Source organism: Dipteris shenzhenensis, chromosome 18 (genome assembly GCF_047967505.1).
Source record: "Dipteris shenzhenensis isolate YYH24624 ecotype China chromosome 18, Dip_SZ_1.0, whole genome shotgun sequence".
Lineage (NCBI taxonomy): Eukaryota > Viridiplantae > Streptophyta > Polypodiopsida > Gleicheniales > Dipteridaceae > Dipteris > Dipteris shenzhenensis.
The window spans coordinates 6,868,561-7,353,554 of record NC_141613.1 but is presented as its reverse complement, the minus strand read 5'-3'; the positions used below and the strand labels follow the sequence as shown (position 1 = coordinate 7,353,554).

General features: G+C 44.4%; 5 protein-coding genes across 5 annotated transcripts; 2 read left to right on the top strand and 3 right to left on the bottom strand.

The window, feature by feature from the left end:
- Nucleotides 1–27,428: 27,428 nt before the first annotated feature.
- On the bottom strand, nt 27,429–340,189 carry ATM (Serine/Threonine-kinase ATM-like protein). Its single transcript, XM_087389269.1, has 79 exons — nt 340,105–340,189; nt 339,917–340,025; nt 337,232–337,375; nt 336,363–336,524; nt 335,900–336,095; nt 314,658–314,814; nt 314,418–314,560; nt 290,128–290,215; nt 289,934–290,040; nt 289,288–289,386; nt 289,144–289,200; nt 288,668–288,752; nt 272,789–272,863; nt 271,867–271,908; nt 271,634–271,704; nt 271,473–271,521; nt 271,211–271,282; nt 270,439–270,603; nt 255,849–255,944; nt 255,552–255,754; nt 249,930–250,575; nt 249,761–249,832; nt 249,488–249,664; nt 235,297–235,422; nt 235,053–235,180; nt 234,507–234,663; nt 232,436–232,482; nt 232,179–232,242; nt 231,980–232,054; nt 231,261–231,380; nt 230,748–230,936; nt 230,410–230,531; nt 230,135–230,225; nt 229,796–229,923; nt 225,660–225,801; nt 225,404–225,544; nt 224,776–224,874; nt 224,634–224,680; nt 217,781–217,964; nt 217,424–217,648; nt 208,768–208,839; nt 207,108–207,177; nt 202,121–202,238; nt 201,889–202,012; nt 201,458–201,604; nt 187,361–187,408; nt 187,133–187,237; nt 186,861–186,947; nt 178,317–178,643; nt 178,030–178,154; nt 177,743–177,809; nt 165,284–165,358; nt 165,014–165,121; nt 155,648–155,812; nt 155,368–155,490; nt 136,920–137,071; nt 136,628–136,832; nt 136,420–136,467; nt 127,575–127,655; nt 127,384–127,467; nt 127,109–127,192; nt 126,916–126,996; nt 125,980–126,069; nt 125,783–125,845; nt 120,380–120,520; nt 108,125–108,181; nt 107,940–107,999; nt 107,733–107,827; nt 107,482–107,590; nt 100,404–100,493; nt 49,248–49,327; nt 49,031–49,109; nt 48,495–48,541; nt 48,249–48,348; nt 28,679–28,810; nt 28,396–28,530; nt 28,231–28,296; nt 27,899–28,057; nt 27,429–27,817 (listed from the first exon to the last, which is right to left on the bottom strand). Exons 1-79 carry the CDS (start codon nt 340,171–340,173, stop codon nt 27,740–27,742), a joined length of 9,246 nt encoding a protein of 3,081 aa, XP_087245395.1. The 5' UTR covers nt 340,174–340,189; the 3' UTR covers nt 27,429–27,739.
- A 30,576-nt stretch (nt 340,190–370,765) lies between these two features.
- On the top strand, nt 370,766–382,442 carry LOC147890747 (uncharacterized). Its single transcript, XM_087389521.1, has 3 exons — nt 370,766–371,825; nt 381,026–381,213; nt 381,312–382,442. Exons 1-3 carry the CDS (start codon nt 370,856–370,858, stop codon nt 382,062–382,064), a joined length of 1,911 nt encoding a protein of 636 aa, XP_087245647.1. The 5' UTR covers nt 370,766–370,855; the 3' UTR covers nt 382,065–382,442.
- Nucleotides 382,443–403,309: 20,867 nt separating this feature from the next.
- LOC147890746 (17.6 kDa class I heat shock protein 3-like) lies at nt 403,310–404,096 on the top strand. The gene is made up of 2 exons (XM_087390094.1): nt 403,310–403,624; nt 403,717–404,096. The coding sequence occupies exons 1-2, from the start codon at nt 403,387–403,389 to the stop codon at nt 403,980–403,982; spliced, it is 504 nt and encodes a 167-aa protein (XP_087246220.1). The 5' UTR covers nt 403,310–403,386; the 3' UTR covers nt 403,983–404,096.
- Nucleotides 404,097–419,833: 15,737 nt separating this feature from the next.
- Nucleotides 419,834–421,438, bottom strand: LOC147890745 (protein sym-1-like). Its single transcript, XM_087389796.1, has 3 exons — nt 421,102–421,438; nt 420,926–421,017; nt 419,834–420,601 (listed from the first exon to the last, which is right to left on the bottom strand). The coding sequence occupies exons 1-3, from the start codon at nt 421,303–421,305 to the stop codon at nt 420,208–420,210; spliced, it is 690 nt and encodes a 229-aa protein (XP_087245922.1). The 5' UTR covers nt 421,306–421,438; the 3' UTR covers nt 419,834–420,207.
- Nucleotides 421,439–428,023: 6,585 nt separating this feature from the next.
- LOC147890744 (uncharacterized) lies at nt 428,024–461,907 on the bottom strand. The gene is made up of 4 exons (XM_087389058.1): nt 460,410–461,907; nt 443,624–443,734; nt 436,427–436,803; nt 428,024–428,502 (listed from the first exon to the last, which is right to left on the bottom strand). The coding sequence occupies exons 1-4, from the start codon at nt 461,532–461,534 to the stop codon at nt 428,352–428,354; spliced, it is 1,764 nt and encodes a 587-aa protein (XP_087245184.1). The 5' UTR covers nt 461,535–461,907; the 3' UTR covers nt 428,024–428,351.
- Nucleotides 461,908–484,994: the final 23,087 nt, after the last annotated feature.

Here is a 484,994-nt window from a genome sequence, read left to right as displayed (position 1 = left end):
GCGTCATTAAGCATGTAACTACTAACTTTGAATCCTAGCATTTTATCACATTTTTAAAGGAAAAAATGAATGAGTAAAAATGTGGGTATGAGACGCGACACAAGGTCCTTGATGGACCCGATATGCCCACCAATGAAAAGAATGATTCACTAAGCTCTAGGGGGGACTATGACTCTCAAGGGAAGCATCGAAGAAGAGAGAGAAATGCAAGTACCTCCCCTAGTGCCTAAGGTGGGCAACCAAAACCAACAAAGCCTTATCTAACCATACTTTGACAAATTGTTCAAACCATGAAAATTTGCAAAGTCCAAATTTTGAACAAGAACAACATAGAGGAATGCAGTCATTGGACAACAAATTTCAAAAGAGAGCTATAGTGTCCAACAACCTCTTGTAGAGGTAATCTAAGAAGCACATCATGAAAGAGATCTATGAGTGTTGTTTCGTTGTGTCTAATGTTTAGATATGCAACGTGTCTATGAAAGATTCTATGGTGCATGGGGTCGGCATTCACGCATAGATATTCAGTGTAAACCTTCACATATCCAATGGCATTGCTATTTGAAGGAGTGAAAGACATTGTAATCACTTGCTCTCCACTAGGATTTGGTGGGGATAATTATAATCGACATAAGAGAATGAGGAAGAAGTTCAGAAATAAAGGCAAAGGAGGAAGATCTTGAAGAAGATCATCTTAGTTGAGACTCCTAGATCATCATCCACTTGATCAAGAATTCAACAACTATGAACGAAATGGCCTATAGGTCCATTCATGCCATTAAGGAACTATTGTGTCAATTAGGTTCTAGAGGTTGAAGCAAAATCAAAGCTAAGGCATCCAAGATAAATAACTTGAATATTGGAATAAGATCTTGTGATCTTGTAAGTTTTGGGTTTGCCCAACCCAATGCTAAGGGTTCCAAGCTGGTCTTCACTTGGAGCTTTCACCAATGCATGGAAGAGTAGACACACATTATTGATACTAATGTTAATGGGTGAATTTGGGCTCTTTTCTGTAGGAAAGAATGAGCGTAAGAAGATGAGAGAGTGGATCAATTATTGCAGCAAAGGTAAGTGTTCTAATTTGTCTAATTTGCTATTTGTAATTTGATTTCTTGGAGACATAATATTTCTTGATCTCTTGCCAAGTATACCATGGAGAAATGACTTAAGCTAATTCATTTCACCATGAATTAACCTAATGACATTTAATGCAAGACTATCAATCATGAAACATGTGACAAGATGAAGACCTATCAATTGAGGTCATGTCAATCATGACAAGATTTTTGTCATAGATTGTATTAGGCTCATTGATGAAAATAAAAGGTAGTTTAGGTAGGTATAATGGCCAAGAGCCATGAATTATGAATTCAATTATTTGACATTTATATAAAATATGAGCATTGAGCACTCACACATGCTAGGTCCTAGGGGGTAGGAATAGATAAGATGCATGGGTGCATTTGAAAGGTAAGTCTAAATGGATCATAGGCTAGGGTAGTATAAATGGGACAGTTGAACTTTGGATCCCAAGAGCCACTAAAGGAAGAGTGGTACCCTCACATGTCTCATCTCATTCTCCCTTGCCTTGCACTCTCTTTATTCCCCCCCTCCCTTCAAAATGATCCCTTGCATGAAGACAAGTCTGTAGCAAAGTAAACGTGTCATCCACACATGGGAACTCTCCTCCTTTGGAGGGCCAATGCATATTTGATATCTATATGGCCTTTCTACCTTTTCATGACAATAGCTTTTCCATAACATATTTGACATTTATGTCTTTCTAGGCCCATGATTTTGTGGTTGTAATTTGTCCATTGAGAGGAGAGGAGCAAGAAGACTACTACCATGGTTTTTTAGGTGATTTTTATTGAAGCTCCATGTCTTAGTGGGAAGAATGGATTTCCACTGGGCCTCTTGAAGACAATATCACGTGGGAAGTCATTGCTAAATAAACCAAGAAAAGTTCACATTGTCCTTGAGTGGCATGTGCCATTAACATGAATTTTTGTGAGATGTTTTCATAATGATTTTGGCTACATTTTTTGTTTGATTTGGTCAAGTATTTAAGTTTCAAATGATTATTGATGATAAATGCTCATGGCATACACTTTTATAACCACTTTGATGTCTATTAGTCAATGCATGTTTGAGTTCCAAATGATTCTTATGATTGTTGGTTGATAGAGCATTGACAGAGCTATTGTGCTTTTCAATTTGTTTGGTTTTGTTAGTTACATTATGAATTTGTATTGTCGAATACACTTTTTTTTTTGCATGTTCAATTCAAAATTTATGGAATGCCATTAGCTAAATCACTACCAAGCTTGGGAGGAAGATGACAAATTGTTGGCTGTACAGAATATGCACCTTCTCCCACAGTACAGCATAAGCATGATAACATGAACATCATACAATATTTACAACATCCCAACAAGCATTGCCTTGAGATCACAAGCAACATTCTCACAATGTGTTAGGTCCCACACTTAGGTGTGTAAATAAATCTTCTACCTATACACCATATGTACATTGATGAGATGACCCATACATTAACACAACCTCCCCAAGCACCATAGATTGTTTGCTTAGTTTTGAAGAAGCTAGTATCAACAATTTCTTCAAAAAGACACACGTACTGTCCTTCAGGAGATATGGCTCATTGAAAGAGGCGATTGGCTATTTGAGCATCTATTTGTTCATTCGAATTGAAACTGAGCATGGGTAGATGGCCATGAATGGTGAGGGACACATCTAGGATTACTCTGTAAGAGTTTCAATATATTTGGCACTTTCCATGAGTGTCTTATCATGGCTACTTCGCATCTGCAATGCATGTTTGTCCAAGGCTCTGATAAGGTTTCCTAGAATGTCCATTTCACCTTGGAGTATTTATTGATGAGGGGCCAATTGCAAGGAGGATCTTCCTTGTGTGGATCATATCTATTGGCATCCCACCTATAGCTACGAGATACTGCATCAAATGAGGGATGTGTTCGAAAGGAAGATGGTTCCTATAAATACTAAAGGAAACATTTTTCTCTGTGCATCTTGGATCTCCGCCGTGTAGGTTGTGGCTTATGTCTGGAGTGATTCAGGCTTGGCAAATGTCCATGAGAAGTCCCACCCTCCTCTTGGTTACATGCCTTGGTATAACCTCCAAAATTCTTCTAAGGGATTACCATGCATTGGAATCATGTTTGTATCCTTATCCAACTCTCATATGGGTGTTTGATTTGGATTATCGGAATCATGAAGCTCATGCTTGAAATTGATGGCACCTTCCATTGAAAATTCAATTGGTGTCTGAGGAATATTTGGTATTGGGGGAGAGGAAGAGTTTATAGGGGACAAACATGAGGTGGAAGCAAGTAGTGAATAAGGGAAGGGGGAAGGACCGAGGTTGGTGGAAGTGGAAGAAGAGCAGGCAAATGGATTTAGTGACTTGAATCTGGAAAAAAAAGTGGCGAGATTCAGATAGATCTTTGTATATTTTTAAAGGCATAGTTAGCTTCAAGGCTGGATTTGACTTGGAATTATACCCTAGGGAGGTTGATGGTGCTTGGTACAGTAGGGGGAAGAGTCCAGCTACTACCTAAAGAGGAGGAATTCCCATCAATAATCTGTATATATAAGCATTGCATCACATTTGATCCGTGTGAGGTTTGCATGCATTGAGATATAAAGCACATTTCTCTCATCCCCATCCATTGGGCATCCATTTTCTGTTATACATCACGGAGAGTGTTTGTGGTCATTGGCTTGTTGCCATCAAGACTAGATACTGCATGGAGCATCTTGATTGCAAGTGGTATCATTGAATGTGAGCTCGTCCTTTGAGATGACCCTCTTGCTTAAGGACTACAACAAGATCTTGGTACATGCAGTTGTGCCTTCTAGCAATAGATCTTGTGTCAAGTCCTCTACATCATCATCTATTTGATTTAGTAGTTGAAGTTCCAAATTGGAAATTATTGCTTTTTGATTTTGTGTCCCCGTGCATTATTCTTTATACTTACCAAGTGTGGAGGTGTAGGCAAGATTTAGACTGTTGTATTGTTGAACGACTTTTGGTTGTCCTGGCAATTGATCATTTAGCACATGGAGTTGGATTATCTCTTGTTTTTTAGCATCAATTTATACATTGGCATTCACAATTTTCTCCTTTGATGCTATACATTCTTGCTCTGGTGCTTGAACTTGATGTTTCCAATCTCTAGTACTTTTTTGCGACTCAAGTGTTTGTGTTTGTTGTGGCATGGATTTGATCATCTTTAAGCATCGGGCTTTCCTTTAAGTGCACTGTTTCTTTTGTCATTTCATCACAAGAGAATTTCATTTGGTAGAGGGAATTCTCTACCTACTCAAGGCATATGAAAGCTAAAGGTGTTTTTGTTGTAGGGACATTGTGATTTGTAGTGCATCTTTCCTACTTTGTTCTAGAGAACTTTATACAAGGATTTGTTGTTGCATTTTCTCTACCATGATTTCCTTTAGCTTTTGAATCTCAGTCTCCACATTCTCCAACTTTGTTTGGAGATATGGGATCATATGTCTCCATTTCTCGTTGTTGTTGCTCATCTAATGTCATACTAGTAAATAGTTCTAACCATTGTTACAATTGTTGATTATGATGTTGTAGGATGTGAAATGTGGGATTACCTTGCTTGGCTTCCATCCACCCATGTTGCACCCTGATCTTTATCCTAAATGGAAGCCAGTTGTAGAGTGTCACTAGATTTGATGTGTGGTTGTGGCAACAAAGCAATAGAGTCAACAACAGTGTTGACTTGTGATTCTTGTAGAGACACACTATTTGGTCAACTAGTGATGTCGTTGTGAGACGTGGCTACGTCTTGAATTTCTTCCTACATTGGCTATTGTAGTATAAAATTTTGACAGTTGCAATATTTTTTGGCGGAGTTCCACACTATCAACCTCAATAATTTGCTTTGATTCCATGTCATCCATTGAGATTGGGTGTGGACTCTAGTTCCCATTTACGAGATAATAACAATGCACTAAAGTCCTCTATTTCTTGTGTTCAAAGGGGTGTAGAGGCTTCCTCTTACTATATAGTTCCCATTTAGGAGATAATAACAATGCATTAAAGTCCTCTATTTCTTGTGTTCAAAGGGGTGTAGAGGCTTCCTCTTGCTATATTTCAAACCCAATGATAATGGCCAATAGATGGGCAATATAGCTCTTGCCATTATGGGTGGTGAATACGTACTTTATTAGCAGCAAGGATATGTTTTCCTTGCCAAGGAGTGTAAGAGTTTTTACTGACATGAAATGTTTTCTCACTCCCATATGACTGAAAATTTCAACCACAAACTTGGTTGCTTCTTGGCTTGTTGGGTTTAGAATCTTATCATGAAGTATGTCCCTGACTTTGTGCAAGTTGGGAACCAATCTTAAATTTCTAAGAACCTTGCATCCACAAAGGTTTCATAGGATGCTCTTCTTGTGACTTTGTAAATGAGAAAGCTTCTTGCATTGTTAAACTACTGAGGTAAATGTGTATAGGCTTTTGATTAGGCCTCACTATGCCATACTAATCTTGTGCTTTGATATGTGTTATGAATTAAATGATGTATTCAATCATAGTAGCAGGTGTTGGTAAGAAGGATTTTAGCTTCTCAAAGAACTTTTCTAGGCCCTTGAACTATAAGAAGTTGCATTCATCGGCTGGCAAGTTGAACGTTAAGACTCTTGGCCATACAACTTGTATTGTCCTCTCTTTTGTTAGCCCTTTGGTAGCTTCTATCTAGGTTTGCATCTTGCATAGTCGATGACTCTGCCTCTAGTTCTCTCAACTCTTGGGCCTCCAGGGCTTGCGACATCTCTCCTTGGCATGTTGCAACAATTTCCTCATCATTGTCACTATCCAAAACCACCATCCACTTTCTGATTAAATTGTGGGTTGGTGATTCTAGATCTTGTCCTTCTCTAGGTCAGTGATTTGGGAAAGGCTACCGACACGAATTAGGTCCCAGTTTGATAGTGCTAGGTGCCAATAGTGCATGTTTCTTTTGTGATTAGCTGATGCATTTTACTCTTTCTATGATGAGGGTGTCATGAGTATGAGCAAAAGCAAGTATCTCTTGGGTCTTTTATTTTGTGCAATTTATTCATGGTGCTTGAAATGTGTGAATGCTCTATACATGACTAGTGAGGCAAGAATTCCTTCTATATGCTTAATTTGCTAGGCAGTTCATAGGGCAACTAGGACATAGTCATCACCTCTATGCCCTAGATTGAAATCGATTGGATCTACCTATATGTGCAAGAATGTACATATGAAGGTGAGTGCTGTGATGCAATTTAATGCTAGCTAGGTAAGATTTGGGCCTCCCAAATCTTTGTTATTGACAGGGAAGGCTTGTTTGTTGATGTAGTATGGCTTCATTGGGCTCCCCTTGATTGTTGTCTTGAATTAGACTCCTTCCAGTGTTTCTAGCAATACAACTCCAGTCAGATTCATCTTTTTAACTCTTATATGGCCCTTGACCTAGATATTTGAGGTTGCCCTTGCATTATATAATAGAACTAGGTCACCTCCTTTGATCTCCTTATCATTATGATTCTATCAAACGCTGCCTTCCTTCTTTGTTTTTTGCTATCATGGCATGGTGGGATACTAACTTTGTCTCCGTATGCTTCTCCAGTTTGTAGAACATTTCCTTAAAGGACTCATGATCTCCCATACATTCTTGTACTACTATGCATAGGCTTTGGTATTACAAATTCCAGTGGGGCCACTACTTCAAGCCCATACACTAATTGAAAAGGTGCAAATCCTATACTGAACTTTAGTGTAGTTTGATATACCCATAAGGATGCATTCAGCTTTTTTGCCTAGTCAGATCTTATTGGTTGCACTATCTCGGTGAGGACAATACATAGTACCTTGTTTGTGGACTCAGCTTGTCCATTGCCTTAGGGATAGTAGGGTGTGCTTTTTCTATGGATAACCATAAAGCCAGACGAAAGCTCCTTCATCACCTCATTGACAAAATGTGTGCCTCTATCTGAAACAATTTCACTAGGACATCCGTTTGGTCGGAATCCAATTAAGCAAGTAGTTTGTAGTGGCTATTGCTTCTACCTAATACGGATTCGGAATATGCTTCTCACTGAGCATTGCTCTAGCACTATCTGCTAAAGTACCATTCTTTCTTTCAGCTCTTGCATTTTGCTGAGGAGTATTTGCACAAGTGAATTGTATTCAAATTTCGTGACTTCTGCAAAAGTACATGAATGCTGAAGACATTTATTCACCTCCTCTATCTGATCTCATGACTTTGATCTTTTTGCCTGTTTGGTTTTCTACCATGACTTTGAATTCTTAAAATCTGAAAAAGACTTTAGATTTCCCTTTGAGAAAGTAGACCCAACAATATCTGCTGTAGTCATCGATGAAAGTCAAGTAGTAAAGTGAACCATTGATGTTGTGGGTCTTAGCATAACCCCATATATTTGTGTGAATCAATCAAGAATACCTCGTGCTTGAGAGGTGCTTCTATCGCAATTGGTTTGCGTTTGTTTACTGAAGCAGCATGCTTTGCAAACTTTTCCAAGAAACTAAAGCTTTGGAATTCCAACTGCCATATTCTGATTTCTGAGCTCTATCAAACTTTTGAAATTGACATGTCCATATCTCATGTGCCATTCTACAAAAAGTGGCATTTGTTGTGGTTGATCTTACATGGCATGCAAATCTGGTACTGTAGCTAGCATTTTGAACAAGGGTCCTTCCTTGAGTGCTTTTCCTACTAGCTAATATTCTCTAGATTTATCTCTGATCGTGCATTCATCTTCATCGAAGATGACTCAGTGGTTGTGTTCTATCATTTTTTTGGGTAGAAAAAAAGTTTATTTATATTATGATTATCATATAATTTGTACACATAAGGTCTTCGAAATACAAAAGGCCCTCACAAAAGAGCAGTAAACATCCTCAGACCAGGATTTCTCCTTGTCAAAGCAAAAAGACCAACAAAATCTGCTGCTGTTGACCTAGTAACCTTCACTTAGCATTGTGATAGAGGAACAGGGTGCCCCTTTAAGCTGTGGCTTCTTCTTTATTTGGGAACAGGGAGGGTCAGAGTTGTGTTTGAAGGTCAACGCTCGAGTTGTTACACCTCCCTACATCCCTGATGTAATCCTCAGGTTCAGCCTACAATTGTGAAACCTGATCATTATAGTTATGGAACTCTTGAGATCAAACATGAATTTGGCCTGGACCACAGTAGGTAGTGTTAAGTTAGTAAGAAAATATCTTTCATATCAATTTTAAAAAATCTAATCAGCATACATGACCTCATCATTAAATTGATAAAGCATTTCTGGCAAACCAAATAAACCATAAAGCATGTGCCCTAATGTACACCCATGTGTCATAAGAAAGTTTGAGTGCATCTCCCAAGAGAATTGACCTCCATTTGATTGGTTCCCCTATCCTTAACAACTTTCCAGATCTTTCTTGCTTAGGGGCAAGCTATAAACAAATGGAAGATGTCCTCTTTGATACCAAAACAATATTTGCATATACCATCTCCCTTACCAATCCTGATTCTTCTGCAATTTGTCCAAACAGCCCTGTGGAGAATTAGCCAAAACAAAGTGGGCATTTCCTTCTATCCCAGATCAGTGCAAATTTGTTACCCCATTTCCTTTCAGCATCAACACTGTTCCATCTGGCATTGAGTTTGGACACAACCTCTTCAATGCTTTTAGAAGGAGTGGGGATAGGTGAGAAGGATGAACTGCATACCCAGTTGAACTCTCTATTGAAGTTTAGGACCCTACCCCCTTTGCAGGTGATGTCCCCCTCCCACATCTGTATTCTGCTCATAACCAGCTCTTGGTCTACATTACTGACTCCAAATTCCCTTCTTATCTTAAGCCATATCTTCCACTTGAAGTTGATTTTGTCCCACACATCTCCCAAATAGGTTAACCCCTTCTTTGAGAGATGCCATGCTTTTAGGAAGTCCTTATCACTTAACTGCTATTTGGTGAAGAATATAGACACCCAAATTGAATCTAGAGTCATGAAGCTCCCTTTTCCAGAGAGGATAATGTGACTCTTGATCTGTTCAAACGCCAACCAAAGTGTTTTCCAAAGCTAACTCCCCTTGGTTGTGCAGGGTTCTGGGTTGCCTATAGCTGAAAGAAGAGGAAAGTCCTTCCACCTAGGGGCCCTCTAAGGTCTGACTTGTTTGAAATTTTTGAGGAGGTTAGCCTAGTCACTTTCAGGAGAAGTGATGGCTTTTATTATCCATGTGGTTGCCAATTTGTATGCTGCCAACTGTATATTAATAACTCCCAGCCCTCCTTCCTTTCTGGGCTTGGTACAAAAGGCTCATTTGACCTTGGCTATTCTTCTTCTTGTGTCACACCCCCCCCCTAGGAAGGATCTGTAGATTCTTATAAACTTTTCTAACCTTGTTTTGGATGGACACCAACCAGGAGAGATAAAAGATAGCTATTAGGTGTATGCAATGGTTTAGCACAAACCTCCTCCCAACTAAATTTGCCTGCAACCCTCTGAGCCTATCCATTCCCATCTGTCTTTCATCTTAACTTTGAAACCCATAAATAGTCTGAAAATCTACCCATGGGGAATTCTTTTGCATCCCATCTGATCCAAAAGGTTTTGGGAGTCACCTATTATCAGGGCATATCCAGTTTTTGAGTGATTTATTTTAGATCCAGATGCCATACAGAAGATGTCCATATATTACATAGCCCTTTGTATATTTGCATCTGTGTTTCTGATGGTGAGAGTGGTGTCAACTACAAATTGCTGGTTCACTAAATGCTTTCCTAAAAGGAGCTCAATACCTTTAATTTCACCCTTTTACAGTTGATCTTTTATCATAGCCATCCCAAGGCATCAGCAACTATGGCAAATAAAAGAGGGGCCAAAGGGCACCCTTGTCTTATGGATCTTTTTAGCATGAAGCTCTGAGACATCTCTCTATTCACACACACCTTTGCTAAGGCATTGGAGAGCAGTAGGGAAACAAAGGAAGTGAACTTGGTTCCAAGCCCCAAACTATTAAGGGATTGCAACAAAAAATCCCAATTCATCTTGTCATATGCTTTATCAAAGTCAATTTTTATTAAAGAAAACTCTTGATTACTCTCTTCAGCATGTGTGCAACCTTCCCATAGATTGATAATTGCCTCCAAAAGATGTCTATTTTTATAAATTCTTTCTATTCTTACAAAATCCAATTATCCATTTTACACTTCAATCTCAATGCAATAGCTTTGGCATATATCTTATAGGATCAATTTAACATGGTGAGGGGTGTCCAGTTTTTAAGGACTGATCTGTCTTCCTCTTTTGGGATGAGCTTTATCACACCTCCATTTAAGTGGTTAGGTAGAGAGCCCTGTTTAGCACTCTCTCTACAAAAAGTGAGTGATACTTGTGCAAAAATGTACGCATGATGTGACGAACTCGTAGAGCACAAAAAATTGATTGTTTTTTCTTTTTGGAGCGCCTTCAAATTCTTCTTGGATCAAGAGTTACGGCTTGATCTAGGTGGAGGGGCAAAATAAGAAAATGATGATGTGGCAGGCTAAGTCACATGTAGAGATTGTGCCTAGCAAGAGGTGTGCCTATGGGGCAATGTGCTGAGGTGGCACCTGTGTGCACATGAAGTGCCCGTGGAGCACTGTGTGTGCTTGCAGAGGGTCAATGCCACGTGGCCTGATCACATGGCAGGGTGGACAAGTCATTGATGAGGTGTCGATCAATGGTGATGTGTCAAGTGCTGACATGGCCCTAATGACATGGTAGGTCAATGATGATGTGGCATGGGGGTCGGTCTTGATGATGTGGTTGATGATGTGTCCTACTTAGTTGGCAAATGATGTGGCACGATAGGATGCCATGTGGCAAGGGTGTAACCACACCTTATGTGGTTGACCTTGGGGATAAGGTGGTGTGGACAGCCACGTGTCTTGATTGGAGCAATCGGAATATTTGGAGATTCTATGGAATCTCCATAGATTCCATCCAAGATGGTCTCTGTTCACGTCCGCTGTCGATGGAGTCGCGGGCTGTGCTGTTGGTGGAGAGGTGCTTGTGAAGAGCCTGTCGTTGAAGTGGGTGAGGCTGAGTCAAAGGCTCGTTGGAGGTAGAAGCGGCGATGGCGGGCGTTGCTAGTCACTTTTGGAGCTTGTGAGTCACTCTACTATAAGGAGCCGACTTGGAGGCGAAAATAGTTGATGGATCTCGTTGGATCACTAGCTACCATTGGTTATGTCGAGCCGTTTGTCTCGTTGAAGTTGTTGAAGCTGTCGTTAAGCGTGAGGCATTTGCTGCTGGGAGTGCCTTCTTGATTGGAGTCTGCATTCGAGATGCTAGAGATGCTGCAGACTCCAACCGAGAAGGAGCTGACTAAAGAAGCGCCGCTCATTGCCTGGTCCATGAGATAGGCTTGGTTTTGAGTCACGCTTGTGTGCTGCTTGCTTGTAGAAGCTTCTGACAGAGCCGCTTCGCTTGCCTTGTTCATTGTTGCTGCGTGTTTGCACCCCGCTACTTTGCTTTTGCTGTAGAGTCGGTGTTATTAGGCGTTGTTGGCTATCATCGTTCAAGCTAAGTCTTTTCCTCGTTTGCGGCTCTTGAGCATAGGTCAACTTGCTTCCTTGCATGAGGTACTTGTATGGAAAAGTTTAGTTCGTCTCACTGTTTCTTAGAGGGCCAGGGTTCTTTCTACCTAGATTGGGACTAGTCTAGTCTCTCAATTGGAGAACTAGGGCTCTTAGTAGTCAGATTCTCTCCCTATATATATATATCTCCCTAAGGAGACTGATGCACATAAATCTCTCAATGTAATCAAGTGTCCCAAGAAAACACTCAAGGGATTCTTTCTCACGAAGTGAATTGCAATGAACAGAAACCTCTCTCTCCCTCACAAGAAATCTCAAGAAATGAACAGAAATCTCTTTCAATCAAATGGACAGAAATTCCTCTCTCTCAATGGAAACCTTTCATCATCGGAATGAAAGAAGGAGCACTCAATCTCAATCACTCTGAATCTCTCTCACTCACGTGGATCGCAATGCCTCAACGGAAGGCAAGGAAGCTCTAATACCATGACAAAATATGAAGAGGGGAGAGGAGAAGAGTGGAGATGAGGAGAGAGGGCACAGCTAGAGAGCACACCACAAATGACTAACTGTACACTAGATTTACTTGAAAATGTAGAATATATACAAACCTTTTTAGGGTTAGGGTTAGGACATCTAACCCTTTCCTTTATAGCACTTCTATATGTGTTACTATGCACATATGATCACATGATGTTGAGCATGGTTTCTCAACAATCTTCTCAAGATATGATCGTTGCCCATCTTGTATAGCTAACCTACAATTAGTTGATAGGGGCAACTTTTAGAATTAATTTCCTTGCCTCCACTGGTCTTAGTTCAAGGGTGGTCTTCCTATCATTAAATACCCAATGATGTCTGCACACCATTTGGGAACAGCATCAACTTAAAACAAAGCAGCATCTAGTAGGTCATCTTATATTCCTTATGGATCTTCTCCTCCCATCAATCATGACATGTAATCTACAATGTAGTGCTAAGCTTCTTATCTTACCACAACCTTGAAATTGAATTCTTAGAGTAGTAGAAGCCATCAAGTGATCCAACTGGTGGTACATGGTCGATTCACAAGATATAATAAGTGTAAAATACAAAGTCAATGGCCAACAGATAATGTCAAAATTTCTTCACACTATAGACCATTGCTAGGGCTTCTTTTACTATGGTGGTGTTATTAACCTCCACGTCATTCAATTGCCTGCTTGTAAAGTAGATTGGGTAGTCTTTGTTGTATTTGCCAGGTTGACATAACACACTCCCTACTACATATTTGGAACCATCCATATGCACATGGAATTCAATGTCCCAATTAGGAGCCATTAGTATGGGAGCTATGATCAATCTCCACTTGAGGGTTTCAAATGCATGTTTGCATTCTTCTGTCTAGCTGAAATTTACCAGTAGCTTATATAGGGGTCTTGCAATCATGTCATACTCGAGTATGAATCTTCTATAGTATGTTGCATGGCCCATGAATACTTGGACACCCTAAGCATTTTTAGTTGGGGGAAGCTCCATAATGATCTTGATTCTATCCATGTCGATAGCAATCCCATGCCAAGACATTATGTGCCCTAAGACTACTCCATGTGTGACTAAGAATTGGCATTTGAGAGGGTTCAACGAGGTATCATACTCTCTATATTTTTTTCATACATCTTCAAGACATTTCAAGTGATCCTTCATGCCTTGATGTATGCACAATTCATCAAGGTAGAATTGTAGAAATTTGTTTAGAAATTCCTTGAAGGCCGTGTACATGACCCCTCGACAAGTGGCAAGGCATTGCATAATCCAAATTGCATGAATCTATATGCAAAAATTCCCCATTCTGTAGCAAAGGCTCTCTTTGCCTAATCTTGAGAAGCTACTTGGTTGTACCTGCTAAACCCATCCAAAAAGCTATATACTTCTGACCCCACTATCCATTCCAAACTTGTCTCTGTTGTGGTCTCTTATTGCAGCTGTATTGACATTCTTGAGATTCACACATATTCTAAGCTTCTTATTTTTCTTTGGGACAATCACAAGTGGTGACACCTAGTCAGTGTGCTCCATCTCATAAATGAAATCGGCATCAAATAAACTTTTCGGTTCTTCATAAACATGCGTGTCATCTTTGGATTTGTCCTATAAGGTCCACTTACCTTAGGCTTAGATACTTTTCTAATTGGTATGGTGTGTACTACAACTTTGGGGGAGATCCCTTTCATTTCCTTGCATGACCAAGCCAAGCAATCTCTATATTCCATAAGCAATGCTTTTAGTTCTCTTTCTTCCTCTTGCGTGAGTTGTTTGGCAATGTACACAATATTTTTTCCTTGTCCTTCCAAGGCAAGATCTATTTTTTGGGTCTTGGCCGGCCCCTCATAAATAGGATTTTCCCCTAGTCTATCTATTTTCTTGAAATTTGATTCCCTAGTTGGTCTAGGAATTGCTATCAGTCCTCCTTGTATAGTTTTTGAAATAGTCATGAACTTCTCAAAGGCTTTCATCATACTGTGAGGTGCTTCCCTAACTATTAGTGCTACTAGTTGTTGTGGAAGAGTCTTGGTCCATTTCGTCGATGCCCACTTGCTTTTATTTTTGTATATATTGTCCAGTTCAATCTTGATTCTCATGTTGGGTTTGAATTTGCAAAGCTTTTAGTTTTGGAATACTGGAGCTGGATTTTCAATGGGCATCTTGTTCTTAAATGGTGGTTCCTCTACCAAACATGCACCTTCAAGGCCCTTTGTATCCCATTGTAATTTTGGTGGTTCCGACACTTGGGTGGGGTTGGTTAAACATAGCTCCATCACTTTGGCTTGCATCCTTTCAAACTCATTAAAGTGCTCCACCTTAGCCTTTTTGCATTGCACATTCTTTTTCTTCTTCCTTGACCGTCTAGTCTTTGTTTTTGCATGAAGAATGGCCCAATCATTATCAAAGACTTGACCTTCTAATGTGGCATAATCTAGTTCTATTTCTAGGTCCTGATCAAAATTTGCACCATAGCCTTCAATGATGGCCTCTTCAGGATTGCTATCCCAATTTATACTTGCCATGAATCGAAGCATCCACAACATCGACCACTTCTAAATCTTCATCCCAAATTGGTGGTTCTAGTTGTATCATTTGTGCATCCACATCTGGCAACATTGAATGAGTTGTCTTGTAGTTAAATTGTGGTCAATGCCTATATCCAATTGATGTTATCACTTTGTCTATCAGCTTTGGTGGATTTGAGTCCTTTTAATGCTCTAGCAGGCTGTGGGGTTTTAGCTCACTTGTAGTTTCTCTCATCTCTCTCTCCTTTCTTGTTGTGTCTGTGTGTGAGGTTGGCTCTCTCTCTCTCTCTCTCTCTCTCACTCTTTCGTTCATTTTTGTTGCGATGTTCCAAAACTTCTTTTAGATAATTTCCTAGTTTTGTAGCTGGCTACTCTAATAAAATTTTCAGATTGCCTTTGTTATCATAATATATTTCTTTGGTGTGTGCATAGGCTTGGCATCTTAGGAGTACGTGCTGTTCATTTTCCACTTCCATACTCTTTTGCCGAATCAAACCTATGGAACAAGGTAATAGGATGTGGTAAAAGTGTACTAGGAAAGTCTTTCATCGAAGGCCAATGCTAGATTGCTACTATAGCAAGGCAACTATTTGGTCTCCAACATCGGGCTATTATTGCTTCATGTATGGCTACTATAGTAGTGAGATCTGAATTAGAGGAGGAAAAGTTAAAGTGGAACAAAATAAGCATGTATTTTCACTTGAACCGTTAAACTTCATAAATAAAAAAGCATGCTATTTCAGATTGCTTCATAGGTGTCTGGAGTGATGGTGAAGATTAAACATTTTCTTAGAACTGGCAACATAACTAGTGGCTATTGTGGAAGATATTTAATCAATATTTCTTGATATAGCAGGCTTGATTTTTCTAGTTCCTAGATTCATTTTCATAGCAACATCTCTGTTCTAGATTGTGTTCCTATATGTATCCCAATCATGGAGTACTAATGCCTCTCTAAGACATGGTCTTCCCAACAATATTTGGTATGTTGTTGATCCTCATGGAAGATCCAATATGGTGAATTGTATAATGAACTTGACTCCTATAATTTTTGTTATAATATAGCCTTATCTCCCTCTTTGAGTGATGGGAAACATTGTGTTAATTCATTTAACCCTTGAAATTCTCCCACATTGTAGGAAAATTTATCAATAAGGTTCCAATTGGCATGGTCACGAGGCAACTACTTAACCTAGCTAGGGTAGTGCCACCCAATTGCGGATGAGTTGCATGTAGATGCCTTACCCTTAGATTAGTGGTGGCAATATTGTATGGTGTTGGTACCCTACCCAAGCTTGATACCGAGCTTTCTCCATTTTGGCATTGGGTAAGACTTCCTTTGCTTCTTGAAGAGCATTGGAAGAAAATGTGCACCTGAGAAACTTATCATCTAGAATGGCTTGGACCACTGGCCTTTCTCAATTGGGTTCAACTCTTCCCACACGGGCGGGGGGGTCGAGTGTAGTTGACTATCTCATGGTATCTCTTGCCTCCACTTCACTCATTACAGACTTCTCCGTTTCACCACATCCTCTAGGAACGGACCATACCTGTCTACTTTTTCATATAAAAGCAACACAACTTACACCACACACCACCATGACACCACTCACATGCACTACCTACCATGATATATACTTTGATCACAACCTAAAACTCGAGTACATCACACGTCTCATATACATTGACCACATATTGCTCCTAGAGGATCAAGCCACACTGATCACACGCTCCTTCTGTGAGGTCGCCCTACACACTTTCCCACACACCACCCACTTCGCTCGCCCACCACCTCTTGGCTTAGTTCCTTATAGCAATTGGTATGATGATGAGTGTAAGGATTTACGTCAAAAATTCAGATTCGAAGCTAAGCATCATCTCTCAAGCGAGGAAGAGATGATATGCAAGTATCATCGCTTGGTATGTCGAAAGAAGCAGACCTTTGTTTGCTAAACCGAGTTAATAAACATTTCTTTTAGTAGCAACTCTAAAGAATTTTGGCAAAAGTTCCTTGAGCAGCGAGCACAATCCCCCCTCATGGACACCAAAACTCTGACACGCTTATGCACACATACTATATGATGTTCCTAGAAGCCAACATCCGACCTCTCACATGCATCACTCCCCACAGCATGCACAATCTTCATAGCCGGTGGTGTCAAACATGTAGCTTCGAAGCTTCACATCGGCCAAGAAAAAGATAATGATGGCCTAGGTATTGAGATCATTGCATATGGGATCAATCCCTTGGCCTCGATCTTAGCAAAGCTTTTTAATGAAGTAGTTTGCATCGGTTTCCCCCACACCTGGACCCTTAACATCATCATTCCCATTCACAAGGCTGGAGATCCCATGAGTCCAAAAAACTACAAAAGTATTACGATTGGACATGTCACGTCTAAGATCATGCATTAGTACTTAACACAGAGGTTAGCTGGTTCACAGAGCTTCAAGGACTTAGAGCAGTGGGACAAGTGGATTTTGAAAGAGATCACGGGACCATGGGATCACATACTCACACTCAGGGGGGCATTGAGGAGGCCCGAGCATGGAGATAGAGGGTTTATCAACCTACAAGCCACTATGGTTGTGTTCGTTCACATCCTCAATCATGATTTCTGTTGCTTCTCCTCCTTGAGTTTTTCTCCTTATCCCCTTTATCCTCTTTTGCCATGTCCCCTTCTCCTATTCCCTTTTCCTTTTGCAGAAAATATTTCCTTGCTGAAATTTATGGAGGGGGGAGGGCATACATCCCTTCCTGCCTTCCATTGTCTGAGAGGAAATGACTTGATGACCTAATGGACTAAAGGGGGCTCCTGCCCACAATAACCCCAAAAAGCAAAGATTCGTAGGCTTAGGGTACAATCTGAAGCTTGGAGGTTACACCTTGAGCAGTAGACACGGCTCCCAATCATAAGTCACAGCAAAATTCTTAGTGGTTTCTTGGGATGGGTAGGTTGATATTGAGACATGATAGGGCTAGGTGGTGTTCCCTACAGGTCTCCTTTGATTTCTTGGTGTTTTTGCAGGGCCAAAAGAGGCATGGGCTACGGACAAAAGGCTCCAGAGAGTGTTTAAGTAGGTTCAAGGGGTGGTGGAAACAACCCATAGCTTGGAACTTTCCTTGTAGCAATAGATGGAGTTGGAGAGAGAGAGAGAGAGAGAGAGAGAGAGAGAGAGAGAGAGAGAGAGATGTATTAATGTCCATGGGAGGCGTTGCGGGCCTATGGGACAAAGTACATAGAAAGACAAACTCATACAAGCCTCAGTGGGCTGAAGCAAAGGGCGCGCTAGGGCCCTTGCTGAGTACTAATCTATGCTAAACAAAATCATAATCATGAAAAGAAATAGTCAACTGCAAGGACCAGATCAATCTATCCAGTATCTGGTACAAATTGAAAAACAAGTAGTCTTGGAGCTGGGACTCTAAATCTGAAACCAAAGCCTGGCACAGTGATAACTCTCTAGTGAACTACGAAGATATCTCGTATCTGAATCTGTCGAGCTGTGCGCTATGGTGGCGGGCACGGTCTCCTCGTTCTCCAAACTCTTTGGGCTATGTTCAGAGTGACTTCTCATCTCTGTTGGTTTCTGCTGAGGAGAGCTGTGATGACCTCAATAGAGTGTGCTCAGGGCACTCTTTGTTGTGCATGTGGTCTCTGTATCCCTCTGTCGGTGGTACCGTGTCGGCCTACTAATCCAGACTGCTCTCATGTCGGTTAGCTCCTCCTCCTTCACTCCATTGTGTCTTGGGGCTGACTCAAATGTATAGAAGTCTATGACGCATTGCTGTAGTCTCTATGTTCTTTGGTGGTCTGGCCATCCTCTACTACTCTCTTATCTGTCGTAGTAGTGTCTCCCTGTGCCGACGCATCTGCATCAGATAGAGTCCAATATAGACCTGGTCATGGAAATGGGTCAGTCGTTCTGATAGAGGACCAAAGCCACTCCCCTCCAGGTAGAGACAGTGGTAACGCCCTCAGATCTCATAGTAGATTGGGAAAACGCAAAGAAAATGCTCCTTTGTCGCAACCGCCCTGAGCGTAAATAGCTTGCAGACCCGCTGCTCCCTAGGTATACCTGTTGCTCTCCCTGCCTCGATCCTCAATTGATGGGACAAAACCTGCATCTGACCAATGTCAATCCTCAGTGCATGGGAGACTCCTCTGTCCTCAAGATACTGGGGTCTGATGATGAATACCGCACTATCTCCATTGGCTTGCCATGATACGTGAAACTAAGTCGGCGAAGCATTGCTTGTGAGGTGTTGAAGACCATAACCTTGGTTTCCCAAGGTTGACTGTCAGGTCTCTCTCTCTGCAAAACACCTTTAAGGCCTCCAGATCTCTCTGTAGCCTCTCCGTTGAAGATGATGTAAGGACCAAATCATCAATGTATAACAATATCTATATGAGGAGGTCACCCACCCTCGCACCCTAGGTGATATGAAGGATGTGATCTCATCGATGTAGAGTCCAAAGAGAGTCAGTGAGAGAGGGCAGCCCTGCTTCACCCCAACTGTGCTCTTGACCCAATCTGATAGACCGCTTGGAGCATGGACTCTGCCTCTGACTCACTCATATAGGCTTATCACACCCCATATCAACGTCTCTAGAAACTGCATCTCCTGTACTCTCCTAATCATAAGGGATCATGGGACCGTGTCGAAGGCCTTTCGAAAGTTTACGAAACATGTGGAGACTTTCTAATGTCTGGACCTCATCGTCTCCTCAATGATAGACCTCAGAGTGAAAATGTGGTCTAGAGTAGAGTGCTGCCTCCTGAATCTTGCATGCCCTAGTGCTTGCTGCCCCCGTACCTCTGTATGGCAGCTGATCTCCCTCTTTAGTACCGATCCATAGATCTTGGCGAATGTGTGACCGAGAGAGAGAGAGAGAGAGAGAGAAAGAAAGAAAGAAGAAAGAAAGAGAGAGAGAGAGAGAGAGAGAGAGAGAGAGAGAGAGAGAGAGAGAAAGAAAGAAAGAAAGAAAGAAAGTGTATTATTGTCCACTAAAGGCCAAAATGGGCCCATGGGACATCAAGAACTCTGCATACAAGATAGCACAAAATCAACGCGCCACAAAGAAGAGGCATCGTCGAATATCATCTAAGTGCTACGCAATACAATGCAAGTGAAAGTCCATAATGTCAAATCTGAGCGTAAATACAAAGTAAACTAGATGCAAGAAAACCGCCCTTGGGTGCAAAATGGGGAGATGAGTACAATATGCCAATGCAAAGATACAAGTCCAGGTGTCACGGAGTCTGAGAACCAAAATAATACTGGAAATCCTGTCCATCGACTCTGCCTCCTGCTATGAGAGTACAAATCTGAGCAAAGGTGAGGTGAGCGGCTGGTGGGGCAAGATCTCCATGAGTAAGTCTCCTCCGAAAAGCTGCTATCATCCTGGATCGTCTGGAGATGAAGCGGCGAGTACGATAGATAGATAGATAGAGATAGAGAGAGAGAGAGAGAGAGAGAGAGAGAGAGAGAGAGAGAGAGAGAGAGAGAGAGAGAGAGAGAGAGAGAGAGACAGTTTTTTAAAGTCTTCAAAAGATCGATGGGTTATGAGACTGAAAAATCCTGATACAAATAAGCTGTGTAGGTGGAGCTACTAAACGAGCATCCACTCCAATGCAGAATGAAAATGATAAGTGTTAAGTGCTACATAGTCATGTTTGAATGATAAGTGATGAGTGCTACATAGTCATGTCAGAATGATGATCGCCTACACAACACTAACATCCTTATCATCAGAGTGTCAAGGGGGATGAGGTAGTGAGGGAAGAAAGTCAGAGATACAGTGTTGGTGGCTGCCCACGGACGTGGTCCTATGTCATCTCCTGGTCTTAGCTCTACGTTTAACAAGGGTTTCAGTGACTCTTGTTGGTGGAGTCCCAACTCTGAATAGAGAAGAAATATCCCCAAGTGTAATCTATGCATCAACCCTCTGTCTGAGCTATTGTGTTGCTGGCTCTATATCACGATCATGGTAGGGCCTCATGGTGTGGGAGCTCGCATGGTTTCATTGGAAGAACTCAATGATCGAGCTCTGAGAAGAGTCTATCAAGGAGGTCTGCTCCTATCTCCGTGATTGAAGTAGATGCTCGTGGTGTCTAACTAGTTCTCGTGAATGAAGGCAACTAAGCATCTTTGGTCTAAAAAGGAGAGAAAGCGAGACAATATCCCAAAACTATCTCTGAAGAGGCAAAGCGTCATTGGATCTCATAGTATACTCGACATCTGAAAATGAAATGCTCCTCCGACTCAATCTCTTGGATGTCACATAATGTGCATATGCGCCTCTCCCTAGGCAAACCCTCAGCCTTGCCACTCTCGATGCAAAGTTTATAGAAGCCCAAAACTGCCCAAAAGAGAATCGAGATCCTCAATGAGGGGGGTAGGTGGATCGGCGTATATCCTGGTGGGTCGATAAAACCCTCTAACCTGAATACTACATCAAGCTGTAATTGAGATGACTCAAACTCAAGCACACAAAGAGAGAGAGAGAGAGAGAGAGAGAGAGAGAGAGAGAGAGAGAGAGATGATATGATATTATATGATTGTATTAAAGTCCACGGGAGACCTTCAAGATCTATGGGACTGGCAATCAATATCAATTAATAGTGTTCCATTATATCTAAGGAGAAAAATTACAAACTTGTCATGTATTGAATACTTGTGTGCTAGACGTAGTATCTTGTTGCGATGTTCCAAAACTTCTTACAAGTAAGTAGCTTCCTAGCTTTTTGGCTGGCTGCTCCAGCACATTTTTTAGATCTGTGCTATCCCAGTTTCCTTCTCTGCTTTCCTCTCTAGGAATCTTGGTCTTGCCCATCTATCCCTCTCTACCTCTAGAGCTATCCCTCTCTACCTCGAGATCATATAAGCTAGTTCTGCTTTTGCAAATGAGATGCTTTTAACTATTGATATGTCTTCCCCCGACGTATTTCTACATTCCATGGCTGTCCATTGAGTTAATTTCTTGTTTATAAAACTGCATTTTTGTCCTTGGGTTTTTGTAGCATTTTCTAAGTCACAATCTCTCTTATTTCAACTGCATCTTCTGGTAAATGGTGGCTGTTATACCCCATGTTTCCATCCATTTCATTCCCTCCCTGTGTCAACCCATGCTTTGTGTAGCTTCCATCGCCTTATGTGGTGCGCTACTGGCGTCCATCTTCTCAATTGTTTATGTAAGACATGAATTGATGCAATGCTTCCCCCTCTAGAGGTATCATACCCATCTCAGCTAGTATGATGGATGTCTCTACCCCCAACTCCCCTATCAAGAAATGTTTATGTTAGAACATGAAGTCAAAGTGAGTGTTTCTAGTGTGTTTCATTGAGTTCTAGAGTAGTACTAGACTACTTTATATCCTAGTGTGCCGCATGTCACTATGGGACTTATCCCATATACATATGACACCTAGAGTGTATGTGCCTATTCTATAAAGGCATTGTACTTGGCTAGTCTTAATATATCAATCAACATCAAGATTTCTATCATGTGAGTACTTAGGTTATCATTGCTTTGCACTTGTATCTTCATTTTAGTCTTTCCATTTCCTTTCCATTCCGTGCCATGTGCCTTCATGTGGTATCAGAGCCATGTTCCTAGCCCTGCTCTCTCTTTCCCTTTCCCTTCCAAGAGGATGAGGTGAGGGAGGCCCAATGACGCTACTCTCCCTTCTCCTCCTTGGAAGGCACTCATTTCTCCTCCTTCCTTTCCACTTTCCCCTCTCTTAGCCTGACCATTGTTTGGAGCTTTTGGAGGAAGTGATCTACATCGACCATCAGCCTGGAATGCCTCGCCATCAGCTATCCCTTTAGCCCGGGCCTATGCCTTACCATCGGCCGCTCCTTTAGTCTAAGCATCAGTTGCAAATCAACTGTACACCCGTACGGAGTGTACGGACTGGTGCGCCGTATAACAGGCCTACTGATTACCATACCAGGCTACCCGTGCACTTTTGTCGTGTTGTCTGTACAGCCTGCTCCGCTGCTCATACAACCATCTCAATGTGAAGCTGTCCATCCTCTTCATCGTTGACCTCTGCTCCAACCCACCATTTGCTCCTTCTGCCCAACATTCTCTTGGAGCTGATGCCCGGAAGTTGGTGCCCATGGAGCTGTTGCTGCCCATGATTCTCTTGGAGCTACTGCTAATTTTACAGTTTCTGCCCGCCATGTCCTACTTTTGTCTGCAAATTTTTGCTCCACTTCTGCATCTGTCTAGCATGAAGAAGTTCCAGACCGCTCGAACTCATGAAGAACTTACCAAGGTGATCTTTCCATAGTTACACTTGCATTTCTACTCTTTTCCAACCATGGATTCTTCCAAATCAACTACCATTTCGTTTGAGAAGTTTTCTGGTAAGAACTTCCCTACATGGCAAATAAAGATGCGTTTAGTACTTATGAAAGATGGAGTGTGGCATATTGTTAGTGGCAACAAGGAGAAAAAGCCACCATCAGATGAAAAGAAAATTACACATTGGGAGAATCTAAATGACAAAACTCTTTCTCTCATTGGTTTGTGGTTGGGTGATGAAGTTATTCATCATTTTGATTTTGATTCCATTGCTCACAAATTATGGGCTAAGTTTAAAGGATTGTTCAGCAACAAAGTCACCAATTCATAGGTATTTCTAAGACGGGAATTCTTCAAGCTGCAAATGAAGCATGAAGACTCTCTTCTTGCTCACTTGAATCATATGGAATCCCTTGTCACTCAGCTTGCTAGCCTGAAGGCCCCTGTAGGGGAAGATGATCAAGTTGCTATGCTCCTCTCGAGCATTGAGGAAGTTTCTAAGTACCAGGAGATCATACCAGCATTACGTGTGACACAAATGGGCTATGAGCCTATGGTTGCTATGCTCATTGATCATGAAAGACGGTATGCAGACACTTCGAACTCCAATGCACTGTACTCCAAGGGCAAATGCAAATTCAAGCCTTTCTAATGCAATCACTATGGGAAGCTTGGTCACACCGAGAATCACTACTCCAAGATGCTTGCCAAGCAACAAAACAAAGGATCATGCCAACTTGGTTGGGGCTGCAATAAGTGAAGATGAAGAAGAAGATGATGCTTCGACACCGACTCATGCTCTCACTGCCGACATCAAAGATCTCTATCCATATTCAGAGGTCTATGTACCAGATGATTGGGACTTTTGTTTCTGATCTATTCTATGTGTGCTTGGGTACTCTGCCCTGGGTAGTTCCCCAAAAATGCTTGTAATAATGAGTCTTGTGTCCTTGGGTCAATAAAGGTTCACAGCCTTGGATTGTGCTCCTAAAATGTTATAATCTTTCCAACTTTTTCATGTCTAACTCCCCACCATTCTATTATGGAGTCAAGAGGGGGATGTATTGTGGGAGCCGTTCTATTGGCTTTGATGGGTCTCTTTATCAAGCCTGGCCGAGTTCTAGGATGGTGGTGTATTCCCTAGACCTATGAGTGGGTCATGTAGCCATGCTATGATATGAGCCTCTGAGCTACATGGGGTGCACAGATTAGCAGTCCATCATTGTCATGTTCTAGTCTTGGCTTCATTCCAATAGTCCCTCACCTTTCCTTCATGGGGGGATGTTAGAACATGAAGTCAAACTGAGTGTTTATAGTGTGTTTTATTGAGTTCTAGAGTAGCACTAGACTACTTTATACCCTAGTGTTCCACATGTCACTATTGGACTTATCCCATATACATATGACACCTAGAGTGTGTGTGCCTATTCTATAAAGGCATTGTACTTGTCTAGTCTTAATATGTTAGTCAACATCAAGCTTTCTATCATGTGAGTACTTTGGTTATCATTGCTTTGCACTTGTATCTTCATTTTAGTCTTTCCATTTCCTTTCCATTCCGTGCCATGTGCCTTCTATTCTTTCCTAGTATGTTTTAGACAGCCCCGGTGCCCAAGTAAGGCATCCGTAGAGGACTATTTTCTGCTGCACAAGTATGGTGCACAAGTATGGTGTATAAAAACTTTCTCATTTCCCAATTCCATAGGTGTGCCTTCCTGCATTTATTTTGGAGATTATATAGAGCTTTCAAACCCCTTAGAATCTTCTTTCCACACATGTACTCCACTTGTAGTTGTCTATGAAATCTAGTCCTAAACATTTATATGAGTTGACTATATCCAAGTACTCTCCTCCATATGTGGCATCTACTTGTTTATTGCGTGTCCTGATGACCATTACCTTTGACTTGTCTATTGACTTGCATCCTTGAGTCTTTGCAGAAATGTTGCACTCCATCTAAATGTGCTTGCAGGCTCTCCTTATTCTTTGTGAAAAATACTACATCATTTGCATAGAGAGAGAGAGAGAGAGAGAGAGAGAGAGAGAGAGAGAGAGAGAGAGATATTAACGTCCGCGGGAGGCCTCGCGGGCCTATGGGACAAAAGTGCGGAATCAATGTAAACTCATACAAGCCACTGTGGGCTGGAGCGAAGAGCTCGCTAAGGCCCTCATTGAGTACTAGAAAACACATAAACTAAAATACTAATGTAGTACATCATATCAAGTCAGGCCAAAAAAAGCCAAATAGAGAGAGAGAGAATTTAAAGTCTTCGGAAGACCAAAGGGTCTATGAGACTAGAAAGAAACTAATCCAATGAGCTGAGGATTGAGCCACTAAACGGGCATCAACACCCATATCGAGCACGAATGAAAACCAAAAAGTCTTGAACATTGCGGCAACGGTGTCTAGAAAGAAAAATCTCTGGGCTCTTAAAATGGGAGCAACTCTGGGAGTGGAGCGTCGATGTGCAAGGATGATGTGATGACATGTAACCTGTGATAGGTCGCTAGCGACTATCCACACGTGTGGTCCACTGTGGTCTCTTGGCTATAACCCTGCGAGGGTGAACAAGTGCCACCATCATTCCTGTGGGTCGGCCACCTAGTCCAGTGAAGGTCCCCTAATGTGATCTATGCCTCAGTGCACTGGCGAGTTTGGCATATCTTAACTCTGGCTCGGGTCCTCTAGACCCACGTCTCTGTGGGTCCTGCTGGTCGGTGCTGTCTAACTAGAAAAACTTAGTGATCGTGCTCTAGGGGGGTCTGGCTGTGTGTCCTTATCGCCTGCGTGCTCTGAGTAATCTCTCCCTGTGTCGGATAGCCTCATGAATGAAGGCCTCTAGGCATCTCTGGTCTGAATAGGAAATCTCTGTGTCGGATAGCCTCATGAATGAAGGCCTCTAGGCATCTCTGGTCTGGATAGGATAGGAAATTGGATAGGGAGCCTACCATCTCTGAAAAGGCAGTAGTAGCGATCTCTTATCTCATAGTACACAGGGCATCTAAATGCGTATAGCCAATGCCATGGAGGAAGACAGGTCCAACCAAGGGAGGCTGCCTATTTATATGGAGTCCTAGACTCTCAAACCATCTGCATGTATGTGCATACCAGCACCTTGGTCACCCTCTGCTGCCAATGTGATGGAGAGAGAGAAAGAGCGAGCTACGTTGAGGGAAAGGTTCAGACAGAGAAAGAGAGCTGGCTCCTGTGCACCATAGGCAATTGGAGGGTAGCATAGGTGCTCCGTCCTGCTGCTCCCCAAGGGTGGGTGTTCTACAAACCGCTCCAACACCGTCACCATCGGAGGGGGTCCTGCCTCGTCAAGTCCTCCATCAATCCATCACACCAGAAAAGTGGGGTCACTCATTGCCCCTGCCAGCTTCTACATCATTGCACAAGAGGGGGCAGCACTCCTACCCTCCTAGCCCCTGTGCATCAAGGAAAACAACAGGGAGGCTCCTGCCCTTCCCATTGTAGAATCACCAAACATGCTAGCCAGAAGAAGGGGAGAGAGCATGACAAAGAGAAGGGAGAGGAGAGCAGAGGATAAGGTGGGAATGGAAGGCTAAACTGGAGAGGCAGAGAGGAGGATAAGGTACACCAGCCCAAGGTAGAGGGGAGACAAACATGATGAGGTCGACCGGCACAAGGTAGAGGGGACACGAAGAGGAGGATAAGGTAGACCAGCGCAAGGGAGAGGGAAGACAAAGAGGATAAGAGGGTGTGGGTAGGGGGAGTTAATAACTCTACTCCTCCCCAGCAGCATCGCCAGACTAGGCCCTGGGGTCAGGCAACCTATAAAACACATATCTCAAGATGATATTCCTCCAAAGAAAAGGTTCCCTTCAAATACAAGTATAGTATGTGGGATAACTCCTTCTATGCCATATGAAACTCTCCTCATCTAGGTCTCTCCTACTACAACAATGCTTCTCAAACTTACCCATCTCAGCCTCTCTGCATCATATGGCATGACATTGTACAAAGTCCCATGGCCATGTGAAGCAAGATTCAAGGCTGAGCAGCTAATGCTAGGAAAGCCTCTTTCATGAGGGAGTCACAGGTCTCTCATTGCACCTCCATGCACTGAGTGCCATTTTCAACCAGATTATTTGTAATCCTTTGGGACGTTTTATTGATCGAGCTTTGATGTATTTGGTCATAGTTAATAGAAGTCTCTTCTCCCGGGGGGGGCGAGGGGGGGGGGGGGGGGGGGGAGTTTTTTTTTTTAATAAAAAGGGAGGGGGGGGGGGGATTTGTGCAGCAGTTACGTGACGACAAGGACATGCCCACATCCTCAGGGGCAGAGCGATCCACCGCTCTTACAATTTGGAATGGTGTCCCCTAGTCTGCCCGAGATGTCATTATCACAATGGAAAATTTAATATTGGGTACTTTTCTTGAACACATAAATCTTGTACATATTTGGATGAATAAATGATCATCTTTTATTACACTGTATATAATTATACCAAGCACTATAATACATGAGAGTTATTTATCTTCATGAATGACTACCATGTGGGACAACGCTTGAAACAGCCTTCATCCCAACCTCTACAACAATTTACATTTGGCAATTTTGAATTTTGTCTGCATTTTCACCAAGCTCACATTGCAGTCCATCATGGCTTCAAGACCTTGCTAAAATTGCATCTACTGTGAATTCCTATGGAGATTTGCAGGTGTTGACAGAATGGCATCATCTGAATGCTGTTGTAGGGCTTCAATCTTTTTTAAAGCCATGCTCCCCATCCAGAAAAGAGTTGACAAAGTTTATCAGGATCCTGAGCATCTTGAATTAGTTGTTGCACCTGGCACAACAAATATACTCTGTAAGAAGTCTGCATTTGCATTTCCACTCGAATCACTTGAATCTTGAGAATGTAATTTACCTGACCCTGAATGCTCCGCATATCTCCACCTTCATATCCATCCAGCTTTTGTTTTACACGCATTAATGCACGAGCCGCATCTCTATTCCCCTCAATGGCTTCTCCAAAGCTCTCCAGCTCAGATGAGTCCCCATTAGCTTCATCAATGTCATTTGTGTCCTGCAAGACAAAATCTTTTTTGCTGAAGTGAATGTATATAAGAAACAGAGAATCGAAAACCACTAGGAACTTTAAATGCTGTTACCTCAAAACAGAAATGCCAAATTCAACATTGGAGAGTGCAAAATGTAAATAAAAAATGCCCGTCTTAAAATAAAAGGCAAGGTTTTGACCTTCTGCCTTTGTAGTGCCTTCAGAGGAGATAAAGCCCATTTGTAAAGAGGGTCATGTATAAAGACCTGGTGAAAGGGCCAGCAAAAGATTACCTTGTAAGGCAAAGAAATGACACATTCAAGTAAAACAACTTAGATATTCAAAACAGAGTATGCATGATATACTTCGATGATTGTCAATAGTGCATCCTTGTTCATACGCATAACCAGAAGTGTCTCCTCGCAACATCTTCGAAATACTCCTTCAACTCCTGTTACACCCATGCCATCGACTATGTCTCTTGTGAGCCTGAATGGAACCTGTTGCACATAACAATTAAGCATCCTATCATGAGGACTCCAAAAGCTTATTGACTCAATGGTCATATGGAAAAAGGGGACCTAATACAAGGTACTGCCTTATTGATGTTTCATGTAGAACAAGTACACACTGTTCATCAGATTATACCCGTTCTGGAGTCTTCAGCATCAATCCTTGCTCGAATGCTACACCAAGGTCAATATGCACAACTTCTGCAGTCTCCTGATCAATCAATATGTTCATAGCATGCCTATCACCGAGACCAACTATATAGCCCACCTGCATACACAATAATGTTAGCTATTACACCTCAAAAATAAAATAAAAAAGAATTTCGAAAGAAATAAATCATTATATTTTTCTAAAATTTTGACATTTGTGTCACCACTTAAAGCAAAACTGCTTTCTGCTGAAGCTCTCTTTTCCAGTATCCAACCTTGGTATTTTTATGACTTGTCAGCTTTTGTGCAATCGTGAGGTTTTAAAAGCATTTTGGGAGGCAAGAATAAGCCACAATCGTGTTGAATGTGTCCACCTTCGTGTGGACCAAAAACACTAAGAGTGGTGATATGCAGCCTCTTGAAAATTCTTCATTCAAATAATATCAGAAGATAAGCATTGCCCCTTCTACATAGTTTCCAAGCAAATCCAAGAGTAACAGGAAAGACAACCATTTAATTCCCCATTAGATTTAGGAATTTGCTAGAGATTTGTGGAGTTAATAATCAGATTCCCCCATTCTGAGCAACTTGAGGTTAGAGAAGCTGCATGCAAACTCGTACCCCCTCGCCAGACAGAGATATATAGAGCTGGACAAGGTCTAACCATATGATACGGTTATCTCATATCGAGGGATCGACTCGAGTGGTGCATCCATGTTGTACTAGAAGGAAGGCAGTCAATCCATCGGGATTATGTGGCTGGCAAACCATGTGGATACATGTGCATACAATATATCAACCCCGCTCTCTGCTAGTCGTGTGGAAGATTCTAGTGCTAGCCTCTGTTAGATATGCTCAATGCCCCACTTCCTGGTAACCACCAATGGTTCAAGATGCTCAAGTTGTAAGGCCCCCATGTGAGGAGAAGCCATGTGTGAGCCCGGGACACTGGATGGATCCTAACTTGCATGTCAGATGAGGTCTATCAATGAGACCATTGATGGTAGAAAGGTGATTGTGTGGGAGCCCCTTATTCTTGCTGGGGTTTGGGGGCCAGCTGGCCCCCAACTGGGGGGGTCCCAAGGGGGTGAACGGCCCCCTTGGTGGGGGTTCTCGGGGACGAAAGCCCTCGAGGCGACGGTATAGGAATTATTCCCTGAATATTCCATAGGTTGACTCGTCGGTTCCACCGACTAGGTTGACCGGTCGGCTCCACCGACTAGGTTGACTAGTTGGTTCCACCGACTACGTTGATCTGACTACCGCTCTCATAGCTATAAACAGACGACCTCCCCAGTCCATTGTACCAGATCAAATCCTCCAGCAAAGATCTTCCAGCTAGTAGCTCTTCACCTCGTATCTGTCTAGATCGCCATCTAAGCTCCACTGTGGGAGCGCACGGGTGGATGGAGCCATCATCTGTACTACATCAATATTGAAGGAAAATTTTGTTCATCTCCAGTTGCTGCATCCTCTCTATTCTTTGTTCAGTTTCTGTTCCGCTGCGCCGTGTAATTTAACAGCCTCAGTAGTCTCCCGCAAGGAAAGGACCATATGCTGTGGAGGAAAGTCACTCTCTGGAAGGTGGCATTGACCTAGAGAGGTATTGTCACTCCTCAACAAACTTGTATCCACTTGCTTGGTAATTTTTCGTTTACATTTCAATTTTATAGCATGTTTTGCAAAAGTAGATGAAAGTTTTCCTGCAGTTTCAATTAGGTCATGGGGGCTAGGTCTAGCATTTAAGAGTGGACCCCCTTGCATGGGGTTATGGGCATTAGTGACCCACAAGAGTGATGCCTTCTCTTTGAGAAAGGACATTAGGAAATCACACCTCACCTGAGTACCCATCTTTGCAACCGATCAAATGCATAGATTGCAGACTGACCTAGCAACCATCCAAGAGAATGTCTCAAGGCTTTGGGTGTTAACCGGGAGAATGCCAAGAGGCATGGAGATACAAGATAAGACGACAAACAAATAAACCTCTTAACTAAGGTCAATTAAGCTCAAACACAACTTTAGAATAGGTCAATGTGTAGGACAAATTGACCCATTGTTGAAGTCAGAATTCAATTTTGACCACTTTGAAATTTTAGGGTTTTCAGGTGACACGTGGCAGACTAACATGTGTCAGGCTGGCAGCAAGGCCAGCTGCCCCAGCCACTTGGCCATGCATGAGGGGGTGAGTGGCATGCAAGATGACGTGTGGGGCAACCACTTGGTGGGCTAGGCCTATAAAAGAAGGCCCTCCCTCCCTCATTCCACACAAAATAATCCCCCATCCATTTTCTGTCCTCCGTCCTTGGTGCAGCAGACCTCCTCCCTTCCCCATCTTGGGTGCAGCTAGCCTCTTCTCAGGCCCTCTCGGTGGTACAGCAGACATTCTCTCTCCTCTACCAGTCTTTCTCTACTGTGAAAAATTTCTCTCTCTATAGTTTCAGCCCTCTCTTCTTGCAAAAATCTCTCTCTTCTCACCTTTGGAGCAGCAGCCACATCTCTTTCCTTCACCCTAACTTAGAGCAGCCAAAGCACTCTCTCTATAGACCATAGTGCCTTTTCTCTCTAGACTAAGCACCCTTCTTTGAGTTTTTCATCGCTCTAGCCTCAAAATCGAGATCTTTTCAACAAGGGGAGATTAAAGAGGAGTTTGTATCTGAGTTTCTGTTTGTTTTCAGCAATTCCTAAACTCATTTTCGCATTGTGATTTTTTTTCCTAGAAATCTAGCATATGCTACTAATGTTGGATGAATTTGGATTACACAGGCATCTTTCTTGTGGATTGTGATGCCCAGGGAGTCCGGCCCCCTCTAGTTCCAGCATTGAGTCATTCCTTGTATAAAGCTTAATTTGAGCATCCCTTGTTTTTCAGTTTTGTCCTCTCTCGCTCAAAGCTTAAGTCAAAGTTTGTAAGCTGCATTGCACCTTGGTCTTGTATCTCCATTTGAGTAATAAAAGGGCTTGGATAAGACAGGGGGGCAGGGGGGGGGGGGGGGGGGGGGGCGTCTTGGCCCCTCAACTCGAGTGCAATCATTGAATTTTTCTTATTGCTCTTTAAAGTTGTGAAGAAATGCAAGCATTCTCATTCATGCAAACTCCAATCCAACTCGCATCCATGTGCATTGTGAGAACTCTGTAAAAACAGTCTTTAAAACCCTTTATTTGAACTATTGAAAAGCACAGAGTGGTTTCAAGTTTCATGGCAAACTCTATCTGTAGTATCAGATGTGGGACTGAGGGCTTACTTCGAATCATCCCGGAATCCATAATCACCTGCAGCCGCTCAAATCTCTTCCACTCTGTTGTCACCGAAAGTATCTGTTTAAAACCCTTTATTTGAACTGTTGAAAAGCACAGAGTGGTTTTAGGTTTCATGGCGAACTCTGTCTGTAGTATCTGATGTGGGATTGAGGGCTTGCTTCAAATAATCTTGGAATCCACAATCACCTGCAGCCGCTCAAATCTCTTCCACTCTGTCGTCACCGAAAGGTCACTCCCCCAAAAAGGTGTTGTATACATGGCAGTCGGCCTCACTAATCGTTGGGTCCTGAAAGTGCGTAGGAAAGCATTGCCTCTCTAGTTGGGCCAAAGCTCTCTGTCCACGTGTGAGTAGTGCTCTCGCTGCATGGATCATCCTGTAAACTAGACCTATGAAAACTGTCCCCAAGTATGTGTAGGACTGCACTGTCTCTACTGGCTCACCTCGGTAAATGAAGCTGTGTGTGTGTGTGTGTGAAGGGGTGTGTGTATACAGAATGTCATTAGGGAGTATGGAAACTGGCATATGACTAAATGGAGGAATGAGGTTAAATGGGCAAAAAGGACAGCACAACAATTGACTGAATTTTCACATTTAAGGCCTCTCTCTGAATCAGAAAATGTTTCCCTTTCACATGCTCGGATCAAGCTGACTGATAATGATCACAGGAAATTGCACAAATGGAAGATTAGAGCAAGAATGAAACCCCTCATGGATAAGGGCTGCTCATCAAAAGCCTTCTTCCAGGGCCTGCATGCTACTCGAAAGAAAAACTCATGTCTAAGGGTAAGGAAGCTAGATGGCTCTTGGACGCACTTTTTCTCTGATCTCCAAGATGAATGCCAAAATTATTTCCAGAAATTGTTCTCTGCTCCTGGTTCCCCATCAAATCAAATGACTGATGCGAGGACTGAATTTCTTCAATATGTTTATGAGATAGTGGAAACGGATGATGCTCTTACATTGGAGAGACCTTTTATTGACACAGAACTTGATAATGCATTGTCCCACCTCAGCAAATACAAGTCCCCTGGTTGGGATGGCCTTACGGTGGGATTTTATATTTCTTTTTGGGATGATTTGAAAGATGTCCTTTTGCAAATGATCAATGTTGCCTGGCAAGAAAATCACTTGCCGCACCTTTGGAAGCATGGCATAATCAAACTTGTGCCCAAAAAACATCTGTGTGACCATATATCAGATTGGAGGCCTATTACTTTGATGCCTCTAGTTTACAAACTCATTGCCAAAATGATTGTGTATAGGCTTCATGGGATACTGAATGCGGGCCTTCATCCTCATCAGTATGGGTTTGTGCCGCGAAGACAAATCCATGACAATATCTCCAATGCATTGACTGCAATTGAATATGCTGAATACTCGCATCAAGATGTGCTCATATTGCAGGTAGATATTGCTAAGGCATTTGACACTGTTCAATGGGATTTTATCTCTCAAATCATGACAAAGTTGGGCTTTGGTCCCAAGATAGCAAATGCAATTTATTGGCTTTATTCTGGCTCTACTTCTCAATGCATTCTTGGGGGTCATCTATCTCGGTCATGGACATTGGGTAGATCAGTTAGACAGGGCTGCCCTCTTAGTGCTCTCTTCTATGCCATTGCGACCCATCCCGTCTTGATGTATCTTGATCATCTTACAAACACAGGACAGATGACTGGTCTTAAAATCCCCGGGGCTGCATCACAAGCCTATGCTGATGATTCCTTCTTTATGCCACAGAACTCTCCCCGGGAAGTTCACATGCTTATGACCACACTATCATTGTATGGATTAGCAACGGGATTGCATGCCAATTTTGACAAATCTAAATTGCTTCCCCTGAAAGAATGTGACTGGCATTCTATTCTCTGGCCAAGTCAGGCATTTGGGATATCTTATAGGATGGCATATCACCAGGAAGCAGCAGTTAAAATGGATCTTCCAAAGACTTCAACATAAACTGGAATATTGGAAAATTTCCACTTGGCCACTTCATGTCAGGCTCAGAATAGTACAGTCCATTGTAATGTCTTATGTTCAGTTCTTTTTGCCTTTGCTACATTGGTCCTCCAGAGATATTTCAACCTTTATGTCTCAAGCTATGGAGCTGTTATGGGGGACAAAAACTACTGTGAAAGCATTGAGACTGATGAAGATGGAAATGGTGTGCTCTCCTAGGATGCATGGTGGACTTAATGTTCTCAATATAAGATATCATGTACTTGCAAGGAAGGCGAAAATGCTCCATACTTTTTTCCGTCAACAACAGCCATGGACTTGTATGATAGCATCCATGTGTATCAACATGAGGACATCTGCTTATGGCCATTGGACTACTGATCATTGGGAGGTTGTCATTGGGAGATTTGTAGGGAAGATACCCAGCTGTCCTTTCTCTACTGCTCATATACTTGACTGGAAACAAGTACTTTCTAAGGTCAAATGGGCTCCTGATAATTGCTCGGGGACAAACTCAATGAGGAAAGAAAGTATTCATTGGAGTGCCACCTTTGACATTCCCTTGCTTTACAGGAACCTGTTCGGGCATATAATCTCATGAAATTGGGAATTAGATACATCAATGATGTGGTAGATGATCAGGGCTATGTCTTATCTTTTCCTCAGGCCACTGCTTCCTATGCATTTAGGTCGATATGGAAGAAAATTGCTGATTTGTTACATCCTCTTCTGCCTGTTCCTCCTGTGGCTGGCACAGACAGGCTTATGGATTGGAAATTGCAACCCTCTGCTACATGCTCTCATCATATTTCTCTGCCTGCCTTGACCTCCATCAAAGTCTACAGGCTTCTTCAGCCTGCTCCATGGATTCAGTAATACGCTAATACTCTGTGGCATATCAGGAAGCCCCTCTCTTGGTGGAGGAAGAATCTCCGGATATTATGGAAGTGTAAAATGCCTTTGAAACAAAGACTTTTTCTTTGGAGATGCATGACCGGCACATTGTCAGTGGGAATCACACTTGCCAAACGTCACACTGCACCATCCACATGTTTACAATGTCAGGCTCCTTCAGAGACTGTCCCTCATTTGCTTTGGCACTGCCGGTGTTCTAGGAATCTCCTTGGGAGAATTTCAGATCATCTTCGGCACCGTTTCCCGAGTCACAGATTTGGGAAACAATTTTGGTTATTTGGTAGATTTATGAGGTCTCTGTCTCAATACTCACTATTTCTCTCATGGGTGAGATATTGGGCTCTTTGGACAATCTAGAGTGAGCATAATTTGGCATACTTGGGTCGGCAGATTCACAAGTCATATGAATCTTTTCGAGCCTCATTGCGGCAATCCTTATATGATGCCTGCCATGAGGGTGATATACATGCTTCTTGCATAGAGCTTTTCTTTTTATGTTTCTGATCTTTGGGATACTCTCGATTTTGGAGACTTCTCATCTTGTAAATTTATGAGAATATAAATACACTGCACTAGATTTTACTAAAAAAAAAAGTGTGTGTGTGTGTGTGTCTCTAGTGGTGTGTGTGTGTGTGTGAGATACTTCAAGATGATGGCACAATTCTATCTTTTTCTTTAGCTGCTCGCAAATATGGCTTGGGAGCTCATTATCGTCCTTTATGGCATAAAATTTCAGCAATGCTCCAACCGTACTTGCCGGTACCTCATTTAGAAATTCAGCATCGGCTTGAGGATTGGATTTTACGCTCTCCTTCCTCATATGTCCGTCCTTTGAAGCTTTCACATATCACAGTGTCATCATTGTATAGAGTGTTATTACCTCCACCTTGGATTTCCAACAGAGCAAATACTATTTGGCATATGGATCGTCCAATGAAGTGGTGGAGAAAAAGGCTGCGTCTCCTTTGGCATTACAAAGTCCCTCTTCGACAACAACTTTTCCTATGGCGAGTTCTCCTTGGCATTTTTCCATCTGGATAGTTACTCGCACACAGACATATTGCTTCAGCTGTTTGTCACAGATGCTCGCACTCTACTGAATCAGTGCTCCACATCTTTTGGTCCTGTCCAAATACTTCTGATCTCATTGCTCTCATCAGACAGAGGCTTCGACAGCAATTTCCTACTGTTACTTTTGGCAGATTTTTCTGGTTGTTTGGATTTCATCCCCAGAGACAGGGTTTTGATTTATTTTTTGTATGGGTGAGATATTGGACCCTATGGACTTTATGGATGGATAGAAATCATAGAGTCTTTGGTGATCCACTATTTTCATCCTTCCTTTTTTTCAAACGATCTCTGCAACAATCATTCTACGATTGTTTTCAGACTCGTTTGATTGATCAGGATGTGTATACAGCCTATACTGAGATCTTTTCTTGAGTAGTTGCTACTTCGCTTTTGAAGCAGCTATGAATGTAATTATTCTATAGAAATAAAGATTTCTTCTCACAAAAAAAAAGAGTGTGTGTGTGAGAGAGAGAGGAACCTTATCCATGGGGGTCACTCTGGCTCAACGAAGGATTGCATTTGCTTCTTGTCTTCGATGCATGGCCCCTTCTGAAACGGTGCCTCATTTGTTTTGGATGTGCTCCAGCACTAAGACCTTCATATGCAAAATTTCCATGTCGCTTCGCCTTCGTTTCCCTAACTCTCCTTTTGAGAAACATTTTTGGCTTTTTGGCAGACTTCCTACAACCCTGGTCCATTACTCTTTATTTTTGTACTGGGTCAGATATTGGGCTTTTTGGACCATATGGCAAGATCACAACATGAGATATTTTGGGAATCCGTTCTTGCAATCTTATGAATATTTCAGACTCTCCCTACGGCAATCTATCTATGATGCTTGCCATCAAGGAGATCTTCCTCAGTCATGCCTGGAAATAGTTTCTCTTTGCTTTTGATTTCCTGTTGAGGCTCTCTTTTTTTTTTTTTTGAGACCCTCATGTAAATTTTGATGATAATATAATCATGGATTTACCCAAAAAAAAAAAGTGTGTGTGTGTGAGAGAGAGAGAGAGAGAGAGAGCTCTTGAAAGAGAACTCGCCTCTCCTATAAACCTGGTATGACGTGTTAAAGACCATAACTTTGGTCTTCCCAAGGTTTACAGACAACCCTCTGTCCTGACAAAAGCTGTGGAGTGCATGGATATGTGCCTGTAAACCCTGCTGGGAGGAAGAAATAAGAACCACGTCATCTGCATAGAGGAGAATCGGTATCATGGATCCTGCCAGTAAAGAACCTGTACCACCCATCGTCTATATGTACATCTCTAACTCATCGATATAGAGACCAAAGAGTGTCGGAGACAAAGGACACCCCTGCTTCACCCCTATCGTACTGCGTACTTCCCCCGACAGCCCCGCCCGTGTCCTGACTCTACCTGTGACTCTCTCATACAAGGCCATGATCGCCCATTGAATCTCCCCACTGAATCCCAAGTCACAAAGTCGCTGGAAGAGTCTGAAACGCGGCACAGTGTCAAATGCCTTTCTGAAGTCCACGAAGCAACAATGGAGCCGTTGCTTACGTGACTTCGCCTCCTCAATCAAAGCCCTGAGTGTGAAGATATGATCTAGAGTCGAGTGCTCTGCACGAAATCCTGCCTGCCCTCTAGCTCTCATACCTGTCGCCTCGGCATGGTCATTTATATGTCCTTCTAGAATGGTCGCATAAATCTTGGCCATGACATGGCCAATCATAATGGTCCTGTAGTTCGACGCCTCCAAAGGATCCCCCGACTTGTGTATGGGTACTATAGTATTTTCTAGCCAACTAGGTGGAAGACCTGTACAAATGGACTCGTTAAAAAGACGGGAGAGGACTGTAGCTAAGGCATCAATCCCATGGATTACATACTCTGCTTGCAATCCATCATGGTCCTTAGCTCTCCCAGTCTTCAAACGATGAACTGCTGCTCGGACACTACTGGATGAGAATAAGGCAGAGGAGGTGGGTCTAGGCACATGGGATAAGTCGATCTGTGGCTGGTCTGGAATATCATATAAAGTGGAAGTATAGGCAAGCCAAACCTGCGGGTCTGTAAGAGGAGTTTGAGATTTCAAGCGAAGGAATTTCTTCCAGAATTCCTTGGAGTCACAGCTGAAAAGTAAACTTCTCAGCTCCTCCTCATTCCGGGCTAGAAATTGGCGCTTTTTGCGTCGCACCAAACGCTTGTAACTCTTCTTGGTCTCAATGAGGAGGGGAGACTTCTCCTGTGTCTCAAGGCGAAGCTTCCTGCAGAGTTCTTTACACCCCTCATCATACCATCCATTACAAGGCACAAGACCGACTGGTGGAGGACCGGATGTGTGAGTGAGAGAGAGAGAGAGAGAGAGAGAGAAAGAAAGAAAGAAAGAAAGTGTATTATTGTCCACTAGAGGCCAAAATGGGCCCATGGGACATCAAGAACTCTGCATACAAGATAGCACAAAATCAACGTGCCCCAAAGAAGAGGCATCGTCGAATATCATCTAAGTGCTACGCAATATAATGCAAGTGAAAGTACATAATGTCAAATCTGAGCCTAAATACAGAGTAAACTAGATGCAAGGAAACCGCCCCCGGGTGCAAAATGGGGGGATGAGCACAATATGCCAATGCAAAGATACAAGTCCAGGTGTCACGGAGTCTGAGAACCAAAATAATACTGGAAATCCTGTCCATCGACTCTGCCTCCTGCTATGAGAGTACAAATCTGGGCAAAGGTGAGGTGAGCGGCTGGTGGGGCGAGATCTCCATGAGTAAGTCTCCTCCGAAATGCTGCCATCATCCGAAATGCTGCCATCATCCTGGATCGTCTGGAGATGAAGCGGCGAGTACGTCCCCTATGTAACAAGATCCTGCGGCGTCTACAAACCATCTCATATGTACATCCACATGGTGGAGGCATGTGTCCTGTGTGGGCTCTGCCGTCCTCGTGCTCCTCCTGGTCTCTGTCCTCTGGTATGGCGTGTGCCTGAGCTCTATGAGGCTGGGCTCTATCACGCTCCGGTCTGTGCTCTCTGAGGTAGTCTCGCCGAAGCATAGTGGCCTCCCTGACATAAAGGGCTAGGCAATAGTGAGAGAGAGAGAGAGAGAGAGAGAGAGAGAGAGAGAGAGAGAGAGAGAATCTCGTATTTTCTCTCTCTCAGATTTCCGGCACACAGGTTCTTGAGGTCTTTCTGGATATTTGGCAGATTACCAGCTACTTTGTCCCAGTACTCTCTTTTCTTTCATTGGATCAGATACTAGGCGTTGTGGACTATGGCTATAGTGTAATCATACATTTCTAGCTTCTCCTTTTCAACACCCCTATGAGTTCTTCCGGGCCTAATTGCAGCAGTCCTTACAGATGCCTTGCATGAGGAGGATTTGGATGTCTCTTGCATTGAGCTTTTCTTTTATTGTTTCTAATGGATAGGGCATTGGCTCTTTTATGGAGTCCTGCCCTTTTGTAAAATGATTGTTTCATAATATGATGTTCATAGTTTCACAAAAAAAAAAAAGTTTGTGTGTGTGTGTGTGTGTGTGTGTGTGTATGTGTGCGTGAGAGAGATAGAGAGAGGTCCTCGGGGAGACCTTGCGGACCTATGGGGCACAGTACACCAAGAGGAAACAACTCATACAAGCCTCAATGGACTGAAGCAAAGGGTGAGCTAGGGCCCTTGTTGAGTGCTATGCTTATCTCAAGAGCTCAAGAGCTCAAACAAAACTCAAATCTCACCTAAAAACTGAAAGCTAAAATTCAAAAACTCAAAAGCCAAAACCCGGCACCGTGGTGGCTCTCCAGTGGGCTGCAAAGATATCCCAGATCTACATGTGTCGAATTGTCTCTCAATGTGGCGGGGGTCGTGGTCTCCTCGATCTCTGTATCTGATAGGTTATGCCAAGAGTGATGCCTTGTCCCTGGCGGTCTCCTTTGAGGAGTCTATTCAACATTGTCTAGGGATTGCAGACATGCGAGGATTGTCTGGAAGGAGATTGCTACTCTCTTGAGCGCTTCGTTCCTTCCCCCTTCCTCATCACTTGGGGCTCGGCGGCTTGGCTCTCTTAGGATATTACAAGTCTTTTATGAGAGGCATGACTCTTCTTGGGCTCTTTCAATTCAACAACATTTAGTTGAGTCATGCTCTCTCCCCACTATCCTTATAGACTTGCAAATACCTTGGTCGATACTTTTTGGGAGATTCTAGCGAGCATCTTAGCATGGCATATTTGGAGAGCCAGATGCACGAAGGCTTTGGACAGCTCCCAGATCCACCCTTCACACACATTGGCTAGTATTTGGATGGATACCGTCCACACTTTGATGGCCATTTGGGTGAGCATGCATGGGTCTTCACGGGTGGCTTCTATCAGGAGGATTGTTTTCCTTATACAGTGAATTGGCTCCCCATTTTCTCGAGGTCCATTGTAAGGTTGAGGTGGCACATTCATCCTCAACCTTGGTGCTTTTTAGTTCCCTCTCCTTGCACAATGTATTTCTGCCATGAGCTTTGCTCTTGGGATATCTTTCATACTAAATAGCAGTCTTTTCATTGAAAATAAATAAATAGTCATGTTGTTAGAAACAATTCAAGGCTTGCAGCTTTTCGGTCTCTAATACATGTTAGTTGTTCTTTTGAGAAGTGAGAAATGCCCTTCTTTGTTGTTTGTTGAAAGTATTACAAACCATTATTTTCATAGGGTGTGCATTGGACATAAGGGGGATGAAGTTCAACAGGTAATTCCAAAACATTAAAAATATGTTTGAAACTTGTAATAGCAAGAGCTCCCAGCTTGAAAAACTTTCCAATCACTTTCAATTTCAGTACAACACACACCCAAAAAAGTTTAGCCTGGTGGCTCAACTGCTGCTGCTCCCTGCTCCTCCTGCTCCCCTCCTCACTGCTCTCCTCGCTCCCTGCTGCTGCTGCTCCCCTGCTCCCTGCTGCTCCTCCTGCTCCCCCCCTCGCTGCCCCCTCCCTTCCCTCCTGCTGCTGCTCCTCTCCCCGCTCCCTGCTTCCTCTCTCCCCGCTCCCTGCTGCTTGCCCCCTCCCTTCCCTCCTCGCTGCCCCTCCTACCTGCCCTCTCCCCCGCACTGCCCCTTCCCCCGCGCTGCAGCCTCCCCCCCTGCGCTGCAGCCTCCTCCCCCCCCGCGCCCGCTGCTGCCCTGCGCTGCAGCCTGCTGCTCCCCCCCCCGCACCCGCTGCTGCTCTCCCCCCGCTGCAGCCTGCTGCTCCCCCCCGCTCCTGCTGCTGCTTTCTCCCCGCTGCAGCCTGCTGCTGCTCCTCCTCCCCCCTCCTTCCCCTCTCCTCTACTCCTCTTCTCCCCCTCTCCTCCACTCATCCTCTCCCCTTTCTTCCCCTCCTCTTCCCTCCTCCCTTCTTCATCACCCTCTCCTTCTTTTGGATTACCCCTATTGTCCTATAGGGGTCTCCTCGGATTCAGGAAAGCAGATGGAGTTTTTATTTTTTCTGTTTGAATCGGCCAACACACCTCGATTGACGAATGGGTTCCCATTCAGTCAATCCGTCTTCGCTCGCACCGGCCGCGAGAACTGTCACTTTTTCAAAAGACGAGCTACATCAGTTGCAAAAGGATTTCGAACATGAGTGTTCCACGACTCTCTTCGCATGCATTCATGGCTCACAACCCTCCAGGTTACAAGCTAGAGATTGGATGATGTCGGCGCTTCCTCAGGACCTCGCCCCCCACCTCAAGAATGTTCATTTGTTGGGACGGGGTTTCTTTCACGTGTGCCTAGATTTCCCGGACGTCACGAGAGACCTGCTACAGGCCGGGTTTCTACTTCTAGGCTACAGGAGGATCTTCTTGTTTCCTTTCCAACTGGGATTTGACCCAGTTAAAGAGGACAAGCAGGGAGTTTCTGTTTTCATCAGGTTCCTTGGTCTTCCCTCAGTTTATCACCGGCTTCTTTCACTTATTGGCGAGAGGTTTGGTGTGGTGGCAGAGATCCCCCCTCTCCCTGGCGAGCCCTCTTCGGCTGTTGAGGCAATCAAGATGGACGGGGTTCCCAGGGTTAGGGTCATTGTCCAAGACCCCAATATTTCAGATGACCACATCATGCTACAGCGACCCGATGGGTCTTTCTTCCGCCAGAGATTTGAGGTTGCAGGTCAGCAGGACCAGTGCAGGATTTGCAGATCCTCGAGGCACTTCGCCAGAGATTGCCCAAAGAAGAAAAAGTGGACCACAAAGCAACCAGCTCGTACTAGCTTACGACAGAGAGCTGGAGCAGGACATACCGCTCCACAGACACGGCCTCAGACATGGGCTCCCCCCTCTCCTAGGGCTACTCGAGTCCCTTCGGCACCCCGCGCCACCTCTGGCCGGGTTCCGGTCGCGACTAGGCCCTCTACTCTAGTTCACTCCTCCACCTCTTCGGAGGCTACCCCCTTGGAGCCTCAGGAGGAGACTACTGTTCAGGAGCCTTGTTCGACTCCACCCTTGGATCAGGTTGTACCTTCCTCAGTAGCGCAGGTTGTTGGCACCTCGTCTGCACCACTTTTTGATTAGGATCCAGTACAGGTGCCTCCCTCTTTGGACAGAGGGAAGGGGGTTTTACATTCTCTTCCTGCTTCGGTAGGAATCCTTCGTACCCCCTCCCCAGGACTGGCTCAGCGGAACTCTTTTTTCGCTTTGGAGGACCTCTCTAGCCTCCCGGATGATGATTTTGTACCCTCTACTTTTGAAGAGCCAGTTATCGGCTTCCCTGTTGAGAGATCCTTCTCTCTCTCACCTGTGGACTTTCCTCCCCTCGGACCTCGTGTGTATGGCAGGAGGCCTACTCTGGTAGAGGCTTCTGTTTCCGCCACCAGGTCGGGTAAGGTATTCCAACCCACTTCCTCCCGCCGATGAGGATAGCCAGTTGGAATATACAGGGATTGGGCGGCATCCCTCATCGCCGTCGCAGACAGCTGATCAAGAATCAACTCCATCCAGGTGTTTCAGGCGGCTCCCTAGACATTCTTTTTCTTCAGGAACACAAACTGGATATCAGAGATTGCTCCAAGTCGGGTAAGCTGCTCTCAGGCCGGACTTTTTGGCTTCCTGCCTTGGGAACCAGAGGAGGTACATGCATTTCAGTTTCAGAATCTGTTCTCCCTCTGGTCATTGGACACGGTACCATAATCCCCTCCAGGGCCCAGTGGGTTTTACTTCTGATTGACGGACGTAAGGTTGGTTTCCTCAACCTTTATGCTCCGAACAACAGAGGGGACCGTGTTTTGTTTTAGAAAAAGTTGCTCTCGTGGGCTGACATTGCGGATTCATGGATTATTGGAGGTGACTTCAACATGGTTGAGGCACCTTCGGATAAGAAAGGGGGTAGAGAAGGTGGTATCCACTCCCTTGAGAGAGCAGCCTGGGATGCCTTCTTGTTCAGGTTCAGTGGCAGAGATGTTTGGTCAGATGATGCATTTCTTGTTCAGTCTCAGTCACTTTTGTTTTCATGGTCGAACCATAGGGTGCAGATGCCTATCCATGCTCGGATTGACAGATTCTATGTGGGTGACTGGGCTCTTGATAGAGGGGGGACGGTTTGCATTGCACCCGGTGTTTCCACTTCATACCATTTTCCGGTAATTTTGTCCATTTCAGAGCCTCATCTGAGAGGACGGTCTCACAGTATCAGGATCCCAGACGCCTTATACACGGATGAGACTCTCACAGAGGCAGTGTTGGAGATCTGGGTTTCTCATATGCAGGGGGGGTGGCCGGTCCTTCACATGTGGCCACAACACTTGACAGTATCAACGACTTCTATCACTCAGTTGCTAGTGCTCGGCAAGGTGAGGTATTCAGGCGAGAGATCGGTATCCGCCGCCAATTGGCAGCCCTTCAGAGGGAGGAGCAAAAACGACCTTCAGATGCTTGGATATAGGAGCGCCTTGCTGCGGCAAGGGCTCACTTGCAGACCTTGCTTGATCAGAGAGCAGAGTATGCCTTCCATGCACGGGAGTCCTTTTGGATACAGATGGGAGGGAGAGTCAATAAACACTTTCTCTCTACACTTGGCCCCAGACATAGTAGAGAGAGTGTCAGGCAGCTTATTGACTCTGACGGCGTTTTGCAGTCCCACCATCCGGAGACCGTCATGTATTTAGCGACAGATTTTTATACCTCCCTTCTTTCCGCAAATCCGAACTCACAGGCTAGAGAGGTGGCTAGAGATGAAGTTTGGCAGAGTTTACCTGTGTTGGTCACCCCAGAGATGTTATGCTCACTTGATGCACGCTTTACCAACACAGAATTCAAGACTGCTCTTTCTACCCTTCATAAGGGCAAGTGCCCTAGTTCCGATGGTCTTACTCCCTCTTTTTTTATAGCCTTTCGGGATATGATAGGTGATCATATTACTTCAGCCCTGCAGGGCATTTGGGACTCGGGCGAGATGCCTGACTCACTGACTGAGGGACTCATTCACCTTATCCCGAAAGGTGGCAACATGAATTTTGTATCCCATTGGAGACCCATCACTCTTTTGGGCACTCTTTACAAAATCCTTGCCAAGGTGATCAGCATCCGACTACAGCCCCTTCTTCCAGATCTCATCCATGATACTCAGACAGGCTTTGTGCATGGCAGGAGCATTTTTTATAATATCTTTTCCTTTTGGGAAGCCACAGAGTGGGCTATGCAGAGTGGACAGAGGCTAGCAGTTTTACTCTTGGACTTCGAGAAAGCCTATGACAGAGTAGATTGGGGTTTTCTTGAGGGCACTCTTCTACGGTTTGGATTTTCAGATGCTTGGATCAGAGGGGTGGCCTCCCTTTACAGATCAGCCCACAGCCAGGTTTTGATTGGAGGGGTAAGGGGTGACAGGTTTCAGATTTCCAGATCAGTTCGTCAGGGATGCCCTTTAGCCCCCTTCCTCTTTCTTTTTGTGGCAGAAGCTATGAGTATCTTCCTTAGATCTCAAGCTGAGCTTTTTGGGCTGAGACTACCCTTGAGACAGGAGCAGGAGCTTTTTGACTGTGAGTTGGCTGATGACACTGCTATTTTTATTTAGGCCTCCTTGCAGTCACTTGATTCTTTCCGGACAGCCTTGGATATTTTTTGCTCAGCTGCAGCGGCACACATTAACTGGCATAAATCCTTTGGCTTTTGGATCAGTGATGAGGACACTCCAGGCTGGGGATTTGACATTGGTTTTTCCTGGATTCAGAGGGGTGTTCCTATCAGGTATTTGGGATGCCAGGTAGGATTGGACATCTCTTCAGCACAGCAGTTTGCCCCAGTACTAGAAAGTATAAGGAAAAAGCTCTTTTTTTGGAGCTCTGCTAAACTCGACCTTGCATCTAGAGTTGTGGTAGTGAACCAGGTTCTCTTGGCCACCTCCTGGTTCGTGTGTTCTTGCTGGTGCCGGTCTAGGGATTGCATCACTCAGCTCATCAGACAAGTCATGAATTTTTTATGGAGTGGACTTGATGGCACAGCAGATGTTGCAGCAAGGGTGGCCTGGGAGACTATTATTCTCCCTACATGTGAAGGGGGCCTTAATGTCATTGACCCGGACTTGCAGTGTAGGGCTTTGCTTTGTAAGGTGGTGGTGAGGGGACTCATGCCTGGGCAGGAACCTTGGAAGGATTTCTTTTGTGGACGCATTCAGGCTTGCACACCAACCTTGGGAGATGATTGGGTGGACAGCCCTCGATGGATTTTCACATCAGCCCCTCTCAGATCTCCTGCCTCTCCTCTCATGATTGCCATCCTGAAAGCTTGGGGGAGCTTCAGGAACACTCTTCGAAGGATTACGCCTTCTACTGTCAAAGAGATTGACAGGCAGCCGATCATTTGGAATGATAGTATTCTTGACGAGCATGCTAGACCATTGGGCACTTCCCATTACATGCAATGGTCTAAATGGGAGAGAGGCCCCGCCTACACAGTAGGCACTTGGAAATCTTTTATCAGGCTACCTGTGGATCAGAGACTGCAGTCCGTGAGTCACCTCAGAGGGATAGCATGCAGGATTCAGCAGATAGATGCAGCCATCACGGTGGAATGGACAGTTGAGCTGCCTATTACTTCACCACTTGGATGGGGGCTTTTTCGAGGACATCAGTTCCTTTACAGGTGATCGCTCTCCGAGGTCTTGAGGAAGACGCACTGGTCTTTGTTGTTGGGAATGGAGGTTTACTTTCTACATCCAAGGATGGCATTCTTCTTGAGGTTGCCTTTCAGCCTGTCAGGATTGCTGGTTTTGTGGACTTTGGAGCAGGCTTGCAGTGGTACTTAGACCCCGACCCTCTGCTCTTGGCCTTGGGATCCTGAAGGTTGTGGTTATATGGAGGTGCACCTATCAGGTGCTTGCAATGGGACCCAGGAGAGTGGGAATGGATAGATCATGGGCACCGAGAGAGGGGGATTCCCTTCTTTCGTTTCACGGTTGGTAATGCCAGGAGGTTTCAGCTGAACAGTAGGGGTTGGATTCCCTCCAGAGCCCCCCATTGGGAAAGCTTCTTCATCACCGCAGACTTGCGTAGAAATTTCTGGAGGAGGCTATGAAAATCCCTTAGAAATAGAAAGGTCACTCTTTTCTTTTGGCTTTCTATTCATGGAGGGATTGCAGTGAACCTGTGGAGATCACGATTTGGGGCTGATCCCACTTGTCCTCGATGCCATTCTGCAGAGGAGTCAATGCGACATTGCCTTTGGGACTGCAGTCAGGCGAGGACTGTTTGGAAAGGGGTTGCTCGGATACTCAGCATCTTTCACACTTTCCCTTTCTTCATGACTTGGGGCTCGGTCGCATGGTTATCTCTTACCGGGCCCCAGGTGTTTTATGAGGGTGAGCCTTCTTCTTGGGCACTCTCGGTCTGCCGGAAGGTGATAGAGCCCTGCTCTCTACAGGATGTACCACTTACTCCCTTCAGAGCTTCTCATGTTTCAGTGAACACCTCTTGGAAGATTTTGGCTAGCATTTCCTCTTGGCACATTTGGAAAGCCAGATGTACTGAGGCCTTGGATGGCACCCAGATACACCCATTACAGGTGTTCACAGGTATTTGATCTGACACGGTTCACACTTTGATAGCCATATGGGCTAGCATGCAGGGCCCTTCACGGGCAGCCTCTTCTAGAAGGACTATATTTCTTCGAGTTTGGAGAGGTTCTCGGAGGTTTCTACCGGATTGAGATAGCACTATCAGCCTCAATCCTTTCTTTTTGGCTCGTGAGCTTTTCGTGCATTGCATGATGTATCCCATATGGGGCTTTCTCTAACGGTTTTTCTTTAATACTTAATAGAAGTCTCTTTTTGCAAAAAAAAAAAAAAAACTTTCCAAATACCTGTTGGGATCAAGATCAAAGGCACATACAATTTTACTACAAAAGAAGTAATGTTCCTGTTAGTCAGCCAATCCACCCAGTCCATCCAGCCAATAAGAAATAGAGATGCCCCTTTCAATGGTGAGCATTACTAGCAAAATTGTTGTGAGACACAAGATTGGACATGAATGAGGTAGCACAACCCGTGCATCCCTGAGATCGAAGGCACGCACAATTTTATGACAAAGAAAGAAATGTTCCTGTTAGCCAGCCAATTCACCCAGTCCATCAAGCCAATAGAGTAGCCTCTTTCAATGGTGAACATTACGAGCAAATGTGTTGGATAGTTGAAATATATGTCGTAAAGAGTAGCAAATCTGGTTCACCAGATTGTTATCTGATGCTAAGTTGTCTACAAGCTGTCCATGAAAATGTGAAATAGCTCTAAAATCTCTTCAATAAAATGCTTTACAAGGCCTCAATGAAGTTTCTCATCAAATTTCCCATTCAGTGGGTCTTCCGGCTCTGTTTGTACTCAAGGTTCCTAGTAGCAATCTGAGTGTTGTCTGGTTCTAAGTTGTTTAACAAATGTGAAATAGCTCTCAAAGCTCTTCAATCAAATGCTTTACACATCAAATTAGAAGGAATGATAAAATCCAATGTCCCTTGAGTGGCGTCTTCCAGCTATGTTCGAGCTCCAGCTTCCTAGTTCCAGGGCAGGGTATGAGGTGACTTTTCTCATCCTGCAGAATGCAACTTTGTTCTCGGCTGCTTTAATCATGAAAATTTGATTGCAATCTACTCATTATCATCTCCCTAGATTCAATGGCATCACAGCACTTTGTCATGCAAACGAACGAAACCAGCTCATACGATATCAGAGCTTTGGCATTGATATTTGAAGACAAATTGATGCAAGTACAGATATCATAGTATACTAAACCATACCACAAGGCCTTTTAGTCATTTCCCTTTCCATAGCTTCACCCTTCTGATGTTTTCCGCAGGGACTTTGGAAGGCACGGATGTTGTTTGTTTAGTACACATTGCGTATTTAAACTTGTTCAAAATCAATTCATACAAAGAGCACATGGAAATTACCATGGAGCTTGTTGCAACACTGCGTATGTACGCAAGCCTTTTCTTAAACCAGTCTGCTGGTTGAGCAAAATTTTCAAGGAAAAAACAGTGCAAGACAGGTCTGGAAAAAACCCAACAATACATTATAAGCCAGCCTTCTTGATTCCTTCTCCTAACATTTGTGTAAAAGGGTTTAACAGGGATAAGCGAAGTAAACCTTGCTGTTATTGTTTAAACCAGAAAATTGTTGAGAGTTAAATCACGTACCGGAAATTCTGACAAACAGTTTGGAAAGCCTTCTCTTTGTCTGTCTCCTGTGATACAAAAAACGTGACAATATTTCCTCATGAAAAGTGGAAAATATTTAAAATGAAGTTTCTCAGGTTAACAGTTAAAGATTCTATGTGCCCCTCTCTTCCTCTCTCTTTCTCTCTTCCCAAGAAAGGAATCCTCTATTAAAATTGGAAAACATTACAAAAGATTCAGCTATGTGCAAAGCCCTGAAAGAAAAAGCTAGCTCTCCTTTGTGGGGTTCCAGCTCACTGCCTAGGTTAATTGGAAGTAGATGCAGACCACAGGGTCGTGGACTATATAACCAATGGATTCCTAGGTCCATGAAGTGTAAGATTGTATCCCTCTCTGGCATCAGTCAACTAAAACTTGCACTAATTTCAGGGAATGCACAAAATCCAGGACATGTACAGTATAAAGAAGACATGAATAGAGGGGGCCTCTTTTTTGCCATTTTCTTTTTTTTTGGGGGGGGGAAGCGGGGGGGGCATGAAGAATGATTAGGGTCTCACTTTATCCATATGGTCCCTGCACATCAAAAACGTCCAATCTCCAAGTCCATACCGGCCATGAGCACCACCTGCTCTATTGCTGAAATTATATACATATTAGAATTGAAATGACATGCATTCAGATTTGTTCTTCATGACCCCAATCACACTTCCTTTCCAGAAACCAGAGTGCCATGTACTGAACATTTTTACAAAACTTCAAAGGAAAGCTACCAACCTGCCAAAGAGATATGTCCCAAGTGGTATTGTTCCATCAACCCATTCCAAAACACCTGCACTTGGAGTGAAGGGAATGACCTGCTTGAGAAATGATGAGTAAAGCCACAGGTCAGAATATCCAACCTAATCCTACAGAGTTGATCATGAGTTAATCTGGAATCAGTGTCTTCAATACTTTTCGAGAAAATTACAGAAGGCAAACATTCTTACAGCTTCTGTTACGATATTTTAAAGTCTCATGAAACTCTTCAAAACATGCCAAAGTCAAAGATTTGTAGAAATTCACGTCTCTGCAGCCTGTACTGCAGGTACATCTTGTCTACGAAGGAGAGACATGAATGTTATGCAAAAGATTCTCCTACTCCAGCAATGCCAATGTTTGTAATTCCATTTGCTTAGGTGAGTTGTGTGCAAGAGCATGAGTTCTGCTGGCGGCATGCCTAAGAGTGAGAAACTGGAGGTGACAGGTCTTTATAAGAAACAAATCAACAAAGAGTAGTTTCCTGCAGGCTACTTCCTAGACTGACAAAGGTGTGATTCTTTTACCTATGCATACCGTGTATTTGTTAGATCACAATTTTTAAGTGCCACAACCCTCAGAGATGATGTGTCACGAGGGCATGATTTATGGCGCATGCATGTTGGCCTGCATGTGGGCAGGACCTTGGGAAGACAAGGAGCAAGGGCATGGGTTGCTAGAACCCCTAGCCATTGTGTTAATTTTGTGGATGTGCTAGAACCCCTAGCCATTGTGTTAATTTTGTGGTTTGGACCAAGAAGGGGGCAAAGAACCTTAGGATCCAAAAGTTGGCCATCGGTTTGGCTTTAAAAAGGTCCCACTAGAGGGGGCATATGGACACATGGCAATTTCCCATGCCTTGGTGCATTTGGCAAGGTTGCCTTGGGAATCACTCGGAAGAAATTCACATAAGGCAAGAGGCGCTGACTGGAGATGATCGGACACACACGAGATAATTCACATGAACCATCCGTGGTACGGCCACAATACGGTCTCGTTATGATGGGCTGCGTGTACGGGCTGGAATGTATGGTTGTTGCAGTACCGATAGTCTGTACATGGAGATTAAAAGCACTTGTACGGGCTGGAGCTGTACGGAAGGATTTGACTGTTGCAGTATGGACTGCACGGGTTCCAAAGCTGACTGCAGCATGTGCAGATTGCAGGCTACTACATTATGGGCTGAGTGCATGCACAGGCTGTTTGCTGACTGCTCTTGTACGGACAGATACACTTGTGTACAGTCAGCTGTGAATGGAGAGTTAGGCCTATCTTCTAGTTGCCTTGTACGGGCTCGTGGAGGTTGCCTTGGGCTGTGTGCACAGGCACGAGAGCCAAGGTTGTACGAGCAATGTGGATAGAAAACTCTCCGTGTGTATACTTGTGCATAAGCTCCTGTATGAGCTGAGTCTATTGCCATGGAATTGGCTGGTCAAGATTGCAACTATCCATTGTCTTGAATGCATCAGTGTCTCGGGGGAGTACTTGTGGAAGATAGGGGAATTGTGTGGCCAAGTGTGGTTACTAGTGAGAGTTCCAGGCTATGTGCAAGCTTCTTGGAATGGGTATGAAGACCTACTGCCAAGAGTGGTGAGAGCGGTTGAACAGTAAAGGCTATGTAGGGTATGTGGATGCCCAATGGGATGTGGAATGCCCCAAATGTAAGAATTATTGTAAACCTTTATGTAGCTTGGGATTCTGGGCCTCTCACTTAAATAAAGAAATACCGAAAGGGGCGCCAAGGTTTGGGGCCAATCTGTGTCTTTGTCGTGGTGCAGGGAATACTTTTGCTGAATTGTTAATGTAACAGTGTTGACTGATTACTTGTTAGTTTTACTGCCCTTTAATTTATTGAAGGCCGGCTTCATGGTTCCGTTGTCGGGACATCACCAACTTTCTCAAGGGGGTGAGTATGTGGTTGCTTTGGTGAGGAGACCTCACCATTTTCTTTAAGGAGGTGAGCCTGTGGTTGTCTCTAGTGCAAGTATTACTCGCTGTAATTGAATTGCAGCACGGAGAATTCAGCAAGTATGTCACATAGTGACGAGGATTGGGATAGGGGACATGAGTTCTCCCAACATTGGCAATCTTTGTTTGAGGGAGATTCTGTTGATGATGATCAGAATGCCGATAGGCAGCCTGTTGGACCTATGCTACTGAATGGATAGCCAACAATTATGCCAAATGGACAAGGTGCTCCATTGCAACAGTTTATTCATAGTCTTGGTGTTGATTTGCATGGCCAAGGCAATGGTTTTCAGCATGCAAACCAGGGACAGTAAGTAATTCCGCACCCCACAGTACATCCATGAAATTTTCATGGTGCTTGTGTGTTTCAAGCAGTGGATGGCTATGTTGGGAATGGCCAAGGAATGCTTGGAAATCACCCCATTGGTTTTTAGCCTGGAATGCAAGGTATACAAGGGATTATGCTTGGGGGTATGCAAGTTAGAATGCAGAGAATTATGAATGGAAACACTGGCACGAAGCTAGGGATGCAAATTGGAATGCATGGCATTATGGGAGCCTCTATAGGCATGCTTGGTATGCAGGGTATTGGGGCTGGTATAGCAAACCCTGCTATGGGTAATGGCAATGTTGGTCAGCCTTTTGTTGTCCATTGTGATGTATGTAGGAATAGCAATGGCGCAATTCTTATGCAGAATGGATGGGTTGTTACCTACGAGAGTAGAATGTTGCAGGATGCTAAAAGAAATTTGCAAGTATATGAGAAAGAGTTGCTGGCTGTGGCTCTTGCTCTTTCTGCATGGGAGCATTACTTGCTAGGGGCTGATTTCACTGTGCAGTCAGATCATCAAACCTTGAGATATTTTCCTCACTCAGACTAAATTGTCTGAGAGGCATATGCATTGAGTCCCGAGTTGTATGCATTGAAGGACTTGTATGAAGAGGATAGGGAGTCTGCAAGCCTCTATGATCAGTTTTCTAACGGACAGTAGCATTTGCATTATACTTTCAGAGATGGATTTCTTCAGATGCATGGTGTCTCTGGTGTTACAAGCAGTTTAGGACTAGCGTGTAGGGCATTGATGTACTGATGCTTTATTGAAAGCAGTGGAGATGACAAGAGATGGATTTTGTAGGGATTTGCATCGTATGTTAGCAGATTGGTGATGCAGCTTACTGCTTGAAGCTACCATATCTTTGGAGGATTCATAATGCTTCAAATGTGAGTTTTCTCAAACCTTCTCAAAGAATTCCCAAGCAAAGATTGCCGTCCATTCCATTCCAGATGAGAAAGAACATGCTTCCAGTCAAGAAGCGAGTGGGAGACAAAAGGACATCTAGGCAAAGTGCCATCAGTGCAGCCAAAAAAGAAATCCTAGTTGTCTGAGGGGGGGGTTTCTTAACACTTCCGGAAGTATTACCGGAGGCCTAGGGCCACTGGTGCGAGAAGCGAGTAAGACGTGCCATAAGTGTCACTGATGGTGCGTAGGTGAGTGCTTGTCGATGGTGTCAACTATGTGCAAGCGGTACAAGTGCTGAAGTGATGTGAGCAAGAAGAAGACCAAAGCGGAACAACATCATGAAAGCCATCCCTCGACATGAACAGCAAGGAACTTCAACCACATGACACAGGTCCGTTGTACCAGGTGAAGGGAGAGGAGGGGAGGAGAACACAACGAAAAGAGATTTTAGAGTAGCGAGCAGAGATGGGAAGTAGCATAACTCATTAGAGAGCAAGATGACTGATACACTCCCCGAAGATACACACGAGGCGAGCTCTTGACTCTAGCCTCTCACTCCTTCACTCCCGCCTCTTGTTCTTGCCAGAATGTCCCTCCCCTTTCCCCTTTCCCCCTCTTCACCTTCTCCTCCTCTGCTCCACCCCCCGCTACCAATCTCCCCACCTTCTTCCTATTGGTTGCCTTCTTGCACCCTTAGCCATCCTTAGCCATTCCACCGTTTGTGGGCCGCTCTGTCCTTGATGGCTTCCGCAACACTCCAGCCTGTCCTGGGTCAGTGAATCCCGTGCTCCATGTGTTCTCCTGCGCTCCTGACACTAGTTGGTTGAGAGGGTTGGTGCACCACCTATGCCTCTTAACTGATGGACTGCTTCCCATGTGCACCAACAGGTGTATCCCACGTACCATTGCGCCAATACTTCCCTATGATTGACTTTGACCATGGTGAGTCGAGGTTGAGGTTTGGCACTCTTCAGTCATGTATTGCTTCCGTCATGTCCATGTCAAGTCCATGTCATGTCCAAGTCATGTCCATGTCAAGTCATGTCATGTCCAAGTCATGTCCATGTCAAGTCCAAGATGTGAACACATGTGAACACGCTGCGACTAGGTATGACCAAGGTCTAACAACTTGGCATGTTGCTGAGGTGACCATGACGTGACCCAAGTGTGACTCTTGGTGGGTCGCTATAAACTTTGAGTACAACAGATCCCCCGCCACTATCATTCACCGTCCCGGTGAATGACCGAGGATCTTGTGAGAGAAAGTTAGGTGTAAATTACAAATAAGAAAGTGACCTTGGGGTTGACATCCCAAAACTGAAAAGAAAGGGCTCATGGCCTTACAACTGTAAAACTGAAAAAAGAAACTGGCTCATGGCCATACAACTGTAAAACTGAAAAAAAGAAACTGGCTCATGACCATACAACTCCAAACTCCTTATTTACATGAGAATCCAAATGTACAGAGTTCGCAAAAAGATATGCCGAACTAAAAGATCCAGGAGCTACTGCTTGCTGGATGAAAGTCAAGGAGGGGGAGGGGGTGGGTGTGGTGGGTGTGCTGAGGTTCCGGGGCTGGTCCTTGCCTCTTCCTCGACTGTGTCCATGAGGTTGCGGATGTCCTTATATTTGGATTTATACCTGTGGTAGCCAGACCTGTAATGTTCACATCGAGATTTGAGAGCAGCATTTTCATCTTGCAGCCCATGGAAGTTGTCCTGCAACTTGGAATGTGAAACTTGGAGATGGTCTTTTGCCTCGCGAATCTGCTTCATTTGACTCCGCACCACGTCCACCTGTTGATCCACAGTATGCTTATCGGCAGCCAGTGAGGTGTATCTGTCCTGTAGGGCGGCAAGCTCCCGCTGAATTTGAGCCTGTTGGGCTGAATGGTGGTCCTCCAAAACTTTCTTGGTGGCTGTCCACTCTGCCTCCTTTGCTACAAGACTTTGCTGAAACTCGTCGTGCTGAGTTTTCCACCCAGCTTCCCTTGCCTGTAGAATTGCTCCCCACTCCGTTTTTTTCATTTGCAATGTTGTATCCCATTCTTTATGCATGCTGGCTACCTGCTTCTCATGTTCCAAGCGGAGGTGTTGCTTCTGTGACAGAAGCTTGCAAACCTGACCCGTAGTATTAAAGAGGGAGGCACCCATCTGAATGAAGCTGTCATCTATAATGCGTTGAGCCATATGAAGGGACCTTTTAACCCATGCATACCTGTCCCGATAGGTCATTCGGTCAGCCATGTCAATAAGTTCGCCATATTCCTCGAAGGCCGCTTTCATCCCCTCTTGCTCTAGGTCCTCTAGAGCTGCCACTGGAGCCAGTGTGTCGATGTCTAGGTAACAGCTTGGAGCTTGGGATACCTTCTTGTTGGAAGCGATTGTCTCTTGCAAGGGAAGTGTGAAAATTTGGTCCAAGTCCTCTTCCTCCATGCAAACAGAAGACCGCTTCCGCTTTAATGCATACAGCAGCCGTTTGTGTTCCTGGCTCTGTTCCTCTATCTGGGCCTCATGGGTGAATAGATCTCCCGAGGAGGTTGCGAAGTAGGTATCCAACATATCATTTTGAGGAAGTGGAGGACAATCCGCTGGAAAAGGTATCTTACCCCCAGCAAAAATAACCTCGCCAGGTCGAGTTTCCAGTAAGTCCTGTTCAGCAGCCTCCATACTTGGTTCAGGGGTCAGTCGTCGAGACACCCGGGGTGGGGTCTTCACATCACCAGTAGCTCCCAAAGTAAGATTCAGGTTCAATAACCTGTGTCGTTCTGATGCCTCTCCATCAAGAGATTCCAGGGCAGAGGTGCCAGCTGCCGTAACGGTGCCTGCTGCCGTACCTTCTGTGGAGGTATCCCCCTGAGTTGGGGGATTAATGTGCATATCTTTGCACCCTACTGACCCTGATGAGATGATTGGAGGGGAAATGGTCATGACTGCGGGTGAGGTAAGTGGTAATGTTCTGCCATGGTGGGTGAGACCTGAGGAGGGCAGGGGAGTGACCGGAAGAACATCATCAGGGAAATCACAATCTGCCTCGAAGGGGATGGATGGAGAGGCGACTCCTGCATGAGCAACTGATGGCAAAGCTCCAGAGGCTGGCCCAAGAGGGAATGGCTCAGAAACCTGTGCTACAGATGTGGGTGGAGCAAGAGTGGGAATGGAGACTGGAGATGCAGATGTGGAGGGAGCAAGAGTGGGAATGGGGACTGGAGATGCAGATGTGGGGGGAGCAAGAGTGGGAACGGGGACTGGAGAGGAAGAGAGGACAGAGACTGGTGCAGCAGAGGCCGAGGATGCTGGGGCCGCACGAAGGGCCAGTGGAGATGATCTCAAGTGGGGGATCATAGGAGCGGAGGGTGGGCGGTGAGGAGAGGATGAAGTATGTGAAGGTGGAGGAAAAAGTGCAGGCGTTGCAGCCCGCCACTGGTGCAAGAGGTAGGTGAGGTGAGGTCCACAAGTACATGTGTGTGTGCTTCGGCGTGTGCGATTTTGAACAGTGGCCCGGAATGTTGAATAAAAGAGAGATGCAAAATCATACTGAGTGATGGTGAAGAGAGCATTAAGAGCAGGACGGATACCTTTCGTGATGTAGTAATGCCCGGGTGCTGAATAGAAGCGAGTGAAGAAGTAGCGTGTGATCACTGCTTCTCTGCTTCCACCTTCCAAAACCTTTTTGCAATCATATCCCCTCCTGTTGGGTTTGCACTGTGAAAGGAATGACAGGAGATGTGGTGAATCGTCGGAAGGAGGCTGAATAGGGAGAGCAGGGAGCCCCATGTACTGTGAGACCAAATTGGGTGTGAGAAGCTGCCTGGAGCCCATGAACTCAAAAGTGTCTGTGACATAGTCGTAAGATCTGATGAATCCTGTACACAGTTCCACATCCACTGGAGGGAAGATGACCTTGTCGAACTCAGTTAGACTGAGGGTCTGGATCTCGGAAGATGACAATACGGAGGATAGTTTGAGGTTCGGATCCAGAAGAGGTTTAAACATAACCCGAACGTGGGAGAGGGGAGGGGTGGTTACCGAAGGGCTCTGTATCTCCGTTGGCCCACCCGACCCTTCTGAATGTGGTCTCCGTGCAGAGGGGGTGTAATCTGAGCCCCCATGGTCAGAAGAGGAGGCACTGGAGCTCTGGGAGTGGAAAAGAACCCCCCGCTGCTGTCTTGATTGCGGTGGCTCACCATCCGAGATGATAGTGATCTCCGGACCAAGATGGGAATGTATCGCTGATGAAGTCGGTCCTGCTAATGAAGTCGGCCCTACCGATGAAGTTGGCCTTGCTGATGGAAGTGGCTCTGCTGATGAAGTCGGCCTAGCTGATGTAGTCAGCCCTGCTGAGGCTGTAGGCAGGGGTGAGGTCATGTGCACTGCAGAGGCTGCCTGAGACGTCATGGCAGTATAGAAAGGAATGAAGAGCTTATCTCTGGGCAACCTTGGCTTATACTTAGACTTCTTCTCGAGCATGAAGAAGAACAAGAGGTAAAGTGTAAGCTAATGACGAAGCAGGAGAGGAAGCTGATAACGAAGCAGGAAGGTGAGTGATGACAAGGCAAGAAAGGAAGCATGAAGGGAAGGGGGGCTGGTGACGAGGTAGGGGAGCTGCTGTCGAGGGCTTGAAGCAGGAAGGGAAGGGGAGCTGGTGACGAGGTAGGGGGGCTATTGTCGAGGCGTTGGCAAGCCCACTGAGATAGAACGAGAGAGTGGGGTAGGTGGTGACAAGAGGGGGAGCTGATGGCGATGAGAAGGGAAGCTGATGGAGAAGCACGAAAGTTAGAAAGGAAGCAGGAAAGGAAGGGGCGTGAATGACGAGGCAAGAAGGAAGCTGGCCAGATGATAATCGAGAAGGGGAGTCGATGAGGAGGTCTAGAGAGGAAGCTGGCGAGGTGCTAGTGAGAAGGGGAGCTGGCCAGGTGATAACAAGAAGGGGGAAGGAGAATTGCGATGAAGGTAGGGCTGCAGAGAAGGCGTTGGAGGGAAGGCTGCAGGGTTTTGCAAGATGGCGATGGAGGGAGAGCTGTAAGGTGGCGATGGAGGGAGAGTTGTAGGGTGGCGATGGAGGGAGAGCCGTAGGGTGGCGATGGAGGGAGAGCCTGCAGGAGAAGGAGGGATGCAGGAGAAGGTGTTGGAGGGGAGGCTGCAGGCTGCAGCAGGAGGGTTGCGATGATAGTCTGCAGGAAATATGCGAGGGAGGGAGAAGGAGGGAGGCTGCAGGAGACTGCAGGAAATATGCGATGGAGGGAGAAGGAGGGAGGCTGCAGGAGACTGCGCTGGAGGGAGGCTGCAGGAGAAGGAGGAGGCTATAGCAGAGGGTCGATGCTGCTGGAGATATGCGATGGAGGGGGAAGGAGGGAGGCTGCAGGGGAAGCGTGGGAGGGAGGCTGCAGGAGAAGCGTTGGAGGGAGAAGGAGGGAGGCTGCAGGAGAGTGCAGGAAATATGCGATGGAGGGAGAAGGAGGGAGGCTGCAGGAGACTGCGCTGGAGGGAGGCTGCAGAGGAGGAGGAGGCTGCAGCAGAGGGTCGATGCTGCTGGAGATATGCGATGGAGGGGGAAGGAGGGAGGCTGCAGGGGAAGCGTGGGAGGGAGGCTGCAGGAGAAGCGTTGGAGGGAGAAGGAGGGAGGCTGCAGGAGAGTGCAGGAAATATGCGATGGAGGGAGAAGGAGGGAGGCTGCAGGAGACTGCACTGGAGGGAGGCTGCAGAGAAGGAGGAGGCTGCAGCAGAGGGTCGATGCTGTAGGAGATATGCGATGGAGGGGGAAGGAGGGAGGCTGCAGGAGAAGCGTTGGAGGGAGGCTGCAGGAGAAGCGTTGGAGGGAGAAGGAGGGAGGCTGCAGGAGAAGCGTTGGAGGGAGAAGGAGGGAGGCTGCATGAGAAGGAGGGAGGCGGCAGGAGAAGGAGGGAGGGGAGGCTGCGTATGATTTCGTAGGCTGCAGGAGAAGGAGGCAGGGGAGGCTGCGTATGATTTCGTTGTCTGGAGGGGGGGGGAAACAGCCATAAATATATAACGAAGAGATCCAACTTTAGAAAAGTAAGCCAAAATTAGCATGAGTGGGCTGCAAGATGCGGTGGAGGAGGTGGATGAGCTGATCCCAAGGATCCACGCTGAGTTTAGCCAGATGCTAAATATAGCAGTGGTTGGAATTAGGAGAGTTTAGCCAGATGCTAAATATAGCAGTGGTTGGAATTAGGAGAGTTTAGCCAGATGCTAAATATAGCACTGGTTGGAATTGGGAGATAAAGGACAGACGCTGAATTTGGTGGCTAAATATAGCCTTGGTGGGAGGGGGTAGGTGAGAGAAAAAGCGGTGTGGGCAAGAGGAAATATTTGAATGAACACGGTGGGAAAATTGGAGTTTGAATTTTACTCTCTCTCTTGTATAGGATATTGGATCAGGGTGTTATAGAGGTGAATGAGGCTGAATGAAGCTGAAGGAGGGATGAACCAAGGGTGAACCAAGGATGAACAAGGGGTGACCTAGGAGTGAACATGGGTGACAGAGAGGTGAACAGGGGTGACCTAGGAGTGAACATGGGTGACAGAGAGGTGAACATGGGAATTGACATAGGAGTGAACAGGGGTGACCTGGAGGTGAACAGGGGTGACCTAGGAGTGAACATGGGTGACAAAAAGGTGAACATGGGGAGTTGACATAGGAGTGAACAGAGGTGACCTGGAGGTGAACAGGGGTGACCTGGGAGTGAACATGGGTGACAAAAAGGTGAACATGGGGAATTGACATAGGAGTGAACAGGGGTGACCTAGAGGTGAACAGGGGTGACCTAGGAGTGAACATGGGTGACCTAGGAGTGAACATGGGTGACAGAGAGGTGAACATGGGGAATTGACATAGGAGTGAACAGGGGTGACCTAGAGGTGAACAGGGGTGACCTGGAGGTAAACATGGGTGACAGAGAGGTGAACATGGGGAATTGACCTGGAGGTGTACAGGGGTGACCTGGAGGTGAACAGGGGTGACCTAGGAGTGAACATGGGTGACAGAGTGGTGAACATGGGGAGTTGACATAGGAGTGAACAGGGGTGACCTAGAGGTGAACAGGGGTGACCTAGGAGTGAACATGGGTGACCTAGGAGTGAACATGGGTGACAGAGAGGTGAACATGGGGAATTGACATAGGAGTGAACAGGGGTGACCTGGAGGTGAACAGGGGTGACCTAGGAGTGAACATGGGTGACAAAAAGGTGAACATGGGGAGTTGACATAGGAGTGAACAGGGGTGACCTGGAGGTGAACAGGGGTGACAGAGAGGTGAACATGGGGAATTGACAGAGGTGAACATGGGAAGTTGACATAGGAGTGAACAGGGGTGACCTGGAAGTGAACATGGGTGACAGAGAGGTGAACATGGGGACTTGACATAGGAGTGAACAGGGGTGACCTGGAGGTGAACAGGGGTGACAGAGAGGTCAACATGGGGAATTGACAGAGGTGAACATGGGGAGTTGACATAGGAGTGAACAGGGGTGACCTGGAAGTGAACATGGGTGACAGAGAGGTGAACATGGGGAATTGACATAGGAGTGAACAGGGGTGACCTGGAGGTGAACAGGGGTGACCTAGGAGTGAACATGGGTGACAGAGAGGTGAACATGGGGGGTTGACATAAGAGTGAATAGGGGTGACCTAGAGGTGAACAGGGGTGACCTAGGAGTGAACAGGGGTGACAGAGAGGTGAACATGGGGAGTTGACATAGGAGTGAACAGGGGTGACCTAGAGGTGAACAGGGGTGACCTAGGAGTGAACATGGGTGACAGAGAGGTGAACATGGGGAATTGACATAGGAGTGAACAGGGGTGACCTGGAGGTGAACAGGGGTGACCTAGAGGTGAACATGGGTGACAGAGAGGTGAACATGGGGAGTTGACATAGGAGTGAACAGGGGTGACCTGGAGGTGAACAGGGGTGACCTAGAGGTGAACATGGGTGACAGAGAGGTGAACATGGGGAATTGACATAGGAGTGAACAGGGGTGACCTGGAGGTGAACAGGGGTGACCTAGGAGTGAACATTGGTGACAGAGAGGTGAACATGGGGAGGTGACATAGGAGTGAATAGGGGTGACCTAGAGGTGAACAGGGGTGACCTAGAGGTGAACATGGGTGACAGAGAGGTGAACATGGGGAATTGGCATAGGAGTGAACAGGGGTGACAGAGAGGTGAACAGGGGTGACCTAGGAGTGAACATGGGTGACAGAGAGGTGAACATGGGGAGTTGACATAGGAGTGAACAGGGGTGACCTAGAGGTGAACAGGGGTGACCTAGAGGTGAACATGGGTGACAGAGAGGTGAACATGGGGAATTGACATAGGAGTGAACAGGGGTGACAGAGAGGTGAACAGGGGTGACCTAGGAGTGAACATGGGTGACAGAGAGGTGAACATGGGGAGTTGACATAGGAGTGAACAGGGGTGACCTAGAGGTGAACAGGGGTGACCTAGAGGTGAACATGGGTGACAGAGAGGTGAACATGGGGAATTGACATAGGAGTGAACAGGGGTGACCTGGAGGTGAACAGGGGTGACAGAGAGGTGAACATGGGGAATTGACAGAGGTGAACATGGGGAGTTGACATAGGAGTGAACAGGGGTGACCTGGAAGTGAACATGGGTGACAGAGAGGTGAACATGGGGAATTGACATAGGAGTGAACAGGGGTGACCTGGAGGTGAACAGGGGTGACCTAGGAGTGAACATGGGTGACAGAGAGGTGAACATGGGGGGTTGACATAAGAGTGAACAGGGGTGACCTAGAGGTGAACAGGGGTGACCTAGGAGTGAACATGGGTGACAGAGAGGTGAACATGGGGAGTTGACATAGGAGTGAACAGGGGTGACCTAGAGGTGAACAGGGGTGACCTAGGAGTGAACATGGGTGACAGAGAGGTGAACATGGGGAATTGACATAGGAGTGAACAGGGGTGACCTGGGGGTGAACAGGGGTGACCTAGGAGTGAACATGGGTGACAGAGAGGTGAACATGGGGAGTTGACATAGGAGTGAACAGGGGTGAATAAATAGAAATTCAACTAATAGGAATGGAAATCCTTATCCAAAGAGAGAGTCAATGTGGATGATACTTCTTTACCCGTGAGCCATTTACAGGTGCTGGTAACTTCTTGCCCTCCAAGGTGGCCAAATAAACCCCTCCACTGGGAATAATCCTTGTGATAAAGAAGGGCCCTGTCCAACCACTGACAAATTTGGGTTTATGTTTCAGAAACTTACTGGAATATAACAAGACTAAGCTGCCAACTTGGAATTCCCTCTTCCTGAGATTTCTGTCATGCCATGCCTTCTGCCTTCTTTGCCAGACTTCCTGAGCCAGGATCGCTTCACGACGATGTTCATCCAAGGCTTCAAGATCCCATAATCTCTCAAGTGTGCATGCCTCCAAGTCATTATCCATCTCTGCCATGACCCTAGTGGTCTTCATGTGGAACTCATAGGGCATAACCGCCTCCAAGCCGTAAACTAGCTGGAAGGGTGAATATCCAGTGCTAGCCTTGTATGCGGTTCTGTAAGCAAAAAGAGCAGCTGGTAGTAGAATATCCCAATCTGCCAAGGAATGAAGGCATAACCGAGCCACAATATGAGACATGGTCCGATTGGAGCTCTCGGCCAAACCATTGGCTCGAGGGTAGTATGAACTAGAGGTCTTGTGAACAATTTGCAGTTGGGTGATGAGGTCAGCGATGACGTCATTGAGAAAGTGGGTACCTCTGTCACTCATCAATTCCACAGGACATCCAAACCTAGAAATGATTTGATCATACAAGAATGAGGCCACAACTTGAGCAGTGCAGGTCTTCGCGGCCTTAGCCTCCACCCATTTAGTGCCATAATCAGTAGCAATCAGAGCATACTTGTTCCCTCTTCGAGTTGCAGGAGAGATGGGTCCAACAAAATCCAATCCCCATCTATAGAAGGGGGGTACAGGGCTGGATGGCTGAAGGGGAAGGTACTCCCGTCGGGTAGGCTTCGGCCCCCCTCTTTGACATGAGTCACAGCGGCGCACATAAGCATAGCAGTCTTGGAATAGCTTTGGCCACCACAACCCAGAGCGCATTATCTTTCTAGCAGTGGCCTCTGGTGCCATATGACCTCCCCCCATTCCTGAGTGAGCCTCCTGAAGGATGTCTTGTGTTTCATGAGGGAGCACACACCTCCTCAATATGTGGTCCTTCCCCAACTTGTACAGCTGACCCGCGATCAGTTTGAAAGGAGCAGCCTGAAGAATCTGCCTCCGCTTTTGTGCTGGAGTTAACCCTTTGGAGAACTCCCCTATAGACAACAATTGTACAATGTTTGCATACCATGGGGGAAAGCTATCCACAGCAAACAGGCAGTCATCTTTTGGTACTGTGGCATCGACACGGAAGAGGCCCGCATCTGGAAGGTCATCATCAACTCCTATGGCTGCTTCACCTGAAGAGATCCTTGACAAGTGGTCTGCTGGTTGATGTAATCGGCCTGCTCTCACTAGGATGTCAAAGTCAAACTCTTGAAATAGAAGAATCCACCTACTCACTCTCCCCCCAAGCGTTGGTTTGTTCAGTAAGTACTTGAGAGCTTGATGATCAGTAATGATGATAAATTTACTGCCCAAGAGATAGTGCCGATACTTTGTCATGGCATAGACCATGCCCAAGCCTTCGCGTTCAGTGGTGCTATAGTTTCTTTCTGCTCCATTGAGTTGTCTGCTTGCAAAGTACACAGGCAGGTCGAGTTTGTGCTCTTCATCTGGTTGGGCCAATATCGCCCCAATGGCCAGCCCACTTGCATCTACATGCACATGAAAAATGATATCCCATTGAGGTTGCCGCAAGATGGGTGCCTTTACTAGACGATCCTTGAGGTTGTCAAACGCCAGTTGTTGAGGTGCCGACCAATTGAAGGACTGCTCCTGCCGAAGGAGTTCCGTCAACGCCACCGCTATGTCGGCATAGGACCTGATGAATCTTCTATAATAACCCACATGTCCCAAAAAAGACTTGACTTCTCTGGGTGTGCGAGGAATAGGCAAGGTCAATATCACTTCCACCTTTGCTGGGTCCGTGGTCATTCCCTTAGCTGAGACGATGTGGCCAAGGAGGACCCCTCGCAAGGCGAGGAAGAAGCATTTGTCCGGATTCAAGCACAACCTAGCTTCTCTGCACTTATCAAAAACCCACCTCAACTTACTCATATGATCAGTCTGAATAGCAGGTTCGAGGTGAGAAGCATTCTTACCATTGAACACAGAGAAGTCATCCAAGAATACCTCAAGGAACTTTCCGATGTTCTCTTGGAAGAGTTTGGTGACAAGACGTTGAAACGTGGCCGGTGCATTGCATAGACCAAAAGGCATCATCCGGTAAGCATAAGTTCCCCATTGGGTGACGAAGGTAGTCTTTAACTGATCTTGCTCTCGCACCCGAACCTGGTTATACCCACTGTATCCATCCATGAAGGAGTAGAGAGCATGACCAGCTACGGTTTCAAGCACCCTGTCAGTGAAGGGGAGAGGAAACCTATCCCGACGTGTGGCAGTATTCAAACTCCTATAGTCGACACAAACTCGGAGTTTTCCAGTCTCTCTTTTGGGTACCACTACGATGCCACTAAGCCATTCGGAGTAGTCAACAGGGTAGATCAACCCTGCTTGCTCCATCTTTTGAATATCAGCATGGACAGCCTTGCCATAGTTAGGATTCATGCGATATGGTCCCCTGATCACCGGCTCTGCTTCCGGATATAGATCGATGCGATGTTCCATGAACTCAGTGGGTACTCCCTTTAAATCCTTATATGACCAGGCAAAGACATCAACATACTCTTGAAAAAAATCAGACAATGCAGCAAGGAGATAGTCATGTTCCCAGACCCAACTGGCTACCTTAAGATGTCGCGGTTGGTCTTCTGTCCCTATGTTCAGATACCTCCAATCCCTGGCATGGTCAACCTGAGGTATGCTTCCTGATGCGGAGTTGTTCGGTTCTTCTACTCCCACTGCTGGGTGCGCAGGAGAATCATCTAGAGAAAAATTCCCCACTACTTCTTCCATCCAAGAGCTCGGATAGGACGGTTGGGTGTGTTCTGGAAATGGTTGAAATGTAGAGGCAACAGTTGGGCCCATTCTCTTCTTTCCTTTTTGTGCTTGCTTGAGCATTCCTCTATATGGTAGTCCAACCACCTCGTATGTAGTGTCATGAACCTCCTGTGTTGTTGGGGAGTTAGCTTCTGACATATATAAGTCGAGTAGAACAAGGTCCGCGACATCTTCTTCTCCCTGTATGCTGTGGGCTTGCCTTGAAGGTCTGAAGTTCCAGACTCCAGTGTGAATGTGGACGGCTCCTTCAAATTGTCTGGCCTCTTGACCCCTCCTAGGTTGGTCAGATTGCATAATGGATTCAATAACCCTTCCAAGAGTCATTTCCGGTACCTCCTGCCTTTGAGTGACATCAGTAAGTAGGTGATCATCCTCTTCTTCTTCAGATCCATGAGTGTATGCGCCAATACCATCATTGTGCTCAGCCAGCCTATGATCTATGTGGTCATCGTCTTCTTCCATAGATTCACGAGTGTTCTCTTCAGGTCCATCGTTATGCTCCGCTCGCTCATCATCTTCTTGCATAGGATCCTCTTCCTCCTCTGTTGTGATCCCATGGTCATTTTCTTGGTGTGAGGCATCCATGTCGTGTGCATCCATTGCTTCCATTGCTGCTTCATGGTCTTGTCTTTGAGTCACCCTGGTGGCCTCCTTACCACTTGGTCTGGTACTTGCGGACATCATTCGCTGATACATGTGGGGATTATTAAGAAGGCCAAAAGGCATCCGTTCATACATGAGATCAGCCAAACCAGGTGGGGAAGAGGCTTCCTGGCTCACCTCTTGCTCATTCCGTGAAGTACCAAAATGGGCTTCAGGATCCTCTTCTGGACACAACTCCACCATGTTGATGGCTAAGGATCCCAGGGCCCCCATCCAATCCAAGATGACAGCTTCTTCCTCATCTGGTCTAGCATGTTCCAACAAGTACGTCAAGCTCTCACCAACATCTCGTGCCGCTGTTACATCGGTTTCACCTTGGAAGGGTGAGTCCTCCTCATAGGCCAACTCTTCTTCCTATAGGGACCAATCCCCAAGTGCCCATCGCTCCTCTTCCACCCCTTCTTCTTCTTCAAAATCCTCTTCCCCAAGTTCCACAGGTCGGTGGCGGGCCCTTCCACTAACCATGTCTATTTCTAAGGATGTGGATCCCAAAGGTAGTCGAACTTCATCACTTGACCAATCTTGAATAGCCTTTGCTGAGCGTAACCATGGTCTTCCAAGAAGTAGAGGATAAGTCTGCTCACCCTCTGTCATATTAAGTACAACAAAATTGGACAGGAATGTAACTCCCCCAATCTTCATGTGAACACCTTTTACAGCCCCCATAGGCTTCACCTTGCGTTGATCCGCCATGCGTACTTGGAAATGTACGTCAGTTGTCAATTTCAAACCCAGTTGTTGAAGAGTACCTCTCGGCATGATGTTTACTGCTGCCCCACCATCCAAGAAAACATCTTTCAGCTCCACCCCATTGATCTCCACTGCGAGCTTGGGACTTTGTTCACATGTGAGGGCAGCATAGGCTGAGCAATTGTCTAATGTTACTCCATCTTGAACTGTTACTGTCTCTGGTGTGGGTCCGCCCTGAACAGATCCCCTTTGGCGCCCTCCTGGCATGCGATTCACAAATGCAATAGTCTGATGCTTGATATGTGGAGACAATTGACAGAGTTGTCGTAAGGTGATGTTGGGCCTAAAATCCATCAAGTCATCCATCAAAGAATAGGGCTGGACAGTAGCAGCAATCTTTTGTGCCTTCATCCGCCGAGCTTCTGGCCGAGGGTCGAAGCTTACGCGAGGGAGAGGAGGTGCCTCTGGATTCTCAGTCAATATTTCCTGTGGTGACTCTCCCATCACCCATTTCCCCTTTTCTTTGGCATTACTAGGCTTCACCCCTTTTTCCTTCTCTTGCTTCATTGTGCTTCCTGAGTGGAAGGTGGATGGGCCTGCCTGCGACTCTTCACGTTTTTGCCCTGAAGTTGTCACTTCTGTTGCAAACCTCACTATTTTGGACTTGCGGGAAGGAAACTGAGGTGTGACTCCTTCATCTTCAGAACTAAATTGAAGATCTTTGGTGACACTCCTGATCACCTCCTGATACCTTGAAGGCATAGATTGCTCACTTGGAGCTGAGGTAGTTTTAGAGCTATTGATAGGACTTGATGGCTGTGGGGCCCCTCGGGTCCTTTCTAATCCAGTTACAGGAGAGGACAAGGGCGATGTAGTCTTGTGCCCACTGTCCACCTTGGAGGAAGGAGGTGGGGATGCTCTTCTAGTGACTGAGCTGCTGTTAGTTGGTGATGAGGCCTCCGATATTGATGTTGAATCATCCTTACTACTGTCACCCTTCATTTGTGACCTAGTCACAGCTCCCAACACTGCACCAATCAAATGGGGTTTGTCACCCTCCCCCGCCACTACTACATCAACCATGTTGACTTGCGATGTTAATTCCCTTCTGCCATTGGGACAATCTCTGGTGTAGTGGTCATTTGTGTTGCACTGTGTACAAGAGGGTCCCCCAAATGGTTGTGTACAATCATCTTGGTAGTGGCCATACTCGCCACATCTATAGCACATGATGGGCCTGCGAAAGTTGGTACCTCTGCCTCCACGTCCACCTCGGAACCCACCCCGTCGACCGCGAACATAAGGGGGTCCATATCCACCCCCTGACATAGGTGGTTGATACTGTGCATAGTAGGGCGGAGGGTAGAAGTATGGAGCCCCAAATTCACTAGGAGTAGGAGCTTGGAGCAAAGGAGGATTAGGAGGATTAGGAAGTAGTGGAGGTGGAATGATAGGGTGGGTGGGTGGTTCAGGTGCCTTCACAGGGGTTGAAGCTAGGGGTACTGGCCCTGAAGTGGTCGGTGCAGCTTTGTTGATTGTAGCCACCAGTGGCTCCCCAATTGGATACTCCGGCAGAAGCTTCCTCAACCCCTTAAGATACCTGCACTCGGAGGCATCATGTCCGTGAATTTCACAAAATGTGCAAAAGGAGGTTGGGGTGGGTACCTTACGCTTCGATGGACATTCCCAGTAGCCATGGCCAGAACCCTTGCAGTCCGTGCACCAGAGACCACTTCTTATCTGAGCTTCAAAGGGTGACGGTCCATCCACTTTTGTTCTGTCTTTCAGACCTTCTTTGATTTCTTCTAATTCCTTCTTGAGTTGCTGCCATGCCTGTGAGCCCTCTTCTCTCGGAAGTTGGGCGGTCTGAGCGGGTGTTGAGGCGAAACTTAACTGGGACCGTTCCATCTTCACCGCTTCCCTCAGAAATTCTTGTAGTGAGGCATGCTCAGGAAGTTTGTCAACCAGCCTTATAGCAATAGTGGAGGGTAAAGCCTTCAAAAACCACCCCTTCATGACGGCGTCATTGGGTGGCACCGACATCTTTGCCGCCAAGACCCTCATCCTTGTGTACATCTCAGAGATGCTCTCTCCAGGCTTCATGGTGTCAGTGGATAACTCTTGGACAATCATGTGTTCGAATTTTTCCAACTTGAAAGTGCGTAAGAATTCCTCCCTTAGGTCTGTCCACGTCTGGAAGTGGTCCGGAGGAAATTGACTGTACCATACATCCGCAGCATCCTCCAATGACGAGGGAAAGATGTGAAGGAACGCATGCTCATTCTCCACACCTTTAGCTCTACATGCTGTGAGGAACTTCCTCACATGAGCTTCCGCATCTTCATGGAGGTGGCCTTTGAACTTTTGAGTCTTCACGTGGACCTTGTTGAGTAGCTCGAGAAGTCTCGCTCTGTCTGGAGGACTGAGAACGGCTGTCCCCACCCGAGAGGTTGGAGAGGGGGCCATCCCCACCCGAGAGGTTGGAGAGGATGCAAGAGTTGGAGGGAGTCCCGATGGGGCTGTAATGAGTGTTGGTGCTCCCGAGGAGGAGACCACCCCGACAACCCCTCCTGTGGAGGACCACAATGGAGAAGTCACTACTGATGTAGTCATAGAGGAAGTGTACCCAGATGGTAGGGCGTAAGTGGGGGGTCTCGGTGTTGCAGAGGGAAAGGGTGAGAACATGGAAGATGTGGGGGTGAAAGAGGATGGGAGAGCATTTGGGAAAGAGAGGGACGGAGTTGAAGTCATGGATGAGTAAGCAGAAGGGAAGGAAGAAGGTGATGGAAAAGGCAACACCGGTGTGGATGGAAAGGGAGATGAAACCATCATGGCAGGTAAAGGCATGGCCGGAGCAAAAGTACCCCCCAATGGAATAGATATAGAAGAGGGATTAGCTAGGAGCCCGGAGCTATGCGTAACAGATGAGGTAGCAGCTTGTCCACAAGAGGTTGAGGTGGGAGCAGATGGAGTCACCACTCCGGTAGAAGAGGTGCTTGATGAAGACATCGTTGCAGGAGGAGGAAAGGGGCTGCCTTGACCTTGATGAGTCCCTGAGGAGTCCTCGTCCTTAGTACCCTCTTCTTTCACCTGTTCTCCGCTTTGCACTTCTTCTTCTCCGGAGTCCGGATCTGACCACCAGGGTTCTTGTTGGTCCAAGTCAATGAGAGTGTCAATGAAGTTACTTGCTCTGGCTACTGCTCCAATGGGCTCACTTTGTGCTCGAGTTGAGGACTTCGCAAACTTTCGTCGCACGTAATGCTTCTTGTACCTAGTTTGGTCTGCCGGAAGTCTTTTCTCCACTCTCCTCAAGTACCTCCTAGTTCTCTCACTAGCTCCTTCAAATGTTTCAGAACTACTCGGCATAAGACCTCTCTCTAGGACCCTAGATCACCACTTCACTCGTGCTACTCAACACCAGCAGTGTCCCACCGTGATCGCCATAAACTGTCTGAGGGGGGGGTTTCTTAACACTTCCGGAAGTATTACCGGAGGCCTAGGGCCACTGGTGCGAGAAGCGAGTAAGACGTGCCATAAGTGTCACTGATGGTACGTAGGTGAGTGCTTGTCGATGGTGTCAACTATGTGCAAGCGGTAGATGGTGTCAACTATGTGCAAGCGGTACAAGTGCTGAAGTGATGTGAGCAAGAAGAAGACCAAAGCGGAACAACATCATGAAAGCCATCCCTCGACATGAACAGCAAGGAACTTCAACCACATGACACAGGTCCGTTGTACCAGGTGAAGGGAGAGGAGGGGAGGAGAACACAACGAAAAGAGATTTTAGAGTAGCGAGCAGAGATGGGAAGTAGCATAACTCATTAGAGAGCAAGATGACTGATACACTCCCCGAAGATACACACGAGGCGAGCTCTTGACTCTAGCCTCTCACTCCTTCACTCCCGCCTCTTGTTCTTGCCAGAATGTCCCTCCCCTTTCCCCTTTCCCCCTCTTCACCTTCTCCTCTGCTCCACCCCCCGCTACCAATCTCCCCACCTTCTTCCTATTGGTTGCCTTCTTGCACCCTTAGCCATCCTTAGCCATTCCACCGTTTGTGGGCCGCTCTGTCCTTGATGGCTTCCGCAACACTCCAGCCTGTCCTGGGTCAGTGAATCCCGTGCTCCATGTGTTCTCCTGCGCTCCTGACACTAGTTGGTTGAGAGGGTTGGTGCACCACCTATGCCTCTTAACTGATGGACTGCTTCCCATGTGCACCAACAGGTGTATCCCGCGTACCATTGCGCCAATACTTCCCTATGATTGACTTTGACCATGGTGAGTCGAGGTTGAGGTTTGGCACTCTTCAGTCATGTATTGCTTCCGTCATGTCCATGTCAAGTCCATGTCATGTCCAAGTCATGTCCATGTCAAGTCATGTCATGTCCAAGTCATGTCCATGTCAAGTCCAAGATGTGAACACATGTGAACACGCTGCGACTAGGTATGACCAAGGTCTAACAACTTGGCATGTTGCTGAGGTGACCATGACGTGACCCAAGTGTGACTCTTGGTGGGTTGCTATAAACTTTGAGTACAACACTAGTGATCGAGTTGCCAATGACCAAATGCAGAGATACTGATATGAGTGACCAGAGTCCTAATCATAAGAGCCCAAGGCTGATCACCTTGCAGAAATTGCAGCAACATTTTCCCCCTGTGGGCAAGAATATGCACATGAATATCCTTTCAATCCACCATGCATCTTGAATGTGATGCATCAAAAGCAGCCTGAGACTTTTTCTGCCATGTTTGGATCGCCAAAAGAGTTCCATAACGACAGACATGAAAGATGTAAGATCTGCCTTAGTGAACATGATCAATGGCAAGTAAAATTGAATATATGCCACAAGGATGGACTGCACTATTCGAAGACGAACGTGCAAAGGCCAGGTTGCCAGTTTACAATACTCAAGCTTTTTCCGAAGCTTAGCCAAAACCCAATCAGTTTGTTGTCGGCCAGTGAGTTCCCACCCCAAAGGGTAACCAAGATGATGAACAAACTGAGTGGGTGGAATGATATCCCCGTGCCATAATAGACTATGCCAGTCTTTGGAATGCAAAGGGAGCAGCTTAGACTTCTGAAAATTAACATGAAGACCAGCTGCCAAAACATAAATAGAGAGGGCCTGCATCAAGGCACCAAGATCATGGGGCGTATTCTTCGGGGTAAAGAAAGAATCATCAGCATAAGCTTGAGCAAACATGCTGCGATTAGCATCCAATTCCAAGCCATGAAGTGATCCTGTAGCCACAAGATGATCAATATATTGCAGCATAGGATGAGTAGCAATGGCATACAGTAAAGCACTGAGAGGGCATCCCTAGCGGACCGAACAACGAAGAGTCCACTCATTAGAGATATCCCCAGAAATAATGCAAACCGCATTGCTATCTCTGTAAAGCCAGTAAATAACCTGCTGCATTTTTTGTCCAACCCCCAAAGCTCGCATAGTTTGCGAGATGAAATTTCATTAAACTGTGTCAAAGGCTTTTGCAATATCTACCTGCAAGTGCATGTATTTGGCATATTCAATTCCAATATAAGCATTGGTAATGTTATCTGTGATATGGCGACGTGGAACAAGGCCATATTGGGAGGGATGCAACCCATCATGCAAATAACCTTCAATCCGATCAACCACCATTTTGGCAATGATCTTGTAAATGACTGGCATGAGCGTGATTGGCCTCCAATCACCCAGTGAATCACATAGCTGCTTTTTTGGAATCAGCTTGAAAAGACCCTTTTCCCATGACAAAGGCATCTGCTGATTTTGCCATGCTGTATTTACCATTTGCAGCAAGGTGAATTTAAGAAGATCCCAAAATGCAAGAAAAAATTCAACAGTGAGACCATCCCATCCTGGAGATTTCCATCTGCCACAGGATCTCAGTGCATCAGACAATTCCCTTTCAGTGAAGGGATGTTCAAGTTCCAAAGCCTAAGCATCAGACAGAATTGGATGAATATGCTGCAAAAGAACCTAACGTGTAGACACGACCCGAGGAGAAAGAGTATCCCGAGGAAGCTGTTCATACACACTTTTTTTTTTAGTAATATCCAGTGCAGTGTATTTATATGCTCAAAAATTTACAAGATGGGAAGTCTCCAAAAAGGAGAGTATCCCAAAGATCAGAAACATAAAAAGAAAAGCTCTATGCAAGAAGCATCTATATCACCCTCATGGCAGGCATCATATAAGGATTGCCCCAATGAGGCTCAGAAAGATTCATATGACTTGTGAATCTGCCTACCCACACACACTTTTTTTTAGTAATATCCAGTGCTGTATTTATATGCTCATAAATTTACAAGATGGGAAGTCTCCAAAATGGAGAGTATCCCAAAGATAAAAAACATAAAAAGAAAAGCTCTATGCAAGAAGCATCTATATCACCCTCATGGCAGGCATCACATAAGGATTGCCGCAATGAGGCTTGGACAGATTCATATAACTTGTGAATCTGCCGACCCAAGTATGCCAAATTATGCTCACTCCAGATTGTCCAAAGAGCCCAATATCTCACCCAAGAGAGAAATAGTGAGTATTGAGACAAAGACCTCATAAATCTGCCAAAAAGCCAAAAATGTTTCCCAAATCTGTGACTCGGGAAACGGAGCCGAAGATGATCTGAAATTCTCCCGAGGAGGTTCCTAGAACACGGGCAGTGCCAAAGCAAATGAGGGACAGTCTCTAAAGGAGCCTGACATTTTAAACATGTGGGTGGTGCAATGCGACGTTTGGCAAGTGTGACTCCCACTGACAATGTGCCTGTCATGCATCTCCAAAGAAAAAGTCTTTGTTTCAAAGGCATTTTACACTTCCATAATATCCGGAGATTCTTCCGTCACCACGAGAGGGGCTTCCAGATATGCCACAGAGTATTAGCATATTGCTGAATCCATGGAGCAGGCTGAAGAAGCCTGTAGGCTTTGATGGAGGTCAAGGCAGGCAGAGGAACACGATGAGAGCATGTAGCAGAGGGTTGCAATTGCCAATCCAATAGCATGTCTGTGTCAGCCACAGGGGGAACAGGTAGAAAAGGATGTGACAAATCAGCAATTTTCTTCCATATCGACCTATGGTGCATTCCCAATGCATAGGAAGCAGTGGCCTGAGGAAAAGATAAGACATAGCCCTGACTATCTACCACATCATGTAGGTATCTAATTCCCAATTTCATGAGATTGTATGCCCGAACAGGTTCCTGTAAAGCAAGTGGAATGTCAAAGATGACACTCCTATGAATACTTTCTTTCCTCATTGAGTTTGTCCCCGAGCAATTATTAGGAGCCCATTTGACCCTAGAAAGGACTTGTTTCCAGTCAAGTATCAGAGCAGTAGAGAAAGGACAGCCAGGTATCTTTCCTACAAATCTCCCAATGACAACCTCCCAATGATCAGTAGTCCAATGACCATAAGCAGAAGTCCTCATGTTGACACACATGGATGCTATCATACAAGTCCATGGCTGCTGTTGGCGGAAAAAAGTATGGAGCATAGTCGCCTTCCTTGCAAGTACATGATATCTTATATTGAGGATATTAAGTCCACCATGCATCCTAGGAGAGCACACCATTTCCATCTTCATCAGTCTCAATGCTTTCATAGCAATTTTTGTCCTCCATAACATCTCCATAGCTTGAGACATAAAGGCTGAAATATCTCTGGAGGACCAATGTAGCAAAGGCAAAAACAATTGGACAGAGGACATTACAATGGACTGTACTATGACATGAAGTGGCCAAGTAGAAATTTTCCAGTATTCCAGTTTATGTTGAAGTCTTTGGAAGATCCATTTTAACTGCTGCTTCCTGGTGATATGCAATCCTATAGGATATCCCAAATGTCTGACTGCATCTTTCGAATGCACCACCTGACCTGGCCAGAGAATAGAATGCCAGTCACATTGTTTCAGGGGAAGCAATTTAGATTTGTCAAAATTAACATGCAATCCCGCTGCCAATCCATACAATGATAGAGTGGTCATAAGCATGTGAACTTCCCGGGGAGAATTTTGTAGCATAAAGAAGGAATCATCAGCATATGCTTGTGCTAAAAAAGATGCAGCCCCAGGGATTTTAAGGCCAGTCATCTGTCTTGTGTTTGTAAGATGATCAAGATACATTAAGAAGGGATGGGTCGCAATGGCATAGAAGAGAGCACTAAGAGGGCAGCCCTGTCTAACTGATATACCCAATGTCCATGACCGAGATAGATGACTCCCAAGAATGCAGTGAGAAGTAGAGCCAAAATAAAGCCAGTAAACTGCATTTGCTATCTTTGGACCAAAGCCCAACTTTGTATGATTTGAGAAATAAAATCCCATTGAATAGTGTCAAATGCCTCAGCAATATCTACCTGCAATATGAGCACATCTTGACGCGAGTACTTAGCATATTCAATTGCAGTCAATGCATTGGAGATATTATCATGGATTTGTCTTCCCGGCACAAACCCATATTGATGAGGATGAAGGCCTGCATTTAGTATCCCATGAAGCCTATACACAATCATTTTGGTAATGAGTTTGTAAACTTCAGGCATCAAAGTAATAGGCCTCCAATCTGACATATGGTCACACAGATGTTTTTTGGGCACAAGTTTGACTATGCCATGCTTCCAAGAGTGCGGTAACTGATTTTCTTGCCAGGCAACATTGATCATTTGCAAGAGGACATCTTTCAATCATCCCAAAAAGAAATATAAAATTCCACCGTAAGGCCATCCCAGCCAGGGGACTTGTATTTGCTGAGGTAGAACAATGCATTATCAGGTTCGAATTTCAGATCATCTTCGGCTCCGTTTCCCAAGTCATAGATTTGGGAAACATTTTTGGGTATTTGGCAGATTTATGAGGTCTTTGTCTCAATACTCACTATTTCTCTCTTGGGTGAGATATTGGGCTCTTTGGACAATCTGGAGTGAGCATAATTTGGCATACTTGGGTCGGCAGATTCACAAGTCATATGAATCTTTCCGAGCCTCATTGCGGGCAATCCTTATATGATGCCTGCCAATGCTTCTTGCATAGGGCTTTTCTTTTTATGTTTCTGATCTTTTGGATACTCTCCATTTTGGAGACTTCCCATCTTGTAAATTTATGAGCATATAAATACAGCATTGGATATTACTAAAAAAAAAGTGTGTGTGTGTGTGGTTAGACATGAGCTGGAGCCTCAGTTAGCCTTCAATGACAGTAGTGGCAGATGGATGGTCATACAATGTAATGTCAATGTTGATATTCTTGAGTTTGCATCAGTCTATGCCTCCCAGACCTCTGCCATGAGGGCTTCTTTATGGGATTCTTCAAGCAAATATCCATGGAGATCTAATGCATTCATCTGTGGAGATTTTAATAATTCCCCTCTGCCAAGAGATAACACCACTTCAAGATCTCATATGGTATCATTGGAAAGGCAGAAATGGGATAGCATGCTTCTTTCTGTGCAGGCTGAAGATTTATGGCTGCTTCTCCAAGGGTCAGTGCCTGGATTTACTTTTTATCATAATGCACTTACTACATACTGGGCAAGGCTTGACAGATGGTATTTGTTTTACCCACAACAATATGCAGATTTTAGCCCTCATCTCCTCATAGATTTCTCATTGGGCTTGTCAGATCATGCCCCATTATGGATGAATCTGCACCTTGGTATGCCACTGGATGATTTGCCACCCCTTTCCAGTAGATTGTTGCATGTCAATCAGGCTTATTTCCGACATCACTATGTCCAGCAAATGATCAAACTTGCAATTCATCCCTTGCCTTTGCATGCCCAGGAGGACATGGATTATTCTTGGGACATCTTTGTCTCTCCTATACAGAATGTCATTAGGGAGTATGGAAACTGGCATATGATTAAATGGAGGAATGAGGAGGCTCCTAGAACACGGGCAGTGCCAAAGCAAATGAGGGACAGTCCCTGAAGGAGCCTGACATCTTAAACATGTGGATGGTGCAATGCGACGTTTTGGCAAGTGTGACTCCCACTAAGAATGTGCCTGTCATGCATCTCCAAAGAAAAAGTCTTTGTTTCAAAGGCATTTTACAGTTCCATAATATCCGGAGATTCTTCCACCACCATGAGAGGGGCTTCCTGATATGCCACAGAGTATTAGCATATTGCTGAATCCATGGAGCAGAGGCTGAAGAAGCCTGTAGGCTTTGATGGAGGTCCGGGCAGGCAGAGGAACAGGATGAGAGTATGTAGCAGAGGGGTGCAATTGCCAATCCATAAGCCTGTCTGTGTCAGCCACAGGGGGAACAGGTAGAAAAGATGTAACAAATCAGCAAATTTCTTCCCTATCAACCTATAGTGCATTCCCAATGCATAGGAAGCAGTGGCCTGAGGAAAGGATAAGACATAGCCCTGATTATCTGCCACATCATGTATATATCTAATTCCAAATTTCATGAGATTGTATGCCCGAACAGGTTCCTGTAAAGCAAGTGGAATGTCAAAGATGGCACTCCAATGAATACTTTCTTTCCTCATTGAGTTTGTCCCCGAGCAATTGTCAGGAGCCCATTTGACCTTAGAAAGTACTTGTTTCTAGTCAAGTATCAGAGCAGTAGAGAAAGGACAGCCAGGTATCTTCCCTACAAATCTCCCAATGACAACCTCCCAAGGATCTGTAATCCAATGACCATAAGCAGAAGTCCTCTTGTTCAAAAGAGGCCAATATTCTAGAAAAAACTCAACCGTAAGACCATCCCATCCTGGAGATTTCCATCTTCCGCAAGATTTGATTGCATCTGACAGTTCCCTCTCAGTAAAAGGTTCCTCCAATTCCAAAGCTTGAGTAGTGAAAATAATAGGAGAAACATGTTGTAACAGCAAATTTCGTGCAACCAAAGCTTTCTGTGAGGGAGGAACTGCAGAACCAAATTGCTGAGAAAAATGTTGCACACAAACAGAAGCAAGCTGTGACCTCGAGGTGGTCCATGATCCATCAGGCATAAGCACCCTGCAAATTTCTGTTTTTAATCTTCTCTGATGCAAGCTTTTGAAAAATTCTTTGGAAGAGCAGCCTTTATCTGTAAAGGCTCTTTGTCTGGCTCTAGTCTCCCATTTGACCAGTTTTCTATGATCATTGAGTTGGAGACAATGTCTGGCCTGGCATAGTGTTGTTTGCTCATGCAGGGACAACAAACGAAGATGGCTTTCAATGAGGTCCTGACAAGTAAGCCTGAGCAATAGTTTCCCTCAGAGTTTTCATGTAAGACTTGCCGTAACTTCTTATCACAACTTGCATTTTGGAAACAAAAGAATCCCAGGCATCATCAATATGAACATGGCTGCGAGAAGACAGAGAGTGAGATGCTTCAGTAACCATGGCCTTGAACATAGCATGTTGCAAGTAGCTATTGTTCACAATCAAATGGCGCCTTTGTGGCAATCTATCATCTGGCATATCATGAAAGGATAACCGCAACCATAGAGGTGCATGATCTGAATGCACAAAGGCATAGTCAATCCACATTTTGCATGTAAAATCCCCATTTTGTTGCGGAGCTACACTATACCATCGATCCAGATGGGCCTGATAAGAAGAAAGAGCATTATGTTGGAATGTGTATCCAGGTAACAAAGGCTGCAATTCCTTCCAAAGGTCCACCAAATCCAGATGCATCAGTAATTGTGACCATGCATGCCTTTCGGGGGTTAACATGTGAGTATGTCTGGAGGTATTGTCTCCCTGTTGAGGAGCATTATTAAAATCCCCACATATAAAGGCATGATATCTCCATCGATATTGTTGCATGGCATCCCAAATTTCAGTTCTTTCTCTAGAGGATTGGGATGCATAAACAGAGGCAAATTCAAACACCTCTCCTCGAATAACGCATTGAAGAACAAGCCATCTACCTTCGTGGTCATTTAAAGCAATAACCAGGTGGAGCTCATGTTTGATCAAAATGACCACCCCTGAGAAAGAGTGCTCTCCAGCATAGAAAATGTCATAGCCACAGTAGTGTCCTGTCTTTCCTGCATAGACATGTTGGTTATGTTCTTGTAATGCCACTATGTCAGGCTGAAATCTATTGATGTACAGCCACACTGTTTTCCATTTCCTACTGTCATACATCCCCTGGACATTGAATGTAAAACATTTGATATGAGCAGTCATATTTACAGATATTTATAGTAATATAACAACTATGTACAACAGTAAATTTCATGATGTCAACCCTGCATTTCTATCTCAGGGTTAATGTTTCTCCCCTGAGAAGAAATATCCACTTGAGGTGTAGACAGCAGAGCAGCAACCTCCTCTTCAGGGAAGAGTGTTCTGCTGGCTGTCACTACAGCCCATGTGATCCCAATGCCTGTATTGACCTCTGGGGTGTTTCCACTGGAAGACGCACCATTCCAAGTATGAGGGGGTGGAAGTCTTCTAGCAGAAATAACTTTTCTTAAACTTTGCCATCCATCAATTGGAGGTTTCTGTCCTTTTGTTGAGGGTTGAATAGCAGGAGGTGAATGTGAAGAAACATTCCCATTTGAAACCACTAGAGCTTTGCCTTTATCCTGAATTCCAAAAAGCTGTCTACTGTCTTTGTTTTTATTTGCAATAGAAGTAGGAGCATCCTTGGTAGGCATTTGAACCGGTAAAACAACAGGAGGCATTTTATGCTGATTCATTGGACACTGTAAAGCCATGTGTCCAAATTTTTTGCGATCAAAACAAGCCCTTGCAAATAATCCCCATTTCATTTTGTAAAAGGCACTTCCCATGTCCACATTATTCACCGTGATTGAATAAGAGTTCGGTGTGGGATTATCAGTATCCCAAAGAAAGCAAAATCGATTTGAATTGCCATTAGGCCGTGGTGGGCAGACCACTTTGCCTAAAGAAGCTGCAATTTTAGGCAAGAGTGAGGCCATGCATTGTGGGAAATCTACAACTTCAACCCAGACCGGGCATCTATGTCGGATTAAAGCCTGATAATCCCTTGTGGGAGACCATGGCAATACATGCACCATTTGTTGCCCAAAAAAAAGAGGCGAATGTTCCAAAAGCATTTGTCTGTGTAGCTCATCCACCATAATAACCTCAAAAAAACCCCTGGCTGCATAGTGCACTTTGCGAACAAACGAGCCAGCCAGTGTGCGAGTCAACCAGTTGCCTATCTCTGCAGCAGGTGGCATCCGGCCAGGAAAAAATAAAATTACTTGCATTTTTGGCATATTCTCTGACAGGATCCACAATTTCATCTACTTCCACCATGAGGCCAACTGATGGAACCGAGTCTTTCCACTCTTTCCTGGTGTCTGCAAATCCTTCATGCATGACATCGTAGACCAGTTGGGCCTCAGGCGTATCATGTACCGGGTCATGCTAACGTTCCTTTTGAAATGTCTTTTCATAGGAATCTTCAGCCATACCTTTGTAAAAGGTGGAGCTCCTCAGAAAGGAGGTACCTGTAAAGTGGTAGTGGAGGAAAAAAACCACTCCCAAGAAAAGCCCACAGGAAGCCCACTGAGAAGAGCAAAAGAGTATATTTGTAAGGAGAAAGAAGGGAAAAAAGGATGTAGAGGCCAAGATAGGATAGAAATCAGTTCTGTAGAGGGAAAAGAGAAAAAAACCAGCAGAAAAACCCCAAATGAAATATATTTTAGAGGGAAATAGCAGATTTTGGCGAAGAGGGGAGAGATGGGAGCGAAAGCCTTCAAGATCAGGGCGTGATTGTAGTCCGGATGCAAAACCCTGCGCAGAAAACAGACCTAGAACCAGAGCTGATGCAGGGACAGCAGGCTGCAGCAAGCGGAAAAGGCCGTACAGCCCGTACAGCTGTATGGAAGCTGTACGGAATCTGTACGGAGGTTTGACGTACTGTACGGCAGCTTATGTCTGCTCGAAACGATCAGATTCAGGGCGTTGATGCAGCGCAACAGGGTGCTGATGCTCACGGGTTGATTACGGGATGCTTTCGGGCTGATCTGCAAGGGCTGGCTCCTCTCAGCTCTCTCTCACCACACACGGCACACACCTTTTTTTTATTTTGTGAAACCAAGATACTTATATTATGATACATTCATTTACATCTGGGCAGAGCTCAAAAGAGAGCCAAAGCCCTATCCATCAAAAGCAGTAAAAGAAAAGCTGAATACAAGACACTCTCCAATATCACACACCAAACACACACTTTTTTTTTTGTAATACACACCAAACACACACACACACACACACACACACACACACACTCTCCAATATCATCTTCGGCTCCGTTTCCCGAGTCACAAATTTGGGAAACATTTTTGGTTATTTGGCAGATTTATGAGGTCTTTGTCTCAATACTCACTATTTCTCTCATGGGTGAGATATTGTGCTCTTTGAACAATCTGGAGTGAGCATAATTTGGCATACTTGGGTCGGCAGATTCACAAGTCATATGAATCTTTTTGAGCCTCATTGCGGCAATCCTTATATGATGCCAGCCATGAGGGTGATATACATGCTTCTTGCATAGAGCTTTTCTTTTTATGTTTCTGATCTTTGGGATACTCTCCATTTTGGAGACTTCCCATCTTGTAAATTTATGAGAATATAAATACGCTGCACTGGATTTTACTAAAAAAAAAAGTGTGTGTGTCGGCAGTTTTGTGTGTGTGTGTGTGTGTGGGGGGGGGGTCTCTGTGTGTGTGTGTGTTTCCCAAATAACCAAAAATGTTTCCCAAATTTGTGACTCGGGAAACGGAGACAAAGATGATCTGAAATTCTCCCGAGGAGGTTCCTAGAACACAGGCAGTGCCAAAGCAAATGAGGGACAGTCTCTGAAGCAGCCTGACATCGTAAACATGTGGATGGTACAATGTGACGTTTGGCAAGTGTGATTCCCATTGACAATGTGCCGGTCATGCATCTCCAAAGAGAAAGTCTTTGTTTCAAAGGCATTTTACACTTCCATAATATCCGGAGATTCTTCCGCCACCATGAGAGGGGCTTCCTGATATGCCACAGAGTATTAGCATATCAATCCATGGAGCAGGCTGAAGAAGCCTGTAGGCTTTGATAGAGGTCAAGGCAAGCAGAGGAACAGGATGAGAGCATGTAGCAGAGGGTTGCAATTGCCAATCCATAAGCCTGTCTGTGTCAGCCACAGGAGGAACAGGTAGAAGAGGATGTAACAAATCAGCAATTTTCTTCCATATCGACCTATGATGCATTCCCAATGCATAGGAAGCAGTGGCCTGAGGAAAAGATAAGACATAGCCCTGATCATCTACCACATCATTTATGTATCTAATTCCCAATTTCATGAGATTATATGCCCGAACAGGTTCCTGTAAAGCAAGTGGAATGTCAAAGATGGCACTCCAATGAATACTTTCTTTCCTCATTGAGTTTGTCCCCGAGCAATTATCGGGAGCCCATTTGACCTTAGAAAGTACTTGTTTCCAGTCAAGTATCAGAGCAGTAGAGAAAGGATAGCCAGGGATCTTCCCTACAAATCTCCCAATGACAACCTCCCAATGATCAGTAGTCCAATGACCATAAGCAGATGTCCTCATGTTGACACACATGGATGCTATCATACAAGTCCATGGCTGTTGTTGGTGGAAAAAAGTATGGAGCATAATCGCCTTCCTTTCAAGTACATGATATCTTATATTGAGAACATTAAGTCCACCATGCATCCTAGGAGAGCACACCATTTGCATCTTCATCAGTCTCAATGCTCTCACAGCAGTTTTTGTCTTCCATAACATCTCCATAGCTTGAGACATAAAGGCTGAAATATCTCTGGAGGACCAATGCAGCAAAGGCAAAGAGAACTGGACATAGGACATTACAATGGACTGTACTATTCTGAGCCTGACATGAAGTGGCCACGTAGAAATTTTCCAATATTCCAGTTTATGTTGAAGTCTTTGGAAGATCCATTTTAACTGCTGCTTCCTGGTGATATGCCATCCTATAGGATATCCCAAATGCCTGACTACATATTTGGAATGCACCACCTGACTTGGCCAGAGAATAGAATGCCAGTCACATTGTTTCAGGGGAAGCAATTTAGATTTGTCAAATTGACATGCGATCCCGCTGCCAATCCATACAATGATAGTGTGGTCATAAGCATGTGAACTTCCCGGGGAGAATTCTGTGGCATAAAGAAGGAATCTGACCGACCCACACACACACACTTTTTTTTTTTTGTAAAACCAAGATACTTATATTATAAAACATTCATTTACATCCAGGCCGTGCTCAAAAGAGAGCTACAGCCCTATCCATCAGAAACAGTAAAAGAAAAGTTGGATACAAGAAACATCCAAATCTTCCTCATGTAAGGCATCATATAAAGACTGCCTTAATGAGGCTCAGAAAAACTCATAAGGATGCTGAAGAGGAGAATTCAGATATGCTTGGATGCGCTGCAGCCAGAGGGTCCATAAGGCCCAGTATCTGATCCAGTGGAAAAAGAGAGAATACTGTGACAAAGAAGCTGAGTGCCATACATCCAGAAAAACCTGTAGAATCTGTGTGCTGGAAATCTGAGAGATAAAAAATAGGAGATTCTATCTAGAAGGTCTCTGGAATATGAACAGAACCACAATAAATGCGGAATACTCTCCGATGCAAGGTGACATCTTGGACAGAGAGGTGAAGCTATTCGTCGTTTAGCCAATTTCACTCCCACTGGGAGAATACCAACAATACATCTCCATAGGAATAGTCTTTGCTTCAATGGCATTTTCAACTTCCATATCATTTGCAATCTTCCTTTCCACCAGGCTAATGATTTGTTCAGATGCCATAAAGAATTAGCATGATGGGCAATCCAAGGAGGAGGTAATATTAATCTATAAGCCTGTATAGATGTCAATGACTGCAAAGGCTTAGAAGAAATGCTTGAACTCGAAGACCGAAGGTGCCAATCTTGAAGCCTGTCACTGCCATTCAATGTCGGAATCGGAACCAGAGAAAGTAGAAGATCAGCAATAGCTTTCCAAATAGGTCTATGATGCATAGCCAGGTTGTATTGTCTACATGCTGCTGGAAAAAGGAGAATATTTCCTTGCATATCTACAACATCATCAATGAACCGGATACCCATTTTCATAAGATTGTAAGCTCTGATGGGTTGTTGAACAGCAAGGGGAGAGGAAAACACAGCACTCCAATGAATACTCTCCAATCTGAGTGATGATGCTAGAGAAGCAGGATGAGGAGACCATTTGATGTGAGAGAGTACTTGCTTCCAATCCTGAATCAAGGAATTAGAAAATGGACAACCAGGGATTTTACCTTGAAATTTTCCAAGTACTACTTCCGATGGATCTACTATCCAATGTCCATAAGCATGTGTGCGCATCTGACCACACAAAATTGCTAACATAATAGACCAAGGCTGCTCTTGTTGAAAGAATGTTTTGAGCATAGTAATCTTTCTTGCCAACACATGATATTTGATGTTTATTATATTCAAACCACCATGCATTCTGGGTGAGCAAAGCAAGTCCATTTTGAGCAACCGTAAAGCTTTTTTATGAAGCTTGGTTTTCCAAAAAATCTCCATGGCTTGAGACATAAAAGATGAGAGATCTCGAGATGACCAATGTAATAGAGGAAGGTAGAACTGGACATAAGCTAGAACAATAGACTGGACAATTCGAAGCCGTACATGCAGAGGCCATGTGGAAATCTTCCAATATTGTAATTTGTCCTAAATTTTGTTGAACACCCACAACATTTGTTGCTTATTACTGATTTTCCAGCCAATAGGATAACCCATAGTCTTACTATATTTTCAGGTTGAATAATCTGGCCTGGCCACAAAATAGCATGCCAATCACAAAGCTTAAGAGGCAAGAGTTTTGATTTCTGAAAATTAATTTTAAGACCAGCTGCCAACCCAAAATCTGAAAGGGTATCCATCAAGAGGCGAATCTCCAATGGACTGTTCTTTAGCATGAAAAATGAATCATCTGCATAGGCCTGCGCTATGAAGGGTCGTGAACCAGAAATCTGAAGCCCCTCTAGCTGTCCAGTATCAACCATGTGATCCATATAAAGAAGCAAAGGATGTGAAGCGATGGCATAAAGCAAGGCACTGAGAGGACATCCTTGTCGAACCGAACGTTCGAGAGTCCAAGACTCAGACAAATGTTTCCCTATAAAGCATTGTGCAGTGGAATTTGAATAAAGCCAATATATGACATTAGATAGCTTTGGCCCAAAACCAAGTTTTTGCATGATTTGAGAGACATAATCCTACTGTACTGTATCAAACGCCTTCGCCACATCCACCTGCATGACCAACACATCTTGATCTGAATATTTAGCATATTCCATTGCGATAAGAGTGTTAGTGATATTGTCATGTATGTGCCGTCTTGGAACAAAACCATATTGCCTGGGATGAAGTCCATCATGAAGGATATCCTTTATCCGATGTACCAACATTTTGGCAATCAGTTTGTATATCACCGGCATCAAAGTAATTGGTCTCCAGTCATCCATAGTCTCACAAAGAATCTTTTTGGGCACAAGCCTAACCAAACCATGCTTCCAAGCTGAGGGAAGATGTTGGTGCTGCCATGCTGCATTAATAAACTGCAGAATTGGACCCTTTATTTCTGGCCAAAAGGCTTCGAAAAATTCAACCGTCAGACCATCCCAGCCAGGGGATTTATGTTTACCCAAATGCTTAAGGGCTTCATCCAAATCATCATCTGAAAAAGGCATTTCCAGCATTGATGCTTTTTGCGGGGAGACAATGGGAGAAACAAGCTCAGTAAATCTGTTACGAGCCAATGCGACCTGAGGTGCAGAAGAGGATGGCTGAGAATAAAGAAACTGAAAATGATCCAGACATTGTTTTTCAAGCTGAGAGAGAGACTGGGTCCAGAGACCATCTGATTTCCTTACCCTCATGATAGATTGGCTTTGTCTGTGTGCATGTAAGTTCCGGAAAAAAGATTTAGAGGAACAGCCCTTATCTAGCATAGGTTTAACTCTGGCCCTAATTTGCCATTTTGACAGCTTGCGTTTGTCATTGGCATCAATTATAGAGGAAGCACAAGACAATAAATGCTGCTCAGAATCAGATAGTGATCTTTGATGACTAATCTGTACAAGATACTGCTTGTATGATTTTGCCCACTGGATATGCTGTCTGGTTTCTGCCAAGTACCATCTTCCATATTCCTTGATGACATTTTGAATACGATGTATGAAAGAGATCCAAGCAAATTCCAGATCCTCCTGAGCATGGGATAGCAATGGCCTGCAAGCCAGTCTGATCATATGCTGAAATTTTTCATGAGAAAGATAGAATTGATTAACCTGTAAATTTCTGACTGAAGAGAGCTGCAAGTCATCCAGAGGCATTCCAAAAGAAAGGGTGAGCCAAAGTGGAGTATGATCAGATAATTGTTGTGAATAATCAGTCCACATCTGACATGTATATTCATCATATTGCTGAGCATGAATGAGATAAAATCTATCAAGCCTGGCCCAATAATCTGTGAGAGCATTATGGTGATATGTAAATCCCATCACTGAAGGATGAGTTGCTGTCCATAAATCTGCAAATCGAAGTGATGAAGTCATGTGTTCCCATTGCTGGATTTCAGAGGGCAGCATATGTGATTTATGCGTGGTATTGTCCTTCCAGTGAGGAGAATTGTTAAAATCGCCACAAAGTAGAGCATTAGAGGACCAGGGATATTGCTTTATGCAGTTCCACATTTGAGCCCTGGAAGCTGAATTTTGAGAGGCATACAAAGATCCAATTTCAAAAATCTCTCCATTGATCATGCATTGGATAATCATCCATCGTCCACCTAGATCATTATATGCTATCAAGGGTTGCAGATCATGTCTGGCTAAGATGCACAGCCCAGAAAATTGTTCCGATCCTGAAAAAAACCCATGCTGTCCAGCAAAAAAATGCTGATTATGCTCTTGGAGACATACAACATCCGGATGAGTTGTATTTATATAATGCCAGAGAAGCCTCCATTTATTCTGGTTGCAGAGGCCCTGTATATTATAGGAAAAACATTTAAGAGAAGCACGCCTGAAAATATATACAAGAGAATGATCGGTCCTCCAAAAGAGCGGGAGGCCTCAAGCCTCTGCCATTGCCACAGGGTCTTGCTGACCCTCAGCTTCCAATTCCCTCATAATATCATCTTCTTCACAAAGGGGAAGACCCTTCTTGACTGCATTGACCCAAGCCTTTGAGATGGGGCTGCTTGAAGAGGTAGAAGATTGTCCTGGAGAAGGAGCAGAGGCATCCCAATTACGAGATTGGAGAGGTCTTTGTTTAAGAAAGACCGTCTTCTTTGCAGTCTGCCATCCATCATGAGAAGATGGAATGTTTTCTCCTAACTTGCTTTTGCCTTTATCCTTATTTTGAGCTGAATTGGCCTGGCTCCCTGTATGAACTGAAGGCTTTGCTCCTTTAGCTTCAATCTTTTCCACATATGTCTTCTGACCTCCTTTATTAGATGGCAGAGGAATAGCAGCTGGAGGAGGTGGATGAAGGATAGAAGGACACTCCGAAGCAAGATGCCCAAATTTGTGACAAGAAAAACAAGCTCCAGCAAAAATGCCCCATTTTAAGGTGAAATATTTCTTGCCCAAATTAACACCCTCAATCTCAACTGCAATAGATGAAGGGGTCGGTCTATCAGTATCCCATAATATACAAAAACGATTTTTATTACCTGTTGGACGAGGGGGACAGATCACTTGTCCCAATGTCATAGCTAAACCTGGAAGCTCTGTTCTCATATAATCTGGAAAATCAACCACTTCAACCCATACAGGGCAATGATGCTTGATGAGGTTCTGATAGTCCTTATTGGGGGACTAGGGCATGATATGCACCATTTGGCGACCAAAAAATAAAGGGGACATTTCCAGCATCTTTTGTTTTGTCAAAGCATCCAAAAGATGAACTTCATAAAATCCTCGGGAGACAAAATAGACTCCTTCTACAAAGCATCCACCTAGGAGAGAATTTACCCATTGTCCCACATCATTAGCAGAGGGAATTTTGCCTGGGAAAAAGATGATAACTGCAGTTTGAGAAAGCTTCTTCAAAGGTTGCACAAGAGATGGATTTTGTAAGTGAGTTCCGGAGCAGGTTGAATCCATTCCCTTCTGCTTTGTTGAAAATCATCATTCAGCATATCAAACACATAGGAAGCATCTTCAGAAGAAGGAGCTATGGGGGAAGAGGCTTCCCTTAGTTGTCTTTTGGGTTCAGGAGAGAGGGCTCTCTTGACATAGTACTTGTTTGCTTCTGCCATGGGGGCCAAGGAATTAAACAGATATCAAACAGGGAGAATCGGACAGGGCACAAAAAAAAAGGCTGGCAGGAAGTACAGATGCTGGGATGAAGCACTGTACAGACACAACAAAGAAACTAACAAAAACTGTACGGACAGATTATAGAGATTGCAAGAAGGACCGACAAGCTGTACGGGATCAGTGACAGGCTGCACAGGACAACAAACAATCTGTACGGAAGAGTTAACGACTGTAGGAATTGATTAAACAGGAAAAAGACGGACAGACTGTATGGGCTTTAGGAAGGAAAACTACAGGTAAAAGCTGACGTGCAGGGTAGAAAGGATCAGCGATGATACGGTAATCTGACGCAGAATCCGTACGGAACTGTACGACGGCCGTACGATGGTACGGACGAAAGGATGGGCGCCAAACAACGACGGGCGACGCTGACCAGCAATCAGGATCGACGCTCACCGTCACACACCGGCCACGCACACCCTCTCTCTCACACGCTCTCTCCCTTACGACACACACTCTCTCTCTCTCACCACACACACACACACACTCACACACACCTCTCACCACACACACACACACTTTTTTTTTTGTAAAACCAAGATACTTATATTATAAAACATTCATTTACATCCAGGCCGTGCTCAAAAGAGAGCTACAGCCCTATCCATCAGAAACAGTAAAAGAAAAGTTGGATACAAGAAACATCCAAATCTTCCTCATGTAAGGCATCATATAAAGACTGCCTTAATGAGGCTCGGAAAAACTCATAAGGAGAATTCAGACGGTCTGTACGTAGAGATTAAAAGCACTTGTACGGGTTGGAGCTGTACGGAAGGATTCAATTGTTGCAGTATGGATTGCACGGGTTCCAAAGCTGAGTGCAACATGTACAGATTGTAGGCTACTACATTATGGGCTGAGTGCATGCACATGCTGCTCATTGATTGCTCATGTACGGACAGATACACCTGTGTACAATCAGCTGTGAATGGAGAGTGAGGCATGTCTTCTAGTTGCTTTGTACGGGCTCGTGGAGGTTGCCTTGGGCTGTGTGCACAGGCACAAGAGCCAAGGTCGTACGAGTAGCGTGGATAGAAAGCTCTCCAGATGTATACTTGTGCAGAAGCTCGTGTATGAGCTTGTTAGAATTATTGGTATACTCTAGGCAGTCACCAATGTAATCCATAAGTTAGGGGCACTTTTTTTTTTTTCAAAAAAGAGACTTCTATTAAGTAAGAAAGAAACCCGCTAGAGCAAGCTCTGTGCGGAAATACACCATGCTAAGCATGTAATAAAAACACCTTAGAGGAATGAGGTAGAAAGAAACCAAGGCTGAGGCTGAAAATGCCATCTCAACCCTGTAGAAGTCTCAGCAAAGAAGGGAGAGTCTCTCCAATCTCTGAGAAAAGTAACTCTCCTGGAGGAGGCTGCTCGAGATGATCTTTGCATGGTCGCCCAAATGGCCATCAGAGTGTGTATCGTATCTGTCCAAGTACTGGCCAAGATCTGAGAAGGGTGAACCTGAGAACCCTCCAAAGCCTCAGTGCACCTGGCTCTCCAAATGTGCCATGCTGCAATGCTAGCTAGGATCTCCCATGGAGAGTCGCCCGAGGAGTAAGCAGCCCTGAAAAGAGTGGCCGGAACATCCTCTAGAGAGCACGACTCCACAAGGTGTCGTCGGATGTGAAGAGCCCAAGAGGAGTCAAGTCTCTCAAAAAATACTTGGGGCCCTGAAAGAGTAAGCCAAGCCACTGATCCCCAGGTCATATAGAAAGGTAGGCGAACAAAAGTGCTGAAAAGTCTTGCAATCCCCTTCCATATGATTCTCGCCTGTCTGCAATCCCATAGGCAGTGCTGTATTGTCTCCAAAGCAGAAAGGCAGCGAGGGCAAGAAGGGTCAACTCTGAACTTGGACCTCCAATGGTTCACTGCTATCCCACCATGAATAAAAAGCCAAAAGAAGAGAGTGATTTTTCTATTTCGGTGGGATTTCCAGAGCCTCTGCCAAAAAATTCTCTACAAGTCAGCAGAAATCTGAAAGTTCTCCCAATGAGGAGCTCTGGTAGGCTTCCAACCCCTAGAGTTGAGCTGGAATTTCCTAGCATTACTGACTGTGTAACGAAAGAAGGGGATGCCCTTCTCTCGGTGCCCATCATCTATCCATTCCCATTCCCCAGGGTCCCACTGCAAAAACTTAATTGGGACACCTCCATAGAGCCACAGCCTCCATGAGCCAAGGGCGAGGAGAAGCGGGTCAGGATCCAAGTACCATTGTGAAAGAGAGCCATGCTCCATGAAGCCCACTATCCTGACTGGCTGAAACAGTACCTCCAACAAGATATCGTCTGTGGATCTGGACAGCCTGTCCCCCGAAGAAACATCAAATACTAAGGCATCCTCATGTGGGTCAAGAAAAGCAATCACCTGTAAAGGAACTCCCAATCTGGAAAATGCCCCCATCCAGGTGGAGCAAGTAATAGGCATGTCATCTGTGTCCACCCAATCCAAGGGCAAGGCTGCATCAATCTGCTGGACTCTCCCTGCACTCCCTCTGAGATTAAGAACCATGTGGGCTCCATGTGGGGAGACTCTTGACTTTTTCAATATTTTAAGAGTCTTGAGCATCTTTTGATGGGACACATGGCAAGATTTTTAACAGATGCATACAGTCTCGCACGCCCACTTCAAGAGAGGATTGGACACACAGTACTAGATGAGTTTTCACCACAGCCCACCTCAGGTCTCCCTCTTCCCCTCTTATGGTTGCTATCCTGAAAGCATGGGCCAGCTTCAAGAGTACTCTTCGCAGGATTCCCCCTTGTGAGTGTGAGTAAAGCTATCACCTAAATCTCAAGCAATTGTCTGTGAGAGTGAAAGTTGGAATTTCATTTAGCAAAAAAGGACATGGATGGTGACATACGGGCTTATGTGATTGATGGGGAAAGGAATCTATAGGCAGCAATTGTATATGGGTGAAGGAGGGTGACAAAATCTCTATAAAAGGAGCTCTCCTCTCCCTTGTTCATCATCTCTTCCACCATTAGGCCTCATGTTGTTGTAGCTCTAGTCTCCTCAAGCCTCTTCCATGAGTCTTCTCTCCCTCTTGTAGATATTCTCTTATGTAGACTCTTGAGTCCATCTCTCTCTAGTTCATTCTCTCTCTATGAGTAGTCTTGGAGCTTTCGCTCCCTCTTCACTTCGTATTCCCTCTCTTGAGTCTCTCTTCCCTTTTCTTTCTTTCAAAGCCTTAAAAGTTCTTTCTATTCGGCCGCTTATTGCACACACATGGTCCATCCATTTCCCGAGCCACCAAGGGAGTTACTTACCCTCTTCTAGGCGAAATCTATGAGTGGTGGATCGTTGATGAAGGTGGAGTCTTGAGGGAGCATCCTGCTCAGGCGAAATTAACATGGATGGAGGGCAGTTTTAATGACAATTTGATCCCCTGTTAGTGTTTTACTCATAACTTTCCGCTCGGTAGTCCGATTTTGATGAAACTTATATTAGCGCAAAGCCCATCTCAAGGCGCATCTCTATATGTGTTTGAATCTTCGATATCATGTCTCTACTGAAAGTTATAGGTCTCTGTGTCTAATAACAGTTTGTAGAGTGTTTTGAGCTAATTGTAAAGGTATCTATGAAGGAGGTGCAATGTTTCCTCGGAACCTGCCCGTCCGACCCAATCAGCCCCTTCGAACTCCTCGATATATATCAGTTCATGTCATGTTGAGCCGCAAGATTTTGTCCTGGCATAAGCCCTCTCACAACGAACTTGCAGAGTAAAGCTCTACACTGTAGATCTGGACTGTAGATCTGGGTCGATGATATTCAAAACCCCCTTCTCTTGTAGGAAGAATCAAGGTCTCCCAAGCCACCCTGGCTGTAACATCAGTTGTGCCATCTAGACCACTCCATAAAAAGTTTCGTACAGGCCTCTTAAGCTGAGTGATACAATCCCTAGAGTGGCACCAACAAGAGCATACAAACCATGCTGTGGCTAGAAGAACCTCGTTAACCACCACCACCCTGGAGGCCAAGTCAAGTTTGGCTGAGCTTCCAGAAAAGGAGCTTTCTTCTGATGCTTTCCAACACCGGAGCAAACTGTTGTGAGGGAGAGATGCCCACCCCAACCTGGCAGCCTAAATATCTGACGGAGAAGCCCCTCTGTACCCAAGTGAAGCCAATATCATTACCCCAATCCGGGGTGTCATCCTCGCAAATCCAAAAACCACTGGATTTATGCCAATTAATGTGTGCACCTGCAGCCATGCAAAACAAATCCAAGGCTGTCCGAAAGGAAGTGAGTGTTCTGGGGAGGCATCCAAAAAAACAGCCGTGTCATCTGCCAACTCACTATCCAGGAGCTCTTCTTCTCGGCGGATAGGAAGCCTCATCCCATAAATATCAGCTTGAGATCTAATGTAGATACTCATAGCTTCCGCCACAAACTGAAAAAGAAACAAGGCAAGAGGACATCCCAGTTAGGGACACTTTGACTCACTAGAGGTTTTTTCTTCAAACCACAGTTAGTGGGTTAGTGTGGTTTTGTCACTTAGACAAAACCACCTCCTCACTTGTAGTTTTTTTATCTTATCTATTCCAGTTCTACGTTCTCCTCTCTCTTGCTTGCTTCTTGCTCCCACTTGCTACATTTGGTATCAGAGCCTTGTTAAGATCCTTCCGTTTGTGCCTACTCTTACTGATGCTGTTCGTCCATACACTTGCAACTCGTCTGTACGCTTTCTGCACTAGTTCGTCCGTATAGTCCGTACGACTATACGGAAATCAATCGCCAATTCGTACACTCGTCAGCTGTACAGTTTGTACTAGCCGGCTGTCCTCGTCCGTACAAGCGTCGCACGCGAAAGCTGTACACATTGTGGTATCCCGTCTGTACGCCGTACTCTGCATTTGTTGTACATCTTGCAGGCGTCCATACATTGTGCAAGTTTTCCTTGCAGGGTCTTCTTGCAAGATCACTTTGTAGACACCTTTCTTTGCAGGTTCTTCTATTTGCAAAGAATTTGGGGCTTCTGAGTTTTTTTACAGGCACATTGCATTTTTTTAGGTGCTTTTGTGCAATTTTTGGTTAGACATTGCAAGTAGATTGCAGTTTTGCCAAAAATCTGGGGCTTTTACAGACAAGTGCAATTTTGGCAACATTTGGGACTTTTGGTCAATTTGCCCCCTTTCAGTTACAATTTCTTGCAGGAATTTGGGGCTTTTGAATTTTGGATGCAATTTAGAAGTGGACAAATAATTTGAGAGCTTTGCAAGCAGTTTTGGACTCAGTTTGAGTCACATTGCTGACATTTCCCATTTTTTGCAGACAGATTTTGTAGATTTTGGGCATTTGCAGAGCAATTTGATGCATAGCTTTGATAGGCTGTGACAACAATTGTCATTTTGGGCAGATTTTTTGCAGACTTTGGTTGTCCATCTTACATCCCAAGAAGGGATTTCACTTGTCAGGTTTGCTGCATTTTTTGAGTTGTCTAGCAGATATGGCTCAGAACAATCCCAATGAGGTCTTTGGTGTCTACACTCAGGAGGATAAGTTGGATGGCACCAACTACTCCTTATGGAGCTTTATGGTACGCAACATCTTAGTTGGCACACATCTATGGGATTATGTCAATGGAGATGAGACAAGGCCATTAACTGTGGCTACACTTGTCACTCCTACTCAAGGTGGAGGCAGGGGTAGAGGTCAAGGTGCAGGACAAGTAGTAGGAGCAGCAACTACTGCTTTGGTGGCTCCCACACCGGAACAGAAAAGGTGGGATTCACGTGATGAACAAGCTCTTTCAATCATTTCCCTTTATGTCAAAAGGTTTATCATTCCTCACATTCGGTCATGCAAGACCTTGAAGGCAGCTTGGGATATTTTAGAGAGCATGTTTGCAGCCAGAAATGATGCCCGAGTCTCATTCTTGAAGAGAGAGCTATCTCACACACATATGGATGAGGGTGATTCCATGAATGCTTACCTCACCAAGCTTTAGGATTTGAGGAAACAATTGCTGAATATAGATGAGATCATTCCTGATTCAGAGATGATTGCCACCACTCTGAATTCTCTTCCTGAGTCGTATCTCGGTTTTCATACCTCGCTGAATTTGTCATTGAGGGAGGGTAGCAATCCTCTTTCTGTTCAGGAGTTGGTAGGACTCTTGTTGCAAGAAGAGCAAACAAGGAAGAACATGGCCACACGGGCTGGCGTACATGCCATGCTTTCAAAATTCAGGCCCAAAGGGGCTGGTCTGGATACTACAGCCACTCTTGAGGATGACTCATATGCTTTTTTGACTTGCAGTTATTACCCTTCGAAGGATACATGCTCTTTCAGTGTCAATGAGACATTGAACACATGGTATTTTGATAGTGGTGCATCCAAGCACATCACTTCACAGAAGAGTCTTTTTGCATCTCTACATGCACCACACACAAAAAAGGAGGTGACATGTGCAACCAATTCTTCTTATTTAGTGTGTGGAGTGGGTGATATTATACTTACCTCCACGGATGGCACAGATTTCAGAATTACTGATGTTCTTTATGTGCCTCGTATAACGAAGAATTTACTTTCAGTGTCCTCTCTCAATCGAGGAGGATTTCAGGTTATCTTTGATGATGATAAGTGTGCAATCCAAGACAAAGAGAATGATTATGCTTTGATGTTGGCTGGCACTTTGTACCGGGGTCTTTTTCAGCTTGATATTTATGAGAAAAGATCCGATCTTGCACTTGCAATAAGCACTCCCATTGCTGCCATGCAGAATGCGGAGTTATGGCATGCCAAATATGGGCACATGAGCTATGGTAGCTTGATGACACTTCAGAAGCATACTATGGTTGATGCATTGCCTCCGTTCGAGTCACCTTCTCCTCATGCCTGTGAGGGATGAATTCGTGGTCAGATGCATAGATTTCCCTTTAAAAAGGATGGTGCAGTACGAGCTACTCGCAAATTACAGCTCATACATAGTGATGTCTATGGTCCCATGAGGACACCTGCTTTTGGTGGTTATCTATATCATGTCACAATCATAGATAACTACACAGACATGACTCAAGGGTCTATGGCTTGAAGAAAAAATCAGATGTGTTTATGCATTTCAAACACTTTGTGGCCATGGTTGAAAATGAGACAGGAATCAAGGTGCAGACGCTTCGCACTGACTGAGGGGGGGAATATATGTCTCATGAATTTGAGGCATTTTTGAAGGAGAAAGGCTCACACATCAGCTTACAGTGAGGCTTACCCCTCAGCAAAATGGCAAAGTTGAGCAGAAAAATAGAACTCTCATGGAGATGGATAGATGCATGCTCACTAGCAAGAAGTTGTCTCACAGATTTTGGCTTGAAGGCCTCATGTGTGCCAATTATGTTTTGAATCGGGCTCCCACAAAGGCTTTGAAGACAATCATTCCCTATGAGGCTTGGCGTAGGAGGAAGCCTTCAGTGGATCACTTTCGTGTTTTTGGATGTGTTGCATATGCCCACGTGCCTGTGGAGTTTCGACATAAGTTGTCAGATAAGGTACTAAAGTGTATCTTTGTTGGGTATAGTGCACAAAGCAAAGGCTATCGTCTCTACAATCCTCCCCCCCACGCAAGATTTTTGTGAGTAGAGATGTCATTTTTCCAGAGAATTCAGCTCATACACATGCTGAATTCACTATTCTAGCTTCTTCGGATGATTTTTTTGAGGGGTTGCTTCCTATTGCTTTTGGTTCCCCAGCTGAGGCTCATGCTGAAAATCAGCATTTACAGCAGCCTCCACTTGCTTCACATGCCCCGATTCAGCCATATACTGATTTTGTTCCTCCACAGGCAATGGCTGATGTTGTCAAGTAAGAGATTCAAGAGATACATGCAGTAAAAACAGTTCCGAAGTTTTCCATTAAAAGGAAGCCAGATGGGTCTATTGAAAGGTATAAGGCATAGCTGGTTGCTAAAGGCTATGCTAAAAAAAAGTAATAGATTATGAGGAGACTTTTGCTCCTAAATCCCGGATGACCACTATTAGATCAGTTATTGCCATGGCTGCAAATTTTGTTTGGAATGTCCATTAGTTGGACATAAAAACAACTTTCCTTAATGAGGACTTGCAGGAAGAGGTTTATGTCAAACAACCTCTTGTTTTTGAACTTTCGGGCATGCACTTCAAGTTTGCAAGCTGAATAAAGCTTTATATGGGCTGAAATAAGCCCCACATGCATGGTATGCCAAGATTGATGCCTTTCTTGCAAGTAAGGGGTTACACAATAGTCCCATAGAAAGCACCCTCTACATCAAGAAGGATGGGGGGGATATTTTGGTCATCCTTCTTTATGTCGATGACATGCTGCTCACAAGGTCAAATGAGAAAATAATTGCAGATTTAAAGCTGAATTGAAAGCTGAATTTGACATGACAGATTTGGGCATGTTAAATTTGTATTTGGGGATCAAGTTCATACAAGACAAGCGTGGCATTGTTATGTCTCAATCCAAGTATGTGCAAAAGCTCTTGGATAGGTTCAACAGCTGAGTTGCTATAGGTATGCCCTCAATTCTCTCTAGGTTTTTCTAGATGGTATAAATCTTTTCATGTTTTGTACTTTGTCCCATAGGCCGCGAGGCCTTTCGCGGATGTTAATATATCTTTCTTTCTCTACCTCAGTGAGGTAGAGCATACATATCCTGTCCGCTCAGCCTATCTCCTCAAATGTTCAGTCTCAATGCGCAGTCGATATGATTATTGCAATCCTCATGGTATGTGATATGTGGACCTTCATGTATCCAAGTCAGCAAATGAAGCCGCCCTTTGTAAGCCTGAGAAGGAAATCCATGTAGAAGGCCATCTTGGTGCTAAGGCCGTCTGCCGGCACCACCCAAAGTATCTTGTATGTACTATTTGAAGAGGTCTAGCCGGATGAGCCGGTTAATGTCTTCATGAGTGCTTTGAAGGAAGGGAGATTTGAGATCATACTTCTGTGGCGGGAGGTGGTTCACTTGTATGCCATGTGCCATGAGGAGAACCAAGAAGTGTGCCCCTGCTATGCTAATCGTCTTGAAGACTCCATAGCTAGGTCGGGGTATCTTTGAGCATCCATCTCCTGTACTCGTTGGATACATGTGATTGTTTGGAAGAGGGCGCCTATCATCATCGATGGTACAACAAACTTTGCTCGGATGATCATGTGTGGTATTGATGGCTTTCATTAATGTCCTAGGAAGACATGGATCACTACTCGCTGATTTGATTATATAGATACCGCTATACGCTGATGACATCGAAACCAACCTCAAGGCCAACAAGAGGGTGGTAAAAACAACTAACCAGCCATAAGCCTTCAGACTAAAATATTCAGCAAATAACTCAAGCATAGATTGGGGGAGCTAGAGTGCTCCTGCTCAATTACAAGGACACAGATTGGCCCCAAACCCTTGGCGCCCCTTTTAGTATTTCTTTATTCATTGGAGAGATCAGCAAAAAGATTACACAATGAGTTCAAACTCACTTTGCATTCAATGCTCTTCCCACTCTCAGTAGGCATCAAAATCCCAAACATTAGCCCTACTCGGCCTTCCTCTCACACCCAAATGACAATAGGCATTCATTTCAGTGCAAACACCTGCATAAAACCTAGGAGCTGTTACTAGCAACCCATGAGAGGTCACACCACTCCCCAGACTGCCGCAAGTGTCCACTGACTCACTGGAATACCCAAGCAATGGGTGAAAGCATATGCCCACAAACCTTGGAAGAATGAATGTGCTCTGCAAGCATCCACAGTAAATCACCCTTGCCCACAATTCCTTCCAACAAACTAGCAACCATAGTGGGGCATGTGAGAACTCTTAACCAGCCCAAAGTTCAAACCAAGCTCATTCACGAGCTAATGCATACCCATTTGGAAGCACACTTTCCATCTTGACTCACAAGTAGCTGTCTGAACAGCCAAGAATCACCTGGCCATCTACTGCTTAGATCAGAGTGAAAGAACCCTCCCCTGTCAATTTGCAATTAGAGAGGGTAGAGAATCCTTGTGTGCTCAGCCAAGCCCTCAGCCCTGCGTCATCCACTTTCAGCCGTACGTACGCTGACCGTCACCTTGGTCCGTACTTAGACCATTCCTCTGCAAACTGTAGACACGCCCATTGTTGCAGCACTCCGCACGCACAATCCGTACATAAGCATTGTACTTCCAACCCCGTACGCTGGCATCCATACTACCTGTATGTACGTTTCGTACCAACAGTCATACCAGGTTGTACCAGCAGTGATTAGAGGCTCCATACAGTCGTACAATAGTGATGATTAATGTTACATACAACCGTACGGTCACATGCATCAATCGTTGCAGGCGCCAAAACTCTCTGTGAGTTATGTCATCACCCATCTTACGTGACCCTTTTCTTCAGGTGCTTCTACAAGCTACCTTGTTGATTGGATCCAAGGCATGGGGAAATGTCACGTGCCACCCCCCCTTCATTTGGCCCCAATACCCCTCTAGTGGGGCACTTTTTAAGACCAAACCAATAGCCAACATACATTTCTAAGGTTCTATGGCCCCTCTTGGGCCTCTAAATCTCTCATTTACCCCCAAGGCACAACTCCCTAGGGGATAAACTTGCAAATTCACACCCTATGGCCTTGCCAACTAGATTTCCAGGGTCGTTCCCACATGCAAGTACAAAACTCATGCCCTTGTGACAAACATAGTCCTTAAATCCTCTTTAGCAGTAGGTCTCAAGAGGCACCTAGAGGCTCTAGAGGTGTTTTGCAGGGAGAAAGACTTGATAGTCAACCATGGCGAAACCAAGGTCATGGGCAGTGCTCCGTTGACATAGCTTCACTTACTGGGGTGAGGCGATAGAGATTGTACAATCCTACACATACCCAGGGGCAATTTTCACGGGCCCAGTTTTCACTATGATCCACGCAACCGAAGCACAGCTCACATGTGGCTAGGGGGCTCTAGCTTGACTAGAGCGATGGTGCTTCTAGGCACACTTCCAGGACCGTCCAACAAAGGGATGGATTTTTGATACACTAGTGAGGCCGACAACCATGTATGCAGCAGCTTCTTGGAGAGTGACCTCTCGACGACAACTAACTAGAGCGATTGCAGGTGATTATGGGTTCTCGATGATTCAGAGTAAGCCATCAGTCTCCCATCAGATAGTATAGGAAAAGGTCACCATGACACCGCTCAAGATTGATGCCATGACGCTAACATACCTTCATAGGGTTTGGGCTCTACCTAGCTGGAGATTACTGAGATTGACACTAGATCCATCTAGACGAGTATGGCCTAGTACGCATGTATATCCAGACGGTTTGCCAACGAAGGTATTCAGATGAACCAACTCCCGCCCTTTCAATACTTCTTGGATGCCCCGTCCTCCTTGGTTCCACGAGATGAGATCAACCATATCATACGGTTAGATCTACTCCAGCTCTACACATACCAACCTTCTTTTTTTTGGGGGGGGAGGGGGGGGGGGGCAAGGGTTCCCCACCAAGATCCAATTCTATCACGACTACTTCGGATTGATCGTCAGAACCCCATATAGACGCATCTCACATGTATAGAGGATCGCCATTGGACAAATGCGAGTCTCCTCCCATTAGTTGAGGATTGAGGTAAGTAGAACCGCAGGCACACCCACAGAGCAGCAAATATGCAAGCTTTGCACATTAGCAGACGTGGAGACAGAGGAGAACTTCCTATGCACTCGTCCAGTTTACTATGAAATTTGTGGACGGTACGATTGTCTATTCCAGGAGGGTCTTGGGTTTGGGCCACTCTCTCGGCTGATCCACATTTAGGACCAGGTTTGTGTTGGTCTTATCTGATGGAGATGCGGAGACATAGAGACTGTACTGAAACAGATTAGACAGCCAAAGGCGACTGCACCTGAGAAAGAGACAAATGGAGCACATCAACATGTCATCGATTTCTATGCATTTGAGTCAGTCCCGAGACAAGTGGAGTGGAGGAGGAGGAGATAGCTGACATGAGGACATAGTGGATCAATGAGAAGAGAGGACGAGGAGCAAAGATGCCCTACAGAGGTAGGCCTATCTCAGGCTTTCTCAGAGGGGAGCACTAGAGCCAAGGGGTTACTCTCGACATGGCACGCCGGATACAAAGATCAATAGAGACCACACCCCCAGCGCAACGTGACACGACATGATAGATATAGCTATGAGTATATGCTCGCATCCCACTTGGAGAGCCACATTGGCACTTGGTTATGCATTTTGAGTCTTTTGAGTACTTGTTCTGAATTTATGAGTTTTTGAGATTTTGAGCTTCTTAATATAGCACTCTACAAGGGCCTTAACGAGCCCTTTGCAACAGCCCACTTGTATGAGTTACTCTCTTGATTGTGCTTTGTCTCATAGGCCGCTAGGCCTTCCGAAGACATTACATTTTCTTTCTTTCTATCCTCTGCCACGTCCTCTCTAATAGGTGAAGTCCCCAAAATGGTGCACCATACATCAGAGCAGGTGTGAAGAAGAATAGAAGGATGAATAGCCCACCTAAAGCACGAACAGAGGAGCCAAGGCCATCGGACACTACCACACTTATAGAATAAGTACCCCGCACCAACAAAAGAAAGCCTGAGTGCCTTTCCAATCATCCATAACACCCTAGTACATCATGTTGAGTACCTAGGCCTATTCTGATGTGTATATGGGTTTGGGAGTATGAACTGAGATTCAATCAATGAGCATGTGTTTCTGAGTCTTTAAAGATACTTTGCATGGAACTTTTCCGAGTCACGCCACTGATTGGTTGCATTGCTTTGCTCTAGGTAACCGACTGCTGTGGCATCATACGCTTGCGTATCCCTTTGAAATACGATTAAAAACTAAACATTAGTAGCCCATCATCCATTACTGAGATTGTTACATACTCTCATACTTGGCTGTAAGTTTGTATGTGTGGGGCGTCACCCGCATGAGTGCCCACTTTCTGTAAGATATCATATATTTATAAGGTTTTGGAAGGATCCTCAATGTATAATACTTGCATTACCTCTTAGGTCTAAGAGTGCATACTCTCACTTTTATTTTCACATTGCTCATGGTCATAGCATTTTACAGGTAGGTCTTTCGATAGGTAGACACACACCCATAATATTAAAAGAATTGGACGGCTTCATAGGGAAATGGATGCCACCTTGTATGTACGGATTCCAAGCTTCCGCTTACGAGTATCGGGATGATGTTGAAGAAGAGTATTGACTAGACCAAACAGCTGTTCCATAACCTACAAAGTAACAACTTGGGCTATCAGACAGTAGATAAGACACGTCTAATTCGCAGACTAACAAATTCAATCACTCATATTCTACCTGGTGAAGAATCAAAACAGTAATATGAAACAAACATTAGAGGAGCGAATGTGGAACTTATTGTCATTCGAATGTGTTATATACAGACAGCAAGCTAGAGCATCATTTCCATTATATTCTACTGTCTATTCTTTGACCATGAAAAAATATCAAACTGTTTCGATTCGACACCTGAAATGAGGTCTGTAGAGTTTCAATTGTGGTTTGCTATCCTTGAAAAGTAACACAGTTCACTTGAAGTTTGCTAACCTTTGAACATGAACAAAATTGCCATCTAATGTGACTTTTCTGATATTTTAAATTCATTTATAGTTGCTAATGAAGAAAAAATAAAATGAATGCTCCAATAGCAAGAAAAAAGAGTTCTGGTGCCGAATATTGGCAAACAAATCATGATTGCTATTTCAAATTTGACCATATGGGAAGAGCATGCTTGCAGCTTCTGTGATGCTTCAAATTAGAAGGATATAACGCTTCTGAGCAGCCTCATGCCGTTCTCTTTTTTCACAGAGGAAAAATGAAAGCTATGATCCAGAAACTAAAGACCAGGAGCGCTTGCTATAGAAAGGAAAAAGAATTTGGTGCCACTTATTGGCCACTTATTGGTTAAAAAATCACTGATTGCTATTTCAAACGTGACTATATGGAAGGAATATGCCTGCCACTTCTGCGATTCTCCTAATTAAAAGGGCATAAGACTTTGTGAGCAGACTCATTTAACAAAGGAAAAAATAAAAGCTATGATCAAGAAACTAAAGACCAGGAGGGCAAGAGATCATGAGAACTTCTAGGTGGCACATTGCTGTAGATGCATCAGACCAATGATTACAAATTTTTTACTAGAATTGCAAGTGAAATTCTCCAGCCCATACACAAGGTAGGGGATCCCATGGACCCATCCAACCACAAAATAATATATGGTTGGGCATATCATTGTTGTTTGGGACAAAATTCCATCAGTGTGTTTGAAATCTGGTCTCATGGCAGGTTTCAGACAGGACTATTCCACATGGATCACATCTTTACCCTTTAATCCCTTTAAAGGAGGCCAAGCATTGTAAACAAAAGATTTATTTTTACTTTTGTAGATGATCTATCGTTGCTTTGTAGACTTCAAGGAGACATCTGTTTCTACACCAAGGCAGTGCTTATGCAGAATCTAGAAAGCTTGGGGATCCCATAGAAAGCATTTAGGCAGTCATCACTTTATATGAGCATGTAAGAGGCCAAGCCCACCGACGAGCCATGATGTCAGACCAATTTCTGGCTGAGCATCTGGTGAAACAGGAGTGGCTCTGTCCCCCTTGCCTTTTGGGTTTACATTGACATATTGGATGTGTATTAGATCCTAGTGGATCATTCTAGGGAATCTCGCGATTACCCTATGGTTGTAACATTGTAAATTGGTCAATTGGATATATTAAAATATGCACATATGCATTAGGTCCTAGGATGGTTAGGAAAGGGTAGTATTGTACATGGGTATTGCATTAATCAATGGTATAAGCTAAGGGTAGAATAATGGGGTATGCCCAAGGGATGTGATCCCAAAAGGCATGAGGGATTGTACCCTCTCGCCTCATTCATGGTGTGTGGAGTATGGGCATTTGCATGCATATGGATTGTGGCTTGAGATGAGCATGTAGGAAGAGTCTAGTAAAAATACACTCACGTGGGCGTACATCCATGAGATTTTCATGGTGCTTCTGTGTTTCAAGCAGTGGCTGGCCAGGTTGGGAATGGCCAAGGAATGCTTGGAAATCACCCTGTTCGTTTCCAGCCTGGAATGCAAGGTATACAAGGGATTATGCTTGGGGGTATGCAAGTCCGCATGCAGAGAGTTATGAATGGAAACACTGGCGCACAGCCAGGGATGCAAATTGGCATGCATGGCATTATGGGAGCTCCTGGCTTGGTATGTAAGGTACTGGGGCTGGTATAGCAAACTCTGCTATGGGTAATGTCAGCCTTTTGTTGTCCATTGTGATGTATGTGGGAGTAGCATTGGTGCAATTCTTCTACAGAATGGACGGGTTGTTACCTACGAGAGTAGAATGTTGCAGGATGCTGAAAGAAACTTGCAAGTATATGAGAAAGAGTTGTTGGCTGTGGCTCTCTCTCTTTCTGCATGGGAGCATTACTTCCTAGGGGCTGATTTCACTGTGCAGACAGATCATCAAACCTTGAGATATTTTCCTCACTTAGACTAAGTTGTCTGAGAGGCACATGCATTGAGTCCTGAGTTGTATGCATTGAAGGACTAGTATGCAGAGGATAGGGACTCTGCAAGGCTCTATGATCAGTTGTCTGATGGACATCAACATTTGCATTATACTTTCAGAGATGGATTCCTTCATATGCATGGTGTCTCTGGTGTTACAAGCAATTTAGGCCTAGCGTGTAGGGCATTGATATACTGATGCTTAATTGAAAGCAGTGCACACGACAAGAGATGGATGCTTTTGTAGGGATTTGCATCGTATGTTAACAGATCAGTGATGTAGCTTACTGCTTGAGGCTACTAGATCTTTGAAGGATTCATAATGCTTCAAATGTGAGTTTTCTCAAACCTTTCCAAGGAGATGTGCCAAAGGATATGCCTTCTGTGTATAGCCAGAAGTTGCGGGACTTTATGATATCTTAGTTCCAGAGCAGGTATTAGTACACAAGGGAAGGAAAGTTAAGAGGTAAAGTTTCTATCTCGTTGTGAAGTTTTGGAGCCACTCACCATTGTATACAAAGTAGTTGAACGAGGGTGATCTGGCAAATGCACCTCAGTTGTTGTAGCTTCACATGGAATCTTTTTAGCTTGAGCCAACTTTGGTTGTGGCCCCTTCAGGCTCAGCAGAGCGTAGGTCTGGAAGCATGGCTTGATGCTCAAGAAAGGGGTAGAGCCATTGTCTCTTTTACAGACATGCTTAGATATCTAGAGGTCGCTTGGTGACATTGTATGTTCGCCCGAGGTATTGCTTGCTGATAGTATATCTGCCTTGGGACTTCTATGATAAGTGTACTAGTCACTATGAGATGATTCTTGTAGTGTATATGGATTGCTACCCTGGGCTCTGAACAATCATATCTGCTATGCTTGTTTGTAATACATGCTTTAATGATGGTATATTCACATGTATTTTAGATGCAATTGAGGACGCTTGCTATGTTTCAAGAGAGGGGTATGTCACGAGGGCGTGATTTCTGGTGCATGCATGTTGGCCTACATGTGGGCAGGAAAGGAGCGAGAGCATCGGTTGCTTGATGTGCTAGAACCCCTAGCCATTCTGCCTTTGGGGTGAATTTTTTGGTTTGGACCAAGAAGGGGGCAAAGAACCCTAGGATCCAAACATTGGTTTAGCTTTAAAAAGGTCCCACTAGAGGGGGCATGGGGAAAATGAAATGGAGGAGTGCCATGTGGCATTTCCCCATGCCTTGATGCATTTGGCAAGGTTTCTTAAGGCAAGAGGTGCCGACGGGAGACGAGAGGACACACACACGAGATACTTCATGTGAACCATCCATGGTACGGCTACAACACGGTCTCGTTATGATGGGCTGCATGTATGGGTTGGAATGTGTGGCTGCTGCAGTACAGACTGTATGGACGGTCTGTACGTAGAGATTAAAAGCACTTGTACAGGTTGGAGCTGTATGGAAAGATTCAACTGTTGCAGCATGGACTGCACGGGTTCTAAAGCTCAGTGCAGCATGTACAAATTGCAGGCTACTACATTATGGGCTGAGTTCATGCACAAGCTAACTGCTCCTGTACGGACAGATACACTTGTGTACGGTCAGCCATGAATGGAAAGTGAGGCCTGTCTTCTAGGTGCTTTGTATGGGCTTGTCGAGGTTGCCTTGGGCTGTGTGCACAGGCACGAGAGCCAAGGTCGTACGACTAGCGTGGATAGAAAGCTCTCCGTGTGTATACTTGTGCATAAGCTCATGTATGAGCTGAGTCTATTGCCTTGGAATTGTGGCTGGTCAAGATTGCAATTATCCATTGTCTTGAATGCATTATTGTCTCAGGGGAGTACTGGTGGCAGATAGGGGAACTGTGTGATCCAGAAAGACTTGCTTGTAACAGTTCAAAAGGCTTCCAGAACATCGTCAACAACTTTTGGTCAGTCACCTCATAGGAAATGCAGGGAGGATACTTCAGATAGATGCAGCCTTACCCCATGATTGGGTGGCTATAGATGATAGGCCTGTGGCATGTTCACTTTGGATGGGGCTTTTCCAAGGACAGGGATTCCTCTTCAGGTCATTGCTTTCTTGGGGGCACAGGAGAATGCCTTGGTTTTTTATGTACAATCAGGTGGTAGGCTATCTATTTCCTCAGGCAATATTCTTTTGGGCATGCCTTTTCAGCCTATCAGGATCTTAGGCTATCTGGAATAGGGCAAGGACTCTGCTTGGCATTTAGGTGCAAGCCCTCGTCTCTCTATTTCAGGTTCATGGAGGTTGTGTCTCTATGGAGGAGTCCCCCTAAAGTATCTTATACCGGAGAGTGGGAATGGATGTTACAGGGAACCCAGCGAGGAGTCTTCCTTTTTTTGGTTACACGATCAGTATTGCCAAAAGATTCCAGATCAGTCGTAGAGGTTGGATACCTTCCAGAGCCCCTTATTGGGAGGATTATCAGGTATCAATTGATTTGCGGAGAGTCTTTTGGAGAAGGCTCTGAAAATTCCGAAGAAATAGAAAGATTACTTTAATTTTTTGGCTTTCTATACATGGAGGGATTGCAGTGAACAGGTGGAGATCCAGGTTTGGGGCAAACTCCACTTGTCCTAGGTGCTCGTCTGTAGAGGAGTCACTTCATCATTAGTTATGGGACTTCATCACTTCATCACTCTCGCATATCAGTCACTTCATCACTGCAGATATGCGAGAGTCATTTGGATAGGCATTGCCCGGATTCTCAACACTTTTATTCCCTCTCTTTTCTTCATGACTTGGCTTGTCTCTCTTTGTCAAGACCTCAGATTTTCTATGAGTGGTAGGATGCTTCCTGGGCATCTCCATTCGACGACACCTAGTTGAGTTTTGCTCTCTGGAGGATGTGCCTATTCCCCGGTATAGACCATTACAAGCTGATGTGGCTAGTATTACTGCTTCGCAGATCTGGAGGGCCAAATGCCCAAAGGCCTTAGATGGGGATCATAGGTCCACCCTTCTCATACCCTAGCCAATATTTGGGCTGATAATATTCATACTCTGATGGCCAGTTGGGTGAGCATGCAGGGGTCCTCCCGGGCAGCTTCTGCCAGGAGGCTTATATTCCTTACGGAATGGAGAGGCTCACCCTTTTTCTCAGAGACTACATCAAGGTTGAGGTGGCATTTTCAGCCTCAACCTTGGTTTCTCCCCCGCTCTTTTTGACTTTTTATTTACTCCTCTAGAGTGTTTTTCTCATGCCCACCCTCATGTATTTTTGCAACAAGCTTGCTTGTGCCGGTTTTTTTCATACTTAATAGAAGTCTCTTTCATGAAAAAAAAAACTGAAAAAGACCGTGTCCCCCACCGTAGCGTGAGATAGCTCGACAGACAAATACGAGACATCTTCGCAGCCCACCAGAGAGCCATCACTGTACCAGGCTTTGGTTTCGTCCCAGTGCTTGGATAGATAGATGATTGATCTGACCCACTATGCAATTGTAGTTGACTTTTTCTATGATTATGATTTTGTTAGCATAGATTAGTACTCAGCAAGGGTCCTAGCGTACCCTTTGCTTCACCCCATTGAGGCTTGTATGAGTTCACTTTTGTGTACTTTGTCCCATAGGCCCGTGAGGCCTCCCGTGGACGTTAATATATCTTTCTTTTCTTTCTGAGAAAAACTCTTCATCCACCTACTTTGCATGTAGTGCAAAGTAGTGCTTGAGCTTGACAAGGTACCTACTGGTAACCTTGTCTCTTAGGTCCTCTTCTCTGAACGGTACAAAGCCTGTTCTTTGCCCTTCTTTCTTGGCTAATCCATGCCTTTCTTTCTTGGAAAATTCATGCCTCTCTTTCTTGACAAATGCATGCTTTTCTTTACTGTGGGGATGCACACAAGGTCTAAGAAAGAGAATGCATGTACTAGCTAACCCATAATGGCTTTGAGTGTGTTGGATATTGTGGCAAGACCTTGGCGAGTGCAAAAGACCCTCTTTCAAGGAGAAAAGTACACAAACTAGGTCCCACGAGAGAAATAGATATGGAGCGCCCAATTTTGGGGAGAAAGCACGTGGCAAGGGGGCGAGCAGCCTAAAAGAGGGCCCATAGGACTCAGAGCAAGGAAATCACCTTTTGAGAAGAAAGCTATTAATTTCTAGGAAAAGCTGGCTTATTTTGGCTAAAAGGAGGCCCCAGATTTTTGGCTAAGCCTAGCTTTTTGGCTGCATGCCAAGCTTATAAATAATTGAGCAATCCTGCTCTTTCTAGGGTTAAGAATCCAAGTTGTATCGGATTCATGCTCCACAATGAGCCAGTCAAAGAGTTTTCTATTGCAATAAAAGACCTTCGGGGGATCCACCCCTTATTTCTAGGCTCTAGTGTGGTGCCTCATTCTCCTTTTCTCTCTCCCTCTATTGCAATTCAAGTTCCAGCTTCATTGTTAAGTTTTCTTGCTGTACTGAGGTTTCCAACCAGAATTCGAAATTGTTTTGAAGTGCTAAGTGCTCAGATTTGCTGCGAATTGAATATTGAAGCTGTGTTTTAGTTTAACGAAGGTTTCATTATGTTTCAAGCCTAAAAAGTTATTACACAACCTGGGACTGTTTGAGCTGAAATTTAAAGGTTCTAGAAGGAACAGAAATTGCTAAAAACATGAGAAAAAGCCTGACCAAACATGACAAGGAAAATTAAAGTGTAATATATTGCTAAATATATGAACATCTTGCTTTTTGATTTGAAGGAGTGTACCGCATCTTGCCGTAAGTCATCATTCCCAGATTTTGCTAATTGTCGATATTTACGTCCATTTGATCCAAGGCACTCAATAACTTTTGGTGCATTTATTCCATTCATAACCCTGAAGATGGTTAATAGAAAAAGTTATGGTCTGAACAAAAAGAGCATACTTAACCAATATTTGGACAGCAAACATGATTCTTCAAAGAGATATTCGGCATCTCCTCAAAAAGCTCATAACCGTATACTATGGCAGTACTCACACAATGCGATCAGCTAGTCCTTTGAAATAAGGAAAGCATCCTTCTGGATATTTAGCACTAGGGTCCACAGGAAAATGAGCAGTTATAACTGGTACCTGCAAATGACATGTACATGGATAAAAGTTTCATGGCTTTCCCTATGCCATTGAACCTTTAGAAAAAATTTCTGTATAAGCAAGTGGCACAATTTGTGACAAAATTCCATACCAGTTCCAGCTGACGAATGCTACGGATATCGCGTGGCAATGTAAGTTTCTTTTTCATATCCTAGAGAACATAAGATTCAGCATCAGCTTAATGCTGCATAACACCAGCCACAAGTGGAAAATATACATTCCTTGATATAATCACCAGGAAGCTACTCTCTTATAGAAAATCAAGTAAAAGCAGACCTCTTTTGTGACCTCGAGTTCTGCAAGCTTAACATATATTTCGACCATCTGCTTCATCTGCAAATAATCCAAAGCCATTAGGAAAGTTCTTTTGAGGTACCATTCTATTAGTTATGGCGTTGACAAAATTTATGTGCTGAATGCAGTCAAACTTAAACAGGTGGTGCCAAGGACCTGAAGGATATACAGATAGCTACACATACATACATAATGATATGCAATAGAACAGGGCTCAGATTCAACAAAAAACTCAATAGTAAGGCCATCCCGACTTGGGAATTTAGATCGCCCAAACTTAGACAATGCCGCTTTCAATTCTTGAGCAGTAGAACATAGATCCAGCTTATGTGCTTCATCTTGGGAAAGAATTGGTCAAACATTTCGAAGGAAAACATTCTAGGCATCAACCTCTATAGGTAAAGTAGGAGGGACTGCAAACATGTTAGAATAACATTTCTGAACAATATCATCAAGTTGTTGCCATGATCCATTCTCAGCATTCGATGCAAAGAATGCAGGCGGTGGAAGGCTTTTGAAGAAAGCCTTTGAAGACCAGCATGTATCTGCATGCCTTTCTAACAAGAACGAAGCTGCCATTTTCTTAACTTTCGTTGAGCATTCTTAGCCAAGCAACGAAGAGTACCCTGAAAAGCAGATTGCTCCTCCAAGGACAATTGGCGCTGCTGGGCAACCCAAGTAAAGTGCTGAATTAGAGCCTTATTTATCACTTTGCGATGCAGGTCGCCTAGATAGCATTTGCCATTTCTTAGATCAAATCCTGCATGCCCAATGATAAACGGTCACACGCCTAGTCTGCATTGACTGAAGTATGCAATACAAGTCTATGAATGAGAGCTTTGACCGTAACATTAAACGCATGGTGCTTGAGATAAGAATTATTGGACCAATAAAGCCTTTTGCAAGGTGGTTGCACATCATGCATTGGCAGATCAAAATGCAAGGTCATGTATACAAGAAAGTGATTAGGTAAGCGCAAAGTGTAATTCAAATCCATCTTACAAGTAAATTCATCAAACTATATCAATGTGTGTGTGTGTGTGTGTAGCTTGCCATGCAAGACAACACCACTCATCGATCTCACATGATCCCCACTGAGCTTCGACATTGGGATGATATGCTTTCTTTCTTGCATGCAGAAGATTTATGGCTCTTAACAAGGGATAGAGATATGGGTTATAAATACCGTCACAATGCTTTCACTCATTACTAGGCTCGACTTGATGGATGGTATTTGTTGCATGCTCAGCAGTATGTTAGTTTCACGTGTGCATTATGGGTTGATCATTCCCTCTTGCTGTCTGATCACTTTCCAGTATGCTGAACATTATCTATAGCACGATTGACAGATGATATGCCTTTTTTTGGTCGTCGTCTACTCCATATTAATAGTGCTTATTTGCTTCATCAACAATTTCAGAATATGGTGAGAGTGGCTGTCCGCCCCCTCCTCTTACATGCTCAAGAGGACATGCATTTTGCTTGGATCAGTCTTGCACATCGCTTGCAGGCTGTTATTCAAGATTATGGATGGAGTCACATGGAAAACCTCAGGCTTAAGCTGAAATGGGCTCAATCTCACAAGCAACAAATGGATGTAATCAGCTCTTATAGGCAGCTCACCTCTTCTGAACAGGATTCTTGCGCTTATGCGGTTCATATCATCCATCAAAATGATCTTCGCAAATTAAAGAAGTGGCAAATCCGAGCTCGCATGAAACCCCTTTTGGATAAGGGTTGCTCCTCCAAGGCCTTCTTTAAAAGCCTGCATGCGGATAGGCGAAAGGAGGATGTTTGTAGGATCAGGCAGGATGATGGCACCTGGACCACCTCCAAATCAGAATTGGAATTGCAATGCTCTAGTCATTTTCAGCATCTCTTTTCTCCTCAGCTTGATTATTCGATGCAAGTGAATGCAGCTAGGTCTCAATTTCTTACGCATGTTCAGCCTATATTGTCTCGGGAACAGGCTCATGCATTGGAGCAGCCATTTCAGCTCAATGAACTGGATGATGCTTTGAGTCATTTACATAAAGGCAGCTCTCCCGGTTGGGATGGATTGACTACTGAATTTTTCCGTGCATTTTGGGGTGATCTCAAGGACACTCTTCTTCTTATGATCAATCATGCTTGGGCAAAACAATCTCTTCCTCCTTCTTGGAAACATGGCCTTGTCAAATTGATCCCAAAAAAAAGGTTGTGTGAGACAATGGCTGATTGGCGGCCCATATCTCTCATGCCAGTCATTTACAAACTCATTGCCAAGATGATTGTCCTTAGGGTTCGATTTATCTTGCAGGCAAGACTTCATCCCAAGCAGTATGGGTTTGTTCCCAGAAGGCAGATCACTGCCAATATCTCCAATGTTTTGCTTGCGATTGAGTATGCCAAATATTCTAAACAAGATGTTCTCATTCTGCAAGTGGACATTGCGAAAGCATTTGATATTATCCATTGGGATTTTATTTCTCAGACTATGCATAAATTGGGCTTTGGCCCTCGGCTGGTCCATGTTATCTACTGGTTGTATTCTCATGCCACTACGCAGTGTCTGCTTGGTAGTGGGTTGTCAAGGACATGGACTATGACCCGTTCAGTGAGACAGGGATGCCCTCTTAGTTCGCTACTGTATGCCATTGCTACTCATCCGTTATTGTTGCATATGGACCATCTTGTAGATACTGGGCAGCTTCATGGCTTACAAATTCCAGGTGCACAGCCATTTCTTGCACAGGCATATGCTGATGATTCATATTTCATGCCCAGGAATTCTCAACGTGACCTCTCTCATTTGATGAAAGCACAAAAAAAGCACATAAAATCACACCACAAAAGCAAACAAAAGCACATGAAAGCACAAAAAAGCACAACCAAGAATATAAAAGGATACCACAAAAGCACATCAAAGCACAAAAAAGCACAATCAAGAATATAAAAGCTCACAAAAGGACGCCACAAAAGCACATAAAAGCACAAATAAGTACACAAAAACATATAAAAGCACACCACATAAGCACATGAAAGCATATGAAAGTACAAAAAAGCACACCACATAAGCACATGAAAGCATATGAAAGTACATAAAAGCACAACACATAAGCACATGAGAGCATATGAACTAGAAAAGCACAAAGCACATAAAAGAACACCACAAAAGCACATACAAGCACATGAAAGCACAAAAAAATAATAAAAAGCACAACCAAGCATATAAAAGCACACAAAAAGGATTTAAGCACAAGACAAACATGAAAATCTTACCTGCGACTCTTCAAGAAAATGAGTTGGATGCTTAGTGTATTGCTTTCTAGAAACACATTGGCAAAATATATCAGCTGCTGGACTGCATATCAACTTTCAGAAATCGAATCTTCTAGCATTGAAAGAAGCTGATTGGCACGCACTTCTCTGGCTAGGCCACATTATTTCTTCCCATACCATTGTGAGGCATTTAGGGTATCCCATTGGCTGGAATATTACCCCTCAACAACAGCTTAAATGGGTGCTTCAAAAGATTAACAAGAAGCTGGAATACTGGCACTTGTCAACTTGGCCTTTACATGTTTGACTTCGGATAGTACAGTCTATCATTATGGCATATGTGCAATTTTATTTGCCTCTTCTTCACTGGTCTTTTGCGCATTTGGCTTCCTATATGTCCCAAGCTATGGAGATATTTTGGAAAAGTAAATCTCATAAAAAGGCTTTGCGACTACTTCCCATGCAGACTGTTTGTTCTCCTAAGACTCATCGGGGACTGAATATTCTCAATCTTCAATTTCATATGTTGGCAAGAAAGAGCCCTATGATTGCTGAATTTTTTCAGCGAAAACAGCCATGGGCTATTATGTTAGCAGCTATGTGTGGAAACATGAAGTCTCACGCATATGGGCATTGGATTACAAATCACTGGGAAGCAGTCATGACTACATTTCAGGGGAAAATTCCTGGCTGTCCTGTTTCTACTGCTTTTATTCATGATTGGAAGAGAATTCTCTCTTATGCTAAATGGTCAGGTGCTTCCTAGTTTGGAAAGCATCCATTGGAGCAAGGTGTTTGAATCGCCTCTTGCTTTACAGGCACCTATTAAAGCATATAATCTTATGAAATTGGGCATAAGATTTGTCGGAGATGTGGTGGATTAACATGGTTATGTGCTTTCATTTCCACAAGCTTGCAGGACATTCCCCTTGGGTCTGCATCATAGGCCCATTTGGATAATACTTACAACTATGTTGGAGCCATTTGTTCCTGTTCCTCCGCTGTTTGTACAGGACAAATTACTGGACTAGAATCTGACTTCCTTGTCTCCTACTACCTGTTCACTTTCAATGCATAATTTGACATCCTCAATGGTTTACAGATTTCTTCTTCCACTGCCATGGATTGATAAGCATGCCAACACTCTTTAACAAGAAAGTGATATATTCCATTCAAAACGAATCATACAACAGGTGGGAGAGAAAGTACTCTATCCCTAGCCTCAACAATGTGGCAAAAAAGCCATGGTGGTGGTCTAAAATGCCACGACATCCCAAAAGGGGTCAAATGAAAAAATAATGAGCAGTCCCATGTCCTCATGAGGGATAAAAGTCTCCCACGAGCTGACATACTGAAAGACTTGTACGAGACAAACAACATTGGCTAGATCGTCATGCTCCAGAATCAGTTATTTACAATGAAGATGGAGGAAGGAGATTATCATTGAAGATACACTATGATTGGTGACATCAAGAAGAAGAGGTTCTATTGTGTTCTCACTTCTTTTTAATTCATTGTATAGTAGCATTTGTGTAAATATCACTAATTGCATAAAGATCATGAAGATATACATTCTTCAAAGAACCTAGGGGTCACAATGAGGTTATATAGTTCCAGTTTTCTTTAACATTCACCTAGTAGATTATATATAAATATCATTGTTTGCACACTGCATAGATATTACTCGAAAGCAATCTTAAAAGAACATTGTTATGTATCAAATGGAAATATTACATCAAAATGGGAACTTTAAAAAACATTTTGAAAGATTCCTAAAATTTTATCAAAAAACAAGGCATTTTATAAACTTCCTTTTTCCTCTCCTAGCAAAGCAAGCCTCCTAAAAGACTACTAAACTTGAAGATAAGAAGACTTTTTGTATACGATAGTAAAATTGCATTAGAAAAAACAGTCCCGTGGCTCCATGATGCTAACATCAGTGGGACCCCATCTCTGGCGACACTGCATGAAGAAACCGTGGTCTCCTGGCTCTGACTCATAGAGGGCAAAGGCTCCAGATCCTCTCCCCCAAAGGGCAGCACCCCATGTCGTCAGAAAGGACTCGGATGTAACATATGAGAGCAACTTGAAGATACATGTCCATACCACTCTAGCGCTGGGGCAGCTCCATAAACAATGCTTACTAGATTCCTCTGCAAGCTGACAACGCATACACAAGGAGGGTCTACCCATCTGCTGAAGCCAAGTACCCACAGGTATACCCCTATGAATAGTGAGCCAAAGGAAGTAGAAGACTTTCCTGGCTCTACTGATGCCCCAAAAGTGAGTCCAGTAGCTTTGCAAGAGCTCTGCAGTAAGTCCCTGTGCGTGCCAATGCTGTGAGGCAGATGGTAGGTGATGAGAGTCTCTCTGCTAAAGCCTGTAACCTGCCCTCGTCGAGTACTAGAAAAAAGGAAGAGGATAGGCGCCTGCCACCGGAGCAGGCCACGCCCACTCGCCTGGGTCCCAATCAAGCTCCGCAAGAGGTCGACCCTGAAAAATCCAAAGTTTCCATCTAGGATCCTCTGCAATGGTCAACCTAGACGGATCTGTGGCCCATTCCTTACCCAGGCAGCCAATGTCTCCTCACATGACGGATCGAGTCAGCATGAAAGCACCAACATGACGCAACGTACCACATAGTCGCTAGTAGAACCTAGTTGAGTACCAGCGCTCTTCCGGCCAAAGAGAGTCTAGCCGTACTCCAGTAGGCTAGCTTTCTCCGGATACTCTCAAGAACTAGGGCAAACTATTGCGTCGGGGACACCTCAATGCCAACCTGGAAGCCTAGATATCTGGTGGAGGTGCCTCTGGGTATCCATACAAAGCCTCTATCTCCTCCCCATGCTGGTGTATCCTGCTGAGCTCCAGTCCAGATGCCTTTTGATTTGTTCCAATTGACAAGTCCCCCTGAGGCTAGGCAGAACTTGTCAATTGCATCTGCAGAAGTGGCAAGACTATATGCATCTCCTCTGACTGTCAGTGCCGTATCATCAGCAAACTCAGTGTCCAGAAGCTCCTGCTCCTGTCGGATAGGTAGATGAAGGCCCAAAGTGCCATGACTGATAGCCTGCATAAAGTATCACATAGCCTCCGCTACGAAAAGGAAAAGGTAAGGTGCAAGCGGGCATCCCTGTCGTACCAATCTGGATAGCTGAAAAGCCGGTCCTCTGCCTCCATAGACCACCATCCTGCTAGAAGAGTGAGAGTAAAGTGAGGAGACCCATAAAATACATCTATCACTGAAGCCTAGCCTCCTCATAGTTCCCTCCAAGAAACCCCAGTCCACCCTGTCATAGGCCTTCTCAAAATCGAGAAGGAGAACTGCAATCTCCTGCTGGCTCTCCTTTGCCGAGTGAGTGGCCTCCCAAAAAGTGAAGATATTGTCCAAGATACTCCTATCTTGGACAAATCCTGTCTGAGTAGCTCTGATGATATCTGGCAGCATAGGCTTTAAACGAAGGGCCAAGGTCTTTGCTAGGATCTTATAGGCTCTCCCTGTGATATGTGGCAGCATCTTAATTCTGATGATATAGGATATACTTTAACAAGAAAGTGATATATTCCATTCAAAACGAATCAAACAACAGGTGGGAGAGAAAGTACTCTATCCCTAGCCTCAACAATGTGGCAAAAAAGCCATGGTGATGGTCTAAAATGCCACGACATCCCAAAAGGGGTCAAATGAAAAAATAATGAGCAGTCTCATGTCCTCATGAAGGATAAAAGTCTCCCACGAGCTGCCAAAGAGGTGCCTGTACACCGCTCCCACTGACTCCTGAGAGTGAAGATAATCTCCGCCCAAATGGAAGCAAGAATGTCAACCTCCGTGCATAAATGACCCCCAAGGACAAAAGAACATCGCGAAGACCATATCATATAGGATATACTTTCCCTCATAATGCTTTTACTCAATATTGGTCACGCTTAGAACGATGGTACATGCTTCATGCAGTCCAGTTTCATGATTTTACTTGCGATATGCAGTTGGATTATGACTTGTGTTTATCTAATCACCTTTCAGTCACTATGACTCTTCATTTTGGCTTGCCACTGCATGACGTGCAATTCCCAAGCAAAGCCTTTTACTGGTAAATAATTTTTCACAAGCATCAGGCTTTTCAGGTTATGGATAAGGCTCTTATACACCAACTTGTTTTGCATTCTATTGATGGGGACTGGGCGTGGAGTCGTTTTGCCATGGCAATGCAGGACATCATTAGATAATATGGAAAAAACTATCTTGGAGACTTGCGTCACAAAGTGGAAAATGCAAGAGCTTTGGTTCAGTGATTTACTTCTGTAGTGCAGCAAAGCCAATTGTCTTTCGATGATCAAATTGCTCTTAGTGATACTCTTCGTTGCTTGTCTGACAATGATTAACATAAGCTGAGAAAATGGCAACTTCGTTCCAGGCAAAAAGGCAAGAGCTATGCCTCTCCGTGAGCGTGATTGGCATAGCATCTTGTGGCTTGGAATAGTGCCCTCATCTAATCAGCTAGTGCGTCATCTAACATATAGAATGGCATATATCCCTACCATAAAGAGGTTTTGGGTATTGCAAAAGCTCTTCCGCAAGTTAGATTATTGGAAGTTATCTACTTGGCCATTGTATGCATTACGAGGATCTGGAGGTCTACCATACCAATGGAGATACTCCAGAAGCTGCTGGCAATCTTGAATCGGTTGAGAAGAGAATGGTAAGCGCAAAATACGACTAGAAAAATGACGAAACATGATATCACAAATAGCTGGAACCCAATGATCAAAAGCATATGTACGCAAAGAGGTAAGTAAACAGGACAACATGAGGGTCCATGGCTGCAGCTGCCCCAAAAAGGTGGGCAAGAGTGTAGCCTTGTGAGTGATCAAATGAGTATAAAGATCAAGAATGCTCAAACCCTCATGAAGCCTAGGCGAACATACATAGTTGATTTTAAGGAAGGCAGAGATTGCGATCATGCTTGGTGCACGCATTCCATAATCTTGGTGATGAACTTTTGAATATCCCGAGAAGACAGGGGATAAGGGGCAAGTAAAACTGCACATAAGCCATGAGAGATTCAATGGAATTGGGTCCTTTGGCTCATTTGCAATGCCACAAGGCATATTTCCTAAACCAACTGGGAGTTTCTACAGTGGCAGATGTTGTGTACAATGGGGTTATATGCTTTCTTTTCCACAAGCTAGGAGATAGTATTGTATAGGACCATAGTTTTTTTCATACGTTACTATACGCATACATCGTACAGGTACAAAAGTATGATTGGAGTATGGTTCAGCCCCTAAGGCTGAATCATATGTGACCCTAATTTTTCAAAGAAAAAAAAGGAAAATATACATTGTACACGTTTAATTGAGAGAGCCACAAAACTTTCAACTTCAAACTTGTATTAATTTTAAAGTCATGATCCCTGGAAGAGTCCAGGGACCAGAGTCGTCCGAATTCTGATACATAGTGATAGATCAATACTACACCAAAACATCATGATGAAAGGTAGTAGGTAGTAGATACTACAAAATTAAAAGTAGCCTATAGGTACTACACCAAAACATCAAAGGCAAGCTGCAAAACATCATATAAGAAAAGGCTGTCAGGCTACTAGCCTGCAAGCTGTCATAGCTGGGAAACAAAGCCGAAATGCATCACAACGCTCTGTCTCAACCTCCTGCATGTCATAGAGAGAGAGAAAGAAAGAAAGAAAAAAAATATATATATATATTAACGTCCGCGGGAGACCTTGAGGGCCTATGGGACATAGTGCCGAAAACACAAAAAGGGGAAAAAAACTCATACAAGCCACAAAGAGTTGGAGCAAAGGGCGCGCTAAGGCCCTTACTGAGTACTAAACTATGCTGAAATAAAGAGCTCAATAGCTCAACCAAAATCGAAACATCGCGACTTACTATTACCTTCTTGGTAACAGGATTATAGAGATGGTAACCCTTCGCCTCTTCACTATAGCCCAAGAAAATACACTTCCTGCTCTTCGGTTCCCATTTGGTCCTGTTAGCATCAAGGACATGCACAAAACAGTCACATCCAAAAACTCTAAAATGTGCAGCTGAATATTTCTTACTAGAAAAGGCCTACAGTGGAGTCATCCCGTTCACAGCCTATCATATCATGTCATGTCATATCATGTGCTATCTGAAGTAGGGAGAAGAGAGCTGGAGCTGGAACTGGAACCCATAATGCAAAACCAAGCATTGTGGTGGCTCGTCTATGAGCGGTGAAGATGTTGCGGATCTGCGTTTGTCTGGCCATCTCACACTGTGGTGGTGGAGGAGGGCGTGGTCTCCTCGATCTCTGAACCCGCTGAGCTATGTTCAAAGTGACCCCTCATCTCGGATGATCTCCTCTGAGGAAATTTGTGATAGATCGGACCTCAATCAAGTGTGATCTAGTCACTCTCCATGTCACGGGTAGCCTCTACAATCCTCTCTCAGCAATCCATACCACCCACATATCAGCTAGCTCCTCCTTCTCCACCCCACTGTGTCCTAGAGCTAACTCAAATGCATAGAAATCTGTGACATGCTGCTGTGTCTAGTCAGCCTCTGTATCCTGTGGTCTGGTCCCCTCTTGCTGCTCCTTGATCTATCATAGCGAGGTCTCCCTGTGGCGGCGCATCTTAAGTAGATAGGACCCAATGCAGACCTGGTCATGAAAATGGATCAATCGCGATAGTGGGCCGAACCCACTCCCATCCTGATAAAGACAATGGTATCATCCCTGGATCTCGTAGTAAGTAGGGCACGCGCAGAGAAAGTGCTCCTTTGTCTCAATCTCTCCTAGTGTGCATAACATGCAGATCCATTGCTCTCTAGGTATATGTGTTGCTCTCTCTGTCTCGATCCTCAGCTGATGGGATGAAACCCGCATCTGCCCAATGGCGATCCTAAGCGCGTGTGAGACTCCCCTGTCCTCAAGATATTGGGGTGTGATAATGAATCCCTCCTCCGAGACTCTCAGGAAATGGTCGCGGTAGAATTGGGTCTTGGTGGGGAGCTCTTGATCTCCCCCCAAGCCCGAGATGTATGGAGCTGAAGGAAGTCTAACCGTATGATACTCTCATCTCGTATAATCGACTCAAGGGGTGCATCCATACTGTACTGAAGCGCAGAGAGCCTGTCTATCTAAATGCCGTGTCTGGCAAACCATGTGGATATACATGCGTACCATGTGTCCGCCCCACTCTCAGCTAGATGACTCTAGAGCCCACCTTGGTAGTCTCCACTAGGGTAAGTCCCAGAATCTGTGAATGAATGTCACTGTCTAGAAGATGGCATCAGTCTGTAGTGGTGTCATGGCGAACTTTGTGCACTAGGAGTGCTAGCTCTGAGCTCCTGGTACTCTCTGTTATTTTGCTTCTGCTACTCTACCAGTCCCATAGACCCATTGGTCTTTCGTAGACTTTAAAAATTTATTTCTTCTCTGGGGGGTGTAGGTTGCTCTCTTGCGGGCACGCTGATCCAGATTTTACTCTATGCAGATAACGTGGCTCTCTTGTCTCCCTCAGCAGAGGGCTCTTGTCTTCCTCAGCAGAGGGGCTTCAGAGACACCTAGACGCACTACAGTCCTTTTGTGAGTCTCATGATTTGAAGGTCAACCTGGGTAAAACCAAGGTCATGATCTTCAATACATCTCGAGCCATCATGCCTCAGGAGCAATTCACATTTGCGGGGTCATCTATTGAGATAGTTTCATCATACACTTATCTTGGGGTTATCTTCTCCGGACCGAGCTTCACTATGAGACCTGCGATGCAGGCACGCTTCAGTAGAGGGTATGCCTCAGTAACCAGGCTAGAGAGGCAGTGCTTCCGCTCACACTTTCAGGATCCACGCACCAAGGGGTTGCTTTTTGACTCCCTGGCTCACCCAGCGGGGATGTACGGCAGTTCTTGTTGGGGGCCAGACTTGTCGGATACAGAGTGGGCCCGTGTGGAGCGGCTACAGGTTCTCATGCTATCACAAATGATTCGTGGTAAGTCATCCGTTCCTCACCAGATCATTCAGGCTGAGTTTGGGTCACCCCCTTTACAGCTAGATGCTGCATTTCAGGTCATCACATATCTGTACCGAGTTAGGGAATATGGGGATTATACCTCGGGGCGTAGCAGGCTACCATGGATAGCTTTATCCTCTTCTATGGCACTTGCAGCAGGAGGAGATCAGAGGTGCTGGTATGCACGTACAGAGAGATGGTTTGAGCGACTGGGGCTCCACATGGATAGACTACCTCCCTTCCAGAATAGCATGGATGCTCCGTTCTCTCCCCTCTTATCACACGAGGTCAACCAGGTTCTCCGTGAGGATCTACTACAGCTACACACTTTTCGGACCTGGTTGGAACCGAGTGAACTCCCAATGAAGCTTAGCTTCTACAGAGATCACTTCTTACATATCACAGCGGAGGGTTTCATTGACCCACCAGAATAACACAGATTCACCTACCCCTATTTCTAGAGCTCCTAGACATACTAATGACATTTTGGTCAGGGGAATCTTGATGTGGACCATGCATGGCTACCCAGGATATGGAGAGTGCATAGGTACGTGGTAGTGTCTTTACATGTATAATATAGGATTATGCTTTTATGACTCTCTTTCGCACGCATGTCTTATACTAACACATTCATGCATACGTGCATGACTTGTTACAAGTGGGTACCATGCTTGTCCTGTTTGTGGACCGGGTTTGAAACTAGTTACATGATACTCCAGACATATGAGAAAAAATGTTTATGAAGGTCATGCTCGATACCTTCCGCTAGAGCACTTGACACACTACACTTCAAAATCCTGAACATGTAGGAGGACATGGATAGAATTTAAGACAATCACACCATTCAAAATTCCTTTGCCCATATAAAAGAATGGATTTGAATAATTCATTGGGGAGCAAACATTGTGGCATCAATCAACAAACAGACTGATTTTGCCATTGAAATAATTAAAAATTGTACAAACCTGCTGAATAAGTGCTTTCTTGGTTGACATAAGGGCATTCAACAAATCTTCTGCAGCCTGTTTCTTGTCAAGGTCAACGACAAATGCTGTTTTGCTCCTTTGTTTACCTTTGACTCGGTCACCATTTGCAAGAGCCAGCAGCTAAAACAGACAGCTATGCATTAGAATCCGCAATATTCAATCCTCTGTTCAGACAAAACAATCAGATAACTGCCACTTTTCCTGGTAGTCCAACAAATTTAATTCCTTACTCAGAGAATCAATATTTATATGAATGCACTGTAGAATTAAGGCTTGACTTTTTGTATTCCCTTGCAACCCTAAGAGCTAGTCCACATTATAATAAACATACTGAATTAATGGCACTTTATAGAAGCAGGCCCATTGTCCTGTCATATGTCTGTCTCTTAACCCTTACTTCCATGTCATAAAAGAACCAGGTTGTGATGACTCCCTCCCATCAGTGTCCAGTAATCTTAAAGACATATCAACAGTCCGGTCAAAATTAGACCACTTGGTGGCACTATATATTCTTTTTTTTCAAAAAAGAGACTTCTATTAACTAAGAAAGAAACCCGCTAGAGCAAGCTCTGTGCGGAAATACACCATGCTAAGCATGTAATAAAAACACCTCAGAGGAATGAGGTAGAAAGAAACCAAGGTTGAGGCTGAAAATGCCATCTCAACCCTGTAGAAGTCTCAGCAAAGAAGGGAGAGTCTCTCCAATCTCTGAGAAAAGTAACTCTCCTGGAGGAGGCTGCTCGAGATGATCCTTGCATGGTCGCCCAAATGGCCATCAGAGTGTGTATCGTATCTGTCCAAGTACTGGCCAAGATCTGAGAAGGGTGAACCTGAGAAGGCCACTATTGAGTCTCTGATAGGTTGAAATATTGCGAAATAAATATTTTTAAACCCTTATTACAGAATGAAACTAATGTCATGTCATAAAAGAGCAGAGAAGTGACTCCTTCACATCAATCCAGTCATCAACAGTTGATTTGAAATGACTTGCGGAACAGAAGCTCCCCGTCGTTCTCCCTCTCTCCCCTCTAGCTCTTCCTCTCCAGGTGCCTTCCCCCTCATCCCTCTAGCTCGTCCCCTCAGCCCTCCACTTGGCTCCAATCCCTGCTCGTCTGCTGCTGCTGGGCATGGAAATCAAGGCCTCAAGATGTCCTGCATTTTGCAATTTCAAGGTTCAAAGGTTGCTCCTGCTATCTGGGTTTTCACAGCCAGTAAAACACACCTTCAGCTGCTCCAAGAATGTGAGCACTTTTTGCGCTATCAATTCTGGTTTTTTGCCCCATTTCAGGTCATTCAGAGGGCAAATCCCGTACTGCATTGCTACTATCTCCGTCCCGTACAATTCCGTACAATGGCCGTTACTTTCTTTCTTTCCCCCCCCCCCCCCCCCCCAAAGAAAGAAGAAAGAAAAAAGAAAAAAGGGAGAGACAAAATCCTATTAAGTCGAATGAAACTCCAAAAGGAAGGCTCAAGGAGAAGTACATCATGCAATGCATGAAAGAAAAATATAAGATCAAGCTCCTATTCCTAAAAAGTATCCACCGAGGCATGTGCAAGTCTGTAAAAAATTTAGGGAACATCATCAAGAGAGCATGACTCAACTAACATCATCAAACCAAAAGAGCCCAAGAAGAGTCATGCCTCTCATAAAATATTTGAGGCCCCGAAAGAGAGAGCCAAGCCACCGAGCCCCAAATCATGACAAAGGGGGAGCGAACAAAAGTGCTCAAAAGATTGGCAATACCCTTCCGAATAAACCTTGTTTGTCTGCAAACCCATAAGCAATGCTGAATGGACTCCTTAGGGGGAGTGGCAACGAGGGAAAGCACTAAATCCTTGACTGTGGAGACCAACTGGGGGGTAGGGGGAGAAGCCTTACATGCTTTTACAACTTCATCTATAACTGATTGTTGTCCAGGCGCTTCAAGGACCCGAAGTTTAGCTTTCACCTCTTCCAGCAATATCTTAAACTCCCTCACTTCTTGTTGAAAGAGATAAATCTGTTCATGTTGCCCTAGAATGGGTCGGTCAAAACCACCTCGGTAATATGTCTTTGCATATGAAGAGGTCTGTTGTTGCTGGTAGTAAAAGTTTGTTTTGGGGTGGAGGCAGAGGGGGATTTGGAGGAGAGGATAGGCCACTCCATCTTGGCCATGTCTACTTGTACCCCTTGGATGAAGCTAACCCCCAGGCTGGGCTGGGGGTTCAAACCCAGCTCGGGGTGAGGGGAACAAAGAAAGGTGCTCTTGTTGCTATCAATGAAATCAAGAGGTGGAGGTTGCTGGCTGGCGGTGGTGGTGGTTACTACTGCTGGTAAATGGGCCCATGGGACATCAAGAACTCTGCATACAAGATAGCACAAAATCAATGTGCCACAAAGAAGAGGCATCGTCGAATATCATCTAAGTGCTACACAATACAATGCAAGTGAAAGTACATAATGTCAAATCTGAGCCTAAATACAAAGTAAACTAGATGCAAGGAAACCGCCCCTGGGTGCAAAATGGGGGGATGAGTACAATATGCCAATGCAAAGATACAAGTCCAGGTGTCACGGAGTCTGAGAACCAAAATAATACTGGAAATCCTGTCCATCGACTCTGCCTCCTGCTATGAGAGTACAAATCTGAGCAAAGGTGAGGTGAGCGGCTGGTGGGGAGAGATCTCCATGAGTAAGTCTCCTCCGAAAAGCTGCCATCATCCTGGATCGTCTGGAGATGAAGCGGCGAGTACGTCCCCTATGTAACAAGATCCTGCGGCGTCTACAAACCATCTCATATGTACATCCACAGGGTGGAGGCATGTGTCCTGTGTGAGCTCTGATCTCCTCGTGCTCCTCCTGGTCTCTGTCCTCTGGTATAGCGTGTGCCTGAGCTCTATCAGGCTGGGCTCTATCACGCTCCGGTCTGTGCTGATGGTCTCTGAGGTAGTCTCGTCGAAGCATAGTGGCCTCCCTGACATAAAGAGCTAGGCAATGTTGATCCTCGTAGTCCATCACTCGTGAGAGAGGTCCAAAGCCATCCGTGAAGAGACAGTGGAATCTACCTCTGAGCTCATAATATAGCGGGCATCTGCAAATGAAGTGCTCCTCTGACTCCACCTCTCCCATGGTGCAACAAGGGCAGATCCTGGTCTCTCGGCCTGGTCGCCGTCCATCCTCCATGCGTCGCATCCTACCAGCCTCTATCTCGAGCTGATGCGAAGAGACTCTAAGCTGGCCAAGGGCAATCCTCAGTGAGTGGGACATGTGGATACCTGTGTAGCCTGGTGGAATGACAAATCCATATCGTGACCATTTTCTCAGGATCTTCGTCTCCAAAGCAAAGAGGCAACGAGGGCAAGTAGGGTCGGATCCGAACCTGGATCTCCAAAGGTTCACTCCAGGATCCCACTACAAATACCTAATGGGAACTCCCCCGTAGAGCCAAAGTCTCCAAGATCCGGTGGAGACAAGCCGGGGGTCTCGGGGTTGAGGAACCACTCTAAATCTGATCCCAGAGCCCTTGCTGCAGCAAGGCGCTCCTAAATCCAAGCATTTGAAGGCCATTTCTGCTCTTCCCTCTGCAAAACTGCCAACTGCTCGCAAACACCAATCTCACATCTGAGAATATTTCGTCTCCTGGTACAAGCAACTGAGTGGTAGAATTCGCTAATACCAGAAAGGGCAGCAGCTACATGTGATGGAGATGGCTGCCCACCTTGGACATGAGAAACACATATCTGTAGGGCTGCCTCTGTAAGGTCCTCCTCTATGTACAAGGCATCTAGAATCCTGATGCTGGTAGACCGTCTCAAGTGAGACTCTGAGATAGCCAACACAACAGGAAAGTGGTCTGAAGTGGAAACCCCAATAGCAATGCATACCGATCCACCTCTGTCTAGTGCCCAATCATCTACATAGAATCTGTCAATGCGTACATGAATAGGCATCTACTGCCTCCTGTTCTACCAAGAGAACAGGAGGGACTATGTCTGAATAAGAAAGGCGTCGTCCAACCAAGTATCTCTGCCACAATAGTGAAAAAGGAAGGCATCCCAAGCTGTTCTCTCTAAAGAGTGAAGTCCTCCTTCTCTACCCCCTTTCTTGTCTGAGGGTAACTCAACCATGTTAAAGTCACCTCCAATCATCCATGAATCCACAATGGGAGCCCAGGAGAGCAAATCCTTCCACATGATGACACGTTCCCCTCTAATGTTGGAGGCATATTCCCCTCTAATGTTGGAGGCATATAGGTTAAGCAAACCAACCTTACGCCCTCCAATGAAGAGAATAATCCACTAAGCCCTATAGGGGATAATGACTCCGTGTCCAACAACTAAGGGGAGAACCGACTGTGAAATTGAAATAGAAGTGCCTCCCCTAGTGCCCAAGATAGGCGACCAAAAAGTATGGCCAGAAAGCAACTTGTCTGACTTGGCACAATCTATAGAATCCAGTTTGTGCTCCTGAATAAATAAGATATCAATGGAACCCCCAGTAACACCTGGATGAAGCTGATCCGGATCAGCTGTTTGCGGCGGCGATGTGGGACACCACCTAGGCCCTGTATGTTCCAGCTAACAATCCTCATCGACGGGAGGATGTAGAGTGGAACACCTTACCCGACCTAGTGGCGGAAACATATCCCTCAACAAGGGAAGACCTCCTGCTCGAGGAACGAGGAATGGAACCAAGTGGCGGAAAATCAACAGGGGAAAGAGACATGCCACCTGACATCCTGTCAATAGGAAACCCAATCACTAGCTCACTAAAAGTAGAGGGCACAAACTCCTCTAGGAAATCTGAAGCATCTGCTAGAGCTGAAAATGAGTTCTTGTGAATCAGGCCAGACACCGGAGTGCGAAGGATCCCTTCTGAGGGAAGAGTAAACCATCCCCTTCCCCCTATCCAAGTGTGAACCATCCCCTTCCCCCTATCAATACTGTAAACCATCCCCTTCCCACTATCCAAGGGAGAAAGTGAGGACTGCTCTAGACGATCCTGTGTCTACACGGCCGTGGAGACCTCTACTGCCTCGGGGAGAGTGTCAGGCACCGCTGGTTCCAGGGTCGAAGCTGCAACCGGGGAGGAGATCGAAGCTGAAGCGTCTCGGACTGTGTGAGGTGAGGCTGGAGGGGCAGCCCGAGGTGAAGCAGAGTCCACTAGTGTACTACCTTGGCTCTTACCCCAAGGGAAAATTACATAACTAAACTGACAAAGATCTAACATCATGTTAAGGTTTGTTTAAATAGTTCATTGGGGGTATGCAGCCATTATTTGCTGCAATTTTCGTTGCATGCCAGTCAGTACAAGAAAAGACACCATTAAAACAAAAGGGTCATTTTCTAGTAAACCATGATTTGCACTAATCATTATCAGTTTCAAAAGATGTGAAGTAATACCTGAAAAACAGTGTGGTAAGGATGATCGACTGCCATTTTCTTCACAAGACACATCACAGCATACTGAAAAAAAAAAACTCAATCCTTAGTACATTAAATGTAATACTTTCCCATTGAGCAAAAGTAAGCCTTTTAAACAAGGATCTTATCCCAAACTGTCTTTGAAGATGAACATCAAACTCTATTGCATATTGGACCTGGAAATTCGGGACTCCAGCATCATCTTTCAAGCTCCCCAATCTTGAAGCTATTTGATACACAAGGGGCAAGAACTTGAACGATTTTACCTGGTGCAAATAAATGAGGGTCAGCACGGCATAAACACCATCTGGTGTGATAATATAAACAACATCGAATCTCTGATGAAAAAAGAAGAAAAACAAAGATTGTTATACTGAAAGGAATATATTGAATGGAAAAGAAAATATGATAAGTTGTAAGAGAAATGGGATAGCTTTTCACAATATTTCCAGCCACATCAAGGAACACGGTTTTGGATACCTTCAGGTGGTCTAATTTTAAAGGTCTAAGCACCTGTGAATATATTTTGGATGAAAAAAAGGATGCCCTGATCTTGCCTTTTTAAATGCTGAAAGAGAAATGAACATTAAGAATATCTCATGACATGATCAGGGCTGTGTTCTTTAGGCTTCCTGGAATGAACATACACTGGCGTAGTAACTGTCACTTACACTTTCTTGACAAAAGCAAATGCATTAACAAGGTGCAGGTCTCGTCACTGCATAGAAGGTCAGCCCAAATTTCACAAACTACAGCAAATAGCTGGATGATTGATATCCTGACTAGGAGGAGAATTTGACGTTTACGAAGAAATGTTTGTTTTCTTCCCCCCTCCTAGGGACGCATGGGGTATGCAGGTATATCCTGTTATACATTTGCAAAGTATCTTGTGTGCGTGTGCATAAGTGCTTGTGCTATTAAATGTCCAGGAGCCAAGATGTTCATTTCAAGGGGCACAGAAGTACGTGTTTCAACCTTTCCTTTGCTAACAGAGAGATGAGCATTTTGCAGATAAATTTCCATGTCAACCATTTCTTGTATACATCTACATTAACAAACACCAGCAAACTCATAAATTTTTGCTTTAGAAACTTTTGATCATGCTGTGTCACCTGATTTATGGTTTCAAGCATAGATGAAACAACTCCTTGATTTGTTGACAAATTAAACCAAAGGGACGTGAGTCTAAAAACCTGCAAAACTCAGAAAAGAAAGCACCTGAATCTGTCAAATGTGAAACCCCAAACCCAACTGCTACTGTTTTAAAAAGCCTGTAAACACAATCACTCAATCTAGAAGGCTTACAACTCTGAGATCATATTTATCGCCAGTTGTCAGACAGCATTGGTAGCCGTTCAGTGCAATTGTCAAAAACGAGTCTCTGTCACGCTACACATAGCCAGTAGATAGTGGACTTTAAAAATAGCCAATCGTGATTCCGAAGTCCTGGTTAGACAAAGGTCTTACAAGACAATCATGATCCTGAAAGTACTGGTCATATCGTTGCACCATTTTAACAACTTGTTTGATTCAAGTGATTCACAAGATAGAAGTGCAACAGAAGTTCAAGGACTATTGACCTGCAGACGTTGTGCTTCCCCATTATCCATTACAAGCTGCTTTTGTAGCTCAATTATTTTCCTTGTACAATCCTGCTTTTCGTCCTGAACATTATTACAGAAGTTATGATTGATAGAAATGGCAGGTCCAAGGTCCATACCAATATATTTGCATGTTGTATAGGCAATGCAATAGAGTCTTTATACTGTACCTGCATACGCAGGGCTTCGATTTCTGCTGCTGATGGCCTTTGCACATGAGAACCTTTCCTTGCATTATCTTTTTTGTCACCCTAACATTGTCAATGTCAACGCTTTCAGAAGATTGAAACAAAACACACGTAGTATAACTGGTCAACTCAATGGGGATACTACTTTTAAAACTCCCAAATGCAGCCCATTCATTTACTCAGTACGCCATCACTGATCTGCATGCCTCTTCAGGGAACGGAGCCTAAGCACAGTATCTATTAAGTACCCAATTCAAGGCGATGACACACTCTAGTAGAGCAATATGCATTTAGGAACATGTGAAGATACTAAGGTGCACTGCGTGCTTGCCCACAGACATCCTGAATAGATTTAGAAGATACAATTCCAATATTAGCTTCAGTTAAACAAAAGAGACTGTCTTTGAGTCCGAATAGCATAAGAAGAGAGGATCAACCTCTCAAACTATAAAATATATTATTTACCCAACATGTCTTGGTAGTGTGCGCCAACAAAACATAAGTCCAACTAGATGCATAGGGTCTGAATGACCTATAATGATGTCACTCATGTCTAATTATGAATAATCTCATTACAATGGGCACCTCGAAATTCCAGAGCATGATGTTAGTTACAATTTCCCCCGAGAGGAACCTTATGATCAAGGAAGAGAGGTCTATGTCTTTTTTCCAATGAAAAGACTTCTACCAAGTAGGAAAAACTCCCATAAGCAAATGCCCATGGCAAGAGTACATCATACATAGCATTTAAAAAGAAAATACCCTAAGTGTGTCAAAAACCTGCTCATCAAGAAGAGCAGATAAAGCTCCAAGGTTGAGGCTGAAAATGCCACCTCAAACCTGTGGTCGATTCTGAGAAAAAAGGGGAGCCTCTTCACTCCTTGACGAAGGTAGTCCTTCTAGCAGAGGTAGCCTGGGAAGCCCTGCATGCTCCAACTGAATGGCCATTACAGTGTGTACAGTATCTGTCTAAATATTTGCCACAGTGTCAAATGGGTGGATCTGCTTGGAGCCATCAATGCATCTTGATCTCCGTATATACCACACTAAAAATGCTCACCAAGATCTCCCAAAAGTATCCATCAAGCATCTGGAAGTCTATAAGGAGAAGGGGCAACATCCTCGAAAGAGTAAGACTCAACTAAAATGGATGAACTGAAAGTTCCCAGGAGGAGCTATGCATCTCATAAAAGATATGAGGAACACAAGTTTGCAATCCTCACATGCAAATCATAAAGAAGGGCGGAGGGAACAAAAGTACTCAAAAGTCTACCAATGCACTTCTAGATCACCTACAATCCCATAATAATGCTGAAAGGACTACTTAACAGAACGAAGCGAGCGCAAATAGGGGCTGACCCAAACCTAGACATCCATAGGTTCACTGCAATCCTCCATGAATAGAGGACACTTGCCCTTGCGAAGGACAAACAGCATACTCCTAGATTCCTGATTGCTAAAAGGTGCATTAAGTAAGACTCTTGTATCTGATTTCACCAATTCTAGAATAGCTTATCTGGCATCATCTCTAGCAAAATGTTAGAATCTGCAGAAAGGAGACATAGAAATCAAAAGCAATGCAGACAGCATCAAGATCTGTTGTAAAAACTCATCGGAGTCCAATAGCTGAGAAACACTTTCTCTACCTTGTCTCTAGCCAAGAGTAGAGATGAGTGTTTATTGAATCTTCCTCCCATCTAAGTAAAAAATGATACTCGTGCATGAAAAGCATACTCTGCTCTCTAATCCAAAAGCAAAGCGCTCTTGCACTGTCAGACTGTTTGGCTAAGATTCACGATCTTAGAGAATAGTTGCTGAACATTTATATATTTGATAGTCAACTTATATCTACAACTCTGACTTCTTTGCCATAGACTTATTTGCCTTTTCATACTTCTCTGAATTTATCCACGAGGGGTAGTACAATTCCACTTACTTTTCAGAAGTTGTGGGGGCTGTTATTGAAGGATGAACATAGCAAATATGTATGTTGATGTGCATGATGGTGATCAAGGCTTCCTGGCTAAAGGAAAAAATAGGCCTTACCTTGGTGGCTCTTCCCCCCCCCCCAAAAAAGGGTAAATTCTATTAACGCTTGAAAAGAACCATAAAAAAAGCTTCCAAAAGGAGCTGTCAATGAAAAAAAAAAAAAAAAAAGGTTGCCCCAGCTATAGGAAAGCCACCTATTTTTGGATCTCACGGCTCATCGCCTAGAGAGATTCCGAAACAGGAGCTAGTAACCAAGACGGTGGCCTATAGCCCTTGCGGAAAGGGTGTAGAAGATTCTTGCCGGCCATGCCTGGCAAAAGCACTCTCGCCTTTCGGTAGTCGCTCTCGAACCTAGAGTACCACGCTCCCAAATGGCACGCAAAGTGAAGATGATACCCTGCCAGATGGCTACAAGGGCAACCGTCGGAGAAACCAACTAGCCTTCCATCACCCGACTGCACCAAGCAACCCAAACGTTCCAAGCAGCAATGATGGATACTATCCCACACACTATTCTCCGGTAGAGGGGGTGGGCGTAAACAGGAGGGCTGAGATGCGTCATCAATCTCTATACGTCAGACTTGTTGTCCATGTACCATGCATAGTGGTGAGATAGAATCAATCACAAATGCATGTCCTCTCTCGGTGAGCCAGGCCACCATCCCCCAAGTGAAGTCCCTGATGCATCCTCTATGTGCTAGCCACAATCCTGAGGGACGCCAACCATATCCGTTGTACAACCTAGCAACCCCACGGGTCGTCTCCAAAACTCCTTCCGTGCAGCCAGTGCATCTACCATCTACCCGCATCTGCTCCAACCAGGGGCCAATGGGTAGACCCCCGTGAGCCAACAACCAGAAGAAATAGGAAATCTTGCGCGGGTGCAAGCTCGTCCATAGGCAAGGCTAGATGTGGGAATAACCTCTCTCGAGATGTCCTGCTCCGGCCAGTGGCGTTCTCTCAAGAGGGACCATGCTACTGCCTCAAGCTGTAAGCGGCACCAAGTACGAGTCATGCAGGAAAAGAAAGAGACCTTCTCCTACTAGTTCGATAGCCCTATGCGGGCACCGAGAGGACTGACAGGATCCGAGAGTCTCATGAAAGAAGCGTATCCTAAGCGGTACCTCTGTCTGCGAGACTGTCCTGACCAACAATGGGGAGTCCAAGGGCTCCGTAATCCGTCCCACCACGAATCCGGGATCACCTCCTCATCTCCATCATCCTGGTGTCTACCCCTCGGAGGTGAGAAATGGCATGTCTGTGGGGCTCCATCTCTCTCATAGCTTCGTGGCTCTTACTCTAGGATTGATTCAAATCATCCATTAAAGGAACTTTTTGAAAATGCAGGTCAGCCCAAGTAAAAGGGTAAATGCCATTATTGCAAGCAGCCTAGACACCACATCAATGAATGCAGGAAAAGGTTTAGAAAGAAAGGAAACATCAGGAAGCTGGAAGGACAGTTTCAAATTCCAATGCATCAGTTGCAAATGAGGGTAGTGCTTCAAACCTTGTAACCGAAGGTTGGTTTTTTTTGGTTTGCAGTTATGATACCAGGTTGAATTTATTTGCAAATTTGCAGCCTATTTTTGTTAGCAAAAGAGTATCTTGTGCCACAATTCTTCATATCCTATGAAAGGAGCTCGCAGAATTTTGTTGTCATCTGTTGATGGGATGATTTATGACTTACAGATGTCCTGTATGCGCTAGTGACAAATAAAAATTTACATTTTCCATCCTATTTTAGGAAGAGAGTCTTGGTTATTATTTTTGAAGCATCAATCTACTGAATTTTGCCTGCGCTCCCTCTGAGATGGCTTACTAATTGGGCATTACGGTCCTCTAGAAGCTTTTTGAAAGCTTTCCAACAACCCATTGTGGATCCCTTGCCAATGGAGTGATAACCCTAACTGAAACCAACAAGGAACGGCAGGTTGGAGATGCGAGGAGGGTCCTGGATGTGTTGAAGGAGTTGATTGTCTCGTAACACGTGCTGCAGGACGAGTAGGAGGTGTCCAGGGAGTAGTACGAGGAGGAGCCACACCCAAAGACTTCCTAGGTCTTTTTTTCCTCCTTGGGCAATCTCTAGCGCAAAGTGCCCATGGGTCTTGCATATCCTACACTGATCCTGTCTACCTGCAATCTCTATCCTCTAGCGGAAAAAAGATCCATCTAGGCACTGAAGCATGATGTGGTCATCCGTAATGTTCGGGTCAAAGACAAGGACCCTAACTCTAGGCACCCGATCGGCCTTGACTACCATTGCTGAAGAAGAAGGCAAACCCAGAAGGGGGGGATCTCTATGACCACTCCAAAGGAGGCTCAATACTGGGGAGGTGTCCATGGTACACCTGAGGAAGGCCACATAGTCAAATACAGAGAGAGGTGACCTGATTGTTGTCCTTTCAACAGGATCCAAACCTAGAGTGAAAGGTGAGATAAAAATCCTCCTGGAGGCTAGCACCAAGGGATTAGCCTTGAGCACCGAGGCCGTGGCCTCAAGAGAATTAAAAACCACCTGAAAGAAACCTCGACCAAGGAAGCGTACGTCCGAAAGTTGAGGAGCGAGATCTTTCAGTAAGGCCACAAGCATCTTGCGATCTAGAAGGATGGGACCCATGGATGCGAGCAAAGAAAGGTAGAACTTTCTATCTCCACATCCTTTTTGAGTGGCTGCTGCAACTCATCTTTTGAGAGAATCATTATTTTTGTGGCCAGTCGAAGCGGTCGAGGATTGACTAAATGGGAATTTATTCGTCAATCGAGGTGAAAAGCATGAATCAAACAAAATGAGACTCCATCCGTCAAACCTTGAAGCAAGAAGGCGGGGGGGGCGGGGGGCGGGCGCACTGAGGTAAGGAGGGCTGAGGTAGAGGGAGATGGAGAGCTGAGGAAGAAGGCTTACAAGCTTAAGAGGGAGGAGCTACAAGGGATGGCTAAGGGGCTGAGGTAAAGGGAAGAGAAGGAGAAGGCTGAAGGCTGAGGGAGAGGGAGAGCAGAGCAGAGGCCTTGAGAGGAGCTGAGGAGGGCTGAGGTAGAGGGAGATGGAGAGGTGAGGAAGAAGGCTTAGAGGCTGAGGGAGGAGCTGAGAGGGACGGCTAAGGGGCTGAGGTAGAGGGAGAAGCTGAGGGGAGGAAGAACCACTTAGAGTGCCACGAGTGAGGAAGTCCAACGTCTATGAATCTGTCCTGGAAGCCAGCTGATGGTACAAGCGCTTGGCAAGGGGAGCAATGCTTTTGTACGGCCCAATGCACAGCTAATTCAAGTCCCAGCTGTACGCCCTTGCAGCAGAAATCGGAAATGTTACAGCCCAATGTACGAACTGTACCACGACGCAATGTGTGGTCTGATGCAGTGGAGTACAGACACATGTTTATGGCCTGATCCAGCAACGTATATAGCCTGATGTGTATGGACTGTTCCCACAGTGTACAGCCCTGTTGTACGGCCTGTTCCAGCAATATATGGACGTTTTGTGCAGCCCTGTTGTAGGGCTCAGTTGGGACTCAGATAGGGTGGTTTGGTGAAAAACTAGAGGGGAGAAGAGCAGGTTGGAAAGGGAGAGGGGGAGATGCAGCAGCAAGGCCATTTGCAGGGTGTGCTTTGACCAGGGAATCACTAAGAACGTCACTGAGAATTTGTTTGATCATAAAGAAGTGTACAATCATATAGTCTAGAGTATACTTTCAGCATTGACAAGTTTGGCTTCATGGTTGGAGGCAACAATTTTATAATCAAGCTTCTCGTCTCGCTGCTTCTTGTGGCACCCTTAATTACATTGTCAGGTCGCTTGCAATAGTTGCAAATCTATGGATTCTTCGCAAAGAGAACTTAGTTTCTTCATCACTCTGTGCATCTTTCTCCTTTTCATGAGATTTTGCTTTCTTGAAGCGATTCATGTCTCCTCCAGGATGAGTGCTGATGCAACATCATTAAGTGTCAGGGTTCCCTGATTTGCCAAAGCAAACACACATGCTTCGTAAGATTCAGCCATGCAGGTATACACTCCTCACTAATGGTTACTCAGGCATTAGCCAATTGGTCCACCAAAGCACGAAGATTACCAATGTCCTTAGCCAGCTTTATTCCTTTGTCCAATCTCGAGCCAATATAAGTTCTTTCTTACGAATAGTCAAGCAGCTGCATTTACACTCTTCGAAGTCTTTCCTAGGCCTCATGGGAAGTACTTATTGGCGCCACCTCATCAATCTAGGAATCCGCCAGCCCAATAACGAAAAGGCTAGTGCCTTTGTATCTAGAGTTACCCAGGTGGCCAAGCCTTCGGGGCGATAAGCAGAGGGCTTTTGGTCAACTCCATAAACAATTCCCCACATATCTCGCTCGATCAAGCCAATCTTCATCTTGACGGACAGAGTATGATACTTAGTACCGTCAAACCGATCCTTCTTGTCGAAGTATTTTCCTTCAAGAGCCATGAGTCTTGTCCACATTGATGATCACCCAGATGATGGTTGTAATCACAAAGTATACAAGCTCTTCAATAGGATGGTGATGTTCGATATAAGTTTAGAACAAACTCTCTTTCTAAAGAAGCTACATATCTGCTACTATTGCAAGCGACTTGGACACGTAATTAAGGAGTGTCGCAAGAAGCAGCCAAACGAGAAGCTTAATCATAAAAGAGTTGCATTCAACAATGAAGCCAACCTTGTCAATGCTGAACGTATACTCTAGATATGTGATTGTACACCTCTTTGTGATCAAACAAATTCTTAGTGATTCCCTAGTCAAAGCACACCCTTTTGTGTATGGATGCTAGATCAAGGGAGAGCATCGAGAATTAGATGATCCTAGCATCCAATACCACATTGGAGCTATGTGCACCTAAATGGAGTGGGCGTCTAAGGTTCTAGTTGTGTGCTAGGCCCATGACACATGTAGGTGCTATTAGGCAACAAATTGTAATCACCTCCTTGCATGTGGAACACTTGGAGGTGGTGTGCTTGGTGCAAGACAAGCGAACTCCTTTCCCTTGTCTATTTAATGTCTTGTACAATGAAGAATAGAAACTATGTGTTGCTTGTGACTTCTTGGCTCTTTTATCTCTCTTCCACAATTCTCTTTAGCTACTTTCTAAATTGTAGCACTTCCTTGCCTCTTTGTGCCATCCTGCTTTGCCTAGCTGGCGTCAATCTTCTCAACCTTGTTGAGGTTAAGCCATGAATTGACACAATGCCTCCCCTTTTAGAAGAATCATCAGCCAGTAGGATTGGGTAGGGTGTTTGTGCCTTATCCCTAACTCTCCTTTAGCAAACTTTTATGTAAAGTTTCTATTTTCCCAGTTGATCCTAGAGTGTCCGGGTGCCCAAGTTGGACATCCGTAAAGGATTATTGTTTGCATAAGCATAGTGTATAGAAATTTTATCATCTCCCAATTCCACATATGCGACTTCCTACATTTATTCTAGAAGCTATATAACACTTTCAATCCTCCCAATATTCTCCTCTCCACACTTGCATTCCACACTAGGGACCAAAACCACAGGTTGGCCGAGATTGGTTCACACCAAGAGTTGTGAGAAACTGGCATTCTTACAAGAGAGTATGGAAGCTTTGAATATATAAATTGGGGTAGGCAGCCAGAAAGCGTGTGCTTTCTAAAAGCTGGCACCTGCTTTCTCGCCCGAGAATAGGCTAGCTTTTCTAAAAGCTGGGGCCTTTTGCCGTAAAGTTGGCGATCACAATGGCTCTGCTCCTATGGGCCCTCTATAAAGTTGGGTGCCACTTGTCCTAGTGTTTTTTACCTTAAAAAGTGAAACTTTTAGCACTCTTTAAGGCCCTGTCACAAAAACAAAACAATAGCCAAAGCATTTCACCCATCAATGGTTAGCCAATGCATGCATCCTAGTTCTCTAGACTATGGATGTCCCCACAATGCATGTTAACAAATGCAACCAAAAAAATAGAAAACTTTCTCTTGTTGACCAAATTCAACTCCTTTTGACCAAGTCAAAACCGAATAGTTCTCTTTTTTTCTTGGGATAATTACAATTTCATGACACGTCAAAAGAGGGAAGGGCACAAAAGAAGGTGGAGGGGCACCAAGAAGAGGGAAGATGGAAAGATGGTTGAGGAGCAGCTAAAGTGAGAACATTAGGAACAAACAACAAGGAGTACACAGGGAAGCAGGTGAAGATTATATGGATGAGGAGAACCTTGCTCTTAAAGAGAGGGTTTGGCTCGTTCGAAAATCTTATGCATGCAGGCACCACATAGCTTATACTAAGCAAGGAGATGCCCTTATAAAAAACATAAGCATGTTCTGGTACATAGATTCCATGTATGGCAGTTGCAAAAGACAAGTCCCCATTGGGATTATTAAACAGCTCGTATGAAAGTAAGAAGAGGCACAATGCCTGGAAGGTAGATGACATACTTCCAAGTTTGAGTAGGAACTATCATCACACCATATTATCCAAACCCATGTACTTTTACATTGTGACTCTAAACAATTTGCTCACAAAAGCTTTCTCACTTGCAGTCCTATATCTTCTTGCTTAGGTACTTCATCTTCCAACGCAGTTGGTTTGCCATCTTGCTCATAATGGCATTTATGTACAATAATCTCAACTCCTAGCAGTCACAAACCAGAGGCTTTGGTTTTGCCTGCCTAAAAGTGAACACTCGGAGGACATTTCACAATCAGCGTCGAGCAGAGGATACTATGGTAAAACTGATAGATTGATATGCTTTTGTACATTAAAGAAGCAGCAGTTCGGCATTCATAAGCATAATGTAACTTTTCCAAGCAATCTGCTCCAAATAAAGACCCAACATCCAATGTGAAAGAGCTGGAACGAGAGCTAAGAAATACTTTTACCTTCATAGTATTTTTCAGCCTTCTCATCAAAACTTCTAACTCCTTGGCCTGCCAAAACGTGCATAGAAGTTTTGTTGGAGGGAGATTATACATATCCACATTGAATATCAGAATAATCAGGCACACCTCATGATACCCAGCTTAAGGCTCTGTCTTTGAGGGTTGCTAGGTATTGAAAGGAACCAGGAATCATGCAAATGGAACACACCTTATGCTCTCTTAAGCGAAGTGCAGCTTGCCATTCACTAGAATTAAGACGTTCTTCATAGCTTCTGTATAAGGAGTCTGCATAATGCGCCAGACGATAGTGTGCACGGCATTTTCTCCCTATCCATTGGCTAATGTGTTCATTCTCATGGTGTTCAGAGAGCTCAACTGCTTTTTGAAGATATTGCTGTAGGATAACGTGAGAGCTGCAAAACCATGCACATAAATTCATTCGTGCAGCAATTACAACTTTGATTTTAAGGACAAAAAAATGATACTAGAGATGTACAAACCTGTCAGACCGAGTATTAGCAAGCCACTTTCCAGTAAGACAGTAAACATCAGGAGAATTCTCTTCAACGTTGAAGTGGTTGATGACGTATTTCAAAAGATTAACAGCCATTTCATGCTGACCTTTTGTCCACAAGATTTTTGCTTCTTCAACCTGGACATATGTCTCCTTAGTTAAACAATGTCATATGCTATGCAAGAGATTAAATTTGGCTGGATTATAACTGCCTCAAAAGTAAAAAAAGAGTAGAACGGATAATGCCCTCCTTAAGCAAGGCCAGATGTTCCTGAAAATTGGTACAAATTGTGGCAAGCCAGGTAAGGTCAGGTAGAGAGGGAAAATGACCTGTCTGGGTATGCTACCTAATGTCGCTCTGGCTGGCCATGACTAGGACTATCCACATAATGCTGCACATTTTGCTTTAAAAGTTCATATATATATATATATATCGATAGAGAGAGAGAGAGAGAGAGAGAGAGAGAGACAGAGAGAGATAGAGACAGAGAGATAGAGATAGAGAGAAATAAAGAAAAAAAGAAAGAAAGTCTATTAATGTCCACGGGAGACCAACAGGTCTATGGAACAACAAAAAACCGTCTAGTACATCTGCTAGGGAGGGCACATGGCAGCTCGCAGGGAGTGCAAAAGCAACCCCATTAGACTCACTTTGCTTTAAAAGTTCATATATATATATTATATATATATAGATAGATAGATAGATAGATACACACTTTTTTTTTTTTGTGAAACCAGTAACTATATTATTAACATGAAATCAATGTACATGACATTAGACTCCAAAAGAGAGCCTAATGGAAGAACTCAAAAACAGTCAGAAAACACTTCAAGGCTAGTAGCATCCAAGTCCCTCGCAGCATAACTATAATATAAAGATTGCTTGAGGGACATTTTGAAGAAAGCATATGCCTGAAGAAACTGTTGTCCCATCCTACAATGCAATCTCTGTGTCCAAATAGTCCATAGTACCCAAAAACGAGCCCAGTGAAAGAAAAGGAGGAATGGAGACATCTGAGATGAGAAGCATCCAAACATCCAGAAGAGTTTCCCGAATCTGATAGAGGGAAACCGAAGCCGCAGCAAATGACACTCGAGAGTGCGGGCAAGACCATAACAAATGGGGAACTGTCTCACGGTGATGAGACCAACGGGGGCAGGAAGAGGAAGCAATACGACGTGCTGCCAATTTCACCCCAATGGAAAAAGCTCCCACTATACATCTCCAAAAGAAAAGCCTCTGTTTCAATGGCAATTTAGCTTTCCAAATTTTTTGAGTTGTGATTGCCACCAAGATAAAGGCCTATCCAAATTCCAAAGAGTGTTGGCATGCTTATCAATCCATGGCGGTGGAAGAAGAAATCTGTAGACCATCAAGGAGGCCAGATTATGCATTGAAAGTGAACAGGTAGCAGGAAATAAGGAAGTCAGATTCCAGTCCAGTAATCTGTCCTGTACAAACAGTAGAGGAACAGGAACAAATGGCTGCAAAATAGTTGTAAGTATTCTCCAAATGGGCCTATGATGCAGACCCAAGGGGAATGTCCTGCAAGCTTGTGGAAATGAAAGCACATAATCATGTTGATCCACAACATCTTCGACAAATCTTATGCCCAATTTCATAAGATTATATGCTTTAATAGGTGCCTGTAAAGCAAGAGGCGATTCAAACACCTTGCTCAAATGGATGCTTTCTAAGCGAAGAGAATTACCATGATGGGAAGAAGCACCTGACCATTTAGCATAAGAGAATTCTCTTCCAATCATGAATAAAAGCAGTAGAAACAGGACAACCAGGAATTTCCCCCTGAAATGTGGTCATGACTGCTTCCCAGTGATCTGTAATCCAATGCCCATATGCATGGGACGTCATGTTTCCACACATAGCTGCTAACATAATAGCCCATGGCTGTTTTTGCTGAAAAAAATCAGCAATCATAGTGCTCTTTCTTGCCAACATATGAAACTGAAGATTGAGGATATTCAGTCCTCCATGAGTCTTAGGAGAACAAACAGACTGCATGGGAAGTAGTCGCAAAGCCTTTTTGTGAGATTTGCTTTTCCAAAATATCTCCATAGCCTGGGACATATAGGAAGCCAAATGCTTAAAAGACCAGGAAGAAGAGGCAAATAAAATTGCACATGTGCCATAATGATAGACTGTACTATCCAAAGTCCAACATGTAGAGGCCAAGTGGACAAATGCCAGTATTCCAGCTTCTTGTTAATCTTTTGAAGCACCCATTTGAGCTGTTGTTGACGGGTAATATTCCAACCAATGGGATACCCTAAATGCCTCACAATAGTATGGGAAGAAATAATGTGGCCTGGCCAGAGAAGTGCATGCCAATCAGCTTCTTTCAATGCTAGAAGATTCGATTTCTGAAAGTTAATATGCAGTCCATCAGCTATGCCAAAATCATTCAGAGTATGCATCAAATGAGAGAAGTCACTTTGAGAATTCCTGGGCATGAAATATGAATCATCAGCATATGCCTGTGCAAGAAATGGCTGTGCCGCTGGAATTTGCAAGCCATGAAGCTGCCCTGTATCTACAAGATGGTCCATATGCAACAATAACGGATGAGTAGCAATGGCATACAATAGCGAACTAAGAGGGCAACCCTGTCTCACTGAGCAGGTCATAGTCCATGTTCTTGACAACCCACCACCAAGCAAACACTGCGCAGTGGCATGAGAATAGAACCAGTAAATAATATGGACCAGCCGAGGGCCAAATCCCAATTTATGCATAGTCTGAGAGATAAAATCCCAATGGACAGTATCAAATGCTTTCGCAATGTCCACTTGTAGAATGAGAACATCTTGTTTAGAATATGTGGCATACTCAATTGCAAGTAAAACATTGGAGATATTGTCAGTAATCTGCCTTCTGGGAACAAACCCATACTGCCTGGGATGAAATCCTGCTTGCAAGATAAATCGAACCCTGAGGACAATCATTTTGGCAATGAGTTTGTAAATGACTGGCATAAGAGATATGGGCCGCCAATCAGCCATTGTCTCACACAACCTTTTTTTGGGGATCAATTTGACAAGGCCATGTTTCCAAGAAGGAGAAAGAGATTGTTCCGCCCAAGCATGATTGATCATAAGAAGAAGAGTGTTCTTGAGAGATAGATAGATACACACACACACACACACACACTTTTTTTTTTTTTTTTTGGGGGTAAAACCAAGATACTTATATTATAATACATTCATTTACATCTGGGCAGAGCTCAAAAGAGAGCCAAAGCCCTATCCATCAAAAGCAGTAAAAGAAAAGCTGAATACAAGAAACATCTAAATCTTCCTCATGTAAGGCATCATATAAAGACTGCCGCAATGAGGCTCGGAAGAACTCATATGGCTGCTGAAGTGGAGAATTCAGATATGCTTGATTGCGCTGTAACCAGAGGGTCCATAAGGCCCAGTATCTGATCCAGTGGAAGAAAAGAGAATACTGTGATAAAGAAGCTGATAGTTTGCCATATATCCAGAAATACCTGTAGAACCTGTGAGCTGGGAATCTGAGAGATAAGAAATAGGAGATTCTGTCTAGAAGGTCTCTGGAATATGAACAAAACCACAGTAAATGCGGAATACTCTCAGATGAAAGATGACATCTTGGACAAAGGGGCGAAGCTATCCTTCTTTGAGCCAATTTCACCCCTACTGGAAGAATACCAACAATACATCGCCATAGAAAGAGTCGTTGCTTCAAAGGCATTTTCAACTTCCATATCAATTGCAATCTTCCTTTCCACCAGGCTAATGACTTGTTCAAATGCCATAGAGAATTAGCATGATGGGCAATCCAGGGAGGAGGTAATATCAAACGATAAGCCTGTATAGAAGTCAATAAATTCAAAGGCTTAGAGGATATGCTTGTATTTGAAGACCAAATGTGCCAATCTTGAAGCCTGTCTCTGACATTCAATGTCGAAATTGGAATCAGAGGGAGTAAGAGATCAGCAATAGCTTTCCAAATGGGTCTATGATGCATCCCCAAATTGTATTGTCGACATGCTACTGGAAAAGTGAGAATATTTCCTTGCATATCTACTACGTCATCAATGAACCGGATACCCATTTTCATAAGATTGTAAGCTCTGATGGGTTGTTGAACAGCAAGGGGAGAGGAAAACACAGCACTCCAATGAATACTTTCCATTCTGAGTGAAGAAGCTAAAGAAGCAGGATGGGGAGACCATTTGATGTGAGAGAGTACTTGCTTCCAGTCCTGAATCAAGGAATTAGAAAATGGACAACCAGGGATTTTACCTTGCAATTTGCAACTACTTCCGATGGATCAACTAGCCAGTGTCCATAAGCATTAGTGCTCATCTGTCCACTCAAAATTGCCAACATGATAGACCAAGGCTGCTCTTGTTCAAAAAATGTCTTGAGCATAGTGATCTTTCTTGCCAACACATGAAATTTGATGTTTATTATATTCAAACCACCATGCATTCTTGGTGAGCAGAGGAAGTCCATTTTGAGCAGCCGTAAAGCTTTTTTATGAAGCTTTGTTTTCCAAAAAATCTCCATGGCTTGAGACATAAAGGAAGTGAGATCTCGAGATGACCAATGTAATAGAGGAAGATAGAACTGGACATAAGCTAGAACAATAGACTGGACAATTCGAAGCTGTACATGCAGAGGCCAAGTGGAGATCTTCCAATATTCTAATTTGTTCTGAATTTTGTTTGCCACCCAGGACATTTGTTGCTTATTGCTGATTTTCCAGCCAATGGGATAGCCCAAATGTCTTACTATGTTTTCGAGATAAACAATCTCGCCTGGCCACAAGTACACACACACACACACACACACACACACACACATCAAACACTTTATATGACTCCAAAACAACTTCCCCCCAAAAAAGGAAAAGGACCACACTTACCTCAGCTGGTTCGAAAACTGCCTTGTTGTGCTAAGCAGATTCAGAAGATATCGTGTACTATCAAGAGAAGAATATCTGTAGATTATGAAGAGGAGATGCAAATGCAGTTCTAAAAGGATTGAGAGCGCGATCAGAGTGAAGCAAGGATGCTTCCCCTCACCGACACTCTTCGGGCTCTACATTGATGAGATCACGACTTTCATTGATCGCCTAGGAGGGGAGAGATCCTTGCTTGCTAATTGAATGATACAAATATTGCTATACACAAATGACATAGTCCTCATCTCCTCTTCAACAGCAGGCCTACAGAGACATCTAGAGGCCCTGGAGGTGATTTGCACGGAGAGAGACCTCACGGTCAAGGTTATGATCTTCAATACTCCATCAACATAGCTTCACATCTCGAGGAGAACTGGTGGAGATCGCACAGACATACAGGAGCAGTCTTCGCAGAGCCATTCTTCACAATGACTCACGATCCTTGCTTGTTGATTAGATGATACAGATACTGCTATACACAGATGGCATGGTCCTCATCTCTTGTTCAACAAAAGGCCTACAAAGGCATCTAAAGGCAGGTAGAGAGACCTGACGGCCAACCTTGGCAAAACCAATGATCTTCAATACTTCATAGGCAGTACTTCATCAACATAGCTTCACATCTCGAGGAGAGCCGGTGGAGGTTGTATAACCTTATACCTATCTTGCGGCAATCTTTGTAGGGCCCAGTCTTCATGATGACTCATGCAGCTAGGGCACGACTCACACAAGGGTAGAGAGCTCTAGCTCGAATAGAGGGACAGTGCTTCCAGACACTCTCATAGGAATCCACAACGAAGGGATGTCTTTTTATGATGAGGCTAACAGACATGTATGCAAAACACTTCTGGGAGAGTGACCTATTGGGAATCGAGTGGCAAATATTAGAGAGGCTACAAGTGACTATGGGAACTAGGATGATCAAAAGTAATCCCTCGGTCCATCATTAGATCATACACGTAGAGTTCCTATGACACCACTTTTGATTGATGCCATCTTCCAAACAATGAAACGTCTTCACAAGGTATGGGCCTTGTCTCATTGGAGGATACCAAGGTTGGCGTTAGATTCGTCCAAACGACTAGCCGAGAGTGGGGTCCTCACAACTTGGTACGCACGCATATCCATGTGGTTTGATAGTCAAGTATTCAGTTGGATCGCCTTTGGATCTCCCTTCCCCAGATCTCGCAATATGAGATCAACCGTATCATACAGTTCAATCTACTCAACCTCTATACATCCTGGACTTGGGTTGGGAACAAGGAACCCCCCCACCCGATCATTTCCAGGAGTATCAAAAGATGGAGTGATTACCAAGCCCCAATATCTGGAGGATAGACGGGTCTCACACGAAGAACTGAGGATTGCAATTGGAAAGATGCTCAAGGTGGGATCTTAAAATGTTTCTAATTTCAAGAAATATAATTTCAAGTTTCAAGAGCCCCATCAGTTGAGGACCGAGGCAGGGAGAGCCACAAGTATCCTTCCCCTTATGGATAAGTGAGACGTGGATCGTTTCATCATTGCTAAGACATATAGATCTTAGCGACCCCCACCTACACACCAAAAAAGTCGAAAATGTTCTAAACTTCTTAAAGAGAGCAATGGATCTGCAGGCTATGCATCTTTAGGACATGCAGGGGTCGGCTTGTATGTGCCATTTGTGATTGTACTTTGTCTCATAGGCCCGGAAGGCCTTCCGACATTCATACATCTCTCTCTCTCTCTCTCTCTCAGAATTGGCGCATCGTTGATGATGTATTTTCCTTTCGGATGATTTTGTGTCCCATAGGCCATGTATGGCCTTCCGTGGACCTTTAATAAAATTTCTTTCTTTCTTCTTTCTCTCTCTCTCTCTCTCTCTCTCTCTCTCTCTCTCTCAGAATTGCTGAGTTGAAAGAATGCATGCCTTTGCACAGAAAAAGGAGAAAACAGATGCACTTTGAGTGCTTTCTCTAGTAGCCAGGAAAGGGGCAATATAGGACGCTCAAGGACGCTCAGGGAATGTGTGAAGACAATGGCAGTATTAACCCGAGTGCTGGACATTGTGGACTAAGGCGATGCCACAAACAAGGAGCTCCACCATGGCCCTCCAAGGAGCAAAAGTAGAGAAAGATAAAAGCATAGGCAGCAGTACAAGAGCTGAAGAGGCAAGTTCTTCTTTACCCTTAACATCTCCTTCCCCACCACCTCCAACGACCTCCCTTCTCCACCCCAACCCTTTCCTACCCACCTCCTTTACTCAATCCTCCTGTGGCTCCTACCCCATCTCCTTTACTTCCATCTCCCCCATCACTCCTGGTTACCTCCCTTGCCTCAATCCCGACCCTTTCCTACCCACCTCCTCTACTCAATCCTCATCCTCCCCCTCCTTCAGCTTCACCTCCTCCTCTTGCTCCCGTTCATTCCTCCTGTCTGGGGGGGGGGGTTTCCTAACACTTCCGGAAGTATTACCGGAGGCCTAGGGCCACTGGTGCGAGAAGCGAGTAAGACGTGCCATAAGTGTCACTGATGGTACGTAGGTGAGTGCTTGTCGATGGTGTCAACTATGTGCAAGCGGTAGATGGTGTCAACTATGTGCAAGCGGTACAAGTGCTGAAGTGATGTGAGCAAGAAGAAGACCAAAGCGGAACAACATCATGAAAGCCATCCCTCGACATGAACAGCAAGGAACTTCAACCACATGACACAGGTCCGTTGTACTAGAGAGGAGGAGAACACAACGAAAAGAGATTTTAGAGTAGCGAGCAGAGATGGGAAGTAGCATAACTCATTAGAAAGCAAGATGACTGATACACTCCCAGAAGATACACACGAGGCGAGCTCTTGACTCTAGCCTCTCACTCCTTCACTCCCGCCTCTCGCCCCTGCCAGAATGTCCCTCCCCTTTCCCCTTTCCCCCTCTTCACCTTCTCCTCCTCTGCTCCACCCCCCGCTACCAATCTCTCCACATTCTTTATATTGGATGCCTTCTTGCACCCTTAGCCATCCTTAGCCATTCCACCGTTTGTGGGCCGCTCTGTCCTTGATGGCTTCCGCAACACTCCAGCCTGTCCTGGGTCAGTGAATCCCGTGCTCCATGTGTTCTCCTGCGCTCCTGACACTAGTTGGTTGAGAGGGTTGGTGCACCACCTATGCCTCTTAACTGTTGGACTGCTTCCCATGTGCACCAACAGGTGTATCCCGCGTACCATTGCGCCAATACTTCCCTCTGATTGACTTTGACCATGGTGAGTCGAGGTTGAGGTTTGGCACTCTTCAGTCATGTTCTTCAGTCATGTATTGCTTCCGTCATGTCCATGTCAAGTCCAAGATGTGAACACATGTGAACACGCTGCGACTAGGTATGACCAAGGTCTAACAACTTGGCATGTTGCTGAGGTGACCATGACGTGACCCAAGTGTGACTCTTGGTGGGTCGCCATAAACTTTGAGTACAACACCTCCCTAGCCCTTTCCCTTGCTTATTCCTCCCCTCCCCTAGTCCCTACCCATCCTCTTCCTTCCTCTTCCTCCCCTTCCCTATTCCCTACCCAGCCTCTCCCCTCCTCTTCTTCCCCTCCCCTAGTCCCTACCTAGCTTCTTCCCACCTCTTCCCACCTACCCTCCCTTTCAGCCCCTTCCTCCCCTAGTGTAGGCTCTTCTTCGGTCCCTGACTCCCTACTTCCTCCTACCGGATCTCTCTCTTCAGGACCTCCATTTTCTGCACCCCTCCTTTACTCGCCTTCTTACCCTCTTACCCCCTCGTCCTTGTACCCCCTCTCCCCTTCACCCTCCACAGCGGAAGCACTCCTGGCAGATAATCTGCGCTTGAGAGATTTAGTTATGCAGTGCATGGAGACATGCAGACTTCAGGGAGCTGCGATTCAGTCTCTCACAGCACAGATACACACACTGACTGCTCAGCTATCGACAGTTGAGAGTCATAGATCAGATCAGGACTCCCATATTCGCCAGCTTCATACCAGAGATATTGCTCGGGACATCCAGTTACGGACACATGCTGAGCGCATAGTGCAGCTGGAGGCACGCATTCAGGAGCATGTTGTGGCATGCGATGATCGCCTCCAGCAGCTGCATGTAGCTCCTCCAGCTAGTGCAGCAGTTGAGGAGAGGCTGGCCACACTGCAGATAGAGGTACAGAAGACCTCAGAGTGGGTGGACGTTGTGCGTAGAGCCCCACAGGCCCAGCAGACCACAGTCTCTGAGACTATTGCCGAGAGTCAGTGGCGAGCTCAGAAGGCCCTCAACATCCGCATCCGCGGAGTTGAGCGATCAGATACGAGATCAGCCATGGATCAGGCAACAGATTTCATATCTGGGACACTCGGAGTTCAGGATCATGCAATAGTAGCTGCATATCGAGTGGGCCGGGATCCAACACAGCACCAGCCACTTATCATCAGATTCAGAGATGCTGAGGCCCGTCTCGCAGTATTACGAAGGAGATCCAGACTGAGGGACCATCCACAGATTCACATGGATGAGGACCTTACAGCTCTTCAGTGGGAGGAGCATAGACGTCTCATTGCACAGATGGATGTTGCCCGTCGTGAGGGCAAGTGGGCTGTGATCAGAGAGGGAAGACTTTTGATAGGAGCTATGCGATCTAGACCGGCTGGAGCCCACAGTTGACGACACGAGGCCTATGGGACACGTAGCCTGCAAGATAGCTTGAGTTTCGCAGTTTGGAACTGTAATGGTTCCCTCATAGCTCAGCCTGGCAACTTACGAGAGGCCTTTTTTGATCAGGACATCATCTTCTTTACAGAGACCCATGAGAGCCCAGAGAGAGGCTTGCCCCAAGTGACAGGGTATGCCTGAGAGTCTGTCTTTCGACAGCTTTCGACAGCAGACTAGACGATCAGGAGGAGTCAGAGGATCTGGCGGTGTGGCAGTTCTTTATAGAGAGCATCTCAGATCGATATTCACAGTTGTAAGGAGAGACCATTGGGCCAGATATCTTTGGGTACAGATCAGGAGACCCCCCCTGAGAGACTTGTTTATTGCAGTATGCTACTTTCCCCCGAGAGTCTCGTTATGCCTCAGATGGATCAGGACAGTCACCTTTTGAGGATTTGTCAGCCGATGTATTGGAGTACTCACGCCGCGTAGAGGTCATCCTTTTAGGAGACTACAACGCGAGGACATCAGACAGACAGGCAGAGATTTTGGACTTTGCTGAGGACCCAGTCTTAGTTCCAGCGGGCGGGGCTGTCGGGGGAAGTACGCAGTACGATAGGGGTGAAGCAGGGGTGTCCTTTGTCTCCGACACTCTTTGGTCTCTATATCGATGAGTTAGAGATGTACATACAGACGATAGGTGGTACAGGTTCTTTACTGGCAGGATCCACGATACCGATTCTCCTCTATGCAGATGACGTGGTTCTTATTTCTTCCTCTTAGCAGGGTTTACAGGCACATCTCCATGCACTCCACAGCTTTTGTTAGGATAGAGGGTTGTCTGTAAACCTTGGGAAGACCAAAGTCATGGTCTTCAACACGTCATACCAGGTTTATAGGAGAGGCGAGTTCTCTTTCACATTTGATGGGCAGGAGGTGGAGCTAGTCAGGGAGTATACATATTTGGGTGCCACATTTAGAGGTCCAGTCTTCACCATGACGCATGCAGCACGAGATAGGATCAGTAGAGGGTATGCCGCCTTGGCTCTTCTCGAGAGGCAGTGTGCACAGTCACATTTTCAGCATCCCGACACGAAGTCCTTACTTTTCGATACGCTGGTGAGACCTGCAGCCATGTATGCTAGCCTCTTTTGGGCAGGAGATCTCACTGTTGCACATTGGAGACGAGTAGAGAGGTTACAGATCATCATGTTCTCCAGATTGATCAGAGCGAAGCCCACGGTACCGCATCAGATTATGCTCACAGAGTTCGGAGCTACACCCCTAGCGCTAGATGCAGCATTTCAGTCAGTTACATACTTGCATAGGATCAGGGCGCTCGGAGACTCAGCAGCAGGCAGAGCACGATTACCGTGGCTAGCACTGACATCCTCGCAGATGTTAGCGAAGAGAGGTCATACCTTTTGTTGGTACCACACAGTCTCCACATGGCTCACCTCGTTGGGCTTGGATATGGATAGGCTGCCACCATTTCGATACAGCATAGATGCCCCTCGCCTCCCTCTCACTCGACATGAGCTCAGTCAGGTTATCAGGGCAGATTTGTTGCAGCTACACACGTTTCGCACTTGGGTTCATCCCACGGAGCTTCCTACGAAGATGGCCACATATCGTGACCATTTTCTCAGGATTTCAGAGGATGGCTTCATCATATCCCCAAGATATATCGGCGTTCATATGTCGCACTCACTCAGGATTGCCTTGGGCCAGCTCAGGGTATCTTCCCACAGATTAGACGTTGAGGCCGGCAGGATGCGTCGTACAGCTACCGGACATAGACCCAGGCGAGAGACTAGGATATGCCCTTGTTGCACTATGGGGGAGGTGGAGACTGAGGAGCACTTTGTTTGCAGATGCCCTTTATATTATGAGATCCGTGGCAGATTTCACTGTTTATTTGGGCTTATTTGGGCACGGATTTGGACCTCTCTCTTGGATTATGGAGTATGAGGATCAGTATTGCTTAGCGTTGTTCATCAGGGAGATCACCAGATACAGAGAGAGATTCCTCAGAGAGCACCGTCGCATCCCTGCCAGAGACCTGCTTATTCATGAGGAGCAGGACGAGGCGCAGGACCATGAGCACAGAGATAGCCCATCTTGCCAGAGAGCACCGATGGTTCCACCCCGAGGATGTACATATGACATGATCCGGCAGCACCGCAGGATGATCTTACACAGAGGCCGTACCCGTCGCTTTATTTCTAGACGACGGAGGATGATGGCAGATTTTCGGAGGAGATTGCTCCATGGAGACTTGGCACCGCCAGCAGCCCATTTGACACTTGCCCAGATCTTCACACTCATGGCAGGAGGCATGGTCGATGGCCATGACTTCCATCATTTCTTTGGATCACAGACCCCTTAGGGAAGACGATGTTCCTCATATTTCATATTTTACATTTTGTATCTAGGCAATTTTGGTACTCTATTTCATTTCATTTTGTATCTAGGATTTTTGTAGCCATTTTTGGCATCTTAGCGGTATTACGATGAGGCCACCTAGTTGGCGCATCGTTGATGATGTATTTTCCTTTCGGATGATTTTGTGTCCCATAGGCCATGTATGGCCTTCCGTCGACCTTTAATAAAATTTCTTTCTTTCTTTCTTTCTTTCTCTCTCTCTCTCTCAGAGATGCTGAGGCCCGTCTCGCAGTATTACGAAGGAGATCCAGACTGAGGGACCATCCACAGATTCACATGGATGAGGACCTTACAGCTCTTCAGTGGGAGGAGCATAGACGTCTCATTGCACAGATGGATGTTGCCCGTCGTGAGGGCAAGTGGGCTGTGATCAGAGAGGGAAGACTTTTGATAGGAGCTATGCGATCTAGACCGGCTGGAGCCCACAGTTGACGACACGAGGCCTATGGGACACGTAGCCTGCAAGATAGCTTGAGTTTCGCAGTTTGGAACTGTAATGGTTCCCTCATAGCTCAGCCTGGCAACTTACGAGAGGCCTTTTTTGATCAGGACATCATCTTCTTTACAGAGACCCATGAGAGCCCAGAGAGAGGCTTGCCCCAAGTGACAGGGTATGCCTGAGAGTCTGTCTTTCGACAGCTTTCGACAGCAGACTAGACGATCAGGAGGAGTCAGAGGATCTGGCGGTGTGGCAGTTCTTTATAGAGAGCATCTCAGATCGATATTCACAGTTGTAAGGAGAGACCATTGGGCCAGATATCTTTGGGTACAGATCAGGAGACCCCCCCTGAGAGACTTGTTTATTGCAGTATGCTACTTTCCCCCGAGAGTCTCGTTATGCCTCAGATGGATCAGGACAGTCACCTTTTGAGGATTTGTCAGCCGATGTATTGGAGTACTCACGCCGCGTAGAGGTCATCCTTTTAGGAGACTACAACGCGAGGACATCAGACAGACAGGCAGAGATTTTGGACTTTGCTGAGGACCCAGTCTTAGTTCCAGCGGGCGGGGCTGTCGGGGGAAGTACGCAGTACGATAGGGGTGAAGCAGGGGTGTCCTTTGTCTCCGACACTCTTTGGTCTCTATATCGATGAGTTAGAGATGTACATACAGACGATAGGTGGTACAGGTTCTTTACTGGCAGGATCCACGATACCGATTCTCCTCTATGCAGATGACGTGGTTCTTATTTCTTCCTCTTAGCAGGGTTTACAGGCACATCTCCATGCACTCCACAGCTTTTGTTAGGATAGAGGGTTGTCTGTAAACCTTGGGAAGACCAAAGTCATGGTCTTCAACACGTCATACCAGGTTTATAGGAGAGGCGAGTTCTCTTTCACATTTGATGGGCAGGAGGTGGAGCTAGTCAGGGAGTATACATATTTGGGTGCCACATTTAGAGGTCCAGTCTTCACCATGACGCATGCAGCACGAGATAGGATCAGTAGAGGGTATGCCGCCTTGGCTCTTCTCGAGAGGCAGTGTGCACAGTCACATTTTCAGCATCCCGACACGAAGTCCTTACTTTTCGATACGCTGGTGAGACCTGCAGCCATGTATGCTAGCCTCTTTTGGGCAGGAGATCTCACTGTTGCACATTGGAGACGAGTAGAGAGGTTACAGATCATCATGTTCTCCAGATTGATCAGAGCGAAGCCCACGGTACCGCATCAGATTATGCTCACAGAGTTCGGAGCTACACCCCTAGCGCTAGATGCAGCATTTCAGTCAGTTACATACTTGCATAGGATCAGGGCGCTCGGAGACTCAGCAGCAGGCAGAGCACGATTACCGTGGCTAGCACTGACATCCTCGCAGATGTTAGCGGAGAGAGGTCATACCTTTTGTTGGTACCACACAGTCTCCACATGGCTCACCTCGTTGGGCTTGGATATGGATAGGCTGCCACCATTTCGATACAGCATAGATGCCCCTCGCCTCCCTCTCACTCGACATGAGCTCAGTCAGGTTATCAGGGCAGATTTGTTGCAGCTACACACGTTTCGCACTTGGGTTCATCCCACGGAGCTTCCTACGAAGATGGCCACATATCGTGACCATTTTCTCAGGATTTCAGAGGATGGCTTCATCATATCCCCAAGATATATCGGCGTTCATATGTCGCACTCACTCGGGCCAGCTCAGTGTATCTTCCCACAGATTAGACGTTGAGGCCGGCAGGATGCGTCGTACAGCTACCGGACATAGACCCAGGCGAGAGACTAGGATATGCCCTTGTTGCACTATGGGTGAGGTGGAGACTGAGGAGCACTTTGTTTGCAGATGCCCTTTATATTATGAGATCCGTGGCAGATTTCACTGTTTATTTGGGCACGGATTTGGACCTCTCTCTCGGATTATGGAGTATGAGGATCAGTATTGCTTAGCGTTGTTCATCAGGGAGATCACCAGATACAGAGAGAGATTCCTCAGAGAGCACCGTCGCATCCCTGCCAGAGACCTGGTTATTCATGAGGAGCAGTACGAGGCGCAGGACCATGAGCACAGAGATAGCCCATCTTGCCAGAGAGCACCGATGGTTCCACCCCGAGGACGTACATATGACATGATCCGGCAGCACTGCAGGATGATCTTACACAGAGGCCGTACCCATCACTTTATTCCTAGACGACGGAGGATGATGATAGATTTTCGGAGGAGATTGCTCCATGGAGACTTGGCACCGCCAGCAGCCCACTTGACACTTGCCCAGATCTTCACACTCATGGCAGGAGGCATGGTCGATGGCCATGACTTCCATCATTTAATTGGATCACAGACCCCTTAGGGAAGACGATATTCCTCATATTTCATATTTTACATTTTGTATCTAGGCATTTTTGGTACTCTATTTCATTTCATTTTGTATCAAGGATTTCTGTAGCCATTTTTGGCATCTTAGCTGTATTACGATGAGGCCACCTAGTTGGCGCATCGTTGATGATGTATTTTCCTTTCGGATGATTTTGTGTCCCATAGGCCATGTATGGCCTTCCGTGGACCTTTAATAAAATTTCTTTCTTTCTCTCTCTCTCTCTCTCTCAATGCTTTCATTCTCACTTCTAGGATCATCGCATCAAGAGTCTTCTCTTTGACTTTTTGGTCCGATCACAAATCTATCAAAGACAGAGTGGATCTATCACAGATCTATTAGAGACGGAGTGGGATCGAGTTGAGAGACTCCACGTTCTCGTGCTTTCATGGATGATTCCCAGTAAGCCTTCGGACCCACATCAAATAGTTTTGGCTGATTTCGGGACATCCCCACTATAGCTCGATGCAGCATTTCAGCTTCACATATCTCTAAAGGATTAGACACTATGGATCTTGCATCATAGGGGGACGTACACTTCCTTGGTTGCCTTTATCCTCCTCCATGGCAATGGCAGAAAAGGGTGAACAGAGGTGCTCATATGCACTACATGCAGATGCTTTTGAGAGTCTGGGTCTCCACAAAGACAGACTACCTTTGCCTCCCTTTCAATACAACCTCGTGGCCCTCTTTATACCGCTCACATATTACAAGGTAAACCAGCTCATCCGAGAGAATCTTCTACACTGAGTACTTGGTTGGCAGCTTGTGAGCTCCCTTTGAAGCTCCTTCTATCAGAGACCACTACCTACGGATTTCAGCAGAGGGGTTCATCGACCAACCAAAATACACATAGATCCATCTCCCCTATTCCATGAGGATTTCAATCAAGCGGTTCTGGGTCTCATCACATTGTCTCCGTATTGAGATTTGTCGGACGGACGGCATACCCAAAGAGGGTCGCATTTGCACTCTTGCACTCGGGAGATCGAGTCAGAGGAGCATTTCGCTTTTTGATGCCCAGTGTACTACAAGTTTAGAGGCTAGTATCACCGCCTTTTCAGGGATGGTTTCGGATCCCCAAATAGTTTCCTATCCTACCCAGACTAGAGATGCTTGGCGACCTTCATCCATGAGGTCGTGCGACACAAGGAACGGTTGCTCAAGGCACACCAAACTCCAATCAAAGCATGATCACTCAATTCTTCTAGCTAGACAGCACCAACCAGTAGGACCGACGGAGGTGGCGGTTCCACGGCTAGAATCAAGGACACATTAGACTCGTCAGCATTTGAGGCACAAATCACATTAGGGACCGATCTTCCATGCTCTTAGACATGATGCATGACCCATAGAAGTTACTGTGGCACTCGTACGCTGTAGAGCTACAGCTAAGTGATCATAGCGGACTCCACATGTCTACAGTTGCCAACCCCCTATCACCACCATCACGGCAACCTAACACATCCACAACCCCCTCCTAGGATTGACACCCTTGTTGGCTCCCGCTTCATGAGCTCAGAGAGTTTTCTCTTTATGTACCAATTCCGTTATAATCATAATTATAGATTTTCTTTTGTATTCGTCATGGGTGTTAATGCATGCTTAGTGGCTCCACCCCCAACTCATTGTATCAGTTTCTTTTAGTCTCATTAACCCATTTTGGTCTTCCAAAGACTTTTAATTAGCATGGCTTGATACGCACGCATATTCAAATGGTTTCGCAGCCACGGCATCCAGATGGATCATCTCCCCCCCTTTCAGTATAGCTTAGATTCTCCTGATCACCTAATTCCACAGGATGAGATCCACCGTATCATATGGTTGGACCTACTTCAGCTCCACACATCGCAAGCTTGGGGGTTCCCTACTAAGATCCCTGATCATTTCCTCAAAGTATCGGTAGATGGTGTGGTTATCAGACCCCAATACTTGGAGGATAGATGGTCTCACACGCCTTGAGGATCACCATCGGGCAGATGTGAGTCTCATCCCATTAGTTGAAGATGGACACAGGGAGAGCCACAGGTACACCCAAAGAGCAGATTATGCACCCTAGAGGAGGTGGAGACAGAAGAGCACTTCCTGTGTACTTGCCATGTATACGACGAGATACAAGGACGATACCATTGCTTATTTCAGGAGGGGCACACGTTTTGACCTGTCTCCAAGTTGATCCATTTTTAGGATAGGGTATACGTTGTTTTCTATCTGATGGAGATGTGACGAGATAGAGAGACCTTGATGCGCCACATCAGAGAGTAGGAGAAGACAACAGCTTCTACGACAGAGCCAGGTCGAGCCCAGCGACATGTTACATATTTTAACACTTTTGAGTCCACTCGTGGACATCATGGAGTCGAGGAGGAGGCAATAGACGATGCAAGGGCTGAGTGGGTTAGCAGGTCGAGACAACAATGTGGAGAGATGTAGAGACTGCAGACCAGGGCACGCACGATGGAGGTCCAACCTATCACAGCCATTTTTAGGGGGATCGCCCGACCAGAGGGGTCACTATTGACATGGCCCGGGGCAGCGGGGAGGGGGGAAGCGGGGGGGGGGGGGGCTGGCGAGGGAGAGGGATGACAGGGGAGGGGACGGGGGAGGAGGAGCTCACTCTAATTCAGCTCAAAATGAAGGCTATTGAATCGACTAAAGTGAAGGATGCTCAAAAGGAAGGAAAATGGGCTGTGGCACTCCGTTGATTCTGTCTGGTCCAAACCTAAAGACTTTCAGTCTTAAACTGATTTTATTCAGGCCACTTTTTAGATAGTATTAAGATAGTATTCCAATGGAGTTATGCTATAATAATTCGGGGCTGAGCTGCTTTTGGCACTCCCTTGATTCTGTCTGGCTTTTTTCCAGATGATGTAAGTCTTCTTGACGTTTTGTACTTTGTCCCATAGGCCCGTGAGGCCTTCCATGGACCTCTCTCTCTCACACACACACACACGAACGTACAAATACACGCATACCAAAAGTAGACATCACGCAGATATCCTTGTTTCGATATATGATGGTGTGTGGTAAGGCAAAATCTTATTTTTCGACAAACATTTGGCAATCTAAAATAACAAGTGAGTACAAGTACTTGTGAGCACTGCCTTCAAATTGGTTATGTCAAAGGAAAACAATTGTCAAGCTGATTGGATGATTAATTTGCAGCACATGTGATGGAAGCCCATGCATAGGAAAGTCTGAATGATTTGCAAACTTGTGTCTGTGTGTGTCTGAGAGAGAGAGAGAGAGAGAGAAAGAAAGAAAGAAAGAAAGTGTATTATTGTCCACTAAAGGCCAAAATGGGCCCATGGGACATCAAGAACTCTGCATACAAGATAGCACAAAATCAACATGCCACAAAGAAGAGGCATCGTCAAATATCATCTAAGTGCTACGAAATACAATGCAAGTGAAAGTACATAATGTCAAATCTGAGCCTAAATACAAATCTGAGAGAGAGAGAGAGAGAGAGAGAGATTAAACCAAAATGGAAAGGGGACACTTGGCACGAAAGTGTGTGGGACAATTTTTTACGAAAGTGTAACTATAGCGCTGCCTGGAAGGCAGTGCTAATAAACTCCACTTGGAATTCAGAAAAAGTACCCTGGCTGCTGCTGACATGGCAAGCCTATTCTGCTCATCTGAATCAGCTGACGCATTCATCCTTTGCTTGTGGTGCTGCTTCAGTTGATATATAGCTGTTGCAGCTTGATTTAATCTTCCACCCTTTATATCAAGCATGAGCTTATGCGTAAGTTTCCGATTAATGCAGATGTTAAAATGGACTAGTTCCAGCTCACAAATTCTCAGAAATGTTAGTTCTATGTTCGACCGAAGGGAGACAATCCTATCTGCCTGATGTATGAACTTGGCAATTTTTTACCTTTCGAGCTAGAGTCGCCAATTCTAATAGTTGTTTTGGCAAATATTCTGTACATTCCAAAACCTCATATAAAACCTTGCGAAAGGCTACAAATGGCTCAAGCAAATCATAATGAAATTGTATTTGCCTTAGTTTCTGTCGCCAATCTGCATCAACCAGTGATACCTGCCACAACCATGCCCCACCCCAGGAGAAGGAAAAAAAGGTGGCAAAGAGGTTAGCTCTCTTGATGCAAGTAGATTGTACATGTCACTTTCTCAATTTCAAGTTTAAAAAGAGATGCAAGAGGCATAGTTTCACAAGTTTTCATCAGGCCCATTTTCATTCATGATTATTCAGCTATAGTGATAACATCAAATAAGATCTCATAGCATGCCCTAACACGCATGCAAAATCCCTTGTTTTGCTCTATTTGACTTCAGATTTTGTGAGAGACTGCAAAGCGTCAAGAAGTATAACTGTAAAAAAACCGGGACGTCCAGCCCACAATGCCCTCCATACACAAACTAGAATGCGCATACAAATGAATGAATTGCTGCGAATCAAAATGCCAATAACTAGCTACATTGCATGAGCTCAAATGCAACAACTGACTGCTCCCAACTATGAATCCACATACATAGTCTAGTTCGAGAGGTGTGAGGGAGAAGCCTTCCTTTGACCTCTTAGGATGGTCAAGGTGAAGCCTCCCATGGGGCATTGACATAGTGTGCCCAATTAGAGTGTGTTAACCTAGGTGAACGGGTTGAATAACCTGATCGGCTAACCTAGAGTGTGTAAGCTGGTAAGTGTATGCTTGTCTAAACCTAGGTTAAAACCAATGACATGGTGGCATGGATCCATCGTCTCCGTCCATGGTGGATGCATGTGGGACTAAGCCACCTGGAACAACTCCTAAGCTAGGGATCCAGGATCTCCTCTATCTCCGTGCTAACTTGCAAGCATCAAAATACAAACACAACTCCACATGTGGTATTGGCTAGAGCATCACCACCCTGTTAGACAAAGAGAGAGTGAGAGAGCAAGAGAGCTGAACGTCAGATTGCAATAGATGAAGTTACTAAATACAACAAGAGGGAAAGGTTTTGTCTAAGTGACAAAACCTTATCCTTCACTAAACTAACTGTGGTTAGGGGAAAAAACCTCTAATGAGGGAAAAGTGCCCCTAACCTACTTATTACATTACATTGGTCACTGCTAGAATATAACAATAATTCTAACACCCCCCTGCAGTACCAATGTCATGTACAAGGAAATGATCAATCACCAAAAGGGGAGAAGTTCAGGGCACTGCGAAATGCCTCAAACTTTTCACGTGGAAGTGCTTTGGTGAAGATGTCTGCAACATTGTCATGTGTTGACACATAGATCATACTGATCTCTCCTGCATGCAACTTCTCTCTGACAGTGTGATAGTGAACCTCAATGTGCTTCGTGCGAGCATGAAACACATGATTCTTTGCCACTGCTATAGCACTCTGACTATCAGTGAGAATTGGAGAAGGATCCTCCAATGAAAGATGAAGATCAGCAAACAAACGACGCAGCCAAACACATTCAACTGTCGCTGTGAAAGCTGCCCTGTACTCAGCTTCAAATGAGGAGGTAGCCACTGTAGATTGTTTCTTGCTCAACCAAGAAATGCAAGCATGTCCTAGAAAGAAACAATTCCCACTGGTGGACTGCCTAGTATCGTAGTCTCCAGCCCAATCTGAGTCACTGTAAGCATGCATCTGCAAGTCACCCCCCTTGGGAAACATCAAGCCAAAAGACTTTGTACTTTGCAAGTAACGGAAGATGCGTTTTACAGCCTGCCAATGCATAATCTTTGGGCTGTGCATACCTTGCCATAGAATTTTTCCCTCAAATTTTCATATACCTACTCACCTGAGAAACTGAAAACTGAATATCAAGTCATGTGTTGCAGAGATAAATGAGGCATCCAACAGCCTGGCTATAGAGTGTGACATCAATTGATTCACTTGCATCATGCATTGTAAGCTTCAGCCCCGGCTCCATGGGAGTGGACATAGCCTTGCAATCATGCATGTTGAATCTGTCCAAGAGCTTTTGAACATACTTGGACTGAGACATAACAATGCCACGTTTCTCTTGAATAAATTGGATCCCCAAAAAGATATGTAACAAGCCCAAGTCTGACATATCAAATGTAGCTTTCAATTGGACTTTGAAATCTGTAATTACTTCCTCATTTGATCCGGTGAGCAGCATGTCATCTACATAAAGAATGATGACCAAAACATCCCTCCCATCCTTCTTGATGTAGAGGGTGCTCTCAGTTAGACTATTGTGCAGCCCCTTGCTGGTTAGAAAGGCATCAATATTGGCATACCATGCACGTGGGGCTTGTTTCAGCCCATACAAAGCTTTATTTAGCTTGCATACTTGATGTGCATTTCCTGAAATTTCAAAGCCCGGAGGTTGTTTGACATAAACCTCTTCCAACAAGTCTCCATTAAGGAAAGCTGTTTTATGTCCAACTGATGAACATTCCATTCAAAATTTGCAGCCATTGCTATAACTGACCTGATGGTGGTCATTCTGGATGTAGAAGCAAAAGTCTCCTCATAATCTATGCCCTTTTTTTGAGCATATCCTTTTGCAACCATCCTTGCCTTGTACCGATCAATGGACCCATCTGGCTTTCTTTTGACTTTGAAAACCCAACGTGTACCTCTGGCATTCTTACCTGGTGGCAAATCCACGACATCCCAAGTCTGATTTTTATGAATGGACTGCAATTCATCGTGCATGGCATTCATTCAAGGCACATTATCCTTTGCTTCTTCAAATGTCTCAGGCTCCTCCTCATCAAGAAGAGTACCTGCATAAGCTGATTCAACTGAAAGAGCCCCCCCCCCATGTGCCTTACTCCACTACGAGTTCTGCCAGGCAATGGAGCCTCAAGCTTACTCTCCTTGAGAGTCTGAAGCAACCAATGCGGGACTGTTTTGGCTGCGTGTATCTCTTGAATTTCTTGCCTGACAACTTCATCCACACCCTGAGGTTGTACTAATTCAGCCGGGGGCTGAATCTGTACATGTGGATCTCGCGGAGGTGGTTGTAAATTCTGAGTTTCAGCGGGGGAACCAAATGCTATAGGAAGCATCCCCTCAAACACATCATCTGAAGAGGCTGGAATCTGAAATTCAGCATGTGTATGTGCAGAATTTTTAGAGAATATAACATCTCTACTAACAAAAATCTTGTGTGTAGCAGGATTGTAGAGACGATAGCCTTTGCTTTGTGAACTATATCCCACAAAAATGCATTTGAGTGCCTTATCTAACAACTTGTGTCTGAACTCCACAGGCACGTGCACATAAGCAACACAACCAAAAACTCTGAAATGGTCCACGGAAGGCTTTCTCCCATGCCATGCTTCATAGGGAGTGATGGTCTTCAAAGCCTTTGTAGGAGCCCGATTTAAAATATAGTTGGCATACATGAGGCCTTCCAGCCAAAACCTGTGAGGCAACTTCTTACTTGTGAGCATGCATCTATCCATTTCCATGGCGGTGCGATTCTTCCACTCAGCTTTTCCATTCTGTTGAGATGTAAGCCTCACTGTAAGCTTATGCATGATGCCTTTTTCTTTAAAAAATGTATACTGCCCCCCTCGATCTATTCGAAGTGTCTGCACCTTGAGTCCTGTCTCATTCTCAACCATAGCCACAAAGTGTTTGAAATGCATAAACACTTCTGATTTTGCCTTGAGACCATAGACCTAAGTGTAGCTGGTAAAGTCATCTATGATAGTAACAAAATAGAGATAACCCCCAAAAGTCGGTGTCCTCATGGGACCGCAGACATCACTGTGAATAAGCTGTAATTTCCGTGTAGCTTTCACTGCACCATCTTTTTTGAATGGAAGTCTATGCATTTTGCCAAGAATGCAGCCTTCACATGCATGAGGAGGAGGCAACTCCAACGGAGGCAATGCATCAACCATATCATGCCTCTGAAGTGTCATTAAGCTACCATAGTTCATGTGCCCATACCTGGCATGCCATAACTCCGCATTCTGCATCGCAACAGTGGGAGTGCTAACTGATAATGCAAGATGGGATCTTTTTTCATATAGATCAAGCTGAAAAAGACCCTGATACAAAGTGCTAGACAACATCAAAGCATAGTCATTTTCTTTGTCTCTGACTGCACACTTGTCATCATAAAAAAAAACCTGAAATTCTCCTCTATTGAGTGAGGACACTGAAAGCAAATTCTTCTTTATCCCTAGCACATAGAGTACATCTGAAACTGAAATCTGTGCCATCAGTGGATATGAGAATAATGTCTCCCACTCGACACCGAATAATAAGAAGAATTATTCGCACAAGTTACCTTCTTCTTGGTGGGTAAAGAATGCAGAGTTACAAACAGACTCTTCTTGAAAGTGATGTGCTTTGAAGCACCACTGTCAAAATACCAAGTATGAAGTGTCTCATCAACACTAAAGGAGCATTTATCCTTTGAAGGATCGTAACTGCAAGTCAAGAAAGCATATGGGTCATCATCTTTAGTGGCTGTAATATCAGAAGTACGCACTGAAAAATCTGAAGTGCAAGACAGAAAGGCATAGTGCTCTTCAACCAAGTTGGCTGCAACATCTCCTCCATCATGAGAATGTGGAACTGATGCATCTGACACAGCTATACCGGAATCCCTTTTCTTCTCTTTGGCTATGCGCTTCTTGCACTCTCCAATCTAATGACCTGGCTTTTTGCAATAATGACAAATGCCCTTCTTTTTCTACTTATTTGTATCACCCTTTGCCTTATAAGAAGGCTGTCTAGAATCATCTTTATGCTGATGTGTGGGCTGATTCGCATGTGGCTTTTGCTGCCCTTTACCCTTGGGCTTGAATTTGGAGAGCATAGCATGCTCGCCAGCCTGGATTGCCATATTTCTGCGAGTTTGTTCCTTGTGCAACAGAAGTCCTACCAACTCGTGAAAGGAGAGAGGATCGCTGCCCCCTCAATGACAAATTCAGCGAGGTGTCGAAACCAAGATAGGACTCAGGAAGAGAGTTCAGAATGGTGGTGATCATCTCTGAATCCGGAATGACTTCATCAATATTCAGCAATTTGTTCCCTGAGGTCCTAAAGCTTTGTGAGGTGAGAATTCATGGAATCTCCCTCCTCCATATGTGTATGGGAAAGTTCTCGCTTCAGAAAGGAAACCCTGGCATCGTTTCTTGCTGCAAATATACTCTCTAGTATCTCCCAAGCTGCCATAGATGTCTTGCATGACCGAATATGAGGTATAATGAACCTCTTGACAGAAAGAGAAATTACTGAAAGAGCTTGTGCATCTCTAGAGTCTCATCTTTTCTGCTCTACTGTGAGAGCTCCTGGAGCGGCTACTCCAACCACCTGTGCTGCATTTATACTCTACCCCTGCCTCCAGCTGTAGGAGTGACAGGTGTAGTAGTTGTATCTGGTCTTGCTTCATCCCCATTGACATAATCCCAAAGATGTCTGCCAACCAAGATATTGCAAACCATGAAACTCCACAAGGAGTAGTTGGTGCCATCCAACTTATCCTCCTGTGTGAGAACTCCGAACACCTCATTGGAGTTGTTCTGAGCCATTTATACCAGAAAATATCAAAAAATACAATAGTTTGACCAAGTGAAATCCCTTCCTGGGATATAAAATACACAAGTAAAATCTGCAAAGAAAAAGCTGCCCACAGTGACAAATACTGTCACAGCCTGTCAAAGGCTTAGAATGCACTTCAATTATCCTGCAAATGCTCTCCAAAACTGCCAAAAAAACACTGCAAAATTTGCCAATGTCTGCAATGTCACTCAAAATGAGTCCAAAATTGCCTGCAAACTCCCAAATTGATTTTTCACTGCAAAATTGCAACCCACTTGCAAAAGCCCCAATTTCTTGAGGGAAATTGCATCCAAAAGAGGGCAAATTAACTGAAAGCCCCGATTATGCAGGAAATTGCAGTGCAAAACCAAAAGCCCCAAATTTTGGGGAGAAATTGAGCTGAAATTGGGGCAAATTCACAAAAAGCCCCAAACTTTACCCAAAAGGCCCAAATTTCTCCAAATGTGGTCACAATTGCCCACAAAACTCCTTGAATACACAGCCAAACAATGGCTCAATGCAAAGAAAAACACCTACTAACTGAACCTGCACCTGTACGTCAGAGGAGTTCGTGCTACCAATAGAATCCACCAAATGAGTTGGGATTGTACGGACAACAACATACATTTGTACGTTTGCTGACGCAATGTACGGGGATGTATGATCTAGTACAACTGTACGGGCACGTGCACCTCAGGCTTGTATGGACGATCGTAGGTTGTACGGCGTCACATGTACAGATAGCGAACAGTTGTATGGACTGCATATTTGTATGGTGCTGAAGCTAATGTAGATACGTACGGCACTAAGCTGGTACTATTGGTACGGTACAGCTATTGTACGACGAAGGTACGGCACAGGTACATGTACCTAGCAGCACTGTTTAAAAGACAACACACGTACGGATGGAGACTGCAGTGTACGGATGTATGGATGGAGACTGCAATGTACGGATGTACGGCGTTGTACTGTAGTGTACGGACGACGGCACTTGTACAGACGGGCTACACGCAGGATGTACGGACGAGCAAATTGGCGCTGGATGTACGACGGATTCCACTGTACGGAACAGTCAACTATGGCTGTATGGAAGCGTCCGTACAGATTGTACGGAGATAATCAAGGTAAGCAAGGTGAGCGAAGTGCAGCTCGGGCCGGGTGTAACGGGCTGGGAGCTGGGAGCCAAGAGCTAGGCCAGAAGCTAGGAGCAAGGTCTTGCTGCTCTGATACCAAATATTAGACAAAGAGAGAGTGAGAGAGCAAGAGAGCTGAACGTCAGATTGCAATAGATGAAGTTACTAAATACAACAAAAGGGAAAAGTTTTGTTTAAGTGACAAAACCTTATCCTTCACTGAACTAACTGTGGTTAGGGGGAAAAACCTCTAATGAGGGAAAAGTGCCCCTAACCTACTTATTACATTACATTGGTCACTACTAGAATATAATAATAATTCTAACACACCCAACCATACATCCCTTAGGATCACCCCCGAGCTAGACTAGGCTACATGTCCCATACCACGCGGAAAGGGAGACCAGATGCAAACCTGGACGGGCTCTCAAGCTTGCTGGTTATTCCCAGGAGGCCCCACTTCCGAGAATGACCCAACTGCGCAATGGTTCTCACTAATATAGACGTAGGGTGTCTTAGGTGTCTCAAGCCTAAGATTCCCTTTAGTGCACCAAAGGTATGTTGTGTCCTAACTATCCCATGGTTAGTACACATGACCATCGATTAACCTAACCTCCATCATATGCCTAGTTATGTCCATGCATGGACCTAACAATCCTCCCCCCTTAAACAAAGAAGGATTGAGACAAAATCTAGGAAGTGGTGCCGAAGAGAATCAACACTTTCCCGAGTGCCATCCTCATGGATTGATCTTTCAAGTTAAGCCTTCAGCTCTCGAACAATTCTGTTTCTAAACTGCCATTCCCTATAATCCAAAAGAAATTCCAGTTCATGGGGTACATAAGTGGATAGGTCTTTCAATCTTATGAGTTCATCCTCAAAAACCAAGTTATCTCTAGCACCCGGAGCCTCTTCCAGTCGACTGATATGAACAATTGGATGTACCGGAACTCCATCAGGTAATTGCAGCTTGTGGTAACCATACATTAGCATGAATTGACTGTTCCGAGTTGCTGAATATTGGCAATATTGTAAGCAAATTAAAGCAAAGGAAGATAATGTCCCAAACTCACAACCCTCCTCTCCCTGCACCCTTTTATATATCTCCCCTCTGTCACACACACATGCATCATTTGACATGAAGGAGGGTGTCCAAGACGTGGAACAACTGAAAGTCATTTCCAACAAGCATTTTGGTTGTCGATCTACTGGATAGATTGGCATATGTAGAAACTCTGTAGAGTTGCTGTAGAGTCGATGGATGCTCTTCATGGAGCAGTTCATGAAAGTGTTGAAAGGGTATGTGAGGCAAAATGCAAGCCCAGAAGTTAGCATTGCAGAAACAATGTTTGGTACAAGAATGGTTGGTACAAGAAATAATGTTTTATGTCACAAGAGTTTCTGATGCAATGGAATTCCTCAATACCGCAATTTTAGGACATGACAGCAACAGAACCTAAAGCATTGCCTTTGACGTGTCAGGCCCCAAACAAGGACTACCATACATACCCACTGGATGGACCAAGGGGTCAAGAGAAGAGATTGGTCTGGCGACCCTTGAAATGAGAGTGAAAGCACTTCTTCTCAAGTCTAGCAAGTGCAACATATCTATCCCCTGCTCAGTCGAGCCTACATCACTAGTCACATTGTCAAAATTAGGGAAGAGAAAAGAATCCCCAAGTACGTATAGGATTCCACCCGTATGCAGCCTAGTGTGAACTACTCTCTGTGCATGGCTGCTTTAGATGTATTGAAGATCATGACCTTGGTTTTACCTGGATTGACCTTCAAATCATCAATCTCGCAAAGGGTATGAAGTGCATGCTACTGTCACTGGACACTACCTACTGAGGATGAGAGCAAGGACACATCATCTCAGTATAGGAGGATCAGAATAAATCAGCCCGTGAGAGAGGAGCCTATGCCCTAGTGTCCCAATGAAAGTTTTAAGCTCGTCTATGTAGAGGCCCAACAAGGAAGGTGATAATGGACAACCTTGTTTGACCCCAATAGTGTTCATGATCTCCTTTGTTCATTCTACATCCGTCCAAACCTGCCTGAGACTCTCGTATAAAGTGCCATGGCTACCTAAATGATCTCCTCACCATACCCCTATAAACATCTGATATTCAGCTCCATCCAGGTGTTTCAGGCGGTTCTCTAGATATTCTTTTTCTTCAGGAACACAAACCGGATATCAGAGATTGCTCCAAGTCACTTGATTCTTTCCGGACAGCCTTGGATATTTTTTGCTCAGCTGCAGGGGCACACATTAACTGGCATAAATCCTTTGGCTTTTGGATCAGTGATGAGGACATTACACAATGCCTCACAAGCATAGCCCTGGCTAAGCGCACACGACACAGTGGCCACATCACTGACACATAATCATTTTGCACCCTTTTAGCCCCACCACCTCGATCAAGCAATATCTCTTGATCTAGGAAGGAATTGAGGGCGCTCCAAAAAGAAAAAATGCTTGATTTCTTGTGCTCTACGTGCTCGGTACATCAGGCACACATTTTGCTGCTAAGATTCAATAGATTAATCCCTTTTCCTTATTATCACCACATCTATTAAAAAGACACAAGCTGCAGTACATATCATACTTGATCACTAGATGGGATGTAAGGTCCCAAGAGCTTGCAGCTCTTTCCACCCTGGATTTTTTCATGTCGCCAGCGCAAACCCCAGGACTTCGATAAACAATCTAAAATCTGCAAGATAAAAAATTACCACAGTGCAATCTAAGATTCCTCTGAAAAAAGGGAGGGAGAAAAACTAACTCTACCACAGTGAATGTGATCACAGACTATAGCCCCATGGCCCCTGCTTCAAAGACTAACACTAGATGTAAAAACCATTCTAATCATGAATACCTGAAGCTTGATTATAGAAGGATAAACATTTCCAGTGCTCTCCAGGCTGGTAAAAGAGATTGACTGAACTAACTTCTGCAATGAAATAAACAGCCAGTCAGGCCTGAAAGTCATAGTAGCAAGATACAGTCCTGCTTTGAGATTCGCAACAATGAAAAAAGAATCAGATAACTTGTGTTAGCATACGTCATATACAGAGAATCAATTGCTTTTCCATAGAAGAATTCAACATAGCTCAGAAAAGAAAAGAAACACACTGTCCATGTCTGAAAAATGGGTCCATGAGACACGAAACTAGCAGGGTGCACCTCAGAAAAAAAAAGGTTTAAAGGGGGCATTCCCCATATGGTCTTGACAAATATGGTTCTTACAACTTGCTTACAACTATGGTGCATCCTCCATGTGGTCTTTTTTTTTTTTTTTTGCAAAAAGAGACTTCTATTAAGTATTAAAGAAAACCGTTAGAGCAAGCTCCATACGGGATACACCATGCAATGCATGAAAAGCTCAAGAGCCAAAAAGAAAGGATTAGGGCTGATAGTGCCATCTCAATCCGGTAGAAACCTTCGAGAAAAAGGGAGAACCCCTCCAAACTCGAAGAAACACAGTCCTTCTAGAAGAGGCTGCCCGTGAAGGGCCCTGCATGCTAGCCCATATGGCTATCAAAGTGTGAACCGTGTCAGTCCAAATACCCGTGAACACCTGTGTTGGGTATATATGGGTGCCATCCAAGGCCTCTGTACATCTGGCTCTTCAAATGTGCCAAGAGGAAATGCTAGCCAAAATCTCCCAAGAGGTAGGTGTCCACTGAAGCATGAGAAGCTCTGAAAGAAGTAAGTGGTACATCCTAAAGAGAGCAGTGCCCTATCTTGATTTGGTTGATCTTTGGAAGGAATTGCAGCCTTTGTCACCAGGATACACTTTCCAACATAATGCCCTTTCTTCTTATCAAGCACGTCTAGATCGCTGGTATAGTGTAGCTCCACAATAAAATGATGATTTTACATGCAAAATATGGATTGACTATGCCTTTGTGCATTCAGATCATGCACCTTTATGGTTGCGGTTATCTTTTTATGATATGCCAGATGATAGACTGCCTCAAAGGTGACATCTGATTGTGAACAATAGCTATTTGCAGCATGTTGTTTTCAAGGTCATGGTCACTAAAGCATCTCACTCTCTGTCTTCTCAGAGCCACTTTGATATTGATACTGCATGGGATTCTTTTGTTTCCAAAATGCAAGTTGTAATTAGAGGTTATGGCAAGTCTTACATAAAGACTCTGACAGAAACTGTTGCTCAGGCCAAATTGACTTGTCAAGACCTCACTGAACTCAGTCATCTTCGTACATTGTCCTTGCATGAGCAAACAACACTATGCCAAGCTAGACATTGTCTTCAAATCAATGATCACAAGAAACTGGCTAAATGGGAGACTAGAGCAAGACAAAGAGCTTTTATAGATAAAGGCTGCTCTTCCAAAACAATTTTTTAAAAGCTTGCATCAGAAGAGATTAAAAACAAACATCTGTAGGGTGCTTCTGCCTGATGGTTCATGGACTACATCATGGTCACAGCTTGCTTCTGTTTGTGTACATCATTTCTCTCAGCAATTTGGTTCTGCAGATCCTCCTTCGCAGCAGGTTTTGTCTGCAAGAAATTTACTTCTACAACATGTTTCTCCTATTATTTCCACTACTCAAGCTTTGGAATTGGAGGAACCCTTTACTGAGAGGAAATTGTCAGATGCAATCGAATCCTATGGTAGATGGAAATCTCCAGGATGGGATGGTCTTACAGTTGAGTTTTTTCTAGAATATTGGCCTCTTTTGAAGCATACATTCGTGCATATGGTGAATTCTGCTTGGAAAAATCAGAAAATGCCAGACACATGGAAGAGAGGTCTTGTTAAACTCCTTCCAAAAAAGCAAATTTGTGAATCTTTGGCTGATTGGAGACCTATCACGCTTATGCCAGTCATTTACAAAGTTACTACTAAAATGATTGTTGATCGGCTAAAACGCTATTTACATGATGGGTTGCATCCTGCACAATATGGTTTCGTTCCTCGTAGGCATATCACAAATAACATTGCTAATGCTTATGTTGGAATCGAATATGCCAAATATATGCAGCAGGATGTTTTGCTATTGCAAGTTGATATTGCCAAAGCTTTTGAGACTGTTAAGTGGGACTTTATTTCATCAACTATGCAGGCACTAAGATTTGGCAAAAAAATGCAGCAAGTTATCAATTGGCTATATCAAGATAGTAAAGTTGCCTGCATACTATCAAGGGATATTTCTTCAACCTGGACTCTTGGTTGTTTTGTTCGGCAAGGATGTCTCCTCTGTGCTTTACTTTTTGCCATAGCCACTCATCCAATGCTTCAATATATGGACCACCTTTTGGACACTGGCATGTTACACGGATTGGAAATTCCTGGCAGCCGTAGCATAATCGCCCAAGCATATGCTGATGATTCTTTCTTCACCCCGAAAGATACTCGGAGCGATCTCTCCATGATTATGCAGGCTCTTTCTACATATGGTTTGGCTGCTGGTCTTCGTGTCAATTTTCAGAAATCAAAATTATTGCCGTTGCATGCTCTCACTCGTTCTCAACAAGCTGATTAGGTGCTCACAAAGTTGAGGGCAAAACTTGAATATTGAAAGCTTGCAACTTCACCATTACATGTTCGTTTGCGAATAACACAATACATTTTGATAGTATACATACAATGCTATCTACCTCTCATCATGTTCACTAAGGCAGATCTGGTTTCCTTTATGTCTGCTATCATGGAGATTTTCTGGTGTTCAAAAAATGGCAAGAAAAGTCTCAGACTACTCTCTATGCATCGTCTCTGCTCTCCAAAAATGCACAGGGGTCTGAACATACTCAATATTCAAATGCATATACTTGCTCACAGGGGGAAAATGATGTTGCAGTTTATGCAAGAGGATCAGAGCCTTGGGCTTTCATGATCCGCTCTCATTTGTTGCATATTCATACTTCTGCTTTTGGGCATTGGCAGCCTACACAGTGGGATTTCCTATTTGGCTCCATACAAGGCAAGATCAGAGGTTGCCCTTTTGTCACTCATTTGCTTCTTGATTGGAAGCATATTTTATCCCACTTGGAATGGAATGGTAGGGATTCTTCGTCGGGAAATTCCTTGAGGGCTGAGAATATTTATTGGTCCAAAGTATTCCACCCTCCTTTGGCTATACAAGATCCCAGGCGTTCTTATTTTCTATCTTTCAAAGGCATTTCTTCTGTGACGGATGTACTTTAAGATGATGGCACTCTTTTATCTTTTTCTATGGCTGCTAGCAAATATGGTTTGGGAGCTCATTATCATCCTTTACGGCATCAAATTTCAGAAATGCTTCAACCGTTCTTGCCGGTACCTCGTTTAGAACTTCAGAATAGACTTGAGGATTGGACTCTACATTCTTCTTCCCCTTCAGCCCCTCCTTTGAAGCTCTCACATATCACAGTGCCTTCTCTGGTGTTATTACTTCCGCCTTGGATTTCTGACAGAGCAAACTCTGTTTGGCATATGGATCGCCCACTAAAGTGGTGGCGAAAGCGGCTGCGTCTCCTTTGGCATTATAAAGTCCCTCTTCGACAACAGCTTTTCCTTTGGCGAGTCCTACTTGGCATTTTTCCATCTGGCCAATTACTCACGCATAGACATATTCGTCCGGCTGTTTGCCACAGATGCCTACACTTTGTTGAATCTGTGCTTCACATCTTCTGGCACTGTCCACACACTAGTGATTTCCTCGCTCTCATCCGACAGGGGCTTCGAACGTGATTTCCTACTGTTACATTTGGCAAGTTCTTCTGGTTGTTTGGTTTTCATCCAGCTAGACAGGGTTTTGATTTATTTTTTGTTTGGGTGCGCTACTGGGCACTATGGACTCTATGGATGGACCGAAATCATAGAGTTTTTGGTGACCCTACTTTTCCATCTTTTGTTTTTTTCAAACGATCTCTACAGCAATCGTTTTATGATTGCTTTCAGACTCATTTGATTGATCATGATGTATATATAGCTTATACTGAGATTTTCAGTTGAGTAGTAGTTACTCCACTTTTGAAGTAACTATGAATGTAATTATTTTACAGCAATAAAATATTTCTTCTCACCAAAAAAAAAAGTGTGTGTGTGTGTGTGTGTGTGTGTGTGTGAGAGAGAGAGAGAGAGAGAGAAGAAAGAAAGTTTATGAAAGTCATCGGAAGACCGGTGGGTCTATCAAACTGTGAGAAACGTGGGATGAGTCTATCTGTGTGTCATGTCCTTGTCTCTACAATCTGAGAGAGAAGAAAAGAAAGAAAAGTTATTAGTAGCCTTTGAAAGTCCGAAGGGTCTATGAGACTGAAAAGAACCAGATGAGCTGAACGGGTGGCGCCCCTAGGTCAACATCTACACCCAAGATAAATACAATATAATCATAGAAACACTAGTACATAAAATGTTTGAGCCCATGTAGAGGGTGGAAGCTCTGGTGTGGCACCATGGCAATAGTCTTCTGGAGGCTTGCGGCGGAGGGGCCAATCCCAAGGGGGATCTTGGTGATGTACGAGGGTGCCGCTGGCGACGGTTGGTGTGTGTGGTCTGCTGTCATGTCCTAGTTTGGCCCATCGTCGGACAAGTGCCACCATCATTGAGGGAGAAAGAGAGAGATGCAAAAAAGAGTTTAGACGGCAGAAAGAAAGAAAGAAAGAAAGTGTATTATTGTCCACTAAAGGCCCAAATGGGCCCATGGGACATCAAGAACTCTGCATACAAGATAGCACAAAATCAACGTGCCACAAAGAAGAGGCATCGTCGAATATCATCTAAGTGCTACGCAATACAATGCAAGTGAAAGTAAATACAAAGTAAACTAGATGCAAGGAAACCGCCCTTGGGTGCAAAATGGGGGGATGAGTACAATATGCCAATGCAAAGATACAAGTCCAGGTGTCACGGAGTCTGAGAACCAAAATAATACTGGAAATCCTGTCCATCGACTCTGCCTCCTGCTATGAGAGTACAAATCTGAGCAAAGGTGAGGTGAGCGGCTGGTGGGGCGAGATCTCCATGAGTAAGTCTCCTCCGAAAAGCTGCCATCATCCTGGATCGTCTGGAGATGAAGCGACGAGTACGTCCCCTATGTAACAAGATCCTGCGGCGTCTACAAACCATCTCATATGTACATCCACAGGGTGGAGGCATGTGTCCTGTGTGAGCTCTGACCTCCTCGTGCTCCTCCTGGTCTCTGTCCTCTGGTATAGCGTGTGCCTAAGCTCTATCAGGCTGGGCTCTATCACGCTCCGGTCTGTGCTGATGGTCTCTGAGGTAGTCTCGTCGAAGCATAGTGGCCTCCCTGACATAAAGAGCTAGGCAATGCTGATCCTCGTAGTCCATCACTCGTGAGAGAGGTCCAAAGCCATCCGTGAAGAGACAGTGGACTCTACCTCTGAGCTCATAATATAGCGGGCATCTGCAAATGAAGTGCTCCTCCGACTCCACCTCTCCCATGGTGCAACAAGGGCAGATCCTGGTCTCTCGGCCTGGACGCCGTCCATCCTCCATGCGTCGCATCCTACCAGCCTCTATCTCGAGCTGATGCGAAGAGACTCTAAGCTGGCCAAGGGCAATCCTCAGTGAGTGGGACATGTGGATACCTGTGTAGCCTGGTGGAATGACAAATCCATCCTCTGAGATCCGAAGGAAGTGGTCACGATATGTGGCCATCTTCGTCGGAAGCTGCGTGGGATAAATCCAAGTGCGGTACGTATGAAGCTGCAGCAAGTCTGCTCTCGTGACCTGACTAAGCTCGTGGCGAGTCAACTCGAGATGAGGGGCATCTATGCTGTATCGGAAGGGAGGCAGTCTATCCATGTCTAGTCCAAGAGATGTGAGCCATCTAGTGAGTCTGAAGTACCAGTAGTATCGGGCCCCAGATCGTGCCAACTCCATAGAAGATGCAAGTGCTAACCATGGCAACCGAGCTCTGCCTGCTGCTGAGTCTCCAAACTCCCTAACCCTGTGCAAATACATGACCGACTGAAACGCTGCATCCAATGCAAGGGAAGTAGCTCCAAACTCTGCTAGCATGATCTCGTGCGGAACTGTAGCCTTGGCCCCAATGAGCCGAGAGAACATGATGATCTGTAACCTCTCTACTCGTCTCCAATCTGCAGCGCCAAGGTCTCCTGCCCAGAAAGGAGCTGCATACATCGCAGCTGGTCTCACCAATGTGTCAAATAGCAGGGATTTGGTATCGGGATGCTGAAAGTGGGACTGAAAACACTGACGCTCAAGATGAGCCAACGAAGCATACCCTTTACTAATCCTATCTCGTGCTGCATATGTCATGGTAAAGATCGGTCCCCTGAAAACTGCCCCCAAATAAGTGTACTCTCTAACAAGCTCAATGGGCTGTCCGTCATAAGTGAAGCAAAACTCATCCGTGCTGTAGATACGATCAGAGGTGTTGAAAACCATAACCTTGGTCTTGCCAAGGTTTACGGTCAATCCCCTGTCCTGGCAAAACCTGTGGAGTGCCTCAATATGTGCCTGGAGGCCCTGAGCAGTAGAGGAAATGAGAACCACATCGTCTGCATACAGGAGGATAGGAATGGAGGATCCTGAGAGAGTAGAGCCCACACCGCCTGTCATCTGTACGAACATCTCTAGCTCATCAATATATAGTCCAAAGAGAGTAGGAGAGAGCGGGCAACCCTGCTTTACCCCAATCGTGCTGCATACCTCCTCTGAGAGCCCCTCACGTGTCCGAACCCGACCAGTGACCCTCTCATACAAAGCCATGATAGCCCACTGTGTTTCTCCACTGAAGCCCATCTCGCGAATCCTCTGAAACAATCTGAATCGCGGAACTGTATCAAATGCCTTCCTGAAGTCCACGAAGCAACAATAAAGCTGTTGCCTTCGTGACTTCGCCTCCTCTACTAGTGCCCTGAGTGTGAGAATGTGGTCAAGCGTCGAATGATCCCTGCGAAATCCAGCCTGTCCTCTGGCTCTGAGTCCTGTCGTCTCGGCATGGTCATTTATACGGCTTTCCAAAACTGATGCATAGATCTTGGCCATAACGTGGCCAATCATGATGGTCCTGTAATTCGACGGCTCCATAGGGTCCCCCGACTTGTGGATAGGTACTATGGTATTGCCTAACCAGGACTGTGGTAGGCCTGTACAAACAGACTCATTGAAGAGACGGGAGAGAACAAAAGCTAAGGTATCAATCCCATGGATTACATACTCCGCTTGCAATCCATCATGATCCTTAGCTCTCCCGTTCTTCAATCGGTGGATTGCTGCACGGACACTCTCCGGTGTGAAGAGACTAGATGAAGCTGGCCTAGGGGAGTGGGATAAATCGATATCTGGCTGATCTGGAACATCGTATAGAGCTGAAGTATATGCAGACCAGACACGTGGATCTGTGAGGGGGCTCTGAGACTTCGAGCGGAGGAATTTTCTCCAGAATTCCTTGGAGTCATAGCTGAAAAGCAAGCTTCTCAGCTCCTCCTCATTTCGGGCTAGAAATTGGCGTTTCTTGCGCCTAACCAACCACTTGTAGTCTCTCTTGGTTTCGGCAAGGAGGGGAGACTTCTCCTTGGTCTCAAGGTTAAGTTTCGTGCGGAGTTCCTTACACTCCTCGTCATACCAACCGTTGCAAGGAACAAGACCAACCGGTGGGGGACTAGACGAATGACATGTGGCAGGGAACGACATGTGAGCGGCAGAAACGAGTGAAGTATGTACAAGTTCCCACCGGTCCCGCGTGGATGGTAGAGCATCTAATAGATGAGGACGGAGTAGGCGGCTGAGGTTCTGGCTATATACATCATCGAACTGGTGGTCCAAATGAACCTCGTAGTAGGGTTGGTGGTCGTGATAAGGAGGGGGAGGTGGGTCATGGGAGACATGAGTCAAAGTAAAGTGGATGAGTGCATGGTCGGCAGAGGGCATGAAGGGGCTAACAGTAAGGCTATGGATGGAAGGGACTAGAGTCGGGGGACCTATGATGTAGTCGATCACGCTAGTACCACGCCCAGAAGCAGAAGAGAATGTAGGCATGGAAGACTGTGGCCACCTGGACAAGCCGTTATAAATGACCATATTGTGCGAGGTGAGGAGCTCCAGTAGCTGACGTCCCTGATCTGTGGGCTGTACTGTGCAGTCTGATGAAGTCCGACAAAGGCTATCATCGTGAAATGCTGGGAGTATGACCGGATCCTCCATGAAGTCATAAGTGAAGGCCTCTCTGTCTGAGGTCCTCGCGTTGAAGTCTCCTAAAAGGATGACTTCTCCGTGACGTGAAAAATCTGCAATGTCCGCTGAGAGATCCTCAAATATGGACTGGCCTGGTCCAGTGGAAGAATAGATCGACTGCGCCGGGGGGAAGTAGCAAACTGCAATAAAAAGATCTCGCTGAGGGGCCCTGCGGCAGATGCGTACCCACAAGAATCGGGCATGTGAATCTGCTGTCTCCACTGTGATGATCCGATCGAGATGCTCTCTGTACAAAATGGCCACTCCTCCAAATCCTCACTCCAAATGTCCGGGCGTGCTACCTGAAGGCAGATCTCCATGTATACCCTGTCACTCGTGGCAAAGGTCTCTCTGGACTCTCGTGTGTCTCCGTGAAAAAGATGATATCTCTCCCAAAGAATGCCCCCCGTAGATTGCCTGATTGTGCTGTAAAAGAACCATTGCAGTTCCATACAGCGATGCGTAGACTATCTGACGGGTGGTGTGTCCCATGGGCCCTGTCCCGTCAAGCGGACGGGGCAGGAGGTGGAGGTGGAGGTGGAGGTGGGGCTGTATCTGCTGGTCTGCCATCTCTAAGCACTGTGGGAGCACGCCTCAAGGTGCCTGTGATGAGTCTGCCATCCCTAATCACTGCCCACTTGCCCAGAGCTCGGGCTGCATCTCTCTGAGGCATGAGCGCCTTGCGCTCCTCAACCTGTATCTGAGTCAGATCCTCGTCCATGGAAATCTGTGGCTGGTCTCTGAGTGTCCCTCTCCTCCTGAGGGCAGCTAGACGTGCCTGGGCATCTCTGAATCTGATAATGAGGGGCTGCTCTCTAGTAGGATCCCTCCCGACTCTATATGCTCCTACTATGCCATGATCCTGTACTCCCAATGTCTGAGAGACAAAGGTCACAGCCTGTGTCATCGTGGACTCTGTCGCCGAGGGCAAGATACCACGAATGCGAATGTTGAGGGCCTTTGTGGCCCTCTGCTGTGACTCGACCAATGTAGCTGATACAGTAGATCTCTGAGGCTGTGATGGCTGACGGCGGACGACATCCACCCACTCTGTGGCTCTCTGGACCTCTGTTTGAAGGGAGGTCAAACGCTCCTCAACCGCTGCTACTGCTGTAGTGGGAGATGTATCCATGTGCTGAACGCGAGTCTCGATCTGCTGCACTCGCTCTGTGTGTCCATGAATCTCTCCAGCAAGAGTCCTATGGGTCGCCTGTAAGACCTGAAGATCTGTCCTAATAGATAAGACCTCCCGATCCTGCTGTGTCACTTGATCAGCAAGAGATGCAACCTGAGCTGTAAGTAGAGAAATGGTCTCGTCCTTTCTGTGAAGCATCTGAAGTGCAGCTCGGAGATGGGTCTCAAAGTGCTGAAGCTCTGGCAAGATGTGGCGGCAAGGGCAAACAGTGCAAGGCATGGAAGGAGAAAGAGAGGGAGACAGGGGGGAAACCGGTAAGGTGGGTAGCGGGGATGAAGGAGAAGGCTGGAAAGGGGGAGAGAAAACGGGTACCGGGGAAGGAGAGGAGGGGATGGGTAAAGTCTGTAGAGAGGATGAGGAGGAGGTAACCTCTGGCAAAGTAGGTAAAATAGGCAACAAAGGGGAAGAGGTGACAGAGGGCTGTGAGAGGGAGAGAAAAAAGGGTGGAGAAGGGGTAGGAGAAGAAGGAACCTGAGAGGGGAGGGGTGAAAAAAACTGCGGGTACAAAGTAGCTATGGGCGAAAGATGAGATAATGGAGCTGAAACCGGTGAACCTGCGACTGGGACTGCGGGCACTGCGCTGGGCGGAAGATGGGACAATGGAGCTGAAACCAGTGTACCTGCGACTGGGAGTGCGGCAAGTGCGGGCAGTGCGCTGTCCTTTGTAGAAGATGCGAGTCCTCTTCTACTATAGTGCAGCATCTCGGTCGTGGCGGCCATTGATGTTGCTGCTGTTGCTGCTTCTGTAACATGCTTGACGGTGTCGGCCATTTTTAATTACGGGAAGCCGGCAACATTGAAAAGCGGGAAGAAAAGTTGGGGTTGGGGCTGCCCCCAAAAAAAAAAAAAAAAAAAAAAGGTGGGGTTGGGGCTGCCAAAAAAAAAAAAAGGTGGGGTTGAGAGAGAGAGAGAGAACCGACTCTTTGCAGGAGCTACGGGCGTAGGGCTACGGGAGGGCTACGTGGGCCGAGAGACGGGAGCTAGGAGGGATGAACAGGACAAAGGAGGGATGAACGGGACGGCGGCGATGAACAGGATGGAGGAGGGATGAACGGGACGTAGCAGAGACCTCACGGGCCTATGGGAGCAGAGACCTCACGGAGTAGAGGCACAAGGACTCAGAGTGGGAGCGTGATGGCAGCGAGACAAGCGATGCAGGGGGATGACGGGCGGTGGTTTGGGGGGGTGACGGATGGAGCAGGAGGCGATGGACAGAACTGGAGGAGGGGTGACGGACGGAGCAAAGGTAAAAGGCGGTGTAGGGGGTAACGGACGCAGTAGAAGGGTGACGGGCTACGACAGGGGAGAATATTCATGGAGGTCTCGTGAAGGGGTGACGAACGGAGAAGAGAGAGTGTAGGCTGCAAGTGAGAGAGAGGGTGACGGACGGAGAAGAGAGAGTGTAGGCTGCAAGGAGGGAGGGGCAGCGGGAGTAGGAGGAGAGAGAGAGCTGAGAGTAGCGGGAGGTCTCGTCAAGACTCAAGTGAGGTTGATGAAACAAGAGATGAAGAGAGAGAGAGAGAGAGAGAGAGAGAGAGAGGGGGGGGCTGAGCGGAGCGGGGGCTAGCGGGAGAGAGAGGGAGGTACGGACGAGGCATGGAGAGAGGCTAGCAGGAGAGGTACGAACGGAGAGAGAGAGAGAGAGAGAGAGAGAGAGAGAGAGAGAGAGGAGAGATTTAAAATTAAAACAGAGAGAAAGGGAGTTGTATTTACCATTCGTGTCCATCTCACCAAGGAGTTTATTGATAGAATGTTCTTTTCTCTAGAAAAAAAGAAGAGAGTAAACTATGCAAAAGCTAGGCTAATCAGCAATTATGGTCAATAACTGGCTGGACATTGTTTATACCTTTTGAGTCACATGGGAGAAAGCTACAAAGCACTCCAGAAAAACTATTGAGCATTGCCTAGCATACATGTTTATTTCACATGTTCATGGTCCCTTGGTTGTACATCCCACCATGCTACTTGTTTGGTACCTACTCTTGGGATACCACAGGCAGTCAGTCAGATCCCAAGAAGTAGGATGCAATGCAGCTAGCTATCATTTTCAATGCCTCATGGATAGTACAATACATGACGGAGATCATCAGCCAAAGCAGGACCTTGGAATGAACCTGATTCGCACCCTTAAATCTAAGAGTAAATGGATCATAGCAAGAGCCTGACATTACATATCAGAGAGCTCGATACTTTGACTCTCAATACAACTTTTCTCCTTTGATATGTCAGGCCAAAGCATGGAGATAACCCACAGTCGTGGTCTATTTCAACAATCTATTGAAAAATTCACCATCGCATCAGCGAAAAATTTTGAAAGCAGACCTGGGACATCACTTCAATAAACGCTTTTTAGCCTGCCCAAAGAAAGGAAAGAAGGAAAAAAGATAAATGCTCTCTAAATACTATATTAGGATCCCCCCCTAATGTTTATTTGTATAACACTTTAAAAACATATCTAAAGAGAATCTTGGCTGTAGTCCCCAACCTAATGTATTCTACAAAACTGAGCAGCCTTATCTCAACTTGTAGATGTCTTGATAAGCTAAGCCTATATTGCTGAAAGCCAGGACATTCAAATTCCTTGTTGAGTCAACCACTGTGGTACTATATTCACTATAGTACGGAGTCATCTGTGAAGATGACTGATAAAAATTCTAGCAATCTCCAGGAAAGCCAAGTCATCCGCTGTATGCATAATATAAAGACCTTTTCTTCCAAGAACTCATCCTTTGATGAATTACAACGCTTTCACATTCATCCAAGTATAACTAGCAAAGACTTTATCTCACCAAGGAAAACTAAACTTCTGAGCACAATGTCTTCAACAACACATGCAACAATTATACATCAATCAAAAGAGGAGACAAATAAGTACCGAAATATCTACCAAAAAACCCTAAGGACATATAATCCATTGGGAAAAATGAAAAACCCTAAAGATGCATAATCCATTGGGAAAATTGACCTGCTTTGCTTGTTTAAGTCGAGAAAAGAACAAGTCGACATCACCTTCATGTAGAGACCTCAAGCAGCTGTAGAAAACAGTAAATAGTGAAACCTCTTAGAACTTACATTTGAATGACTTATTCCTATGTTGATCTCTTGAAAGCTCCAACCAAACACTCACTGTAAACATAGACACCAAAACTATATTCTATGCCAAAGAAGAATATGGCACCTAAGGCTCTGAACCAAATGCTACAAAACTCTTTTTGAAGCAAATGTCAGACTATGTAAGAGTTGGACTCAAACCAATGTAGATTTGCATGAAAATTACTGCTTCCATTTTCAGCAGATGACTTAAGGAGGCCACCAGTGATCTTTGGCGAAAAGACAGAATTAAAGTCCCACTTGCCTGCTCGCCAGGAAGCTTCATACTGAAATAGAATATGTAAATGAAGAAATTGCGTCACTTAATTCATGACATATGGAGTTTCTACAAACATAAACTAGTGCATCCATTCCAAAACAATGATATTAATAGCAAATCTTACAAAAGGTACCCTACAGTTATGGAACACTAAAACTAACACACACACCTGTAATTCCTGAAATTCAGGATCCCTTTCAAGGCTTTCCCTCTCGGCAGCCAGCCCTTTGCAGTACATCTTCAGCACATGATCACATCCAGTCTGTTGTAAAGATTTCATCAGGCCTTTGTTGTATTCCCATTCGGGGCTAGATTGCTGAACTCCACCAATATTGGCTAGATCAAGATCTCGAAGTCCAAACAGATGGCTCCTGTTATTAGAAGTCATGGCTGTTTCCGGTACAGCTACATCTGTACTTCTGAGTAGAAGGTCATAACTTTCAACGGCTCTACTCCAATTGCCTTCATGTTCGTGCATCAGTAACTGTGGTAAAAGCTGCACAGAAACCACCACCATACAAATATGTTAGCACCTTATCAATGAAGACATATTAACATGTATGTGTATGCACATGCAGCTAAAAGAAAGGTCCCCCCCCTTCCCCCTTTTGCCACACCTTTTTGAATTACAGCTGAGAATACCCCGTGCTCAAAACTCCAAGCTACAGATTGAAATTTTTTTCTTGAGAGCATTACTCCAGTTCTTGCTCTATGCTCATTACCCCGCATCTTGCGCTAACAAAGATCCTGTCCTCTCTCCTATTTTTTGCATTTTCCTCTCTTCACTATTTCTTCTTTCTGCATTAAGCAGTATTTGGCAGGTTGGTTCTGGTTGAATCAAGCTTCAAAAGAGGTATGACAAACTGGAGCTGAAGCGACCATCAGCTTGGAAACATGCCTTCCAGATATCATGGTGCTCCTTTCTAGACCCAACAGTCCAATTGCCTAAGACGTCCAAACCGCACGTGTAGCTGGATGTGCTTTAAGCCTCAAAACAAGCTTCCTGCTGAGCCACTTCCAAGGGCCAATATTCTATTGACCTAGCTTCCTGCAAGAACTTTCCTATCTTTTCCAGAAAAAAGTCACAGATTCTTCTTAAGACTGTTCCTTGAAATGAGAGGCCACTATTTGACGCCCATCCTCAAAAATGTGAATACAACTCAAAAGACAACAGAAGACAATAAAGCAGAGAGACAGCAGTAAGAAGCAAGAATTGTGTGCTTAAAAATTCATCCACAATGGCTGTTCGAGAAAGGGAAAAAAACTCATTTTCTGCTTCAAGATGGTTCTAAAACGGCTAATCAAGCTCTAGCAAGAGTTCATGCAATCAGTGGTGCAATTGGTTCTTGCATACTCATTGGTGTCGCGGTAGTGAGGCAGATGGATTAGTCCCCATCCATGGCAGAGTGGACCGATTTAGCAACGCATGTGGAGTCTAAATTGAAAATACACATGCTGGAGGGTATTCTTGATGCATGCATGCCTAATAGAGGAAAGAACGCCCCTACTTGCCCTCGCTGCCTTTTTGCTAAGGAGTCCATTCGTCATTGTTTATGGCAATACAGATAGGCGAAGTTAATCTTGAAGGGGACTACTAGACTATTGAGTACTTCCCCCTTCTTCATGACATGGGCCTCTGTGGCTTCGTTCTCTTTTGGGGCTGTAGATCTTTTATGAAATGCATAGCTCTTCTTAGGCTCTTTCGGTTCCACGACGATTAGTTTAGTCTTGCTCTCCGGATGATGTTCTTCCTTCTCCTTCCAAACTAGCACATGCCTCGGTGGATAGTTTTTGGGAGATCTTAGTGAGCATTTTAGTGTGGCCCATATGGCAATCCAGGTGCACAGAGGCGCTTGATTCTCCTAGGTTTGCCCATCGCACACTTTGGCCAATATTTGGACAAACACTATACACACATTGATGGCCATTTAATTGAGCATGTAGGGGTCTTCCCAGCTGGCAGCCTCTGCCAGGAGGACTGTATTCCTCAGGGACTAAAGAGGATGCCCTTTTTCTTGGAGTCCACCATAGGTTTGAGGTGGCAATTTCACCCTCAAAAAATGGAGCTTTACTGGCTCTTCTTAACGAGCAGATTTTAGACCAACTTAGGATATTTTGTTTTTCATGCTATACATGATGATCTCTTGGACAGATGATGTATTTGTTTGCGGCTAAGGCAATGAGCACCCTCTTGAGATCTCAGGCTCATATTATTGGGCTGAGATTTCCACTGAGGCAACATGAGTAGACCATGGACAGTGATCTTGCTAACAACACTATTGTTTTTTGGATGCCACTTCACAGACTCAATTCTTTCAAGGCAGCCTAGGATTTCTTGTGTTCTACAGCAGGTGCTCATATCAATTGGAATAATTCCAATGCCTTATGGATTAGCAATGAGGACACCCCATATTGGGGGGCTGACTTTGGTTTTACCTTTTTTTTTTTTTCAAAGAAAGGAACCTTCTATTAATGCTTGAAAGACTTCATACAAAACAGCAGCCCCGAAGGTGCTGAGTATCGAAAAAGACCTGAAAAAGGCTGAAAGAAGAAAACCAGCCTGTTCCAGAGAAACCCAGCTCACTACCTAGGGGATCTCTGGTACAGGGGCTAACAGTCAGGTGGGGGGGACTATACATCTAACGAATCCCTCTCATAGTGAATATGTAGAAAACTCTTGTAGGCCAAGTCTTAAAGAAACAAGCGCGCCTCGCGACGACGACAGTCGCTCTAGAGCCCGAGGTCCCATGCTCCCCGCAGGGTGTAGATGATATCTTGCCAGATGGCAACCAAGGTAGCCGAGGGTGGAATCGGATGCTCACCCATCACCGGGCTACAATGAGCAACCCAAATGTTCCATGTCGTGATACTGGCTCTACCTCCCACACGCTATCCTCCCGAGGAGAATGGGGATCTGGGCTATCAGGAGGGACCGCCTCATGAAGTTCTATCCTCTGAATGCTCTGACCCTGTAACTGGTAAGATGGAGAGACCTCATGAATTTGGAATGCATGTCCTCCCTCAGTCAACCAGGCCATCATCCCCCAAGTGTAGTCCCTCTGAAGGCTCTGCAAGTGGGTCATAATCCTCAGGTCCCATCCAAATCCTCGCTACGCTACAACAGCTCCAGAGGCAGTGAGGGATCGTCTCCTGACATTAGCAGAGCAACAGTGACACTACCCCTCCACCCGCATCTACTCCAACCATGGGCCAATCAGCAAGCATGCGTGGGTGGCCAGACAGAAGCAGCAAATCTTCCTTGGCCACAAACTGGACCATAACTACGTCCAAAACCTGGAACGGACCTGCTAGGGCACTCTTTGGGCCACCCAATGCCTCTCCCTTGAAGGGGTCCATCTGAAGCCTCCTGCCAATCCGTGTGGTCTAGGAAAAGAAGGGCACCTCGTCCACCTGCTCGGCAAGGCCGATCCTAGAGGGCCAAAACTACTCTCCTCGATCCCAGGTTGAAAGGTTGCCTTTGTAGGATCTCGTTTCATTACATCCATCCACTTGGAGATGTCCTCGATAGAAGACTCCATCGTGGCAATGCACTCTTCTACAACTGCGCTACTCACTAGGGTCATATTCACTTTTTGTCCAAAGGTTCACTACCTCTCTCCGGAGATGACCTAAACTCAGATCATCAGCAATCATGCTGAAGGATATCTATTCATCGTTGTTGCTCAATTCCCGAGCTTGCAGGCAGTGCCTCGCCCCATGAGGAGCTGTTGTAAGAGATCCGAGGAGACCAAGGGCTGCTAGAGTGGATATGCAAGGAGAGGACAGGTGGAGGGGAAAGGTTCAGCTCGAAAAAGCCCGATAATCATGGAGAAGCGAGTCTAGTATGGCATGGGGTGAGACCTGAGAGGGGAGAGGATACATTGTGTGAGAAATAGAGGGGATAGAGGTGGGGATTGCGGGCATTCAAGGAGATCATCAGAGGGGCTCCACCAAGAAGTTCATTAACCATGTCCTGATGAGAGGTTGAATCTCCGAGAGGAGCAAAAGCAATTCCATCCCTATACGTGGTGATGTTGTCATCCTTGATTTCCTCTTCGAGTGACTCTCCTATTGAATTGAACTTTTGTACTATCTTAGAGAGGTAGGGGGAGGCTGCATGCAGTAGGGAGAGGCAGAAATGTAGGAGAGGATTTGGGTGGGGTTGGCGGGGCGAGAGAGGATAGGAGCATAGAGGCAAGGGGAGGGAGGCACAGGGGGGAGGCAAAGCATGGGAGGCAGGGTGTAGGTAAGTAGGGAGGTGAAGGAAGCGAGGGCCAGGGAGCCTCTAAAGAAATACTGTTGAACCTAGGAGGAACATGGAACTATAAAAATAAAGTCAATATATCGTGAGTAGTTCATGTCATGTCATGTTTCATGTGCTGGTCATGAGTAGCCAAGTGGATTTTGGAAAAGCATTTTGTGTGGGTCTATGTCTTTGCGAGTATATATAGACACATTTGTTTTTGTTTGGTGTGTGTGTGTGTGTGTGTTGGGGGGGGAAGGGGGGGGGGGGGGGGGGGGGGGTTGTGTGTGATATTTACATGTCAACAGTGTGTGTGTGTAGATCAGAGATGGAGTCCTCCTCCACCCTGCCAGCCTCGTCCTCTTCCGTACCATCCCTCTCCTTGTCCCAGCTGCTTGTCTCGTCCTCCGTACAGCTGCCGTGAGCTGTACGGCCTTCCGTACATCTGCCGTCAGCTGTACGGCCTTCCGTGACATTGCCCGTACAGGCTCCCGTACAGAATTCCGTAACGCTGCCCGTACAGGCTCCCGTACAGCCTCCAAGCCCTTTCGCCCTCCCCGTACAGAATATCGCCTCTGTTGTACGGCCTTCCGTACAGCCTGTACGGAAAACTGTACTATCTGTACCGTCCACGCATCCTAAACTTGCTTTGACTTGTTCTACAATCGACCAATTGTGTGGGCCAACCTCCTACAGCTTGGTGACTATATCTGACCTACTATCGGCTTTCCTATGGGCTATAAAAGCCCCTACACCTTGCCATTTATAGGGCCATTGCTGCCCTTTGATTTGCCCCATCTGTCGGCCTTTTTGTCCATGATCTGGAGCTTAGCTATAGCCTAATACAGGGCCTACTATGTTGCCCTTGTAGCAGTCAACGCTATTGCACATAACCACAACCAAAGCCTCTTTGATGTTCTTCTCTCGATAAGTTTAGCCTGCATGGCTTGCTTGTTCTCAACCAAGAGCAGCCCTCTTCCCCTTTCGTTTTCCCCACCTCGACGCCTCCTTCTTCCACTGTTCCTCCCACCCGTGTCTTTCTTCGACGGAAGCATGGTGGATTGTCTGCATCCCCCTTCATCAAATCAGCAAAGCTGGATGTTTCTGATGGCCCTTCTTCTTCACTCCAGTTGCATCTTCTCTGCCAACCATGTTCCGCCTCTGTCACAGAAGTTCCTTCATCGAGTTTCCCGTTTGTTCGTTCCTTGGACTCTGCCCTTTTGGTCTCTGGTCTTCGACAGGCTAATCAATTTGGAGTTTGCCTCTATTTCATGGGCAAGGTTTTATCTTCAGCTCACCTCCGTCAATGGGCTGAAGTTGCAGTGGGTCGGGATTGTATTTCTTCCTTTGTTTTTCTCAGCAAAGGATTTTACTATGCCCACTGATCTTCGACTGAGATAGTAGAGCGACTTGTTAGTGATGCTGGTGTGCCTGGAGCTAGTTTTTTTGCTTATGTAATGCCCTGGGACCCGCTTTTCAATCCTTCTGTAACTTTTCTGACACACTGTCCGGTCTGGATTACTCTTAAAGCGTTGCCTGTGCTTCTTCTTCAACATCTTCCAACTCTTGCAGCTTTATTGGGAAGGCCTCTTCATGTTCCGAGACAGGAGTTCTTGCAAGCTTCCCATGATGTTCGTCTCTGCATTTTGTGGGATATGATGCAGCCCGTGCCATCTACTCTGAATCTTGACTTGGGCTTTTCTCATCCGATGCGCATCAGGCTCCGTTTTGCATCTTTTCCCACTGCATGTTATCGGTGCCGACAGTTTGATCATTTTGCACGTGCTTGCTCCTCTGCTTCCAAGCCCATACCTCCTGCTCCTTCTTCAGCTATCAAGGTTACTCACCCTTCTCCTCCGGTTACTATGGCTTCTTTGGTGAAGCCCTCTATTGCTCCGAAGCACTACTGGAGGAAGGTTGATAAATCACAGGTAGATCCTCCTCTTGCTGAAGAAGCTCAGGATTGCACCCTTGTTGAGCAACATCAGTTTCCTTCTACTCAGGATATGGATGTACCCCTTGCAGAGGACAATTTACAGGATCATATGCATGCTCTCTCTCAGGATACTACCCCTGCTCTTACTTAGATTGATCCTCCAAATGAAGCTCCAATGTTAACCCCTGTTTCATCAGATGCAGCGTTTTCATCGGAAGAGACGCATGCTGATTTAGCTTCTCTGCTTGTGACGCCTGTGCCAGCGTCTTCTTCTGTCAGGGATGTAGAAGTACCTTTTCTACTGGAATCTTTTCATCCCATGTTACAACAGGTTTTTGACCCTCTGATTCAAAAATTTCGGGTTCCAGCCTATATCAAGAAGAATCACGAGGGCAAAAAACAGCTTGTTTTTATTGATGGTGTGGTTTCATCACTGCATCAGTTTTTACAGCAGAACAATTTGAAGCTGGAGGATGCTGTGTTTGACTCTCCTCCAGCTTGATATGTAACTTTTTACTTGGCTACCTCATGACTTTTGCTCTGAGGTTTTACTTGTAAAAACTTTTTTCTTGTACTTATTGGTGGGTTTTTACCTCTTTTGAGGTTTCCCACACAGAAATATAAAGATTTCACTAAAAAAAGCTGGTCATGAGTAGCCTGGCCGCCCGCCTAGGATGCCCCCAAGAGTCCTCATGTCCCTGGAGGGTGTACAAGTAGGTGGCGTGAGGCAGCCTAACATCAAGATGTAGCAATGATGGCATCCTGAATGGGCGGGTGCTTGCACGGTCTGTGTCTAATCTCCTATTGACCTAGTGTAGCACCTTGAATGGGCAATGCTCATAGGACCTGAGTTTAGTCTCCTATTGACCTGGTGTGTCTTGAAGTAAGGATCATGGGAACAATTGTTGCCATTTTGTAGTTCAGCAAAGAGCCCCCAAATGAGGAAATCATGGCGGAGGTGTTCCAAAAGCATCTTATGGGACAGATAGAACCACGCTGGCAAAAGGGAAGGCTGCTACAGGAGCAAATCTCAGTATAGAAGCAGGACTGCCACAACATGGGCGGCATGCAGGCTGCAGGAGAAATGACTGCATGGAAGGTCTAAACCAGGGCAGCACAGCAAGTACAGCATCAAAAAATGCAAGCAGGAGGCTGTAAGTAGAGATGGCAAGTCTGGAGAAGCAGCAGACTGCTGTAGGCAGCCAGATACTACTGCAGCAGCAGGTCCAAAAGATGGGAAGCAGCAAAGTACCTGGTCAGCAGCAACATCAGGTGCAGATCCAGGACAGGAGTGTACTGCAGACAGGTCGGCAGAAACAGATATAACAGCAGGCCCAGGGCCAGCCACAGGAGCAGCAGCAAAGGCTGCAAAAAGGCAGGCCTTAAAGGTGCAGAAGACAGCAACAGACTGGTCGGCAATGACAAGTCTGTGGTCGGCCAGTTTGGAGGCAATGGGTCAGCCAATCAGCCTACCAGTCGGCTGGTGTGTAGGGCGGGCCGGCCTGTTTGGAAATGCTTACAGCCATATAAAAAGGCCCCTAGAGGGTCAGTTCACTATTCAGTCAGGGAGTCTTTGGTGCCTCAGTTTGGGCTGCAGTTCAAGCAGCAAGGATACCCAGAGGACTCAGAGATAGAGCCTCACAATGGGCTGCATTGCAGAGCAGAAAGGACGCCAGAAATCAGGGAGACTTGTGCCTCACCATTGGCTGCAGTCCAGTGTACAATGGCAACTATCCCTTTCATTCATAAGGGATGTAGGAGGAGACCTGCTACATCATGTGGCCCCTTAAAAGTCTAACATGTCATGAATTGAAGTCATAACATGTGGCCCTCTAGCATTTACAGTCACAACCTGAATGATTTGATAAGACAATGTTTTGCTCTTGTAGGTGACCAAGACATAGAGTCCACCTACATTGGCGGGGACATCCTTGTTTTACCAAGATGGCTCTTGGGAAATTGTTAAGGGTTTCCTCCCCCAGCTCCGGTTAAGACTGGGACATTAAACAAAAACAGATTTAAACAAAGAGCAGAAAGAGATACATGAAGCCTCGCAAAAACATGCTTGTAAACCAGCACACAGCTATTTCCGCTTATTAGAGAAGCTAACAACACAATATATCACAAATATTGAAATCAGCCATCGCCACAAACAGCATACATAAAAAATACCTTGTAGATGCTTACTTCTCTTACTGAACTCATCCCTAGATAAACTGGCACAGTTTGATAGAGTGCCAAAAGACGAGGTCTGCATTAAATTTTCAGTAACCACATTGCCAACTACTGCTTCTGGAAGACTTCTTGTATTCAACACTGATTGACTCACTACATGCACATGGATATTCATAGACCCCAAGAGGAAGGAGACAGGTTCACTTTTGATTTTTTAAAACAGGAACAATAGCCCTATAAACTTATGACGAAAGAATTTATTGAAAACGGTAAATGTAAGCATAAAGATTCAAAACAAATGCAAAGGATCATATGTATGTCCTTTCTCATGTGCTCTCACAAGATACAACTGATCACACCTTGTGTGAGCGAACCACACCATACACACCATCTGGTTCGTTTATTCTTGTGTATACAGCCAACAGGAGGTCCACATGCTGAGGAAGCTGTAACAAAAATCAATCCAAGTTAACAAGGTACCGAGTACAACCCAGAGTTTCAATTGTACCGCCAACTGTTTCCCCCCCCCCCAAAAAAAAAAAACCTCCTATTAGAAAAATGAAAAAATGATGCATCTTTCTCCTGTCTGTGCAGTGCGATTATCTGGGTACTCATAGAAGTATAAATATACCTCTTCATCATCTGAAAAGTCAGGTTCACCAAGGGTGATCTTTCCAAACTTTTCTTCACACCAATGCTCGATATACAGAGCTGATGTGAAATACGCTCCACATCTCTGATTGTTCAATGAAAGTAAAATCCTATCAAATTCTTTGATGCAAGAAAATGCTCCATTGCTGTGTTTCAAACCAACCACAATCTCAAACTCTTTTAAATGAGAGAAGGTTTTGAGCTTTACTTGAGCTACTCTTGCAGTTTGTAGATAGTCCAACTGCAACCAATATACCTTGCACACAAATAAAACAAAACAAAAGTAAATTTGTGCTAGATTTCCAGTTTGGAGCATGAGTGGAGAGGCTGTCCCTTCTTCTCAGTGGTCACTACTGATTTGAGGTGGCACTTTCAGCGTCAGCCCTAGATCAGGGATTGACGCTCTCAGGTTTTTCTCATGCTATGGATGGTGTACTCTTGCCTTGGGTGCCCATAATAGACAAATAGTCACCCAATTGGTTTCAATTCATAAATGGTTTACAAAAGCCTGTTAAACTTCTCAATAAGAACAGGATAGGCTCATGATTACATAAATTGAGGTGTCCCAACCAACATCCTGAAGATCTGCTTAGCAGCATTAGGATCTTTGAGTACAGGAGAAACAGCAGTCACATAGAAATTCGCACCTCTCTCCTTGCATGACTAAGTATAATCCAATCACTTTATTAAATCTCGTTCAACTTTGCCATGTGCAGACATTAACTACCATTCCATGCCAAAAAAATGATATGCTGGTGTGTTGCTTTTGATAGATAGCGCTAAGCTGCATCAACATGTCTGTATTATCCAAAATATATCTATTATTAGAAGAGCATGTTTTAAGACAATTAGGACCCATATTGTGCTTACTAATATATGCAAAAGAAGAGACATGCATGTCTATAAGGGCAGTGCTGTTAACTTTTGATCATCACTTACCTTGGATCAGCTTGGGACACATACAATGTATAGTAATGCATTTACTTCTTCAGACAGGATATACTATTGAGGTATATTTGCCCGCACATAGCTTCAACTTACCAACAGGACACCGTATAGCCCAAAAGGCCACAACGCTACCATAACAAAGACCTACTCCAAATAAACTTTATCGGCAGGAAAAGGAAATCTATATTTCACATCTAGCCACCCATTAAGTAGGCAAGACGTCTCTTGTACAAAGCCGAGTTGCAGGCTTTAAAAATCCTTAGATAATGACTATGGTATGTACATGTAAGGAGGGGACTTTTCAAATTGAAAATTAGGACATGTATACATACGTAAGAAGGGTAACAAATATGCAAACAAATGTAGAAATTTAAGTATAGGGGTATTTTCAATGTGTGCTTGCTTGCACGCGTTTTATGGGTTTTTTTTTTTTTTTCAAGAAAGAGACTTCTATTAAGAGAAAAAACCCGCGAGAGCAAGCTCAAAGCGGAATACATCATGAAATCATGAGGGTAAATAAAAAACCCCCTCAGAGTGAGATGGAAAACAACCAAGGCTGAGGCTGAAAGTACCACCTCAACCCTATAGTAGTCTCAAAGAAGAAAGGAGAATCCTTCCATTCCCTGAAGAAAGAAGCCCTCCTAGCTGAGGCTGCACGGGAGTCTCCCTGCATACCCGTCCATACGGCCATCAAAGTATGTACGGTGTCTGTCCAGATACTAGCCAATGTGTGCGAGGGATGAACCTGAGTACCCTCCAAAGCCTCTGTGCATCTGGCTCTCCAGATATGCCAGGATGCTATGCTCGCTAGAATCTCCCAAGAAGTATCCACAGAGCCATGTACAGCTGTAAAAGGAAGGTGTGGTACCACATCCAACAAACAGGACTCAGTCCGATGACGTCGAACCGAAATGGCCTGAGAGGAGTCAAATCTCTCATAGAATACCTGAGGCCCTGTAAGAGAAAGCCAAGCCACTGAGCCCCATGTCATAAAAAATGGGGAGTGGGCAAATTGACTGAAAATCCTGGCTACCCCCATCCAAATCATCCTCGCCTGTCTGCAATCCCATAAGCAATGCTGAATAGTCTCCGAAGCAGAGAGGCATCGAGGGCAAGTAGGGTCGGCTCCAAACTTGGACCTCCAAAGGTTCACTGCAATCCCACCATGGATAGAAAGCCAAAAGAAGATAGTGATCTTTCTATTCCTGTGGGATTTCCAGAGTCTCCTCCAGAAGCACCTCTGCAGATCCGCAGTGATATCAAATGTCTCCCAATGAGGAACTCTGGAAGGTCTCCAACCTCTACTACTGAGCTGATATCTCCTGGCATTACTGACCGTGTAACGAAAGAAGGGGATGCTCTTCTCTCGATGCCTTGCATCAATCCACTCCCACTCTCCGGGGTCCCACTGCAAATACCTGATGGGAACTCCCCCATAGAGCCAGAGCCTCCAAGACCCGGTGGAGAGTAGCCGGGGGTCTGGGTCTAGGAACCACTCTGAATCTGATCCCTGCACCAAAAGACCTAGAACCCTGATAGGATGAAAAGCAGACTCAAGCAAGATGTCCTCTGTGGACCTGAGCAATCTGCCACCATCCTGGACACTAAAAACTAAAGCATCCTCCTGTGCATCTCGAAAGGCCAAAACCTGAAGCGGAACACCGCCTCTCGTAAAAGTACCTGCCCATGTGGAGGAAGTGAGTGGCATATCATCTGTGTCTACCCAAACCTCTGGAAGGGCTGCCTCAATCTGCAAGATCCTCCCTGCACTCCCTCTGAGATGTCCTGTCAACCTTGATTATGGGTTTTTTTTTTTTTTTTGCAAAAAGAGACTTCTATTAAGTATTAAAGAAAAACCATTAGAGCAAGCTCCATACGGGATACATCATGCAATGCACAAAAAGCTCAAGAGCCAAAAAGAAAGGATTGAGGCAGATAGTGCCATCTCAATCCAGTAGAAACCTCCGAGAAAAAGGGAGAACCTCTCCAAACTCGCAGAAATATAGTCCTTCTAGAAGAGGCTGCCCGTGAAGGGCCCTGCATGCTAGCCCATATGGCTATCAAAGTGTGAACCGTGTCACACCAAATACCCGTGAACACCTGTAATGGGTGTATCTGGGTGCCATCGATTATGGGTTTTTACATAGTGACTGGCCTGGAAATTCATCCCGGGAATTGGGGCCTTGTAGCAAAAACTATAATATGCATCAACAAAGAAATTCTACATGAGGTTTTTCAGCTGGGCTAGCTGGGAGGATATTTTGGGTGCCAACACCTCTCAGTTTTAGCAGGGTTCTGCAACCTGTTAGAAGGTGTAGCCAACTAAGGCAATTTTGCATTACTAGTTCACAATTTACTGTGCTTTGACGATCAAAGCAACGGTGGCTATTGTGGGAAAAAACGTTGTTCGACAAGAAGCTATTGGGCGTTGTGAATGAGAACATATACCCTTTGACAATAGCAGCGTTGATTGTTGCCAACCAAGGTAGCCTGCGTCGCCCTGTCGTACATGAGCCATACGCGTGCACGCGGTAGAGGTGAAGATAGTCTGGAATGCTGCAGCTAACTGTAGTGGAGATGCTCCGAACTCAGCTTGAATTGAATTATCCGATGAGGGACATATGGCTTGCTGCGTATCATCTGCGAGAGTAGGAGAACCTGTAATCTCTCCACTCGAGTCCACTCTGTGTCGGAGAGGTCCAGTCCCCAACAGGTGCTACCATACATGCCCACAGGTCAGACCAAGGATTCGAAAAGAAGAACCTTGGTCCGCAGGTCTTGAAAGTGCAAGTAGGGAGGCGTAACGTCTAGTTAGGCATGCCTGCATCACCAGTCTCATCATGAAGATAGGTCCAGAAAACAGAACTCCCAAGTATGTGTATGATGAAACGATCTTAACTAGTGCCCCGTCAAAAGTTAACCGCTCTCTGTGTGCAGCCGCCTTGGAGGTGTTGAAGATCATAACCTTGGTTTTACCCTTGTTGACCTTCAAGTCATGTGACTTGCAAAAAGCCATTAGTACATCTAAATGTCTCTGGATAGATGCGCAGAGGCCTTGATAGATCCCAGGTCCACCCTGCACGCACATTGGCAAATATTTGGACAGATATAATATACACCATGGTGGCTATTTCCGGGAGCATGCAGGGGTCATCACGAGTATCTTCCACCAGGGGAGTAGAGCCCTAGTGGAGTGATTGCCTGTTTGTTTTCGGAGTCCCCTGCATGGTTGAGGTGACACTTTCATTCTCAACCTTAGATTTTCTCTAGCTTTTTTATAGGTGATTCTGCCCCATCAGTGTATTGGTTTTCTCATGCCTCGCATGATGTACTTCTCCCTTGAAGCATTGCTCTGGGAGTTTTCCATAATAAAATTATTTTCTTTGGGAAAAAAAGCTCCATGCCTCCCAAAATTTTAGGAAAGCTAACAAATCATGCATACTTTGCTCGAGAAACTTGATGCAACATATGCATGAACAATGTTTTGATACCATGCGTGCACCTCAAAACTCAATACCAACCAAGGTAGTTGCATAGCCCAACGCCAGCCAATGTACAGCTTCGGTGCTTAACACCAGCAGCAGCAGCTACTGACGCGCAACACCTTCAGTGTTGGTCCTTAGCACACAACAGCCATGATGTTGTATTTCTAGCGTATCAGGGTTTGCCAGACCCTTGCGACCCATAGCGACCTTCAGCACCTTACAAGAATCATTGTTCGCTTTACTAATATGACTGCATACAGTCATTCACACAATCGCCAGTCGGGACTTGCCCAGTAGTAGATCGGTCCACATCTTAGGCTGCATGCAAATAGCCCTATCCAATTGCTCACCAATTGTTGAGCAACAAATGTTTTTTACCCACATAAATCAGGGTCATGCATCAAAGCTCACTTTGATAGTGCACAGAAGCATGTTGGGACAAGTTTGTTGCACTGTTTCGGATGTAATTAAAACATCTTCTATGGCATTAACAGCTCAGGGTAATGAGAGATGTTGGTATGCGCAAACATGCAGGTGGTTTGAGAGATTGCGTTTTCATATAGACAGGCTGCCACCCTTCCAATACAGCATTGACGCCCCATTTGTCCCGTTCCAGGGCAACGAATTCAACCCAATCATACGCGAGGATCTCCTACAACCGCACACATTTAGGACCTCGCTAGCACAGGTAGAGCTCCGTGTGAAGCTCAGTTTCTATCAGGACCACTGGCTGCACATTTCAGCGGAGAGTTTTATCATCCCACCGGGGTACACCCAGATTCACCTACCACATTCACTCAGGATTGCCCTTGGACAGTTACGTGTGACATCGCACCGACTCCGTATCAAGAGCGGACGAGCAGAGGGGATACCCAAGGAGAGTCGTATATGCACATTGTGTGAGCACCATGAGGTGGAGTCAGAAGAGCACTTTTTCTTCTGTTGCCCTATCTACTATGAGATTCGTGGACGATACCATTGCCTTTTCAGAGATGGATTCAAGGGCCTCTCCAGACGACTCCTATACCCAGATCAGAGATGCTTGGCAGCTTTTGTTCACGAGGCAGTTCAGCATAGAGATCATCTCATCAGGTTGAGGAGACAGGAGCAGGGGGCCGTGCCTGGCCCATCACAAAGTATGATGACAGAGTTCTTCCAGGCAGAGTAGGTTGCTGCCACAAACACGGTCAGTAGGAGAGGCAGAGACCCTGAGGCCGAGACGCGACACACTCGACAGAGGAAAGACGCACCGATCACACTTACTAACATCTCCTCTATTTTCAGACCTGGGGTACAACCGACCGGGGTTACAGTGGCGTTCGTCAAACGTCAGGTAGCAGCCAAGAGGGCACAACGGGTTACTCATCCAGATAGCAGACAGCCTTCCATCATGGGCTTTCTTGCCTACAACACCTAGTTTGTCATTAAGTGCATCTTGACATTATGTATGCCTACTGTACGTCTCCGGTGATGACGCCAGGATGGATGTGTATGGTTATGGTTATGGTGGACATGTATGATGATATCACTGAATATGTCTACACAATTTTCTAACATGGGTTAGGATGCTTGCTTAGTAGCTCCACCCTTTTGTTCATTGTATTAGGGATTTCTTAGGGAAAGCAGGCCTCCAACCAGATTGACATATGCTAGACCCATCGATCTTTAGGAGACTTTAACAAACTTTCTTTCTTTCTTTCTTTCTCCAAATGTGCCATGCTGATATGCACACCTAAATCACCCATGACGTATCCAAAGAGGCATGAGAAAGGTCTATATGGAGATCAAAAAACGTCATCCAAACAGATGACTCAACCAAATGTTGTCAAACCAAAAGAGCCCAAGAAAAGTCATGTCTCTCATAAAACACATGAGGCCTCGAAAGCTAAGCTAAGCTACCGAGCCCTAGTTCATGAAAACAGGAATGCATGAAGGTGCTCAATAATCTAGCAATACCCTTCCAGATGATCCTTGCTTGTCTGTAGTCCAATAAACAATGCTAAGTAGACTCCTCAACAAAAAGGCAATGAATCCATTGGTTCGCTACACTCCTCCATGAATAGAAAGCCAAAAGAAAAGAGTTGTTTTTCCTATTCCTGAAAGATTTCCAGAGTATTTTAAAATGACATGTGAAAATCAGCAAAAATCTGAAAATCCCGCCAATGAAAGAGCTCTAGTGTGCCTCGAGTGCCTGAAACTTCTTGGCATTACTAACTATGTATCTAAAGAAGGGGTGGCTCTCTCGGTGCCCTGCATCAATCCATTCCCACTCCTCGAGATCCCACCGTAAATATTTTATGGGGACACTTCCATAGAGTCAAAGCCTCGATGAAACCAAGGAGATGTGATCTGGGATGGGGTTTAGATACTATATGGCACGGTGATTCTTGGCTTGAGGATGACCTACAACCTTGATAGCCTGAAGTGAAAATTGTATAAGTATATTTTCCATGGACCTGGACAGCCTACCCCTAGAATGGACATAAAAAACCAAGGCATCTCCGCTTGATCTTGAAATCTTATGACCTCAAGTGGGATCCCTGATCCCGTAAAGGCCCCAAGCCAAGTAGACCAAGGTATATCCATGTCACCCAAAAGAACCCAATCCAAGGGTATGGATGCATCAATCTATTAGATTCTCCATGCACGCCCCCTGAGGTGACTTACTGACTAGAGTCTCAGGACCTCAGGTAGCTATGAAAGTACCAAGTGATCTGCCATGCTCATCATATATACTCTCATTCCCCATGATAGGGTATCTATCAATCTCTTCCAAAGAAGAAGGGAGGACTATCCGAATAGTACTCCTGAAGCTGGCCCAAGCTTTCAGGATAGCAGCCCTAAGAGGAGAGGAGGGAGCCCTAAGATAGGATGAGGTAATATCCACCTAGTACTATCCATCCAAACACCACATGTGAAAGCAGAGCACGGTTGTATGCATCTAATGAAATTATCCTCCAACGTTCCTAACATGGCAAGAGTGGTGTCAAATGTGCAACTCTGAAGCTTCACAACAGCCGAGCGAAAGATCACGAGGGCCTACGTATTGAATTCATTGCATATGGAATCAAAGACTTGGCCCCGATCTTACTAAATCTTTTCAATGAAATAGTTCACACACGCTTCCCACGCACTTGGACCCTTAACATCATCACCTTCATTAACAAGGCAAGAGATCCCATGAGCCTGAAAAACTACAAGACCATTATGATTGGACATGTCATGTCCAAGATCTATGCAACAGTACTTGACGCAGAAGTTAGCCTAGTAGCATAGCTTCAGGGTTTTTGCGCCATGGGACATATAGGCTTCCGGATAGATCACAAGACTATGGATCATATACTTACTCTCAATGGGTCATCGAGGAGGCCAGGACACAGAGACAGAGCGTTTATTGTTGCTTTGGGGATTTCCACAAGGCGTTTCACACAATGCTAAGGACACAACTCATCAGACGTTTACAAGAGTTGGGATACGACCATGAGATGACTTGGGTAGTCATGGCACCTTATGTGAGAGTCTCAGGTCAAGTACGGACAAGCGCGGGGAGCGCAAAGGTGACCATGAGCAGCATTGGGGTCAAACAACGTTGTCCATTATCACCAACCTTCTTCAGCCTCATAGATGAGCTTGAGACCTTTATTGGGCCACTAGGAGAGGTTGGTTGTTCCCTAGCAGGTTCCTTGCTTCAGATTCTCCTATACGCAAATGATGTAGTCTTGCTCTCTTCCTCAGCAGAGGGTCTCCAGCAACACTTAGATGCACTCCATACCTTCTGTGAGACACATGATCTGGTGGAGGTAGTTGCATCCTACACTTACTTGGGTATCCTTTTCTCCGGCCCGATCTTCACGATACGACCAACACTACAGGCCTAATTGAGCAAGGGGTATGCCACACTGGCCAGACTCAAAGAGGCAGTGTTTTCATTCCCACTTCTAGGACCCTCGGACCAAAACCCCTCTCTTTGACTTTTTGGTTCAACCAGCAGGCATGTATGGCAGCCCTTGTTATGGGCTAGACCTGTCGGAGACAAAAAGGACACAAGTTGAGAGCCTTCAGGTTCTCATGCTTTCACGGATGATCCGCCAATACACCCTCTGTCCTACATCAGATAGTCCTGGTTGAGTTCAGAGCATCCCCACTATAGCTCGATGTGGAGTTTCAGGTTAACATGTATTTCTACCGCATTAGATAATATGGCTTCTGCACCACAAGGTGACGTAGGATTATTTGGCTGCCCTTGTCCTCATCCATGGCACAAATAGCAGGTGGGCGACCACAAGTGTTGGCGTGCAGATGGTTTGAGAGACTAGGGCTACACATAGACAGGTGACCTCCCTTCCAACATAGCTTTCGAGGCCGCTGAACTAGGTCATTTGAGAGGATCTCTCACAGCTATTCGCATTTAGGACTTGGCACCTAGGAGCTTCGTGTCAAGCTTAGCTTCTATAGAGACCATTACCTGCGGATTACATACGAGGCTTCGTCAATCCACCAAGACACACGGATCCACCTTCCCCACTCCTTGAGGATATCTATCGAACAATTCCGCGTCTCATCATACCGCCTCGGCATTACCCAGAGAGGATCGAGTCAAAGGAGCACTTTGCTTTTAGATGCCCCGTGTACTATCAGACCAAAGGTCTCTATCATTATCTTTCAGAGACAGTTTCAGATCCCTATCCAGCCTCCTCTGTTACCCAAACCAAAGATGCTTGGCAGCCTTCATCATGAGGCTGTCTAACACAAGGAGTCATTGCTCAAGACACGTAGGCGAGATTAGGATACACAACAAGATTCCCCCCAGAGCATGATCCCTGAGTTTTTCCAGCCAGATAGCACTGACAAGCAGGGCTTATAGAGACGTTGGACAGAAGGACCAAAGCCAGAGGTATGATAGACTCGTCACCAGGCAGACTACGGCACAAATCATATTAGGAGACCTTCCCTCCATGTTTAGTACACCAAAGACACGACCCATAGAGGTGATAGTGGCACTTGTTCATCGTAGGGCAATTGCCAAGAGACCACAACGGGCCATGCATGCCCCAACGTCCCATCATAGGTTTTATGCCACCACAGCAGCCTCACATGGTGATGCTTCCTTTTCAGGATTGACGCCTCGCCTCAAAGAGTTTTTCCCTCTTTATGTATTGGTAACATTATGATCATGATTATGGATTTTCTTTTTCTTAACTCATCAAGGGTGTTGATGCCCGCTTAGCGGGGTTACACCCCTCTGATCATTGTATCAGGTCTCTTTTGTAGAGTGGCATTGAAAAAAACAGCAGTATCATGCTCTCTTTATATGGTATCAGAGCCATGTTCCTAGCCATGCTCTCTTTCCCTTTCCCTTCCAAGAGGTTGAGGTGAGGGAGACAAATGAAGCTACTCTAACTCCTCCTCCTTGGAAAGCTGCCCTCTTCTCTCCTTCCTTGAGCTCTCTTCTCCATGCCATGATCTGCCACCTCTCTTCTCCTTCCTTCAATTACATCTTTCTGTGACCTGCAGACGATGTGACACTTCTATCCGGAGCTAGAAGCAGAATCACGGCTTTGTGTCTTCAGCAAAGTTGTAGAGGACCTGGAGTACTACAAATTTCGTTTTTGCATCATTGTAATCCAAGTTTTCTGTGAAAAGTTACAGCCCTTGCAAGAAGTGACGAAATTTATTTCTGCACGCGAATTTTGTTCTCGAGCTCAATGATTTTGACAACCCAAGCATGATGCAACCAGCTCAACGTGGAGCTGTCCATCCTCTTCATCATTGACCTCTCCTCCAGCCCGCCATTTGCTCCTTCTGCCTGTCATTCTCTTGGAGCTGCTGTCCACGCTACCTCTATCTTCATCGACCGTCACTTGATGTGAGCTCTTGACATTACATTGCGGTGACTCCTTCACGTGACTACTTTAAACTTTGGTGAAGACTTCCCGAGCTAAATGTAAGTTCTCTGATACTACTCCGACACACTCCACTATAGTGATCTCTCTGATTAGTGTACTACATCGAGCTTGATGTAGACCACTCTACATCAACAAGTGACTTCTTCAGCATTGCTTATTCGATCAGTGCCGGAGGTACTTCGCATTGATTGACTTTCTGATTGGTCATCGACTCGCAGGGATGTGCACACATGTGCATTAGCTACTTGAAGGACATCTCTTTCACAAAGAGAGATTATTTATTACTACAAGCTTGATGTATTTTGGGGTCCTCTGCCATGGGTAGTCCCCCTAAAATGATACGTATTGAGTGTTTGGTTTTCATTGAGTCTAAAGGTCTTGTGCCTTGGATAGTCCTCCTAAAAAGATGTATTGATTTTCCTATTTTTTTTTGTGTGTGGCTTCCTAACATGTCCTGTTATGAAGCCAAGGAGGATGTACTATGGGAGCCATATGTATTGGCTTTGATAGGTCTATTTGTTTATCAGGCCTGGCTTGAGAGTTCCAGGATGTTGGTGCATTGGTCTCCTAGACCTCTGAGTTGGTCATGCATCCATGCATGATGAGCCTTTGAGCCATGCTAGATGAGATTTCTATGTTATGTTCACTAGCCTCTGAGCCATGCTCACTTGCCTCTGAGATTGTGTGGAAACCATGTCTAGTTCTAGATCGGCATGCACAGTTCTGATGACCATCATTGTCATGTTCTGTTCTTGGTTCCATTCCAATAGTCTCTCACCTTGCCTTCATGGGGGGGTGTTGGAATATGAAGCCAAAGTGAGTCAAAAATGAGTGTACTAGGTGTCTAGGGGGTGTTTTATACTCTAGTGAGTCCTGGATATGCCACGTGTCATATTGGGAGTTATCCCATATATACTATGGCTTTCTAGAGTCTAGTGTCACACTATATAATGTTGTACTTGTCTTGAGTCTTTTGGAGATCAGTCAACATCAAGCTATCTACATGTGGGTATTTGGTTATCATTGCCTAGCACTTGTTCTTTCATTTTCCTTTCCATTTTTCTTTTCATTATGCGTTCCACATTTCCATTCCGTTCCTAGCGAGCTACTAGATCTCTTCACATCTGCCAGCCAAAATAATACAAGAAAGGGACAAGATGGCATCCCTGGCGAACTGATCTAGAAATCTGAAACATCTCGCCCCTTTCTCCTCCAATAAGCACAAGGTTGTGGCTGATCTGTAAATAAGGGAACCCCTCTAACTCATGCATAAGGTTGAGAAGGCCAATCTTGTGTCCCCCAATTAAAAGAGAATCCACTGTGCTCTAGATGGTGTGATGATACCATGTCCCACCACTAGGGCAAGAAAAGACTTTGAAACTGAAATGAGTGTTTCTCCCCTAGTGCCCAAATCCAGTGACCAGAAGGTACGAACTAATAGAAATTCACCTGACCTAGCACAATCTCTAGCATCTGCATTGTGTCCTTGGATAAAAACAAACATCACTAGAAGCCCCAGTGACACTTGGATCAAATTAGCTGACCTTCCGCAGTCATGTGGTATACCACCGAGCCATGTATATTTCAGTAACAATCCTCATTGGCGGGACGAAGTAGCATGGAACACCTTACCCAACCTGGTGGCAGAAACAACTCCCTCCTGAGAAGGACATCTCTTAGAGATGCAGAGAAGGGAGGGGGGAATCCACAGGGGAACAACCCCCATGCCTATGGAGGGTGACACCCTTTTGATAGACATACCAAGAACCACGGCACCAAATGTAGAAGGCACAAACCCTTCCTCATCATAATCTGCCAAAGGAGAGAAAGAGTTCCTCTGAAAAAGGCTTGGCGCCAAAGTGTATAATCCCTGCACTCAAACACGATGAAGAAGCAGAAGCCAAGTCCTTCACTAAAGGGCAAAAGACGAAGGGGGCTGTTGAGGTGGATTGGCTAGGCCTGTAAGAGGATCTGTGGGAGAACCATCCGTGGCCCTATCCAAGGCTGAGCCTAGGAAATGCTGGCCACAATCTGAGAAGGGTGAGGAGTGTCACCAGTCATGACTAGAATTGGAATATCAGTAGAGCCTCAATCGGGGCAGGGTCTGGGATAAGAGAAGTCCCCTCTTGAACAGTGGGGTGAAGGAGAAACAACTCTAACCGCTAATGCACGGGCAGGAGGAGGAAGTAAAAAATTTGGGTGGGGGTAAGTTTCATCCGAAGATTTCTTTATGCCCACACCGAATCCGATGTTTCTCTACACATGATGGCTGAGTGCAAGACGTGCAGTGGGTGTTGGATGAGAAGGCGGTGCCACGGAAACACTCCATCAAGGATGAAGGCTGCACCGGAAGATTTCTTATGCCCAAAGATTCTACCAAATCTGACATCAGCCCTGCTTGCCGGCGATCTCAACTCTTTGCCGAAAAGAAGAACCATCAGGTCTTTGGGGCATGATGTGGTTATCGGAGATGTTAGGGTCAAAGATAATGACCCTAATTCTAGGAACCCCGCTTGATTGCTCTGCTTTTGAAGAGGGTATCTTTTTGTAAATCCTTGATCCAAATTTGTAATCACAGGATCTCAGAGCACCAGCATTACCTAAGTGCTTTGCATGAGAAGGGAGAAATATATAACATGGGGAGGAAGTGGTGCATTAGGTAAAAAGGGAGCTCATTTTGGGGCCTTTTAGAAGAGAGAGAAAATAGGCTCTCAACCAATCAGGAGTGGGCCAACGTAATGTTGAAAATTCAACAAAAGAAGATGAAAATAAGAAAAAGAAATAGTACTATATGTTCGTAGAAGCATGTCACATTAATGAGGTGATCTAATTTGAATCTTTAAAAAATTTATTTTCTGTGCAGAATTTGGTGATTCTGACACCGCAGACGCGTCCGAAACGGCCCAAAACCCAAGAACGGCACTGGAAACGCTGGAATCGGGCATCCGGAGGCCCGGAAACGGCCAAAAAAGGCCGAAAAATGCGATTTGGTACTTTTGAGATTTCAAAAGTACCAAATCGCGTTTTTCTGCAAATCGCGTTTTTCGGCCTTTTTTGGCCGTTTCCGGGCCTCCGGATGCCCGATTCCAGCGTTTCCAGTGCCGTTCTTGGGGTTTTGGGCCGTTCCGGACGCGTCTGCGGTGTCAGAATCACCAAATTCTACACAGAATAGTGTCGCTCTTATATGAACATTGAATGTAAAGCATGTGAAAGAATATATTTATTCCTTTTCACACTGACATTTCTCATGCAAGTATCCATATTTTCTTGCTTTTGTAGAGAGAGAAAAGAGAAAATAGTGAATTTCTTACAGGGCCCCAAAATGAGCTCCCTTTTTTCCTAATGGTTACTCATGAAGGCAGATAGAGGGGAAGAGGAAGAAAAACTCCTTGAAATGAGAAAGAGGACTGTCATAGCACTATTGTGCGTGTGCGTGCACACACTTTTTTTGTGAAGAATTTGGTGCTTTATATTACACAATAGCTCCCCCAAAAGGGGAGCTCAAAAGTACATCAACTGAAAATCTCAGTATATGACAAGTATGCATCATAGTCTATGTAATGAGTCTGCACACAATCAAAAAAAGAGCGCACACACACACATAATCCTTCATTAACAAAACTCTGTTTTCTATTGTAGAGGAGACCGATTCCGTTGGGATGCCAAACTTGATAAGAAAGGGGGGCACTGAGTGGCTCTGTTTCAAAGCACTGTCGTTTCTGTTTCTCGATTCGTGCATCATCATCTCTTTCTGCAGACCTCTTTCTGCAGGCTTGCAGAGATGTTTTATATTATTAGCTCCTCTGATAGAACTTTAAACCTAGCTCAAAGTGGAAAGCCATACACACTAGTGGCTGTACTTCAAATTGAGATTTTGAAAACTACTAAACATAATATCATACTATTACCATCATAGGCTAAGCCACAATATAATTTACAGCTTAACAGTTCAGCTTGTCTGATTACCTTTGATTTCTCCCTTCTTTTCACATCCTCTTGACCCATTTTCATGCTTTCAAGAACAACACAACGGCGTAGCTTATTTAGTGCGTCCAGAAACAGTTGAATTGACCTTGTGCTTTGGTTCTTGTTGCAGAAAATATGTTTTCCAACCTGAAACACCATTTGTAGTTACTTTATTATAAACAGATGTCTGTGATTTCTAAAATGTATTAATGATTGCAAGGAAACAGTAGAAAAAATAAGATTTACCTTTAAAATCTGCAAAAAAAATTTAAAATTAAAAAAATTGTACTCTCAAGAAACTGTCCAACACTCATGATGGCACTAGGATTTTCTTGAATGGGTGATAGATACTTTCCGATTTCTTATTCACTTGTATATTTAAATGTCCAACATAAATATTTTCAAATAAGAAAACAAGATTGAAAATGAACCTGCGTTGAAATTAGTTTGCAGACGTTACTGGTTGACCCATGCTTTGCAGCTAAACTTCCAAGCACATGGGGAATGATAGCCTCAGCAAGGAGGCTCTTACAATGCACAAGGCCTTGACACAATCTGTTCATCACTCAATTCCACAGCCATGAGAATTGCATCGCTTAGAGATTGCTTATAACAAATTCCAAAAATCTGTACTCTATATCATTGTAGAAAACTCAAACTGACCTTAGGATGGTATCCTCCGAATAGTGGATAAGGGAATACACAAGTGAGCAAATCCATGCATCGTAGGTTTTTCCGTAGACCTCCCAGAGAGTGTCATCCTCCAACGGCAAGGATTTCTCTGCATAGGCACAACAAATCTATATGAAGATCAAGCAGAACAAAAGTTGTCACCAACATAACGTCTCGTACAAGTTGAAGCACCTTTTGTTAAAAGAAAACAAAGTTTGATATGTGATCTCATTCACATCCATACAGTTGTCTTCATTTTCATACCATTTGCATGCCACTTGCATAGTTTAGGCATGTCTCATAAATCCAAAATGGCCCCATCTGCTCGTACCAAAGTGTTAGAATTATAGATATAATTCAGCAGTGACCAATGTAATATAATAAGCTAGTTAGGGGCACTTTTCCCTCTTTTAGAGGTTTTTCCCCCTAACTGCAATTAGTTCACTAACTATGGTTAGTGACTACTAAGGTTTTGTCACTAGGACAAAACCTTATCCTTCTCACTTTGTGTTGTACACTTCGAGGAAGTGTCTTTTTACTTCCTTGCATCCACCTCCTGTTGGTAAGAAAGTCACTTGTGCCAACAACTCCTCATATTCAGTACGTGGCACAGGAGAAGTTGAGCTCACTGCAATTGATGGCTCAATTTTCAGACTTTCTGATGTCTTATATGTGCCTGGCATAACCAAAAATCTCCTTTCAGTGTCCACTCTTAACAGAGGGGGATTTCAGGTCATCTTTGAGGATGACAAATGTGCTGTCCGAGACAGGGAAGCTAATTATGCCTTAATGTTATCTGGTACTCTGCTGCGTGGGCTTTTTCAGCTTGATATATTTGAGAAAAGAGCAGCCCATGCTTTGGCAATTTCTACCCCTACAGCTGCCATGCAAAATGCAGCACTATGGCATGCCAGATATGGCCACATGCATTATAACAGCTTAATGACACTTCAGAAATTTTCAATGGTTGATGCATTGCCACCTCTTGAGATACCTCCTCCACATGCCTGTGAAGGGTGCATTTTAGGTAAAATGCATAGATTCCCCTTCAAAAAGGATGGTTCAGTTAAAGCTATTCGCAAATTGCAGCTTATACACAGTGATGTCTGTGGTCCCATGAGGACTCCGTCATTAAGTGGTCATCTCTACTTTGTCACATTTATTGATGACTACTCCAATTTTACTTGGGTTTATGGGCTGAAAAAGAAATCTGAAGTGTTCACAGTGTTTAAACACTTTTCAGCCATGGTTGAAAATGAAACCGGACTCAAGATACAGACATTACGCACGGATAGAGGTGGGGAATACCTATCTGCAGAATTTGATGCTTTTCTCAAGCAAAAGGGTATTGTGCATCAGCTCACAGTCAGGCTGACCCCTCAGCAAAATGGCAAAGCTGAGAGGAAAAATAGAACCCTCATGGAGATGGACAGATGTATGCTGAAAAGCAAAACACATGCCTCATAAATTCTGGTTGGAGGGTTTGATGTGTGCCAATTACATTTTGAACAGGGCTCCCACTAAGGCTTTAAAAACAAAAACTCCTTTTGAGGTCTGGAATGACAGGAAGCCTTCAGTGGATCACTTCCGAGTCTTTGGATGCCTTGCCTATGCACATGTGCCAGTTGAATTTAGGCACAAATTGTCAGATAAAGCCATCAAATGCATATTTGTTGGATACAGTGCAGAAAGCAAGGGGTATCGTCTCTACAATCCTGCTACACGCAAAATCATTGTAAGTAGAGATGTGATATTTTCTGAAAATTCAGCTCACACTCAGGCTGATTTTCAAATGCCTTCATCTTCAGAGGATGTCTTTCACGGGTTGCTACCCATTGCTTTGGGTTCCCCTGCTGATGTTTCTGATCCAAATCAGAATTTACAGCAACCTTCAAATGCTTCACTTCCGCCACAGGATGTCTTGCCTCCTCCACAGGCAGTGGAACAAGTGGTACAGCAAGAAATTGCAGACATACATGCAGCAAAAACAGTCCCAAACTGGCTGTTACAAACTCTCAGGGAGAGTAAACTTGATGCTCCGTTACCTGGCAGGACTCGCAGTGCAGCAAGGCACATGGAAGGTGCTAATTCAGTGGAATCAGCATATGCAGGTACTCTCCTTGATGAGGAGGAGCCTGCCACATTTGAAGAAGCAAAAGGTAATGTGCATTGGATGAATGCCATCCACGATGAGTTGCAGTCCATTGCAAAAAATCAGACTTGGGATGTTGTGGACTTGCCACAGGGTAAACATGCTATTGGCACACGATGGGTATTTAAAGTCAAACGGAAGCCAGATGGCTCCATTGACAGATATAAAGCCAGGCTGGTTGCTAAAGGCTATGCTCAGAAAAAGGGCATAGATTATGAGGAGACTTTTGCTTCTACATCCCGGATGACCACCATCCGATCAGTAATTGCAATGGCTGCACATTTTGAGTGGAATGTTCATCAGTTGGACATAAAAACAGCCTTCTTGAATGGGGACTTGCTGGAAGAGGTGTATGTCAAACCACCTCCGGGCTTTGAAATTACAGCAAATGCACTTCAAGTATGCAAGCTTAATAAAGCTTTATATGGGCTGAAACAGGCCCCTCGTGCATGGTATGCCAAAATACATGCCTTTTTGACCAGCAAGGGGCTGCACAATAGTCCTACTGAGAGCACCCTCTACATCAAGATGGATGGGGGGGAAATCTTAGTCATCCTTCTTTATGTTGATGACTTACTGCTCACAGGGTCCAATGAAGAAAAAATTGCAGATTTCAAAGCTGATTTGCAGACCAACTTTGACATGTCAGATTTGGGGCTGCTTCACTTTTATTTGGGGATCTAGTTCTCTCATGAGAGACGTGGCACTGTTATGTCTCAGTCCAAGTATGTTCAGAAACTCTTGGACAGATTTAACATGCAAGAGTGTAAGCCCATATCTACTCCTATGGAACCGGGGCTGAAACTCACAATGCATGATGCAGGAGAATCAGTTGATGCCACACTTTACAGTCAAGCTGTTGGATGCCTCATATATCTCTGCAATACTAGGCCTGATATTCAGTTTGCAGTATCTCAGGTGAGCAGGTACATGCACAGCCCCAAAACTATGCATTGGCAGGCAGTTAAGCGCATCTTCCGTTATTTGCAGGGCACCAAGTCTTTTGGCTTACTATTTCCCAGGGGGGGTGACTTGCAGATGCATGCCTACAGTGATTCAGATTGGGCTGGTGATTATGACACTAGGCAGTCCACTAGTGGCAATTGTTTCTTTTTGGGAAAATCTTGCATTTCATGGCTGAGCAAGAAACAATCTACAGTGGCTACCTCATCATGTGAAGCTGAGTACAGGGCAGCTTTCACAGCAACAGTTGAATGTGTCTGGCTGAGACGCTTATTTGCTGATCTTCATCTGTCTTTGGAGGGTCCTTCTCCAATTCTCACTGATAGTCAGAGTGCCATTGCAGTGGCAAAGAATCCAGTGTTTCATGCTCGCACGAAGCACATTGAGGTTCACTATCACTACGTCAGAGAGAAGTTGCATGCAGGAGAGATCAGTATGATCTTTGTGTCCACACATGACAACGTTGCAGATATTTTCACCAAAGCGCTACCACGTGAGAAGTTTGAGGCATTTCGCAGTGCCTTGAACTTATATCCGTTTGGTGATTGATCAGCCTTGTACATGACATTGGCACTGCAGGGGGGTGTTAGAATTATAGATATAATTCAGCAGTGACCAATGTAATATAATAAGCTAGTTAGGGGCACTTTTCCCTCTTTTAGAGGTTTTTCCCCCTAACTGCAGTTAGTTCACTAACTATGGTTAGTGACTACTAAGGTTTTGTCACTAGGACAAAACCTTATCCTTCTCACTTTGTGTTGTACTCTTTTCACTCTATTCTATTGCAACTACGTCTTCAGCTTCCAAGCTTCCTACTCTCTCACTCCCTCTTGCTCTCACTCACTCCCTCTCCTTCACAAAGATGCTAGAGATGTAGGCTCTCTATTGGTAGGTTACACCACTGTCTACTTCACCGAGATATAGGAAAGCGGCATGCCCAGTTCCTTCCCAAAAAAGGATGCAGCTTCGTTTAGTATAGCAGACAGATCTATAGTAGCTTCAAAAGAGAGATTGGGACTATCAAAGATTACAATTGGTCGCTTATGGTCTCATCAATCACCTTTTCAAAAACCATTCACAGTATGCTAAGAAACTGGTATGTATTCTTAGATATAGTAAATGCAGAGGTCAGCACTTTAGTCAGAAGAATGTCGCAATGCCTTTTATCCATATTGCAATTGGTAATGGAGCTGCCCAATCCTTATATGGCCCATAGCTACTCCTTTATCATTGGTGCTATGGGGAGGATGCAGACGCGCACCTGTTCTTTTTTAAAACGAGGCCGACTACCCAGTTCCTCCATGGGATGGATGGCCCATAGTTACTTCTTTGTCATTGGTGTTATGGGAGGATGCAGACGCACATGTACTATTTAAAATGAGGCAACTACCCAGTTCCTCCATGGGATGGATGACAAAAGCTCGGTCCAAGGTAGCAAGAAGATGGTTCCTTATGGGATGTATTAGTGGTTCCCATGGCAGATCAGAAGCACACTTGAACGTGCGAAATTCTAGAATCACTCATTTCCAAAATGAGTGTGCATGACTCCTCCTTTCAGCTTATTTGTCCCACCTTGGCTGGCATTATTATGATTGCCCATTTCCAAGTTAACATTCCTAGCAGCCAGTGGACTGAATGAACTGGATCTTCCATTGCAATATTTCTCTCTTGAGAATATAGAACTTCTTTAGTTTTGGTGTGCTTCCAGACAAGGGACTTGGTCAAACTATAGCCCATTTTGCCTTCACATCAGAGAGCATTCAGATAGTTTGCATCTCCTGCCTTACCTATTAGTTTAAAGAAAAGAAAGAATATGGCCTGAACTGTGACTTTCAGAAAAAGGGCTGTTATAGATTTACTTACTACTTGATTCCGCTCGTACATTGTTTAGCATGCCCTCCACCATTTTAAGATTGACTCCTCTTGAAAACACCTGTTAATCACCAGTTTGATCAGTTACATGGCCGAACTTATTAAATCTCTTTGAAAAAGATCGCACAATTTCATATGAAGAACTATTAGGAACATTCAGCAGATTATCTGAAAAGCAATAAAAATTTGATGTGTACTTGAAATTAGAGAAAATTTTAAGACATTTAAGTGCTTTCTGTTAATGCACATATTCAACTTGGCTGCTAGACTTAAATGAATTTGCAGCCTAGATTTATGAACCAGACCATTGACATCATGCCAAAAACCGCTTTCATATGTTAACTAAAAAAATACATTAAAAATTCTGACAGTTTTCACTAAACCTTTCTATATAGAAAGCATTTGGTTGAGTACTGATGGGACCTCCCTATGAAGGACGTTTTCACGAACATTCTAAATTCAAGTATTACAGCCATGTAAAGAATGAGTATACTCGACACAAACGGACACATGTTACTGAGTAGGCACTGTGGCAGAAAGTATGAAGTTGTCAACACTCAACAATAAATTGTCTTATTGAACGCATTTACGTGCGCAGCATTTGAGGTGCATTAGGTGCCAGCTCCGTAAGAGATTAATAATCAACATTTTATGGTGCAAGCTTTGGAAATTTTTATATTTGATATTTGGAAAAGAGGGAGAAGGGGAGGAATGTTTACATAACATGTAGAGAAGCATAGGACATACAGAAATGACTTGCAACATCCACATACAGAAATGACCATCAAGAGCAAAGAAACCATGAGAGAAAACCTACGAGAGGATCTTATAATGGGGGTTTTGAGATCAAAGGAGGGCTGAAAGGGCACTGAGAGAGGGCGTCGGCCACATGTGAGGCTGCAGTGCCAAAAGCCTATGATAGCGCGCTGATGGCTGTTGGTATCTGTGGTCCGCTGAGGTCTCCTAGCTATGGCCCTGCAGCGAACAAGTGCCACTGTCACTCCCGTCATCCTTGTCCCCCGATCTGGTAAGCATGGAGGGAAGGCCCCCTAGTCTAATCTGAGAGAAGGCAAAGAGAGGGCAAGGGGTGCGACAGGGCTGAAAGAGGGCAAGAGGTTAAGACAGGTTAAGAGGGCATGGGCATTGAGAGAGGGCTAAGAGAAGGCAAGGTGATAAGGAGGGGGTGAGAGAGGTGTAAGAGGGTCGAGAGAGGTTCGAGGTGTGGAAGGAGACTCCAAAAGCCATGTAAAAGGAGTTGCAACAGCATCTTGCAAGTTTCTAGGGTTTTTTTAAAGGGTGCCTGATAAAAACACCTTATCATTAGGTGCATTCCAAAAGGTGTGGAATGCTTCAAACAGCACCTTATGATAAGGTACGAGCTTCAAATCAAACATGATTAAACTGTAACTTGTAAGTCGACTAACATAACAATACGACCTTTTAGCTGCTTCTTCTCTTGTATTAAACAATATGAACTTTGCTCATGTAATCATGGGTACACCAAAATGGAGCAAGCGAATTCAAATCTTATATGTGTGTTCTTCTGAGCCCATACTATTTAGATGTCCGTTGGCCTTTCCTATTGATGAACCACCTACAAAGCAAGACAAGAAAAGAAGACACGGGAATAAGTTTCTGTAGAAGAACTTACATCTAGATAAGTGCGCTCTTTTGAGCCCAGACTTTTATATATTCTCTGACCTTTTTCAGTTGACAGCAAACCCTACAAAACAAACAGAGTAAGAATCTGTGAAATGACATGTCATTGAATGTAGTAGAACGTCCTGAGTACATAAAAGGTCACCTCTCATTCCAACAATAAGACCGATTATCCTGACATAGTTTTGTGCAAAACATAGATGATAGAACTTGAACTCAAGAAAGCAATAAACAATGCATACAAGAGCCTTAGAGTAGCTCTGATCAAAATTATTGTGCTGCTGCATACAGAATACTGATAGCATTGATATCTATGAGTCCATCGACAATTCAAACATCATTATTCCATGCATACAAAGACTAGCAAGGTGAGAAAGTATTTGATAGCCTTGCTGTGAGTGGGCAATGGACCCATGATCTGTCAAAAGTGCACACAGCACATTATGCTACCACCGGAACTTATTGACATGATAGGATTATGCAAAAAAGTTTTTGCTTTTCTGGGTCCCATCACCACCTTCAAATATGCTCTCAAAAAGACCTTCACTATGAAAACTCTTCCCTTGCCAGGAAGCCAAGAGTATTGAATACCAGCATGAAACAAGACCCAAGGAGGCACCCACCTGTGATGGCAATGACCCTAAGCCCATGTTATCTGATTATTATTTTGATCAGCTACGCCTTCACCTGTGTTCCGATTGAGAACACTCCATGGTGTCCTCGTAAAGGCACGATTTTGCCATCCTGAAGTGTGTAACAACTGTTTCCTTTTGAAGTCCTTGTCTTTTTGGGAAATTTTCATGCCTCTCCAAACTTTTCAACTGTGATGGATGTACGTTTGTCTCATAAATTCTTTCTAGTCTTCTATTTTCAACCCTATTCTAAGCTGATCAAAGAAGCAATCACACAATACATGCCTAAACGTGTGAGAAAATTGGAACAACACAGATTCATGTCCAAGAGAACCCAAAGCCACTAAAAATCTCCCCTCTGTTGTCTCTGCTTAAGCACTGTGGCAAACTCACACTACTTTGCTAACTGCGGCCTGAGCTTCTTGGCATTACAATTTACCCTTCTCTAGTCCTATACAATGGTAGCGTTAGTGTATGCCTAGGTCTCTAATGCATCTGCATGCATTATATCTCAAAGTATAACTTGGCCAACACAACAAATGTTGTGTGGACAAAAATGTAAATATGTTTTTTACTTGTTGCATGTTGCTGGGTAGGTGCATAGCTATGTATATAGCTAGTTGGTGGTGGTATTGAGTTCCGGACACTCCTAAAAGGACTCTACATTGATGTACAGATGGTAGAGGCTTCTACAGGAACTTCTGGGAGATGATGAAAAGTAGTGTAGATGCACCAGGCATCCTAGAGCATGTAGAGTCCCTGTGTAAATGGTTTTGGGCTTGGGATATTTTTATCTTTAGATGTGTCCTTTCGTGGTCCTCAGTGAAGGTTTTTTTTCTGTCACTGAGGGAGCTTCCCGTAATGTGGAGTCTACATTTGTGAAGTATATGTGTTCTAGGTGAGTGCCCATGACAAGTATGCGGGTTTTTATGGGCTTGAGGAGGTTTGTCATCAGTGAAATTTGAAGTGGAGGTGCTAGATTTGTGCCTTGGTACTAGTATTTATTCAGTGTGTGGGTAGAGTGGTCTTTAAAAATGATGACGTGGCTATTTGTGAGAGAAAGGCAATCCATGCAAGCAAGCCTGGTTACAATGACAATTCCATTGACGCAATCGGAGTAATCCACTGGGTAGATTAATCCTGCTTGCTCCATTTTCTGTATATCTGTTTGGACTGCCTTGCCGTAGTTGGGATTCATGCGGTATGGACCTTTAATCACAGGGTCTGCATCGGGATATAAGTCGATGCTATGCTCCATGAAAGGAAGTAGAGAAGAAGATAGATAAAGAGGAGCATGCTATCATTCCAGGGGCATCTATTTTGCATTTTGATGGCTCATACAGGAAGAGTTTACATCAAGCTAATGGAGGCTATGTGATTACTGATTCAGAGAGCAAGCTGATTCAGAAGGAGGGAGTCCATCTCGAAGCTGGAAGTAATAATGAGGTAGAGTATGCAGCATTATATGAGGGATTGCTGGTTGCACTTAAGCTGAAAATTCAGAAGATAATGATCAAGGGAGATTCTCTACTTGTTGTAAAGCAGGTTCTAGGAAGTGGGCAAGCAAGAAACCCGAGATTAAGAGGGTGTCTAGCCAAAGTAAAAAGGCTCCTTCAACAATTTACAGCATGGAATATCCAGCATGTGCGAAGGGAGGATAATCAAATGGCACATGAATTGGCTCAGGAGATGAGTAGCCAAGATCCAATGATAGCAAAGCTTGAAGATCCACTGTACAGAGGGAGAGAATTCCTGGCTCAAATAGTGGATTTCTTACTTATTGGACATCTACCTCAGGAGCTTAAGAAGAATCAGAAATATCACTTCATACAGAAGAGCAGACAGTATATGATGATTGATGATGAGATTTACATGAGAGGAGCTGATCAAATCTTGAGAAGAGTGCCCTAGAGAGAAGAAATATATTATATACTGTCATCCAGTCATGAAGGAGCTTGTGGAGGACACTATGCTTTTAAGATTACACTGCAGAAAATACTTCTAGAAGGTTATGTGTGGCCTTCAATACAGAAGGATGTGCAGCATTGGTGCAGATCCTGCCATGAATGTCAGAGAATGGGAAAAAGAATTCTTAAAATGGAGCCGAGAAATATTATGCTGGTTTATGATATTTTTGAAAGATGGGGGATAGATGCAGTTGGTCCTCTACCCAGAACTGCCAGAGGGAAATGTTATATGCTGACTGCAGTGGAGTATTTATCAAAATGGGCAGAGGTGAAGGCAGTGAAGAGAGTGGATAGCAAAGGGGTTGCTGATTTTATATATGAATACATATGCTGCAGATTTGGGATTCCCCTGGAGTTACTTTCAGATAATGGTCCTGGATTCAGAGGGGAAGTGACAGATTACTTATGTAGCAAGCTGAATATAAATCATAAGTACATCACCCCGTACTACCCTCAGTGCAATGGGTTGAATGAAAATTTTAATGGGGATTTCAAATTGATGATGACTAAGATGACTGGGAGCCACACCAAAAACTGGGATTTGGAGATGAATAGAGTTTTGTGGGCATACAGGGTAGCGGTGAAGCATAGCACTCAATTCTCTCCATTTCATTTGGTGTATGGGAAAGAAGCAATTCTGCCATTGGATGTAGAGATACCAGCTTTGAAATTTTTAGTTGAAGAAGGATATGAGCCTGTAGACAGTTACAAGGAGAGATTACTAGCATTATAGGTAATGCAGTTAGACAGGAATTTGGCTTTTCAGCATTATGCCGGAGTGCAAATGCGAAGGCAAGAATTGGAAAATGTAAAAATAAAAAAAAAGGAGATCGAAGATGGAGACTTGGTTTTAAGATACAATAGCAAACTAGACAGTACATTTCATACTGCATTTCAAACCAAGTGGGAAGGTCCATACAAAGTGGAGAAAAAATTTGAAAATGCAACTTATCAATTGATGGATTTAGATGGAAAAAGGCATAAAAAGACAGTCAATGGTGTCCGGTTGAAGAGATACTTTCCACGGCTGATGGTAGCACTGAAAGAGGAAGATCATGAAGATAATGAGCAGTGGCAGAATCAATGGAAGTCAATGCAAAATGAAGAAGAAGGAAATTTGAATCTGTCATCTCTTTTTGGCTCACTGCTGGACATGAATGTCACAGCAGAAGAAAGGGGTTGCTAGAGATGTGTGGACAAAAATGTAAATATGTTTTTTACTTGTTGCATGTTGCAGGGTAGGTGCATAGCTATGTATATAGCTAGTTGGTGGTGGTATTGACTTCTACACTGATGTACAGATGGTAGAGGCTTCTACAAGAACTTCTGGGAGATGATGAAAAGTAGTGTAGATGCACCAGGCATCCTAGAGCATGTAGAGTCCCTGTGTAAATGGTTTTGGGCTTGGGATATTTTTATCTTTAGATGTGTCCTTTCGTGGTCCTCACTGAAGGTTTTTTTTCTATCACTGAGGGAGCTTCCCATAATGTGGAGTCTACAGTTGTGAAGTATATGTGTTCTAGGTGAGTGCCCATGACAAGTATGCAGGTTTTTATGGGCTTGAGGAGGTTTGTCATCAGTGAAATTTGAAGTGGAGGTGCTAGATTTGTGCCTTGGTACTAGTATTTATTCAGTGTGTGGGTAGAGTGGTCTTTAAAAATGATGACGTGGCTATTTGTGAGAGAAAGGCAATCCATGCAAGCAAGCCTGGTTACGTAAAAGGAAAGAGGAGCTTCTGGAGAAAAGGAGCACGTACGTGGAGAAGGTGGCAAAAAAGATGGTCTTGGAAGGGGTACGTGGGCACACGGAGAATCAACACAGAGGAAGGAGCTACTGGAGAGTCCGAGAAGAGCAGGCTGATGGACGAGGGGAGTTACGTGAGTAAGGGAGCAAGAGAGAGGGCAGCGGGAGGACGCAATTGCACGCTGTATGGTTCTGGAGGGAAGCCAAGAATGTACGTGGGGGATAGCGCCTGAAGAGCTGGAGAGGCGTGGCCACAAAAAGGAAGCTGTGAGGAGGAGAACTGTGATCAGAAGGGGAGCCTTCGTCATAGTGAGGAACTTCTGAAGGGCACGGCGCTCACTGGTGGGCATGGGCTTGCAGGAAGGGTGAACTTGATGAGGAGCTTGGAGAGCAGGTGGTGCAACGCTACTGCAGTGCTGGGGGTTCGTTTTGTTCTGAGGAGCATCTCTGTAGGTGGGTGTGCCTTCTGAGCGACAGAGAGAGTTGCTGGAAGAAAGAAGACGATGGTGGAGACAGGATCTTTAAGCTCCTTGGCTGGCTGAGAACGTGAGCTCGTGGCGGAAGGATGGCCAGTGATGAAGAGCTGAGTTAAGAGCGGACCGGAGCGAGCTCAGAGAGGCAGTGAAGGTTGTTTTATTCTGCAAGCTGGGGGTCTGATGATGGTGAGGAGACGCTGGACTACTGCTTAGAAGAGAGCTATGAAGTTCTGGGGCTTGGCGATGGAGAAGCATGGCCATGGCGTCATTTTTGTTGGTTGTAGGATCTTGGTCAGAGGAGACGTTAGATACTAGATATCGATGAAGGAGAAGGCACCGAGATACTCTCGGAACAACAATGGTAGAAGAGAAAGTGGCTTGACGGACTGTGGGCTCTCGGAGTTTCTTGCAACAGAGGAATCAGGAGCTTCTATGATCATGCGAAGGAGAGGCGACGGACTGTGGCAAGCAAATAATCACGTAGACTAAGGAAGCTAGCTATTACTTTGGAAGCTTTTGGACGAAGGAGGTGTCACCACTTTGCAGGCTGAAAGGGCTTTGGAGGAAGAACGTGAGTTTTGGGAGCTCGGCGTGCTCTAAGAGCAAGAAAATGGTTACCGGATATGATCATATGAAGGAGAAAGGCATCGTGGATGCTCTGTGAGCAGCTACTATCGTGAAGGAGAGGCCATGGCGGATGCAGCTATTCGGTGAACTCGCAAAGGAACCGAAAGTTGGAGACATGAATTGAAAGCACCAAAAAGCAACTGTGCATGAGCTCGAGGATGGGCAGGCACGTAGAGATCATCACGTGGAGGAGAAATTAACGTTGCATGCTTACTGAAAGAGGGAGATTTGCTGATGATGAAGGGCAGACTGAACTGAGAGGCGAGGAGGAGATCGATATCTTGGTGGCTGGCCGGATGTCCATAGTTTGATTATAGAAGAGGCCTTGCTTGTGATGACGAGGCTATGGGCAGCATGTAAATGATGGAAAGAGAGCTTCATGGAGTCCAAGGTGCTATTACAAAGCATGCTTGTCTAGCTCACAATGTAGGTTCTCTTACAAGGTCTTGTTTGAGCATAGGCTACTTGAAGTCAAAGAGGTCCGGGGTTGTTCTTCATGGATTTTGTCAGGGGAAATATGAGCATGGTTGTTCGAGTTGTCAGGAAGTGTTCATGGCAGTTATGTAGTTTTGAAGTTGTCATTTTCTGGAGTTTATGTTTCATGGGTCCTCTACGTATTTTCTGAGCTTGATCTCAGTCAGTAGTAGAGCTTGTGTTGGGCTGTGAGATCCATAGGGTTTCTTCCTAAGGTTGTCTGGCTTCTGGAGAAAATGTATCCAAGTGTGAGTTGTCTCAGAAGGTCTGTAAAGAGACGAGGATGTTGAATGGATGCCTTTTGCCTTGTGATTGTGTTGTTCGGGTTTTTTAAACGTGGATGAGGGTGGCTGTGAAGGCGGATTGGGCTCTACTGCTTTTGTCCATCCAACGTTCACTACACAGGTAGTTCAGTGATCTTGTGAAGGCCAAAAGGTCTCCATCAAAAACCTTAGTCAAGTTCAATCTAAATTCGAATCTATGTTATAGAAAAAACTCAGAGACCTCCTTGTATCCCTATGGGGCTTGTTGTGGAGGTATACACTGACCAGGACTGAGAAAGACACAAGCCACAAAGGCAGGACTGCATAAAATAATGAACCACAGACCGAAACTCACAAGCTGCACCTGGCTGCCACACCGGCAGCTCTCTAACAAGAAGCTTCAGCACACCACACATAGTCCCATATAAAGAGAGAACACACAATCTTGGAATCTCTGCTTACACACAATCTCTGAATCTCTGCTTACTCTCACACAGCTAACATCAACCATGGCAAGCTTTATAGAGGGAAAACCAGCTCACGGGTTGATCAAAAGGCAACCGCCAGTAGCATGCGCCGATCCACATCCCACCACAAGATATCTCCAGACTGCTGCCAAACGGCAAGAAGCTCCCCGACTCTCATGGAGCTATGCAAAAGCCACAAACCAACCGGGAGGAAAGAGATCACAAACTTTCAAGAGACTCCTTTGTATTTCTACGTCCACGTTTGCATGCAAGAGCACCATGTGATGTATCATTGCTATCCCTCTTCAGCCTTAGACATGTACTCCCACCTACGAGGTTTACCAAGGCTTCCTAACAATCTAACAAACACTTCCAAATTACTGGCATGGAAGGCGCCCTTCATTCTCCATGTAGCAGCAAATTGTTGCTGATTCGTTAAATTAAGTGTTTCTCTCCTCGACACAACACTTCTTGGACTTGGAACCAGACCATTTACTTGACTACTAGCTTCCCGTATCTAGCATGTCCCCACACACTCTTGATATGAAATTGTCAATCTTGACCAAAATCCGATCTCCTTTTTGAGATTTCACATGTGTTCTTTTCTCATCTGCAGCCTTCTTATACTGTCTTTGGACTTGCTAAAAATGTTCACTCACTCATACAAAGCCATGCTTGTCCCAATTCAATCTTTTGGGATCAAAAGTCCCCAAGTCAATGAATGAACTCTGTGCCAGGCACAAAATTCCCAAAATCAACAAAGTGGAAACAAACCTTATGTTTTATTGTTGTGGCACTTCAATAAGGACACTATGAGAGACAATATGATCCAATATAGAGCAGTCCTAGTGCAAAGCTCTATGGTGTTTTGACCTCAAATCATACCCATACTGCAAACCCACCACCACAATTTTTTAGCGTTGCACCCCAAGCTTAGCCATCTCTTGCCTTATCATAATTGTCCTATGGTTGGAAGGGTCCATGGGGTCCACCTTGTATACGGGGTGGATGGCATTCATCTACAAAGGATGATGGTTAAAGTATGATGTCAAAACACATGTTTGAGATGACATCAAAACAAGAAAGAGATAACAGCTATACAAGGCATGTAATCCACTCAATAATATGTCTGCACCAACAAAGTATTCCCATAGTGGACACTTCCACAAAGAAGAGGAGCTTCCAAGCAATGGGATTGAACCATACAAATATATTGACATAATGAAAAAATGGAAAATTGTCATTTATTGATTGCCCTGTTTAGTTACAAATGCAATCTCTAGCATTTGCATCAAATAGAAAAAGACTGTCTTCACCCAAAACATATTCAAAAAGACATGAATAACTGAATACATGATATTTGAATGTGATAAGCCTGCTCCAATACATACGTGCATGATATTTGTACACATGCATTTGAGCATATGACCTCAATAAGCTAAGAAATCATACAATAAGATGCATCTCCAAGTTACCCCAAATGGAAGGATTTAATCGCTCACTCATTTTCTCTATGTTTCACCCTAAACAAAAATTGATGCCCTTGACTACAATTGAACTGGCATGTGCTTGATTTTGTCCTTTTCTAACATTTTTACATACAATTTTTTACAACCATCAGAAAGTCCGTCAGGCTTCCTGTCCAAGCTGATCAATTCATCAAAATCTCTTCAGCATAATGCGTGTAGCCAGAAAACACAAGGTCAAAAGGCCATTATCTGGAACAAAATTAACAGGTTTTATCATTCTTATCAGTTTTGGAAACACGACTCTAGGAGGCAGTTTGAGAATAGTTTCCACTTAACCGCTATTAGCATTGTTTATCAATTCCGGCCCTCTAGCAAGAATTTGGAAACAGTTTCTTCCATAGTATCATTTTACTTACTGCTTTGTTTATCATTGCCTCTTTACCAGCTCCCCAAAAAAAAAAAAGAAATAAATACAATTATATGATTCTTTTTAAGAATGTAAGGTTGCCAGATATGTTGTTAGTACTTACCTTTAGTGTTTGAGAAGCAAGCTCAATTACAAGCACCTGCTCGTCAAAAAGATACTTGTTTAGCTGAAGGAATATAACTCTAACTAGGTCATCAGATACTCCAGCGATAGGGTCATTACTGACACTCTCAACGCATCCTCTCGGAAAGGATAGTAAGGAAGAAGGTTCTACACCATCATCACCAGGTAAACCAAACACAACAGCATGGGGATCACCAATGCCTATCTGCACAGCAAAATGTAGAAACGAGCTAGAAAATAAGCTACTGACCCTCACTCTGACAAATTGCAAAATAAAACAGCTCTTCCAGTACTTCCCATCTAGATGTCTTTCAAAAACATAAGGTCAGGTATATACTTTTGCAATGAGGTCTCCAGCCAGATCGTTCAAATCATTTGAATTGCATTCAAAGCATAATTGGACTATTCTCCAGAGCGCAGAGGCACCTTCTTGGCTAGAGTACCACTGTTGTGAACCCCCATTCTTTCCTAGATAATCTTCTTCATTCCTACGTGTAAAAAGTCTCTCCAAATTCTGCAAGCTGCACAAATATTTCTCCAACAAATACGATTAAAGTTGACTTAAACAGTCGCAGGAGCAATTCGTCTTATGACACAGTACTTCAACCAGGCTGACATTCCAAACCAAACAAAGAGAACCTGGCAGAGAGACGATAGCCTCCTAAATCCACCACAGAAACTTTATATGCTGTTTCAGCCTTATAGTCACACATCCTGGCCCAATATATGACTTGAGTTCACAAAAACATGGTGTAACACTAATTCCACCTACAGCTCAGTTCCAAGGAAAGTCTTCAAGAAAATAGCAATGGAGCTACAGACGAATTAGATCGGCATGTCTTTATTATGCAGAAGTATGTAAAAACATCAAAACTGCTAGTCATATAATTCCAGTGGACCGCAGTAACATCATGTTAAATAAAGAAACATGATCATGATTAATAATAGCGAACAGATTATGATAATACATCATGAACATGCACCCAATTCAAGACTCCACTCCAATTAAAATATTCATATGCATATCATAGACAATAGGTGATCGCCTGACACAACATTGATCACAGAGTGGAGTGGGAACAAGCACACAGAGAAACAAACATCCCTCTCACCCCCCCCTCCGCCCCTCCTCTTCCTAAAACAAATGCCAAAAACGTATGCTTCCCTAAACAACCTAACCCTCCCCCAAAGTTCTAGAATCTTTATGAATTTTGAATGCACCTGGCAACTTGTTTTGTGACAACTAGGGCCCTTGTCGGGGTGAGATAAAAGGTAAGAGAGGGGTCCCAACATATCCCTAAAAAGACAATGATGATGACTGCAGATCTAATAGTACACAAGGCATCTAAAAGCAAAATGCTTCTCTTACAAAATCTCATGTAGACTACTTAGGGGGAATATTTGGCCCTCTATAACTATGTCTTGTAGCCCAGCGGATCGATGAACCCTCCTCTGATATCCGTAAGATGATCTCTATAGAGACTAAGCTTCACAAGAAGCTCACTAGGGGCTTACCACGTCATGAATGTGTGTAGCTACATGAGATCCTCCCGAATAACCTGGTTAACCTCGTGGTACATGAGTGAAACCGAGGAGGCGTCAAGGCTATACTGAGATGGGGGCAATGAGTTCATATGGAGTCCCGAGCTCTCAAACCATCTGCATGTACAACAATACCAACAACTTTGATTCGCCCTCAGTTGCTAATGTCATGGCTGTGATAACGCAAGCGATTGTCGCACGCATCAGCCTGAGCTCAAGGAACCATAATCCTTCACACGCTGAAGATATGTGGTCACCTAGAATGTTGCGTCAAGCTGTAGAGGGGGTACCCCAAACTCACACAAATAAACCTAGTGTGGGACTGAAGGTTTACATCAGATCATCCATGACAATAAGAGAAGCTAGAGCCTCTCCACTGAAGCCCACTCTACCTCTTAGAGATCAGGCCCCCAACAAGGACTGTTATGCATGCCCACTAGGCAGACCAAGGAGTCAAAGTGAAGGGACTTGGTCCGAGGATCCTGGAAATGAGTGTGAAAGCATTGCCGCTCAAGTCTATCAACTGCAGCATATCCCTTGCTCAATCGGGCCTGCATCGTTGGTCGTATTGTCAAAATTGGGCCAGAGAAGAGAGCCCCCAGGTATGTGCAGGATACGACGACCTGAATTGGTAATCTGTCTTGTGTGAGTTGCTCTTTATATGTGGCTGCCCGAGATGTGTTAAAGTTCATGACTTTGGTTTTACCAAGGTTGACCTTCATTATCGAGTGCATGCAAGTGTCATAGAGGCCTCAACTGAAGAGGAGAGTAAGACCATATTATCTACATAGAGGCGAATCTGGATCAAGGAACCAGCTAAAGGGCAATCTGCTCCCTAGTGTCCCGATGAAGGTTTCAAGCTCATCGATGTATAGGCCGAACAAGGTTGTTGATAACGAGCAACCTGTTTGATCCCAATAGTGCTCATGATCTCCTCTACGCACCCTGTAGCCATTTGAACCTTGCTTGAGATCGTCGATAGATTGCCATGACTACCCAAATGATACCCCAACTTCTACGAGTGTCTTATCAGAAGAGCTCTCGGCACTGTTCAACGCCTTGCAAAAATCCACAAAGCAGTGATAAACCCTCTGTCTCCATGCGCTAGCCTCCTCAAGGACACCTCTGAGTATGAGTATGTGATCTAGCATCCCGTGATCAGCCCGGAAGCCTGCTTGTCCCTCGACTCTTAAGCCCTTAGAGCTTTGCAAACTAGATAACCCATGTCGAACAATCATGCATAGAACTTAGACATGACATGCCCAATCATAATGATCTATAGTCTTCTAGGCTCATGAAATCGCCTGCCTTATAAATGGGTGTGATGGTATTAAGGGTCAAGGTGTGAGGAAAATGGGTGCAAAGCATTAATTAAAAAGCTTTGCTAAGATTGGGACCAAACTTCTTTGTCCATATGCATTATATTTAGTATGTAGTCCCTCATGATCTTTTGCTTGGCTCTTATGGAGCTTCAAAGCTATGTGTTTGAAACCACCGACCATGAAAGAGTGCAAGAGGTGGGACGAGGTAACTCTAAGAGGTCAGGTGATGGCTGGTGAGGAATGTCATACAGTGTGTGTGCATCAGAATGTCAGTGTGGTGTCTGTGAGAGAAGATGCAACTCGTCGCTCAAGAAACTTCCGCCACAAGAGTTATTACTAAAAGGAATCCTGCTTCTTTCGGCAGACTAGGCAGCGATCCTTGCATATCGTCTTTGCCTCACCAGGAAGTTCAAGCTTAGTCTCGAATCTAAGTTTCCTTACACTCATCATCGTACAAGCTATTGCATGATATTGAGCCAAGGGACTGTAGGCGATGTGTGTGAAGGAGTGAAGAACGGCCCCATGAAGAGAGTGGGTAATCAGACTGGCTCAATCTTCTAGGAGTGGGATGTGCTCGAAATCTATGAGTAGTGGGACGACGTGCGGAGTACTCAAGGGAGAGTCTATGATGAAAGACGATGTCATGAATCATAATATGTAGTGTGTGTGGGTAGAGGCATGGTGTGCGTCGTGATAGAGAAGCTAGAGATATGTGACAAGAAGCTGGGGATCCCGGTAGCCAACTATCCTAGAGCCCCCCATGTGGAAACCAAGTGAATCCACCAAACAAAGGACCAACCGTCTTGACCATTATAATGACAAGATTATCCTGCCCGTGTAAGATGTGACCAAGGCTACTCGAGAAATCCCTGCCTCATCTAGATCAATACCTAGCAATAAAGTAGAGTCATCTAAAAAACCTGGAAGTGATACCTGATGCGTACTTGTCTTCGCATTAAAGTCCCCAACAAGGAGGACTTTCCTACGGCTCAAGAAATCCACCATGTAAGGATGCAAGGCTGCATACGGTGACGTCTCAGCCCCCTCACATAAATCTCTAACAAAATGTGAGGTCTCGAGGTGGGGAGTGGCATACAGTGATGAAGAGTTCTTGATGAAAGAGGTGTTGGATCTGACGCACAGCAACCTAGAATCTGTCACTCCTCTCGACAAAGATCATCACGCTGAGAGATGATCTGTATAGTACTACCACTTCTCTCGATCCACGCACTCCATCTATCTCTTGAGTCTTATCCCAGTATGTTGCCTCCCATGCATATCCATTGACTACAAGAAAAGGCTGCTTTAGTCTCTGATGGGTCTCTGTGTAGAAAGCTATATCTCTTCTTGTATGAGATTTTGAAAAATTACATGGATCTGACCATAAGGTATCATTACAATTTCAAATAGTGCAGGTAACGTTCTTGATGCTCTGGATCTTATAGACCCCATCCCCCTATGTATAAAGAGAGGCTGAGTGATAAGGGATAGGGGTAGAGGGTGGGGATGGTAGTGCCGCTCCCTAAGTACTTCTTTAGCTCGCCCACTCTCAATGCGAAGTCGATGTGAGGAAACCCAAAACTGCCCAATAAAGATCCTCAATGAATGGGAGAGGTGAATCCATGTATATCGAGGAGGATCAATAAAACCCTCATCGAAAATACATAGGCAATGACCCTCTATAGAAGCTAAGTTTCATTGAGAGTTCTTGCGATTCCAACCAGGTTCAGAATGTGTGTAGCTGCAAGAGGTTCTCGTCTATGACTTGGTTAACCTTGTGATGCCTAAATGGAAGAAACAACGCATCAATGTTGTACTAGAAGGGGGGGAGTTTCCAGGTTCTTTTTGCAGGCATTCTGGAAGGCCTTGTGGGAGAGCTGGCGGCCGCGGAAGATCTCATACTTCCTGTGGCTTCTTGCCCACAAAGGTCTTCCAGTGGGGAGCTGGTTGAGGCAGATAGGCCAGGACGGATGCTGTCAGATTTGCCATGCGGATGAGGAGTCACCAAAACACTGCCTGTGGAGCTGCACTCGCGCCCAGGAAGTGTGGAGGTGGACTTTCGGGCTTCTTACTCGCGCAGCACCAGAGCTAGGATTGATCACTTGGGGCGCGTTCTGTTGGTGCAGCACCGCACCTGGTCTTCATCACTTATTCGAGGCATGCCAGCAGGACCCCACTTTCCTTATCACACAGGGGACGTGGGGGCCGCTCGAGGGTATCCCACAGCACCTAGCAGAGGCTGATACAGGAGTTCGGGAGAGGCAGCCAGTCTGGGAGATTATTAGCAGCATTACAGGGTGGCACATCTGGACCTCGCGCTGCGCGCAGATCCTCGGTGGCACCTCCTTATCGACTGCCCAGATCATGGCGGAGATTTGGAGTGAGATTATTCATACCCTCAGAGGCCAGTGGGACCAGATTCAGGGAGACTCCCGGGCCGGTCAGGAGAAGCGGAGACGCTTCCTCCGGGCTTGGGACACACAGGGCCTCTTCTTCGAGCAGACTACGCAGGGCCTTCGGTGGCACTACTCACCACCCCGATGGCTGTTCATTCACACTCGTCATATCCCTCCGTGAGAGTATGATTTATTATGCTACCTTTTAGGGCTGCGTCCGGTTTGTGAACGCAGCCCGTCAGCTATAAGCTGACCTCTTGTATCTTGTTCTCGAAGTAATATAATTAGCACTGTTTTTTCGGCAAAAAAAAGAAGGGGGGGAGTCTATCCATGTGGAGCCCCAATCTCTCGAACCACCTACATGTGCGCGTACCAACATCTCTGGTCACCCTCGGCTTCTAAGGCCATAGAGGAGGAAAGTACCAGCCATGGCAATCTACATCGTTTCTGAAGTACAGTCCCCACATCCCCTGACGCGATATAGATATGTGATGACCTAGAGCCCTGCATCAAGTTGTAGCGAGGGTGATCCAAACTCGTCCTAAATAATCTCATGAGGAACTGACGAGTTGGTCCAACCAAGGAGTCGAAAAGAAGGGCTTTGGTCCGGGGGTCCTGAAAGTGCCAGTGGAAGCATTGCCTCTCCAATCTGGCTAGAGAAGCGTAACCTCTACTAAGACAAGCCTGCATAGCTAGTCCTCATCGTAAAAATAGGACCAAAAAAAAGAACCCCTAGGTATGTGTAAGACAAGACAATCTCAACCGGTGATCCATCAATGGTGAACTACTCTCTATGCATGGCTGATCGGGAGGTATTGAAGATCATAACCTTCGTTTTGCCAAGGTTGACCTTCAGATCATGTGACTCACAAAAGGACTAGTGTGCATTTAAATGTCTCTAAAGGCCCTCGGCAGAGGCAGATAAAAGCACCACATCATCTACATAGAATAAGATCTAAATCAGAGCACCAGCGAGGGCATCCAGCCCCACCTAGTCTGCATAAAGGTCTTGAGCTCATCTATGTAGAGACCTAACAGGATGGGCGAAGAGGCCACCCTTGTTTGGCCCCAATAGTGCTCATGATCTCCTCCATCTAACCAGCCCCTGTCCTGACTCTGCCCGAGACTCTCTCGTAAAATGGCATGACAGCCCAAATGATCTCCTAGTCATAACCCAGATCCTGTGAGAGGTAGAGAGAGAGAGAGAGAGCGGGGAAGGGGGGGAGGGAGGGTGCGGGGGTGGGGGTGGGGGGGCAGCGGTGGGGTATTCGGAACAATCAGCTTGGAGCAGAGAGATTTCAAATTACTAGATCGGCGGTCCATCAGGATGCCCTCTTGCTCCTTTGTTATAATTGTTTGTGGCATAGGCTGATTTTCTTAGGTCAAAATCCTTGGCTTGAGACTCCACCCTAAATAGAATTAGGAGCTTCCAGACAGTGAGCTTGCTGATGACACAATAATTTACTTACAGGTTTCATAGCAAGCTAGATCCATAGAGGCTATTGATGGCACCCAAGTCCACGCAGCTCATACCTTGACCAGCATTTGGACAGATATTGTATGCACTTTGACGGTTGTTTGGTCTAGGACCAAGAGGATGATTTTCTTCAGAGAGTGGGAAGCCTGTCCTTTCTTTTCTGAGACAATCATAGGCATGATGTGGCATTTCCAGCCATAGTCTTGATTCTATCTAGTTTTTCATTTGTTCAAACTATTTGAGTGGTATTTTACCACATGTTTTTCATGCTTTGCATGATGTATCTTTGCCTTGAGTTTCTTCTCTCGGCTATTTCTTTCATACTTGATAGAAGTCTTTTTCAAGACAAAACAAAAATGAAAATGAATAATGCATAAACCCTCTCCACACGGATTTGCTTACACAACTTTGCAACCACCTACCCATTAATTGGGGCTGCCACGATAAGCTTACCTTTTTGATTGCAGTAAAAGCGGCAACTCTGATACCTGAGACACAAACTGGAAAAAAGGCAAACAAATGCAAATCCATAAAAAATCCAAAAACTATACATACAAATGCAATAATAGTTTGCAGTTTCTCAAAGAAAAAGTACCTTAAGGGAATCTTGTACAATAGTACAACTGCCACAAATTTTTGTATGGAATGCACGGACACTTTCAAAGATTGGAAGGTCTGGGAAGGGCAGAAGTTCCTGCAGCAGCACAAGGTGAAATCTTAAGAAAGGAACAACTTGGCTTTACTTAAGTCAGTGTCCTCTCAACCTATACCAGATGGGGCTGTGTCCCAAATAAGGAAAGCAAATTGCCACATTGCAGGTGGGATGTTTAGCAATTTATACCAAACGAGACCAAAGAACAGACCCTTAATCTAACCACCATTGTAGTAACAGCACACGTGATAATGAGCCTTTTCATTTCCATACAAGGTTCAGTATTCAGGTAAAAATGTTTTCCCCTATATCCATTATAAAGTCTCTGCTCCAATCAGCGAATTTTTTAGTATGCAGCTGCGAAAGATGACCAATGCACCTTGGTTTCAACACAGTCCTGTGCACTTTTTCCCTATAATATTAAAAGGTAGCTGTCCTATAAACCTTTTCGAACAGAACATGAAACCAGTACACATCTTTGACCATGCTCAATACAACGAAAACATAGAAATTTATTGCGAACAGTTTATAATCCAACCAAGATCAAGAAACAGAATTTTACAAGCATTACCCTTATGTATTGATGCATAGTAGCATCTGCATGGAGTATCAAACGCTCCAGTAAAGCAAGGACAGGAGAAGACGTCACATCAACCCGACTGCCTCGCTCATAGAAGTTCACAGAGACAGCAACAAGTTGTGATATAATCAGCTGCAGCAGTCGATCCATATTTTCCAAATGAGATTCCATGCACATCATTTCTCAAGGAATATTTTCAATGATAATCGTATACACCAGGTTAGAAGGGGAAATCCAGAATTGATACCTGTAGCTGGGCCCCAAGCACCTGAGATGAGACTTCCTGGGGCAAACCAGATAATATGTTTAAAATATTCAGGATAATCTCACAGCATTCTTCATGCAGCTCTTCCATCTCAAAAGACTGTAGTATTACATGAAAAAGGTAACTGCACCGCATAAAACCAGACTTAGGTCAACATGAAAGATGATAGATGGTAAATATAAGCATGATGTTGACAACATGAAAGATGATAGATGGCAAATATAAACAGAAGGCCACTAATTTGACACGTATCTATGTTTCTAAAACCAAGCAAGTGCTTCAAACAAATCCTTCAGGGATGATGCTAAAATCATCTATTTGGTTGGTGAATTAGGCATTTGCACATTAACACATATAAAAACAAAGCAGGTGAAGATGCATGATTAATTGTTTTTCCACCTGGAATTTTTCTTTGCTGATGCTTTGCCAACTACTGGATACAGAAGGATAGCTCCCCAGCATATAAAGCATTCTATCCATGTCAAATTCAGGAGATACAATCTTTTGGAAAATTTCATTTTTGTGCCACAAACACTAGTTTGTGCTCTCTAAATACCCATCTTTCACAATAACGTTCATAATACTATGTATAGGCACACACTAATTGCATTTGTCAACACCTATCTTTCACCTTCATGTTGCTATATGTTAAGACACAACCAGTATTGAGGTTAACTAGCATCGCTTCGTTGCAGCTGATGGAACAAGACTGCTTAAAGAACTAAAACAAGCCACTTAAACTAGGCAATATAGGCCTTGCATGAGTCAATCATCCAAAACCATGGCTTGGCATTTGGGCTAAAGCTCCAAATATGTGCTGTATGTGAAGGGTCATGGGTCCCCTTACACCCACGGACAACCTGAACAAAAGGCCAGCACGGATGCTCTACAGGTCCCCACCCCCACATCACATTATATACCAACCATGCAATTAGCCCATAACACTAGGCCTTTAGGCCCATACCAGGTGGTCTTCGCCCTTTCAACTACATGATGCGCTGGTGGTGCTAGCTGTGTCACTAGAACAGGCCTGGTAGTACACGTCAAAAGATGTAGGACGAGAAGAAGGTGTCAAGGGAGCGGTGTGAGGAGGGGCCGCACCAGAAGACGCTTGGGTCTTTTCTTTTTCCTTGGGCAATCTCTAGAAAAGTGTCCAAGGATTTCACATATCCTGCGTTAATCCTATTTTCCAGTAATCTCGACTCTCTGGCGAAAGAAACACCCATCCAGATGCTGAAGCATAATATGGTCATCCATGATGTTAGGGTCAGAAACCAAGACCCTAACTCTTGGCACCCCATCCGACCTGACTGCCTCCGCTGCTAAAGATGGCATGCCGGGGAGGGGGGATCTTTGCGACCAAACCAAAAGTGGCTCCAATGGTAGGAAAGAGTCGATGGTACACTTGAGGGAGGCTAGCAAATCTGATGAAGAGACAACTAATCTAATTTTCCTCCACAACAGGGTCGAAGCCCTAGGTAAAGTGCGAGAGAGAGATACTCCTAGAGCCTAGCGGCAAGGGTTAGTCTGATTCACTGTAGCCATGGCCTCAGGAGTATGAAAAACCACATGAAAGAAGCCACGTCCCAATAAGCGATGTCTGTGAGATGTGCAAGGTCTCCCAGTAAAGCTGCTAGCATCCAGTCCTTGGCCTGTAACCTGGAAGGGTGGGACCCAAAGATCCTTTTTAAGCTGCTGCAACTCATGTCTCACGGCCGGTGGAAGCGTCGAGGATTGGTTGAATGGGAATCCATTCGTCAATCGAGATGGAAAGGACGACTTGAACACAAATAAGCTCATTCCAACCCAAAATTGCTGTTGCGGGAGAGGTAGAAGGGGGAGATAAGAAGGGTACAGGCTGAGGAGGGGAGAGGGAGGAGGAGAGAGGCTGAGGGGAGGTGGAGGAGAGGGGGGAGGGGGCTGCAAGAAAGGGCTGAGGGGGAGCGAGGTGAGGGGCCTAGAAGGAGGAGGAGAAGAGGGGGGCTGGAAGGAGGAAGGAGGACCACCGAAGGAGGCTGGAGTGCCACAGGTGGGGGGCAGTCTGCTCCTGGGCAGAAGTAGCTGAGGGGGAGGAGAGCGCCTGCGTGGAGAGGGGGGGATCCCGCAGGGTGTCAATCTGCAACTGCAACTGCAAAATCCCTAAAGAACCACCGCCCGCCGCTACAAACTACCACTAGAAGTGATGGCATGTGCCACCTAGCCACCAATTCAAAGTCATGTCAATGTGCCACTGAATATCTATGCCTAAACAAATAGTTGCCTCACAACACCACACAATTCAAGTTAATGCTCTTCATATCGGAGCAGCTGGCATGGCTGACCCAGCTGCATGCCAATCATCATGATCCTTCAACCATGCACATCTGATACCAATTGTCCACTTTGGCCAAATTCCCATAAAAGTGCTGTGTAAGGCATCCCAGCCTAGCCACACTGCACCCATGGAAACCCCACCCAATCCGCATGCCCTTACATTCTGCCAACGTCACACTATATACCAACCATAGAAGCTGCTGTTGCATTGGGATAGTTAGATAGCCACTTGGACATATTTTCAGACATACTAGTAAGAAGGCTGCTGCGCCCCACCAATCCACCTCTAATGCACAATTTGGACAACCTTAGTTCCCATACAAGTCCTTGAACTCTTAACTTGGCAAAATGAGGCATATGCTTCAAGAATCTTGACAAAACGACGCCAATTTCAATCCAACGTTCTAATCTCCAAATAATCAGCTCATTATCTTTGCTTAGTATGAAGGACACATCGACTCTGAACCTACGTAGTACTAAGGTCGCATCACGACCTGTTGGGAGGCAAATAAAGTGGTGCTGCTTCCAAACACGTATTGCATTGGAGAGCTATATTCTTAAAGATAGCTCCAACGTTTGAAGGCTATCCACTTTATCCATGGCTTTTTGAAGGAGATGGAGAATTCAGATCAACAACTGGCTAAAATACTCTATTAGTCCCTTAGCCATTGCATATTAGACCTTGGCAAAGGCAATCAGATTGCGCTGCACCCCTCTCTCCTAGATCTTATCACGATACGCAGACTGGTTTGTGCATGGCCGAAGGAATTTCAATAATATATTTTCCTTTTGGGAGGCTTCAGAGTGGGCTATGGATAGCAGCCATGCTTTGGCCATTCTATTCTTGGATATTGAGAAAACTTATGACAAAGTAGATTGGGGTTTCTTGGAGGGTACCCTGCTACGTTCTGGATTTTCAGATGCTTGCATTAGAGGGGTTTCCTCCTTGTACACGTCAGACCACAGCCAAGTGCTTATCAAAGAGGTTAGACGAGTGAAGCTTCACGTTTCCAGATCTGTCTGCTAGGCGTACCCTCTTGCCTCTTTCTTGTACTTATTTGTGGTGGCTGAAGCCATGAGCAACTTTTGAGATCTCAGGCGAATATATTTGGCCTGAGACTTCCCCTAAGGTAGGATGAGGAGCGTCCAGACAATGAGCTTGCAGACGACACTGCTGTTTTTTTTAATGCCACTTCCAGACTCCCACTCCTTTAGGACAGCCTTGAATATATCTTACATTGCATTCTAGCAAGCATTTCAGCGTGGCATATTTGGAGATTTGGATGGCTCCCATATCCACTGTTTACACACTCTGGCCAGTAAGAGGACATATTACAAACATCTTGACGGCCATTTGGGTGAGCATGCAAGGGTCTTCCAGGGTTGCTTCTGCCAAGAAGCCTATTTTTCTTAGGGAGTGGAGTGGCTTCCCGTTTTTCTCGGAGTCCTCTGCAAGGTTGAGGTGGCACATTCAACCTCAACCTTGGATTTTTTTCTAGCTCTCTCGGATGTTGCCCTCTTAGGGTGGTTTTCTTTTCATGCTTCACATGATGTAATTTTGCCCATGATCTTTGCTCTTGGAGTTTCTTTCATACCTAATAAAAGTAGTTTCTTTGAAAGAAAAAAACACCACAGACAATAATAACAGTGGATTTCAAGTTCCTACACACCATACAGCTATCATGAGCATTTGGACATCTGATAGATTGATAAACTGATCTCTCTTAAAAAGATAAGCAAGCATTTAACACCTTACTCAAAGGAACCATTTTGTAACTCCAAAATGTCAGGGTGGATTGCATTACCGGCACATGATTGGCACAGATATTCTGTGCTTAATAACATCTATGAGACATGCCAATCCAGCCAGCTTGACACGTCGATGCCGTGGATGGCATGCAGAGTCAATCTGGAAATGTAGCTGAAGTATAAACTGCATAAAAGTGGAAAAGAGAGACAAAACAAGTTGAATCAATTCTGGGACATGTTTCACAAAAATAAAAGATAAATCAGGCAAGACGCGCAGCACTCTATTTGAAGCCAAAAATTAGTACAGTGACAGTGCTCCTTATCTTTAAGGTCCAAACGTGAAGCATTGTGCACATTATCTTTTAGGGTCCGTTCATAATATAAAAGGGATATACCATAAACACACGATCTGGTCGAAAAATCTGCATTCTATCTTCTACTCCTCCAATCCCAAAAGTGTTGCTGCTATCAGGTTTTGGTGATTCACTTGCATGATATTGCAAACCACAATTAATTTAGTAAAAAACTCTTCCCATACTTTTCATCCATCACACTTTTGGGAGATATCACGTTAACTTGCAGATTTAAATCTCCAAAACAAACCAAAAGGATACCACTAAAACCTGCAGCATTAACAGGATAATTGTTTGAAAAAGGCGTGGAGCAAGACCTTTCACAGAAACCATCTACAACTGTTTGCACAGCAGATATGGTTGACTTTTTTGAGGAAAATGGAAATTGAGGGTTCTCTGCTGAAGAGCACAACTGGAAAATGCAGTTCACGATTGAGACCTGAACCAGAAACATCGGCAAAATAAAACACCCAATGTTACAACATTGGTGGATGCCACAAAACCACTCTGAAGTGAAAGAATGCGCTGGAAAAAAAGGTCACAGACTAATAAAGCCTAATAGTAAAAGAGACTAGAGGTCAATACAGCAAATGCAAAGGGATCGGGAACTGAAAGAAAAGGACTCCAACTAGATTTGTTGCGATTATGAACTAACCATATTCTTCTTAATTAGATGGTCTCGTTCATCCTCTGACAAGTTTGTTATTGCCAACATCTTCCCTTGAAGTAAATTGATCGCCTTCTCTTTCTCAGTCTCACTGCCATTACAGTACATTGGGAGCAAAGCAGCAAAAATGGCAGCAAAAAACTGCTTTATGACTGCAGGTACTGATTTGGACATGACCTGCATTACAACTCACTGAAGGAAGTTAGGAGGCCAATTCCTACCTCTTGCAAAGAACATGATCCTCTGCATTCGATACCAGGAATCCTCTGAATAGATTATGCTTCAAATATTATTTAAAATCAAAGAGGCTTACAACATAAGCAACACTCTCATCGGACACCCGCGCCAACGAGATGTAAGGTCAGTTTCAAGACAAGACTATATGAAATTTTTCTATGTATGAATATGCTGAACATGTAACCATCTGTCAATGTTTTCCAACCACATTCTGCAACTTACAGATACGATTTCAGCATTAGACCAAATCCATGAGAACGCTACCTTGGCCAGCCATGTCAATTCATTTTCGCGGTCATATAAAAATAGAGCAGGTAGCACCATAGGGCAACAGTACATTAAAAACTCCACAGGTTCTGACTTGCAAACCAGAAGCTCCCTTATCTGCATCATCAAAGGTCCAGAAATGAAATACTGTTATTCTATGTTCATAAAGACACCTTGTGGGAGTCACACCAGCTGGTCAGAGTTATGGAATTGGAGGCCATTGCAAAAAGTTTCTGGGTTTCATTTTTCAACATGGAAACTATGCTATGAAGCCTACCATCCTTCAGAGCATGGACTTTCAACTTTGCCTGGCTCAGTCCAGTACTGTGCTTTGGCTTTGTGCCTGGCCTGCTCCTGTTGCAGAGAAGGCGCAGGTAGAGCCAAGCTTGTTATCTCAGTCTGTGCCCATGTTAAGATATGGTTGTAGGAATGTCTATTTTTTCTTTTAAATATATTCATTCAATATGACGGCAGAGATCTGGTTGCACTTTCTAGGTTTTTTGATTCATAAGTTTCCATGATGTACTAGGGGTGGGTCTGTTCTAATTCTATTCGCAGGAAAAAAACACAGTTAGTCTGTAATCTTATGGGCCGAGAAAGGCAAATCAAACCCTGGTTTTCAAAAAGCCTAGCAAAAGCATATAATTTTCAAAGTCAGCAAATACAAATCTCCTCTTCTTTTTTAATAAAGGAAGACAGCACATTCAACTGCTCACCTCTACTAGTGCTGGAAGTGGTAAGCCCACCTTGACCCAACGCACAAGGATCGCTCCTAAAAGGTGACTGAGATACTGACAACAAAATCCAGCAGAATGCATTGTGAGGGCACCATTAGATCTCTACCCTTAAGTGAAGATTGTCTATGAAAAAAAGCAATTAGATTCCCATGATTTGCACAATCTTTAAGACAACTACCTTCCAGCGATTTGGATAATGCAACTGCCTTGCCACTCTGTCTATTATGGCACGTACAGGCAATCTGCAAAATAAATATAAAAATCCTGATTATGGTTGGCACTAAGAATGCCTTGCTGACCAGAATTACATTTTCCACTTGCTAATGATTTCACTATGCACAAAACAAAAGAGCCTTGTATTGGTATGCACAAAAACAAAAGAGGGTTGTATGGCATGGTAGCCCAAAAGCAGAATGAGCTTTGAAGCCAATAAACCTGAGAAAGGGAAATATGGCTGCATTTGCGCATATCATAAATACAGCCTGCAAAGCATAAAACCATGAATTCTGCTCCATTAGTACATGTTAGATGTTTTCAATTATTAGCATCTCTCCATTTATTTTGTACTCTATGGAAAATTATGGATCCTGCATCGTATAATCTGTGTATGTACACCTGCAAAAGGCCGTGTCTCATATATTTTCATCCAGAGACTAAGTGAATCTAGAGAAACCTATCTTACAGCATACACAGACACACACACACACTTTTTTTTTTTTTTAAAGTAAGCAGCGACGTAGAACGCAGCTGTCCAAAGCGCCAATGTTGCCAACGAAAGGAGCTCGTAGAAGATGACTGTCCAGTGCCATTTTGGTATGCAATCTGCTTCTGTGAATTGTGCTACTCCATATGCATCGTAGCACAGCATTGACTTGTGCTGTTCAGGCTTCAAATTGGTCGGCCACACTATGTATATCACTGGCACCAGCAAATGTGCGCAGATCGTGAGTACATACACTGAACTCCCCCCACATAAGCCCATCGACCGTGGGCTGGAGACGGCCGAGGAATCGTGCCCGTGCATGGTGTGTGGGCGGTGGGCTAGTCTGTAAACACTCTTAGCGGTGTGCGGGTAGGTTGCCTATCGCGATCGATCCGTCTGAATGCTTTATATTACAAGACAGCTATCCAGGAAAAAACTGGCAAAATGAAATAATACACACACACTCTTCTTCTTTTTGTAAAATTGTAAAAGAGAGATATCATTCAGAAAAATCTACATTCGTAGCTGACCAAAATAGATCAGCTACTACTCAAAAGCTAGTTGGTGTGCATCGGCACATGGCAAGGGGTAGTGTGGGTCACGGGGTTGCACGTCAGCACGTGCCACATGGGGCAGCACAATGGCTATAGCTGCTAAAGGCAACAATGGCTTAAGTAGGGGGGGGAATTAAATGAGACGTTGTGGGGGGAAAATTGACTAGCTAGATAATGCACTACACGCGTGGGCCACGGGACCGTTGAGTGGCTGAGGGTGTTGTTATAGCCTTATTAGTGGCTTGGCTACCATATCCTAGTCCCTAGCATTGTACAGGGTTGACTATAGGGCATACCACATAGGCAATAGGACCTGAGACGGTGGTACGCAAGCCAGTGGGTAGCAATGCGTCGCACGAGGGAGATTCCGATAGTGCGAGGCAGACTGTGCAACATGAGAGAGAGAGAAAGAAGAAAGTGTATTATTGTCCACTAAAGGCCAAAATGGGCCCATGGGACATCAAGAACTCTGCATACAAGATAGCACAAAATCAACGTGCCACAAAGAAGAGGCATCGTAGAATATCATCTAAGTGCTACGCAATACAATGCAAGTGAAAGTACATAATGTCAAATCTGAGCCTAAATACAAAGTAAACTAGATGCAAGGAAACCGCCCCTGGGTGCAAAATGGGGGGATGAGTAGAATATGCCAATGCAAAGATACAAGTCCAGGTGTCACGGAGTCTGAGAACCAAAATAATACTGGAAATCCTGTCCACGACTCTGCCTCCTGCTATGAGAGTACAAATATGAGCAAAGGTGAGGTGAGCGTCCTTGGGGCAAGGGTAATTCTCGATGGGTGTTCCCTTGGGACTATTTTGGCCTTTAGTGGACAATAATACTTTAACTTTGAAAGCTAAGAAAAGGAAAAGAGGACCAAGGGACAAGGGTAATTCTCAATGGGTGTTCCCTTGGGGCGTCCTTGCTTGCCTTCAAAACTTGGTAAATTGGTTTTTACAAACTTGGTAACATGATTTTACATCTAGGATGATCTTGGACTGTTTAATTATTGATGCCCATAAGGGATGAACTTCCCTAATGCATAGGCCCTATACCTTCATGAGATACTAGATTGCACCTACGGGAAACAAATCTACAACAGTGCCAAAGTTTTCTTCATTCAATCACCCTCCACTACCACAAGGTCTTCATAGACAAATGGGAGACTCAAAAGGGTACCCTAGTGACCTATTGAAGACAGGTATTTTGATTAAAACTTCAAAACTTTCACAATTTTCTGACATACCTCATCCTCCACTTTCTCGCTGGAAGCTGCAAGCTCCCCCAATGTTGAAACTGCAGTTTCAGCTAGGTGGCGATCTTTCCGATTGAGTAAAGAGACTTCTGTCGGAGTTACCACTCGTTCTTTCGTGGCCATCACCATTTGCACTCCCAAATTACCACTTTAAAAAACAAACATACTCGTTACTACAAGATGAAAGTCACATCAAATGCTTGATATCTCTTAGCCTCTATTTACAACTTTGTTTATTTCACAACTTTGAAACTTGTGATATAGCCTTGGCAGAGAGTTTGTTGAAAGACTTGTAAGATAACAGCCCTGTCTGTTTTTGGGATCAGTAGTTGAGAATTCATGTGTGAGGAACAAAATGCACAGTTCAGAAGTTGTATTCATACGAAAGGTATAACATCTCGCTTAAGAGTCCACATCGGCCAAGACCATCAAACAAAGGTTCATCTACCCTTCCCTGTACGTATTTTTCCTATAAAGGCAGACTAAGACTAGCCTGATAGAAAATGCTTAGAGCTATTCAAAGCTACAAATACATACCAGATATCTTGAAATAGTTCCTCGTGACCTGTCCAAGTTTGAAATAGAATTGCCACATTTTTTGATAAAATCCATCTCACTCGGTAATCTGTGTCATGCAGTAGTCCTAAGAATTTCTCTGTCAAATCCTGATCACCACAGTTCAAGAGATGTAGTTACAAAATCCAACCCCAAAAACTATACCTACCAAAACAGGTAACAAAAGAATGAAATTTGTATTTCCTCGATCTCAAGAAGAAGTTACCTCAGCTGCAGTGGGTTCTATTAAGATTAGTTTGCTGATAGCTTCTGCAAGCTTCCTTCGTGAATGCCAAAGTACAAATCCCGTCTCAGCGATCTCTGCAAGTAAAGTTGCTAGCTGATGGATAACCTATAAGAAAACAACATAATAGGACATCTATAAGTTGGCACTTCTCCCTCATTCGCATCAACAACGAAACACTTTAACTTTATCAATCGTCAGATGACCTGTAGCTACAAAGGGCTAAGAATTGATAATAGTAGGCACCACACACCAGAAGTCAGAGAAAGGATTACCACCTAGCTATTTACAACCAGCAGTCTTTGTACATACAGCAAAAATCAGACCAGAACAAGGCCTCTCTGACACAAGTTCAACACCATGGAATTCAATAGTCTACTGTTGTAAACACCTAATCTATATGAAGCTTATCCCTTTATTTGATGCTTATCTCTCTATCTATATGATGCTTATCTGAAATAAACCCTTGATATGTTGAGACTTGAGTTAGTACCTTTGACCATCATCACTTAGCAAGAGAGAAATCCAACTTTGATAGCAAATCTGTTAAATCCACTATCCATAATGTGCCTACCCTAGCACTAGCACAAACCAAAATTGAGGGGTGAAGCCTCTAAGCGGGCATCGACACCCATGAAGAATAGCAAAAAACTCCATAATCATAATGATGTCAACCCATAGAGAGAGAACTCTCTCAGACCATGAAGAGAATGAGGGACTAGCAGTGCTATGGTGATCATCTAGAAATTGGCGCCTCCCACCTTGCTGCTCACCCTGGCAGGGATGTCAAGCCTAAGAGAGGGAGAACAAATTCTTCAATCCAATTTATAGCAACCTGAAAGCATGCATACAAATATATATATATATATATATAGAGAGAGAGAAAGAAAGAAAGAAATTTTATTAAAGGTCCACGGAAGGCCATACATGGCCTATGGGACACAAAATCATCCAAAAGGAAAATACATCATCAACGATGCGCCAACTAGGTGGCCTCATCGTAATACCGCTAAGATGCCAAAAATGGCTACAAAAATCCTAGATACAAAATGAAATGAAATAGAGTACCAAAATTGCCTAGATACAAAATGTAAAATATGGAATATGAGGAACATCGTCTTCCCTAAGGGGTCTGTGATCCAAAGAAATGATGGAACTCATGGCCATCGACCATGCCTCCTACCATGAGTGTGAAGATCTGGGCAAGTGTCAAATGGGCTGCTGGCGGTGCCAAGTCTCCATGGAGCAATCTCCTCCGAAAATCTGCCATCATCCTCCGTCGTCTAGAAATAAAGCGACGGGTACGGCCTCTGTGTAAGATCATCCTGCGGTGCTGCCGGATCATGTCATATGTACATCCTCGGGGTGGAACCATCGGTGCTCTCTGGCAAGATGGGCTATCTCTGTGCTCATGGTCCTGCGCCTCGTCCTGCTCCTCATGAATAACCAGGTCTCTGGCAGGGATGCGACGGTGCTCTCTGAGGAATCTCTCTCTGTATCTGGTGATCTCCCTGATGAACAACGCTAAGCAATACTGATCCTCATACTCCATAATCCGAGAGAGAGGTCCAAATCCGTGCCCAAATAAACAGTGAAATCTGCCACGGATCTCATAATATAAAGGGCATCTGCAAACAAAGTGCTCCTCAGTCTCCACCTCCCCCATAGTGCAACAAGGGCATATCCTAGTCTCTCGCCTGGGTCTATGTCCGGTAGCTGTACGACGCATCCTGCCGGCCTCAACGTCTAATCTGTGGGAAGATACCCTGAGCTGGCCCAAGGCAATCCTGAGTGAGTGCGACATATGAACGCCGATATATCCTGGGGATATGATGAAGCCATCCTCTGAAATCCTGAGAAAATGGTCACGATATGTGGCCATCTTCGTAGGAAGCTCCGTGGGATGAACCCAAGTGCGAAACGTGTATAGCTGCAACAAATCTGCCCTGATAACCTGACTGAGCTCATGTCGAGTGAGAGGGAGGCGAGGGGCATCTATGCTGTATCGAAATGGTGGCAGCCTATCCATATCCAAGCCCAGCGAGGTGAGCCATGTGGAGAGTGTGTGGTACCAACAAAAAGTATGACCTCTCTCCGCTAACATCTGCGAGGATGTCAGTGCTAGCCACGGTAATCGTGCTCTGCCTGCTGCTGAGTCTCCGAGCGCCCTGATCCTATGCAAGTACGTAACTGACTGAAATGCTGCATCTAGCGCTAGGGCTGTAGCTCCGAACTCTGCGAACGTAATCTGATGCGGTACCGTGGGCTTCGCTCTGATCAATCTGGAGAACATGATGATCTGTAACCTCTCTACTCGTCTCCAATCTGCAACCCTGAGATCTCCTGCCCAAAAGGGGCTAGCATACATGACTGCAGGTCTCACCAGCGTATCGAAAAGTAAGGACTTCGTGTCGGGATGCTGAAAATGTGACTGTGCACACTGCCTCTCGAGAAGAGCCAAGGCGACATACCCTCTACTGATCCTATCTCGTGCTGCATGCGTCATGGTGAAGACTGGACCTCTAAATGTGGCACCCAAATATGTATACTGCCTGACTAGCTCCACCTCCTGCCCATCAAATGTGAAAGAGAACTCGCCTCTCCTATAAACCTGGTATGACGTGTTGAAGACCATGACTTTGGTCTTCCCAAGGTTTACAGACAACCCTCTGTCCTGACAAAAGCTGTGGAGTGCATGGAGATGTGCCTGTAAACCCTGCTGGGAGGAAGAAATAAGAACCACGTCATCTGCATAGAGGAGAATCGGTATCGTGGATCCTGCCAGTAAAGAACCTGTACCACCCATCGTCTGTATGTACATCTCTAACTCATCGATATAGAGACCAAAGAGTGTCGGAGACAAAGGACACCCCTGCTTCACCACCCCTATCGTACTGCGTACTTCCCCCGACAGCCCCGCCCGTGTCCTGACTCTACCTGTGACTCTCTCATACAAGGCCATGATCGCCCATTGAATCTCCCCATTGAATCCCAAGTCACGGAGTCGCTGGAAGAGTCTGAAACGCGGCACAGTGTCAAATGCCTTTCTGAAGTCCACGAAGCAACAATAGAGCCGTTGCTTACGTGACTTCGCCTCCTCAATCAAAGCCCTGAGTGTGAAGATATGATCTAGAGTCGAGTGCTCTGCACGAAATCCTGCCTGCCCTCTAGCTCTCATGCCTGTCGCCTCGGCATGGTCATTTATATGTCCTTCTAGAATGGTCGCATAAATCTTGGCCATGACATGGCCAATCATAATGGTCCTGTAGTTCGACGCCTCCAAAGGATCCCCCGACTTGTGTATGGGTACTATGGTATTTTCTAGCCAACTAGGTGGAAGACCTGTACAAATGGACTCGTTAAAAAGACGGGAGAGGACTGTAGCTAAGGCATCAATCCCATGGATTACATACTCCGCTTGCAATAATCCATCATGGTCCTTAGCTCTCCCAGTCTTCAAACGATGAGCTGCTGCTCGGACACTATTGGATGAGAATAAGGCAGAGGAGGTGGGTCTAGGCACATGGGATAAGTCGATCTGTGGCTGGTCTGGAATATCATATAAAGTGGAAGTATAGGCAAGCCAAACCTGCGGGTCTGTAAGAGGAGTTTGAGATTTCAAGCGAAGGAATTTCTTCCAGAATTCCTTGGAATCACAGCTGAAAAGTAAACTTCTCAGCTCCTCCTCATTCCGGGCTAGAAATTGGCACCTTTTGCATCGCACCAAACGCTTGTAACTCTTCTTGGTCTCAATGAGGAGGGGAGACTTCTCCTGTGTCTCAAGGCGAAGCTTCCTGCGGAGTTCTTTACACTCCTCATCATACCATCCATTACAAGGCACAAGACCGACTGGTGGAGGACTGGATGTGTGGCAAGTGACGGGGAAGGACTTGTGGGCTGCTGAGATGATGGAGGTATGTACAAGGTCCCACCGATCCTGTGTGGAGGGTAGGGCATCGAGAAGGTGCGGACGGAGAAGACCACTCAGGTGCTGGCTATAAATATCATCAAACTGGTGGTCTGTGCATTTGTGCATTGGTGAGTGTGATCTGTGCATCTGTCCTCTGTCGAGTGTGCCGCATCTTGATCTCGGGGTCCTCTGTCGAGTGTGCAAGCTTTAGGTAAATACAAATCGTGCAAAGAATTGGGATGGGGCTGTATGTATTGTAGCCTGTCCTACTTGCATTCCCTCAATGTTTCTCTATTTCCGAGATTATTCTTCTCTGAGTGCCAATTACAATTGATAACGGCACTTGTGGCCCAGCCACCAGACAATTTTATTGAGGAAGGCAACCAAGCTCTTTTGGACTTTGAAATGAAATCTCCCTTTCTAATAAAGATCATTTATTATTCTTATGGGGGGCTTATTTTAAGCCATCCTATCACAACTTGGAAGCACCCTCTTGATTGCAGATTGATACAAAGTGCCAAATGGAATGTGTAAATGAAGGCACTTGAAAATGCCTTCAATCTTATGCAAAAATCGGATGCTCCATCCACTTTGGTTCGAGATTATGAAACAAAAGTGAAAGACTTTCTCATTCCATAAATGAGGAAAATGGCCAACTTTGCCAAGATCCATCAGCCCATTGGGAAAGAGAACAAAAATCTGAAAAAGTTTGTGGAAGAGCAGGCCTCCAACGGCAATGCATCAATGCAGGACCATCAATTATTTGTAAAGAATATGCAAGAAGAACTAGATGCATACAAGGTTGCAAATAAAACATGCAACAAGAGCTGAGGAGGCTAGCAAGGGCAATCGAATCCAAGGCATATATTGTAGAGATATCTACAATGATATTGTGTTGTAGGCCATAAGTCAACTATATGGTTGACCAGTACTTGGGTACTATATATACCAAACACTTGAATTGTTTCATTTGAACATTTTAGTTGGAGTTCACTTGTGTTCACTTCTTGTTCTCTTGTGTTCACAACTCTTCTCCATTCTTGTTCCTACATGTGGTATCAGAGCTAGTCCTTCTAGCCCTGTCACCTTCTTACCCGCTCTCCCGCGTGCTCCTGTTGCACTTCTATCGCAGAGAAGAAGTTAGTTGTTGCTGGTCAACTTCTCTTTTGGCTGTCTTGAGCTCCCACTAGCTTCGTGTGATCTTGAGCTTCAGTTTTGTTGCGAGATTTTGCACCAGGAACCATTCCTCAACTGGGCAACTTCGTTTTGCATCGCGCGCGCAGTTTTTTCAGGCAATTTCGGATACCAGAAGTTGTGTAGCTGCATCAAGCAACCCAAAAGAGTTTTGAGTAGTCATACTAGAGTTTTACACCTCTTTCAGAACTGTTCGTGCTATCAGAATTTTATTCTAAGCAAGAGATCAGAAGATACCAGCAATATCATTTACGTTTTGCTGATTTTTTCTGATTTTTGTACAGTTCGCCTCTCCACCTCTCCGTTTGACTTGCCCATTGCCTCTCTAGATCGCCACTTGCATCTCCAGCTCCGGATTCAACTTGGTGGTTCAACTTTTTCTCTTGCTCCAGCTCAAGATCCTTGCTTCAGCTCATTTTCAGCCTCTCCCAGTTGGTTCTTACAGATAGCATTGTGCATGTTCTTACAGATTGCATTGCACAGGTATCAGTGCATTCGGGACAGTGGCTACACATTGAGTGCAAATCATTGCTCAGGTGTTGTGCATATTTCGAGCCAAGTATTGGCTGTAAGTTGATGCATTTTTGGATGCCTATTGAGCAAGAGTTTGCTATTACATTGTGAGCCATTGTTTGGCTGAGATACAGGCTGATTTTTTGGGACAGAAGCACATTGCATTTGAGCCAGTGTTTGGCTGTGGTTGAGGACAACTTTTTTGGGGCAGAAATATAGTGCTTGATTGCATATTGTATCCCGGAAGGGATTGACATTTGAGCAGAATTTTTGGGGCAGATTTACTGCTATTTCAGAGCAGCCACTGTCAATGAATGCCATTGCGACAGGAATGTGTTTTGAACAAGAGAGGAGCTCCCGTCTGCAGCTGCCCGCCACCACCCCGTCGCCATCAGTCAGCCCGTCTGGCTGCGCCCCCCTTGCCCTTCACGTCGCCTTCAGCCAGCCCGTCTGGCCGCGCCCCCCTTGCCCTTCAGGTCGCCCCTTGCCCTTCAGCTCGCCCCCTTCAGGCCGCCTTCAGGTCTCCAGCTAGGCCGCCGCCTTCAGGTCGCCAGCCAGGCCGCCAGCCCGTCGCCGCCATTCAGGCTGTTGCTGCTGTCCGCCCCCTTTGCGCTTCAGGCTGGGCTGCATCAGGGCCCTCTCCGGGGCTGTTGCTGCTCGTGGTTCCAGGGCATTGGCGGAGTTTCTGCTTCAGCATCGAACGGACTGTTTCAGGCTTGGGTTTGATCCTCATTTTGCTATTCCATGCAGGCTGAAGTTTGGGGCATTCAACCAAGTTCTTGGGGATTCACTAGTGGTTGGTTGTGAGTTCTTGGTGGGTATTTTCTGCAGAGGTAGCTCCTCCCCTCAGGACAGTGCAAGCTGAGACAATGGAGGGCACTAATGCCACTCCCGTCGCCGAACCTGAGGAGATTGAAGTCACAGTTTCTTTTCCTCCCGACATTGTGCAGATGATTGAGGCAGCAGAGGAGGGTTTTCGTTTGACGCATATCATTGGCTTTCTACCCGGTAGAGGCCAACAGTTACGTGATTGGGTGTACACCACCATGGCCTCATTGGGTGTCTCAGTTACGGTTTTCCGATTGCTTGGCATAGGGTACTTTTCTTTTGGCCTTCAGTCTGCAGAGCAGGCTCAAAGAGTACTTTTGAGCTCTCGATTCAGTTTCAGAGCAGAGTCATCCATTTGTGGCCTTGGTAGAAGCACTTCAGTACTACTTCCCCGGGACCGCGTCAGGCCTCTTTTTGGATGCTTTTCCCTGGACTTCCTAATGAGGTCAGCTCTTGTCGCAGAGCTGTGGAGCATATGGCTAGTGTGGCAGGTACAGTCATCCCATCAGGTGCTAGACTTTCCTATGCTCAGTCACTTGCTGGTACAGGTGTTACGAGAGTCAAACTCACTTCAGAGTTCCCCCCTCCTCGACCTTTGCCTACTTTCATTTCGTACTCCACGGGAGATGGGGTCCAGATTCAGTAGAGGGTTTTGTACGAGGGTCTTCCTGATCAGTGTCTTTTCTGTCAGAAGAGAGGTCACTTTATTAGGGATTGCCCCAGTCGTCGGCCTCGTTCAGGGACTCCGTCTCATCCTACGGGTGACCCAGAGCCTACAGTTCAGCCTTCAGGGGTCCCTGAGCCTGCTTCGACTCATTCTGCAGAAAGAGAGGAGACTCCTCCGGGAGAGTCTCCAGTGGATTCAGAGGACTTGGAGGTGCCCCCAGTGGCACAGCTTTCAAGGAGAGCTCGTAGGAGACGGAGACAAAGGGAGAGACAGCAGCACGAGCAGCCCCATGTACGAGCTCAGAGTTGGAAGAGAGTTGAGACACATGTGCAAGAGACCCCGGAAAGGGGAGATGTAGAGGACCATACGCAAGCAGGTCATGACACTGTGCAGGAGACAGTAGCCAAGGGAGTTGAGACACTTGTGCAGGAGACCCCGGAAAGGGGAGATGCGGAGGACCATCCGCAAGTAGATCATGACACTGTGCAGGAGACTGTAGCTCAGGATTTGATGACTCTTGACACTACTACCCCAGAGGTTCAGTTATTTGTTCCTGAGACAGTTATCCAGCAGGAGATTGCTCAGGCTACTATTACTGTGATGGATGCCTCTTCCCAGCAGTCGATTGAGAGAATTATATTTTACGACACAGGTCAGAGTTAGAGCCCGTTTCAGGATCTCATGCACTTGTACGAGGTTCCCTCGAGACCTCTTTCTCTTCCCCGTCGCACAGAACCTTCCTTTGTTGCTATGCGGAGCGTCCTTTTAGACACCCCTCCCAGTACAGCCTCGTCCTCGCAGCTTTTCACTCCTGGTTTATCCAGATCTTTTGCGAGTGCGGTCACAGATTTCGCTCAGTACCCAGACAGGCGTGAGGATTGGGAGATCCTAGCAGATGAGATCGAGCGAGATTATCAGTCACCCACGCTGACAGGCACCTCGTCACAAATTCTTCCTCTTCCTCTCACCTATTCCAGGAGCAGAGTTAGGACGGCTCAGCCCTTTTCAGCTCTTCTAGCTCCTAGACCTGACCCCAGGATGGTTGATAGAGCTCTGCCAGTTGAGTTTTGGCCCTTCTTGGCTCGAGGGGTTACCACAGACTCCCTCACCCGATTGGAACTTCTCCCGGTGTTTTGCCGACGGTCAGAGGGGGTAGAGGAGTACTTGGGATCTGTTACTCTTTCCAGAGAGAGGCATATTCTTCGTTTCTCCGCAGGCAGCTTCTGATCTCGGGGGAGCGAAAGCTGGTCAGCTGAGTTACTTGACAGCGACACAGGGGGTCAAACTGTCATAAAAACTACCCTCCATCCATGCTAATTTCGCCTGAGCAAACTACTCCCTCAAGGCTCCACAATTATCAACGATCCAATACCCCTAGAATTCAGCTAAAAGAGAGGAAGAAGCTTGCATGGTGGCTCGAGAAATGGATGGACCATGTGTGCACAGTGAGCGGCTGAACAAGAACTACTTTAGAGACTTAAATAGAGAAAGAAAATAATATAGGAATGGAGACTTAAGGAAAATGATAAGAAGTGACTTTCATTGCCATGAGAGTTAGGCTCCACTCAAATACACTCAAAATACTACAAACACAAGGGAGAAGAAGAGGTTTCATACATATAAGAGGGAGTGGAAGCTCCGAGACTACTCATAGAGAGAGATGGACTCAAGAGTCTACATAAGAGAATATCCATGAGGCCTAATGGTGGAAGAGATTATGAACAAGGGAGAGGAGGGCTTCTTTTATAGATATTTTGTCACCCTCCTTCACCCATTTACAATTGCTACCTATAGATTCCTTTTCCCATCAATCACATAAGGGCCTTTCTGTTTCTGTTCTTTGAGGTTCAGGGAGATTTTGATGTGCCCAGGAGTGCTGGTTGGTTTGACTTTCAGCTCCTCAGTTCGCGCCAGAGTACTATTCCCTTGGATGGAGCCATTTTACATGAGTTGGGGCAGATTTGGAATTTGATCAGAGACCGACTTTGGATTGCGCCGTCAGAAAGAGAGATTTGTGTCGGTGCCACTGGCACCCCCTCACTTCCATCCGATGTCTAGGTTGTCCATCATTTGATGGAATGTGAGAGGACTGAACGGCCGCAAATTTACCTTAGATGCAGATGGTCGTAGATGAGGTGTTCCTAGATTGCAGTTGCTTAGGGACTCCCTTCGGTTTATTTCCTCAGGGTCCCCTCCAGACATTGTGCTTATCCAGGAGCATAAGCTCTACCAGGACAGGATTGACAGATGCAGATCCTTACTTAGAGGACACAGCCGGACATATTGGAGCCCAGCGGATGGCACCAGGGGAGGAGTTTGCATTTCAGTTTCAGCCAGGTGGGCCTCAGAGATCACCCAAGAGGGTACACTAGTGGAAAGCAGGGCATGTTATGTTATTCTTCAGATTGAGAGCACAACAGTTGGTGTTCTCAATGTGCATGCCCCCACGGATCTAGCCCACGGACGTGCTTTTTGGAGACAGCTCAGAGAGTCCCTTCCTCAAGCCGACACCTGGATTGTTGGAGGAGATTTCAACATGGTTGAATTCTCTGAAGACAAGTCAGGCCAGATAGAGGGTGGCCTTTCTGACAAGGAGAGAGTGGAGTGGGATAGTTCTGTTTTGCACGCTGGACTTCACAATGTAGATCGATTGGACGACTTTCGTCACTTGGCTGACAGTCTTCAGTTCTCTTGGTCCGGGGTTTTCCATGGCTCTCTCTCTTTGGTCAGACTTGACAGGTTTTATGTTGGCCAATGGGGCCAGGCCAAAGGAGGATAGATTGGGATCCCCGCCCGGGTTATGTTTTATCTGACCATGCTCCAGTCCTATTCTAGATTCTCCCTACCTCTCGTTTGGAGAGCACAGGCTCTGTGAGAGTTCCGGACTTTGTGTTTCAGGGGGACAGAGTTCGTGGAACAGTTGAGAGGGGCTTGCTTGTCAGAGGACACTCCTGTGGATCAGGGCTGGTTGATGTGGGTAGAGAGGGCTTTGGGGGCAGCTTTCGGAGGCTCAGGAGAGACTAGAGGAGATTCAGGGCAGGAGGGCCCAGTTCAGGTTTTACTCCCAGCAGACGTTCTCGATCCAGAAGGGGGATAGATGCTCTAGAGAGTTTTTCACGGCAGTCGGTCAGAGATACTCTTCGGATAGCCTTCGTAGGCTTGTGGATGAGGCCGAGTATCTTCAGACGGGCCCTCATTGTCTTGTTGAGATCACTTCCGATTTCTACTCCACTCTTTACACTACCGATCCAGTCACCGAGGAGATGATCAGAGCCAGAGAGTAGATTTGGAGCCATGTCCCCCAGATGGTCTCAGACAGGATGAGTCATGTTTTGGATAGCCCACTATCAGTCCTCGAGATCACGAACGCGTTACATGAGCTGCCCAAAGATAGATGCCCGAGGGAGGACGGTTTGTCGCCACTTCTTTTCAGAGCTCTTTGGGATACGATTGGGCCTCATCTACTCTCTGCCTTTTCAGAGGCTCTTGATACAGGATCTTTGGGCGAGACATTATGCACAGGTTTGATTTGTCTCATCTCGAAAGGGGGTGACAAGACAGTCCTATGCAATTGGAGACCCATTACACTTCTAGGGACAGCCTACGAGATCCTAGCAAAGACCTTGGCTCTTCGCTTAAAGCCTTTGCTACCAGATATCATCAGAGCTACTCAGACAGGTTTTGTCCAAGATCGGAGTATCTTGGATAACATCTTCACCTTTTGGGAGGCCACTCACTAGGCGCAGGAGAGTCAACAGGAGATTGCAGTTCTTCTTCTCGATTTTGAGAAGGCTTATGACAAGGTGGACTGGGGTTTCTTGGAGGACACTATGAGGAGGCTAGGCTTCAGTGATAGATGGATTTCTTGGGTCTCCTCACTTTACTCTCACTCTTCTAGCAGGATGGTGGTCTGTGGAGGCAGAGGACCGGCTTTTCAACAATCCAGATCAGTACGACAGGGATGTCTGCTTGCACCTTACCTTTTCCTTTTTGTAGTGGAGGCTATGGGATACTTTATGTAGGCTACGAGTCGTGGCACTTTGGGCCTTCATCTGCCTATCCGGCAGGAGCAAGAGCTTCTGGACACTGAGTTTGCTGATGACACGGCACTGACAGTCAAAGGAGATGCATATAGTCTTGCTACTGCTGCAGACTCAATTGAAAAGTTCTGCCTAGCCTCAGGGGGACTTGTCAATTGGAACAAATCAAAAGGCATCTGGACTGGAGCTCAGCAGGATACCCCAGCATGGGGAGGAGACGGAGGCTTTGTGTGGATACCCAGAGGCACCTCCACGAGATATCTAGGCTTCCAAGTTGGCATTGAGGTGTCCCCGATGCAACAGTTTGCCCCAATTCTTGTGAGTATTCGGAGGAAGCTAGCCTACTAGAGTACGGCTAGACTTTCTTTGGCCGGAAGAGCGCTGGTACTCAACCAGGTTCTACTTGCAACTATGTGGTACGTTGCGTCATGTTGGTGCTTTCATGCTGACTCGATTCGCCAGGTGAGGAGATTGCTTCGGAATTTTCAGTGGAGTGGTGGTGATGGTTCTGAGGACACTAGGGCCAGAGTTTCATGGGATACTATCACTTTACCCTCCTCGCAAGGAGGACTTGGGGTTCTTGATCCGGAGATGTAGAGCAGAGCCCTTTTAGTCAAACTTCTTGTTAGAGGTTTGACTCCAGGAGATCAGCCGTGGAAGCAGTTCCTACTGCATGGGATTCATCAGTGCACCCCCAGAGCAGCAGGCCAGTGGGCAGGTAGAGTCAGTTGGATCTTCCTGGCGGACCAGCATTCTCAGCCTTCCTCACCATTGGTAAAAAGGCTTATTCAGATCTGGGATCTTTTTCGACAGCACCTCATCACAGCGGTTCCCTCGAAAGCTCCCTGGTCCAAACTTCTGTGTTCAAACCCTTGATCGCCTCAATTCCACACCACACCACTTCGATATATCCAAATCCACTCAAAAGCGCTTCCAAACTGATTTTTCGTCAAGCTCTGTCAATATATGGACGGAAAAAAATGGGATTCCGTCAATGATCGATGGAAATTCCTTAATCAATTATTATTCTTTCCTCTCTCTTGGGATAACCTGTATTACCACCACCCGCGTTTACTCACAACCTGTTTTCAACCTCTCCTCTAGAGTTCTGCGTGTGAGAAGGCTCTTATGCTCACTTCCACGTCAATTTGCAGCGTAGAACTTCCAAGCGTCAATAACGCAGCATCCAGCTTCAGTACCCTCCACCAGCTCATGACCAACATCAATTATTTTTTCTCTATTGCCTTCGTCATCTGGCCATGCCATCAATCTCCCACTACGCCGTCACTTCTCAAACCTTCAAGCATTGTGCGCTAAAATGCCCACCTACAACCGGAGTTTGCTAGACTGCAGGCATCAAATTGGAAACCCTTGACTAAATTGCTGAGTGCATTGGTGGAGATCCAATGCGCTACTACCTACACCAAAGGACCTGCGTCGTTGCATGAGCGACCACACTAGCCCGTACCTGCCAAGAGTGACACATGTGCCTCAGGAGTCAGTAGCATCTGAACCAACTGCCGTGTTCAGCTCGTCGACGCTTCAGCTCATTCCTCCTCCTTCCACGTGGCTTCTCTCCTCATTCCCAGAAAGCTCTGATACCAAAGATGACGATCAGCAAACGTACAAGAGAAACCAAGTATCTAAGACTACTGTCAATCACGGGTGCAGGCATAGTATCATTCCACTCAGCCAAAATCTCTGTGGTAGCAAGCTCATCCCAATCGCACGTGAAAGCTCCTGCTTTCTAATCCGCAAAGCCCCAGTTCCCTAGATGGATCTAGTCTGCCACATGTCTTCATTCTAGGGTACCTCTTAAATGCATCTTTTCTACCCCTCTCTTGGGATATCAATTAATTCACTTGCCCCTAGGCGCTTTCACACACTTAATGCATTTAAGACCCATAGCCTTAGACCCATCTAGTCACTGCCTTGTCACCCTCATCAAGAACCTTGACATTAATCCTTTTGACCATTTACATGAAGCCCAAATAAATATAATACAAACATTGATCCTTTAAAGGAAAATGTCCATTGACCCTTCCGAGGTCATGTTACCTCAACTTCAGCGTAACATTTTAGCCCTCTCAAAACCACCTGGCATTTTATACTGCTCTTAGACCATTGATGGCATGAGCTTGAAGGTTGAGAGTAGATTAGAATAAACCTTATGGGAACATACAAACTAACGAACTGAGGTGAACTCTATATTCTCCCTGGACCGCATTTCTAGCCCTCACATAATCAACTCAGCCACATCGTTTTATCCTAGCCAACCATATATTGGGCTAACTCTTTCCCTTTATTTAATCCTGAACATAAAACTATAACTGCTCCTCGACCCTAGCCCTCCCCATCGAGCACCCTGAGTTTATGTCAACTTATTGATAAGTATTTATTGCCAAAGCAAATGTGAGAGCAACCACAAAGAGGAACTACTTTCAACAATATCAAGCAAGAAGAGCAACAGCCCAAGATTCATTTATAATGGTACTTTTGACCCTTTATCAACTCTCCCATCAGATGCCTTAACCCTAGTTCTACTCATTAATACATATTTTACCTTACGATGGTGCAATACACATACACAACACTATTCATGCATTGACAAGCGAGTTGGTGGAATATTTAGTATTCTATGTTACAAATAAACATATTAAATCTTTAATAGTATATTATTCCTGTTAAATTATATGTAAGACCAAAGGCATTACAGATTTACTTTATTACTGTAAATACCTTCAAAAGACTAGAATATGTCCAATCTTTATAAAGCAAGCAAAAGAACAAAGGAAAGAACGTTGTAAGTGACCAAAAACATTACAGATTCAATTTATTAACTAATTTATAATGTAGAGCAAGTGAAAGAAGGCTCGTTTTGAATATTCTCTCCCAACGATTGACAGCATCAAGTTACAACCAAGAGTATACCCTATACCGGTATGAAAATTTCTAGAAATCCATAGTATAGTCTATAAAAGTAACAGCATCATGGGGGGGGGAACTGAGACTTAAATCAACCTTTTCAGACAGCTTCCACTTTGTCCTAATTCCATGAATTCGGTTTATGTGTAAAGCATGATGACCCTCCCCCAAATCTAGCATAGCGGTCAATAGAATGTCAGCAGCAGTAAGCGCAAAATGACCACCAGCCTCAAGATCCTTATCCTGTTGTAATATATTGTGAACCTCATTCACCTGCACACAATCAAATCCCGTAAGATAAAAATACGAGCAGATCCGACAATGCTACAGCACCGCACCCATCAGGAAGTATCCTGGATAACACCTTACCAGAAAAGGAAGGTGGCTTGGTGACGTTTGGCTGACTGATTTGCAAAGACTCAACAGAAGTTGCTTCTGAACCTGCTCATTGTCCGTAGAAATTGCATGTATGTTAGTCCTGTTATCCTGCATTCAGTAGAGAAACTATAGTGCATTCTGGTTGCGACTAAACACCCACCTTTGGGTCCTTCTCAAGCCTTAACATCTCCCTGAGAACATCACATGTTTTCTCTGGAATTTGCTTAGCAAAATATCCAAGTATATTAACACAACTCGGCTTCCATTCCCCTTTGAAATTCCCATAGGCTGTTGTCCTTGCATATGAGGTAGCATCTCCAACTTCTCCACCACCACCTAGACTTGAATGAATTGTCTGCTTCGCCACATCGAAATCTAAAAGATCTTCTTGAGCCATGGCCTGAGCATGTGGTGTGGAGGGCAGTGCTGGACTTATCTCTTCGCTCATGTCAGAGACAGCTTCCAGCAAATCCCACGATGACTGAAATAAGCTTGAAATAGACAATAAAAGACCTTCCAGCATGCATGATATGCCCATAGGACTGCCAAGTATTTGCCCCATCTCATCATGCCTCGACAGAGCACTGCAGCACTTAGATGCTAAGAGCAACTTCAAAGCTTTTGTCATTGCTGGATTGATTATCTGTGAAAGATTTTGTTGAAGCCAGCTAGCAAGAGCTGTGCTTACCTGTGGTTCCGGAAGATCTCTTGTAAAACTATCTATTATAGAGACACATTTCTTAAGGACATGTAAAAGACCTTGCCATACTCTTCCTTCAGAAGACCATTCTTGAAAATCCCGTCCTCTGCAATATGAAAATCACCTTTGAGTTAAAAGCAACTACTTCTACTAGAAGTTGTCCAAACAACAAATTCAATTCAACATCATGCTGGCCAATCAACCTTAGCTCCAAATGTTTTCTTAGTTGCCCTAAATATTTGACAGATATAAATATTGAATAGGTGCTCTGAAGGAAATGTCACAGATCCAGGTACTCACTTATGAATGAAATATTCAAAGGGGTAGTCAAAAGACTGTCCATCATTCATTGACCACCAATGGACAATGTATAGCCAAAGGTCAATGGCCAAGTGCAAAGGATGAATGAAGCATTAAGTGCAATTCTTAAAAAAACAGTGATGAATGCTGGACACCAGGACTGGGAAAAAAATCCCCATGCTGTATGGGCCTACAATTTGACACTCCTCTTTTCTATGGTGCTATGCTGAGACTATACTGCAGAACATAGATCGTTCTTGATTGGATACTAGCTCTTCCACCGCAAAGGGAATATTATGTGTTTAAAGCTGTGAAAGGAAGGCTCCCTCCAACTGTCCATCTGTGAAAGGAAGGCTCCCTCCAACTGTCCCGACCTCCCACAGCGAACAAGGAGTCCCATTCCGCCTGCTCCACCTGAGCTATACCGAGGAACTCTGGGCCCCGTCCCTGCTGATCCTCTAAAGCCTCAAGGTTATTGAAATCCCCTCCTACAATCCAAGAATCCATCTCTCGCAATAAGTCTGTCAAAGAGCTCCAGAAAGTGGCTCTCAGTCTAAGGTCGGTCAGGGCATAGATATTGAGGATGCCAATGCGGGATCCCTCAATATTCAAGCCCACCCAAAGCACTCGTCCTGGGATCAAGGTGCCAAAACCACACACATGCTGAACTAGAGAAGCGTCGATGGAGGTACAGACACCCCCGCTCCTCCCCTGCTCGCCAATCGAAGGTTCCCAGTAGGTGTGGGAGCGTCCTATGAGGACCTTCCCACACTTACTGGTCTAAGAAGCCGAAAGCTTGTGTTCCTACAATAGGAGCACATCTACCCTTCCCACCAAAGCTGGCTGGAGCTCCGGTCGACATTCCAAGAGATAATGCGTATACTCATGAAGAGGAGAGATGGGCCACAAACAGCTGTCTGCTTGCGGTCAATGTTGAGGTGGTTGGAGGATGTCCAATGTGCAGATGAAGGCGCTTCTGTGAAGGTTTCGAAGGAGAGGCCGGATCATCGGACCCATCCTCTAAAACCTTCAGCAGAGGGGAAAGGCCCTTCGTCCCATGGTGGTAAGCTCTCTCTAACCAACTCGAAGCCTCCGCCAGGGAAATACTGTAGAAGCCCGCTACCTCTGAGGTCCTCCAAGGGCGGAGCCCTTCCGCGTAGATCCACTCCAGAGGCGGTTGAATGATGACCAAAAGGCGGAATCGTTTGGCGCTGTGGCACCATCTCAGACGAACGTCACCCTCCTTCCACTGCTGCTGAAGAAGCTCCGTTGCTCTGCTACCGATCCAGTCCTGTACCTGCTCCTGGGACTGATCACGAATCGTCTCCCAAACATTTTCATTCGTCCATTGCTCATTCCCGTCACTGGTGATAGTGAAGGAATAGCTAGGACCATCATGGGGGGCAAGGACGGACACCTTACCCTCCGCCCCCTTTCGGAGGAAGAAGATGCTGATGTCTAGGCATGCAAAGAAGGAGCCAATACCAGCTACATCCAAGTAATCCCAAGGTCCTGCTCGGTAAAACTCCAAAGGTAGAGCTCTAGGAGCTGCCCTTGGGTGGGGGGACGAAGATGAGGAGTCAGAACCAGAAAGAGGGGTGCTGGCTGTCGAAAGAGTTGGAGTGGTGCTGGCCGTCTGCGGGGAAGGGCCTCTCCCCTCCACCGGGCCAGGGGGGATAGGCACGGAGAAGGTATGTGCTAGTATCGGGGCTGCAGGCGGCGCAGGCGGATGGGGGGGTTCTCGCGGGATCATGCTCGAGGGAGAGGGGGGGGCTGAAACCAAAGGTGCCGGGGGGGGTCCCGTAGGGGGGGGAGGTAGGGAAACCGAGAAGGGGGGAGGATGGGGGGGCGGGGTGAAGGATGAGGGGGAGGCTGGCTGACCTTCTCCTTCCCTTTCTCCTTCCCCTTACCGGGCTGCTGCTGACTGGTGAACACAGGGGTCTCTTGCTGGAGAGGGGGGGGCTTTTTTGTTACTGTTTTGTTTCCTTTCCGTTTCCTTTTGACCTCAGTCCAGCCTTCCCTTTCGGGAGGGGGTGTCGATGCCTGGCGGGGGGGATCCTGAGTTGCCTGGATGGGGGCCATCTGAGGTTCTGTCCTCGTGAAGCGAGGGCAAGAGCGCGCCTGGTGCTTGAAGCCATGGCATCTCAGACACAGATTTGGGCGACCAGTGACCATAATGCGCTACGTCACCACACCTGTTTCCGTCTCAATCTCGAACTCCGAGGGGATACTCTACGGATCTAGGACTGCACTTTGACACGTGGCACCCCTTGGGCTGCCGCCGCATCAACAAAGGTGTCCTGCATGAGCCAGCCAAAGTGCGCCCCCAAGTCCTTGATGATCGGGCGAAGCTCTTTTGCCAAGCCTGGGAAGATGAGGGTAACTGGATGGCGGGGAATGCGGAAGCGGGCATCGAAGTCCGCTACAATGAAACCCCTATACCATGGGACCATAAGGATGATCTCCCCACCCACATCCAGTCTCAAGGCGTAATCAGTGAGAAGAGACACGGAATTGTGCAATCAAAATCCTCAAGGAAACGAGGAGGTGGATCCATGTGTCACTCCTCCCTCTGATATCTGCAGGCCGTGATCTCTATAGAAGCAAAGCTTCAAAAGAAGTTCACTAGTGGCTAACAAGTTTCTATATGCGTGTAGTTGTATAAGATCCTCCTAAATGACCTGGTTAGCCTCGAGATAAGTGAGCGGAATAGAGAGGGCCGCAAGCCTATACTAAAAAGAAGGCAACCTGTCCATGTGGAGTCCAAGGCTCATAAACCATCTATATGTATAGGGCATACCAACACCTCTGATCACACTCAACCGCTAATACCATGGATGGGGATAAGGCCAGCCATGGTAATTGGTGTCAATATGAGATCAAGGAATCAAAATCTCTAACTTAGTGCAGGTATGTGATAAGTGGGGGGACTCCGAACTTGGTCAAAATGACCTAGTGTGGTATTGACGGCTTACTACGAATCATGTGTGCGAACATAAGAACTTGGAACCTCTCCGCCCAGTCCCGCTCTGATAGATCAGCACCCCCACATGGGCTGCAATGCATACCCGCTAGGCAGACCAAAGGATCAAAGAGAACAGACTTGGTTTGGGAATCCTAGAAGTGGGAGTGAAAGCAATGTCACTCAGGCCCAACAAGCACAGATCCCTACGCAATCAAGCTTGCATTGCTGGCCTCATCATGAAAATCAGGCTACAGAAAGTACTCAGAAATATATGTACAATGTGACGATCTCCATCAGTACTCCGTCAAATGTGAGCCGCTCTCTATGCATGACTACCCTAGATGTGTTGACGATCATAACCTTGGCTTTATCAGGCTTGACCTTCAGATCATGTGCCTCACAAAAGGTGTTGAGTGCATTCAGGTCTCACTAGAGACCCTCAGCGAAAGAGGAAAGAAACATTACATGGGCGAGAGAAGAGTCTACCCCTCCTAACGTCTTGATGAAGGTCTCATGCTTGTCGATGTAGAGGCCAAAAAACATGGTCGTAATGGACACCACCCCCATAGTGCCCTTGATCTCCACTATCCACCCTGTAGCCATCTGGACCCTGCTTGAGACTCTCTCATAAAGTGCCATGGCTGCCCAAACGATCTCCTGACTGTATCCCAAATCCTACAAGCATCTCATGAGACAGGCTCTCGGCAATGTATCAACAAGCCTTGCAGAAGTCCTTAAAGCAACCATAAGCCCTCAGTCTCCATGCTATGTGATCTAGAGTCGCATGATCCGCTCCAAAGCTTGCATGCCCATCAACTCAGAGTCCTTGGAGCTCTGCAAACTGGCTAACCTGAGGCATAGATCTTGGGCAAGACATGCCCAATCATAATGGTCCTGTAGGTTTCCAGGCCCATGGGATCCCTACTTTGTGAATGGGAGTAATGGCATTAAGGGTCCAGGCTTGGAGAAAACCGTTGCAGAGGACTTCGTCTTCTGAAGGCCTGACGGGCCTATGAGATAAGTACACTCAAGATTCGTATCTCATACAAGCCACCATGGGTGATGCAAGGGCTCGTGATAAGGCCCTTGTTGAGTGCTCTAGGAAACTTCAAAATCCAAAACTCAAAATTCTTGAGAGAAAATATGAGATGTAGTCAACTATGATCTTGATGCCTCGGCAGTCCTCCGATGGGATATGAGGATACTTGTCTAGTGAAACAACTTCTGCATACACCTTCTAAGTACAAAGGTGATTTAACGGGAAGACATTCAACATACATGCTTAAGACACTAACATGTACTGAGGGGCACTGGTACTGTCCATGAGCACCCTGCAAAGGGACAAATCATGCAAGCCTTAACATTGTAAATATAACATATACTTAAGACACTAACAGGGGCACTGGTACTGCGCATGAACACTCTGCAAAGGGACAAATCATGCAAGCCTTCATATTGTAAATATAAAGAAACAGAGGCTATTCAGTGAGCTAACGAATTCCAAGCTTTCCCATAACCAATAATTGACTGTCTGACTCTGCCTTACTTCTCTTGCAGAAACTCACTTGCCATTTAGGTCACGTCATTTATACAGTTAATTTTATTTTTTTTTTTGGCAAAAAAGAGACTTCTATTAAGTATTAAAGAAAACCGTTAGAGCAAGCTCCATACGGGATACACCATATACAGTTGATATTTGAATCAATTTCTCATTCAATTCAGTATCTAAAAATTCCCACAGATAAACCAAGCTGCACAGATCTGCTTTTGAAAAAAAGACCCCAGCAGGGAAGGAGTCGAACGAAGCCTGAGCTCACCTCCTTTGTAATGTATGTACAACTCCATTGAGGCAACTCATGATTATGTACGACAAATTAAAATATCGTTCTAATACGTGCTGTTGATCTCCCTCACATAGGACATCAATTTTGCAAAGGATGTGAGCAGTCAGCTCTTTCAGAAGAGCATGACTGACAGGAAAGGAAATCAGGCAGTTTCTAACTTCAACACTGGTAGAAGCCTGCAATAACCAAGGCAGTGCAACAAGGCAACAATTTGTCAGTATGCAACATGCTAATGAACAAAAGTTTATATAAATACCTCAAAATACAAACCTGACAACCGTCTTCAGATCGAAACTCTCCCAGAAACATTGCCGAATGATCAAGTGCACTGAGTTCTTCCTCTGCAGCCGTATCGAACTCTTCTGGCTACACATTGTTCAACATTTCTTTAGAATACATACATTCAATAGAATGCATACATTCAATGCACTAAGATGCAACACACAAGAAGAAAACCGACAACCCTTTTGAACAATGTAACACTCAGGGATGGGGTCTTTCTCCCAAGAGATTTCTCCCAGAATACAACCAGTACATAATCAACACAATAGCTCCACTTTAGTAAGCAAGGATTTATCAGCCTATTACATACGTTCAACTCTTAAACAGGCAATTAGCCACTAGAGGACCATTTGATCCAAGGGAGGACATCCTAAGCAGCATCTGAGTATACTTGCAGAAGAAGAGAGGCCTTCTCATCAAATAGTTCTCAAAAAGTGTGTGCAAGATCATGTACTCTTTAGCTGTAAGTTTCATTAAACATTTGTTTTTGCCCTATTATCTTGAGCTTGACTTACCAGAATTACAAGCAGTTTTGATCCAGATGAACTCAGTAATCTCTATGACTTATGCAAAACTATCTATGACTTGATATAGAAGCTTCGGTGCCTGAACCTCCGCCACTTTCTGCTCAGTTTTAAAGCTGTACCCTGCGCTGGCTTTCCACCCCTCCTGTCTTCACCAGCCTTAGGCTGCCCTTTACAGGCTGTCTTGGAAGGCCTTGGTCTCCCCCTTGCCTCTGCTGTTCCAGAGCTCCATGGCTCTTTGTGCCCCCTCGGCCTGCCCCTCACCCGCCAGCCCATGAGCTATGGCCAGGTCAATTAGGGCTCAAGCAAGGCCTAGACCAAGCCTTTGCTAAGCTGTTCTTTGGCAGTACGGGTGCCTGAGCGAATCTAGAGAGATGATGTGCTTGGCAATAATAGAAATAAGTGCAAGTTTTAGAACTTTCCCCCTTACACTATTCTTCTTGATGACTGCAAACCTTGGATTCTCAATATCCTCAACTTCATTAGGCAGGTTTTAGTTGGTTTCCATCTGCTTCTAGTTCTTTTCCTTCTGCACTTGATTGTTAGTTTCACACATCATTCTATTCTCTATGCTTTCCCTTTCACTTAGCAAGATAATTCCTACAAAGCAACCATAGCTCACATCAAGATGGAAAATCCACTCACCACCAAATGACATTGTCATCTGCACTTTTGTATCCTCTACGCACTTTTGGCCTTCACTAACATTTGGCCTCTTGAATCCAAGCCCCTTAGCCAAAACAAAACTGACACTTGCTAGCTTGAAAAGGAAGAAGGCGAAAGAAAGGGGACGAAGGGGGGGATGGCAAAGTGGAAAAGGAGGGAGGGAAAGGAGAGAAAAAAACAGGGGGATCTTCCTAATTTCCAAGGGGAGGAGTGGTGGGTACACCATGGCTTACCCCCACGCACTGATAGCCGTGGCCTCTATCAAGGTCTGCTTCAGCAATGTTCTCGAGACCTTGTCCATGGTAGCTTTCATACTTTATAAAAATACAGTCCCAAAGGTGTGCTTAAACGTGGATGACCCACACACCCCCGCAAAGAAACGCTGACGGCTATCTGTGTGTGTGGTCCAACCTGTGCTCCTAGCTATGGCTCTGCATCTGACAAAGACCATGGTAGCTGATGTAGGTCGCGTAGGTCAAGCCCTGTCCTTGAACATGGAAGGGATGTCTCCAAGCATGAATGTGCGTCCTACCTCTGTCGAGTGTGTCATGTCGTTGGCTTAGAATCTCTACCTCGCGGACCACCGTGGAACAACGGTCTGTGTGATTTGGTTGAAAGAACTCTATGATCATGCTTTGAGATGAGTCTGTCTGTGTCCCCCATCCCTGTCTCTGTAATTTGAATAGGTGCTTTCGATGCCTAGCTGCCTCATGAATGAAGGCCGCTAAGCATCTCTGATCTGGATAAGAAAGGAAGTAGTCCGAAGCTATCTCTAAAGAGACGATAGTAGCGGCCTCCAATCTCGTAGTACACCGGGTACCTGAAGATGAAATGCTCCTCTAACTCGATCTCATGAAGATCACACAAGATACAAATCTGTCTCTCCATGAGTACTCCCTCAGCTCACCCATGCTCAATCCGGAGTCGATGTGATGAAACATGCAAATTCCCAATAGAGATTCTCAAAGAATGGGGGAGATGGTTAGTGTGAGAGGTAGGGAGCGGGCTGGTGTGGAATGTCATACAATGTGCATGCGTAGGGGTGCCAAATCGGGGTGTCTCTGAGAGATGATGGGGAATCGCCGCTCAAGAAATTTCCGCCCAAAGTCCTTGGAGTTGTTGCTAAACAAAATGTTTACTCAATGAGGCAGAGAAAGGCTTGCTTCTTCCAGCGTACCAAACGGTGGCACTCACGCATCATCTCTGATTCGCTCGGAAGGTCATGCTTGGTCTTGAATTTGAGTTGACGGCGGAGAGCCTTGCACTCATCATCATCCCATCTATTGCAGGGAACCAAACCAAGGGATGGAGGCCATGTGGAGCGAGTGGTGTAGGGGAGAGGTGTGAAGGGCAGCCTCGTGAAGTGAGCGAGTGACCAAAGCGGCACGGTCCTCTACTAGTGGTATGTGATCGATGTATGTTAAGTATTGTGTGCCAGTGGCGGAAGGGGTGCCTTGTATTGGTACGAGTTAGTGACCCTGAAGCGAGAGAGCTATGCCTTGCATGGGAAAAGATCATAGACTAGCACGCTCTCATTTTGTTTGACCCAAGGGCAACACATAATTTAATATCACAGGACTTAGCTCTTAGATTGGGAATAAAGGCTGAAGAATTGGACAGGGCCCTGGATGCCGATCAAATGTTTCAAAGGGACTCTGTGCCAGTTACTCCCTCGATTGGAAGCTTCATGTATCTGTACAAAGTTATGTAGATCATAAAGACTTCTTACTTTTCCTCTTAAGCATCATGATGTAGTTCTGGGGATGCCCTGGTTTCACTGTGGGGGTGTGAAGCTGTCTCTTTCGGAAAGAGTTTTGGATTTTGTGCCAGGAATAGAGGGGATACATCTAGATGAATCCAAGAACATTCCCAAACTCATCCTCTCAAAACACAACATATTGCAGTTTCAATCTCATGATAGTCAATCATAAGGTTGAAAACCATAAACTCCATCATGCATAGCAAGGACTAGCTACTATGACATCCCCACTGACGTCATCAGTGCCCAACAGTGGGTGTAGACCATCGTATAAAAAAATGTTCTCACACATACAAATCCACACACCCACACATACTTGAGCATCCATTTATACAAAGTCTTTGTACTGAGTTTCTGTCGGCACTCCGGAGGTGCACGGCATACTTAGCCATGATGAAGGCTAGCACTAAAGGAGAAGGCCAATCAAAAAGTAGTCCAAAATCTCTTCATTGAAGCTACAACTGCTTGTGAAGTCTAAAGATTCACTTTAGTCTCTCCCAAACGAGTATCTAAATCTAGCTGATAGAGCAACGCACCAGTTAAGATAGAAAGAATTATCGCAATATCAGCACGCCGCAACATGAACGAAAACTTCACAAGGTGAGATTCGCATGTCCGCTGATACGGCAGAAGTATATACATGTTCTTGTTGTATTCTTATGTTTCTCCTAGTAAAGCAACGAAATCTGCAATATCGCGCACTAAACAAGACGACTATTCAGAATAGATTCCCTATTCCATGCACGATTGATGTGCTGGATCAGCATAGTGGAGCTCCGGTAGTTAGCAAGATAGATTTGAAGATTGATTATCACCAAGTCCCATACAACCATAGGATGTGCACAAGACAGCATTCCGCACTACTTTTGGTTTGTATAAATATTTAGCAATGCCGTTTGGGTTGACAAATGCTCCTACTACCTTTAGCCGCATGCTGGATCGCATCGTCCATTCTTACAGGCATTTCACCGGTACCTTCTTCAATAACATCATAGTCTTTTCCAAGTTTGAAGAAGAGCACAAGCAACACCTTGCTTTTTTTTTTTTTTTTCAAAAAGAGACTTCTATTAAGTATTAAAGAAAAACCGTTAGAGCAAGCTCCATACGGGATACATCATGCAATGCACGAAAATGTCAAGAGCCAAAAAGAAAGGATTGAGGCTAATAATGCCATCTCAATACGGTAGAAACCTCCGAGAAAAAGGGAGAACCCCTCCAAACTCGAAGAAATATAGTCCTTCTTGAAGAGGCTGCCCGTGAGGAGCCCTGCATGCTAGCCCATATGGCTATCAAAGTATGAACCTGTGATGGGTGTATCTGGGTCCCATCCAAGGCCTCAGTACATCTGGCTCTCCAAATGTGCCAACAGGAAATGCTAGCCAAAATCTCCCAAGAGGTGTCCACTGAAACATGAGAAGCTCTGAAGGGAGTAAGTGGCACATCCTGCAGAGAGCAGGGCTCTATCACCTGCCGGCGGACCGAGAGTGCCCAAGAAGAAGGCTCACCCTCATAAAACACTTGGGGCTTGGTAAGAGATAACCATGCGACCGAGCCACAAGTCATGAAGAAAGGGGAAGTGTGAAAGATGCTGAGTATCCGAGCAACCCCTTTTCAAACTCCTGAGTGCAATCCCAAAGGCAATGTCGCACTGACTCCTCTGCAGAATGACATCGAGGACAAGTGGAATCAGCCCCAAACCTTGATCTCCACAGGTTCACTGCAATCCCTCCATGAATAGAAAGCCAAAAGAAAAGAGGTGATCTTTCTATTTCTGAGGGATTTCCAGAGCCTCCTCCAGAAATTTCTACGCAAATCTGCGGTGATGAAGAAGCTTTCCCAATGGGGGGCTCTGGAGGGAATCCAACCCCTACTGTTCAGCTGAAACCTTGTGGCATTACCGACCGTGAAACGAAAGAAGGGAATCCCCCTCTCTCGGTGCCCATGATCTATCCACTCCCACTCTCTTGGGTCCCACTGCAAGCACCTGATAGGTGCACCTCCATATAACCACAACCTCCAGGATCCCAAGGCCAAAAGCAGAGGGTCGGGGTCTAAGTACCACTCCAAGCCCGCTCCATGGTCCACAAAACCAGCAATCCTGACAGGCTGAAAGGCAACCTCATGAAGAATGCCATCCTTCGATGTAGAAAGTAAACCTCCATCCCTAACATCAAAGACCAGTGCGTCTTCCCCGAGACCTCGGAGAGCGATCACCTGTAAAGGAATTGATGTCCTCGAAAAAGCCCCCATCCAAGTGGTGGAAGTAATAGGCAACTCAACTGTCCATTCCACCGGGATGGCTGCATCTATCTATTGAATCCTGCGTGCTACCCCTCTACGATGACTCACGGACTGCAGTCTCTGATCCTCAGGTAGCCTGATAAAAGATTTCCAAGTGCCTACTGTTTAGGCGGGGCCTCTCTCCCATTTAGACCACTGCATGTAATGGGAAGTGCCCAGTGGTCTGGCATGCTCGTCAAGAATACTATCATTCCAAATGATCGGCTGCCTATCAATCTCTTTGACGGTAGAAGGTGGAATCCTTCGAAGAGTGTTCCTGAAGCTCCCCCAAGCTTTCAGGATGGTAGTCATAAGAGGAGAGGCAGGAGATCTGAGAGGGGCTGATGTGAAAATCCAGCTAGGGCTGTCCACCCAATCATCTCCCAAGGTTGGTGTGCAAGCCTGAATGCGTCCAAAAAAGAAATCCTTCCAAGGTTCCTGCCCAGGCATCAGTCCCCTCACCACCACCTTACAAAGCAATGCCCTGCACTGCAAGTCCGGGTCAATTTCATTAAGGCCCCCTTCACATGTAGGGAGAATAATGGTCTCCCAGGCCACCGTTGCTGCAACATCTGCTGTGCCATCAAGTCCACTCCAAAAAAATTCATGACTGCTCTAATGAGCTGAGTGATGCAATCCCTAGACCGGCACCAGCAAGAACACACAAACCAAGAGGTGGCCAAGAGAACCTGGTTCACTACCACAACTCTAGATGCAAGGTCGAGTTTGGCAGAGATTTTTCCTTATACTTTCTAGTACTGGGGCAAACTGCTGTGCTGGAGAGATGTCCAATCCTACCTGGCATCCTAAATACCTGATAGGAACACCCCTCTGAATCCAAGAAAAACCAATGTCAACTCCCCAGCCTGGAGTGTCCTCATCACTGATCCAAAAGCCAAAGGATTTATGCCAGTTAATGTGTGCCCCTGCAGCTGAGCAAAAAATATCCAAGGCTGTCCGGAAAGAATCAAGTGACTGCAAGGAGGCCTCAATAAAAATAGCACTGTCATCAGCCAACTCACAGTCAAAAAGCTCCTCCTCCTATCTCAAGGGCAATCTTAGCCCAAAAAGCTCAGCTTGATATCTAAGGAAGATACTCATAGCTTCTGCCACAAAAAGAAAGAGGAAGGGGGCTAAAGGGCATCCCGACGAACTGATCTGGAAATCTGAAACCTGTCACCCCTTACCCCTCCAATCAAAACCTGGCTATGGGCTGACCTGTAAAGGGACGCCACCCCTCTGATCCAAGCATCTGAAAATCCAAACCGTAGAAGAGTGCCCTCAAGAAAACCCCAATCTACTCTGTCATAGGCTTTCTCGAAGTCCAAGAGTAAAACTGCTAGCCTCTGCCCACTCTGCATAGCCCACTCTGTGGCTTCCCAAAAGGAAAAGATATTATCAAAAATGCTCCTACCATGCACAAAGCCTGTCTGAGTATCATGGATGAGGTCTGGAAGAGGGGGTTGTAGTCGGATGCTGATTGCCTTGGCAAGGATTTTGTAAAGAGTGCCTAAAAGAGTGATGGGTCTCCAATGGGATACAAAATTCATGTTGCCACCTTTCGGGATAAGGTGAATGAGTCCCTCGGTGAGTGAGTCAGGCATCTCACCCGAGTCCCAAATGCCCTGCAGGGCTGAAGTAATATGATCACCTATCATATCCCAAAAGGCTATAAAAAAAGGAGTAAGACCATCGGAACCAGGGCATTTGCCCTTATGAAGGCCAGAGGGAGCAATCTTGAATTCTGTGTTGGTAAAGCGTGCATCAAGTGAGCATAACATCTCTGGGGTGACCAACACAGGTAAACTCTGCCAAACTTCATCTCTAGCCACCTCTCTGGCCTGTGCGTTCGGATCTGCGGAAAGTAGGGAGGTATAGAAGGCTGTCGCTAACTGCATTACGGTTTCCGGATGGGACTGCAAAACGCCGTCAGAGTCAAAAAGCTGCCTGACGCTCCCTCTACTATGTCTGGGACCAAGTGTAGAGAAAAAAGTGTTTATTGACTCTCCCTCCCATCTGTATCCAAAAGGACTCCCGTGCATGGAAGGCATACTCTGCTCTCTTATCAAGCAAGGTCTGCAAGTGAGCCCTTGCCACAACAAGGCGCTCCTGTATCCAAGCATCTAATGGTCGTTTCTGCTCCTCCCTCTGTAGGGCTGCCAATTGCCGGCGGATACCGATCTCTCGCCTGAGTACCTCACCTCACCGAGCACTAGCAACGGAGTGATAGAAGTCGCTGATACTGGCAAGTGCTGTGGCCACATGTGAAGGACCGGCCACCCCCCCTGCATATGAGAAACCCAGATCTCCAACACTGCCTCTATGAGAGTCTCATTCGTGTATAGGGCGTCTGGGATCCTGATACTAAGAGACCGTCCTCTCAGATGAGGCTCTGAAATGGACAAAATTACCGGAAAATGGTCTGAAGTGGAAACACCGGGTGCAATGCAAACTATCCCCCCTCTATCAAGAGTCCAATCACCCACATAGAATTTGTCAATCCGAGCATGGATAGGCATCTGCACCCTATGGTTCGACCATGAAAACAAAAGTGACTGAGACTGAACAAGAAATGCATCATCTGACCAAACATCTCTGCCACTGAACCTGAACAAGAAGGCATCCCAGGCTGCTCTCTCAAGTGCTCTATCAGAAGGCGCCTCAACCATGTTGAAGTCACCTCCAATAATCCACGAATCCGCAATGTCAGCCCACGAGAGCAACTTTTTCCAGAACAAAACACGGTCCCCTCTGTTGTTCGGAGCATAAAGGTTGAGGAAACCAACCTTACGTCCGTCAATCAGAAGTAAAACCCACTGGGCCCTAGAGGGGGTTATGGTACCGTGTCCAATGACCAGAGGGAGAATAGAGTCTGAAACTGAAATGCAAGTACCTCCTCTGGTTCCCAAGGCAGGAAGCCAAAAAGTCTGGCCTGATAGCAGCTTACCTGACTTGGAGCAATCTCTGATATCCAGTTTGTGTTCTTGAAGAAAAAGAATGTCTAGGGAACCACCTGAAACACTTGGATGGAGCTGAATCCTGATCAGCTGTCTGCGACGGCAATGAGGGATGCCGCCCAATCCCTGTATATTCCAACTAGCTATCCTCATCGGCGGGAGGAAGTGGGTTGGAATACCTTACCCGACTTGGTGGCGGAAACAGAAACCTCTACCGGAGCAGACCTCCTGCGATATACACGAGGTCCAAGGGGAGGAAAATCCACAGGTGAGAGAGAGAAGGATCTCTCAATAGGGATGCCTATAACTGGCTCTCCAAAAGTAGAGGGTACAAGATCATCATCTGGGAGGCTAGAGAGGTCCTCCAAAGCGGAAAATGAGTTCCGCTGAGCCAGTCCTGGGGAGGGGGTACGAAGGATTCCTACCGAAGCAGGAAGGGAATGTAAAACCCCCTTCCCTCTATCCAAAGAGGGAGGCACCTGTACTGGATCCTGATCAAAAGGTGGTGCAGACGAGGTGCCAACAACCTGCGCTGTTGAGGAAGGTACAGCCTGATCCAAGGGTGGAGTCGAACAATGCTCCTGAACAGTAGTCTCCTCCTGAGGCTCCAAGGGGGTAGCCTCTGAAGAGGTGGAGGAGTGAACTAAAGTAGAGGGCCTAGCCGCGACCGGAACCCACCGTGGGCCAGAGGTGGCACGAGGTGCTGAAGGGACTCGAGTAGCCCTAGGAGAGGGGGGAGCCCGTGTCTGAGACCGTCTCTGTGGAGCGGTAGGTCCTGCTCCAGCTCTCTGTCGTAAGCTAGTACGAGTTGGTTGCTTTGTGGGCCTCTTTTTCTTCTTTGGGCAATCTCTCGCGAAGTGCCCTGAGGATCTGCAAATCCTGCACTGGTCCTGCCGACCTGCAACCTCAAACCTCTGACAGAAGAAAGACCCGTCGGGTCGCTGTAGCATGATGTGGTCATCTGAAATATTGGGGTCCTGGACAATGACCCTAACCCTGGGTACCCCGTCCATCCTGACCACCTCAGCAGCCGAAGAGGGCTCGCTAGGGAGAGGGGGGATCTCTGCCACCACACCAAACCTCTCGCCAATAACTCAAAGAAGCCGGTGATAAACTGAGGGAAGACCCGGTAGATCACGAGAACATGGACCATATACTCATGCTCAGGGGGGTGGGGTCATTAGGATGCCGGGGCACGGAGAGAGAGGGTGTATTGTTGCTTTGTGGATTTTCGTAACGCTTTTGACATAGTACCAAGAGCCTAGCTCATCAAACACCTACAGGATTTGGGGTACGATCATAAGATCATGTGGGCGATCACGGCACTTTATGAGAGAGTCTTCATCATATTCTCATGCGCTAAAAGATAATGGCCCGATCTCTTGCAATGTTTGGAGAAAAGAAAATTGGACATTGAGTGAGTGGCAGCTAAGGATGACACATCGTATTTTTGGCACCTTCTACGTTTAGACCCAATCACTATAGCAAGGTACTATGGTCATAACTTAGATCAATCAATAAAAAAAGAATTAAAAAGAAACAAGAAAATACTCGAGAAGGTGCTAGAATTATCATTGTTATAGAACTCCAACATAGAGGCAGCCAACATGGCCATGGCCTTCTATGGATTGAAAATGCACCAAAGCTTAGCCAGCCTAAATAACTTCATTCATCAACACATTCTTGGGTAGGATTCGGACTAGTGTAGGGTGGAATCATGAGCACTATCCGGGTCAAACAAGGTTGTCCGTTATCACCAACCTTGTTCAGCCTCTACATAGATGAGCTTGACACCTTTATCGAGACCCTAGGAGGGACTAGTTGCTCTCTGGCCGGATCCTTGCTTTAGCTACTCCTATACGCGGATGATGTGGTCCTACTATCTTCCTCTACAGAGGAGCTTCAGTGACACCTAGACGCACCACATACTTTCTATGAGACACATGACTCGAAGGTCAACTTGGGTAAAACCAAGGTTATGATCTTCAACACATCTCGGCCACATAGCATTTCATTTTGGATGGGTTGCAAGCGGAGGTAGTCGCATCCTATATTTACTTGTCTCCGGCCCGATTTTTACGATGCAACCAACACTACAGGATCGACTGAGGAGGGGGCACGCTACGTTGGCCAGAATCGAGCGACTTCACTCTCACTTCCAAGACCCTCAAACCGAGTCTCTCCTCTTTGACCCTCTGGTTCGACCTGCACATATGTATGGCAGCCCCTTGGGGGCCTGATCTATCAGAGACAGAGTGGGCGCGGGTTGAGAGATTTCAGGTTCTCGTGCTTTCATGGATGATTCGTTGTAAGCCTTCTGTACCACATTAGATAGTCCTGGCCGAGTTTGGGGCATCCCCACTATAGCTTGATGCGGCATTCCAGGTCATCACATATTAGTTCCGTATTCGACAGTATGGTTCTTGCACCACAGGGCAACGTAGGCTCCCGTTGCTGGCTATATGGTCCTCCATGGCACTGGCAACAGAGGGTGACGAGAGGTGTTGGTATGCATGCACCTCGGGCTCAACATAGACAGGCTATCCCCCTTCCAGTATAACGTTGAGGCCCCCTCTATCCCACGCACATATCACGATGTGAAGCAAGTCATCCGAGAGGATCTCCTACAGTTACACACATTCATGACTTGGTTAGCACCACGTGAGCTCCTTGTGAAGCTCAACTTCTACAGACACCACTGCCTGTGGATTTCAAAGGAGGGCTTCATCGACCCACGAAGATACATGCAGATACAACTCCGCCACTCCATGAAGATCTCAATTGGGCAATTCCGAGTCTCATCACAACGCCTTCATGAGTGGACAAGCGGGGGGCATACCTAGAGAAGGCCCGCATCTGTACCCTGTGTGATTCCCAAGAGATAGAGTCAAAGAGCATTTTGTTTTCTGGTGTTCAGCGTACTATGGGAGGGCGGTACCACTTCCTCTTCAGAGATGGCTTCGGCTCCCTACCCACCCTCCTATCCTACCCTATTTGACATCTTTCATACATGAGACCATACGGCACAAGGAGCGGTTGCTTAGAGCACGTAGGGGACACCCTTGGCACACATTTATATGCCGCTCAGACTATGATCACCAAGTTTTTCCTGTCAGGCAGTACTGGTTAGCAGGACTCGCAGAAGCGGCAGCCACGTGGCTCGAGATAGAGCCAGAGACACGCTAGTGCACTGAGGCACATATCAAGCTAGTGGACCTTACCTGCATGCTTACTAGGCCAAACGCACGACCCATAGAAGTGGCTCTGGCACTTGCTTGCCGCCCCAGGGCCCCGACTAGGAGACGTCAGCGGGCTGTACATACCAATAGCCACTAGTGCCCTATCACAAGATTTTTAGCCCCGCACCATCCTCACACATCAATGCCCCCTCCTAGGGTTGACACTCTCTCACTCAAAGTGTTGATGCCCATTCAGTGGCTCCACCCATCAGTTTATTGTATCAATTTCTTTAAGTCTCATAGACCCTTTTTGGTCTTCCGAAGAATTTAATAGACTTTCCCAAACTCGGCTCCTCTCTTTCAGCTTCCAAGGCGCAAGCCCTGCCCAAACCAGCCACTCCCACAAGAGTTTTGCAGCCTAGGTCCTTGGAACTACACAACAGTACTGGAGAGGTACCCCTCGCCCTAAAGATCTCAGTTCTAATTCTGCAGCCCTTGGATGAGGGTAAGATTGGAGCAGGAACAGATCCACCCGCCCATTAAGGGGCTTCAGCTTCGCGCCACAGAAGAGGAGCGATTGAACCTGATTCTCTTCAACCTTAATGTATCCGGCACATTTGGATAAGATAGCCATTAGTGCATCTTCTCAACAATCCATCTGGCACCACCATGCTCTCCAAATCACCCTTCCAGGATGAATGTGGTTTTTGGCCTAGCGAAGTATAGGCATGTCCCTCATCAGCCTGCTCCATTGCTTGCCTGACATTTTCCCTACACTTCTATTTATATCACTGCAATATACAGCCAATTGATATCCTCCGTCTGCACCTCCCAAATTATGGCACACCAGATCCTTGAGAGGCAGATGTTGCACATAAACTCCCCTCATAACACCAACCACAGATAGAATGGGAGTACACAGAAGGTCATTGAAAAAGGGAAACAGCTGAGTAATGGGTGTCCTGGAACTTGGGGTCAGGAAACTCCATTCAGAGTCTCTACCTCAAAAGCGATGACTGTCTAGGAACTGGTTACAGAACCCATATAGCATTACCCCAAGTATAGTGATCAGTCCTCAAGAGGCTTTTGTCTTTACTTGTTTTTCTATCTATTCTCTTGACAAATTGATAGCCAGACGCTTTTTCCAAAAGCAATTAAACAAAAACAAAAACGAAAGCAGTTGTAAGAAATCATGTCCCATCAACAAGTTCATAGCATGCTTGGTAGAACTTGACTCGTTGCTTTTCAACAGCAAAAGACCAGACACGGGCGCATGTAAAAACCTACGCAAACAAGGAATGGGATAAACCGCATGGAATATGAGAGTTTTGACCATGGAAGCATGTCTCAGCTATGGAAGAAGTTTTTAGAGTAATGAACATGTGAAAGAGAAGGTTGCACACAGTTGAAGCTATTGGTAGCTCTGAATTGAGCCTCTATGGTCTGGAAAACATGAATATTTATTGACTCTCAAACTCAGACCAATCTAGGCAAATGCATGTGTGCCCCCACCTTGCATCAGCATGCATAGAAGGTGCGTGTCAAAGTTGCACATTCTCAAGGAGAAGCTAGAAGTTTAGTCATCAAGCATGAAGAGAGATCTGGATTCCTTTTCCAACTGTGCATTCCTTGCTGAGCTCATGTTGAGCTTTCACAAAGCGCATCCACAATGACAAAATCCAATTGATTGGTTTTTTACTTAGGAGGATTAATGCCATGAAGCTGTACATCAAGAGAAGATTTCAAGATATGACAAATATACATCATGATCAAAAGTCCCCGTTTGTAAGCAATCAAGGAACAGGCACCAAGTTCCTCGGATAAATAACCAATGCCTCTATTTGGAGTAAATGCAACTTCATTTAATTAAATACAGAGTCCAGATAGTGGGAGAAAAGCAGAGCCTTACTTTGTACGAAGAACTCCACGCCCTTAAAGGACTTTACCTTTGTGATAACCAAGCCAATTCCCACAAAATTTTGCAAAAGAAGAGTCTGGACATCCGGGGGATGGTGCAGTCCCTATTAGCTAGCAGTTTCCTAAGCAGGGCCTAGCATCTCCCATCGTATTATTCTGTCGTCAAACATGTCCAAATACTAGGCTATAACCAAGGGGATGAATGTTTGAAGCCAGGACAATGAGCTTTAACAGTGGCATTAGAGATGTGGAAGAGGAGCAGATACTAGCACAGCATGGTCACTTGCAGGTAATAGCTGTATGTGAAAGTCAAAATGGCAGGGATAAAGAGATTATAGCTTAATGAGACATCCAACTAGCTCTCACAGAAAGTCAAGGCGTCCTTAGGTTTTTATAGGGGCATCGGGGTCCATGAAACCCCATAGGCTCAGCCTCAGACAGATGGATAGGTATCTCATGAAATCATGTGCTATCATGATTTCATGAGATACCCAAAGGTTCACGATTTCGATCCCCAAAGAGAAGTACCTTTCCCATCCTACCGTTATGTTCAACAACGCAGAAATAAAGGGAGACAAAGTTCCCTTTAAAGAATATTCCTTCCATCCTAGAAAAATTGATAGCATTTAATGACATCAGATGTAAGGGCCGGCAATATTATATCTGCAGACATAGCTGCATCATCTGAATTAGCCAATTGTATCGCCAACTAAAATGTTCGTGGTAAAGCAATCAAGTCACTAGTCCTTTACCAAGGACCAAAGAATTGAACTTATGGCTCTGGCAATCCCCCTTTAAGACTATCACGGGTTTGCATAGGAAAGATGACGTCCCAACCCATATACAGCCTTGCCGGTTATGAAGGAGACTTACACAAAATACTATCCTCGCTTTTCTTTCAGATTTCATTCTTCCTTGCTAAGACCTATTTTATGAATAAGGGTATCGTATGTACATACACCATCACTAGCAGAGTAATGCTCCATCATAACTATACTAGATCAGACAATGAAGACTATAACTCAAAGCTTAAATTTTTATTGACAGACCCCCCAATAATCTGCTAGTTGGAGACAGCCGAAAAATAGGGAACAGCGACAGGGAATGTGGTGAAAAAGAGACCGAGAGCCGAGGCCGTGGAGGGGAGGGGGGAGGGGAGGAGGGGGGGGAGCGGGATTTGTTTGACAGTGCTATGTCAAAGCTATGGACCTTTTATACAGTACATATCAGAAGAAAACGACAACCTATTTTCTGACCTTCACAAAAGCAGTCCGACAAAAAGAAGAACACAAGCACCTTGGCCCAATCATCCAATTCGTCCATAACAGGAGAAGGAAAATTATTTTCGGTAAAGTGATTCAATGTGTAAGGCACGTATCCAACAGTTAGAGCTGAAATGGTTGCACTCAGCAATGTCACAAAATTTCCCCAATAATAGATGTTCTTCAGCTGCAAATTTTCCTGTACATTAAAAAGCATTGGAAAATTAATGATGACTTCTGACAGAAAACCACCTGAAAACATGAAACAAGCTTTCCAGACTATCTGTAGCAAGGTAATGTCAGCATCCTAATGATACGTCTTCCCCCAATTAAAATGAAGATCCTAAAGATCAGCCTAACCAATGAAGTACCAATGATTCATGTCTTCGTGTGATCTATGAAGTATCAATCAAATGCTTGAGATGCCACAGCCTTTCCACAAGAACCCACAACAAGACATCTAGCTTGTGTGGGTAGTATGTTGCTGTAATTGCTGGAGTATTCCTGTGAAGTTAATGCTTCTACATGCGTCCACAAATTTTCTTTACTCAGCCTACCCCCACCATTTCATTAATTCAAACGGTGTTTCAGAAACCAAAACGTTTCCTGCATGGAAAAGTTTCATGCATATCCATGGTATAGTGGTGGGAGGGAATAAGGTGGCATCAAGCCAACAGCTAGCACCAGAACAACGATGGTCAGATTTTTGTATTGTCATGTTTGAACTGACGTGATGGGACCCTCACTACTTCAGGCTAGTTAATGATCTTGTAGCTAATCTCATTTTTTATAGAAATGCCACTTACCTTTACATCTATGGATGACATTGCCCACCCCAACAGCTTCTTTCGTAACTCTAAATCATCAGAAACAGCAATCTGTCAACAGGAATCAGATGTAATTTCTGTCAGTGATGGTCTGTTGGCAGAATGTTAAGTAAGCAAATTAATTAAAAGCCCGCTGATCCACGCCTTGCCTAAAGGGAACGATAAAATAAGAGTTAAAAGCATATAAGATTGAGTAGAAACAACAAGTACTGGCTACACCAATTGGAATAAGCAGTAGCACCTGTTCAGCTGACGTTGAGAAGAATGATGCCACAAAAAAGAGGATACTACTGCAAAAACCCCCAAAAATCCATGAAAATTTCATCCTTACAGAAAATCCAGACTACACATCATCTATACGCCCCATCTCACATTAGATCATGTGCATGACACGTCCCTTACCCAGAAGGAGTCTCAGCGAAGGGTTTGAGAGCCCAAAAATCTTGAGGCACAGAGTAAACCGGTAGAAGGCTCTAAAACATGTTTCAAAGAGAACTGTTAGCTAATGTGCAAAAATTCTGCAAGTGGATAATCATCTAGTACAAAATGGTACATGAAATGCACACTACAGATAATGAGATGATATTATTCCTGAGTTGTTGAAGGAGCTAATAGTTTCAGAGCTGAGAAATTACCTGTATCAAAAGATAACCTAGAAGCTTGAAGGCCTCCTCAACCTGGGATACAAGTGGCAAACACCACACCATTTCAAAAAATATAAACAAAAAACTCCAGTCATCTGTGTTAATGGAGGCTAGAAGCTACACGTGACAAAAACAGGCTGCAACAAGTGCTGACACAATTTGGGAAACTACGCACACCGTCTAACAAAGACTTTCCAACCAGGGTTTATTGTAATGTAGTAAATTGTCAAAAAACCAAGCACATCACCTAACAAAGACTTTCCCAACCAGGGTATATTGCGATGTAGTAAATAATCAAAATGTGTTAAACACCTGCATGTAGCAAGTATTGCATTCACAGATCAGCATGCACAGATGACATGCTGAGGATCAGATGCTCTTGACCTGAGTTCCTATCCCTCCACCTTGCTGACGATCTCTCTCTGTCCTCCTGGGACTTCCTTTTACCCCCCCTTCCCAGTCCCCTAGCCCTCTCCCTCTTCCAGGCTGCTCCACCTACCAGCACATTCTCTCCGCCTCTCCTCATGGCTCCCCCTAATGTGGCAAGGTGTGCCTCCCTTCCAGCACTATCCCAATGCCTTCCAAGACTGTTTCTGCCCCTCAGACCTCCTCCTGCCATTTCTCCTGCTTAGGCTGCTCCAGCATCCCCACCCCTTCATCTTGGGTGGCCCATGTCTCCCTTGCCCCACCCTCCAGCAGAGCTCTTCTGCGTGATTTTGTATGAGATCCTCACATGATTTCATCCTTGATTCTTGTACTTTGGTCACACTTACTAAGTTAGTGGAAGTACAGTTTCTGCATCCCCCTCACATACAACAAAGGGGGACTAGAATTAAAACTTAATTTCATTCCCTTGAATAGACCGATGTACTTTTCCATACTAATATCAAATCAATTAAATCTAGAAACTTACTATGACATGTACATTACTCAATAAAGGTAACCAATGTAATACAGCGCCCCAGATTGACTCCCAATCGACAATACTCTGCACAACAGAACAAAAAATTCGGTAAATGATCATGCTCTTACATTTTTACTGCTTCTCACTTGCCTATTTCATTTCTTTTCTCTAGAGAAACGGAGAGCAAATAAGTGAAGGGGATCTTCTTTTTCTGCACAGCAGGGTAATCTTAGCCATTTGGTGACTAGCCTACAACGACAAGTCTCCTGCTTGAAGTACTCAGAGATTATAATTGTTTTATTATTTAATATATCAAAACTGTTATTAACAATTCTTTAACCATGTCCACACCTTTGAGTATTGGAGAAAATATGTGACAATCTGCTCCAAGGGCCCACGAGTTATAGCCTAGGATGAGTACTTGTTCAAGCCACAACTCACCCCTCCCACTATTAAGTAGCAAAAGCGAAATTCATTTATGTTTAAAAATTGCACAACATCAAGCCCGTTGCTAGCAACTCTTTAGTTATGACCAAAAAAACATAACAAGAAGCAAAGAAAAGACCAAATCATGTCAAGCTCTGTTGAAAGGAAACAATGACTTCCAGTACCACTCGTGATAATTACCCCCTATGCCACATGGTATGATGATTATCCTCAATGCCCCTGTAGAAACCCCACAAAAACATACAAGTCGGTACATACTTATTTCCCATTACTAACATTTTGCCATTCCTGTGAATGCTAGACATAAACGATGGTAAATCAATAATGTCTGCATAGCAATAATCAACATGATGGAAAGACTCCCCTGTTGACTTTTTTGCTTAGTCTTCTACATGATAATAACTCTACAAATCACATCCTAATCACTCTAGTGCATGTAGGTGTGCCTCAATGCTCCAGCCATCACCCCCATCTTAAAAAATAGCTTCTAGTGGCCCATCATGTTATCAAACCCATCCTATTACTCCAACAAACCATCCCAGCTCATTCTTCCTAGAAGCAAAGTTCGTCTTACTAATGATACCTTTTCTACTTCCCATCTCTCGAATGATTGTAAGTTTGGATCGCTCTTTGAAATTTTTCATCTTGATTACTATGCTAATTATATACCTACAGCTAATGCTTGTCGAAATGTTCCTCCTAACTCCTGCCAAGTCATGCTTCTTGCAAATCAGTACATGATGTTGAGACGAGAGAAACAAAGGACCAGAAGCTAACCAAATTGCAATTAATCCAATGGAGTTGGATTCTGACAACCAACAAAGCCATAAGACTTGCAAGATACGGGGATACTTAGACATGATGAGATTCATTAGGCCACCTACGATGAGTCATTATGTCACCTTAACGGTGTAAGGATGACGGTATCCTTAGTCAAATTGGTATGTCCTCAAAACTGGGCTTATAAGTTAGCATAGGAATGCTCAATCATGCACTTGAGCTGATCACTAGGGGGTATCTAACTAAAAGCAACCCTAGGCAGCAAGAACCCATAATGAAAGGTTTCCCCACCCACGATTAGAATAGCTATGGGTATGTGAGAGGTGCAAGCACATGGGGTCTAGGGTCTTCCCCAAGGTGATAGAAGGGGAAAGACAAGATAGGGACTTAATGCACACAAGATTAGATAGCGAAAGCAGCTGTGGTGCTCATACAGGTCCATACAATTCACGGCTGCTTAACATATGGGCAGCTTCAAGAGAAGAGAGTAAGCCTTGTGTGAGTATTATTTAACCATGGCTAGTTCTAGCAAGCTTTACCACTTTACCCAAAGGGCCTACGAAACACTGGGACACTCAAATCCAACAGGTATTAGTTCTCAAGAATCCCGTTGTGGACACTTGTCAAGGATAAGATGAAAATGAAGCACTATGGTTGTAGCCAATGTAGGACTTGATACTCTAGGAGCCAAAGTTTGAGCTATTGAAAGCAAATTGGATCAGTGTAATGGCCCATGGGCAACTATGCTCATGGCAAGACTGCCTACCCAGCAGTCAGCAGCCAGCCCATCTGGACAGAGCTGTTGGAGTGTCACTAACCCACTGTGAACCCTAGTATGAGGAGGACAACGGGTCAGGGAATATAGGTGGGGAGCTTACCTAGACAAAAGGCCTATGCATGGTTTGCAGAAGGTTTGGCAGACTGGAAGTACATGAAAGTGAAGCTGGAGCAGCCGCGTGTCCATGTGGCAGGTCTGGCTGCAGCAGGGCAGCAAATACAGCACGGTTAGTGGACTGCCAGGGCCTATTTATAGCCTGGGCAGTAGGCAGCTGCAACAAGAGCAGAAACCAGCCCAACCAGGTTGGGATCCAGTCGGCCAGATCCATAGACCGAATCGGGTTTCCACAGCAATGAAAGTCGAATATTTTGGTCAGACTCCAGGCTCCTACTTATGCTATAAATAGATGACTATTTTGTGTCATTCCTATGCAGCTACTTAAGCCAATCAAGGCCCCACAGATTGTGTAGAGTATGGCAGTTCATCTATTCTGTCGATCTCAGTAGGAGCAGCCATATTTTACCCAGCATCTGTACTTGCCTCCCCTCTCGAGAACGAGGCAACCCCATTTCAAGAATATGATTTTTGCAGAGAAGGACAATCTCCCCTCCTAAGCCTTTCACATACTCATCATGGCTGTTCGATATCCAATCCAGCTTTGGGGAGGCAGGTACGCTTGATGGTTCGAATTATCCTCTCTGGGGAAGATGAAAGTCCGGAGCCACCTAGTGGCGAGGTTGATGTGAGAGATCACGACTGGAGTTGAGATGAGGCCAGGCCACAGCCCACCACAAATCTGGATGGAGTTGGGACACCAGCTGGCAATAAAAGATTGGGTGACGCATGATGTGGAGGCCCTGGCCATCATCATTGGCACCACTATAGATTCTATTCTCCTGCATATTCAGCTTGCCGGACACTTCCTTTGGTGCATGGCCCATCCTCAAAGACATGTACAAAGTGAACAAATGCTGCGAGGACCCTCGACCTTGAAAAGAGCTCTACAACATGAATATGGGGATTTAATTCAAGAGCATATCACCAAGATAAGAGATCCACTCTCCACAGTTGGTCAAAAGACAGATTCAGCCCAAATGGCTATGCTCCTTCTTGGCACGCTCCCGAGAAAAAACAAGGGTTTCCTCATGACCATGATTGCAAGGCAGCGGTAGCACCAGCAACTTTTGAAGAACTAGCCCCTTCTCTTGGAAGAATAAACTTAGGAAAAGACACTCGACAGATCTATTGACAAGGTAAAAGCGGAAAGGGTAAGCCTGGAAAAGGCAAGCCCAAAGACCAACGACAACTCAAAAGGGGGCAAGTCAAATGACAGTGGAGAAAAGAGGAAGAGGAACCAGGATGGGATTGTGAGAAGCAAGGCCACAAAGCAAAGGACTGATGGAAGCCAGATTCAGCGAACATGGCGAAAGAGGAGTTCTTTTTGGTCATCAAGCACTACTCATCTTACACAGTTAGTGAGGATAGTGATGGCTAGTGAGGATAGTGATGGCTGGTACAGGGATAATAGAGCCTCCAAACATATGTCCAATAACAAGAACTGGTTCAAGGAACTACAACCTGTACATCCGGATTCACATATACCTTTGTGAGACTAGAATAAGTCCAATCATACAAATTTAGATTTTTTGTTGTTCTAAAGACCAAAAATCTACACAGAAAATGAAAGAGAAGAAAAAAGAGGTAAACAAAAACTTTTATGAAAAACAAAAGGAAGACATACTTAGCAAGCAAAGCAACACTTATGTCGTCATCAATGCCCAAGCATAAGCAGCTATACTGGGTCTCTAAAGACCCGCGGAGTCTCTTGGGGAGGATTACCAAAAGGCGAGCAACAAAAAGCGAACGAGCCAAAAAAAGCGAGCAATAAAAAACAATAAAAGATTTATAAATCCCCCATTTCAGTAGCAAAAAATAATAACTTATTCAAAAGTCCATATGTTTCCTCAATGCTAGAAGGTTAAATATGCATATAACTTTCTGAGCCACTAACACTAATTTCACATCATCCATGAGATAGTTTGTATGTTTAATTTCCAATTCATTGTTTGTATTAAAGACAAACCCTACAATAACTGCAATCAAGTTCTCTCTTTCCACTAGAGTAATTGAGATCATCAATGCAACCTTCCACACAGGTGGGGTGTTTCCAAGGACTCCTTGCATGGATTAGTCTAGATTCCATGCATATGTAAATGCTTAGCTTTTTTAACTCTGTTCACTCTTGGAATGAAACCCATGTTTCTTTGTTATTGGAAAAAATATCCTTCCCTAATGATTTATTCTGACCTCCCACTAATCTAACCAATGCAACAAATTAACCACAAATTCATATTTTGGTGCATTAAATTTTACTAGATGGTGCACAAAGACATGATAATCGTCTAAAGTACACCTTGCCATTTGATTTGATATGTAACATGACCCTATTTGGACTTGTAAATCAAAAGATACAAGGATGTGAAAATGTCCTCTTTTGGGCCAAAACAGGGAGCGCGTTAACATGACCCTATTTGGACTTGTAAATCAAAAGATACAAGGATGTGAAAATGTCCTCTTTTGGCCCAAAACAGGGAGCGCGTTAACGCGCTCCCTGTTTTGGCCCAAAAGAGGACATTTACGCGCTCCCTGTTTTGGCCCAAAAGAGAACATTTTCACATCCCTGTATTTTTGCAAGATGTCAACATATGATTTTTTTGGCCCAAAAGATGAGTTTTTAACATCCCTACATCTATTTATTATCAAATATAAATGGCATAATGTTACATATCAAATCAAATGACAAGGCATGATTTAGATCAATATCATGCCTTTTTGCACCATCTAAAAAAATTGTGTGCATCAGAATATGAATTTTGTGAAATTATGTCCAATTTTTTGCACCAAGTTTAAAGCAAGGTTTCCCATAATGGGGAGCGAAAAGACACTGTCTATTTTGGCAAAAAAAAAACCAAATTTTAAAATCCTCTACCTTTTAATTGCACTCTGGGGAGCACTCTTCATAAACCCATAAAGCATGTGCAAGCAAGCATGTATTAAAAATTACCCCTATTCTTGCAATTTACATTTTGTCATGTAAATGGTTGAACCCATGTATGTGTTTACATTTTAAAATATCTACATATATAAATTACATTAAGTTGCTTTTTTATAAATCCCCTCATGCACACAAACAACATGTAAGTCCTCCCACTAAAAAATACCCCTCAATGCACAAAAGTGGTATGTTACATGTTTATGAGTGACCCCCACGATAATTGCCAAACCCAAATGGGGTCATGTTACAATAGTCCTTAACTTTAGACTACTCAATTTCAAGAAATGTGACACATAACCACTCTTTTGAATACTTTATTCTTCAAGCAATTATTTTATAAAAAATTTAGATTCTTTTTTTGCTTGCTTGATTTTCCAATCAGTTCAACTAATTGTCGCTCGCTTTTTTGGGCTTGCTCGCTTTTTCTAGCTCGCTCTATTGATTGCCTCTCTCTTGGGCTGCACATCCGGATTCACACATGACCATTGGGACAACAAGAGGTGCTCAATTGAAGGAATCAAAGCATTCCGTTCCCATGGATTCAGGTCAAGAAAAGGTACTCACTAATGTTCTTTACGTTCCAAATCTGTGCAAGAATCTTTTGTCTATCACTCAGATATCTAAGAACACGATCAAGGCTGAGTTCGATGATGGAAGAATGCTCATCCATTCAAAGGAAATGGGAAAAGTACTGGCAAGAGGAATAGAGAAGGATGGGCTGTACAAGATCACGGCCTTGATGGCTCAAGCGGATACACGCAATTCAAAGTTGAGGCACAAAAGATTCAGGCATGCGAGCTATGGAACTCTTTCAGAGATGAAAAGAGGAGGCCTTGTGGATGGACTTCCACATATTGCTGAAGTATGCCAAGCTTGCATGGAGGGCAAGCAACACCAGGAGGCTTTCCTAAAGAAGGAGGCTAAACAACAAACCAATGCTCCACTTGAGTTGGTACACTCAAACATTATGTGGAAAGATGACCACGGCATCACTCGCAGGAGCCATCTTGGCATGGAGGGCAACATTCCACTTGAGTTGGTACACTCAAACATTATGTGGAAAGATGTCCACGACATCACTTGCAAGAGCCAAGTATTATCTGTCTATATTGATGATTTCAGTAGAATGATTTATTATATAGCTAGGAAGTCTCGAGCCTTCACCAAGTTCCAAGACTGGAAGGCTCGGGTGGAGAAAGCGTTCGGGAAGAAGATCAACACCCTTCAAAGCCGACCGAGGGGAAGAGTTTACCTCAAAGGCTTTTGACACCTACTGTAGAAAGGAAGGGATCAAAAGACAACTGACTACATTACACACATCCCAGCCAATGGGGTAGCAAAAAGGAAGAACTAGCCAATCACTAAAATGACCTTAGGTATGCTAAGAGGGAGGAAGCTTCGTAGATCTTTGTGGGGTGAGGCACTTACTATGGCTGTCCACAACTTGAATAGGAACGAACAAAGCAATGCAAGGGAAGACTCCATAAGAACCAAGAAGCCTGTTATTTCTCATCTAAGGATTTTTGGTTCTGGTGCATATGTGCATGTAAACATCGAAGACATGACTAAGTTGGATCTCAGGGGCAAGAGTTGTACCTTCATAAGGTAAAGTAAAGAATCAAAGGCATACCAACTCTACGACCCAAAAGGCATACCAATTAAGTTGGATGCTAGAAGCAAGAGGTGTATCTTCATTGGGTACAATGTCACTAAGTTGTAAATACTGCAAGTAAATACAATACTTAACCTTTTACTTGACCATAATTAAAGAGTTTTTCATTTACTTTAATTATGGTCAAAGAGTTCTTCTATTTGGTCAAAGCCTTGACTTCGGTCAGTGAGGCTTGATTTTGGTCAAGGAGTCTTGGTTTTCGCCAAGGAGGGTTGACGTCAGTCAACCAAAGCATTTGTGCTGACTATGGTCAGTGAGATTTGACTAGGTTAAGTATTTTGACCTCGGTCAAGATTCTTAACCACCATCAAAGAGGGTTGACCTCATTTTGTGCACTGGATTGGTTGGTGGGGACGCCCACAAAGACTAGGATTAGTCTAGAGATTTCTATTTGCATGCAAGAGTTAACAAATACTGGCTCACATGGTTACACACTACAATTCATTGTGCAAGTAAATGGTCCTATTTTTAAGGGACTCAGGCTGCCTACAAAGAGGGCAATCCACCTTGGAGTGTGTGACCACAGGCTTGGCAAGCCCATAGTTGCCAACTCGTGGCACCTCTAGAATGTAGCAGTACTTGGGCAAAAGGACAACAAGGGGACTTGCCAAATTTAGGCACCATTCTGCTCCCACGAAATGTATCTTGCAGACTCATGTTTATGTGCAAACCAACCACGAGCTGCAAAGCTTTGTACTCTAAATTTCACCAATGAATAAAATGCCTTTCAGGAGGGGGTTCCAGCCTATTGGTCCTAGGCCCTAACACGTCTGTGAGCGATGAGAGATATGATAGCGTTTGCTTCAAATGATCGCATCTTCAGACGCTTGCATATAGTGAAGAATCAAAGGCATACCGACTATGAAGCAGCTAGTGGTGAGCGGGGATGTGGTGTTCCAGTAGAGGATTCCTAAGAGAGATTATTCCGAGCCTTATGCAAGTACAAGCAAAGCTTTGCCGCTACTCTACACACACATTCTGTGCTACATGTTGGCACAGAGACAATAGTTGGTCGACTAAGATAGCTCTCACCTCTTTGGTACAATGAGAGTTATAGCAAGGGATTTCCACTCAAAATGTAAAGAACAAGGCAAAAGTACTTGAATTTCCTCCATATCTAAAGATGTATTCACTATTATCAGCATGCAGTTGACACGGTGATTGACTTTTTTCCCGATACTTTTGACTTTTGTCCCGAGTAAAAGTATATGGAGGCGAAAAGCAACTACACCAAAAGCTCCAATTGTTTCCCAAAGATCAAGATATCATGCAAGAAAAGGAGACAAAGGATTGAGAAACCGAAGAATCAAATACGAAGTTTGAGGCACCCACGCCAACAAGACCAACCCCGGCAAAGGCAAGGAATTGACCAAAGTAGTACCTAAAGACCTTGGAGGATTCATAAGTTACAAATATTCGGGAGAGCAATTTAGAGGTGAGGAGGTCTCAAAGAAAAGCCCCTACCGTGAATTATGCTCTGATGGTTTAGATCTAGAAGATCATGGAACCAAGAACCTTTGAAGAAGCAAAGGGAGTTCCCATAGTAGCAGGCTGTATGAAAGCAGAGATGGATGCCATTTTGAAGAACCACACTCGGGATCTTGTTGACAGACCCAAGAAAAGGAAGATTATCGGACCAAGTGGGTTTACCGTGCCAAGTTTAAATCCAATGGCACTTTGGATAAGTACAAGGCTATGCTCAAGCAGAAGAGTTGACTATGGAGAGACATTTGCTCCTGAAGACGATTCAGACGGTCATAGCTTGGGCAGCCCACCATCAGTGGCCTATTTTGACATGGAGCGAAGTCAGCCTTCTTAAATGGTGAACTTCAAAAAGTAGTATATATTGAGCGCGCGGAACGTTTCCAACATCCAGGTGATGGGAAGAAGGTGTGCAAACTTCGCGCGGCATTGTACGGGCTGAAAGAAGCCCCAAGTGCATGATCACAGAAGCTTACTCATTGTCATAGTTACCAGCCTCCTAGAGAGATACTCCCTTCATCTAGTCCCCCAGCTCACGGTTCTCCACTTCAAACCCAAGTTTGTGTGCTTGTCCTCTTTCCCTCTCAGCGTATCGTCCTCTTTAGTTACGTGCGTTCCCCAGCCAAGTCCCGAAGCTCCATGTTAATGCAATCGACGACCTCTTAAGCTCATATCTCCACCAAGATACTCTGCCTTTCGTAGTTGAGACGCCCATCTACAACCAGCAGCTCACGGTCTCCTTGCGCCATCCTTCCCAGGCCACGTTCAAGCTCTCGATCCCCAAACTTCAGAAGCTCCTCTCCAAGGCAACCGTCACGCCCTCTTACAGAGATGCTCCCCCTCTATTCATTTGTCTCCTAGTCTGAGCAGTCACGACCCCCAGCTCACAGAACCCGCGACCACCTCTCTTCGCTCATGGAGTTCCTGCAATCGAGTCGCCTCCAGTAACTCAAGCTCCCACACTCTGTCTCCTCTCCAAGGTCCCCGGTATGCCTTCCTCTGCGCCATCCTCGACCTCCCAGTGTCTCCAAAGTTTCCCCGGCCACACAGTAGCGACGCCACAGCTGCATCCCATAGCACCCGACGCTTCTCCCACACCTCCTTTTTGTGATCAATGCTGCCTCACAGCTCCTCTTCTCCTCATGGAGCACACGCCTTCTCCCGAGGCTCTCCTCCTCCTCTCTTAGCGACCCCAGCCTCCCGAGGCTCCCAGCCCTTTGGAACCTCCAAGCAATTCCCTCCACCCCGAGCTCTCGTATCACCCCCTGCGAGCTCACCAACTCCTTCCCTCTGCGCAATGACTTCCATCCCTGCAGCCTTCCCCCCCCAACTCCTCGAGCCACGAAGCTCACATACTTATTTTCCATGAGCCCACGATCCCCTCTGGAATGCTCCTGCAAGCTATCATCTCCATCTTCCTGCCAGCTCGTCGAGGTGCCTTTCTTTCTCTACGTAGCCACATGCTTCTTAAAATTAGCCACGTCACCTTTGCCTTTTACCACTCTCCCAAACATCACATGCAATAACACCAAGCCCAAGCAAATTCAAATTTTGGGACTTCTCAAACCCCCCAAAATTACACACATCGCATGGAAACCTTGTTCTGGAATGTCTAGTGCTCCATATTGCATTTTCATCACTTCCCAAGAGCCTCTGTAAAGTATCTACCTTCTCAAGTAAAATATCTAGAGTGTGGAGTCCTTCATGAGGGTGTCCATAGCTCATTTCCACCACCACCTAGCTATGTACATAGCTATGCACTCACACAGCAACATGCAACAAGTGAAAAACATTTTTTCCTTTTTATCCACACATCTCTAGCAACCCCTTCTCTTCTGCTCTGACATTCATGTCCAGCAGCTAAAGAAAAACATCAGCAAACCTCCTGGATCAAAAACAAAGCAAGCTTGTACTCTATGCCTCTGCTTTTCTTTTCCTGGATCAAAAGAAAAACTTTAAATCCTCCACTGCCAGATATGCATAATCCACCATCCCCCTGGATCAAAAGGAAAACTTTGAACCCTCCATTGCCAGATATGCATAATCCACCATCCCCCTGGATCAAAAGGAATCAACAACACACCAATTTGATGTAGCCACCAGCTCCTTCCATATATCCACATCCTCACTAAGCCACCAGGATCCCATAGCTTATCTTGCCAAGACATTACACAACTCCACTGGCTATTAGCCATCACACTTGTATCATGAGTCTTGCTCAGCTTCACATGAGCCACATTTTTTGAGGTCACTACCTCACACATAGATCTCACGGGAACAACCAGCTCATAATCTGTGATTAGGGACTTCTCAACATACCCTATTGCCTCAACCTTGTAAGCTGCAAAACTTAACCCATCACATGAATTATCAAGATCATCAAGAAGAAAACAAACATCCTTCCCACCTGAGGAATGCTCAAACATATCAGCACACTCTTTGCTATGCATCCTATCCTCACTGACATTTTCATTTTCTGAACAGTGATAAGAAGTACATATTTTCTTGTCATTACCAATCACAGGTGCAAAATCCACAAGGGTATCATCAAGTAAAGCATCTAGTTGATCATCAACCACACTATCACTGCCATCCAGCTCAACATGCATACTCGTGTTTACATTCTTTTTCGAAGAGATCAATGCTAACATATCATCCAGTGCATCATCAAGAATGCAATCCAGCTCATCCTTTGGATCACCATCATCCTGGAAACACTGAATCTTAACCTCATCATACACATCATAGTCCGCATGCACACAATCAACACTTGCTGGTCCCACCCAAACTAAGCGTTTTAACTGTAGATCTTTCACTTTATCATCAGTAATAGCCACTTCAGCTTCATCACTATCAAACATGATTGAGCTCTCATCTTCACTGCTAGTTTCACCTCTCTTCCTCACTTGTTGAACCTGAAACCTCAGCCTCTTCGGTATGCACAATCACAGTGTCAACCACGAACTGATTGCATTCAGCCATCATAGGCACATCATCACATAACACTGGAGCATGATCATCATCTACACACACAGACTTATCCTTAGCTACCTTGAATGGGCTCTCAACATTTCTGCCATCTATGGCAGCAACCCCTTCTCTCGGGCTCTCCTCTGCCACCTCACACAGAACTGGTTGAGCAACACCCTCCTCCATAGCAACTGACAAGCCTCCTTTCATAATAAGTGTAATGATTTCCAGCTTCCCTACATTATCAACATCCGGTTTCTTCAACAATGAAGACAACTGACTCTTCCTCTGATGAGATGCTCTCTTCCTCTGTCTCACTCAAAAAATCGATGTCTTCGTCTGTGACTGTCTCCTCAGGTTCCTCTTCCAATTCTGGCCTACAGCTCATATTGCACTGCATGGGTACTGACATAATCTCTGGTATGGTCTCCATTCTGATCAGGCTAATTGCCTTTCCTTTCCCCTTATCCTCCCATTTCATACCACTGGTACAGAGCTGATTCAGATCTTTCACCTCCATACTGTAATCACTATCATTTGTTCTCCCGCTGCACAGGATAGGCATCTCCTCCTGCCTCGGCTGGCTTATCACAATGAGGGCTGATATGTCCCCACTCCCCACAATTCCAGCATTGCACATCACTCGGATACCCTCTCCCTCTTCCTGCAGACTCTATCCAATTCAAGCTTAAAGACTTCATTGGCTCCACTGCTTCATGAATATCTTTCTTCAATAAATCCTCCTGTTTAGGAATTGCTATAGCTTCTTTCTCAGGATGTACATTCATAATCTCTGGAACATTCACATACTTCTTCAGTTCTTCCTGTATTCCCAACTACCTCAGACGCTTCACCTTCCACTCCTTCTCACGAGCAACTCTGACAACCTCCTCAAAGCTATCCAGATTCTTCAGCTCCACCTTCAAACGGAGGGTAGGCTCCAGATCAACCCCAAACCGGTCTTTCTTTATCATCTGCGAGGGTACTTCAGGAATCAAAGCCTCACACCATAGACTCCACAGTCTACCAAACTCTATCAGATACTGATCCACATCCTGACTATCCTTTTGCTGAATTTTGCAGAACTCCTTCCATACTTCATTAGGGCTCCTTCATTGTGCAAACCGTGCAAGAAAAGCTGCTCTCACCACTGTATACTCCGGATTTTGCTGCTGGGGATGAGCAAACCTGAAGGTAGCCATTTGAGTCTGCAGACATGCTTTTGCATCTCCCTGCAAGCAATAATTAGTGATGTGAAACAAAATCTCAGGGGTTGCCCTATCTTTCATAAGTGCTGTAAATTCCATCTTTTCCAGGAATCTCACTGCATTCTCATATGGCATCCCCCAAAACTCTGGAAAGTCCCGTGCCATCTCTCTCAGCTCTTCAACACTACAACTGATTGCACAACTTCACACTTGTAAACTGAAGTGCATAGTCCTTCGTGGAGGCACCAAAACGTGGAAGGACAAAAGCAGTAGAGCCCAATCCGCCTTCACAACCACCCTCATCCACGTTTAAAACAACTGAACAACACCATCAGAAGGCAAAAGGCATTCATTGAAACTCCTTGTCTCTACACATTCAATTCATACACTAGCCACATTTCCTCTAGAAGCCTAACAACCTCAGAAAGACCCAGTGGACTACACAAACCAACACAAGCCCCTACTGACTGAGCTCAAAAGCTCACAAAATCATTCAGATTCATAAAGCATCCAATCCCATAACTCACCGGACAACCACCCACAAAGTGACCTCAGTCAGAAATCTTATTATATCTTCCCCAAGATCACCAACAAGCACTAGAAGTGATGTATTCCGCCATATCTTGGAGATTCTCAAAGCCAAGGTCTCCTCAGTAACACCGAGTTCCTGCCTGGCCAAAGCTTCTCTGCTCTTAGCATTAGAGTATTTGTGTGCATTCTATGACTAGCCAGCCACAAGCATGCTGCTCCACCTATGTTATCTTCTTCCTTTATGAGGACTTCCTTATAGCTTCACAGCTCAAACACCTCATGGAGCTCATGTACCTCCTCCAAAACCTTTCAGCCTTCACAGTATCAATGCCTCTACCATCTAGGAGCCTTTGGATAAATCAATAACGACAATGCAGCGTGCCTCTCCATAGCTCACAAAGCTTACTCATTGTCATAGTTACCAGCCTCCTAGAGAGATGCTCCCTTCATCTAGTCCCCCAGCTCACGGTTCTCCACTTCAAACCCAAGTTTGTGTGCTTGTCCTCTCTCCCTCTCAGCGTATCGTCCTCTTTAGTTATGTGCGTTCCCCAGCCAAGTCCCGAAGCTCCACGTTAATGCAATCAACGACCTCTTAAGCTCATATCTCCACCATGATACTCTGCCTTTCGTAGTTGAGACGCCCATCTACAACCAGCAGCTCACGGTCTCCTTGCGCCATCCTTCCCAGGCCACGTTCAAGCTCTCGATCCCCAAACTTCAGAAGCTCCTCTCCAACCGTCACGCCCTCTTACAGAGATGCTCCCCCTCTATTCATTTGTCTCCTGGTCTGAGCAATCACGACCTCCAACTCACAGAACCCGCAACCACCTCTCTTCGCTCATGGAGTTCCTGCAATCGAGTCGCCTCCAGTAACTCAAGCTCCCAGACTCTGTCTCCTCTCCAAGGTCCCCGGTATGCCTTCCTCTGCGCCATCCTCGACCTCCCAGTGTCTCCAAAGTTTCCCCGGCCACACAGTAGCGACGCCACAGCTGCGTCCCCTAGCACCCGACGCTTCTCCCACACCTCCTTTTCGTGATCACTGCTGCCTCACAGCTCCTCTTCTCCTCATGGAGCACACACCTTCTCCCGAGGCTCTCCTCCTCCTCTCTTAGCGACCCCAGCCTCCCGAGGCTCCCAGCCCTTTGGAACCTCCAAGCAATTCCCTCCACCCCGAGCTCTCGTATCACCCCCTGCGAGCTCACCAACTCCTTCCCTCTGCGCAATGACTTCCATCCCTGCAGCCTTCCCCCCCCTGCGAGCTCACCAACTCCTTCCCTCTGCGCAATGACTTCCATCCCTGCAGCCTTCCCCCCCCAACTCCTCGAGCCACGAAGCTCACCTGCTTATTCTCCATGAGCCCACGATCCCCTCTGGAATGCTCCTGCAAGCTGTCATCTCCATCTTCCTGCTAGCTCGTCGAGGTGCCTTTCTTTCTCTACGTAGCCACATGCATGCTTTTCTTAAAATTAGCCACGTCACCTTCAAATTTTGGGACTTCTCAACCCCCCAAAATTACACACATCACATGGAAACCTTGTTCTGGAATGTCTAGTGCTCCATATTGCATTTTCATCACTTCCCAAGAGCCTCTGTAAAGTATCTACCTTCTCAAGTAAAATATCTACAGTGTGGAGTCCTTCATGAGGGTGTCCATAGCTCATTTCCACCACCACCTAGCTATGGACTCACCCAGCAACATGCAACAAGTGAAAAACATTTTTTCATTTTTATCCACACACCGGATGGAGGATCGCAAGGCAGCATCACTCAAATGGAAGTCGTGGGCCAAGCTGAGTATCAAAGATATCACTCCGCCAATAGATTTGACCAGGTATGGGCAACTGGTCACGAGTCAATCTAGCCAATAATTGGCCCAACGTCCCAATCTCTCTAAGTTTTCATATGTACCAAGGGAGACAGACTAGAAAGCATGCCTATTATGTACTCCGGTATTTTGATGGGTACCACCGGATATGGAATCATCTACAAGACTAGAATTGATTTTCCTGGTTATTGTGATTCACATGGGGCCAAAGATGTGGACACACCACGACCCACTTCCGGATGCTGCTTCTTGCTAGGTGCAGGGTCCATCTCATGGCTAAGCACACTGTACTGCTAGTATCGATCAGCATGTCTGGCATCATGTGAGTATTTATGGCTCAGTTTGATCTTGCTCAAAGACACGAAGGTCTTTCCATGTGACGAAGCAGTAGAGATCTACTGCAACAGCTAGAGTTGCATAGTGATCGCAAAGAACTCAGAGTTCCATGGAGGACCAATTCTTCAGGGGGTTGATCGAGGGCAGGTTTATAGACAATTGGTCTACTACAAAACATAGGAAAACACTAGTGACAATTTTGCCAAAGCTCCGACTCCTCTTCAACAGATGGGACATCTCATTCAACATTTGGATGTAGGCCCACATAAGACGGGGTGTTGGAGATCAATGCCTGACATGTGAGCCCAATATGAGGTGGACAATGAGGCAGGTGATAGAACAAGCGGATCTGGACTTCTCAGTCAAGCCAATTCCGAATAGGCAAAACGTCTCTCCAAAGTGTGTGTCCCTTGCCATTCCACCCTTGCTATCATTTGTCTTCTTTGTTGTACATCTTCATGTGCAACTTCTGCTGCAGCATTCCTCTAGACCCCTCAACTGCATGCAGACAATCCCATTGCCCATCACAAATCTCTGGTACACATAGAGCCCAATCAATCTTGGTTCCTCTGCCTAGTGCCAAGTTCTTGCTTCAGCTTAGTGCATCATTGCTACCATCACTCGTTTTCATATTTGAGCTCATTCCGCCATTTTTCTTGTGCTGCACATTATGTTCATACTTTTGGCGCAAACATCTTCTAAACATCCTCAGAACAGAGCACAATGGGAAAGAAGGCAGATTATACCAGAACCAATATGTGAAATACGTAACAAGCTTGGTAATCCGTTCAATAAGTAGCATACCTGATTCCTTAAATCACAGGGATAAATTCCATTGCCCTCCTCACGTAAAATGGAAGGCCAAACAAGACTCAATTCCTGGAGACATCTGGTAATCCAACAGTATTGCATTCAATGAAAAAAGGGAAATGAATCAGCATTCACAAATTATATGTTACAATGCCCAGTCACTTTGTCATTGGATTTATTGCATAGACTTGACTTTTCATGTAGTTTACATGATTCGGAAAACAGAATTTCCATTCAAAAATAGGGAATCCGAGAAGTAGTCATCTCTAAAGACCTCTAGCTTTATACAATGGTTCTACTGTACTGCTTCTTAGATATTGATCCAAATAAACTCACTATGCGGTACGATTTTGTTTGTACTACACGCCATTTGATTCCTTAAGTACCAGTAGACCTATGCACCTAAGGACAAAGGAGTCTGACATGGGCAGATGACAATTGCTATGGATTGCCACCAATTCGATGCTCACCTCAAAATCCATACTAAAGCTTCAAAACCGTGGGTGCTAGCAGCCTCAGCCAAGACTCTGGAAGCAAGCAAAGCAAAATTAAAAGATATGTGAGTACAAGACTTGCGACAAACAAAGATCTATCAAAGCACTAAGCTTGTCTACCTTTCTAAAGTGCATCGTATAGTTTTCAACCACCCAGAAAGGTTGAGTTTGGAGATGTTCTGGTGATGATGACGAACCAGGAAACAAAATGTTCCACACCTGCAAACAGCTTCACGGTAAGATTTTTTGAAAGCAACATGCACGCTTAAGAAACTAAATGTAAAATCTTGATTGCTGCTTATGAGGCACAGATGCAAGTACAAGAAAACTACAAAACAGAGTCAGCCTATAAAGTATAATACACCATATGAGGAGACAAAAAAAGCTTATATTGAGCTTAATTGCTCTGTGATTGGTCTATAACTATGCATGATCTACCTGCTTAAGTTTCCATGCAGGCCTAAAAATTCAGAGTTACAGGAGAAAACGATCAAAGAAAACCCAGTAATCTCATAGCCTAAGCCTTGGCATGTCTGATATCTTTACAGCTTAGTCATTACATACTTTAATGAGCCCAGCTGAGAGACCACTATTGGTAGGAATGCATATGCAAGACAAAAAATCATCGCACTTAGTCCAGTTCTCTTGTTATGGCAGTCACAAACCACCCTCACCCATTTGCCTTTTCCGTCATTTAAAAGAACAAATGCATAAGAAACCAAAAAATTATAGGTCTGTCTCCAGAAAACAAATGCCATATACCCACCACAAATATTTCCCTTTGGTCAGGCGGTCATTTACAGTAGTAAACACATCTTCTTTCTTCTGTTTCTTCAATGGCGGTAAGCTTTTAGAGCCAGAAATCAAACCAGCCTGCAGAATCACCCGGTGTTAAGCTTTCATAAGAGTAACTTTATAAAGCCATGCAGAAAAGCAAGCAACAACTGAAGCATACCACACCTCAAATAAAATTGAAGCTGCAAACTGAAGGAAGCATCGCAGTCCTCTTGCAACAGCTCCAACTCTGTCTTCTCTTCCTCCATCAAAGCTGTCACAAAAACAAGATCAATTGCTTCATTCATTGATTCCTTCCTGCCTCCGTCTTTTTATAATCCGTTTATTTCACTCATTCATTCCTTCATTTCTCTGTCTTTGTGTGTGGGCAGGCGTGGTAACATGGGGTGAGGGCAGTGGCAAGGGAAGTGTGTGTGTGTGTGTGCGCGCGCGCGCGCGTGTGTGTGTGTGTGCAGTGTGTGTGTAGATCAGAGATGGAGTCCTCCTCCGCCCTGCCAGCCTCGTCCTCTTCCATACCATCCCTCTCCTTGTCCCAGCCGCTTGTCTCGTCCTCCGTACAGCTGCCGTCAGCTGTACGGCCTTCTGTGACGCTGCCCGTACAGGCTCCCATACAGCCTCCAACCCCTTTTGCCCTCCCCGTACAGAATATCGCCTCTGCTGTACGGCCTTCCGTACAGCCTGTACGGTCGTCCGTACAGCCTGTACGAAAAACCGTACTGGCTGTACCGTCCACCTTGCAGCCCTCTTCCCCTTTCGTTTTCTCCGCCTTGACGCCTCCTTCTGCCACTATTCCTCCCACCCGTGTCTTTCTTCGGCAGAAGCATGGTGGATTGTCTGCATCCCCCTTCATCAAATCAGCAAAGCTGGATGTTTCTGATGGCCCTTCTTCTTCACTCCAACTGCATCTTCTCCGCCAACTATGTTCCGCCTCTGTCACAGAAGTTCCTTCATTAAGTTTCCCGTTTGTTTGTTCCTTGGACTCTGCCCTTTTGGTCTCTGGTCTTCGACAGGCTCAGCAATTTGGAGTCTGCCTCTATTTCATGGGCAGGGTTTTATCTTCAGCTCAGCTCCGTCAATGGGCTGATGTTGCAGTGGGTCGGGATTGTATTTCTTCCTTTGTTTTTCTCAGAAAAGGATTTTACTATGCCCACTGCTCTTCGACTGAGGTAGTAGAGCAACTTGTCAGTGATGCTGGTGTGCCTGGAGCTGGTTTTTTTGCTTATGTAATGCCCTGGGACCCGCTTTTCGATCCTTCTGCAACTTTTCTGACACACTATCCGGTCTGGATTACTCTTAAAGCGTTGCCTGTGCTTCTTCTTCAACATCTTCCAACTCTTGCAGCTTTATTGGGAAGGCCTCTTCATGTTCCGAGACAAGAGTTCTTGCAAGCTTCCCGTGATATTCGTCTCTGCATTTTGTGAGATATGATGCAACCCGTGCCATCTACTCTGGATCTTGACTTGGGCTTTTCTCATCCGATGCGCATCAGGCTCCATTTTGCATCTTTTCCCACTGCATGTTCTCGGTGCCGATAGGTTGGTCATTTTGCACGTGCTTGCCCCTCTGCTTCCAAGCCCATACCTCCTGCTCCTTCTTCAGCTATCAAGGTTACTCACCCTTCTCCTCCGGTTGCTATGGCTTCTTTGGTGAAGCCCTCTACTGCTCTGAAGCACTACTGGAGGAAGGTTGATAAATCACAGGCAGATCCTCCTCTTGCTGAAGAAGCTCAGGATTGCACCCTTGTTGAGCACCATCAGTTTCCTTCTACTCAGGATATGCATGTACCCCTAGCAAAAGGGCAATTTACAAGATGATATGCATGCTCTCTCTCAGGATACTACCCCTGCTCTTACTCAGATTGATCCTCCAAATGAAGCTCCAATGTTAACCCCTGTTTCATCAGATGCAGCTTTTTCATCCGAAGACACGGATGTTGATTTAGCTTCTCTGCTTGTGACGCATGTGCTAGAGTCTTCTTCTGTCAGGGATGCAGAAGTACCTTTCCTACTGGAATCTTTTCATCCCATGTTACAACAGGTTTTTGACCCTCTGATTCAAAAATTTCGGGTTCCAGCCTATATCAAGAAGAATCACAAGGGCAGAAAACAGCTTGTTTTTATTGATGGTGTGGTTTCATCACTGCATCAATTTTTACAGCAGAACAATTTGAAGCTGGAGGATGCTGTGTTTGTTGACTCTCCTCCAGCTTGATATGTAACTTTTTACTTGGCTACCTCATGACTTTTGCTCTGAGGTTTTACTTGTAAAAACTTTTTTCTTGTACTTATTGGTGGGTTTTTACCTCTTTTGAGGTTTCCCACACATAAATATAAATATTTCACTAAAAAAGTGTGTGTGTGTGTGTGAGAGAGAGCTTGTAGTAGTGTGTGTATGTGTGTATGTGTCACAATGCCTTTACTCATTACTGGGCTCGACTTGACAGATGGTATTTGTTGCATGCTCAGCAGTATGCTAGTTTCACATGTGCACTGTGGGTTGACCATTCCCTCTTGCTATCTGATCACTTTCCAGTATGCTTGACATTATCTATAGCACGTTTGCCAGATGATATGCCTTTTTTTGGTCGTCGCCTACTCCATGTTAATAGTGCTTATTTGCTTCATCAACAATTTCAGAATATGGTGAGAGTGGCTGTCCGCCCCCTCCTCTTACATGCTCAGGAGGACATGGATTTCGCTTGGATCAGTCTTGCCCATCGCTTGCAGGCTGTTATTCAAGATTATGGACGGAGTTACATGGGAAACCTCAAGCTTAAGCTGAAATGGGCTCAATCTCACAAGCAACAAATGGATGTAATCAGCTCTTATCGGCAGCTCACCTCCTCTGAACAGGATTCTTGCGCTTATGCGGTTCATATCATCCATCAAAATGATCTTCGCAAATTAAAGAAGTGGCAAATCCGAGCTCGCATGAAACCCCTTTTGGATAAGGGCTGCTCCTCCAAAGCCTTCTTTAAAAGCCTGCATGCGGATAGGCGAAAGAAGGATATTTGCAGGATCAGGCAAGATGATGCCACTTGGACCACCTCCAAATCAGAATTGGAATCGCAATGCTCTAGTCATTTCCAACATCTCTTTTCTCCTCAGCCTGATCATTCGATGCAAGTGAATGCAACTAGGTCTCAATTTCTTATGCATGTTCAGCCTATATTGTCTCGGGAACAGGCTCACGCATTGGAGCAGCCCTTTATGCTTAATGAACTGGATGATGCTTTGAGTCATTTACGTAAAGGCAGCTCTCCTGGTTGGGATGGATTGACTGTTGAATTTTTCCGTGCATTTTAGGGAAGAACACTCTTCTTCTTATGATCAATCATGTTTGGGCAGAACAATCTCTTCCTCCTTCTTGGAAACATGGCCTTGTCAAATTGATCCCCAAAAAAAGGTTGTGTGAGACAATGGCTGATTGGCGGCCCATATCTCTTATGCCAGTCATTTACAAACTCATTGCCAAAATGATTGTCCTCAGGGTTCGATTTATTTTGCAAGCAGGACCTCATCCCAGGCAGTATGGGTTTATTCCCAGAAGGCAGATTACTGACAATATCTCCAATGTTTTGATTGCAATTGAGTATGCCAAATAATCCAAACAAGATGTTCTCATTCTACAAGTGGACATTGCAAAAGCATTTGATACTGTCCATTGGGATTTTATTTCTCAGACTATGCATAAATTGGGATTTGGCCCTCGGCGGGTCCATATTATTTACTGGTTCTATTCTCATTCCACTGCGCAGTGTTTGCTTGGTAGTGGGTTGTCAAGGACATGGACTATGACCCGCTCAGTGAGATAGGGTTGCCCTCTTAGTTCGCTACTGTATGCTATTGCTACTCATTCGTTATTGTTGCATATGGACCATCTTCCAAATACAGGGCAGCTTCATGGCTTGCAAATTCCAGGGGCACAGCCGTTTCTTGCATAGGCATATGCTGATGATTCATATTTCATGCCCAGGAATTCTCAAAGTGACCTCTCTCATTTGATGCATACTCTGAATGATTTTGGCATGGCTGCTGGACTGCATATTAACTTTCGGAAATCAAATCTTCTAGCATTGAAAGAAGCTGATTGGCATGCACTTCTCTGGCCAAGCCACATTATTTCTCCCCATACTATTGTGAGGCATTTACGGTATCCCATTGGCTGGAATATTACCCCTCAACAACAGCTCAAATGGGTGCTTCAAAAGATTAACAAGAAGCTGGAATACTGGCATTTGTCCACTTGGCCTCTACATGTTCGACTTCGGATAGTACAGTCTATCATTATGGCATATGTGCAATTCTATTTGCCTCTTCTTCCCTGGTCTTTTAAGCATTTGGCGTCCTATATGTCTGGTCTTTTAAGCATTTGGCTTCTTCCCTGGTCTTTTAAGCATTTGGCTATGGAGATATTTTGGAAAAGCAAATCTCACAAAAAGGCTTTGCGACTACTTCCCATGCGGTCTGTTTGTTCTCCCAAGACTCATGGGAAACTGAATATTCTCAATCTTCAGTTTCATATGTTGGCAAGAAAGAGCACTATGATTGCTCATTTTTTTCAGCAAAAACAGCCATGGGCTATTATGTTAGCAGTTATGTGTGGAAACATGACGTCCCATGCATATGGGCATTGGATTACAGATCACTGGGAAGCAGTCATGACCACATTTCAGGGGAAAATTCCTGGTTGCCCTGTTTCTACCGCTTTTATTCATGATTGGAAGAGAATTCTCTCTTATGCTAAATGGTGAGGTGCTTCTTCCCATCATGGTAATTCTCTTCGCTTGGAAAGCATCCATTGGAGCAAGGTGTTTGAATCGCCTCTTGCTGTACATGCACCTATTAAAGCATATAATCTTATGAAATTGGGCATAAGATTCGTCGGAGATGTTGTGGATCAACATGGTTATGTGCTTTCATTTCCACAAGCTTGCAGGACATTCCCCTTGGGTCTGCATCACAGGCCCATTTGGAGAATACTTACAACTATGTTGCAGCCATTTGTTCCTGTTCCTCCACTGTTTGTACAGGACAGATTACTGGACTGGAATCTGACTTCCTTATCTCCCGCTACCTGTTCACGATGCTTCTCATCTCAGATGTCTCCATTCCTCCTTTTCTTTCACTGGGCTCGTTTTTGGGTACTATGGACTATTTGGACACAGAGGTTGCATTTTAGGATGGGACAATAGTTTCCTCAGGCATATACTTTCTTCAGAATGTCCCTCAAGCAATCTTTATATGATAGTTATGCTACGAGGGACTTGGATGCTACTAGCCTTGAAGTGTTTTCTGACTGTTTTTGAGTTCTTCTATTAGGCTCTCTTTTGGAGTCTAATGTCATGTACATTGATTTCATGTTAATATTATAGTTACTGGTTTCACAAAAAGTGTGTGTGTGTGGGGGGTGTGTGTGTGAGAGAGGAGAGGTGTGTGAGCTCTAGCGCCTCAAGCAACCAACTCGCGAGCCTCTGCTCCCAGTCGCGCTGCATCAGAGCCTTAAAACCAATGATCTCGAGCCTTTAATACCAGCCGTACAGCCCGTCAGAGCTCCGTACGAATTCCATACAGGTGTACGGCCTGTACGGACATCTCCGCCTGCAATAGTTCAGCTGTTCCCAGTTCATCCCCGTTTCTCGGCTCTTTTCCACGCAGGGTTTCGTTTGCGGATTGCTTCCACGCACTGACTTTGAAGGCCTTTGCTCTTGTTTTTCTCCTCTTTAGTCTTTGGATCTGCTACACCTTTCCCATCACCAAAATCTTACCTTTTCCTCTGAAACATAGTTCAACTGGGGTTTTTTACTGTTTTTTCTCTCTTTTTCCTCTACAAAACTGTTTATTATCCTCTCTCGACCTCTACATCCCTTTTTCCCTTCTATCTCCTTACCAATATACTCTTTTTCTCTTCTCTGTGGGCTTCCTGTGGATATTTCTTTGGGACTGGCTTTTTTGCTTCCACTACCCTTTTACAGGTACTTCATTCCTGAGTTCCATTTCTTACAAAGCTATGGCTGAATATTCCTATGAAAAAATGTTTCAAAAGGAGCATTCGGTTCACTGCAAGAAGCAAAAGCTGGTTGAGGGTCAGCATGACCCGATGCATGATACTCTTGAGGCCCAACTTGTATATGATGTCATGCATGAAGGATTTGCAGACACGAGGAAAGAGAGAGACTCGGTTCCTTCAGTTGGCCTCATGGTTGAGGTAGATGAAATTATGGATCCGCCGGTCAGAGAATATGCTAAGAATGCAGTCATATTATTTTTTCCAGGCCGGATGCCACCTGCCGCAAAGATAGGCAACTGGTTGACACGCACACTGGCTGGCTCGTTTGTTCGTAAAGTACATTATGCACCCAGGGGTTTTTTTGAGGTTATCATGGTGGATGAGATACACAGACAAATGCTCTTGGAACATTCGCCTCTCTTTTTTGGGCAACAAATGGTGCATGTATTGCCATGGTCTCCCACAAGGGATTTTCAGGCTTTAATCCGACACAGATGCCTGGTTTGGGTTGAAGTTATCGACTTCCCACAATGTATGGCCTAGCTCTTGCCTAAAATTGCAGCATCTTTAGGTAAAGTGGTCTACCCACCACGGCCAAATGGCAACTCGAACAGATTAACTCGAACAGATTTTACATTCTCTGGGATACTGATAATCCCACACCAGACTCTTATTCAGTCACGGTGAATAATGTGGACATGGGAAGTGCTTTTTATAAACTCAAATGGGGATTATTTGCAGGGGCTTGTTTTGAGTGCAAAGAATTTGGACACATGGCTTCACAGTGTCCAATGAATCAGCATAAAATGCCTCATACCACTTTGCCGGTTCCTACTAAGGATGCTCCTACTTCAGTTGCAAATAAAAACAAAGGTAGTAGACAGCTTTCTGGAAGTCAGGATAAAGGCAAAGCTCCAATGGCTTCAAATGGGAATGTCTTTTCACATTCACCTCCTGCTATTCAACCCTTGACCAAAGGACAGAAACCTCCAACTCATGGATGGCAAAGTCCAAGAAAAGTTATTTCTGCTCGAAGAATTCCACCCCCCCGCACTTGGAATGGTGCATCTTCTAGTGGAAATACCCCAGAGGTAAATACAGGAATTGGGATTACATGGGCTGCAGTAACAGCTAGCAGAACACTCTTCCCTGAAGAAGAGGTTGCTGCTTTGCTGTCTACTCCTCAGGTGGCAGCTTCTTCTCAGGGGAGAGGCCTTGACCCTGAGATAGAAATGCAAGGCTGACCTCATAAATTTTGCTGCTGTACATAGTTGTTATATTACTATAAATATCTGTAAATATGACTGCTCATATCAAATGTTTTACACTCAATGTCCAGGGGATGTGTGACAGTAGGAAATGGAAATCTGTGTGGCTGTACATCAATAGATTTCAGCATGACATAGTGGCATTACAAGAACACAACCAACACGTCTATGCAGAAAAGACAGGACACTATTGTGGTAATGATATTTTCTATGCTGGGGAGCACTCTTTCTCAGGGGTAGTCCTTCTGATCAAACATGAGCTTCAACCAGTTATTGCTTTAAATGACAACAAAGACAGATGGCTTGTTCTTCAATGCATTATTCGAGGAGAGGTGTTTGAATTTGCTTCTGTTTATGCATCTCAGTCCTCTAGAGAAAGAACTGTAATTTGGGATGCCATCCAACAATATCCATGGAGATATCATGCCTACATATGTGGAGATTTCAATAATGCTCCACAATAGGGTGACAACACCTCCAGACATGACCATATGTTAACTCCTGAAAGGCATGCATGGTCTCAATTACTCTTGCATCTGAATTTGGTTGACCTTTGGAAGGAATTGCAGCCTTTGTCACTTGGCTACACATTTCAACATAATGCCCTTTCTTCTTATCAGGCACGTCTAGATCGATGGTATAGTGTAGCTCCACAACAAAATGGGGATTTTACATGCAAAATGTGGATTGACTATGCCTTTGTGCATTCAGACCATGCACCCCTATGGTTGCGGTTATCCTTTCATGATATGCCAGATGATAGATTGCCACAAAGGAGACATCTAATCATAAACAGCTATTTGCAACATGCTGATTTCAAGGCAATGGTTACTAAAGCATCTCATTGTGTGTCCTCTAGCAGCCATATTCATATTGATGATGCCTGGGATTCTTTTATTTCCAAAATGCAAGTTGTGATTAGAGCTTATGGCAAGTCTTACATGAAGACTCTGAGGGAAACCATTGCTTAGGCCAAATCCACTTGTCAAGACCTCACTAAACTCAGCCACCATCGTTCGTTGTCCATGCATGAGCAAACAATACTATGCCAGGCCAGACATTGTCTTAAACTAAATGATCACAGGAAACTTGCCAAATGGGAGACTAGAGCAAGACAAAGAGCCTTTACAAATAAAGGTTGCTCTTCCAAAGAATTTTTCAAAAGTTTGCAACAGAGGAGACTCAAAACAGAAATTTACAGGGTGCTTATGCCTGATGGATCATGGACCACCTCACGGTCACAGCTTGCTTCTGTTTGTGTGCATCATTTCTCTCAGCAATTTGGTTCTGCAGTTCCTCCCTCACAACAGGTTTTGCTTGCACAAAATTTACTGTTGCAACATGTTTCTCCTATTATTTCCACTACTCAAGCTTTGGAATTGGAGGAACCCTTTACTGAGACGGAACTGTCAGATGCAATCAAATCCTGTGGCAGATGGAAATCTCCAAGATGGGATGGTTAAACAGTCGAGTTTTTTCTAGAATATTGGCCTATTTTGAAGCATACATTGCTACATATATACAGTGATCTAACTTTTCGAGGAACAGACGAACGATCGTGAGCTGCTCCTGCTCCTGCGAGCTCCCCTTCCTCCCCCGCCGTACCTCTACCTCCCCCTCCGCCGTTACTCCTTCCGCTCACCCCCGCCCCCGCTATCCCCTTCGCTTACCCCCGCCCCGCTATCCCGCCCCGCTACCCCCTCCGTTCACCCTCGCTATCCCGCCCGCTACCCCCGCTATTCCGCCGCTATCCCGCCCCGCTACCCCGCTTCACTACCCCTTCGCTCACCCCCTGCCCCGCTACCCCCCTCCGCCCCAGGCCGCTACCCCCCCGCCCCGCTACGTCCGCCACGCTACCCCCCGTCCCGCTACCGTCCTACCGCCCACTACGCTACCGTCCTATCGCCCTAACCGCTACCGCCCCGCTACCGCCCCACCCCAACCCCCGCCACCCCCTCGCTCCTCTCCGCTCACCCCCGCCGCCAGCCCGTCCACTCACCTTTTTTTTTTTTTTTAAAATAAAAACCCCGACCCCCCCCCCCGTTCACTCGCCCCACCTCGCCCCCTCCGCCTCTCCATTCCTCCCCACCCCCCGTCCGCCACCTCGTGCGCCACCTCCGTTCCCGTCACACCCAGGCTCCACCCTCCCGCTTCTACCCCCCCCGTTTTTAGGGTGACAGCCTCTTCCTCATCGGAAGCCTCGCAGTTTATCTTGGCGGTATGGCGGCTCCCTGCCCGGAACCGGAGGCCCAGACGGTCCCTCCCTCTCCAGATGCCTACCGCGTCATCCTAACTGAGCAGCAGTCATCTCGGGTTCAGGAGGTGGCCAATGACTTTGCTCTTACATCAGTCTACGGCAGAGTCATTGGACATTCCCCCTCCAGATCAGCCATCAGAGACTGGCTCCAGTCCACTCTCATGTTAGAGGACGGCCATATTGTGGAGGTGGCCCTTATGGGAAGGGGCATCTTCTGGCTCAAACTCTCCAGTGCGAAAGCTGCGAGCAACCTGATTGCTGGCTCCCCCACGTCAGTGGACGGGAAGATTATCATGATAGTCCCGTGGTACCGTGGGTTCAGCGCAGCAGATTTTGATGCCCGATTCCGTATACCTCGCCATCCAGTGACGCTGGTTTTTCCTGGTCTTGCTGCTGAGCTGCGGCCGATTGTTAGGGACCTTGGTTCCCACTTCGGCTGGGTTATGCACGATACCTTCGCCGATGCGGTGACTACGGCAGGAGCCCCCCGAGTCCGTGTGGCTGTGGCGGATCCTGCGACTCTCCCGGCAGTGATCGAGATAGTGACAGGTGCCGGCAGCATCACCCAGAGCATGGTAGTCACCGGACAGCCAGGACAGTGTCTGAGGTGTCACGGCTTTGGACACCTGGCGGCTGCCTGCCCTCGTTTCGCAAGCTCCTCTCGGCCCTCCCCGCCTCCCCCCGCTCCGCCCCCTCCTCCCCCCTCCGGACAGCCACGCCAGGAGGAGCAGAGGCAGCCGGAGCCCGGACCAGAGCTAGCTGGCGGCTGGACTGAGGTTAGAAGAAAAAAGGGAAAGAACAAGAAGATTTCTGACAAAGGCAAGGAGGCAGAGGTTACCCCACTTGTAGCTGCACCCCAGAGACCCGATAGGCAGCCGCCCCAGGGACTTGGGAGAGCATCTTCCTCGACGGTAGCCCGCCCTCCACAGCCTCAGGTCCCCCTTTCTCCCTCTCCCCAGCCTCCCCCCCTCCAGCCCCAGCCCGTCCCCCAACGGCACCCCTTGCCTCCCGACCCGCAGCTTCAGCCCCCGCGTCCTCCTCAGTCTTCTTCCCCTCCTTTTCAGCCCCAGTTTCAGTTGCAGCCCCATCCCTCCCCCCCCCCGCCTCTTTCAGTTCTCCCGCAGAGCAAGCTGCTCCGTCGGTTCCCCAGCCGAGGGCAGTTCCCGCTCCCCCTCCTCCTTCTCCACCGCCAGCTGCCCCTGAGGAGTCTAAGCTGCTTTTTCCCCAGCCTCCTCCCCCTCCCCCTCCCCCTCCGCTGATAGGACACTCGGAGTCTCCACCACCTCCGGTGCAGGCTTCTCCGTCCGCTAGCCCCTCAGTGGCAGACTCTGATGGGCCTCAGCCTCAGGAGAGAGAGCTCCCCCGCGACTTTTACAGATCTGGCCCCTGGGACTACTCGGACGTGGCCGACCTCGGGACCTTCCTTGCTTGCCTCGACATCAGTATCTTCCTGCTCCGCAAAGGGGCAGATGGTATCGTGGCATGTCAAAACCTCCATCGACGTGGATGTACCGAGATGTATCGGCATGTCACAATACCGCCTTGGCCCCTAGGGATGGCCCTAGTTTTGCTTTCACGTTCCTCAGTGACGGCTCCGAGACCTGGACAAACGACTCGGTTTGGGAGGCTCTCAGGGAGCAGACGCATGCTCAGATTTGTTCCTGGATAGGCCCGTCTGGTGGGCAGCTTCTCGAGACTCAGTGGTCCGAGGGTGACGTGCGCCTGTGGTGGCGTTGCGCCGCCAAACGATTCAGACTGATTGTGATCCTCAGGCCCCCCCTGTCTTGGCCCCTCCCCCAAGATGTCAGAGCCTGGACGCCTCAGAAACTCCGTGCTTTCTACGGGATGTCCACCTCAGAGATCTCGAGCTGGCTAGAGAAAGCCTTTGTTCATGGTACCAAAGGCCTCTCGCCTTTGCTGAAGGTGTTGAAGGACGGGCAGGACGACCCTGCCTCCCCCTCCAAATCTTCCCATAAGCGCCAGCGCCTCTCCTCCGAAGTGTCAGCTTCTTCTTTGACCTCGACCGCGAGCAGACAGTTGTTCGCTGCCTCCCAGTCCTCACCATGAGCCTACACCTCGTATCCTGGAATGTGAACGGGTTTCACTCTTCTGGCACCCGTGGTCCCAGGAAGCTCATTCTGAGACAGGAACTTCAGCCAGAAGTGATAGGACGTGTGGATGTACTTCTGCTACAGGAACACAAGCTTTCGGTGGCTCACTCCCGTAGATGTGGGAAGATCCTCACTGGTCGCTCTCACACTTATTGGGAGCCCTCGATCGGCGCACTGGGGAGGAGTGGTGGTGTCTGTACTTCCGTGGGAGAGCAGCTAGCCCAGGGAGTTTTCGATCATGGCACGTTGATTCCAGGTCGTGCCCTTTGGGTAGGCCTGGAATTAGAGGGCTCCAGAGTTGGAATCCTCAACATTTATGCCCCCACAGATCTCCGTTGTAGAGCCACCTTCTGGAGGACACTTACAGGGATTCTCCCAGACATGGATTCCTGGATTGTTGGAGGTGACTTCAACAATTTCGAGACCTTGGAGGACCAGCAGGGCAGAGGACCGGAGTTTACAGGTATGGCTCAGGCAGAGCAGTCCGCTTGGGACTCTTTTATCTTTGCGACAGGAGGAAGGGACTGTAGGCGAGACCCGTCCTTCCGGCGTTGGCACGGGAGCTTGGACTTCTCGTGGGGTTTCCGCAGGGAAGGAGGCAGACTCCTGGAGAGGCTGGACAAATTCTATGTTAGTGATTGGGCCATCAGCAGAGGCGGTCAGGCCGGTATAGTTCCAGGGACGACACTCTCCGACCATGCGCCGGTGCTCTTATCATTAGATTCGGCAGCTCAGACCCTTCCCCCCCGCTCATGCCGGATTCCCAATTCCATTTTCTCGAGGAAGGACGTGCGCAGCAGTATTTGCGATCTTTGGGACAGAGACTGGGGCAAGTGCGAGGACTTGGTTGATTCAGTGGCGCAGGCGTTGCAAGAGTCCAGCCAGATCTGCCAGCTCGCAGCCCTACAGGTTCGACAGGAGTGGTGGGGTAGAGAGAGAGCCCTTCGGAGAGACCTCGCCTCCATTCAGCGGCTCCAGCAGGCATCCCCGGGCTCGGAGGAGCTTCGGATCCAGGCCCTTTGAGCCAGAGCCCTTCTTGAGGAGACACTCCAGCGTCGCTCAGAGTTTTCCTATCACGCCTCTCTCTCCTTCTGGGCTCGGAAGGGTGACCTGATGTGCAGGGAGTTCTTCAGGACACATGGCCAGAGAGCTGCAGGTGATCAGCTTCGGAGTCTCGAGACAGCGTCGGGACACATTGTCACGAATCCGGGAGAGGTCTTGGGACTGGCCACTGACTTTTATAGGACCCTTTTTCAGCAGGAGCCACTTGCTCCTCGCACTCGTCGTGCCCGCGAGGAGGTGTGGAGACACACTCCTTCCTTGGTCCAGCCTAGCATGCAGGCGACGCTCTTGGCACCGTTTACCACGGATGAGATGCTGGAGGCCTTGATGGCCATCGATGATGCCCAGGTGAGGATGGGCTATCCCGGGCATTCTTCACCTCCTTCTGAGACCAGATCCATCAGCCCCTCTTAGCAGCTTTTCAGAGGATTTTCAGCAGCGGTTATATGCCAGAGAGCCTCTCCTCGGGACTGATTTGCCTCATCCCGAAGGGAGGAGATAGACACGAGATCCATCAGTGGCGCCCGATCACTCTCCTTACCACTGCCTACAAAATCCTAGCCAAGATGATCAGCGCCAGAGTCCGGCCTCTACTTCCAGACATCATTCACGACACTCAGACAGGCTTTGTTCAGGATCGCAGTATTCTGGACAATGTCTTCACCTTTTCAGAGGCGGCAGAGTGGGCTCAGCACAGCGGATCACACCTAGCCATCCTACTTCTCGACTTTGAGAAGACCTACGATCGGGTGGACTGGTCCTTCCTGGAGGGGACTCTGGAGCGGCTAGGTTTCCCAGCAGGTTTGATTCAGGGCATTTCAGCATTGTACAGGACAGCCTCTAGCAGAGTCATCATTGGAGGCAAGTTGGGAGAGCGTTTTGGCTTGGAGAGATCAGTGCGTCAGGGCTGCCCAGGCGAGACGCACGGAGATCGACGGCGCGATCCCAGCTGATTGGTTGGTTCCACCGGAGCCTCAGATCCTCATGCCTGGTGACGACCGTTGGCTGGGACAGTTCACCCCCCGCGGCATCCCATTGGTGGTCGCAGGACGTATGGTCGACTCCTCTATTTCTTTCTTCGCGGTTATGGGGGATGGACGACTCAGGAGAGAGGATACACTCATCGACCCCCTACTCCCATGGCAGAGGGTTCGGATCGTAGGCCTTTTGGGGAAGGTCTGGCGTACCGACCCTAGCATTGAGCAAGATCAGCTGCAGCTTTGGCGACTCTGGCTCTGGGAGGGGCGGGCCTTGTCAGAGCCTTGAGTGGGACCCAGGAGAGTGGAGCTGGCCAGAGCCTGTGACAGGACAGGGACCGACCTCCTTCTTCGCCTACAGCACGACTTTGGGCAGGCGAGTTCTTGGGAGGATGCAGAGTCGCCCCCCCACCCAGCGGCCTAGCTGGTATGCACAGGGTATCTCCAGATTCTTTTTGCAGGCCTTCTGGAAGGCCTTGTGGGAGAGCTGGCGGCCGCGGAAGATCTCCTACTTCCTGTGGCTTCTCGCCCACAAAGGTCTTTCGGTGGGGAGCTGGTTGAGACAGATAGGCCAGGACAGACGATGTCAGATCTGCCGTGTGGTTGAGGAGTCACCAAAGCACTGCCTGTGGAGCTGCACTCGCGCCCAGGAAGTGTGAAGGTGGACTTTCGGGATTCTCACTCGCGCAGCACCAGAGCTAGGCTTGATCACGTGGGGCGCGTTCTGTTGGTGCAGCACCGCACCTGGTCTACATCACTTCTTCGAGGCATGCCAGCAGGACCCCACTTTCCTTATCACGCAGGGTACATTGGGGCTGCTCGAGGGTATCCCGCAGCACTTGGCAGAGGCGGATACAGGAGTTCAGGAGAGGCAGCCAGTCTGGGAGATTATCAGCAGCATAGCAGGGTGGCACATTTGGACCTCGCGTTGCGCGCAGATCCTCGGTGGCACCTCCTTATCGACTGCCCAGGTCATGACTGATATTTGGCGCGAGATTATTCATACCCTCAGAGGCCAGTGGGACCAGATTCAGGGAGATTCCCGGTCCGGTCAAGAGAAGCGGAGACGCTTCCTTCGGGCTTGGAACACTCAGGGCCTCTTCTTCGAGCAGACCTCGCAGGGCCTTCGGTGGTGCTACTCACCACCCCGATGGCTGTTCATTCACACTCGCTTTATCCCGACGTAAGAGAGTGATTTATTGTGTTACCTTTTAGGGCTGTGTCCGATTTGTGTACGCAGCCCATCAGCTACAAGCTGACCTTTTGTATCTTGTTCTCGAAGTAATATAATTAGCACTGTTTTTTCGGCAAAAATACATTGCTACATATGGTGAATGCTGCATGGCAAAATCAGAAAATGCCAGACACATGGAAGAGAGGTCTTGTTAAACTCCTTCCAAAAAAGCAAATTTGTGAGTCTTTGGCAGACTGGAGACCTATCACTCTTATGCCAGTCATTTACACCCGCGTAGGCATATCACAGATAACATTGCTAATGCCTATGTTGGAATTGAATATGCCAAATACACGCAGCAGGATGTTTTGTTATTGCAAGTTGATATTGCCAAAGCCTTTGATACTGTTCAGTGGGATTTTATTTCATCGACTATGCAAGCATTGGGATTTGGCACAAAAAAGCAGCAACTCATCACTTGGCTATAGTAAAGCTGCCTGCATACTTTCAGGGGATATTTCTCCATCCTGGACTCTTGGTTGTTCTGTTAGGCAAGGATGTCCCTTAAGTGCTTTACTTTTTGCCATAGCCACTCATCCAATGCTTCAATATCTGGACCACCTTTTGGACACTGACCAGTTGCACGGCTTGGAGATTCTTGGCAATCATAGCATGATCGCTCAGGCATATGCTGATGATTCATTCTTTACTCCAAAAAATACTCGGGCTGATCTGTCCATGCTTATGCAGGCTCTTTCTACATATGGATTGGCTGCTGGTCTTCGGGTAAATTTTCAGAAATCAAAATTGTTGCCATTGCATGCACAAGAATGGCACAGCCTTCTGTGGCCTGGGGAAATTGTCCCCGCTTCTCAATTCATTCGACATCTCGGTTATCCTTTAGGTTGGGGACCCACTCGTTCCCAACAAACTGATTGGGTGCTAACAAAGTTAAGGGAAAAACTTGAATATTGGAAGCTTGCAACTTGGCCATTACATGTTCGTTTGCGAATTACACAATCCATTTTGATAGCATACATACAATTTTATCTGCCCCTCACTATGTTCACTAAGGCAGATTTGGTTTCCTTTATGTCAGCTATCATGGAAATTTTCTGGTGTTCAAAAAATGGCAAGAAAAGTCTCAGATTACTCTCTATGCATCGTCTCTGTTCTCCAAAAATGCACGGGAGTCTGAACATTCTCAATATTCAAATGCATTTACTTGCTCACAGAGGGAAAATGATGATGCAGTTTATGCAAGGAGATCAGCCTTGGGCTTTCATGATCCTCTCTCTCTTGTTACATATTCATACCTCTGCCTTTGGGCATTGGCAGCCTACTCAGTGGGATTTCTTATTTGGCTCTATCCAAGGCAAGACCAGAGGCAACCCTTTTGTCTGTCGCCTGCTTCTTGATTGGAAACATATCTTATCCCACTTGGAATGGCATGGCAGAGATTCTCTGTCGGGAAACTCTTTGAGGGTTGAGAATATTTTTTGGTCTAAAGTATTCCACCCTCCTTTGGCCATACAAGAACCCAGACGTTCTTATTTTCTCTCCTTCAAAGGCATTTCATCTGTGGCGGATGTACTTTAGGATGATGGCACAATTTTATCCTTTTCTATGGCTACTAGCAAATACGGCTTGGGAGCTCATTATCGTCCTTTATGGCATAGGATTTCAGCAATGCTTCAACTGTACTTACCGGTACCTCATTTGGAACTTCAGAATAGGCTTGAGGATTGGATTTTACGCTCTTCTTCCTCATACGCCCGGCCCTTGAAGCTCTCACATATCACAGTGTCATCTCTGTACAAAGTGTTATCACCTCCGCCTTGGATTTCTCACAGAGCAAATACTGTTTGGCATATGGATCGCCCAATGAAGTGGTGGAGAAAAAGGCTGCGTCTCCTTTGGCATTACAAAGTCCCTCTTTGGCAACAGCTTTTCCTTTGGCGAGTTCTCCTTGGCATTTTTCCATCTGGCCAGTTACTCGCACACAGACATATTGCTCCGGCTGTTTGTCACAGATGCCAGCACTCTACTGAATCTGTGCTTCACATTTTTTGGTTCTGTCCACATACTTGTGATTTCATCGCTCTCATCCGACAGAGGCTTCGAGCGAGATTTCCTACTGTTACTTTTGGCAGATTTTTCTGGTTGTTTGGTTTTCATCCAGCGAGACAGGGTTTTGATTTATTTTTTGTATGGGTGCGCTACTGGACACTATGGACTTATATGGATGGACAGAAATCATAGAGTCTTTGGTGATCCACTATTTTCATCCTTTCTTTTTTTCAAACGATCTCTGCAGCAATCATTCTATGATTGTGTTCAGACTCGTTTGATTGATCAGGATGTGTATACAGCTTATACTAAGATCTTTAGTTGAGTAGTAGTTACTTCGTTTTTCAAGTAACTATGAATGTAATTATTTTACAGCAATAAAAGATTTCTTCTCACAAAAAAGTGTGTGTGTGTGTGCAAGCGTGCTTACATTCCTAGCTTTCTTCTTTGCAAAAAGAAGAACCAGTACTAAAATCCAATACAATCAGCAGCTCTCCTTTAGGGTGCCCAGAGAAACCAGCCCTCTGTGGTATACTTCCCACGGCTACAGCTGGAGCTAACTCTAGGAGCCAATTGGGGGGCACAAAACAAACAATGAACTCCTTGGATCAGAGAAAGAGTGAAAAGTTGCAGTGTTGCAAATCACTTGCAATGCTTTGAAGCCTGCTCACGTGGAGGGCTCAGTAGGCCATCTAGATGTGATTGGAGTCCAATCTCTAGCAAGTAAGAGGTCACTATGTGGGTACCAAAGTGAAACGCCCCCACCATGTCAAGTAATGTCTCACCTTGGTGGGGTACAACTTCAAGCGAAAGTCCTTAAAACCATGTCAAGTAATGTCTGACCTTGATGGGGTACAACACCAAGCCAAAGTCCTCAAAACCACAGGACAATCCCACCCTAACCATATATCGAATCCAAGATCATAGGTTGGCTAGCCTTCACCCTAGGCAATCCAGTCTTAGTTAGGCCCTAGTTAGTTTATTGATGGACACAACACAAAGTGACCAAGTCCCTCCCTCTCCATATAAATAAGGGAGCGACTCTCCACCTTAAACTAGAAGACTTGCTAGCACTCTGTTAGCCAAATATGATGCTCTAGATAAACAAGTGGCATTCACTAAACTAAGAAACCATGATCCTGAGCGTATGACTCCAAATCCACTAGGCCACTTGACGGATCTAGAAGCGGTGCCCAGATAGTATTGACGTGTGAGGGCTATATTTTGCAAAACATTGGAATTTATTCTAGAGGTCCCATGTTACCTTGATTCCCATTTGCCTCCACTCAACTTTAATCCCAATGAAAGGGTCGATGCTCAGATTACAAGCCGACTCTATCAAAGAGTGATCACTCCTTATGAGGCCCTTTTTGAGTCCAAAATTCCCCTAATGCTTCGCCCAAAGGTTTACCCATCATGCCTATGGCTTTATCATTCTCCTTCTTCCATACATGCTTCTTGGCTTTGCCAGTTGAAGGTTCTTCCTCAACACCAGAGACCATTCCCCACAGACTTTTTTGCATAAACCACAGCCTCATCGACAGCTGCTAGCTCACAAAATTTCACCCAGTAAACTTCACGATGGATGCCTCAGCCTTCTTCAAATCCACTTATTTGTAGTAGAACACCCAGATAGTCCTGAAATCATGCCTCAGCTACTAGCATGTCCAGACCAGTTCTATGTCGTCGACACCGCTTACTTCTAACTCTTCTCAACTCTTTGGAAACACCAGGAAGCGACTCTCAGGTCGTCTCATAAATCCTCTTGACATGCGTTACTGCAAGTTTTAAAGATAGACATGCATGCACTTTGTTTGCTTACCACACTTAAGCCTACGTCTCTCACCGGAACACGACTCGATGTCCTAAGCTACAAATATACTACAATCGACAACCCCGATATATCTGTAGGTGACAAAAAGCCTCGGAACCCTGCATACTGAGAAAACCCTGCTCTTCCTACGAAAGCCTTAGGAAAGAGCCAACAATAGGTGCCATCTTGTCCCTGTCTGCTATCAATGTTTCTAATTGTTAGTAATGGTTGTTCCGCTTTGGGACAGCTATGATTCTACATTCTTCTTAATAGGGACCCCCAGCGAGGAAAAAATGAAAAAGTGTGGCAAGGGGGAGGGGAGTGGTATAAAAGTTATGTGCCGATTAACGTCGATTAAGGTTTTTGAGTGCGCGAGAGAGAGTCTCTAGAAGCTGCCCAAGAGGAAGTCTCTAGAAATCACGCCAGGTCTATAGATACCAAGTCCTGGGAGATAGAGGAGGGAGAGGGAGAGGAGAGGGTGGAGAGGTAGAGGGCTGAGTGGAGAGAGAGAAGAGGGAGCGGCTGGAGAGGCAGCCGCATAGGAGAGGGAGAGGCAGGAGAGGGGGCTGGGCAAAGGGAGAGAGGACGTGAGCAGAGAAGGGGAGCAAGGGAGTGGAGACCGTGAGCAAAGAGATGGAGCAGAGAGAAGGAGAGAAGGAGATGGAGCACAGAAGCATGAAATTTGCGATCAAATAGAACCCCTGCCGAAATCTTATGGACAAACTTGAATCCAACATCTTAAACTTTACCAGTATGTTTTGCACATCAATATACGTAAATTTTAACACTCTAATGTAACCTATCAATCCCCAATGGCTTCTGTGTATCTGCTGACAAGGTTGAAATCTCAATCAAAGACTACTAATAAGCAAACCAAAGCTACATTAAAAAGATCAAAATTGGTCCTACCTGAAGCAAAGTGATGATATTAGCACACGGAAAGTCGTATGTCGAAAGCGCTGCTTTGTTAAACAGCAAGGGAGTGGAGACCGTGAGCAGAGAGAAGCAGAGTGGAGGCCTGAGCAGAGAAGGGGAGGAGAGAGAAGTGGAGTGGAGAGGCGTGAGCAGAGAGGCACAGAGGGAGAGATGGGAGACAGGGAGTTAGCTTAGGTTCATTAACATAATTAATCGATTGAGGAGCGAGATACAAACTAATTAATTGAATTTAATTTTGGAGAGCAATTAGGAGTTACCCCCCTTTTAAAAAATAGATAAAAGTATAGAAGCAGATATATACTATATACATACACTTTTTTTTTGGGGGGGGTGTTGTCGCTTTTATATTACAAGATGAGCATCCCAAAGCCAGGATATGCTCAAAATACATCAAGCAAAGATGTCTATATAGATACACTTTTTTTTTGGTAATATCCAGTGCTGTATTTATATGCTCATAAATTTACAAGATGGGAAGTCTCCAAAATAGAGAGCATCCCAAAGATCAGAAACATAAAAAGAAAAGCTCTATGGAAGAAGCATCTATATCACCCTCATGGCAGGCATCATATAAGGATTGCCGCAATGAGGCTCGGAAAGATTCATATGACTTGTGAATCTACCGACCCAAGTATGCCAAATTATGCTCACTCTAGATTGTCGAAAGAGCCCAATATCTCACCCAAGAGAGAAATAGTGAGTATTGAGACAAAGACCTCATAAATCTGCCAAACAGCCAGAAATGTTTCCCAAATCTGTGACTCGGGAAACGGAGTCGAAGATGATCTGAAATTCTTCCGAGGAGGTTCCTAGAACACTGGCAGTGCCAAAGCAAATGAGGGACAGTCTCTAAAGGAGCCTAACATAGGAGCCTAGCATCGTAAACATATGGATGGTGCAATGCGACGATTGGCAAGTGTGACTCCCACTGACAATGTGCCTGTCATGCATCTCCAAAGAAAAAGTCTTTGTTTCAAAGGCATTTTACACTTCCATAATATCTGGAGATTCTTCCGCCACCATGAGAGGGGCTTCCTGATATGCCACAGAGTATTAGCATATTGCTGAATCCATGGAGCAAGCTGAAGAAGCCTGTAGGCTTTGATGGAGGTCAAGGCAGGTAGAGGAACATAATGAGAGCATGTAGTAGAGGGTTGCAATTGCCAATCCATAAGCCTGTCTGTGTCAGCCACAGGGGGAACAGGTAGAAAAGGATGTAACAAATCAGCAAATTTCTTCCATATCGACCTATGGTGCATTCCCAATGCATAGGAAGCAGTGGCCTGAGGAAAAGATAAGACATAGCCCTGATTATCTACTACATCATGTGTATATCTAATTCCCAATTTCATGAGATTGTATGCTCGAACAGGTTCCTGTAAAGCTAGTGGAATGTCAAAGATGGCACTCCAATGAATACTTTCTTTCCTCATTGAGTTTGTCCCCAAGCAATTGTCAGGAGCCCATTTGACCTTAGAAAGTACTTGTTTCCAGTCAAGTATCAGAGCAGTAGAGAAAGGACAGCCAGGTATCTTCCCTACAAATCTCCCAATGACAACCTCCCAATGATCTGTAGTCCAATGACCATAAGCAGAAGTCCTCATGTTGACACACATGGATGCTATCATACAAGTCCATGGCTGTTGTTGGCAGAAAAAAGTATGGAGCATATTCGCCTTCCTTGCAAGTACATGATATCTTACATTAAGGATATTAAGTCCACCATGCATCCTAGGAGAGCACACCATTTCCATTTTCATTAATCTCAATGCTTTCACAGCAGTTTTTGTCCTCCATAACATTTCCATAGCTTGAGACATAAAGGCTGAAATATCTCTAGATGACCAATGTAGCAAAGGCAAAAAGAACTAAACATAGGACATTACAATGGACTGTACTAGACATGAAGTGGCCAAGTAGAAATTTTCCAGTATTCCAGTTTATGTTGAAGTCTTTGGAAGATCCATTTTAATTGCTACTTTCTGGTGATATGCCATCCTATAGGATATCCCAAATGTCTGACCACATTGTTTCAAGGGAAGCAATTTGGATTTGTCAAAATTGACATGCAATCCCGCTGCCAATCCATACAATGATAGAGTGGTCATAAGCATGTGAACTTCCTTGGGAGAATTATGTGGCATAAAGAAGGAATCATCAGCATATGCTTGTGCCAAAAAAGATGCAGCCCCACGGATTTTAAGACCAGTCATCTGTCCTGTGTTTGTAAGATGATCAAGATACATTGAGAGGGGATGGGTCGCAATGGCATAGAAGAGAGCACTAAGAGGGCAGCCCTGTCTAACTGATCTACCCAATGTCCATGACCGAGATAGATAACCCCCAAGAATGCACTGAGAAGTAGAGCCAGAATAAAGCCAGTAAACTGCATTTGCTATCTTTGGACCAAAGCCCAACTTTGTCATGATTTGAGAGATAAAATCCCATTGAACAGTGTCAAATGCCTTAGCAATGTCTACCTACTATATGAGCACATCTTGATGCGAGTACTTGGCATATTCAATTGCAATCGATACATTGGAGATATTGTCATGGATTTGTCTTCGCGGCACAAACCTATAATGATGAGGATGAAGGCCCGCATTCAATATCTCGTGAAGCCTATACACAATCATTTTGGCAATGAGTTTGTAAACTACAGGCATCAAAGTAATAGGCCTCCAATCTGACATATGGTCACACATGTTTTTTGGGCACAAGTTTGACTATGCCATGCTTCCAAGAGTGCGGTAACTGATTTTCTTGCCAGGCAACATTGATCATTTGCAAGAGGATATCTTTCAAATCATCCCAAAAAGAAATATAAAATTCCACCGTAAGGCCATCCCAGCCAAGGGGACTTGTATTTGCTGAGGTGAAACAATGCATTATCAAGTTCTGTATCAGTAAAAGGCCTCTCCAAGGTAAGAGCATCATCCATTTCCACTATTTCAGAAACATATTGGAGGAATTCAGTCCTTGCATCAGTCATTTGATTTGATGGGGAACCAGGAGCAGAGAACAATTTCTGGAAATAATTTTGGCATTCATCTTGGAGATCAGAGAAAGAGTGCGTCCAAGAGCCATCTAGCTTCCTTACCCTTAGACATGAGTTTTTCTTTCGAGTAGCATGCAGGCCCTGGAAAAAGGCTTTTGATGAGCAGCCCTTATCCATGAGGGGTTTCATTCTTGCTCTAATCTGCCATTTGTGCAATTTTCTCTGATCATTAGCAGTCAATTTAATCCGAGCATGTGAAAGGGAATCGTTTTCTGATTCAGAGAGAGGCCTCAAATGTGAAAATTCAGTCAATTGTTGTGCTGTCCTTTTTGCCCATTTGACCTCATTCCTCCATTTAGTCATATGCCAGTTTCCATACTCCCTTATGACATTCTGTATACGAGAGACAAGGCTGTCCCAAGCATAATCCATGTCCTCTTGGGCATGCAAAGGTAAGGGATGAATTGCTAGTCTGATCATTTGCTGAAAATAGCAATGTCGGAAATAAGCCTGATTAACATGTAATAATCTACTGGAAAGGGGTAGCAAATCATCCAATGGCATACCAAGGTGCAGATTCATCCATAATGGGGCATGATCTGACAAGCCCAATGAGAAATCTACAAGGAAATGAGGGCTAAAATCTGCATATTGTTGTGGGTAGAACAAATACCATCTGTCAAGCCTTGCCCAGTATGTAGTAAGTGCATTGTGATGAAAAGTATATCCAGGCACTGACCCTTGGAGGAGCAGCCATAAATCTTCAGCCTGCATAGAAAGAAGCATGCTATCCCATTTCTGCCTTTCCAATGATAGCATATGAGATCTTGAAGTGGTGTTATCTCTTTGCAGAGGGGAATTCTTAAAATCTCCACAGATGAATGCATTAGATCTCCATGGATATTTGCTTAAAGAATCCCATAAAGAAGCCCTCATGGCAGAGGTTTGGGAGGCATAGACTGATGCAAACTCAAGAATATCACCATTGACATTACATTGTATGACCATCCATCTGCCACTACTGTCATTGAAGGCTAACTGAGGCTCCAGCTCATGTCTAACCAGTATGCATACACCTGAGTAGGTGGTGGTACCAGCATAGTATATGTCATAGCCGGCAAAATAATCATGATGACCAACCTTAGAGTGTTGATTATGCTCTTGCAAACACACAATATCTGGCTGCATTTTATGTACATAATTCCATAAAAGCCTCCACTTTGAGACATTGCAGAGGCTCTGTACATTGTATGTAAAGCACTTAAGTGTTTGATGCATGAAAGAGATATATACAGTAAAGTATAAGGATAGAACAAGATGTCAGAGAGGCAAAGCCTCAGCCTGCATGGGCTGCATTCCCTCGTGATCCATGAAAGAAATAGCATTCTCCCCTTCTTCAGAATCACATATGAGGATGCCCTTCTTCAAAACCCCCACCCGATTTTGAAGGACAGGAGCTGAAGTAGAAGCCTGTCCTGGTGAGGGAGAAGAAGCATCCCATTGACGAGATTGAAAGGGGCGTTGCTCAATACAACTACCTTCTTAGGCTGTTGAAAAACATCCCGATCAGTTCCCGCAGATTCCTTCATCTTCTCTTTTTCTTCTCCAAGTGTGCATATTGTGTGCGGGGGAGTGGGCGTGCGCACATGCACATATGTGTGTGTGTTGTGCAGTTTTGTTTTTAAGTCTTTCCACTAATTTCCCTTTTTGTGGTCTTTTCTGTTTCCAGCCCCCCCTTCCCCTTATGAATATGGAATACTGATTGAGTTGATGGGCCTACCGATATAATCCAACCACAAAGCCACTACTTTGATCCAGCTCCTTTTCAACCAGCTGCAGCATCTGCTGAATAAATCCACTCTCAAAGCAAGTGACCACCATTCTTAGCTTCAATTGCAGTCTACCATATAAAACCAGCCCATCCTACAAGACAGAAGTGTAGCATGTAGTTAGCACACTCTTTAAAAAACATGACAAGTAATTCCAAAAACGAGCATTACAATGGAAAATTCTCATATACCTTAAGTTCCCGATCACGTGTTGTCAGCCAAGTTCGCACCATGAAATCTTTGACACCAGAATGGAGATCAATAACTGAATCCCCTAGATTTGGACCATCTGCTAATAGAAAAGTATTCAAAGAAGCCAACAGCTTTTTTGCCACTCTTCCTTCATCCCTGCAAAGCAAGGACAACTTAGCCTTTCTGAGACTGGAATTGGCAAACCTTTAAAAACAGCTGCTTTATGGCCTAGGGTGTCATTCAAATTTCAAACTTGTAATACACACACGTTAAAGCCTCACGATTCAGTAGAAGGGGTTTCAACATGTCCTTGATTTGAGGCCCACATTGTTGTTATCATATTACTGCGCGATTTGCATATATACTGCAAGAAGTTGAGGAGATTTGCATATATCCGTACAAACAGAAGGTGCATATCCATACCTACCCCATACACACACACAGCTGTATTAAACATACACAGTCATGGGAATGCCATAATAAGCTAATTCCCTGGTATGAATGACGAGGTTGATAGTTTGCAGCAATGTGGCTAACTAGCATGAGATCAAAATTTGAAATTTCTCTAAATGATACACCCAACACAATCCTGGACTATGCCACGCCCAATCAACAAGTCAAAAATAGACAAAAGTCAGCTTTTACTCTTATGGTATTGACCCCTATTCTCGTCAGCACACACACATGCATGTAATATATGTTATATGGTTGACCCTAATGAGCCTTTTGTACTAGAAATTGATGCAAGTATAACAGCTGTGGGAGTAGTGTGGATCCAAAGCACACAACCGCTGGGTTTTGAAAGGAAAAAACCTAGTCCCATCCAAGAAAAATTATTGAGCATATAAGAAAGAACTGTATGGTATTGTCCATGCTTTCAAAACATGGAGACACAACTTGTATGGTGACAACTGTGGTCCACTCTAGCCCGCCTCATCAAGGGTGTGCGAGCGAGAGCATAAAACTAGAGATAGAATGATGTCAGCTGCCTGTGGACTCAGTCCTGCGCTGTCTGTTGGTCACTACTCTACGTCTAACAAGGGCGACCATGACCCTGTCGGTCACGCTCCCACTCTGAACAAGGAGGGTATGTCCCCAAGCATAATCTGGATTCTGTGCAGCAACCCTCTACTTGAGCTGGCGTGTCACTGGTTCTGGATCCCGATCTCGTCTAGGGCTTGTGGAGCGGGAGCTTGTATGGTTCAGCTGGAAGAACTCTGTGATCGTGCTTTCAGAAGATCTACCAAGGTATGCTCCTTCTATCTCTGTGATCGAAGTACGCGCTCATGATGTCTAACTACCTCATGAATGAGCGCGGCCAAGCATCTCTGATCTGGAAAAGAGAGGAACCGGGATAACAATCTAGAACTATCTCTGAATAGACCATAGAAGCGTCCCTAGATCTCATAGTACAGAGGGCATCTAAAAATGAAATTCTCCTCAGACTCAATCTCCTGTAGACCACGAGGTGCATATACGTCTCTCCCTTGGTAAACCCTCTGCTCGGCCACTCTCAATAATACAGAGTCTATGTGAAGAGACCCGAAACTGCCCAATAGAGATCCTCAGCGAATGGGGTAAATGAATCTGCATATATCCCGATGGGTCAATAAACCCCTCATTTGAGATATGTAGGCAATGATCTCTGTAGAAGCTGAGCTTCATTGTGAGCTACTCGGTTCCAACTAGGTCCAAAATGCGTGTAGCTACAGAAGATCCTCACGTATGACCTGGTTGACCTCGTGATACCATAGTGGGGAGAACGGCACATGAATGTTGTACTGGAAGGGGGGAAGTTTGTCCATGTGGAGCCCCAGTCGCTCAAACCACCTCACTGTGTGTGTGCGTGTGTGCGTGTGTGGAGCCATCTCTCGCTGTGGCAAGGGGCATCTCCGTGATCTTTGCATCCAATGGGCCATACCAAAGGTGACACCTCGGGTCGAGCAATCTCCTCTGAGTACAACAACAATGGGTTGGACCTCTATCGTGCATGCTATAGTCATCCTCTGTGTCGCACACTCCACTGCTCTACGCTGTCTCTTCCCATTGATCCATGCTGCCTTCACGTCAGCTATTTCCTCCTCCTCTATCCCAATATGTCCTAGGACTCTGACTTGAAGGCATAGAAATCGATGACGTGTCTCGCTCGATCAGTCTTCTGTGGTACTATCACCTCTTGCTATCTGATCTGTTGTAGTAGCAGGGTCTCTCTGTGTCGCTACATCTCCATCAAAAAGAGGCCAACGCAAATCTAGTCATGGAAATGAATCAACCGGGAGAGCGGCTCGAAACCATGTCCCTCCTGAAAGAAGCAGTGGTATTGTCCTCGAATCTCTTAATAGTGCTTCTCTGTCTCCACCGCTGCTAATGTGCAGTGCCTGCAAATCCGTTGCTCTCTAGGTGTACCTACGGCCCTCCTTGCCTCAATCCTCAGCTGGTAAGATGAGACCCGCATCTGTCCTATAGCAATCCTCAGTGCGTGTGTGACCCGTCTGTCCTCCAAATATTGGGGCCTGGTAATCAGTCCATCCTCTAATACTCTCAAAAGTGGTCGCAGTAGAACTGGATCTTGTTGGGAAACGCCAAGCCCCCCCTTGAAGTCCGTGATGTGTAGAGTTGAAGTAGGTCCAACCTTATGATACGATTGATCTCGTCTCGCAGAATCTGGAGGGTTGGGGCGTTTAAACTGTAATGAAAGGGGGGAGGGCGATCGATCTAAATACCCTGACTGCAAAACCATTTGGATATGTATGCATATCAGGCCAATATCCTGTGTCTATGCTGACCCCACTCTCGACCAATCCTCTGGATGACTCTAATGCCAATACCCTGGATGACTCTAATCTCAAGAGTCTCCAACTAGGCAAGGCCCATACCCTGAGTATATGTGTCCCTGTCTAAAGATTGCATCAATCTGCAATGGTGTCATAGAGAACTCTCCCTATATGATCTGATGAGGACCACGGGCTTACTCCGAATCATCATGGATCCCATAGTCACCTCTAGTCTCTCAAATCTCTACCACTCGCCTGCTGTGAGGTCACCCCTCCAAAAGGGTGCTGCATATATGGTTGTCGGTCTCACTAGTGTATCAAAAAGCCATCCCTTCGTTACGGGTTCCTGGAGGTGTGCTTGGAAGCATTGTCTCTCTAGTCGAGCTAGAACTGCCTACCCTCGTGTGTCGTGCCCTAGCCACGTTTCTCATCATAAAAACAGGTCCTACAAAGACTATCCCAAGTGAAACCAGCCTCAACAACGTAAAGGGTGGTAAATCTTCAATTAATCACAGCAGTAATCACTTCAAAAGCACAATCACACATGCGCAGGATATGCAAAGGGTCCCACACAATCACCACATGCCGATTGGCCCCAAAGTCTGGCGCCCCTTGCGGTATCTCTTTTTATATTATAACTCTGACCAAACAGGCTGAATACAAAAAAGTTCGCAAAACCAATATTGCAACTGCTCAAAACTAGAATCTTCATGTGCCAACCAATTCCCCAAACGCCAACCACAAGCTCTCTTCCAACCACGCGGTCTACAGGGCTAGCAATCAGCCACATGCTTAAATTGGTGGAGCCTAATCATCCACACAACTCCCCTGGGCTGCCCCATGCTTTCCCTAATCACGCAAGGCAGAAAGAGAGTCTAACGCGAAGAACTCCATGAATCTGTTTCAACGCAGTACCAAGAAATCTCAATCCAATCATTGGCAAGGTGCTTGGCCGCCCAACGTCAAGCCCACAAGGCAAATCGCACCTGTATCTAACAGTCTTTGCGTCAGCAGTATCGAGAACAGCAAGAAATAGGCCGTACAACTCCGCGCACAAATTTCAGCAGCCCCTGGACAACTCTTTGTAGTGTGATTTCAGCCTCTGACAGCTTCTGGGACCCTGGCCAACAGATGTGCAGCAGCAGATGCGGAAATCCAACAGGTACTAGCAGCCTGGCAGCAAGAGGAAGTGCGAATTCAGCCCTGGCAGCACCCTGGCACAACAAAGAAGTGCGAACTGGCCTGGAAGAGGTGCGAAATCTTGTATGGAGCCCCACGCCTGGCTGAATTGAGGTCGCCCAGCTTTCTGGCTGTCTTTTATGGTCCTGGCCCTGCTTTTGGCCCATTTGTGCTTTTTGTGGCCCCCAAACCCTAATTTGGGTCTTCAATGCTTTTCGTGAATTAATTTCAAATTACACCACTTTGGCACCCCACTATTGGACCAATTAATTAATGCCTAAGGGAATTGGTTGCACATTGCTAATTTCCCATGGCCCACTAGAAATTTAATTCCCTAGGTGCCGCACGCACGACCCTTTGCCCATGCCCTCGAGGCCCTAGGCAATTACGTCATAATTCTCGCAAATTTAAAATTAAATTCTTGCCAGAATCACGCCCTCATGACATACCCCCCTCTTGAAAGAAGGCAAGCGTCCACTATTGCAATAAATTACCTGCAAAAGAAAACCAAGTCGAAACACTATAATGTTTGTTAGGCAAAAGACCAGCATACATTCGACATACGTGCATACATGCATTCACCAACAATATGCTCTTCACGATGTCCGATCCACCTCACGTATGGCTATCCCTAAAGGACCCACTGCCAGTGGTACATCATGAGCATATGTAAACACTTAATGCATGCACAAAGATACTCAAACTGTACTTCCCAGGGATAGTTCATGCATGCTTTACCCACCTATGGCCATCTCTTCAGACCCACACTAGTGGTACATCATGAACATCCGAAGCACCTGAGATATCAAATCCAAATCTGAGTTGACAGCCAACCATGCCGCCAAGAGATCGCCAACAATGCATATACGATTTGTAGAGCTGCAGATAACAAATACGTATAGCACTGCAAACCAAGCAACTAGTACACCCAATGTGACTAGTACACCACGTACATCGCAGCCAACGATGCACGACATAGACCACTTCCAAGAATTGCGCATCTAGAACCAAGGTCTAGAGGAATCCATTCTCTTTTTGTCGAAACCACATGACAAAAAAGAGCATTCCCATCTTGTCGAATCCTCATGATAAGAATAACATGCATATTTTACCGAAACCTTATGGCAAAATAGCATCCAAAAGTAGCAGGGAAAACACCATCCCGCAAACCGTATAACATACATCATCCAGAATCAAATGCCAAAAAGAGTGGCAAACTTTGCCATACAAAATTCTTTTTACAAGTACCTGTATACGACACTATACAAAACCAGCCGTAAACAACCCGCTGTGGAATTAGGAACTCTTGCCCTTTGGAACATTCCATGGCTCATCCGTGTCACTAGCCGGCTCCTTCCTCTTACGGTTGGGACAATCGCTAGACCGATGTCCCTCCTCTTTGCAAATAAAACATTTGACATCTTCATATAAAGCGTGTCGTTCCTCTGGAGACAAATAAAGCGTGTCATCCTTTTGACAATTAGCTTTTCTATCAAACTTATCCCCGCGAGATCCATTCTTCCTCTCGTCCTTCACCGGATCAGTATCATGCTTCTGACCACCTTTGAACCCAAAGTCCTCAGCATATGCCGTGCTAGCATTCGCGATAAGCTGAGACATATTGGAAACTTTAGTCTTTGAGCAGTAGTCTCTCAACTCCTTAGGCAGCCTGCAGCAATATTTCTCAACCTGCTCCATGAAAGGAACAATCCGGTAGGAGCTAACAGGCAACAAAGCCACCCAAAACTTGCTGTTATACTCCTCCAAATTACGGCAATTATTGGAATTCAGCTCATGCCAAGCAATCATGATATCCACCTCAAAAGTCGTGGTAAGCCATGTAGCTGAAAACACCTGCTTGAAATCTACCCACGTGTTTGGTGCAGTGTTTTGCATGAGGATAGTGGTCCACCACTGAAGTGCATTCCCCTTTAGAAAAATCGCAGCCCGGCATATTTTGGATGACTCCGTCTCCTGTGCAAGCTACATCAAACTGCGGCAAAAGGGTCAAGGCCTTAAGTTTATCCTGCACGCCACTAAATGTCTCAAATTTTATTGCTGCACCAGCCTCTTTAAAGTCTTTCATCTTCCCTTGAGGTGCCAAATTATCGTATATAGGTGCCTGGGCAAAAGGGACAGCAGCACTTACTCTATCTCCCACACTACCAGAATTGGGAAAAGCTGTATTATTCAGACCAGCACCCATATTTTGCATCTTGGTTACTTGCTGCTGCATTAGGCATACCTGTTTGCATCCCTGAGGCTGCTCCAACATTTGCATACATCATATTCTGTCCCATGGGCTGTAAACTACGCTGAAACCCAACTATTTGACTAGCAGGCATACCCAAAAATTGGGCTTGTGGGCTGACCATGGCCTGAAACACTGAACCACCACCAAAATAACCTGGTTGCACCGGGTTTAGAATAAACTCTATTCCGGACTAGGCGCCTCCATGTTGAGTACCACAAAAGAGACAATAAAGAAAATCCCCGCAACCTTCATCACCATGGCTTTAAGTATTCCCAATGTCCTTAACTCATTTGCTGATCAGCCATCTGCACCAAGAATGGTGCTAGCTCCCATTGATTCCTCCATCCCATCTCATGAAAAGTCTTCAAGGTGATGATATTGACGTTGTACGCCTCATCGATTAGTACTTGTGAAAAGCTTTGACATTGTACTTTTATGGAGATAATCGAAGTATGCATGCTAGTGATTGGAACTGTTAGAACTAGAATTTTTGTTGCTTGAAAAACATCCACCTCTAGTACTGTAGTTAATTAGAATAAAGAGTGATATATTCTATTCAAAACAAATCATACAACAGGTGGGAGATAAAGTACTCTATCCCTAGCCTCAACAATGTGGGAAAAAAAGCCATGGTGGTGGACTAAAATGCCACGACATCCCAAAAGGGGTCAAATGAAAAAACAAGGAGCAGTCCCATGTCCTCATGAAGGATATAAGTCTCCCACGAGCTGCCAACGAGGTGCCTGTACACCGCTCCCACTGACTCCTGAGAGTGAAGATAATCTCCGCCCAAATGGAAGCGAGAGTGTCAGCCTCCGAGCATGAATGGCCCCCAAGGACAAAAGAACATCGTGAACACCATATCTGCCATAGGGTAATGCTGGAAATGATCTCCCAGGCTGACCCTGCAGCTGAAGTAGGTAGGGAATCCTGAGCTGGTACAGGTACCAAAAGCAAATATTGTGGCTCCATGATGCTGGCCTCCGTGGGACCCCGTTTTTGGCGACGCTGCATGAAGAAACCCTGGTCTCCTGGCTCTAACTCAAAGAGAGTAAAGGCTCCAGATCCTCTCCCCCAAAGGGCAGCGCCCCATGTCAAGAGAAAAGACTCGGATGTAACATATGAGAACAACTTGAAGATACCTGTCCAGACCATTCTAGAGCTGAGGCAGCTCCATAAACAATGCTTACTAGATTCCTCTGCAAGCTGACAACGCATACACAAGGAGGGTCTACCCATCTGCTGAAGCCAAGTACCCACAAGTATGCCTCTGTGCATAGTGAGCCAAAGAAAGTAAGAGACTTTCCTGGCTCTACTGATGCCCCAAAAGTGAGTCCAGTAGCTCAGCAAGAGCTCTACAGTAAGTCCCTGTGCGCGCCAATGCTGGGAGGCAAATGGTAGGTGATGAGAGTCTCTCTGCTGAAGCCTGTAACCTGCTCTTATCGAGTACTGGAAAAAGGAAAGAGGACGATCGCCTGCCACCGGAGTAGGCCATGCCCACTCACCTAGGTCCCAGTCAAGCTCCGCAAGAGGTCGACCCTGAAAAATCCAAAGTCTCCATCTAATATCCTCTGCAATGGTCGACCTAAAAGGATCTGTGGCCCATTCCTTACCCCGGCAACCAATGACCCTGACTCTCTGCCAAAGGAGCTCCTGCCAATCCACGGGCTGAGTGGGATACAATCTGTGAGAGGAGTCCGCCTCAAAATAGATAAACGGTGCCGGTCCTAAACGAACTCCGATGCATAGCCCAGCCTCACTAAAACAACCTGACCAAGTAGAGATGGGGTGAACATAGGCAAGATCTGTGAGTATATCCCTCCACTACTGAGGAATAGCTCTCATGATCAGTAATCTGGCAGAAGCAATCTGTCCAAGTGGCCCGTGTCTATCTCTGATCACCTCCTCTGACATCTCCACACCTCCCCTGAACCAATCTCCAACTGTCACAACCCCCTGAGCATGCCAACTGGCCAAGGGAGTCCTAAGTTCTGTACCAAGGGAAGATCCCTGATACCGAACCAAGCGGTTATAGTAAAGTGGCTGTCGGGCAATTCCCTCTCTAGAGGAGGGAACTGCTCTGATGAGGTGCTGTCGAAAAAGATCCCAGATCTGAATAAGCCTTTTTACCAATGGTTAGGAAGGCTGAGAATGCTGGTCCGCCAGGAAGATCCAACTGACTCTACCTACCCACTGGCCTGCAGCTCTGGGGGTGCACTGATGAATCCCATGCAGTAGGAACTGCATCCACGGCTGATCTCCTGGAGTCAAACCTCTAACAAGAAGTTTGACTAAAAGGGCTCTGCTCTGCATCTCCGGATCAAGAACCCCAAGTCCTCCCTGCGAGGAGGGTAAAGTGATAGTATCCCATGAAACTCTTGCCCTAGTGTCCTCGGAACCATCACCACCACTCCACAGAAAATTCCGAAGCAATCTCCTCACCTGGCGAATCGAGTCAGCATGAAAGCACCAACATGACGCAACGTACCACATAGTCGCAAGTAGAACCTGGTTGAGTACCAGTGCTCTTCTGGCCAAAAAAAGTCTAGCCGTACCCCAGTAGGCTAGCTTCCTCCGAATACTCTCAAGAACTGGGGCAAATTGTTGCGTCGACGACACCTCAATGCCAACTTGGAAGCCTAGATATCTCGTGGAGGTGCCTCTGGGTATCCACACAAAGCCTCTGTCTCCTCCCCATGCTCGGGTATCCTGCTGTGAGCTCCAGTCCAAATGCCTTTTGATTTGTTCCAATTGACAAGTCCCCCTGAGGCTAGGCTGAACTCGTCAATTGAGTCCGCAGCAGTAGCAAGACTATATGCATCTCCTCTGACTGTCAGTGCCGTGTCATCAGCAAACTCAGTGTCCAGAAGCTCCTGCTCCTGCCGGATAGGCAGATGAAGGCCCAAAGTGCCATGACTCGTAGCCTGCATAAAGTATCCCATAGCCTCTGCTACGAAAAGGAAAAGGTAAGGTGCAAGCGGACATCCCTGTCGTATTGATCTGGATAGCTAAAAAGCCGATCCTCTCCCTCCACAGACCACCATCCTGCTAGAAGAGTGAGAGTAAAGTGAGGAGACCCAAGAAATCCATCTATCACTGAAGCCTGCCCTCCAAGAAACCCCAGTCCACTCTGTCATAAGCCTTCTCAAAATCGAGAAGAAGAACTGCAATCTTCTGCTGACTCTCCTGCGCCCAGTGAGTGGCCTCCCAAAAGGTGAAGATGTTATCCAAGATACTCCGATCTTGGACAAAACTTGTCTGAGTAGCTCTGATGATATCTGGCAGCAAACGCTTTAAGCGAAGAGCCAAGATCTTCGCTAGGATCTTGTAGGCTCCGACCTGAAGGCGGCCTGGAAGGCGGCGAGCTGAAGGGCAAGGGGCGACCTGAAGGGCGAGGGGGGCGCGGCCAGATGGGCTGGCTGAAGGCGACCTGAAGGGCAAGGGGGGCACAGCCAGACGGGCTGGCTGATGGCGACGGGGTGGTGGCGGGCAGCTGCAGACGGGAGCTCCTCTCTTCTATCTCCTCTCCACAATCCTAATTTTTAACTAATAACTTTATGGTTTGCCAGAACTCCTTGCTGTCCGGAAACCATGGACTGAAAATTATTACCTTGAGTTGGCCCAGGAATAGCATTAGGCTGCTACAAACCATAGAGGTTTTAAGAGGGTTGATCCTGAAAACTGACATGTGTTCTCTTGTTAGCTTCAACATCCCTATCCCCATCATCGGGCTTCCTTTTCTTCGGCTGCACATCACAATCCATCATCTTTTGCAAGCGAGGATCCTGTGTGAACTACGTGAAAGCACTCATGAAACTCTGCATCTGTGCCGTGAATAATCCACATCCTCCTCATCAATCCAATCATCCTGATGCTCTGCAACATGCTAGGACTCCTCTCTTGCACCCTGATCATCATCATGAGACTGAGACATCCCCTCTTCCTCTTCCTCTCCAGTAAGACTCAGAGCTCTCTCCCTGTGAGACATATTTACTGAATAGTATGCTCTCTTCTTCACCTAGTCTGCTGGATGCACCAAGCCAACCACAGGCTCCCCTCTTGAAGAAGTTACATAGATCCCAGCGATGGAACCACTGAAACCAGCCTCAACAACGTAAAGGGTGGTAAATCTTCAATTAATCACAGCAGTAATCACTTCAAAAGCACAATCACAAGTGTGCAGGATACCCAAAGGGTCCCACACAATCACCACACGCCAATTGGCCCCAAAGTCTGGCGCCCCTTGCGGTATTTCTTTTCATATTATAACTCTGCCCAAACAGGCTGAATACAAAAGAGTTCGCAAAACCAATATTGCAACTGCTCAAAACGAGAATCTTCACGTGCCAACCAATTCCCCAAATGCCAACCACAAGCTCTCTTCCAACCACGCGGTCTACAGGGCTAGCAATCAGCCACAGGGTTGAATTGGTGGAGCCTAATCATCCACACAACTCCCCTAGGCTGCCCCATGCTTTCCATGATCACACAAGGTAGAAAGAGAGTCTGACGCGAAGAACTCCATGAATCTGCTTCAATGCAGCAAACGCGTACCAAGAAATCTCAATCCAATCATTGGCAAGGTGCCTGGCTGCCCAACAGCAAACCCTCAAGGCAAATCGCAACTGTATCCGACAGTCTTCACGTCAGAAGTGTCCAGAACAGCAAGAAATAGGCCGTACAAATCCACGCACAGATTTCAGCAGCTCCTGGACAACTCTTTGTAGTGCGATTTCAGCCTCTGACAACTTCTGGGACCTTGGCATACAGAAGTGCAGCAGCAAAGAAGCGCGAACTGGCCTGGAAGAGGTGCGAAATCTTGTATGGAGCCCCACGCCTGGCTGAATTGAGGTCGCCCAGCTTTATGGCTGTCTTTGGTCTTGGTCCCGCTTTTGGCCCATCAATGCTTTTCGTGCCCCCCAAACCCTAATTTGGGTCTTTAGTGCTTTTCGTGAATTAATTTCAAATTATACCACTTTGGCACCCCACTGTTGGACCAATTAATTAATGCCCAAGGGAATTGGTTGCACATTGCTATTTTCCTGTGGCCCACTAGAAATTTAATTCCCTAGGTGCCGCACGCACTGCCCTTTGCCCATGCCCTCGAGGCCCTAGGCAGTCACGTCATAATTCTTGCAAGTTTAAAATTAAATTTACGCCAGAATCACATCCTCCTGACATGTAGGTGTATGACTGTACAATCTGCACTTAATCTCCTCGGTATGTAAAGCTGCGTCGATGAAGCACTACTTGTGAAGTGTTGAAGATCATAACCTTGGTCTTGCCAAGGTTGACCGTCACGTCTCTCCCCCTGCAAAACACCTCTAGGACCTTTAAATGTCACTGCTGAAGAAGAAAAGAGGACTATGCATCCACATACAGCAGTATATGTATCAGATCCGCAACCAAGGATTCCTCCCATGATAGGCCACACACTAGCCAAAATCTATGGATCGGTGCTAGAGAGAGAGGGATCAGCTCATATATAGAGGCACATGGACAGTGGAGGACGCTCGGACAGGCTGGTTTTCGAAGGATTTGTTGTCATGCCTCTTAACCTCTTCGAGGGCATCCAATATGATCTCCTTTTTAGGGGCTGATGTGCCTTTTCTGACCACATACTTCCATTCCAACATTTTTGCGTCCCATTTGCTGATTTATTGTTTAAGTTTCCCTTGCATTGTGGCCTGCATAGCTGCAATATCTTTCGCGAGGCTGGCATTCTCTGCTTTGAGCTTTTGCATGGCTTTACAAGTTCCTTCCAGGCTCCCTTTCATACCGTTGATTTGCTGCAATTCAATCCCTAATGCATGCACTTTGTCCTGAAGATTGGTTTTGACAGATTCCGATTTTGCCTTTTCCTTTTCCCACTCTTCTCTCTTGGCCTTCTCCTTCCTCCATTCTTCTGCATCTTCCCCCCTTAATTCTTCCCTTCAGTTAGTGTCTTATCCATAAGTCCTTTCTCAGCTAGCAAGGCTACATTTGTGGCTTCCAGATTGTCTAGCTTTTCGATCAATGCAAGGCATATTTATTGAGACTGACAAGGACATTTTCTGCAGCCTTATTTGCTGAGTGAGCTGTCATGGCATCCTCTAGTGCTTGCTTCCCCCATGTGTCTTCAACATGTCCTCCTGTAGGCATTGTAAACAACCTTCCTGCCCCCAATGTCATCAAGAGCAGAAATTATCTCTCAGTCTCCCCATGAGCATGTCGTATCTTTTCGAGAGGTTGGGGCTGTTCACAGCTCCCTTCACTTGTTGCTTCCACCTCCTAACAGCATTTTTTGGTTGGTTCTTGCCGCTTGTTTGTAGATTCTTGCAGGTCTGGGGCAGTTGGGGAGGGGGCTGGATTCCAGCAGGGCCTAGATAAGTTTGACAGCCCCTAAAAGGGGGCTCTTATGGGCAAATGCGACCCTCACACTACCTGCAGCAGCTATGCGGGGTCTAGGCCGACCCTAGAGCAGCCCATAGCAGCAATGTGCTGCTTGGGCGGGTGCTAGGGACTGCGCCTGGCAGTTGCACACACCCTCGGCAGTCTTGACAGCTCAAAGGCTGGTGTGGCGTGTAGGAGGTGCACAAGTCCCGGGGAGAGCAACTCGTGGAGGCACACCAATCCGCACAAGTCTAGGGGCACCTGAGAGCCCCTTGTCAGATGTGGAGTCTGCTTGAAGGCGCAACAACTGCTCTGGAGGCACAACAGGGAGAGGATGGAAGGCGGGGCTGAGGCCAGGGGAGGGGGGCTGAGGGGGGTGGCTGAGGGAGGGAGGGGGCTGAGAGAGTGAGAGGCTCAGGGGATGAGGGGAGAAAGAAAGAAAGAAAGAAAGTTTATTAAAGTCTTCGGAAGACCAATGGTCTATGCGACTGTGAAACCCTGGTACAATCAAGTTGTGAACTAAACCAGCATCCACACCAATGCATAATGTAAAAATAATGCAGAATGATAGTTCAAGTACTAAGTACAACATAGTCATGTCGGTGATCAAACTACAAATCAGTCACATCATCATCATCATCATCATCCTCATCCTCATCCTCATCAGGACATCAGAGGTGGATGAGGCACTGTAGACAGGAAATCGGTGATAGAGTGTTGTCGGCCACTCGAGGGTGCGGTCCTGTGACGTCTCCTAGTCATAGCTCTACGCCTAACAAGGGCTACAGTAACCCCTGTCAGTCGAGCTCCGATGGTGAACATGGAGGCGATATCCCCGAGTGTAATTTGCACATCTATCGTTTGTCTGAGCTGTCGAGTCACTGGATTTGAGTCCCGATCATGTCGAGGTCTCGTCTCAGGGGGGTCCAGGAGATCTGGCTAAAAGAACTCCGTGATAGAGCTCTGGGAGGGATCTACCAAGGAAGAGTCTGCTCCTGTCTCCGTGATCGAAGTATCCTCTCGCGATGCCTAACTACCTCATGAATGAAGCCTGCCAAGCATCTCTGGATAGGGGAGGAATCGGGACAGGGCCCCATAACTATCTCTAAAGAGACAGTAGAAACGCCCGCGGATCTCATAATAGATGGGACACCTGAAGATGAAGTGCTTAGATGAAGGGCTCCTCTATCTCAACCTCCTACATTTCGCATAATGTGCATAAGCACCTCTCCCTAGGTAGACGCTCTGCCCTGCTGCTCTCTATACGAAGTCTATGTGAAGAGACCCAGAACTGCCCAATAGAGATCCTCAATGAGTGGGGTAAGTGGCTCTGCGTCCATGTACCCTGGTGGATCAATAAAACCCTCATCTGTGATATGTAAGCAGTGATCTCTGTAGAAGCTAAGCTTCACTAGGAGTTCGCTCGGTGCCAACCACGTCCAGAATGTGTGTAGCTGTAAGAGATCCTCACGGATCACCTGGTTGACATCGTGTGACATGAGGGGGGAGAAAGGAGCATCCAAACTGTACTGGAAAGGAGGGAGTCTATCCATGTGGAGTCCCAACCCCTCAAACCATCTCTCTGTGCGTGCATACCAGCATCTCTAGTCACCTCCTACAAAGAGTGTCATAGAGAAAGACAATGCCAACCATGGCAGCCTCCTACGTCCAGAAGGGTAATCCCCATACTCTCTGACTCGGTACAGATATGTGATAACCCAAAATGCAACATCTAGCTGTAGTGGAGATGACCCAAACTCAGCCTCTATGATCTGGTAAGGAACTGATGGCTTACTGTGAATCATCCATGATAGCATGAGCACCTGTAGTCGCTCCACCCATGCCCACTTTGTATCGGATAGATCTGGCCCCCAACAAGGGCTGCCATACATGCCCACTGGGTGGACCAAGGAGTCAAACAATATCACCTTGGTCCGTGGATCTTGAAAGTGTGAGCGGAAGCGCTGCCTCTCTAGTCTTGCCAATGATGCATATCCTCTGCCCAAGCATGCCTGCATCACGGGTCTCATAGTGAAGATGGGCCCAGAGAAGACATCCCCCAAATATATATATGATGAAACTATCTCAACAAGTGACCCATCAAACGTGAACTACTCCTGGCGCATGACAGCGCGTTGACCTTCAAATCATGGGAGTCACAAAAATACTGGAGTGCATCAAGGTGTCTCTGAAGTCCCTCTGCAGAGGAAGACAGAAGAGCCACATCGCCTGCATAAAGCAATATCCGGGTCAACGTGCCAACGAGAGAGCAACCAGCCCCCCCCTATGCCTGAGACAGAGTGGGTAATAAAGGACACCCTTGTTTGACGCCAATAGTGCTCATGATCTCATCTATCCACCCAGCCCCTACCCGGACTCTGCTTGCAACTCTCTCGTAAAGTGCCATGACAGCCCAAATGATCTCCTGCTCATACCCCAAATCATGTAGGTGACATATGAGGCACGCTCTCGGGACTGTGTCAAATGCCTTGCGGAAATCCACAAAGCAACAATAGACCCTCTGTTTCCATGCCCTCACCTCCTCAATGACACACCTGAGCGTGAGAATATGATCCATAGTGCCATGATCACGTCAGAAACTAGCCTGTCCTGCTGCTCTAAGTCCTCGACACTCCGCAAATCGGCTGACCTCAGAATCAAGCACGGATGCATAGATCTTGGACATCACATGTCCAATCATAATGGTCCTGTAATTCTCCGGGCTTATGGGATCCCTTGCCTTGCGGATGGTGAAATAATGTTAATAGTCCAGTTGCGTGGAAACCCTAAACAGACAGCTTCATTAAAAAGCTTTGCTAGGATCGGGGCAGAGATGTTAATCCCATATGCAATGAACTCAGTGCATAGCCCCTCATGATCCTTCGCTCGGCCATTATGAAGTTTCATTACGGCATGCCTCACCCCCACAACAATGAAGAGGGTGCAGGAAATGGGACGTGGCATATTTGAGAGGTCAGGGGCTGGCTGGTTTTGGATGTCATATAATGTGTGTCCATGATCATACCAGACCTGAGTGTCGGTGAGTGGTGAGGGGGACCGTCCCTCTAGGAATCTCTGCCAAAAGTCCTTAAAGTTGTTACTGAACAGAATGTTCAATAGCTCCTCCTTGTTCCGGCGAATGAAATCTAGTTTCTTCCTACGTACCAGTCTCTACGATTCTCGTGTAGCGTCTTTGGTTCACTAAAAAGGCTATTTTTGGCTTCGAATCTGAGCTAACGGTGTAAAGCCTTACACTTTTCATCGTACCAATTATTACTGGGTACAGTCCCAAGAGGTGGTGGGCGAGTGGAACGAGTGGTGTGAGGGAAAGCATGGAGGGCAGCCTTGTATAGTGAGCGGGTGATCAAGGCAGCTCGGTCCTCTAATAGGGATATGAAGTCAATGTAAGCAAGGAGTATATATAAGCAAGGAGTATATATAGATAGTCAGAGTAGGCAGGTGAGTGGTCACGGTCGAAGCGTATATCATGGTATAAGGAGTAAGAACTCAAAGGGGTGGAAAGTGCTGTGCAACGGTGGGGAGTGGAGACACTAAAGAAAAGGTAAGTGTGATCACCCTCTAGAGGGAGAGGTGCTACAGTGAAATCGATGATGCGTGAAGTGAAGGCAAGGGATCCCATGATGTAATCAACAACGCTAGAGCTCCCCCATGTGGGAAGAATGTGAAACCACCCGAGGTGGGCCATCTGTCGAGACCATTATAGATAATGAGATCATGCATCCTGCCAAGGTCTAGTAGAGCCTGCCCATAAGATGTGGCTGGTCCTCGTCTGTCAGCTGAAACCCGTATCACACCTGCATCCTCAAGGCCAACGTCTGGCAGTAGCATAGAATCATCCCCAAAATCAAGAAGTGGTACCTGACAGGAGCCTGTCCTCGCATTGAAGTCTCCAACTAGGAGGACTTCTCCATGGCTCGAGAAATCAACAATGGACTAATATAGGGCTACAAATGGAGATGTCTCATTCTCATCTCGGATATCTCTCGCAAAGTGGGAGCTCTCGGCAGGGAATTAGCATACTGCAACAAACAGATCCCGGCTGTCCACATGTCGGAATCCGGATCCAAAGAAATCTGGAATGAGTATCTCTCTGCTCTATCAAAATGGTTTACAAAAGGGTGGGGTGGATCTGTAGAAAACTGCTACCCCTCCTAATCCACGTACCCCCCCTGTGTCCCTAGTCTCATCTCTGTTGGCAGACTCCCACGTGTACCCACAGACTACTGGTATGGGGCGCTCTGGACTCTAATGTGTCTCCGTGTAAAAGACCATGTCACGACCTATATAGGATTCCGAGAAATTCCTTGGTTCTGACCTTAAGGTACCATTATAGTTCCAAATGGTGCAGGATAGGGTCTCGGAGATCTGAGTCTCATAGACCCCGCCTCCCTATGCGGAAGGGGGGGGGTGACGCCCGACGGGGGCTTGTAAGAAGTCATCCATCCCTAACTACTGCCCACTCCCCCTCCTTACGTGTCTGATCATGCTACTGCAACACGGAGCGCCTCTCCTCAACCTGTAGAGGGGTCACGTCCTCATCCATGGAGATCACTGGCTGATCTCGTAGTACTGACCTACGTCGTAAAACCGAAAGTCGGGCCTGAGCCATCATGGAACCGTATGATCAGGGGCTGCTCTCGGTTGGGGTCTCTCCCCACCCTCCACGCCCTCTCGATCCCGTGATCAACTACACCCAGAGTAGTGGCCACAAAAGCCGTCGCATCTGACATCGGCGTAGCTTCAGTGCGTGGGATCCCACGAACTCTCATGTTGAGAGCCTTACTGGCTCTCTGTTGCTGCTCCACGAGGGTAGCCAAAATGGTGGCCCTTGCGGGTTCCCGTTTGGCTACATCGAACCATCTGGAAGTCTCCTCGATCACACATATTGCATGCTTGCAATCTGGGCCTCTACACCAGTGTAGTCCCTGTAACTGTACGAGTAGAGGAGAACTCCTTCCTGAGCTGAACCATGTCTTGCCTCAACACCTGGATGATACTGGCCTGCTCCTAAACCACTCTAGCCAAGTCCTAAGTGAACCTAGCCTGCTCCTGGGCGTAGCGTGTCAGCTCCACCTCCCTGACCCGTATACTATGTACCTCCTTGAGTAAAGTCTCCCATCTGTCCGGTGGGTCGATGAGACCCTGTTCTAGCTGAAAATAAAAGGGCTGAGGTACAAAGGTAGAAAGTGGATGGTGGTCGTGCCATCTGAGCAAAGATGGCGGATACCTGAGGTACAAATACAGGGGTCTCAAAGGTCCCAATCAGATAGCAGGTAGGGGGATGAGTCAGTGGCGAAGCAATCCAGTGGTATGAGGCAGAGGTGGCTGGCTGAGAGGGAGAGGGGATGGGAAAGTCGGGAACAGTGGCCCTGCATGCGTCACCTCCTGTGGGGGTGACATGGGTGGTGAAGTGGCTGGGGTCTCCAGAGCAACGGGTGAGGAGGACCCCAACAAAACGCCACCTGCAACGGGAAGTGGTGTCGAAGCAGTGGATTTAATTGGCGTAGTTGAAATCGAAGTTGACTCCAGTGGGAGGGCTGAAGCAGGCCCTCTAGGCAAAGGTGTAGATGTCGGTGGGACAACTCCTGTGGGAGCAAATATGGCTGTGGCTGATGATGATGATGACCCTTTATGGATTGCTCGGCTGTCCACTCCAAGCCACTCCGGTTGAGGCGTCTATTGACATCCTCAAGCTTCGCCTACACCTGTTGAGGTTTGTCTTTTTCCTTCTCAGAATCTCTTCCCCTTCCCTCCTTTCCCATCACATGCGGGAGTGGAGGAGATAGGCTAGGACAGACGGGAGTGGAGGAAATACCTCAACAAGACGTGCACTCAAAATACATCTGTTTTCTCCTTTTTCTGTGCAAAGGCATGCATTCTTTTAACTCAGCAAACCTGTGATTTTCTCTGATTTTTCTGTTGTTTTCTGACAAGTACAGATTGTCTCTGACAGACAGAAAATGACAGGTAACACCCTTTTTTTCTTTTTCTTTTTTTCTTTTTTTTTTTTTTTTGGGGGGGGGGGTGGAGGGGGAGGGTGGAGTAACTAGGTGAGTAACTGTCTGGTTACACAAACCAGACGACTGGTCCTAGTCTGGTTAGGTGACAGTCTAATGAGCTTGTAACTGACCTACTAACTAGAGTTAGTTTGACGAGGGTTAGTCTAACCACTGGTTTGCCTAGCGTGGCCTAGCTGGGTGACGGGAGGCTACATAGGGTGACGAGTCGCTGAGGTTGCACAGGGCTGAGAGAGAGAGAGAGAGAGAGAGAGAGAGAGAGAGAGAACCGACTCTTTGCAGGAGCTACGGGCGTAGGGCTACGGGAGGGCTACGTGGGCCGAGAGACGGGAGCAACAAACGGGATGGGAGCTAGGAGGGATGAACAGGACAAAGGAGGGATGAACGGGACGGCGGCGATGAACGGGATGGAGGAGGGATGAACGGGACGTAGCAGAGACCTCACGGGCCTATGGGAGCAGAGACCTCACGGAGCAGAGGCACAAGGACTCAGAGTGGGAGCGTGATGGCGGAGCAGGAGCGAGACAAGCGATGCAGGGGGATGACGGGCGGTGGTTTGGGGGGGTGACGGATGGAGCAGGAGGCGATGGACAGAACTGGAGGAGGGGTGACGGACGGAGCAAAGGTGAAGGGCGGTGTAGGGGGTAACAGACGGAGTAGAAGGGTGACGGGCTACGACAGGGGAGAATATTCATGGAGGTCTCGTGAAGGGGTGATGGACAGAGCAGAGAGAGTGTAGGCTGCAAGTGAGAGAGAGGGTAGAGAGAGAGAGAGAGAGAGAGAGAGAGAGTTTATTAAAGTCTTCAGAAGACCGATGGGTCCATGAGACTGTGAAAAACCTAGTACAAACGAGTTGTGAGGGTGGAGCTAGTAAACGAGCATCCAAACCAATGCAGAGTGAAAAAATGTAAAATGATAGTACTAAGTACAACATAGTTATGTCAGTGGTCGACTACATATCAATCTCATCATCACCATCATCATCGTCATCGTTGTCGTCATCAAGACATCAAGGTGGATAAGACAATGGAGGCATGAAATCAGCCATAGAGTGTTGTCGGCTGCTCACTGTGAAGTCTCCTGGTCATAGCTCTGCGTCTAACAAGAGCCACAGTAACCCCTGTCGGCCGGGCTCCGACTCTGAATAGAGAGGGGATGTCCCCAAGTGTAATCTGCACGTCATGAGCTGTCGTGTCACGGACTCTGGGTCACGATCATGTCGAGGCCTCGTCTCCTGGGTGTCCATGTGCTCTGGCAGGAAGAACTCCATGATAGAGCTCTAAGAAGGATCTGCTAAGGAAGAAGTCTGCTCCTGTCTCCGTGATCAAAGTATCCTCTCGCGGTGCCTGACTACCCCATGGATGAAACCCGACAAACATCTCCAGTCTGCTAGGTAGGAGAGGAATCGGGACAAAACCCCAAAGCTATCTCTGAAGAGGCAGTAGAAACGCCCTCAGATATCATAGTAAACATGGCACCTAAAGATGAAGTGCTCCTCCGTCTCAACCTCCTGCATGTCACATAATGTGCATATGCACCTCTCCCTAGGTAGGCACTCTGCTCTGCCACTCTCGATACGAAGTCTATGTGAAGAGACCCGAAACTGCCCAATAGAGATCCTCAGTGAGTGGGGTAGGTAGATCTGTGTATATCCTGATGTGTCAATGAAACCCTCCTCTATGATGTGCAAGCAATGATGTGCAAGCAGTGATCTCTGTAGAAGCTGAGTTTTACAATTACCAGGGAATGGAACGTTTTGCAATGTCAGATGCCAGAACAGGAATGTTTCCGAGAAGGGAAACATGGACGCAGATAACGGGAGCACCTGTCATGACACATCATATAAGCCGTCATCCTATGACATATAAATATGACCTCCCTTTTATATGAGTGGGGTACATACTTGCATTGCTTGCTCACATGTGGGATAAAGCTTCCTTGCATTGTGGCAGCATGCTCTTGCCTTCATACCTTTACTCATAACTTGCCTCTATTCTGTGCTTACGCGCTGTTCGTCATCTACAGATGTCCACCAGCTGACCAGCCCACCATGTCACTGCCAAAATCATACAAAAACTAGAGCCGTCACTTGTTGACTTCTATGCTTGGCTCGAAGACCTTCATCACCGCTACCAAGGCACAGACCTTCCAACGCCGACCCATGTCACTAGATATCTACAAGAGAGTTGTCGTTCCATTCAACGACCTCCCTGTTGCCCCTGGTGGTCCTGGGGTACACGAAGCAAGGTGCCCTGTTGCTCTTGGTGGTCCTGGAGTGCGTGGTACAGGGTGCTTCTTTGCATCTCCACTCCACTCACATTAGCGAGGCTTGAATTATTTGCCAACACATATAATTTTCACGAGGCTGTACCCAATATCTTTTTTAGATCAAATAGCACACTGTGAAAATAGAATAAAGTCAAATGCCACAGATGGAGTATATCTTTAGCAAATAATCTTCATCATTCATTTAAAACATCCCTCATGCATAAAATACTTTCAAGACATTATACAAATGTTCTATTTTACCAAAACAACACTGAACAAAATCTTCATCAACCAGCTGTTAATACTCAGAACAATGAATCTTCAATCAAACTTTCAAAGCTAGCTTGTAGGCAAACCTTAAATGCAAAAAGATATCACTTAGGCCATGAACAATGTCTTCTCTAAGCTCTTCTGAAAAGTCTCCTGCTGGATTTTGCAATAGACAATGCAAAGTTGTCGCAGCACGAAATGTGTCTTCTTTAGATGAAGATACTTCAGATGGACTGTCATGGACATGTACCTTTGCTTTGTCAATAAAAAAATGCACAAGATCTGCAGAAATGCGAAACATAAAGGTCAAAAGGATGTTAGTCACCATGTCAATAACAAGTCAACATTCCTGTCATGATCTTACTCACACAAAAAAGTTTTTCAACATGGATTGCAGTTTGCCCAATAAAGCGGCAAACACAGCTACTGCATGAAATTATGAAAAGTACAAAGACAAGAAGACCTTCATCATTGCAATAGCGTCTTCAGTTTCTGCAGAAAAACAATATGAGGCTATGTCTCAAATGCTTGAGAGGTTTGTTTACTCACTTGAGTAAGCCCTCTTGCTCATGTGCAAACGATACTCTGAAACTGTCAATAGTTGACGAAGAACAAGACTGTAATCAGGGACAAAGCTTGGAACCTCCAAAATAATCTCTGATATATGACGGAAAAGAGACTTCATGGCTCGCAGGAGGAAAAGATTAACCCCTGAAAAAAGGCACATCTTTATTAGGGTAGTTCCAAAGCATGTGTGAGTATACTACCACGAAATGTCAATATTCGGAGCTTGAGATTCGGGATATAGATTCACAAAGTGGTCTACTACATATTTATTTGACAACACCTGGCTATGGCATGGGAAGGACTGTTCAAGACTATCATTGAGTGGCAACCTTTACAGGCTTGCCATGGAAGGGTTTAAATCAGCTTATATGTATGGGGACATTCTTTTTGTTGTCTGACTCATTTTTCCCTCTCCCTTTACGGAAACAAAATCCATTGATAATGGCATGTGGACTGGAATCATTCAAGAGCTTAATAAGGGTCCTTGACATCAACATGCAAAATTACACTCATACAACTTCAAAGCACAAAAGCCCGAGTCAGCACTTGTTGCCCACCAGTTTCAGACAATACTGATTGTGAAGTTTCTGTCTCCCTCTCCCATTCCAGAAACAGAATGTATTCTTACTGGGCCTCTGGACTAGAATCACAAAACTATTCACCCGCACTTTACAATCAGCAATTCATAAAACAATGAACAGATTTAAAAAAAGATTCCCCTTATGTGATCCATTTGCAATTCATGCCTTCAAGGGTTCCTTTTCAACTATGCAATACATAACACAAAAAAATATAACATAATTTACAACATGATGCATACAGAAAATTTGTCAACAATGGCATGATTTTACCAGGGCGGTTGCAGTCTTCAGCTTTCTGAATCAGATTCCGCAAGGTTTTTGCTAGAACTAATTTGGGCCCTCTCTTTTTGCTGGAAGCAACCTCTGCACTAATACACTGACAGACTGCTCGAACAACACCTGGCCATGTAGAAGCTGCACCAGAAACCATTTGTTAAATCTCCACACCAACTAAAAGATTTATGATCCATATCAGAATAATGAAGTTCATAGAGATAGATGGATGAGACGGAATTGTCGCTCAAGATGTGGACTCATTGAAGACTGAGTATGTATTACTTTCTCAACATCAAAACCTGGTAGGAGCAGGGCATCACATTTATCTTGCAGGAGAAATGCTTGGAGATACTAAGCCATTCCAGATGGAGACTTGCAAGATAGCACTGCAATGGAGGTCATGTCCACGCTTAGCACAAAAAATTTCAATCAGCCGGTAGATTTGATACTTAAGCCATTCCAGATGGAGAATTGCAAGATAGCAGACCCTCCAATGGAGATGGCAATTAAGCACAAAAGATTTCAATTCGCCGCTAGATTTAGCCAACATTGATAACCAGAGGAAGTCTGGTCTATCTGGCCAGACAGTGTATTCTCTATTTAATGCCCTATCTCTGAACCCCCCACATGAGGTTTAGGGCTAGGTTAGGCTTTGTGAGTCTATAACAGGCCAGACTAGACTGGCAACTGCCAGTCTTTACGCGCCCACAAGGCATATTTTTTGGGCCAGAAATTAGGTGGTTGGCACCCTTGCTAGTTGGCACCAGGTTGCAAGTCGGCCCAACTACCAGCTTGCCGATCGGCTAATTAGGGGGCCAGGAAGGGAGGGAGGAGAAACCTGCTCATTTCACTCATCCTACTGAAGCTTTTATGAGGCATGCAAGAAAGGGAGAGCGAATTCAGAATGTTCCGCTTGGCTTAAGTTTTTCCAGCCTCCTAGGCTGAGAGAGAGTCCAGAAACTTGGCTCTTCTTTCATGGCAGCAGCTCATATATTCAGCCCACACATTGGGACTTTCCTTCGTTGATACCATCCTGTAACGTTTGACCAAGAAAGGAGCATGCCATAGAGCAACTAAGAGTCCAACAGGCCAGCCAACTGTGAAATAGAGCAGGGTATCTTCATTTACCATATCACACTCTTTAAGCAAGCAATGTGCATGCCATAGCACAGACATTGCGGCAAGATCATGTAGCCCATGGACATGACCAGACCAGGTGTTATGATTCAACTGCACCAATGTCCAGGAAGGGAGGGAGGAGAAACCTGCTCATTTCACTCATCCTACTGAAGCTTTTATGAGGCATGCAAGAAAGGGAGAGCGAATTCAGAATGTTCCGCTTGGCTTAAGTTTTTCCAGCCTCCTAGGCTGAGAGAGAGTCCAGAAACTTGGCTCTTCTTTCATGGCAGCAGCTCATATATTCAGCCCACACATTGGGACTTTCCTTCGTTGATACCATCCTGTAACGTTTGACCAAGAAAGGAGCATGCCATAGAGCAACTAAGAGTCCAACAGGCCAGCCAACTGTGAAATAGAGCAGGGTATCTTCATTTACCATATCACACTCTTTAAGCAAGCAATGTGCATGCCATAGCACAGACATTGCGGCAAGATCATGTAGCCCATGGACATGACCAGACCAGGTGTTATGATTCAACTGCACCAATGTCCAGGATTGAAGGCACTTCGAAAATTCTAGTCCCTCTGGGAGAGCGAGTGAGAGGGTAGGGTGTGGAGGGGAGGTGGCCCCGGTTTGTTGGTTTAATTCAATCATGTGGTGTACTTTTTTGTTTTCATGCTTTCAGTTCGAATGTATGTAAAGTCTTCCATTGCTAGTAGGTGAGCACACGTAGGGAAATGTCAGAGTAGTCTCTATGTCTGTTACAATTGAGGTCTTTTTTCTGAAAGAAACCCTATCCTCTGGCATTTGCAGTATAAGCTTTTGCTAATTCTTGTACAGGTAAACACAATGTGCAGGAACGAGTCATTCATCCTGATTTGGTGTCTGACCCAATACCAATTTTCCTTAGCATGATGAGAGTTATCCATGAGAACTCATTGTTTCTTTTCATATATATCCATGTTGATCACCTGTGCAGGAACCCGTCTGTAGAACGCTAATTTCTTTTATGTAATTGAGATTAAAAGTTGTATGTGGGTGACGTTGCATGGCAGCGACAGGCTTGCACCATTGTTATAAACATTGCATATTATTTGAAGCTACACGTGACCATACTCCGGTTATATATCAGTTTTTTGAGGAGGATGTACGTAGACCTCGTGTTTATGCTTTGCAAAGCATTAGCTTACGCTGTGTCGTAAATGAGCCTTGTCTGACAACAGTGTCTTGTGGTTGAAATTTTCTCGATTATCCATGAATTGCCATGTTTTCACGGATTCGTAAGGTAGGCATGATTGCATACATTTATTTATTGGGACATTAGAGCATTTAAAATTGGAATGCCGATGCATATAAACATAGCGACCTACTCTGTGTGTGTGTGTGTGTGTGTGTGTTTCCTTCTATGCCTTTCTTGATTTGTTATTTTATTTCATACCTTCTAGTAATGTAGGCTTACTAAGTGCGCGTATCGAAATACGTGTCAGCTAACCTTATCTATTAAACACTATAAGAACTTGGGTAAGGCTGTATTGCCGAGTATAGTACAGCTATCTTACAAGGTATCCTCTCTTCATGGCGGTAGAGGGAAGTTTGACGGTCCAGCAAAGGGCATAAGCTGACACCTCCCGACGCATCAAGGTAGCTGATCAATTCTCGGATACCCTCCTGCGGATCAAAGCAGTTGGATTAGCTGCCATGATGAAGAGCATAAGAGCAGGAGGAGCGATGAGGCAACCAAGTTTACCTCTCGAGTTTTGGCCTTGTCCGAGAGGAGTTTAGAGTTGAGCTCCTCGATCTCTTCTACTGATGCCATTGTTCAGGAGTTGAGAATTCGAATTGCTTGCTCAGGCGATGAGAATTCGAATTGCCTTTTTCGATCAAAAGACATGAGTTCAGTTTGAAAGGTGGCCTCGGCCTACAAATACACGCTTGTCTTTCTAATTCGATGTTCACTTGCCTTAAATGACGCTAATAAATTTATTAGCTCACACAAGCTTCTACCCTTAACACTTTGGTCATGGAAACGTTTTGGACGGTCTTCCTTAGGGACTCCGAGAGCATTCACACGTGTCCCAACACTCTTGAGTGTGAACGGGCATTGAACATCGTTGGCACAAACTAATCGGATGACATTCATGCCTGCCGTATTTGCTTTCGTTCGACCTCTGTACGCTGCTCATGGTGTGGGCAACCCAAATATGAAAAGTTTGAAGCACATGATGCTAATCCAATCCAATGGGTGGAAGCTATTGCAATATCTAGTCATGTGTAATATACATTAACGCCCAAACACCATTTCCCAACCCACGCGTCCAAACATGTGTGAATCCTGCCTAAAAGTAACTCATGCTTCACTAGATGCCACATGGTTATTTCTACTATATTACAAAGCATGCCTTTTCTTTTATATAGATGTTGCTCCACCTTTATGTCTTACTCACCTTTCGTAATTAATTACAATCAAAAGAGGTGTCCACCTTTGGAGTATAGCACCTTCGTATCTACTTGCCTTTCATGATTCGTCAATGATCAAATGGAAGGGGCGCACTTCAAGCACCCTGTGCCCCCTTGTTTTCTTTTCATTTGAATTTTTTTAAAATACTTGTATGTCCCCCTTACTCAACATATTGTAGCTTAGAGTTGACAAAGGCCTTCAAATGAGGGTAGACTTTCCAAATTCCTTACCATGAACTCTGTATCATTAATCTCAAATTCCATTAATCTATCATGGAAAGCCTTCATGTTGTTATATCATTGCATCATAAAACAATAATCCAATAAGACACTCCTTATGAAAACCTCATAAACAATTACGCAAAACAAAAATAAGGCTATCACAAGCAATCCAAAGAGTGGAAATGCTACAAAGGCCCTATGGTAATATTGTGAAAATAGAACTGTGGTACCACTCTCTTGTGAAAGATGTTATCTTGACCACTTCGCCATATGAAAAGCCATGAATCCTACCCCAAGTCGCCATGAGGGTGTGAATAATGTCACGTAAAATAATTAAAAGTGACTCAAGGTGCATTTTACGGAGGTGCCATGGGCTGAGGCAGCACAGGGACCACTATGGGTTAGGAAAGGATCCCAGTCTCCTGGGCCACTCCAAAACTAGCACCAATTTGCATGCCGTATGTGACAGAGAAGGCGGCAATGGTAGCCACAAGATTCAATGAATCTAGAGCTAAATACCTCTTGGATTCACCAACCTAGATTTCTCTTGAGCGATGATTGAAATTGGTGCCACAGTTTCGGAAGCAACTGATCCAACCCTTGATGGGTGAAACTACAATACTAGAGGTGGATGTTTTTCAAGCCACAAAAATTCTAGTTCTAATAGTTCCAATCACTAGCATGTATACTCCGATTATCTCCATAAAAGTACAATGTCAAAGCTTTTCACAAGTACTAATCGACAAGGCATACAACGTCAATATCATCACCTTGAAGACTTTTCAAGAGATGGGATGGAGGAACCAATGGGAGCTAGCACCATTCTTGGTGCAGATGGCTGATCAGCAAATGAGTTAAGGACATTGGGAATACTTAAAGCCATGGTGATGAAGGTTAAAGGGATTTTCTTTATTGTCTCTTTTGTGTTACTCAACATGGAGGCGCCTAGTCCGGAATAGAGTTTCTTATTGGGTAGACCTTGGCTTTGACAAGCAAGAGCCAAGCAAAACTGGGAGCTCAACACATAGTCGTTACGAAGAGGAAATAAAAAGTTTGTGTTTTGATTTGGAGCGGCACGCTAGAAGGAGCAGTACAATCGGTGTTGGCCAAAGGTGGTCAACATGGTAGATGGCTGGGACGATGATGAGGAAGAGGAGTTCCTATGGGCAAATCTAGATCTCGTGCCTCTATTTGCAGCTATTGTCAATGAATGATCCAGTCACTATGAATTGGGATTTGCAGAACATATTTGAGCAAGAGAGGGAGTTTGAGGAGCTGTGAATTAAGTCGGCTAGATCTAGGAGGATATCCTCAAAACAATCTTCTTGGGAGCTACAAACTAGTCAATGTTAGTACTCTACTAGATGAGGAATTCTGGATGGCCTCGGTGGCAATATTGCCAGAGTTTATAGGTGTGTTTGTGTGGGACTATTCTAATACGTGAGGCCTTGATGACCCCAAGGTCTATTAGCATTGAGTAAACCTCAAGAAGGATGCTACAACAACCAAAATGCAAAAATACAAAATGAATCTACATGTGATAAAGCAAGTTAAGACAAAATTGGAGCGCATTCTTCAAGTGGGGTTCATAGCACCAATCGAGAATCCAAAGTGGATCTCTCCAATTGTCATTGTGCCCAAAAGAACAAGAAGTTGTAGATTCACGTAGACCATTAGAAGCTGAATACCGCAATAGTGCTAGACCCATTTCCCCTTCCATACATGGATCAATGTTGGATGAGGTGGTGGGGCACGATGTCTACTTCTTTTTGGATGGGTACAGTGGATAAAACCAAATCATGATTGCACCAAAAGATCAACCCAAGACAACTTTTATCACTGCATGGGGTGTTTATGTGTGTTAGGTTGTAGAATGTCAAATCCACATTTCAAAGAACCATGCAAGAGATCCTCAAGCCATACCTAATGTAGTTCATGCGGATCTTCCTTGATGACCTTAGTGCATTCGAAGAGAGGGAGGGGGAACAATTGGACACTTGTGGCTGTGTTTTGCATGCTATCGAGAAGTCTCCTTTAATCTCAATCCAATGAAATGTGCATTCATAGTGCATAGTGGTTGCTTGTTGGGACATGTCATCAATGTGTAGGGCATTGCAATAGACCCCAACAAGGTGGCGGTAAGCATGTAGGCACTTGTACCATGAAGCTTGAAGGAGTGTTTGCAGTTTTTGGGCCAAATTTGGTGGCATGGACGACACTTGCAGTTCCTAGCTCACATGGCCATTCCATTGAATGCCTTGTCAAGTCCAAAGCCTTTTCTTGGTCAAAAGAATGTGATAAGGCCTACCACCATGTGTAGCCTCAACGGTGACTCATGTATCGTGGGGATCTTGAAGGAATGCCGATGGAGCCTCCACTCCAAGCTACTCGTTGTGAGAGCAATGCAAAGCACGAGCCGTCCACATGTGTCACTCAAGCGGCTCCTAAATTGTTGTAATGTGTTTCCATGAGAGAAAGAGGGAAGGGGTAGAGAGGAGAAGAGAGGGGAGAAGGAAAGAAGAGAGGGGAGAAGGGAGGGAGAAGGAGAAGGGACGAGGAGAGTGAAGGGGGATGGAGTGGCAAACACAAAGACATTACAAGGGAAACAAGAGAGCACCCAAAGACACTCTTGGAAGAGAAGAGGGAGCTTATATTCCAAACTTGTGCATTCAACAATGAAGACCAAAGTCCACCATTTGGCCTTTTATACAAGTCACCTTTTGAAGGGAGGGCCAACCCTAATCTCTTTGTACCACTCTCTCTTCTTATTCTTTTACCATCCTCTTGGGCCCATCTAGCTCCAAGACATAATCCTGGCTCTATGGACTTGCCACTGTCCATCAAATCACATCACTAACTAGCGGTGGCATATTGTTAACCAATCAGTTAACATGCCCCCCTTCTTGATCTTGATCCAATCCTCTTGATCGTGCAACATTCATGGTTTTTGGAGTGTTGTCAATGAAGATCATACAAGGTAGTCTTTCTTGTGCATTGGGCTGAATCTTCTTTTGGTCCATTGCAAAAGAGGGATGTAGTGGCGGCTTGTTATGGAATGATTGTTGGAACTAGACCTTGTTCTACTTGAAGAATGATAAGATCCAAAAAATCATGACTTGCTCTGCTCCACTAATATTTCTAAGCTAAGAAGCTCTCTAGGATTGGCCCACTGTTATAGAAAGGATCCTCAAAACCTTAGAAGAGATTCACTTTTTCTTTTTCTATGTCACAAAGGCCAAGGCATCCATTATTTGGGGCCTTGATGAAGACCAAGCCATGGCTTCCTCTCAATAACAAGTTGACTTCTCCTCTAGATCTTACATTTTTTGTGATTGCAACAAAGTCTGTGAGGTTGAAGCTATTGCAAGTACTCATGCTATTGGGGTTGTTCTTTCCTACTAAAGGCCACCAAATGGCTTATTTTAGTTTAGTCTTGAGATTGATGCTACTTTGATTTATCTTGCATCTAACAAATAACTCTATTCATTACTTCAAGAACTAAAGCATTGAAGACAATAACTATTTGTTATAAAAGTCATTATTCACAATACTTTTGCAATTTCAAAACACTCAAATTTCCATGATAACTTGAGGCAACACTCAAATTTCCATTGGTAGCTTAAGAATGCCAAGTGGTCGACCTATATGCAGTAATTCCACCTCATTAAAAACTATAAACTAGGTTGCCAAAACATTTAGGTAGACTAGGTCTTCTATTTTTGGTGGGCAAATTCCAACCTTCTTTAAGTGGCTAACCCTTACTTTAGTGATAAATATTGTTCTCATATTTATAGGCTAGGCCAACATCCAATTGAAGGGAAATTTTCACCTACCAATGGGGCTACCAGTGGAGAGATGATGGGAGAAAGTTAGAGAGTCTGCCTCTCACCTAATAATGGGGCTACTTATTTTCAACTATGGATTGAAAAACCTTGCTCTGTCTTTCTTTTTTTGAATCTCTCACTTTTTGCAGCTTTTGTTAATCCTCCAAAAGAACCATTATAAATTGTCTATCCTCTCCATTTTCTTTGACACAAAGAAAGAAACATGTGTACTTTGGCAAGGGATCATGTCTCCTAGATTTTAGGTAAACTTAAGCAATCCTTTCATATTGACAACAATTGTCTTTGATTGAAAGTATTTTCAATGTTCCTACCACTGATTAGCCCTTATTCCTCTTTGTTGTGTAGCATAAATATCTAGGAATCGCCAAGAAAAAGCTCATTGGGGCAGAGAGCAATTATAAGCAGCTTGTGATGCATCAATATCATTTGTTGAATATACCTAGATTCACCTCTTGATTAGTTGTACTTGAAAGCTGTTCTAGAAGGAACAATGGACCATTAGGAAACATTTGACAAACTAGTTTCTTGAGAGCAAATTGATGGAAATTTGGTGGGGTGGAGTCTCCTTCATCTATGACCGAGCATCTCAAGTGAAAAAATTTAAGAAACAAATATAAATAGTAATAATAACTTTTAAAAAAATAGTACACCTTTCTTAACTAGGCATCCCACTCATCTTTAGTACTCTTGGAGGAATGGTTTGTAATACATATAGTCATTTTGTAGGCATGTTCCTTATATAAAACAAACACGCACAAACCATAAAAAGTGGTACACAGGGTGATGGGTTAAAGTGAAGATTTCCATGCAAGAATCATAAAAATCAAAAGCACATGCATAGCATGTGGTAAAGGGTCCAACTTATATTTTGGCATATATAGCAACAATTGGTATATTGCAGGATGTGGAAAAGATCTGACTTGGAGGCTACGTGTAGCCCACTTCTTCAACTCTGCATGCAATAGTGAATGGGTTGCAACTTTTACTGTACATCTCTTGCTAAAATTTAAATTTGTCTACAACAAGAAGTTAATAAATGTACGATCAAAACCTCCTATGCGCAAGCATATATCAAGGACATAACATTGTGATATCAAACACTTTAGAAACCTAGAAAGCATAATACATCAAGACACGAATGTTAGGCTATGAAGCAAAGTCCATGTCTTTTCTTTAAAGCACATAAATGTGATTCAAAGAATAAAGAACAATAGAAAAGGCATTAAAATTAGCACATAAGATGTCACGGTGCTTTGAAGCACAAAGGAATGGCACATAAAGCATAGACAAGCACATAAAAATAGCACCTATGTTGCAATAGCACAAGAAATAAGGCATAGTGAAGCACAAGAGTGTGCTTTATAGATATTGTACAACACATTACTATGCTTAAAAACACACTAATAAGCACAAGAAAGTACATGAGGAACGTTTGAAAGCATAACCAAAAGCCTATATAAGCACATGAGGATTGCTTTATAGCTCTTGTAAAGCATATATAAGCACATCAGTGTGCTTTATAGATATTGTAAAGTACATTAATATGCTAAAAAGCATGTTAATAAAGCACAAGAAAGTATACGAGTAATGTTTAAAAGTGTGCTTTATACCTATTGTAATGTACATTACTATGCTTAAAGCACATTAATAAGCACAAGAAAGTACATGAGGAATGTTTGAAAGCAAAACCAAAAGCATATATAAGCACATAAGGATTGCTTCAAATCACCATAGAAAGCACATGAGTAAATCTAGAAGCTCATGAGAAATGTTTGAAAGCACAATAGAAATCATATAAAAGTAAACGAGGACTACTTCAAAGAACAATAGAAAACACATAAAAGCAAATGAGGAGTAAGCACAACAGAAAGCAAATCAGGAAATTTGAAGCATGTGAGAAACGTTTGAAAACAAAATAAAAAGCACATAAAAGCATATGAGGATTGCTTCAAATCACATGAGAACTACTTCAAAGAATAATAAAAGTGCGTGGGCTTACCGTGCCGATCGGCGACAAATATCTTTGTTGAGATATGGGTCAGTCTTAGTATGGAAAAATAACAATAATCAAATGATAGTTTATGTATTTTTAGTTATTAAGAAATCAAGAAATCTGAAAGCACATGAGAAATGTGTGGGGGTTAAAGGTCACTGTGCCTTAACCCCAGTTATGTACAATACTCAAACACATATATAAATGAATGAAAAAGAAGATTAGGGTGGTTCTGCACCCACCAAACTTGTGTGGCTCTCTGTCTCTCTCTCTCCTTCTTCCGTTCTTGCTTCCGTTTGAGAGCACTCTCAACTGGTATCAGAGCCCGAGTGATCTAGCTGAGCGTGCGTGAATGCTGGAAGCTCAGCAGCTCTGTGGGAGGAAGGAGAAGCTTTGTGGGAAGCTTTGTGGGTGACTTTACTTGCATCCGAGTGTGCAGAGACCTTGGAGGAACCTTTGAAAAAGTCACTTTGGCTTTACGAAGTGTTTTTGAGAGCCTGTTAAGAGCTTTCAAAGAAAAAGTCGTTTTTTGAGCTTTTCCCTGTTCCGTTCGATGACAGAGACTCCGTATTTGACTTGTGGAGGCAACTATTGCTTGCTTTTGGTGTCCACATTACTTCAGGAGCTTGGAAACACCTTCATTCTTGAATCTGAGATCATTTCAGTGGATTTCTGACTCACTGTGTCAATTCCTGCGTTTTTTGCCCGGGTGTTGGAACTCAAGTTTGGAGCAACCATTTGCAGATCTGTCAGTTCCGGTGGACTCAGGAGGTCCTAAAACTTCTATGTTGCTCATCATTCGCACTCCGGTGGAGTTTACAGATAGCTCTGTTTCCAAAAACGTTTTTCAGTCCGTGTGTTGGACCCAGTGATTGAGGCCACGGTTTCCAAAACCGTCTTTCCCATTGCGTTCCGGATGCCCAAAAACCCCTACCTATCAGTTCTTGCGTGATTCGGTGGAGGATTTTTAGAGTTATAAATCTCTGTGTATTCGATTTCGTCTCTCTGTTATGCATTTTTCATACTAAGGTTTTGAAACCTTAGATTTATGCCACATGGCAGTGGATAAGTGTTGACTCCCATTTCTCACTCATCGGTTGGGATTTTGGAGTTCTGGCAGAAGAGAGATATTTGCAGATTTTCTTGCTGAGTCCGATTATGCAATGGCGCCCATGTTTTGAAGCATCTCAGGTTCTATTTTCAGTAGCGCTCATTACTGTGGGACTATGATTTCTTGAGCATACCTTATGCAGATCACTCTGGTTGCAGTTTTGAGCAGTGTGCGCTCATTCGTGGTATGCATTGGCTTGCAGTGGATGATTTATAGGCCATTTGGATGCATTGCGGTCCTTGTTGGATGCGCTGATAGGCCCAAATTGCCTTGTGGGATGCTATTTTTTATGGACGCTTTGCACATGGATGCTATTTTATGCTGAGGGACAGCTTTGAAACATTGCAGGTGATGCACTGATAGTGCTATGCTCTCTTGGATGAGACATTATTGATGCATATGCTAGTGGACAGTGTTTATGCTTGAGTCATTTGGCACTTATTGGCATTTTCTTTTGGGCCAGATTTGCTCATATGGATGCATAGTATATGCACATGAGTCAGATGCTTTGAGCTTTGAGTTTTTTGTGATATTTCAGTCTATTGTGGCATACACATTTAGGTGCACCTAGTATTTGGTGTGATTCTCTCTTGCAGGCACTAGCATTTGGGATTTTGCTTTATTTGCATCATGGCATCCTCTTCCATGCCTGAAAAGGAGTTTTTCAGCATTAAAAAGTTTGATGGGACAAACTTTTCTTTGTGGAAAGAACAGATAAGGGATGTGCTTATTCAAAAGAAGCAGATTAAACCCTTGGCAGGGATTGAAGCTAAGCCTGCAAATATGTCTGAGGATGATTGGAATGAGTTGGATGCATTAGCAAAGTCTACTATTAGACTTCATCTTGCAGAGTCAGTTTATTTCACAGTAGTAAATGAGCAGACTATGGAAGATTTGTGGAAGAAACTGTGTGCTACTTATGAAAAGGAAACTGCCTCTAATAAAGTTTACCTCATGAAGAGGTTGTTTGAGCTACAGATGAAGGAAGGGGTCTCCATTGCTTCTCACTTGAATGAATTCAATATTATTTTCAGCCAGCTTCAGGCTCAGAAAATGAATTTTGATGCGGAGACTAAGGCAATATTTCTCTTATGTTCATTGCCATCCTCGTGGGATACCTTCCGTACAGCTGTCAGTAACTCTGCACCTGGTGGAGTACTGAAATTTGATGATGTTGTGGGTAGCTTGTTGGCCGAGGAGATTAGACGGAAGTCTATGGATGGCAACAAGCAGGATGCAGCCTTAAATGTGCAAAGGGGTAGATCACAGTTCAGGGGGAAGTCCCAAGAAAGAGGGAAGTCTCGTAGCAAATCCAAGGCACGGAACATTGAGTGTTACCACTGTGGCAAGAAGGGCCATATGAAAAAGGATTGCTACAAGCTAAAAAGAGAGCAAAGGGATAAGAAAAAGAATGCAAATTGGGGTGCAAATCAAAAGGAAGAGAGTCCAAGGGAGGACAAAGGAAAAGTGAAGATCGAGGAGATCAATGCAGTCACACATGATAGTGACAATGATGTTCTCTTCATGTCTAGTTTATCTGCAGAGTTGCTTACATCTTCAGATGATGCATATTCCCAGGATTGGATTTTGGATTCTGGTGCTTCATTCCATGTTACTCCCCATAGGGAATGGTTCTCCACTTATGACAGTGGAAAGACAGGTTGTGTGCATCTTGGAAATGACTATGCATGTGACATAGTGGGAGCAGGTGACATAAAGTTTTCTTTTGCAAATGGGTCTGCATTTGTTTTGAAACATGTGAGACACGTGCCTAAGCTGACCAAGAGTCTTATTTCAGTGGGTCAGCTAGATGATGCTGGTTTTCACACCACTTTTGGCTTTCAAAGTTGGAAAATTCAAAAGGGCTCTATGCTTTTGGCCAGGGGTGCCAAGTGTGGGACTTTGTATCCCTTACATGTATCAGGGGTATTTGATCATGTTGTTGCAATAACCGAGCAGCCGAGCACTTCTTTGTGGCATTGCAGGTTGGGGCACATGAGCCAGAATGGAATGAAACTCTTATGCCATTTGGGTTATGTACCGCATTTGAGTTTCTCTGATTTTGAATTTTGTGAGCATTGTCTCTATGGGAAGCAGACTAAATCAGCCCATAAAAGAAAAGGAAAGAAAGAGTTTGAAATGCTTGATTTGGTGCATTCAGACGTATGTGGTCCCATGCCTACACGGTCATTAGGCGGGGCTGAATACTATGTGACATTCATTGATGATGCAACTAGGAAAGTGTGGGCTTATGCTATAGCTCGGAAGAGTGATGTGTTCCAGGTATTTCAAAAATGGCTGGCCTTGGTTGTGAGAATCAGTCAGGTAGAATGCTTAAATGCCTACGGACTGACAATGGTGGAGAGTATCTCTCTCATGACTTTCAGCATTTCTGTGATACACATGGGATTAAGAGGGAGCTCACATCCCCTCGTACTCCAGAGCAAAATCCAATTGCAGAAAAGATGAACCGTACCATTCAAGAAAGGTTGCAATGCATGCTTTCCAATGCAAGTCTTTCTGGTGGTTTTTGGGCTGAGGCAATGAAGACTGCAGTGCATGTGATCAATAGATCACCTAGTAAGAGTTTGGATGGTGGTATTCCTGAAGAGGCATGGAGTGGCAAGAAGCCCTCTTACTCTCATTTGCGTATATTTGGGTGTGAGGCATATGCACATGTGCCAAAAGAGCTTCGAAAGAAGCTAGATCCTAAGTCTAGGAAATGCATCTTTCTAGGTTATGGTGAAAGTGGAGAGATGGGCTATCGTCTCTGGGATCCAGAAGCAAAGAAGATCATACGCAGCCATGATGTGGTCTTCAATGAGAAGAAGATGCATAAGGCACCCATGAGGGATGTGGAAATGAGGAGAATCACTTTCCAGGATATGAATCCACCTGCATATGTTGATAGACAGCAAGCTGTCCATGCACCAAATGTGCTAGAAATGGTACAATCAAGTACTCCCACAGGTATACAATCAAGGGTAGATGATGGATCATCTATTGGTGGAAATGATGAGCCAAATGTGGCTGATATGCAAGTGGGACAGCAAGCTGAAATGCCATTGAGAAGATCATCTAGAGTGTCTAGACCGCCTGATAGGTTTGTTCCAGGGGTAGACTATGTGATGCTTACTGATTGCGGGGAGCCTTCTTGCTACAAAGAGGCTATGATGCGTGAGGATCAACGCAAGTGGGAGTATGCTATGCAATCAGAGATGAGTTCACTTATGAAGAATAAGACTTGGGACTTGGTTTCTTTGCCACATGGAAAGAAAGCATTGCCATGTAAATGGGTCTACAAAATGAAGGTCACAGGTGATGATGTGCCTAGGTACAAGGCCCGATTGGTTGCTAAAGGGTTCAAGCAAGAGAAGGGTGTGGACTTTGATGAGATATTCTCTCCGGTTGTGAAGATGACCACACTTAGATGCATGCTTGGACTAGTGGCAGTAGAGGATATGGAGCTTATGCAAATGGATGTCAAGACAGCTTTCTTGCATGGGGATTTGCATGAGGAAATTTACATGGTGCAGCCGGAAGGCTTTGAAGAAAAGGGCAAAGAGCATTTAGTTTGCAAGCTGAAGAAGAGTCTCTATGGTCTTAAGCAAGCGCCTAGAGAATGGTATCAGAAGTTTGATGCTTTCATTCGGTCCCAGGGTTTCAGACGGAGTGAAATTGATCACTGCCTCTACACTAAAAGGGCTAAGGATAATAGCCTAATAATCCTGGCACTATATGTGGATGATATGCTATTGGCTAGCAAGAATACTTATGAGCTAGATGCATTAAAGGCCAAGTTGCATGAGGCCTTTGATATGAAGGATTTGGGACTTGCAGGTCATATTCTTGGTATGCGCATCACGCGTGATCGGAGTAGGAAACTCCTTTGGCTTTCACAAAAAGAGTATGTTACAAAAGTATTGCAGCGTTTCAATATGGAGGGGGGGAAGGCAGTGAGTACTCCATTGCCTCCATATGTGAAACTGAGTCATACAGATAGTCCCAAATCAGATGAGGAAAGGGCCATGATGGCCAAGGTTCCTTATGCATCAGCAGTTGGGAGTCTTATGTATGCTATGATAGCTACTAGACCAGACATTGCATTTGTAGTGGGAGTTGTTAGCCGGTATATGGCTAATCCAGGAAAGAGGCATTGGGAGGCAGTTAAGTGCATCATGAGGTACATGAAGGGTACCAAGGAGATGTGCATTTGCTTTGGTAAAGGAGACATGCGTGTACTTGGGTACACAGATTCAGACTATGCAGGGCATGTGGATAGTAGGAGATCCACTTCTGGTTATGTGTTCACCTTTGCAGGTGGTGCAGTGTCGTGGATGTCTCGCACACAGAAGTGCGTTTCTTTGTCTACCACAGAGGCTGAGTATGTTGCAGCCACAGAGGGTTGCAAGGAGGCTATATGGCTTGATCGGCTAGTGGGAGATTTGGGGATTCATACAGGTGTACCGACATTGCATAGTGATTCCATGAGTGCTATTCAGCTAGCACGGAATCCGGTCTTTCATGCAAAGACCAAACACATTGAGGTCAGGTACCATTTCATCAGGGAGGTACTTGAGGACAAGCGCATAGAGCTTGTCAAGGTTCATACAGATGATAACCCTGCAGATATGCTGACGAAGAGTCTACCTAGTCAGCGGTTTGAGTATTGTCGTGTATTGATGGGCATTGGATAGTATGCTCACTGGTTGTTCTCCCTTAAAGGCACATTGTCCTTTAAGTGGGAGGTTGTGGGGGTTAAAGGTCACTGTGCCTTAACCCCAGTTATGTACAATACTCAAACACATATATAAATGAATGAAAAAGAAGATTAGGGTGGTTCTGCACCCACCAAACTTGTGTGGCTCTCTGTCTCTCTCTCTCCTTCTTCCGTTCTTGCTTCCGTTGAGAGCACTCTCAAAATGTTCGAAAGAAAAATAAAAAGCACATGAAAGCATATGAGAATTGATTTAAAGCACATGAGAACTAGTTCAAAGCACAATAGAAAGCACATAAAAGTACATGAGGACTACTTAATGCAACTATATGCAAAACTTGGCATAGGTACACATACTATGTATGAAACTTACAAGCATGTGCAAACTCCAAGTTTCCATAGACTACCATTCTTGAGATGTGGGTCAGTTTTAGTATGGAAAAGTAACCATAATCAAATGATATTTTATGTGTTTTGGTTATTATGAGAAATTAACTTATTAAATGACTCATATTAAGTTCATGACTACAATTTTTAGTATCAACTTTAATTACCTTCATAGTTAGCCTCTTATAAAATCTTTAATTTCTAATGAATTATGTGTTGAATGCCTTCTATGTTTATGGGATCTATAGCTTAGCCTACTTTTTTTAATTTCAAGTTCCAATATGCTACAAAATTTACTCCAATCATATTATTATTAAATGTAATACGTATGTAAATTATAAACATGTGACAAATTGACTACAACTTTCATAATTAATTTTAAATTTCTTGATGGTTATCCTCAAATAAAATCTTTAATTTCTATTAATTAATGTTTTGAATGCCTTAAATAATCTATGGGGGATCAGTAATTTATCATACTAATCTATCACTCTCCTTTTGGCTTCTTTAAGGTTGATCAGTAAACCTTTAAAATGTATAATCATTATTTTTTCCTTATGAAATAATATATAGTAAATAGACAAATCATAATAGAAGGAAGAAAGTGTCTCTCTACTTGTAATTAAGACTCTCTGAAAACTTCTTCATCCTATCGTTGCTTGTTTGCTATGTGATGCCAAATTCCTTCTTTGACTAGGATCCAACTAGGATCCAAATCAAGCTGTGCTTTCACCTTCATTAAGAAAATATCTTCAAATTGCCTTCACACTTTTGCTTGATCAAGACTTGAAGTGGTGATTTCTTCAAATTTTTGTAAATATTCCTTGCTTTCGAGAATCGCTTTTGTTGTGAGAATACCTCTTCAAAGTAGAGTTCTGTTTTCCATTGTTTGGGAATAGGAATGACTTGAAAGGGTCCAAGTACCTTAGAATTTTATTTTATTTTAAACCTTGCTAGATTATGGGACATTTCCAATTTGATTTTTGTCATGGCAATATGGCCAATACAAACTCCAAAGTCTCAATTTAAGCTTCTCTACGACCTTCCTTCCAAGTGCTTGATGTGACTCCACTAGTAGTCTCTGAGGTACTATTGCAAAGGGTGGTTGTAGGTCCCTATCACAATTTTTTAAATTGAAGATTGCAAAGCTTGATAGTGTCACTAAGAGGATGGCTAAAGGTTTGTTGCAAGAGACCAAACTAGAGGGACATGCTTATTTAAGGTTATCAACTTGTCAGAGTCTATGAGCTAGGCCTATAACTCTCTAGTGCAGATCACGCAGTTGCACATGAAATTAAATCTTTGATGAAGATTTACAAAAGTAGAGGCTATAACCATAATGGGCGAAGCACTAATCATGGAGCATTTGCACACTATCTGAGCTATTGTGTAAACCAATAGTATCGCATGATTGTAGCAATATCCATCTTTTAATAGCCTATCTAGCACAAATTTTTGTTGTTGTTGTTGATGATTTGGTTCCCTCACCCATGGCTATCTTAGAAAAGGTGTGCGGTGTTAACCCAACCCAATGTTATGCTTGGTGAAGATGCCCTCTCATTTAATCCTAAGGCTGGCATGCTCAGGTGTTAGAACAAATGACAATATTCACACTTGGAGTTTGGGGTTAGGTGTCACTAGAGAACCATATGGTGATGGGAGAATACCAAGTTACACACACTTAGAATATTGAGGGGGGGAGGGAGTGAGGGAGGGAGGGAGGGGAGAGAGAGAGAGAGAGAGAGAGAGAGAGAGAGAGAGGGGGGGGAGGGGGGAGGGGGGGAGGGAGGGAGGGGGGGAGAGAGAGAGAGAGAGAGAGAGAAAGAAAGAAAGAAATTTTATTAAAGGTCCACGGAAGGCCATACATCGCCTATGGGACACAAAATCATCCGAAAGGAAAATACATCATCAACGATGGGCCAACTAGGTGGCCTCATCGTAATACAGCTAAGAAGCCAAAAATGGCTACAAAATCCTAGATACAAAATGAAATGAAATAGAGTACCAAAAATGCCTAGATACAAAATGTAAAATATGAAGTATGAGGAACATCATCTTCCCTAAGGGATCTGTGATCCAAAGAAATGATGGAAGTCATGGCCATCGACCATGCCTCCTGCCACGAGTATGAAGATCTGGGCAAGTGTCAAGTGGGCTGCTGGCGGTGCCAAGTCTCCATGGAGCAATCTCCTCCGAAAATCTACCATCATCCTCCGTCATCTAGAAATAAAGCGACGGGTACGGCCTCTGTGTAAGACCATCTTGCGGTGCTGCCGGATCATGTCATATGTACATCCTCGGGGTGGAACCATCGGTGCTCTCTGGCAAGATGGGCTATCTCAGTGCTCATGGTCCCGCGCCTCGTCCTGCTCCTCATGAATAACCAGGTCTCTGGCAGGGATGCGACGGTGCTCTCTGAGGAATCTCTCTCTGTATCTGGTGATCTCCCTGATGAACAACGCTAAGCAATAATGATCCTCATACTCCATAATCCGAGAGAGAGGTCCAAATCCGTGCCCAAATAAAGAGTGAAATTTGCCACGAATCTCATAATATAAAGGGCATCTGCAAACAAAGTGCTCCTCAGACTCCACCTCCCCCATAGTGCAACAAGGGCATATCCTAGTCTCTCGCCTGGGTCTATGTCCGGTAGCTGTACGACGCATCCTGCCAGCCTCAACGTCTAATCTGTGGGAAGATACCCTGAGTTGGCCCAAGGCAATCCTGAGTGAGTGCGACATATGAACGCCGATATATCCTGGGGATATGATGAAGCCATCCTCTGAAATTCTGAGAAAATGGTCACGATATGTGGCCATCTTCGTAGGAAGCTCCGTGGGATGAACCCAAGTGCGAAACGTGTGTAGCTACAACAAAGAGAGAGGAGAGAGAGAGAGAGAGAGAGAGGAGGAGACAAAGAGAGAGGAGAGAGAGAAGATAAGAGAGAGCAAAGAGAGAGAGTAAAGTGAGAGAAAGAGAGAGTAGTAAGAAAGACGAGAGAGAGGAAAAAGAAAGAAAGAGATAAAAGAGAGGAAAAAAAAGTGGACCTTTGTAGAAAATTGCTTGAATTTTTCCCCTTCTTTGAGGGCCTGTATCTTGGTCGTTTGGAGGCCAAATGTAGGAAATAAGCATCTCAAAGTCACAAACTAGTTGACAACCACTTAGTGGCTCCAAATTGGGACATTAAATTCCATGTGCACACGGATGGTTCCAAATATGCAGCAGGGAGTGTGTTATGTCAACCTGGCAGATACAACAAAGACTACCCAATCTACTTTGCAAGCATGCAGTTGAATGATAAAGAGGTCAATTACATTATCATTGAAAGAGAATCCCTAGCAATGGTCTACAGTGTGAATAAATTTTGGCATTATTTATTGGCCATTGCCTTCGAATTTTACACGGATCATCAAGCATTGTTGTATCTTGTGAATCAGCCATGACCCATCGATTGAATCACCAAATGGCTTCTACTACTCCAAGAATTCAATTTCAAGGTAGCGGTAAGGAAAGAAGCTCAACACTACATTGCAGATCATATGTCATGATTGTTGCTAGGAGAAGAGCTAGAAGGAATAGAATATAACTTTCCAGATGCTGCTTTGTTTCAAATTAATGATTTTCTCAAATGGTATGCAGACATCATTGGGTATTTAATGACAAGAAGACCACCCCCTAAATTGAGACCAATGGAGGCAAGGAGATTAATTCTAGAAGCTTCCCCCTATCAACTAATTGCAAGTTAGCTTATGCAAAATGGGCAATGATTAGATTTTAAGAAGATGCATTATGCCTCATGAATTCATGTCGATCATAAGAGAGGTCCATGAAAGCATAGCAAGAGGTCACTTTGTAGGAGGGAAGCAACAACAAGAAAAATGCTCTTGGCAGGATAATGGTGGCCAACCCTTTGGGCAAATACGACTATGTAAAAAAGATAAGATGTATGTTAAAAGAACCATCAAACCCCAACACAAGGACTTTAGCCCCCTGACAATAGATATTGCTCAACAACCATTTGAAAAATGGGGGGTACATCTAGCCACAAAGGGAACACAAGCACGCTACATCATTGTGACCACGAACTACTTCACAAAGTGGTATAAAGCTAAACTGGTTAGAAAAACATATGCTAGAGGCGAGTCAGAAGCATAGTAAAGTTCTTGTATGAAAATGTGATTACACAATTTGGATGTCCCATTGAAATTGTGTCAAATAGAGGCACACATTTTGATAGAGGTACTAAAGGAACTTTTGACACACATTTGACACATTGTGTCAAATAGAGGCACACATTTTGATAATGAGGTAATAAAGGAACTTTTGTCTGGATTTATGGTTATCCATAGAAAAAGCACACCCTACTATCCCCAAGGCAATGGACAAGTTGAGTCCACCAACAAAGCATTATGTATTGTCCTCACCAAAACAGTGGACCCAAGAGATTTAACTGTGTAGAAAAGCTTAATGCAGCCGTATGGGCATAACGAACCACACTAAAGGTCAGTACATGATTTACACCATTTCAATTAGTGTATGGCCTTGAAGCAGTGGTCCCACTAAAATTTGTAATACCAAGCATACGCATAGCAGTAGAAGAATGAATGGGAGACCATTAGTCCCTCAAGGAAAGACTCTATCAACTAGAAAATCATACAAAGACAAGGTTAGTATCATGACAACTGAAAAGCATCAAAGGAAGGCATGGTTTGTTAGAAACCTTAAGGATAAGGAGATCAAGCAAGGTGACCTAGTTCTAGTATATAATGCCAAGTTCCACAATGGAAAACTCAAATATCTAGGTCAAGGACCATATAGTGTCAAAAGGATGAATCTGATTGGATCTATGCTACTAGAAACACTAGACAAAGTCCGATTCACCACAACAATCAATGGCAGCCAACTGAATTGCTACTACATCAACATGCAAACCATCCTCGACAATAATTAATATTTGGGAGCCCCATATCTCTCCTTGCTAGCATTAGATTGTATCATGAGCACTCACTAGCATATGTATGTTTTCGCACATTTAGGTAGGTTCAATGGATTTCAACCTAAGGCTCAGAGGTGATGACTGAGCCCTAACTACCCTATGAATTCCCTAGCAAATTAAGCATATAGGAGGAATTCCCACCTCACTAGTCATGCATAGAGCACTCACATGTTTCAAGCACCACAAATATATTTCACAAATGAAAGCCCCAAGATATAATTGCTTTGGTCCACACACATGGCACCCTCATCACGGAAGTAGTAAAATGCATCAGCCACTCACAAAAGAAACATGCACTGTTGGCACATGGCACTCTTACCACATGGCACTATTGGCCCATGGCACTTTCAGATTAGGACCTCATTCATGTGTAAAATGCTATGCTAAAGATAGCTTGAGAAGAGGGAAAAAGTACTACATTGACCTCGGCGAAGCGAGACCATGCCAAATAGCCCAAAACTCAACATTGATAGCCCTTCCCAAATCATCGACTTGAAGAAGGACATGATCCCAACTCACCAAACCAAAGGTTAACCCCAAAACAACCATGGATAATGATTCTGGATCATGATAATGATGAGGAAATTAATGCAACATGCCAAGGAGAGATGTTGCAAGCCTCGAAGACCCTGAAGTTAAGACAATTGGAGGCAAAGCCATCAACTGTGTAGGATACAGACCTAGATCAACTTGATGCCCAATAACAAAGAGAACAATACAGCTTCAATGGACATGAGTCTCAATGTTCAACATGTCTACCAGTGCATGCAAATTCTTATAGTCCAAGGGACTAGGGAACTATTTTGAGAAGCTACAATCCTTCTTACCAACACTTGCTATGATAGAATACATCATTAAATTCATAACATCATATCAAAGTAGAGAGTTGGAGAAGGTTAAGGATGGCACAATAATGCATAATCAAAAGCCTATACAAATCTACCTCAGTGGGTAAACAATGCAGTAAGGTTTCTCATTTCTAGAGTCACATGAAGAATATCCAATGACACATTTGGAAGCAAGATTCTCAAAAATTTATTGGCTCCCACCTAGCACACAGTCACAAGGCAGTGGAATACGCCATGATATGATTCTGGACCCAATATGCCAAGAAGCAGCCAAGTTTGTGGCTGAAATTTTCAATCATACAGGGGTGAGAAAACATTTATTGTCAGTAAAAACTCTTACACTCCTTGGCAGGGAAAATTTATAGGATTGATGTCAACACATATCCTTGCTACTAACAAAGTACGTATCCACCATCCATAATGTCAAAAGGGATTCGACACTGTTGTACTAATTCTTTGTTTAAGTTTGCAAACTCAATATAAAGAAAAATTCTATTGCCACTTCTCTTGTTTTCCATACCAATTTTTTGGAATACAATTTTGTCAAAAGTTATTTCAATTTAGTTTTCTTAAAGAATTTCAATCCATTTCTCATATGCATCTTTTTATAATTATCCAAATGATTGAATTAATTGTATGGTTCATTTATTGATGGGATTATTAAATCTAAACACACACATATGCTCCAAAAATAATTCAAACATTTAAGGGGGGCAAAGAAGGGGTAGAAATCAATCCATTAAAGTGAATAGCTAGCAAAGTAATGGGAAATATAATTTCTCAAATCCATTGCTATCACTGTAGAGATTTGTCTCACAATAGCCACACCAACCTTGTGAAGACCACAATCATAGTTACATTGGTCTTTTTAATCATTCACAATACACATACACACACACAATATACATGCACGTACACGTACACGAACACATACATATTTTAGTGTCTCCTCGAATCTCTTGAATATTATTAATAGAATTTGGCAAAGTTATATAAGGCAATAAAATTCATGCCTATGTCAAATCTTGGCTTTTACAAAAAATTATTTAGTAAAGGTAGAATTTCCCACTCTAGGAAAAAATGAGGAACACAATTCAAGATCCACAACTTAATAAACTAGCCCCATTAAAAAATATAATTAACCTACATTTAAAAGGTATAAGGAAAATTGAATGTACCTAAGACCATAATTAATTAGACTCATGCATACTATTTGATGGGCTTAAGTTGGAGAAGAAAAGCTATTTGTTGCATTAATCAAAGCAAGAACTATAATGTATGATCTAACAACTACAAATCTTGGCCAAAATAGTTTTAGGAGTCATTGCGGATAGAGATTTAGTAACTATTACATCAGCCATAATCCCGGAACCATGTATTGTGATTGTGGTTAGGCAGGAAACCACAGGGCTTAACGATGCTTGCATACTATGAGGCCTAGAGGGTTTGGGTCTAGGGTCATGCCTAGGCCTAGACATTAATTAAGAGGTGTAAAGGAGAGCCCATGAGGGGGCTAGAAGGGTAAGGTCCCTTGTGGGACAGATGGCACCAAAAGAGGAGGCCACTTTGCAAGCATTGTGCTTGGGGGAGGTTCCAAGAGAGTGATCTTCAGCATGATGAAAAAGGAAAGACTACTTACGAAAAGGGGATCACTAGGAAATCGTGGTTGGGAGGAAATGAGCAGGAGTCCTTAGAATCAATAGATTTATCATTGGTATCAGAGCCAAGTTGAGAGGATTTGTACTCAGTTGAGGAGTTCTTTCAAGGGATTTTTTGTGTGCAGTGACAGGAGGAGGAAAGTGATTTTAGATTTCAGAATTTCGGAGTCTGAGCCCCAAGAGGCTTGCTCAATGTTGAGACGAGTTTTGCTCACCGAAATGGATAAAGAACTGATGCTGAAGTACTGACAGCCAAAATGGGTGACCGCATGCCTTGCGAAGCGTATCTTTGTGTGGCACAGAATACGAATGTGGAAGCGTGGAGAGTTGTGTGGGTGTTAATTCTGCAGCTTGTTATTACTCAGGCACTCAAGAGAACTTTGGAGTCCGAACGATTCTGCACTTAAGAGCATTGATACGATGGAGGACTAATAGCCTATACTACTATAGTAGTAAGTACTATAGTTGCACAGTGGGGCTGCGGGACTTGGGAGTGCTGCAAGTCTATGAGTCACCTGCAAGTTGAAGCCTTGAATGAGCGCAAAACCCAGGCCAGGAGTTGCATGATCAATGTTGTGAAGGAGGCGTGACCCTTCATCTTTAGTAGATTCTTTAGTGTTTGCTGCTGTATCTTGTACTGTTGTACGTGCGATTGCTGCGCAGCCGCAAATGCAATAGCAAATGGAGGTCCAGGCTCTTTGACATCTCCGCAAGACCCTACATCACATGATTCTCTTGGGTGGAGAGCTACAGAGAAACACAGATTCACAGAGCCGTCATCGTGTCATAAAAGGTTTGAAAACCTTTATTTTAAAAAAAAAAGCCACCCCATCGGAGCATTTCTACCCCTTCTATTATATGGTGTAGAGGCAGATATTCAAGGCTATCAGGATGCCTTGGATTTCCAAATCATGCATCTCAACCGAACAGATGTAGTGTTTGATTGAGAATGGCTATATAGTCTTGGGCATAGCTTACAGAGGAGTTATCTTAATAACTCCATTATGTTTGGAAAAAAGGGTAGAGTCTTCCAGATTCAAGGAGAACATGATGTGTCTAACTCTCCTCTTATTTGTTCGATGGAATTGGAACAACTACTACACTAAGAAGAATGCGAGGTATATCTTTGTGAAGTTACTTTTATTGGTGATTTTATGTCTTTTGCATCGGAAAGAAGTAATGTTGTTTTTTATAATGTTAAAAAGTATAAATCTTCTTTCAATGATTTAATGTTTGAATTTACCTGATGGTTTACCTCTTGAGAGAGAAGTAGATCATAAAATAGATTTAATCCCTGTTTGTAAACCCCCAAATAGGCTTAGTCAAACGGAGGAGCATGAGGTCAAAAGATAGTTAATGGAATATCTTAGGAAGGGCCAAATCCAAACAAGTAGCTCACCTTGGTTTGCACCAGTTTTACTAGTAAAGAAAAAGGATTGTACTATGCGTTTATGCGTAGATTACCGAGCACTAAATAAAATCACCATAAAAAATAAGTATCCTATGCCTCGCATTGATGAGCTCTTTGATCAATTGCAAGTGGCAAAGTACTTTACTAAAATTGATTTAAGATCAGGATATCACCAAGTATGAATTAGGGAAGAGGATGTCCCTAAGACATCATTTCGTACTAGATATGGGCATTATCAATTTAAAGTAATGCCATTTGGATTAACAAATGCTCCATCAACTTTCATGACACTTATGAATAGTGTCTTAAGGCCATATCTAGGGAAATTTGACGTAGTATCTGTAGACGATGTCCTTATTTATAGTAAAACCAGGAAAAAGCATTTGGAACATTTGCGAAAAGTGTTCCAACTACTTATGGATAATTCACTCTTTGCTAAAGAATCCATATGTGAATTCTTTGCAAAAGAAATGAAATACTTGGGACATATAATATCCCAAGAAGGGGTACGTATGGATCATGACAAAGTAAGGGCCATAATGGAATGGCCACATCCTACAAATATAGAAGAATTATAGATATTCTTGGGTTTGTCAGGATTCTATAGGAGATTCATCCAAGATTACGCTAGGATTACTGATGGACCAGCTTAAGGGGAAGGGAAGTACCTTCATATGGGATGAACCTCAAAAGAGAAGTTTTGAAAAATTCAAGGTAGCTATAGCGGTAGCTCCTGTCTTAAAAGTAGTAGATCCCAATGAACCATTCATGGTTGAGACACATGCCAATGATTTTGATGTTGGGGTGATACTTATACAAAAAGGTTGACTAGTGGCTTTTGAAAGCAAAAAGTTAGATCGTGCCCAACGGAATTACTCGGCATATGAGAAGGAACTATATGCTATAGTCTATGCTTTAAAAAAGTGGAGGCACTACTTAATTTGAGATCATCTTTGATCAAGAGAGTGGATTTATAATTAGCCAGAGCTTAAAGGTAGAAATGCTAGATGGGTTAAGTTAATGCAAGAGTTTGATATACAATTGACATATAGGAAAGGGAAGTTCAATGTGGTAGCAGACTCTCTTAGCCGAATGCCAATTGTTAATGAATTAAGTTTTATTCAATTTCAAAATGATTTCCTAGAGTCCTTAAAGGGGAAATGTGAGTTTGATCCTCATTTCTCTGAAATATGGAAAGCAATTAAAAATAGGGATCCAACTAATCGAGAGGCTTTCACTGAAGAGTCGCATGGAAATGGCGACACACCACAGGTTGGTGATAAAGGACTCAAGTGGAAAAAATATACTATTGAATATGACCACCTGCTCTATAAGGGTAGAGTATGTGTCCCAGATGATAATGACATTAGGCGCCAAATCCTTTTTGAATGTCATGATAGTCCGAGTGCTGGACACCCGAGAATTCAAAGACATATGTGCTTCTGAAAAGATAATTCTTTTGGCCTGGAATAGGTAAGGATGTCCAAGATTATGTATTGAAGTGCCAAAAATGCCAGGTCAATAAGGCTGAATGCCTTAAGGTAAGAGGTCTCCTACACCCATTGGAGATTCCATCTGCCAAATGGGAAAGCATCTCCATGGATTTCATTGTGGGGTTACCTAGGACACAAAGAGGTCACAACTCTGTGTGGGTAATTGTGGATCGGTTGACCAAGATGGCTCATTTAATTCCTGTAGGTGAAGATGTTAAAACTCCAGAATTAGCTAGGCTATTTGTGGAGCATATCTATAGACTATATGGGCTACCAGCCGGTATTGCTAGTGACCGGGATAGCAAATTTAATAGCCATTTTTGGAGGGCTATGTTTAAGAGGTTAGAGACTTCATTGAATATGAGCACTGTGGATCATCCACAGAGTGATGGTCAAACTGAAAGGGTCAATCAGATCATTGAGGATATGCTTCGAGCATATGTAAGTAAACGGCAAACTAATTGGGAAGAGTATTTGCCCATATTAGAATTTGCATATAACAGTGCCAAACATTCAGCTACAGGTTTTAGTCCATTCATGATGATGTATGGATTTCAACCAAGAGCCCCAATGATAGTGGGACTCGAAAAAGAGAAGGTTCAAGCGGCCAAAGACTTTCTTGAGGATATGAATCAAACACTTAAGTTAGCTAAAGATAGCATAAGAAGAGCTCAAGATAGAGCATGAAGTTATGCACACCCCCACCATAGAAAGTTAGAGTTTAAAGTAAATGAGAAAGTCTACCTTAAGGTACCTGAATCTTCAGAATCTCTAAAGATAGGTAAATGTCCGAAGTTGTCTCCTAGGTATTGTGGACCATTCACAATACTTAAGAGGATTGGAGAACTTGCTTACAAAATAGCCTTACCTGGGGGATGTAGAGTACATCCAGTTTTTCATGTTAGTAGACTAAAAAGAAAATTAGGAGATGATGATAATCTCATTGGAAACGAAGTCCTAGTTGAACTCATTGAACCCACATCTTTACCACATGAACCAGAAAGAATTTTAGATACACAAGAAAAAAGAACGCGACATACTATATGGAAAGAATGTCTGGTTAAGTGGAAAGATAGATATGAAGACAGTTCAACATGGGAAAGGGTAAGTAGTCTCCAGAGGAGGTTTCTCAATTTTGTTTTCGAGGACGTAAATTATTCTTAAGGGGAAGGGAATGCTACGTTAGCCATAATCCCAGAACCATGTATTGTGATTGTGGTTAGGTGGGAAACCAGAGGGCTTGACGATGGCTGCATACTATGAGGCCTAGAGGGTTTGGGTCTAGGGTCATGCCTAGGCCTATACATTAATTAAGAGGTACAAAGGAGAGCCCATGAGGGGGCTAGAAGGGTAAGGTCCCTTGTGGGACACATGGCACCAAAAGAGGAGGCCACTTTGCAAGCATTGGGCTTGGGGGAGGTTTCCAGAGAGTGATCTTCAGCATGATGAAAAAGGAAAGACTACTTATGAAAAGGGGATCACTAGGAAATCGTGGTTGGGAGGAAATGAGCAAGAGCATTCAGAATTAGTAGATGTATTAGTAACATCATCTCCAAGGATAGAGAATTAGGGGATACCATCATCTCGAGGAATTATGAAGAGGCTAAAACCAAAGCAACTCAAGCCTCCTTATTTTCAAGTTCATATAGTAGATCAAAGACCAATTGAGTACAAATGTGTGCTATAGGTTGTGTGCTTTAGTCTCACGACTATACTCTACAGCTTGTGATATACAAAGTGAGACCATGGCCTAAAAAGGCAATCAAAGCGGTGACTCATGCATGAGGACGAAGCAAGCATGATTTCAAAACATACATGACCCCAAGGTCTAGAAGTGAAGGATCGATTCCCAAGATGTTAAGACTTGAATGAAGGACATGAACCCCATTCTCATGGGGGAGATGGATCTATTTCAAGTGGCAACCAAGCTCAAAGAAGCTCAATGTGTCGACAAGGTTTCTAAGCAACAAGACTTATACATGGATAATTTTGTCAATGTGCTAACAAGGTTGCCAAGTAATAAGACTTATACATGGATCATTTCTCATCCATTTCCTTGAGGGGCAGGAGGGTGAATGAAAAATCAAGGAGACTAAGTACCATAATGCACCATTTAAGTACCAATGACATTATCCGTAAGCCTCTATAAGAATTGAACTTGGGTACCAAGGCAAAACCATAAATAGTGAGGGTATTGCAAAGTTTAACTTCAACTTTTTTTTTCCCACCTAGGAGCATGGGACTCCAGGCTCCAAGGCGACTATTAAGAGGCATGGTCATTTCTATGCAAGGCTTGGCCTACAAGTGTTTTCTACATCTTCACTTCGCGACGAGGGATTCGTTGGCTGTATAGTCCCCCCACTTTGCTGTTAGCCCTAGTTCCAGAGATCCCCTAGGCAGTGAGCTGGGCTTCTTTGGAATAGGTTGGGTTTTTCTTTCAACCTTTTCCAATTATTTTCATACTTAGCACCTTCGGGGCTACTGTCTTGTATGAAATCTTTCAAGCATTAATAGAAGGTTCCTTTCTTTGGGGAAAAAAAAACTCCAACTTGTTTCCCACCTACAAGTACAAACCATACCAAGATGTATTTGCTTGGTATTACATTGACATGAGAGGAGTGCCTTCTAAGATTTGTTAGCACCGCATCTCTCCAACATAGAATCTTTCTAATTGATACTAAGTCACTAAGTAGCAAAGCCACTAATTCCTTGTGAAGGTCTGAGTAAACTTTCAAGCTTGCACACGTCAATTATGCTATTACAAAGCAATTGGTATAGCTTGATAGAGGCCACCAAAAGAAGAGCTCAACAATTGGGAAACTTAGAAGTTAGTCTTGGACCCACTATGCTTGAAGAAGCTCACTGAGGAGTCGCAACTGGACACTTTGGAGCCAAGCTTGCTAGTCCTTAGGATCAAGAGTGATGCAATAAAAGCAATAAAGGCCTCGTGCAGGCTTGATAAAAATTTCAAGCTTGCATATATCAATTATGCTATTACAAAGCAACCATTATAGCTTGATGAAAGAAGCTAGAGGCCACCCCTAGAAAGTATGAAACGTATGGCTATAAGAAATAGCTATGTGAATAGAGTGACAGTTGGGTGGAGCTCATGAAAGACCAACAAGGGTGTATTGTTCCAATTGTTTTTGACATTTTGGAGGTCTGTTGGGTAACATATAATCAAATCTAAAAAGCAACGTGCTTTGTATGATGGACTTAGCAATGCATGCCTATGGTTTTTATGACTAATTTGCTGGGGTGATTGGAATGGAGCTAGTGACATGCAAATTACAAGTGATGCCCCCATTGACTTGGAGGACACTCCACCCATGCCATTGCACCCATATCTTGCAAAAAAAGGAACTTATAATATTTCTTGCTCGTGGACACCCCATCCTAGTATCTTTCCAAGAAGTGCCACAAGCTCATATGCTCCCTACAACCTCTTCTTCATGGGAAACCCTTCTTTCACCCCATGAGAGCTTCATGTTGCAGGCTTCTTGAATCTTAGAATGTGCTTGGAAGTGGAGGAAAGCTCCTTCGTTAAATTTTCCCCTCTTCTTAGTCCCTCTCTTCACCCTTTCCATGCTTGGGGTATGAGAAAAGTGTGAACATAACTCTTGGATGGTGTCTTCATCAAGATACAAGGGTTTGTTGTGCATCTCTTGCAATTTTACTCTATGTTGAGTGTTACAACTTATGTTGAAATGAAGATATTGTTGAAGGAATCCCCTTAAGATTTCTTTGTGTTGAGGTCCTTTTCCTCTCCTTTTAGAGGTAGGAAGACTAAGATAAACTCTTAATAAAGGATAAAGGTTTTCCTCATGTTTTCATGCAATTTTTCTTGCTATTTGTGTGTTGAATTTACCTCGAGTCTTAGATGAGCACCTTGAGTTCTGGAGGAGCATCTTGAGTTCTAGATGAGCACCTTGAGTTCTAGAGGAGCATCTAGATGTTTTGGTAGCTCTTTCCTTGTGTGAGATGGATGATGGAATGGAATATTAACAGATCATGAAAAATTCATGGGTATTTTCCTAGACATGAAGAATCAATAGTGCCTTGATGGTTGATCATGGGCTCTAAGTGGGCGAAATCCCCTCAAGGTGGGGCCCATTTGGGCCCTATACCATGTTTCATGAGTTTCCTTCTACTTGCAATCAAATTCCATTATGAAGTCTTTTCCTTATGAAGATGGTAAACCATAGGTAAATTGTAATGTTAAGGAAATGATGATTATGTTTCAATATACTATGTACATGAGAGCATTGCCATGTGCATATTTACATCATGAAGCACTGGCCATACATACCACTAAGAAAGTATGTGTGGAGTTATGAATCAATCAGTTTTCACATATTCTTGATAATTCATGTAAGCTGCATGGGTTAAGTTAAAGAATAGTAATGGGGGTTGGATTCACATGCACCTCTGACCCTTGTTGGTAATAGCAGGTGAGCATCAAGGAGTCACAAAAGAAGCAACCATGATGGATGTGAGATGGAAGAAGAACACCAAGGTTCATGTTGTTGTAGTCTAGGTCATAATATCTTACTTCTCGCAAATTATGGGGGCTTCCAAGTTATGAAAGAGGACTTACAAGCTCGTGCGGGCAACACTCTTATTGCCATGCATTCAAAAAGAGCTCCATTAACTTCTTGAAAATGCCCAAGATTCAGTACAAGGCATCTTGAACTAGTCAGAGCAAGTCACAATACGTCCTTTACGCTTAACAATGCCAACAAGTTACCTAGGCCTAGTTTGATGGGGAGCGATCTCATAGACAATCTCAGAAAACCTAGGGGTGTGCTTCAAAGGACACTTGGGAGTATGACCCCCTAGTTAGTAAAAGGAGGTTCATGTAGATGTGCACTCTTTAAATTTTGCTGATGTTTTTCTATTTTGTTTTTTCCCCCCACACACCCTCATTGCCGCTCGTAAGGCAACATGTATCCTTCTTGAGGGGAATCGAATGCTCAGGTGGATGAATGCCCAAATAGCCTAAGGGCCTATTCACACTACTAGGTTAGGAGCACTAGCTAAGGCTATTAATGGAGTGTTCACATAATTGTGCATTCCCATTGGCATTTAGAGAGTCTAGTTAACTTAAATCTCTTAATGACTTGTTAAAAATGCTTGCAAATTTAGCCCTCCCAAAAGAGGTACTCTAAGGACCTGTGAGAAATAAGTTGGAATAAAGAAACTTTATGATTAAGTTAAGGTTGAGTAGTGGTGGGAATGTTACTTTAAGCAAATTCTTGTTAAGAAAATTTAATGGTCGAGATCAAATTAGAACTATGCAACATGGATACACTTTGGAAAGGTCTTTGGGAACTTAATGTTAAAGAAGGCAATTTAGATTGATGAAATAAACTATTTTATCCTAAAGTTTTAGTTAAGACCACTTAGTGCATAATTGTTAAGGTTACATTTAACTTAAGGGAATTGGTTATGGTTCCAAGCATCCCAACCACAACTCAAAGCCAAGTATCTCTTTGAGGGTGATTTGATCATACATATTGGTGATGGTTCTTTTTATATACAACACAAGACCTCTTAACATGGGACCATTGTTGTTGCTCCTCCTCGAGACATTATTTTTTGCATTCCACCTAAGACAACTAGACAAGCTAACAGAAAGTGGCGGTAGGGTGAGTGAGAGGGAAAAGCGGTAGGATGCAAGCCGAGTGAGGGAGGGGAAGCAGTGGAAGGGAAGGGGCGAGAAAGCTATGAAATTGAGTAGAGGGGGGAGAGGGAATTTCACGAGCACGTGTACTTGAGAAGCAAAGCATTTGTATGCCATTAGAAGCATCTGCATTAACTTCCAAGGCGTTGATCGAACCTTTTGCACCTTCTGTTAATTGATATGTAACTTAAGTGAACTAATCCGTGAGAAGGGCATGATTATTATATTTTCTTCTCATTAACTTGAGAGCTTGACAATTAAACATGACTTAGAGGGTGAGAAGTAGAAGAGAGATTAGCCAACACAAATGTGTAAGTTCAAGAAGCATACTGCTTAGCTTAGGGCGTTTACACACTTGCTCGCCTGTGGGCATGCCCAAGGCTCTTGGACGGGCAAGATTGCATGCCCAAGGCTCATGGACAGGCAAGATTGGCTGTCCACCCACGGTGCTAATGCATTTATTGTGTCTTGGAAGCGCATAGTGTGTAAACACCCTTAAATTTTCAAGGGGGGGACTTCCCATTTTTTCAACATACTTAAAACAAGCGAGTACAAGTACTCGTGAGAGCATTGCCTTTACAATAGGAGGGAGGGAGGGAGGGAGGGGGAGGGAGGCAGAGAAGGAGTGCCTTTACTACTCGGTCGGGCGAGGGGGGGGGGAGGGAAAGGGAAGGGGGGGGAGAGAGAGAGAGAGAGAGCGCACAAAAATAGTACTACTCCACGCGGCAAAAGGTTGTGTGGGACACTAAGATGAGGCCGTAACCGCAAACTCAAGACCTTGGCGAGGATCTTGTATGCATCATCAAGCAGAGTGATCAGCCTCCACTGTCGAATATCTGACCTATCTCCCCCTTTCGGGATCAAACAGATCCACCCCCTGCACAAGGACTGAGGAAGAAGGCATGTGTCGAAAATCTCCTGGCAAGCTAAACGGAAGGGGGTAGAGATAATCTCCTAGAAGTTCCGGAAGAAGGCTCCGCGGAGTCAACAAGCCATCCTCCCCCAGGCACTTCTGGGTCGGGAGAGCCTTGAAGGGCTTCCTAGAGCTCCTCATCCGTGAAGGGCTCCTCAAGTCTGCTGCATAAGTCCCGCGAGACTATTGTCGGGCCACAAGACCTGCTAGGGTCATCCTCTCTGTCTGAAAGAGCTGGCTATAAAATTCCATGGTCATGTCAAGAATCTCCTGAAACCGGCCTTCGATAAACAAAAGGGCAGTGATCTTCTTCTACTCAGTCATAAAATTCATAAATAGCCACAATGCAAGCTTCAGTCACTTAAATCACTTAGCACAACTTAGAAACAAGATTCAACAACAACAAAGGTGAGGCTAGAATGCCCCTGCTCAAAGGCAGTGCTAAAAAGAAAGAACTCACCCCAGTTTGAGCCAATCTAGGGGCACCCGCCCGGGTTCTTCCTACAAGGGAGAGAACTTGAGCACGGGTTGCCGCCCAGGTAAGCACGGGACAAGGCGACTTGTGCAAATTTTTCAACCTTCTCCCAAGAATTAATTTTGGGCTGTAAATTTTTTTTTTGGAGATGGTCATGGCCATGATTCATCGTCAAGATAGAGCATTTGATGCTAAGCTTTTGATATTCGTAGCAGCATAGCATAGCATAGCATTGCATTGCCTCGTCCCGCCATAGCTCTGAGCTCTGCTTCTGCCTCCATCTCCTTCGATGTCTTGGTTTTCACGACGCTTCTCCGATTCTTTCAGATCCCCCAGCGATGGCGATGACCGCCCCAGCGACGACGACGACGACGATCATCTACCCGAAAGTTCTGAGCATCCCAAAGGCGTCAAGGAGGACCTTTCCCAGCTCACAAAAACCTTCACTCGCCAGTTGTGGGGCGTTGCTTCCTTCCTCGCTCCCCCTCCGCAGACTAAGCCTGATCATGTAGATCAACAGGGACCCTTTGACTTGGCCGGTCCTTCTGATACCTTGCCTGGATCGGATCCCCAAATTCAGCCTGACTCGTTGGCTGATCCTGTTCAAACAGAAGGAGTGCTTTCATCCAATGAGGTGGTTGAGGGAGAATGTCAAGTTTCCAAGGAAGAACACCCCGGGGATGCAATGCCTGATCCCACTAAGGCGAATCGAAACTCTAAACATAGGCTCAATGGCATCGGCAAGGATCTTGTTGAGCTGAAAGGTAGCGTTGCCACTGGTATTTCGAGGATTATGAAGGTTATGAGGGACGAAATTGAGCGGGATCAGCGCACGGGCTCTGTTCTAGAAGACGACGATGAACTTAATGAAGGCGCTGATGAATCTGAAAGCACGACCAATGGCAGACAACTTCCGGGCATCAATTCCCTTCTAAGACCTCTATTTGGCAGTATTCTTCATGAAGACAAAGATGACGATAAAGAAGCCAGCGATTCTACGGATAGGGAGCTCTCTGGGCCTCGAAAAGCCATTGCTTTCCCCCGTACCCTTGGTGATGGCCTTGATGGCATCTCAAAATTTGCTTCTAGTTTGTTTCCTCTCAGCTTGGAATCAGATGAAGAGGACTCTGACGGAGGCAAGAGATTTCAGCAGGCTGTGGGAATCACGGAGGAGGTTTTGGCATTTGCAAGGAACATTTCAATGCACCCAGAAACTTGGCTGGATTTCCCCTTGTTTTCTGATGATGAGGATGATGATGGTAATAATGCCGCCCTATGTTTTGGTATAGGATAAATTTGTTTTATTACAACCAACGAGCTTACTGCCTCTCTGCAATTATCTGATCCTTTAGTTTGGATAGGGTCCTATTTGCTAACCTGATTTGTGTATGTCGTCTGTTTTAATACATTATTGTTGTTACTTCAGAAATGGATCTTCCATGGGGGTTGCCTCTCGCCCAAAAGGCATTCTTACCACGGACATGTTTGCATATGAAAACTTCTCCACTTTCTCATGGATGGGTGGTACTTGATATCAGGATTCTCTGCCAAAGCTATCCAAGCTTGATTTACAACCAACTGGAACTGAATTATCAGGAAATAATCTCTTGAAGCCAAATTGTTTAGGCAGGTAGCATTGTGTGATGAAAAGGAATCCCAGCTTCTCGTTGAGCCACGCCTCTACTTCTTAACCTTGGATTTTAATATAATAACACAACATTACATAATCATAACTGTTGCCTCCTTCTTCTTCGCTTCAATGGTGTCTCCTTTCTTTCTTCCCACCATCCAAATTTCGATTTGCAAGGCAATTCGAGCTGTACATGCAAAGCTTCCTATGCCATTTTAATTTGCAGTGCAATTCGAGCTGTATATCCAAGTACATCTTCTTTCCTCTCACTCCGCACCACATCATTTGTTGTGACCATGATATTCTCATGAACGTGAGTGAGTCCTCCGCAATTGGCTTGATATGAAACTTCTCGAAAAGACCTTTTGAATACATGCAAAAATATGTGCATTTTTCTGATGCTTCAAAACCAGAAAATAGTGCAGCTGTCCCAAATCTGTCATCTCAAAGTGCTTGCACAATTGCAACCTTTAGACGTTCTAACTTCTATGAGATATGATCATTACTCTAACGATGAGATTGTGAATGGGTATAACACTGGCCTTTTACAGGACATCATTTGGATTGGGGTCTGATGTGACCTTCTACATGTCAATTGACTGAAACAATGCATCTATCTCTGTGTACGAAGACCTGGGTGCCTGTTTAGTTCCATAAAGTGACTTGATCAGCCTACATACATTATCGTGCTGTCCAAACCAGGAGAGTGCTCCATTTCCAAGGCTCCGTCGAGGAAGGTCTCAGCAAATGGACAGCAACCTAATGCCAGTCCCTAGCAGAATGTAGATGGTAACTGAGAACTCTGTCCAAAACTCTCACCACACTTGGTGCAACAAGTAGATAAACTCAGATTTGGAAATAGACAGCAGCTTTGTGGCCCAAAAAAGAACTCCACTGGCATAATAACTCCACTGAATAACTGTTCTCAGGTTAACTAGATGTAATTACACACCAAACTACTGATACTTCATGATATCCACCAGTTGAATAGTAGCTTAACTGTGCAGGGACATAATAGTGTGCTAGTTCCCACAATTCCAAAACAAGGGGGAGTACATACAAAATTGTTAATTGCCGTAGAGGTTGGGATGGAGAGGTCGATAGGGGTTCCAAGCTGAGCCACCCTTGGGGATCAGAATATTGAAATAGGGCAGCGCCTGCCTGTTGAGACCCATCAAGGAACGTTAGGCATGCTCGGGGTTAGTTTATTTAGGTGTTATTATCCCCTATTTTGGGGGCATGCACCTGGGGAGGGAATTATAGATTTTTGATCTTTAGAACAACAAAAATTCTAAATTTGTATGATTGGACTTATTCTAGTCTTACAAAGGTATATGTTATTATCCCCTATTTTGGGGGCATGCACCTGGGGAGGAAATCCTTGTTTGTTTGTTTAAGTTTCTGAGGCCCTGCATTGGTGCAGCATGAGCTGCAGGAGGCTGCAGCACAGCAGCCACCGAAAAAACCTGCAATGGGGCCTTTAAATAGGCTGAAGGCCAGTCAGCCAGCCAACCAGGCTGGTCGGCTGACAGACCAATTACAGACTGGTGCTCGGCCAGTCCAGGGGCTGTTTTAGCTCCTATATAAACTACTCCCCCCCAGCCTCTCCAGTACAGCTCCCCCTAATTTCTTGTGCCTCTGCACATTTGTTCCTACCTGCCCTAGCCTACCTAAGCCTCTCCTTGAGACGTGTGGAGCTGGAGTTCTGGTGCCTCTCCCTGCGACGTGTGGAGCTGGAGTTCTGGTGCAGCAGAGGTTCCCTCACCTTGTTAGAACTCTATAATGACAGTTTGTTCAAGGACCAAGGTTCACTATTTTGGATGCTGCATATATACGTTACTGTGTCTTCTCTGGGTTGTTTACTGACGTTGAATATGTGTTAGTGCATTTGTTGTAAAGTCTCCTAGTTCTCTTAGGAAAGTCTTTGTCTCTGTTTTTCTGCATGGTATCAGAGCCCAAGGTGTTCATGTCGCACTCAGTTCAGCCAGTTTCTCAGAGTCAGCTCCTCTCTTCTGTTTTCTACATCCCGGAGCTCCATGTGGATTATAGGATATTTCCTGTCGCAGGTATGGCATCATCACTTGCAGGTCTTGTGGCTGAGCAGCATGTCATCCACATAAAGGTTGACTAATTTACTCTCCTTCTTGACATAAAGGGTACTCTCAATTGGACTGTTGTTTAGAACTTGGCTGGTCAAATAAGTATGAATCTTCTCATACCAAGCCCGTGGAGCTAGTTTGAGCCTAATAAGGTGCCTTATGTAACCTGAATACTTTATTTTCCTGACTAGGCACCATTGAAAACCAATGGTTCTTCTTCGTCTCTGCATTCTTGGATGATTTTTAAAGGCCTTCTTGAAGGTTGCAAAATCCAACGGGTAAGCCACCTCAGAGGAAGTGCAAGGAGAATCCAGCAGATTGATGCAGCCATACCCCTGGATTGTGTTCTCTCGGGTGACAGCTTTCACTGTACGGACATTCCACTTCAGATCCACGGATAATATTCTTATGCATATTGCATTTCAGCCTGTCAGGGTTGTAGGTTATGTGAAACAGTGCTTTTTGGAATCAGGACGGTATGTAGACCCTAACCCTAACAGTCACATCCCCTAGGCTCATGTGTTGGATTTCAGATGGTCACCTCCTCATAAGCCTCCATATGAGGAGAGCATGGGGGAGGTGGACCAGTGTAGGATGGGGCTGCCACATGGCCAGCAGTTTCAGGGCAGAAAGGAGCAGCAGGAAGCCTACTCTTTGGGCCTATCTACAAGAGGTGAGAGAGTGCAACAGGTGCTGCAAACTTAGCTCTAGGGAGAGGCTGGACCTTGGCTGTCTTCTAGGGCAGCAAGGTGCTGAGATCATCATCTTCTAGAGCATCCATTCACGAGCAAGTTGGAGCAGTGGAACAGTTATCTTGGGGCCTACATTCAGGAGGACCAAGGGGACCTGTGTGCTGCAGACAAAGCTTGGCAGGGGCTGCCCACCTAGGCTGATTCACAGGCAATAAGGTGGAGAAGAACACACTGGACGGAAAGTCTACAGACGATCGAGGTGGAGCACGCGGGCTCGAGTCTAGAGATAACTGGCTGATAGGAGAAGGACCTTGTGGTAAGATCAGAGTACCACACCATTGATGGGACTCTGGATCTCTCTCTTTTGTATTGTGTCCATAGTTTTGGACGGAAATATATTATTTTGGTGGTTTCTCTATCTGGCCGGCTCATTGTCTATTGATGAGTCTGCACATCTATTGAATGCACATAAGTAAAGAAGTTTGTGATTCCACACCCACACCACATTGTGTGAGCTCCTGGGCATTACTATAAGTCTTCTGCTGTGTGTACCCTCTGTTGGGTCATTTCTAACATGGTATCAGAGCCCAAGTAGGAGGCTCACAGGTGTGGGAGCCTGAAGGCAGGGACCTTGCTGAAGGACGACCCTGATTCAGACGCTCTAGGGAATTGACTTCCACGACTGGAGGATTGTGCCCTTGCGAGAAGGAGGGTGGCTCAGGTTCAGTCAGGTGCGTTTAAAGTTTGCGGTCCAGGTTATCTGGAGATGTACTTTTGTTGCAGACCTCGCCAAAGGAAGGACGGGTTGAAACAGACCCTCAGAGGCAGAGCTAGGATGGATCTGCAGCAGCAAAAGGCGAAGCAAGAGCCAGCACAAGGGACCCAGAATAGGAGGCGATGACATGGCGCTGACATCTGCAGGGTGTACGGCTCTGTACACTGCTGGAGAAGAGCTTGGCAGAGGCGCAATGATGGCAGGATGTGCAGGATGGATAAGCGCAGATGTGGAGCAGGTTTTGGGACTGTTTGGAGGCCCTGGTTTAGGGCTGGAGAGTGGGCACCCAGGTGTCCAGAAGCAGCAGCAAGGAGGGCTGCAAGGGACTGACCCTCGGGGGCATATTTATAGCCCACACAGGTTGGCCAGGCAGGCTTATATAGGGCTGGGTCCTTGCCTAGATTGGAGGGCCAAAGGCCCTAGAAGTGTGGGGCCAAAAGCCCCGGGTTGTGAGCCCTTAAAGGGCTGGACCAGCCACAGTCTGGTCGGTCAGATTAGGGCAGGCTGGTCGGTTTTTTGACAGGCCCCTAGGCCTATAAAAGGAGAGGCTTGATGCCTCACAAATTATCCAGCAGCCAGCAGTTCCAGGGCAGAAAGGAGCAGCAGGAAGTCTACTCTCTGGGCCTATCTATAGGAGGTGAGAGAGTGCAACAGGTGCTGCAGACTTAGCTCTAGGGAGAGCTGGACCTTGGCTGTCTTCTAGGGCAGCAAGGTGCTGAGATCATCATCTTCTGGAGCAGCCATTCACAAGCAGGTTGGAGCAGTGGAACAGTTATCTTGGGGCCTACATTCAGGAGGACCAAGGGGACCTGTGTGCTGCAGACAAAGCTTGGCAGGGGCTGCCCACCTAGGCTGATTCACAGGCAGTAAGGTGGAAAGTATACAGACGCTCGAGGTGGAGCATGCAGGCTCGAGTCTAGAGATAACTGGCTGATAGGAGAAGGACCTTGTGGTAAGATCAGAGGACCACACCATTGGTGGGACTCTGGATCTCTCTCTTTTGTATTGTGTCCATAGTTTTGGACGGAAATATATTATTTTGGTGGTTTCTCTATCTGGCCGGCTCATTGTCTATTGATGAGTCTGCACATCTATTGAATGCACATAAGTAAAGAAGTTTGTGATTCCACACCCACACCACATTGTGTGAGCTCCTGGGCATTACTATAAGTCTTCTGCTGTGTGTACCCTCTGTTGGGTCATTTCTAACATACATTGGCTGTCATGTGGGCAGCACACTCACAAAAAACAAACATGAAAAGGGGCTGCTACATGGGCACACAGGCTGCCATGTGGGCAACACAATCAAAAGGTACCAGCGAGCATTGGATCTACCTAGGAGGACAGGACTTGTACGGAACAGCCACGGGGTTGGCAAAATCTGTACAGAGCATATTTGCGCAGTAATAGCCTTAGATAATGGCGTGCGTCCGTAGTACGGACAGCAGGTGTCTGTGTACAGGCCTGCATGGAAGGCAGCAGCAGGTTGTACAGTGCTAGGGCAGAGATTCCAAGGATAGAGACGGGGTACCACAGACTTGCAGGCGATTGGCTGAAGCAGGTAATGGCCAGGTTTGGGCCTGGTGTAGATCTTGATTTGCGGTAGAACGGCACTGGTGATTGCCATGTGGCTGGGCGGATCTGGTTGGGTAGTAGACTGGTTGCGTATGGAGCAGTGCCCACACAGACCAGCAGGTCAGTGGTCGGTTCATTTTAGGGGGCCATTGGCCCTATAAAAGGGAGCCCTTAGAGCTTATACTATCATCCATTGGAGCACCACTTCGGGAGCAGATTGGAGTAGCAGATCAGCCAGACTTGGGCCATCATCCAGGAGGACCAGGAGCTGAGTGTTGGAGACAAAGCTCAAAAGGTGTCTACGTCCTAGGCTAACTATCAAGGCAGGAAGGAGGACGGATCAAAGGGGGAGCTTGGGCCTCATCATTGGATAACTTCTTTAAAATAACATGGAAACTCAGATAACTTCTTGGCTTTCAAAAATAAAAATTAAATTCTTTAAAATCAATGCTTCACTTGTGTGTACTTCACAACCATGTGTGTGTGTGTGCGCAAGCCAGTAAATAGACAGTGCTCTAAGAAAGATATAGAATCCCTGAGGTATATTTTTGTCCAAAACCGGACATAATACAAAAGAGAGATGCAGAATCCCACAAACCGTGGTCCTTTGATCTTACCAAACGCTCTCCTACTATGTGCTTGGCACTTCTAGATCCCTGAGCCCTCGTGTTCCTTTCTGAGTTTATGTAGACTCTCCGTCCAATTATCCTCGCACCTTACTGCCCTGGAAGACAACCTAGGTACAGCCCCTTGTTGAGCTAAGTCTGCAGCTCCTCAGCTCCCAATTCTCCTCTGGATGTACGGTGCTGCTCTGCTGCTCCTTTGTGCTCACTACAGTACTGCTCTGCTGGATGCCAAGTGAGGCCCAAGTGGCCTTGTTATATAGGGCTCAATGCCCCCAACCTGGCGGACCTGGTAGTGGTAGAATAACTGACCCATTCAGCCCTACCAGCCGACCCAGGTAGTCTGTATAACAGCCCCTTGTGGGAGCACATGGTTTGAGGCCTGGCTGGCCCAGGCTCTACCAGCCTAAACCCAACCCTTTTCAGGGTTTCTGGCCCCGCAGAACTGCTGCGATTATGCCTCCTCCATGCTGCTGCAGATCTGCACCTGTCCAGACCTCGTCCAGGCCCTGAACTACTCTGCAAACCCTACTGCATGTCTCCGTACCAGGGATGACGTTAGTGCCAACCAGGTCCTTTCCAGTCGTGGACAGCCTCTGGGCATTGCCATGCCAGATCTGCCCTCCATGGTGGCCTCCAATTGCCAGGTACATGCTAATCTGTGCAGCCCACATGGCAGCCTGTTTGCACTCCATGTGGCAGCCCCAAATCTCTGCTTTTCCATGTGTGAATGCTGCTCACATAACAGTCATGATTCTGTCCATGTGGCAGCCCCATCCTACCCTGGTCCATCCCCCGATGCACTCTCATTGGGGGCTTACAGATGTGGAGGTGACCGCTAATATTCCAACAATAACAACTGTTGGTTTTGTACAGGGGTTCACATCTAGATAGCACTCTGCTACCAGAGGGTGACACACTGGACATTGCTTTTGTATTGTGTCCGTTGTAGACAGAATTATAAGTTTTGTTGGTTCTACGTCTTGGTCAATATTGTAAAATAATGTATAATTAAGCTGTGGGCTGTTTTTGAATTAATTTTGGATGAGGGCATATTAAGCCTTGAAATATTTTAGCTATGTTGAACAATCCCTCTAGTTGTGGACAAGGGATTATTTTTTATGTACTCTTATTGGCTCTTTGCTTTTGGGAATAAACAATAATAAATGCTCTAGATGGGAAGCTAGAGGCACCATCTAGAGGGGGCAGATTTGACCGCATAGTGCATCGCTTTGTTCTCTCCCCTCTTGCCATGTGCATGGACTGTATCTGACATGTGGCTTAGCCACACAAGACTAGATTAGAAGTCTGGGGAGGCTTGGAGCTAGGCAGGCCATTCTTGGGTTGAGTTGCAAGGGTATGGAAGGATTAAGGGTTTCCTCTATTTTAGGCGCAGAGGGCTCAAGCCTATATAAGGAGCCCAGGGGTTCAGTTTTCAGCCAAGCAAGTAGGGGCTAGCCTTGTTCCTCTTGTTGGTCTAATCCCAGATTGTGTTGCAGATTCGCGCTATCTAGCATAGCCCAAGACCTAGCAGCAGTTCCCAGGCCCTTGGGCACCACCTAGTGGTATGGGACACCAAGCTCTTTTCTTGCGGACGTCATGGTTGTTGTGTCACCTCTCTAGGTATCTTTGTCCGTGGGTTCTATGTTATTGTTAATCCATAAATTTGTGGCATGGTTTCTTTTCCCATGACAGAACACGGCTGATCTTGGCAATGGCTGAGAACTGCTCCCACGTAAGCACTGGATATGGAAAGGAGGGCTGAAGGCCGCTGGCTGAGTCGCTGCACCGACTGGAGAGGCTGAAATCCCTTTTTATAGGCTGGAACATCTCTTGCAGATGGCCAACCAGATCTGGCCTGTGAATTATATTTTTTTACAGATCATTCAGTCTGACAGATCTGTCCTGTTCTGTGAGTCAACCAACCAGGACTCGTGATCTGATAAATGGTCCCTGTCCTGCACTAAACCCTGTTTGAGTCTGCTGCCAATCTGCTGCCAGGCTTTGCCCGCTTGCGTGCTGAACGTTTGGCAGTCCCTAGTGCTGCAGTATAAGAAGATACCATAATTATATGGATTTGCCCAAAGACATTACAGACTGGTCAAGCAGGCTCCTCCCTCCACGGAAACATTGGCTGACTTCTCATTTAAAGAATAGAGCAGAACTTAGTGCAGTGCTTTGCCTAGATGGTAATGATGGGTGACATGCTAGATTGGCCTTTTATATCTTTGGTGATTTCAGAGTTGGGCAGGTAAGTGATTTGCACGTCTGTACCAAGTAAATAGGTGGTGTTACTTTTTTCACATTTGTTCTACAAAATGGATAAAAGGATTCTTTGTGAAGAGTATATAAAAAACAAGGATTAGTTATGAGAGTATATCTGCTGTTTTTGTCAGACCAACTTTTACTCTATTCCTGTCGTGGAAATATTGGGGGGCATATGCATCGGCCACACTTGGACAGTAAAATTTCTTTACAGGAAAGGAGAAAAGGAAATGGTCTCCACTCTAAAATGAAATTCAAGGTTGTAGTTCAACCACATTTTCATGATTAAAGTGATACGAACATTGATATGCTTTAAGGAAGCAAACATTCAATTCGTTTTCCTGTTTGGATGTGTTTCTGCCTTGCTTGATTTGTCAGCAGTTGTTTCTCAATAAGATGTCTTTTTCTGAAGCTTCTATAGGGTAAAGAATTGAATCCAATGGCCCTGATATCACTATGGCATGACTTATCTTTCCCTCCTGGGTCAGGCATTGACTCCAATGGTCTCTGATATCACTATGGCATGACTTGCCCTTCTGGCTCTGTTCTTTCTTATAATGTGTTAAATTGCTCACTGTCTCAATTAGGATTGCATTGGGCTCTTCTGAGCTTTTTGGCAACTTGGAGTCATTCTCTAGCTTCAAGATGAGCTGGCTAGTAGCAATGACCAGTTGCCAGATGTTCAGAGTGGGTTAAGAGCTTTATTAGGATTTTAGTTAATCCCAAGGTTGTAGACTACGCAGTTGCCTTAATAAGCATCGCAATGTTTGAAGTAACTTGCTCTTTCTGGAATTTTGCAGAATTTCAGATGTCAAACGCTCAGAAAGAGCATGTTCTTCAGGTGGAGCTCTCTGCTCCAAGGCTTGCTGCCTTGAGAATCGAGCTGTGTCCAGACTATATGAGTGAAGGCCGCTTTTGGAAGATTTACTTTGTCTTATTGCACTCTCGCCTGACCAAGACAGATGCTGTCCTCTTGTCAACTCCCCAGGTATGTATCTCTGCATTAGACTATGCTTCTGTTATGTGGTGGGGATACATATGCATACTCGACAACTATCTCAGACCTGAAGCCACTGTCCAATGCAGATTGTTGAAGCACGGGCACTCCTCCTGAGGAAATTGCAGAGTAATGTGGTACAAGGAAGTACAAACTTCTCTAGAGAAAACGAAAAATCAGTGAACAGAACTGAACTTCTCAAAGAAGGCATTAAAGATATGTCCCTACCTCTCTCGGAAAAAGCATCTGGAAGGGAAGAATCCTTCAAAATTGTCTCCCTAGAAGCAGCCACAGAAGTCCCCCCAAAGGATTTTATTCAAACTGAAGAGATTCCTGGAGCTAGCCTGGCTAGACCTCAAAGACCTTGTCAGACAAGTGACTCTGCAGAAGAAATCCAGAACAAAACCATTCTGGCAAGCACTGTAAAGCTTTCTGCATTAAGGTATGAGGAAGAGGAAACAGATGCTGACAAATGGCTTAATGAGGAACCTTCACCCCATTTAGGTTCTGCTGCAGTGTTGGGAAATGATGAGGATGTGTCTTTCAGTGATTTAGAGGAGGAGGATGACACCTCGACTCCAAAAGCTGTGGAGAGTTCCAACTCTAAAAGATCATATGGGTGGGTTCAGCTTAACAAAAGTCAAACTCCCGAAGAGTGTGAAAGGCTGGGTTCGTCCAGCAAGAATAAACACGAGGGTGTTGGACATGCAATTTCTGGTACTAGCAGTGTGTCGCAACTTTCTGGCGGTCAACCTCTGGACCAGGTGACCAAAGAGAGAGGGGAGTCGAGTGATTGGTTGACAGTTGAAGAGGATGATGTTGCCAGTGCTGATTTCCTGTAACAGTTACTGTTCAGTGTTTCCATGCTTTGGACCCTATTATGAAAGCACATGAAGAGCAAACCATGTCTCTTTAACAAGGTTGTTTATAGAATCTGTAAATGAGATGCTATTTAGCTATCATTGACTGGTATTTCCTGCTTGTAATGTGGCCAGGATGTTTTAGTCTTTGTGAATACCATCTAGACAGCTGCTTTCTTTACAGTTGTCCCCTGGTAGCTGTCTTTGTACAGTTCATCTGCTTAGATGTTTCCCGTTTTTGATACAAACTCCTTACTCCCTTATGGGTGTTTTGTGTTGTTACTTATGCGTGGCTTTCAACCACGGTAGTTGAAATATCTGTTTTGGGCAGTGGCTTTACTTGGCCTCAATGCAGATTCATGAAATGCATGCCTTCCAAGGATAACCTTTTGTGCAGTTCTAAGGACATGAAGTGGGAATATCCGGGTGTATTCATGTTATCTTCGCTTTCTCTGTGTCATTTACATATGTGTAGACCAGGTAGCAAGGTGCTTGGAACCAAAATTTACTGGGAGCTAGTGTTTTAGAAGCTCTCTCAAATGTTCACTACTTCAAACCTTACAGTATGTCCGAATGTGCAGTTTTGCACGCTGTTGGGGATGATAGTTACCCTGTTGTCCGAATTGCAGTTATCGACAACTAAGCAGTCAGGTCATTTATCTGCACTCATCTATTCTTTATCCTGAGGTCACTTCTCATTCTCAACAACGTTAATGTAACGTAGATAAAGAGACTACATGTCTGAAACAAGTACTGAGTCTGCTAAAGATAGTCGGAAACCTTTTTTAAAATTCCAGTAGGCAGAAAAACAAGAAGAATATGCACAAGAGGAGGAAGGGTGGGTGACCGTAGCTGCACAGCTTATGTGATAGTTGAACCTGCATCTTCGAGTACTGAAAAGATACCAAGCTGTATCCTCACAACATTTCATTTGTTTTCTCTAAGGTATGTGAACTTATTGCTTGAATATGTGAAATTAATTTTTTCTCTTTGATAGTCATATAAATGGGTACTCAAATATGTGTGGGTATGTATGTGTGAGAGAAAATGTTTATACTATGGTCTATATTCACTGTTGGGGGCTGATGGCATCGGTGGGGATGTCATAGTAGCAAGTCTTTGCTATACGTGGTGGAGTTTATGATTTTCAACCTTGTGACTCTCATGAGATTGAAACTGCACACTGTGTTGTCTCTTTAGAGGATGAGTTTGGGCATGTTCATGTATTTATCTAGATGTATGAGAACTTATTGCCTGAATATTAGTTTTCTTTTTCTATCAGAGTACAGACTTTTTCTCAAACCATTGTTTATTGGACACCATGTTTGCTGCTCAAATTGCAAAATACATGAGAAATGCTCAAAATAATATCTACTGCTCTTATTCCATTTTACTTTCTGTTGAGGTTCCATTGGCATTGAAGCTTCGGTGTTTTGGAGTTTTGGAGTTTTGGTCACCATAAGAAACGGAGTTTCGGTTTTCAAGGTTAATAAAAAATATATTATATATTTAATTATTATTAATACATATGCCATACAACAAGGCCTGAGAGGAGGACAAGGAAGAGAGGAGAGGGCAAGGTGTTAGAGACTCACTGTGCCCACCTGTGAGCCCCCGTTTTGTGGGGACAAGGGGCAGTGAGAGTAAGGAGGGATGGGAAAGAGAGACCCAGGCAAACAGAGTTGGCAACCAGCACACGGGCTGGCTGCTGTCTGCAAACAGCAGTGAATTGGGGGGGGCCCTTTGCCTCCCTAGAAGCATACATAGTCCTATGGACTGGCTGCACAGGGCACCCTTTTATAGGGGCCTGTGGCAGGGCCAGTCGGCCCAACCAGGGCCACCGACCAGGGCCGACCCTGGTCGGATTTCCAGACCTGTGAGCCCCCGTTTTGTGGGGACAAGGGGCAGTGAGAGTAAGGAGGGATGGGAAAGAGAGACCCAGGCAAACAGAGTTGGCAACCAGCACACGGGCTGGCTGCTGTCTGCAAACAGCAGTGAATTGGGGGGGGCCCTTTGCCTCCCTAGAAGCATACATAGTCCTATGGACTGGCTGCACAGGGCACCCTTTTATAGGGGCCTGTGGCAGGGCCAGTCGGCCCAACCAGGGCCACCGACCAGGGCCGACCCTGGTCGGATTTCCAGACTCTTCTGGTCGGTCACCAGTCAGGGGACCGACCCTGCTGGTCGACCAGACCAGAAGGCCTGGGCAGTGCCTATAAAAGGCCCACACTTCTCTCCATTCTAGCATCCAGTGCAGGACAGAAAGCCTCAGTCATAGGCTGTGCTGTGCACTCAGATCTGGTATCTTCTGACGGAGAGAGTTCCTTCAGTTCTCCTCAGCACTTGGCTGAGTTTTGTATTGCTCCCCTGGAGCCAGTTTTCTGCCCACCATCCGGTGGATGAATATATTCTCTCTTTGTCTAAGTTTTCTCTGAGTGAGTATTGTATCTGTGATCAGTTATCTGAGTTGAGTGTTCCAAGAGCGGGAGAGATCTTGGCTGGAGGTTTGAGTGATTCTTTCCTTCTGTTTTCTAACACAAGGATGAGGAGAGCAAGGAGGAGAGGAGAGCAAGAAGGAGAGGTTGGAGAGGAGAGCAAGGAGGAGAGGAGAGGGCAAGGGCTGAGGAGAGTAAGGAGGACATAGTGGAGAGGAGAGCAAGGAGGAGGGGCAGTGGGCTGAGAGGGAGGTTGTAGGATGAGAGGAGAGCAAGAGGAGACGGAGAGGGAGAGCAAAAATTGCCCCTACCTGCCAATGGGGTTCTTACTTAGTGTTGTGTGTGTGTTGGTACTTTTGCTTCTATAGCTGAGCATTGGTGTCTATAAGCTCTTACATTGCTGCTCTATATATATGTTTCCTTGGCTAGGCTCTAGAGGCATTGTCAAAAAAATAAATAAAAAGGGCTTGCTCGAAATGCCGTGTTTGGTTTCGGAAACGGTGCTGAAAAGGCAAACCGTTTCGGGCCTTATGGTGGACCATGGTTGATGGTGACCAAGAAAGAAGTAGGAGAAATGGAGTAGAGTAGGAAGGAAGAAGGAGATCACTAGATAGAATCTTGTGAGGGGATGCACGTTGATTGTGCTAAGATGAGTGGGAGGGGAGAGGTCTAAATAGGACGGGAAGGAGTAGGCATTGAATGAAAGTCGGAATTGGAGCATCGAATGGTGTGATGCAAAGTGAGGGGTGGCGGAATGTCAAAAAGAAGATAAAATTATATGTTTCTAAGGTTGAAAGACCATTGCAGGAGAATGAGAGAGAGAATGGGTGTGGAAAGTGTTTATCTATGGGAGGAGGATAAGTATAAAAAGGCCATTGTGAGAAAAGAGAGAGTTGTGTGTGTGTGTGTGTGTGTGTGTGTAGGAGAGCCCTTCTGTGCTGTCCATACTCTCCTTATATCCCTTGTCTACTCTATCGTTTACATTGTTCCTGATGGCAGCTACAAAGACTTATAAGAAGCAAAAGGAGGATTTGGGTCAGAATGACCCTGTTCATGCCTCTCTTGAGGCTCAGCTGGTTTATAATGTCATGCACGAAGGTTTTGAAGATACACACAAGGATTGGAAAGACTCTGCTCCAATTGTTGGAATTATTGTGGAAGTGGATGAAATAGTGGATCTTGTGTGTGAATATGCCAAACATGATGTTATTATGTTTTTCCCATGTCGTATGCTAGTTGTAGCAGATGTGGGTAAGTTGTTGATGAGAACATTGGGTGGCTGTTTTGTTCATAAGGTGCATTATGCAGTTAGAGATTTTTTTTAAATCAAAATGGTGGATGAGCAACACAAACAAATGTTGTTGGAGCACTCTTCTATGGACAGCAAATGGTGCATGTACTCTCATGGTCACCTACCAAGGATCATCAAGCTTTGATTTGACACCGATGTGTGGTTGGGTGGAGGTTATTTATTTCCCTCAGGGTCTAGCTTCACTTCTGCTAAAATTGCAACCTCTTTGGGCAAGGTGGTGTGTCCACCTAGGCCAAATGGAAATTCAAATAGGTTTTGTATTTTGTGGGATACAAATAACCCCACCTCTGAATCTTACTTTGTTATAGTAAATATTGTTGCTATGGGGAGTGCTTTTTATAAGCTCAAATGGGGTTTATTTACAGGAGCATGCTTTGAATCCAAAAACTTTGCGCACATGGCTTCACAATGCCCGCTAGTTCTACATAAAATGGCTCGATGCAAAATAAGGATGCTATATGGATCTTCAATGATTAAAAACAAAGGAAATAAGCCAGTTATTGCAGCTCAAGACAAGGGGAAACCTCAGATTGTCTCAAATGGGAATGCCTCTACCTCGATGCCCTTTCCTTCTCAATCTAAAGTAGAGGGAAAAAATTCAAATGAAGTTTGGCAGACTCCAAGGAAAATTCTAACAGGTTAGAGACCTCTATCTCCTCGTACATGGACTGGTACATCCTCTCATGGTCATATTCCTGACAAAGTAGAGGCTTGGATTCTGAGGTGGATATACGGACTTGATCTACATTACTCTCAGCTATACATAATTTGTAAATATGTCATCACAAATCAAATGTTTGACACTTAATGTACATGGATTGTGTGTGTAAGGAAATGGAAACTCATATGGGTGTATCTCAATCAATTTACAGCCAGATATAATGGCTTTACAAGAACATAATCAGCATATGTATGCGGAACGTTAAAGTCATTTTGATAGGTATGATATCTTTTATGCAAGAGATCACTCTTTCTTGGGTGTAGTCCTATTGGTGAAACATGATCTTCGGCCAATTGTTGCTCTCAATGACAATCGGGGCAGATGGATTATTGTGCAGTGTCTTATCCAGGGGGAGAGATTTGAATTTATCTCAGTCGATGCACCTCAATCCTCTTGCAATAGAGGTTTGATTTGGGATGCAATGCAAATCTATCCCTGGAGACATCATGCCTTTCTTTGTGGAGATTTTAATAATGCCCCTCAGCAAGGAGATTATACTTTTGGTAATACTCATATGTTGGTCTCTGAGAGACATCACTGGTCTCAATTATTGCTTCGGCTCAACCTTGTTGCCAGGCTATACTTTTTAACATAATGCATAGTCCTCCTATCAGGATCGCCTGGATTGTTGGTATAGGGTCAATCCGAAAATTTATGATAATATGACTTGCAGAATGTGGATTGACTATGCCTTTACACATTCGATGCTTCGGCTCAACCTTGTTGCCAGGCTATACTTTTTAACATAATGCACAGTCCTCCTATTAGGATCGCCTGGATTGTTGGTATAGGGTCAATCCGAAAATTTATGATAATATCACTTACAGAATGTGGATTGACTATGCCTTTACGTATTCAGATCATGCCTCTTTATGGCTGACATGTTGTCACAAAGAAAGCTTCTTATTATTAATAATAGTTACTTGGAGCATGATACATACAAGGCAATGGTTTATGATGATGTTCAACCTCTTTCACATCAGAGCCATATAGATATTGATTATGCATGGGATGCTTTTGTTGCTAGAATGCAAGTAGTCATTCGTGACTATGGCAAAAAATGCATGAAAAGCTTGAGGGAACACATAGCAGGATGTGTTGTTGTTGCAAGTTGACATTGCCAAGGCTTTTGACATGGTACAATGGAATTTCATCTCGTACACTATGCATGCTTTGGGATTTGGCCAAAAGATGTAGCGTGTTTTTTACTGGCTGTATAGTGATAGTAAAGTTGCCTATATATTGTTTGGAGATATTTATGACACTTGGACTCTTTGTTGTTCGGTTCACCAGGGATGCCCACTTAATGCGCTTTTGTATGCGATAGCCATGCATATAGTGCTTCAATACATGGATCATCTTGTGGCGAGAGACATGTTGCATGGACTGGAGATTCATGGAGGTTGCACTATGGTTGCTCAGGCATATGCTGATGATTCTTTTTTTACTCCACAAAATATTGAGAGGGATCTTTCTTCCCTTATGTATGGTCTATCCATATATGGCCTGGCTCTGCTGGTCCTCATGTTAATTTTCAGAAGTCTAGAATGCGAGGACTTGATTAAAGTAATGACCTTAACTGCGCTATTATAGCAACAACTTGAGGAGTCACTGTGTTAAGCTTAATGCAGTGACACACAGACACGTAGTTTTGTCGACTAGTTTTTGGGCATTTCCTTGATTTTTGTAGTCTTGGTTCAAGATTTTTTTTGTGTGGTGGGTGCTACACTACTCGATCTACCTACTCAATACAAAAAACAAAAAGAAGACAACTTTTGAAGGACAAATGGAGTGTTTTGCAAAATGTGACAGTTTTTTCTTTCATACCACTTTGAAAATCTCTTCTATAATCATTTCTTAGTGTTTTTGTTGGGATTTGCTATCACACACACCTTAGCAATCACCTGATCTACCTTTCTACAAAGGTTAAACACTAAAAAACACCAAAATCACTTCAAAATCACTCCAAATCACTTTTAACACCTCCCTTTCACTCACACCTTCCTATACACAAAAACCGACAACTTTTCTCTACAATACTCGGCCTTGGCAATTGGTGGCTAAAGAGAGAAGCAAATGCATTGCAAAAGTACACTTGGAACTCCCCCGACAACGGTGCCAAAAATGTGTAGTTTTTGATGGTGGTGACTTAAGTGTCGTAGGGATCTTGCGGGAACATTGATTGAGTACTCCTCCAAGCTACTCTGGGTTGAGAGCAATGCATGCAAATGCCGTCCACTAGTGTCATTGTAGCGACTCCCGGCTTGTTGCAACCGTGAATCCATAAGGAAAGAAGAGGGAAGGGAGAGGGGAGAGTGGAGAAGGGAGAGGAAAAGGAGGGGAAGAAGAAAGGAAGATGGGAAGAGAACATGGCATTCACGAAAGGCACTATGATGGAACAAGAGAACTCTCCAAAGAAGAGGAGGAGAGCTTGTGTTCCAATGTGTGCAACCGACAAGTGAAGACCAAAGTCAACCATTTGGCCTTTTATACATGCAACCTTTTGAAGGAGGGGCAACCCTAATCTCTTTATACCACACTCTCTCCTCATTCTTTACAATCAACTTGGGCCTATTTGTCTCCAAGGCACAATCCCAGCTCTATGGACTTGCTACTATTCATCAAATGACATTTCTAACTAATGTAGTTATGTCTCGCCATCCTCCTCATCCTCCTCTTGGGAATCTAGAACTATTTCAACCTATTCACTATTGACTTCATAAAACTTTACTTTGCATAATTCAATACTATATCCCATGCAAAGATGGTATCCTTTATGCATGTTGTAAGGAGGTTTGGTGCCTTGAAATTTTCCTCATCATATGATTCCCTCTTAGGAGCTTTCTCATTTGGTGCTACTATAGTGCTTGAGACGAGTCTTTATAACTTTCTACCAACAACTAGGAATTATTGACTCTCCATTTAAGACTAGTCTCTATAAATTTCTACTAACTAGGAATTCTTGACTCTCCATTTATAGATGTGATTGTTTCCAAAAATTAGCTTCTAAACTTAGATATGTTAGTTCTTTGATTCCAATTGCTCTTGGTGCTCAATACCCTCTATTGTATTTGCTCAGAAGTATCCTCAAGATGTTTGTATTTGCCATTAACTATCCTTGATTGTGAAGTCTCAATGTTAACATTCACCTAGTTGTTGAAGGCCTAGTGTTGAATGCAAGTCAACTATTGGATTCCACCAACACCTCCTTTGTGCTTGAAAAGTTACCCTAAATTGTTCCTTGCTTGATGCCATCCCTCTATGCTAACCTTGGTTTCTTGCCACTAAGATAAATCCATATTTATGTTACTTTTAGGCAGCCTTGATTGTAGGTCTTCCTTTGGCTATTGTAAGTCTTGACTTATGAGACTTGAAAACCTCCTACGTACAGACCTTGCTTGCTACTATGCAGAGCTTTCAAATGGAGAGATCAAGTCCACTCGTGATCTCTTGAAAATGCCTACCTTTCCTCTGAATCTCTTATAGGTATTACAGTATGATGATCTAAAGATTTAGGTTCTATTTGATGATAACGGCACCTTGTTCACAAAATATGGAATCTTGGGGCATGGGTTGTGAGATGGGATTTTCTACAATCTAATAATTGTAACCCCAAGTTAGAAAGTACGTATGCTTGCACATATGATCTAAGTCAAAGGCAACAAAGGATTGTTCACCTTTACTGAAATCCATGCAACTGTTTAACCATAGAAACATAGCCAATGGACCCTCCTCCAATTAAGGATTGGGATTTGTGTGAAGTATTCTATTCCGGGAAACAACATAAAGAAACTTTTCCCAAGAATCGGGCCACAATTACAAAGAGACCATTAGAGATGGTGCTACATTGATACACGATACACCATCCCTTGCAAGTGGTTAAAACTTCTAAGGATAAGAATGTCATATGCTAAAAATTTATCTACAAGTTCTTCATGATAGTGTAGACAAGTACAAGGACAACTAGTTGCAAAAGTGTATGTTTAGAAAAAGCACATTGACTTTGAGGAAATTTTGGACATATGACTTGAATGAAGGGCACATACCTTATCTTCACTTGCATGTAGTAAGGGAGCTACAAGAAGATGCTTATATGAAGCATCTAGAAGAGTTGATAAAGAAAGGATCTAATCATATGGTATGTCAAGGTAAAAAAACATGATATGGTCTCTATAAGTTGCAAGTTCCTAGTATAGCAAGCTTGACATCTACTTCAATAGAAAGGGTTCAAATGCAGTGAACCTGATCATAGAGTGTATGTGTGGAGGAATGTAGGTTCTCTCACTCTATTTGCACTCTATGGAGGTTCACCCTGGCTTGTTATCGCTTTTACCCAAGAACCAAACTACCTTCCAGATTCAAACGTTGAAGATGAAATGTGTATAATGTAAAAGGGGTGTTTGAATAGACCACCTTGTAATGGTGCATACTTATCCTCGAAAGAGTAACTCTGCTTAATAAAAAAGCATTTAAATGTAGCATTCCAATGCTAGAAAAAGAAATTAACTCAAAAACAAATTGGAATCATTAAAGGGAATGCTAGAAAAAATATGAGACATAACACAGGGAGATCTCTACTATTAACCAAAGTTAAAATATGGTATACTATAAAAGTTAGCATAACTTAAGTTCAAATCAGAGACCACCTTATAAATCTTGGAAGGAAAATTCTAACAAGAGGAAAAAGAAAGCAATGCCATGCCTACATTAAGTTCAAAAAACCCAATTAAAGGAGTGCAAAGATTCTATAAAGATATACATTCTACAAGATAAGTTGGAGAGATAATTCTAACAAGAGGTGAAAAAATAGCTAAACAATGCCTTAATTAAGTGCCAAAGAAATGAATTAAAGGAGCGCACAAATTCTATAAAGATAACCATTCTAACAACCAAAGCAATCTAAACCGATATTTATAGTACAGAGATCATATCAATTACATTTGTTCCTATCATAAAAATATGTGAGATCTATCAGAACAATTAGGTGCAAGAGGGAGCCATAGAAGCACAAAACACAATTATTAAGTAAGAAGAAGACTATGTCATTGAAATTAAAAAAAGCACATACCCAGTGAGAGCACATACACAATTGTAAGTACAAACCAATCATGTGGGAAACGATTTAAGTTCAACTATGAATAGATTATGAAGATTAAAGAAAATACTAAGGGAGTCACCAACCCCAGATTATCAAAGAAGTCAATTTACCTAAGAACCATGATCAAAGGTAATCAAAAATAACAGTTGGCATAACCAAAGGGGATAATTTTTTAATTACAACCTACGAAGGGGTATGGGAAGTGTTAAGAAGAACATAGATAGCATTACATCAAATTAGTTTAAGCAAGAAATAATCACATAAATAAAAATAGTCCTAACTACGTTGGTTATAGAATGTGCAATTGAGCTAGTTATATTTGTTATTTATAGTATAAAACAAACTATTAGGGATTAACTACTTATTAATAAAGTTAGTTTTGCCGGTATAGTTGGCATCACTAAACAAGGGGCCATATTAGTGAATGTAGGAAGAGGGAGTAAATAAGTAAGGCTAGCACCTTATCCTACAAAGGTAGTAACTAGGTTAGTAGTACCATGCCTCGTATTTGCTAGCGCTACCAAAGAAATCGACGTAGCAGTTAGTGAAGAAGCCAAGGTGCATTGTATACCAAGCACTATATAAGGAAGGATAGAAGGAATACACACAGGGAGCACTGCGAAACATCAGTGGGTAGAGCTACAACTCCAACTAGAATTATACGACCAAAAGTGTCTGTGCGCAATCGTTTGAAGAATCCAAAGTGTGTGAGTGTGTGGTTGCGGAGCTCACAAGGGACAACTTAATGTACCTATCAGTAGGCATTTGACACTGAGCAAGTAAAGACTAAGCATCGGAATTATATAGAGCAAAAATCCATTGGCATCTACTATATGGCCTCGAAATGTTAACACATTGAACAATAACAGTGCGAAGACTACTAATAAGCCCAAACTACATCATGGGCACTCTGAAGGTAGAAGATGGATACGCAAGACCGAAGATATGGTGTCATCATTCAATTTTGAAACCAAATCTTGTATTGATCTAAGCAATGATCCAAGGTCGTATGCCACAACATAAAGCGACAAAAACAACTTCATTTGATCGAGACTTGCATCAAATGGTTAGGGTGTTCTACATACATGAAGCAGCGATATCTTATTACACAGCAAGCTTCAGCAAGTGCATTGATAACCAAACAATGCCAGCCATGTATTCTGAATCAAGTGCACGGAGATGAGAGTGTGTACAGAGACAAGAGCAGGCAAAAAGGTGCAGCCATGGCTAAGGGAGGTCTGTATCAAGCACAATACAAGGGAAGGAGAGTACCTAGATCCGATCATTGGAGCTGGCAAACCTAATTATTAAAGGACAGAGTATGTCGAGACTACGTCCCATATATCAGGTCCGGTATGAGTTATAGACGCTTCCAGATAAGAGTAGAGGTGCAACTAGTCCACCACCTAGTAGCATGCTAAGAATGTTTCTAGGACAGCATGGCAAGCAAGACCAATGGAAAAATACCCGTTTGAAGCAGACAACATAAGTGGTCATAGTAAATGTGCACAAAGTTGAACCTCGATGCTTCGTATTAGGAGTTGCTTGTAGCTTGAGCATGCATGGTGCTAATCAAGGCCCAGCAAGAGCATAGCAGCCAAGGAGCAGAGGACTATACCTATGCAAGAATTCATGGAACGAGCAAAGGAAGCACTATGTAGGCAACACACGATGAAGACCATGCAACGAGTGCATCAGAGAAGGGCTGTGTACGAAGCACAAAGTAGCAAGATAGCAAGGCTACGTGTGAGAAGGCTCAGTTACCATCGCATCTATGATATTGTGCATTTGTGAATGACTAAGAGCATATAAAAACAAACGTACCTGACCGGTCACCATTGTGTTGATTGATCTAGGGAAATGTAAAGCTCAATACGCCACAGATTCGGTGGAGGAGGGGAGTATGATGGGGAGCAAAGGATTATTATTTCAGTAGAGGAACAAGGCCAGGCTAAAACTGAGCATGTCACTATTGATCTGCTTCTAGGAAGGAGAGGCTTGCCAACAATGACAGACTCATTAGAGGGTAGGGAAATCAGGCAGAGCGATGCGATAGGCACGCCCATTAATGGTATGGCATGCTTGAGGCAATGCATGTTGATGGTGCTACACCACATGCATCCCCATGTAGTCTCCACCCCTACCACTCTAAAACCTGTGTTTGCCCCTTGGTTAACTAGCCATCGTTGCCCCAACTTTTCCACCACTACCATGTGCTTCCCAATGCTACCGTTGCCCCTTGAACAACAAGTCTGCCACCAACCCATTAACCAAGAAGAAATGGAGAGAGAGAGGGAGGGAGGGAGGGGAGACACACACACACACACACACATATAGAGAGGAGAAAAGAGAGAGAGAGAGAGAGAGAGAGAGAGAGAGAGAGAGAGAGAGAGAGAGAGAGAGAGAGAGAGAGGGGAGGGTAAGATAAGACCTAACAATAGGTTAGAGATAGTTTAGGACTAACTAACCATAGTTAGGTAAATCTTGCAAAATAAAATAGGTTAATGGAAACTAACTATAGTTAAGTACCTTTGGTTGGGTTATTTCTTCCAAAAAACGAAAGGGGTCTCTTTGAAAATTGCCCCCCCCCCAAAAAAAAGAAAGAAAGGAAGAAGGGCCTCTTTGAAAATTGTCCAGTTCTCCCCCTTACTTTAGGGCTTGTACCTTGGTCGTTTGGAGGCCAAATTTTACCCAATCAGACCCGGATTTCACATGTGTAAAGAACTATATTAAATGAAAATTTTCAAATCAATCTACAATTATTTTGGGCTTCGACAATTGCCTTCTAGTAGAGGAAAAATCCACATGAGAACTACTATCCAAGCAATTTAAAAGGAGGTTCCAAATCGAGAGGCTACAAGATGATCTCATCCTCCAATTGGAAAATATGGAATGCGAAAAAAGAGAAAGGTAGAATGTACTTGGGAAGAATGAATGAATTGATAACCAATTGTGTTACCCATCCTAACAAAAATTACCTAATTGCATGGTTCATTTCTAGACTTAAAAAGTCCATTTGCAAAGAAATGAAAAAATTCAACAACTATGCACAATTCAATGATGCTCATGAAGCTGCAATTAACATCAAGGATGGCATGATCGAGTCTAACAAAATGATAGTGAGGACTATAAATCAATTCATCACTAGAATACATTTTCAAAGAAGAGAAGAACCTCCACCAAGAATTGCACCATTAAAGATTGAGTGGAAGCCATGGCTTTAAGAGTAAAGGAAGAAATGATCCAGGCCATAGAGCAAAAGTTGTGAGTCTCTTAGCCACCACAATACCCTAGAAGAGAGAATGTATGGTGCTCGCACTGTATGGCCAACCACATGGACAATGAGTGCTCAATCCTGGGGAATAGACTCAACCCACCAGAAGTGGCCTAACCCCCAAGACTATGGTGTGCCATTTGCAATTTTGTAGGCCATGATGTTAACACATGCTTCTATCATATGAGGCTACAGAATCTCGACCCTAGGAGTACCAACACGCACCAATCCTAGTGTATAGGTAGCCAGCACTTGCACCCCTTGCAAAATTTCCAAGGCTTAATCCCATCCCTATGAGGACCAAGCACCTTAACTATTGATAAATACCAATCCTCCATAGAATCCTAGAGCTCCCAGTTTTGCTCTAATAGTCCCAGTGCAATAACTCCAACTTGAGGAACTAGAGACGCAATATGAGTATGAACCAAAATACCCCATGTACTACATGGATGGTGCAAAAGGACTCATTCTAGTGTATTCCAATCAAGTAAGACTGACCATATATTGAGCACCATCAAGTGTTTTAGATGTGAAGAAAACCACTAGATTGTTGAGTGCCCACACAAAGGTATCCAAGTAGTTTTCAACATGTATGCAGAGATTGCAGAGTTGGGCATGCACACATGGATTTTCCACCAAATGAAAGCCTCAACCGGCTAATGGAACAAAGCCAGATGTATCCCTTGGAAGCATTGGCATTGAGAGTCACAATTGTGGCTACACCAAGTGTTGCATCTGAAACCAAAAAGGCAATTCTTTTCACACAAATTCACCACTTAATCAATTGGAGAAGAAAATTACAATCACACCATGAGAACGACAACAGACTGGGTACAATCTCCCCCCCTAGGTGAGTGGCTCACGCTTCCTCATGTAGAGTATTTATGATATTTAATAAAAGCACTAAGGAGCCAAAATTATCCCTCATCCAAAAATGAGGGATTTGCTTTACATAGCCATCTTAGGGCCCAAAATGAATCATGTCCACTACAAAATATATTGCTCAAACTTGCAATAATAAAACAAATACAAAATTTGGCCCATGGCCATATATAATGCGCTGTGCGACACCTCGATCGGTACCCTCGCACTAACTCCAATCCTCGCTATGAGTTCCATCACCTACACTCAAGCCGCCAATTACATTAGTTATTAACGATTGATTGAACGAATCACCGAATCAATCAATCCTAACATAACTGCACTCAAAGCACAATAATCAAGCACAACACCAATAACACTAGCGACATCAGTATTAACATGGAATCACCCACAATACCAACCATCTAGCATGGCAAAACACAAGCTAGTCAGGCGTCCCCAACTAACCACACAAAGTATCCACTAGGACCCCCGCTGCATCCGGTGCACTCCTATGGAGTACTTTGCAATAGTCACACTTGACTAAAGTAATAATATCCAAAGCAAGATATATCAGAAAATATAATTTTCGTAACAGCATCCCATCCTGTATGGGTGATAACAAGGAAGCAACACAACAAAAACTACTTTCCACTCAGAAAGAAAAGATTCCAAGAGCCAAATAAGCCATGCCAATCCCAAAACAAAGTGAGGCAATGCCAAGATGATGTGATTGGATCCCATCTGTCCTCACAGAGACCTAAGACATTCTAGCCTCGTCTAAATCAACCTCTATTGATAAGATAGATTTATCATGAAAATATAAAAGTGATACTTAGCGTGTGCCTGCCTTTGTGTTAAAGTCCCAAGAACCTAGCATGTGCATCTCGCCTCTAGATGGAGATCGTCCGAGTAAGGGATGATCAATACTCTGTGTGTGTGTGTGTGTGTGTGTGTGTGTGTGTGTGTGCTCGCCCAAAATGCAAGGGGGGTTGAATATCCTTAACATTCAAGTGCATACTCTTGCCCACAAGGGAAAAATGATGCTGCAATTCTTGCAAGGTTCTCAGCCTTGGGCTGCTATGATACGCCATTTGCTTTTACAGCTCACCACTCCTTTTGGATATTGGTAGCCTACACAATGGGATTTTATTTTTGGTTGTGTTGATGGCAAGATTAAAGGCTTTTGGTCTCTTGTATGTTACTAGATTGGAAGTATGTCTTGTCTCACTTGCAATGGCATTTTCTTGGTTCATTGCAAGGAAACTCTCTCCAAGCCGAGAGCATCCATTAGTCAAGGACTTTTGTTCCCCCATTGGGAGAACAAGAGCCTCGACACTCTTATTTCCTTACCTTAAAGGGGGTCTACTCAGTTGCAGATGTCATTTATGATAATGGGATTCCCCTTGCTTTTCCTTTGGCTGCTGCAAAATTTGTTCTTGGTATGCATTACAGATTCATGTGGCAAAATATGTGAGCAAAAGACAGAGGTTGATTGTGGCGCGTAGGCAGATACGATTGCCAAACACTGTCACAGTTTCAACCAGTGGGATGGTTTAGCGTGACACTCTCAACTTCACATATTAGACAATTACAAGTATATTGCTTTTCATTTTTGAATTTCACCATTAGAAAATAACAATATATTGCTTTTCATTTTTGAATTCCATAATTTAACAGTGGTATATGACCCAAATAGCAAGAAATTAAATTTAACAAATTTAAGTACTAAGAAATACAATAATTTCAACCACCAGGCTGGTTAATAACTAATGTTTGTTCAACCATGCTGGTTCAAGACAATCACATAACTGGTGATTGAGCTGAAGCAACCATTTTATCAAACTGGCAAATGTGGAAATTTGGATCATCATGAGTCTTCCCTTGGAATTTTGTATACTTCACATTAGCCACCGCCATTGTGACTGGATTGGCCGGAATGACCTGGTAATCAATGCCTGTAGTACTGGTCCCCCAGCTACCTTTGCCGCTTGTGGAGTGAAGAATAAACCACGAACCATTGATGAAACGCCACCCGCTATCAGTGAAGATGGCTCACTTAACGCACGTCGACCCCATGGAAAGAGTTGCATTGCATCTTTCACACTCAGATTGTGGTTGGCGATGAATAGGGCTCTCGTGCATTCTTCCACTTGTCTTTCATAAATATTTGTCATTCAAAAACTAGCTTTTCATAATTGTCAATCATGATCCTGAAGGTGGGTTGCATAGAAATTAGCTATGACATCTCTGTGTAGGGAGTCGACCCATGAGTTATCTTGGCTAGCAACACGGTGAGCATATAGGCGCTTGTAATATAGTGATGAGCGAGAGATTCATAGTTTATTATGAGCTATGGGTGGCACAGAGATGCAATATGGTGTCGAGCAAGAAAGATCAGCAAATGCTCTGTAGTAGAACTAGGAAGAAGCACACATCAAGGAATTGTCAATGGGTTGTGTAGCTAAAGTATAGAAGGGGGTAGCAATGATCATACAACTTGAGTTGCCAAGAATTTCCCGAGAGACAAGTGTTGCTTGATACCATTAAATTAAATTCCTACAGTTGAAACAAGTGTATTGAACATTAGTCCATCAATTTTTGTTTCCCCACGCATCATTGTGTAGCTGAGCATGCATTCTAGAGTGGATGAATTGTTGCTCTAGATGTCATAGCAAGTGGTGCACCTTCGACAAGGATCGCTAGTAGTGAAAGCAAACATCCCATCTCTTTGTAGATGCCTATGTCAGCCTATGACATCCATAGGCAACTTTGGATTTATATGGCCAGTGATGTTTTGGTTTTTCATTGTCCTTGTATGCTTTTCTATCCTAGGTTTTTTGGCTCTTAGAAGCTAAGAATTGTGCAATAATGTTATGTGCTATATGCTTCCCTTCTAATTAATAATAGGGCACCCCCTTTCCTTCCAAGAAACAAAAACATGGCAAAAGTGTCTACGATTCTAGAGTGTGCCAAAATCCACTTTGTGAATCTTTAGTATGTGTGCACGTTTCTTATAAGTTCCATACATATGTATTCAAGTTCTTGTCTAGGAACACTTGCAAACATAAACACGTACTTTTTCATGTTTCATCTTTTCCGAAGATTAAGCATCCCGACCCATAAGGAAGAGTTTTTAGGTTAAAGATAGCCATAAGGGTAGATATATTAAATCAAATAGAGAGAAGTCAAAATATTATGTATGTATGCATATCAAACAAGCCATCTCACAACAAATTTGAGAACCTTAGACTTTGCATAAATAATGCCATTCCCACTTGAATACATGGTTTTCTTATCCCCACGAGATGATTGTTGAGGTACACATTACATGCCTTTAACAAAAGCATCACATAACACGATGAAACAATGATTTAATGAGTGAATCAGTCATCTACATTAGATAAATATCACTTGAGAAACTATTTGAATTTTATGTGCTCGTTGTCAAAATGTCTTCTATGGACTTACTTTTGGGACACTCACTCAAAATGTGACATCATCTTTCTACTAGGCATCAAATTTTTCTATCACATCAAGTGTTAAAGAAAGCCATGTTACAAGATTCTCTTTTATAGATGTCGTTGATCAAGTACAAAAGAATAAGGAATCATGAATCCTTAATATAGTGTATAGGTAGTAGGCGTGTTTAGGGACTACACTATGCATGCACCATGTGTAAGAGATGGTGGCATATTTGTAAAACAAATCGTCCTCTTGCATGTCTTGACCAATCAAGCTTGTTGAGTGCACCATGCTTCTAATAGCGTTTTGAAGTTCTGAGTCTCTATCTAGCATTATAAAAGTTCCAAGTAATGAATTCACAATATGAGTTCAACAAGTGGCCTAAAAGCGTAAACTTGGATATTATAATTCTTGATGTATATAATGCTGAAGCTTTTCTGCATCTTTTCATGTCTTGACCAATCAAGCTTGTTGAGTGCACCATGCTTCTAATAGCGTTTTGAAGTTCTGAGTCTATCTAGCATTATAAAAGTTCCAAGTAATGAATTCACAATATGTGTTGAACGAGTGGCTTAAAAGTATTGTAAAATTGGACATTATATTCCTTGAAGTATATAATGTTGAAGCTGTTCTGCATCTTTGCTATATCTTAACTTTCTCTTTTGCTGCATTCCAATGTGGTGGTTGTCTTTGATATAATTTGTGTGAATGTAGTGACACTATATATGTGGCTACCTATTAGCTACTTATAATACCTTTCATTCACTATTGCCTTATCTTTATCTTTTGTCAGCTTCAAATTTTCCTCTATTGGAGATATAATTTTGTAATGACAACATATATGTGGCTACTTATCGGCTACTTATAGTACCTTTCATTCACGATTGTCTTATCTTTATCTTTTGTTAGCTTCAAATTTTCCTCTATTGGAGATATAATTTATTAATCCTACATACAAACTTTCTTTTAGTAGATTGTCTACACACTTTTGTTGGCTACTCAAAATGTTGGATGCACCTCTTCAAAACTCAATTTTGACATAATTGTGCATAGGCTCTAAATCTTTCACTTTAAATTTTGGAAGAGATCCTTACTTAGCTTTTTGATAAAATTTTCTTGAATCTTGCCATTTCCTGAGCACAAGAAGAATGGGACAAGAAAGATAAATATGCATATCATTTGATCAAGCAAAATGTGCAATATGTCATGCTAGGACAACTCAACATAGTCAAGACATCAAAAGAAGCATGGGATATGTTCGCAACTCTCTATGAGTCCAAGAACACATCTAGGATTCTCACACTAAGAAACCAAATCAGCCAGAGTTTCCACAACAACAATGAAATTGGTCATGCTTATGTACTTAGAGTCAATGATTACAGCAATTAACTCATAATAGAAGGAGAGACCATGCGAATCAGTATTGGACAAAAGCAATTGCCACTGCAAACTACTTGCTTAATCGGCTTTCAATTGAAGCGACTCGGGGTATGACAATTATGAAGCATTCACAGGACACAATCCATGCATTGGGCATCTCCACATGTTTGGTTGCATAGCATATGCCCACATACATGATGATCATCACAAAAAATTGGATGCGAAGTCACATAAATGCATCATGGTTGGCTACATTGAATAAAGCAAACCATACAAGTTCTATGAGACCATCAATCGAAAGGTCATTTTCTCCAGAGATGTAATCTTTCATGAGGAATCAGAATGGAAAACCTCAAATGCACAAGAGATAGAGACACTGATTACTTAGTCATCTACAAAAAAGGTTGATGAAGAAGAGCAAGAATTGCCAGTGATACCCTGAGAAGAGCAACAACAACTCAGACGGTCTACTAGGGAAAGTAGACCACCAGCAAGATTGACATATATATGCTCAGAAAGGCAATGCAATTCAGGTTGAAACTACCAATTATGCTCTTATGACTATCATCATGGCTACAGAAGAGCCAATGTACTTCAAAGATGCAGTTGACAAGCCAAAATGGCAAAGTGCTATGAATGAACATATTGAAGCTTTGTACAAAAACAGCACTCCGGAATTATGCGACCTTCTACCAGGAAAGAAGGCCATAGCAAAGAAAGGGGTTTACAAAGTGAAGTACAATCCAAATGGAAGCATCCAAAGATACAAAGCCAGACTAGTTGCAAAAGGATTTGCACAACAATATGGTCAAGATTATGATGAGACTTATGTTCCAGTAGCAAATATGGATTCCATATATTTTGATATCACTAGTGACACTCTACAAATGGAATGTTTACTAGCTAGATGTCAAGAATGCTTTTCTCAATGGTTACTTAGACAAGGAAGTCTACATGCAACAACCAGCAGGTCATGTTGAACCCAGGGAAAGAGTATCAAGTTTGCCACCTCAAGAAAAGTCTCTATGGCTTAAAGCAAGCACCCAGAAGTTGGTACAGTAGAATCGACAGGTATCTTGCTAATCAGGGATACATGAAATCCAATGCAGTCATACTCTCTACTACAAAGTTCAAGGAGAAGACATTACTATTACACTTTTGTACATAGATGATCTGATTGTGATAGTAAGCAATGATAGCGTCATCAAGAAGTTGAAGCAAGACTTATCTATAGAGTTCGACATGAAAGATCTTGGACATTAAGTTCTGGAGAGACTCAGACAACACCTTCATGAGTCAGCTAAAATATGTTGACAGTCTCTTGAAGAAGTTTCATATGGCAGATTGCAAGATTACAGCCACTCCCATGGAACAAAGTTTGAAACTTGCAAAAGATTTAGAAAAGCCTATCATCAATGACACGTACTATCGGTAGTTCTTATATATCTGACTATCACACGGCCATATATTTGTTATGCAATAAGCTCACTAGCACAGTTTATGGTAGTCTCATTGGAATGTAGTCAAAAGAGTCTTGAGATACATCAGAGGTACAAAAGATAGAACTTTGGAATAGAATACAGAGGACATCATCCAAAGTTGATGGATACTGTGGCTGTGACTATGCCAAAGATCATTCATGAGACCAGGAGATCCATAAGGATATGCATTTTTCCTTGGTAAAGGTGCTATATCATGGTTGTCAAACAAATAGCCAACTGTTTCTTTGTCTTCAACAGAAGCAGAATATAGGGCATCCACTACGAGTGCATGTGAGTAATATATATATATATATATATATATATATATATGTATGTATGTATGTATGTATGTATGTATGTATGTATGTATGTATGTATGAACATACATACATACATATATACATGTACTGGCTTCTACTGTACGGGTGATGATCTTGCAGCACGTTTTATTAGATCTCTCGGCCAAGCCATTTGCCCTAGGGTAGTATGGCATTGACTTCCTATGTATGATCATAAACTCACTAGTCAGGATTGCTATCGTTTCGCTGAGGAAGTGAGTTCCTTGGTCGCTAACTAACTCCAATGGACATCCGAACCGCGTAATGACTTGTTCATATAAGAATTTGGCAGTGGATCTCGCATCGGCCTTCACTGTGGCTCATCCTTCTACCCACTTGGTGAAGTAATCGGTGGCTTGTACATACATACATACATACATACATACACACACACACATATATATATATAGAGAGAGAGAGAGAGAGAGAGAGAGAGAGAGAGAGAGAGATTGATATGGATGTGAATATGGATGTGTGTGTGTGTGTGTGTGCATGCATCAAACAGGCTCGAGTCTTTGTCTGCGCCGTGTGAACACCACATAGCGCCTGTGAACAACACATAGGAGCGGCCTTCCTCCTTCTAAGCTCCTTTGCCGCCACCCTAGACTAAGCCCATCCTAAAGACTTAGAAGTCCATGAGCGGAAATGTGAGAGCCCATTCCCATGGGAAGAGCGCGTATTCTTGGTTACGGAAGTTGCATTTGAATTGAACCATTCTGTTTCTAAATTTGAATGGATTCTCCAACTGGACTGCAGAATGGGCTGCCAGGTGGGAGTTGCTATAGAGCGCTCACAAAGTAGAACGTTCTTGTAGCGGATTTAATTGCCTCAAGAAAGCTCATATTGATCCGGTGATCTTCAGAGTTTCGGAGATTGTGTCTGTTTTGGCATTGTTGGTTTTGAGTTTGCCGTTTGGTTGCCGCTCAACTCCCACTCGCAATGGCAGTCGCTCCCTTCTTCGGCGGCCGAGGTGGTGCTCGCTTCTTCGGTGATGATCTCTTTGACGACATCGTCTTCGACGACACCTTCTGGGATACCACCGATTTCACCCAAGTACAGGCATCGCCTGATCACACCCCCCGCCGCCACATGTCCCGCCGTGCCAAGGCCGCTGCCAACATGCTGGTCGACTGGTTGGAGACCCCGGATGAGAATCTCTTCAGAGCTGATCTGCCAGGTAAGTGAAGCGCGGTGATGGCCGCGGGAGAGCAGATTTCTGTTTTCTTTATATTCCTGCCTTGTGCCTCGCGCTCAAGGTGAGCTTTGCAGGTTTGAGGAGAGACGACATCAAAGTATCTGTGGAGGACGGCTTTCTACGTATCAACGGGGAGAGGCCGCGCGAGGATGTTCCGGAGTCCTACAGTTGGCGTCGAATGGAGCGACCCCGAGGACGCTTCTCTCGAAGGTTTCGTCTGCCGGAGAGAGCGGACCCGGATAACATCAGGGCTCATTTTGACGACGGCGTACTCGATGTAACTGTGCCCAACAAAGGCGGAAAGAGAGGGGGCCAAATCCGAAATATTGACATCTCTTAAGCTGCTCTTGATAGGATTACGCGCTCTTATAGACACTTGTTTATGTTTTTATCTGAAGTATGGGATTCTCGACTACTATCCAAGTTGTAGACTTTGACATGTTTTTCTTTCTTAAGTGCATATGTACGGTTCTTGCAAGCTGAAATATGAAGCGCCCAACGTCACTACAGTCTCTGTTTTCGATGTTTCGTTTCCTAACCGTTTCAACTGCATATGTTTGGTGACGTCTCTACTTCACTCTCCGAGACGACCTGTAAATCTCCTCTCAAGTTCCAACTAATTTGCAACTCATGAAAAGATTAAATCTTGAAATGTTGAATCCTTGAAAGTATCTAGGCAAGGACATAGGGACAATCCCCTACAAAGGTTTTTAATAAGTCCACGTTCTAGGTAGGTGGCTCGTGATCAAATGGCTCGTTCTATGTAAGTTGAAGCGGTTCTATTTGTTTGTTGCTTTGTTTTTCAGTTTTTGTTTGTTTTTTGCTGCTTTTTGTTTGGCCTTAAATTTGAGTAGCTTTTGCTCTCTCTTATTTTGGGTGAAGCTTATGAATCGTGGTGCAATTTTACATAGCTTGTTAGTTTTGGAGGTTGGTACTTTGGATTAAATATTCTCCTATTATTCTTCTGAATGTTGACGTCTACACATGTTGCTAGGTTGCAAGCTGCCTCCCATGCTATCATGTTCTAGGGGTTGGTTAAGTGATCTTTACTTCAAGTTTTTTATAGCTCGGTCATGCTAGGGTAAGGAATAGTGGCGTTCTTCTAAGGTTAACATCATTGTGGAAATTTTTACATAGTTTTTGAGTTTTGGACGTCGGTGCTTTGGATTATTCAAGTTGAATATTCTCCTATTATTGCTTTGAATGTTGATGCCTACACATATTGCCAGGTTGCCACCTCCAATGCTAGTCATTTGACTTTTGGTCTAGGGGTTGCTTAAGTGATCTTTACTTGGTCTAATCTATAATTCGTCATGCTAAGGTAAGGAATAGTGGCATTTAAGGTTAACATCATTGAGGAAAATAAATGGAGTTAGTATTTTGAATACTAACATTTTAATAGGGACTCTTTTTTTACTATTATGGCATTATGGAAAAGGAATCTTTGGGATCTAAAAAGGGCCTCCGAAGGATGTTCTAAAAGTTCACAAAAAGTTCATGGGCATTTTGGAGGGAAACTTTGGTGGCCATGGACATCTTGTAACTAGAATCACCTAAATTTGTTGGACTGCGTATTTTTAGAATTCTCATTGGGAGCTTTTTAGTGAATGCATATGTAATTGATATAGTTTGGGCAAGGTGTAGGGATATTAGAGTTTAGTTTTTTGCTCTAAAATTTAAATTTGAATTTATGGCATTGGAGCTTGTGTGTCATGAATGCCATCAACTTCAAGAATCTGACTACTACAAGGTGAATTTTTCTTTTACCTTCTCCTTAGAGTGACCCCAAATCTCTCGTCCAACATGTTGCTTGCTTTTCCTCTTTGTGAATTATTCCTCATTGTTTACACGTAGATCAAGACTGTTTGATTCGGTAAATTGTTGAAGAGTCTCACAAAGTCAGGTTAATTGATTTGGTTCATGTGAATTTTGGTTATCAATTGATGAACAGAATCAAATTTAGATCCCATTTGGGGGTTTATAAATTTAGGTTATATGGTTTAATGTGGCTTCCATCTAATCTTGTACAAAAGATGATTTTATTGGGTGAAAATACAAATTTAGATTCTATGGCTCCTAATGTCTCACCTAATTTAGATTCTATAGCTTCTAATGTTGTTAACCTAATTCACTCGGATTTTCACACCTACACTCCCCATTTGAAGGTCCTTAATTTCATGAAAGTATTCCATTTTCCTTAAACCAAGCCCTTACCTTCTCATTTCAAGGTTCTTAATTTCATGAAAGTATTCCATTTTCCTTAAACCAAGCCCTTACCTTGAGAAATTTGGTTGATTTGTAAAAATGAAAGAATTTGGTTGATTTGTAAAAATGAAAGCTACGGCTTTCGGGAATGTCAATTATGGAAAAAAATAGAGGCTTAAATACTTGTCCTCATACACAAATAAGAGGGACCCCCCTCCATAGTAATGTTTGATTCCATTTCCCTTAAACCAAGCCCTTACCTTGAGAAATTTGGTTGATTTGTAGAAATGAAAGCTAAGGCTTTCGGGAACATCAATTATGGAAAAGAATGGAGGCTTAAATACTTGTCCTCATACATAAATAAGAGGGACCCTCCATAGTAATGTTTGAACTTTTGTCCCCTCATGTTGGCTTCCCCTTTCCCTTTCCTAATAGCTCCCTTCTTAAATAAATAAGTTATTTTACAAAGACATCCAAAGCAATTCTGTCGATGTGATTTGTGTGAGATGCGCTATTTGATTGTGGTTGTCTAGCAGCACTAAAATTTGGTTTAAGTATCCTCACGCAATGGTGAAATCTAGCTAACTCCAAGGCTAGTCTAACTACTTTACCACCACCTATATGGACTATTTCACAAAAGAAGCTCCCATAATAACCATGTTAATCTTGCATTGAAAGTTAGCACATGCCAAAGTAGCAATGTAAAGAGTCTCACCTACTACAAGCACTTGATGCTTTCAAACTTCTCGATAGATGCCCCTCTTCGTCCTTTTGGCCATGTTGTCAGCCCTCTCTTATAAATCCTCACATTGATAGGAATCCAAACCCCAGCCTTCTGTCACTGCTACCTCTACCATAGATGCTCCATCTACTTCTCAGCTCCATTCTCCTTGCATCACCCCTGCCCTCACTTTTAGCCTCCTCATCCCATCAATACCCTTATTGATCCTTTGAAGTCGTGGTTGACCATATCTCATGATTTGCTGAATTGCCATGGGTTATCCTACTATAGCTGAAGGTGTGATGAATATGTATTTGTTGATGGATAATAGATCAAGGTATTCCCAAGGCCCTAGCTACCTAGACTCCTCTCCCGAGAGGGCCTGAGTAGCTTGAGAACCTTTCAGACGCTCTCCATCTTGCATGCTAGTTTCCTTTGATCTTATTCCATCACTGGGGCCTTCTGCTAGCAAGGTTGTTTGTTTACTAACATTCATTTGTATTTTTCATGCCATTCAAAGTTTATACTCTGAAAAAATGAGCAAAATACTTGTTCCGAGGGGTCAACAAAACAAGAGTAAAGGAGAATCCATTGGACTTGTGTTTGGATCCTTGACTCTTGTTTTGTTGACTCGAAAAGCAACACATTTCGATCCAAGCAAGTCACAAATCTAGTCACTAAATCTTCCAATACCCAGTGAAGTGCAATGTGAATTCAATGGGCATCTATACTCGGTAAAAGACTCCAACTCCAAGTGCAAGAAAAGGATTGTTTATCTACTCATAGGTGCAATAGGATGTGGATTTGTTTCCATACTATGAAACACGATATTACTTCTATGCATGTTCATCAATTGTGCTTGTGGGCATTACATATAGAAGTGGCTCCCTACTCTATGGTTATTCACACTTAAGTCGATATCCAGATAACAAATTGTATACATACCTTGTTCTGGCAGGGCTAGGTTTAAGGAGTATCCCTGGTAATTGTTCCCGATGTACCTCCTGCGAGATGAAGTGGTGGTTTGCTCTTGAGTCCACCAATGCTAATTCGAAATCATGTACAGTCTTCCCGTTAACCTCTGAACTGGAAACTTGGCATAATCGATTGTTAGATTACCCGGATCTTCCTGTCCTAGAGTTGCCTCGAATATTTTCATGAAGCCCTTTTGTTTAAGTTTAGCGTGATGTGCGCTTGCTTCCTTGATCACTTGTATTTTCTACTAGAGACCTCACAGTCTATCTTAAGCTCTTTTTCTTGATGGATGCCATGAATTGTTTGTTGGGTTAAAGGACCACCATAACGCTTAAGCTTGCTCCCATTGACAAAGCCATCCATTTCTACGTCATCAAGGGTTGCAATGCGACATGTCCCTTGTGGCGTGATCTCTTCAACCCGGTATGGTGTGACATATTGGAAGACTTTATTTTATTGTCAATTTTTGTTACTTTATATTTTTAAATATGAGACTGAGTAGTTGCACCAACTTGTTTAACCTCATTGAAGAGAGCTACCTACAGTCACATGGATTCATCATTAGAGGTCCATGAGGGTTGATGCAGGTAGAGACCTAGAGTCACATTGACGCATTAGAGGAGGCTCATGGGGGTCAAACAAAACACCACACACACACGCACATGCGCACACTTTTTTTTGGGGTGAAAATTCACACACGCGCACACACTCATTTGGCATGGGGTACAAGGTCACTCAGAGGCAGTTGAGAGCACTTTTTTAACCACCTAGAGTCAGATTGATGCAATTGGAGGTTGATCTACACATAATGATAAATAAGTATATGGTTCCATAAATGAGAAATTAAGAAAGAATTGTATATTCCTTTGAGAAATATACTAGCATGGTTGGTGTCAAACATTATCGCTTGGACTTTTATGCTCGTAGGTTTTTGCTCGGGAAATGTGCACATCCCACACAAAGGTAACATTCCCCTAGACCGATTTGATTACCAATCCTTGGGTTATGTTTGATTATGCAATTGGCACTGTGATGCAGTTGTGGTAACCCATTTATTGTGGTAAATCTATCATTGATGATGCATTTTGCAAACTTCTTGGCAATCCTTCCCTCTTAAATTGGTTGTTACTTACCTATATGCAATAGAAACCCAGCTTTCCTCTACCAAAGGAGCAGCGTACAGATTGCATTTGAACCTAGAAGAGTTGCCAAACAAACACATTTTGTATTGGTATCAATGGAGGTATTTAAGTTGCACACAATGATCTTGCTCTAATGTAGGATGTCCTCTTGAATTTTCTTCCAAATGAACACATGGAAAAGATCCTATGTGGAGACCCCTAGGTATTCTTTAAAATGTAGGAGTAAACTATTCATCATCTACCACTCTGCATGATCTTTTTTGCGAAGCCCTCACCAAAAAAGGATGGATCTTTCTTCACAACAGGACTTGCCCAGAACTCAAGATTGCAAACACTAACTAGCACTCAATAGAAAGGAAAACAAGGAAATAGTGATAGAAGTTTTGGCCTTGATTCCCATTCCAATCTCCATTAAGAATGTGCACAAGTAGAGATCTCAATCTTAGAGTTGAGCCAATGAAGCACAAGAATCTCTCTCTCTTCCATAATTGTTTTGTTATACTAAAGTGGAATGTGTGACATGCAATAAACAAACAGTGTCACGGATAGAGAAATTGACACAAGGTATGGTCCTCCAATGTATAAGAGGAACCCGCACTAGTATTCGTTGAACTCTTTCTCAAGCAAATCCACAAGCAAGCAATGAGGGCAGTAGTTGTGCATGGGTGACAAATAGAAAGGCACACAATGAGATATGAAAAGGAGGGTATATATTTGTGGAAAATCTCCATTGACTAAATAAGTATGTACATTGGACATTATAAAAGTGCACTCTAATGTGTTTTATCTCCCACTAAATATATGACCCTTTTTATTTCATGGATAAAATAGTTTTACATATATGAATTTGGTGTCGTTTGAAGTAGTGGCTCTAGGATGATGGTCCTATTTACTCATATAATCCACCACCATAACAATCTTGGTTGATGTCCTTCATAAATATAAACAGATCTTGCACCATCAAAACGGTGCATAATATAATGATATTATGCACCATCATAAAATGTTGATGTCCTTCATAAATGTAAGCATATCTTGCACCATCAAAATGGTGCATAATATAATAATATTACAATGTCCTAATTCAATGTTTCTAAAATCTTGACTACTCCACTAGCAGATGATATCCATGTCATGAGCCTCCCTCCCACTTGGAAAAGTAGAAATTCTCTTCTCAAAATGTCTCTTGAGATCCTCTTGATCACATCATATGGCTACCTTGTTTCTCTTGCATACGCTTTGTCTTCTCACTATTGCATTTAGAATAGCCTCTTTATAATCTTTAGATATTTGAAGTAAATCCCTAAAGTACTCTTCTTTCATCCCTTATGAGTCACTAGCTAATGGCTTTTAAACTTCAATAGGTCTTTTGTTTATGGTACACAATCTATTTCTAAGCAAGAACTTCAACCCTGTCTTCGTCAAGATGGGGTTCTCTTAATGTTGAATACAAAAGGAACAATGTAGTATCTCCTCCAATTACTCATGTGAACAACATTCCTTATATGCCACCAATAGCTAATAGTTTCAACTCATTGCTTGAGAATCCTCTTTTGGATACAATACTCTTGGAATGGATCATACCCGGGGGATTCACAGGGGGAAACTTATGATATCACGTGAGTGTACAATAGGGGGTTTTTTTGGAATGAGACATAAGCTTATACATTAGGGGTGGGGGTCCTTTTTTTTCCCCAATATTGAATTTAAGCTAGGGGGACCATGTCATTTTTAAGAAGGGGGGACATAATATAGGTTATCTTGGGTAACTAGTCCAAACAAGTTTGATTTTGTGTATGGTTTTAAATAGTCATACGGAAAGTAGCCTAAATTTTCTTATTGTGTAATCTAAATGCTTGAGAGAGAATGTAGATTTAAGGAAAGGGGGGGACATAATGGAATTTTGGTGGTATCTTATAAGCTTAAATAGGGGGGTTTTATCATCCTACGTGGATCTTAAATAGGGGGTTTTCTTGAAGTTCATGCACGCAGGTGACGTCCCCCTTTAATGAAGAGTGAATCCCCCGGGGGATCATAGAACTTTGATGCTATCTCGATATGTCTCATGCTTCCCTTCTTTTGACAATCTTCAACAAGGCCAAATCATCTTTATCAAAGTAAACTTATTTCCTCTTCTTATTTAGCTAACTTGGATTGTGAACTCGAGATTTCTTGATATGTTTGTTTTCCATGTAATTAGTGCACATATGATAAGTTCCATCCTTACTTTTTACCAATAGAGTGGTAGTACAGATGTTCCAAATGGACAACTACTTGGTCAAATTAAAACTTTATTTTAGAGATCATTAAGTACTTCATCTCTATCCCATTCAACCTATTGGGTGCTGCTGTACATGGTGGAGAAGCTCCTAGCTCCAAGACTATTACATGATCATCCTCTCTTTCTATAGGATTTTCAAATGAGCCATCTCTTGAAAATTAATCCTCATAAGCCCTAAGAAACTTGTCTCTGTTGCTGTAAAGATCCTCAAGTGAATGCAATGGCCTCTCTCTCTTTCATGATGCTTCATATTCTTGTACGATTAATGTGGAATGAGAATGCCACGTACTAAATAAAGAGTGTAGGGATAGAGAGATTGACACAAGATATGGCCCTTCAATGCAGAACAACCTCTCAAAGTAGTATTTTAAACTCTTTCTCAAGAAAATCCACAAGCATGCAATGGGGAAATAGTTGTGTGAGGGCAAACAAAAAGGCATCTAAAGAGGGTGATACCTCTTCATGGACAATCCCCATCTAGTCATTTCGGCACAATTAGAATCAAAGGACCTAAAGGTCACTGGACCTTATAAAAGTGCACTCTAATGTGTCTAATCCCCAACTAGGTGTCCACTGCACCTTTTTATTTGATTGATAAAATAAGTTTTACATGTCTGAATTTGGTGCTCTAAAGTAGCGCGGCTATAGCATGATGGGTCCTATCTACTCATATGGTCCACTACCATAACAATCTCAATCAATCTCCACAAGGGCCTCTCTTCCCTTCCTCATTAATCACTCTCCTCTTTTACCCCTCTCCTTGCCTTTCCATCCCTCCACTCCTCCCTTTTCTATTTATTAAATTTGAATTCCTTTCAATTGGGAGGACCTATTTGCTGAACAATTCCTTGATACCCACTTTGATCATCCTAGCTAAATCATGCACACATAGGCCAACACAAGATTAGCCTAAAGTTCATATTAAGATTTTGAAATGGAACTAGACAACAATACAAGCTAATAACAATTAAGAACTAGCTTGAGTTATGGATGTTTGCAATGCATCAATGGGTATCATCATTGGCACTTGAGTATGGTATGAATGTTTGGAAGAAGCCTTAAAATATGACTAAGCTCATGGAGAGGGGCTTCTTGTTCTCAATCCATCATGGATAACTATAGCAACAACTTCAATCTTTAAAGGAGACCTGAAAAATTAATGTCTTTATAACGTGTTGTGATAGTTTGGCGTGGTTAAAATGAAGATACACAGATTCACTATTTTTGAAACAAATGAAGAATGGTAGTAGCAACAGTGCATTTCTTGGGCCAAGGACAGAGAATAAGGCCAAAAATTAATCCAAATGAATGAGATTGTATTGGTAGGAAAATTCTTGTTTCCTTTGAAGCTCTTCAATCATTTTCCCATCTCATTCTTGACCTCAATCTTACATTCTTTGAAATTCTCAAAGGCTTGTAACCTAAATCATATGGCTTACATCATCATTGAAGATGAGAAAACAAAGTGACATAGGAATAGATCTAGTCATCTCATTGTTGCAAATTTTATGTAGAGTCAATCAAGAGCTTTTGTACATTCAAGAATGAAAAGGGTTAAGCATGTGGAAGAATGGAACCAAAATCTTAAGGAAAAAAACAAAGAGATGGAAGTAAGCAACAAGAGGGATAAAAGTAAACATTAAGCTATGGTGACCATCATTTGAAATCAACTATCACTGCCATTGAGCAATCCCATTCTACTTTTCTGGTCAACTACCTTTGGTCCCTTTCTCTTCATCGTATGAATTTTTAACAAACTTTCTTACTCCAACACTTTAGAGTTCTTCAATATTTTAACAAACATTCTTACCCCAACACTTTTCCCAAGTCATTCTTGTCCTCAACATTACATTCTTCGCAAAGGCTTGTGACCTAAATCAAATAGTTGAAATCATCATCGAAGATGAGAAAACAAAGTGACCTAGGAATGGATCTAGTCATCTTACTGTAATTTTTAAAGATTTTAGACTCGATCACAATCTTTGCCTTAAGGCAACCTCCTTTAAGAATGCACCTCAATATTGCTTGCCCTCCATGGAATCTAGCATCATGTTTAAGGGGCCCATTATAGGTCTACCAAGATAATCTTTTGCATATGTGAAAAAATGGTATAGATGATGTGTCCAAGCCTCTTGTGCCACAACTTGGAGTTCCCAATCTGATTCACAACTAAAATTCTTGTGATCTTGTAAAGACCTTCCTCTTTAGTCCCACCTTTCTTGAGTTTTCTAATTGATGACAAATCTCCAAGTCATCAAACTCCATCTTAGTCTTATCCTTAGTCAAGGCACTAATTGAAATGAGATTCTTGCAAAGGTCATGGATATAGATGAAATTGGAGAGTAACTCTTTGGTGGGAACAATTTTGCAAAGCGCTTCAACACCATGGCCACTAAAGACACTATGTATTAGATTTAAGGATAATATTAATTCTGATTAGGCATGTGCTTCAAAGTGTGTCATTGAGTGAGCCTCATAATGCTCCATGACTAGGAAGATCTCAATGAGAATGGCTATTTTATCTCCTACCTACACTCATTTTCCCATTTTTTTAATTTCTTCTTTCTACAATCCTTTATAGTTGAAAGTTTTTCTCCTTATTAGGAGGTATTGATATCGTACTTGGACTTGCCCTTGTTGGATTATAGAAAAGGAAGGCTTTTTCATTTTCTCCATCGAGCATCTTTGCTCTCTCTAATCATTGCAATAGCATGGCAGGCATCACTTGAAAGGTGATTGGCTTAAAATGCTTTGCAATACTACTCTACAAAAAAATAATAAGAATCTTAATAAAAGCATGTTCTACAAGAGTATGGTTAGTGTATGAAGTAGGAAAGCAACACTGGTCCTCTTACCAGGACACCACAAACTTGGCTTTCTTTCTTGAGCTCCTTACCACGAACAAGGCTCTGATACCATGCAAAGAAAAAGGGAGAGAGATAGGAGACTCAAGTCCACCTTTCTTCACAACACACAAAAGAGAGAGGACACAAGGTTGGAGGGTGAAGCCTTTCTTCACTTTTGCACACAACAACAATACAATAGAAGAGGGAAATACCCTATATGTCAAAACCTAGAATACGTGGTTCATATGTGAACCCAAACCAAAACATACGTGGTAGTCTAACTACACCACAAGTACAACTAACATAGGCGGTGACATAAATGATAGTCATCCAGGAGATATGTCGGGGATAGAGCTTGATATCTCAACAGTGGAACACTAAGCTCTTTTTCCAATTGATCAATTTCATGTACGATGATCTTAGGTTGTCGAGGAATCCATTGCAAAATGACTTCTTGGTCTCCAAATGTTGTCTTGATATGGCCAGCTAATGACTAACGTGGCCTTTCAATTGACATGGTCACTTTAAATATGGCCTTCAAAAGTATGAGAACTCATTGAGTCCCCAATTATCTTGTGACAAGTGAAAGCAATATGGCATCATTGGTTCTACCTCCTTTAGATAAGTAGGTGTCCCTTTCTTCCAAATACTATCATTCTACAGCTTCATCTAGGTACTGATAATGACCTTCAAAAAATTATGTGCCTAGCTTCATCTGTACATTGGCATTGGCCTTCCAAATCTTCACCTTCCACAGTAAATAACTAGTATGATAGCTTTGGCCCCCCACTAACGCTAGCAATATGCAAACATGATGCCAATATAAAAGAAAAGGGAGTGAACACCCTGTTGAATTAGAGTCTCTTTTTATTAGGCCTAACAGAGATCACAAGAGTTGAATGTTTGGATTTGATGCCCATTCCAATCTCCACTAAGAATGTGCACTAGTACATATCTCAATTTGAGAGCTACACCAATGAAATGCAATAGCCTCTCTCTCTTTCATGATTGTTGTGTGATTAATGTGCAATGTGAATGATATGCAATAAACAAAGAAAGAAAGAAAGATGTATAAACATTTGTGGGAGGCCTTATAGGCCTAAGGGACAAAGTACAAAATACACCAAAAGGGAAAAACTCATACAAGATACAATGTGTTGGAGCAAAGGGCACTCTAAGACCCTTTCTAAATACTATGCTAATATAGAGAGCTCAATAACTCGAGCAAAAATTAAGTGCAAAACATGTACTAACTAACTGAGATAGGCTGAGAGTTGGGACTTAGAAATCGAAGCCAAGTACTATGGTGGCTTGTCTGTGAGCGGTGAAAATGTCTTGGATTTGTGTCTGTCGGGCTGCCTCACACTGTGGTGGCGGAGGGGGGCGCAGTTTCAGTCAACGATCTCTGAACCCGTTGGGCTATGTTCAAAGTGACCCCTCGTCCCGAGCGGTCTCCTCTGAGGAAAGCTGCGATATGCCGAACCTCGTTAGAGCGTGCTCTAGTCGTTCTCCGTGTCATGGGTAACCTCTGTGTCCTCTCAAAAATCCAGACTATCCACATATAAGCTAGCTCCTCCTCCTTCCCTCCGTTGTGTCCTAGAGCTGACTCAAATGCATAAAAATTTGTGACACATCACTGTGCCTGGTCAACCTCTGTATTCTATGGTCTGGTCGCATCTTGTTGCTCTCTCATATGTCATAATAGAGTCTCCCTGTGTCGGCGCATCTCAAGCAGATAGAGCCCAATGCAAACATGGTCATGGAAGTGGATCGATCGTTGTGATAGTAGGCCAAAGTCGATCCCATTCTGATAGAGGCAATGATATCGTTCCCTAATCTCATAATAGGCTAGACAAGCACAGAGAAAATGCTCCTCTGTCTCAATCACTCCCAATGTGCATAGCATGCATATCTGCTGCACTCTGGATATACATGTTGCTCTCCCTGTCTCAATCCTCAACTGACGAGATGAAACCCACTTGTCCAATGGCGATCCTCATTGCATGTGAGACTCCTTTGTCCTTGAGATAGAGGGGTTTGATGATGAATCCCTCCTCTAATACTCTCAAGAAGTGGTCGCGATAGAACTGGGTCTTCATGCGGAGCTTCTGATCTCCCTCCCAAGTTTAAGATGTATGGAGATGGAGTAGATCTAATCATATGATATGGTTAATCTCATCTCGTGGGATCGGCTGAGGAGGCGCATCCATGTTGTACTGAAAGGGGAAAGCATGTCCATCTGAATCCCGTGCCTAGAAAACCATGTGGATATACATGTATACCATGTGTCTATTCTACTCTCTGCTAGTCGTCTGGATGACTCCAAGGCGAGCCTCGATAGTTCCATCGAGGTAAGTCGCATACTCTATGAATGAATGTCAATATATGGAAGATGGCATCAACCTACAGTGGTGTCATGGCAAACTCTTCCTGCACTATCTCATGTGGAGTTGAGGGCTTACTTTGAATCATCCTAGATCCCATAGCCACCTGTAGCCACTCAAACTTCTTCCGCTCTACCATCAGTAGATCTTGTCCCTAGAAGGGTGCTGCATACTCGCTCCATACATGGCAATCGATCGCACTAGCGTATCGAAAAGCCAACACTTTGTTGGTGGATCCTAGAAGTGTGTCTGGAAACACTCTCTCTCCAAACGGGCCAAAGCACTTCATCTCCATGTGAGTCGTGCCTAGGCTCCATGGATCATTGTGAAAAGGGGTCCTATGAAGATTGCTCCCAAATATGTGAAGGATTGCACTATCTCCACTGGCTCACCACAATAAGTGAAGCTGAGTCAAGGGAGGGATGAGTGGTTGAAGACCATAACCTTGGTCTTCCTAAGGTTGACTGTTAGGTCTCTCTCCCTGGAGAATACCTGTAGCCTCTCTGTTGAAGATGAGATAAGGACTATGTCATCAACGTATAGCAATATCTGTATCATGAGGTCGGCCAATAATGATCCCTCGCCTCCTAGGCGGTCTATGAAGGAAGTGATCGTCAATGTAAAGCCCAAAGAGAGTCGATGAGAGCGGGCAACCCTGCTTCATCCCAATCGTGCTCTCGACCCAATCTAATAGACCTCCTGGGGCATGAACCCTGTCTCTAACTGACTCATATAGGCTCATCACACCCCATCTCTGGATTCTGCATTTCCTGTAGTCTTCTAATCGTGTGAGATCGTGGGACAGTGTCGAATGCCTTTCGAAAGTCTATACAACATGCTAGAATTTCTGGTGTTTGGACCTCATCTCCTCAATGATAGCCCTCGGAGTAAAGATGTGATCTAGAGCAAAGTATTGTCTTCAGAATCCTAGTGCCCACTGCCCTCGTGCCCCCCGAGCCTTTGTGTGACTGCTGAGTTCCCTCTCTAACACCGACCCGTATATCTTGGTCAAAGTGTGGCCAATCATGAGGGTGCGATACAATGATATTTCGCACCGACCCGTATATCTTGGTCAAAGTGTGGCCAATCATGAGGGTGCGATACAATGATATTTCGATGCCATAATTCAATGTTTCTAAATTTTGACTACTTTACTGATTAACAAATGTTTTCCATGTCATGACACTCCCTCCTACTTGGCTCTCTTATCGATTGTCTCTTGAGATCTTTTTGATCACGTCATGTGGCTATCCTCTTTTCTCTTGCATACACTTTTAAACTTCACTACTGTGTCTAGAATAGCCTCTATCATCTTCAAGTATTTGAAAAAATCCCCTAAACTTCTCTTCTTCCATCCATCATGAATCACTAGCTAATGGCTTTTAAAAACTTTAACAGGCACATATAGCTTTTGTTTGCATGGGTACTCTTCTCTTTATGGTATACAATCTATCTTTGAGCAAGAACTTCAACCCCGTTGTTGCCAAGTTAGGTTTCCTCCTGATGTTGAATGTCCAAAACTACAAAAGTATCGATGCATTATCTATTACGTGAAAAGCATTCCTCAAAAACCATAGTGAGCTAATAATTTCAACTCATATGCTTAAGAATCCTCATTTGAACACAATACTCCTAAATTTTTGAATGGATCATAGAACTTCAATGCTATCTTGATATGTCTCGTACATCCCTTCACAAGGTTGATACTTCTTTTGACAATCTTCAACAAAACCAAATCATCTTTATTAAAGTATTCTTTCCTCGTCTTGTTCGCTAACTTGGAGTTCAATCTGGGCTTTCTTGATATATATATATGTTCTTTCCCTCTTCAAAAGCATGATAATCAATGCACATATGATAAGGTAGTATAGGAAATCCAAATGATAAACCACTTGGTCAAATTAAAGCTTTATTTATGAGATCATCTGGAAGAGAAAATTCTGGCTCTTAGTCTATTGCATGATCATCCTCTTTTTCTAAAGGCATTTTAACTGAGTTCTCTTGAAAATCAATCCTCTTAAGCCCTAAGAAAGTTGTCTCTATTGCTCTAAAGACCCTCAAGTGAAATGCAATGGCCTCTCTCTTTTTCATGAACACTCACATTGTTCAATGATGATTAATGCGGAATGTGAATACCACATGCAACAAATAAAAAGTGAAGGGATAGAGAAATTGACACAAGATATGGCCCTTCAATGCAAAAGTGCATCCCAAACTAGTATTGTTTTCCGTCTTGTCCAAGCATGAAATGAGGAAACTATTGTGTGCAGGATTCATGGATGGCAACCGAAAAAGCACACAATGAAACATGAAGAGGGTGGTACCTCTTCATGGATAATCCCCATTTACTCAAATAGGATACCCTTAGAATTAAATGACCCAAAGGTCATTCGCCTTATAAAAGTGCACTCTAATGTGTCTAACCCCCAACTGGGTGTCCAATCCACAACTTTCTTTCTTTCTATGATAAAATAACTTTTACAAGTCCAAACTAGGTGATGTTCTTAAGCAATCTCTATAGCACGATGAGCCCTATCTATTATAACAATTTAGATCTATGTCCATAACCGATTTAAATATATGTTACACCACTAAAAGGGTGCATAATATAAAAATGTTCCATTGTCATAATTTAATGTTTCTAAATCTCCACACTTTGCTAATTAGCAAATGAATCAAGACCATAATTCAACCAAGTAATTGGACAACAATAGGTCTAACCCCATGTCATATCCCAAATGGGTAGTTGGCCTGCACATGCCAATCCAAGACTGCCACTTAAAAGTCCTACCAAAATAGTCCAACGTTAGGCACACAGAGTACAAGCTACGATGGGCAAGTGCACCCGTCCTACATTAGTCCTAACCCTTTTCCTTCCTCCTATGGGGGCTTAGAACTCACGCATTGCCTATACTTATTCCAACAAGTACCCCACAACAAGGATAGATCTTGTTAAGGATGGAAACATAACTTCATACTTTATCATAGCTGGCAACAATTGTTCTAATTTCACGAAAAACACCCACTATTTTTTAATCCTACTAGAAAAATCAAGGGTATCACATGGATTATTACGTAGCTATTCGCTCTAACCATCTCATCCATTCACTTGAGCATCTATGCTTTCCATATACCTATTCAAAAGGTCTTTAATCTCAACAAAGTATCCCACAAATAAAACTTAACCTCAGGAGAATGGTAATTGAGAAGACCTTTATTTTTAAATTAAGAAATTCAAGTCAAAGGGCTTGCTTCAAAATTTCATGAAAAGGGAAGACTTGAACTTGAGATACCCATTACTCACTCATGAGTTCTTACCAATAGAGTCCATGAAAATGTCGTGAAAAGAATAGAATAAAAGGGTTTTAGATTCGTAACCTCACAAATAAGAAAAGAGCTTACCTCCCCTTGGAGACTTCCTCATTAAGCACTCCCCTTTGCCTTTCCATCCCTCCACTCCTCCCTTTTCTATTAATATTTTAAATTCCTTTCGATTGGGAGGACCCATTTGCTGAAATAATTCCTTGGTACCAACTTTGATCATCCCAGCATAATCATGCATACATAGCCAGACACAAAGATCAGCCTAAAGGTCAAACAATTAGAGCTAGCTTAAGTTAAGGATATGTGCAATGCATTGATGGGTAGTCTCATTGGCAGTATGGTATGAAGGTTAGGAAGAAGCCTTAACAATATGACTAAGCTCGTGGAACGGGGCTTTCTGTTCTGAATCTACTACAGCAAGAACTCCAACTTTTAAAGGAGACTCGATAATGTCCTTATAACGTGTTGTAACACTTTGGGGGGGTGGTTGCAAGAAGATACATAGATTCCAAGACAACAAATGAAGTAGTGCATTTACTGGGCAAACGACAGAGAATAAGGACTGGGTTTTCATACGAACAACAGAAATTTCTCTGAAAGAATGATGAGACTGCAATGGGAGGAAAAATTGCAGTTTCCTTCCAATGAATCGGACTACGTTTAGAATTTCACTTTCCTGCCAAGAAATCAGGTCGGTTTTGGAGAGACAAGAGACATCAACCATCTCTTCCAGGCAGCATCTTCCTGATGCTTGAACCATGACAAGAAAACACTATCCACAAGACAGAAGCCATTCACATAAAGAAGTTGGTGCTGCACTGGCACGTAACGAAAATTGACGGCCTGCACGAGTGGCCACACAGAGCCTTCGGTGATAAAGGCAGGAATGAAGTCTCTTCTAAGTATGCCCTTAACTTCCTCCAAGTTTTTGCCAGAGGCGACACCCATGTATGTTAGAAACGCAAGAAGATGCAAGGGCCCAAGTATTAGGGTATCTGCAACCAACTTGGCGCTGATGAATCTGAGCGACCCTGCTTGGAGATTCAAGCGCTTGCTCACAACATAATCCAAGCTTTCATACCTGTTGGCATTCATAAAAATGGCGTTTACCGATTGCATGCTGATAAGCAAGGACAAGACTAAGCAGCTCTGTAGCTTCATTTAGCAATTAACTTGGAGACAGCAGACATATACTGTGACATGGACATATTGTGGAAAGTCCCAAAAGCTGTAAAAATGTGTAAAAATAGTTAAAGGTGGGAATAAACCAAGCTTGCAACGGATTTCTCGAGGTCGATAGATTGTGTATATATCTCTCTGCGAGCGTTACATTATCGAACCGAATGTTCAATCGATTTCCTTTGTAGATGCCCAATCATCCGCGAGGATTTCAAGAAAAACGCACCATAGATGACCCGCGGGGGCAACGAATGCGACTCCAAAAATGCTTAATGTGAGAGCTCTCTTCCAATCCACGCTAAATGCATCGGTATGCAACTGCGAACAAAAGCTTGTGTAAGTCCGTTGTAAGACAAAGACCTTTGCGGAACGCGTTGGAGGAGAGGAATGTGTGGTGTGTACCGGAGGGTGATGCTTGTTAGCGAGAGTGAGGGATGTTCGGTGGTGGTGCTGCTGCTGTTGCTGCGACCAGAAGCTGAGACCTTGAGCCATGACATCTCCCGAAGCCCACAAGATGCCGGAGGTGAGGATTTGGGTGCGGAGGGGCTTGAATGCAAGCTGAGCTTTGTACCACTCCCAAGCGCCATGAAGAGCTGCTCCGACCATGGCCTGGGAGCGCCTCTCTCTCTCTCTCTTTTTCCTGCGAATCGCTCTAAGAGTGCCAGACTCTGCTGCTTCTCTTCCGAGAGCTCGCCGATGCGTCCTCCCTCCCTTCCCACTGTCTCCTTCTCCTCTCTCTCTCTCTGTGGGGGGCAGCTGCCCTACAAATCCCTGGAGATGGCAATGGAGAAGGCGATGTCCTTAGCGGCGAGTCTTCGTAGATACCAACGGTTGTCTCTTGTACGGAACCATTCTTATGCTAAAATGTATCGATACGCAACTCACTTTGTTACGTTTAAAGTAATCCATTTTTTGTGCCCTTCTCTAATTTCCAAGTTCCTTCTTTTCTTTCTTTCTTTCTAGCAAGGCCCCCTCCCCTCTCTCTCTCTCTCTCTCTCTTCTCTCTAATCCTTGCTCCAATCCAAGTCCTCTCTCTCTCTCTCTCTTCCAAGCTGCGCATATGAGGCAGGCCTTATCAATGTTTCATGAGCATTCATCTTGTTTAAAATGTGAGGAAGAAGATGAGGGTCATCTTTAACTTAGGCAAGGACTAGGGCAAGATTAGCACTATTTCGGAATGTTGTGTGGGGTTCAGGAAGGGTAGGACGAAGAAGCTTTTGCTGAACTAAGAGTTCGTTCCCACATAGTGCTTATCAACACTACAAGAGCGTCGCTCAAGTGTAGGTGGGCATTTCTTCCTGCCCTCTACTTGTCTGCCATGCCTACTCGTGTCAGCCAAAAACGATGCTCGTGTCAGCCCAAGAACCTGGATTAGACATACACTATTGGCTACAAGAGCAAAGGCACCGTCTCCCCCACGGTGGCACATTGCCACAATTTGGCATCATGAATGTCGTTTAGATCAGTCATGGGATCATTGCAAACTTTTGAAGATATTGCTATGACCTAGCATTTTTCGCGAAAACGGGCTCTAATGAGACTCTTGAAGATGTTATGCAAAAAAAATCAAGTTTTTGCCAGCTATCGTTAAAAAGGGTTTTTTTCTACCTGCCCTATGATGGGAAGGGTATAGTGATGGTTCTCCTCCTTTAGAAGGTAAAATAATTTGTTATTGCTACGACCTAGCATTTTTGCCACCGCGAAAACGGGCTCTAATGAGACTCTTGAAGATGTTATGCAAAAAAAATCAAGTTTTTGCTAGCTATCGTTAAAAAGGGTTTTTTTCTACCTGCCCTATGATGGGAAGGGTATAGTGATGGTTCTCCTCCTTTAGAAGGTAAAATAATTTGTTATTGCTACGACCTAGCATTTTTGCCACCGCGAAAACGGGCTCTAATGAGACTCTTGAAGATGTTATGCAAAAAAAATCAAGTTTTTGCCAGCTATCGTTAAAAAGGGTTTTTTTCTGCCTGCCCTATGATGCGAAGGGTATAGTGATGGTTCTCCTCCTTTAGAAGGTAAAATAATTTGTTTGCATTATTGGTTGAGCCTTAGGTTCAACTTCAGTAGACCCCTTGTTTAGTTTCGCTTCACCAGTCCCTAGGCCTATTTGAGGGGGAGGTTCACTCACTTCCGGAGGTGTTACCGGAGGCCTAAGGCTATTGATGTGAGAAGCGTGAAGTGGGTGATGCGTAGACCTATGACACAACTCTCCCTCAGCTGCACTACACTGTGTGTTACGTGAACTTATGACACAACACTAGTCGGAGGTGCTACGGAGTGCTGAGAATAGAACAGGAAGAACACCCCCAAAAAGGAGATAAGAAGGAACGTCACTAATAACAAATAATGGAGAAAGTGGTAGACAAGAGCACAATGCAAGCCAGATAATAGAGAAAGCGGTAGACAAAGGAGGTGACTTTCATTCCTCTAGTATAGATGCCCTAGGAGGTGACTTTCAAAGCACCCAAACACCCCTCCAACAATAGCAGCAAGTTATGGGAGCTTTTGATGCTCCTCTCCATGATTGTAGAGGAAGAGGTCCACAGTTCTCAAGCACCTGCTTAAGTAGTGGGCTTTCTCTACACCACGGAGTGACACCATTTTCCCCCCTCCCCCCCTTTCTCTCCATCTCGCTCCACCCCCTACTATTTTCACCCTTGTCACCTGCCCCTCTCCCTTGCCTTAGCAGACTCACCTACTTCCTCCACCTCATGTGCTTCGTTTGAGCTTGGCCTCACCCCCCACCTTGGGGGAAGGTCAAGGTCATACCCTCTCCCCTGGCCTCTTCCTTGCTTTAGTAGTCTAATTCCCCCTCTTTGCGGGTGCCAAGGGGAGGAGGATCATCTTCCTAGCTTCTAGCTCCAAGTTCCTAGTAGTTGGGGCCATGGAACTACCTTGAGATCCCGAACACGTATCCTATGCCTCTAGAGTTGAAAGTTTTGATCTTGTAGCCCCAAAAATGGGTTTCGATTAGTGTGGTTGGCTCAGGGTCCTAGAAGGTAGGCCAATCTATCTAAATTTCCTAAAAGATGCAAGGGAAGGAATCTCAAGCTGAAGTACTTTATCAAACCCAATCATATGTCAGAAGGACTTAAATATAGGTTGTCTCCTTTGTTGCCACAAGTGCTTTGACTTGAGGTACCTTCACAATAATAGTGCCTTCTAAAAAACGAGAGCATGAAACAACATTCATTTGTCATGATATCTTTTATTCATGACAATCTTTGTGGATAGCTTAAACAAACTAGAATTGAGTCCACTTATCATATATTGGAAAAGATTGATTGAAAACAAAATCAGTTTTTTTTAGTGGGTGGTGGTTTGTTTTGTAGTTGCCATATCCTATTTTCTAAATATGTATATGGGACACTCTTACAACTTCTCATCGATATTGAAAGATTTGTTCAAAGCATGTTTAAAACAAATCATTATGCTTGCTTTCTTCTACTACACTTCGTAAAGGAAATTTTGATTTGCAAGTCCTCTTCAGCTTATCTTGAGAACTTTCGAAATTTTAACTCCTTAATAAATGCTTTCAAGGATGCACTCTGTCAAGAGCTTACTACATCAAAGTGTTCTTAGAAGCTGTAATGGACTTTAGTAGCTTATTGTTTTATAGTCATCTAAAAGCTCCCCATCTACAATAACTACCTCGTCTTTCATTTTGCAAAAGTCACCAGTATTAGAACTACTTGCTATGGTAGCTACTATTGAACTCTATTATTTATGTAATAAAAGAAAAAAGGGTCATAAGTGAGGGTGTATTTAATATGAGTTCTTGGTTCTCCATCGAGGATATTTTCCTAAATTGGATTCTCGATCAAATATACTCCACATCATTCATTTTGTTCCATGATGAAAAAAAGTGCATAATGAAATATCTTAAATTCCACATTGAGTTTTTATCTCATGCAAGGGCTTACAAAATAAAGTTGGAGTGGACATTAGAATGGGCATTCATTTGAAAGGGTTATAATGTATAATAAACCCAAAATGTTATTTTAAATTGTTGCTCTTTTTCAAAGTATGCTCACATATTTGAATGTATCCAAATATTGCTTTTTTTTAAATATTCAAAGAATAAAGAAGAGCATGAAAAAACTAATAGATGACAATCTAAGATAAAGAAACATTGAAACAAAGGAACAACAAGATAAGCACTGTAATAGAAAGTGCAAAATAGTGACTTCTTTTGAGGAAAGATTAAGTAAAACAAAATGCAATGAGATCCTTTATAGAATGTTTTGAGCATTTCAATTGCACCCTTAAGATGATAGAAAATTCACCAATACATGCATGCATATAATGTGAGAAATTGTTGTTCAAAATATAAATCTCTTTTGTATAAAATACCACTTTTGTTATAAAAGTTGAATAAAACCCACTTTTGACACCACATGAAAAAAAGAAAAATCTCATTTGTATAGGATGCAAGGCTTCCATGTATAAGAATGTTGCTTGAATATATTTGGCTTCTTTAAATAAAGTAGAATTCATTTTTTGGGAGTCAATGTCATAATCGACAAAAGCAAGATGCACAGTGTTCTTCTGTGTTCCTTGGATGATGAAGTATGCATAATAATTGGGATCATAGAGATATTAGAGATACATAAAAGGATGACAACACCTTCAACAATTATCAAAGCAACGTGTGCCCTCATAAGGACACCTTATACAAAGTAGATGTAGTGAATAATGCAAACCTACATAGGTATGTCGAGAACATCACTACATCATAAGGAAAGACTTTGCAAAGATGCCTTTGCAATTCTGTGATAATGAGGTCCCCCAACATTATTCTTGACAATCTCGTAGATGGGAATGTCTTGGAATTACTTATGCAATGACCTTTGTAATGGCACCTTAAAATTCACTCTTGAGTATCGATTGGTATGTTGTGTATTCTATGCTGGAATTACTTACGCAATGACCTTTGTACTGGTACCTTAGAATTCACTCTTGAGTATCTATAGGTCTGTTATTATTTTATGTAAAGGATTATAAATTTGTATATGCTGATGTTCTAGGAAATAGAAGTATGTACACATAGATGTAGCTAACGTGTACATATTGGTGTTCAAGAAAATATATGAGTGAATTGATCTCAATCATGTTGAATCAGATGCCTTGGTCCAACAATGAGGGAGAATATCCAAAGCATTTTCTAAGTTTTCCAAATATGTAGAGAATTCTGCTTGCCTAAGAAAATACCAATAGAATGGTTTAGTGGGAAAAAGATGGCACCATTGTTGTGTTTGCAAGGACCATGATGCAAACTAAGGACATGCCTAAGTATTGGATAGAAGCACTATTAGCCCTCTATCAATACTTTTTGCGATGTGGCACCAAAGGAAGCATATGGAGTCTGTACAATCTTACAAGTCACAAAATGTTTAAGCTTCCCATGATGTCTTATTTGATTTGATGAGAAATTAAAGCAAGCTAGTTGCAATCTTGGTTATAAAGAATCAAATGGAAGAGCAACAAACAAGTGATTGGTAACAATGTCAAAGATGTAGAGCTGTACACATCCATAAAATTGTAGATATCTTTGGTAATGTCAGAGATGCAAAATTACTGACATCCACAAAATATGGAATACATGATGACATCCTACCTAGTTTGAGTACGAGTAGTCACTAGAATAAGCGACATCCCCTAGGCAATGTGCAAATTCTAAACCAAACGATGCAATCCATGGTCAACATGACCATGAAGTCACATCGTCTAAGCCATGCCAAAGTGAGCAAAGGACATTGCTAAGGCATGAAGTTTAGAAGACAACTAGTAGTCTATAGGTGGGACCTATGATTTCAAGGAGGTAGCACCATCCAAGGAATGGGGTGATGCCGTGGAAGAAGAATATAAGGGCATTTCGATAGATGATGCTTGGGAGTTGGCAGAAGCACCCAAGGGAAAGAATGTCATTAGCAACAACGACAAGCTCATGAAGGAGAGGTCAATTGCTACAAACAATTTAAATCTGGGATTCTTGCCTTACATTCTATGTGTCAAGATAGAGAAAGCGAAGGGCACATTTTTAAGCCAAACAAGGTACATTGATCCAATGTTGGAGTAGTTCAAAATGTTGGATGCCATTAGGTGCCAAGTGCAATAAATAATGGTAAAGAGACAAATATATGGAAGTAGACAATGTAGAGGATTGAACCTGAGAAGTTGTAAAAGAAACACCATTCTAAAAATAAGTTATAAAGCTCAATTTAAAAATTTGCTAGATGTTCTTCTAATTGTATTGGTTTAATTTGGATAAGAATTTAATCTGTGATTCTAAGGTGATATAGGAAGAAATCAAGAATAGCTTGAGGTCCAGCTGAAAATATCATGTTGTAGTTTGAGTGAAAATATAACTCATCAATAATACAAGATATTGTTTTTCCTAATTAGGTTAATATAGGCTTAACCATGAATACCCATTAGTCTTAGAATCAAAGTAATCTTGAAATCAAGTGCCTCTTTCTATCATGAACAAACCTTGAAGGTAGGCATCTATACAAACTCAAATTTATTGTCTCGACTCAATAAATTCCAAGCTTTAGACCAAGTCATCTAAGAAGAAAAACAATGGAATTAATTCCCAAACCATGCACAATCTTTAAATAAATAGGGACTTTGTAATTCTATGGTATTATTAATACAAGACCACATTTTTAAAAGTTTACATTCACTCCTCAAAAGTGAGAGACTTGTATGATCAATAATTGGCAACCATGTACAACCTTCTCAAGCTGGGGGACGTAGATTGGCAACATTGATAACATCAAACAAAAAATTGTTGATATTATAATATAAACCTGCAATCGTCCCCCCCCCCCCCCCCCGAAACAGGATCACGGTCTTCCTAACTAGAAAAATACAGGAATCTTATAATCAAAACAATCCAAAATTAGAGTGCCTCTTTCTATTATGATCGGACAGTAAAAGCAAAACCATATATGGACTCAAATTTGCTGTTTTGACTCTATAAATTCCAAGCTTCAGACAAGTCATGTAAGAAGAAAAAAGCGATAGCGTCAAATACATTTCCAAAGTCTTTAAATAGATAGGGAGGGTGTAACTAAGGCCCACATTTACATAGGCTCGTCACATTGGATGGTGTTAAAAGGACCATTTTAGAGCAACCCATCCCAAGTAGGATGAGCAATTTGAACATGCAGTATGTACAGTAGATCTCTTTTTGAGGACTCCACAAAACCTCGTGTCATGCAATCGAAATAGTATTGACGTTAGCTTCCTTACATTGTGAACTTAAAATTATCCCTAGATATGAAAGATTTGAAAGAATACCATATCAGCTTGTTACCAAGAACTTTGAGCAGTTAACCATCGAAGTCTGTTAATATCATTCATGAAGGTGTGAGTTGGTTTGACAAGATACACGGTATCCTTATAATAAAGTACACATAGTCTCATAGTCTTATTTCACACCCTTGGAAAATAAAGAGAAGACTGCAAATAGAAATTTTGCATTCTATCATGATGAATATCTCAGACATGAATGATCACATTTTCTTTACAGCAGAATGCTATGAATCCGAGTAAGAGCTATATACGACCATACATTTTATAACAGGGCACATGGTACATGTGAATCTGGCCACAAGGTCATTTTTTCTGTAAATCCTGTGACCTTATAGGTGACTAAAGTTTGACACCAAAGCCGAGTAGCCAATTCGTGGCATTTTGGGCAACCAGAGCTTCCAAAGATGGTCATGGCTCGCTGTAACCAGAAAATCTGCTGTAGGAGACCATGCAACATCAAAAACGTGGTCACTGTGGGACCTGCAAAATAAAAGAGTACCAAGTTTTGAGTCCACCATTCATGGTAATGTGTGGATTTCAATCATAAGCACAAATTTCCATGGGGCTTAAAAAAGAATAGCCATGACAGTAGAAAAACATGCTTCAAGACAAAAAGTATAATTTCTAAATCTATGGAATGTTGGAATAGGCAAACTATGGATAGGGTTCTTAGACACGTGCTGATTTGCATGGAGTAGTGACGTAGTGTTTGCATGGGAGTTAGGTCTTGGATAGCGAGATCACAGGCCACCTTTGTGAAGACTCCTTGGTTGTGGCTGTCCTTTGGTTTTGGCGGTTTCTACTCGTGTCACCAACCTCCTGTCATTCCTGCTTGTGGCCACCTTTGGAGATCTTCTATATCTTTCATGGCACAGTGTTGTAAGTATGCAGCCAAGCTTCCCAAATGTAGTCGTTTCTTCTTTTGCTTGCAATACAAGCAGTGTCACCAAAAAATGTGTTTTGCCCAGGCAAAACATGTAGAAACGTTTCTAGGTGAAACATTTCGCCGGAACGAACAAAACACTAGTGCACTAGATGAAATGCCTTGGAACAGGCTGTCACTTGTGTCTTGACTCTTTTGAGAGTGCTCAGAATGTATGTGTGTATCTGAGAGCTCTTTTGAGAGAGAGAGACAGAGAAAGAAAGAAAGAAAGTTTATTAAAGTCTTCAGAAGACCGATGGGTCCATGAGACTGTGAAAAACCTGGTACAAACGAGCTGTGGTGGTGGAGCTACTAAACGAGCATCCACACCAATGCAAATGCAAAATATGCAAAATGTCAGTACTAAATCCAAAGTACAGCATAGTCATGTCATGTCGGTAGTCGACTATCTCATCATCATCATCATCATCATCATCAAGACATCAGGGTGGGTGTGGCAATGGGGGCATGAAATCGGCGATAGAGTGCTGTCGGCGAGAGAAAGAAAGAAAGAAAGAAAGTTTATTGAAATCTGCTAAAGACCGATGGGTCTATGAGACTGAAGAAAAACGTGATACAATGAGCAAAAGGGTGGAGCTACTAATCGAGCATCCTAACCCATGCTAGAAAATTGTGTAGACATAGTCAGTGATATCATAGTACATGTCCACCATAAACCTATGCACCCATCTTGGCATCATCATCCTCATGTGGAGACACAGTCTAATCCAATACAATACTATAGGCATATAGAACATCAAGATACACCCAACGGTGGACTAGGAAATGCAGGCAAGAAGCCTATAATGGATCGTTGTCTGCTAACTGGTGGATGAGTAACCTGTCGTGCCCTCCTGGCCGCTACCCGACGTCTGACAAGCGCCACTGTAACCCCGGTCGGCTGCACCTCCAGTCTGAAGAGAGAGGAGATGTCAATGAGTGTGATCTGTGCGTATGTCCTCTACCGGGTGTGCCGTGTCTCAGTCTCAAGGTCTCTGTCTCTCCTACTAACCGTGGTTTAGATAGCAACCTGCTTTGCTTGGAAGAACTCGGTGATCATACTCAGGGATGTTCTAGAACGAGTACAGTCCCTGCTCCTATCTCCTTCATCTGATGAGACGGTCTCTATGTCGAACTGCCTCATAAATAAAAGCTGCCAGGCATCTCTAGTCTGGGTATAAGAGTAGTCTGGAGAGGCCCTCGAATCCGTCTCTAGAAAGGCAATGGTATCGTCCACGAATCTCATAGTAAACTGGGCAACGTCTCCACCTTATGGCGCTCACACAATGTGCAGATACGACTCTCCCTAGGTATCCCCTCTGCACGCCCGCTCTCAATACGAAGTCGATGCGATGACACGCGTAATTGCTCTAAGGGTAATCCTGAGTGAATGTGGTAGGTGGACCTGATGAAACCCTCTACTAAATGTATAAGCAGTGGTCCCAATAGAAACTGAGATTCACAAGGAGCTCTGCCTGTGCTAGCCAGGTCCTGAATGTGTGTAGCTGTAGAAGATCCTCTCGGATGATTGGGTTGAATTCGTTGCCCTGGAACGGGACAAATGGAGTGTCAATGCTATACTGGGGCATTTAGCATAGTAGGACATCTCTGTCAAATCTAAAAGCTGAATATGTAAAGTACAACCAAAACCACTGTCATATATATCCTGACCATGCAAGGTGTTTCGTGCTTGTAATACACTAGTCTATGAGGCGAAGTGTATTTCAGCTTGGAGACCACCTGAAACCTAATGCATGACAATCTTCTCAATAAGCCCAAAAGGGGAAAATATTTGATGCAACTCATCCAATGTGATAGGGTACAACGGATTGTAGATGTTAATCGAAAGGGTTCCATTGGGCTGAAATCCTTTTGTGCGTCGAACATCTGCCATAAAACCCCGTGTGGTGCGGAGAATGCATCCTAGCTGTCTGACTGGTCCCCATGCTGGGGTATAGGCTGCTTACCTTTGTCCAGTAATGCATGTGCGGTGACCTGGCCAACCTGCTGAGAGATTTGCTGACCGATCTACTGTCCCAACTGTAGAGATGTACTGAGCATGGAGGAGAATGCCGCAAGGAATTGAGCCTGCACATCCCGAGATGTAGGAGAGAGCAACTGAGTGGTAGTAGGAACACATGTACCACGGTCCACAAGTGGATGCACCCACTGTGGGAGACGTATGCTCATGCTGAGAAGCCTTATCCTTGTCATGTAGTGCCTCCTCAACACAAGGGACACACTTGGGTGCCATGGTGAATTGCCACAAGAGAAAGGAAGGTTGAATGTGGCTAAGAAAGTTCCAATCTGGAAGACACGGCTGCCCCACAAGCGAGTGCGAATGCAAGCAAAGAAAAGAAGGCAACTCAAGAGAAATAGGCGGCCAAAACTTGCTGTAATGAGCACTTGATATAGTGAGAAGAACCACTAAAAATGTCGATGGAGAAGCTAGGGATGCAGGTCAATGAAGAGGCTTCGAACCGGAGCCCGAATGAGCCCAAATGGGGCTATGGAAGGCCTTGGAAAGAGGCTGGAATAACTCTTTCTTATTTTTATTTTTATTTTGTTGGGAGCGGGGGTTGGGTCCTAGATCGCTTGAGACTGTTGGGACACTAACCTAAAGACCACTAAGACAATTAGGATAGTTAGACCACCAATAGTTAGCCTAACCTAACCTTAGTTAGATTGACCTAGCCTAACTAACCCAACCCGAGGTGCTAATCTAACCTATGAATTAATAGGTGCTACTATAAGGTTTTACAGAGGCGTGGACGGGCGCAATTGGCGACATCACGATGGATATGGGCGGTGCAAGGGCAGAATTCCACATCATGGTTGTTCATCAGTTTGCTAGCATCTCATGGCTAGGATCTCGAGTGCCGATGCGTGTAAGGCGATGCTCTCATGTGTGCTGACACTAAGCAACCAATGGTTATCGACTACAACGTCCAACAGCTTTTGCTCGAATGACCCACACACGTTGAGCTAGCAGTCACTTATGGAGAAGCAGTTGATTCGTCTGTCGGACGGACTGTTCACGAATGACACCAGACGGGTGGTCAATTGGTTTCAACGAGGGATTGACTATCCGTTCCCCTAATCATCCAACTCGTCGAATGACTGCCTTGCCCCTTTGGTAGAGCTCTTCGCCTCTCTTTGCAAGCAGAGTTAGGCATTTGTTCTAAAGATTCAAGGAGAGCCCTTTGTTTGCGAAAAGCTCTCTGCTTTGCTTCTGAGCGTCAACTCCAACGTCAAATATTTACAACACTCCTTAATGAGTGCTATTCCTTCACGATAAACTGCCCATTTTACCATCCTTCTTGGCAACCTTAACCTTGGCTAATTCTGTTGCCTTATCCTTAAGTTGAGCTCTTGTGACTTCTTCAGCTATCCATATATTAGTTCCTTTCAGCTTATGGGGATCTCGTATAATCTTTATATGTACATCTCGTGAGTTGAACGTAATGATAGCATGACCATTACGCTAATCGATCCTCCAAACTGCTCTAGCTTCACCATCGTCATCAAGATCATCAGGATTGTCATCTGAGTCAACTGTCCAGTCAATAGTAGGCATGGCTGCTTTGACATTTGCAAAGGTATCATTGAATGAGTCCTCTTCTTTATACCATCCATCCGGGAGCCCCCCAATTCTGATTTTCAGCGCATTATCCGTTCTAGCTGCATGTTCTTTAATCTCTTCCTAGATATCAGCTTTGTTTACCTTTGTATCAAACTCCACAATCAATTCTTGCTTGGCTGTCACTTCAGTTTGGACTAGATTCTTGACTGCAGCGACTAGTTGGGGGGGAGGGGGAGGAGCATTGCAAGTCTTACAACCTCTTCAATGACTTCCTTCTTACCAGGTCCTTCCAAAGCTTGGATTCGAGCTACATCATCTGCCGGTTGTATTCGTAATTCTCGCACTTGATTCTGTAGGAAGCAAATCTATTCGTGATACCCAATAATGGGTTGGTCAAAAAGACCACCTCGTTCATATATATCTGCATATGGGGAAGGTGTCTTGGCTGTGACTGAAGCGTATCGGGCTCTACTGTAGGAGGTTGCTGGGTTTTTTACGAAGAGGGTCAGCTGGGCCATATCTAATATACCCCCTGGCTAAGCTAACCCTCTAAGTTGAGCTAGGGGTTTGGCTCAGCTAGGGGTTCCTAAACTCAAACTGATAGAGCTGCAAAGAGTACTCCCGCGACCTGCTGACGGCTTACTAATGAGCTGTTGCCGACGCTGACGGGCTGCTAACGGGCTATTGACAGGTTAGATGGAAAGCTGAGAAAGAAAGAAAGAAAGAAAGATGTATTTACGTCTACGGGAGGCCTCGCGGGACTATGAGACAAAGTACAAACCAAAAGTGACTCATACAAGCCGCTCTAAGCTAGAGCAAAGCGCTCTCTAAGGTCTGGGTCTCAAGAAGGAAAACAGCCACTTGCCAGATCTGGATGTGCCAAGAACTCTCCAAGTGGGCCGAAACCAATAAGGGCATCTGAACGCATAGTGATCCTCTGTCTCGGTCTCTTGCATATCACATAATGTGCAGACCCGTCGCTCGCATGGGATGCCCTCCGCTCGTCCCGTCCCAATCCTTTGCTCGTCCTATCTCATCCTGTCTCTCGTGTGGGATGCCCTTTGCTCATCCTGTCTCAACCCATAGCCTATGTGAAGATACTTGAAACTAAACAATCGAGACCCTCAATGCATGTGGGAGATGAATCTAGGTGTAGCCCGACAGTTCGATGAACCCCTCCTCTAAGTTTTGTAAGCAATGATCATTGTAGAAGCTGAATTTCACCGAAAGCTCAGTAGGTACTAACCAGGTCCTGAATGTATAGAGCTGTAAGAGATCCTCTTTGATGACATGGTTCACCTCCTAACAGGCAAGTGGAATAAAAAAAGAGCCTCAAGGCTATACTGAAACGGTGGCAATCTGTCCATTTGTAGCCCTAGGCCTGCGAACCACTTGCATGTCCGAGCGTACCAACTCCTCTGATCCCCCTCTGTCTCCAATGCCATAAATGAAGTCAAGGCTAGCCATGATATTCTGTGTCGTCATGCTGTCATGGTACCAAAGTCCCTGACCCCATGGAGGTTGTGACCACCTAGAAGACCGCAGCAAGCTATAGAGGGTTGGCCCCAAACTCAGCAAGTATGATCTAATGCCGGACCAATGGCTTACCTCAGATCATCCATGCGAGAAGAAGAGCCTGAAGTCTCTTTATGTGGGACCAATATGTTTCCTATAAGTCCGTCCCCCAAAAGGTAGTCTCTGTGGGATGAAGTAAAGGGCGCGCTAGGGCCCATGCTGAGTGCTATGCTAAACTAAAGAGCCCAAGAGCACAAACTCAAAACTCAAAAACTCAAAACTGAAAACTGAGAGATTTGGGGGGGAAGAGAGAGAGAGAGAGAGAGAGAGAGACCCCTGCAACAAAATGCAGCAAAAGGGAGGGGCTGAGCAGTAAGAACTTGGAAGAAACAGGTGCAGAAGTTTGAACCTTGAGAGTAGGGGCCGGATCTGCAAGGTGAGGTTGAGAGGAGGCAAGAGGAGGGAGCTGAGAAGGGGGCTGAGAGAAGGTGGGCTCAGAGGAGGGGCTCAGAGAGGAGGGCTGAGCAGTGAGAAGAGGAGGGGGCTAAGAGAAAGGGTGGGCTGAGCTGTGAGAGGTGAGTGAGCTAAGAGGCTAGTAGACTATAGGCTGGTTAGATAGGAGAGAGTGGAGGGCTGAGCAGTGAGGCAACGCGAACACAGTGCTGTTCCTCACTGTTTTTGGGATTTTGCTGATTCCACGCTGCACTAAAAGGGAACATGCGGGAACACGTTTTGGAGCGCATTCCGACAACAAGGGAACATGGCTCCCTGCCGTTCTAAACCTGGTACACGTTCGAGAACGTGGAATGAGTTCGGGAACACCGTTCTTTGGTAACTATGCTTTAGAGTCTTCCAACAAGAAGGTGGCCAATTTCTTGAATGGCAACAAGATGAGACACTACATCAAAGAATGTAGAAAGAAGGCAGCTAACAAGAAGAACAAAAACATAAAACCTTGAGAAGAGACCAAATCCAATAGAAAAACGTCATCAACAAGGAGCGATTCATCACCATCAATGATGAATCACTTGAGGAAATGTGATAAGCAATGCAGATGATGTGTGGTATGTTGATAGAAATTCTCTCCAAACACGACATACAAGCGGAAATGGTAGACCCATCTTCATCCCCACTGTCAATAGGGACAATTCTAGGTGTGAGTAAACAAGATAGGTAACCAGCATGAGGGAGATCACAATGTTGACATAAGCACCCTTTGTTCCCAAACTTTGCAAGTGTTCTCTCTACTCATGCAACAAAGGACAAGAAGGTTGAGTTTTACAAGGAGAGTGTCAGCACCCGTGACAAAGATAAGTACATGGTTGCTAAGGTTGCGCTGATGACAATCTCTAGAAAGTGACAACACTGACAGCTCATGTCGAAGACCAACTCAACAAGTTGTGGCATGATGGGTATCAACATCTCAGCCTAGATCAATCTCTGGGATGAAGGAGAATGCACTGGTGTGAAGTCTACCTAGATCCCCGGATATGTGTCGGACTTGCATAATGGGCCAGCAAGCAAGGCAATCATTTCAAAAAAATCAAACTTCAACATGAGCATTCTATCTCTTTTTTACTTTCAACATGAAGATAGGGGTCTACTTCTTGTGGGGAAACAAAGAGTCATCTGCATTCCATAAATTCAACCAAAGCTCGCCATAGTAAAAAAATGAAACTAAAAAATGTTAAGACTTTTAGGACCAACAAGGGGCATGAGTTTATCTACATGGCATTTGACATGCATTAAAGATTCGAAGGGCTCAAGCACTACTTACAACAACTTACAATTTATAACAAATTAACACTACCATCCAACAAAATCATTTGATCAAGTTTCCTAAGGATCTATTCAAACTCTAATCCAAGCACATTATCAACATAATATTGATACAAACCATATAGAGTTTTCATCTGGCTAGAGCTTCTTATTAATATATGTCACGATCTGTGACGTATTCCTTTCTCTATACCTTAGACTTTTGGATGGTTTAATGAATGGACACTTGTAGAAGGGTATGCCCTTTCGACGGGACACTTCCTATGAGGCACAACCCTTCACAAGAGACATTCTATTGAAGAGACACTCCCATTGTAATGTACCCTCTCATCAAGGGTCACACCCTTCACAAGGGGTACACACCTCTTCATGCACATACACTTTGGAGTACACACCTTTTCATGTGTGACTCTTCACTCTCTATATAAGAGAGGCCCAACTGTATGGATGACACACTACAGACACTAAAGCAATACAAATATTCCTTATTCTCTGCTATTTCAGTCTCCTTTCTGTTCCTTAGCACATTTCTAAATATAGTAAATCTAGGATTTCTTACAATATACTAATGTATTCTTTGCATCACAAGAAGGTGATGAACATACCTTAAAGCATGAAGACATTCAAAAGTGGATGTATCAAAAAGCCTTACAGTAGTGTCACCACAAGTAGTTGCCAACAATCTGCTAAATGGAGAGAAAACCACCCGTTTCACCTCACCACAATGTTCTTCCAGCACTTTCAAAACATTTCCTGTGCGAAGGTCCCAAACTCGGCAGGTCTTGTCATCACTTCCGGTGGCAAGTAGATTACCAGAGCTATCAAAATCAACACCTATCACATCCTCCAGATGCCCCCTGAGTGTGCGAATGCTTTCTGCAGATCGTGGATCCCATATCTTTGCTGTAAGATCGAAAGATGCAGTTGCCAGCACATGCCCTTGAGGTTGGTAGCAAACTCCATACACTCCATGCTGATGTCCCTGAAAAGGCACTCACAAATGAGAAGATTCGTATGCTAACAGGCCCTCAAAAGCATAACAACAAGTGTCCATTCAGAAAAAAGGGGGGGCTCAGGAATATTAACGAAGTTATCTCAAAACAATAACAGCCCTTCCAATGCCAATTTTGGAGACCAAAAAGACCCAAGACCTGAGGACATCGTTATATCCCAGGAAATCAGCTTTTAATTTGAACTTTATGTTAAAAACCAAGGTGGAGGGCCTAGAGCTGCATAAGACAACCAAGTCCAAGATTGTGACTTCAATATAGGCACAAACTGCATGGAAGGGCATTACATTTTGCCCAGAACTACTAACAGTCATGGTGTGACCTGTTGAAAACTTATGAAGGTCTGGCTACAGATGTAAATCCTGCCATGGAAGTGAAGAATGAAGAGCCACAAGGCGCCTATACCCACTTAGCCAAGGGTTCAAGGAGGCACATGTCAACAGAAGTGCCTTATATTACTGACATGAAAAGTGCTAGAGGTAGAGTCTCAAATCAGTAACCTCTTTGTACATTCATGCACCACTCCCCTTCTCCACCCATGCTATAGCACAAATTCAGAATGTATTATGGGAGGGTCGTACTTTCTGCCACCTTTTTCTCATTCTCCATAGATTTCGGCTTTACTTCTATTTTGTAAAATATAATTAATCTCAAGAGGAATATGAGTTCAAATATAAACACGATGACGAAAAACTAGACTTGTGGTCACAATTACAGGTCTTCCAAAGGCAAGGGTGAGTGGCTAGCTGGCTGTGTGTGCGTGTGCGTATTTTCATCCCAAAAAAGTGTATGCGTGCGTGTGTGCATGCATGTGCGTGTGTGTGTGTGTGTGTCCGTTCTGCTTGTTTGTACCTGTCCATTCTGTCACTCCGTACTTTGTCGTACTTTTTTATGTTCTCTCCATACTCCCTTGGGCTTCTGCTGTCTTTCTGTTCCTTCTCTCCCTCTGCTACAATGGCGGATTGCCCTTATGAGAAGACCTTTCACAAAGAAAGATCACTTCACAGCAAAAAGCAAAAGCAGGTAATGGGTCAGGATGACCTCTACATGCCTCTGTAGAGACTCAGCTGGTATATGAAGTAATGCATGAGGGCTTTGAGGATACAAGGAAAAGTTGGAATGATCCGATTCCTAGATGATATTTTCCACCCTGTGAAGGATTATGTCAAACATGCCATCATTATTTTCTTTCTGGGATGGGTGCCTGCTACTACAGATGTTGGTAATTGGTTGACTAGCACCCTGGGTGGTTGCTATGTCAAGAAAGTGCATTATGCAGCGAGGGCTTTTTTTGAAGTGATAATGATTGATGAAGAGCACAGACAGGTTTTACTGGAGCACTCTCCGCTCTTCTATGGCCAACAGATGGTCCATGTATTGCCTTGGTCTCCTACCAGAGATTATCAGGCATTGATTTGGCATCGCTCCCTATATGGGTAGAAGTTGTGGCTGTATGGGTAGAAGTTGTGGATTTTCCTCAATGCATGGCTTCTCTATTGCCAAAAGTTGCAGCCTCTCTTCGTAAGGTGGTTTGTCCACCAAGACCAAATGGCAATTCGAATCGCTTTTGGATTATGTGGGACGCAGACAATCCCACACCGGCTTCTTATTCAGTTACTACCAATAATGTTTCCATGGGCAATGCTTTTTACAAGGGATACATAAAAAACTGTAGCTATGCATAAGATGCCATTAGGATTTGACTAAGGAACCCCGTCTGAATCTATAAGCTGAGAAACACTTTCTCTATGATGCCTCGGTCCATGCATAGAGAAAAAGTGCTTATTGACTCTTCCCCCCATCTATATTCAAAATGACTATCTAACATGAAAGGCATACTCTTCTCTCTGATCTAGTGAAACCTGTTGTTGAGCCCTTGCTGTAGCAACGCGCTCCTGAATCCAAGCATCTGTGGGACTTTTACGCTATTCTCTCTCCAGGGCTGCTAATTGTTGTCTGAGGCAAATATCGCACCTAAGAATCTCTGCTCGTCTCATACTAGCGCCAGTGTCGACTCTCATAGGAATCAGTAATAGCAAAAAGAGCTGCTGCCAGAAGTGAAGAAGATCCTACTCCATCCTACAAATGAGACACTCAAATCTCAACATATCCTATTTGAGGCATTCAATGCATCTAGAATCGTAATACTGGCCGAGCGGCGTCTCAAGTGAGTCTTAGAAATCAACATAGCCGCCGGAAAATGATCCAAAGTGGAAACCCCTAGTACAATGCATACTAAACCGCCTCTATCCAGTGCCCAATCAATTGTCTCTCCGTGCATGGATGGGCAGCTATAGCCTATAAAAGGCATCATCTATCCAAGCATCTTTGCCACTGTACTGAAAGAGAAAGGCATCCCAAGTTGCTATCTCCAGTGAGTGAATGCCACCTCTGAAGGCAACTCCACCATGTTGAAGTCACCTCAATAATACATGACTCTATAATGCGGGTCCAAGAGAGAAGTTTCTTCTAGAAAAGGACATAGCCCCTCCATTGTTGAGGGCATAAAGGTTGAGAAAAGGCCAACCTAACATCCTCCAATCAAAAGAAGGATCCACTCTGAGGGTGTGATGATATCATGTCCCACCACTAGGGAAAGAAAAGAGTCTAAAACTTAAGTACATGTTCCTCCCCTAGTGCCCAAAGCCGACGACCGAAAGCAATTTACCTGCACAATCTCTGGCATCCAGCTTGCATTCCCGAATAAAAAGAACATTAATAGAATTCCCAGTGACACCTGAATGAAGCTAATTATGAATAAGGTGCCTTCAACGACAATGTTATACACCACTAAGGCCCTGTATATTCCAGCTAACAAACCTCATCGTCGGTAGGAGTAAATAGAATAGAACATCTTACCCGACCTAGTGGCGAAGACAACTCCCTCCTGAGACGAATATCTCTTGGAGTAATGCAAGACGAATATCTCTTGGAGTAATGCAGAGAACCGAGGGGGGAATCTACTGAGGAAAGAACCCCCACACCTATGGAGGGTGACGCCCTATCGATAGGTATACTACGAGCCGCATCACCAAAGGTAGAGGGCACAAACTCCTCATCATAATCTACCAAAGGACAAAAAAAGTTCCTCTGAAATAGGCCTAGCTCTGCAGAGTGTGTAAGATCCCTACACTTCAAGAACGTAAAGAAGTAGAAGCAAGATCCTTGCCTCGGTCAATGAGGGAGACTGAAGGGCAGAAGAGGAAGGGGCCTGCTTAGATGGATCGGTTGGGCCTAGAAAAGGATATGCAGGAGAAGCATTTGTGGCCCTATCCAAGGCTAAGCTTGGAGCAATGCTGGCTGCAACCTAAGAAGAGTCAAGGGTATCACTAGTCGCAAACCAAAACTGGAATATCAGTGGCCTCAATGGGGATGGGGTCCGGGGTAAACGAAGGCCCCTCCTTAACTGTGGGGGGTAAAGGAGCAACAACTCTAACCGCTACCCAAGATGGGAAAGGGGCAAAACATACAACGGGTGCCAGATGAGAAGGCTGTGCCACAGGAACATTCGAATGAGGGGCCACACCAGAAGCTTTCTTGTGTCTCTTATTCTTTTCTAGGAAATCTTTAGCAAAATGTCCAAAGGTTCTACAAATCTGATACTAGTCTACCTACAAGCAATCTCAACTCTCTGCCAAAGAAGAGAACCATCAATCGTTGGAGCATGATGTGGTCATCAGAAATGTTAGGGTCAAAGACAACGACCCTAGTTCCTATATGTCTCAAGACACAAAGACTAGACTGAGACTAGACAAATGTAGACTAGGGAAATAGTACACCTAGTGTGCACTTATCTCCAACACATCCACCATAGTGTTTGATCGTGTGGCAATAGTTGCATCAAGCCCTAGTTGGAGATTCAATGGATATTTTGTATATGGCATGCATTTCCATTGGAAAGACCCCTAAGGTTTTTGATAAGGCAAAGCTCAAACCGTATGGATGAGACTTTGTCTAGATTGTTGGAGGAGACTTCAACAACTTTGAGTTTGCAAAGGACAAGCTTGATGGGGCTTCTTTTTTCAAACAATATATATATAATATATATAAGCAAGAAGCCCCTGTTGGAAAGGTCACCTCCCCATCTGTAAGCCCCCATATGAGGAGGGCATGGGGGGGTGAACCTAGTGTCTGAGAGAAGGCCACATGGGCAGCACTATGGTTGCCATGGGGGCAGAGACCAGAGAAAGAGAAAAGAAAGAGAGGGGGCTGTCAAACGGGCAGCACCTCACATCAAAAGAAGAGAGGAGGGTACTTGGTTGATCTGCAGGAGCATAAGGCGGAGCAGAGGACAGCAGCAGGGACCCAAGAGAAGAGGCGTCTCATGGCAGGGTGCTGCAGCAGCAAAGGCGCACACGTGCGGGGCAGGATTGGGGCCTGCACAAGTGCCTGTGAATACTGGAACAGCTGCAGCAAAGGGCAGCCTAGCAGCAGCCCAAAAGGGCCTGGCTAGGGGCCTTTTATAGGGCTGGTTGGACCAGCCAACCAGGTCGGCCAGCAAGCAGACTGGTCGGCCAGGATGCTGCTGACTGGTCGGTTTTATTGCAGCCCCTTGGGGGCCTATAAAAGAAGGGCTTCCAGGCCGTCACATCTTCTGGAGCAGCCATTCACAAGCAGATTGGAGCAGTGGAGCAGCTACCTTGGGGCCTACATTCAGGAGGACCAAGAGGCCCTGTGTGCTGCAGACAAAGCTTGAAAGGGGCTGCCTACCTAGGCTGACACACAGGGCGCAAGGTTGAGAAGATCATTCTGGACAAAAAGTCTACAGATGCTCGAGTTGGAGCACGCAGGCTCGAATCTAGAGATAGCCGACAGATAGGAGAAGGACCTTGTGGTAAGATCAGAGGACCACACTGTTGGTGGGACTCTGGATCTATCTCTATTGTATTGTGTCCATAGCTTTGGACGGAAATATATTATTTTGGTGGTTTCTATATCTAGCTGGTTCATTGTCTATTGATGAGTCTACACATCTATCTGATGCACATTAAGTTAAGAAGTTTGTGATTCCACACCCCACACCACACTGTGTGAGCTGCTGGGCTATTCTATCAGTCTTCCGCTGTGCGTACCCTCTGTTGGTCCATTCTAACAGCCCCATCAAGCAATTCATTGTTCCCATTAGGGGACACCACCCCTGGAGAGAGGTAAGCTTAATCAAGATATCGAGCAGCCTTTGACACTCCTTTGGCCAACACCACCATGATGGACTCTTGGAGAGATTAGATAGGTTCTATATTGGCAAGTAGCCATGGCGTAGAAGAAAGTGTGGATTATGGATGTGCCCTAACAAGAGAAGGAGGTTCAGCATGCCATAGCACAGATTTGGATAGTGGAGGATGCCCTACTGTAGAATGGATGGGCTAGGTGGACAGAGGTCCAACCTCAACCATTGAGACCCCTCCAAGAGAGACAGCAGGCAACTTGGCCTTCATTGAGAGCCTTAGGAAGTAGGAACCTGATTCCCAATGGTTAGAAAATAGGAATAAATGTGCCAAACTAGCTTTGCAGGAATCCGAGGCTAGACAAGCAACGTACTCACATCACTCTTCTCGTGTCAAAGGGTCAACTAGGTACACGATGATGCATCGGTTTTTCCACACCACAGACCCACATTCATCTGGAATTCAACTCCGAAGACTGAGAGTCCACTCCCCTCAAACCCAAGGAGAACTTGGAGGAGATGGTCTCATATTCCTACAATGGTCCCCCCACAAATGATAAGGCAGTTTGGATAAGAGTGGCCTCGTCTCTTTATAGATCAGCCACATTGATAGTAGATACCACCTCATCTGGGAAAACATGGAAAATCAAGAGGTCCAAATGATCTATTGTTCTACCAAGAACAATCTATGGATATATTCACCAAGGCTCTATCTGCCAAAGGAGAAATTTTCCCTATGCATGCATCTCCTTGATATACATGATAACTTTTATCAACAAATGCGGCTTAATAATGTAATCTCTAAGAATCAAGTCTAACTGCTACACCATTTTGCATTACAGGGGGATTGTTGGGCTTATGCTCATCATGGATAGGATAATGCCCTCATGGCTTGCAAACACGTTCGGATCAAGAACGTGACTCTGGTTTGATGAAGGAGTCTAGGGTCCCCGAGAGGATGGTGCAATAATAATTTTTTGCACCATAAATGCGGCACTATGCCACGTGTCACTCTAAGACTTTAACTTGTTCTAGGGTTCACAGTTTTCTACAACACTCACGCTTTTTTTGTTTTTCAAAGTTGTGTGCAATTCATTTCAGCTATCAAGCTTTCTTCAACATTTGTGTGTTCACTTCCCCCTTCACAAACTTTACAAGGACTACACTCTGGGCTTGTCATTGGATAGCAACAAGCATTTGACTACAAATGCTCGAAATAACTAAGCTCACCATTAGTGTGCTTGATTGAAAGTAAAACTTTTAAAAGGAAGTTGAGATCGGATACGAACAAAACATGTTTTCTGTGAAACCACTCCAACAACCATGAAATGAAAAATCATGACAAATCGTTCAAGGCTCTTTTTGGCCCGCAAAGCCCTTGTATTGCCTAAAGGGCCACCTTTGTTGCATCAAAATGCAAACATCCCACATGAATGCATGTGTGAATACACGTGTCCACAAAAATGAACGTAGCATGCAGATGCATCTTTTTTTCAGGAAAAAAAGAGCATGCAGATGCATCTGTGCAAGCATGCTTCGCGATTGAACATAACATAAGGAAGCAACCATATTAATTATTCACCTTGCATTTACTTAAATTCGATGTATACCAAAACTGAGATAATTACCTTCAAATTGGTGGTGCACAAGCCTTTTTCTGCATCCCAAATTTTGCAAGCCATATCATCAGATGCCGTAGCCAATAAATGGGTCCCATGCTTGAAAGCAAGTCCATTCACCTAGTTAACAAAAAAAAGGCCACACAAACAAAGATTTGCAATTCTCTTGGTCAAAAGCTTCCACAGTTTACATCACCAAGATTTGTTCATCGACAGGAAACACCAAATAACCCTAAGCCATAAAGATCAATTTACATCTCCACGATTAGTTCATTTCTGGGAAACGGCAGATAACCCCAAGCCATACAAGAAAAGTCTCTGCACCAGTGGAAAAAGAAATTCTAAAATGTTACCCAATAAAAAGTTCATTTCTTAAAGATGCCAAGTTAAAATCAAGTAAGGTAACCCACCACCAGACAGCAATAGATAGAATTATATGGCACTGCTTGTCATCCCTGCTACCACCTCTCAGATGGACAATCTTCGGATGAAGTGACATGGTAACTAGTACGTTGAACGACGTCTACATAGCAGAACGCCATGTGACAATGAGGACAAGTAGGGTCAGCCTTGAACCTGGATCTCCACAGGTTCATTGCAATCCCTCCATGAATAGAAAGCCAAAAGAAAAGAGTGATCTTTCTATTCCTGAGGAATTTCCAGAGCCTACGCCAAAAGTTCTTCTGCACAACTACGGAGATCTGAAAACTATCCCAATGTGGCGCTCTAGAGGGCCTCCAACCTCTGCTGCTGAGCTGAAATCTCTGGGCATTTCTGATTGTGTAGCGAAAGAAGGGGAAGCTCTTCTCTGTGCCCCTCATCAATCCAGTCCCACTGCAAGAACCTAATAGGGAAACCACCATACAGCCAGAGTTTCCAAGACCCCAGCACAAGGAGAATAGGATCAGGGTCAAGATACCACTATGAATCCCAGCCCCACTCCATGAAACCTGCAATCCTGACAAGCTGAAAAGCAACCTCCAAAAGAATATCATCAGAAGATCTAATAAGTTTGCCTCCCGATCGAACATCAAAGACAAGGGTATCCTCATGTGCATCCTGCAGTGCAATAATCTATAACAAAATGCCCATCCCTGAAAACGCTCCCCACTAAGTGAACTCTGTGAGCATCATGTCATCTGTGTCAATCCACTCTGGCGGAAAGGCTGCCTGTATCTGCTATATCTTGAGTGCACTCCCTCTGAGGTGGCCAACTGCTAAAAGTCTCTGATCCTCTGGAAGTCTCATAAAGGCCTGCCAAGTACCTACAGTAGAGGCAGGTCCCCTCTCCCATCTAGACCATTGCATATAATGTGACACTCCAAGTGGCCTGCCATGATCATCCAAAATCGAGTCATTCCACATGACTAGCTGCCAATGAATTTCTTCACGAGAGGTGGGTGGAACTCTGCGAAGTGTGTTTCTGAAGCAGCCCCAAGCTTTCAGAATGGCAAGCATGAGAGGTAAAGGGGGAGATTTGAGATGGCTGAAGTAAAGATCCATCTACTGCTGTCCAACCAATCTCCCCCATGAGAAGGAGAACAAGACTGAATGTTGCGAGAGAAAAAATCCTTCCAGGGCTCCTGTCCAGGCATCAATCCACATACTACAAACTTGCAGAACAAGGCCATATACTGCAAGTTCGGGTCAATAATATTGAGACCTCCTCTTGTGGGGAGAATGAGGGTCTCCCAAGCCACCCTAGCTACAACATCTGAGGTGCCATCTAAACCACTCCATAGGAAGTTTCTGATAGGTCTCATGAGCTGAGCGATACAACTTCTAGATCTGCACCAACATGAGCAGACAAACCAGGCAGTGCCCAACAAGACCTGGTTCACGACCACAACTCTGGATGCAAGGTCAACTCTGGCTGACCTCCAAAAGATGAGTTTCCTCCTGATACTTTCAACACGGGAGCGAACTGTTGTGCCGAAGAGATGCCCACCCCAACCTGGCATCTCAGACACCTAACGGAGACACCCTTCTGAATCCAAGTGAACCCTATGTTAATCCCCAGACCTGGAGTGTCCTCATCACTGATCCAAAAACCATTGGATTTGTTCCAATTAATGTGTGCACCTGCTGCAATGCAAAACAAATCCAATGCCGTCCTGAATGAATTCTGTAGGATCGATTGAAAAGAGAGAGTGCAAGTTGCAAAAGAGTCGATGGATTAGCCGTCACGTCAAAACTAGTATAGTGAAAAAGGAGTACAAGGTACTTGTACCTAGACCTAGGACTAAGTGTCCTAGGTGTCACATAGGACTAAGTGTCCTATGTGGCCTAAAAGGCACTAACACTACAAGTGCCCATATTTATGCCTACAAGGCACATACCATGGCCTATAGGGCATCACTAGAACCACCACGAGATGGCCTACAAACCCCCCTCCATGGGATGGGCTGAAGTACTCTAGAAACGTCTCAGAATACCTGGTATTTTTTGGTCATGGTGGCACATGTTCATCTAAAAGGATATAGCCACCTATAAATGTACAAGGGATGTCAGATCATGTAACAAAGGAACCAAGTGTAAAGCCTGTCGAAAGACTTCAAACTTGGGACGAGGAAGTGCCTTTGTAAACATATCTGCTATGTTGTCCTCTGTGGGAAGATAGGACAACTCTATGTCTCCTACTGACAACCGCTCCCGAACATAATGATAATGAACTTCAATATGCTTGGTACGCGCATGAAACACTGGGTTACGCACAATGGCCAAAGCACTCTGGCAGTTAGTGTAGACAATAGTGGAGGATGTCTGGCGAATACCAAGATCTGTAAGTAACTGTCGAAGCCAAACACACTCTACTGTAGCGGTAAAAGCTGCCCTGTACTCAGCCTCACAGCTAGATGTGGCAACTATTGGTTGCTTCTTGCTGAGCCAAGAGATACATGAATTGCCAAGCAAAAAACAGTTGCCAGTATGTGACACTCTGGTGTTGGAACATCCTGCCCAGTCACTATCCGTGTAAGCATGCATGGTAAGTGAACCCTAATCACCATAGAAGAGGGCTAAATCCTGAGTGCCTTTGAGATATCTGAAGACTCTCTTCACTGCCTGCCAATGCTGTGAACTGGGCATGTGCATGAATCTGCTGAGCTGAGATACTGCATACTGTAAGTCAGGTCTGGTGTGACATAAATAAATAAGGCATCCAACAGCCTGCTGATAAAGAGTGATATCACATGGTGGGCTCCCATCATGAGCTGAGAATTTGAAGCCAGGGTCTACTGGAGGAGAGATTGGCTTGCAATCCTTAAACTGAAAACGATCAAGGAGCTGGCCAATATACTTGGACTGAGACATCGTGATACCCCCCTCAACATGAGCAAACTGAATGCCCAAATAATAATGGAGCTGTCCCGTGTCTGACATGTCAAAAATCTGCCGCAAATCAGCCTTGAAAGCTGCAATTTGCTGAGTATCTGGGCCCGTGATGAGCATATCATCCACATATAAAATCAGCACTAAAAAATCAGATCCACTCCCGCGGACATAAAGAGTGGATTCTGTGGGACTATTCTAAAAACCAAGGGATAGTAAATGTGCATGAATTTTGGCATACCATGCCCTGGGTGCCTGCTTCAACCATAAAGGGCTTTTCTAAGCCGGCATACCTTATTTTCAGAATTAACAACCTCAAAGCCAGGAGGTTGTGTGACATAGACTTCTTCCTGCAGATCCCCATGAAAAAAAGCAGTTTTGATGTCAAGCTAGTGCACTTGCCAATGATGATGGGCTGCAATGGCAATGACACATCTAATGGTAGTAATCCTTGATGTGGGAGCAAAGGTCTCCTCAAAGTCAATGCCTTGTTGTTGGGCATACCCTTTTGCAACAAGACGGGCTTTGTGGCGATCTATACTGCCATCAAATTTTCTTTTTAATTTGTAGACCCACCGGGTTCCAATGGCATGCTTGCCGGGAGGGAGATCTACTAATTCCCGTGTGTCATTTTTAGCAATGGAATGTAACTCAGCTCTCATTGCATCCATCCACTCTTTGCTGTCAAAAGCATCTTTATGGCACAGAGGCTCTTCATTGCAAGCTGTAGCAAGGAGTGCAAACTCAAGAAAGTGACCATGCTGTCTATTCCCTGATCTTGTCCGGGCAGCAAAAGGCTGATCTTGTTTGCTGTCCCTCAATGTATCAAGAAGCCATCTAGGAACTTGCCTTTGCTGTCTATTGACAGCTCTTTCTTCAATCATTGCATCATCAATAGTGGGATCATTTTGTGCTGGAAGAGAAACCTGCAAATCAGCATGGGGTACTGGCTGATCATTGCTTGTTGGAGAGCCTGCAGGAGGCTCATGTTGCTGGTCAAAGTCCTCTTCTGAGGATGGCAGAGGTAACCAAGATTCAAAAGCATCAAACATGTCAACATCTAGCTTAGCTTTGCAGGCCACAAGACGAGAAGCTGAATGTTCAGCAAAGATTACATCTCTACTGACAATAATCTTCCCAATATTTGGTTGATATAACCGATACCCTCTGCTCTCCTGGCTGTAACCAATAAATACGCATTTGATTGCCTTGTCATCAAGCTTATGTCTCAGCTGAGATGGTACATGAACATATGCAAGAGACCCAAAAACTCTCATGTGTGAAAGTGAAGGCTTCCTGCCTTTCCATGCTTCATAAGGTGTAACAGTCTTCAATGCCCGTGCAGGTGATCTATTCAGCACATAGTTGGCACACATCACTGCATCAAGCCAAAATTTATTGGGCAAAGACTTGGCCTTAAGCATGCATCTGGCCATCTCCATTGTGGACCTATTTGAGGGGGCTTTTTATAGGCCCTGCTTGGGGCTGGAGAAAACCGACCAGCAAGGGGTCGGCCCCATGCTTGCAGCTCCGACCTACAGGCCGCCTCCACCGACCTGGTTGGCTGGCTTCGGCCAGCCCTATAAATGGGCCCATGTGCCCAGCACATGGGCTGCTGATGCCGTGCCATTTCCTGCTCCATAGGCCACGTAGAAGGGCCGTGTCCCTCTTCCTTTGCTGCGCGGGTTTCCAGCCTGGTAGGTCCTCTGCTCCCCTATCCACCTACAGTCCCTGAAGGAAATGGAGAGAGTGAGAGCTAGAGAGAGTGAGAGAGTCGAAAGCTTGGAAGCTGTGGTTGCAAAAATAGAGTGTAAAGAGTACAACACAAAGTAGAGATGATAAGGTTTTGTCATAGTGACAAAACCTTAGTAGTCACTAACCATAGTTAGTGAACTAACTGCAGTTAGGGGGAAAAACCTCTAAATGAGGGAAAAGTGCCCCTAACTAACTTATTATATTACATTGGTCACTGCTGAATTATATCTATAATTCCAACACCCCCCTGCAGTGCCAATGTCATGTACAAGGCTGATCAATCACCAAACGGATATAAGTTCAGGGCACTGCGAAATGCCTCAAACTTCTCACGTGGTAGTGCTTTGGTGAAAATATCTGCAACGTTGTCATGTGTGGACACAAAGATCATACTGATCTCTCCTGCATGCAACTTCTCTCTGACATAGTGATAGTGAACCTCAATGTGCTTCGTGCGAGCATGAAACACTGGATTCTTTGCCACTGCAATGGCACTCTGACTATCAGTGAGAATTGGAGAAGGACCCTCCAAAGACAGATGAAGATCAGCAAATAAACGTCTCAGCCAGACACATTCAACTGTTGCTGTGAAAGCTGCCCTGTACTCAGCTTCACATGATGAGGTAGCCACTGTAGATTGTTTCTTGCTCAGCCATGAAATGCAAGATTTTCCCAAAAAGAAACAATTGCCACTAGTGGACTGCCTAGTGTCATAATCACCAGCCCAATCTGAATCACTGTAGGCATGCATCTGCAAGTCACCCCCCTTGGGAAATAGTAAGCCAAAAGACTTGGTGCCTTGCAAATAACGGAAGATGCGCTTAACTGCTTGCCAATGCATAGTTTTGGGGCTGTGCATGTACCTGCTCACCTGAGATACTGCAAACTGAATATCAGGCCTAGTATTGCAGAGATATATGAGGCATCCAACAGCTTGACTGTAAAGTGTGGCATCAACTGATTCTCCTGCATCATGCATTGTGAGTTTCAGCCCCGGTTCCATAGGAGTAGATATGGGCTTACACTTTTGCATGTTAAATCTGTCCAAAAGTTCTGAACATACTTGGACTGAGACATAACAGTGCCACGTCTCTCATGAGAGAACTGGATCCCCAAATAAAAGTGAAGCAGCCCCAAATCTGACATATCAAAGTGGGTCTGCAAATCAGTTTTGAAATCTGCAATTTTGTGGTCATTGGACCCTGTGAGCAGTAAGTCATCAACATAAAGAAGGATGACTAATATTTCCCCCCCATCCATCTTGATGTAGAGGGTGCTCTTAGTAGGACTATTGTGCAGCCCCTTGCTGGTCAAAAAGGCATGTATCTTGGCATACCATGCACGAGGGGCCTGTTTCAGCCCATATAAAGCTTTATTAAGCTTGCAGACTTGAAGTGCATTTGCTGTAATTCCAAAACCCGGAGGTGGTTTGACATACACCTCTTCCAGCAAGTCCCCATTTAAGAAGGCTGTTTTTATGTCCAACTGATGAACATTCCACTCAAAATGTGCAGCCATTGCAATTACTGATCGGATGGTAGTCATCCGGAATGTAGGAGCAAAAGTCTCCTCATAATCTATGCCCTTTTTCTGAGCATAGCCTTTAGCAACCAGCCTGGCTTTATATCTGTCAATGGAGCCATCTGGCTTCCGTTTGACTTTAAATACCCATCGTGTGCCAATAGCATGTTTACCCTGTGGCAAGTCCACAACATCCCAAGTCTGATTTTTTTCAATGGACTGCAACTCATCGTGCATGGCATTCATCCAATGCACATTACCTTGTGCCTCTTCAAATGTGGCAGGCTCCTCTTCATCAAGGAGAGTACCTGCATATGCTGATTCCACAGAATTAGCACCTTCCATGTGCCTTGCTGCACTGCGAGTCCTGCCAGGTAACGGAGCATCAAGTTTACTCTCCCGGAGAGTCTGTAACAGCCAGTTTGGGACTGTTTTTGCTGCATGTATGTCTGCAATTTCTTGCTGCACCGCTTGTTCCACTGCCTGTGGAGGAGGCATGACATCCTGTGGCGGAACTGAAGCATTTGAAGGTTGCTGTAAATTCTGATTTGGATCAGAAAAATCAGCAGGGGAACCCAAAGCAATGGGTAGCAACCCTTGAAAGACATCTTCTGAAGGTGAAGGCATTTGAAAATCAACCTGAGTGTGAGCTGAATTTTCAGAAAATATCACATCTCTACTTACAATGATTTTGCGTGTAGCAGGATTGTAGAGACGATACCCCTTGCTTTCTGCACTGTATCCAACAAATATGCATTTGATGGCTTTATCTGACAATTTGTGCCTAAATTCAACTGGCACATGTGCATAGGCAAGGCATCCAAAGACTCGGAAGTGATCCACTGAAGGCTTCCTGTCATTCCAAACCTCAAAAGGAGTTTTTGTTTTTAAAGCCTTAGTGGGAGCCCTGTTCAAAATGTAATTGGCACACATCAAACCCTCTAACCAGAATTTATGAGGCATGTGTTTGCTTTTCAGCATACATCTGTCCATCTCCATGAGGGTTCTATTTTTCCTCTCAGCTTTGCCATTTTGCTGAGGGGTTAGCCTGACTGTAAGCTGATGCACAATACCCTTCTGTTTGAGGAAAGCATCAAATTCTGCAGATAGGTATTCCCCACCTCTATCCGTGCGTAATGTCTGTATCTTGAGCCCGGTTTCATTTTCAACCATGGCTGAAAAGTGTTTAAACACTGTGAATACTTCAGATTTCTTTTTCAGCCCATAAACCCAAGTAAAATTGGAGTAGTCATCAATAAATGTGACAAAGTAGAGATGACCACCCAATGAAGGAGTCCTCATGGGACCACAGACATCACTGTGTATAAGCTGCAATTTGCGAACAGCTTTAACTGAACCATCCTTCTTGAAGGGAAATCTATGCATTTTACCTAAAATGCACCCTTCACAGGCATGTGGAGGAGGTATCTCAAGAGGTGGCAATGCATCAACCATTGAAAATTTCTGAAGTGTCATTAAGCTGTTGTAATGCATGTGGCCATATCTGGCATGCCATAATTCTACATTTTGCATGGCAACTGTAGGGGTAGAAATTGCCAAAGCATGAGCTGCTCTTTTCTGAAAAATATCAAGCTGAAAAAGCCCACGCAGCAGAGTACCAGATAACATTAAGGCATAGTCAGCTTCCCTGTCCCGGACAGCACATTTGTCATCCTCAAAGATGACCTGAAATCCCCCTCTGTTAAGAGTGGACACTGAAAGGAGATTTTTGGTTATGCCAGGCACATATAAGACATCAGAAAGTCTGAAAATTGAGCCATCAATTGCAGTGAGCTCAACTTCTCCTGTGCCACGTACTGAATATGAGGAGTTGTTGGCACAAGTGACTTTCTTACCAACAGGAGGTGGATGCAAGGAAGTAAAGAGACACTTCCTCGAAGTGATGTGCTTGGATGCACCGCTGTCAAAATACCATGTGTTCAGTGTTTCATCAACACTGAAAGCAGATGCATCTGAAGGAGAGTCAAAACTGCAAGTCAAAAATGCATATGTATCATCACTGCAAGAAGCTGTACTATCCCGAGCATCTGGAACAGCCAACCTAGAATCAGAAATGCAAGATAAAAAGGCATAATCTTGACCAACAAAGTTGGCTGCAGCATCCCCACTGTCAGATGCACAAGGGGCTGAATCTGAAACAGCCATTCCTGAGCTGTTTTTCTTTTCCTTTGCAATCCTTTTCCTGCATTCTGCTATGTGATGACCTGACTTTTTGCAGTAGTGACAAAAACCCTTCTTTTTGGGCTTGCTTGCATCACTTTTAGCCTTTTGTGAAGGCTGTCCTGACCCACTGGAAGGCTGATTTGCTGCTGTTTTTGCCTGTCCCTTTGTTTTTGATTTGAATTTTGAGAGCATGGCTTGTTCACCTGCACGTGAAGCCAAATTTTTCCTGGTCTGCTCTTCCTGAAGCAGAAGTCCTATCAGCTCATGAAAAGAAAGAGGATTTGCACCCCCCCTCAATGATAAATTCAGCGAAGTGTGAAAGCTGAGATAAGACTCAGGAAGAGAGTTCAGAGTGGTTGTAATCATCTCTGAGTCAGGAATAATTTCATCTATGTTTAACAACTGCTCTCTGAGATCCTGTAGCTTAGTGAGGTGGGCTGACATGGAGTCACCCTCCTCCATATGTGTATTGCTCAACTCTCTTTTTAAAAAAGATACCCTGGCATCATTCCGTGCTGCATACATGCTTTCCAAAATATCCCACGCTGCCCTGGAGGTCTTACACGACCGGATATGCGGAATGATTGATCTTTTCACTGAAAGAGAGATGCATGACAAGGCTAAGGCATCCCGTGAATCCCATCTCTTTTGCTCAGGAGTATTGACTGTAGCTGCACCAACAACTTGTCCTGCAGCTGCACCTTGTGCACGACCTCTTCCACCTCCTTGCTGAGGAGGGGTAGCAGGTGCAATATCTGCTGGTCGGATTTCATCCCCATTGACATAATCCCATAAATTGCGAGAAATCAGAATATTACGTACCATGAAACTCCAGAGGGAGTAGTTGGTACCATCCAATTTGTCTTCCTGTGAAAGACCACCGAACTGGAACTCAATCTGATTTTGATGGGCCATATCTGAGAAAGAGATTGAAGCAGATACAAAGCTGAATTCCCTTACTGGGAATAAAATGCACAACTCCCTAAAACACAGCCAAGCACGGGCTGTATATGCAACTCAGATTTCTGCACTTGAGCTGTCAGAAATCTGTCCAAGCATAAAACACTCTCCAAAATCTGCCAAAAGTGTTCCAAACACTCCAAGAAAGGCAGTATGTACTGAATACTCCAAAAAATGCTCTCCAAACACAAAAGCCCCAATTTGTGGCTAGAAATTGCAGCCAGAAAGGGGTAAAAATGCTAAAAGCCCCAAATCTGCAATTTTAATACAAAAGCCCCAAATTTCAGACTATATCTCCAATTTTTCTCCAGATGTAGCTCCAAAATTGCACAATGATTGCAATGTCTGCAATATGCAAGATGCCCCAAATATACTCGCAGAATACTTAGCCAAACAATGGCTGTCTGCAAAATTAGCCTGCCAAAGATCACCTGCTAGTTCTCTTGTACAAAACCAAGGAGGTACCTGCTGCTGTACTGAAGCAGATTCAATACAGATTTACTGTACTGAATACAGTACGGAAATGCCGTACAGTTTGTACGGCACTGTACGGCTAGTACGTCGATAGGTACGTAGACTATACAGGAATGATAACTTGTACGAAAAACAGGTACAAATACGGTACGGCGTCGATGTACGGGAGTTGTACGGCGACGGTGTACGGTACTTCACGGAACTGTACGGCCTTCACGATGTACGGCGACGATGTACGGTGAACAGGTATGTACGACGGCGTACGGTGTACGGCACTTCACGGACGACGGTACGGATGTGGTACGTCGATGTACGGAAGCTCGGAGCTGTACGGCAGGCGAAATTGTACGGCGAGCTCGTGTACGGCGATGTACGTCAATGGACGACACTTGTACGGCGTCAGAATTCCGTACAGTCGTACGGACTGTACGGACAGATTGGCGCAGGCTGAAAGTCGAGGCTGAATGTTGGAACTGAAGGGAGCAAGGAGCGCAAAGCTCTTGGACCTGCTCTGATACCAAATGAAGGAAATGGAGAGAGTGAGAGCTAGAGAGAGTGAGAGAGTCGAAAGCTTGGAAGCTGTGGTTGCAAAAATAGAGTGTAAAGAGTACAACACAAAGTAGAGATGATAAGGTTTTGTCATAGTGACAAAACCTTAGTAGTCACTAACCATAGTTAGTGAACTAACTGCAGTTAGGGGGAAAAACCTCTAAATGAGGGAAAAGTGCCCCTAACTAACTTATTATATTACATTGGTCACTGCTGAATTATATCTATAATTCCAACAGTCCCCTGCCCCCTTGTCCCCTCAAAATGGGGGCTCACATGTGGGGCAGTGACTGTAGGTGGATAGGGGGAGCAGAGGACCTACCAGGCTGGGGAGTTTGCTGTATCGATTCATCACTGTATCGATGCATGCTGGGGAGTTTGCTTTACCTCACCAATACCAGACCAGATATTTCCTACGCAGTTGGATTGCTCTGTTAGTTCTCCGCCACACCCAAGAAGGCCCATTGGGACGCAAGTATGAGGGTGCTAAGGTACTTGAAGGGTACCTACACCTACGGCATCACTTATACGACAGGCATTGAGTTGGAAGGTTTTTGCGATACTAATTGGGCAGGTGATATTGATACCTGGAGATCGACCTCTGGATAGTGTTTCTTACTCTCATCAGGAGCTATGTCATGGCTGAGTAAGAAACAACCTACTGTCACCCTTTCATCTACAGCGGCATGCGAAGCATTGTGGCTCAAGTGGATCTTCAAGGACATGAATGTGGTCCAAGAAGATGTGACGGTGGTTATGTGCGACAACCAGAGTTGCATAGCGATCGCCAACAACCCCGTGTTTCACTCACGAACGAAGCACATCGAGGTCCAGTACCACTTTGTTCATGAACTCATCGACGAAGGAGTCAGAGAGTTGATGTACTGCCTGACCGACAACATCTCGGATGTCTTCACAAAGGCCTTCCTAGGGAGCAGATGGAACACCTCATTCGACGCATGGGGATCGGCCCACAGTTGTGTCATTGAAAGGGGGTGTTAGAATGTCACTGCCCCACCTGTGAGCCCCGATTTGAGGGGACAAGGGGGCAGGAGACTATAGGGGACTAGGGGAAAGCAAGAGGACCTGCCTGGCCTGGAACCCACGCTCAGCAACAAAGGCGCCTCCTGGAGCAATAAATGGCGGGGCCTGCGGACTGCATCAGCAGCCCATATGCTGGGCAGGCCTTTATATAGGCCTGGCCCAAGCCGGCCAGATCAGCCTCCAAGTGGCCAACCAGCCTGGTCGGTGGTGGAGCCCAACAGGTCGGTGCTGCAGCAGGGGGCCGACCCTCTGCTGGTCGGTTTTCAGAGCCCAGCAATGGGCCTATAAAAAGCCCCCACTCCCCCCCTCATTCCTCATCATCTGCACAAACCAGCCTTGCACAAGCAAGCGCGCAGGGAGAGGAGTAGCTTCAGATATTGGTACAGCATCTCTTTGCTGTTTTGTACGCTCACCTCTTTAGCTTTTGTCAGCCCACTGTTGTGGAAGAATATATCAGAGTTTTGCTATCTTTCTCTCCCCTTCTCTTTGAGTGTTGTTTGAGCTGTGATCGGGAGTGTGAGGTGTGAGTGATTCTATCCTCTATTTCCAACATGGTTTTCATCATGTTAATGTAATTTTAAAAACTACTAAGAACTAGAGAACATGTGAGAAATTATTCAGGGACACATCTTCAAGAGCACACCCTATACATTCAAGAATTTATAAGACAGATAAGAGGCCTCAAATTCAATGATCATATGCATGCCTATTTTAGCAAGTTTCGCTCGTTCTTTTCTTCACTCGGAAAATCTCGCTCAAAGTTTGGGAATAGGCTTGACTCCAAATACATTCATTTTAGAGGAACAACTCAAGGCTGAGAACCTTTATTTGACTCAACACAAACAAACATAGCATTGGGGCCTAGAAAGCCCAACCTTGGTCGTATGGGTTGCATGTATCTCCTCTGGGGCTCTTCAGGTTCACCTTGTTCTTTAGCAAGGAGATTGGCATGGTGCTTCTCTTGTTCATATTCCTTCTTCTTGAAGTAGTGGGCTTCAATGTGTCCTTTCTTCTTACAAAACCTGCAAATAATGTTCTTGTTGGTCTTCCATTTGCTTGTGGAAGCAAATGCTTGATCACCAGGAGAGGAATGAGAGGCTTCCTTATTGCGACTGTCCTTCTCAATGAGTAGTGCCACCATATCATGAAGCGTGGTAGTAGCAAGCAAGTGGGCTCTTCAAACTTGAAAGTTGTTGAACAAGAGATCGACACCGTGCTAGATGATCACTCAACTTATCACTCTCTTCCATTTTCAATTCATTTAACTTGAGCTTTAGAAAGACTTTAGAGTTGGTGATTTTATTACCAAACAATGTCTCGAGGCCATCCCAAATCTCCTTAGCTGTTGACTTGAAGTCCACATGATGGATAAGAGTGTCGGCCAAGCAAAGACCGATGAGGGCAATGGCCTTAGCATTCTCCTGCTTCCAAATCCTTTGGTGTTGCTGATTAAGTAACTCAACCTTGTCATCCTCAACAACATCCCAAACACCTTCACGCATAAGAAGCAGCTGCATCTTGGTTTGCCAAGTGGGAAAACCTTCCCCTCTAAATTTCTCCACGAGCAAAGAGCTGGATGATAATGAGGTCATGATGGCAAGAAGCCTGATGAAAGCGGACAGCAAATCCGAGATGCAAAAGGGAAACCAAAGGAATGCTCCAAAATGCAAAGCAATGGCCTAGAGCAGCCCCGAGATGAAGGAGAGGCAAGGAGTAGCCCTGAAAATGAGTATGAAAGAGGCCGCTCTGCAACAGCAACCCTAAAACAGCTTGCAAATAGAAACAACTGCTCCAAAATAGGTCGAGGAGGCCTCCAAATCACCCGAGATGCTGCAACTGACGTGCGTGAATGAACACCTTTGCTGCAGCGGGCCTGGAAACCCTAAAACGGGATTGTAGATGCGCTGAAATGGCTCGAATCTCCACGCGTGCAAGTCTGGTCTGCTCCAAAACGCACATAACCCTTGGAAACTGCTCCGAAATGCAGAGGATAGCCTCCACGCAGCATTGGCAGGGTTGGAACTGCTTGAAAACACCTAGAAATAGCTCAAAATTTGGAGAGGGTGGCCAGAACTGCGCTGCCACAGGGCGGCTAAACAGCAGCAGCAAAATGGCAGAAGAAGAAGCTCAAAACAGGAGCAGACAGCAAGAGAAAAGAGGCAAAAGGTGCACAAGAGGAGGCAACTATGGAGAGGCAGGCTGTGGTGGAGCTGAATGAGCAAATAGGAGGGCAAATGGCTGCAGGATAGAGGGGAGAATGAGCAGGGCTGAGGCGAAAAAGAGCAGGGCTGAGGCGGCTGCAGAAATGAAAGCTAGAACAGGATTAGAGTTGAGGTTTTGGATTAGGATTAGGTCTAGGATGATGTGGCAGCTATGGCAGGGTAGAAACATGGTGTGGAGAGAGAGAGAGAGAGAGAGAGAGAGAGAGAGAGAGATTAGGGTGTGAAGAAATGATGCTCAAATGAAGAAATGAAGAAGGCTTTCATTCATTCATCAAGTATATCACATGATCAGTGAAGTACAAGCCTTATATAGGCTGAGCACACACACATGTACCAAGTGTATATGGGATAACTTCCAGAGTGACACGTGGCACTCACACATGAACTAGTACTAGAACTCCTAGTACTACACACCAACACATCACATCACCACACTCTTTGGCTATGATATCTCCAACATGTAAAAATGCTTAGATAATCTACCTGATAGGGCAATGCACCACTTAAAATAAATTCCCATCAGCAATATCAGCAAGCCGCTCTATGGCTGGAACATATATCTAGATGAATCCAGGACAATGCCCTCTGAAAACACAAAACATAGATGATCCACTGTTGAGTTCTTGGGACAGAACCCTGTGTGGGATGGTGCTCTAAATCCTTGTGCCTCTGCCCATCTGCTGATTTTTTGGTCGATGATGGTGTCATACAGTTTGGCCATTACACAACTAACCATGATTGTTCTGTAGTTTTTGGCCACCTTGCTGTCCCCTCTCTTGTGGATTGGCAAAATCCTGTTAAGCTGCCATTTCGGGGGGAATCCCTCCTCTAGAACAGTCAAAACCTCTCTCAGATTATTGCTCAAAACATATTCCAAGTTGGCGCTTTGGATATCCAGTCACCTGCAGCAAAAGGCTGCTTATAGATGCTCAGTGGAAGACGACTCCTAACTCTGCCTAGCACTCTGATGGCTGCATGCTCCTTCAGTGAGCTTTAGTGGCCTTCAGCAAGTTCTTTTGCCAGCCCCCCATGGGACCTTTATCTGGGGGAGCGGCTGGCCAACTGGCCTAGATCTCAGACCCAATGGGTCATGACAACACAGGAAACGCTAGGGAATGGTGCTTCCCATGTTTTTGGACATTTCCTGCAACTTAGGTAGAAACTGCCGTCTAGCAGTCCGTCCAAATCTGGCTGACCAGCAGATCCATCCAGCCAGATCTGGGGCTATATATGACCTCTTGCTTGCTATTTCAGGCCCCTCATGCTAGGCCAACTTGCCCACACCAGGGTCCATCTGATGCCGCTTGTTCCTGGCCCTTATCCTTTGCCTATGCAGCAGATCTGCCAGCTTCTCTACTCCTGAATCTCACTGCCTCTCCTGCATCCGATCTCCCATCTCCATCAACCTCTGTTTGTTGCCAATGGCAGCCCGATTTACTGCTCCATATGCTACTGGATACAGCCATGCCAGCAGCCCATCATGCTGCCTACGTGTCAACCATAGCACAGACTAGCTACTATGGCATCCCCACCGACGTCATCAGTGCTCAATGGTGGGTGTTTGGGTTGTACATCATAGTATAAGCATATGCTCTCACATGTGCATATCCACACACCCACACATACCTGCGCATCCATTTTCTACGGAGGTGAAGGGCAAACTCAGCCTTGACAAAGGCTAGCACTTAAGGAGAAGGCTAATCAAAAAATAGTCCACATTCTCTTCATTCAAGCTACAACTTCTTGTGAAGACTATTTAATTTCATTTTAGTCTCCCCCGAGTCCCAACGAGCACTTCTAAGCAAAAAATGCTTAGACAATCTAGCTGATAGGGCAATGCACTACTTAAGATAGAAAGAATTTCTACGGCAGGAACATATATCTAGATGAATCCAGGAACATGTCCCTCATCTAGACAGTGGAGTTCCAATCTCACAACAGTCACAAGGTTGAAAACCATAAACTCCAGCACATAGCAGGGACTAGCTACTATGGCATCCCCATCGATGACTGATGGCGCTTAGCTTTGTCAGCCTGTCTGGGCCCCTCTCTCCTCCTGTGTGGTCTCCGAAACGATGATGTCAGCCCACGTGTGTGAAAAGTCACAAACAAGAAGAGGGGGGGTGAACAACTCTTATTTGGACAGAATCACTGCAACTGCAGGCAAAGAAAATGATGGCAAAATACTGAATGGCACAAGATTCCTTGAGAGAATCGTGTCTGCTAAATGTGTGGTGGCATTGGGCAAGATGATGGAAACCACGCTGCATCTTTTCAGGACTAACGATTATATTTTCTCACATCAGAGACATAGGGACACAACAAATATTGTCCTTCTTGCAAGTCCGTGCTGAGTTTCAGATCGAAGCCATGGAAGTAGTAGAATTTAACGACTATAAAAGTGCTCTGGTCTTCATATAATAGGCCACAGTTTTGAGTGTACATCTTTGTGATGTGGAATCTGTGTCCATCGATTCACATGCAACTTCATGCATGCAAAACCCCACAGGAAACGAAGTTTAATTTTTTTGAGTCACGTAGACATTTTTTTAAAAAAAATATGATGAATTCCTTGTCTATATGCATGCCTTCTTCCCAAAGACACAACTTGACTATGAGGGATAAAAACCGCTTCCAGTTTGAGAGGGGGGTGGCAGCAGTGACGAAATGGCATCTCCCTATGGACATGAATAGCCACGAAAATCCATACTTCCAAAAAAAAAGCTACAGAAAACACAAGAAATGAGTAATGTTACCTCATCAGTGTGGCCTTCTAGAACGCACAGGCACTCTCCATTTAACGCATTCCAAAGTCGACAAGTATGATCTGAACTCACAGTCCCAACCACATTGCGCTTGGATGGAGAAAATTGCACGGCATATAGGCCAAGCTCATGACCGGAAAGAACTGCCACTTCTTCTTCTAAATGTACATCGTAGACTTTGCAAAGATGGTCCCAAGATGCAGTTGCTACAAGATTTCCGGCAGGATTAACAGCTATGCCATGTACTGGACCCGAATGCATGGCAAAGGTGTGAACCAGCTCCCATTTGCTGGCATGAAGATTTTCCTGCACTCTGTGAGGTTGCTTGTTTAGAGGAGCCTTCGCTTGCCCCGTTTCCAATCCGAAATAGCAAGGCTCGGGATGACAGATGCGAGGTGTATGAGATGCTTCGAAATCTCCATTTCTAGACTCCCAGTGGTCATGCTGTGTGTCGAGGTCCACGCCAGCGAACTGTAGAGGTCTCCTGCGAGGCCTGCCACTGAGCGCCTCCCTTAAGACCAAGTTTTCATCTGTCAATCTTTGCAGCTGCCCTAAAAGCTCCTGCTTCGTGAGTTCAAGACGAGCCACCTGAACCTTAAGCTTCGCTCTCTCTACCATCACATGCTGCCACCGCTCTGCTACTTTTCCCAGAACATGCCTTACGTGCACATCTTCGTCTTCTCCTCCGTGCCTCTGACCGAATTCCGTTTCTCGCTCGCCCAAATTCTTTGTGTCCGACGATCTTCCCCCTTCCCCGCCCTCTGGCGCCCCGCTTTGTGATGCGCTACTCGCCCTGCTTGGCATTGAGAAATCCCTAGAATGGTTATCGCCAGCATGGCCTCCTCCGGTTGGCATAGAATCCCCGGTGCTCTCCGCGTTATCATCGCCGAATCCAAAAGGGCAGGACTGGAAACCTGCGTCCTGGTCGTAGAGCGGAATGAGAGATGAAAGGCCTTCGACGGAGCGACGGCAGACGGGGCAAGCAGCCTCGGTGCGAAACCAGGTGGTAGCGCAGGGCTGGCAGAAGAGGTGCCCGCACGGAGTGATGCGGGCGTGCATGCCGGAAGGCCCTTGAGACGAAGCATTCTCGAAGCATATTTTGCAGGTGAGTCCCATGAGGCGCTCAGGAGAAACTCGAACAGAGCGGAGCCATGCGAGCTTCGAGCGGGGCAGAATCAATCGGAATGGAAAGCGTCCTCAAGAAAGCGAATTGGATCTGGAGGTGAAGAGGGAAAAATCGAGAGCTGCAAGCGACCTCTTGTTCCGTACCTCCATAACCGCTTCCATCTTCGCAAAAGCGACTCCAGCTTTCTTTCACAGCGGGAATGCAGCCAAGAGGTAGAGAAGCAGAAGCAGAAGCAGAAGCAGGGACATTCTCATGTATGTTGGCTTCCACCATGCAATCTGCGACCGCTGGAGAAGATGATGTAGAGTGCGGCTATGGCGTTGCACAGAGTGTGTGAGAGGAGACAACGCAGACACAGGCAATGAGAAGATGAAGGTGATGAAGGTTAATGAAGAGTCGTTTTATTTTATATTTAAAATCTCATCCCATTTTCCATTTTGCTACTTTTAAAATTCCAAGCCGGCTGCTCTCTCTCATGCAAGTGAAAACAAGTCCAATGACTTTTGTCATTCAAATGGCGTTCCCTATGGTTGACATGAGTCCACCAATAGTTGAGGGAGTGACATAGTAAGCTTGGACTTGGAGGTGGAGATCACATGGAAATTGGGGGAGTGGATTAAAAAAACATTGGAAAATGGGAAATCGCTGGGATGTGGAGGTGGAGATCACGTTGAAAGATGCCAGCATCTCTCCCCATGCAAGTGAATAAAAAGCTGAAAATAACCCGTGGGACTAGTTTGCATAGGGTCGCCATGTTGGTTCATGGTTGTAACTTTTCACCGCTTAGCAACCACCCTATTTGGTTCATCAACACCCAACACTAGCGAAATCCATGGAGTCGGACTAGCGCATTGCCAAGGAGTACCCCCTGCATTGAGCTGCGTACTTCGTTTAACCAGAGCTAAGGAGTGTGTCGAAGAACTCGAACAATGTTGGATGGAAATTCTTGAATTCGGTCGGGAACATGGACTCCATGGAGACTGACTCTAAAGGAGGATTCCAACATAGGAACGAAGACATTCCCAACCAAAAACAGTGTTCACTCGCACACGACCACACATTGTTGCAAACGTACACCATTTTGATTACATCCACAGCTGGATGGGGGCCCCAAACTTTCATAATTTCTTCTCCGTTCACACCATGAGCAACGACTTTATGTCGGGTGGGAGGGTGCTTCTTGAACCTCAAATGAGATTCCGCCACAACAACGACTACATGTCGAATCGGCCTATGTGTGCAGTCTATCTTAGAGCACACCCACATCTAGCAATCGAATAGAGGCACAACGGCTGATTCTAGTGGCACACCTCTAACTGCCTATTCAGAGACTCTGCAACAACACAAACCACTAACATCAAACTCTTGGATTGTTGAAACGAGAGGGTAGAGTTCAGATGGATAGAGAGCAGATGAAGATGACACCTGCCAAAAGATGCGAATGTAAAGAAGGTGGCATCTTTTTTTTAATCCACCCAACAATGGAGGTCGAATGGGGGGGGGTGGGGGCCTCAACAATATGATTTCGACAGTCTCCAGGTGGACATGCATCCAAACCCATGCATGTGGTTGGACTCTTACACCCCATGATATATCTCATGGAGAAGTCTTTCTGTTTGATTCTCCCATCTTTCGTTCGTCAAAATTTGAAGCATCATCACCCTCATTATGGCTCGAGTGTACATAGTTGTGCTTGTACTCTTGCTCTTTGACGCCGGTTCCTACTCTTGATTGAAATTGGCCTCACCACTCACATTAACTTGGCACATGTTGTCCCTAGAATGGCCTGACTAGCTACACTTGATAAAAGCATCGTCGTATGGCTAGCAGCCAAAAAACCCCTGCTTATGAACAAGGGCACAAATAGTTCTCCCCATGGAGATCTTGACCCCTTTTACGTTAGGTCTTACAAAAGGCATGTGGCCATAAACTAGGATGGATTTGACCCAAAAGTGGCTACATGTGAACATTCTCTAAGCCTCATGCATGTGGAGATTAACAAAGCAAGGTTGGAAATGCCTTGAATGAAGTAAAAATTAACTACATTTAATATTAAATATAAAAAGTTGAGCAAATTTCATTTTTTCCAAAAGTCCTTATAGATACCTCATGTGTGCGAGCTTTGAAGATGGAGAGGCTATTGTGGACAAGGGCAACAGCCTCATCTGTTGGGGCCAATTGTATGTCGACTAACTCTACACTATATGCAAAGCTATGCAAGCTCTTTAGGAACTCTAAGCTATGCTTATAATAGAAGAGGTGAAGGCAACGTGAGTCAAGACTCAAGACAAGGACAATGATAGTCCTCAAAGACTCCAATAGACTTTGGACAATGCTTGATTACAGAGGACAACTTCTCCTCAACTGAACAAACAAAGTATAGTGAAAAGGGACTTGGTGTCTCAAGATATATGGACTTGTCTCCTCTCACACAGAACCTCTTTTCTCTCACTTGCTCATAAACTCTCATAAACTTTCACATCATCTAAGGCGAACTCACAAAATCACTCACAAAAACGCTCACATCATCCAAGAAGAACTTGGAAAATGCTTAAATTTTGAAAGGGCATATCTATTTCCATATAGCGTAGAAGGAAAAGCTTTTTATCTCAAAACAAAAAACACAAGCCTAATCCTAAATGGGAAGAAGAAATAGAACAATGCCATAAAAGGAGGGCTTCATGCCTTGATGGAAGTAAGGGCTTGAGAGAGGGAAACACTGACAAAGGGACGAAGAACACTGCAAATAACTAAGATAGGCTCCCATACCAAGATAGGTTGAGAGAGAGGAGTGCAAACCACAAAAGGGTTGCTCCTATGATCCACATGTACTAGAGTGTAATGCATCATTGTAATGCAATTTACCACATCCTGAACATGCTAAAGTTGATAGAACATTATACAACTAGAGCATTGGTGTATCTTTTTCGGCAAAACTTCACAAATTTGGAATAGAATTGCCCCAAGATTTCAAGAATTTGTGCAAGCACGTCACTAGACTGTGGCACTTGTTTGTGGTCACTTGGAGGTATTTTATGTAGTAGCCCACAACACCCAGTAACTACTTCAATTCATTACTAATTAGCATGAATCTCTCTCAATGAATGTGCACTCAATCCAAATATTACTAAGTTCAATCCACTCAATTCCCATAACTAATAGTACATCCATTGACCCCTCCCCTGTAGGATCGCCAAATGTAGGCAGTCTGTTTTGTGTTCACTACTCACTCTTGCAGTCATTGGTGAGCTGTGCATTCAAGCGTACTTGGGTGTGATGCAATTAGACGTAAACAGAAACAAATTGGAGGTCGAGCTTGCTATGGAAGGGAAACCATGTAGATTGAGTGTATAGACCAAACAGAGAACAATATAGATAAAATGGAAGCAAACCACACTTGTATTGTATTAAAAAAGACTTTGTTTACAATGAAGCCACCTCGGCTTGAATTGAGCACTCAATTATGCAAGCACCTAGCCTAGCATGCCAGAGAGAGGTCACAAAGCTGAACCACCACCTCCTCTCTATTAGAATGCCTTTCTACTAAGTAGACTTACTGCAAGGCTGACTTCTACTCCTAACACTTAGCGGTTTGCTGGACTTCTACTTGTAACTAGTCTACTGCCCTTAGCTTTAGGATGACTCCTCCTCAGACTTGGAGTCACTACCTTAGCTTCACTGCTTCTATCCGCTCGTTGCTCGATGAAGTTAGACAAAGACGTGCTTCCATGTTCACCAACTGTGGGCGCCACCTACTCCTGCTTGTGTTGGTAAGTTCTCTACGGGTTCCACCCATGTTGACTTGACCCAAGGGCCAATAGTTATTCAATTCGGTTATCTAATTTAGTCTTCCATTCTTTGACTTCAACATTTATCCCCCCCCCCCCCCCCCTTCCCCAAACTACAATTGTCCATATCTTCACAAACTTCTTTCAGTGCCTCATCTTTCATAAACATGCAATAGTGATGTCACCTTGTATGTGCATCCTTGCTACCGACCTTCTTTTGGTCATGCACATGCAATGTTATGCTTTGTTGATGCATCCATGCTTCATGGTTGAATATTTGAGGCTGAATCCCTTAAACATCCATTGTTGTTAGCCTCCTTGTGCTCATATATGCAAGTACCCTATTAACCTTGTGTCAACAAGTACTCTGTAAACTATGTCAGCTGTGTGTGTAGAGTAGCGGCAAAGCTCCACTCATATTACATGTTCCTAAGAGCATGTTAGATCTTATAGGACAAGTACAATCCAAACTCTCTCTAGGAAAGATCTAAGCATACTTGTAAAATCTCATTCTAGAGAGAGAATTACTAAGTCTAGTGAGAGAAAAGTGCTCACTATGAGGTTGATAGGAACAAACTCTCAAAAAATCTCAAAAGGACTCTAGGAATACTCTCTAAAAAAACTCCCTCATGAATTCTACATGTGGTTCTTGCATGTAGACACAAAAGTCATGTAAATCCTACAAGATTTACATGCAATTCTTATATGCAGAGAGACAAAGTCATGCGAATCTTACATACAACTTCTACATGTAGAGAGAGAAATTCATGTGAATCCTACACAAGATTCCTACATGCAGAGAGAGAAGTCACCATTTTACATGCAAGTTCTACATGTGATTCCTACATGCAAAGAGAGAATGTCATAGTCCGACATGCAACTCGTACATGTGATTCTTGCATGCAGAGAGAGAAAGTCCTATAATTCCTATTTGCAAAGAGAGAAGATCTCAAAACTTATATATAAATATCTCATAATCGAATGAAGCCTACACTCTTTAGGGAATTGTGTTCAGCTCAACTTTAATGTGCTTATGCATCTCATAATGGAATGAAGCCCACACTCTTCGGGAAATTGTGTTTAGCTCAACTTTGGTGTTCTTATGCAATTGTCTCCAAGTGTCCATGCTTCCTTGCACGATCAACTTTCAATAGCATGTCTTTACCTTGTCTCTCATTGCCCCTTTCTCCAACCTTTCAACTTCTCCTCTCCCCTCACTGTGCCAACATTTACAACTACTAGCCTTCCACCACCAATAGCTTTTCATGAGTATGTCAGATTGCCTTTTCGTAAAAAGGAAAAATCCTAAAAATTTGAAGCTCTATGGAATGATACCCATATTAGGGCTGGATTTAATTTGTTCTTTAGGTGTTTGATTAGAAACATAAAAGCCTATAATAATGAAAGATTTTACTAGGGATTATTGTTTTTAGCTATAGTTGGAAATATTGCAGTTCTTCTAGCCCTTGAATATGACAATAATAGTTCATTTGGAGTTTTTTCTCCTCATCCATGCTTGCACGTATATGCTTTTACTTAAGATGCTAGTCTCTCTAGAAATGGTGCCACAATGTTGGCTCTTCTCTACATCATTTGAAAGGTTTCAAGGCTTTTGATCACGTATAGATATAATGGGTTTCAAGGCTTTTCATTGAGTACATATACAATGGGTGTCATCATTATGTTTTAGGACCTTAGATCATGGTCCGATAAGAGATGTAGGCTCAAGTGTAAAAAGTAGATGTTGTGCATGCTTGCATAAAATCAACATGGTTGGGGTAATGAAGGCTTTCACCTCCATTCGGAGTTTAAGGTTTAGAACGAGGTTCTAGGGTTTAGAATAGAGTACATGTTGGAGAGCTCGTCACCCTCATAGATATTGGACTGTAAGGGTTGAGTTTGATCTAGAAGTGTAAGGGTCCATTGAAAGAGTAGGAGTGGAGAGAAGGGAGGCACCACATGTGCACCGACTATGGGGGGTCCCACCATCCCTAGCCCCACCGCCCCTAGCCATGTAAAGGGCCTCTCTCTCCTCCCAAAAAATCCCAGGAGGGATGAGAGAGAGAGGTTCAAATGGGCCAATATATCCTAGGCCCCCAGGGGCACATTTATGCTTATGGGATTTTTATCCCCCACAGCCACGTCCCTGCCTCACCACCTCCAACACCCCACTATGGACAAACCTCGAGCTAAACTGACCCCCAACCAAACCAAGGAGGGGCCAACCAAATAAGGCCTTAGGCATGTGAGACAAAGCAAAGTCCACGAAGCCAAACTCCCATGGGTAGCTAGCCGCCAAAGCCCATGGGTGGAACAATCAAGAATCCTTACCACCGTCACAAATCACATGTGTCGCACTTTAAAGCCACTATCATCGGATCGGGACATTTTCATTGGCCTAATTCAAAAAATCTACTAGAGCCACCACACGTTAACAGCGTAACAGTCGTGAGCGCACAAGTCTACAGTTCTTCCCTATTTAGCTGATACCATGTTAGCACAAAAGACACCACATGTGCACCAGGTACAAGAGGTCCCTATCTATGCAAAGGGCCTCTCTCTTCTCCCAAAAAATCCTGGAAGGGATGATAGAGATAGCTTCAAATGGGCCAATATATCCTAGGCCCCCAATGGCACATTTGTGCTTATGGGATTTTTATCCTCCAAAGGCCACGTGTCAACAACTGCATCCCTACCTCAATAAAACCATGCTCCACCAAGTGAGGGGTGAAGGCCACCACCTCCAATAATAAAAGCACTCATCGCTATTCACAAAAAAGGATTTTGAATTATCCTACATATCCAAAGTGGCAAATTTAAGGTGCACAAGTGTTGAATAAATATAAACCTCCCCCCTTCTTTCTTATAAAAATACACCCAATCCTTCATTTTACTTCTTCCACATTTAGCCTTGCTCCTCTTCCAGTTCCTCTAGCCCCATGCAAGTCCCTCCCCCGCTCTACATCAAACACCATGTTACTCATATCCTCTTCGTATGACTTTTGAATCAAGCACTTCTCATTGTAATGAACTAGCCATCCACCCACCCCCAATACCCCTCTCCCTCAAATTGTCCATCTTCTTTCACAGGCATCCCCAAACATTGACAAAGTCTTTGAAGGTGACCATCTCTCCCTTCCTCTTTATTTTCCATCAAGTTTTTCATTCTATCCTTTTTTTCCATCCCTTGTGTTTTCCATTCCTCTCCCTTTCTTCCACCCAACATTTCCATCTTTTGCTCTCTTTTTTGTCCCCTCCCCCCTCTTTTCTGCTTTCCCAACTCTTTCCAACTTTCCAAGTCCTCTCATTTCTATCACTTCCCTCCCCCTTCCTTATTTCCCCCTCTGTTTCCCTTCCCCTCCTCCCTTGGATTTTCGTCCCCTCTCCTTGGAATTTTCATTTGTGAAGCCTTTTTTTTTTTGTCGCATTTTTCCCCATCTTCTCTGGTAAAATTTTGATGCATTTTTTGACTTCCCTTATCTTGCCATCCACACCTACCCTCCCTTTCACCTGTCCCCCCCTCTCTTCCCCCCTTCTGTTCCTTCCTTTACCCCCCTTCATCCCCCCTCCACCCCTTTTGTTCCCCCTTTCCTCTCTACTCCAATTCCTACTCCACCCCTTCCCTGTCCCCCCTTCCATTCTCTCTCCACCCCCCTTCCATTCCCTCTTCCTCTTCCCCCTTCCATTCCCACTCTGCCCCTTTTCCATTCCCACTCAACCACCCTTCCATTCCCTCTATCCCCTCCCCCTTCACCCTTAGTTTTTGGAATTTCCATTAGTGATTCTCTGTTCAGGCCTAGTTTTCTATCGGCCCCCTTTGTCATCAATTTTCATCAACTTGTTGTAGTTCTGTCAAGAAAAAATCTTGCGGCCCCTTCCCTCCACCCGATTCACCCCCTTTCATGTTGACCCACCATTTTTTGTTAAAATATCTCCTTCGCCACACTGAATTTTCATCATAGTCGGCTATAATCTCTCCCTCTGTTTCAAATTTTTTAATTTCGTCATTGCCTTGCTAACATATGCAGTGTGCTAAAAAACCCTAACCTCGCCCTAGGTTCCACTAGCATAAATTCACCTAGCCCTGCCTATTTGCACCGCCTGATCAATGATACTCCCCCCTTTCACAACCATCTACCCGGCCACCCTCGAAATCCCATCTGCTATCGGATGCACCATCTTCCACCCCACAAAGTTGTGGGTCGTTGATTTCCCACACTCCTCAGGAGTGCGATCCACTTGTGCTTCGCCTTCCATTGCTTCCACCCTCAAATCCATTGTGCCAACATCGCTTTGCCATTGCCAAAACTAATGGCACATTTGCCCCTGCCTTAAACCTCCCTATCAGCATTCCTAATCCTAATAAATTAACCCTAAAACTAGTGATGTAACCTAACCTAAAGAAACTAAACATAAGTTACAAGAAATCAACTAACCTAGGTAATCCTTAAACTAACCTAGGTTAGGTCACACTAGTTGTAGCTTAGTCTAACTAAACTAACCTTAGGTAATATAAAACTAACCTGAGATTTGAAAAAATTAACCAAGGTTAAATAATTTGTGATTAGTCAATCTAACCAAAGTAGGTTGAGTTTTCTAAAGATTAAGTCTATCCACACCCAATCTTAAGCGTAAAGTGTCTTCACACCCACAAAGACCAAATCACCCTAAGTTTAACTAATCGTTTAATCAATTGTCATTGAAGTTGAACCCTGTTCGAACCTAAAATTCACACATAGAAACAACAGCCAATGGGGCAACTTTTAGGCCCATCAAGTAGCATTTTAACTTTCAAGACACTCCACTAATACAAGCCCCCATGTGGGCTATTTTTTGCACTAATTTTGCATAACTTTCAGCCACGACATCCGATTCACGAGCTAGCTACACAAGCATGATCCTAGTCTCAAGGCAAAAGATTATAGGCACATTACATAACACAATGGTTCATATTGCACTAACACAACAGCAACACACCTTGACAAGCATTTTGTGAACAACATGAGCTCACATCAACTTTTGGACCTAATGACAACATGTCCATTCCTTCTCAATATTTGTGCATGTGACTACAATCTAGCAGGAGTCTATGACAACCTTCCTACTTGATATTGGCTACACAATCAACACTCAAAGCCTATAAAATCATCAGAGGCATTGAATAGTACAATGCAGATACTCTACTAGTGTGTTAGAAGGCATCATCTATCAGTTGCATGTTCTCAATGGAAGACTTACCAACAAACAAAGAGAGGAAAAAGAAGAAAAGAGCTAAGAAAGATACTGTGCCCAAAGGATAGCACCAAAAGGTTCTAACAATTTACCCAAAGATGCTATGTTACGACAATGGTAATTCCAAGAATGTGGTGAGAGCAAGACCAATAATGGACATGGGATCTTCAAATGTAAAGCCTTTGATAGTGAAGATGTGTCCATTAGTCGGGAGTCCATGAGAATCACTATGGTAGTTAGGATGGCTTGTACATGCTTAAGGTCACCATGGTAGTTAGGTTGGCTCATACATGCTTGAGGTGGTACCACACATGTAGAGTGCACAAGGGGGGTAGCTATATGGCTGGCAATAGCTATGTATGGCTAGATCACCCGGATTAGCATGTGAGATTAGAATGGAATGCCTATATGGTGGCATGGATGGGTGGTTAGTGGCATGCTCTCCATTCTCTTTTCTTATCAGTGTCCTTACAGTGATATTAGAGTAAAAGATTTTGCTACTACACTTCCAGCTTGTTGCTTCTACCATCATTGCAAGGGAGTTTTATTACATTATCTTCTACTTTTGTGGGAGAGAGAGGAAGTTAGAAATAGGTCTAGTTGACCATCTTCTTGCAGTCACCCACCCTCTGTAGGTCAATTTTCATTGCTTCTTGTAGAGGAAATATCTTTTAACACGGATCTTGAATTAAGACGAAGTAAAAACAAAAAGTATAGAGCTTGAAGTCCTCTAAAACTTTTTGGAAAAGCAGATCAAAATTCATCTTGTAGAATGAGATATCTACAACACACTACTTGTAACTTAAGGGTGTCCCATTGAGGGTAGTACCTTTTTGCAATTCTAGCCCCATATATCAAGCTGACCCAACTTTCAAAACCTTGAATCAAGTAGGAAAGGTGTTAATTATCCTCCAGAAGCAAAAAATATCTGTTCTAGCACATATCCAACCCTCTAAAAGCTCTTGTTTTGACTCCAAAGCAAAAAATGACTTGCTATCAGAAGATTTTTCAACTAGTTTTGGCTGTTCATTTTTGCTTGTTGGCTCAAGGTTCACGGTTTTCTTTGACTTGTTGTAGCGTAGATTCAAGATTAGAGCTTCATGCTTGCAAAATATGGTTCGTGATGAGATTAAGTTCCTAGTGGTGATAGGACTTCTAGGTGTTGAAGTCCTTGTTGGTAATTGCTTCCATCATTTTTTACTTTTGCATTTTCTTTTCTTCTCATACATATTCTAGAGACTATAGAGGACTCTCATCGTTAGATTTTGGACCAGGGTAGTAACATAATATGTATTGAGTTGGTGCCCCAGGGTGTCTTCAATGTGGGATCACAAACCTTTGCAAATCAAATGCATTTTCATAATGAACTTTCACACATGATAGCCTTGGGGGCCATTATCCCACATGAGACATGATGCCTAAGCTCACAAAGAAAAGACCTTAATTTTGTTTGTATAAGAAATGCAAAATGACGTAGTAATACCTCAACAACTACTCAATAATTTGAAATCCTAATGCGGTGTTTCTTGACAACAGTAAAATCAAATGCATTTTTGTAATGAACTTTCACACATGATAGTCTTGGGTGCTATTATTCCACATGAGTCATGATGCCTAAGCTCACACATGAAAAGACCTATCCATTAGTGTTTTTTTGTATAACACCTCAACAACTACTCAACAATTGGAATTCCTAATGCGGTGTTTGTTGACAGTAGTAATTGAGGATGCTTTATAGTGTAATTTTTTAAGGGTACCCCCTTGGAAAAGTGTTGAACACTTTGTGACAACCCATATATATTAGAGGAAGTGTCATGATATTTTACACTATTTTCCCTATAATTATGCGTAGTATGATGTAGACTAGTTTAGTTTTTTACGACATCAAGCTTATAATTCAAATCTTTGGCAAGACCGGAAGGTGGACTATTGAGAGCATCCAAGCAGCCAATCAGCTAATTCATGACTTAGCCATGGTCTAAAACACACTCCAAAATAAGACACAAATAAGCAGCCAAGTGCGAAGAATACCTACGTCGAAGGGATTTCCTACATCTAACCATGAGATTTGGTGCAGTCTTAGAGCTTTTCAACGGAGGCATGTAGAAGCATCAACTGTCCAATAGCAGTGTAGAGCATGAGGAGAGAGACTTAGCCTCGCTACCCCAAGGGTGGAAGTTGATTATTATGTGGAGCCAAAAGGAAGAACCACTGGTAATTGGTTGAGGCATTCCAAAAGGCTAGCAAGTGATGGTCCATTGTGGCAAATAGAGTCTGAGCACTTGTCTACAAAGAGTTTGCACCTGGATCAGATAGTTGTTTCCTATATTGATCCTCAACATAAGCATGAGGATTCTAAAAATGAAAGAAGATATAGGCTTCTTTGATATAGAGAGTTTGGACCTAGATTAGTTAGCTATTTCCTCTATTGATCCTCAACAAAAGCATGAGGATTCTAACAATGAAAGAAGAGATAGGCTTCTTCGATGCTCGGCTGTTCCCCAAGAAGGACACCGTTGCAGAAGACAACTATTGCAGATGGTCAAAGAACCAACAGATTTGAAGAAAGGCATCTTCTAATGGAGATAGATGCCACTAAGCACCAGATGTGGTGAACGTTGAGCAACTAAGGCAATTCGTCTGAGTTTCTCTATATATGGATAGAAGGGCTACTTCGGCTTGAAGGTGAATAACTTACTTGACCTTTAACACATCTAAGGCCTGAAGCTCTTCCTATGGATCACAATCGTCGGTGACCTTAGATGCATGCAGGTGGTTATGAGAGGTGAACAATACATTGTGATTAACATAGGGACCTACCTCTTGGTGGTACCCATGCTGATAGATGGAGACTTGGAGACCTTGTTCTTTTGAGTGGATGTCATGCTTACCTGGTTCATGGAGCTGACTGAGTGGAAGATCCTATGGAGCGTGCAAGAAAATCCAAGGCCATGCAGAATATTAAGGTAAAAATCCAAAATTTTAAAGGCACTGATGATGAAGATTCGTACAGTCATCTACAAAGTTTCTTGCAGATGTGTCATATAAATGGTACCACAATACATGGACTGTTTCCCATGTACTTTGGTAGAAAATGCATAGAAATGGTTTAATCAATTTCCAATTGGATATTCCACTGATTGGTATGCTATCTATGAGGCATTCTTGCATCAGTTTCGACAGGAAATTAATGAGGAAGATATTTGCACCAAGCTTAGAAAAATCAATCAAAATAAAGGAAAGTCCATACAAGACTTTGTGCTTTGGATGCAGGCTCTTATTAATCAATTGACTACGATGCTAGATGACAAGTCCATGAGAGCCTGCTGATTATAGTGTGCACCAGGTGGACGTGCGCAAGCAAAAATAGTAAATCCGACTAAGACATATGAGGAATTTATTGAGTAAGCCATAGATTTGGGAAAAAAGTGAAGGCCTTAAGGGCAGGCAAAGAAGAAAGACGTAGACAGTGACACTGAAGAAGCACCAGTGAAGAAGGACAGCTGAAGAAGGCACTACATGAACAAGTCATTCATGGGAAGACGGGTACCAATGAGAAATGGTGCAATAAGTGTTCTAGGAGTGGACACACTGAGGATGATTTCAAAATAAACATTGCAACACTTGCACTAAATTTGGGCATGATGAATTCGATTGTTGGTGTATCTGCACCAATGAGGTGAAACTGGCACTCATCCAACAAGTGGCAAACCACCATACCCCAAGCAAAATAAAGGCAAAGGGAGAAGAATATAGATCCTTCAAAGATGCGATGTTTCTATTGTGGAGAGAATCATCTTTGTTTTGAATGTCCAATCTGGGCAGAACATTTGATGTTCCTTAGAATCAATATGGAATGGAAAGAAGTGGATCTAGAGTCCCGAGTGCTTGTAGCCAAAATACCAACATTGTGGAGGCCCAAGTGATCACCAGGTCAAAGGGTACAATTGCAACCTTTGATAGCGATTCATTGGCCAAATATATGAATTAGAAGACACAAAATGAGGTAGTTGCTAAAATTGCCAAAGAGTTGAAGGGGAAGGCATCGATAGTTAAGATGCCAGCCGAGTAGTTTTAGCCACTTTCAACAACTGAACTAGGTGAGTCTTCAAAGTCCAAAGAACAAAGTGTGGACCAAGAATTAATAACTCCATCAAATTCTAGTACCAATCTAGCCCAAGCATGGGAAATATTCAAGAATATGAACATAAGTCTTACTTTGCTGAATTGATGTGAATAGCTCCATATTGAATTTTTTGCCTAGCAAATTAATGAATCTGAAGAGCAATTGAAGGAAGTAGATTATTTGGTTACCATTCCTGTCATCAACACACATGTAGTGGATGAAGTACTAGTAGTTACTGTCAAAGTCAAGAAACAAACTATATTGGGTGTGATTGTGGATGGTGGTTCAAGAGTTAACATAATGTTTGAAGACGTTGTGACTCGGTTGAAGTTTAAGACTTTGTCCATTGGATGCTTTTCTTATAGGAATTCAATTTCAAAACCATACATAAGCTTGGTAAAATGCATGCAAGGGCCAATTGCTTGTCTAGGCTACCTGCACCAAAAGAAAAACCCAAGGGCTTGTTACTGAGCTCCCATATGCCAAGCTCTTTGTTATTCATGACTATAAAAGTGAGTATGATGATTTGATGGACTATTTGTCTCGAGGAACATTTTTGGACAATATGCCAAGAGACAAACGTAGGCAATTAGCTTGGAAGGGTTGGAAATTTACTTTTATCGGTGGGCATCTCTATCGTCAATGTGCAGATGGTGTTCTACATCGCTAGGTCCTATCACACTGTAGTCTTGCATGAAGCTCACTCAAGTCCATTTTGTGGACACTTCCAATGCACATTGACAGCTCGGAAGGTATTGCAGGCATGATTATGGTGGGCAACCTTATTTTTTGATACTCACATGAAATCTATGCAGTGTGACTTTGGTCGTCTTGTGCCTTAGCAGTCTATGCCATTGCACCCTACTCGTCCTTGGGAAGCATTCCAAAGGTGGGGATTGGGGTTTGTTGGTCCTTTTAAGCCTTCCAAATTTGCACAGTAGATGTGCCTTTACAACTCGTGTCTGTCTTCAGGATCATAGGCCAGACTTGAGGGAGAGGCTGAGGAGAGTGTCAGGGCCATCCTTGATCCACTGTTGAATCACCATCATCAAGCACCCTATGCCCAAGCAACTTTGTTGGGTGCTCATTAGGATCTTGGAGGAGTTGGATGAGAGATTGCAACTGAGTGTAATTCACCAACTTTTGTTTGAGCCATATATTCTTGGCTCAACCCTCCAATTCCTCTAGATCTTGGTGGAGCTATGCATCTTTTGCTTGAAATGTTACTGTCTTAGTCAGTGCCTCATGAAGAGCTTGCTACTTGACCTGCGCCTATTGTGCATTCTGTAGTGCTACCTACAGTCAAGCAGCTTTGGTAGGCAATGTCTCCTAGGAAGCCTAGAGTGTGGAGTTGGTTATGTGTAACTTGTCCACCTCACACTACAAGTTTCCATAATCACGTTGCAGCTCGGTGTGAGTGTGTTCGAGCTGGCTATGGGTTTCCACCAACTCGTCATATACATGGTCCCAATTATCTAGTTGCTCTTGTAGGCTATCCTTTCTACACTTAGGGCATTCTGTGCTCATTGAAGGCTAGCCGTGTTCTTTGTATTGCATCTAAAAGAAGACATTGTGATTCAGTACCTGGGGAGGGAGTTAGTGGTTGGCTAGGTAGTCTAGTGCTTGAGCTACCACCACAACCATATTTTCCCTCAAATAGTGCCACTATGTCTCTATGGCATACCAATCCATATGATTATCCTTGTGTAGTAGAGGGTCAAGGCAAAAATTTTTGGGGGGAGGGTAGGGCCAGTAGGATAAGTCCAAGGGGTGTGGGTAGAGTGGCTGAACTGGTTGAGGTAGTGGCGACCACGCCTTTTTGGCATCTGCTACTTAGCCTATGGTCCCACTCCCTATTTCACATGTTGCTAGACTCTTCAAATTTTTCTTGCTCCTACTGATTGGAGCCTTCCTTGTCTTCATTGTGCTTATTGGCGACTTCTTAGTTAGACTTGGCATGTTTTAACTTAGACTCCTAAGACTGTGAGGGAGACCCTAGATTGTCTTCTCCATTCTTACCCTCTGACTCCTTCTGTTCCTTCCCTTGTTGTCCTTGGCACCTTACTCCTTTGTGCTAGGTGGATCTGCTACAACGCCAAATGAGAGGAGAGCATGCCACTTCTCCTGAGACCCAACCTATGGTAGAACATGTAGAGGTGGCGTCCAATCTTGCAATGTGCTTGGCCCTAGCTAATAGCATTGATCTGTGCCTTGAATGTAATATCCAACATGGTCAGCCAATCTAATTCTACCCCATTCTCATAGGTAGCAAGTGTCCGAGTGATTTATTGGCAATGCTTATACCCAAGACTCTTCTTTAGCCCAATGAACTTGGATAGGAATTAGCAAAAAGTGCAAAGGCCTTCATGAGCAGACTTGCTAATCAAATTACACTGTGATGATGAGTAGCTTCCCTTTTCACACTTGCTGCACCTATCAATGTCTGCTAATGCACTTGGTGCTTTCAAAATCAACAACCAAAAGACTTTACCCAATAATGCTGTAGATAGCTGAATATGTGTGCCTTGACCGCATTGTAGGAGTCCAAGATCACCTCTACAATGCTTTGTCCCAAACTCCTACCCACAAAAGCGTTGCAAATCAGAGTTGGTGAGTGGAATTCAGAACTTACTTCAAAACTTCATTGGAGAAATCCTTAATTGGGTGAGGGGGAGCAACCCACCAAGTTGATCGATCTTACTTCTAATAGATTGTTCGGGTTGCACGTTCCTCTATGGTAAGGTATATGGTGTAGAATGAGATGGATGAAGGTGGAAGTGGTGTTGTCTCTATGCCAACATGGACTTAGGTAGTACAGAATGTGTGTGTCGAGCAGTGGCAAAGCTCCGCTTGTACTTGCATAAGGCTAGGAATAATCTCTCATAGGAATCCTCAACATGCAAGTTCTACTTGCAACTCCTACATGCAACTTCTATATGCAAGTTCTGCATGTAGAGAGAGAATGTCTTACAATTCCTACATGCAAAGAGAGAAGCTCTCCAACTTGTATTAATACCCCATAATGGAATTAAGCCCACACTCTTTCGGGCATTCTGTTGAGTTCTACTTTGGTATTCCAAGCAATTGTCTCAAGTGTCCATGCTTCCTTGCACTCCATGTCCAAAAGCATATCCTAACCTTGCAACTCCTCCTCCCCTCTTCTCCAACCTTGCAACCCATCCTCTCCCTCTCCTCCTCCCCTCCTCCTCCTCCCTTCTTCTCCTCCTCCTCCCTCCTCCTCCCTTCTCCTCCTCCTCCTCCTCCTCCTCCTCCTCCTCCTCCTCCTTTCTCCTCTCTCTTCTTTCCCCCCATGCTCTTACACCTTCTTCCTCTCCCACTCCTATGCTCCCCCTAAACCCTTAGTTCCTCAACCCTTAACCTCCATGATCTATGAGGGAGACGAGTTCTCCACCATGTACTCTACCCTGAACTTTGGAACCTCCTTCTAACCCTTGAACCTCTTCTAAACTCTGGAACCTCTCTCTAAACCTTGAGACCTCCTTCTAAACACCAAACCTCCCTCTAACCCTTAAACTCCTCCTAAACCCTTCAACTCCTAATGAAGGCGAAAGCCTTCATTACCCCAACCATGGTGATACACATTCCTTTCACACATGCATGCGCTATGTTTGCTTACCACACTTAACCCTACGTCTGTCATCGGAATACGACTCGAGGTCCTAAGCTATATTTATACTACAAACGACAACACTGATATATCTGTAGGTGACAAAAAGCCTCGGAACCCTACATACTAAGAATACCCTACTCTTTCTGTGAAAGCCGTGGGAAAGAGCCAACATTTGGTGCCACTACCGGGGAGATTAGCATCTCAAGTAACATGTAAACATACACAGGTATGTGTAAAAAATAAACTACTATGAAGTTTCATGAATATAACACTTAAGGGCAAGGAGAGTTAAATTTTTTCCAACTCTAGCCAAACATATAAACCCCAAGCATCAACCTTGGGTCACTACCTTAAGAAATTTTATTTATTTCTTAAAAAGAAGCCACTTGTTGATAAACAAATCAGGCTAGGTAATGGACACAAATGTGTAGAGCTTACATTTCACCTTTTTACAGAAGAGCAATTCGAGCTAACCACGAAAAGTTATGACTCGGGAAGAGTTTAGGGTTTAACCCTAAAATCTACACCTACCATTCCTATAAAAACCCACTCCATCCCCTGCAGCTGTAGCACCCGCCTACACAACGGTGCATTCGCAACGCCCGCCCATGTGGTGGTGCGCCAGTGGCAGTCTATCTAAGGTGAAACCATTGAAACGGGCGGCGATGCCCACCACAACATGGCGCGGCTCTCCACACCACCCTCCCTCCTACTCCTCCTACACCTCCCTCCTTCACTCCCTCCCTCCTACTCCTCCACACATCCCTCCCTCCTGAACCCCTCAACCCCACCCCCTCACAGACCCCCTCCTAGTGGCGGCGGCTGCTACCTAACACCCCCCTAAAAAAAGTGAAAAAAAGCTAACTAACTAACACTAAAACTAACCTAGGCTAGGTTAATAACTTAGGCTAGTTTAGTCTAATAGGTTATGTTAGGTTAGTGAACTGGGTTTAGTTAGCATTAACCTTTCCTAGTTAGTTTAACTAACTTTAGTTAGTTAGACTTACAATTAGGTTAGCATAACTTAGGGTAGACTAGTTAGAGTCTAGTTAGGTTAGATTAATTGACCTTCAGTTAGTAGACTAACTCTAGTTAGTTTAACTAAATGCAACTAGCTAGGTTAGCTAAAGTAATTGTCCAATTACTATAATAATTGGATAGTTAGGGTAATAGGTTAGCTAGACTAAGTGGAATTACCTCAGTTACTCACCCTCACTTAGAATTAAAGCATATTCACACCAACCTTAAGACCACCACCAAAAAGAACCCATTTTACCCCTTCTTCAACCCTTCATATCTCACCTATTTGGGACCCAAATTGGACCCCGTTTGAACCACAATTTCACACATGGAAACACCGCGATACAGGGCATTTTTCTAGCCCATTCCACACCATTTTGGCATCCCTAGCACTCGCTCATCCACACCCCTGTGTGGGCCTCATTTCGCACTAGTTCGCTCATATCTTTACACCATGACCTTCGATTGATGATCCGTCTCCACCGGCACATTTCCCTACACACTTGGGACATCTTAGGCACATTATTGACATGACGGTCCCTACAACACTAATGCATCTCTAACTCCCCTAACACGACTACATCAACACCCATACTTGTGGTAGAGACACCCTTTGCAACTCTCGCCCAATCTGCATGCAGCTACGCTCCGACCAACACCTTCAACACTAATGCTCATCAAATTTGCATACACCTCTACTGCGGCCAATGCCTCTGACAATCCTCTACCCTGATTCCCCCCCTGAAATTCAAGAAATCCCTTTGACTCCATGCCACATGGCTGGGCGCCATCGCAAGACGATGATGGGAATATTAACCTTGATGCAGAGGGTAACAATTTATTTAATCGCAGAACTAATAACAATCAAGGTAGGTGCCCCCTGGGCAAACTAGAACTTCCTAAATATAATGGTAGGGGTGAATCAACCCGATTCCTCCAGTATTTTGATGCCGCATGCCGAGTGGGTGGAGATCAATCCAATGAAACCAAGGTCGCCTGGTTTTCCATGGACTTCACCGATGAAGCATCAGAATGGTACCTAGATCTCCTTGTGGAAGAGAGAGCTACATGGGAACTGATGCAAATAGAATTCAAGAGGCGCTTTTAAATAGAGAGACAATAAGATGATCCCGCTCTCCAACTAAGCAAGATCGAACAAGGTCATCGAGAAGATGTACGGACGTACCTAGGCAAGATGAAACAATTAATTGCCAAATGTGACCCATGCTCCGATGAAAAGTACCTCACGGCCTAGTTCATTGCATACCTAAGGAAGAAAATCCGCAAAGATATGAAAAAGATTAGTAGTTACGAAACGTTTAGTGCTGCTCATGCAGCCGCCATTGACATCGAGGATGGCATGACCAACTCTAACACCAATAGTGATGATGGAAGATCCAGTGGATGAGAAAAGTGCTCTCAAAAGGGCAAATCCAAGTCCACTGCCAAAACATAAAATGAAGATCACCTAGAGGCCATGACCATGAGAAGCTAAAAGATGAAACGATGCAAGCCATGGAACAAAAGCTTCACTTATCTCAACCACCACCTTAGACTTATCCACAATGAGAAAATGTATGGTGCCCACACTACATGGCCAATCACATAGCAAATGAATGCTCGGTCCTCAGAGCTAGGATCATTGCACAACCAGATCCAGCATTAAGGTTGTGGTGCCATATCTGCATTGTCGGTGGCCATGATGAAAACAGTTGCATCTTCAACATGCGCAACAACCTACCTCAACCTGAACAATACCAATTGGCACCCATGCTAGTGTATAGGCTACCGGCACTTACACAAGTGCCCCTAGCTCCGAGGTTAAATCCTGTTCCCATTCGGACACAAGTCCCACAATTATTCAGGAATCCAAATCCATGAATATATCCAAGAGTGCCAAATCTAGCTCCTCAAGCAATTCCAATACAACAACTGCAAGCTAAGGAAGTAGACTCGCCATTCGAGTATGAAGTAGAGTACCTAGTGTACTATGTAGAAGGTGCAAAAGATTTAATACCAGTCTATAAAAATCAAAGTATGACCCAACCCAAATTGAGTACCAATCAAGTGGTGCTATGGTTGTGGAGAAAATCACCAGACTACAGAGGGCCTTCATCGTGGTAACCCCACTATTTTCCAACCACTTTGCAGAGATTGTAACATAGGACATGCTTGTATGGATTGTCTCATGAAAAATAAGGTCCCACAACAAACAGAGGTTAAGCTTGATGTCCTAATCGGCATCATTGCGGTGGACCATCAAAGTTGGGAGCCGACAAACGTAATATCACAATCTGTGTAATTACATGCCAGTAGAAAGAGGCCACCAAGGACCCTAACATTCCAATCCAACCAAGATGACTTCTTAAAAAACCGCACAAGTGCCTCTACCTTCGTTAAGCAATGAGTAGCCAAGCTCATCCATATCAGCTCCCGAGCCTCAAATAAAAGAAGCTCCATACCCAAATGCGGAGGTGGAGAAGGCTCATTTTCAGGCACTTCAACAATGGGTATAAAAATAGCAAGCTCAATTTGAGGCTGAGAAGCAAGCTTAAGACCCAATCCATGACTTGGCCCCACACAGTATTAATACTATACTCGAGCCTCTATTCCAACAACAGAATCCGCAACATAATGTACCGCTACATCAACTTGAAGGAGCCACACTCTCTAGCATCCTAAGTTGCCCTGTGTCAATTCCCATCGAAGTCCTCCTACGGAATTGTCCCAATCTCTGAGAGTTTCAAAGGCTAGATTGAACTTGCAAATCCCCCTCCACCTATGGAAGACATCGAAGATATCCCTATGCAGATGGGTGAGAGAGATGATATACGCAACATTATTGTGCCTTTGATCCACATTTGATCCACAAGGCATATAATGAAGTCCAAGCTATAGTGGATGGTGGAGCAGGTGTAAATGTCCTATCAAAGGAGCTCTATGATGAATGGGGTTTCCCACCAATGCAAAAGGCTAATTTCAACATACGCCTTGCCGATGATTCATGGGCTAAACCATTGGGAATAGTGAATGGCGTGTCAATAAAGGTCGCACGAGTTTGCTTTTTCCTTCAATTCACAATCTTGGATCTCCCAAAAAAATCCTATCAAATCTTATTGGGACATCCTTGGTTACGGGAAGCATCAGTCCTCCATGACTAGGGAACTGATAGATTGACAATCTAAAATCACGACACCACAGTAGGGTGAATGTGGGAACATGAGCTATAAAACCAATTGTGCCTAGAGTGTTGGATGACACATCTTCAATGATGATCTCAAGCAAATCAACTCCCCTGCAATAGCATGCCATAGTGGGTAATGCACAAAACAATGTCAATAACTGGATACAAACATTGGCAACCATCGACAACTGCCATTCATTAGACCCCATCTTCTTGTAGATAGATGCTAAGGTGCTACAGGTAGATCCTCCATGCACACATGAAGAAACAATCGATCTAGAGGTGCCATTCTTTATGGCTGACCTTGAGTGGGATAATGAACCTGAAGAAGGTTTTCCTTGGGACCTTGAAACTGAGGCTAAGAATGTTGAAATTAAAGATCAAATCTTTGATAATGACTTAGCCATTCTGCATGCCATAATGGCAGCTGAGCTCCAAGAAGTTGAACCTCCAAAGTTGGATAACAACAGAAGATCCCACAAAAAACCTGGAGGAAATCGTAGAAAAGCCAAGGCCGAACACTTCAATGAATTTGAATGAGTCCAAACAAGGATCGTCAAATTGTATCTTGCAAAGCTAGCTTCCTTAAAATTTAAACCATCGCCTCTTGAATGGTCTCCTGAGGGACTGGAAGGAGTATGCATAGCAAATGGACCCTTACTTGGGAACACCTTACCAGTGGAAAAGTTACCCCCACAGTTCCCAACGTGAGAAGTTTCGAAAGTATAAACCACATGTGTGGATGAAGCTTGATCAAGACTTCAGAAAAATAAAGTCAAAAAGAGCCTAATAAATTGGTTAATTAAACTATGCCACCCAGTACACATAGCACATGTCAGGCTAGTTCAACACCATCAGAGGCTGATCTTCGAGAGGTGCCAGAGTACTTCAAGAATTACACAAGTGGTAGTGTCCCCATAGCAATGCCAATACCACTAAGACAATTTGAAGTTCAAGAAACCAATAGCATTGGAGAAACTCCAATCTACGAGGGATCTGCAAAAACTCACACAATAAACCTTGCCCTTGAAGGGGAGGCAGAAAAACTGATTTTCATTGGGAAACAGCTTCAACAGGAAGATGAAACCAAACTCAAAGCACTCCAAATGGAATGCCGTGACTGCCTAGCATGGTCATATAAAGAGATGAAAGGAATTTCACCAAACGTGGTAGTACACATGATACCTATAAGGGAAGGTGCCCACCCAAAGGTATGTGGACCTTATTACATAAATCCTAAGTATGGCACCATGGTTTATGAAATGAGTTGGAAAAACTCTTAGATGCTGGGTTCATCTACAAGATAGAGCACATTGATTGGGTTTCACCCATCGTCATTGTGCCTAAACGCAACAAGAAGCTCCGAATATGTGTAAACTTAAAGAATGTGAATGCTACCACAATTAGGGATCACTATCCCCTACCCTTAACAAAAACAATGCTGGAAAAGGTGGTAGGCTCCAAAATATATAGCTTCTTGGATGGCTTCAGTGGATATAGCCAAGTGCAAATTGCTCCTAAAGACCAATCAAAAACATCATTTGCTATAGAATGGGGTATTTTTGCATATAGAGTCATGCCATTCAGCCTTTGTAATGCCCAGACACATTCCAGCGAGTCATGTTCAAAGCTTTCAAGTCATTTCTGAATAAGTTTTTACAGGTATTCTTGGATGATTTGTGCATCCACTCGAACAAAAACGACCACTTCCAATGTCTTAAAGCAGTACTAATCAAATGCAGGTAGTATGGCATCTCCCTAAATCCAACAAAATGCCAGTTCATGGTCACCCACGGAGTTGTTTTGGGACACATCGTTTCTCAACATGGGATTGCAACTGACATGGACAAAATCAAAATCATCATGGAATTGCCTCCTCCTACAAATTCCAAAGGTGTACAGGTCTTTATGGGACATGCCGGCTATTATAGAAGATTTATCTTGCGGTATACCATGATAGCCAAACCACTTTATGAATTATTAGTGGAATTCTTATGGATAGAAGAATGCGACCAAGCCTTTGAGCTTTTAAAGTGGTGCCTAATCACAACACCCATCCTTATATCTCCCAATTGGGATATTGATTTTCATGTTCATACTAATGGATCCAAGTATGCGATTGAGAGTGTGCTTTGTCAACCTAGTGAACATAAGAAAGAGACTACCCATTCTACTTCGCCAGTCGACAACTCAATGATGCGGAGATCAACTATACCATGACAGACAGAGAAGCCCTAGCAAAGGTGTATAGTGTTAAGAAATTTCAGCACTATCTACTAGCAAATGATTTTGTCTTCTACATCAACCATCAAGCATTGCTTTATCTTATGAACCGTCCGTGTACAATCGGAAGAATAACTAGATGGCTCCTCTTGCTTCAAGAATTCAATTTCAAAATAGTGGTCCACAAAGGTGCCCAACACTACATTGTTGATCACATGTCTCGTGTTAAGTCGGGAGAAGCAACCA

Excerpts from the sequence above, each read along its gene's own strand:
- ATM (XM_087389269.1), bottom strand. The coding sequence starts at position 340,173 with ATGGCATCAGTAGAAGAGATCGAGGAGCTCAACTCTAAACTCCTCTCG. Across the intron at positions 289,387-289,933 it reads ACCAAAGGGAAATATTTGTG|GTGTGGAACATTTTGTTTCC; the intron begins GTGGGTATATGG and ends AGCTGTTTGCAG. Across the intron at positions 217,965-224,633 it reads CTTTTACTGCAATCAAAAAG|CTTGCAGAATTTGGAGAGAC; the intron begins GTAAGCTTATCG and ends ATATTTGTGCAG.
- LOC147890744 (XM_087389058.1), bottom strand. The coding sequence starts at position 461,534 with ATGGGACTCACCTGCAAAATATGCTTCGAGAATGCTTCGTCTCAAGGG. Across the intron at positions 436,804-443,623 it reads TGTGCACCACCAATTTGAAG|GGACATCAGCATGGAGTGTA; the intron begins GTAATTATCTCA and ends GTGCCTTTTCAG. Across the intron at positions 428,503-436,426 it reads GAATGTCTTCATGCTTTAAG|GTCCCACAGTGACCACGTTT; the intron begins GTATGTTCATCA and ends TTTATTTTGCAG.
- LOC147890745 (XM_087389796.1), bottom strand. The coding sequence starts at position 421,305 with ATGGTCGGAGCAGCTCTTCATGGCGCTTGGGAGTGGTACAAAGCTCAG. Across the intron at positions 421,018-421,101 it reads CTAACAAGCATCACCCTCCG|TTGCATACCGATGCATTTAG; the intron begins GTACACACCACA and ends TTTTGTTCGCAG. Across the intron at positions 420,602-420,925 it reads GCCCCCGCGGGTCATCTATG|GTATGAAAGCTTGGATTATG; the intron begins GTGCGTTTTTCT and ends GAATGCCAACAG.
- LOC147890746 (XM_087390094.1), top strand. The coding sequence starts at position 403,387 with ATGGCAGTCGCTCCCTTCTTCGGCGGCCGAGGTGGTGCTCGCTTCTTC. Across the intron at positions 403,625-403,716 it reads CTTCAGAGCTGATCTGCCAG|GTTTGAGGAGAGACGACATC; the intron begins GTAAGTGAAGCG and ends TGAGCTTTGCAG.
- LOC147890747 (XM_087389521.1), top strand. The coding sequence starts at position 370,856 with ATGTCTTGGTTTTCACGACGCTTCTCCGATTCTTTCAGATCCCCCAGC. Across the intron at positions 371,826-381,025 it reads TGATGATGAGGATGATGATG|AATTTCAGATGTCAAACGCT; the intron begins GTAATAATGCCG and ends GGAATTTTGCAG. Across the intron at positions 381,214-381,311 it reads TCCTCTTGTCAACTCCCCAG|ATTGTTGAAGCACGGGCACT; the intron begins GTATGTATCTCT and ends TGTCCAATGCAG.